General features: G+C 48.0%; 2 protein-coding genes across 2 annotated transcripts; both read left to right on the forward strand.

The window, feature by feature from the left end:
• Positions 1-35,573: 35,573 nt before the first annotated feature.
• Positions 35,574-106,136, forward strand: LOC119432739 (uncharacterized). The gene is given in 24 exon segments (XM_037699896.2): positions 35,574-35,685; positions 40,537-40,599; positions 59,572-59,847; positions 62,802-63,095; positions 66,336-66,581; positions 68,898-69,173; positions 70,020-70,304; positions 72,148-72,345; positions 73,882-74,082; positions 77,582-77,854; positions 79,810-80,076; positions 81,448-81,745; positions 82,038-82,208; positions 83,429-83,646; positions 90,626-90,892; positions 92,233-92,493; positions 93,437-93,609; positions 95,231-95,400; positions 96,387-96,541; positions 97,388-97,466; positions 98,900-98,945; positions 98,947-99,054; positions 99,868-101,593; positions 105,025-106,136. Coding segments are annotated over 24 exon segments (6,552 nt in total). The 3' UTR covers positions 105,414-106,136.
• A 16,412-nt stretch (positions 106,137-122,548) lies between these two features.
• LOC119434113 (uncharacterized) lies at positions 122,549-370,018 on the forward strand. Its single transcript, XM_037701433.2, has 14 exons — positions 122,549-123,453; positions 161,989-162,046; positions 233,280-233,329; positions 315,122-315,202; positions 318,007-318,522; positions 325,536-325,820; positions 327,423-327,704; positions 333,330-333,508; positions 334,319-334,458; positions 347,340-347,485; positions 350,933-351,014; positions 360,059-360,209; positions 361,687-361,933; positions 369,734-370,018. The coding sequence occupies exons 4-14, from the start codon at positions 315,127-315,129 to the stop codon at positions 369,961-369,963; spliced, it is 2,334 nt and encodes a 777-aa protein (XP_037557361.1). The 5' UTR covers positions 122,549-123,453; positions 161,989-162,046; positions 233,280-233,329; positions 315,122-315,126; the 3' UTR covers positions 369,964-370,018.
• The last annotated feature ends 77,880 nt before the right edge of the window (positions 370,019-447,898 follow it).

Here is a 447,898-nt window from a genome sequence, read left to right on the forward strand (position 1 = left end):
CCTCCCGATATTTGTTTTGAAGCATTTTGAATTTTTAACGCCTACAACTACATTTCATCATATAATATTTTCAGCGCATAACTTTATAGGTTATGTCAGGCCTCGTGCATAATCACAGTGGCCATGGGCACATCATTCCAATTTTCTTTCTATTCTGACAATTCATTTGCTCTGAGTTTCTGAGAAGAGGCGACTGTGTTGATGATAAATGAAACTAATAATTATCCTGTAAAGATGAGATGAAAGATTAGTTACAGGAATGTTTTTAGGAGAAGCACCGTTAAGCGTAGGAGCTATGAAGGCGAAGTTTACACCTATCCAACGAGTGCCCATCTTTCCCATGAAACTCCTGTGGTGGATAAAGCACCATGCTGCATGGTGCGATGTGCAGACACCAGCGGCAGGTTTGCCTCTAGTGGTCTTAGCGCGAAACTCTATGAACTGGGGGCAGGGTTGCTTTCCTGGGACAACGTCGGATTTCTCCATGTTTGCTCTTTCGAGTCAATCGGAAAGGATGTGGCCATCGTTGGAGCAAATCAGAGAAAGCGAGATAGTGGAATATGACAACGTGGCGGAACTTCTTGTGGGTCAGCATAGAGTTTCATCCTAAAATTACCAGAGGCAAATCTGGCGCAGCGATCGTTCGACAACCACGGGCATGTATAGGTAGTAGGCGGATTTGTCTAATGTTCGCTCTGATTGGTTCAGATAACTTTCGAGCTTTACTTATAATGTTTCATCTTGCCAAATTTCCAACAATCGTATCTATCTGTAAGTGCATGAAGCCAATAGGTTTCTGCGCGTTTGCATAATCAATGCGAATTGTCGCAACCATGACGCAACATCAGGGATTAGTTTCCAAGTTCGCGAAGTAGTTTGAAGCCTGAAAGAGTAAGCTTACAGGCAAATCTGTGTGCAACCCGTCGTTTACGCGCAACCTGAGCGCCACACTTGAAGCTCCCGTAGGAATTAGCACCAGATTTCGCTCTAGTGGATTTAGTAGGAAACTATTGAAGTTTTTCACACACATCGCCGTTGGACAAAGCGTCGCAAGGTGTCGTTACCAGCTTTGCTACCGCCATCCGCGGCATCGGTTATCCGGTGATCCGCAAACGGACAGGAGTTTGCAGACATCCTAAAGCTCCCCAGTGTGTTGCTCTTGCTCCGTGCTACCAGACACGTTCGCGCTAAATGACCGTGCTGGTGGCGCAATCTTGTGGCGCAGGCGTTAAGCAGGTAGCGCACAGAGCTATCGTTGCAGTGACCGAGCTCTTTCTATTTATATCCACTGATGTAAAGCGTCAGCATTGGCGTAATCGTTTACATGCAGCACTTCTTTTATTTTCCTTCGACGTGAACAGTAACGCATAAAAAACAAATAAGTTTCAGTCGCGTCGTAGTTTGACAAAGCGTCACAAGTTTTCTCCATTCCGTCCACATGTCGAACGCTTCGTCAGCTTCTAATGCTTATCGCGATTGCTCGGCAATCTCCAAGGTACTAAGTGCCTGGAAATTGAGAAGTACCTGTCGGCAGTAGAACTACATGAAGAGAAAAAAAAAAAAGAAAATACGGGACACAGAAAGAAATACTCTTCCTCGACGTGCTTCAGTACTTATACACATATATTTTTAGAGACATTTATTGTGTGACTGCCGCTTCAAATCATACATGACCATTCTGATGTTCCTTAAGAAAAATCTAGTCGTTTCACACACGTCTTTCACAGGACCAAAGTCAAGCTCACTACACGATTACATATGTCGCAAGTACAACAGTGTCTTCATGGAATGACACCGTCGATTTATATTCCAAGGCAGTACATGCCGCACTGTAAATATATCAGGGTGCATTGTAAATGCAGCAATAAACTTTTGTCTTACTTTGCGATCTTACGCTCGGGGGTGCATGTTATGTATACCATGCAACAGGGTGCATGTTATGCACCTTGTTATGTGCACATGTACATCCTTGCAATTTTATAACAATATCACGCGAGCGTTAACCACACGACGTGTCAGTGGTCTTGTAGCGGTGAGGGCACACCTGAAGCGAACAGCCCAGCAGAATACATTCGAGCTAGAATTCGTCTTGCACGGCCGCACGTAAAGTTGCCGATCCAGCAGTCCCTCGCCGTTACAAGGACGCTGACACTCAGTCCGGTCGACACTCGCATGATGTTGTTAAAACAGTGCAAGGGTGTGCACGCTGCAATGCTTTTTGTGTACGTTACGTGGTTTCAGGTTTTACTCACCAAAGCACATTCACCCATTTTCCTCCGCTTCACGCTCGTAGGGTACTATATTTCTTTCTTACTTACTTACAGATAGGTTCAGCTGTTCGCACGCACATGATTCGCGAGTTTGAGAGAAACCTGGATACTTCCGTAGTTTCGATCGGCACGCATCCTGGATTTCAAGTGCTCTCCTGCACTAAGTGTACACGACCAATAAAGTCTTATGCTGTTTTAATGGCTGTACGCTAAATCTGGGCTGATATTCGACTTGGATCTCGTAACGCACTCCCCGTAGTTTTGACCCTGCCTATGCACGCATGTTGCACTGCGGTATGGTGGCAATTACAGCATCAGTAATCTTATAAAGCAAAGCTGTTGACTGGTAAGCACGTATCAAGCAAACCAGGGGCGTAGCCAGGGGGGGGGGGGAGGTTCAAACCCCCCCCCCCCCCCCCCCCCCCCCCCCCCCCACTTACCCAACCTTGGTTTTCGTCGCTTCGCGCTGACATAATTCAGGAAACCGGTGCTACTACCACAATTTCATTCCTGGGCGCTTTCGTTTGGGTTGGTAATTTACAGCGAATCATGTCTGCATGTGGAAAAAACTGTCACGGTGTTTGTCAAGGCTTTGACACTCTGTGAAGATTTGGGCGAGAATGTGGCGGCCGCATTCTGAAGCAACAAATGCGCAACAAATGAAGCAACAAATGCGGCAGCCGCATTTTAGATGATTTTTTCGCCATGGCAAAGCGGAAACGCGGCAGAAAGTCGTTCTGCTTCACTGGAAGCTACACTAGCATGTAAACAACCGGTCGTAAAATTGAACATGGCACCAGAAGTGTAGGCTGTAATGCTGATCGACGCGATCAAGAACCAGCCCTTGCTCTACGACAAAAGTGGCACTAAAACGTACTGTCTGCAATACTCGCGATAGTATTCAACGTCGCGCGACCGGAGGGGCGGCAACGAAGCCTTGGCGTGACCCAACTTCTCGCGCCTTTGCAAAGCCAGGCGAACCCACCACCGCCGTTTCCGAGGTGTCCGCGTCTTCCGTTTATTCATTGACCATTTCTAGAAAACAAGTACGTAGAAGTATTGACCCTTTTCGCGGAGCAGTTTGCTTTAGAGAAACGAGATGGCGCTTACGGCGGCGCGCCATACGTCTCCTCAGCGACCGCGCACGAATACGAAACCACTATCGCTTCTACCTTGCTTCCGTGCGATCAGCTGTCGGAAATGCAGCTGAGTTTTCGCTAACGAACTGTGCTCTAATCATGCTAGATTAACTCATGTGGATTGAAGACGTGTGCTGTAGTTGGCTGCAAAAGTAGTGACTGGCTTGTTAAGGAATTGAATGAATCTGTGTGGCCAAGTTCGCGGACCGCTGCTGCAACTGTCGGAACGTGTTACCAGCACTTCGAGATGTCCGGCTTTCCGCGAGAATACAGAAATATGCTCATCCGCCAGCATTGTATCGCTAACCTTCAAAGAAAGGGCTTCAGCAACCGAACGTCGGCACGAGTGAGTACCATATACCACTCGTTAAACAGTGAAAGAGGGAGTAGCGCCGCTTCCTGTCATAGTAAGCTTCGCGCACGTTATTTATACGCATCTATCCCAAATGGCAGGAAAACTTACACCCACTCTATCGATGACGTATCAAGAATAAGTGAATACGCGCACGCTTGAATATATGCGTCGCGGGATCGAATCCCGGCCACGGCGGCCGCATTTCGATGGGGGAGAAATGCGAAAACACCTGTGTACTTAGATTTACGTGCACGTTAAAGAACCCCAGGTGGTCCAAATTTCCGGAGTCCCCCACTACGGCGTGCCTCATAATCAGATCGTGGTTTTGGCACGTAAAACCCCATAATTTAATTTAATTTTAATGAATATATGCGCACTATATACGCACAATGAATTACGGACTACACCGATGGCCCACAAATGGTCGAAGCTGAATGTTTCGTGACGGTTCACAAGAGTAAGCGAGTTACTAGCGGTAATATATATTTGCTACGAGGGATTACAATGTACAAAACAGCGAAGCTCCAAGCCTTGCGCGCATGTAAGGATGACTCTATCGGCACTGAGCACACCCGCGAGCGATTAGGCAGAAAATAATCAGATAGTGGCTGCACCGAGGAACTTCACTTAGTCAGAAACTGACAAGCCGCTGCTTCAATATATTGCCCAAATAAAGAGCAAAGAGCAAAACACGCTAATCCTGATTCAATTCATGAGCGGAATGTTTGGATAGATTGGAATACATATTTAACCCCGCTTTTAGAACAAGCACCTCATACGTTTCTCGCGCCGTTAGGACAAAGCTTAATGAGCTTCGAAAGTGCTTTTACATGCTCGCTGAAGCTGTGATCAAAGCTTCGTGTTGTTCACCCAGCTACCGTCTACGATATCTCCCAAAACAGAGGCTTTCTAAGCCGCGCCGGCGTCATACACTTCCATTGTAAACAAGGAGGCAACGGAGGAAGTTGAGGCAAGCAATGGACGCGTCACCACGTGATCAAACATGGCAGCGCCCACGGGATCGCCGCGAAAAGGGTCAATAAAAGCCATTTCTTCTTCCACTTCCATGGAAGACAATAGTTAGGCAGATTCTTCGTTGGCGCTCCATAATTCTCCTCGCACGTGTACGGTATGTTGCAGAAGTCGCGGGGTGCTTTTATCGTCGCGACGATAGATTGGGAGCGTAGGTCTCACGTAGGACGCGCAGGCTTTGGCGAGCCCCAACACAAGGGCCAGCCCGGGTTTCAACTGTGGTGTTCCCGTTGCCCCTTTGGTGTCCTGGAGGCGCCGACAATACGAAATGATGAAATGTTATTACAACTTGTAAATAAAAGTTATTAAAGAAATATTATCACGCCTAGGCACCAACCTGTGACTCAGCGCTACCGCGCCCGTGTGCGGAGAATTACGGAACGCCAACGAGGAATTTACCGAAGGTCGCAGATGACACGCGAAGTTGCGTAAAATGATCACTTTTGATGACGGTACGTGGGTCAAAGAATGAACATACCGCTCGAAATAATGCGATAATGAGCGCCACCACGCCGACAAACGTACGCGGACTAAATGGATCTGGACGAAAACGGCAGCGGCGGCCGCGGCGGTAGCAAAACAAATGGGAACAACTTGGACAGGCGCGGAAAAAATTTTCCGGCCGCTTTGGCCTTTCCGGCCGCTTTGGCCTTTCCGGCCGCTTTGGCCTTTCCGGCCGCTTTGGCCTTTCCGCCCGCTTTGGCCTTTCCGCCCGCTTGCCGCTTCCCAAGTGTGAACGTAGGCTTAGTCTGCGCGAGAAACGTCTCTTGTTTGCGATTGCGCCCCTACGGAAGGCTGGTTGTGTTGTTGAATCCCAAACCAGCAATTACGGAAGGCTGGTAGTTGCTGTTTTGTTGTGGAATCCCAAACCAGCAATGTACACACGAAGGGGTTGATGACAGCAGTGAAATTCCACCGACTCGCAATAGAATGCACGAAACAACAGCCGACAAGCATGGATTACTGCTGTGCGCAGTACAGCGTAAGTAAACTCTTGTTGCAGGCGCTGACAGTTCTCGTCGGAGTTCACGCGTCCTGATAAATTGATTATGTGCACTATGCACTGAACAATACCGGAGTTCATTCCTGCATCACTAGTACACCAATCAGTCGAGATTCTGTGAGGTAGAAGGCCGCTTCCTGTTTGCACTGGCGTAAGTGAAGCAGAAATGAGTTGCACGCACTACTTAAAATGCGTACACATGCCATATCTCTGCTGTGCGGTGAAATATTCTACACAATTCTGAATCTGTTGACGTAAAGGCAAATGACGGCTGCACGCTTGCACACAGCGGAAGACACAGCGGCCCAGGCATTTGCCGCAAGAAATGCAACCCTCTCGTATGAGGGAGCAGGGCGACGAAAGCTTCGGAAAAAAAATCCTTACGCGTTCGTGCGCGTATTTAAGTTTTCTAGCGCAAAGACGCAGCGAACAAGCTATTGCCATGGGAGTAGGTATACCCTGGTCACACGTGCATTTTCACGCCTATAGCCGTCCTTGACTTGTGAAACGCACTACGCCCCGACGAGGACGACGCCATCTACGCTTAACTGAAATTAACAATTAATGATGTCTTCTCCGATCGCACGGGTCGTCTCAATGATGCGTTTTCGAAGACTGGTCCATTCAGTGGCGCGATGAGAGACCGTTGCTCCAAACGCCCACTGAACCTGTCGTACTTACTGTATTTAATGAGCTTACTTTTTACTTCATTTCTTCACAAGGACACGCACACGCGAGGGGGGGGGGGGGGGGGGGCGGTCCCATGTCATGAAATACATGTATAGAGTCTGCTTAAATTACCGCTATTTGTTATCGATCACGTGACCAAGAGGAAAGCGGAAGCTTGCCCCCCCCCCCCCCCCCCCCCAGTGGGGCCGGTGAACCCCCCCCCCCCCCCGCAAAAAATTTCTGGCTACGCCCCTGAAGCAAACCAACATCTCCTACATAGCAGAAGGTCTACACACTTTGAGCCAGGACGTCACGGGGAAGGCTTTGAAAGTTTATACATTTTAATGGACGAAGCGAACGATGCTTAGCACGAAGAACATTTCGTCAAACAGTAATTTTCTGACGGACACCCCACCTTCGAACGTTACGTCACGGCTCGGAGAGCGCAGGCTTGTCATATATGTGGTGTTAGTGCAGCGACTGTAAAGAACAGTTTACAGTGGCTGGCCTCAGAGGGATCGGACCTTCCGGTAGCAACATATATTTATGGAAAAAAATATCTGGACCCTTCAGTGGCTCGTCTCCAGCGCAAAGCAAACATAGTGATACACAAGGCGGCAGAAATACGTTGACAGCCCCTTTCTGCCGCCTTCTGTGTTCCGTTTGCCCTACAATGTGTACATGACGCTGTACCAAGTAGCCCGTCAGTCTGTTCATTTGAACTTTAGCGATTCTCTGGTTTTAAAACTCATTTGCAGTGACGGCCCGGCTCTTTGTCCCTCGCCTCTCCACTGCATCCAGCGCCGCTGACTTTGTGCAAATCTATTCCGATTCTGTGCAAACTTTAGCTGTATGAGACAACGACCATTACGATGGCGGCATCGCTACAACGATGACGTCAACACGACGTCGATAACGGCACGATGAGAACGCGACAATAATGTCTATGGCAGCACCACCACCACGAAGGTGCACAGGTGCGGCAGATTGATGCTTCATTGACTGGCATATGTGCAACGAATTCACCTTACAATTACAATTAACTCGATTTTTGTAGGTTTGTTTCCTAGGATCGTAACGACACCAATAATTTGATTGTTTTATTTGCTTCCTTATTTAAATTGTGATTGCAAAAGAATACTGACAAAGTCCCCGACTGATATTTCAGAACCTTAATTATTGCGCTCACTCAATATCCCGGAACAGAGTTCATGAATACAATTTAAGTTAAACGTAGCTGCAAAATGAAGTCTGTCAATTTTGATTTTTTTAAGAATATTCAACAACACGAATAATAAAACATTTTTTAGTACTATTCTTCTCACAAAATTTTTAGCATGTTTTTGCTTAATCTGCAGTGATCTTCAAATTTCAAGACTGGCAAGTCCGGAGTGGCACCAAAGACAACATATAGCTGGGAGGGAGGTTGACAATGACAGTGACTGCGAACGAGTGCCCCATCGCGCCCACGCTATGCTGCGTGCCGCATTTGCGTCCGAAATACATGCACAGACTCCACTAGTGTAAGAGTCCACGGCACACATACTACAAAACCAAGTTGAAGACGCATGAAAGCTCATTGTCTTAGGCAACTTTCGATAGTACTATTTGTTTATAAAAAAAACCGTCACAGTTTCACCCGGAAGGCGAAGCATCAATTGCGATAGAAAATTAGTAGAGTAAGTAAATACGGAGTAAGGATAGTAGTTTTATCAGCTGTATAAACTTGGACATGTAGCAGGACCAGCAACGCGCAGAAGTGTTGTCGACGCCGCCGGCGTTTTGCCCGCGTTCGCACCGAACGCGGGTGACTGTTGCCGGTGCCTCTGGCGTCGGCTCGGAGGTTTTCGACGAGATCAGAACGGGACACTCGTCGAGCAGCGTCCGAAGTCTTTACCACCTTCTCGCCTCGCAACGTTTTTATATAAATAAGCATTTGATGCTGCAGCTAAACGTTGGCTCCCCTCCCTCCCTCCCGTGCCTCCACGGCCTTTCGCGCGACGGAAGTCGCGTTTGCTCTCCGCATCCCGGCTAGGGCGGTTAACAGACATGTCGGATCTCCTTCGCTACGAGCTCCACCGCGGCAGAACTAGCGGGGATCCACCTAGCCGCCGATGTGCTGGCTGAGGACCTTCCTGGGCACCCGGTAGCAGTTCTCTGCAACTCGAAGCCAGCGCTCTAGAGCCTAATAAACCACCGCCGATCAGGGCTTACGGGGCACCTGCTCAGCTCGAAGTTCTCAGCATTGGCTGCCGCGGGGGTCATCATCTCGTTTCACTGGCTGCCTTCCCATGTGGGAATAGCCGGTAATGAAGCAGCGGACACCCTCGACAAACCCGCCCAGCATCCTTAAGTGCCGCTCACACGAGCAGCCGCTTCCTCTGCTTTTTCGAGGTAGCGCTTGAAAAAACTGCTCACAATCGTCCACCCGGCTGCCAGAGTGGCAAACAGCAACAGTACCAGGCCACTTCCAGATTGCGGCCTTACCAGGAGGGAACGCGCAACGTTACTTCGACTGTGCACGGGCTGTGTCTGGACGGTGGCGCGGCTGCACGGCAAGGGACGCTCCACCTCACCGGCCTGCGAACGTTGCGGCGACCCCGAGACTCTCGAGCACCTTCTCTGTGCTTGCCCAGCGCTGGCACAGGACCGCTCAAGGGTCATAACTGCCTACAGGCAACAGGGTCTACCTGCTCAGACAACCAGCGACCTCCTGTTCCCGTCGCCTCCCCACCTCCAAGCTCTCCATAGGCTTTTGGAGTTTGTGGAATTGAACGGGATCACCGCCCGTCGCTAAGCGCTCGCCTCCAGCAGGCCACCGCCTCCATCACCAGCCCCCTCCATGTTCGGAGGAGACGCTTGCTGCTTCTCCTTCTCTTCCCTTCCTTTCAACATCTTTATCTCCTTGTTCCCCTTCCCCTGACGCTGCGCCGTGCTCCCTATTGGGCAGCATAAATAAGCGTCATTTTTCTTCAACAAACTCTACTACTACTCTCCGCCGTGCGTTTGCTCCCAGGAACGCGCGCTTTCACTCGCACATACAGCATACGGCGCGCGGCGGCGATTTCATCGCTGTTGGACTTTACACGGAACCTCACGGCGACGGCGACGCCAACGGCATAAATCCGCTTGGAGTGTCCATATAATTGCTCTCACAATAAAATTGCTGGCTCTCCCGTAATTGAGGGTACATGTATGCATGAAATGGTTACCATATGGCGTGTATCGATTGCTTCTTGTCGGGACGCCGCCTTCAACCGCTTTTCTTCTTCCAACGTTGCAGCACGCTCAGCGTCTGTCGCTACCTTTTCTTCCTGCCGCGTCGAAGCGGTCGGCTGCAAATGTGGGGTCAACTTATGGAACGTTGGCGTTTAAAAGAGTACAGGCAACCTTGTCTCAGCGCCAAAAGATGACAATCAAGTGTATGGTGCCCTGTATCAGCATTTTGAACGTCGCTATTGTAAATGAGAAATAAAATTCAGAGCCCTTCCACGACTGTGAAGATGTAAGCCCACGAAGTTGTGACTATGGTGGGTTTGCTATAGTGAATATTGCTATAGTGAATTTATATATTATCATTATTGACTATATTGAGCGTCTTCGGCATGTTCGTCAAAGAGCAAGGACCCCGGCGTCTTGTTCTCGCCCGACGCGATGGCCAAGTAGTGCGTTTTGCTGCGCCAAGTCCGCCCCATTGTCATAGACTAGCGTATGAGCCACAGTGTTCATAGCCGCGCCACACTGCACGGCAACATCAAGATCAGTTTACAGATTTCCTGTATCTTTTTGGTGCCCTATTACGCATTGATAAACTTCATGCTTCAATCTTTTTGAAGCTTTCTTATTTTGTAGAAATTTTGTAAAAAATTGAGGTATTGAATTAAAATTGTGCTTCCTAGAGTCGCTAGAATACAGTTCTCTCTCTCAAATGCAACAAATTTTATTCAAATCGGTACAGCGGTTGTCTCTCTAATGTATTTATGCGTTTTACATACCCTGTGTCCCACGTAACCTATGCTAAAATTTAAAAATATGCAAGTGCCACGTAGCTGGACGGAACCAAGGAAATATTTGCCGTCGCTAAGTGCAAGTCAGACTATAGTGCGTGCGTGCGCGTGCGCGTGCGCGCGCGTTTGTTTGTGTATTTCGCTTAATTACATAGTTATAATTAAGTCTCTTCCTTTAATAATATAGTCAGACTGAGAGTGTCAATGATCATTGTAGACAATCTTGAAAAATTCCCGATCCAGCTTTCTGTTGCTGAATACGTGCTACGGTAGATTTTTTTACAAACCTGAAAGGAAAGCAATGAAACACGAAACAGCGCTGCGCGACTTGCTCTTTTCGCGGGCACTCGTCGGAGAGGTAGGTTAGCGTTCGCGCATGAGGTGTTATTCCTGTTCCGCATTAGCTAATGTCCCCCTATCAGTAGCAAGAACTGGCACTAAACCGGCGGGAACAAGTTCACGAAGTACAGAGTGAATCGAAGGGACCTTGCGTCTGAACAACTCAAAGCCCCACCAGTTCCACATTGAACGAGATCAATTCTCATGCGGTTAGGTGGCGCCATGTAGTGGTAAGTGTTGACACCAAGACGCGGAGTCACTTCTAAAGCACGCACCCGATGGTGCCACTGGGCCTGTGGGCAAGCTACGAAGGCTATGTGGGTGCCGGCACTGTAAGCAGTGTGATTGTATAAAAAGACATCCCAAATTGCTCGTTCTAACTTCCAATCCTCTTTTTAATTTAACCCCAGGTTTGTAAAGACAATCAGATTTATACTGCCAACACTATAAATAGCGTGATGAGAGCCTGAACACAACGAATTCGCAGTTCGCCGACGCAAATTGTCGCGACCTGTGAGCCCTTTAAACTGGAAAGGAAGGTGGGCAGCGCTGAAAAACCACGGCCACGCCCGTCTTAGCTGTATGGAAGCATATTGTAAAGTTAACCAGATTGCATGAAAACTGTCCAAATGCCTTAAAAATGACTCGCACAAGCCCGGACAGGCGCATGTTGGCTATTGTGAATGATATCGAGCAGCCGCCCCTAGCATGCTCAGTGGTTTACAGGAAATCTTAAGTAAACATGCATGCGGGGACGAAGTGTGTAGATGACTCTGAATACGAATTGATTTGAAGAGCTAATTTAACCCGCGATATAACGCTATATAACCTTAGCTATATAAGGGGCTGCGCTGTTCCCTATTTTTATATATTCTGCCGCAGTTTGCATTTGGCAAAGTCATTATTTCGCATTTTGTAAACGCACTGTATGCTCATTGTATGCTCATTAGTTCCTGCAGCGAACGTAAGTCATGCGAAATGCCTTTCACGCTGCGGTGATCAGAGGGTACGCTGACCTCACGGATGTCAAATATCAGCGTTCCGCTTGGTATAAGTTCGAATGTATGACATCGCTTAACGTAAAAAGTCGTCCGTTAATACAACAGGTAGGAAAAGAACCATGCTGATTTATATTTTAAGAAATGAAAGTAATGTTGATATTATGGGATTTGATTACGCTGTTCGTGACTAGCGAGCAGCCAACGTCTCTATACAAATTACCCGTACCCCCCCCCCCCTCCCCCACCCCTCAGAAAAAAAAAAAAAAGTACTAGGTCCGAATGTATCGACTGGGCTACTCCAGGCCGCCCATTCACAGGTGCTATCCCACTACTGCAGAGCGCGGGAGCTTTTGCCTGCTGCGTTTCCGCCCTGGGCCGGTTCGCTCCTCCTTAGGCGACCTGGCCACCACCGGGTTCCCCTGGGGTCACCATATCGACGCCCAGCTTAGCGCGGACACCCGATCAACATAGGTCAACAAGGAGTAGAACTCCCAGTCTCAACCCGTCCTCTAGCACAAGCCTCCAAGCAGCTGGATTACAAGGGCACGCCACAACCCCCGGCGTTCGAAGGCGTTCTTGTGCGGGGTTTTATACACACCACAGGCTGCTGCCAACGTTTTAATTTTCTCCATGTTGTAATCGCCACAGATGGTCCTCTTAAAACTAAGCATTACGGGTATAAATATCTCATGACTGCGATTTTCACTTAACACGTCGGTGGGCAAAATAAATTCCCGTTGCACATCGAAGTTCGATGTGTAGACGGTAGATGCCGCGGCCACCGGAAGAGTGTCAGCTTTCAATAGTTTCTGTAGATGGCGACACTGTGCTATTTTCACCTCAACTGCGATAGATGGCGGCGCGAACGGAGATGGCGCGACGTTTAAAAAGTTATGGTGCCCCTATTTCACCGCTCAGAAAAGTTACACGTAACACTGTAAGCTGTCAGAGTAGTTCGGAAAATACGAATTCTGCTTCGCTGAAGTTCTTCGTTTCCTCATGTTGTGAATTTCGCCGAACACCTCACGGTCCGCGGAATATCAGCGTATTGATTTCTCAATATTTATTTGCGTGAACTCTGCTTGCACTATTTCCTCAGCCGCGAAATATGTTGGCCATGAAAGTACTGGGTGTCAAAGTTACGCTTATCGAGTTGTATCTTTGGTGAACATTTTTACATGATAGAACTCAACGTCCTGGTTAATGCTACAAATCACGGAGGTTGGGATAGCTTGAGACTGCTGGCTGCGTACTCTGTATATCTCAAAGGATGTGGTTTAACTGTGGCCTCCGAGACCATGTTGGCAGTCGGTGTAATCTTGGAGGCCACGCTTTAACGTTAAGGTTCTTTTTATCGTCAATAGACGCCGCCGCCAGCGTATAAACGCTAGCGACTGCCACAGCCGATGTTCTTTCCGCATTCACAAGGTGGCACCACTACCACTGCAGCTAGGCGCTCGCTATGTCGCCGTGACGGCAGATAACTAGGCAAGCACGGTAGGTGCAACATTCAAAAAGAATTGAACGGCATAGCCTTCTATGGGTTTGTAAGTGCGGTTGTTGCTGCTATATTTTCTCACTTTAGAAAGCTCGCTAACATGGCACTGCCTCTGAAACAAAGAGACGTCGCACGTACAACACTCACAACCGACTTAGCAATTCTAAGAGGATTGCGCGTCAGCGTCTGCGACGAACTAGATAATCTACGTCTGCGCCGTACTAGATAACAGATTATCTAGTCTGGGCCGAACTAGATAACAGATTATCTAGTTCGAACTCGGTAATCTGTTATCTCGAACTATATAATCTGTATCTAGTTCGGCGCAAACGCTGATAATAGATTATCTAGATAACTAGAAATAGATTGTCCAACAGAATACCTAGATTGAGTTAAATCTAGTGAGTTTTGGAAACTATTAAATGCGAAGCATTTCTTGGCGAACATTTACTACTTTGACCGTATCTATCAATCTTGCCGCCTACGACTTTGCGCTCTAATGGTCGTTTCGTTAACTTGGTATGTACCAAAATTGGCATACTATGACAAGAGTATATGACGAACATAAATGATATGTCATGACATGAATGTCATGACATGCGTGTCATGTAGGTCATGACAATGGCCCAGCGAAAAAGATTAACACTCAAAAACCACTGGAATGGGCTCGGACGTGGGCACTAAGTGAAGGGAACACTAAAGGACGATGGTAGAAATCATAGTCATGAGCATGACTCAGCAAAAATGAGAATGACTCAGCGAAAAAATATTAACACTCAAACGCCACTGAAATGGCTTCGGACGTGGGTACTAAGTGAATTATAGACCCATTAGCTTGCTTTCAGTATTGTATAAAATATTCACCAATATAATCTCCAATAGAATAAGGGCAACACTTGACTTCAGCCAACCAAGAGAACAGGCTGGCTTCAGGAAGGGATATTCTACGATGGGTCATATCCATGTCATCAATCAGGTAATGGAGAAATCTGCGGAGTACAATCAACCTCTCTATATGGCTTTCATAGATTATGAAAAGGATACCAAGATACGATATACCTGGTACCTGATACGATATAGATGGGTACCAAGAGAAGGGAAGCGCAGTCAAGGTCAGCAGAAAACCAGATGGGATGATGAAGTTAGGAAATTTGCAGGCGCAAGTTGGAATACGCTAGCGCAAGACAGAGGTAATTGGAGATCGCAGGGAGAGGCCTTCGTCCTGCAGTGGACATAAAATAGAGGCTGATTATGATGATGATGACTAAGTGAAGGAAACACTACAGGATGCTGATAGAAGTCATAGTCATGAGCATGACTCAGCAAAATGACAATGACTCAGCGAAAAAAATATTAACACTGAAAAACCACTAGAATGGGTTCGGACGTGGGCACTAAGTGAAGGGAACACTGCAGGATGCTGGTAGAAGTAATAGTCATGAGCATAACTCGGCAAAAATGACAATGACTCAGCGAAAAAATATGAACACTCAAAAACCGCTGGAATGGGTTCGGACGTGGGTACTAAGTGAAGGAAACACTAAAGGATTTTGGTAGAAGTCATAGTCACGAGTATGACTAAGGCTTTCGCCCTAAGGTCTCTTAGGTGTAGCTAAAGGGACTCCTGAGGACTCATGACATGAATGTCGTGACATGCGTGTCATGTGGGTCATGAAAGAACCGCCTACGTCTAGTTGCTCTCATGGTCGTTTCGTTAACTTGGTAGGCTGCTTCGCATTACATGGTACACTGCTTCGCATTACATCGATTCCCACATGGCGTGGGATCTGCCGGCTTTTTTCTATACGAAACTGATCCAAACCAGCGAAATTACTTCGAAATCCATGAAGTTACACTAACGTGCCGTCGAATGGGCGCAAAAAAAAAAAAAATTAAAGTGGGGAGGAAGCCTTGCGTGGCTTCATTCCCACGTTTTTCTAACCTTTTCTGGCCAAATCAATGCAAAAGAGAGACAGAGAGAGAACGACACTGACTATAAAAAGTTGCGCCAGCTATATTGTTACATTACTTCCAGACAAAAAAAAAAAAAGAAAACGAAAAACGGTGTTATTGTAAAAGTAGGCTTGACAAGCCAGAAAAATACACAAGTGACACAAATAGCGACGCCGCTTTGAAGTTCCCGCCTCAGCTTGCCGTGACGTCATGGATTTGGATGGCGTCTTCTAGAGCCTGGGTTATTATTTTTATCGACTTTATGACTGCGTTGCATCCTAAAGGAGCCAAAGACTGAGCTGAGACAGTCTCGCAAATATTTACCGCTCCATCAACAGCCCATGATACAAGAACATACATTGAAATTTCGCGCCACACTAACGTACCAACGCTGGGCTTTCGGTGCGAAATTCTAAATGTTACGGCCTTCACTTTGCATTCTAGTAATCAACGGCTCAAAAACTAAATTAAACCTCGGGTTTTACGGGCCATAACAGCGAAATGATGATCAGGCACCCTATGGCGAGGGGGGGGGGGGGGGGTCTGCGCAATAATTTTGACCACCTGGGTTTTCTTCATCCTATAACGCCCAAACACGGTACTACGTGAAGCAAAATTCGAACAATTGTGGACATTACTGGCCATAGATAGCCCCTATGTAGGAGAAAAAAGAACTAAAGAATGTATCTTCAGTTCTAACTTACTGTACAAATTAATTTATTGGTATGTGGTTTTTTAAACTATCCACCACTGAAACTTCCCTCCAGAATATAAAGAACGCAACTATAGGCTTTGCATTAAGTTTCCCACATTTCAACAAGCATTTGAAGGCGCCTGACTCAGCGTACCATACATGATACACTGGGCATTACAGGGTTAACGTGCCCACAATGCAACGTGCCCTCAATGTAACATGGCCGTTTTTGCATTCCGCCCCCATCACAATGCGGCCACCACGGCCGGTGTCGAACCCGGGACCTCGAGCTCAGCAGCACAGCGCCATTGCCACTGGGTTACAGCGGCGGGTTAATCAAACTATTACACCAAATGAACCAACAAAGTGCTTTGAAAGACTATTTCATCAGTTTAAACATATTTAGTGTTTCACTTGTGTATACTGTTGTTGAAATTATTACAGGCACTTGGTAGTAGCAGTGAAACCAGTAGAAGTATAGTAGTAGTGGTAGTAGTATTATCAGGAGTAGAAGTAATGGTATAACTCTAATAGAAATTAAAACAAAACAGGAGGTATGTCGTTGAAATCATGACAGGCACTTCATAGTAGCAGTAAAAGCAGTACAAGTATAGTAGTAGTGGTTGTAGTATTAGCACTATTAGAAGTTGATGGTAACTCTAATAGTAATTAAAACAAAACGGGAGGTATTTTTTGCCCCGTTCATGTGACGCTGTTGTTGTTGTTGTTGTTTTTTTTTTGTACGGAATACTTCCAAACTATAGCCCAAACTTCCCTGTGGTATAGTTCTCGTGGTAGTATAGCTGCAATTGTAACAGAGCTACCGCAACCGATAGGGGTGGCTACCACACTGGGTGACATCCTATGAATTTAGTGCAAGCTCCACCGACAAAACCGCTCTGCATCGGGCCTTCTGTGCCTCCGCGCTTCAATAAATAGTTCCCGAGGGACACCGAGGCTGGCAAGAGATCACATCCGCCGCAACGTCAAGGAAATGAACGAGCATTATTAGCTAGCGCGTCTATGCAAATTCTCCTTGAGTTGACTGGAGGGTGGCGTATTTGCCAATTCTTTCGTCGGTTGTCATTAATAATAATAATAATAATAATAATAATAATAATAATAATAATAATAATAATAATAATAATAATAATAATAATAATAATAGTGGTAGTAGTAGTAGTAGTAGTAGTAATAGTAGTAGCAGTAGTAGTAGTAGTACGGTATAAGAAAGAGCTCGCACCTTTTAGGGCGTATACCGTGTCCCCAGACAATCGTCCTCTATCTTGTGTGCCTTTTCATTAACGCTGCGCGCCTAGCACTTCCAGGTCATAAACGGCAAGCGCGTTATCAACGTGGCATAGCATTCTTGACAAGAAAGTAGCGAACGCAGAGTTTACAAAACAATACTCAATCAAGACAGATAACAATTAGTATTCGGAGGCAAGATACGCCCCAAAGTGTGCAAAACACTTTACCTAGTGTAGCTAGTAGTAGTAGTAGTAGTAGTAGTAGTAGTAGTAGTAGTAGTAGTAGTAGTAGTAGTAGTAGTAGTAGTATCTATAGCAGCAGCAGCAGCAGCAGTGTAAGAATCTAGCAAGCTGGAGACGCTTTAGACAAACTTTTGAATATTTTTCTACCAATGGCGTGCGGGCCAACTCTGGGCCGTCCAGCGAGCCGAGGAAGCCACCAAGGGCCAACAACCCTTGGCCGAAGCCTAGGCGGGGTCTAGGCCCACCCCACCAAATCGCAGGGCACTCAATAAAGTTATTTGAATGAATGAATGGCGTGCGGGGGTTTAAGGCCCGACATCGCCATCTCGTGTGCCCGCCTAACGTGCACCTGTTGGAAAGGCAAACGCGCGTCCAGCCGCCGCCGTGCGACCTACATTTCTGGGCGGCTGGACAATGGCCGGCGCACGCCAAAGCCGTCGCCGGGATGCGATGATCCTTTTGATAGCGCCTGCGAACCTGGATAGCTGGCCAAGCTTACATCCTGTCGCCTCTTGGATGGACCACGCAGCGGTTTCGACGGGAGCCAAGCGACGTACGTTGGAATGTGTGTCGGTCGCGCGCGGTTTTCTATGGCCTTTGCCCCGGCGCAAGCCCCATATTCCTCGTGTTTAGTTTTCAATTCAACTCATTTTCCACCGCTCCTTTCTTTCTTTTATTTATTTCATTATTCATACGGATGCTCGAAGGGTGGCGGCCCAGTTTGAAGTCGCATGTTCGTTACGTGAAGGGGGGAAAAAAAGACCAAGAATAACCATAATGGTGCACTTACTGGTTAATATGTGATAGACCGCGCAAGAACTTGAAGGGTGCTTAGTCTTTATGTTTTCCTTGTTGTTTTTATCTGCATTGATTCTTTCGAGATTCATAGTGAGTAGAACGACGCATTTTCGTACGACTGTGACCGGAGGACCGCAACAAAGGTCACGCGACATGCAACGAGTGTATAAATGTATTCCTGAAAGGAACGTTCGGGGCGCCGATTTTAAGGGACGGCATGGTATCAGTTGGATGGGATATTTTTAACTCGCCTTCACTAGAGTTGCTTCTTTAGCGCACATTTCTGTTACAGTGACATTTCGAGGAGGTATTACTGCGCTTTAACATAGCGTAAATGTGATTTTAGCGGGAACGCAGCATGGAAGTGAATGATATAGGCGGTGCTGGTGGCGAGATCTTGTTTACGTATATATAGCCACCGTTGTTGCTTAGTGGCTATGGTGCTGGGCTGCTGAGCACGAGGTCGCGGGATCGAATCCCGGCTACGTCGGCCGGGATTCGATCCCGACTTATTCCTGAGTCCCCCCACTACGGCGTGCCTCATGATCAGATCGTGTATTGGCTCGTAAAGCCCCACAATTAAATTTTTCTTTAATCTTGTTACGCGGTGTTCAACAACGACGTCTATCTTGAGACGCTTACTATATTGAAAGATTCCTCGCGTAAAGCAAAAACAAAGCTAAATATACCTCCGATCCGATCATGCCGTAGCAGGCAGGTTCAGGCGAGGAGGCTTGCGCATTATAATGACAGTCGTCCGCACTTTCATTGATTACATCGTGCGCGCTTCGGTTGAACACAATCCCAAGGCAGCGACAACCGGTCTATTGTTTTCGTGTATGTATCGTGATATTCACACGCCCTAATACGGGTATACCACCCAAAACACTTCACTAAGCAGCATCGGCGGCAAAAAAGTGACGCTGACAAGGAGGAATCGGATGCGGCTAGGAACGCTTGTAGGATACAAACATTCCTAACCACTGGTGGTATAAATGAAGCTCGTCTAATAGCGTGAACGTCTGCCTTGTTCTTGCATCATCTATGCTACTTTGTATTTCATTCAAATGTGCGTTGTTCTTGGCACTGAAGAGGTACAGGTCCATGCTATAAAACAATGCCAGGATCACTACACTAGGATATAGTACGTTATGCGCCATGTTGCAGCGCCTTCGTAAAGCACGAAACGCCCTATCGAAGCTCTGTAATGCTGATTTTGTTACCGAAGCTTCGAGGTGCCTGGATCACTTGAATTGTGTCTTAAGGAACGTTCGTCAGCATTCTCGGTTGTAAGCAACAGCGCACCAGCGGACGGAAGACCGAAATAAGAGACGAACACAAGCGCTGTCTTCCAACTAAGATATTTATCAAGAAGGGCAAAAATATGGATTTTTTTAATGTGCCGAAACCATCGAAGATGATTGTAAATGTAAGCGAACAGCTGAAGGAACGAAGGAAGGAAGGGAGCAGGGGAAGGAGAGAGGGAGGGAGGGAGGGAGGGACGGACGGACGGACGGACGGGTGAGCGAATGAAAGAGCGACAGAAAGAAAGTTTTCCTTGCCGAGTCCGACCAACGACCAACGACCATAGACCGACCATCGACCACTGACCAATCATGAAAACGGCCGATAGAGCCGAAAGTGTATTCTATTTGCTTAATACACTCTCACACGTGATCTCCAATCGAAGTGAGCCCTTGTGTCCGTGTCTTCTACCTGTCCTGCGCCCGCTGGTGCGCCGTTGCGTTCAATGGATTACCAACTATATAGCCCAGTCACAGACCTTGCTTTAGCATCCTCAGACCAATATATCGAGAGATAATACTGCTGGGAGCAATAGAAAGTACCACTACAGCCGGAAAGCTCACTGAGCTACAAACTTACTCAAAAGAAAACGATGACTGACAACGTCATTCATGACGTCATAAAGATGACGCCCTGAATAACACTACACTACAGCGATATTTAACTGCTCTGTAACTATAGAAACTAACAAGAAGATGCAAATGCAGAATACCTCTTCCTAGCATTTTGACCTTCTGTCAATATAATAAGCGGCGTCTTAGAATGTGGAAAAAGTTCCCTCCCTCTTTCTGGTGCTCGATGGAGCGTCCCGATTTTGATATTTAAGCTGGCTCATATTTCTTTCATATCGACATGTATTTCGCCAAGGACGATGCACAGGAGATTTGCATTACCAGTCAAAGCTATCTCCCCCCGGAAGAATACGTAAGTTTCAGAAGTTCATACAACAAATGCTTGAGATTAAGCACATTGAATCGTAAGAACGGCGAGTCGGGCAAGTTGCTTAAAATTCAGGATTAGAGGCAGCTGTAAAATACAAGTTTGTCGTCTCACTTCGGCCTTGTCCTTCGCGCTGCCGCTAATCATGCACACTGAAGCATTTCTCTCAAACTGCACTGAAACGGCACCAGAGACATCGACGACACAACTGTCCTCTCGGGACCTGCAGTCCCCTCTAATCAAACTTTTCAGAAAGCCTTATTACTAATATTATTATTACGGCGTTGCAACTCTGGTCTCGAGCGCGTTATCCTCGCAGTAAGCTTATAGAAACGCGACGATTCTGAAAGACAGCTGCACAGGACTACGGCGCCCCGCAATGTCCACCACCTTCGTGTCTGTACGCGCGCGTGCCTTCGCTTTCTGGATCCCCAACACCTCCCCTCTCTATGTTCTTCTCGCCCATTGTCTGCCCTGTCTTTCTCAGTGGAGGGTAGCAAAGCGACTGAAGGAACACCGAATAAAAAAGGCTGTATTAGTAAATTACCCTTCAGCAATACCGAAAAATTGCCGTTTGCCGTGAGAGGTGGCTCGGTGAAGCCCCAAAAGACGGAAAAACGAAAGTCGCACCGGTGGCGACGCCGCCTCCAAGTTCTCGCACCAACTCATCCTGGCGTCATAAATTTTGACAGCGTCTGCACGAGCCTAACTATTTCTTTTATTTTTTTATCGGTAAATATGGACCACACTGTATATACCGAGGAGTCAAGCACTGAACTTAGCAAACTTCAAAAACACTTTCTGAGTCACAACGCCCCAAATACGAAAAAAAAAAAAGAAAAAGAAAGACTACTACTTTGAAATCCGTGACGTCACACTGGGGTTCTGGGCGAGAAATGTAAAAAAAAAATACATGTATATAACTTTCCCTTCATTTTTTCTGTTAATAACCAACCTAGAAACGCGATATTAACGAACAAGCGTTTGAAAACATTGAGTTTTGAAACAGTACGTTATCAGTGAAAATTGATTTAGCGTTTCTTTTTAGTGCGCCTATAACCTCCCCGTGTTCCCGGTGGCAAAGAGCGGCAGCAAAGTAATGGATTTTCCAGAGGCCCCTCGGGACGCGAGCTTTGAGCTAGTTCTCGCGCTCGAAATCCTTGGAAGCTGTCGGCACCTTGTTGCTGATGAGAAATATGGCCCGTGCCATTCTCTCGTACGCGTTGGCAGCTGTTTGTCAGGCCAAATGCCGATCGGATAGACGTAGATAGCTTTTTTTTTTTTTTTTTCATTGTACCGAAGAAGGGCAAAAGGTCAGAAGCAAATTCCGTCCGAAGAGCGGTCGGGAGAACGCCGGGCGAGTGACTTTAGTATACGGGGTGAATCGAAAACGTGCCTCTCCATGCAAAAGAGTATTCTTTTGTGAAATGCCGCGAAAAAAAGAAAAAAAGAAAAGAAGACAAAAGGAAAGAAGTTGCCGGCGCCGTCAATAAAGCCGTGAAAGAGATGCAGATGGCAGTGATAGAGGGGGAGGGGGAGCCGGGACCCCATAGCCTCGAGAGTCGCAGTAAATATCTCTCTCGTCGCGGACTCTCGCATAAAACGCTTCCGATGGTTGAAGGACTCTCACTGTAGCGTCGACACCCGTTGCATTGCAAATGCGCGCACATGCAAATGAGTTTTGGAGATTGACTCTGGCACCCCCCCCCCCCTCCCCCCTTCTTCCTCGATCCCCCCTTTTCGCTCCCGGTCGGCTTGTGCGGGCCACGGAACGCGTCATTACGCAGCTCGCGCGAAGCCCCCTCCCCCCCCCCCCCCCCCCCTCCCTCCCCTCCGACGTGTCACAATGCAAGCTTGTTCTGTGTGTGTATTTGTGTGCCTAGCCGGAGCTTGGCGTCGCCGGGGTTGGGACTTCCGCCCGGACGATGAAGTTTTTCACGGCGTGAATCGCAATCCCGCTTTCTTTTTTTTTTTCCCCTCTATCTCTCACTCTCACCCCTTTTGCCAGCATCGCACACTGGGCGCGAACAATTAAAAATGCGCGTCCGTTTGACCAATGTGCCAGCTCTAGCCGAAAGTAATTTAAGAATGCCGTATACACTGTATACAGCGTTGAAAGGGCTCGACGAAGTCGTGGATGCACGAGAACTTGTGTCGCTATAGGTCTGTCTTTTTCCTCGCTTCACTTCTACTGAAGAGCGCGTCGACGCGGGCACCGAACTAAGTTAATGGTGTGCGTTCGCACAGACTAGTGTGATTCATCTTTAAATACATAGTAGAATGCCGGCAGCCAAGTAATGCTTGCCGGTGTCTCTCCGGGTGGGATTGGGTAGTCGGCTTTGAGTTAGTACTTCAGCTTGATTGAAAATGCAGAAAGTTTTGGTCATCTGCTTAGCACAGGAAGGATTCGAAAGAGAGAAGAGCTACGCAAAAAAGCGGTAGGTCTTAACCCTTTGGGAAATGCACGGCAGGCCATCTGAAGGTAGCTGAGAAATAGAGAGCTAGATAGATAGAGAAATGAAAGGAAGAATAGAAGTATTGAAGCTTACCAGAACATCAAAGACGGTTTGCTACCCGGCATTACTGTGGGAGAAGATGGGATGGAAACAGAAGAATGTAAGAGATGGACACAAGCCAATACCAAGGGCGTTTGTGCAAGTGTATGGCCTTTAAGAAGTGTGAGGTTAGCTTAAGCAATGTTAGTTGACTGTCGAGTAAATTATTCTTTACGAACACCTGACTGTTTCTTAGGACTTTCTGTACGCTGTTAAGTCTTTGATCAGCAGCTTGTCTACACACACACACACACACACACACACACACACACACACACACACACACACACACACACACACACACACACACACACACACACACACACACACACGTCCCTGCGGCAACGTTATCACCAACGTTATCGCCATTACTCCTTCCTTGCCTGTCTCAACTTTTCCCGGTGCAGCAAGCTGCAGATGATGTCACGGACATGCCTCTGTGACACAGAGGAACATTTCCTTGGTCGTAAGAAACGGCAAGACCTTTTCTTCTTTCCCCCCTAGGGATCCTACAAGCCTTTCAAGTAGGCTCCCTAATCCACCCCATTTCCCCTTTCTGTTGCTCCCTTTCCTTGCCTCCAATGTAAGCGCATGCAAACGAACAACGTTCTGACTGCTCCGTCCTCTTGTATTTTTTTTTTCTTTTTCCTTCATGAACCATAGACCCGTTTATATTTAGCAGTGTAGTTGTTAACCCGCAACCAAGCTTCCAGTAGAGGCGGAAAAAATTAATTCGCGTTTAGTGCAAGGCTGATGTCATGACTGTATACTACTGACGTGTTTGTCCGCAATCGTTCGTGTAATGTAAATGTTCGGGGTATCATATTTTAGTGCCACGTTTACTTTTTTACGGTTTCATCTCGTTGTATCAGTAGAAGATCAAACTCAATTTTTAAATTTTCAACTGGATGAGCGCTGATCTTTGGAGACTTTATTGATAACTGTTGGAACCCCTCGAAGAGTGATTTAACGATTTGAATGTGCCAAGTTAAAAAAAAAACACACACGACGCAAATTTAATCCAGTGGCGTCGGAAGCTCTATGGCAAGTCGTAAGTGTAAATCGGGGAAAGCTACAGAGGAAGTGATACCGCCCAAATAAAAAGAAGGCCTACGGTGGACATTCACTGGCTACCTGCCTTATTCAAGTCTAACGCCTAGGAACAAGTCGTCGCAAACATTCCCGAAATGCCTTCACGTTTTATTTTGCAAATAATATACTGACACCAACAAGCACCCATAAAAAAAAAAAATCAAGCAGTGCGGTTATCCTGTCGTTACGCATCTCCGCTCCCCCCTCCCCCCCCCCCCCCCTCCTCCCATTTGTATTCGCACAATTGACCCAGTCAGCTGGCAAGCTAATCGCGACTTCGAGTCGAACCGGCTGCTTACTGCGGTAGAGCGTCACAGGGAGGCTCTGCGCTTAGCCTAACGCTGACGAGCGGATGAGCAGCGCAAAGCCACCCTTGACATCCAGGACCCATTACCGGTTGACACGCAATGCAAGCCCTAATAAAAGCCCGACCCCACTGCATCATATCGGTAACGCGCTGCTCCTCAAAAGCACGGACACGATGGGCGTTTCGATTTGGATCCGACTACAGGGGATGCCATCTGCTGCGAGGACATAATGCGGACCTCCACCGGACACTGTCAAACAGAAGCAAAAAAAAAAAAAGAAAGGTAGGGGAGGGGAAGAGGAGAGGGGAGAGGGCTTGGGACAAACGCGGTGGAACCATACACACAATGCAGCTTCGTCCGGTCGCCCATCCATTGGGCACCGCATTGGCGTGACGTTGTCGTTTCCGTTACATCGCGTACGCTGACCCGTGCGCTGACGGTGGCGTTGCCGTCGGGCCGACGCTTGAGGAGCTGCGTGCGTACGATCTGGTGGAGTTCGACGTCACGCCGTTTCGTTTAAGCGCGCCATGCTGCCTTTGACGCAGTAATTGGCAACTGCGTTAGTGGAACGCCCCGAGTATTTGGACCACGGCGTCGGTACGCCCGTCGGTACGAGATATGGGCAGAGGAGGAACTGAGGAGCGCCGATGCTGAAGAAGCGAGATTCTCCGGCCTGTGTTGCCGTTGCGCCGTACCAGGAGTAGGAACTGCGACTCGCCTGCTCGGCTGGACCGCTGCGTTCTGCGTGTAGTGCGCCTGCGAACTGTGGTTGTGCGGAAGCTGGATTGCGTCGGGAGCGACATCCATGCGGACACTGTTGCAGAGCTGGATGCGAAGCAAGAAGCGCAAATGAGAGCCTCACGAAGCCGCCGTAAGTGATGTGAATCTCGAAAAGGGGCACGTTGGTGGTGGTGGTCTATACGGAGAAGGAGTTGGGAGGGGGCCGTCGCGTGTTGCGTGCATCGGCTGCTCCGTTGCTGACGAAGCTGCTGCATGTGGGTCGATGGTCTTGTCAGTGCGGTTTCCGCTGTTTCGTCGCACAACGTTGTAACAAATCTTTTTTTTTATTAAGGCTGCAGTCTCCGTAACGTACTTATATAGATAGGCATTTAGTCACGCTTGGTGTCCTTTATCTGACGGATGGCGCGTGGGAACTGCAGGAAGGCATCAACGTGTTTCGTGTACTGGTATCCCCACACAGATGCAGTTCTCGTAACTTGTTGTGCACTATTTTGATAGGACCCACTTGCTTCTTTTGACCCAGGCGATGGAATTAATGGGTTTATTCAATCAATCTGCGAAGTATACTCACAAAACAAGTTTGTCCCGTTTTCTTTTTTTCTTATAAGATAACTGTCGACTCAGAAATCATGGTATCAGGCCTGCAATTCCTTAATCACGCATCATCATCATCATAGTCATCATCACCAGCAGCAGCCTATTTTAAATGTCCACTGCAGGACGAAAACCTCTCCCAGCGATCCCCAACTAACCCTGTCTTGCGCTAGCTGATTACTACTTGCGCCGGCAAATTTCCTAATTTCATCACCCAGACTAACTTTCTGTCGTCCTCTACTGCACTTTCCTTCCCTTCGCACCCATTCGGTAACACTAATGGTCGACCGGTAGCTACCCTACGCATTACTTGGCCTGCCCCGCTCCATTTTTAAATGCGAAGCATTTCTTGGCGAACATTTGCTACTTTGACCGTATCTATCTATCTAGCCGCCTACGACTTTGTGCTCTCATGGTCGTTTCGTTAACTTGGCATACTATGACAAGAGTATATGACGAACATAAATGATATGTCATGTCATGAGTGTCATGACATGCCTGTTATGTAGGTCATGACAATGGCCCAGCGAGAAAGATTCACACTCAAAAACCACTGAAATGGGTTCGGACGTGGGTACTAAGTGAAGGAAACACTACAGGATGCTGGTAGAAGTAATAGTCATGAGCGTGACTCAGCAAAAATGACAATGACTCAGCGAAAAAATATTAATACTCAAAAGCCACTGAAATGGGTTCGGACGTGAGTACTAAGTGAAGGAAACACTAAAGGATGTTGGTAGAAGTCATAGTCACGAGTATGACTAAGGCTTTCGCCCTAAGGTCTCTTAGCTGTAGCTAAAGGGACTCCTGAGGACATCATGACATGAATGTCATGACATGCGTGTCATGTAGGTCATGAAAGAGACGCCTACGTCTAGTTGCTCTCATGGTCGTTTCGTTAATTTGGTAGGCTCCCCGCACACTGCTTCGCATAACATCGATTCCCACATGGCGTGGGATCTGCCGGCTTTTTTAGGGGCGAAGCTCCTTATAGCGGCACCCGTTCCGTCCCCGTCGTAGTAGTAGTGTGTAACCAGTCTGAGAAAAATGAGAAAAAAATTCCGAAGTTGTGTCCGTAGCGCGGAATCGAACCAGGGACCCCTCGCTTCCGAGCGCGCGGCGTTAGCCCACTACGCCACGAAGCAGACATGGACAAACGCACCACGATGGCTATAAATACTTAACATTAACGAAAGGCCGCGTTTCTAGCGCGTTTCTAACGCGTTTGTGCTAGCGCGTTACGGCCCGTGTAAGAAGCTGGTGTAAGACGCTGTGGCCTCTCCACCTTACCTTCAACGCGTTTCGAACGCGCTGCCAAAGCGGTGGCAAGTCAAGTTCAAGTCGAGGAGCGTTTATGAATACGGGGGGTATACTCTCTCAGCAGTCATGTGATGGCGTCGGCAAACGCGGTGCACGTTCCGGCATGAGTAAATGGCTGCGTAAGACGCTGTGGTCGCTCCCCCTTACTAGAGAGTACTGCACGTTTCTAACGCGTTTGTGCTAGCGTCCCCTTAAGCGGGAGATCCGATGATTCCCTCCGGAGCTTCGCCCACTCATCATCATTCACCTCGTGGATCTGCTGTCATTTTTTTCTAATGTTGCGGAAACAAGGAGTTACGCCGATCGTCGAGTATTTGTGGACGAAGATTATTATGAAATAGGAAAAGAACACGACTGAGTTGTTAAGGCATGCATGAAATTTCTAGGAAATTCGTTACGTGTAAGACACCTTTGGTTGGCATGACCAAGATCGGTAACAACATAAGTTCTCTTACGGTCGAGTTCGGGAACGCCGGATCTGCACGACTCTGCTTCGGGGGATAGATGCGACCAGTCGAAGATACCATTTGGCTACAGCTCCGCTGCCAGCCACTTATGACAGCCCCTTATGACAGTGACAACTGATAACGAACTAAGATAGCCAACCGCGTACGTCTGGCACATACGTAACGAGATGTTTTGTGAGCATAAACCTCAGTGGTGCTGACTCCACTGTCACCCGCCAATGTAGCAAATGCGCCTTTTGGGACGTTTGTAATGAAGTAATCAGTAAAACCAAAAAAGTGCCATAACTAAGAAATATTACCCTCTACAAACCAGATCGAGGCCCTTGCGAAGGCGAAGAACGTACTATGAAATGAGAATGCATCTCTGATGAAAAAGGATTCGGCAAGTGCAAAGTCAACATGAACTTCAGATCCCAGTATTCCCCTTTCGTTTTTGCGTCAGAAATGCAATTGTGTACATGCTGATTATTTCATAGCTGATTAAGTCTAAAATGCCATATTGACAAGTGTGCTTGTTTATCATACGCGGTTGACCGCTTTTCACAGGCTAACAAATGTCAAACGTTATCGCTCGGCGCAGGACGCGCCTGCATGTATCGGAAGTTTCTCGAACCTTATCGATGGTTCTATCCGTTGTCTGTTTTCACCGAACCTGGCGTAATATGATAGCATGCACGATGCGAATTTTGTAGTACTTTCCGGAAGACGAGCGGGCACAAGCGATTACGCTGGAACCTTCGACAAGTCACGTATAAAAGCCGACGCGCTTGACCCGCTGATCAGATTTTCGACGATCGCCGACTGTGTTCACCGCTATCGACATGCTTCGAAGGTCACTCGCTTTTAGGGGCGCAAGTTCGCCTCAGTAAAGAGTTAGTTTTGCCATTCACAGTTTTGCTACTGTGTTCTTTACCATCGCTACAACAGGACCATATTTTCGCGCGCTGCTGTCAGAGAGAAACTCTAGATGTTTCCATGCATAGCATTATCGACTCGTCGTTGGCATAATTTGGTGCTGAAAAGTAGAATTTCAAGTTGTCTTGAAAAGAGCTGCCAATAAGAAGCCTACGCGTAACCTAGAGATAGTAATTTGGCGCCATTGTCATCACCGTGACATACGACCCTGCGTAACGCTGTGAGCCTTGGATATATTGAATTTCAACTTCGTCGCGAAGTTTGAATTATTCGAAGATGTCAGCGGAAGAACCGTAGGAGGCCTAGCACTACAGCGGCGATGAATTGACTAGAAAGGCCTAAATATTCTCTACAGGGTATTGCACTGTCAAACTGACATCACACACCTTATAGCCATGCAAAATATCTTGGTCTGGAAACTTACGTGGCACCTTTGTGGTTGCAGAAAGCGGGAGATCTCGTATGAAAGGATGCAGCCATTCGTGAACGCGCCCTGTTCATCGATCTTCGAAAGCGATCTTTCACTCCTGTTCGCTTTTTGTGAAAACTGACGTGACGTGTGTCCCATGTTGCGAACGGTTCGATTACGCGTTGCGTTTTCTCTTCTATACTGACTGCTTCTTGATAGGATTGACATCTCGACAAGCAGAACGAAACTTCCATTTTGTTTGCCCGTAGGAGAAAGCCCTAGCTGGCACCAACCAACACAAGTATAGTTGGGTTCAAAACTAAATTTAAGATGAAGAAACCTGAATGATTTATTTACAGTCAATTAGGTGGGCAAACTATAACGGCTTTAAACAGTCTTTAAAATACATCAGGCACATGCGCGGCAACCTGCTCAAACTCTGTAAGATAAACGTCTATAGACCATTTTACGGAAGCGTTTAGGTGCCGCCATACTGGGTTGATAACGCTTCTGTTTTCTGTCTTTAACAACGAAGTTTACGGTACTACAGTCGATTCGCAAGCATGAAAACAGTTGTATAAACGCGTTCAGCGTTTCATGACCATTTTACGTGACTTAACTTCACGTAAAACAAAGAAATTGTTTGTGTAACAGCCCAAGATGGCGGCGCCCATGAATCGAATATAAAATCGTCTATAGCATAATGAGACAATCTTCGAAAAATACCGAGACATTCAGTTCAGCACATTTGTTTCCTGAAGTCGACATGCAAGATTTCTGTTCTTTTGTGTTACGTACAACTTGACAGCCCCCAAACAAAGGTAATGACACAAAACACCAACAGCGCATGCCTTTTAAGTTAAATCTTCTCAGACTGAAATATTAAAAGTGCGAAACAAAAGTCGGCAGATCTCACGCCCTGTGGGAATCGATGTTATACGAAGCAGTGTGCGGCGAGCCTACCAAGTAAACAAAACGACCATGAGAGCACCAAGACGCAGGCGGCTCTTTCATAACCTACATGACACGCATGCCATGACAATCATGTCATGAGTCCGCAGGACTCCCTTTAGCTACACCTAAGAGACCTTAAGACAAAGCCATACTCATGCTCATGACTATGACTTCGACCATCAACCTTTAGCCGTTTCCTTCACTTAGTACCACATCCAAACCCATTCCAGTGGTTTTTGAGTATTCATGTTTTTTCGCTGAGTCAGTCATTTTGCTGAGTCACGACCATGACTTCTACCATCATCTTTTAGTGTTTCCTTCACTTAGTACCCACGTCAGAACCAATTTCAGTGGATTTTGAATGTTAACATGTTTTCGCTGAGTCATTGTCATTTTTCCTCAGTCATGGTCATGACCATGACTTCTACCATCAATCTTTAGTGTTTCCTTCACTTAGTGCCCACGTCAGAACCCATTTCAGTGGCTTTTGAGTGTTAATCTTTTTCTATGGGTCATTGTCATGACCTACATGACACGCATATCATGACCTGTCACTCTTGTTCGTCATACACTCCTGTCATACTATGCCAATTTTGGTACATACCAAGTGAACGAAACGGCCATGAGAGCACAAAGATGTAGGCGGCTAGATAGATAGATAGATAGATAGATAGATAGATAGATAGATAGATAGATAGATAGATAGATAGATAGATACTGTCAAAGTAGCAAATGTTCGCCAAGAATGCTTCGCATTTAATAACAGAAACCTGCAAATGATGTAATTTCTTGGTGCGGCTGTGCACTACCTCCTGGACCGGCCCACGCGAGAGGCCGCGTTTCTACCAGAAAGCTCGTCTTCGTGCATAGCGTTCGCTGCCAACGTTTCCCGGTAAACGTTATGGTTACATAGGCTGCAGTTGCCGGGAAGCGTGGGATGCAGTCAGGGATTAGTCAAGGAAGCGTGAGAAGCAGTCAAGCAGTCAGGGTTCGCTTTCCACTCTTAAAGGCGAAGCTTAAGCGTCTAGTAATTCTTTCGCATTCACAACTCATAAGAAGTGCCTACCAGGGCTGGGCAAAGATACTTTGCAATTGTATCATGATACGATACAAGATACTCGGGCAACAAGTATTTGAGATACAGATACAAGGTACTACCGCAATTATTGTATCCGATACGATATTTTCAATTTATATCTTAAGATCATTCGATACATTCGAACATTTCTTATTACAGATCTATATAATGTTCACTCAGAATGGATGCTATACAGGAACCTGCGCAGATTGATTCTCGGTCGAGAAAAATATCACCCCAGCCAGCGAAAGCACGAGTATGCTAAGACATGGCACGATTCGATTTTGCATATTGGTTGTTCGTAGATATACTTTCAGAGTGCATCTTCCGCGTATGGCACTGTGGTGGCTGCTACTTCTTTTATCTTTTTCTATATCACGGATTTGTCAAATTAACATAATCGTTCCACTATTCAAAATTAAGCTTTAAGTTCGCTTCGCTATGGTCTTCCAGCACTGACACCTACGGCCTTTATTTATGAAGTGCAACATAGTGGCTTAACAAGCAACGTCGCTGTTTGATCACTCCTGCTTAGAATAACTAACAGCACTACCGCTCTCTATCACAACTAAAAAGAAAAAAGAAACTTCATTTTATTAACACTTCGACTTCCCTCACCTTACTCGATGCACCCGCTCATTCTCTTCCTCCTCCTCCATACAGGATTGGGGGGGGGGGGGGGGGGACAGTGAGCTACGCGTGCATTAACGCTGCGATGAAAATCAGTTGCTGCCCTGACGAAGACAAGCCTCTTTGTCGAAACGTTCGCTACAGCGACATTCCTTTTTGTGCCGCTGTTGATAACTCCAAGCCTCCATCTTCCTGTGAACTTCGGTTTTTATGTACGAAGCTAGTCGTGTGCACCCTGTGGACTCACTTCCTTTTATATCGAATGTTCTTTGCGGCCTAAGCTTTCCAAACAACAGCAAGGGACGCCTTTCACACAACCGTAAGCTCGAAGGGGCACTTCCGCTTGGACCACACCTCTGACTCGCCTCACAACAGGGCCTGCTACAGCGCGGAAACCCTTTAGAGCCGGCGGTTGTGTTGTCGGCCCGCCAGATTTACGAAGAGCCGCGCCTCCTCCCAGGAACCAACACCTAACGAACCCCGTCCCATGCACGAGCGCGCGCGCGTCACGATAGATGAAGACTGGCAGCGCGCGTCATCCCGAAACGTGACCCGATTCACTTTGCGAGGCTTTCGCGGGCCTCTTCCGAGATTGGAGGAGGCGTTTATACTGCGAAGGCCGGTGAATAGACGCACCGCTGCTGCTGTTGCCAGGTCGAAGCCTCCATCACGCTTCTCCGTGGGATCAGCATAAGCCAAAGGTGCTTGCCGGGGCAAGCCTCTGCGCCGCGCCGAAGGGAACGGGCTCTCTGCCAACTGTTACGTACAGCAAGTCGCCGGCCGTGGCCGTTACTTGGGTATAGGGAGGATCGCGTGTTTTGAGAGCAACGTCACTAGCGTTCACTCACTCACTCACTCACTCACTCACTCACTCACTCACTCACTCACTCACTCACTCACTCACTCCAATCAATCAATCAATCAATCAATCTTTATTACAAATGCGACAGTTGTTTAAGTAAGAAAATTTGCGCAGGCGTTGGCGAGCTTACAAACCGCAGGCGGGACTTCGTATATTACAACGGTAAAAATTTATATAGAGAAACAATAATGAAGGATGAAGCCAAGATGCTAGCAGTAACAAAAAGTGCAGAAAAATTTTAATCGCTAGCATCAGAATCATCATGAAAGACAATCAATTAAACTTGACGAAACGCCGAAGCTATATTGAATAAAAACAATTCTAGCTATCGCTCAAGTAAATGAATAGGCATTACTTTTTCCATTACGGTATACATGTGAATGAATTTAATACTTAAGATGTTATGTTGTAATAACGTCAAAACTTTATGGGGTTTTACGTGCCAACACCACGATCTGATTATGAGGCACGCCGTAGTGGGGGACTCTGGAATAATTCGGACCACCGGTGGTTCCTTAACGTGCATCTAAATCTAAGTGCACGGGTGTTTTCTAGGTGTTTTGTAATAACGTCGCATAGTTGTAATATTATCGTTATCTGTTCCACCTGCCGTGGTGACTTAGCTGCCATAGTGTTGTGCTTGCACGAGATCGCCCGATCAAATCGCGGCCGAGGCGGCCGCACTTCCATGAAGACAAAATGAAAAAAAAAAAAAAAAATCTCCGTGTGCCGTCTTTTAGGCGCATGTTAAAGATCCGTAGTCGGTCAAAATTAATCAGTAGCCCCCGCCTACAACGGGCCCCATAATCAAATCGTGGTTTTGGCTCGCAAAACCCCAGAATATTGTTTTTTTTTTTCGTCTGCTCCATAACAGTGCTGGACCATTGCGCTGAAGTGCACCGGGTCAGTGTTATCGAGTGTAACTATGAAACCGTGGCCCACTCTAACGCGCATGGTTACTCTTACGCTCGCTTACGCGATCGCTCCCTTGTCGGTAGGCCCAGGAAAGCGAGTCGCTGTGGGCCGTCCCTTGACGACTGCCTTCCACCATCCGTTAACATCGTGGAACTGTATGCCTCCGGTCACTGTTGCCGCTTCCTATCACTCTGTTATTGCATTTCTCGCATCAAATAGGTGTGGCGTGCTCGAAGCTCACATTCGCAGTGATCCGTGGGCAACTAACCTGAACCACGACTGCGACATTTCAACTTTGCTCGCAGTCAATAAGGTCACATTAAAGGGCGCTCATTTACCCAGTGGCGCAGCCTGGGGGCAGCACACCAGGCACGTGCACCCCCCCCCCCCCTCCTCCCGCGCCAAATTTTCTTTGTTAATTTGCGGCCTTCCCAGCTCCCTGCCCCCTTCCTCCCCCTTAAAATCCCCGGTAAAGTGGGTGCTTCACGTAGAATAGATATACAGGGTGTTTCAGCGAACACTTTCAAAATTTATTTGAGGTTGCCTGTGGCAGATAGCCCAATTTTAGTTAATGAGCTGGTCTACTCGAAGAGGTGAATATTACTTGCACAAAAAATTGAAATGCCCAGTCGACTAATTCACGAAAAATCACTAATTAAGTTTTTAACTAATCACCTGACGGCCCATATTGAAATTTACAAATTGTAGCCGTGGAGTTCGCAAGGCGGATCCACTTGGAAATAATTCTCAGAACGACACCAGTTTCGAGATGTTGATTCCCGAACTTTGCGGAGAAGTGCATTGGCGTCCCAGTTAATTTTGTGCTTCAATGCATAAAGCGACGTTTTGTTAAAAAACTAACTGGAACGCCAATGCATTTCTCCAGAAAGTTCCGGAATTAATATCTGGAAACTGGGGCCATACCGAGAATTCATACCAAGTGGATCCGCCTTGCAAACTCCACGGCTACAATTTGTAAATTGCAATGTGGGCCATCAGGTAATTAGTTAAAAACTTAATTAGTGATTTTTAATTAGTCGATAATGCATTTCAATTGTTTGTGCAAGTACTACCCGCCTCTTCGAGTAGACCAGCTCATTAACTAAAATTGGGCTATCTGCAACACTTTCAAATAAATTTTGAAAGTGTTCGCTGAAACACCCTATATATATATATATATATATATATATATATATATATATATATATATATATAGCTACGCCACTACATGTACCCACTGGATGGTGGTATGCAGTGGTTCCTAATCATACATTTAGCGCAAGGCGACGAATATTGAAGGCCCACATAAACGCGAACACACACGACACTGAGATCAAGAGTTTGCTTCTTTTTGGGAGATTATGTTTGGCCGCGTCGATGGTAAAGGGATGTAATGCGTGGATGTGCAAAGCCACAGTTGCCCTTTATTGAAACGGCAGTTGGATGTAGCGCCCCCGTTCTCTGTGTTCGTGTCTGCGCGTGTCTCCCGTGTTCACCGTTCTGCGCAATAAGCGTGAGCCTCAGTAAGCAGCCGCTGGCCAATAGGAAGGCTCTGCAGTCGTGTTCCACTGCTGGGCACGATGTCCCGGTTTCGACTCCTGGCGGCCGCGGCCGCACTCCGACAGGCGCACAATTCAAAGCGCTCACGTAGCGATGCGCCAGACGGCGAAAATTATTTCGAAGCCCTCCACCACGGCATCTCTTACAGCACCTTTGTTGCTTTGAGACGTCGAACCCCGTCCACCCAACAATCTTTTGCCTTAGACCGGTTTCACAAGGGAAGGCTCAGTCGCGATCAAGCCCGATCGGGATCCAGTTCTTCGATCACGATTGGCTCCATTGCGCAAGCTCACGGAAGGAGAGTCAATGGCTTTCCTATATGTTTCAATCGCCTTCGGATTGGACATGGGTGGGACATGGGTGTACTAGAAAGAGCACATTGCTGTACGCAACTACATCAGCGTAGTTCCGAGCCTTTGAAGCGCAGGGATCTTCCGCTTGCACCCTCTCCTCCTTTTACATTCCTCCGCCCCGCTCCTTCGAGCAGATTGGGCCGGATTATTCAGGCCCGTCTCTCGCGCGCCCCCGACCCCTACCTACACTGGCCCGCAGCCCTGCCCTTGAATAAAGAGAAGCGCGCCCTGGCGCGCTTCAAGAAAGAAGCGGCGTCTTGTCTGCTCTGACGAGACGCTAGACGCGAAAGGCCGCGCGCGCGGACCTTCGCGTTGCCTTTGCCGCATGGATCACTTCCGGCAGCAGCAGCCAAGGGCCAGCGTTGCAAGGGCTGACTCTCGGCTGGCGGTCGCCGCAGCCATAGTCAGCGGGTGGCATGGCCCCGCGGCCGCGCCGAGTGCCTCGAAATAATAAAACTGTATCGGCGCGCTGCAATGCGCCCGGAAGCGAAGGCGCTACTTCCGGTGGGCGCAGCGTTTGCCGCGATCCCCCTCTCCCTCTCTTTTTTTCCGTGCGTGAACGTGACCGCCAGAGCCAGTCAGTCGCAGTTCCGACGCTCGAACTGTAGCCAGCGGACTCCACGTGGAAAGCCTCGAAAACAAAAAGCAAGTAGAAAAGGCTAGGAATTGTTATAGATGTGACAGGCATCGTCCGAAATAAGCAGAGAGAGGGAAAGAAAAAAAGAAAATCGAAAAAGTAAGCACAAAGGCAAAAAAAAAAAAAACAATACACAAAGCAAGGAAGCAGCAGCCGTGAAGGGTACCGTATTTACCGAACCGCGCGAGTTGACAGAAATCGGGCTGAAAGCGCTGATCCGTTGCGGAGTATGCGTTCACCTGTCGCAGGCCACAGAGAGAGGGTCGGGAATGGTGGATGGGGGATATACGTTGGGGTGTACATTCATCGGAAACGCCCGCGGAGCGCTCCGGGTGACACGGTTGTTACGCGCCCTGTTAGCCCATAGGGTCCCGTTATGCGTTGTCGCTTCCTCCTTTCCCAGTTCGACAAGCGCGAGCCAAATGATGGGAGGGCGGCGCATAGCTGGCGAACGAATTCCGGGTGGCGGTGCATTCCGATGACGCCGATCCCGGTACGTTATGCGGCGCGGACATCCCGTGCTATAGCGAAACCGTCTCCATGTCTCGTAATGACCGTGCTCGATTTCGATGGGGGAAAAAAAATAATGAAAATTTCCCGCAGATCCCATCCCACGATGCAATCGACGTTAATGCGATCAGCAATGAAGCAGTGTATAAAAAGACACGTCGTATTGCCAAATTTTTCATTTCTGTGTAGCCGAATTTTTGGCAATTTTTTGTTGTCAACATCTTTATTCTATGTAGCTGAACGCTCCTCGCTCTGTGCGGGCTCTGGTCGCGTTCGGTTCACTTCACTTCTTTCTCCACACTCGGCAACTTTTGATGGCGACCTTTTCACTTCTCATTAGCTGAGCTATTCAATGTTCTGCTGCCAGCTTATTCACTTCTTCCGTCTTGTTTTGCGTATCTGTGCTCGCACCTACCCACTAGCACACATATACCAATTCTGCAGGAGTGGCCAAGAATGTTCACCAACCGTGTGTCACAGGCCAAGTTGCAGATCCCCAATGGCCAAGAGATTTCAATTTGGGCCCACACGCAGTGGAACGTTCCCATTTACATTTGCCCAATGGCCCAAGTTGTGTTTTCGGGCACGTAGCCAGCCGCCCACACGTTGGCGTAAAAGATGTTAGATACGGACGGACGTACCGAAAAGTGCCTGAAGTTCCCGAAGAATGATAATCGAATTAGTAACAATGGGCTTTAAAAACGCTGCTAACTTTAGCCAAGCTCCTAAAAGAAAAAAAGGAATTATTTGGAAAACACAATGCAAGATACAATTACCAGACCTACGCTGTTAAATCGCCAGACATGTGACGACCAGGCACCGGTAGGCCTTACAATCGGATTTTGCACCGTGTTTTTCTCATCATTTCTTATACAGCTTGGCTAACGATAGCTGGGACACAGGGTATATTTAGTATATCAAGCAGTACTTGCTTTGAGCTACAAAAAAGACAAAGCGAAGGTGGAGGCAGAAAGAAAAAGTTCATCATCATCACTGCAGTACGAAAGCCTCTCCGAGCGATCTCCAATTACCCATGTCTTGTGCTAGCCGATTCCGACTTGTGCCTGCAAATTTCCTGATTTCATCATCATCATCATAATGAGATTATATTTATGTCCACTGCAGGACGAAGGCCTCTCCCTGCGATCGCCAATTACCCCTGTCTTGCGCTAGCTGATTCCAACTTGCACATGCAAATTTCCTAACTTCATAACCCCACCTAATTTTCTGCCATCCACGAATGCGCTTCCCTTCATTTGGCACCCATTCTGTAGATCTCATGTTCCATCGGTCATGTACCCTACGCATTACATGGCTTGCCCAGGTCGATTTCTTTCTCTTTTTGGCATCCCTCTTTGCTCTCTGATCCTCGTGGATCACAGCAAACTGTCATTAGGCATTAAATTAGAACGAGCTTTACAAACCTGGCAAGGCATCTCAGTCTGACTACCACCATTTGGAGCCGCAATCCCCTGGAGCCGCGTTCCGTTGAAGTCGTAAATTCTGCCCAACATGCAGATCAGGAGATACGTTAACGAGGCTATATACGCTGCTGCGTCGCGCACTAAATTTATATCTGCACAGGTCTGATTTGGCGGTGTCTCATTTCCGTATAGAGTGCACTGAACCAGAAACAACTGGCCACTTTCTGCTTCCTTGTCAGCGATTTTCCTCAGTAAGAAGAACGTTTCCCGAGGTCAATATACGCAAGCTCAGCTCAGCTTCAGCTTGAATGTCCCTTTCCAGGCTTCCTTGGAGCTTCCACGTTGGGATACAGTCACCGGAATGATTGCAATGTGATGAAATACTACATATATATATATATATATATATATATATATATATATATATATATATATATATATATATATATATATATATATATATATATATATATATATTCTTGACTCCCATCGTATGCCTTTCCCCCAAAAATGTTTCAGTTTCGCCCGAAAGGCAAAGCATCGATTGCTATAGCAAATTAGTAGAGAGCTATACGAAGCAAGGATAGTAGTTTAATTGGCCGTATAAAGTTGTAAACATTCGCTTAATAGCTAAATAGACAAGCATGGTGTCACGCGCGCACAGGTAAACATGAACACATCTCGCTGTGAACATGTCTCGCTGTAAACATGAACACCGCGGAAAGTCGCTGTGAAAACGCCGGAGTCGGAAAGCGCGCCAGCAGCAGCGGGCAAAGTGACCTTCGCGCTCTCTCTCGTCTCGCTTCAACGCGAACTAAATGTCGAAAGCAGAGCGCACACGAAGCTACCGGCACTCGGCGCATGCACTTTGTCCCCATCGCAGATTGCTTTGAAGATGAGGCCCGTGCGTGCGCGCACTTCGCCCGCATCGCAGATCGCTTTCAAGATACGGCGCCAGAGCGGTCACGCTGTGAGCAGCAGCCGACGGAGCAGAACGCAACCCCCCTCCCTCCGTCTTCGTCGCCTAGCCCCCCGTGCCTCGCACGCGCCAAATGACCACCGTGCGCTTCCGCCCTGCCTTCCTCCCTCGCGTGCACTACATTGAGCCGCGATTGCCGGCTCTCCCTCGCACGCTTTCGCTCACGCACACAGCGTACGGTACGGCACGCGGCGACGATATTTATCGCCGTTGGACTTGATACGGAACCTCACGGCGACGGCGACGACATAAATGCGCTTGGAGTATCCATATAATTGCTATCGCAATAAAATTAATTTATAATTATTTCTTGAAGCATTTTTCGATTCACTCTAGTATGATGACCAACGCACTATGAACATAAGTTAGTGTGCGCATAAAAAAAGAAATAAAAATGTCACAGTTTCGCCCTAAGGGCGAAGCAATGAATGCGATAGCAACACAGCAATGTCATACGAAGTAAGGTGAGCGGCTTTGGTAGCAATATGAATGGTAGTAAACATGAGCTGATTAAGTAAGCAGGTGTGCTGCGGCGTAAGTAGACCGACATGAAGAGAGACTCGATGACCACGAGAAGGCGCGTGTGAAAAGGTGGTGTTCATGAGAAGCGCTTCCCGTGGGCAGCGCGTGCGAAGGGACACACCTGTAGCGCTGCACTGCCGATCCGGGCAGCATTGCATGTGTAGCGTGCGTTGGAAAACGCGGCCCGACTATTACTAACTGAATGAACAAGCGTGGTGTGAGCACGCACAAACAAACACGAAGAGATCACACTGAATGACTGCAGACAACGACTGTCAAAACGCTGGCAGCAAGCGCATACGCCGCAGCGGGAGAAGGTACTACGTGCGGTCTATCGCTTCAACGGAAACTGAGCGGCGAATGCACGGCGCATAAAAGTCAGAGCCGTGTGGAGATAAGAGACGGTGCGGGCGAGCGACGAGCGCGGTTGTTGGCAGAGTAGAAGTGCCCCCCCCCCCGCTCCCTCCGGCGCTGGCTTCCCGCTTCCTTGCTTGCGCGTGGGAGATTGAGTGCGTTCGCTCTCCGTGATAGCGTCCCCGCACGCTTCCGCTCGGGCATACGGCGCGCGGCAAAGATTTTATCTATAGAGAACCTCACGGCGACGGCGACGCCGACGGCAGAAGTCCGGTTAAAGTGTCCATATAATTGCTATCGCAATAAAATAATAATGCCGCCCAGCCAGCGTGAAATAACCCGTCTGTCCCCAGTAAGACAGTTTTTATTTTCTAAACTTCTACTCATCTTGTGCAAACCGCCCAATTCTTGGCCGATCCCCCACGGTGGGCACTTGTGCAGAGGAAATGCACTGTGCATGTGCCACTCGCTCTGTGCTTCTCTTGAATGAACCTCTTTCATCCCAACTTGGGTTATTGGGTATGTGCGGCTGTTCAATGAACACCTCGCCAGTCTTGGTCAAGCGAGGGAACGAATCTCGGCGTTCGCATGCACCGGCGCCCCACATCTCGGAGGCTACTTGCGGACTTCTCGGCAGTGCCACTAGGTGGCGCGACATGTCCAGAAAGTGTCCGCTGCAGTACACGACTCATATATAACTCGTTTGGACGGCGGCAATCCGTTGCGTCACTACATTGATTCAATGCTAAACGCAGTACCGGGCACAGTCATCGTGAGATGGGGTCTGCCCAGTGTTTTGCACGATTGTTATGCCGACTTCTCGAAATCGTACCGCCCTCAATCCGTGTTGCGTTTCTTGCAGGTGCTGCAGCCAGGTTATGGATACTGGCCCTTTCAACGGCGCTTCTGGCCTCGCCTGCATGGGGTGAGTGAATGTGTTTCAACACGTGGGCAGAGTTGGCAAAGTCTGCGCCAGACGACGCTTCCGTAGCCGCCTAACAAATTAGTATAGACAGCCCACATGCTATCTAAAACAAAAGTCAACTTTTGTACACGGTATAATGTAATAGATCATTCAGTTTCCGTAACAGTGGAGCCCTGTTACAGAACATCATTCTGGACTGGTTCAAATGCCCAATGTTTAGCGCGAGCTTTACGGCAAAGTTAGTGAGAGGAAAAAAAAGAACTTGGCGGCGCATTGATTACTTAGAGATTATGGCGGCGTTAATGCGATTAGAGATATTTCTTATGATAGGTGTTCAAGTGGTGCTGGTTTTATGTCATATGATTATTATTGTCATGATTATAATGATGGAAGTAAGGAGACAGAGTTATAACATTTACAAGTGCGGAGTGAATATAAGCTTGACAAGGCACGCGAAGTGGCTGCGCTCTTCTCGCGCGCTTCGATGATGATGACGATTTATTGGCATCTCCTTTGAAATCAGGCGGTGACAAATAGTCACGTAGCCTGCTTGAGTTAATCAGGTTAATCGGATGGATCGATAGATGGATGCCATAAACGTCCCCTTTGAAACGGGGTGGTGGGTTGCGCCACCAAGCCTTTCTTATTTTTCCTAACCTACTACCTATACTTCTGAAAAAACACACAAGCACAAAGAATTCCCAGCATCAAACTTTTTAAGCCATTACTGGGAACCGTTGTTGCACGCCACCTTTGCGGTCTCCCTGCTTTTCTCTGAACACACATCGCGATCTATAGTGGCGCCAAGAAACATCAAGAGAACTGGGCGAGTTGGAACATTGTCACGTTGTAATTACGGCGAAGAAGCAAATACTGCCCGAAGTGTGAGATTAGAATCTAATTCTTTATTGGTTAAACTTTCGCCCAAAGGAGAAGCAACACTCAATTCACAACGAAAGCGGCGAGCGCAGTCGTCGGTCTTCAATTCCATCAAATCGCATCTCGCGGGTCGAGTTTCCGTGGTATCTATACACGTCTCGTCGTGCATTCCAGGGTAATCACCCAGCTCGCGTACATTCGAGAATGTATACATGACGAGCATATAGGAGAGAGAGAGAGAGAGAGAGAGAGAGGAAAGGCGGTCAGATGAACCATAAGCAAATCTCCAGTTTGCTACCTTGCATATGCATTGGGGAAAAGGGGATTAGATAGAAAGGAGGATAAAGGAGGAGGAGGAGGGACAACTTTATTAAAACATCAGTCAATGAACGTAAGGTGAGAAACACCTCTCCCCCGTCACCCCTAGCCATCGGCAGGAATACCTTGAGACACAACAGCAGCAAGGGCTTGACCGATGATGTCCTGCTGGACATTGGAATCTGGGCTGCGGAGCAGAGCCTCTCAGGATTCCAAGAGTGCGCGAGCTATCATACTTTAACGGACATGTCCACACCATGTGAACCAGATTTGCTGCCTCATCACAGAATTTGCACTTTGACCTGAATATTCCTGGATGCCACTTGCTGTAGAGTACGGCGTTGGGAAAAAAAAACCCCTCTGTAATATCCTCCAGAGAATCTCCTCTTTCTTACTGAGCGTTCTGTCCGCTGCCGGGTAAATTTGCGCATTTAGTATGTTGTGTACTGTGATTTCCTGGTATGCGCGCATATTCTCTCTTCTGTTTATAGTTTCGGTGACTTGGGAGGTTCTAGGGGGTCGACCGGTAAGTGAGACCTCGGGTCTTAGAGCGAATGAGCCTCCTCGATCCCTCTAATACCCTGGTTGAGCATGTTCCCAAACGAGCAGAACCAGCTGTCTGGGTCCTCCTTCCCTGTTTAAAATAAGGATGGCAGTCTCCGTCACGCTCCCCGATTCGTAATTTCTCACAGCGTTTTTGGAGTCAGCCAAAAAGAGCGGGGGAGGGGGGGGGGGGTTAAAGGTGGCCATCAAGGAGGAGAGCGAAACAAAACCCTCATACGAGTTACGGCGTGTACGTGCAGAGCGCAACACGTGACCCATGAGTCTGGCGAGTGCGACGAAAGTCTGGAGCGCTAAGCGGCGCGCTTCCCGCCCCGATCACGGATGACTAAGCCGGGAAAAGTAGAAGGAAAACCAGTTTTAATTTCGAGAGGGCGTGAGATTAGCGAAAGGAATTCTGCCAGTCGTTCGCAGCCGTCTGCTGGCATCGGCCCCGCCGGGCATTAGAATTAAGGCTCGTGGCCCGCGCGAGCCTTTTCCTGTTCGGGGCTCGGCTTCGCGCGGGTGGTCGGCCCGTCTCTATAAGCGCGCTAATGCGCGAGCGCGTTATACTGATATATGGAAATGGCGGCTCACACGTCGCCGTCAATTTGCATAACTTATCTCCCGTGAAGAATAGCGCAGCGCCCGCCGTACAAGGCCAGCTGCTCGCGCCCGCGGGCCGCGTATTGGTCTAGCACCAGGCTGCAGGGTACACAGGGTTTGTGAGACGCATTCAGGCGAGAACATGCGTATGCGGTTTTGAGTGTGGCCTGCAAAGTTCTAGCCGGGACAGAAGTCGGTTCTTGATTTCTGTTCAGTTGCGAATTGAAACGCTTTTCGAATCATAGCGTTTCGATTCACTAAGTCTACGAGAGAACTTGTATGGAACGCGTTTATTTTAAGTCCGCGGAAGTATAGCCTATACGCGTATAGTCAGACCATTAAGCGGCTGCTGAAGCAAGTATTTAAGCTCATGAAGGTTGGCCTCGAAGTATACCGTGTGCTCCAGCTAACGCTAGCCAAGCTGCTGTAAAAAGAAGAAAAAAGAACCTGCACAAGATATTATTATATTACTACGGTGTTCGGCCTGTTGACTTCTATGCGGCCGTCAGAGGTCTGATGACGGAACACCGTAGGTCTTAAAAATCGTATCTTGCACAGTGTTACCTTAATCTTTTTTCTTTTTTTTTTCTATGAACGGCTTGGCTAACGTTAGCTGGTTGGGACACCCTATAGACAGGCCCCATAACGAATACGCGTATACCTGTGTAGAATCTCTCAGTACAACGTTTAGATTAAAGCACCTGAATTCACTGTGTTCATGGAACTTAGTAATACATGAGCGCTCCTTCAGAGAATACCCGCGCTTGGGGAAGTAATATTTTGGACAGTGGGCGAGGCCGTTGCTCCTTGCGGCTGACACAGTCAGCAGCATTAGACGCGACAGAGTCAGCGCAGATACTCAACGTGCTAAACACACACACACGCACACGCACACACGCACGCACGCACACGCACACACACGCACACACACACGCACGCGCGCGCACCGCGGCCATCTTTTGATCGGAGCTCAAAGCGAAAATGCTCTCGCGTTTGCGCGCACAGTAAAAAAAAAAAAAAAAGAAAAAAAAGAAAGAAAGAAGAAATATAAATGGTCAGAATCCAACCTGAGTCCACTATGCGGCATCCCTCGCTGCTTTTGTGTTTCTAATCACCAATGTGCGCGCACGCAAACCCAGACCTCGGGGGCACACTTATTTACACGGAGTTTATGGCTCACAGAAACCGCTGCATGGATGAAGCACTCTAATCAACGTTTAATGAAAGACTCTGGTTAATAAACGTAAGAGATCATCAACCGAAACGATTGCGGGCCGAGCACGCCAGGTTAACTTAGTTAATTCCGCCTGCGGCGACAGCACCGCCAACCATATTACCTTTTAACCTGCAGCAAAGCAAGTAGCCGAGCCTATACTCTGAAACCAAAAGTTTTCGTTGAACTGGGGAACTTGCCACGAAATTGATAAAACTGAGAGTTGTAGTGTCATCTTTTCGCGCGGCGCGAGAAGCGTCTTTGATATTTTCACGTTTATATATATATATATATATATATATATAGGGTGTTTCAGCGAACACTTTCAAAAAATCCTAAAGGTAGGTTTTTTGAGAAAAATACGAATTATCTTAAGGAGGAAGCTTTCAGGTTCGGCGGACGTCAGAAATTATGACAAACATGCGAATCACATAGGTAATTAACTAAAATTGCCTAACGAACTTTTTAATTAGCGACGTTTGGCGGTTATTGCCAATGGCGAGTTTGTAGCTACGGAGACGACGATGCCGTACAAGTTTTTAAAGCAAAGAAAAAGTCACTCTGTAAAGCCCTACAGCCCGCGAAAATCAAGTATTTTTCCCCCCGTGAAACCGAAACGCGGCGAACATGGTGCGCCGGAAATCTGGTGCAAACGCAACGTCCGCTGATGACGTGTTGCGGGGACAGCGGCGCCCAATTCGAAATGTCTGTGATGATTCCCCAGGCTAGGGAGCCTCAACGCTCAGCTTAGACCACGGCTGGCGTTATCTTTTCTTTCGTTGGTAAGCGCAAGAAAGATTCTAGCCATCGCCCACTACACGGTCACCCGCTTTGGGAGCCCTGGTAGGCGTTGCCGGCAGGTTTGCGATTTCTTTCTTTCTTTTTTTTTTGTCTCGACCACTTCTGACGTCGCTACATGACGAGCTAGATGTGAGGCGTCACCTTCCGTTCATTCACTCGTTGGGTTCATCTGCTGTTTTTTATATATAATCGCTGCGTGTTAGGAAGCGTATGAGGCAAAGGAAAGGTTCGTTTGCGGAGCAAGGAGGATGTTTGCAGCAGTGGCTGCATGCTGTTAGTTCTTGTGGCTTGTAGCGCCAGTTTTACAAACGCGTTGACGTTTCCCTTTAATGTGCGTGTTTTCGGGGTTCGCGTGTGACATAGCGATTGCATTACCACTGGACTACCATTGCATTACCAGTTCGTTTCAGGATCAAGGTTTCAACGCCGCAGCGTTAATATTGTGCAAATGGCCGCGCCAGCGCAACTCCAGTACTCCGTTGCCGAGAAAGTGGACATTGTGCTGGCTTATGTGAGCGCGCAAAAGGACGCGAAGCTGGCATCGATGCTGTATGCTGCCCAACATCCTGGCTGTCGTGTGCCAGCTCGCCCCACATTCGTATCGATATTTAATCGGTTTAGGACCACAGGATCAGTCCATGCACAGAAAAGGAAGCGACCAGCCAGTGCAACCGATGATTTTGACAGCGATGTACTGGCATATGTCGCTGTCAGGCCGGAAGCAAGCGTCAGGGAAATTGCCAGTGCATATGGAGCAAGCCCAGCTTCAGTTTGGAGGTCACTTTCAAGACACAGCTACCACCCATATCATGTGTGTCTTCACCAAGAGCTGAGACCAAGCGACTTTCAAAAACGGCTCGATTTTTGCAACTGGTGCCTTATTCAATGCGACGAAGATCCTGAATTTCTAAACAGAGTGATTTGGACTGACGAGGCCCAATTTTGTAGGGATTCGAATGTCAATTTGCACAACGCACATTATTGGTGCGATCAGAATCACCACTGGCTTCGTGAGCATAAGCACCAGGTAAGGTGGTCAGTGAACGTATGGTGTGGCATTTATAACGGCCGTATTGTTGGTCCTTACTTCATCGACGGAAACCTTACTGGAAAGAAGTACGTAGAGTGCGTATTGAAGGGCGTCGTCTCCGAGTTTGCCTCAGAGTTACCACTGGCTGCGCTGAAAAAAATGTGGTTCCAGCACGACGGAGCCCCACCGCATTTTTCTTCACAGGCTCGTAAATTCATTGACGAGTCCTTTCCGAACCAGTTGATTGGGCGTGGTGGAAGCACACCCTGGCCGCCTAGGTCACCCGATTTGTCACCTTTGGACTTTTTTCTCTGGGGATATGTTAAAAATGAGGTTTTCAAGACGGAACCAGCCAACATCGTGGATATGAAGCAACGTGTGAGAATCTCCCTTGACAACATTTCCAGACAGATGCTTTTATCTACTATGAACTCCATGAAAGAGCGCCTTCATCTGTGCATCGCAATGGACGGAAAACAATTTGAGCACATCATTTAAATATTTTGTGTTGTCCAAAATGATATTACTCTCGCGGAGAGTCCGAATAGGCCTACAACCAAATGAAAGATAGTAATAAACTATGTTTGTCCATTAATGTTTGTTACATTACTCAAAACTGCTAAACATAGTATGAAGTCAAGATTTCCTAATCCTCGGCCAGCACTTACAATTGTGAAGCCCATACCATGTAAAATTAACTCCCGTCACGATATCGGCACCGCTAAAGAAACTCTGCACTGTCACAAAAGCATGGTTTTATTCTTTCAACGAAGCTAGCGTAATGTGTATGGAAATTAAAGGACTGCTTCCGGAGGCAACTGCACTGGCAGAGCGTCAGGGCAGCGCCCAACAGCATCTTAAGATCGACAACTGCGTCGTGGGCGATGGCTAGAATCTTGCTTGCGCCTACCAACGAAAGAAAAGATAACGCCAGCCGTGGTCTAAGCTGAGCGTTGAGGCTCCCTAGCCTGGGGAATCATCACAGACATTTCGAATTGGGCGCCGCAGTCCCCGCAACACGTCATCAGCGGACGTTGCGTTTGCACCAGATTTCCGGCGCACCATGTTCGCCGCGTTTCGGTTTCACGAGGGAAAAAATACTTGATTTTCGCGGGCTGTAGGGCTTTACAGAGTGACTTTTTCTTTGCTTTAAAAACTTGTACGGCATCGTCGTCTCCGTAGCTACAAACTCGCCATTGGCAATAACCGCCAAACGTGGCTAATTAAAAAGTTAGTTAGGCAATTTTAGTTAATTACCTATGTGATTCGCATGTTTGTCATAATTTCTGACGTCCGCCGAACCTGAAAGCTTCCTCCTTAAGATAATTCGTATTTTTCTCAAAAAACCTACCTTTAGGATTTTTTGAAAGTGTTCGCTGAAACACCCTGTATATATATATATATATATATATATATATATATATATATATATATTGTGAGCATTATATTACCCCTTCATCTTCTTCATCTGTATATACTCATCATCATGGCCAGCGTCATTCGCTTCGGCGCGCGGCCTGCATAATAAACCGTCGAGGTTTAACAGCTGTCTCGCAAGTGGTGGAGGTGCGGGGTAAGCGGCGACCGGAACGAAGCTCCAGGGAAACTCGAAGTCGTAGAGGACCAAGGGATCGAGAGCACTCTCCACCACTATATATATATATATATATATATATATATATATATATATATATATATATAGTCCGCGCACGATACTGCCTCGGAAGTTTCGGCGTTGAACTGCTTTCTGGCCTCCAAAGCGACCTTAAGCATTCATTAAGAACAATAAGAACAGAAAGCAAAAATGAAAAAGGAGAATATCTCTCTTTCGCTCACTAACAATGATTTCTGATTCCATTATCACTAGTACAGAGTAGACCAGAAGCGACTAATATTTGAATGCTGTCACGTTGCAGTATACGACGAAGAAACGACCGCGCTTCTTCTGTAAAGAGAGCCGACACCCCTCCCCCCTACGGCCACAGGGACGCTCCCGCTACTCACAACGAGGTTACAAAATTCTTCTACATGTCCAGAAGGGTCTTTGCACCCCCTCACCCCAAATTGAATATGGCGCAAGCTGTTTTTCTTAGACTTTTACAGACCGGCACATATCCGTGTCTGGCCGTTCTGCACGAAGTTTACCCTGACGTGTATCGCCACGAAGCCTACCCGTCCTGCGGGCAGACCTTCACTCTAGCACAAATGCTCTGGGAGAGCGGATCGAGATACCCCAAGTTCAGCAAGGAGGAGTGGGACTAGCCGGATGCGCGACGAGTTCGCGTCCTCGCCGGACCTCCAATAAATGTTATTTCGCTCATTCACTTACGAATCTAATTCTATACTGCGAGACGATTGCACACAAAAAAAAGAACAATGACACTAAGGAAGAACACAAACACCTGTATGCGTGTGAATATGCTTCCTCCCAAAAATGCGACGCGCCTTATTTTACTCGCAAATGCTGTGTAAATATCGGTCTAGCCATGTTGCAGCCGCAAAAAAAAAAAAAAAAAAAAAACAGAGAGAGAGAGAGAGAGAGAGAGAAAAGAGAGAGGGGGGGAGAGCTCTACGACTAATGTATACTTCTATATTCCTTTCGCGGAAAGAATCTCTGATATGGGGCAGTTTCTCGCACATGAAACGTTCAGTTACTTCCGGGTTTCTAAGCACGCACGGCAAGCCCATAGTCAAAAGCTACTTGTCCCTGCAATTAATCTTACTTTCCGGCAATCCCGTAATTAATCTTCACCCATATTTCGCTTCCTCTATATATTCTTTCTTCTAAACCCAACACATTTACTTCCTGTCTTTAACTCGCGCGCACGTATATTACGATGCCCACATCAAATGACGAGACGTTTCGCGACTTCTCATTGAGCTTTGCTTGCGGCGATTCCGTAATTAATCTCGAGTCGATATTGGGTTTGTCTCGTTTCCCTCGACGCTCTCTCTGCACCGTATAGCTTCCTCCTGTGTCTCGTGGCTGCCCCGGGCCGCGCAAGGCGTGTCTTTAATTCATGCGTTGTTACATATTTCGCAATTGAGAGTCGTTTCGTATGCGAGACCCGCGACGCGTACAAGGATTCCCGCGTGCATCGGAAAAGCCACCGCCGACATTTTAGATTACCCGACGGCGACGCGCGCGCCGCCGTTCTTTTTTCTCGCGGGGGCTGAAAAATAATGGGCACAACGAAATGTGCCGCGTCGGCGACTGTACGCGACCTCCTCGTCCGATGCCGTAATTAAATTTAAGGGAAGAGCCGCGGAAATTCCTCGGTGACCCAGTTACGGCGCGCCTGTGGCTCAGGCCACTGTTGCGACAAAAACATAAGTAAATAGAAAACAAATACTGGAAAGGAGGACCCGTCGCATGCCGCTGCCTGCGTTGCTGCGGCGTCGACGTCGAAATGGTGTGGCTCGCGTCGGCAGCGCGTTTATTGCCGTGTTTTCCGAGCTTTAATGCTGTCCTCGAAGTAATCGCTTTTAACAGCGGAGCGGTCGTGAGTCCGTTCGTCGCGAACAAAAAATATGGGCCGATCCTGGCGGTATAGTGCAGAAAAGGTCCAAGCGCAATGACACATACCCGTGTGAACTAGCGAAGCTGAGTCTGGCGAAGTCTAACGCAGCATGCTTGGGACTACTTAAGCTTAGGTAGTCATCGATAGCCAATCAATAGCTAATTGATAATCAATCAATAATAAATAAATTCCGGGAAATGCTGGGGATGACTTGGTAGTGCTTAGCCCAGCCCAAATACGTGGCCAAAACCTTACGATAGCCAATAGATAGCCAATAAATAGCTAATCGATAAACGATAAGTAATCGATAAATTCCGGAAAATGCTGGGGATGACTTGGTAGTGCTTAGCCTAACCCAAATACGTGGCCAATGCCTTACGATAGCCAATCAATGGGTAATCAATAATCGATCAATAATCAATAAATTCCGGCAAATGCTGGGGATGACTCGGTAGTGCTAGGTGCCGATCAGCTCCGCTGTTTCTTTAGCCTTGCGCCTGCAGTGCAAGCTACACTATTTTTTTTTACTTCGTAGACAATACAGAAAATCAGAGTTTGTAAGAGAATTAAAGATAAAAAAAAAATCACAGCATATCCACGGGGTGAATGATGATGAGTGGGCGAAGCTCCGGAGGGAATCATCGGATCTCCCGCTTAAGGGGACGCTAGCACAAACGCGTTAGAAACGTGCAGTACTCTCTAGTAAGGGGGAGCGGCCACAGCGTCTTACGCAGCCATTTACACATGCCGGAACGTGCACCGCGTTTGCCGACCCCCCGTATTCATAAACGCTCCTCGACTTGAACTTGACTTGCCACCGCTTTGGGCAGCGCGTTCGAAACGCGTTGAAGGTAAGGCGGAGAGGCCACAGCGTCTTACACCAGCTTTTTACACGGGCCGTAACGCGCTACACAAACGCGTTAGAAACGCGCTAGAAACGCGGCCTTTCGTTAATGTTGGGTATTTATTGCCATCGTGGTGCGTGTGTCCATGTCCGCTTCGTGGCGTAGTGGGCTAACGCCGCGCGCTCGGAAGCGAGGGGTCCCTGGTTCGATTCCGCGCTACGGACACAACTTCGGAATTTTTTTTTCTCATTTTTCTCAGACTGGTTACACACTACTGGTTACACACTACTACTACGACGACGGGGACGGAACGGGTGCCGCTATAAGGAGCTTCGCCCCTAAAAATTTGGAGGCCGCTTAAGCCTTTAAGAGTGGAACGCGATAGCATTCAAAGATCCCTGGCTGCTTATCAGGCTTCCCGGCAACTGAATTATGTTTTCTCGTATAGTCAAATTACAATCCGACGCTATCACGTCTGTAGGTTGTGGTTAAGTGGTGCTTTACGATTTTTCTGACCGATTTTACTTTGAGAAATTCAATTTTATTGACTAACTCCTTGCGGCACGCCGAAGGCCTGCGCGGGCGGGGTGGTTCGAGATTATTATATCCGCCAACGACGCCGGTGCGCCCGCGCCGACGCCGAATTGTCTGCGACACGGGGCCCTTTTCGTGTTAAAAAATATGGCGGTGTTTCTGCGTGCTTTGCCGCAAGTGTCAGTGGCGGCATCACAGCAATGCCATCGTGGCGTAGCGTTATATACAGGGTGTTTCAGCGAACACTTTCAAAATTTATTTAAGGTTGCCTGTGGCAGATAACCCAAATCTAATTAATGAGCTGGTCTACTCGAAGAGGCGGACATTACTTGCACAAAAATTGAAATGCATAATCGACTAAACAACAAAAATTCACTAATTAAGTTTTTAACTAATTATCTGATGGCCCATATTGCAATTCACAAATTGTAGCCGTGGAGTTCGCAAGGGGGATCCACTTGGAATGAATGCTCAGGATGACACCAGTTTCGAGATATTAATTCCCGAACTTTCCGGAGAAATGCGTTGGCGTTCCAGTTAGTTTCTTAACAAAACGTCGATTTATGCATTGAAGCGCAATATTGCTACACGCGTGTGGTATTTGATTGTTTGACCGAGGCGCGCGGGCGCCATCACTCGAGAAAAGAAGAGGAAGAACGAGCTGGGCTCGCGCTGTGAACCTAACCGGTCAGCGCTGCAACCGCTGTTGTAAATACATCCTGTAAATAGTTGCCCGTCTTACTGACTCGTTCTTCGCGTAACATCGTGGTGGAGGTGGAACGTTCCCCGTCCTCACCACGGAGCTCCGAAGCGGCCGCACCGTCGTCTTCTCAGCCATGGCTTCCGATGGAAACACCCCGTCGCCACCTACACCTGCGGCGCCTACCACAACGTACGTTACGGTTCCTAGTCTCCGTGATCCTGGGACATTCTCCGCCCAAAATGGCGTTGACGTCGACGACTGGCTCAGCATGTATGAGCGTGTTAGCCGCAGCCACCACTGGGACCCTACCATCATGCTTGCCAATGTGATATATTATCTGGACGGAACACCGCTTGTCTGGTTTCGCACCAATGAGGTTGAGATATCCAGCTGGGACACTTTCAAAGACAGGCTTCGCGACCTCTTTGGCAACCCGTCAGGTCGCCAACAGGCTGCGCGAAAGGAGCTTGCTACCCGTGTCCAGTCGTCGACAGAATCGTATGTCGCCTACATACATGAAGTGCTCGCGCTTTGCCGGAAAGCCGACGAGCACATGACCGAGGTTGACAAGGTGGGTCATATCCTAAAAGGCATCGCGGACAACGCCTTCAACTTGCTCGTCTTTAACGACGTCTCTACTGTCGACGCCATCGTCAAAGAATGCCGCCGCTTCGAGGTAGCCAAAAGCCGCCGCGTCGTCCCACAGTTTTCCCGGCTCCCAATCACCCCAACCTCGCCGCTTTTCCTCGCCAAACCGCCGGACGGAAAACTAGACCATGCAGCTCTTGGAGGTAGTGCTGCATCCCGTCCGTCCTGTACAAATCCTCCGCTGACGCTCCTCACGAACGCGAACCTAATTGACGTAGACGTGGATGGTGTTCCATTCAAGGCATTGGTTGATACTGAAGCCCAAGTGTCCATAATGAGCGCTAATCTTTGTCGTCGCCTCAAAAAAGTTCTTACGCCTGCCATCACTCGGGCCATACGCGTCGCCAATGGCGCCACTGTTGCCGTCAGTGGTATGTGCACTGCGCGCGTAGGAATTGCTGGCCGCCACGTTCCAGTCCTGTTCACCGTGCTGACCAGTTGCCCTCACGACCTCATCTTCGGGCTCCACTTTCTGACGACGCATTCTGCCCTCATCGACTGTTCCACCGGTACGCTGTGCCTCGAGCTTCCTCTGTTTCCGACGTTCGCCCCGAACCACCGAACACCCTCTGCACTACAGCGTTTGTTCGGTTACCTCCAAAAGCCCTAACCTTCGTCGAATTGGCGTCAACGGCAACCGTGCCTGATGGCGACTATGTCGTTGCACCTATTCGTGACGTCCTCTTGGCGCGCGACGTCTCTGTGCCACACTCTGTCGTTACCCTTGCCGCTAATCGGATGTGTCTCCCCGCCATCAATTTCGGTTTGACGAAGCAAGTGTTACCTGAAGGCATAGTGGTGGCCACGCTCCGGTCTGTGACAGACGACCACGTCACTGCTTTTGCAGCCGACGCGTCTCCAGATCCTCCTGATTACCCACAGGATGCCTTGCACCTCGACGACCCATTACGTCCCATGGTCGCTCCGGACCTCGGCCCTGACCAAGCAGCCACCCTATATCGCCTTTTGTTGTCCTACCGCGACATATTTGACACTGAAAATCGCCCACTTGGTCAGACGTCCCTTGTTCAGCATCGGATAAACACAGGTGCTGCTGTTCCCATTCACCGCCGACCGTATCGTGTGTCCACAGCAGAGAGGCAAGTTATTCAGCAAGAGGTAAACAAGATGCTCGCCAAAGGCATTGTTGAGCCCTCGTCGAGTCCTTGGGCGTCGCCGGTCGTGCTCGTCAAAAAGAAAGATGGCACGTGGCGTTTATGCGTTGATCACCGCCACCTAAACCGAATCACTAAGAAGGACGTTTACCCTTTACCACGAATTGACGACGCTCTTGATTGTCTTCACGGCGCCAAATACTTTTAGTCCATTGACCTTCGATCTGGTTATTGGCAGATTTCCGTCGATGAGCAAGATCAAGAAAAGACCGCTTTCGTCACTCCAGATGGCCTCTACCAATTTAAGGTTATGCCTTTCGGTTTATGCAATGCCCCCGCCACGTTCGAACGGATGATGGACTCTCTGCTTCAAGGTTTCAAATGGTCAATTTGCCTTTGTTACCTCGACGACGTCCTTGTGTTTTCTCCTACATTTGAGACGCACCTTGAGCGCGTTGCAGCCATCCTTGACGTCTTCCGCAAGGCTGGGCTCCAATTAAACTCATCGAAGTGCCACTTCGGGTGCCGACAGATTACAGTGCTCGGCCATCTCGTCGATGCTTCCGGAGTACAACCCGACCCGGAGAAGGTTCGAGCAGTAACGGCTTTCCCTGTACCTCAGTCTGTCAAAGACGTCTGGAGTTTTGTGGGGCTCTGTTCTTATTTCAGACGGTTCGTGAAAGATTTCGCAGCAATCGCTCAACCACTCACAGAACTTCTGAAGAAAGACGTGCCTTTTACGTGGGGTTCCCCTCAGGCTGCCGCATTTTCACGCCTTATCACGATTCTGACTAATCCACCGATCTTGGCTCACTTTGACCCGTCCGCACCAACAGAGGTCCGAACCGATGCCAGTGGTTATGGGATCGGCGCCGTCTTAGCGCAACGCCAACACGGACACGACCGCGTTATAGCCTACGCTAGCCGACTCCTGACAACAGCAGAGCGCAACTATTCGATTACCGAGCGCGAATGTCTTGCTCTCGTCTGGGCTGTTTCCAAGTTCCGGCCATATTTATATGGCAAGCCCTTCTCAGTAATCACAGACCATCATGCGCTGTGTTGGCTTTCGTCGCTGAAGGATCCTACTGGCCGGCTCGGTCGTTGGGCTCTCCGACTACAAGAATATCCCTACACAGTGACGTACAAGTCGGGATGCCAACACCAGGACGCAGATTGCCTCTCTCGCTACCCAGTCGAAGACCCGCCCTCTACGTCTCAGCCTGACACCGACACCTGCGTTCTCTCTGTTTTTCCTCTGGTCCATGTCGCCGACGAGCAGCGCCGTGACCCGTCCTTGCGTGTCATCATTGACCGCCTGGAATCTCCACTTGCCGGCAGTTCCCTTCGCTTATTCACACTTCAAGATGGCGTACTCTACCGCCACAACGTTCATCCCGACGGCCCAGCATTACTCCTTGTGATCCCTAAACACCTTCGCTCGGCTGTTCTCCACGAACTTCACGACCTCCCCACTGCCGGTCACCTCGGTGTGTCACGTACCTACGACCGGATCCGCCGACGCTTCTTTTGGCCTGGGCTTGCTCGCTCCGTTCGAAGATACGTAGCTGCGTGTGATAAATGCCAGCGACGCAAGACACCATCGACGCTACCTGCTGGGTACCTACAACCACTCGATATTCCCGCGGAGCCATTCTTTCGGGTTGGTTTAGATTTACTTGGTCCCTTTCCTCTTTCTACCTCTGGGAACAGGTGGATCGCTGTGGCCACAGATTACGCCACGCGCTACGCCATCACCCGAGCGCTCCCTACAAGCTGCGCCACCGATGTTGCCGATTTTCTTTTACGCGACGTGATTTTATTACATGGCGCTCCGCGACAACTTCTCACAGACCGTGGCCGGACATTCCTGTCAAAAGTTATTGCGGACATCCTGCAGTCCTGTGCCACGAGGCACAAGCTATCCACGTCATACCATCCGCAAACTAATGGTCTCCGTCGCGTCAGGTCGGCCTGTCAGAAAAACTGCTGTCGCGTTACACAGGCCCCTACCGAGTGCTTCGTGCCGTGACTCCCGTCACATACGAGATCGCCCCTGACGCCCCATCTGCTTCCCAGTTCAGCGATATCGTGCACGTTACACGACTGAAGCAGTATCACCCTCCCAGTGATGACATTTAGTCGCTCCGGGACGTCGCTTCTGCCGCCGGGGGATTATGCTACACGCGTGTGGTATTTGATTGTTTGACCGAGGCGCGCGGGCGCCATCACTCGAGAAAAGAAGAGGAAGAACGAGCTGGGCTCGCGCTGTGAACCTAACCGGTCAGCGCTGCAACCGCTGTTGTAAATACATCCTGTAAATAGTTGCCCGTCTTACTGACTCGTTCTTCGCGTAACAATATTAACTAAATATATATTTATATACGCGACTTCCTCTAGAAGTTTTGGACGTACAAGTAACCCGCTGTGATTGCTTAGTGGCTTTGATGTTGCGCTATTTTGCGTGAGGTCACGGGATCAAAGCTGGGCGTGGCGGCCGCATTTCGATGAAGGTGCGATGAAGGTGAGCATTTAGGTGCACGATAAAGAACCCCAGGTGGTTAAAATTAATCCGCAGTCACCCCATTACGGCGTGCCTCATAATCAGATCGTGGTTTTGGCACGTAAAACCCAATAATATAATCTGGGCGTACACGTAGCCGAGCATGTATCGGCAATTGTTCTTTAGAAGAAGAACGCAACGCCAAGTGCATATATGCACTTTGCGTCAAATTGAGTCTCTTTGAACCTTTCGCGAAAGCCGCAACTGCTTTCTTCTTTTTTTAGTTTTTATAACGAAGACATCACTATGGCCGCCCGGGATGTACTCTAGGCAAGCATTATCTGCTACATGCAGTAATCTAACGCCTGGATCATCTGCGCAGACAGTATTATCGTCCCAGGATAAAAAAAAACTAATTCTGGGGCTTTACGCATTAACACCACGATCTGATTATGAGGCACGCCGTAGTGAGTGATTATGGATTAATTTTGACCTCCTGGGGATCTTTAACGTGTCCCCAATGCAAGTGACAGGGGCGTTTCTGCATTTCGCCCCATCGAAATGCGGCCGCGGCGACCGGGATTCGATCCCGCGACCTCACGCTTAGCAGTGCATCATAGTCGCTAAGCCACCACGGTGGGTAGTGCGCTAGAAGGCGCGACCATCGCCTCAAATTATGGCCTCATCACGCGCTTCACCAGAGTAAGCGAGATTGCCATAGGGGGCTGAAATTTAAGCTTTTCAGAGAAACTTATGTAGGAGCTTTGCGGAGAGTTCAATGACCCGTTCAAAAGCCATTCCTGCCCCTTCAACGCGAGTAGGGTATACCAACTGGTTTGGCACTGAGCCGTGCTCCCTCAAGGGCTGCAGAAGATAGCGCCAACATTTCCCTGAATAGTAAAAACCAGTCAAAAGACGAAGGACAGAGAAGAGACGTGGCACACACAACGACTGGACTAACAACTGGAAAGGGAACATTTCCCTTTCCACACGAACCACTTACTACTACTACCAACAGGCCGTTTTTCCGGTTAAACATCCTAGCTTCCTTTCTCAACGTTTTCACGCTGAAGTTTTCATGGTTCGTTTTTCTCCGGATTATCACTGTTATCAAGTAAGCGTTCGGCACATGAGGCGCCTCATAATTCCGAAATTTCTTGAATGCTGTCGCCAATTCTGCTGCCAAACAGAGCTGTCTAATCAGGTCGTGCGCGCCACGCAGATACTTTTGTGTACAATCTCGAGCGTACGAGAGCATCAGCGAGCAGTGTGCCCGCCCTTGGCCAATCCCCCAATCTCACTGCTTTTTTTTTTTTTCACAATGAAATGTTATATATCTCCCGATTGGCTATGTGTCGCTGTGACAGAGGTACACACGAGCGAACGCACGCACGTTCGCAAACACGCAACACACACACACACACACACACACACACACACACACACACACACACACACACACACACACACACACACACACACACACACACACACACACACACAAGCGATAGTGACATTGTAAGTGAAAGAAGAAGTTGATCTGTTGTCAGTGCCCCTTCGGAAAAGGGCAATTACTAAGAGAATAGGAGGCCTTTTTTTATCTTATCGAAAGACAGAAAAAGACAGAAAAATAGCTGCAGCGCCTGTCACGTGTTGCTATTGTCGGACGCCGGACCTCTTGTCAATTTGTGAGCGAGAGCTCGCCTGGTGGCGTCCGTAATTGAACCTTATTGCCGGCGGCGCAGTCGTTAAGACGCGCCACCAGACCAGCGTAAGAATACCCAATACTCGCGGAACCACGTGACACTTGGACTCGATCGGGTCGATGCGGCGCCTTGGTGTCAAGGAGACTGCCGTCTTCTCTGCACGACACCCAAGCTTTGCCCGGACAACCAAGTTGTGGCTTTGCTGCATTTCGTTCTCGTTTAGCGGGTGTGCATAAGCTCCAGGAGGCCCAGTAGGAATTCGCACCTCCTCGTTGAAGCAGTGCCAGTGCTCTGGAAGCGTCGGGCTGATCTAGCTCACGGACATACCATGTTAGCTCCTAGGTAATGTAGCATTAGATGCTACAAAAAGTCACTGAATGAATGAATGAATGAATGAATGAATGAATGAATGAATGAATGAATGAATGAATGAATGAATGAATGAATGCTCTATTTTGGAAGGACTTGCTAGGTAGTGATCAAATTTATGATAATAAGCCTGAAGGCTATTTAGCTTTTGTTACCAAACAGTTGGTAACCTGTCAATGGAAGGAAGTACATTTAGAAAGGCTCGGTTTTCAACATTTCCCTCAATGTTGCCAAGAACCAAGGTACAGCGAAACACCGCAAGAATTGGAGGACGCTTAAGCTCCGCCTTTAAGAGTCGAACGCGATAGCATTCAAAGATCCCTGGCTTCTTCTCGGGCTTTTTTCTCGTATATTCAAATTCCAAACCGACGCTAGCCTGTAGGCTGTGGTTAAGTCGTACTTAAAAATTTTTTGACGGATTTTACGTTGAGAAATTCATTTTTTGTTCTCGAACACATTTCACCACGCGGAGTGCGTGTGTGGTCGGGGTGGTTTGGGACGATGTGGTTCGGCATGATTATTTACGCCAGACGTGGATGCTTAACGCCGAAGCCGACACCGACACCGACGCCGGATTTTCTGCGACATGGGGTCCTTAACGCTATCGTATTAAAATATAAAAAGCTGGTAAAAGGTATACAGCAATAGCAGGATCAAACAAGGAAGCAAACGATACAAGTGCTACAAGCATAGTTATGCAATGTAAATCAAGCAAATAAATTAAAAACATAAAATTAGAAAAAAAAACAAATTCGACGCAGGACACCGCTAGAGAAGCGAGGCAAAATTTTGAGAGAGGGTGCGAAACGGTCACTTCTTAACCAGTTACAATCCATGGGACTCAGAAAAAAAGACTACATAAAGCTTCAAGAAACAGTGTGCCTGATGAAGCCTACTGCAGGCAACCTATCTACATGCATAATATGTATACCATGTTTCTTATTATGCGGAGCAACCTTATATATATAAAAAAAACGAAAACAAAGAACAAAAAAAAAACTGTCACCTCTAGATTCCTGTGGTTCCTGCAGGTGGCTACGTGGTTAGGCGGACGCTAGCAGCAAGAATAATTTAGATGATAATACATATAGTTAACCAAACTTAGCTAATTAATAACTTTTAATTACTAACTTTAGGGTACGGGTTATTACTGCGATATCGAAACCGACCAATAGTGAAATAATGTCCGCTTAGCAGAAATTCTAAGACTAGCGCCACATTCGAGATGTGCGACTTTAAAAATGTTCTAAGAACTTCTGAGAAATTCACTGGCGTTTCAGTTAACGTTTCCCAAAAAGCGTGCCTCTAACAGTTCGCGATTAGCTAAACTAGAATGCCGAGGCATTCGTCAACGGATTTCTGGGACGGATATATCGAAATTGGTGCTAGCTAGTCCTATAGGGTTTCTGTTAAACTCGGCTTCGATTTCGCAATTACCACGCGCTGAAGTGCTGATTGGCTGGAGTGCCTGTCTCCTTCTGACGCGTACCCCAGCCCAGCCAATCAGAACTTCAGCGGCAGACGAAATGGACATGTCCACTAGGTGGACACTTACAGAATACCCCCTCCCCCCCCCCGAGCTCAGTGTGGCATTCATAAACCTGGAAGCGTTTTTTTTTTTTTTTTTTTTTTAATTTGCAGGCCAGAACTGCTTCGGTGGAATCGAGAGCTTCGAGAAGACCACGGGCCTCGCGTTCTCCGGCTCGGTGAGCGGGCAGACGCTGCTCCAGCAGCCGGACCAGGCGCTCACGCGGGACTGCATCAACCTGTGCAAGCAGCAGGCGCAGTGCCTCTCCTTCTCGCTCAACTACGTCGGCTTCCGCTGCTCCTCCTTCAACCTCAACTCGGCTGGCCGCCGAGATCTGCTCGTGCCTACGCCAAGCACGAACTACTTCGAGAAGATATGCTTCAGAGGAGGTATCTGTCACACCGAGTTTTTTTTCACTCTTGCTTGTCAACTTAAGTCCTATTTCCTCGTGCCTGGTGCGAAATGGATGTCTATTGTTTTTCACGCCAGAGAGGCTGAATTAACTAGTTACGTGACCAACCGACTTGGTGACTTGCTAACCAGAAACTAACTTAATGACTAGCTCGCTAAGTGACTGCACAACCGAAGGACCGACTAACTAACTAACTAACTAACTAACTAACTAACTAACTAACTAACTAACTAACTAACTAACTAAACAACTAACTATATAGAATCGAGAACCTTTACAACGAAATACCCTGTAAAACGAAGGGTTAATTCTGTGCCGGTTCTATCGCGAGATGTTCGATGCGTGACCTTTACGACGAAGTGACCTGTATAATGAATGATTTCGCAGGCCCCGAGTACTTCATTATAATGGCTTTCGACTGCAACTAGCAGCTAGCTACGAGTCAAACTTACTTTCGCGTGGCACCCTGCGTACGACTGTAATTAAACTCACTTCAGGAAAAGAGCTCGTAGCTCGAGTTTGGTCTATAATGTTGGGAAACAACTAAAGACAGCGCGAATGTCGGGAAGCAATGAGAGAGATAGAGATGCCAAGTAAGAGAAAGTCAGTGAGGTTGACCAGTAGTAGTTCCGGCAGGCTACCACGTACAGCATTGGCTACCAACGACCGCAAAGCAGGCACGCGATTCCGCCGTATAACACGCAACGTTACTAAATTTGGTCGCGCCGAGATATTTACGGAGTAGCAGCGAAATTGGCGCTTCTTGTTCTTTAGGCAGAGATTACCGAAAATCAACTACATGTTATATTGTGAAAGCTAAACGTGCACACTAGAAGCTCATATTTTTTTTTTTAGCCTTTCGGGGGTGCTGCGGACCACTGCGTTCCCATTCCTCGCTGAAGGACAGACGCTGCGAGACAGCTTCGCATTTCAGCACGCACACTCTCGTTAGCTGAGTGGAATACCGCACATACAAGATACATCAGAATGCACAGACTAAGCCATTCGCTGCAACGCGGACCGCCGGCCGGACTGCACCGATCCGAAACGTCCTTTCTGTGTCGGTTGTGGTCGGGAGTTGCCTTTACAAAAGCGTATTCAGCACTAATTGGAATGGCTGACAGTCCTGCATGTGATGTCTGCGGCTGCGAGGAGAACATTGACCACCAATTAGTCCACAGTCCTCAATTTGAAATACAAAGACAATCTATGTCCAACGCATTCAGGAAACTAGATGATCGTCCCCACCGATCATCGGCTCAGAAGACAGTGAAGACACTTATGTGCTTTTTGAGAACGTCTTGCTTGTGCGAGCGCGTTGGACTCCTTAGTGCTGTACGTGTTCGTCTCTCTCTCTCTCTCTCTCCCTTCTTTTTATTCACATTCTCGATTCCCCCAGGGTGAGTAGCCAACCAGACTCTTGACTGGTTAACATCCCTGCTTTCTTTTTTATCTCCCTGTCTCAAGGGTGCTGCAACACGAAAGTAAAAACATTTACGTTGAAACAAAAGGCCCTGAAGTTTTAAAGCTAACACATTATTCGCTCTACTTTCTTGTCAACTATTCTGCAAGTTCCGTGCTTCGTGTCAGCAGCAATTTGTTGCTTTCAGCACCCACATAAAGGCGCAGAAAAGATCGCGATACAGCGCTTGAGGGTCATGCATATTCACATTTGTCCTGCCGCTTTTCTCTCAAATGCGGTTCCTTGGTAGGTACGAAAGGAGATTTGTAATACCAAAACAAAGGCCCCTATCATCAATCTCCATTTACCCCTGTCCTGCGTGCTCTAGGCATGCAAATTTCTTAACATAATCACTCTCCCACAGAACGCAAACGGGGCTTGTTGGGGTGACACGACCAGTGTGCGTGTCCGCGGCCGCCCTTGGCATCCATCTTGTTACTACCAGTTAACCGTTGTAAAAATTACATGACGTGCCCTGCTGCGCTTTTCCTTCGCAATCTCAGTTAGGATAGCACCTCAATACGACTTTTTTTATTGCGATCAACACTTGCCTTAAGGCATAATGTATGGTGTGTAATATATGCGTGCTGTAAGACCTGTGTTGTGTGTGAATTAAAGCAGTGCTCTGTGGTATCTGTTGTGTACCCAGCGATCATAGCTGGTCGTGGCACTGTGACGTAGGAAGACTGGAGCGTTCTGCTTGCAAACGGGGACAAGTCCAATGTGGTAGGCATCTGCTTCCGTCACTGGGAGGTGGTCAGTATGGACATGTTGCACCTAGTGGGAAGTGCGGCCAGTTCCAAGCAGATGTAACATCCGGCGTAAGGGCCTAACTCTACCACTTCCGTTCGGGTGTGTTGGCGCTGCATTCTCAGAGTTAAACAGCGCGAACAAACGAAGGCACTATGCATGCATATAGAAAGAACGGCCGCTCTGACCATGACCCGATCGGAAACTTTAGTCGTCAAGACCACCCTTTTATAGTTTCTACTCCCCGACAGAATAGGTAGGTTCTTTTATAGTGGAAAATAACCGTACAATGGTACCCTGCGCAGAAAGGAGAAACGTAATTGCAACACTCCTTCCACCCCCCACCCCCCACCTTTCGAACACGACAGAGTTCCTAATGTCAAGGCAAGGAAGAACAGTCAAATTATGAAAATAGAGAGCGCTGTGGACCCGTTTGTATGTGTCCCTACTGTATGCGTCATTTCGCGCTGTTTAATTTTAGTGATATCAGCTATCCATGACAGCAGTGGACAGTGAACAAAAGCACAGAAAGAGGACGGGACAAACACTGTCTGACAAATTTTCGTTGTTTACTGCGGGCTACTATCACGGATAACTTCCAACCCGCCCGGTTCGTCATCTGTGACTTTAAATTCCCGCTGACGAGTTTGAATTTCCCAGACGGAAGCCTAACGACATTTCCAAACAAAAAGTTCGATCGCCTCGCTTGCTGTGCGCAGTGCAGAAGAGTTCCTTCGACGCGCTCTGCGGCGACCGGCTGTGGGCCTTCGAGCGGGTCAAGGAGGGCCACCTGGAGGGCTTCGTGGACCGCGAGGAGCACAACGTCAAGGACAAGGAGGAGTGCGCCAAGATGTGCCTGCTCGAGGAGGCGTTCCCGTGCCGCTCGGCCGACTACGACGAGGTGGCCAAGACGTGCCGCATGAGCCGCGAGGACCGGCGCTCGCAGCCGCAGGCCTTCCGACAGGTGCCCGGTAGCACCAGGGACTACCTCGAGAACCAGTGCTCCGCCACCGGTACGTGTACGCGTGACTTCACCCTAGAATAATGTTTGTTGCAGCGCGAAAGGACGAAAACTTAGACGAGATACGCAGGACAAGCGGTGACTCTCAACTGAAGCTATCATTGAAAAAAAAAAAAAGATCGTATATAAGCGATTGCAACGCGCATAGAAACAAGGAGGAGTGCGTGGTCAGATACAAAAACTAAGGTTAACAAGGCATAAAAGTTAAAAGAAAGGAAAAATCAAACAAAGAATTGCCAGAAATAAGTACACCACAAAGACAAAAAAAAAAGTTAAGATAACAGATTATATAGGGCGAGTGCACGTGATATCATTTTTTCTTGCGCTAAGTACAGTAGGACGCCACAGGGACGAAGTGGACAATGGATATGAAGCGGACACGAAGTGACTCCCGTGTGTCACTTCGTGTCCGCTTCATATCCAGTGTCCGTTTCGTCCCTGTGGCGTCCTACTGTACTTAGCGCAAGAAAAAATGAATGCACACCAAGTAGCCCAATTCATAGCTCTTCTGCACGTGATATGCGTATTCCTTGTCCGACAACCATTCCTTGGGACCGACTCGCCGAGCTTTCGATCCTATTTCACTAAAACGCTTCGTTGCGACAGGCTTACACTGAAGGTTCTGAACAGCCTCCTTCGGACACGAGCTCGCGTTTTCATCATCATTCCTCGTATGCCTCTTTCTCTGTCGTTCCCCTTCCTTCTGAGCAGAGTAGCAGGCGAGAGGACTTAGTAATGTGCGTTGTTGAGCCAGTCGGGGCATATTTATAGGGTAGAAACGGGAACAACATTTAACGAGGACGAGGGAGAACACACCAGATGCTCCGGTGTCCTGTGTTCCTGTCCTCCCCGTCAAGTGTGCTCGTTTCTGCGCTATAAATAAAACCAGAGGACTATTACATCAGACCGACCTATCTGCGTTTCCTGTAATACGTTGCCTTTTGTCTCATGTTTCAGATTGTCGCTGAATGATCGCAAAGCAACCTAATCACGAGCACGCCTGAGTTCTTGTTAGATTCGTCTAGCTTATAGAATCACATATCTGGCCTGGCAACAATCTCAAAAGTCTAACCGTAATAAGAGATGTTACGGACACAGACCCGATAAGGGTCAACAAGCGCTCCCTTAAGTCGTAGTAGTCATCCGTATGTCTAGCGTCTCTCCAGGTGTGCCGGTGGAAGGCTTGTCGACTTCCTGCATATCTTCTGCGACACACAGGCTCACATCACAATATTGTGGGTTCCGCATGTGAACGTGTCCGTCATGGACTGGAGTGTGGTTTGGCTTATAGGAGTTCCTAATTGCGTACGGAATGCGCGTGCCTTGTGTTGACTGTTCCGAGTAGCGATGTTTGAATGAGTTCCAAAACTTCTGTTTGCATTAAAGCCTTATGGCACCTTGTACTCGACACTAGGGTCGACGAAAAAGGCAGCGGTATGTTTGGAACAGTGCTGCCACCTCCCTGCACGCGGAAAGCGAGCGTCGGCATCGCGAGGTCTCCAACACGACCATAGGAGGCGTCGCTGACTTTGAGCTCAAGGATTTTCACCGGCCATTCATTTGGTTTAGAAACAAAAAACGGGGTAACTGTGCCACACGTACGCACACAAATGAGAACAGTAGACTTTGAATAGGGCCAAGCCTACAGAGGACGGTGTCATATGGGCGTCCGGTTGCTTTCCATCATCCCCTTACCCGCCGTGCTCTTCTTTTCACTTCCGGCTTCCTTTTTGAGGACGGTCGCACAGCGTCAGACCTCTAGTGCCACGGGAGGACAATTCTCGCGGAAGGTTATGCGCGATACGGCGTCACACTGGCGGCCAGATATGGGAAGGCCCGTACCTCTGGCCACGGACGTCGCGCTGTATGTTACAAATGTGTGTGGGAAATGAATGTGCGTTCGTTATGCTTGCCTGGACTGACAGATGTGCAGGCATTCTTTGCCTTACGCCGACTTAGTTCCTGCGCTAGCGATGACGATGTCTGACCTCTCCTCAGGGCCAGCAGTGAGGTCGACTTTGCAGTGCAACAAGGCTGCCTTATCGAGGGACAGCAGTCCTTTCAGTTCCCGTTTCCGGCCAGATGAGAGCGCATAAATCGGAACCAGCAGAGGCAATGACGAACCTTCTTTCGCTCTCCGTTGTTATCTGAAGCCTATAGAGCGTGCGTGTTGCATTGACTTTGGCACACGTGAGATGATGGGGGTAATGTGTGCTTCTCAGCAGAAGGAAACTGCTTTCAGCTGCTTCTCATCGCTGCCGTATCTTCTGTAGCTAAACGAGTCTTGAAATAGGACATACCTAGTGCAAAGCGCGAGAGCCCACCTACTCACAAGCGCACACGCGTACACTGTCGCTGGTGAGCTGCTTCAACTTCCATTGATAGTCACGTGACAACTTGCGCGCGCAAGTGCTTCTATGAACTAGCGAAATGAGTTGTGCCATAATACGCAAGTAGGAGCAAGCTGATGAAAACAAAATCTGCCATTAACACCGCACCGCGGTGCTATATAGAAAAGAGATGGTGACGGGTTCTTGGGCGCTGCGCCCAGTGTACACAGTTGAGGCGCTGCGCTCCGAGCCAACGCACTGTGCTGATTGTTTAAAAGCACATGGATAACGCCTAATAATGATCGCAGCCCGTTTGTGGATGACTTGCAGAACTTCAACAATAGCCGCTCGTCCACAGTAGTGTGTGTGTCAGTGAAGGGGCGGTGGGGCTGTGACTTAACGGTAGTCCTTGGATCGCCGAAGGGCAGGCCGTTCTTCCGAACAGTCAGACTTTCAAACTTCTATCTTGGACGAGCCCTTAATGTCGGCCGAGCGCGGTACACGGATATGTGTCACGGCGGGAGAAGTGTACGCTTCAGAGCTAGCGTAGTCTGTCTGTAAAGCCTTTCTTGGCGACGTCGACGACACCGGCTTCTCTATTAGTGGAAGATATTTTCACGCACCAGCCTGTATGACCGCCTGTGACTGACTCGGCGATGAACGCTTGTGCGTGTAACAGTGCAAAGTGTGAACTTCCCTCTTCCTTCTCCTCTTTCAATAACCTGTCCCCCTTCCCCAGAGCAGGGTAGCCTACCGGGCTCAGCCTGGTTAACCTCTATGCCTTTCCCTTATGACTTGTCTCTCTCCCAGCTTTCGCACTGTGTGTGTGAGAGAGAGAGAAAAGTCGCACTCAAACTGCCCATGTCAATAATGACTTCCTGTGCCGCTTTGCTGGCGCGCAGCTCCGACGTCGTGCCGCTACGAGACCCGGGTCGGCGTGGGCGTGGTGTCCATGGACCTTCTACAGTTCGCCACGGCGGTGGACGACTGCCAGACGCAGTGCGACCGCGAGACCACCTTCAACTGCCGCGCCTACTCGTACATGGAGAACCGGTGCTACCTGAGCGGCGACGACACCATCAGCCTGGGCCCCAGCGGGCTGCCGCCCATGACCAACGCGGCCTACGGAGAAAAGAAGTGCATCACCGGTGCGTTTGCCATGGCGATTCTGCGCAAGTTTGGCGGCACGCTGGCCCATTGCGGTGCCCTTTTTATGCTGAATAAAGCCACGGAGCCGTAGATAATTATATACGACGTGCCGTTGGAATCTAAATGACGTGAAGCTTGTTTGCGTTAGCGGGGTGGCAGCAGCAGCAGAGGACACGAGCGAGGCCTCGTCGCTAAAGATGTTAGCTGTCTGCGTAAGGATACCGAAGGCGATGTACGATGCTTGTCGAAGGAAGAAGGCTGATGAGAGGTGTAGGCACAGAGAAGTAATTAATTTAATTTAATTCTGTGGCTTTACGTACAAAAATCACGATCTGATTATGAGGCACGCCGTAGTGGGGGACTCCGGGTTAATTTTGACCACCTGGGGTTCTTTAACGTGCACCCAATGCACGGTATACGGGCATTTCTGCCTTTCGCCCCCATCGCACAGAGATGTGCGACACATATCTAAACACATTTAGGGCTTCGTACTCCTTGTGTCCCAGTGTCACATTCATTATGGTTGACTGACCAAGAATTGGATACGTATCGCGTTGTACATACCAAGTGCAGAAGTTGTCTGCTAGGGAAGGTACCCTGTCACACGTATCCAGTTACCCAAGAGGTCTATGTATATATATCCACAAATATGTCACGAGCGCAAATGACGACGAACGCCAAATCTCGTGGAACAGGAATTAAAGTTTCGCTTTCGTAGAGTAAAGAAATTTAAAAAAGGGAAGGAAAGGCAAGTAACTAAACTAGGCCCACATACGCTTGGCTACCTTACGCAGGAGAATACGTTGATGGATGAAACTAAAGTAATTAGAGAGGAAACACGGGGGCAGTGTTAATGAATCACGTGGTCTTTCGTCTTCATCTGTAATGGGAAGCACTGTTGAGTTCCATATGAAACCTTTGTGCCGAGCCATGAAAAAGCCTATTATAGCTCTCTCGCTCTCCTGTACTGCGAAACGATATCATGGAATACCACGAGTTTGTTCTGCTCAGTAAACGCAGGCTCAATACGACTGTCTGGTCTCGCCTTGAAAAGATTAGCATTTAGTCGTTTTATGTTTGGCGGAAGTATAGAATTAGATGTTGTCGCTGCAAGAGTTGGCATCTTCCAGTTTTGAATCTTACCCCAGTTGAGTGGAAAGAAAAGCAGCAACCCAAAGTAAGCATAATAATGCATGAATAATTCAGTGACTGTGAGATATAGCGGACGCCTGAAAAGCGTGGAAGCAATATATATAAAAACAAGTGCGAGCTAAGATGGGTCTGGATAAATATGGAGCCGCGCATTTCTCGGCACAAAAAATTTGCTCCAGGAGTAGGCGGAAGCCTTAGGTGCCTATACTGGCGGTGCCCTTGGCAGTGACGTTGGCGAAACTGCGCCGTGACGAAAAATGGCCGACGCCGCAAAAAAAATGCTCGGATTGACATCACATTTGTCAGGGAGGTTCCTGTAAACAAAGTAAATCAGTGGTTTTGAAAATAAAATTTGGTTTGGAACAGTGCCACCAACCCTCTACATGCGGAAAGCGAGCGTCGCCATCACGAAGTCTCCAACATGACCATACGAGCACGCTTACCTGAAGCCACGGCTGTTCCACGGTCCTGGCTTACTATAAAGGTGTGCCTAGTGCGTGCGTGATTGCACACGTCACGTCGCAACCATCTCCCTGACTAAAGGTGTGGCCTAGGGCGTTCACTGACATGCTGCACTATAGGTACTACGCTAAGTGTTCATATGTGCCGTTCAGGAGGTCGCCTTTGTGCCGCACGTGTACTTCCCATTGCGGCTCGTTATGTCTTGCAAGAAGTCTAGCCCCGATTGAATAACTTAATGTATTACCAAATGTGCAGCAGGCTTTCGTCTTCTTGTGTTACAAAAGTGTGCACTTCCGTCCTTTTTATTTCATTAGCGTGCGAATAGACATTCGGCACAGGGCCCAATATCGAATTATGATGAATGTTCTGCGCGTCAACGCAGAAACCAAAGCTCTACTTTCGTAGACTTCCGGGGTCGAATTCGCAAAGCGTTCTGCTCGTAAGCGCTCTTGGTCATTGGCTGGCTGGCTTCGATAATAATATTCTCAGCATCAGGATTGGCTGAAATTCGCTCTTACTAACAATTCTAGCGCAAAACCTTTCTTTTGTGAATAAGCGCCCATAACCTAATAGTTTGAAAACATCTTTCTGCTGAGAACACCACACCGTCGGCCGACGGCAGCGCTCTGTAACGTGCCTACATAAAAGTGCTGAATGTTTTCAAACTGCACTGACATTGGCGCATTATTGTCTCTTCACAGAGCAATGCACGCTGGGCGTGTTTACCTACGAGAAGATGACTGGCTTCGTGATGCGTTCGGCAGCGCGCACCGCCATTCCGCTGTCGAGCCCCGGCGCTCTGGGAAACACCCTCGAGTGCCGACAATTCTGCCAGATGGCTGGCCTCGACTGCCCGGCGTTTAGCGTCAACTACCAGAATATGCGCTGCGACAAGTTGGATCGAAACTCGCAGGGGAGGACGCAGGAGCTGAGTCCCCGGGCTGGAGAGAACTACTTCGAGAAGATATGCCTTAGAGGTTAGTGGCTCGCTGCCCATTGGACGGCATTTTTTCGCCAAAAGTATCGAGACACTGGGTGCGTCACCGGATGTTTCCATGGCACACTGTGTAGGCTCTAGCACTTTTTCTCTACTTTCCTGTCACTTTACCTCCCCCCCCCCCCCCAGATTAGGGTAGCAAACCGGATATTCCCCTCTGGTTCATCTCCCTGCCTTTCCCCTTCTGTCTCTCTCGTCACTGGAGCTATATAGGAAGTGAAGTTAACTTTTCACGCACCTCCGTAGTCGTTTGACGAGCTAGAATGGCGCAGAAAACCCATAAAGCACAAAAAAGGCGACTTTGACAACCTGAAAAGTGGTCCGAGCAGCACTTGGAAGAAAGCCTGTCGTTGACTTGCGCTTAGTGTGATGACGGGCGAACACACACACACACACACACACACACACACACACACACACACACACACACACACACACACACACACACACACACACACACACACACACACACACACACACACACACACACAAACGCGCGCGCGCAAGAAAAAAAAAAGACGAAGAAGAATGTAAAGTCTGCACTGATGAACCCAACAATCCCTTAAACTAAACTGCAGCCGCTCCTACGTTTGGTGCTTACGTTTGGTTCCTACGTTTTCCTACGTTTGGTTCCTACGTTTGGTACTTTGGTCCCACTTGGTTTATTAGTTCACTGTAGTGCAACTGCGTACGAAATTTGTAGCTGAGACCAATTAGTAACTGTGATTACCTTGTTTAGTTCATATTGTTACATACGTTGACTGTTCACACACGTTGACAACGTCTATTTTCACTGTGTATGGCCTGCTTCTCTTGGTGGCGGCAGGCAACTTCGCCACGGCCTGTCAGGGCAAGGCGTGGGCCTTCGAGCGGGTGCTCGGCTTGGAGCTGGTGCCCACGTTGTACGACAAGTCGTTCGCGCACGTCCAGAGCCGACGCGACTGCGAGGAATACTGCCTCAACGAGCAGACGTTCGACTGCCGCTCGGCCGTGTACTTCGACGACACGGCCGAGTGCCGCCTCAGCCGGCACGACAGGAGGACGCAGCCGGACGGTGTGATCAAGAGCTCAAACCCGAGAATCAACTACCTGGAGAACCAGTGCCTGGAAGGTACCTGCCCGTATTGACGTTGTATGTTACCATATGGTTGGAGAGATATGAAGTTGGGGTCATCGAAGCGGTTAGCTTTTGCTATTCACGCCAATCTCACGCTTCTTTTATCAGCCTGCAGGCAAACAAGGCGGTAAGGGAGGGAGGGAGCTAGAGATTAGTTAATGGACACCGGAGAGGTGTTGCTTGGCCGTATGCCTACTTGTTGCGACAGATTATATGGATCATGCATTAAGTTAGGTACAGGGGCGTACACAGAGAACACACGTACACACTGTATGAATTACCTAGACCTCGCGTACTTGCGGTCACGTACTATGCCGATTAAAAAAAAAAATCAGGCTAGAGTGTTTTCGTTGCGCGCGATGCGCTAGCGCTGCTTCTCGAAGGTTCGAGTATGTCACTCCTTGAATGCCCCACATATGCGACGCAAAGCCGGCAATTAGAAGAAGAGCTACGCTCCATTGATCCTCGCCAACCTTTCTCGATCGTAAAATTTCTGGGCCCATGCTTGGTTGGTTGGAAAACTTTATTTCGCAAAATTTCTGGGCCCATGGCCATCGAAAATTGCTCAGCAAAAAGCATTGAACACACTCGAACATTTTTTTTTCGAGGACACAGGCATCCTTAACAATTACTAGATATCGCATTGAATAGCCACAGAGTGTAACTGCAACTTGCTTCTATTATTTGTAATTATTAGCACTTGTATATCAAGTGTTATACTCTTTTGTATTCTGTGTAGTCTCATCTGTTTACATGCTCATCACAGTCTACATCACGGCCGTTTGTGCGTGTTCGTGACTTTGTTTACAAACTCCTTGTGGTATGATTTGCCTTTGTCTTTTACACTCATATGTGTGTGGGTGTATAGGACTGTGTGCTGTGGATTTCTGGCCCTGTGACGTTATTTCTTTTCATTTTCTCACTACATATATTTTTTTATATTGTTACTTCTACTAGGCGAAAAGCAGTAGCCGTCACCATTATAGGGTGACTACATCTTTCTTTTTATTTTCATTTCAAAAAAGAAAAATTAGCGTAGCTTGCACTGGAGCTGCAATGTTGAAGGGACAGCGGAGCTAATGGACACCTAGCTAGTCCTGGCTTTTGGGCTAGGCAAAGCACTACCGAGTCATCCCAAGCATTTTCCGGAATTTATTGATTATTGATCGATTATCGATTAGCTATTGATTGGCTGTCGATAGGCTATCGATGACTGACTAATATTAAGTAGTCCCAATCACGCTTAGCTAGACTTAGCCAGGCTCAGCTTGGCTAGTTCACGGGAGTGTGTGCCATTGCGCTTGGACCCTTTCTGCACTACCGCCAGAATCAGCCCACAATTTCTGTTCGCACGTTACGGACTGGCGCTCGGCTTAAACAGCTCCACTGCTTAAAAAAAAAAATTCGTGCCTACTGATCGCGGTAACTGTGCATTGTGAAGGACCGTATCTGTCGGTGCGCGGTCGATTACGTGCGTAAGCATCGGTAGGAATTTTCCTCCTTTTCATTGCGAGGAGCATGTAAGACCTCTGAAGTAGCAAGCACTTCAAGCCACAGCCAAAGACTGCATTAATTGCGTTACAACAACGTTTGCAAAGTAATTAACGTACTTCACGATTATAACTTTGCTACCCTAGATGAAAGTTTACCCTGTACTTAAAGAAAATGTCATTGGTTTGTATGACTCTTTGGGAGAGGTATCCTTCTTGTTCTTTGCATTTGTCTCTCATTCGTTTATGCTCTAGTAGCTTCTAATGGTCTTTGGCGAAGAAAGCATCGCCATTGCCTTTGTTACGCCGCCCTGCCTGATACCATCCTAACCTCTTGCTCCTTCCAGTGTCACCGACCTGCCCCTATGAGAAGACAGCGGACGCTTACCCAGTGTACACGGACGTGGTACAAATGACAGGCATCATATCCGAGCAGTCGTGCGAGTCGTTTTGCACCACTTACCCAAACTTCAACTGCCGTTCGTTCGCCTATTACCCGAGCAACGGGCAGTGCTTCATAAGCGGCGACGATCGCATAAGCGCAGGTAAGTGCGCATAAAGTACATCACCGCGTATAACTGACAGTTTTAAGTAGCATGGTTTGCAACCCCCTTGCTGCTGGGCTCTGAAACATGTTACTGCCTATACTGCATCTCACAAGTCGTTTACAGCGCTGCCGAAAGTACGAGGCGCACACAGGCAGTATCATTGCGCAGCGGAATGTAGTTCCGGGCGTAACTGCCCGATTAATGGCAGGATTATAGAGTTTCGTTTTGGCTGGGTACTTCATAAGTTACAGCGATACGCTGTAACTATAACGATACGCACCTAACGCTGTACCGTACCGCGATACGCTGTACGATACAGCGTTAGGATCTTTGCGCATGCGCGTCGTATACCTTGAATTCAGCAGCCGCTGAGCAGACGACGCGGCGCGGATGAACAGATCACGAGGGACATTCGGCCTTCCTTTTGGCTAAATAGTCCTGCAGCTTGCACAGTGCTGTAAACGATTTGGGAGATGGAGCATACATAGCCTTCTACAGTGCCCTAATTCGGAGAAAGCTGTGGAGAGGTTTGTACCCGTCGGAGGAACCGTTGAGTAGCGGCAGCACTTGAAATTAATCCAGCCCCGTTTCGCGTAAAACGCCGATGCTTTCTGGCTGAGCCAACGCCACGGTCTTCTTACAGTTGTCATCGTTACCCCTTCGGCCAAGGGGCAAGACGAGGCGGAAAGTGAAAAACACCAGGCACAATCAGCGAAACAATGACGCCAGTACAGCGTCAATATTCCCGGTGACTTTCTCGGCGCGCATCAACTCTTCGCATTGAGCAGATTTTCTCACAGATAAGAGTGAAAGCTGCAATTTAGTGCCAAGTACTGCGTCCTCTGTGCTATTTTGTCCCTGAACTGTGCTTTCTACTTCGGAAACGACACGAAGGTGCCGTTGCGCTATTATCTTCTTCCGAAGTGCGTAATTGTACCGTTCGGTTATTAGAAAAATTTCGCTTAACTGAACCCCCTGTTTATTCATTTTGTGGTTTCATCTTCTGATTTACTTCAGTAAATGTCATTCATCAACATTACACGGGTTACATGGTGAGCTCTAGCCGGCTCAATTCCTCGGCAGCTCCAGTCATTCTGAAAGTCATACACTCACATTTGTCAGTTAATCAACAGTGGGCGAATAAGGGACTCCTCAGCATAAAGCCAACGTTTCGGCAAGGGGACTTGTCTGCGTCATGGCAAACCGGGACTTAGAAAAGTCTCCTTGCCGAAACGTTAGCTTTGTTCAGAGAGCCTAAGATCCCCATGTTGCTCGTCCACTGTTAATCAAGTATGACTTTGAAGATGACTGAAGCTGCCTAGGAATTGAACCACCCTGACGAAGACAAGTCCCCTGCGTACACGGGTTTCGCGCTGAGCCACTTTAGTTTGCATACTCTTGATCAATTCAAGTCTCCATCTCCCTGTGACCACTTCGTCTTGTTGCAAGTATTCGTCAGTAGAAACGCAGCCAGCGCCGTGTTTGATGCGTCGCACTTATGCAGAGCGAGTTCGCTCCCCACTTGCGCCGCAGGTCCGGCTAGCACAAACTCCCGGCCCGGCATTCTGTTCTACGAGCGTTCGTGCAAGGACGGCGCTGGCGTGACCGACAGCGGCTCGGGCACCACGGCGGCCGGAGGCGGCACCTCGTCGACGGGCGGTGGGCCCACTAGTTCGTCGCCCACCTTCCCGACGGCGCAGCCGCCGCACACGCCCACGCTGTTCCCGCCCACAGGTAACGCCGAGAGCGTGCCGCGAACCTCGTTACAGCTCCAAGGGAACCAGTGTAAGCCTTCGTTTCCGAAATTTGCCGCAGCCTGCGAGTGAAGGGGCGGCATGGCTGCGGGTGCTGGACTGCCTGGCCTGGGTACACGGACGGTTGGGTGCTCGGCTCTGCGAGCGGGTGGAACGGTGGTGTCGCGCGGCGTACAGTGGACGTAAGGAGCCAACACCACCTGGATAGCGCAAGGCCTGTTCACTCCGATCCTTGACGTCACGCCACCTGGCCCGAAAAATCGATTGCCAAGCCTGGCGGGACGAAAGCGGTGACGTCGAAATCACCGCTGCTTGCTCGGGAGCATCCCATTAGATTCTGTGGCAGTCGGGCCAGGTAGTATGACGTCATGGATCGGAGTGAACCTGCTATCGTCATAGATCTGCTATCTAGGTGGCGTTGAAGGAACGCGTAGAAAGAGCACTGTGGAAGAAGGGTGGGGGTGGGGTGGGGTGGGGGGGGGTGGTAGGGAGGAGTCATTGACATATGGCCTTGACTCTGAAACACAAATCAAACTTTTTGAAGTGCGAATGCAAGTTCGATGTGCTGAAGTTCTCAGCGTCCTGACAGAGAGAATGGAAGAAGAGGAGAGGTATGGAAGTCAACCAGATGGAAGTCCAGTTTGCTCAGTTTCGTGGGGTAAGATTACAGGCAGAGAAGGTAGACCACGCGGCACACACGCACATGCAGAGCAGGGGGGGGGGGGGGGGGTATTCTGTAAGAGTTCACCTATAGCGGTGCGAAATTTCCATTTCGTTTGCTGCTGAAGTGCTCATCGGCTGCGGCGCGTGGCGTTGCTAATGCGCACCCCTGCCCAGCCAATCAGAACTTCAACAGCAGATGAAATGGACATGTCCACTAGGTGGGCTCTTACACAGTACCTCCCCAGGACTGCGAGGGTCACTATGGCTTGAGCACTTCAAGAACGACAGTAACGTTGGAAATGGTTCTCGCGTGAGCGATGGATGTGAGCCCGGACCACGAATATTCCAAGCTACTTATAAGCACCTCTCCTTCATATACTCGGGTATATGAATGAAGTTTGGTTTGATTTGTTTCCATTTCAATCTTCTCAAATAATTAACGTGAGATTGTTAGCAAAGGAAAGAGGAACACAAACACGAGAACAAAATTCATAAATTCAGGATCGTAGGAAGACCGAAGAGGAAGAGGGAAGCTATTTTTCCCAGTTTCATTTACATTTGTAAGATCGCACAGAATTTGGTACTTTCGCGTAGAATCGTTTATTGAAAATTCGTGGCGATGACAGTGCTCTTTCTCGCGCACCTCTTACGGCTGCGGTGGAATGAATGGAAATGTGCTTGTTATCATGCATCGTGAAAATGTCTCGTGCCTGCTTTGTACGGACCAATATGCCACTGGAAATGGACAATGGGCAAGTTGTGACGATTTATGAACTGCATGATTGGTGCTTTGTGATGTTGTGGGTTGGTGCATCTTGATTCGCATCGTGTAATTCATTACTAGTCCGAAACACTGAATGTTTCGTTGGCATCCTGAGAAAATTGAAACAGAAAACGATAAAACCGAAGCGAATTGAAAGACATTCGGCGAACTACGACAATGACAACTCAGGTGGACACGCAAGGCTGGCATTACTGAATCGGCGTCATGTTTATGGCACTGTTTTTTCCTGAGTGAAGATATTTCGGTATTCGCTCTGGTACAGATGACCATGACAGCTTGTTTAGACTTGAGACGACTAGCTTGGCAAATTATTCTCATTCAGTAATCGTTTAATAGTTTAGGACCGCAAGTGCGTACCTGCGTTGAAATTTAATTACTGTTAAAAAATCTAAATATGGGCAGTTCAGTCTTGATGGTAATATAACTTGCATCGTATGCATTCGTTGAGTATTCGCGGCAAACGGGACCATACTTCCTTCTACGACGATGTGGCTACGCTAAATTAATATGAAATGAAATTGAAGTGTCAGCTTCGACAACGTGCCTAGATTTCTGTTCTGGAGGATCCACGTCATCTTCGTGGCACCTGCCAGCCATTGTTCGTCACTGAGACCCTTCGGAGGCTTTTGATACAATTTTGGCACAGTTAGCGCCTTGAGCTACGGGATGTGCTCGGTCCACAAAAAGCTCTGCGTTTTGCGTGTGGCAAAGGGACTTCCAGGGTTCCTAAGAGTCGCCTGTCTCAATGATTGTTGTACTTAATTTTTAGCGTACTCACGTGTCCACTAAGGCTGTGGTTATCGTGCCTTTACGGAGTCACCACCACGTCATTTCTCGCCGAATTAACTAATTGTGCAAGTTTGGACATTTCTACATGTAAGCGGCGCTTTTTACTGTAAATAATGCAGACGGCTGCGCGGGCATTAATGTTTTTGTTCTATAACTGGGGCAAAGTTTATGAAAGGAAAAAAATATTGTCGTCCAACCGAAAGTATCACGAAGGTACCAGGGAAGCCAATACCAGTTTCGCAGCTACTATGGAGTTGTTGCCGTATTTTTTTTTCGTTTTTTTCCCCCTTTCGTGGAACTTCCTGCGCCTTCCAGATTGCCTCACAACTGGTTTGCTATATTGTGTAAGCATTTAACCTCCCGTTATTGCAATACTGTCATACTGTCAGCCCTGACGAGCGGTTACAGGGGTGCAGAAGAGCAATATTAAAAATCGCGGTAATTTATACAGCGCAAAACAAAAATGGTGTAGAAGTACATTGTATGTAACACTCACGAAACAAATATTACTTCCAGTTGGTGCGGAAAGACTCAGCTTATCGGCAATTTAAATGAATTGTGAATGGAGCATCGAAAGCACAGTAATGTAATGCATTTTAGTTATTATATGAGTATTTTTACAGGCAGAAAAAATCCTCATTATTCGGCTCATATTTCCATAATTTCGAGCTAAGAGCGGCACCTAATGAGAAAAACGAAAACATGTGCACCTGTACAAACGATTCTGTGTTTAAATTGTACGGCCCCGTCAAGTTATCCAGCTTCCTTGAAATATGATGCCCAAGGTACAACGTGTCATAGTATACGCTACAGAAGGGTGCTTTGCTGGGGGAGTTGCTATTCCATTCTTTAGGCTAGGAGCATGACAAAAAAAAAAAAAAAAGAGAGAGATTCGATATGAAGGCAAGGAAGCACTGTGTTCGTCTTCTTTTACTTCGTATCAAGTCTTTTTTCGCCATGCTCATCTCAAGACTTCTATTTGCTACGCTGTGTTGATACTTAACCAAAATTCTGTTTTAAGCACGGAAAACTTCATGCACAGCCTATCGTAGCCTTTCTGACACAATGGAGAGTTTCCAGTTAATTAATTACCGTACTAACTAGGTCACAACTCAAGCACCATTGAATTTTTTCCCCGCAAATGTGCTCTCCGTGGCCAGAAATATAAGTGAAACTGCGTTTGCACTAAACGTACCATATCTCCCTGCTTGTCTAATCTTTTCTTATCTCACTCGCTGCCCAGTCCGGCACTGCAGCGCCGGCGAGAAGCTGACGTTCGCCCGGGTGTCGGGCCACGAGTCGGCCTCCAGGCCGGGCCCCATACTGCTGACGGCCCCGGCGGACGGCATGACCAAGGAATGCATACTGCGGTGCGAGCAGCGAGACGACTGTCGCTCCTTCAGCATCGACTACCGTCGCCACGAGTGCTACATCGCCGGATACTACTCTGGTTCACTGCCGGCTCACCTGAGGCCCAGCCCCGGAAAGACGTACTTCGAAGGAATCTGCGTGCCCGGTAAGAAAAACGCGCCCTAACCAGAAAGACACGCCTGACATCACTTTACCCCCCCCCCTCCCTCTCTCTCCCCAGCTTAGGGTAGCAAACCGGATCTTCCCATCTGGTTAACCTTCCCACGTTTCCCCTTTCTTCTGCCACCCTGCCTCTCTTGATGATGAAACGGGCCGGTTCCAAACAGCGCATGCCACTCGCCTCGTCTATAACCTAAAACGTCTTTATTTAGAACTCAGATATCAACCTCAGGGCCTAAATCCAGGCCAGGACCAGTCAAGGCCAGTACTGGTCCAGGCCAGGAGCAGTGCAGAATTCATAATATAGTAGAGGAGTAGATTTAAATGGCGGCCGTAAACCGACTGCCGGAGGCCGTCCTGGCCAGAAGGTGGTAAGAGTTCTCGAGGAATATGCCCGCTTCGGATGTGTTCGGTGGCACTGCACTTCCAAAGCATATGTGCGGAAACTAATATGATCTCGCTTAATCTGCCAAAAATTTCAAGTATTTAAAACAACCTTCAGATCAGTTATTAACCATCCGAATCCCTGATTAACCTCGTAATGGTATTTTTTTTGGAGAAATGTACTTGTCAATTGGTAGGTTACGTGCCAACGTAATTATGTCACTGCGCCAATAAGACAAAAAACAATCGACACAATCATTTCAGAGATTAAAAGATTTGGGGACCATTGCCTTGGACACTGGCCATATACCTAATATACAGAGAATTCGGCAAATCGCACCGGCGTGGACCGATGGGATTTGCTGAATTGACCATTAGTCTTGCGGTAGCAGGTTGATTACTAGAAGAAAATGCGAAGTACAAAGCGCGTAGCATGACTTTGAAGCTTCAAAGTCATGAAACACACAAAGAGGTTCCATAGTCAAAGACTGTATCGGGACCACCGGTCAAGGTTAGGTGGCGAGAGGAATGACAGCAAAATAACGCAATATCGTGCGATTGACATACAAGTCAAAAAGTAGAACAAATATAAGAGAACAAGCTGAGCGGAAATACACAAAAAATGAGAAATAAACAAGTAAAAGAAACAATAGATTGAAGTATTTTCTCGCAGCTATGCCATTATTGCGCAGTAAATGTCCTCAAACATTGTTAAGTTCAGTTTCTGGCTTCTCTAGAACACAATGCCTTCCATCATTACCGATAAAAGAATTAACTGGTCATTAGCAGACGTCGTGAAAATCCGTTAAGTCACGGCCAGTTGATGCGGAAACTTCGAGGCGGCTTCGCCACCCATCCGTAGCTTATTAGGCATTTCCCACGGCATGAGTGTCTTTTTTTTGTGCATGGTACTTTATAAGGATGATTTACTAATACAGATCAACAAATTTTTCTCCCTGTAGTAATCCTTGTAACCCTGTAACGACCAAGCACAGTCCTTCCAGATGAAGGAAAATTGAGACACCTTTTTCACCTTTATTTCTCAGCATTGGAGAGTACAGTATTACGAAAAAGGAAAAAACGACACAAAGTACATGAGTAAAACGAATTAGTACACTAAATAATTATTTAGCGATTAGTTTTCTAAACTATCTCCAACTGAGACTTCACTCCTGCGAATCAGAAACGCTACCACAGAGTATCATCGAGTGAAGCTCATCGTGCTTAAATCAGGATTTGTAATTATCAAATTCAGCGTAGCACAAGCGGTGCGTTTAGCATTACAAGTTCAATATACACCATCCTATGTGTGACCACTATGTGTGACTGAACGCTTCATATCCTGTGCACCTCGTATAACCATGCACATGCAGTGTTGAGCTGAGCCTGGCTAATCTCCTCGCCTCCCTCTTATCACTTCTCGGTCCCTGTGTCGCAGGCGTGCTTGAATTTGATCAGTAGCTTAATAAGAATCAAGAGTACACGGATACCGAATATGAGCGTGTTGCTCTTAATTAATCGATGGATTTAGGGTACAACAATACGCGGCTTGTGCAGCCTCGGTGGCCTGCCAGCGGCTGTGGACGTTCGAGCGCATGGTGGACCAGGAACTCCGCGGCGTGAGTCCACGCGAGGTGACGCGGTTCATCACGCTGCACGACTGCGAGCGGCGCTGCTTCGAAGAGCGCCGCTTCCCGTGCAAGTCGGCCAGCTACGACGTGAACCTGCAGGAGTGCCGGCTCTATGCCGACGATCGCAACTCGCGCTTCGCCCGGCTCATCTACGGCCGGGGCGTCTACTACCTCGAGAACCAGTGCACCGTCAGTGAGTGCCACTCGCAGTTTGTCGCCTCTCTCTCTCTCTCTCTCTCTCTCTTTCTTTTTTTGCCATCACAGCAGTTCGTAGCTCGTTCCTCCCGGGTTTATCTCGTCACTACGTCTCGGTCAGTCGCCGCTACACCATTTCCACTATGTCCAGTTCAGCCTTGAGGTTTAGCTGCTATAATTATGATGTGAAGACATTAACAAAGTACAAAAGAAAGAGGAAAAAAATAAGAGTGAACAGGAATACAAAACGTTGTTTATCAAACAAGTTACATTGTCTCCTCCGTATTGCTTGTTTAGAATATGTTCCTCCCTTTGCCCGCTCAAACAAGCACAGGGTAGCCAGCCTATTTTCACAATGACCAATTTTCCCGTGTTTGCCTCTCTCTTGACAGTACTCATGAGAAGTCATGGACAACCTGCATAGGTTTCCCTGAATTCCGAACAAGCATGCAGCTTGCATGCAGCCGAAGACGCGTGCTGCCTCTGCCTCATGTGCAGGAATTTTGGACACACACACATACACACACACACACACACACACACACACACACACACACACACACACACACACACACACACCACACACTATATATATATAATATATCACACACACACACACACACACACACACACACACACACACACACACACACACACTATATATATATATATATATATATATATATATATATATATCCATTGAATGCATTTCTCCGCAAAGTTCGGCAATTCACGTCTCAAAACCGTTGTCATCCTGAGAATTCATGCCAAGTGGATCCGCGTTGCGAACTCCACGGCAAGATTTTGTAAATTGCAATATGGGCCATAAGGAAACTAGTGAGAAGCTTAATTAGTAAGTTATTGTTAATTAGTCGATTATGTATTTAAATTTATTGTGCACGTAATGTCCGCCTCTTCGAGTAGACCGGCCACCGGTGTGGTCTGTCTCTGTGACCACGTGACTCCTCTCTGATTGGCGGAATCGCACGTGCCATCGCTTGCACTTCCACCAATGGAAGCATCGCCTAGCGCGTGGTCTGCCACGTGATTTCTTGTGCCATCTCCGGTCACGCAGCCGGATTTTCCGCTTCATGAGCTATATAATGCTTTCGCATTAATAAGATTACCCTTGACCAGAAAAACTTACAGCGTGCCGCGTGTGGACTGAGGGCGAGGTGCATGCTTAGTAGCTGTTTCTTGTAGTAATGAAAGTCATAAAATACACAAGGAGGTCCCATAGTCAAAGACTGCATCGGGACCACCGATATCGGGACTGTATCGGTGGGGCGTGCTAAATCTGAGCAGCTGCGGAGTCCTGCGCTTCAATCCGCGCCTTCTCCTTCATTCACCGGCTTTCTCTCTCGCGCAGACACGAGTCCGTGCCCCTACGCTCCGATCCAGCGGGACGTGTACATGACGCACATCACTCGCGTGGTGCACGGCGTCAGCTCGACCTTCCACTGCGAGATGGAGTGCAACCGCGAGCCGGACTTCAACTGCCGCTCGTACACGTACGTGGAGCACGGGACCCTGGGCCCACCGCAGTGCCTGCTGTCGGCAGACAGCCGCCCCGGAGTGTCGCCCATCGTGCTGGAGTACCGCAGCCGAGCCCTGTACGCCGAGAAGGACTGCCACCTGGACGACGACAGTCGAAACAACGGAGTCGTCGGGGGCACGTCGCACCCCCCGCCGTACCCGCACACACCGCCGGGACCGCCGCACAGGTACTTTCCATAACGTCCGAAAATCTAGAAGCCCCCCCCCCCCCCCCTCTCCCTACCCCCCTGATAGCACGTTATATCAAATGTCACAGGTACGCAGTTTGCTGATTTCATCAGCACTGTATTCAGGGAATTCGCCTTTCTTTCAATGTCAAGGGAAACATAACAGCTCATTGCAACTATTTATGTGACCCTTGTCTACCCACAGGTCGTACCCGCCTCCTCCTCCGCCTCCTCACCAACCGCCACATCCGGGATCTTCGCCGCCCTCGCAGCAGCCTTCGCCGGGCGGTTCCCCACCGACGCCGTACCCACCGAGGCCTCCGACGGACTACAGCCCGTACCCGCCGCCCCGTTTCTGCACCTACGAGCAGTACACGTACGAGAAGACCATCGGCCACGACATGAGGTGCGAGTCCGACGGTCGCGTGGAAGAGGGTACCACGTTGTTGATTCACTGGTTCGTGTGCTGTATTAACGGAAACGAACGAAGGTGTACGTACAGCCCGATGGCATCACAAAGAGGCCAGAGTAGAGGAGTTATCTGAAGTAGAAATAAATACGTTATCGTGCGTAATGGTTACGGCGATGTCGTTTTCCTACCGGTTGTTTGCGAGTTGTAAGCAGGGTCAATGCTTCTAGCTAGCTTCTCCCGATTTGCTTAACCACTTCGTCATTAATCGTTAGCCAGTCTTCCTAGCTAGAAACCAAGTACAACCTTCATTCCTTTATAGCTGACGTAACTACTTAGTCTCTGCGTGCTAAAACATCTCGTTCTTCGCTCTTGAACATTTAATTTAGTGTCCCGTGAGCATGATTATTATTTTACTGTTGACCGTCGCGACTGTTAAACTCCGCGCGGATTTACCTGTATCGTATAACTGCGCCTCGCTGACAGGCAAAGCGTGTGCATTGTGCATAGATTCCTTATTTCCTTTGTTAGGTACGACCATGCGAAGCCAACAGAAAATGAAGCCAGCAAAAGCATGGGACTGAAATTAGGTGTTCTTTCTTAACTAACAAGGAGGGCAGGAGGAATAGACGGAAAGACGGGGAGGTTAGCCAGTTCTCAGACCCGCTGGCTACCCTGTGCTGGGGAAAGGGGGTAAGGGTAAGAAAAGAGATGTTACAAAGAAAATGAAAGAACAGCCAAAAAATAGAGAGAAGGAAAGGAGCATACGACACTGTTTAAAGTCTGTCTCAAAGACCAGTTCTCTGCAAGAAGCGCAACAACGCTTTCAGAGCCTGCTGTGCGGTCTCGGCCAGTGTCCCAGGACCATTTCCTCCGACAAAGGGCGTTTGTAAAGTCTATCTAACACCGTTGAAAGTTCTTTTTTGGGCGCACTGAAGCTGGGGACACTCCCAGAGAAGGGAGGCGACTGTTTCTTCGCAGCTACAGTTATTCCATGTAGGGATGTTGGCCATTCCGATCCGAAATGAGTAAGCATTCGTGAAGGCCACGCCAAGCCAGAAGCGGCACAGAAGCGTCTCCTCAGCTCTAATATCCTGGCGGAAGACGCAGCTGTTAACCGACAATAAAATGTAACAAGCTAGATTTAAAAAGAAATGAACTCGTCTGTTCTCCTTATCCGTCTCGCATTTTTACTTGGTCGTGTCTCACCCGTACAGGTACGCGCCAAGGGAACGCATCCCTACGCGCTCGGCGGTGGGCGTGGTGCGGGACGCGTACACCGAGTGCCAGCGGCTGGGGGACCGGTGCCGCGCCTTCACCATCGAGTACGGCAACTTCCAGTCAGCGTCGTGGCTCTCGACTGCCGCGGAGGACAACCGGCAGCTGCTGGTCGCTAACCCCGTCATGGCCTACTTCGAGAAGGTCTGCCTCCAAGGTGCGTGAAAGCAGAGCTTGTTCTATAAAAGCCACGCTTGGAATCGTTTGTGCGGTACTGCACTGGTGATAAATATTAGTCCGGATAAACGTATATCCACTTGTGTACCGTCAAATAAGGGATCATGTGGGGAGAACTTGTAAGCAAATTGCGCGCTGTTGAGGGCTGATATTACAGCAAATGATTGAAGACCTTAACCGAGAAAGTGTAAGAGTGGGGTTGAAGATATTATGCAGTATACTAAAATAATGTTAAATAGCCTGGCAAGAGAACAAGAATTCAGGCTCGCCAGTCATCCTCTAGAGTCTGTAAAGGAGCACGTTTATCTAGGTCAATTACTCACAGTGGAACCTGATCTTGAGAAAAATTAACAGAAGAATAAAATTGGGTTGTAGTGCATACGGCAGGCATTGCCAAATCCTGACTGGGAGCTTACCATTGTCGTTGAAAAGAAAACTGTAGAATCATTGCATTCTACCGGTGCTAACATATGGGGCAGAAATTTGGAGGTTAACAAAGAAGCTCGAGAACAAGTTAAGGACCGCACAAACAGCAATGGAACGAAAAATGTTAGGCCTAACGTTAAGAGACGGGAAGAGAGCGGTGTGGATCAGAGAACAAACGTGGATAGCCGATATTATAGTTGACATTAAGAGAAAAGAAATGGAGCTGGGCAGGCCATGTAATGCGTAGAATGGATAACCGGTGGATCATTAGAGTTACAGAATGGATACCAAGAGAAGGGAAGCGCAGTCGAGGACGGCAGAAAACTAGGTGGGGTGGTGAAGTTAAGAAATTTTCAGGTGCAAGTTGGAATCAGCTAGCGCACGACAGGGGTAAATGGAGATCACAGGGAGAGGCCTTCGTCCTGCAGTGGACATAAATATAGAGTGATGATGATGATGATGGATGATATACATCTTTGAGATTGCATGTACTACGTGTTAGGATTAGGAGAAAAGCTAAAGCAGGGCAGTCTTGAAAGTTAGCAATTGACTGTATTAGACGGATACGAGTGGAAGGGACACTGCTGTAGTGCCGTTGTAGTGCTTCCATCATTGCCAACTGCGTGTACAGATCCGGTTAAAGTGGGTAGGGAACTACTTTCAAGCTGCGTAGCTGCCAACTGGCTTTAGATACTTATCCGGATATAGCCAATAGAAAAAATACATTTATCACCCTGAGGAACAAATGAACGCAAGGAGAGCTTCACAGGTCACACAAGTAAATTCCGGAAACCGCCTTGATGGTTCGAGGTCTCGCAAAGGGTAACGCAGGTTATCTGCGACCAACACAGGTGAATAGGGGTGGGTTGTTGGCATGGCTGCAGCCACCGTGGAGGTGCGACAGTCCAGACAAGGGGATGGTGACGGCACGATTGTTACGTCGTCGCTATCAGGAAGTGTTAACGGGATGATTCAAACTTCATTTGATGACAAAGTGTGCACACTTCCGTTCTGTGTAACAAAAAAAAAAAAAAAAAGCTTCCTACCTAAAATCTAAACATACGAGTATTAGGTACGTTAACAGGCATCTGTAAAGCACACCAATCTGGTAATGAAATAGTGAGTTAATTTTTAATGTTTAACGGATTATTTGATTCGCTTCATTTTCTTTGATTGAGCCACTGGTAGTGTGGCCGTTCTTGGCCTATCCTCCAGATTTGGCATGACCCAATGGGACAAAAGAGGTATACAGTTTCTAAATGTTGTCTGGAACGCGTCGTACTTTCCCATGCATACAGCCGTCATCAGCATTCTTTCCTCGACAGGCATCATACATCGCCTTCGTTTTTGACGCGATAGTTCAGCGGAAACCTGCTAGGTGAAGAGAAGTAATTAAACGGAAAATGAGACATCCATTTAGCTACGATTGGTTGGATGTCTCATTTGCCATTTAATGTTAAGCCTTCGTCTTTGTGGCACCACTGCGTGTATGTCTCGCACTGTGCATGCACCTGACTTGAAGTTTGCATTTCGGCATAGCTTGTGGGCTAAATTATTAGCTTGACAGTCAGTGATAAATATCGCCGCTCGCCTGACAAGGCGAGCGGCGATATTGTTGTTGGCTCTTTCACTCTCACTTTTTAGGGGAGAGTTTTTCCGCGCGGACGCCATAAACTCCCGGATCCTAGACATAGAGAGCTTCGCTGTAAAACACGATAAGCCGCCGCAACACCTCCTTTGACCCTACGAGCAGCCCTTCCGGGAACGCTAGATAAGCGCATTAGCTTCAATGCTGTTTTCCTGCATCAGGAGAGCCCTGATGAACATCCCCAGTCGGATATGTCGTATACCGCACACGGTATAATTATTGTACGCTTACAAGCGCCAACGGGCTTTCGCTACTATGGCAGCTTTCATTTAAACAGAAGGGAGAGCGACAGTAGAGAGGCTAAACAGACGCATACTTCCGGTTTGCTACCCTGCGCCGGAGGAAGGTCGTTATGACACTTCATCAACTCGACAGGTCTCAGCGATCGTTCACGCACATCTACTCATGCCCGCAACTATATCTCTTTCTCTCGGCCTCCTTTCCGACTCTTCAAACAAAACGCGAAGAACTAGCGTGATTAGGCGCTCAATATCGGCTGTAGCACCTACAGGAAGATACATTAACCGATAGCGCCGCAGACACGCCGACCAAGCCGCTTTGTTGGAGACTCTTATGCTCGAGGGAACGAACGAAAAAAAAAAATGTGAGGAAGCAAGACACTATTAACAAACGACGGCTGAAGCTTTTGCGGCGCGCGCCGCTCGAGCGAGAAGGGGGCCCCGGTGACTGTGTCGCCGAGTGTCCGGCGTCCGTGGCGCACAAAAGCAAGCCGAGCGAGAGCTCTCGAAGAGCAAGCTCGCCGCGACAGCGGATAGCGAGAGTACGGTGTGTTGGGGCGGTAAGTTCATTAACCGCCGCGCGCATAATGACCGCCAGGAGACGGGCGCGCTTGCCCGACGACCGGAGAGCGGAGGCGGCGCGGATGTGTGCAGGAAGCCGAGCTTTGAGCAGTCGAAAAAGAAAGAAAAGAAAGAAAGGAAACGAGAAAGATGGAAGGAGAGAGAGAGAGAGATAGTCAGAAACGTGAAAAACGCTCGAACAAAGAAAACTGAACGCGCTTTTGAAGATTGCTGGCGGGCGGGCGGAATTGCAAACAAGCGAAGTGGATGGAGCAGTCCTGGTGGCGGACGCCGAGTTTTTGGAAACAGGAAGAAGAGAGGGCGGGGGGAGAAGGATTGAAAAATGGCATAGAAGAACAACCCGCCTGACGGCGAGAGGCAGCGGACCAGGCGAATCGCTAGTGCGATATACGGCTGGCGTTGCATGCGCGGATGCTGAAAACGGTCGCGTCCGTTGTAAGAGGTGGTGGTCCGTGTACGCGGTGTAGGAGGGGGTGGTTTCTCTCTTGGAACTCTCGGCTGCGTGCTAGCCGAGTGGCGTTTGCACTTTCCGGTACAATTCGCCGGGGATTCTTTTATATTTTACGGCACATTTGCTGCTTTACGCGCCCAGTTTAGGGAATTAGTGCAGGGGCTCGGACAATAATATATAGATAGATGTAGCGGCTGCTCGACACTGACTGAATTGTCTGAATAGTTCTGTAGGGATTCGATTTTAACCAGAGAGCAAAAAACTCACAAAGGGAACTGCTGGTAAGCTGGTAAGCAATGCTCGTAAGTTGATGAACAAACGTGTGACATGATTGCCGAGACGAAGTGTGTACGCAGCGATGGAAAGACATTATTATAGGAATAAATATATATTGTTCGATTGCGCCTAATGTGTGCACACGGCAGGGTTAATTAATTTTCTCAACTTTCTCGCTAGCGCGTAGAGAACCTATGCCTCGGGTTACTTCACCATGGTGATCGACCTGCCTGATTAACGACAAACCGACAATAGCAAAGCACGAGACTGCCACCTTTTCTTTTTTTTCTTTGTTTTTTTTTTTTTTTTAAGGCGAAAGCCTTATCTGCCTCGTTTTGAGGTGACCTTCATAAAGTGGAGCCACAAATCGAAAAAAAAAAAACCTCAATAAGACCATTTTAAAGTCCAACATTATAAATCAACCGATAGGTAATTACATGAGGAACATAAATAACGGTAAATGATCATGGCAGTCGTCATTAAAATAATTATGATCATTAGCATGACAAAGCCTAAAAATGAGTCGGAAAACCCGAAACGTGGCCAAAAACCGAGAATGATTGGTAGTAATGGGCTATGATGACAATCATTATGATAAAAATATGGGTATACAGAGAGGTGAATTAGGTGAATTTAGAGTGAATTGATGGTCAATTAAAGGCGTTCAGTTGGGTGATAGGAGTCAAACGAAAGGTAATGAAGAGATAGAGTGAGCTAAGATAATAAAGAGTAAATGAGAGTGAATCAAGGTGAATCAAGTGGTGTCAGGGTGAATCAAGAGCGGGGAAAATTGAAAATTTAGAGTAATAGAGAAAACTAAATGTGATGAAGTAAAATCAAAATGATAGAGTGAATGATGGTGAACCAAGCAGCGATAGGGTGAATCAAGAGTGAATCAAGTGTGAATTAAGAGTGAATCAAGGGGTTATAGAGTGGGGGAGTAACTTGCACAATATATATGTGAGATTTGAGGGTCCAAGTGAGAGTGACTCAGCAAAAAAAGTGCTGAGTCAAGGCTCGAGTTTGGTGAATCATATGAAGGGTGACTTGCAAAAAAACATGACTTGCAAAAATGACTAAATTGTGGTTTCACAGTGATGATGACTCATCAAGAAAGTGCGGAATCACGGTCTGAGTTTGGTGAATAAAGGACGACTTGCAAAAATGACTGCATTATATGGGTTCAGAGTGACGATGGCTCAGCAAAAAGTGGTCGTCGTGTCATTGAGTTAGCTGCACTCGGGCTTTCGCGTTCAAGTCGTCTTAGTTGTAGCATGAGGGAACCCTAGTATTTTTCTTCCCTGAAGCAGCCTGGCTTGCAACATCATCATCATCACCATCATAGTCAGCCAATTCGTATGTCCACTGCAGAACGAAGGCCTCTCCCAGCGATCTCCAGTTATTTTGTCTAGCGCTATATGATTCCAATTTTCCCCTGCGATTTTCCTAATTTCGTCACCCCACCTAATTTTCTGCCGTCATCGACGGCACTTCCCTTCCCTTGGCAACCATTCTGTAACTCTAATAGCCCACCGGTTACCTGCCCTACGCATTGCATGGCCGGCCCAGCTCCATATTTATTTCGTAGTGTCAACTATAGAATATCGGCTATAACCGTTTGCTGTGATCCACAGCGCTCTCTTCCTGTCTTTTACCGTTGCGCCTGCCATTTTTCGTTGCATCGCTCTTTGCGCGGTCCTTAAATTGTTCTCGAGCTTTGTTAACGTCCAAGTTTCTGTCCCATATGTTGGCACCGGTAGAATGCAATGATTGTACACTTTGCTTTTCAATGACAGTGGTCCGCTCCCAGTCAGAATTTGGTAATGCCTGCCGTATGCGCTCCAACTCATTTTTATTCTTCTGTAAACTTCGGAGTAAGTGACCTGGGAGTACCCTGGGAGTAACTGACCTCGATAAACGTACTGCTTTACAAACAAACATAAGTGCAGTTTACTTTGTAACATTGGTGGGAAATGGAAATAAACGTGTGCTAGGAGGCTGTTGTTGAATGCTTTATTTTGAAAGGAATTAATAAAGCGGAACACTCTATTGTACGAAATTTTACAGCTGATTCGGCGGCCAAGTCACTGTAATTTACTGACAGAGATATATACCCGTCAAGAGTCTCGGACCGATATGACGTCATGTGCGGAACCCTACAAAACAAATTTTGAACGCGATTCGGCGCATTTGCATTCTACATGGCCCACGATATGTATGGTATATCTGCAACTCTGCATCATGCTTTTAATGCATAGCGAGGGTTTCAACTGTACCAGTAATTTCGAAAGGTTTTGATTATGTATATTTATTTCAATCTGCATTGTTTCCTTTTTTTTTAATCTACGATGTTGGGACAGGTGGATCTTGAGCAACCGAACTTATTTTGTCACTGTTAACCACTGCCTATCCGCCAGGCTTGCGTGCCTGTACTGGCAGGCTTTCTGGACTGGCTGAATTCCACATCGTCAGCAAGCTCCTCTTTGTGATCCTTTTTGTGCACACAAACATAATAATAATGCGATTCTGTAACGATTCCACATATGACGCTGCTGAACCCATCAAAGGTCTGGATACAATTGGAGGCGCAACATTGTACGCCATACAAGCTTAACGGTGCTATGAATGCGCAATAGCGCTATAGGCAAGCTCTAAACGAGCATTTGTTCCCACAATAGTCGGCGCACAAAAAACCGCAACAAAACATGGACACATTGACCATACGAGCGAACATAATTGCCCTTGTCCTGTCAATGTATCCTGAATGTGTCGCGAGCGACTGTTCAGTGATACAGCTCCGAGTGCGTAGACGTCGGGCGGTGTGCATTTGCCGCCGAGGTAGACTGTAGAATGTGAGATAGCAATAATACGGCGACGCAGGCCAAGACGGACAGCAGTTCTTACTGCGTGGCCTCCCCGTGAGTGAGCGTGTGCAGCAATTATTCACGACGAAATCTAGTTCTACACTTCAATAGCAAAAAAGCGTGTGTGCGCGTGCACGTGTGCGTGTTACCATGTCTTATCCACAGTGTATGGCGCTGGGCTGCTGGACTGGAGGTTGGGGTTCGATCACGGCCGCCGCGGCTGCATTTCGATGGCGGCGAAATACTTCGATTTAGGCGCGCGTTAAAAAACCTCAGGTGATCAATAGCAATCCAGAGTTCCCCGCTACGGCGAACCTCACAATAAAATCATGGTTTTTGAACCGTAACCCCAAACAATATTTTTTTTTATTTCCCCCCGTGTGCTTCTCATTTTCTTTGCGCACAGCGTGGCAAAGACCATGACAGCCAACTTCTCCTCTCCCATTCCTCCTCTCTCTCGTGGTACTGTGCAGAACGCACGTGCGGCAAGATGTGGTCCTTCGAGCGAACCGTGGGCCACACGCTGGGCGGCGACGCGGACCGCGAGGTTCCAGGCGTGCTGCGGCGCGCCCAGTGCGAGGACCTCTGTCTGCGCGAGCGGGCGTTCGTGTGCCGCTCGGCCACCTACCAGCAGTCGCGGCTGCTGTGCCGGCTGTACGCCGAGAACAGGCGCACCCGGCCGGCGCTGTTCGTCCGCACGGCCGAGGACGTCGACTACTTGGAGAACCTGTGCGCCCCGGGTACGTATGGGACGGGATTGACCCCGTAACGTAACGCTCCTACTTCGAAACCACAGGGACTTTCGAGGTATACAGTCTAAAGGTCAGTACGTGGCTTGGTGGGTACTCGAACGGAATTTTTCCTCGGTTGGTCAAGTTAATGCGGCTCACTGCACACTTCGTTTTACTATTACTGATCTTCTAAACACATATCAACACCACACCTAACCGTTCCCAATGAGAAAAAATGGGACTAAAAAAAAGAGAGAGAGAAATAAAAGAAAAGACAGGAGGGTTAACCATTACCGCGTACAGTTAGCTACCCTACACGCGGGTAAGGGGAAATGATGAAAAATATGAAGCAGTGAAACTCCACTGCGGCGAACTTTACAGCAGCTAAAGAGAGGATTACCTAAGTGAAACTCCGCTTCTGTGAACACGCACACACACACACACACACACACACACACACACACACACACACACACACACACACACACACACACACACACACACACACACACACACACACACACACACAGAGTTTGCGACAACGAAAAGAAGCATGCATATTAAAGCTGGGGTCATGATGCGATGGTATCGAATTGTCGTTTGGGCTTTAAGCCCTGTTATTTGTGGAAACTTCAAGAATATGCAGTTGATAACAGGGATACGGTGCCTCAGAAAAGCACCTATCTTTGACGAAGATAGGTCCACCTATTGAAACGTAAGGCAGCCTTTCGTCCTCGCCGGACCTCCAATAAAAGTTATTTCATTCACTCAATGAGCCACCTTATCCCTGTTTGCAACTATTTATACTACAGTGTGCTACTCCATCTGTCAGCCCCCTTCTTGATTTTAGATAAGAACAAGAGTGTCCTTAACATCTCAGTACAGGTTTACAATTGTGGACGTGCAATAGAGAGCCGCCGTTTCGTCATGTGGTAGTCTCGGTGCAACGTATCCAGAAAGGCATGTAGCTAATGCGTAAGATCGGTCTATATCGAATAGGCGTCATTTTTTTATTGTTCGTGACAAGGCCAAAGGAACCGGTTTGTGCTATTATCATTTTCCCTGTATTCACCCTGCTCGTGGCACAAGATGAAAGAAATCCCTCGCGGGGAGAGGGGGGGGGGGGGGGGGGGGGGGAGATAGTCTGCGAAAACGACCGTCAAATGTCCGAGAAATCAAAGAAAACGCGCGGCACTTAGGAAACTGCGTGAAATATTTTCCAACGACCTGATTCAACGTCAGTAATCAGCGGCTGGTTAGCTGGACACATTCAGTGCGGCGGCTTAGACTCGCCACAACAAATAACGAGGTCTACGGTGTACTACTTTCTTTTCCGCATCTTCGCGCAGAGCCCTCGACGTGCCAGTACCGCGAGCACGTGGATCGGTTTCTGCCCATCATCGACCGGCTGGGCCACGCGTTCAGCCTGGCCGAGTGTCAGCGCCAGTGTGACCTGGAGCGCCTGTTCAGCTGCCGTGCCGTCAACTTCGAGACGGTGCACCGGGACTGCGCGCTCAGCAGCGAGGACGCCCAGACCACACCCCTGGGTACGGCCGCGCTCGTGCACCGCCGATACTCTGTCTACAGCGAGAAGGGCACGTGTGAACAAGGTTGGTCCAGGACTAATGAATCTATCTATCTATCTATCTATCTATCTATCTATCTATCTATCTATCTATCTATCTATCTATCTATCTATCTATCTATCTATCTATCTATCTATCTATCTATCTATCTATTTGGACAGGCAGGCAGACAAACAGCATGAGGGCGTAACAAAGTCCTCTTGTCTGAGCAGCGTATGAAGCTGGCGTAACCGCTAGTACGACACAAAATCGTCTAGTAAGATTGACCAAAGCATCCTTCTAAAACAGGGCACTGGCTAATATAAAGAAATCGCCGACGATTTCGATACTCCATAATTCGAAATATGAGCGCCGCTCTATACGTGTTTTCATTTCGCGATATATTGGCTGGCGCGGACAATCTGTCTCGTGCGGCACGTTTCAAACGGAGCGAAGTGTGGCGCGACTGCCTCGCTAATCTGGAGATCGCGAGAGGCAGCGCGTGGGTAACGCGTGGGCGCGATTCACAATAGCCACCGCAGACGCAGCGCTTTGTTTCCATATATAGTATCGGCGAACAGACGACGGAGCGCTACTCTGGCGCCATCTCGTAGCCATCGTCGCCGCAGAGCCCATCGTGCGCGGCACTACGCTTCTCTTCTCAGGCTTTCACCATAACCTCCTCCTCCGCTTTCCTCATCGCGTACTCTTCGCTATCGCTGCCTTTCATCCGCCGCTCCGCTCCGCATTCGCTCTTTCCTCCTTCGCTGTGCTCGTTCGCTCGGTTACGAGGGACGCCGACGCTCGCCACAGGAACGGACGCCTAAGAGCTGCGCTCTAAATATCTGTGTAATTTTGGGATAATGCAAACGTTTTGGGATCTGAGTACATGTATTTATTTTGTTAATGCCGATTCCTTGCTTACAAAGAAATTGTAATTATTGGTCTATTCGCTGCGTTGTTAACGGGTACCTTTTTCGCTATGCAGTGAGCGTGCAATGCAACCAGCAGGACATGCTACTGGCGATGAACTTCGACACGCCCTTCCACGGCCGCGTCTACGCAAAGGGCAACCCTTCTCAATGCTTCGTGGTGGGAAACGGGCAAAACACGCTCCAGTTCGCTGTCTCACTCGGCACCCGCTGCGGGACGCTGCAGGAGGTGCGCTTTCCCTCACATTGAGGGCGTCACTTTTCCCTGCCTTGCACTTTACTATGTTGATTTCATGTTGTAAGTCACATCTATTGTCAATGGCACTTTCGACGCACCTCAAGAACTGTCCCTGCGTGCATGCGTAGCTTCATGGAAAGCAGTCTTCAAAGCAGGCTTCGCCGCAATAAGCGTCATTATGGGGAGAAGCAAACTTGACACCACCCCTTCGTTTTTTTATCATTGTCTGTAGGTACATTAGATTCGTCTGCACGTCTTAGCTAATTGAGGAAGCGCAGCAATTCACTCCTAGTGTAACCAGCGCAACATGTCGGACTAAGTACAAATCAATTTACAGGGTGGCTACAAGTAGAGTGGTAGAATTACAACGAAAGCATCGAACATCACTTGAACAAACTTATTTGAACGAGCAATGAAAAAGTATCGATGTTGACCAGAAACTCAGGTGTTTACGTTTCACTTCGATGAACATTCACTCTATAATACGCTTTAAAAGCTGCCGCTTCGTGTGCCCAGGGTTTGCTAAAAATATCGATCGTTGAAGCACACTTCACCACAGCAAGAGAGTTTGTGCGGAGGAGCCTGCTTTACTCAATGCATCTCTTTCACTGACGATAGCGTGGTACGTGATAGCGTGTTTGCTGTAAGTAGAAACATAATCGGCGGATTGAACATCACTAGAAGAAAAACAAGGAATACAACATATTTGCCTCGATAGTAAGTCCATGTATTCACGTTTCCCTTGAACAGTTTTTATCAAGCGAACTGCTTCTTGCGTTCCTTTACACTTATGTGAAGGCTTAATCTTTACTTTCGCGAGACTAAAAGCGTTATTACGGTGGCGGAAAGTGTCGTTATGAACGTCTGCATCAAGCCTATGTATGCTGTTGGTTCGGAAACGTGTTAAACTGACTGCAATATGTGAGCACCGCGCATCTAATGCCTCGCGACATGCCGTTTGTTGCAGGCGACGCATGTTGCATGTTGTTTACCGCTGTGCACAGCGTAGGGTAGGCAGGTAGCAAGCGTCGTAATGCAGTAGTGCTGCAATAAATGTGAGAAAGAGGTAAATAAACGACAACCATGACTTCAAGTTAGAGTAGCTTGTATCATTCAGAACACTGCCGTTGACGGGAAAGGGATATCTTTTCACAAGACCTGAAAATAGCAGGAAGGAATGCCTTGGTGGCAGTTGCGTTCCCAGCAGCTATGGGTAGAAAATGCATGAACAAGTATTCTTCCTAAACCTGTTACGTGGCGTCGTAAATATCGCACGCAAGTCTGGGAATGTCGGGAGAGGCCCTACAAGTGAAAGTTAGTGGGAAATACTTTCAGTTTGGCGCACACACCTGGAGCATCCTCACGCTCGAGTGGTTGCATAAATAATGCAGCGCTAACTATTTTGCATGTCTTCCGGCTGAAACGCGAGCATTTCTCACGATCGAACTCCCGTATGCCACAGTATTATCTTCTTAAACTCCCTGGACACTTCCCGGATTAGGCGTGTGCGTGAGAAAAGTGGTTTACGCATTTCGATCAGAATTTCCAGAAAACGACTGTACAGTGGGCCGCTGAGTCATTCACCTCTATCTCTTGTACTTTTCTCCCGCAGGGAAATGGCCACTATGCCAACGAAGTTGTCGTCCAGCAGCACCCGATCATAATGACAGACACCGACCGCAACATACGCGTGGTGTGCTCTTTCGAAGCTGGTGACAGGACAGTCACGCTTGGTTCCACTTTCGCACGAAACGGCGCTTACAGCGGTGGCCTCGACGTTACGTAAGTTACAGTGCTATGAAACTAAACGAACTAAAAGCGTCGAATTAATGCTGTCAATGTGATCACGAGGTAGTAACCGCAGAAAAACTGTGGCTAGAGGCTGCGTACCTTCTTAAATATGGGAATAATATCACGCGTACACAAATGCATACATAATGCCAGGTCGTAGCATAGTCAGTGGCATGGCATGTGAACAATATTTACTGCAGCGGCGGCGGTCACACGGAAATCCTTCAGCTCAAAGCGAGCAATTTTCTGTCAAACACGCATTGAAATTTGGATCGAGATACCTATCGAGTTTTGGTTCAGTTTAAGCTTTGGTTTAGGTGAACATGTACGCCTTTGTGAACAGACAATTATGTGCCGCTACGGTCACTTCTTTCTCTTTTCAAGATTCGTTTTTTTTCTTCTTTTGTGAACTCAGTCAACCCCTTTTTTCTTTTTTTTTTAAGTTCGAAAGATGTGGTACAGTTATTGAGATGTCTCTCAGTCTAGGAATCAAAGAAGGTGACTTATCTGAACTATGCTTATAGTATGGGCCAGAAGAAGTGGACTGCATTCATAATTTTGCCTCTTATCGTTTTATGACACCTCGTCTTATGAGCATTGCTTTCCTTTGTCTGCTAGGTGTGATCAAGCCAATAATAATTTCAATTGACCGCAACTGCCTCGCGGTGATCTTCAGTATATACGCATTGCGTTGGTTTAAACGCTTGTTCGCAGTTCAGCCCGTAGTCCACGTCCGCGCTTTCGCAGCCCTTACAGTGTTCTACGCTGGTCCGCAGAAAAAGTCGTAACCTCGGTTAGCTCGGTTAACGGAGATGCGAGTGCCCAGCCATTTGACGGAGTCCACAGCGTTCGATGTCCCCGTATTTTTATAGTCAAAGGGGTGACGGCTGCAGCTCGGGCGTCGGTTTTCACACAGCGTTAGGAGAAACGGTCTTCACTTCAGAGCGTGTGACGCCGACCCTGCCACTTTTCCGCAGGACTCGCCACCAGCCCACCATCACGTCCGTCGTGACCAACACCGCCCCGCCGCCGAACGTGGTCATGCGAATCCTGGACCCCAGCGGGCGTGACGCAGGAGTGGTCGGCCTCGGGGACGAGCTCACGCTTAGGATTGAAATCCAAGAACCTGGCAGTAAGACAGCCCTTGGTGAACTTGCGCTGCTTTAACTTGTTTCACTGTTACCGTGTGGTTCCTGAGGTTAAGTTATAGGACGGTGGTATGGTTTCAAGGACGCGCAGCATAACGAGAGCCGACAAATAGATCAATCGCACTTTGAAAGGGTGTACATCATTTTTTTTTGTATTGACCATTATCGTCATAGCTTTATTATGGACACACAGTTTACGGGCGGCCAGCCTGCCAGAGCGCCATAACGTCGTGAATGAGAACGCGTGGCAGCCCCTATAGTTCCAATGGTTCGCTACAACACAGTGACGTGTTGTATGGTTCGCACAACGTGTTCAGGTTAGTTGTAACTCCGTAATATGTCTCTCAGTGAACCTTTGCTGAAGTACCATTACGTAGTGATGGAACCTTTGCTAAAGAGACATTACGTAGTTAATATCGTCTACAAATAAACGCTATGCTACATTAAAGACGAGACTACCCTTGAAAGAAATTTTTATTCCGCGTGTTCGCCAGATTAATTTGCGGCTAAGAAACATAGCCCATAGGTCAACTAAGTTCGAGGTATACTTCTTGTCCATGTGAATATCTATCTATAAAGGTGGTAGATCAGAAATTGATAAATGAAAATATAGTTTGCAACTGATCTAAGTATGATTGAATTGAGTGCTAAATGAAATAACCTCATAAACGAGTGGGTATAAAGTAGTCAATAGAGTAAAATTTAGTCAAGATAGCATTCTCATGAGGGATGAGAGACGAATACAAGACACAAGTTAGGCCTCGTACTAAATGTAATAAAGTAATGAATCAGTACTAATTCATTATTTTCACCTTTGATTCACGTTCCAGGCGCATTTGCCATTTTTGCAAGAAACCTCTACGCCAGGAGCTCCAATGGCGAATCTCTTTTTCTCATCGACAGCCTAGGGTAAGTGCAACCTCAGTTACTGTACTACAACAGGCGAAGGCAATATGAAGATACCTCACCTGTGCAGAATCATGCTTGTCGTTAATTAATAGTGACGCAGTGCAAAGCTCGTGTGTGAACGCGTTGCTCTTCAGGACAGCACGCAAGGCGAAGTCGGTAATCATTAGGGGCGTTTTCCATAGAGTTAGTGAACGTTAGAGCGAGATTTTTCACAGAAACACAGATGAAAGAACGCATGTTAAAGCAGGTTTGGCATGCAGGTTCACAGCAATGTACGGGTGGCAAATGTGCCACCAGTGCATGCTATTCATAACACTTAACTTACGTAAGTATATATTGTCCTAAGATGTTCGCTATGGGATTTTTTTTTCATAGATAAAATGGGAAATACACCGCTTTCAGGTAATTGCAACTTTATTAAGGTGTCAACAAATGTTAATTTTGGTGCCTCTTTGAACGTATTTAAAAAAAAACTGAACAATACTTAACTGATTCTGGCTTGCGCTTTGTATAGTGCCATTTTACTGTTGTCTGCTTGTTATCTGCTTCTATGTGACACCTCCAAGTGCACCTGATATTTTGTGTTTATATTGTTATATTTTCAGTTATGTGTTATATGATATGGGGAGCTGAGGCCTTCGTCATGCATTTCAGCCTTTAGCCCCAGCTTCTTCCTTTGTAAGAAGAAGGAAAAATAAACTTCACTTCACTCTCAGTAATATACAAAAGTAGCCAGATCAGTGAGCACGTAAACACGAATCCTCACAGTGACGCTCGTGTTTTTTGATTCACCAATGTGAAGAACTGGAAATGGGAAGCTCTAGTCCTTACGCGCACAGCTTTTGAGCGCCAAAAGGGTAACAGGAGTACTGCCAGAAGAGCACGGCAATCACCTCTTTTCTCGGGGCCTGGTAACTATCAAAGCGGACTATATGCAGAAAACGCTTGTGTATGCATATATTGAGCAAGTAACACATGCACAATATCACGAAATCTCAAAACCAAAAATGAATGACTGAATCTGCAAAGACGTCCCCGGCGGCGTTCATGAAAACCTGCTTGCACGGGCATGTTACTCTTAACGCTCTTAACTTCCGGCGTCCATGCCTTGCGATCTAATAAACGGGTCTGACATACTTTCGAAGCTTCCATGTCTGCGGTGGTCATATAACTAATTAACACACCTACTGCAAACTCATAGGAGCAAGTTCAGTTTCAAAATTTCCTCTACCACGATTATTTCCTTCTCCTTAGTCTTACGTATTCATCACTCCTCTGCGAACTTGACCACTTGCAAACCATTTGTGGCTGCCAGTTACTGGAACGCATTACATAAATTGTCGGAGACATGACAGGCGTTCTGTCGCGCAAGTCCGTTAAATGAAGTGCCTGCTTCTGGCACTCTCTCACCATCTTCCCGTCGTCATGCGCAGGTGTCCTGTGGATCCGAGCATATTTCCGCCTCTTCGACCAGACTACAGGCAACCAGGGCGCGCTCTTCGCCAATTTCAAGGCGTTTCGATTCCCGTCGTCCGGTCTGGTCAACTTCGAGGTGCAAATAAGGTTCTGCCAAGAGAGGTGTGATCCCGTGAGTGCCAACCTTATTCTGTGCAATCTATTTTTTTAAATACTTTCCATTTCCTTGCGAACTCTTTATACAAAGGCAAAAGTGCGACTTTGGCTTAGGCGCGTGACGTCTCGGGCGACAGCGGCGTGGGAAAGTTGATGAGCAGGCACTTTCGGGCAAACAAAAAGCCGAAGCAACAACTGCGGGTATTTCTCGCTCCACATTTCCTAAGAAATAGGTTGCAGGTTTTGCAACACATGCCCTTGTGTTTATGTGTGGGGGAACTACGTCCAGGTGGAAACAGACAGTGGCATACCATTTCTCTGGTAATAATGCATGACTCTGTAGTTTCTACAAGGCAAGAACATCCGTGTCAAAGGAGCACATTTAATACCTTGAAAGCAACACCCAGATGAGCAATAGCTGTGGACGGCTACGACTCCGAATCATTAGATTGCTTTGGTATTGGTAATTTTACATTTACAGTAAATTTTTTACTGGGTACTTCAATGAATTTCTCGCCATAGATGTTACCTTGTAGGCTCTATTTCGCATTGATATCTTAGTCGGCAGCTACATTATTTCACGTGGACTGAACAAGTTGAAGAATAATAAAAAAAAAAACTCTCCTTACTGCAGAAGTAGATGTGATGTGGGTGACAGTGACGAGAACGGTCGTTTCATCGCGTACTAACCTGGCCTAAATTTGGATCTCTGTGACGGAGATGTCTTAGTGAAACTCTCACAATGGCAATCAAATCCTCCGATGTCCTCGTAGGGACGCAACAATGGATGCTGTCACAACTGATACTGAATTCTCTTATCCCCCTGCAGGTGCGCTGCCAAGGAGGTGGCGAGTCGTTTGGCCGCAGAAGACGCGACGTATCGTTCCCGCCGATTGCGAGGTTCGCGTTCAGGAACAGGACCAGACCAATCTTCCTCGCATCGCACAAACCCACGATCGTCATAAGGCCGTATGCCGTGCGAACCACGACGACGACCACTACAGACGAGCCGCCTACGACTACGACGACTGATGCTCCCGCGACCACGGTTGAACCTGCAACGACCACAATAGATACCACGGAAAAGACGTTGACAGCCGAAAGCGACACCGAAAGCATTACGGAGACCACTGCGAGTCAGGAGCAGACGACAGATGGCGTTCCATCGACACCTGTTCCAGCTGAAAACTTTACAGACGACGTCACGGAAGAGAGCGTGGAACAAACGCCTCATAACTCAACGGTCACTGAAGAAGCTACAGAAGAAACAGTGGCAGCAACCTTAACTGCGTTTCCCGATACAAACGAAACGGCTCGTTTCGATTCAGAAGCAGCAGAAGAAGGCTATGACGATGCAGAGGACAGCGAACCGCATTTGATGTTCCGGAAGCAGGAAATGTACCTGCCCGAAGAAGGCAACGGGAGTATCCCGGAACCACAACAAGCTTCGAAGGACGCCGAAAGGATTGAGCAAGTGTCCTCGGCCGTCGTGTTTCGTAATCCTGATCCCAACCATCCACAACTACAGCATGGTGATCGAGGTCCTTCTCAGCAGGCGACGGCCGTACCTTTCGATCTAACTTCTCAACCATACGGCGGCTACGGATTGGGATACGGCCGCCACTACGGCTCGCCGCCGCCGTACGGCGGTCACGGCCCCTACGGTCATGGCGGCTACTACGACCCCAATGCGCGACATACGTTTACGGACAACCGCCGAGGAACACCGCCACATTCGAGCCAAGCCTTCTCGCACGTCTGGAGAGACACGCCGTACGGCCCACCGCCAGGACCAGTGGCCGTCGAGCCAGCGGCCGAGCAGCATCGTTACGATAATCGTCGATTAGAACACCGTAATCACCACAACTCGGCCGGAAACGAGCGGAAGGAACCTTCAGGAAACCGGGGACTCCATTATTACGAAGCGGCGGGACATCATCGCGAGTTCGACCGAACCGCGGACCGCGTAAACGAGTCGTTAAGGCAAACGAGCCGAGATCAGCCTTCCGGCGGCCACGGGCAAGAGACGGGGCTCGAATCGGACTCCTCTCGGCCCACCGCCGGCTTTCGGGAAAGCGTTAACGGCGGTGGCAGCTCGTTTTCGAGCGAGCCCGAAAGAAGTGACGACTACTACGACAAAGGACGTCGTCCCGCGGACACCGCCCGGCGGGAGGAGCCACAATCGTTGCCTGCGGAAGCGAGAAGCGACACCTTGAATTTCTCCTCCGGAAACGAAACGAAAGCGACGTTAGACCTCGCGGGAGGTGAGGACAACGCGCTATTCCAGCAGCAGCAGCAGCAGCAACAGCAGATGACGACGAATTCCAGCGGCCAGTTCGTGGTGCGAGAGATGGAGGGAGGGTACGCGCCGTCTTCGGCCTTTCGCGAGATTGTCGCCACGACCGAGAAGCCGTACCCGGAGGAAGTTCCGCTCTCGCTCGCCATTATGGTGGGCGAAGACAGCAGTGGAGCGAAGCCCAACAACGGCTGGGCCAGGAACGCCGCCAACTCCGGCGGCGGTGGCGTCTACCAACCCCCACGAAGTCGAAAACGAGGTGAGGAAGTCGTCAGCGGCTGGCTAGCTGGCACTATACGATGCCGGCCGTGCGATGTCATGAGACGGTAATGAAGACGAATTCCGCGCGTGCCGCCTTTCTCTATAGCCTTCTCTCTATACGGTATGTGTGTGTATATATACATATATATACTCACTCTCACGCTAAAAATGTGCAGCGGTGCCGAAGCGGAGTGACGCCGGGATCTCTTTGTAAGCAAAGTAGTTCCTGCAGTTTTTTTTTTCTTTTTTCGAAGCGCTTGACATTCCGCATCCGTCATTTTACTATCACGTGGACATAAATGATAAGCTTCGCGCCTCGGGGTATGATTGGCTCTTTCTCGCTAGTGCTATCATTAAAGCCACGCACCAGTCAAAAAGCTTAATCAGACGCTTTATTTTCACGCGCTCGTCTAATGCTGTGTCGGTGCAGACGTCGTCTGCTTACGTCTGCTGCTCACAACTACTACTACTACGCAGTTGTGAGCAGCAGACGAAAGCAGCCGCGGAGTAATACATTGTGAGAAAACCACTGTGTTCTGATTGGCCGACGTCACCGGGGGCTTTCGGAGCGGTGCGCCGTATTGGCGGGGCTACGCGCAGGAGGCCGCATTCGCGACACAAGACAAGAAATAACGCCAGGCCATAGAAAGTGTCCCCGCGAGTTTGCGACTGTCCTCGCGCGGACAAAGAGCTGCCTCGGAGGTGATTGCGATACTTCTTACTCCGAGCTGCATTACCGGCGTCTTTATTCGCTCTCTTTTGTGTGATGGCGCCGGTAGGGAGCCATCTTTTGTCTGCTCCTGTAGGAGGGAGCGTCGCGAGTAAAACTACATCTTATACACATCGCATCTGTTATATAACCGCAGGGCGCGTGGAAAGCAGTCGCATTTGCCAGCACGAGAACGTCAGGTTGGCGATTCGTACAAATGAGGTGCAGTTTTGGCATAAGCTGTCCTCGTTTCCTAAGAGGAATAGGCTAATTCCAGAGCGTCGGCCAATGTGTCCTTGATGTATACTCGTATCCGCGCTTGCTGATCATCATGAATACCTTCAAACTCTTCCAATTGGCAGTCTTTTTGAGGAATAGGCCGTCATTCGTTTTAATGCATCATAATGATGGTTTCTTCTTACAATAAAAATAAGCGCTTATCATCATTGCAGTATTACTTGCCAATATCGTTAGCACCACGTAAGGCTCATACAAGAGGGTAACACAAACTCAAGTGCAGCCGCAGTGATGCAATATTTCAAAGACGCCTATTGCTCAAATGAAAAAGCAGAACTTTAGCAGTAGGTGCAAGAAATTGCTTACAACACATATGCTAAGGTCACACTTATAAAAAGTTGCAAATAAAAGAAAAATTCGTCACTGGATCAATTTATCAAAAGGTAGCGCAACCCATGACGGCAACGGCTGTGTAACAACAAAATGCTACAGAAATCGTGAGAATTGTCTACTAATGCGTAAGCATTCTTTGGCTCAGCTGCTACTTCACTTTTGCTTACTTACCATTTAGCTAGCTTATGCATGTCTCCCCATCGCTACCAGTCATCTACTATTACACTATAATAACTATTACATGTGTTAACATGACCAATAACCATTTATTTTGGAAATATACGTATCAACTGAGCGAGAACGCCGTCACAACATTTTTTTCGTTTTTTTTTCACGCCAGAGCTTGTTATTTCAATTTCTTATTTTCCTTTTTTGTTACGACCTTGACGCAGCGACGGTGACCTCACCAGTGATTTTTTTTCGAGCGCTACCTATCATTTACTATTGCACTATTATAATGATTACATGTGTTAACTTCTTTGTTTTCCTTTTTTGTTACGACCTAGACGCGGCGACCGCGACGTAACCAGTTTTTTTTTTCTACCACTACCAATCATCTACTATTACACTATTATAACGATTACATGCGCTACTTTTATCAATGCTACCAGTTTCTTTCTTTCTAACGCTACCAATCATCTTTCACTTCCATGGATGTATTGTGGCTCACACAGACATCTGCCTGGCATGCTGCGGTCAATGGTTCGAATCGCGGTCAGAAGTATTCTTATAACGCTACGAATTTCATCTACTATTACCCTAGTATAACAATTCCATGTGTTAACCTCACCAATTATGCATTTTGTTTGCAAATATAAGGCGTCACGGGACGAACAGATTTTGCTCAGGTACTCGCCAAAGAACGCTAGCGCATTAAAATATGTCAAAAAAACTCGACAGAAATTCTACAACTAGGGCCGCTAAATCAGTGTGACATTCCTGGGTATCACGTGGATTCACCTACGACATGGCGTGATTTGATTTATGACATATTCGGTTCATTTATTGTTTTGTGAAGCTCAAATGTGCCTTCCGTTAGCCTAGCAACGTTGATTGGTTGAAGCGTTAGACTGATGACAATAATAATATAATAATGATGACGCTCAATCAATCACTCATTTATCGTGCCCAAGACCAACCATGAAGTCCAAGTGCTGGTGCACGCCAGTACTTATTAATAATAATAATAATAATAATAATAATAATAATAATAATAATAATAATAATAATAATAATAATGAGTTGAGATTTTACTCTCAATGTTCACGGCGTCTTCCGAAGACCTGACACCCTTTCTGTTGTGATTTAAAATAAACCCCCAACCTAATACCCACCGCAATGAATAGAAGCGTGATTGAGCACGCATTCGCAAGATGCATGCAACCTTTCAAATTAAGGAGTTATCTATCGTACTTTAGTATAAACCGTCTCCTATCCGCTGGCACTGCCAGTGAATCATCTGAGCAGCACTAGGGCCCGTATTACCAAAAAAAGAAAACATTTCACGCTAGAATCGTTCATTCAGAGCAAAGGCGATCCAGTTCTGTCGATGGACGTGGTGCCGGCCGACCTACGACAAACAACACTTGCGAATGAAAGCTCTTTAAATTTCGCCGCAGAATCGCTCCAAGCGTGCGAGCCTCCCTCCCCCCTCCCAAATCTTGTTACAATGTACTTATAGAAACTTATGAAGCTCGTCGTAATGCACCGTAACACTGATATGATCAAGAACGCACTCTCATAAACAGGTGAATTAAGCAACCTTCTTAAAGCTACGTGCCGCTTTTTTGCTTGACGACAAATGTCTTTGGCGAGTGTCTTTTGCATAGCGGGTACTAAGTTTCTAGTACTTTTTTTTTTTTTTTTTTTTGTAGGCCGACTCCGAAGATATTGCAGTCTAAAAATGTGGGTCAATTCCAAAGATATGCCAGTCAACAAACCTTCTCACCTCACGTGAGGGGTGACGCGATACAGTGCCGTGCGCAGTGACTACGCGCCCATTTTGACCCCCACCTTTTTCAATCAACCAGTCTTTGATCGACTTCTACTAGAAGTTGAATCGCTTTCCAACTTTTTTTTCCCCCTCACAGAGCCTCCTCTGCCGCCTCCTAGGCCAGTCGAGGAAGAGCCAGCCTGCGACCCCCAGAACACCATCATCATCACCGCGCTGGTCGTGTCAGCCATCCACGTGGGGCTCATGCTGGGGGGCTTCTTCTGCTTCCGCTGGCAGCGGCGCTCCATGAAGCGCAAGCAGCTCATCTCCTCGGTCATGGGCGACTTCCGGTTGCCGTCGGCCGCAGGCGTCACTTCCGCTGCCGCGCTGCCATCGCTTCCGGTTCCCGTGGTGACGACGTCGGCGACGGGTCGCGGCCACTACCACCACGCGTCCCCTTCGCGCGCGCCCGGTGGTCCCATGGTTTACGGCAAGGCGGACACGTCTTTCCGCCAGATGTACAGTGATTTCGAGACGCCGCCGTGAAGCGCACGGACACGTCGTGTCGACTCGGGGTTGTGAATCGTCTTTAGACGCCGCAAAAAAAACACAACAAATGCAGGAACATGGGTGCGTGCACTCTGGTGCAGAGGTGACCTAAAAGAAATCAGTGATTCCAGGTCTCCCGGACCTAAACTGAAATTGCGTTGTATTGGACGGAAGAAACATGAATGAGGCGCGAACGCTGAACGGCAAGGTCCTAGCAGATGCCCAGAAGCGTGAATCACTGGGCCTGTAGATACACCCTGTTGCAAAAAGTGGAAGGCAAAAGAAAAACTCTTCCAAGTTCAACTCATCGACAAAGAGATGATGGTGCGATGAAAGAGATTGAAGGGCAAGCACTACACTATACGACAGTTGTTCACTGGTTCGAAACAATTAGTCCAATGCTTGGGAAGTCCAGCTCACTGATGCAATGTGCATGAGACCGATTACCATGGCTTATAATGAACAATTCCAATGCAGTTCCGTAAGTTCGCTTGTCTAACTGGCCTAATGGGCACATAGTGTGCGGCAAGGCGGACATGTGTTCCGCCAAATGTACAGTGACTTCAAGGCTCCGCCTTGGAGAGCGTAAACATCGCGTCGACTGGGGTTGTGAGTCGTCGTTTGATGACGCAAGCAGAGAACAAAAATCACGAACACGCGCAGTCTGGTGGAGATATTCGAGACTCGTTTGAGACTCCACCACTTCAAACGCATTGGACGGGGGAACCTAACTGAGGACCAACACTGCTGATACGTCTTTGCAGAAGTTTAGAACCGTTAGATGTGTCTTTGCTGAACCGTCAGATACGTCTTTGCAGAAGTTTAGAACCGTTAGATGTGGGTCAGGCGGTATTCTGTGTTGTACACTGATTGGCAAAAAAAAAAAAAAAAGATTGGAAAAGTCAAGTCAGAAAGTGAAGCTGAAAACACATGACTCGTCGACAATGATGCGAGGACACGTTAAAGACTGTGGCAGTGCAAACGCCGGACAACAACTGATCATTTAGTCGAAACAATTTTAATTTAGTGCTTGCGAAGCCCAGCACTTTTGGGCAATGCGACAAGTCGCGATTATCAAGGATAATAATGAACGTGTGCAATTTAATTCCGTCAGTTTTCTTGTCGAACAATATAAAATGTGCACCTTAAGGAGCATGTATGTCGCATAAGCAGGCTTGTGAATATTCCATAGCTGACGCTGTGCTGATACCAGTAAGAACGATAAGGGAGGGAGGAGGAATAGACGGAAAGAGGGGGAGGTTAGCCAGTTCTCAGACAGGCTGGCTACCAACCCAGTGATGGGGAAAGGGAGCAAGGGGAATAAAAGATAATGGAAAATAGATGTAAAAAAAAAAGCCTTTCTGGGCTGAGGGGCTGAGAGAAACAGTAGAAAGATGAAACTGAAGCAAACTTCGGAGTTTTACTTTCCCTAAAGTAAAGTGGTATAAAACTGGATATGTTAGGTCATGAGTGGTTGACCATACTGCAAACTATACAGTCAACAGCGCCAAGAGAGGACGGCGCCGAGGCGAGACTAACTAATACAAACGTATTTCCGTTTTTTACAGCGGCAGTAAAAATTCCAAGGTCTCCATCATTGTTATTTTGCCCCAGTATTGTATCAAAAACGTTCGAGACGCACATTGTTAAACAAAACTGCGCTTAACAAGCACATCCGTAAGCGAACTGAGCTCTAAGCTTTCTACGGTTTTTCCCAGCTTTATTATTATTATTATTTTGGTGACGTATGCATAAATTGCATCATATGCTAGCGCAAAATGCGTTTGACTAATAAGTTATTGTTGGAGCCCATGAGCTGTGTCAGCTATTTCTATCTGCGTAAAATAAGTGGCGTAGAATAATTAAACGGATACATGACGCATAACACTAGGCAGCGGTGCAAAGAATAAAGCACACATTATTCGCCGTTGTAGAAGCAGAAGGGCGTCAGCAGTGAATGTGCGGTTGGCTTCAAAATATGGCGAATAACTGTCAATCAATCAATCAACAATCAATCAATCAATCAATTTTATCTATTCAATTCGCCAATCCCAATATGCTCAACCTCTAAGCTTGTTTTGGGCGTTACAACCGCGGTATCGCTGCTAAAAGCTTTATCTCGAGCCTTCTTTTTTTTTTTGGTATACTACGCAATTGTTGAAAGATAGGCATGCATTGTCTAGCACTGCAGGCTATGGTTTTGCTTCATATGCGAAGTGTCAATTTCCCGTCGTTGTTAACGCAAGCCGTGTGTACATCTTTCGATTACATCTTCAGTAAAAAGAGGGCGTAAACCTTAACTTGCATTTTATTTAGGAATCGGCATAATTAACAAACAACAAAAAAATCTATGAATGGTAAAGATGGAACACCTCGGGGAATTCGACGCAACCGACGCGGGAAACTCGGTGGGATAACATATTAGTTACGTCACTATAACGTGTCCTCCGTTTGTATAGATAGTTACAGTGTTGCTTTTCTTTTTATTGTTGATACCCTCTGTGTGAAAGGAATCGATGTCGTTTCATCTATATAGCACTTGTTCTCCGCGTTTTTCGTTTTTGAATGTAAAGCCCGAAAGATGGCCTCTTTAGTTCAATAAAGACCTACCTAACAAGAAAACATTGCTCGTTTCTTTAAACAGTTACGCGAAAAATTATAATCTGGGACACCAGCCACGGTATCCCAGTGGCTGCGAGCTTGCGCTGGCAAAAAGAGGTCGTGGGTTCGATCGCCACCGCGGCGGCCGTATTTTTGACGGGGGCCGGAATGCAAGAACGCTCGTGTACTTGGAATTAAATCCACGTTCAAGAACCCCAGGTGGCAAGAATTAATACTGAGGAACTGTGAAGGGCGGAAAGGTAGTGAGTGAAATAACTTTATTGAGGTCCAGAGAAGACGCAGGGGACACCCCGCGCCACCCGGCTAGTCCCACGTAGGGACAAAGGCCAGGAACTATGAAAGACGATCACCTGTGTGCGTGTGTGATCACCTAGGCAGCACCGATTGCCTTCCACGGTGCTGATAACTTTTCCTGGTGAGCCCCAGAGTTAGATTTAATAATCAATAGCGCAGAAACGTCGCCCAGCACGTTCCGTAGCTTTTAGTTCTGCTTGGCTTTCTTTTCCTGCCACCGAATTGCATACCGGTTCGCCACAAACGCCTAGAACTCTTGCAGTTCGAACGGCGTCCGGGAGTGACGCTGAATAAACTCATCTCCGCCAGCCCCGCCATTAGTGTCAGATCCGGATCGGCGGTAAGTCAGCGCCCAGGGAAGAGAGAGGACATCACAATGCAAGATCTGGGTCTGACGCGGGCGTCGGCGCAGAAAGCCGAGGCGTGAAGGTGCATCCATGTGAAAGATTGAAAGCTGCGTGGGGCGAATTGAAAGGCAACGGTTTTGGCCCGCTCTATTTTTACACACCGACAGGCGCTTCCTCGAAATCCTTAAAGACACACACTTGAACCGCTAGAATGACGACGAGTCATCTTTACATCTACGAGGTAGACGGTTATCTTCGAAAGAAATTTCAACAAATGTGGCCACTGCAGCCGTTGTTCTGTAAACAAACGCCTAGCCGAAAGCGTTGTGCTAAAGCGAGTGCCACAAGCCTGCCGACACTCTCTTGCTGCCTATGTTTTCTCCTGAAAGCGTTCCTGCATTATCTTAGTACGTGTATGGACACTTCAGAACTCCGTATTGAGCGCAATATTTGCGTCAGTGATGGAAAAGGTCAGCCCGAACCGTATGTGAATATAGACTCGAACATATTGAGCGTGGGCTTTGCGCTGCGATTCGCATCATCATTATTATCATCATCATCATAAAAAAATCCGCCTCGATTACACCCTGTGAAAGTGGATTTACAGCGAAGCTGTGCAAAACCGCCCCTACAGCTACATCTTCTTATTTATAAATACGAAAGAATTATATGGACCGTGAAGCGAAAAATGCGACGTTAAATGTGACGAAATGGTGCCAAAACCCATGTGACCAAGTGGTGACGTCATGTTTCAAATATGACGAAAGGCGATTATGTCATCACCTCAAACGTTGCGTGATGACATCATCACACCAAAGTTCGCGTGATGACATCATCACGTAAAACATTACGTTGCGTGATAACGGCATCGTCACGTCACGATATCGCCTGATGACGTCATGTGATAACGTCATCACCTCAAACGTGTCCTCACGCGGTGACATCTCCAAGTGATGATGTCACCTGATGACGTCATGTGATGCCTCTTGGAGGAGCAGCACGCTGCCACCAGAGGTCACTCTGTGCCTGGGACCATTTTTTTTGTGCTCGTGTGTTGTGTGTGTGTGCGTGCGTGCGTGCGTGCGTGTGCTCTACGGAATGCACATGCTTGGGCATCCTTTCTTGAGCTCGAATGCGAAGAACCATGCACAGACCATTCTCAAATCCGCATGTCTTACGCACCTCCGTCGTCCTTTCTATGTCGCTCGTCATGCCGCGCGCAGTTTGAAATTTGCTCATTACACTAGACGCTTAGCCTCCGTTATCAAACGTTCGCAAAACTTGATCTTACGACCGCAGTAGGCACGCCCAAAACTGGGCGTGCCTGCTGCGGTCGTCTCCCATAAGCAGGCGTTCTTCCCTGAATATCGGAACAACCTCGCGAACTCTTCCCCATAGAGTTTCTCATTATAACACATAGAGGGTAATCTGGCGCCACCAGTCTACGCGAGTTTCTTAAAGGGCGCTGTGCCGCCATGGCAATGACGGGATATGTGCCTGCGAGGCTTGTGTTGGCTGGTGTGGTACGAGGCTTCGTCTAAAACGTGGATATGGCTACACAAATAATGCGTTCTTAAAATAAAATCTACATAAAAGGCGTTCATTCACCCGTATTACATCTCAATAAAGTTTACTCACCTGTAATGCAGGATCAAGCGAGGAAAACCAAGAACAGAGAAGCTGTTCCAAAGTGAGCGAGAACCTTGTCATCTGTCCTCCAACTTTAGCGGCCAACTGATACTTTTTACGTTTCATATAATTGTACATCCAGTCCTCAAAATTAAACAAAACATGTTTTTTGTGTAGTAATAAAGCTAAAACAGCTTTTTATGTAGTGTTCCAGCAGGAAATGAATCATTGCGACAGACGGAACAGGTGCTCGCCAGGCGCGTCTTCAAGGCATCCTGGCTCTCCGAGAACGATGCCAATCCGAAGTCACAATATACCGGGCATTCCCGTGCATACCACAGCGCAGCAGCGCCAGATTTCCCTCTAGGTAAATAGTAAGAAACTCTATGCTCTTCCCCATCGACACTTCCCGAGAGGTCTTCACGTCAAAGCGACTATGGTGGTCTTCGTTCAGAGAGGGCACACGCAGGTCCCTCGCCAGCCACGTCGTTCACGGAGCGTCGGAAGCAACGATGGCAGCAGCACAAGTTTAAAAGCGGTCGACGCTTATAGGCGCGGCCTCGTATAGAAGACGGCGATCACAACGGAGAGTCGACGGCGCAAGGTAGGACTTGCCGGTCCCGCGGTAAATAAAGAGAATGAGAGCAAAAGGAAAAAAAAAAGGAAATTACCTGGGTTTGCGGAAGGAAACTCCTTCGGTGCCTCCCGCCGAGATGCTTCGCCTGCCGGGGCCCATGGATGCCAGAAGACGCTTCCAAACTTCGGTCTCAGCTCATTTTTTTGCCGTTAGTTGCGAGCGTCAACGCACTTTTCTCGCTCTCAACAGTGTAAGCCGCTTGGAGAACTGCGAAAGCAAAGAAAAAGCAGGTGAAATAAGAAAATGTCAAGAGAATTCTGGGCGCAGTTAGCGGGAGGTTACGCGGACGGTGAACCGATTTTTGTTTTATATACGCAGCCGCTTCGCTCGGGACCTCCGACATGTACCCGGCGTTCCGAGAAGCGAGCGTTTGCCTCGCCCTTCCGTTTCTTTTTTTTTTTTTCTTTTTTGGGGAGGGGGGGGGGGGGGCAACTGTCTGTTTATGCATTTCTCCCAGGTGCTATAGCAGTGGCGCTGGCAGAGGAAGGATATGATGCAGCAACATCAAGAAAAAAATAATAAAAAGGGAAGGAAGTGAGGATCCCTGGCTGCCACCAATTTCAATCGCCGAGTGCACCTCGGTTCGCATGTGGCTGGCCTTTTCTTTCCACCTTTCGTAATTTGCATTTTTCGACTTGGCCTTTCCGCGCGCGTGCATACCTGCCCGCCAACGACGACAGGGTCAGATCCGCGAGAAGCCGGTGCGAAGTTCTGTACGGGCTGCAGCTGGCTATATAAACTTTTGTTTTTTGCATCTCCGACAGTTTGTTTATCTCGACCTGCCAGTCAAAAGAAGTCAACGCGATCCAAGCTAGGCTAGGCCAGGCCAGGCCACGGGGCGCTAGGGCATGCTGTTACGCGATCAAGCACCGAATCAACACGTGCAGACGCTCTTAGAAGACGCGCTCGCATAGCCGAGCACAGTGGTGGCCTCGTGTAAGGTCTCCCCCGCTCTCCGCCAGAAAACAAAGTTTACGCTGCAACGTGACGCCGGCGAGCTTCGCGTGGCATGCGAAAAGAGGCACCTTGGCCTTACGCCCTGCGTCTGTCAGTTCTTATACTACATGCTCGCGCAAAACGGAATTTTCCCACTCAGGTACGCTGCCCCGTATAGCTGGAATTTTTTTTTTAATTCCTTACGGTTTGCCCAGTTGGATCGCTTGAAATTTCATTGCTTTTTTCAGGACAAGCGCGCGGATAAGGCACGCGACCTGTTTCGTGAGTCGTCTTTTCTGCACTTATGTGAGGTGACTTACCGTTCCACTGTGTTTTATGTGATCTCTGGTATGAGCTGTCTTTAGCGCATTTATGCCACCCGAGTCCCGACTTCAAGTCTTACTTTTTTCATTCTTGTTACCTTTCTTTTATTCAGCGCCGGCTTATTTTTTTTTCTTTTATGGTATATGTTCGTTCTAAGTGAACCGGAGCAGCCAGCGACGTTCAAACACGTTAACAGTTCCTAAATAGTTTGTAATGAAAGAGAATAAGAGGGCGCGCAAGTGAGGAGATGAGGAAGCCGACACGTGGTGTCTACAACAGCAACAGCCTTCAGTGTTTCCCGAGTCTTCCGTGGCTCACTAAATCCGTGCAGCATTGACCAGGCTGACAGATCCGCGGAAGGGGTCAATGGTGGAGCAAAACGAAAGTGGTTCGAGTTTTGGAGAGTTTGGTGATATTAGTTCCGAGTGACGACCATCCACGCGGATGTACGTATGTGCTTCCATCACCTGATAGGCTGAGGCAAATCAGAGTGCTCCTGTGTATATATTATCGGCCACAAACGGGCAAAGGTGAGGTAGAGCAGCGGGTTTCTGACGGCGCTAGTACTCCACGTTTGTTACCGCCGTCTAAAAAAAAAAAACAATAAGAAAACCTTCCTCAACACAGTGTGATAAACTCCATCACCGAGCGTTTTCGACTCTTGGTTTGAGACTATACAGAAAACTGATTTAAGCTGTGTTAATAAATTACCATTTCACAACAGTAGCAAAACATTCGTGGGGCTGCAACATTCATATGGGGACGGATTACCAGCGAAGCTGTGTAGGCTGCATACATGGGCTGCATACATTATGAAATCATACATTTTTTTATACGGCACCACGCTACGCCGACACAAGCACCGCCGCGGTCACCGCACCTCGCATGCATCTGCCGCAACCACTGCTGCAGCTGCGCCTGCACCTCTGACTCGCGTGACGTAATAAGCACAGAAGCGCAGGCCACGTGCACAGGCGCCGTCGCCACACTCTTTCCTCCTCTACCCTACCCGTCGCTATTCCTGTCCACGCGCCATGTCCTCGATACGGTCGTAAGCTGCCCAGGGTAGCCCCATTGGGAACGTATTCGGGGAATGCATAAGGCCCAAAGTATACACGTACGCGTGCCGGAACGCGAAAGCTCGCGACCACTAGCCTTGCGCTTGCCACGCCTCGCGAGCAATGGCGGTTTAATCCTACTAGACGCGCGCCCACTTGGCTCACATTTTCGCCTTGGTAGCCATCGTTTCGTCTGGTGCCTCGTGCCAAAGTTACCCAAGCCAAGACAATCCATTAGCAACCATCCTGTTGTTGCTATGCGGACGCGTCTTGTTAGGCCTACGGGCGCCGGAATCGCAGAACGATCTCAGAAATTGGACGCGCCATGCACTCATAACTAACGTTTCAGGTGAGTTTAGAGAAAGCGAAAGCTCATTTCAACAGTTACTGGCAATCAACGCGATTGAGAACCTAAAGCCATCAGGAGAATTCCCGCTGAAGCGGGCGCCGTGGGTGCCGCCATGTCGGACAACCCTATTTCTTAGCGTGCGTAAACATTAAATATCTGTGCTCGAGACGCGCTTCGACGCGTACGATGTGTTCTGCACCATCTGCGCATGCGTGAGGCGTGTGGACGCAAGCTTTCGCGCGCCGGCAGGCGTACGTGTAGTTTGGCCTTAAGGGGGCTGCTTAGCTTATCAGCTTAAAGGGGCTTATCAGTAGTAAACAGCTTCGCTGTAAAAAGATAAGCAGGTGCACAACGCTTCCCTACTATACGGTCTCCCGCTGTGTTTCCGAAGATCGTGGTGCGGGACCACGGTGCTTACATGCACAAAATCTACGTGTTTCGATATGTTCTGCGTCACCAGCGGCTTTCTCAAGCGAACGACGTACGAGTGGTCGCTGTACCTGCCGATGTAAACAAATGAGGCGTGTGGACGCAATGCGGGAAGTCGTGCTCCACATCTTTCGCGTTCCCTGAGAGGGCCTAAAATAGCAAGCAGCGGTATATCAGTGGTTAGGGCTACCCTTGGTCTTCATGTCGCAGCGCGTATGTTGCGCATGGGTGCTGGCCTTAGTGGTGGAGGACGGCGATTCGGGGAATTCTTCTGAATCATAACTTAGCAGATCCGAATAGGTGGTGCAGCTTAAAGTCACCCAAAGGTCCCCGAAGGTCCGGCGCGGTCACGAATAGCAGAGCGTCTGCTCTTCGCCGGTTTCGTTTATCAGCTCAGGTTTAGTAAGTAGTAACAGCTTCGCTGTAAAAAGGTAACTTGTAACGCGATAAGATACTTGCTAAGCCCGCAGACACAAAACGAAAGGATGGATGGTGAGGCCACCTTGAAATTTCCGCACCAGCCCGTTGTGACGTCATGAATTCTGACGCCGTCTGATAGGACCTAGTTAATTTTTTATCTGTAAAAATGGGCTACAGTGTATTCTAAGGGAGGGGAAGTTGACATCACTTGGGAAGTTGCAAGAACTTTCACTGAACCACAACGGCCAAAATGCCAAAATAGAAAAAAATAATACTTTGTATCCGTGACTTCACACTTAGGTGCCGGCTCTGAGGTAAACTTTGACCGTCATTTTCTCTTCTAATAATCATCCTATTAAGGCGAAACCAACGAAGGTGTAGTTCTTCAAGAATACTTTATTTAAACTGATTCAGTCTATCTGTTTAGTGTTTCTTTAAGACAAGTTCTTTAAGCTCACCGAGAGGCTTCCCTGCGGCCTGAAGAATACCATCTAACCACCTCGTGCACTGGCGTACCAGTTTTCTCTAACCTTCAACTCTAACCAGAGTTAACTTACGTTCGATTCAAATGGTAAGCATCAAATCACTCATCAAAAGACCTTCAACGTGACACTACTCTTGCGCCTTAGCATCGTCACCTAATAGTAGTTTCCCTAAGTAGACACGGCCGCAATCTCTCTATATTCGAAGCCATTTCGTATAGGTACTCACTCTACACATCTCTGACGGGGGCTTTATACATTGCCGTAAAATTTAATGCAGGACTTGGGATTTCGACGGCAAACGATAAGTCTAACACTTCAGCCCTGTTCCTTTCCGTATCCAGATGCATTCATGGTGCGTATACCTGACGTCCACCAGCCCGCAATGTTTACAAGTTGTTACAACAACAACAACGAAGTTGTTAAGCCTAGTAAGATTGTAATCTGCGATTACAATCTTGCAAAAAACACTTTCCGAACAAGCTGGCCCATTCAAGTACTGCCCGAAGCGAGGCCCGTAGGCGAAGCCAACTTCGCTCGCTGATGCAGCGCTGACCACGGCGCGCAGTTTTAAACGAGACAACGCGCATAGGTTTCTTGTTATGTGGTGCTCCTCGGGGCGTGAAGAAGGCACCGTTATAGAGGAGGTCCGGTTATGCCGAGCCACCGAGAATCTGTTATGAGGTCTGAAGGGCGAAGGAGGAGGCAGAGGAGGTGTCAAAAAAAAAAAAAGAAAACGCTAGCTACGCGGTTCACTACCGAGAACGCGCATTGCTATGCGCGACGGTACTAAGAGCTTCCTGCGGCTGCCCCGGATTTGAGCCGGGAAACTCGCGGAAGCCGCCGCCGCAAACGTGTCTTGGTTAAGAAAGCGCCGTCACCCGCCGACCTCTACGCACACTCGGTCTCAGCAACTCTATGCAGTGCGGTGAATGCTACGGGGGCTGGTGGCGTCAGCCGAGCAGTAACGAGATACGGCTGCGCGTTCTGAGAAATGGGGATCGCCCATTGCGCGCCAGTGATCCTTCCTGTGACGCTTCCATTCAGGACCGTGAGGAATAACCCACCTTCTGGGAGTGCTGGGGTTAATTCAAAGCTGATGGAAGCGTAAACTGGTCAGACGTGCAGATCAGCGAGACACGATTGGAGTATTGATTAAAATAAAATACCGCACGCAAGAGATGGAGACCGGATCGTCGCAGTCTTATTGGTCGCTGTTCAGCGCGTGTGTGTACCAATTCTTCTCTTTCGTCTCTTCGCGCTGTTCCCCTGTCGAGAATGTACCGACTAGCCCAAGCCTCTACGGTGTTGCCCATTGGTAATTTTTACCAGATAAGCCAAAGATAGGCAAAAATGCTAGACTGCATTGTGGTAACACATAACTAGCTGACACACGTTGGGCGATTTCTTATCTCCATTCCAACTCAAACGATCATCATCGATCATCATCGTCACGTCATCATCATTAACGATCATCATTAACGATCATCATCGTCACATCGAGCGGGGGGAGATTACAGGCAGACAATGGAGCAGCCCTTGTACTGGTTCTCTATTCGAGTTGCCTGAAGACAGATTGTACCGCAAGTACACAGCCACAAAAGAAAGACTGAGACACGTCAACAATTCTGGTTTCTTTGGTTTCGGGTTTGCCTTTGGCTTGGTTTCCTTGGTTGGCAGTTTCTGCGGTCTCTGTCTTCGTGTCTTTCCTTGCGGTTGCGCCCTTCCGCTGCGTTATGTCTTTAAACGGGTGCAGACGCGATATTTTCTAACTTCTTTTTCATTTTTTTTTGCTTTAAATGAAGGTTCGGCTCTTCTAAATACCAGAGAAAATACGGTCAAGCCTCACAGCACCCTAAATAATCTAAACTTAATATAATAGCTTTTCTAGAGTTCCGTTGCTCTGAGGCTTGTCTCTATTCTAGGGTTTAGAGGTCTAGAACCTTCTCTTAACGCAAGAAAAAGAAAAAAAATCGCCGGAAATTGTCACTAATTCCCTCATTTAATTGTTTCTTTCTGTACAGGTAGAGAAACAGGAGAAAAGCAATAGGCTTAATATCCTGACAAAGGCCTTTGCTCCAAATACAGTACGGTACGCAGGCAGCATGCTCATTTGAAAAAAAAAAGAAAGAAAAGAAAGAAACAACACACACGAGCAGATTTCAACACAGGAGAAAAAATGTGTAAAAAAGAATAAATATTTTCGGAAATTTGTACACGTTTCGTTTAACATGAAAATGATGAAATGCGCACAATATGGCGACCTCATTTACAGGTACACACGCATTCACATTACGACATTCGTACTGCGAAACCGGTCACGACACACAAGTTATAGTTGCTCATCACACAATAATTGAGCAAAGAACAATAAAATGTTAATAATTCGGTCAGTGCCCCTTCAAGCAAGCACCAACTCGCTCCCAATAGACGCCCTCCTGCACCATTCGGGCAGGCTGACGCAACACGTAGGTTTTGCCGCACTGCACGGCGTTGCTGAGGCGGAGTACAACTGACGACGGCGGCGGAAAGTGGAGAGGGGCGGCTCGGAGCGCTACGGGAACGTGGCGGGGTGGTATCTTAAGTAAGAAATCCTGTACTGCCGCCGCGCTTCGTGCTCAACGGCGTTGTGATTAAGCGTCCTCGTCCGAGACGAGACCCTTCCAGGAAAATAAATGCCACTCGCGGCGTCGTCGTCATTTCCTCGCGGAGATGGTACAGCTTAGGGGCGGTAGCGACCGACGCGGAAGCTGAGGCGGTGCGGAGTTTTGCTACAAGAAGAGCAAAGTCGGGGATCACAAATCCTACGGGAAGAGGCTGCAGAAGCAACGAATAGGTTTGGAGAGGCCGCGTAATAAAAGATTTACTCCAAGAGACGGGGTTTTGGACAACAACGTGTCCTCTGAAGCCGGCGGGATCCAAGGGGTGAGGTTTCTCCAATGTGGATTCTGCACGGGAAGTTGCGTAGTCCGCGCGAGAGAAAATAAAATGAAATCTGCAGAGACGCGGTAAAGTAGCTTACTTCGAAACTGAATTTCGAGGCATTGTGCTATGCGTGGCCAACAATACGAGAGGGATGAAACCGGATTACTAACTTGCAGCGGATAAAGTTCACGGAAATGTCTGTTTCGCAGTCTGCGAGACTTCATTTTAGCCAACAAATCACCCTACAAAACACTTTTTAGGTAACTTTTCTTTAGCTAACCTAAAAAAATGTAACCTTAAGTTGTTGAAGGTGATCCGGCAAGGGGTAAAATAGGTAAAAATTAGGTAAGAACTTCATCTTCTCAAGAACAACTAATCTGATGTGATGCATGTACACCGTCCATCGTCGTCCGCTACAGTATGGTGAATGTTGTGGCGAGTTTAACGTTTGCACAGACACTCTCAGAGTTTGCGAGACGCCAAACCTTGCATAAATAGGTGGCGCCCAAATCCACGCCCCAGTGACGGCTTTCTGCTGCGATTTTTGAAAACTACGAGACTGAGTGACCGTCTATCATCCGGACTGATTGATCATCAGTGATAGAACAGAGATCTGTTGCTACGTCGGCGATATCAACAGCGGACTTTCTATTCTCTTAATCTCTCTCTCCCCTTTTTCCTTCCCCCAGTGTAGGGTAGCCAACCGGGCTCAGTCCTGGTTAATCTCCCTGCCTTTCATTAAATCATTTCCTTTCTCTCTCTATCTGCATCATAGAAACTCATCCCGTAGGCTAGCTCTTTGCTGACTGCACGCGCGGGAAGCAATTGGGGAGCCGGTACCACGTGATAGCCGTCGTGTTTCGGACACCGCCACTTACCAAGCGCGAATGTTGCACGATGGAGCAGTGGTTAGGGGCATGCCACTCCGAAATGCAAAATGTGGCAGGGTCGTGAGCTCGAATCCCGGAGGCCGTTGTTGCAAACATTTGTATCCAAGCTAGACGGGTGATGCGTCATATATACCACGTGCTTTTCCCCTATATCCAGAACACTTTTAGAAAAAGAATAAAGAAAACTGTCATACGTAGTTTCGGCCCTTTTTGGAAACAGTCTACATGGCTTGGCGGACAAAAATAGGAATAAAAATTTCTACGATAACTTCGCTAATTGCATACTTCTTCATTAGCTGCTTAATTGCTTACATTATTGCACACGCTGTTTTAGCGAAATTAAAGCAGAGCAGTGCTGAAGTCACGTCTGCTTGGCAGAAATCTTAAGAATATAGCACCACTTTCGAGATATCCTTTCCCCAAAATGTGCTAAAATACGCATCGGCGTTCCAGTTAAGGTCGTCCCGCAGTGTTAGCGGCACGCTTTTTGACTCTTTCGGGTACAGTCACAGGTATGTTTGCGCCACTGTCCAGGACTGCATGACTGATTCCAAGCGATTGCCCAGGTAAACTTGGTTGTTCTATTTTAATTTTTTTCTTGCATTTCCCTCTAGTTTTTTTCCTCTCTCTCTCACCAGCTCTTTTGAATTTATCCTACGCGATTGATTTTCCTGCAGCTGTAATAGTGAATATATCATTTTAGAAACTTTACAAGCTAAATATAATTTCTATGGTCATTAGCTTTATCCACCCGAGTCTCGGCCAAACCTCAATAGAGGGTTTTTAGCCCGTGAGTTGAAATAAAAACAATCAAATAACCAAGCAAGCCAGCAAACAAAGAAACAAACAAATCCGGTTTGGCGTATTCCAGTCGGTTGGAGTATGCCGGTCTGGACCGATAGATGTCACTAGCCGTCCGGTTGAGCTCTGGGAAGCGAGAATTCGCAGCGCGGAACGATGCAAATCTTCTAGGTCGATATTTGGGGGTATGCTCTCCGTTTGGCGTCTCTGACAAGTAGAAGGCGGCGCGATTTGCGTCGCCGAGTGTCATTACCATAGGCGGAGATATAGCGTCCGATAAGGCCGCGCATTTCTTCGAGCGCACGAGATGCGTACCCGCGCCTGATCGTATACGTCCAATCCATTTCACACTCTCCTAGATCGGCAATCTTGTAAACTCTTGTTTCGCAAGGTCGATTTGGTGAACGCGTTTAATAGCTAAAACGCGCCTCCCGGAGGAGTGTTCTAGACAGGTCCGTCAAGAGTACTTAGAGGTTAAAGCCGCCGAGTTGTGGTTGCAGTGCTCTGAGCATCCTGCTGGCCGAATATCTGGGGTGATGACGTTCATCGTGCAGTATGAGAGAGCAAAGAAATGTAAAATAAATCCGGCTACCTTTAATTTTATCCTAAGCGGGTCGGCAAGGCTTAGTCGAATTATCCGAAAGTCGCATTAACAGGCGGCAAAGTAAAAAAAAATTGTCGTGAAGTACCCTGTCGCCATTGACAGACTATTTTAATACTCTGTCTACTATCTCTGTCTACTACTATATAACCATACAAGTCCTCGTCGGTCAGTGGCCCAACACTGTCATCGGCGCTCACGAAATCGTTGAAGATCACTGCAGGACAGGTTGCTTCCGTCGCCGTCGTCGCCTAAAGAAGCAGCTTTAGTAACCGTTGCGAGCATGCGAGAGCGCCGGTAGCGATGGAACTAACTACAGAACACGGAGGTTTGCAAGAATGGCAAGAAAGAAACTAGAAGGGCGAATCTGTACCCTGCTCTAGCTGGCTACCTAAGCACAAAAGTATACCGGAGTAAAATAATAAAATACCCCCCAAAAAATACCGAAAGAAAGATTTGGAGGACGCTTAATATTCGCCTTTAAGAATGGAACGCGATAGCATTCAAAGATCCCCGACTGCTTCTCACGCTTCCCGGCAACTGCAGTTTATGTAACCGCATTGTTTACTGGGAAACGCTGGTGGCGATCGCTATGCACGAAGGCGAACTTCCTGGTAAAAACGTGGCCTCTTGCGCGGACCGATCGCGGAGGTAGTGCACAGCGGCGCGAAAAAAATTGCATCCTTTTCAGGTTACCGTTATTGTTTCGCACTTTTAATCTATCAGTCTGATAAGATTTAACATAAATTTAACATAACAGGCACGCGCTGTCGGTGTTTTGTTTCACGAAATTTGTTTGTGGGCTGTCACTCTCTAAATTTTGAGGAATAACTCTATATAGGAATGCAAACAAGGTATGAGCAACATTAGTGATAGAATGGTGTGGCAATATAACCCACATATACCGCTTGTCATATAGCAAAGCGTGGCATATACATATACCTAAATATATATGGGAATTTTCGCTCATGGGACGCCAGCGCCCCCGCCGGATTTTCTGCGACACGGGGCCTTAACCGCTATAGCGTTAGAATGTCATACAGTCCCGCGTAATCCCTACTACCCGCCTCTTCTTCGTTGTCTTAAGATGGTCTAATTAACCTCACGGCGTTGCCACAGCGTTTCTCTATACGGCTTTCGCGGTGTTTCTCGCCAGTGTACCAAACACAGCAGCGTACGACCACGAAAAGCAGCAAATGTTTACGCATGTTTTAGATAACTCCTAGAGGAGTTCCTGCGTGAATTTTTTCAACGCGCAATTGAACCTGCTACGAGCACGCATGGATATATTTTCGGTGTTAGGGCAAACTTGATTCCAGAGGAACTTCATTGCCTTTGTATTTAACGTCAATTCCCATTAGGGCCTCAGGAGAAACGGAGAAAAGGAAGCTTTATTGACACCACTGTTCGTAATTCTTAAAAACACTTACAGAATGCTACCTTAATTGGCAACTGAAGAGTATAGAAGGTACCTATTTGTGATTGCTTGCTTCTCAACATCAAAACTGACTCTTTCCTGCTTGCTAATATAGTCGCTGACAACTTAAGAATAACTTACAAGCTCCTCCCACAAAATGCAGTGCACGTGCATTTGAGCTCTGGCAGAGAGCCGAGCCTGCTGGAGTCCGCGCACAGATTTATGATTTTGCTCTGCTAATGCAAATACTGAGCTAATTAGAAAAAATAAAAGTTGTTTCAAGCTGAAATGTTCGCTACGGTTGAGCAGTGATATCAAGACCACCCATTAAACTTGCCCTAGACGTCCAGGTTTCACCCCGAAACCAGTGACACCAAGAGCAACCTGTACGAAAAAAAAAAAAAAAAAAAAAAAAACGTTGCTTTAAACAGGCGAAATCCTTTGACGTCGGGCAAGTAAGCGAACCTAATTTCCTGCCGCATCTATTCACATTCAGTTGGACGTACAGTGAACATATAATCTTGTAATTCTTGGCTTGTCACCGACTATAGTACCTACTACTATTTCAACTGCCATCCCAACTATTACTGCTGGCTGTTATCTTGAACGCATTGTTCTAGGCATGAGGCATTGCAGGAAAGCTGCTTCGCCGCGTATGAAAAGGGCCACTACAGCGCAAATACTGCCAACCGCATCCTGACGAAGCTCGGTTTACCAAAATGTCTCCCTTACATCTCGACACTGCAGGCAAGGCACGCGTGATCCTTCGCACAGACGTCGACATGCGGTCACTCCGATTCACGCGTTCCCTCCTTGGCGGCGAAGGAGCGACTCTCCAATCGCGCACTCGAAGCCTGCACTTTAGCTTCCTCTCTAAATCTCCCGCGACGTGGTGCCGCCTCGCGGCCACCGCGAGAACCAGTCACACCGCGCCGGCGGTGCCAGTGCGAAAGCGGCTCTCCAACGCCGAGGTTCAGGAGCTGCGCGCGTACCGGCGCACGAGGCATCATCCTCCGGAGGAAGTGAAACGGATTTTCTCTTCTTCTTCATTTTCTCTCTCTCTCTCTCTTTCACTGCTTCTCCTCTCCCAACAACGAGAGCACGCGCCGGCGTTCATCCTCCTCGCTAGCGGTGCCAGCCCAGCCGGTTTCACCGAGAGATCCAGCAACCGCCGGCAAAGAAAACAAGAAAAAAAAAAGGCGAGGAAAGAAAAAATACTCCCCGCGAGGGGCCCACTCCAGACTCGCAGGAAACGACGACACCCGCCGAGGAGCGAGCCCTCCACGACGAGACCGGCCGAGAGAGCTGCATCACGCCGGGCGTGGATAGTCGCCGTCGCGCCCCGATATCCCGGCGTGTGTGCGCGCTGCCTACCTACCTACCTACTACGCTCGTGCGGATAACCGGCGTCGCATACTGAACCGAATCAGTCGTCCGTTGTGGTGCCTGTGCTTCCTCCTGACATACATCGCGACCACTTGTGCGCGCGCGTGGCGAGTGTCGAAAACCACCCCGAGACAAGGGCGAGCGGCGGGAGAAGGCCGTTGTTGATTGTCGGGGCTTGCTCGGAGAGAATCGAAGTTGTTTGTTCGTGAAGAAACGGAGTGTGTGTGTTCGGTGTTGTGCTGCGCGGTCCCGGCCTGAAGGGGAGCCTCTCCTGTATCGGATCGGGGTCTCCATCTGCCACCGAGTTGCGCGTGGTAATCGCACGTGTCTTCTTTGCGCCCGCGTTTGGGAAAGCTTCAAGTTCGCTCGCGCGCGTGCGCGCGCTCTCCGGCGTCTCGGCTGTCAAGGACGCTGTGGGGCGCGTTCCGCTCACGGGAAGCGCGGGACACTGCGGTGACGGAAGGATGCTGTCGTCGTGAACAACACGCAGGTGAGTTCCGTGTTGTCGGTGCTACAGTGCAGAGTGTAATGATTGTGGTGTGGTTTGTGATCGAAACTGGGTGTTATCTTGTGTCATCAATTCTATCAGCTGTTCAGGTCTAGCTCGGTTGACTTTAGTTCTTGCTACGCCTTCAGGAACGCGCTTACTAGCGAAATTACACGCTCTGCAACCTCGTTATGTACATGCGCTAAAGACGCCTAATACTACATTGCATGAAATTCTAGTTGACATTAAGAGAAAGTAGTGGAGCTGGGGAGGCCATGTAATGCGTAAGACAGGTCACCGGTGGTCCGTTAGAGTTACAGAATGGGTGCCAAGGAAAGAGAAGCGCAGTCGACGACTGCAGATAGTTAGGTGGGGTGTTTGGAGGTAAAACATGGTATCAGCTAGAGCAAGACATGTAGGGGTAACTGGAGATTGCTGGGAGAGACCCTTCGTCCTGCAGTTGACCTAACAATAGGCTGACGACGATTGTACATCGTACGATATCTACCTGAGGCTAGTGCAATCAGCTGCGTCGATTGTCATTGTGCGCGCGATTTCAAGATGCTTCAATCAGACTTGTTTGTCACATTCACCTTATGGTCACCAATCAGCTGTTCTCTGCTAAGCTATCACGTGCACTTGCTGCAAGGCGTACGACGGCAGATACAATGGCTGAACGCGGTGGCATGCCATGGCGGGAAACTAAACAGCAGAAACAGTTTAGTCTGTACAGTACCCGTTGCGCCGATAGACAGCGAACGTTCAGCCTGAGCCCACGGCCGCAGTGTCTTATCAAAGCAATGGCACGGCCTCCCTGATGTGCGTTGCACAGTGTGCGAATTGTGTCTAGCGCCGCTTAGACTGGAGATCGCAAGGCAACCTAGAAGCACGGCTGCGATAACGCTGGTTACGGGAGCCCTTACCGTAACCACTTGGCTGACAATTGCCGAACACATGAGCCTACTTCAGGCTAAGCTACGATTAAAATTACGAAGGAATGAAGAAAAAACGTTTTCCGAAGGCTTGTCCATTCACAAGGACTTAATGAAGGCATAGTGTCTTGGACCTCTTCTTTGAATTGACATTATGAGTACCGGGTAAAAATAAGTTAATCGCCTGTAATACAGCCTTCTTGCAACTATTGGTATTTGACGCAGTCCGTGATGCCGCAGTGGCAACTGCAATAGACGCCTAGCGCGTGTCATCCGACATCTCTAAGCCACAAGTCTCACAAAAACCTTCTTAATATGTACTAGTTAAGTTCATCGCAACTCCGAAGAAAGCGGACAGTACTAAAAAAGAAAGAAAAGGAAACAGTCTTTAATTACTTGTACGGTAGTCATAGCGACTTTTCCTACTTTACTGGTAAGGTCTAGAGGGCCAGCACGCGCGCGTCATGTAGGCTCCATAGAAAGGTCCAGCAGCTGGCGCCCCCTAGCGCGCAACGGCATAGCCACGCGTGGGAGCCTTATTTTGCGTATCTATATTATAGGAACTAAAGAAAGCCCTTCGTACAAAGTAGGCAATCCACTTCTTGATTACCTTTGTGGTTCCAGCTTAAATACGTTTTGCAAGTACACGTTCTTCAGATACCTCATTACTTGAGTGCTTAGTGTCTCGGTGTGGTGCGTCGTTTGTGTTATGCGGAGATTTTAATGCTCACCATCCGCGATGGTGTAGCCGCCCCCAAGACAATCGTGGCGCAGAAATGAACGAGCTTATTATCAGGAATGATCTGCAATTACTGAATGACGGTTCACCTACATTTATAGGTAGAGGAAAGGAGCATTCCACTATAGACCTTGCGATTTCAACGAGAGATGTGTGCTTAGCCTGGTCATGCGAAGCTGACCCGTGGGGCTCAGATCACCTGCCCATTTGGTTAACACCAACACATACTGCGGGCCGAGAGACTACCGTCTATACAGTGACAAACTGGGATAAGTTCCGTCAGCTTATCTCAGAGGCACCATCTCAAGACAGTCTGTTCAATCGGGTGAGTGAATGTTTACGACAAGCTACAATACAACGACGACGAAGTATCGGCAAACCAAACCCCGATCTTAAGCTTTTGCGGCTCCGCGCATGTCGACGCCGCGCTTATAGGCGGGCACAGCGCTCTAAACGACGCACCGACTGGACTCTGTATAACCGCATTGATGCAGCCATACGGCGGCATACAAAACAGCTTCGTCGCAAGAGCTGGGCCGCCTTATGTAGTTCGCTGCATACTGGAAGTGGTTTTGGAAATGTGTGGCGCATACTAAAGGCTCTCCGCACTCCCGAAATCTGCAAGAACCCTACGGCTGCTTTGTGCATAGCGACTGGCCATTCACCAAAAGTTCTAGCGGAGGCATTTGCAGACCTTTTCGGCTCTCCTATGTCCGGTGACACCACAAATTCCGACCTTTCTTCTTTGACAAGTCAGAGTACCATGACTGCTTTATACGGTCCAGCGTGCCAGATGGACGAGGCAGACTTCACTCTTGAGGAGCTACGACACGCACTTAGCCTCTCCAAACGCCGCACTGCCCCAGGTGAAGACGGTGTGACGTATCAAGCATTACGGAACATTGATAACAGTTTTCATGACCGTATACTGGACGAGTATAATGAGGTATGGAGAACTGGTGTAATCCCTGCTGAGTGGAAATCGTCCGTGATAATACCAATTTTAAAGTCCGGGCGCCCTGCACGACACGTCAAGTCCTACCGGCCGATATCCCTAACATCAAATGTCATCAAGTTAATGGAGCGAATGGTCCTGTTTCGTCTAGAAGACAGGCTAGAGAAGTTAAATTTTTTCCCTGATGTGATGAGTGGTTTTCGTCGCCGCCGTTCAGCTCTGGACAGCATTTCAGACCTTGTCTCAACGCTTGAATGTGCTAAAGGAAAGAAGCACTCCGCCTACATGCTCTTCCTAGACGTAAAGCAAGCTTTCGACTCGGTTCCGCATCAGGCGATTATTTTCGCTCTTGAAACCGCGGGAATTTCGGGTCGTCTGCTTCGCTTTGTGTGCAATTTCTTATCGGAGCGCCGGATGAAAGTGCGTGTTGGAGCAATAACAAGTGAATCCCGCACTGTTAAGTGCGGTGTCCCACAGGGCAGCGTTTTATCGCCGCTTCTGTTTAACACAGTACTCGCCGCGCTTCCAAGTCGCTTGCCTCGAGACAGTGACCTCCCTGTGAGCATAGCTATCTATGCAGATGATATTGCTCTGTGGATAAGCGGCCCTTCGCACCTTGGCCCGCGGCTTCGTGCAAGCTTGCAAAGAGCTCTGAACGCGACTTCGGAGTACTTGGGTGAAGTTGGCCTGCAGATGTCACCTGCAAAGTCGGCTGCAATAGCATACCACCCTAAACAGCGCGCTCGTCGAACAATGAGCCGACTGTACCTTGACGAAACGCCGATAAGCTGGGTGCGACAACACCGTTATTTGGGCTTAATTGTGGATGATCGCATCTCTTGGCGTCCTGCCATTAAATTCGTACGACACAAATCGCAGTCCATCCTTAAGTATGTGGCCGCCTTGACTGCTAGAGGTGCTGGCTGTGACCAAACAACGGCTCTGCAGGTGTACCAATCATCTGTACTCTCAGGCATGATGTATGCGCTTCCATTCCTGAACGTCCCACCTAGTTTGATGGCCCAACTGGAACGTGATCATCGCGTTGCCCTTCGAATAATGCTGGGATTACCTCGTGAGGCGCAATCAGTTCCATTACTCACTGAAGCTCATCATTTACCTCTAAGGCTACAAGCAGACCAGAGAGCTCTATTTCATATAGAGCGTCTGCACCGCGCATCGAATGGTCAAATGCTCCTTGATCGTCTGATTCACCGCCCGTTTTCTCGCATTGGAAAAATGGCAGCATTATTTATGAACATTACTGACATTTCTGAACATGATGCTTCAGTTACGCCTTCGCCGCCGCAAGACATCACCAAACACGTACTGCCCATTTACCTTACAATCCCTGACATACACAAAAAGTCTGATATGCCTGTTTCGGCTATATTCCAATTGGCTCAGTCGCACATGTTCGAGAAATTTCCAGATTACCTTCAAGTATTTACAGATGCATCTGTGCACAGTGACGGTCAAGGCGCCTCTGCAGCTTTTTTCTGCCCTTCAACTGAAGCACGACGTATATTTCATATACCCCATCCAGCCTCGTCAACAACTGCGGAGCTAGCAGCAATTAATGTTGCACTGAAATACGTGCAAGAGGAGTTAACCACACCGCCGAAGATTGTCATATTTACGGACTCCCGCGCTGCGCTTAGCAGATTACAACGCAGTCAGGTTGATTGCCCAATTGTGCGCAGCATTAGAGACTCTGCCAACAAAATTTTATCACGTGGGGTATCTCTCGTTGCTCAATGGATACCTTCGCACGTTGGGATCGCCGGAAATGAAGAGGCTGATCGACTGGCTTCAACTTGCACTCATAACGACTGCGCTTGCCCTGAAATTTTGTGCAAGCTTGATGACGCTCGCCTGCTGATTCGTCGCCACCTACTCAAGCAGCATCCAGACCAGCGCGTCGTAAATGGAACGTTCCCGCCGCGTGTTCGCGGTCGAGGCTTGCCTCGTCGCGCTAGAGCGCAACTACTCAAGCTAAGGGTTGGCTGTGTTAATGTGCACGAACGTTTACACAGACAAGGACGTGTGACTAGTCCATCGTGTACGTCTTGCGGTGGCTGCGAGACACTTCAGCACCTGATATCGGAATGTCCCGCTTTCAGTGCGCAACGCAAATCACTAGTGAGGGACTACCATCTCCTTGGCCTGCGGTGTACGACTCTGGACGAATGTTTATACCCCAGTGGTTGTGCGTCTCGACGTGATCAAGCTCATCGTGCTCTCCTTACTTTTGTAGAAACAACGAACTTAGGGGCACGTTTGTAACCCAGCAACTATTTCTTTTATTTTACATTCTTTAGTAGCTTGACCTACAGGGACGGGCCCTACTGTATGTTTTACTTTATTCGTTGAGATTTGTCATCTCGCTCTTCCTTTCCTCCTTCCTCCCCTCCTTCCTATCTTTCCTTCTGTGTTTCTCTCGTCCTTTCCGAAGAGTAGGCAGGCGTTGTGCCCCTTCTGGTGGCAGTTGCCAGCCTTTGCTTCTCGCTTTCTCTTTCCTGTGTATATGTTTTCAAATCAAATAATAATAATATAATAATTCCAGCTTAAACACTTCATATTGGACGGGAACATATTTTAGTATACTCTAAAGCGAAAAGATACTTTAGCTGTATTAGTAAATTACCATTCTACAATAGCAAAAACACACTTGTATCGTGAGAAGAGGCTTAGTAAGCCGGAAGACGCGCCAAAACAAAAGACTGGTAGCGACGCCGCCTTCAAGTTCCCGCAGCTGCTCATCGTGACGTCATGGATGATGAGGGCGTCTCATCGGGCCGAGGTAACTTGTTTATCGGTACAGATAAAACTATACTGTATTCCAAAGGAGCCAGAGACTTTGAAATTTGTAACGTCACACCGGCGTACCAAGTGGGAATTTCGACGCGAAATTTTAAAAAATGGAACTTTAACGCTAATTTCTCTTGTAGGGACCAATCTTGTGCCTCGAAATTACCGAAAATAGGGTTTCGAAAGAATACTATATCAGTTTAATCAGTTTAAACTAAGTTAGTGTTTCTCTTTATTGTCCATTCAGTACATACGTACACGATTACGTGATTACGATTACGATAAACGTGATTCTGCTGCTAACTGTTGCAAACTATTGCTGGGTACAGAAAAGTCATCTTTGCTTGCATGGTTGCCACTCGTGTTTGAAGTTTGGACTCGAAAGTTTTTGGATACCTCGTATGTAAACATCCCGCTGTTTCGATCTAACATAAAGCTAGAACAAACTGGACGCAACGACGTTTGGAGTCACTGTCAAAGCGAGAACGTCCATGTAGCTCCAGATGCAATGATCGTGCGATCATTGCATCTCACGCAGGCATGAAAACAGCTCGCATGATTTCATGATATCGAGCGTCAATTGGGCGGTAACCTAAACTTTGTCACGAGCAACCGTAGAAATTTACGATCACTGAATGAAGGACTCCGCTTCAACGATAAAGTTGTAGTGCCAAATAGACAACGCCAAATATGGTAAGCGAAGAAAGCCTCTCTTTAACAATCTGCGCTGAAGTGGAAGCCGCGAGGCTTGCTGCGGTTCTTAAGAGAGTACCGACGCATGTTTCCAAACTTGCAGAAAGTGTAAGCTATACCTTTATTGCACGTAATAGCATGACATGTTAAATTAATTAAATTACGGGGTTTTACGCGCCAAAACCACCATCTGATTATGAGGCACGCCCTAGTGTGGGACTCCGGAATAATTTGGACCACGTGGGGTTCTTCAACGTGCACCTAAATCTAAGTGCACGGGTGTCTTCTGCAATTCGCCCCCATCGAAATGCGGCCGCCGTGGCCGCGAGTATGGTATGTTAGCATGTGTGAAGGCTGGGAAACATTCTATATCACCACCATTGCCTTTCTTGCTCGCTATACTTAGCAGACTACGTCATTAAGCCAAACCGGAAGCCGTCTGGGGCGTGTGTTTGTAAACAGCGAAACGTCAGTCTCAATACGTTGCATGGAGAACGCGTCATCGACACTATCGTGACGTCATGACGCAGGGCAAAATTTTGTCACCACGTGTAGCAATAAGCTAGGCCGTATGATGACGTTGCTCATAATAAAAAATATATATATTAAGCAGGATTATACGGCGCGCGTCTGTTCTAGCCGCGCTCGTGTACTATCATTACGAAGTAAAGCAAAAAAATATCTAGGGACTTTATGCCGAAGCACTTCTAAGATACGGAAACCAAAACTTATTCGTAAATGCTAGCATTTTTCGAGCTCTGACGTTTATTAGTACTTTATTTTTCTGGCATTTAGAGGTTTTCGACTTTCATACAACGCCAAAGAAACACAAGTCCAAGATATCACGTCACTACATCTTTAAGACTGTGCATCATGAAGACGCTCTGATGTGGAGCTATACCTGACGTAGGGATACATGCGTTCGTGCGATAACGCTTCACATTGGTTCGAGCCAACTCCAACGTACCCCGGTACTCATAAATGCGTCTTATTTAACTTGAAGCCAATGCATGACTTGCTATACAGACGACGCCTGATGTGAACGCGCCGAAGGAATCGCCACGAGCGCCTCGGGCACGCTCCCGCCAGGCGTCATCTAGATCGGGTCAAGCATGGACATCAAGTCAAGGCGCCATTTCCGAATGCCGGGCCGGATTAGTCTCCAATCTCGCACAACTGCGAAGCTGAGCAAAGTACACACACACACACACACTGCCCACGCGTAACACAACTTTCGTAACGGCGCTAACGTAATGACATTGCAGATCCCCTCTTACGCAAGAGGCAAGTGACAGCACAGCTGCAGCCTATTTCATCAGCGAATCAAATTCTTCGACGCAAATTATCGCGGAAACCGCGAGCGTATCAAAGAAGAGCGCGATCTGCCGAGAGGGAGATCGTGTTTGGCGGGGAGAGAGGGCGGGAGGATTTACCCGGCTTGTCCTTTCGTCCATACGCTAATCCCGAGAAAATTCCGAGGCCCGGCGAATTACGCAAAGCCCGCCCGTGCTTGTGTACGCCGCAGCGCGAGCTTTCGGGGCACTTACGCGACGAGGACGCGGAGAGCTCGACGTGATTCGCTGGCTGTAGTCTCGCGGGATTACGTGGCATGACGTATGCCCAACATTGCCCAACCTTGCCCAACGTATGCTCAACCTTGCGAAATGGCAATCCCTATCCTTTTTTTCGTCAGTGCTGAAGAAATTAGGTGATGGTCAGGGAAGGGAAAGGGCTGGTGGTTAAGTTGGAGTTGAACGTTTACACCAGAGAATGCTTGTCTTTGTCAAGTCCTTCTTTTAAACGTTAAATAAAGACAGAGAGCAAAAGAATAATTGATCTGCGTTTGCAAATTGCCGTTCTAAAAACGAAACAAAAAACAAGAACAAAACGAAAAAATCGAAGACGGGTGACGTCACCGATTGGAAGTTGCCGCGCCAGCTCGCCGTGACGTCATAAATTTTGACAGCTTAATTTTTATCGGTGAAAATGGGCTACTCTGCATTCTAATTAAAAGAGCCAAAGAATGAACCTGGAAAGTTTCGACAACGTTTACCGAACCAGAACGGCCCGAAAGCGTAAAAGTACGTTAAATCCCGTGACGTCAGACAAACGTATACCGGCCCTGAGGTCCAGGCGCGAAATTTGAGAACTGGAACTTTGACCGCCACTTTATATCTTAATTACCAACCTGTTACGGCGAAATCGTCGACATTAGAGGTCTTTAAGAATACTTTATGATTCTAAACTGACTCAGTGTTTCTCTTTATAGTCTCTCTAACTACCCTTGTCCTGCGTGAGCCGAAATAATTTTGTGACAGCAAATTTCCCCACAAATCTCCTGGTAGGTTTCTTGACAAGGGTACTTGTCTTCGACATGTCCTTTGGTCGAAACATAGGCATCCGACCGTGGAAGTAGTATGTCCTTAAATCGCTTAGTTTCTTTCAGTTGACTCCATTTTGAAAGTACCCGTCGTTCTGCCTTTATTTATTATTACAAGAAGTGCCGGCAATGTTGTTTATATAGGATAACTTGGTCCACTAGGATAACTTCATATAGGATCAGTAGCGCTTATCCGAGCGAAAAAAAAATATTTGTTTACTGCGTTATTTTTTGTTCGTTTGTTGCGGCTAATTTGATGCTTATAGGTGGAAGAAGCTAGCAAACGTGCACATTTGGCGTCGTCTTCTTCGGCGATAAACGCTTCCTAGTCTTTGCGCATGCGTCGCACGCACTTTGGCCGTTCTTAGCGGCCACATCGGTGCAAGAAGAAGATTCATGGGCAGAAGTAACCTTGTATTTTTTATTGTTTTTAAGTTATCTTACGACCCGAACAATTTCCTCCACTTAATGTTGTAGGCAGTTACTTTACGACCCGAACAGTTTCCTTATTTATTTATTTATTTATTTATTTATTTATTTATTTATTTATTTATTTATTTATTTATTTATTTATTTATTTATTTATTTATTTATTTATCTATTTATTTATTTGTTTATTTAACATACCCTCAGGGCCAAGGGCATTAGAGAGGGGAGTGGGTTACATGTGAAAGAATATACATATATACATAACAAAGAATGAGCAAGCACATAAAATTCTAATTATACAATGTTAGCTAGGGCGTTCTTGAATAGGTGGTGGTTTCTGATGGAGATTACATCCGAAGGAAGGTGATTCCACTCTTCGGATGTCCGTGGTAAGAATGACTGAAAAAAAGCGTCAGTTCTGCAAAAAGGAATTCGAACTTTTTGTGCGTGATCTAAGCGAGATGAAACATACTGAGGAGGTGATATAAGCTCATGGTGGAGCTGAGGATGATGAAATATGGAGTGAAAAAGGCTCAAGCGAAACAACTTACGACGGGATGCAAGGGTTGATAGGTCAAGACTTAATTTCATGGCAGATATGCTTGCTGTTCTGTTGTAGTTAGAAAGAATGAAACGCGTGGCGTTATTTTGAACCATTTCTAGTGACCGAATTAGGTTTTCATGGCTTGGATCCCAGACGGAGGCAGCATATTCTAGTTTCGGGCGAATGAGCGTTTTGTACATCGTTAATTTTATGGATGAAGATACTTGTGCGAAGTTACGACGGAGGTACCCCAAAATTCGATTAGCATTGCTAATTATATACGAAATGTGGTCTGCTCAAGAAAGGTTTGATGTAATGTGAATGCTAAGGTATTTGTATGAGGACACGGTCTCCAAAGAAGTACTAGCGATGTGGTAAATGGACGAAACAGATGATGTTCGAGATATGCGCATATGCTTGCATTTCCTTATGTTAAGTTCCATCAACCATATGTTGCACCATTTGTTAATAGCATCAAGGTCGGACTGAAGGGCTTTAGTGTCATCAACGCAGGTTATTTCGCGATAGACAACACAATCATCGGCAAAGAGGTTAATGTACGAGGAAACACACGAGGGTAAGTCATTAATGTAAATAAGAAAGAGTAGAGGACCCAATACCGTCCCTTGAGGAACCCCAGATCGAACAGCAGTGTGCTCTGAATTTACGTTGTAGTCATCATGATAACTACAACGTTAAGTGGAGGAAACTGTTCGGGTCGTAAAATAACAGAAAAACAAACGAGGTGCAGCTGCCTCGCATGCCGCTCTTTCTCTCGCTCTCTCTTTCTATGTTCTTTTTCTTCTTTCGAAACAATTAAACCTTAATTCGAGAGCAAGTAACCTAAGCCCGAGCGCCACATTCAGCTTCTTTATTTTCCTCTTCGCTGGCTAAAACTCTCCCACTTTTTTTTTCCTTTAACGACAGTGCCACATTCGTCGTCTCTTCACTTTTCGTCTGCTTGACAGTTTCGTAAAACGTCGTCTGCTTGAACACTTCCTGCACTGTTCTTGATCAGTGAATCTGCCTTTCTTCGACGGTCTTTGCGAATTTCGTTCGCTCCCGTCCAGATCTCGTTTCCTCAGCTTTTATCTGAAGCGTGTGCCTATAGTCCGTTGGTTAATGGTAACAATATCGTCAAACAAAGGAACCTAGCTAACCGATTCATTTTTTCTTTTTCTTTTCTTTTTTCATTGAGACAACGTTCTCATACCCTTAGGGAATATCTTCCGCGAAAGCAATCAAGCTGCAATCAGCAGTTAAAAATGCGGTCGTTTCCGGAAAGCTATTGAGGAAGACGGTGCGAGCCGCTTTCGAGAACGTTTAAGCCTCTTTTTTTTTAGGTTTCTTGCTTTTTGGTTTTTTTTTTTTTGGATATAACACACTGCCAGCATTCGGTATTGCTCCCAGAAGACCCCCGTGAAAGAAACAAGACGACTGCGGAACCGATTTAACTTTCGTAATTAGTCCACGAGCGTAATTTGTTTGAACGTTTTTCACAGTATTCCGTCGGCACGGATTCAAAACGAGTTTGTAGTTCTCTGGGAGGAAAAAAAAAAAATTTAAACTATCTTGCATGTCTTGCTGGCATTTTCCAGCTCTTCAGTTGGATAACACAACGAAATTAAGAAAAGGACGAATTTGATTTCAAAATTCCAGCCTTTATTTTTAATGAGAAGAATCGGATCTCCTTTTAACGGAAGAAAATGAGCATTGTTCTTAGCGCGCCAGCTGCAGCCACAGTTCAATTAAAGGGACCAAAGAAAGAAACGTTATAAATGAACTTAAAGGGACAGATTACCCTATATAGAATGTTTGACTGTGCAATTTGTTTGGCTGAAAACAGTTTATTATTATGACGAAGCTTTCGTCAAGCGATCAATCAAATAAATGCTACCAACTACACGTGCGATGCGTACAAGTGGCTCGTCATATCAAGTTACGTGCAATCTCGCGCAATGTTTACGTTGACGAACCACACATGTCGTAACCTTAATGGCATGCCGTGTTCACGTTTATGCGCCACGTCGTTTCACAAGCTATGCCGACACGCAGTTAATAACGCGAATGCACCTATTTATAGCGACGCGTCGACGCAGTGACGTCACAGTGACGTAAGCAGTGTTCGTCGTTCTTCGAGGGAACATGAGGAGGAGAGGTTTGCGCGGAGAGGAATACGACGCGAAATACAGTGGTTAGGCTGACTACGAGTTATTCGCCTGTTTCATTGCCGCCTCTTTAGGCCAATGAAAACTGGCACATGCGTAGGCGCTGTCGAGCGCACCTTCTGGCGGACGTGATACGCGACGTATCGACGCACGCGCCACATTCAGTTCTAGCTGGCCAACGTTGGTACGAGAGAAGTATGGATGTTACTGCGGCCTAATTGTTAGTACATCGGGCTGTCGTGGTGGCAGACGGAGGCGCGATACCACCATCGGGCTAGTAATTCCTTTTTTGTTGCCAGTTATACGAACGCTCGAGGAGCGTTTTCGCCGTTGGCGTCGCCGTGCTGCCACGGTAACGACACGCATGCGCGTTCCGCGCGTTGAGGGTTAGAATAGAGAGTTTTAGCGTGTCCCGTATTCGGGCAAACGCAAGCGGACTGGGCGTTTTATCGGACAAACGGAGGCGCAAACGTGAACGGCCTGCACGCGGTCAGCTACCTGGTGGCGCAGAGCTCAACCGGACAAAACACAGCTAATATTGCAGTAACCAGGTGTACTTTACTTTGCTGCTGGCGTAAATTTTCGGCAGCAACGACGACTACGCCGCTCCCTCTATGGAGTGTACGGAGGCCCCTCGCGAGTCACGAGAAAGGCTCACTATAATATCTTCGTAATGAGCAGCTTTCTGCCTTTTCTACAATAAAGTGCCTTTTCTGTCTCTCTCACCGTACTTGGGCGTGTGCTGAAGAGTGGGACTGGTTATCCGACGAACCGCGCGCAACGTTGCCAGTTTTGAAGTTACGTGCTAAATTACGAGCCATGGTTCGCGTGTGCCTGCGAGTACGAGTTACGTGTGCATTTTTTTTTTTTTTTTTTGCCAGCGTCGCTATTTTTCTGCGCGCACGAACCGAGCCAGTTCCCACGTTCGACGACCACACTTGCGTCCAGTGAGTACCATCGTTATGAAGCTTCTATATACCAAGCTTCCTTCGGGTGGTCTTTATACGTAGTGCTCTCACGTAAGCTAACGTGTTTCTCGATGTGGTTTAATAACGTCTCCTCAGGAGGAGTGCGTGGAGATCTCGCTTTCCCGACGGCGACCGCGTTGTAAGTGCTGCGAGAAAAATCCCTAAACGAGGTGAAAATAGTGCGCGGTTGCACTGAGTCGTTCTCTCGGGCGCGTTTCGAACGAGCACGGGTGGAACGCAATAGATGGGAGTAACTGTAAGTTAATGTGATAAGTCGGTGATCACGTACCTTGGCAGAAAGAAGAAAACAACAGAGGAGCAAATAAGAACAGCTTGATTACGTACATGAATGAGGCAAACCTGTGAGAACCAGTAGAAGAAGAAGAAGCAACCATGAGAGCAGCACTTTGGCGTAAACTCAGCTGCTCGGTCTATCACCCTACAAGTGACCGCCGGTTACACGCCCTGCCCCTATTGCACGAACTACCCAGCTTCCTCATAATTTGCAATATCGGATACACTCGTTTGGCTGTACAATCCATACGCCCTCTTTTCCCGTCTGATGAGGTTTGGCCAGCGATATTCCTGTTCACAGGTCGTTGCTTGGTGCTTCGCTTTATCTTAATCTTATTTGTTATCCTCTCCAGGTCCTTTTTCCATAGCTTAGTTTCAGGGAACACTTGCAAAAATGTTGCAATGTTGCATGTGGCAGATAGCACAATTCTAGAGCTGGTCTAGTCGAAGAGGCGGACATTCCTTGCAAAAAAAAAAATTGAAATGCATAATTGACTAAATAACAAAAAATCACTAATTGAGTTTTTGGGCTAATTACCTTATGGTCCATATTGCAATTTACAAATTCGAGCCGTGGAGTTCGCAAGGCGGATCTACTTGGAACGAATTCTCAGGATCACACCAGTTTCGAGATATTAATTCCCGAACTTCGGGGAGAAATGCATTGGCATTCCAGTTACTTTCTTAACAAAACGTCGTTTTATGCATTGAAGCACAAAAATAATATGTATTTTGAGAATGACTGCAAGCTGCTTTTCATGTTTACAGATTTTCTTCTTATATAGCGCAAAAAAAACAACAAACACGGACGTGCTTTTCGTGACTTGACGGTTCAGCCATATATGTGGTCCAACTCATTCTTACTTCGAATGTTAGAACGACGTTACGGCCATGCTGTTCGCCCCAACATAGAGATGGCGAGTAACCCTGTATCGAGCGGTGGGTTGGCAAGCCGACGCTTCAGCTTCGATTTTCATGTCATTTCGCAATGTTCGAAACGCGCTTCACCGGTGCTTTTTAGTCGTCTGTGACGATACAACAGGCACTAAGCTTAACGTTAGTTTTATTGAACGCTGAGTAAGCGAAATCCAAAATCCATGCAGTTCCGCAAGCATCTGAGTTCAAAACTGGGGTGACTATTTTACGTAATCGCTTCAGAGTTTAAGATTAAAAAGTATTGAAGGCGATGTGTCCTCACGAGGGGTCTCACGTGTATGCACTGGGTGACTCTGCGAAGACTCCTAAAAGAATGCGTTTTTTTTAATCAGTCATGGCAGGATATAGCACAACTCTAGTCGCTTAGCAGGATAACTCAAAAAGGGTGGGCATTATGTGCGTGAGAGATCGAAATGCGTAATTGACTGATTGTTAAAGTTCACTAATTAATTTTCTAACCAATTACCTTATGGCACAATGTAATTCACAAATTGTAGCCGGTGTGACTGCATGTCATAGCGTCTCGGAAAAAATTCTGCGGATGAAGCCATTCGAGAGATTGCGCAACCAAACTTGCGGTAAAAATGCAATGTCGTTCCACTTAGTTTTAAATGGGAAGCACTTTTAAATGCGAAGCATTTCTTGGCGAACATCTGCCACTTTGAGAGTATGCATGCATGTATGTAGCCGCCTACACCTTGGTGTGTCATGGTCGTTTCGTTAACTTGGTAGGTACCAAAATTGGCGTAATATGACAAGAGTGTATGACGAACATAAATGATAGGTCATGACATGAATGTCACCACATGTCTGTCATGATTTATTTTCAAGTGGATCCGCCCTGCGAACTCTGTGGCTACAATGTGTAAAAAGGCAATATGCGCCGTAAGGTTCTGAGTTAAGAAAAATTAATTAGTGAATTTTAGTAATTAATTAATTGTGCATTTTGATTTCTGGTGCAGAGATTCCTTTTAGTAATCCACCTTCATGAACAGAATCGTCCTATCCGCCACAAGTGATCACTAACAAATTTTGGCAGTTTTCGTACAAATTACCCGGCACATATACGTACTGTAAAACACCTCCACAGCACGTACCAGCCACGTCATTCCCAGGGGACGTTGGCAAGAGAAAGCGTCGCTTAAAAAAAAAAAAAAAAAATCCCCTACCGCACTGACGAAGTTGTCGTTTAAATTTAGTGATGCGCGAAAACTTCACGCATGGCGCGAGCGCTATGGTGAAGAGAGAATGCCGCGCATCGTTCAGTCTAGCGAAGAGACAGAGCTGCTTCCCAAAGGCGGATCTCGCGCTCCGCCGCTCCCATCCGCGCTTCACGGCGAATCGATATCCGAGTGAACCGGCGGCGTCGACGGGTGTTTGTCCTCTTCGTTGCTTCAGGCAGGGTGGTTCACAACGTCGAGCATCCCTCTTTTCCATCTTCTTGTCGGCATCGCTTCATCCTAGCCTTCACTATACGACTGACAAAGCGTAATCGTGTTTAGGCACAGTGCTGATATTCTGTTTAAAGTTAAAAGCTTTTCTCCCCCCCTCTTGCGTTGCAAGTGCGCAGGATGGGAAAGGCAGGCGGATCTGTCTTATTTGATGCGCTAGTACCGTGTTCTGATCCCCCAGTGTTCTTACCCTGCATTTAAATCTGGGGCATGCTTTAACACAGCGTTCGCAGATTGGTTAACTGATTAACGCAGTTTAACGTCCCGAAGGAATAGCCTCGGCATATCCTTCCATAACCGGTGCTAGCGGCGCTGTATAGGGGTGCGGCGGTTTCACATCGACCATCTCGGGCTTTATAGGGCGCGCAGAAATATGATCGGCAAAAAGACAGCGGAATGTATGAGAGAGCAAGCAGATGGAACTAAAATTCTAAAGTGGAGACCTTAGAGCGAGAAACAGCGTTTGGCAGATCATGTAATGCGTATGACAGATAACCAATTCTATGTCAGCGCAACAGATCTTGTTCACCCTGTCGCTCGCTTGCTGCCTGAAACTCACTCACTCACTCTCCGCCATCTTGCTTGCGCTGGGAACTGCCGGTGCTCCAAAGAGCACCAGCAGAAAGAGATGGCACCAAAAAAAAAAAAAAAAAAAAAAGATGAAAGCGAAGTTCAGGAGAAGCGACGAAACCGCGCTTGCGCGCCCGCTTCCAGCGGGCGTTCGAAGGCTGGTGAAGCGGTGGAGGGAAGTAATTTTATTACTGGCATCCCGGGTCACGTCGACGGCGTCTCCCGCGAGCGTCTCTCGCCGCCGCCGCGCCATCTCCACCTACTTCTTCCTTCCTTCGGCCGGGCTTTCTTCTTCGAACCGCAGTGGCGGCCTCCCTCCTCCTCCGAACACTGTCCCTTCCCTCCCCCACCCTCCTCTCTTGGGACGGCAGCAGTTAGGGTCATTAGTTCCACGAGGATGCTTCTCGGGGTGTTCCTTTTGTCTCCGGCACGGCGGCGCCGAGGAGAGATGCTTCTGTTTCTTTCACGGACCCTATAGCAGCTAGCTTAGCCAGCCGGCGAAGACAGGCAGGCAGGCAGGCAGGCGCAGGGCAGTGTTCTTCGGACCCGAGAAGAAGAAGGCGCGGAAGGCGAAAGGGGTGGGCCGAGGGAGAAGGGTGGGCGGGAGTGGTCGCCGAAGCGGCCCAGCGGATGGACTGGCCTTGCTTTCCTCTTGCGTCGACGCGCTCTCGCGTATATGGTCTTCTCCGGGAGGGTTTGGAGCGACGAGGAGGGGAGGGGGGGCATCCCGCGATCCGATGATGAGTCTGTCTCTTCGGTCGGTCTGGTGGGGGGGGGGTGGGTGGGGGCGCGCGTGCTTGCGCCATCGAGTCTTCCGCTCCAAGGGAAGCGCTATCGAGCAGCCTCTGGCCCTTCTTGCAGTAAACGTTCGCATCAAGAAGTGGTGGCGAGGAGGTGAACTGGTCCAGCGCTCTCCGGCGTGGTCTCTAAACGCGAGTGAAGCCGCGCTGTTTTTCTTGCTTGCTCTTGCTTTGTTTTCCTTTGGGCGGTGTTTTCGTCCGATCCGCCGTCGTCGCTTCGGTGTTCCTGCAGTCGTCAGCTTGTTGTCGGAGCAAAGTCGGAGCTTCGCCGATACTTTTTCGTCTCTGCCGTTAGTTATTCTGTTCTTCGCTTTATGGATAAGTGTGCAAACGGCCACTTGTTTTCGGGTTTAGCAGAATTTGTGATATCTACACAGTATAGTTTTCTAGCATCAGGCGCGCCGATGCAGCCATTTTCTGTGATCTCGGGGCCTAGTCAAGTGCTCTGGTCTGCTTTTCTTTTTCTCGTCTATACCCTTGCCAACCTATCAAGAACTTGTCTGTTTAAGTAAAACACCGATTGCATAATTTGTTCAATGACCTCTCCCAACCACGCACGCACCAGGCAATCAGCCAAACTGTGTGACAACAATTGATTTTTTTTTGAACTCATGCCAACCGCAAATATGTAGAATACATTGCAGTCGGCTACGCCAAGTCTCCACTTGAGTCACAACTTTCCATAGATATAAAAATTGACAGCAAAGTTAAGATGAAAATATAAATCAAAGACAGCACACGCATAGACGGCTCGGGCTCTGAAGTCGGCATACAATATTCATGCACTATAGGCCTCTGTACCGAAATCAAGTAGCGGCGGTGACACGTGCCACCAGACGACCCTGATGAGTTTAACAGCGGAGCTGTTTAAGTCGGGCGTAATGTGTCTGCTGAATCCAAAAGTGTGGGCCGATCCTGGCGGTAGTGCAGAAAGGGCCCAAGCGCAATCGCACATAGCCATATTAACTAGCGAAGGTGTTAACAGTGGAGCTGTTTAAGCCGACCGTGAGTCCGTAACGCGCGAACAAAAAAACCTCGCTGAGCGATGACGTCACCTGCGTTGCCTAGAAACAGCTGGCACAGTTGTGCATGGCTTCACAAGACTCCGCGCCGCTTCGCTAGGCCTACGACAAGCTCCGCCCACCTGCCTAGACACTGCGCGCAGCGCATAGCTGAGTTTAATCATGACGTCCCGTGGGGCGGGTGGGACTTGACTGTGGCGTCAGCGGTCGTATAAGCGGCTCGTGTGCAGAGGCAGTTTGCCATACGTAGCGATGGGGAGACCGAGGAAGATCCGCACTCCCGAGGAGGAGGCCGCTTACCGGGAATTAGCAAAATCTTAGCAAAGGCCAGGACTACTTAGATGCCCATGAGCTCCGCTGTCTCTTAAGCATTGCGCGTCTAGTGCAAGCTTCTCCAACATTTACGAAAGCTGATTTAACTAACACGCTGCGACCTGGCTCTTAAAAGCCAGGCGCTGTTTTGTTAATGAGAGAAACGAGTGAAAGCCTCTCTCGGTACTGAGGAATTCAAGAATACACCAAGGGGAATTCACTCTTCATTTAGGTAACCAAGGCAAGGAAGCGTCGCAAGGATTCAAACACGATGGGTGAAGCAGAAGAAGCAAGTTCCAAATAGTAAGTTCGCTTGTTCTCGCCCAGCGGAAGGAGAACCCAAGAAAGGTTACAAGTAACAAGAGCCGCTGAAAACACGAAGAAGGAGGCTTTCTGTGTACTACAGCATCGAAGACCATTAAGACGTGGCAGCACTCGCATTGCCGGGGCTTCCGGCACGACCCCCTAAAGTCGCCATTTCGGGGAGGAAAGGGAAAAATAAGAGGCTTCGCTGAGCACATAACGTTCGAGAAAGACAAACGAACACATAAACGGGCGAAACGTTAAACACTGCCCGCTTTCTGCGAACTGTCTTTTCGTTCCAATTTTTCTTTTCTTTTTTTTTCCCCAGACCCTGACGTCCTGGGCCAGCTCTGCAGCTTAGCGACGTTTCGTCGCGGAGCGCCATTCTTTCTCCCTTCACAGCCGCGCAAGAGATGCTAGGAACAGATGAGAGGGAGGAGGGGGCGGGGCGACTAAGCGAAGTAGGTATAAGCGGGCAGGAGAAAATGGTTCGGCAAGCACACGCTCGGGGCTCCCCCAACTGCCGCTGCTACCTCTGCATCCAACGACTGGTGTATGTCTTTCTTTCATTCGAGCAGCAGCGGCGAGTTTGCGCACTGCCCGGAGGTTTGGAGCAAAAGTCCACGCCGCACTTCGGAGAGAAGGGGGAGATTACTACGTCGTCGACGGCGGACGATGCCCATTTAGCGGGTCAATAGTACGTAGCGCGTAGTCGGGGTACACGCGTTAGGGGGCAAGCAGGCAGGACTCGTATAGGAGGCCCGGGTTTGGGCGAAATGCTGCCCGCCTTGCTCTGCGGTGACGTAATTCGCGGAACCAATGGAATCACAGAGGAGGACGCGACGACTGCTGTCCTGGCCAGAGTGCGCGCGTGTTTTGAAAAGCGCGTGTGCACCCAAAAAAAAAAAAAGAAAGAAAGAAAGAAAAGCATGCATATAGAAATGGAAGACGTCGGTCGGGGCGAGCGCGCGCCGGGGCAGGTCGATAGGCGCGTCGAAGAATTTGGCGGAAGGAAATGCAAAGGATGGCACTCGGCAATGCATGGAGGGAGGAGGTAAACGGAGTAAGAGAGATGGAGAGAGGGGGGGGGGGAGAGTTCGTCCGAATCGCTTAAAGCGCCCAAACGCCGAGGACGGCATCGGCGGGCAGTCGTTCCGTCCGCGCAGCGCGCGGGGGGAATTTGGTCGTCGTCGTCGTCGTTCTGAGGTCTGCCGCCGAGAGTAATTGCGTTGTCCCCCTACGGGACCCCCTTTCCGTCAAACGGCTCTCTCCATCCCCGCACGAAGTTCTCGCGAGCTGATGAGATGGAGACCGCTTGGCGGCGTGCGCGAGGTTTGCTTTCGCAATGTTTTTCCCCGTCCGATCGAAACATTTCCCGCCACACACTGCGAGCAGGTCTGAACGTTTCAATGACTCTGCCAAGACAGCGTGCGACGAGACTACGAATGGGGGCAAAGGGTTGGAGGGGTTGTTGCTTGTTGGTGCGGGGATGGAGAGGCAGTGGTGGTAAAATCCCGAATTAGGGACGGGGGAGGAGGGGGGGTCGCGCTGGACGTCACAACTCCTGTCGCGTCGGTTTCGACCTACAGGAAATAGGTGTCTCTCTCCGCAGAAGCGTGGTGCGCGGCGATGACGCGACCAGCGCGCACAGAAAGCTGTTGCGTCGACATTCCGCGTACACTTGCCGTTACCGCTGGTTAGGCTTCTTTATTGAGGGAATGGTTATTGAATTTCGGCGTAGCTTTATTATTCATAATATCATAGTGCGAACGCGCGCGCGCGCTTTAGAGGTACCAAAATATTTAGTTTAGATAATATATATTACAGTGACATTGTTATCGAAAGTCCAGGAGCCATTTGCGTAGTTATGCGCGTAATTAACAAAGTTGCGGTAATTAGCCTTTTTAACTATTGATCATAGGTGGCTAAAACTAATGAGCAGTATGAAGCCCGTCCTCGACATTATATATAGTATAGCTGAGCAACTAAATTTTCAAAAGCGACGATGACGATACTCGCTAATGCGAAATTTGAGCGCAGCTGTATACGTGTATTCATTTCCTGGCGCGGAGAATCTGTCTCGTGCGGCACGTTGCAAACGAAGCGAAGTGTGGCGCGACTGCCTCGTTGATCTGGAGATCGCGAGAGCCAGTGACGCGTGGGTGCGATTCACAGCAGCCGCCCCCGACAAATCTATCGGACGACGCGCGCTACTCTGGCGCCATCTCGTAGCCATCGTCGCCGCAATACGTTTTTCTTCTCACGCTTTCGCCATACCCTCCTCCGCTTTCCGCCTCGTGGTTCCGCTGCACCCTCCTCTCCGCTTTCCTTCTCGCGTCTTTCATTCCCCCGCTGCGATACGCGTTCATTTATTTCACCTTTCGCAGTGCTCGTTCGCTCGGTTACTCCGCCGACGCTAGTTGCAGGAACGGGCGCGCCAAAGAGTTGCGCTCTAAGAGAACGGCTCAACCAGCCAATCAGCTAATTCTATTTTGCTCAACCAGCCAATCAGCGCGCGCCTGACGGCGATACTGCGGCCGATGCATCGCCGAAAGTGATCGTCCCAGAATACGTCCCCAGAGCCTCTATTCTCAACACGCATGGCGGCTGCACGGCCGCCATTATCCGCCATGTTGACTCTCTCATTGGCTGTCGAGAGGTCACGTGCTTTGACATTTGTGCCGGGAAACGGGAGTTTTGCAAAATGCAATTTTGCGTTTTCATCAGAATGACGAAACGTGACGTGGAGCTGCAAATTTTATCGACTAATACTTTTATTGTGGTCCTTGGCCCCTATATTGCGTGGAAAGTGGACGGTAGCGTGCAGAAACCCGTGCGATGCATCTGCAATTTCGCGAATATGTGGTGGCGTTCCAAGATGGCCGGCATGTCAGCTTGTTTATTGGCTGAAGGAATATCCCGTGAGGAGCATCACAGGAAGGGCCGTTTCGTAAACATCAATTTGACGTTGCGTGACGTTGCACTGGGACGCCATTACAGAGATTTTACGCCATAATTTGTGGTGCGACGAGCCGCGCGAATTATGGTAATGAGCGGCCATGTTTAATGGCTGTCAAGAAGCATGCGTATCACCGCATTTTCCCCGTCGTTTAGGGCCGCGAAAATGTTTAGTTCATAACGCGTGCTCATAGCATTTGCATCCCTCTCGGCAGGTGTTGGCATTTGTGTTCTGAACCATCACTTTTATTAAGAACACGTTTATTTGAAATAATATTGCTTGAAACTAGCAAACGTTCTGTGACTTTTTGCACTTTTCAATACTGCGTTTGTATTGTATAACCAATATTAACGATTTTTCGCCTCATCAGAAGCTGTGACAACGGCGGCTTTTTAATTTATAAAAAGAAATGTACGCAAGGCGGCGCACGCCGTTGAAGTTTCGTCTCACGGTGCGAGTAAGCAGCGAAGTGAAAAAGAGATGGCAGCGCCGGCGCTTGCGTCTCGCAAGCGGATACCTGTGGCGCGCACAACGCTATCGATAATATTCGGCCGCTTCTCAGCCAGACGAGTCGGGCTGAGTCATTCGCGTTTCGCGAGATAGCGATAACACGGCCTAGAGCGCGCGCTCATCATCACTGGTAGGTCGGGTACGTTGTCTCAAGGTATAAAACAAGCGCGTTAGGCGCCAATATACGATTACTCATTCTGTTTCCAGAGGACACGCATCTATAGCTAATGAAGCAGACAACAGCCTGTGCACATGCAGACGACGGAAGCGAGAAACGATTTTGTTGTAATAATCGTACGCTTTGAGCTAGCTTGCTTTATTTTTACTGTGGATGAAAACTGTTTTGCTTTATCAAGAAGGCTAGGTTCAGTGCCTTCATTTCAGTTTCTCAGGCAAAACGTCAAATTTGCGTCGCGTTACGAAAGCAAATCGGGGCCATGAGCGCCATTTTGTAAGCGTCGCGTCTACGTCACGCCTCCAAGAAAATGGAAGTGTCGAGAATAGAGCCTCAGCTCAGCGTTTCCAGCGTGCCAGGCAGCGGCCGGCGAATTGTCGGATACGTTGCGATCAGCTGCGTGCTGCCGGCTAGCCAAGATAGCGCGCGGACGCATGCTCTGGTCTAGCGGCTCTGACGTGAGGATATGGCATGTCCTATTCCGGCGCTGGCCGCGCCAAAGCGCGCCGAACGCAGCCAGGCACGCGCGCCCGCGTTAGCCTGGAATCCGTGCACGTATGGCCGCGCGCGCTGACCGCCGTAAACTTGTCGCGGCGGAGGAGGGATGCACGACGGAATGATGGTAGCAGATTTAGAGCGCCACCGGCATCGGGACATTGCTGTGCCAATGAAAGAAAGAAGACAACGAAGGCATCCGAGCTATGTATGACACGTACGATGACATTTATGACACTGAATTGCATAAAAAGAGAAAATCTATAGAATGCTACAAAGACCCCGTAGAAACACCACAGAATTTCCACAATAACTTTTGTAAAGCGCTATTTTTCCGAGTCGGTAACGCTTTCGGCGAGCCTTCGACTGTGAAATATTTGGCCGCGTGGCTTGCAGAAGAGGTTGTCTAATTAGAATTAGAAAGAGCACTGCAGACGAACTCGGGACGAAGTATACTCGTAATAGATTGAGATTCTATGTAATAAAGGGCGAACGGTTATTCGATGAATAGTGCGACGCAAGGCTTTAGTTTAAGTGAGGATTGTGATGATGAGGATTGCAGGGGCGAGGTGATTCTCAGGTGTAACAATAGAACGGTCACAGCAAACTCTCTTTCGATCTCGGAACGTCTCACGCCCCGAAATGGTACGCATGACACTTACATCCTGTACTAATCAAATTCTGCATAAACCGCGGCACAACGCTGCGACTATATAACGTAATGGACGTACGGACCGAGCAAACCTTGTACCGAGCTGACGCAGCAAATTCGAGTTGAATTTCAGTACCACGCCATCGGATGGAGGTTCCTTGAAGGCAGTACGACACCGCAAGTTCAAATGTTTAATTGTAAATAAATGAAAGATGTAGATAGTTACTTCCTTTTCTCCTACTCTATCCCCTGTCTCTGTCACCTTACCGGCCATCCCATAAACTCCACCGCTACTGCTAACCGCCATCCAGGTGTCAGCAATGAAGGCACTTAGTTACAGAGCGGTCATAAGCCAATTTCCTTTTCTTCATTCTATGCAAGAAGTAAACTACCTAATACTACTACAATGTTTAAGAGTATTAATGCATTACAGAAACATGCTGAGTTTGGGCACACAGGTCATATTTAGAGCTCATTACGGCAGAAGCGCCTTAATCAGAAAGGGAGAACAATATTTCCGATTAAACGCAGGCAATTTCTCTCGTTGTTGCCCTGAAATAATAATAATAATAATAATAATAATAATAATAATAATATAATAATAATAATAATAATAATAATAAACATCTGCAGACATCACTCATTCCTGCGGCTCTGAATTCATTTAGCCAGAAAGTACTCACAGCGAACACTGCCGTCTTCTGAAAAACAAATATATAACTTCACGATACACACGACGTTGCGCTCTTCCGTTACAGTAATTGCTTTCTTCGGCCGCCAAAGTACCTACACGGATGTCATCAATTTCAGAGTCCGTAGCACTCAGAACACCGTGCAAGTTTTCAGAAATAGGGGGACTCAATGTTTCGGGGTGCTATCGGACGGGCGCACAAAAGAACGAAAAAAAAAAAAAAAAAGCGTACAAAAGAGTTTCGGGTTCGGAGTGCGCAAAACGGCTCGGGAACGCTATTTTTCTGTCTCGCTGTTATACGCATTGCCAAGCCAGAAGACAGAGCGGTATATTAGCGTAGTGGTCAATAAAGAAAAAGAAATATTAGCGTAGTGGTTAGGGTGTCTAGCTCCGAACTATACATTGCCGCATGACTACATGTTCGAATCCATGTCACAAGCAGTCTTTTTTTTTATGCTTTGAAGCTTTTAACTGCTGTCACATGCCAGTATAGTAGGGAACATACCTGCGTGGAACAGCCATGACATTGTTTTGGAGACGGAGCAGAAGTCGGGGGGACTCCGACTTCACCATGGGTAAGGACTCTTCCAGTATAGTTCGTTGCGCATATGGCACGGCTGTTACATCCACACGCATAAAACTGTGCGCGCACTAATACTGACCCGTGAATGTCTGACGCAAATGTATGTTAAACGCTAGCGACACGCGAACACCACCGACCGGCAATGCAGGGCCCGCGACGTCCGCCGATAAACTGCCGTCTGGAAGAATTGCCAGACGAGTACCCGGCTGTAGAATCCAGACGACTGTCTTTGGGCCACGTCGTTATAACCTGAACGAAACATGACTAGTCGTTTGAATGTGAGGCACAGGGGCCCGGGTTGACAGCGATAAACGGAGCACTCGATCGCCAGTGACTTGCGTCTTTGCCCGCGTCATCGCTGCGTACGTGCCGGCGAACCCGGATCAGCCAAGCACGCGAAAAAAAAAAAAAAAAAATCACCGTTTCTGTTCAAAATGGACGCAGACTGAAGCCGGTCGTCTGGTACCTTGCAGCGCAGCAATTTCGCGCCCTACTCGTATCATTGTCGTCGGGGCGGAAATTTATCAGCAGACGGGGCGCAGTGTGTCAAAATAAAGGAACTGCGCACGAGTTTGACGAGTATTCTAACCGGTGTTAGACAAAAGAAACCCTGCAGCTGGATTCACACGACGGACCAAATTCCGCGAATGAGTATTACGTGGTAAGTGCCGCCCGATCGGGCCGCAAACAAGGACGAAGCAGATAAGCTGCGGGCAGCCAAATTTGTTGCCGCTCAGCTACGTCATGGTAGTCTGCTGATGTTAGTTCCATATGGAATCTGATATGGAATCCAGCTTCTTCTTCTTTCTGGGGTTTTACGTGCCAAAACCCGTTCTGATTATGAGGCAATGCCGTAGTGGAGGGCTCCGGATTAATTTTGACCACCTGGGGTTCTTTAACGCGCACTAAAACGCAAGCACACGGGCGTTTTTGGATTTAGACTCCATCGAAATGCGGCCGCCGCGGCCCGGATTCGATGCCGCGATCTTGTGCTCAGCAGCGCAACGCCTTAGCTGACTGAGCCATCGCGGCGGGTTGGAATCCAGCTTAAGAAGTGAATTATGTATCTTGCTTCTTTTTTTTTCAGACTTAATTTGAAGCCCCGCTTCAAACTCTGGGCATGTGAGTACCGGGTGCTGATTGGCAAGGGTTGGTAATAAGCCCACTCCCGATAGCTCATGGGGTGACCGTCGCTCCACTATTGAGCGACAAAATGGAATTTCGCTTGTCGTGTCGGCGCCTATCGCCTGATTAAAGCTCTGAAAATTACAAATCCGGGTTACAAGTGAGCAGCTAATCTGGAACTCGTTGGTACATCTAGCTTTACTTTCGGTGCAGGGAAAGTAGCGATTTATAGTTATTTTCGGTATCCGCAGGGGACGCGGCAGTTAGCACAGTCATACGCTTTCTTTCACTCACCATGTCCGGATTCTGAGACATTGGACATACGGAGAACTTCCGAACAGCTATAATAAGTACCGGCCTAGGGTGGTCACATAGTTCGAGGAATGCATCCTAGCCAGGGGCTGACATCAAAGATACACCTGCACTCACCAAGGAGCTTCACATATCAGGCTTCCATAGTGATCCACACTTAGCTCAAAAGCACCGGAAGCTAGGTTGTGTTTGTGTGTTCAGTTTGAAGCCAACGCTCGTCCTCTTCTTTCTTTACCTCGTACCTTCGTTCTTTCGTGCTGTGCAGCCGTACCCTACACATAGTCACTACTCACTCGCCCAAATAGGCCCAGAGCCAACATTGAAATATATTATTACATCTATCTAGCTATAAAACAGCGCCTATAACATGGTAATCCATTAGGTTTCTAAATGTGTGCTCCGTGTTACCAGAGGGTAAAGCTTACCGTACCTGATTTAGGCAGTGCGACAGCTAGGAACAAGTCCAAGGAGGATTAACTGACAGGACATGGCCCGAACAACTAATGCCCTGTCGGTTCCGCCATTCTTTGTCATCGATTCGCACTGCATAAATCAGCGATGAAACCACACAAACTTGTCAACCTATCCGTTCGTCTACCGTATACCGTCAAGCACATCCTCACCCGGTAATACGGCCACGGCTGAAGTTGTCAATTAAGACACCTGAACTTCATACGCCTCTACGATTAATTGCTTTCACCATTTAGGATGCTTCACTGTGAGCAGGCCGACTTGAATTGTGCGGTTTTACGTGCCAAAACCACGATGCGATTATGAGGCAAGCCGTAGTGGGGGATTGCGGATTAATTTTGAGCCCTGCAAGAAGGTCGCAGTAGGTCCTACCTATTGTCACACCATTTGCTACCTTGGTAAAACTACAGTTGGTAAGGATAAAGTTAATAACATTACTGACTAAACAAGGTAGTCATGCACTGATGCTAATGGTTTTCGGCGACCGATTCCAAACGCAGTTAGCCCCACCGGATTCAATGTTTCTGTTCTATAAAACATATGCATATATCGGACCCACTCTGTAATAAGCCACAGCTGCTCCGATATATGCAGCATAGGCAAGAACTTTTGTATAAGGTGGTGATAACCCGTTTAGAATTGGCACCTTAGACTCATTTATTAACAGTGACTACCTTGTTTAGTTAGTAATGTTACTAACTATCGTTACAACTGCAGTTTTACTAAGGTAGCAAATGGTGTGATAATAGGTAGTATTTACTATTACTTTTTTCTTCCTTTTAAAGAGTGTGAGTTTCTTTAACCTGCACCTAAATCTAATTACACGAGAATTTTTGCATTCCGCCGCCATCAATATAAGGCCGGTATCGATATACGCAGTATTACAGCAGATTAATGCCTCTGAGTCCTGATTCGCATTGGCCTACTGTGCAGGGACCAGTCAATAAATTTATATCAAAAGACAGAAAAAAAAGACGTATTTGACTAAATTAAGTAAGTTAGAAAGACGTGCACGAGCCGAGGTCGGTACCGACCCCTAGCCTAACCTCAACGTAAAGGTCCCGATAATCGCGCACATCGACTTCACTGAACTAGACCTCGTCGTAAAGCTCTGATGAATCGAGCGCATCGGCCTGACGGAGCCAGAATGCGTTGTACTATACAGCCAGTGGCCGGCTATGTTAGTCGCTCTCGGTGAAACACGAACCCACTAAATCACTCATACGGCTCTGATACCTCTGGTGCCTCTCGTCGTGAGGCTGTAATAAATCTGTTTCCCAGCGCATGCATCAAACAAAGAGCTCTACCACGCAATCCGTTATAAAGAGATTGCCCTGATTCCTCGCTTTACTTTTTTTTTTCTTCTCCGTGACCCTCGTTATCTCACGCGCCGTGGCGAACGACGACCAAGACTAAAAGGGGTAATGTTAATCACCAGGTTGGAGGCAGGAAAAAAAAAAAAAAAAAGAGGGTGTAAGAGATAAGCGAGAATTAAGCACTGCGCAGCAAACCACAGCACAAACATCAGTCTGCGGTCACTTTTCGCAGATAATGACCGGCGCCGGTCTGCCTGGTATGCCACCGCCGCGCGCGGGCACAGCCTCACGTGCCAAGCAGCAGCAGCGGCAGCAGCAAGCGAATCGCCAAAGCATCAAACAGCATAAGGTACGCGCAGCGACCCACAACACGGGCGGGGTGAAAGGGGGGAGGGGGGTGAACCCGTTAAAGTCCGTAGCGTGCGGTGGACCGCCGGGCCGTTCGTGCGATACGGGCGTAATGTATGGCCCGGCGCTACGGGCGTCAAAAGAGCCGCTCGGGGAGCGTACAGCACAGCACCGCGTATAGTCTATACACGCTGTATAGCTGGCCGGAACGCTAGACGCCCCCCTCCTCAACATTTCTCGCGGGCGACCGACCTGTCGGCGTTTTTACAAGTGTCACGCATGCGAGATGCGTACTGGCGCAGTCTCTGATGCTGCCCGCGGGCGCTGGCACGGCAAAGGAAGTGACCCTGTCCGACCGTGGAGCGGAGCTGCTGCGATTTGCACGTGACGCGATTGATTGAGATGTGACATAGGTACGTTGCCGTAGGTGCCGGAGGCCTTCCTTACTAAAAGGCGGATGTCGCTGTGCCACATATTTTGATTTCTTTCTCGATTTCTTTACTGATTACTGTTGCACTCGCCGGTCTGGGACTGAACGGGGAAGGGCACGCAAGAACGGCTTGCCTAAGTGGGCTGCTTCGTATACGAAACCTGGCGATGAGTGGAATGACTCCGAGGCGCGAATTGTAAACGGCACTCACATAACATACGCAGGCACGAACTCCCAAAGCTATAGAATTAGCGAAGTGGCTAAGTTATAAGCGTAACTATATTTCCGTAAAGCTAATATAAGCCTTCGCAGCGCGGAACGCCACGTGAGACGGAATATCATAGTGAGACGGACGGAATATTAGTGGCGCAAAGGAAGGGAATAAATATAAGGAAATGCACGTGTATATATTATTTTACCTGTTATCAAACATGAGAGAAGGAAAGAAGCTTGCATGGCGGCGTACGCCTCCGCTCCGTTTCAAAAGATATGATACCTTCTTCTTTTCCTTCATCATTATCACCCTTATCATCTCGTAGCTCATAACGTGATCTGCGGCGTACAGTCTACGCGCACCTAAGAACGGCCTTGGATGATGCCAAGCGGCTGCAATAGCAGAAGTCGTGCAACGTTTGCCGCACATGCATCTCGCTTCAAAACAGCCTCGCAAGTTGTCAAAGTTGTGAAGTTCAGTTCTGAAGCACGACATACCACACTCTTACGGCAGCTGAAATCCTAAAAGGTCTGCTTGAAGGCTTTCGATGTGCGCTCGACCCCGTTCCGAAGGGTGATGTGAAAGAGCGCGCACCGCCGCTCCACTGCAGTTCAGCTCCATTTCGTGGCGCGCGGAGTCGGCGCGCACGACGCGTGCTGACGCTGCATAGACGCGCGCATCACGCACACGTGCGCCGGCGGCGGCGGCTTCGATGACGGCGAAGACGGCGCCGGTATAGCTGAGGAGGGGTGGCCAACTTGATGGTGCTGCAAGTTGATCAATTATACGCGTGCGTGCATTACTGGCGCCTTCCCCTCCCTTTGGGTCAATCGCCGCCACACGCCGCAAGTTCGAGCACCCGTACCCCCCCAGTTGGCGAGCCGTTTCCTCTCCGTGATAAAGTGGCATAAATCACGGCTTGAGCAGTGCAGAAAGCAGCAACTGATGGGGTGGGCATGTGGCTCTGTGTGTGTGTGTGTGTGTGTATTTCTGCATGTGCGTACGTGTCCGTCTATTTGTATGTGGGTGTGCGTGTATTTGTGCGTGTGTGTGTGTGTGTGTGTGTGTGTGTGTGTGTGTGTGTGTGTGTGTGTGTGTGTGTGTGTGTGTGTGTGTGTGTGTGTGTGTGTGTGTGTGTGTGTGTGTGTGTGTGTGTGTGTGTGTGTGTGTGTGTGTGTGTGTGTGTGTGTGTGTGTGTGTGTGTGTGTGTGTGTGTGTGTGTGTGTGTGTGTGTGTGTGTGTGCGTGCGTGCGTGCGTGCGTGCGTGCGTGCGTGCGTGCGTGCGTGCGTGCGTGCGTGCGTGCGTGCGTGATCGGGCGTTAAAGGTGTGTCCGAGCGTGACCGTACATTTCTCGAAATTCGTCTCAGGCACGTGGTTTCGGCTAAACGGATGCGACCTTCATTTCCTAAATTAGGACGTGTGACTTAAAGTGGCGTATTGTGAAAGTTGAGCAGCAATACTTTGGTTATTCGGCTGATAACGTTGATGCGATTTGCGATGCACAAGTATATATACTGTCCGCGCGCCCCTTCGAGTAATCCAGCTGACGTGACAGATTAGGTTACGGGGTTTTACGTGCCAAAACCGCCATCTGATTGCACGCCGCGTAGTGGGGGACTCCGGATTAATTTGGGCCACCTGGGGTTCTTTAACGTATGACGTGACAGAATTGCTCTAAACCTACCACAGAAGGTTTCTAAAACAAGTCAGTTTCCACTAAGATCAGTTGATGAATATTGTGCAGTTGTAAGCGCTGCGCTGAAATTAAGGTAGGGCAGGCAACACTAGCGGAATTAGACTATATAAAGACTGTTGACGGTATTGCGATTATATAGCGTTCAAGTAATGTAGCAACGCTACGCGTATTGCTGAAGGCACCTTTATTTGCAATCTGTAGTGGTGATTCTGAAAGTTCCATTGCTTTGGTTGTATGCGACATACATCGTCTCCGGGATCGGCCCACTTTGTCAGGACGCGCACTCGCTCGTCACGATCGCCCATGACCATACGAGGGCGTCACGACGTCTGCATGACGACGGCGCAGTAGCGGCAATGGAGAAGGAATGACGTCGACAGAACGAATACGATGTTCATTCATTCATTCATTCCATTCATTCATTTACTTCGAAACCATATTGGCAACGACTAGGAAAGATGCTCTTACTTTTTGCTGCGTACCCGCTTCTGCGGATGTTAAACAGGACGCGAAGTGGCACGCCATCTAGGCGTATGAGCACTTTGATTCGATCAGCTAGCTTTATAATTTAAAGTTCAAGAATATCTGCGATCAGCCGAGTATTTGATTTCTGATACGCGCAGAGCGACGGACGCCTGGATGTTTGCCCACTTCATCTTATGCTGCGATGGGTGGGGATAAAAGTATAGCAGTGGACAGGAAGCATACGGCCGGCGTTTATACAGAAGCGCATCTGTTTACCTCGTTGTCAACAACCTGTCGTGAAGATAAGTGGGAGCGTTTGTATGCGAACGTTACCTGAAGAATTCTTATTTACTGTTCTGGCCGGTGCAGGTGCAGCTGGTCAGAAATGATGAAATAGCAACCCTTGCGTTAGTACGACGCTATGTGTCTTGCTGCTTGGACGCATGCCAGGAGTCAGGAAATACAGCGCGAAGCGTTTATTTTTTGCACAATTCGTTGAATGCCCAGCGAGCCTGCCATTGGCGGTACTTTGATTATAGAGCAAACTCAAATTACCTAGAGACAAGCGGGTACGGTGTACCTACAGACAAGCGGGGTAACCGTTGTACCTCGTCCAACCACTGTTCATAAGTAAATCCTCGACACAACGAACACGGATATAACGAAGGGAATCCAAATTGTTCTCTCGCCGATCTTTGCGTGTAATGCATTTATTGATGATTTATTGAAGGACATAGCGCTTATTAGGTCATTATTACGCTTATATACGCATATAATTTTATATAAGCATTACGTATATATACGCCTATAACGAATATGTGGAAATAACGAACCTATTTTAGGGTCGGATGAGAGTTCGTTATAACGAGGTTCGACTTCAAGTCGTGCAGATTTTAGAGACGCCAAATTACAGCCGACCTAGGCATCATACCATATGCTGCATACAGCCTCTATCCAGAACGCATACCGGACACATACGTGGGAACGTTCACCTCATACCAAGCGCGTGCCGCATTGAGTGCACAAAGTATTCTTTAGCGCTCTTCCGCTAACGCAGCCCATCAGACTAATGTTTCAAATGCATGTGTGGTAAAGCTCTGCCTGACACGGTATCGTACAGCGGCTGGCATCTAATGACGGGCCGGACGGCAAAATAAACCGTCATGGGAGAAGTGCGGCGCGTCACAGCCGCCCATGCGGTCGTGCAGTGCTACACGAACGCACGCACGGATGCACGCGTGCTTGCGTTGTAGTGCACGCTAAAGAACCCCAGAAACCCAGAATCCGGAGCCCTCCGCTACGGCGTTCCTCATAATCACAACTGGTTTCGGCACGTAAAACGCCAGAAAAAGAAGAAGCACGCACTGAAGTGCGCGCGGACGCACGGAAGCACTCACGCACAGTGGGAACGAAGTTAAACTCGCACTCACGCTGGGCCCAGACCGTGTCCTCGCTTTCGCGTTAAAGCGCTTGGCCAGAACAATCGTTCGCGGGCGTCGCTCGCTTTCGGGTCGACTGCGCGGCGGGCTTTATTTGTTCTGGCGTGCGCTGGGACTGCGGCAGGAGGAGTCTGGCTTCCTTTCCGTGGCTGATGAACTCGGAGCGTGCGCCACGGAAAGTCGTCGTTCCGTATAGAGGAGAGAGAGAGAGAGCGGAGACGGCCTGAAAGGTGCAGTGGTCGTCGTATACTGTACACACAAGGGGACAATGCGTCATTGGAGCGCACCTCGGGAGTCCTTATATGCCTCTGGCGCGCAGCAGCGAGGGACGCGTAATGAATCCCATTGTTGTCACTCTCGGCGTCGGCGTTAACGCATCGTCGGGCAGGTGCCGGCGACGTCGTATATAGTCGTCGTTCGCTGGCGTTGTCGCCGTCGTCGTCTCGGTCCCGCGAGTTCGCTTTCGCTTGCTCGCGTAACCGCATCGGCGAGGAATCGGCGAGGCGGCGTGCTATACCGAAGCTGCCGTCGGAAGTCCCTGCGCAGCGAAAGCGTCGCTGTTATTGGCCGCGTCGCCGAAATGACGTCATGCGTGGCGACGAAGAGTCAATGTCTGTAATTGGAAAAGAAATGCTGTGCGTTAGAAAAGGTGGGGGCGGGCAGGAGGAAGAAGTCTAACTCAACTAGAGGTGTGGTTCTAAGTAATGCGAAGCTCTCTTCGTGTACAGTGTCGAACGTGAAGCTGTGTAGATGAAAATAAAGGCCGTAATTGAATAAATACCGTCCGGACTGCGACGTTTACAGTACTTTTTTTTTGCGTATCACGTCGGCGGTGTACGCCGGGAAAGACAATGGTTGATTTTAGGAAAATTAAGCTCACGGTGTTTACTATTCTGCGCATACCGGGTCGATACACAATACAGTTTAGAGCTCCTTGCCAGACGGTTGCGTTCGGAAATCATGGCGCAGGAATCGAATTCGCGTTGATCGTCACCTTTCCTATAATACGGTCGCTCAAAGCTGCAGCACGTCATGGCCAAATGGTGACTGCTGATTTTGGCAATGATATGCTAGAGCCACATCGTAAGCTAGCTGTGAAACTGGCATGCAGAATGTGAGGATTTTATAGATGAGACGAAACTCTTGGTGTCGTAACTTGAGCGCAGCCGTACCAAGCGGAATAGTTTTATACTCTGCGTATACGCATAACAGATGCCTGTAACTGATCAAGGTATTCCACGAGCTAAGTGATCATATACTTCAAATATACAGCTTTGTCGTCTTTTTTATTTGTCCTTTCGTCAATCCAAGCTCTACAGTGTGTCTATACAGATAGAGCTTAACGAGCCTATTGTCTTTGTTCCAATAATTGCGGTGCCCTGACATCGAAACAGCTTGTTTACAGAAAGTACGTAGGCATTTTTCTACAAACTGTAAGCTGATAAGTGGACGAGTTGTCTGTATTGGCGTCCTGTAGGCCTTACAGCAGAGCGTTTATACACTCTGCATTCAAAGACTGTCTGAACAATCTTTTGTCAGGGATTTAAGTGTGGGAAATCCTGACACGACGTTGCAAGCTTGCAAAGAGAGTCCCAGTATTGAACAGCTCCCATTTCGCAAGAACCATCGTCGTCAATTGCCATATAAGACTACACTATATACCGGGTGTTCAAAATTAAGCTTTACGGAACTTTTAAAAATCGCCTGTGGCAGGTAGCATAATTCTTATCGTTATATATAAGCTGGGTTATTCAAAGAGGCGGACATTAGTAGCACCTACGGGTGGTGTTCGAATCCACGCCCCAGTGGTGGGCATCTCTGGACTAAACATGCGTATCTCGCAGGCTACGCTTCTGCTGGTTGCATGTGGCGGGAGTGATTGCGGGAGCCGGAAACACGCCATAAACGTTGGGTATCGAACACCACCTACGTTTGCCTTTAACGATTAGTTTTCAAAGTCAGAAATGATTAATTTGTGACAAGGTCACAGTTAGTCACAAGGTCACAGTGACAAGGTCACATCAAAGTCACAGTTCAAGAATGATTAATTTTTCAACGTCACAAGGCCGTTAGAAGCCAGAATAGCGAAGTGTAGGCAAATCCACGCACTAACCATTATTCCCCATGCTGGCTGGACTGCCAAACTTGTAGCTTCCGTATACGCTAGCGCCACGTCCAGTAACTCTTGTAGGAAACTCTACACGCTATAACGCGTCGAGGACAAAGGCGGAGTCCCGCACGTACGTATAGTCTCAACAAGTTAACGACGGGCACATAGCTCATACGGCGCCAAGAAAACAATGAACAGCCGCTGCCGGCGGTAGCTCGAGGTCTCTGGGCCAATGGTCACGCACGCCGGTTGTCCCATGCTCTCGCGTCCTCTAATAGAATGAGATAATTGGCGTCCGGGCGCGCCTTCCCTTCCTCGGGAATTTCAATTACTGCCCCGCACAGCCGCCGTCGCCGGTTCGTGGTGGTCGCGTGGTTACGTACTAGCAGCGGAGGCAAGTTCGTAGCATACGCGCTTACGAACGGCCACCACGTTTAAGACGCCGCGGAGCCAGTTGGTCCCCGGGGCCCGGGAGAAAAAAAAAAAAGGAGTCTTCGCTCACTCAAGCGAATCTGGGAAGGATCTCACGACGTTCGTGAGCGCCCTCTGGCGGCGGCGGCGGAAGCAAACGCGTTAATCGCGTGAGTACGGCCAATCATCAGAGTTGCCGCGTGAGGTCGCGCAGCTGGACCGCGAGGGGGCGCTTGATTCCTTTGGCCCGGAGCGCCGGTATGGAAGGGACCTTCCGCCATATAGTGATACCCGGCACGGAACTGTTATGGAGCGTGAGACAGTGTCACTGTATATAGAGAAGGGCGTTCTGGGCCCGGAAGGAAGAGACGAGTTCCATTCTTCAGGCGCCGTTTCCTTTTCGGCCGAGTTTCGAAGGCGTGCTCAGCTGGTTGCAGGGAGCAAGGCCTGTCGTGCGAACCGCTGTGACTGATCGCGAAAATTACTTGATTACAGCGGCTTGGGCCGACGATGGATCGGTTTTCCCAAGGGCAACCTCAAGGGGCTGTGGTTGGCCACGTCATTGCGGGAGCGTGACGTCACGGTTCGCGGTGTGGCGAGGTCGTTAGGCGATGCCGCGCGCCGCGCACATTGCAGGACGTTGCGGTGGTCATGAGCTACAAGAGTCGTCGAGAGTACAACGCGATATTGTGTCGTCCTCCCAGAACGATGACGGATTCTCTTGGCGGGGCCTGTCGCCTTTTTATTTTTAATTCGGTGCTCGACTCTTCTTTTAGTCACAAAGCGTAAACGCGTGAAATTCAGCGGGTAATCAGGTAAGGTATACGTCACCATTACGCCTCGTCAAGGCGGTTTGCCTCTTGAGATAAAATTACGCTGCATCGTGCAAAGTGGATTGACTCATATGAGGGCGCTTTAATGTAGCCGATAGCGCAACGTCTCGATAAAAGATTGGATATAAAGTACGACTCACACCGTCCAATGAAATTCAAGGCTTCCAAACACTCAGCGACCTCAATTTGAGGCCTCTTAAAGATCTGACTGGCGCTGCCCGCATTATGCGTCATGGTTCGTGGTTGTGCGGTAAAATGGTCCGACGGAGGCTCTATTCCATAATCATTATAGTGAAGTTAATAATAATTATAACAGAGTTAAGCTATGTTGATAGACAACACTTGGTAGTAGTAGTAGAAAGCTTTATTATATACAGAAACTGGACGGGCTCCTACCCCTATGCAGTCCACCAGAGGAAAAACTCAGTGTGTCCGGCAGGGTGGTGCCCCTGCTCAAAGGCCCCACTGGCATGGGGCCATCCGCTCAGCTCGTTGGATCAGTCGTAGCTGATCTCCCGGAGTCGGGATAGACAGCAGCGCCTCCCATTAAAAAAAAAAGAAGAAAAAAAATCCTTTTTCTTCGCATTTTCTTTTTGTTCAATAACATCGACACTTCTTTTTTTCTTTCGTTTTTCTTTTTTTTTTCCAAAGAACCCAAACGGAGTATCAAAAGAAAACACTTCAAGTGTAAAGTGTTTTCGCATTTATTTTTAGTAACCCTATTATCGGAAGGCTCTTGTGAAATCGAATAGCACGAGGCCGTTTACTCAACGGCAGGGTAAAAGGGGGGAAAAATAAAACGATGGACATACAGTTGTGACGTAAAAATAGCAACAGTGCTCGCAAAGAAACTGAGTCTGCAATGCCACAATCACATTCATGCCAGACACTTTCTGGCTGTAGGTCTCCTTTGACGGCACCTATAGCCTGATGTGCGGCGTACGGGAATGGGGTTTCCGGCGTCTGACTGATTTTTGAATAGTTCTTGTCCAGACGGCTTCCCGAGGCGCCATAATAAGCTCCCTGCGATGTTACGTGCAGATGCTGTTGAAAAGGTACTGCACTTTTTGTGACGCATTGAGGACATTTTTTTTTGCTATAACGGCGACGTAAAGAAAAGAAGGCACAGAAAGAAAGACTACGAAGTCAAAGCCAAATAAAAGTTCAAGGGTTCCGCAGTATGCTGTGATCTCTCTACCCCTACACGGCAATTCTATTTCGGGGTTGGCTGGTCATCTCGGTCGTTGAAAAACATGGGGTCAGCCAGCTCCGACGTGCCGCATCTGGTCGCGGTGTAAGCTTCAACAAAACTACCTACCTACTTTATAAGATTTTGTTTTCCGCCGGTGTTGGCGTTTTTAGTTTGATTTCCTTTTTTTTTTTACTCTCCTTGCTTTGTTTTCGTGAGGGCTGTTCTTGTTCATCTTCTTTTGTAGCGGCTGTCCCGCTCATCTCATTCGCTGTCCTTTCTCTCCGTCGACGACCCCCCGCTACCGGCACTTCGGTGTCCTGCGAAAATGCATTAGCATTTATACTGGTAGTAGCGAGCGCTCCGACATCTTTACGTATGTTACTTGATCGTGATGGAGCACATGGAAATCGACGGTTCTCAGCTGCCGTCGATGCCATCATGCGACGAAAAAATCATAGAAGAAATAATTTTTTTTTAGGGGCGAAGCACCTTAGGGCCGACCCTTGTCCCTCGTCGTCCGTTGTCCGTCCGTAGCACTGGTTTGCATGAAGACCGCTAGGGGCGCTGCGTTGCACAAGGGCTATATAAGCGCTGTATATACTGTACACATATACAGTATATATATATATATATATATATATATATATATATATATATATATATGTGTGTGTGTGTGTGTGTGTGTGTGTGTGTGTGTGTGTGTGTGTGTGTGTGTGTGTGTGTGTACGCGAAGCTCCGGAAGCCACGCTTCCGGCGTTTTGCCGCCGCTTCCCGCGCTCTCGCCGCCTCTGGGTCCGCTTGCCGGCGTCGCCGTGCTGCTGCACTCATCACAAGGCAGTCTTAATGAAGGGAAAACCAAGTCTGCACCTCAATACCATCTACGACCAATAAAACAATATCGTATATACTGTACACATGTGTTGTCGCTCATTTGCATGTTCGAGTGGGCAATGTACGGGGGATTCATGCACGGTAACCCGAATGATCCCCCGGTGCTTCGCCCACTCATCATCATTCACTTCGTGGATATGCGGTGTTTCTTTTTTTTTGTTTTTTACTGGAAATTTCTTTAAGTGTTGCTTCGGGTCTTTAAAGCCTATGAATGAATGATTGAATGAATTAAGCGATCCATGAAATAATCAATCAATGAATGAATGAATCAATCAATCAGAAAATTACTTTGATAGCCCAGAAAACTTAATTTACTTGAATAAACGAACTCAGTGTTACTCCTTAGAGTATACCTTCAATAGACTGCAGCCACAGAGCTTTTATTTCGATTTCTTCGATTCTGTCTTTTTTTACAAGAAAGGGGACTTCTCAACAACTTCCACGGGAAACCGGGATCAGCTTTGAGGGAATCTTAGGGCAGGTAATGCAGTTTATGTATACGTTGCGATATTTTCTCCCCATCCCCTCATAGACCTTCTTGAGCTCATCCCTTCAAGACGTTTATACCGCTAGTACTAATACTAACTACCTAGCTAATTAACTAACTAGCTAACTACCAAACCGCTATTACTATGTGCGCTGCCTAACATTTATAATGAAGTTGTCGGTAGACACATCATAGAAATGAAATTGCACAGCACTTGCGAGCGTAAATTAAAAAAAAAAAAACTAAGCCTGTCTTATGTGTTAAGTAGGTGACCGGTAAGCGTTCGGCAAGCTCCGGCCACAAATAAATGCTTTTTTTTCGCGTTGAACGTAATCAAATTAATGCGGTTGCGCGTTCCTAAGCAATGCATGTTTTGGTGTCGATAACTCTAACACTTGCTTTTGTTACTCTCTTCTCCTCTTCAGGATACTCAAGGCTTTAGCCTGGACCTCAACTTCTACTACAGTGCCAAGCGTAGATTGGGTAAGTCGTTTCGGCTGAGCCATTCACGAACCGTTTGAACTAAACCTCGAATGTTGCGCCAATAGAAAGGTCCTATACGCATGACGCCTATGCTTCGTAATGCTTCCATACCCTCGGTGCAAGGCGCCCATAGCAGATGACTTTTCCGAGTTCCTGTAACTGCACGTCACTGAGGACTCGGACACAGTATTGTGTAGATGTCTCCTTCGCACATTACTAGGGGGGAATATATAATATTCGCATTCCGTGACTTTGCGTCTAAATCGTCCTTTTAGCTTGAAACCACTTTGTAACATTGCGAATATATATATATATATATATATATATATATATATATATATATATATATATATATAACTTGGATGTGAAAGTTAGTGAGGTGAACCGGAACAACATCGCTACAACCCTACACTGGGGGAGACAAAGAACGTGTGTGTTGGTGTTTTTCTTTTGTTTGTTTTTTCCTCTCCCTCTCTTTCTTCGTGCGTGTGCTTTTCCTATACCGCTTCAACGTCCTCGCTATAGCAATGTCGAAAGGAGTGTTTCTTCACGGACTCTATGGATTCACTGCACCGATGCTTGCTTACGGTGAGCGCGTCTCACGAGGTCACGGCGTATACACTATGAGAAGTACTTGGCTACTGGACGAGGCCGTACACATTGGACGTGCCGTCCATATTTTTCATTTTCTCGGCTCAACCGTGACGGCCTTGAAAAGAGTATGAACCAAAAGTATGAACCAACTAGTCCGCAAGAAGGTAATATTATTGCTTGAAAAGACATACGCACAAAGAAAAAAAAAAGGAAAGGGTGGTTGAAGAAAGTGCCCGGGAAGCCGCGGACGAATTGCCACCTATGAGTGCCTATATCGACGCACGCAAACAGATCGGCGGGGCTAAGGAAAGTCAGTGATGCATGCAGTCGGCCACTCTCTCTCTCTGGAACTACGTGTTCGACTCCGCCGGCTGTACGTCACTCGGTGACTGGCGCAGTGGTCTGTTACCGCGCCGCTTGTTCAGCACAAATACACGTCCGGCCGTAGACCCGCCGAGAAACGACGTTGGCTGTGCAGCGAATTCTGTGCAGTCTTGGCAGGAGCTATATACAGTTGTGTTGCTGGCTTGGCGAATGCGCCAACCCCGGCGTAATACTGGCGAAACGCGCGGCGCCATTTTGGAAGCAGACGACAGAAACGCGCTTCTTTTGCCGCTGCTTTCGCGAAATTACAATGTCGAGCCGTCTGCTATATAGTTTAGATGCGGCACTTCTGCTCGGTGATGCAAGCACCGAGTGTGGTGCAGGTTGTGAAACGGCGAGTATAAGAAACGAAAGTGATAGCAGCCGGTGAAAAGCAACGCGCACACGCGCAGTTATTTCGTCGCTGAACACAACCTGAGGCACACAGGATGAACCAATCGGAGCAAACAAGAAGCCCGTTTTTGTTCGGGATCAGCCTAGCATAGAGGCAGAGGGACGTCGCAGCCGCATTATATTATTCGAATATGTGGCCTGCGTAGCTCTTTCGTTGCTTGAATCTTTCTTTTTCCCGTTCTATACTTCGCAACTGCAGGAATAAAATTGAAAAAGAAAAACACATAAACAAGGTGCTTGCGTTTACCGGATAGATTTGCGTTTTTTTTTCTCCAGCTACTCACCGCTCCCACTTCGCTGCGCAAGCTCGTGCTGTTGTGTCTGCTTCACGGTCCAGTCGGCTTAGCCGGCAGTTCGAAGGGGCCTTGGCATCAGCATCCGTGCAAAAGATCTCACGGCCTGTATTTATTTATTTTTTATCTGCCTCAGCTATAGATGACTCCTTGGGCTGGTTTCCAGCGCTTCAAACGAGAGAATATCTATAGCAGCACATGAACCAGCGAAGAAAATTGCCGCAGAATTCAGGGCGGCTGTGAGTGTCAGACTAACAACGTGAAAGAAGACAGCGATTGGTGAGGCTTTTGTATTGCATGCATTGCGTGTCAGGTTCATCGTACGAGCAACACTCGCGACATGCTATCGGTTTAGAGAAGCCATTTCGTTAATGCTTGCTTGCTTTCAAAACTTTAGCGACAGTATAGCTTACCATTATTCGCGGTACGAAAGAAAGGAAGTCGATCGGATTCAGGTTTCCGTTCGTCTAATGTCGCCCCAGAGCACACCGTGCTGCCGATCGCCGTTGGGTCAAACAATGTCCACTACTTTTGTCGATCACGCAAACGCACAGCTATAAAACGAGCTTTACGTCACCGACGTCTGTGGCACTGTGAATGGCCTGCGCGGTAACGGGAGCGTCGTTGAGGCCGCTTTTTTTTTTTTTTTTTTTTACCCTTTGTTGACTCCGAACGCGCGTTACGCAGCGGCTCTTTCGTCGACTGCTGACTTCGCGGAGCACGCACTCACACAAGCATGCACGCAAGTTGCAACTACGCCGCGAGTTTTATCTCACAACAGAAGATGCGCGCGGTGTTCTGCGAGAAAGCGGCTTAGTGTTACCGACAGTCTGGCAACATACGTGAATCCCGCGTACGCAGCAAGCAATCGCGTCTGCTGTGTCGTCGCACTTCCTTTTTCTTTTCGCCCTTCTTTTCCGAGCGGAAGACGAGTAGCCGCCGCGCAACCTTTTTCCGCCGAACCGCGCTGCCGCTACAGTGTACTACTACCGCTACACCGGCACCGTACTCGCGGGTGTACAGTATCTGCAAGGCACTGTTCGCGAAGAAGGAATCGTACGAGGCGCGCCGTTTGGCTCGGGCATGATAAAGGCGAGGGAATCGCTTCCCCCTTCTTCACCCAACCGTCGCGTCACGCTATGAGAACTCCCGCCAACCGTGACCCCCTGGTCTTCGCACCACCACCACCACGGGCTCAACAGCGTATCTCTCTCTCTCTCCCTGAAATCCTTCCCCTTTATTCACCCCTCTTTCGCCGTCCTGTATCTTTCGGCGTGCGTGACGCCGAATGCCGGTGGGAGCAGAGCAGCCCCCGCAGCGCGAAGCGTGACCGAGGCGCCGAGACTTTCACCGCGCAGTCCAAGTCGGTCTTCCCCCGGGTTCGCCTCTTGATTTTATTGCTTGCCTGAGAAATTCCTGGCCTCGAACGCAGGCCGCCACCTAAATCAACAGAGTTTCCCGCGAGGTTTGCTAGAGTGAACTCTCGCGCTGCGATGTAGGTGGTGTCGAAATCCACGCCACAGCGACGGTTGACGCTGAGTAATCGAAACAGATCTCTAAGGCTATGCTTTGGCTGGCCGCGTGCTCCGGAAGCCATTAGGGAGCCGGAAGCCCGCGGTTTTGGGCATCACTTATGTTCACCCATCTTGGAAATGAAGGGTGGAAGGGGCTTATGCCTAATTTTTTGTGCTTTTGGCTGCAGACGTTCCTGCGGCGTTATTTACTGCGATACATATTTATAAATTTCCGAGAAATCGCGTTTTTTTTTTCTAGACGAATGGAGGCTTACGCCGCAAGCGCGTAGTTATTACGAATTGTTGCACATATTTCATTATAGACGGCATCTCCCTCTGTCTCTCAAGTTGGAAAGTCACAAAGCCGTTTGCAGCCAGAAGGACGAAGTTTAGGCAAGACTAAGTCTGTCCGACGTATGTTTAGCTTCTGGGATTCGCGTACATCCGACGTACCTTTAGACACAGAGATCACCAACAAACACACGTCCTCACTCCGCATTGCGGGCATGCTTAGGGACAAACGCATACAAAACGAGCAAAGAAACTTCCCATCCGTAGTACCTAGGCAAAGTCAGTACATCCAAGGAGCAAATGGCCCACGCTTTCTGTCTCGCACCCACTCGTACTCGCGCCTGCGCACAAACGGCTGGCGATTCCTGAAATGACGACAGCTCGTATAATCCCTATGCTGGCTGAAACCGCCAGTCCCCTGCGGTAATTTATTGCACGAAACTGAAAAAAAAAATTACTAGAGAGAAATGAAGAGGGGGCTTTTGCAATACGAACGCGCGCCCTTCGCAAGCAGGCAGAATCGAGCCGCTCGCGTTGTTGCTTTTGGTCTTCTGTATAGTTTCCGATTCGCCATCCCTGGCGATGGCCATGTCGGTCCTGCCATAGGCTGGAGTTGTCCTTGCTGAGCTTCGCTATGGCGCGTAAGAGTCTCGGTGCTTCCTTGAAATACAAGTGAGCTGCGAGCGACTGCTCTATAATCTTAATTGACATTACTCGCTGTGCAGATTAAGTGTGTTGCGACGTACAATGGGTGAGGATCAGAACTTTATGCGAACTACGCGTGAGCCTGTTCCGACTGTTTTTTTTTTTTTGCCTTTTAGTTTGTTATTGTATCTTGCCTGTTTGTGCGCGTGCTTGAGCCGGTCTATCTTTGCAGTGTAGTGTTTTTCTATGAGAGAAGGAGTAGCGGGCATCACCTATGATGCGAGCCTCTCTTACATGCACATTTAAAAAAGAAAAGAAAGAAAGGACGAAGGACGGGGTAAGCGCGGTGGCTGGAAACCAACGAAAACCGTCGTCCTGCCCCGACCTCGTCTTGATGACGCGCCGGTAGCAGGCACGTATAAAGCACTCTCATGTCGAGTCACGAGTTGGCGCAGAGGGGGGTCGAGGTGTTTGACGCGGGATAATAAAAGAAGAAACGAAACTTGACACACAGCATGCGGAGTGGGGAAATGCATTAGTGGGGCGATGTGCTGGGGAGGCAGAAATGAAAACGAGACAAAAGCTGCGACGCAGCTGCTAGGCTTCCAGGCAATTCTCGGTTGGGTCTAAGCCGCGTGTGATGGGCACAACTTCTCAGGTGGTCGGTCGTGAACCGAAAGATTACGGCGAGCTGTACGAGGTACCGCCGCGGAAGCTGCTTCTCAGCTTCGCGTGACGCAATCGATGTGGTGTCGTTGTACAGAGCACGTATTTTGTGATATTCGTATTGGCTGTAACATTTTACCGTCTGTCTTTTCGAAAGTGTGTGACATAACTGCAGCGAAGAACGCAAAGAAGCGCCGAAGAGCAAAGCTATGTTCGTATAGGCCGGTAGATTTCGCTTTGAAAACACTCTTTATACATTTGTGCGGCTGTGTGAAACTTCTTGTGAGCGGAGAAAATGAAGACGACAGCATCTCCTCCTGGTTTTCTTTCTTTCTTTTTTTTTCTTCTTTGTAGTCTTGCACTGACATCGCGTCCACGATAACGGCACGGTGACGACACGAATATCGTTGTATTTTTCGCTCAATTAAGTCTTTCTTGTGTGCTCGAGAAGCCTGCAACAGATGTCAGGTTGAGTATTTGCTTTTTTATCCACGAATGCGCAACAATCTGTGGCTTTCTTTCAGCACTAAAGAGCTAATAAACGTCAGCCCGACGCTGAAAATATCTGTGACGTCACGGGCAACTAAAGTAGAACATTCAAGACGGCGTGACCAGCTACTGATTGTTCATTCGCCCCTTTATGGCATCTGCTTCTGGTTGTGTCGAGTTATTTGCCGATTACATGCGTCCATGGAAGGAACACATCTTACAAAGTGTGACCTTCTAAAGCATTTGTTCAGCGTTCATCCTCTCTCAGCGTCTGCATTTACTTCGATTTCCGTGAGAAGATTACGCGTGAGAAAAATAAAAAATACCCGCCGGCCATTTACTGCCCGCGCCTACAGAGCTCACAGTTCATACATGCACCCAATTCGCTCTCAGCGTCGCGGAAATTGAAGAGGGCCGGCAGGTATACCGTAGGAGCTGATCTCACTGATAAGTAAACAGACTCTCACTATCGCGGTGCGAACAGCCGCTACGCTCGCTGCAAGCGCACACTGAACGCACGAATCCTCAAGTCACGTCGCGTCCCATTGTTTGGCTCCTCGGCCGTTAGAGAGTGCCACTCTCGATTGCCACTTGCAGGAGACAGCACTTGCAGAAAACGCACGGCATGTTCCAGCGAGTCGCGTCTGTCCCTGTGTAGTATACACACGTTGATTGCACTGCTCTTGAGAGCGCCGGCAGCCGTTATAGAGCCGTAAGCGAAATGAAAGTCAACACCATACACAATGGCCTTCCGTCTTTCCTTCCAGACGGTCATCGCGGCGCACGTCTGTCTTTCTCTCCAAATCCGTGCAGCACTGCTTGAGCTATTCTGCGGTCGACGGAAGCGGTCAGCAGCGGGCTGACGAAAGAAGCGGGCTGACCTTATACGCTGCAGGTCCGTAACATTGAAAAAAGAAGGGGAAACAAAATGCGCGAGATGGAAGTTTTGTTTGTCGCTGCGAATTTCAATGAGTGACGTTGTGCGTCTGTAGCGTCTTCTGCTGTGCTGACGCTACGCGGGGTCTTAAAGGGACACTAAAGAGAAACAGGAAGTTCAGCTGGAACAAAAGAGGGACCTTCAGGAATGCATGCAGCTTTTGTTGGGTACAAAAAAAAAAAAAAAAAAAACGAGTTATTAGCAGAGAAATTCGTAAACGAAGACCAAATATCTCTTTCTCAATTTCTCTCACCCCAGATTTGGCGCTGAAGCAGCGTCGTCACAGATTTCATTGCTCTCAGCGAATCAGAATGCGCCATAATACGTCACCGCTTGCGTAAACGGCCGAGGCGCCGGCTGCATCATGGCTGCATGGATGCATGGCCGCTGCGTTTGCGTTCGCCGCGATGGATACCGTTGCTGCCGCTGAACCTTGCAACGAAGAGCTCACCAGGGAAGCAGGACTGCATTTCAGCGATATTCAGTGAAACGGAGCACGAAATGATCCTCCGTGCTCGAGCGGTAGGTGTTTCCGCGTGCGATGGCGGTGAGGCGCCGGCCGCGCCGGCGGAAAGCAAAGCTTCGTTTTCGTCGACGGAACGCGAGGCGTCTGGTCCGCCAGGCGACGATGTTCCCGACAGAACAAGCGTACAAAGTTGCGCGCGTACTCGGTATGGTTATTTCGTGGCTTTATTTAATGACATTCAGCACTCATCGAGCCGCCAATTCGCTGCTGCAGGGGCACCGGTAGGGGGTTTAATGAAGGCCGCACTGAGGGAACAGCTGCTCGTGAAAGGGCTGGCCTCTGGGGCACGCCAAGATACTTTCCGAGGGCAGGATTATACACATAATCCGAGGGCGAGAAATGCAGAGAGCACAGCATCGGTTTCTCTGGCTCTTTTGCCGTTTTATCATCGGCAGAGCACTGAGCCATTGCGAACGCCGGGGAGCCGGGGCTCACCGCGCGGCACCACATGAACGGACACAATCTAGTCAATACTGCCGCTGCCCCTAAGCAAGCGCCTTGGGCCATTTATACAGCCCTCACACACACAAGGTACTTTCTGGCCGTTTCCCGCGAAGTCAACGTTTTTTCGAGCCACGCAACCAAACACTGTAGAGCGGAACAGGCGCGCGCGATGATGCATGGACCAAAAACGAAACTACGAGACTATCACGATCGTATGCATCACCATGCCATTTTTTTCTTATTTATTTTTGCGCTAAACTTGTACTTCCTCGCTTGAAACGGTTTAAAAAGTTTGCAAATGCTGTTTATGTAGGTTTAAGGTGTATTTCATTTTGCGTTTTATTAACAGCGATAAATCGCTCTCGACCAATCGCGACCGGCCTGCGTTTGTAATCTCCGACGTCTCGAACGTGTAGTGCGGGAAATTTGAAGGGGCGTCAGCACCTATCCTTAAGTTTTTCGCTATTTTCTCGCTTATTAAACATCTGTTCGCCGTAAGAATGGTATGACTGTGATTGTGATAGGACTAATCTGCCATTAAAGCTCAACTTCCGGTTTCTCTTTAGTGTCCCTTTAAGCATATCACCCTTCCGCTGGACGAAGTAATGGCTCTTATTCTCGTCCAACATTTGGATCGAGCAACATTAGTTTAGACACGGTTCGTGTAGCGGGCTCGCGAAACTTGCGACACGAAACGGAAAGTAGCTAGCTGTGACAGACGATAACGGGGCAATATTTCTGCCGCTCTCGTAAAGATATAGATGCAGCCATATTTCTTCGGCATCCTGTCAGACCGGTACCGTAAGTCTCGAATGTAGCACGTACGCCGCCTGCTATAAGACACTGGAAAACAGAAGACGCGTCCCGAAGACACTGTCGGGGCGGAGCCACTTTCAGTGGCTCATCCACTGACAGCCACTTCCCCGGCAGCTGCGATTTCCACAGTACTGTACAGTTTTGAGACAGCGGGAGTTCAGGCGCCACGAAGATGACTCGGGCCGACCTCGCGAAAGCTTTCCACGATCTCGAGGGGTAAGATCATCACCGCCGCGCGCGTTGAGACTCACTGCACCGCGCGGACTCGTTAACTTTTGTGCGACGCCCGTCTCGGCTCTTTCAAACCGTCAAGATACGCTCACGATGATGGAGGACACAAAAGAAAACCGCTACAGTACCTGGCTCCGCCGTTGCAGGGAACGGGTCCGTATATGGGCGAATGTCAAGGTATACCGTTTGCACGGGACAGGAAATGCGGTGTCTGCGTTGTTGTTTGTTTTCTTTTTCTTTATTTCTCTCTCCCTCTCCCTCTTTTCGTAATCTTCGCGGGACGTCTTTTGAACGAGAGGAAAGCGCGCCGTCCAAGCACCGTAATGACGCTTGTATAGCATTCCTCATGAGTTCCCTTTCATGCCATTCTTGGCCGTTCTTTTTTTTTTTTCTTTCTTTTCTCTTGCCGTCTATTGCTTCACCGCGCACATAATCACAAAAGTGCGCGGGGCAGTTTCTAAGAACAGTTATTCGCCTCAGACTTGTCCTATTTCTTTCCATTATTTTTCTTTTACCCTAACCTCCTTTTTATTATTATAATTTTTTTTACACAGAGGAGAAAGTGCAGACATAATTAGGAATGCTTACTGAGAATTCGAATGCGTATAGCTAGAGAAACTTGGCAGCTAGGTCTTTAATTCTTAGACTGTTCTTGAAAACCGCAATATTGTGCTATAGGAGGAGTTATGCAGTGATGTTACCGCGGCTTCCATGACGCTGTGTAGCTAATACGGCGAAATGTTGACTGCTGTCTCGATCCGCTTATCAGCAGTGGCGCCTTGACATTTGTGAACAGGAGAACCAAATAGCGCCAGAGGCTTCACCAGAATCCTCCTCATAGAACTGTTCACAGGCATGTAAATTGACAACAGTCATGCCATTAAGCTAAGCGGATTGAATTAATACTAAACAGCAGGGCCAAATCAGTATAGGGCTGGTGCAGTGGCTTTTTCGAAAGGCTCAATTTTTCAAAAATATATTTGGGCGAAAACGATTGGCTACTAGCGAGAAAGCTGGAAAGTTTCTGCACCTACGAGCTTCGTGCGCAAACAGCAGAACCGGTGCGTCAGCGTTACATCGCTCATTTCAGAGCATTTTCACGGGTTTTAAGTGGTTTTGGCCCAGAAAAAAATGTCCTGAAAATTCAAGGGCTCAGTCCATCATGCCCTTAGCGTGTTTACCGATGCGCAGTTGCACAGTACCAATAGCGCACTGTCAATATTCATAACGGCTCGGGAAGCTCGCGAATGAACAGCAAAAGCGGTGTCGTATGCCGTGTTTCGTTATTGTGCGATCTTTAGCTGCAAGCATAGCGCTGTATCGTTTAGTGAAATACATTTCTGGCTTGGGAAAACTTTCCCTGCGAACGTATATAGGTACAAGGAGAGCAAGCAAAACAGTTCTGTGGACGAGTATTTGAATTATACTTTGCCGACTTTAAGTTGATCATTCCTTTCGATTCAGCCGCACAGCGTCATGCCCTAAATCACCAGTGAGGAAGCAGCGTGCGGATGGCACGTGTAGTTAAGTTTCGGGGCTTCTTTGAAGAGAACTGCACAGTATGGGGCCTGAGCTCCTTCGAGACAGCTCGGCCCGCGCGCCGGGAAAGATTTGTGTTGTTGTTTCCTCTGCAGCTACACGGGCGGACGCGATGTGTAAAGTGTAGTCAGTGGCGCCGGGTTATAGCTATCGTTCTTGATGGATGAGCGCGGCGCGACGCACTTGTGGTTCGCGCTCTTCTGTTGGTGGGCAATTAGGCGCGATCATGAAGCCTGTTATGAAGTTAGGAAATTTGCAGGCGCAAGTTGGAATCAGCTAGCGCAAGACGGGGGTAATTGGAGATCGCAGGGCCTTCGTTCTGCAGTTGGTGTAAAAATAAGCTGATGATGATGATGACGATGGTGATGATGATGAAGCCTATCCGTACGCACGCGCGCACGCACAAGAGCGTTAGAATAGCAAGGGAACCCAACGACGAAAAAGCCACTGAGCTCACAAGCCAGAAAACAATAACCTGGTGGAATCGGTGTAAAATAAAGCAAGGAAGAAAAACAGTGAACAAACAGAGATCAAATTGTGGGGTACCACGTGGCAAAACCAATATTTCGGTATTCCGTGGTGAGGACTCTGGATTAATTTTTTAACACCAGCGTTTCTTTAACGCGCCCCCTAAATCTAAGTGTACCAGCGTTTTTGAATTCCTCCGCCAGCTACAGAAGCGCAACGCCGTAGCCACTATATACCGCAGCGGGTAAGAAGAAAGTTGAGAAAAGGAAAAAAATAAAAGAACTAATATCACTGGGGTCATGGGCTCTGAGTAAGCCACAAGTGCGGCAAACATCGACGCACACGTCTGAATAAGCGTCAAATTAAGTAATAGAAAGACTATATAACATCGTCCAAAATATTTTTTATTCAGTATTTTTTTTTCTCAACATCCTCGCTTATTCAGGAAATTCTACCGCTATATGCATTGCCCGTATTTGGCCATTCTGAGCCGATGATCGCAATGAAGGCACTGTCGTGCTTTCTGAGAACGTCTGGTGTGTACGAGCACCTTTGACTCTGCACGTCTCTATACCTCCCCTCTCTCTCGCTTCTTTCTCTTCCGCTTCTCCCTTCCCCATTGTAGGGTAGCCAACCGTACTCTTGACTGGTTAACATCCCTGCCTTCCTTATATACCCCCCCCCCTCTCTCTCTCTACTGTGGCCGAGCAACCAAGAGTTTTCAAAGATCTGCCGTTGCCTTGGCGGCGTTTGGCGACACGATGTATATTTGCCATAGCGTAGAAGAAGGTGCTCTACATATCCTCCTTACTTAGCCACGTCAATAAGCAAAAAAGAAAAAAAAAATTCAACAGCGACACACACGCGTCGCAGTATACAGTACTGTCCAGTAAAAATGCAATAATGTAAAATAACACTGAAGCAGTTCACGGGTGCTTCCGAAGAAACGGCCGAGATAGACGGCCTCGCGTCGGACGAAACCGCCATCGCCTGTCTCGTCGGTTTCTCTCCCAAACCCACACGGCGCGCTATAGGTGTTGGGCGCGGTGTTCTTGAGAGCAGCTCATCCATTATGCATGCGCAAGCTCGACGCGCTGCCACGTGCTGTGCGAAGCACCGCGGATCCCACTTCGCGGCTCGAGGAACACGGTATGCAGGCGAAAGCTCGCGTTTAAATCGGGATCACACGCGACTACGAATTCACTTTAGAGCTGGTGAAAAAAAAGGAAAAAAAAAAGAGTTGGAATGAGCAAGTACTATATAAGGACGAACTTTCATTGTCGAAGGTCCAGCTGCCCTATAGGCAAACCGTATAGAATGCGCGAGCTCTCTGAAGGAAAGGGAGGGGTTCGACATGTGGACCGGCTTTGGTGACGAATATCTCCTTAGCATGCAAATGCGGTCTTCCCCGTTGCCGCCGGATTACGCGTTGATCGCGTGTCTTAATCCGGGATTGCGCTCGAGTGCGCCTTCTCGACGATATATGCGGCGACCCCCCCCCCCCCCCCTCTCCTCTCCCTCTCTTTAACGTGAACCCTCCTCCTTTCTCTCTCGTTGCGAGGTGGACGTATTTGGAGACGTCCGTGCCGTGGGAAGATGCCGCATTTTCCCGTGTAAGGCTATAGCCTCCGTGGACGGCCCGCAATCCGTCGCTTTGTAAGCGAATAAATTTCACGAAGCCTTACATGACCGCAGAAAGGCAACGCGCTTGGGCGTCGCTCAGCGCGTCGATGCGTACAGATAAGAATGACCCGTGCAGCCTGTCGAGACTTCGGCAAATGCGGAGTGCGTCTCTTGCTCGAGCAAATACGGTACGTCTCCCGTGTTTCGCCGGGTTTACTCGTTGCGTAATCTTCGCTGAGATGGCACTAGCTTGCGGAGCAGGGCATGCGCTTCGCAGATTTGCCGGTGGAGGGAGACAATATTGTTGCCCCCATCAATCCCCCCCACCCCCACCCCAGAAAAAAAACGCGGGTATAAATTTTCGTTTGAATTATTTGTTTTCGCGTGAGATTTCTGAACATGGCGCAGATTTTCTTCGAAATTCCCGCGGGATGGCGGGAGGAAGGTCGGCATCTTATTGTCTCGCTTCTGTGAACTCGAAGCTCTTAAATTTGTGCAATACGAATTAGAACACGATCCCCGAATTCGTAAAGTAAGAACGCAACTGGACGACACGTGTTTGCACCGGAATGGCATTTTGACCGGCAACACGCTCACGTGACGGCGGCTGAATTACAAACGACGGCGCGGCGGCAACAAAAGGCGCGTGACTTGGTGCATCAACCGGCTCGTGGCCATCGCGCTAGAATTCAGTTGTGGCAGGTTTATATTATACACGTAGCCTCAGTGAGTTCTGCGCAAGGGGTACAGTTAACCGAATTCCCCTCCCGGCGGCTCAGAATTGGTCCAGTCACAGGAATGCTTGCTTCGAGTATATATGGATGCATATACGCAAACGTCCTAACGGCGAAAGTCTAAAGCCTTATATAGTGCGGCTCTGCTCAAAGGAGCCACGGACGGCAGACACGTCTATGGATGTCTATGGTGTCGTATTTGGTCGTTTGAACGTGGCGCGCGGGCGCCATCACTTGAGCAAATACAACACGCGTATATATAGCATAATCCCCCACCGGCAGATGTGGCTGATTTTCTCCTACGTGACGCGATATTATTACACGGAGCTCCACGCCAACTTATCAGAGACCGTGGCCGGACGTTCCTATCAAAAGTTATCACAGACATCCTGCAGTTCTGTGCAACGAGGCACAAGCTATCCACGTCATACCAGCCGCAAACAAATGGTCTGAATCGCACTCTTACAGACATGCTCGCGAATTATAAAGTATATGTCTCTTCCGACCACACTGACTGGGACCTCGCTCTACCATTTGTCACGTTTGCTTATAATTCCTCGCGCCACGACACAACCGGTTATTCGCCATTTTTCCTTCTGTTCGGCCGAGAACCAGCACTCGACACAATCCTCCCTGTTCACGCGGCACCGACCAGTGAATATGCACTTGACGCCATCGCCCGCGCTGCCCACGCAAGGGAAATTGCCCGTGACCGCCTTCTGAACTCCCAAGAGAGTCAAGGGCGTTTGTGCGACCGGCGGCACCGAGACGTGCACTTCTCGCCATGGTTCTTTGGTGCTTCTGTGGTCTCCGTCGCGTCAGGTTGGCCTGTCAGAAAAACTGCTGTCTCGCTACACAGGCCCATACCGAGTGCTTCGTGCCGTGACTCCCTTCACCTACGAAATCGCCCCTGACGCCCCATCTACTTCCCAGTCCAGTGTGATATCGTGCACGTTACAATGTAAAGTATTAGGAGCGCGCTTTTGAATGTCTTCATTCCGTTCCGCTGGTTTTGCATGCAATTATGGTGGAGGCAGCGAGTGGCCAAACATGAATTGAGAGTGGGGCTAGACAGGGGAGCGGGAGGAAGCCCACGGTCACGCAAGGCGGGAGGAAATGAAACCTATATAGTTGCATACAGCGTCTGGGAACACGCACGCCGCTCGCACCGAGAGCTAAGCGCTGCAATTCAGCTTAGCGCACGTATTCTCGCTTCCCTGTTTCGCGCCTATTTCGCGGCGCGCGCCCAGCGAAAGCGCGAGCTGTTTAAACGTGCCTGTTTTTTGGTCTTCACGCCCTGCGAAGATGACCGTCTGCGCCTACATTTCTCTTTCTCCTTTTATTGAGTTTTTCTCTCCGTCCATTGTGCGAAGCTGTACGTTCTTGTTTTTGTTTAAATGCCCGTGCAGTGTACGGTGTTAAACACTAAGGCGGGTGTCGTGCAGTTAAGAGCTGGAGGCACGAGGGCTGAAGGAATGGGCGGTTCTAAGCACACCGGGACGCTTCGCCAGATGCGCAATTTCTGGCGATAGCGGGTCCACGTCGCAGCTTTGATATACTTGTCAGCTCGCTAGTTTTGAGGTTCTCATGTAGCGAGCCACGCGTTTTGCAGCGAAAACATTCAAGTGCGGAAAATGACCAGGGCGTTCGCGATGCGTGGAAGCTCGCACACACTGGGCGTTCGTCAAGCCCAAGAACGGGCGGCGACAGCCGGCAGCACGCGTAACGCACGACCCCCGAGATCGCGTCGCGTCGCGCGTTTTAACCTGGGAGCTCTCGGAAATCTTAGCAAATTTTCGCGCGCTCAATAGGTGCTGTCCGAGACATGACGCCCATGATGTGTTACCGACTCGAGCTATCGCTTCCGGCACATGCAGTCAGCGAAAGCATAGCCTACGAGATTAGGTTTTGTCACTGGGAGGGAGCAGTTTCAGGAGCGTGGACTTGGACACCACCTATTATCTCTTGGGAGCAGTGTATGCAGCGTTGAGCAGAGCTTAATAAAACCAGAATGCCTGTTTTCTCGGTTGTTTTACCATCGCGCGCACGCTACACAGTCACTCGACGCCATGCCGACATTGCATTGGGCCTAAGCAGTTATGGGTTATATAGTATAGAGATATACTCCTGCAACATCACGGCTCGTTGTAACATAACGGCTGCTTGCAAAGTCGCGCTTCAAGCCTCAGAAACGAAACTAACGCTTCGGATGAAAGTGACAAAGCGGTGCACACCGGCGTCTGAGTGAAGACCAGTTTCTAGCATTGCTTATGTAAATACTCGTTTGGTTGTATGACTGGTTACTGTAGGTCATGTGAAGGGACACATGAGCCGCGTAGAGCAATCATCATTGACGCGGAGCTGTTAAGTCTGCGCCTTTCTTCTTTTTTTTTTTTTTTTTTTCGTCCTTCCGCTGCCAGATGCCGGAAATTTCCCACTATGTGCGCGGCAGCCGAAAGCTATAGCCGTGGGTTGTTTGGACGCCAGGTATTTGCTAAGGTGTTCGCGTGCAACCCCATCGCCGGCGCCTTGGTTGGTTGCGTCGTTGCGTATACCGCGAAAGGCAGGTCCACTCGCTGACCTGACGTCGGCCCGTCGCGAAGCGTTGTTGCGTACATCTGGCGCTGTGGACCCGGTCCATGATTAGATGGCTTGGAACCATTTTGTAGCTTCCGCTACGCGGCGTGGTTTTAATGAGACAGAATTCGGCCCCTTTCGCTCGGATCTACACTCATTTTTCCCCCTTGCCTCCCCAGGCAGACAGAAAGACAAACGGCGAAGACAATGGCTCTCGCGCTCGGTCTATCGTCTGAAGAAGCAAGAGCCGCGTTCTCTCTGGCTTCAATTGCCGCTTGAAGTCGGAAGAGCGGCTGCTTGGCAAAGTTTGGCTAAAAGACAGACCGGGGGAAAAAAAAAGGGGGGGGGGGGATAAGGGGGAGTGGCAATCAGAGAGAAGGCGGCTGGTCTGTTTTCTTCGCAGATCGGTTTATGATTGTGAGCAAGTTGCGAGCACGCTGCGAGCTTCTTTCTTCTGCGTATAATGCGCCCCTTCAGGCCTGCCTGCCTCGTCGTATAGATGTCTTCGTCGGCGTCGTCATCAACTCGCGGTGGTCTTTGCTGAGACGCTCGCAGCCGTTCGCCGCATCTTTTCCTCTCGCCACCAGCGCCTTTGTGAGGCCCAATTGTATAACGCGCTCCGCGCATGCATCTACTGTTTTGAATGTGCGATTCGAAGCGCGCTGCGCGCGCGCGCCGCTTTTTGTTTTCGTTTCTTTGGTGGCGCCCCGCGCTCCTCTGCCAGTCGTCCTGCCCTTCTGCTTTGACATCATTAGAAAACGCGTGCTCTCCGACTTGCTCCCGCGCCCGACTGCACTGCACCCGGAAAGAAGCCATTAAGGGACGAAATCTTGGAAGTCCGCATTCGAGGCATGCTATGCAACCCCGCCCCCTTCTTGCTGCGTGCGTGTGTTCGTGTGTGCGGGCGTTCCTGTGTGTTTGTGCTTGTGTGTGCGTCGTCCGGCTCGGGGGCATGTGTCTGCGCGTGTCTGTCCATCGCGAGCCCGCAGTGCCGTTCCGGTTCGACTGTCTTAGGGTTGAAGAAAGGAGAGAAGTCGTTTCACGGAGCATGTGCGCGGCCTGCGAGCGAATAATAGAGCGGCGGCGACCAGTGAGTCCGTTGCACGAGAAAACAAAAACATAGGACAACAAAAGACCACGCGCATAGCTCGAGGCCAGAAGGAAGAGGCCGGGCCTCAAACATCGAAGAATGTCGTTTTCGCGCTGCTGCTGCTGCACTCTGGGACTCGCGGAAGTCGCGTCTTGCGCGCGCTCTCCCGTTTTGCTCCGCGAACAGAATCGGCAGCACTCAATCGGCCGCCGTTCGGCTTCCCTTTGTGGAGAGCGGCCGCCGCTGCCGCCGAGGTCAGGACCGTTGAAATGTCAACCGCTCGGCGAGCGTATGCGTGACCGCGCTGCCGAGCGAAGCCGATGAATAGAGACGCGGTTTCGCAGCGTAATGCGTTATCGCTGACCGCTTGCACCGTTATGCGCGGATGTGACCCTGCAGTATAGAAGGCGGTGCACACAGAGACGACGCTAATGCATGGAAGGCGCTTTTCTCCGAGCATTCGCTCGAAGGCTTGTATTCTTTATTTAATGCGAGAGCATTTACTTTTCCCTGTCCCTAACCACTTTGCCGACTCTTGAGTTTCTGGCAAATCATGCGATGCGCCACGTATAAATGGCGCCACAATGCTCTCTACGCAGCTTGGTCTACGCCAGTCTACGCCCGCACATTACGCATGTGGCGGAACTACGTTGTTGTTGTTGTTGTTGTTGTTGCTGCTGCTGTCGTTGTTGTTGCTGTTGTTGTTGCCTCTACACATGGCTCGTACCCATAGGGGGGGATTGGCCAGATTGGGTTGTTTGAAAAGTGCATCTAACAAAATACCAAAGGCGGGTAAAGGCAAGCATTCAACACGAATCAATAGGTAACTAATTGCTAACAGAAATCTTGAGAGGGCCTCTACATAAATTTAGGAAAAAATGAAAATAAAGCGAAGTGTCCCACGGTCGGTACCCTAGCAGTGACGCTTCAATAAACTTTGGTATGGAAGTAACCATTGACCCATGGCTTGTGCCTAATTGGCACACACCAAAGGACAAAATGTTTGGTGTAGGAAGCGCTAAACCCAGCTTACTTGTTGGAAATATGAGGAACATTCTGCGGAGGGAGGGAGCTGCTGTTCCAATTATTATGTTGGCGATTTCAATGATGATAGCGACGATAGCGCCACTGATGATTGCGACGAAGATGCTTCCGATAACGATGACGAGTCTTCCGGCAAGCCTCGTAATCGATAAACGATACTATCGGATTTCATTTGTTCTGGTAAGCCTTTCTTGCGAATATGCGACTATGGTATTATAAACGTCGTCCTGTTCTTATTTATTTATTTTAGGTATATTTATATATAGAGGTCTAAAGAGTTGTTTTGGAATCTGGGCCCTGCGAATCTGTAACCACATGATTAAAATGAAAATAGGTGGCCAAGAAGATGCACGCGCCACCTGTGATGAAGAAGCAGTCATGACTTTGCGGATGCATCATCAACAATAGCGGGCAGTTTAGCTTGTTGCCTGTTGCCCTTGCTTGATTGATATGTCGTGTGGAGATCCCAGCTCTCTCTCTCTCTCTCTCTCTCTCTCTCTCTCTCTCTCTATATATATATATATATATATATATATATATATATATATATATATATACATCATAGCGATACAGCGCAGATTCATGTGCCATTTGCGACAAAGAAGTAGCCAAGCCTTTGTCGCTCTATCATCAACAAGTGCCGCGACATTTGGTTCGCGTTTTTTTTTTCTTCGTTTTTTTTTAACTCATAGGGAGCGGGACATCTATAGCCCTGCACATTCGGACTACCCGGAACGTTGGCTTTCCGAGGCCATCGTGCTTGTGGAAGGCTTAAAAGAGACCAGCGTGATTAAGCACTGCTGGTTAGGCACAGCATTGATTATGTTTATAGAAAGAAACAGACGACGACGGTTGGAGAGAAAGACACCGCGATTGTTGTTTTTCAACCTATATATCATCGTGTTTTCGCTGCCTTGGCGGCAATGCACACACAGACACGCGCATTCTCATTTCCGTAGCGGTCTCCCGTTGTGCGGTATACACTACAGAGAGGCGGATGCATGACTCGATCGTGTATGTCCTAAACCGGCAGTATAACTATAGCGCGACACGGTTCTCAATCGATTTATCAGCTTGAACGATGAGATGCATGCATCGGCGAATGCATGCGTCGACGGCGCTCACAGAAGGGACCTTCGAAGGCCACGACTAGCAGCCATAAATCTTCTTCCCGCGGTCTCTTTCTTTCTTTCATTTTTTAAAGCTAACTGTACAGCCGCAAAGCTCAAGTACTGTTTTCGGGCGTTGGCGACGGCGTGGAGCCCGCATAATTCGTGCATTACTCATCCCTGGTACGTCGGACCGATTCGTTCCGATCATTATCGAAAGCCTCATCTTCTTTTTTTTTTTTTTTTCGGAACGACTGGTATTTGCCTGCCCCGAACGCATACCGGAATGCACTCATTCGCCGCCCTCGTGTCGAGTGGCCTTTCGAGATATGTCTCGGCGCTCGATTGCCGAGAATAGCTTACTACGTACGACGTTTTGACGGTCCCTCTTCTGCGATTACTCATGTGCAAGGCAATGAACTTGCCTCGGCATAATAGCGCGCGTGGCACTAAGCCATAAATTTCGCGGGCGATTTCTTCGTCCACACAAGAGTTACACGAGAGACGGAAGAAACAAATAATGTTATCCGCACACAAACTGTGGTCACCATACCGATGGACGCACAATAAACAACTCCGCAGCGAGTTGTCTTCAACGACGTCACTTCAGTTTGTATTTCCTTATAGCATGGGAGTTTCTGATGATCTTTTTCCCATCTAATTTCTCTCTTTCTCTCTAGATGGTTTTCTCATTTGACTTGAGTATGTGGTCACTGCGCACCGCCCACAAGTGTGTTAAGTTTACCATTTGTTTCATCTCTACATAGCTGCAAGCGGCGCGGAAGAATCACCAAGTAGCCCCATTTCGCGCTTTTCGTTTTGCCTTATTTCATGAACCCTGCTGCATATGCCTGCTTGACAGATTTGTCGACCCAGAATGTTTGCGCACGTGGTGGTATGTGTCTACGTGTATAATAGAAAAAGGGGTGTACTTTCAATCCCGTAATAGTGTGTTGGGATAGGTAGCTGTAATGTACGCAGTCTACCTTCCAATTTACCTATATACAATAGGCGAAAAGCAACCGTTAAAAGTGGACGCACTCTTCCATGAGACAAGATCAACCTATAGAAGCAACCGATTTCGCAGTGTTTAATCCACTTAGAAACCTAGATAAGGCTGAGCGAATACCCCGACGAACTGGTTAGTCATTCATTTGGGCATTACTCGAACTTTGCGATCTTTTTCACTGCAGAAAAGAACAAAATCAATACGCTCATAAGGAAAGCTTTTAAGCAGGCCCTAGGCTTGCCCGACAGCACCAGTACAGAGAGATTAATGCAGCTGGGCATGCAAAACACCTTAGAAGAATTGATCGAAGCTCAGCAGATAGCTCAGCTGGAAAGACTCGCCAGCAGCCGGACTGGCAGAAGTATACTCGACAAATTACGAATAAATTACCATAACCAGCAAGGACCGAAGGTTACGTTGACCAGAGAGATCAGGAGCAGGATTAAAATCCCCAATTTACCCAAAAATATGCACCCGGAATTCAATCAGGGCAGGAGAACGAGCAGAGCTAAAACTCTACTCAAAGTCTATGGCAATGATGAGGAAGGGCTGTTCGTGGACGCCGCGGAATATTCAAATCACCTAGCATTTACAGCAGTAGCAATTAATACAAAGCAAGAAAGCGTACGCACGTGTTCAATCAAAACCACTGTCTCTGAGGTTGCGGAGGAGGTTGCCATCGCTCTGGCTATCGCTTCTCCCAAATATAGATACATTATTAGCGACTCTCAATCGGCTATACGAAATTATGCCAGAGGACGGATATCAGCTGAAGCTGCAAAAATTCTAAACAGTGAAACCAAACTTATCATCTGAGGAATGTTACGACAAGGAAATCATCTGGTTTCCAGCCCATACAGACTGCGAATCCACCGCCAACCCAAACCTTAACGAGTCTACCCATCGTGTTGCGCGAGGACTCACTAACCGCGCCCGACTAGGGGGGGGGGGCTCTGGCCGAGGAGGAGATGGAACGGATGGATAGGGCTAGACTTTTCTCATTCAGTGACATTACCCAATTCTACAGAAAGTCGAGGTGTATATATCCACCTTCTAACCCAAAATTAAACAGGTCTCAGGCGGTTGACTGGAGGCGACTTCAAACCAGAACTTACACGAACCCGGTACATCTTAACCGCATGTTTCCAGATTTATACCTTGAGGCCAAATGTAAGTTATGTAATGATAGAGTAGCCGCCCTAGAACACATACTCTGGGATTGTGAAATAGTTCAGAGGAGAATTGCAGTCCCCCCGGATGAACTAAGGGCGCGGTGGAGAACCGCACTGACTAGCTCTGATCTTCAGGACCAACTTTGGGCCATCCAGCAAGCCCGGGAAGCTACCGAGAGACAGGGTCTCTCTGCTGCCCCCGGCGCGGCCTAGACCCAAGCCATCAATTTGCCGGATATTTATTAAAGTTGACTCACACACACACTTTTCACTTCCCAGGGAGCTAAGTTAAACAGCGTATCATCGTCGCCGCTCATCTAGCAAATTATTAGGCAAGCGAAATCCTGTGTCTTACGGACGACGTTTCTTGAGAACCGTTTATAGCTTTGTTCAACGTGTTCGCAACACTGTACTCCGCAGTTCATTCGGTCGGCTCACATTCTAACTACCGCGGACTGATTAGAGCTAGTTAGGCAACATGTTGCCCGCGAGCACGTCATCGCCGACTCACGTGCGAACGCTCGCCGAGAGGTGTCGATCGAAGGCAAACTTGACCCCGTTGGCGTTCCACCCTGTCACGATCGTTTATACAATGTCAACACACTGCGAGAGCCCGACATCGAGAGCTAAGCTCGGGCAGTACGCAATAGCTCTTCGCTACCCGGCACTCGCGCGATGTTTCGAAGCATCGCGAGAACGTGCGCACACACGCTCGCCTGTGTTACATCCTCTGCAACGCCGTGGGAATTTCGCTCCGCGCGGCGCGGCGTGGCACAGCGCGTGTTCTTAATCAATCACCTGACAGGTGAGGCCCAGGCGCCGGACGCGTTCTTCCCAGCCTCGCGTCTCCTCTGGTTCGAACGGCGTTTGCGAAAAGGCATCAGCCCTCTGGCATCGGCGGCGGCGAGCTGGCGATGATCGATGGCTTGCATTAAACGAGTGAAGCGGCGAGGCGCTCTCTCGAAGACGAGGCGCGTGAACGACCTTTTGGAGGTCGCGCCTTCGTGGCGTTGTTCCTCTCGCGAGCGTTCTTTGGGCTAGCTTGAAAGCAAAAGGGATCGCATTCGGAGACGGCCTCCGAGATCGGGTGGTACGCGCGATCTCGGAGGCAATGATTCAGAAGCCGCCGCCCATCCCGTCGTCACGTGTACCCACGGATGTTGCTCGGCGCGCTGCGATGATCGCTTGAGCGGAGAAGGTTGTGAGGCAGCGAGTTGCCGACGGCGGGCCTGCCGGCGGCTCAGGCTCGATAATGAAAAGCTGGATTTCGTTTGCGAACCATCAAAAGCACTTTATGGTGATACAATATTGCATAAAAGAACTGTGAGATGGCGTTGAAAAAAAAAATCACCGCATATCCACGAAGTGAATGATGATGAGTGGGTGAAGCACGGGGGGATCATTCGGGCAACCGTGAATCCCCCGTATATATATATATATATATATATATATATATATATATATATATATATAGTGTACATGTGTACAGTATATATACAGCGCTTATATAGCACTTGTGCACCGCAGCGCCCCTAGCGGTCTCCATGCAAACCAGAGCTACGGACAAAGGACGACGACGAGGGACAAGGCTCGGCCCTAAGGTGCTTCGCCCCTAAAGAATACAGGATTTAACGTCCAAAAGTAACCGAGGAAGATGTTTAAAGTGCAATCGAAGAACACAATGCTAAAGAACGTTGTTCCCTTCTGAGTCCATCGGAATAGTAACGGCGGCCTTGGGAGGGAATCAAGCCTGCGACCTCGTTGATGAGGAGCAGACCACCATAGCCACTGCTCTACCGCGCCTGGTAAAATTTGTTGAATTTCATGTATTTTTCGGTCCTCGCTATTCCACACACAAAAAAAAATCGTTAAAACAATTACCGATAACCACGCACGAAAAAGATTAGTCCGTGCCGTAGTAAAGGGTGGATGTTCTCCTGTGGGGACGTCTCCGTGCTCGTGAGCACACGTTCCCGTTGGCTTGCCTTTCTGTCTTGTGTTGAGTCCTATCACAGGCGCAGGATGCCTCCGGCGTTGACTTGGGGCACGCTGGCTTCTGAGGCTGCGGTTCTAGGACCGAAAGCAGAATGGTAGTTCCCGCGGGTGGTCCGGTTTTCGGTTCTAAACGGGATCTCGGTTGTGTAGAGCGTATCTCGGTTTAGTCATCCGAGAACGGCGTCTCTTAGTCAGCACCTTTCGGCGAGCGCGGGACACGGTATGCGCTCAGCAGGCAAGCATGTCGGCGCTTCCAAGCGATTTCTCGGGCCTTGATTTCCTCAGCCTAGAACAGTGCACGGGCTCGGGCTTACCCGAAAGCCCGGGCCGGGTAGGGCAGTTTTTTCAAGGGCTCGGGCACGGCATGTGCTTTTTAACCCGGGCTCAATCCGGGCTCGGGTATTTTGACGCGGGTCCAGGCCGGGCTCGGACTTTCTGGTGGTGTGCATGTAACGTGAAGCGAGTTATCCTCGAGCGTCTCGACTCTGAAAAACCTGTTGCCCCGGCGCAGCTGGAAGCTAGCACTGCTACTCCTGTGTACTTCCCTTTTCTTCTTCCGTCGTATATTGCGCTGTTTTAACAGAATGTAAAAGTCCAGAAAGACCAAAGTCGCCTCAAACCAAAGGGTGACATTGTATTCCTCACCTAAATCAATGTAATTAATGCTTTCAGCGCGGTGCGAGCGCGTTCGCGATTTGCTGATTCTTCAAAGGCGAATTGGTAAAACGATGACTGGTGAGATAAGATAATTCGCCACGCGGCTGAAATATGGAACTGCGTCCATCCATGATTGCACGCATGTTCTCAACCGGCCGCCGAGCAGCAGTGCATTACGCGGCACCATGGAGGAACGAGAAGCTTTCTTTCTCCATTTACTCCATCCATGCGCTGAGCTCACGACCGGTCGTGGCTGCGCTTCGGCTAGAGTGTACTATAGAATACGGTTGAGTGGGACGAGCGGCTGGGACGGCGCATGCTTTGCAGTGAGGCGCCCGGCGTGGAAAAATACTGTGGTGGCGCTGCGATAGACGTGCATTGGGCCGTATCAAAGTCGCGCCGTTGGAAACTGCTGGCGATACTGCTCGGCAGGGCCATTCGTACTACTTCGCGCGCTGGTATTTGCGTTCAGACCGCTCAAATGGTGTTCATAGTTGCATATGACATGTATTTATGCCTTAAGAATAAATTCCTTTCATTCTCTTCTTTATTTAATTTTCTAATGACGCTCGGTGATCTTTTTCGGGCTCGGGCCGGGCTCGGGCCTAAGGTAACGGGGTGGCGGGCCGGGCCGGGCGGGTAACGTAGATTATTTCCGGGCCCGGGTCTCGCCATAAAACTTTTGGTCGTGCTCGGGCGGGCAGCCCAATGTAAAAACGGGTCTGCACGGGCTGAAAAAATCGGCCCATGCAGTGCTCTACCTGAGCCTCCTGCTGCATAACATACACAGCATCGTGCAAAGTCGAGGCCATCCTTGATGCTTCCCACAGTGCCCCTTGAAACTCGGGGGCATCTTCGGGCTCTCCAGCAGCGAGAGCCACGTGAGTCGAGAGCAGCCTCTGTCTAACCTTGGTAAACTTGACCTGGAGCATCGGGGCCACGGCCAAAGCATACCTGGCCACGGGTGTTATCCGCGGTTTACATCTGTGAGACGAGAGCAGCCTCTGTCTAACCTTCATTGCAGTAGTGTAACTAGGCACGCAAGCGCTTAGAACGCCGACAAAGAGAGGGTTGTGCGAACGCAGACATGGCCAACGGGGGTCGGCCTTTCAGGCTAAGATCCGATCGTAGCATCTGTTGTTACCCTTGTTCCTGGGACCTCTTTGGTGCCAGGTGTGACAAGAGTAGTTCAAGAGCGCGTTACAAGTCGCGGAACCCACGACTCGGAGTCCACAGGGGTATGTGTCATCGTGCTTGGACCCTTTTCTGCACTATCACCGGGATCGGCCCACATTTTTGCACACGCACACGAAAAATGCACGTAAGCATAGCCATAAACAGCTTCGCTGTAAAAAGCATGAATCTTCTAAATCTCCCCAGGGGATGTTCAATGGCCTAGCGTACTTTTAAGACTGCTGAAACAAGTACGTAAAATCAGTCCCGCGCACAGAGACATCAATACCCACATTCCAATCAGCGATAAAGGCTCGCGCCAATACGTTCGCTATCCGTTTTCGGAAGAAACGTGCCCTAATAAATAAAGACCAACAACAACAGCAAGATCAACAGAGGCCCAAAGTCATCTTCTGAGGAGACTGGCTCGTGGACTGAGCGGGGGTCAAATCGCTCAGCAGATATCGGGAGTATGACAGGCGATGCGGGCGAAAGGATTGGCGCTCGGATCAGTAGACCCACGGTGCGTCCTCTGCAGACGCAGCTCCTGGGATAGTGTTTTGCCAGTGTTTCCACCGGCCTTCCAAGATCGAAAAAAAAAATAATCATAAAACAATCAAAAACACGCAAAAAGAAAGAAAGAAAGCTATACAATAACGAACGCATTGAAAGGTGACATGAATAATGGATGCCGACGTAGAGGTAATCGCTTTCGAGATCGAGCGGCGTCTTCGTCTCTCCAGCGTCTGCCGCCTTGCCAGATAAAGCCGCTCTCCGATGCGTTCTTCCCTGACAGCTTGATGCGTCTCGCTTCCGCCGAAGGCGCGTCGCATCCCCCAAAAAATGGTCTCTGCTGGCCCCCCTCTGTTGGCTTTCGCGCAAGGCTGTCTTGTTCGCGCTCTTTTTTCTCCGTCCCCCTTTTACATTTTCTTTTCTTCTCACACCAGCACGCGCGTCTATAAGTAAAGAAGAAAGAAACCTTGGACGAAGAAGAAGGGCGCCGAGTGACGGGTGGCCGCGTTTGTTGGTGCGTACGTACGCGAATGCGTACGAATGCGCAGCCTCGCGGCTTTATAGAGGAACGACTGCGCCGTTGCGAGCGATGGTTGGAACGCTGGGGACGTTCGGTCACTGCGTATGCGCGCGTTAGCTGGCGGAACACAAACCGATTCGCGAAGTCCTTGTCAAAGGAAGTGCCCGCGAGCGAGACAGCTGATAGGGCAGGGCGCGCTTCGAAAGGCGCAACAAAAATCGAAAGAAAGGAAGAAAGAACGATAGAAACGGAAGTATAGCATGAAGCCGAGAGGGAAGAGCACGCGTTTCGCAAATTCTGTGCTCCAACTGTTATTGCGCTGTGTATGCGGCGGGTTTCTCACAGGGGAGACGTGTCAAAAAATGGGCCTCTCGCGCTTCGTTCTGCTTCTCTTGTCTCTGTTCATCTTCATTTTCTTTATTTCTTTTTATCGAAGGACTCCTATACTGGTGTCAGGAATGTGCGTAAAAAGCTGTCCCAGTGCGACACAAAACCCGTTCTTCGATCTACCGCGCCTTGCGACCAACGTTCCTTTTCTTTCTTTTTTCCCCCCCTTCCGTGCAACGGAAAAGGGTTTGTACTTGTTATTTTCCTCGTCTTCCTCGAGCGAGACATCTAGCTGCCACCCCGGTGACACCGTTCCCAGGGCGACCTCAGGAAGTGGAACCGGAGCGTTCGCCCATACGCGCCTTACAGTGTAGTAAACGCAAGACGACGGCGACGTCGCGACTTCGCTGTGATGTCTTTCTTTCTTTCTTTCTTTCTTACTGTCATTCGTGCGGCGCCCGAGATCCTTTCGCACGTCCAACACCGCCCGACGCGCACGGTGTGAACGGGATATCACCGGAAGCCATTTGGGACCGAACCGAACTGGCGGTCTCTCTCCCTCTCAACGCCAATCGTTACCCGATATCGCCCGCTGCCGTTACGGGAAACGTCGCCGACACGCACGTCGACCGCCGACGGCGCGAGGCCATTTTCGGTGCTCCTCACGGCCGCTATATGTAACGTCGCGCTTCCATAGCACCGCACGTCGACACCTCCCAAATGAAGGCAACCGTTGCACTGAGTCTCTCTCTCTCTCTCCTATTTTTTTTTCTTCTCATTCTTTTTTTCGAGTTTCTAACGTACGGGCGCGGTACCTTCCTTCGTCGTTGTTGTGCATGGTCCCGGTTGTTGTTACTTCAGGCAAAGTGGTTCCGCACGATTTCTCACTGATTCATCTTGTAGTTCGGGATGAATGAGTATAAATCAGTTCTGCGGAAATCGGTAAGGTGTGAAGGAAGTTTAGTGACGAGGGGAAAAAAAATGTCCCTTTCGAGAAACTTCGAGTTGTCCTTGAGCTGTCGATAAAAGGAGGCCCCGCAATGACATTTTGGACCGCTTATGAAGGGCTAGATTCAGGTAGTGTCAGAACTGTGAGTTACAAATTTAACTCTTTATCAGGCGAAGCTTGTGCCCAGCAAAACAAGTAACACTCGAGCACAGCGACAGCGGCGAGCCAAGTCGACGATCGTCGAAATCTAATCTGCGGTTCAAGCGCGTCGGCTTTTATACAGGACTCGTCGAAGATTCCAACGTAATCGCTGGTGCACGCGTGCCTTCCAGAAAGTATTTACACAATTCGTGTCGCGCATACGATCTGATTAAACAAGGTGCGGTGAGAACATACGCAATAGATAGAATCAACGATAACATTCGGGTAAGGTCCAAATAACGCCGCGGCGCGTATTGCGCCGGATGATAACACTAGGTTACCGGGTGAAATGCAGCCGCCCGGAAAAGGATAAGCAAACACACGAGCCAATATAACAGCCACCGGCGCAAATTTGTACTTTCTAAGCCCGTGCGGATGCATCACGAAAATATCGCGAAAATAGTCATTTTTGATACCGAAACAGCAACAATAACAACCCCACCAACAACAAAATTTAGGACTATGCGATTTCTGAACCAAACTATAGGTTACCGCAGAAGCGGGGGCTGCTGAGTGCCATAGAAACAGTGAAAGTGGTCACAAATAGGTTCGTAATAATTATAATGGAACTGCAACGTTTATTATAGCGGATGAATGCCAAGTACGAAAACGGGGAAAGAGTCAAAGAAAGCTAGTCGATCAAAAAGAATCTCGGCAAGGTACAAGGCAGATGTTCTGCATGTCTGTAAAGAAATCGGCATAGCCCAGGAAAACGCGCAAAAAACGCAAACGGTACGTTGACACTACTATCCTTCGCGCCTGCTCGCCGCTTCGAAGACATTGACCTTTCCCAAGTCAGTATTATAAACTCGGCCACGTGTATTAACGATATGCATCTGTACATAATTCGTGACATTGCAGTCTGTTGAAGAAATTATTTATCTGTCCGCACGGCGTGAGACTGCAGCGTTACCGCGCCCGTATGACGTCACGCTGTGCAGCGCTTGCCTGTATTTTAGAGTGACTAGAGGATCATGATAGTACCCGTCACCAGAGCGCGCTGCGGACGTTTCCCACGCCCTTACCTCTGCTTATTGTGGTCTCTGCGGAAGTACTGGCCACTGGTCAAGACGGGCACTGCCCTCTGGAAAGTTCAAAAATCAAGTTAGGCACTGAAAGCAGGGTTCTCACTCATTCAGTGAACCGCTGTGGGAGGGCGGGGGGTGAGAGAAAGAACACGAAAAGTAAAGGAGACAAGGTCGACGACGCTGGTCCTCCTGCTCCCAGGAAGCGTAACAACACGACCGCGAGCGCTCCCGAGGACAACGGTTATTCCTGAAGCATCCGTCGAGCTATTCCATTCCACCCGTTACTCGACTTCCTTCTTTCTTTTGGTTTCGGGAATGATGGTCCCTGCTCATTGCGACCGAAGAGTCAACGCACATAGTCGTCGTCGGCGACGTATATACCTACGTCGTCGGTTCGTCGTTGCGCGCTAACGGTCGTGCCGCTCAATCTTTTGCCCGCTAAGTATGACGGAGGACGGTCCCGGGAGCGTCGTGATGACGTGCGCTCTTTGCGAGACTTGTGTACCAGGCGTGCGGACGCGTCTCGTCGCCTTCCTTGAAACGTTTGTTTCTTTCCTGCTTTTTTTTTTTTTTTCGTAGCCTTTGTCGACTCGCCTGTCGGTCCGACCAGGTCCCCCTTTTCTGTGTGCTCCGGCGTCCCCTGGACGCTCTTTCGCCGCACAAATGAGAGCGAGCGAATAATGCTTTTATTCTCCCTCACTCGTATAGTTGTGTTTTCTTCGGCCGGTCGTTCCGGCGCTGTCGAGAGCAGTCGCCAAGCCTATGCTGCTCTCACTGCTCCCTTTCATTCTTCTTTCTTAGCCGTCTCGCAATATCTCTGTCGCTGTCCAAATGAAAGAGCGGACTGCCTTTCTTTATTCCCGTCTTTCATTAGTACTTGGTGCGTTCTTCATTTCTTCTTTGTTTTCCGCTCCCTCCTCTCTCTCTTCTCTTTCTTTCTTTCTTCCTAGAGCAGTCTTCGAGCGTGACTGCTAATAGCAACGACGCCAATGATGGCCCGCAGGCGCATGCATCTAGGGTTCTCTTCCGACTTGAAGTTTTGGCTTTCTCATCTTCGAAGCCCGCGGACTTCCCGCCTTCGTGTCTGGAGGCTTCACGCAACGATGAGTTTTGCGCATTAGCCCGCGAAACAAATGAAGGCGCTACCTTTTGCCAGAGACCTCGACGTTCAGAGGAGTGCCGAGCGAGCCGCTTCCAGAGGCGAGGGGCTTTCGCAAGGGCGTCGCACAATGGCAGGGTTGAAGAATGTGACCCCACTTCAGGGACGAGAGAGAGAGAGGGGACACAGAAGACAGCAGTGACGGTGCGAGGTATTAGAGCATCGCCTTTACATGGTCTCCAAGTATTGTGGAAGTTCCGTGGCATGTGCTAGTTATCGGCGATGTGAAGATGCAAGTAGTGCCGTGCTAGTTTCTACCGCAAGAAGAGAGCTATCAGTGTTTTGAGCAATCACACGTGGTGTGTGAGCCAGGACCCGTACTCTTTGGTTGGCCACTTTCGAAGGTTCTTTCAATCTTGCTGCACGCGCCTCACAGGAGCGACGAACCGTTCCAACCGCTGCCGTTTCCAATCAGCGTCCGCAGAAATTGACGTCCCGGAAAGTGATGTGTGCTTATAGTGGCTTGCACAAGTGACGTACGAGCTACGCAGCTTATTTGCATTTGATGAACAACATCGACACTGGCGAAGTCAGAAATCTATTGCGGAGTGGGGCATGTGCCCCGTGTCCCCCCACCCTTCTCTCTGGTGACGCCCCAGAACAGCGACAAATTTCGGAACTTTGTATGCATACCGTGTGTTCCAGCTGACGTTAATTGGTCAAGCTGTTATAAAGAGACCCAAAATGATAAGACTTACGGTGTTCGGTCGTCAACACCGTAGGTCTCAAAATCGTGTGTTGCATCGTCTTTTTAATTTTTTTTTATTTCGTTAGACAGTTTCGCTAACGTTACCCGGGTCACCCTATATACAGGGTGTCCCAGTTATCACGCAGCACGATTTTAAAAAAGAGGAATTGCGTTACGCGAAGCAAACCTAGTGCGTATTGTTTCCAGTACAGTGGAGTAGCCTCCAGTAATTTTTTCATTGCTGATATTTAATTAGCTAATTGTAATTAATTATCTAACTTGAGGAGTACTGCCATAATTATCAAAGTGTCAATGAGTAAATTGTAGAGCAACATGAAAAACTCCCGATACAGGAAGGAAAGAGTGGAGAAGGAAAGGCAGGGAGGTTAACCAGTTCAGGACAACCGGTTTGCTACCCTACACATGGGAGCGGGGTGAGGGGGAATGAAAGATGGGGAGGAGAGAGAGAGCACATAACGTACACAGCACACACATCGTCAGTCACAGTCCGTCACTCTTGCGTGGTACGTGACATCACTGTCATAGCCGCTTGTCCAAGCCTGTTTCCTTTAAAAACCTAAGCAGTCCCTTCGTTGCTTTCAGCTGCGATGTCTTCTGTCGACGACACGCGAGAATGGTTTCAATTGACAGTGGTCGATTGTCCAGGTGTGCTAGAACGGACGCCAGGGACTGTCTCGGAACATCATATTCAGGACAGTCGCATAGAATATGTTCTAGCGTCTCCTCGCAAAGACAGGCATTGCAAAAAGGGTTGTCGGCCATTCCAATGAGGAATGAATAAGATTTCGTGAATGCCACCCCTAGCCATAAGCGATAAAGCATAGTGGCCTCTTTTCGGCGGAGTCCAGTTGGCATAAAGAGATGCATCAAAGAGGGCAGGTGGTAGTGACGATTGCTCCGGTTGGTCTGGCTGCTTGGTGTGCACCATAGAGAGAGCGTGATCTCCTGTGCAAGCACTCGAAGTCTGCTGGCTGCGTCGGACCGTGAGAGCGGTATGGCCTCTTCCTGTGTGTCGTCAAGAGCTGCCCGAGCGGCATTATCGGCGTTTTCATTCCCTATGACGCCGCAGTGACTTGGAAGCCACTGAAACGTTACGTGGTGTCCTTTCTCCTGTGATGTATGGAGTAAGTATCTAATATCGAACACGAGCTGTTCGTATGGCCCGCGACGCAGAGCTGATAGCACAGATTGTAGGGCTGCCTTTGAGTCACTGAAGATTGACCATTGTCGAGGTGACTCCCGATTGACGAAACGAAGTGCCGCACGAAGAGCAGCTAGTTCCGCAGATGTCGATGCCGTTGGGTGGTCAGTCCTGAAGCTAATGGTAATAGCTCTTGCTGGGACAACCACAGCACCGGACGAACATTGGAGGTTTGTGGAACCATCAGTATAAATATGTACACTGTCCGCATACCTCTCGTGTAGAAGAAGCAGAGACAGTTGTTTCAGCACAGGTGACGACAGCTCAGATTTTTTCTTGATTCCTGGTACACTGAGATGTACTGTGGGGCTAATAAGACACCAAGGGGGTATCGATGGTTTAGATGCAGCGGTGAAGCCCGAGGGAAGTTTGTCGTTGTACTTGATGATAGTTTTAGAGAACGATGCTTGGCGCCGGTCCGAAGGTAGTGTTGCAAGGTGGTGATAGGCGGCACGTGCAAAATGTCTGATGTGCGTTCTCAGGGCTTCCACCGTAATGTGAGTTTGCATCGGATGGTCCCGAGAAATCGCAATAGTTGCCTCTGTTGACGTGCATCTGGGTAAACCAAGGCAAACTCTGAGTGCTTGAGCTTGTTCTGCCTGCAGAACACGAATATTTGTCTTGCAAGTGTTGTTCAGTACAGGTAGACTATATCTTAAAAACCCGAGAAAGAGAGCTCTGTAGAGTTTCAGCATTGCGTCTACTGACATCCCCCATGTCTTTCCTGTCAAGTATTTAAACAACTGGGAAGTTGCTGTCAGGCGCCGTTTCATGTAGGCCACGTGTGGGCTCCAACAGAGGTCTCGGTCAATGATTACGCCAAGAAACCTGTGGGTTCTGACATAGGAAATGGTCCGCCCACTGATTGAGATGACATAAGGCGTCATTTGTTTGCGAGTAAATGCCACTAGTGCGCATTTTTCTGGTGATATGCTGAGACCTTGTTTACACAAGTAGCTCGCTGTCAAAGTTGCTGCTCTTTGAAGCCGCGCACGTATCTGAGGACGTGTGACTGCCGAAGTCCAGACACAGATGTCGTCTGCGTATATTGAAATCTTGATGGTAGTTGGTAAGTATTCAGCAAGTCCAAGAAGAGCGAGGTTGAATAGCGTCGGGCTGAGAGCACCGCCTTGAGGAACGCCTCTGCTCGTATAGCGTTGCGTAGTCGGGCCATCGTCAGTTAACACAAAGAATGATCTTGCAGATAGGTAACTTGCAATCCACAAGAAGACTCGACCACCTAGGCCAACCGTCGCAAGAGCATCGAGAATGGACTCATGTAATACGTTATCGTATGCGCCTTTCACATCTAAGAATAAAGCTGCAGATAAACGTTTACGGGACCTTTCGTGCTGAACATACGAAACGAGATCAACTACATTGTCGATGGAAGAGCGGTCACGTCGGAAACCAGCCATGGAATTCGGATAAATCTTGTAGTGTTCAAGGTACCATTCTAGGCGGCCAAGGAGCATCCGTTCCATTACCTTGCCTACACAGCTGGCCAGCGCTATTGGGCGGTAAGAGGTGAGCTCGAGTTGGGATTTGCCCTGCTTCAAGAGTGGCACCAGGCGGCTTACTTTCCATTCGTCAGGAACGTTTCCCTCCTGCCATGAGGAGTTGTAAAGGCTCAACAATTCTCTCCGTGCAGATTCTCCAAGATAGCACAAGGCTCGGTATGATATACCATCTGGACCCGGAGATGAAGAGCGCCTGCAGAGAGCTAGTGCCGCCTCGAGCTCCTCCATTGTAAATGGAAGGTCCATGCGGCAATCCCGGGAATGGGGGACGTCACCTCGGGCTGGAGGATCTGGACGAGTCGCTTGGTCGGCGATCATAGCACAAAAGTCCTCTGCGACATCGATGTCTTGCCGCCCTTTGAAGAGCGCGAGCGCCTTGAATGGAAAACGCTGTTCCGGAAGGCAACGCAGACCTTGCACCGTTTTCCAAATGTGAGACAGTGGCTTGCGGGGGTCTAGTGTCTGGCAAAACGTTGCCCAACGTTCCGATGCTAATCTATCCATGCGACGTTGGATCTTCTTTTGCATCCTCCTGGCCGCCCTAAGGTCATGGATTGATTTCGTACGCCGATATCGACGTTCCGCCCGGCGACGAAGTGCTCGTAGTCGCTCTAATTCTATGTCGAAGTCGTTTCGCTTGGAAGAGATCGTCATCATGCGGGTGGCGTTTTGCATCGTACTTTTAATTGTTTGCTCTAACCCGGATGGTAGGCCCTCGCGGCAAGCATCTTCCATATCAGATTTGAAGGTGGCCCATTGAATGGTCCGAATGGTCTTCCGTGGACCAGATCTAGACGACAAGCCTTTGATGTTAAGATAAGTGGGAATGTGATCACTCCCATGCGTCTCAATGTCTGGAAACCACTTCACACATTTGGCGAGAGAGTTGGAGACGAAAGCAAGGTCGAGGCAGCTGCCGTATGTGACGCCTCGAAGAAAGGTGGGGCTACCATCGTTCAGGAGAGTAAGGTCATAGTTGTAGGCGATGCTTGCTAATCTTCGTCCTTTTGCATTGGTTCTTGTACTTCCCCATGCCGGATGGTGTGCATTGAAATCTCCTATGATGACCCATGGGGCAGGACACACACTCAAGATATCTGCTAATCTTTTCGTTTCAAAATTGCTTGAAGGCGATATATACACGCCTATGAGAGTAAACAATAGTTTGTTCTCTTTAACTGTGATGCATATATATTGATTGTCGTCGTGAGGCGGAATTGGTTGCAAAACATAGGTAAGTTCACGACGAACATAAACGATGATTTTGCTGCATGCACCATTTGTTGAAGACCTAATAAATTCGTACCCTGACAGTCTCATTGGTTTCGACAGGTTGGGCTCACAAATGACGATGAGTGGAAACGCATTGGTGTACACAAACTGACGAAAATCTGAAAGGCGTGATTTTAGCCCTCTGGCGTTCCACTGGATGACGGACGCTGCCTTGACTTCTTTTCGGAAGGATGGGGTATGGGTAGCCATCTTTCTAGTTGAGGGATTCAAGCACTGGGCTTAAGGCGTCCAGCACTTTAAGTGCGCTTCGAGCAGATGTTGTCCCCATGACGACTAAAAGTGCTCGGATGGCGTCCATGAGGGAACGCAGAACCGAAATGACTTGACGATCTGTTTTAGGTGCGTCATCCATGACTGGAGAAGGCTCCGGTTGGACGACGACCTTCTGAGGTTCCTTGGCAAGGGAGCGGCTCGGTAGCGTAGGCCATTCCTCTAAAGAAAGAGTCTTATCCGCTTCCTTCGTGGAAGTGGTCCGACATAGAGTACAGCTCGGTGTCTTCGGTGTCGCTGGGGGAGCCAACTCGCTTCCTTGCGGTTGACGGCCGTGATGACTGCTGGCCAGGGGGGCCTCTGGAGTGCTCCGCGTCCATGGCCGCAAGACGGGGAGGCGAGGCACCTCGAAAGGCGAAGATTTCCCCAAAAATTCAGAGAGCACAGAGACAAGTGTTCTATCAAGAAGACACTTCGTCGTCGTTCCCGATACAGCTTTCTGTTGCTCAATACGTGCTACGTAAAAGTGTTTTTCCGAGCGCGAAAGATGCCCGCGAATACACGCGAAGTGCCTCGAGCGACCAGTCGCGCGGCAATTCTGCGTGTATTCGCGGGCTCCTTTCACGCTCGGAAAAACACTATTATGTAGCACGTATTGAGCAACATAAAGCTGTATCGGGAGTTTTTCATGTTGCTCTACAATTTACTCATTGACACTTTGATAATTAGAGCAGTACTCCTCGAGTTAGATAATTAATTACAATTAGATAATTAAATATCAGCAATGAAAACATTACTGGAGGCTACTCCACTGCACTGGAAACAATACACACTAGGTTTGCTTCGCGTAACGCCGTTCCTCTTTTTTTTTTTTCTTTAAATCGTGCTGCGTGATAGCTGCGACACCCTGTGTAATGCGTTTGGAGGCACATTCCTCCCCGGAGTTAACTCGAAAGAACTCTTACTTGTATTTAAAATTAGTTAAAGAAAACTTGTAATTTTTGTTATCTCCCACATGAAATTAAGACTCAAGCATTTGCGTGGCTTGCATCAAGCCCAGAGCTTGTGCTTGACTTGGGTTGCTAGGTGATTTAGGTTGCTCGCGGCTCTCTACCCCCTACAAATAAACACTGTCTCTTAATTAGAGAATAAACGCTTTAAGCATTCTTAGGATTCCTTTTTTCCCTTTTCCTTTGTGCAGGGTAACAAACCACACTCCTTCTAGTTGACCCCCCATGCTCTACCTTGTCTCTTAAAGGAGATCATGACCCTTTACTGTATAGTTGTGCTTACTATACGTGCATTGCCCCTTTATATAGAACAGTTCGATTGCCCTTCCATGTAAGAACGGTTTTTCATATAACGTTGTCTGGTTCAATGCTTCGAATACATTGGGACCCGCGATGTACTCTAATACGCTGAAGTGAAGAGCACCAAGGTTAATTTAATTACTTTTTCTCATTTTCTTGCGCAGAAAGGTAATGCTAATGCTTTTTTTAGCGACCCTTGCTAATCTGCTGCTCAGCGCATGTCGCCCTCCAAGGTTCCTTTGAAAAGAGTTCTGGACACTTCTCAGCCGTGGTTCACGAAGCTCATGGAAGCCCTGCAAAAGGGATCGACGATGCATCGACGAGAAAATGGCTTTGCCGACGACGTTGCTTGCCTCTCTTTTCTTTTCTTCGACGTATCCTCGCTTACGACTTGCCATCACATCCGCTGCGGCCCACGTGACTCGCGGCAGCTACGCGAACCAATCGAAGACGCATTGAGAGAAGACGTGACGCCGTTTACCTGGACGTGCTCTATCTCCGGCGGCCAGTTTTCGACACGAATCGCAACGCAGGCCCACTTTTGGCCGGCTACACGGTCTGACCTTTACAGAGAGCGCCGAGATTTTTGTTTCTACTACGTAGTTCTATTTATGTTTGGAACAGAGCGTGCGCAACCTCGTAGAAAACCAGCCTTTTCTTCTTTCTTTTTATTGTTATAGCTTCTAGCTCCTATATAGGTTCAGACCCTCCGGACTCGTGTGTCTGGGGCTTCATTAAGAATAAGGCCTGATATGGCGCTGAACCCTTCCGTATTAAAGCGGAAAAAGAAAACACACACACACACACACACACACACACACACACACACACACACACACACACACACACACACACACACACACACACACACACACACACACACACACACACACACACACACACACACACACACACACACACACACACACACACACACACACACAGCGCCATCCAAAGTGGTGTTCTTTAAAGAAATACGTTTCGGTTCCAGCAAGGAAGCTTTGTTCTCTAAACAGAAAGCGTAAATAATGCCTCCCAGCGAGAATATATGTATAAGTATGTTCCTGTGAGTGATTTAAATTGTGTAAATAAAACATTTTTTTTTCTGTCAGAAAGGAGACCATTTCCTGCGTAATAGTTTAGGGAAGTTGGCAGGAAAACGAAAAAGACCGATTTTCACCCGGTATTGCACTTCGAAAATAATAACGGAATTTTACATCCTAAAACAAAGCATAAACATTAGGAAGTTTATTCCTCCCCCTCCTTCTAATAAAACAGCCCAAGTATACTAATGAAGGTGGCGGACCTCAGACCAAAATCGTATAATAAGGGATGAACCATTCCTGCCTCCCTGCGTTTCTAGCACCGTTCCAAGTTTCCGTCCGTCCCTCCGTCGGTCCGTCCGTCCGTCCATCCATCCATTTACCCATCCATGCTTTCACGAGGAGTCCGTAAGCTACAACAATGCTGTACAATAGCGGGAGGTTGGCCACCTTGGCTAGAGCAAGTTTGTTGCGCGGGAAAGCCTCGATCGACTGTCAGGAGCCGGTCTATCCGACATGGTAGCGCCGATTGTCATCTTTCTGAACGGCAGGCGCGTACCTTCTACAGGAGTTGTAAACTGACTGGTTGTATATGCTGGATCTTGCATCTTTGCCGTCGGGTACTTAAGAGAATGCTTTGCTCGGGGGCGCCTATCTGAATACACGGGAACGGTAAGAAGAGTCGCTTATCACTGCGCCAAATTTGATGAGGTTTGTTGCACTTAAAAGAAAACATTAGCATCTAGTGACCGTATAGTCGGTGATGTTGCTTTTATTTAGGTCGCAAATTTCTTTGTAAAAATTGATTATTAAATTTTCAAAATTTCATAAAACGAAACTATGAAGTTTACAGCTCTGTTACTCAGCAATCAAAGACGATATGAGAATAATTTGAACTGCACTAAATAATACATCTAAGGTGGACAATATCAATGTATTATGCACCGCTCTGAAGTATGCCACTAATTTATGCGTAGGACTTTTGCAAAAACCCTTGTGACCATTGTACCCAAGTTCACGTAAGCTGTAAATTTATAGATCAAATTTGTCCGCTTCGCATATGACACCACTAAATGTACGAGTTGAATGTCTCAGCTGCGCCGTCTGGCCTTTACCGAATACTCCTACGACGCATCAGATCGGCAAACCTCATTAGGCGCTCCCTCTTTCTTTACCGGATGTAGTCACAGTGTATAATTCGGCCCCACCGACTAGAAATCGAAAGCCGCAACGTCAGCGAGCACGCGCACAGGACGTGGGTGAACGGCCCACACTGAGCTTGCACCGTAGTGGAATAACTTGCGTATATATATATATATATATATATATATATATGCCTCGCGGGTGAACGTGCTAAGTGCTTGCGCATTATGGGGCAGCGCGTACCGTCCGCTTCTCACTTGCGGCTCGTTGTCCCGGAACGCCTAGCCCTCCCTCTGCCGGTGTTATTTTTCTCTTGCCGGGCCATTACCTCTATGGGTGCGGGCGAAAGTGCGTATCGGCAAGGAGCTTGACTCTCGCTGGTATGCAGCAGTACTGCGGGTTGGCTACACTTGTGTTACCACTTTGTTACGACTTGTGTTACCACTTGCGTTACCACTTGTGATACCACTCCAATTGTGTTTCAACAGCAACCACTAATTTGCGGCACTTTTTTTTTTTTGCGAAACCACCGTAAAATTGTAACCATATATCAGATAAGCTGTAAACTAGTATACAGCATTTTCGTTGTCAAAGGACATGAAGTGAAGCACCGACCAGAAAGGTAGCGATTTTAATGACGTTTCGGCTTCCACACGGGGAGCATTGTTCACGATAAAACCAGTGAAGTAAAACGCAGCCTTGTTAAGTACGCTTTAGTAAGTGACGCCAAGCATCCATCATACATCTTCGGATTTCATGTAGCATTTGTCCCCTTTAGATGCTCTGTGAGATGCGCTCTACGGAACTAACATATTTGTTTTTGATGCAGAGTTACGGATTTCCAACTTACAGATTTACGACAAGTATTGTAATAACGCGTGAGCACTAAATCGAAATTCTTCCCTAAACTAGGTATAATTCAGCTTTTTCCCCTCAAATGCAACAAAGTGTATTGAAATTGTTCCAACGGTTGTGTAACGAGAGCTTTTCTGCATTTCGCATGTATTTGGATCGTGAAACTGAAGTCGGCCCTGAGCTAAAGCCTCCTCTTAAACTTTTTTTTTTTTAGACACTTCTCCGGGTTTCTTGTCGCCTTATTATACAAGGTCAGCAAGAACGCTGCTGTACTTGCTCTGTAACTAGTGCGAGTTACTCCGAAAGATCGTGGTAAGGTATTACGTTTTACTGAATGCGTCATGTTTACTGAATGCGTCATGTTTTACTGAATGCGTCATCTATAGATGTTTACCTTTACTGGCTGTATATTGCCTGTGGCGTATGTACGGAGCCTATGGCGTGACTGTAGAACACACGAGTGCAGGCTGTATTATTTAGCGGTAGAAAGAGCTTATGCATGTAATCAGACAGACAGATAAGGTGCTGTACTTACAAGTGAGGTTCACTGAAGCAATACAGCTGTGGGCAGGGACGAAGGCAAAGCGAAAAGAAAATCTAAAGCGCATGCATGTCAACTCAAAATTCGACTTAGCCGCCTAAAATGCTAATAAATAACTACATTAGGTGCGTGTACTCCATCTTGCATAAATTATAGACTCATGAACCCGCGTACATACGTCTTCCATCGATAGGAAGTTAACACAAGACAGAAGTTCAAAGGAAGATGGAGGACTCAAGTGATTAACAGATGCTGAACAGGAAAGGTCATCCCCTGTTCGATCACTGTTAATCGATCCATAGAAAGCTGATGGACATATGACGACTTTACACTTTGAATCGACAGTTCTTTTTTATGCGCTTTTGAGGTTATGAAAAAACAACAATTTCACGGAGGCACAGATATATATATTGTAAGGAAATTTACGTGCGCTTATGATGAATTGAATATGGAATGTGCACTAAACATGAGGAAGTCATGCATTGGCCGACAGTCGCACGTCTCGGTCAACTTGAAAACGTTACGAGAGGAAAAAAAATAGTTGTACGCCCAGATAATTTAAGAAACGTTAGGATAGTTGATAACGCTTTATACGTTTTTTTTGTTTTTTTTTGTTTGTTTTTAAGTTTCCACAGTGTTTAAATTTTGAATTGGCACCAGCAGGTCCCGCTACCAGTTCACGGGATTGACTCTTTTTACAACCGATACTTGGTGTCGATGCAGTTTTCCAGTTTCAAGCTAATTAGCCCCAGTTACGGTCGCGCAACATCATTGGCTAATACGGATTGCGACGGTCGAACACACCGGCGTCACGAAAGCTGTGATCATTGGGAGCCGTAAACAAAGAATTACTCCTTCACGTCCCAAGTTTCCTTCCTGCATTTACGAAACAGTGAATAAATTGTTGCCGCACCTTTCTCTGTCTCGTGTACGCTTACGTGATCGTAGAACGCGATGGAGATGCTTTTGTTCCTTCGTACCCCACGCACGCAATAAACGTAGCAGTGTAACGCAAAAAAAAAAAAAAAATATTCAGCCCACAAGGCTTACAAGCGCACCGTGATTAAGAAACCGGAAGAGCGGCCAACTTTTCATAGCAACAGCTCGGCAGACACGCAACAAAAGGTTGAGCGTGCACGGCTAGCGAAAGTTTATCGCCTAAGGAGCGAAAGCGGAGAGAGTAGCCCGCGAAGAGAGAGAGAGGAAGCGAGGGTCTGAGGAGGTGTGTTAATCAGCTCCACCTTCCTTTCGAGGCAGGCGCCGCTGCGCCGTCACAGTCGAGAGATGCAAACGGGCTCGCTTCCTGTCGCTGATGAGCTAAGATGGCTGCGGGTCACCCACCTCCTGTGTGTGTGTGCGTTGTTGCTGGACACTGCCGCGCACGTAGTACATTCGTCGCGCGCCCGACTCTGAAAGGAAGCCCTGGACAGGTCGCCCCCTTAACTCTCCGCGTTTCTGGTCGCGCGGCCATCTCCCTCCCGTTGGATTCGGTCTGTTGCGCACCGCTTGCAGCAAAAAGGCTTAAGTGTCGGCGCGAAACGGGCACGCGCCAAGCGAAGGTAGTGAAAGCTCATTTCGACTGCTGGTGACCGGCTGTAGACACGCCCCACAGTAGCGAGAAAAAGCCAAGATAGGTTACCCGTGAAGTGAGACTAACGTGCAAATGTGGTTGTCGCAGCACGCATGCCCACGTCAAAAAAATCCGAGGACACTTACGCAGTTCTTATGAGTTGTGGATGCGAAAGCATTAATGTCCAATTGAAAGGCGCTGAGCGGAACCTTCGGGTTTTGCGCGGCGAGTAATGTACCATATAGCGGTACGCGCTGGCCAGAGCCAGCAAGCAGCAGCGGCCTGCGGCGCCAACGCTGCATGCCACCGACGCGGCGATGTCCTCATCTCCTCACGCGCAAACCCTGGCGCGCTATCGACAGCAGGTGTTTCCTTTCGCCCGCTCTGCTCGGTCAAGGAGCGCTCGTGCCGATATCGAGCGTGACGTGGCGTCGCGGCGATGGCCTCTCCCCTCACGCAACACCTGGCGCGCGCTATCCATGAAAGCAGGTGTATACACTTCCGCCCGCTCTGCTCCGTCGAGGCGCAGCTCGTGACGTGGAGTCGCAGCCAGTGGCAATGCGAGTTTCGGTGCCGTTTCGTTGTTAAAGAGGACAGACGCCGGCTCTTTCGCTCGATGGGTCACTTGGCGCTTTCGCATCAATATCTCGAAACGCTGACGCAGAGATGCAGGAATCCTTGGCATTAAGGATGGATCCGTACCAACACGCCCAGGTTTCAGTCTTGATTACGAATCGCAACAACTAACCTAAGTGGGCAACGTATTCGACCAGACTATAGTTGGGATTCCATGCCTTAATAGGAGAAACTACACAACGTGCCCTACTTAAAAAAAAACAACAACAAAAAAGTGTTGTTGCTGTGCATGTGTGTGTGTGCGTGCGTGCGTGCGTGCGTGCGTGCGTGCGCGAATTTAAGAATTCAATGTTTGCGAAAAAGCTGGCGATTGAAAAAAGTCAGGAACTGGTCCAAGGCAACGAGGGTTTCTAAAGTTGGCCCCACGTGACAAGCGAGCTCTCCAATTGAAAATCCAGATTTATTAAAGCATGTGGCGCAGGAAATACAGAAACAGAAAACGCAATGATCGCAACCAAGTCGACAGTTGAACTGTACATAAAAAAAAAAACACATTTTTTGTTCGTTTCTTTTATGCAGACTTGTGCATTAGCTTTCGGTTCCAGCAACGTATGGCAGCGTACTTGAAGTTAGAAGTTGTAGTTTGAAGTTAGAGCCCTCATGTTTGCGTCTTGCCTGATATAAACATTAGCTTATGTTAGTTCAAGCAAACACTTCACTGTGAACTTGCATTTGTGAATGATATAAACACGTAACTCATACTGGTTCGCTTATGTGTATCCGGTCCGTGTTCGTGACTGGTTCGCTTATGTGTATCCGGTCCGTGTTCGTGTTTCAAAGAATTAAAAACAAAAACAAAATTAAAAACTCGAGCTTCTGGATTCACTGCTCCTATACTACAGTGAAATAGTTTTATGCGAAATATCATAATGATTACAAATCCCATTACGCTTGTGTTCTCTGATTACGTCCCGCTCAATGCATCCGACACTCTTGTAATAGGCTAGCCATGCAGACTCGGGTCTATAAAAGCGCCCCGAAGCACTTTTTCTTTCCTTTTCCTGCCCACTCAAACGACGCCCTCTAACGACCCCTGCAGGGAAGCAGCCGAATAAGTGCTCGTAAATGTATTTTTTTTTTTTACGGCGCGTTTTCGTGTACTATAGCTGCCGTATCGCTGCTCGCGAACCCGCGCTATAACCCGCCGAATGAAAGACTCGGGACCTCCATAGGGACAGCTTTATGTATAGATGGCAAAAGCTGAGGTAATGAGCAGAGCTGGATGTGAAATTTTCGGACTCGCGCCTCTTTCGCACGTTTTCATACCTCATGCCTTTCCAAGTCTTGCATATATTTAAGACTTAGTTACGCGCATCGCCCAATTTTTAATGCGAACGCGCAGTGCCGTTGTATGCCTAGTTCTGTTTCCCCTGCGGGATTTTGTCGGCACTTTCGATTAGAACGTTAGGAAACCAGCCAACAGGCTGCAGCTTTGGTTGTGACGACGGAGTCGTGATTTGAAAACCTCACCGCACATTCCTCGACGTGGATTCCAGCGGTAAAGAAGCGAACTGCCGTGCGAAGCCTTTTTTTTTTTTTCGTATACTGGTTCGCCTAACCCGAGCGATTTCGTAACGGCACTTTAAAGGAGTCTACTTGACTCAAACGTGGTAGCGGTCGGGGCGAGTTACATGCGGCGGCCCTCTAACATGACCTAACCTAACCTAACCAAGTTACGGCGATCTTCTTTCGATTACTTAGAGTCAAACTTTAAGGTCTGTGCACCGTTACTTATGAGCCCTTAGTGTATTTAGTAAAGGACAACCATACTAGAAGGAAGCAGAACGCTTAAGGAAGCTTGGGTGCATTGCTAAATTTCCTTTTCGTCCCACACCCTTATCGTCTGGTTCGCGAAATATTTACGCACGCTGAAAGACATGTCATCCTGAGATTTCACTGGAACATGGCTCCTACTTTCCCTGAGTCCGGATCTTGCGGACAGAAAAACGTTTGCTGCCCCTATGACGTAATAATACTTCGAGGGCTTTCATACATAGCATGGCTGTACACCTCGGCTGTCAAAAGTCGCGTAATAGAGGGCACCTACTCATGCTTACTTTTGGCCACCAGTGTTTCATCACAGCGCGCACGCACATTTCAGAACGTCGAGGTTTTCGTAACTTCCGCACTCATACGAATACGACTGACGCGGATTCGAAATAGAACCAGTGGCTTTGTTCGTGGCATTGTAACGCCACATTCTTTGATTCACCGAGGCGTGTCCTTCAGCATATATAACAGAGAAATGACACGAGAGAAAAGACAGGGAGATATACGAGCGTTCGCTTTGCTACCGTTCACAGAGGAAAACCATACGGTGAGATAAATAGGGCAAAAAGCGAGAGCGAGAGTGACCACTGCACCTGCGCAAGGTGTATAAAGGCCGGTATAAATTCCAAAACTGCAGGAGATACGCATATGTGCGACTCTTGTAGAACTACAAGAACTATTGAACACATCTTAAGTCTCTGTACGTGGTACGACGTCGAGCGTGAACCTCTTCGGACAGCAATGAACCGGCTGGATCCACTCCAGACCATTTTCGGAAATGAAGATCCTTGGACCATGGCCGTACGCATCGATGGCACAGAAAGCGACGAAAGCGTTATGACAGTGCCTCAGGTCGACAGATCTTGGCGACCGTTTGTAGACCCGGTGCGTACCTTCTATGTGCGCGCTACTGTACTCTCCCTCTCCCCTCTCTCTTTATCCCTATATACTCTTCCCCTAGTGCAGGGTAGCAAACCGGACGTGCGTCTGGTTAACCTCCCTGTCTTTGCACTCTTCTATTTATCTCTCTATCTCTCTCACAGTTCGCGCTTAAGCTAATCGCTGTTTACGCCAGCGACGAATGCGGCCACAGTCCTTGCGTTTTTACTTCTGGAAATCTTCTAGAGCCCCACTAGTATGATACTTGAAAATTAGGTTATGGGGTTTTACGTGCCAAAACCACGATCTGATTATGAGGCACGCCGTAGTGGGGGACTCCGGAAAATTTGGACCACCTGGGATTCCTTAATGTACACCTAAATCTAAGTATACGGGTGCTTTCGCATTTCGCCCCCATCGAAATGCGGCCACCGTGGCCGGGATTCGATCCCGAGACCTCGTGCTTAGCAGCCCAACACCATAGCCACTAAGCAACCACGGCGGGTCCAGTCTGATACTGTCCGGGGAGATAGGCGCTGGACGCCATGACGAGGACAGTGGCACAACAGGTGTTTCGTAGTCTCCTGGTTAAATACTGGGGTTTAACGTTTCAAACAGTTCCCGGGCTGTAGTGGATACCGTAGTGATGGGCTCTGGATACTGGGTTCTTTAACGCGCATCGGAAACACGGTGCACGAGGGTTTTTGCATACTGGTACCATCGGGATGCGGTGGTACCAGTTAGCGGTGGTATCAATGTCGAACGAGCTGTAGAATCCAACAACCACAGATTGAGAGAGAAGACGAGGTAGGTAGAGAGACAGAGAGATAGATAGAGAGAAGTGATAAGAGAAGGGCAGGGCGGTTGACCAGGCTGAGCCCGGTTGGCTACCCTGCACTGGGAAAGAAGGGGGAAAGGGGACGTAAAGATGAGAAGAAAAGTTCAGTCTCGCATTGATGCATTCGATGTTCCATCCGTACTTCATCCGACCTCCCCAGTTGGACTCCGTTTAACCGTACCTGCCTCGCGGTGATGTGATTGCGCCCGAAGACACCCAGGAATCGGTGTGTGAGTGATTATAAAAATAGAAGGAGAAGAGAAAAGTGCAGCACCGTAACTGCCTCTCGTGAGAGGGCACCTCAACCCAGGAATCGGCTCACGTCGTCTATCTTTGACCAGCGTGAGTCGCGGTATCCGCTAGACTCTGCCTTCGACTGGCTCACCAAGTTGGCGAAGGCCAACCGGTTCTCGGGTTCTCTGAGTTCCCAAGACCCAGTTTATAAAATCGTTCCGAATACGTGAGACTTTCTTCTTTCTTATAGCTCTTTACATTCTGGGCTGCCTCATACTTCTGCTTTCCCCATTTCCCTCTTTCCATCCCCTTCCCGATAGCGTTGAACAGCAGAAAGTATGTTCGTATGAAGTATACCTTTAATCCTTCTCCGTTGTGAATCTCTACCATATTCACCGAGTGTGCGAAATGAGCGCCACCTACTCCTTCGCTTTATGGGTCACAAAGCATCTCGGATCTGAATCGACATTCCCTTCAGGAGTGTTAGCCACTTTGTGCGAGGGGAACAACGTGATACGAATGAGTGACGGCTGCCGCATAAACCAGGCGTTTCGTGGCGTCGCAGACGCGTAGTAGCCAGAAATAGACACACGCCACATGGGCCACTGCCAGACATTCGAGTTCAGGCGGCCGCCGTTCACGCTTCCGGCCGCCTAGAAGCCGCGAGGGAGTACACCTCTTTATCTTGTAAGAACCCTCGGTCGGCGCGGTTATACTCGCGAATGGAAGAAGATTGGGTGTAAGCCACTCACACAGTTTCGCTAGGGCCACCTTCTCGAGTTTTTCGCTACACTGCCTGCTTTTCGGCGAGAGAAGAGGAAGTGCGCGGAACGCATCCGACGAACACGCCGGGGTCTCTGTTATTAACCAGCTCCGTCTACTTCCCGTCCTTCGCTACGGCTCTTCCTCTTTCTTTGCGTTCTCGTCAAACTCTCCCGCCTTCCCGAAGCCTTCCTAAAACTGCTTCGCTCCTTGTGTTTCGTTGTTTTTCTCCGCCCGTTGTACACACTCCTCGGCTGGCTGCGTAGCGTCGGGTTTTCGCTTCGCCGCGGTTTATCGGCGCGGCCGCTTGGGGCCGTAAAGAAGCTTTATGGAGCCCGGCTTGACGGGCCCGTCCGGTTGTGTTTCGCGCCGTGCGGCGGCCTGTGGCTATACACATCCTATAGTGTGAGCCCGGAGCTGCGCGCCCGGTTTTACTGCCTGGTAGTTGGTTGCGGCGGCGTTTCCCCGGAAGGAAGAAGTATGGAATGGCGGGGGCGGGCTGTGCATGCAGTACACCCATGCCACGTCCAAAACCGGGGCCGCGTTTTGTTGCTGTCGTATACAGGAAACAGTGGGCGCTGTACGTATACATGGCTCGCACTATGGATATCGCAGTAATCTTCTTGTAGCGCTTTATCGGTCATTCCTGTGCTTGCATTTCTTTTTTTCTCGATGATAGCGTTTCCGCGTGCTCGAAAGAACGCCGAACACGGACGCTATGGTGTGCATGGGCTGGGCGCTTGTGAAGGCTTATGGCAACGTTCGCAGAAAGACTGCGCCTGCAGATCGCTTTAGCTGTGGGAGCGGCGGGATGCCTCAGAAGATTGTTTCTGGAACAGGATGAGGCGGAGCGCGTCTTCTTCCTACTGCCGTTTCCTGGGCTTGCGAAGCACGTTGGAAGTACGCACATAGTGACGCTTACATGATTTGAAACAACGTACGGTGTGGTGTACTGTTAATGGGAACACCCAACCAGTAATAAAAGCAATACAACTGGAACATCAGCTCACAAACTTAACCTTTATCGGAAAGAAGTGTGTCGTACAATCGATCGGACTCACATGTACAGCTAAAATATGAGACTGTAGGCGTTTATGTGTTATCTTAGCCATGTATGCGTTTTCTTTAGGTGCGCGTTTCCTCTAACAGTGGCTACATCAGGGAAACACTTCACTAGATCGGCCCCCTCAACCACTGCCAGTTTTGCCTCAATGAAACTGTACAAGTGGGGTTCAGCAAATATGGTTGCGAACGGCTGCATCGGATGCTTTTGCAGGCGCCAGACGTATATGTTAGTTGTCAGCTAGATAGCACGCGTTCTCACTTCCACGACAGAAAGAGAGAGAGAGAAAAAAATAAACATAGTGCTGAAACCATCGACGACTTTTGTCAATGTAAGCGAATTGCCGAGCGCTTCTAGACAGCTATTCACTTTATTAAACGAACGATGCGCTTGAAGACGTATATACTCGTGTCAGAGAAGATATTAAAGTAGTGCTTGTTGTTACTTTGCGTAATTCCGTTGATAACAGAGCAGTCAACCAGCACATCTGTAGCGGTGGTATCGAATAGGCTGATATATATATATATATATATATATATATATATATATATATATATGTGTGTGTGTGTGTGTGTGTGTGTGTGTGTGTGTGTGTGTGTGTGTGTGTGTGTGTGTTAAAGAACCCCAGGTGGTGAAAATTAATCCGGAGTCCTTCACTAAGGCGTGCCTCATAATATTGCGCTACGAGAATCGATGAAGGCAGGAGTGATCACAAGGCGAACATCATCGTGAAACGTGTACGTGTAATGCAGGGAATACATGCTCAATATATGATGTTCAAGGCGGCTGTAACCTGCAGAAACCACCAAGCGTTGGTACCGACGCAGGCGCAGCTGGGTATTTGCGGCCGTTCATCGAACAGATGTAGTCCACGCATAAAGCCCATACTATGCGCGCCAAGGGACCGAGATGCTCAGTCTAGCTCGAACGCCGCACGCGCACCCAAGAGGCGAGGATGCTTCGCCACAGGAAAAAGCGTCTATCAAATGGGCTCACGAAACAAAAGAAAAAAAAATACGGGAACGAAGAGGAAAAAGAAAACGACAAGAGAGACAAACGGCTTTAAACGTTGCGTTCAAGTAGGCAAAAGAAGAACGCTCAAGATTCGCGCAAGAAACACACAAGGAAACACTGCGTAAACGTTCTCGCGTGCTTACAAAGTGTTTTCGGTTGCCGGGCCCATCGCACACCCCGCGCTCTATGTGCCCGCGAGTAGCGTACTATATAAGAAGCACGAAAAGCAGACTCCAATGGCGGCGGCTTTCTATAACGTGCCGGCAGCAACCAGCCATTGGCGCGCAAAGTCATTCGAAAGACGAAGACGATAAAGATCGGAAGTTGCTTCCTTATAGCCGAACAAAAGGAGCGATGACGAGTAAGAGCAGAAAGAAGAAGAAAAAGGAAGACTCTTGGTAAACAAGGAGCAAAAGATTGGCGCTGCCGCAAGCGGCGTCGGAGAAGGCTCCAAAGTGTAAACAACGTCTGTGGCAGTGTGTTCACCCGCCTTCGTCTTTCCTTAACATACCTCCTTTTTATTTACGTTTTTGTTTGTTGGTTGGTTTTTTGCTCACGCTTTCTCGAGTCTCCTGCACTTAGCCTTTCTCGCTCCCTTCTCTCTGTTTGCACGATCCCCGAATCTCTAGTTATCGATTCTATCAAACTTATACGCGCCAGTACCCGAAAGTTTCTTCCAAAGTTTCCTTTCAGCGGGGATGTTGGTCTGCCGTGGTGATGTTTTCTCCATATTTGTACGTTTTCTACATTTTTTCCCGCCCCCTATTTAGCTGCTCCGCAGTTTCGTATCTTGTGTCAGCGATGCGACGAGTTTCGTGTGTTAGTAGTATTTCTTCCTGACTCACATCTAGCTCCTTCACCCTTTTCGTTCGTTCCTAAAGAATGTTCTTCGGTTCTTCGTTCCTAAAGAATGTTCTTCGAACTCAAACACTCCCTCGCGGGAGTGTTTGAGTTCTTGTAAAGCTAAGCCCTATAGAATGAGAGGGAGAGAGAGAGCGCGATGTCTGCATCACGTTTAGCGCGCTGCTTATCGAGATTTCTTTTAACACGAAAGTGTTTTATGCCGGGGTCCACCAAGACTTCACTGACGTATTTCCGTCACGGAAATACGTCATAGAACATAATACAAAGAAAGAAACCAGAAGAAAAAGTTCCACAAACATGCAAAATTTGGAAATCGAACCCACGACCTCTGGGTCCGCGACGATAGATCGCCGAGCGTTTAACCCATTGCGCCACAAACGCATTTGCAGAGAGCTACACAGACGCGCCTTATATATCTAACACTCCTCCATGTACCCGCGCTCTTGCTCGGGACGGTGCCGCCGCCTACGAGCAGAAAAGAGAAGTACTGCATTATGACACTAACGCGCACCGACAGTGAACGCTTCGGTGGTCTCAGCACTACGACGCCTCGATGCCAGCATTCGAAGGGACGCTGGCATCAAGAAGCACTACCAACGCCACCTAGGTGGCGTTCACCGTACTCAGCACAGCGGAGCGTGGCCTCCGCAATTAGCTCTGAAAATGTTTCTGAAGTTGATCGCGGAGGCTGCAATTACGACGCGCTGATTTGACTCGGTGACGATTCAGTTACGTGCTTTGTCTTGCGCGTTGTATTAGTGTGTCAGTTACGTGCTTCGTCTTTCGCGTTGTGCTAGCGTGTGCAGCGTAGTGCAGCTTCCATATGCACGACGGTTGCTCATGGTCATCGACGTTGGTAGTCGTGATGGAGGAGACGTGCCACCAGGCGTCAGCGTGGGTGCATCAACGCCTAAGGGCGCTTTAGCCACAAAACACCAATAGACATTATATATCAATGTGCAATAAACATTACACTACTTCTGTGAAGACACGTTTCACTTTCGTGTTCTATACCGATTCCTATATAAGAGGGATCAACCACATTTTTTTTTCTTTTGCCGAGGTGGCGCGTTGGTTTGCTGGGCGGTAACCTAAAGGGTGTAGGAGAGGATGGAGTGAGGTTTTATAATACTCCGCAAGAAAAGCTGTACGAAGTATATGGTCGTTGCAGTTCTCTTAAATTTGTCGTTTTTTGGTACCACATAAAAAAAAATCTCGAAAGAAAGAAAATTATCAGCAGCAGCAGCTGCATACCGTTATGTCCACTGCAGGACGAAGGCCTCTCCCAGCGATGTATGTAGGACTCTTCGGGACTTATCACCAGAAGAATTAGAAAAAAAAACCGGCAGGTATGTACGAGGATCGTCGCAACGCCTACCTCAAAGACAGCCAATCCGTATAAGGGAGTCCTCACAATCTTCGGAAGTCCCAGGGGGTCCTGTTCGCCACTTCATGAAATCTTCCCGACAATTCTCGAACGGTTCACTCTGATCCGATGCAATTCGTTCGCAACGACAACAACAACAACAACAACAACAACAACAACAACAACAACAACAACAACAACAACAACAACAACAACAACAACAACAACGACAACAACGACGACGACGACGACGACGACGACAAGAACCGGCTAGAACGACAACAACAACGATGACGACCATATATTTTGTTAAATTTGGTTGAAACTGATTAGTGAGTGACAGAAAACAGGGGCAACGAGTTCACACTTATGGCCACATGAGGTACCTCTGCTTATCGCTTCCGTCGTAATTACCAGTACAGCTTACGAGATCGCGGGATCGAATCCCGGCCGCGGCGGCCGCATTTCGATGGAGGCGAAATGCAAAAACGCCCGTGTGCTTGCGTTGTAGTGCACGTTAAAGAACCCCAGGTGGTCAAAATTAATCCGGAGCCATCCACTACGGCGTTCCTCATAATCAGAACTGGTTTTGGCACGTAAAACCCCAGAAAGAAGAAGTACAGCTTGTAGTTTCTGATAACGACATACTCACTCGCGACGTTATTGATCCGCTTTTTCTTTTTCTCCCTTTATTCCTTTGGCGTATCTTCAGTCACGCGCCAAGCGAGCGCTGCACCCTAAATATTTAAAATCCAGCCCACATTCCCTGGCTAGTCTGAAATAACCAACCGAAATGTGGTTCACGTGCTTGTTTCACGGTTGTTAGTCATGGTTAAGGCGTAAGCGCTGGAAGCAAGTTGGGATAGCGCGTCTCGGATTAACCTGCATATTTAACGAGCGAAGAATGCTCGACCGGCAGCAATTTTAATTTTTATGAATGCTCTTTGCTCGCAACGTAATTTCTCCATGTGTATCATAGGGCTTTATTCAATAAGAGCGCGCAACGAACCTGCTGTTAGGTTGCAATCCGGCCCTCTCACAGATTTAATTATACTCCGTACAGAGCGAATTTCACTGCGCACGTGCAAGCAGGTAACCCAGTTTGTTATTATTTAATTAGGCCACTCTGTATACTGCGCTGACAACGCGCGCACTATACCATAGCTTAACCTAATGCTAGCAACTGGCCATCATGACTTGGAACATGTGCGTGCGATATGCATCTGCGCTTTTCGCGCTCCCAACAACGACCATAATCTTGCGAAGTAAAACGTGTGGCGATCACAAGTGGGTAGATAAGGCGGGAGGCCTTATAATCCGGACATATCTGTTCGTATATCAAGCACCGCGGTGCTTGAGCCGGATAATAATACAACCCGCTTGTCTCTTGTAGGCATTGGGTCGCCGTCCACTTCTATATCCGAGATGCTTAATTCGTCGTCAGACGTATTTCTTGTGTTAGTCGCTCTTTCCTGTCCTGATCCTTTTTTTTTTTTCCTTCCTTGGTTGCGTCTAAACACTACGGAATAAGATGAACCAACTAGCCCAGCAACAACTCCTGATACGTTGTATTTCTTGTTATAGATACATGCTTTGATGAGATATGAAATGGCCATACCGAAGCGAGGAGAAGTCCCGTCTTCGAAACGGTCGTGACGAAGTGAGAGTACCCTCTCTTATTAGTTCCTTTAATTTATCCGTAATAAAATTTACTTCAGGCAGAACACACATTTGTGTCGTGGCGCTCAACTATCTCTAGATAACCTGAAGATGCTTACGCGGCGCTCAACTTCAGCGTTTGCCTTTGCTTTGTGTGGCTCGGATAACAAATACAAATAAGGTTCGACTTATATATTTTTTCTTCTTTCGTTTGTTTCTACCTAGGCGAATGAATTCAATAACGCGCAGCATTGAAAAAAAGAAAGAGAGAGAGAGAGAACGCCTCGATCATATATGGATTTCGACTTGAAGCTCTTAGTGCAGACAAAGGCGCGGGTACGATATCAGGGTTTTTCTTGTTTTTCCGTTACCTCATACACCGGCGAAAATAGTTTCTTTAACCGGCAAACCAGGTTCTCCGATACTGACTATCAACCATACGAAAAAAATTCCAGTCACGTAATCGAAGCAAACGTAATCCCGCGGGATCGTTGAACGAACAGCCTGCCTGGCCCACCCAGGTTTAACGTCGAGCTGGAGCTCACAAGAACTGAAAAAAGCTGAGAATCATTCAGGCAAAAGCAAGAGGCTCCCTACACTAAAAAAAAAAAATGTGGTTGATCCCTCTTATATAGGAATCGGTATAGAACACGAAAGTGAAACGTGTCTTCACAGAAGTAGTGTAATGTTTATTGCACATTGATATATAATGTCTATTGGTGTTTTGTGGCTAAAGCGCCCTTAGGCGTTGATGCACCCACGCTGACGCCTGGTGGCACGTCTCCTCCATCACGACTACCAACGTCGATGACCATGAGCAACCGTCGTGCATATGGAAGCTGCACTACGCTGCACACGCTAGCACAACGCGAAAGACGAAGCACGTAACTGACACACTAATACAACGCGCAAGACAAAGCACGTAACTGAATCGTCACCGAGTCAAATCAGCGCGTCGTAATTGCAGCCTCCGCGATCAACTTCAGAAACATTTTCAGAGCTAATTGCGGAGGCCACGCTCCGCTGTGCTGAGTACGGTGAACGCCACCTAGGTGGCGTTGGTAGTGCTTCTTGATGCCAGCGTCCCTTCGAATGCTGGCATCGAGGCGTCGTAGTGCTGAGACCACCGAAGCGTTCACTGTCGGTGCGCGTTAGTGTCATAATGCAGTACTTCTCTTTTCTGCTCGTAGGCGGCGGCACCGTCCCGAGCAAGAGCGCGGGTACACGGAGGAGTGTTAGATATATAAGGCGCGTCTGTGTAGCTCTCTGCAAATGCGTTTGTGGCGCAATGGGTTAAACGCTCGGCGATCTATCGTCGCGGACCCAGAGGTCGTGGGTTCGATTTCCAAATTTTGCATGTTTGTGGAACTTTTTCTTCTGGTTTCTTTCTTTGTATTATGTTCTATGACGTATTTCCGTGACGGAAATACGTCAGTGAAGTCTTGGTGGACCCCGGCATAAAACACTTTCGTGTTAAAAAAAAAAAAAAAACGCAATCCGATGGCATTGTTCGACCGGCGGCTTGTTTAGGCACGATCACCTAACCCGAAAGAACGCAGCAACAAGAGATTGGTTAGCGAAAAGCACTAAAAGAAAGGAATACCGAAAGAAACACTCTAGGACGGCAGTGGCGAGACGTTTGCAGAAAGCACACGGACCAAAATGCCGCATGTTTCGGCCTACAGCCAGCGGACCTTTAATGCGTTGAAGGGCCGAAATTTCGCGTGCTGCAGACTGGGCTATGCGATCTGTACATTATTTCAGCTTTCCTGAACTTCAGTAGATCTCTCTGACCGACTGTAGTCTCAGCGTGCAGTTATAGATGGACGCACTCTTAGTGCTCTCTCTCTCTCTCTCCTATATTTTATTTTCTTTCTTCCTTTTGTTCTTTTAATCAGTTACTTGAATAGGGTACCAAACCGGATCTGTGTCTGGTTAACTTCTCTGTCATACCTTCTATTTTGAGTGCATTCATAACAACTACAAGAGGACGAGGTAAAAAGAATACTGTGTTATATTATTATTATTATTTGATTTGTAAACATATACACAGGAAAGAGAAAGCGAGAAGCAAGGCTGGCAACTGCCACCAGAAGGGGCCCAACGCCTGCCTGCTCTTCGGAAAGGACGAGAGAAACATAGAAAGGAAAGATAAGAAGGAGGGGAGGAAGGAGGAAAGGAAGAGCGAGATGACAACATACAGTAGGGCCCGTCCCTGCAGGTCATGCTACTAAATAATGTAAATAAAACAAATAGTTGCTGGGTTACAAACGTGCCCCTAAGTTTGCTGCTTCAAAGTAAGGAGAGCGCGATGAGCTTGATCACGTCGAGACGCACAACCACTGCGGTATAAGCATTCGTCGGTATAAGCATTCGTCTAGCGTCGTACACCGCAGGCCAAGGAGATGATAGTCCCTCACCAGCGATATGCGTTGCGCACTGAAAGCGGGACATTCCAAAATGAGGTGCTGAAGTGTCTCGCAGCCACTGTGTTATAAAGGTAGCATTATATAACGCATCAAGCATACATCGCTAATGGTGTACGCTTATGTATGCTGTGCGCAGGTGTACGATGAATGAATGCGTTATTTCATGCACCATGCTCATCATATGGAGAGGGATATAAACTCATCATATGGAGAAGCACACGAAGGCGTATGGCCAGGCAAACATCGCAAGCCTCCATTAAAGAATGCTTCTCTTTCCCTCTCTACACTAGATGACAGAGCTGTTAAATAAAAGAAGAAAAAAGTTCTGTCTTTCCCTCAGCTTTCTAGATCGGTTCTCACAGCCGAATGAGTCTAAGGTGACTGTCACGAGAAAACGGCTCTCTTTCCTGCGGTCGCCTCCGAGGCACCAGGTCCCAATTAACGCGCCTGCGATTTCTTATCGCGGCACGATCGCACGTCGAGTTCGACTTCCTAGTGGTTCCAGCTCTGCGCGGGCGCAATTCCTACCTAGTAATGTCCCTCCCTACTTCTAAACTAAGCGCGCACTATCTCAGAAGTAACTTTTAATGCGTTAGCATTAAATTGGTCTGATCGAGACCGTCGTAATTTGCCCTTCACTCCTGGAAGAGGCAGGACGTGTGTCGGACTGTGCTCCTGAACAACACTTTGCAATGCGGTGAACACCGTTCATATCATGGAACCGTGGACCTCGATGAGGTGCGACGTATTACTAGCGCATTTCTCTCACCTTTACCGCTAAATTGCCACTGATCGTTTTTTTGTTTATTATACAGCGACAACCACTAACGATATACATTATCCAGCTTTTGTGCCATGCGCATTGCAGCTTACGTCACCACCTTTGGCGTCGTTCTTCCCTCGCGCAACAAAGTTGCCAGGCGAAAAGAAAAAAATGCCCCATCTCCCGCTAAAGGAAACCATGTGTGGATGCGAAGCAGCGGGGAGATGGTTAGCTTGAGCGGGAGATGGTTTCGCGGCAGCGGCCCGAACGCTCATCGCGGCGCTGCACAGGAGAGAGAATGAGGCGCGCGCGCTCCCTCATTTTCATACCGCGGAATTATCTCGGCGCCCCCGGCGGAGTATGCAGCTGTCGCACCACCTGTCGAGCGCGCCGCTCCGGTCCTAGAGGAGAGAAAGGGGGGTAGCGTAGGAGAGGAGAGAGTCGGGGAGGGGACGCGCATGCGCTGTGGGGGTGTGGTACGCGGGCGACGCTCCGTAGAGTATTCCTAGAGGAGAGAAAAGGGGGGAGCGTAGGAAAGGAGAGAGAGGGGTGGAGGACGCGCGTGCGCTGTGGGGGTGTGGGACGCGGGCGCCGCTCCTAACAGGATTCCTAGAAGAGAGAAAGGGGGAGCGTAGGAGCGGAGTGAGAGGGGTAGGGGACGCGCATGCGCTGTGGGGGTGTGGGACGCGGGACAACAGACAGAGCCGCCGGCAAGAAATACTTCGCATTTAAAAAAGGAGGGGATTTCTAGTTCAGCGCACGTCTCCTCGGAGCTGCCACGGCATCGTCAAGATGATCTACACGTCATTGGCACCTTTGTAGATGTCGACGTAGTCTTCGTCGTCGTTATCGTTGGGTAGCACTGCGGCTTTTGGAGGCCGTACAAAGCCTTCAATCGACTGTCCCCGCAAGGATTTGTGTTCATTTGATATTCACTCCCTGCGGACTAGACACACAGGCGGTGCGCGTTGTACACGAGGAAATGCGGTAAAAATCAAAGCGCTTTCGATTACAGGAATACAAAAGAAAGAAAGAAAGAAAGAAAGAAAGAAAGAAAGAAAGAAATGCGTATTCTTACCGTGTATCGTTGAACGAGCGGCTTCCTTGATCGCGGTAGCGTCTCCTAAAGCGAAATGGCGCATCGGGGCGAAGAAAACATAACGGGAAATAAATCAAGCGGAGGTAAACGAACAGAGGCGGTAAGGTGAAAGTGAGAGCTCTGGTTAGGAAACGCGTACATGCACGGGGTAGTATATTGGCGTTGGGCACGCTATTTCGCAGACCCCTATACCGTCTTCCTCCGCCGCCCTGCCTTCGCCCCCCCCCCCCCCAAAAAAAAAAAAAAAAAAAAAGAAGAGAGAGAAAGTGGCGGCTGTCGTTTGGCGCGCGTGGCTCCTCACTTTTTGCGGCTGCTTTACGGCACGAACAAATGACTCCGATGCGCAAAGTCGGCCGCCGCCGCCATAGGAGCCTCCAAGAAAAAAAAAAAAAAAGAAGAAAAGGCAATGCCCCGAGGCAAGAGGTATGTGCGGAATAGGGTAGGTTAGCGCGTTGGTTGGAGGGCGGGGGGGGGGGGGGGGGGGGGGGAGGAGGCGATATATTCTGGCCTTCCCAGAAAGAATTTACCAAGCACGAACGAACGGACGGAAGGTGGTGGGGCAAAATTAATTGCCCGCCAGCACACACGGCCGCAGTCTCGGCGCTTCGCCACCGAGTGGAAAGCTAGGCGGCATACAAAAGGGGGGAAGGGGGGGGGGGGGTGCCCAGGCTATGGAGGCCGGCTCTGCCTAGTCGCTGAAGAAAGGAGGGGAGCGCGCGCCGGAAAGGATGCATGCAGGCCGGACGGCGAGAATCGATGAAAAGCGACGCGGAGGGAGCCGACGGTGTTCAGCGCGCTGCTCGAAAGTTGTGTTTTGTAACTCCGTTAAAAAAAAAAAAAAAATACGCGCGCTGAAACAATTTGCACCTTTGTACGAAAGTATTGAGCCGGCGGTGGCTTTCAGAGCGCTGAACGATGCGAGGCAGCGTTATTCGACCACGATATGTGGTCGCTCGGCACTGCGGCAGCGAAAGGAGCAGCGTACAGGCCTAACGAGGGAACGGCTCCGCTTTACATTAATCAGATTGACCGTATACACACTGGAACACTTTACCCTCATCGAACAATGTTGGCCCCAGATTAGCTCTGTTTCGACTAGAGCACGGCGACGGATACGGCAGGCGTCGATAGACTTGTCTCGGAAATACTTTGTTGCAGACTAGTCGGTTCTTAGTTAAGGAGCGTACATTGCGCAATATACAAGAGCGGAAAGAAAGATATATAGGACAGATCGCAAAGATACGAAACTGCACTCTGTCCTATCTTTCTTAGCACCCGACTTGTATCTTTGCGCAGTACGTTATTGGTTCAGGATTTGTCGCGTTTTGTGTAGCCCAGTAGTGAGTGCGTTGAATAACCAACTGCAAAGAAATATTGTACCCACCGGGGTGGCTCAGTCAGCTAAGGCGTTGCGCTGCTGAGCACGAGGTAGCGGGATCGAATCCCGGCAGCGGCGACCGCATTTTCGATGGAGGCGAAATGCAAAAACGCCCGTGTGCTTGCGTTGTAGTACACGTTAAAGAACCCCAGGAGGTCAAAATTAATCCGGAGCCCTCCACTACGGCGTGCCTCATAATCAGAACTGGTTTTGGCACGCAAAACCCCAGAAAGAAGAAACAAAGAAATATTGTACCGCGTAAAAAAGCCTAGTTTTAGATAGTGTAGGTACATACGACTCCCAACGTTGAGAACCAGCGCGGTTGCTCGGCATCACCTCCGGGATCAGGTGGCGCCCCTGGTTGCCCATGGTGCTCTGGAACATGTCGGAGGCAACGTGTTGGCATGTACGTCATTATCCGCCAACCGCCAGCTGCACACGTCGTCCGCTTAGGTGCCATTCAAAGGCTGCTAATGAGAAAGTTAGATAATTACAAGCCCTGAAGCTTTGCCAAGATTGATTGAATAGTACACAGCACTCATTTATAATCGACTTAGCCAAAGTGAAAATTTGTTACATCGACCTTTGGGCGTTTTGTGGGCATCATCTAGCGATAAGAAATGCAACTCGTCGTTTTCAGTCGCAGAGTTCCGCATAGCACTAGAACGAGCGACAATGACCGACCAACAAAGAGAGAAAGAGAAGTTTCTCAAAGGAAAAAGAAATGTAGTGGTGGCCGTGCACGCGGGGTTACGTATCGAGGGGCGTAACAGACATGGGTACATAGGTGCGGAAGAAGCAACAGTGACCACACCCGCACAAGCACGCGGAGATAAAAGTGTTTCTCAAAGAAAGGAAAAAAAAAAAGGGCAAGGAGATAAATGAATAAAGGAGAACCGTTAGAATGACTCCGTAAAGCCATATGCGCATTTGGTCTTCGAACACCGCCGGTCTCGCCGGGTCATCAGAGGCAGTTCTTTCCTGCCATCGCCGCGCCCCTTTCTCTCGATGCCGTCATCACGACAAGACCGAAATCGTCTTTAAATGGTTCTTCGATATCGCCATCACGCTGCCGGTTTCACGCGTCGAAACGGGAGCATCAAGACGGAGCGAAAGGAAAGCGATGAGAAACGTGCTTCACGACCGAGGTAACGCTCGCCGCTCGTTTTCTTTCACTCTTTCATCTCTTTGTGTATGAGTGTGCGAGTGTGTGTGTGTGTGTGCGTGTGTGTGTGTAAGTTTGGCGTTTTGTCATTTCGGAGGCGATTGGCGGAGCCGGGGAGGCGGAACATTTCTATCCTGCACATGTCGCTCGTGTCGAAGAGATGACTCCGTGGGCGTTGGTTTCCGCTGGGACTTTCGAATCATCCCTCTTTTTTTTTTTTCGTTTGCATTTCGCTTTGGCGCCTTTAGGTCTGTTCCGTTAGCGTGCTGTTCCTTCTCCGTTTTTATGACCATCTATGACCCTTCCCCGTGGGAACGGCATATATGTGCGGTCATGCGGTGTTAGGGTTCTTCCGCCGTATATGCTTTTGAACCGCCTTGAACGGTGGTGGTTCCGGCTCAGGTCTTTTCCCAGGGTGGAAGCGCTTCGATCGAGCTAGGCCTATAGTTGTGCTCCGTGTTACGCCGCGGACCGCAAGCGAGGGAATTGAGGAAAGCGCGGGAGGCTTGCAAATGGCAGTTCAAATGGTAATTTACTTATTTGGTTTGAAAACATATATAAAAAGAAAAAAAAGAAAGAAAAGAAAGCAAGTAGCAGGCTGGCAACTGCCACCGGAAGGGGCACAGCGCCTGGCGGGCACATCGCCTGGCGGCCGTTTCGGAACCATCAGGAAAGAGGGGTCTGAAACGGAGATATATGAAGCATAAGAAGAAGCAAACGAAAGTGGAAACAAAGAAACAGACGACAGATCTCAGACTAAAAAACATTCGACCACTGCCATCATGCTCTCATAATTCGATCAAGTCAGACGGAGCCCTAAGGTCGGCGTTATTTTTTTTTCTTTTTGTTTAGGTTGCAAAGGTCTTACAGATTGGAGATCTGGTCGTGTAGAAATATTTATTTATTTATTTATTTATTTATTTATTTATTTATTTATTTATTTATTTATTTATTTATTTATTTATTTATTTGGTTTAATGTACCAAAGCCACACCTTGACTCAGAACGTCGTAGTAGGTGTCCCGGGATTTATTACGGGCCACATAAAGGGTTATATATATTCAAACCATCGTTGCAGCTTTCCGCTTCCATCATAACGCGGCTGCCAAGGACGGTAGCTGAGCGCGTGATCTAAGAAGCTGGACGCCAACCTAGCCAACGCGAGACACCGCAAGGAACAAATTCGAATCTATAGAACTTTCTTTTTTTTCCCGTTCTCGTTATTGCTGGAGTGGGGAGATATGAGATACAGCTTTGAACGACCGCATTTCGAGGAATGGTCAAGCTGACGAATACCACAACCAAAGCATGGGCGGAAGCCAAGAAGATGATTTCGCCGCGTGTATAATGATGAAGTGTGAGGAATGCATCGCTGAGAACGTAATAAAGATTTAGATTTGGAGACTATAGGAAAAGAGGACAAATGGCACTAGAACTCGATGGAAAACGGACGGCAGGCTAACGAGATCGCCGAGGGAGGAGAATAAATGACTGAACAAAGATAAGGAAAGAAAGAAAAATACTCATCAGGTTATACGACCCACTCTTGAACTTCGAGCACATTTCCCAGAATCAGAGGCGTTGCTGGACCTATGCACACACGTAGAGGCAAAAATACTTCCCATGGCTTTTATCTTTCGGCGTTGCGTTGTACGCTCGTCTTCAACAGTGAGCCTGCGCCCGACTTTCTCACCCCGGAATAAAGTGAAAGATAGCTTCTCACCAATACCAGCAATTCGCTCCGTACTAGTTAACGATTGACTCCTTATTTCTATATATTATATTCTTGTTTGAAATAGCACAAATGCCCCAGTAACCTCTACTGTACACGGGTGTTATCGCCATAGCGGTACCACCACGTTTCCTGGCACGCTCCTCCAACAAGGCAGGTCGGTTCAAAAGTGGCTCTTTCCACGTGAAACGGCGCATGCCAAATGGCACCGTCGCTCGCAAAGCGAAACCTCAGACGGGCTCAGATGCAGTGCAGGTCACGGCAAAAGGTTATCACGGGTCGCCGGCTACGCGGGAGAGCCGATAGAACGAGGCCTGTTGTGCGCTTCCGTGTAGCGCTCCGATCGACCCAGCTTCCGTAGTCTTTTAAAACAAGCGCGCTTTGATGCGCTGCGCGCGGCAAACATTGATTTCGTGCACGAACTCTCCTCAACTAGCTCGACGTAGTGCTGTTTCTGGTTTCCCTACACGCCTTAAGGAAGAAACAGAGAGACGAAATGATCGCAGCGCTGAGGGCTGCAGGGCGCGGCTTGTCTTACAGGTGAAGGAGTGTCGCGTTCCACGGATAATCTTCGATTGGCCACAGTGGCCGCTTCTTCTACACCAGGACGGCTCTTGTCCGTCGCAGTCGAAGCGAGTGGGCGCTCCCCATCGGGTCGTCGGAGACAACGACTGGTCTGTGTCAGCGTCTTTTCGCTATCTGGAGCCGGGAACACGTCGACACGCTTGTCTCTCAGTCAGTGGGTTTAGGTGCTCTAGACCCGTTCCTTTTCCTTCTCTTTAGCTCACTGAGAACTGCCCCGCGCCTTGTCAGCGTGTGTCTTCTTATCTCGACGAGGGCGATACGCTTTATTACGAAGCGCCGTGTCGATGTCGACGTGTACCCTAAAGTATCTTTTTTTTTTTTTTTTGGCCCAGTTCATCATGGTTCACTGAGTGCTCTGAAAATGGGGTATCCGCCGTAAGTCATGCCCTCTGAGTGACCTTCTTTGAATAGCCCGCTTCCTTCATGAGTGCAGTCGCTACCTTGGCGAGGTCGCCTTCCGGTCAGGAGATGTCGCGGACTAGCAGTCGTCCTACGAAACCTCGTTGCTTCGGACGCCTGCTCGTATAGTTGTTCTTCTAGTAGCTTGATAACGGCTGAGCTCTCTGAGGAGACACGTTCCACACGTGTCTTCGTGTTCCGATTACACGGGCCTGTCTAGAGATTCTAGATTGTGCGCCGCGACACTCGGTTTGCTCTGCCGGTCTGCTTGCAGCGATGATGTAGGTTTATAGTGTATATATATATAGCCGTTCAGCAATAGAAGCTATTGGTTGCGTCGCTTACATTGAAACCTGCGGCGCATTCGTGACTTGAATTCGTTACAGCTTAAGGCTCATTCACACTAGACCGACACGACACCGATTGTGGTCTGCCGAGTGTTGGCGACAACAGTTTACAGGACGGAAAACGCTGTGGCCAACGGTTTAAAGGAAGGAAAACGCTGTCGCCAACAGTCGGCAGACCAAAATTGGTGTCGTGTCGGTCTAGTGTGAATGAGCCTTTATCGGCACCTCTGGCGCCTAAGTTGCGAGCGGGCTGTTTTCGCCATAGGGTATCTACTGCAGCACCGCACAGTTTTGACGTATACGTCTCGAATAAAGGTTGACGGGGTAACAACTATGCGTGCAATAATGATAAGTATTTGTGTTGTTGGGTGGTTGATTGGCCTTAAAAAGACGGGTATTCAAGATCTAAGACTCCATTGTTTCTCTGCCATTTTTCTTACCATTTCATACAATCTATATTATTTTATATTTTAGTGTGTTTTTTCCCCCTCTTAAACCTATCACGCGACAAGCTGCCGTGTATGCAAAGAAATCTGCGCACTGTCTACTTGCGCCTTCGTCTTTCTTACTGCCATTCTTGTAGTTATGCACCACTGAAACAAGCAACGTATAGCGGAGACTGATAATTTATAGGCCACAGGCAGTTTTTACCAAAATCTCCATACACAGCGCAGACCCAATAATTGTATGCGCGTACATCTTTACCGTCGTTTACACATAGCGACAATGGTACGGGGAGTAAATGAATAGGTAAGTATGAGCATGGGCTATGAATCCAAAAAGCAGAAGCACGCTTGTCTCCTACGAGGCTCCCCGTGTCTCCTCTACAACTGTTCCTGCGCACGTCTATACGTTTATAGCACGTCTACGCTAGCCTGGAACCCTCCGTCCTCTTGCAGCGTGCCAGGTGTTGGCAACACCAAGCCGTGCGACGACGCGTCATCTCTGTCACAGGATAACGACAATTCCTCTATTGACACAGCGGGACCGTTGCGTCCCTGTCCGGTTCACAAGCACGCGCGGCCTCTGACCGTTCAGCGACACCCGCGAACGAGAGCTCGTTAAATGGCTTTCGCTTCCGATGTTTGCGTGTGTGTACGCCTCACCGCCGCTGCAGCGCTTGGAGTAGACGGGCCATCCATTATACAGCCGGCCTTACGTGTTTTCATAGTCGAAACGTGCGCCTCTCTCTACTCCTCGCCACGGTGAATGCAGTGCAGTGGTTGGAAGGATACAGACCGCGTCAGCCTGCAATGCGTGCCAACATGCGCCGTATATAAAAGTAGATGCGTTCATTTATTGCGACGTGTGGAGACCTCTTGATGGCCAGTAGCAACGCGCTCCATTGTGTGGTTGTATGGCCGGTGGCTATATGCCTAAAGTATGTGGTTATACAGTATATGTACACATTTCTGTCTATAAAAAAATCAAAGACTACCTACTGATACTTCCTGTAGGCTGTCTATTGGTGTTATATAGTCTTTATGAAAGAAACCAACGGTCACCATGTGCCATGATCTCGTAGAATCCGACATGTTTCCCATGTGATCGCGAGGGGTTAGAGAGATCGCGCGAAGCACAATCTCATCACGGGTGTTTAATGGCCATTGCAGTCATGCGACGGATGGCTGTTTATTTGCAGACTGCGGAGGCTCTGCATATAATACAAATATGTATAAGTCCGCACGTTTATACGAGAATCCCTGCAGAACATCTGTAAATACACGGGCCTACATCTTTTCGAGTCCGTGTGATGTCTGATAGCCTACGAGATGTTTGTACTCTGCCCGCAAGTGTGCAGCACTTTCACGCTATTAGTTATACCTCATGGAGCGCTTTCTCTCACTCTCTCTATAGTTCACGGGATATCTCTGGATTCTTTATACTTCGTAAGTGCTTCTATACCTTTGTACGCCGTCTGTTGAGAGACACCGGTGTTGTCAAAAAACTCTGTACACATGTAGCAGACGCCAGGACAGAGCTGTTACTCTTCTTACGTTTTATTAGGCACTACTGAAAACTCGCCAACCGTTCCTTCTCAGGGGCTGCTGACAACGTTCATGTATTCTTTAGACATCATGTAGACGTCTGTATCCAACCGAAAACGTTAATTCTCAGCCGAAGGCACTGCATAACGCGTGAGGTCAAATCGGCGTTTTCGTCATTACTGCTGTTATTTCAAGATAATGATCAAACCGTGCCTTTTGAAAAGGAGCAGTCGTCACGACATTGCGGCAAGAAGAATCTGATTTAATTTCATACCGGAGAATTTAATACGCATGTGTTGACAAGTGTGCGCTTCGAACACCCCGACGGTATGACCGCGGCGTAAAACACACAGCGAAGCCATTACTGAGAAATTGTCGCCTGCGATACGCCGAGCCGTCGAAATTCGACTCGCCCAAAGTTGCAGCGGATTCTTGTTATGTTGTTGTGTCGGTTTTTTCTGGCGCAAAGGCAACTAAGACTACCTTGCGCCAAAGGCAGGATTATTCTCATTCTAGAACACCACTGAACGACGCGACGTTGCTTTCGTGCATGTAACGTTGCACTTTTTACTGCCCCTCCCTGACACGAAGCTCTCTTCAAACTAGGTACAAGCTTTGTTCGAACGGCAACTAAATTGCAAACTCGACAAACAACGCCAGCGCTTTTTTCTTTTTCTCTCTGCGGACTACAAACAGCCTCTCCAAGCCTCATGTGTAAGCGAGTGTTCACAACACTGCACAGTACTTGCGAACTAGTGTATACAGTCGCTGGCGACACCCACCAACTGTTCAAAGAACCGGTCCAACAGTTCGTTACTCCGGCGCCTCCCCCCCTCCCCCGCCCACCTCCTCTCATTTAAAGAAACACGGCCCTTACAGAGAACAGTCAAGCAGCAAAGCGTCTTTGACAGCAGTTTGGAAGTCTGACAGAAGCCGCTCAGAAACAACGACTGCTCTCTTAACCGCAGAGGCTTGCGCTTTTCGCCTTTTTATCCACCCGTTGCGGCTTGCATGCAAAGCACTCTCGCTCCTCTCAGAGAGGAGCGGCGATAATTAGGCAGCTTTTAGAAGGGCGCATTGTCGCCCGGGGGCAACAGGCTTGTAAAAGGGTTTCAACGGTGGTGAACGCGATGACACCGACGCCGTTGCGAAGCTCCTTCATTTCTTTCTTTCTTTCTTTTTCTTTCTTTCTTTCTTTTCTTTTCATTTAGGTTATGACGACACGCTCATGTGCAGTGCAGAAAAAAAAAAAGGAGAAGAAAGGGAGAGAAATCTCTCTCAATTGAAACGCAGATATTTCTTACAGCGTGTGTAGATATTTGCCTATACAAGCTGCAGGAGAGTGGAGAGACGGGCTAGAGTTGTTATAGATCCAGATGCTATTGAAGCGCAGACTGACAGTCACAGCTAACCTAGACGCACCAAGCGTTTACTAAAGCCTGTTTATTCAAACGAGTAATATACATATACATGCGATCTGTGAAGCTGATATAGAGGAGGTGTACGAAAAACTAAAACAAGGGCAAAATAAAACATGACCTGAGTCACGTGCCTCAATCGTGCGATTGCTGAAGACCCCCCCCCCCCCCTTTTTTTTTTAAATTATTAGTAAGAATAACTGCAGCGTGTGCATAAATTGTCAGTCGATATCGTTGTTAAAATGCGAATTTTCTCTTTTTGACGGCACATTATCTATGCCAGGTCTCATTTTATTTTCTCACGCCTCTTTGTTCACCTCCTGTCTGTATGCTTCACCCATACATACAATTAAATATTCCTCGTTTGTATCAAAAGATTTTAGTAAGCGCTTGTTGTGTGTAGGTTTTCTGTGTCTGTTTACGTTTCATTATCATCGTTATCACGCTTCATTATCACTCTGCATGGGGAAGGAGATGAGGAGAGCTGGACACAGTGTTCCATGAAATAGAGAAGGCGAAAAAAAAAAATGCACCAGTAGAAAAAGACCTGAAAAAAAATGTAACTTGGTGTTCACATGCAAAATGGAGTTCGATAAGTTACATTCAGACTGAAGCCAGAAAGAAGAGTGTATAGACAAGCTGAGTGCAGCGCTTCATTCCAGGCTTTCGCGAGGGTCCGTTTACACTGGCGGTTGCGTAAACGATTTCGCATGAGTAGCTTCCGAGCGGAAAGGGCGAAGTAGTGAGATAGATGCTGACTTAAATTAAAGGTTAGCCTGGGTGTGGGCAAGGTAGGGCATTTTTAATGTAGTGCACTTCTACATTGCGTCTAAAATGAGCAAAAGTGTGCAGAAGGAACTGTATAGGCTACACGAACATTACCGAATCTGGTCGTAGATTCAGAAGCAACACTGTATGTTATGTCCATTCGGTCCTTCCTTCTCTACATAAACAAACGAAGCGTTCAATTGTCTTCCTCGGGGCTGCAGGTTCCGAGTTTTCGAGCATAGAAACATGGGTCTAAGTCCTGATGTATCGGCGGTACTTGGCCATCAAAGTTCGAGACGTCGAATTCGAGAAAAGAAAAGCGTCGCGGGCTCGGTGAAGACGAAATGGTGATGAACTTTACGGCCGCGAAAGACGGAATGACATGTGGTGAACTGGTCTACCGTATGGCAGAACGCTGCGCACTTTATAGTTCACCTTGCCGTTGTAGTTTTTTTTTTCTTTTTTTTTTACAGCAGTAGGGATAGAGTTACTGGGCGTTTACACGAAGGAACATTGGGCAGTGTTACTTGGGCAGGACACGCTTTGTGAACAAGCATACACGGTTGGGTGGCTGCAGGTGCTGTGACCACCGTTTGAACAGGTTCGAAAACTTCAACGTGCCAAGAAAGTATCAGCGCAGGAGTACATGCATCACGTTTTTCTTAGTTTTTTTATTGTTTTATTTTGTTTTTAATAAACACCAAGCCGTGTTCAAGAACATTTCAGAGGAGAATGAGGTACATAAAGAGGTCATACACCATACGGCAAATGCTACGAAGTGAATCACTCTCTGACCAATTACGGGCAGTCCAGAAGGCCCGCGATGTGGCTGAAGGGCTTGGCCTGACAGTCCCAACGTGGGAGCGGCCCGCGTCTACCCAGGGTTGACCTTCAGGACTCAATAAAGTTCTCCATACCATATCATTCCATACCATACCATACCATACTATACTGAATTGTACCTTGAGAAGCTGGAAAATTCGCGCGTTTGGTACATTCGGTAACGAGCACACGTCGTAAGCGTACATAGCACAAGCGCCGTAGAAAACAAACGTACCACTAGGAAGAAACTTCCCAAGCATTTTGCGTCATGCATTTTCCCTCGTAAGAACTCACTATTGCAGTATCTCTGTGGAACGGGCCTGCATGCTTATATTTAGTTTCATACTGACGTTACGCCGCCTGGCAACCTGAAGCGAAAAAAAGAAAGAACGCCATGTATGATAGACGGCGATGAAAGGATGTTTTCGATGCTGCACTGTCATCCAACGATCCATGTAAGAATATCCATTAGCTTAAGTGTTTACTTGTTGTGCGAAAGAAGCTAAGTGCACAGGCACAGACTCTCACATATAGGCATTCGTGTTTTGTGTAGATTTTAATTAAGTCTGCAATATTATTTAGCTGCAGGTTGAATGACTAACCCCCGTATTCATAAATGCGCCTGAACTTGAAGCTCATGCTTGACTTGGTGAGAAAACCGCCTGGCGCGAACGCGCTGAAGCAAACGCCACGAGCCTCTTGGGCACGTTCACGCCAGTCGTCATCTAGATCAAGTCAAGCATGGACTTCAAGTTAAGGCGCATTTCTGAATACGGGGCTAAAGTTCTGTCCGTCCGTAGTAGTTGCGGTGCCTGCGAGTCTGTACGAGTGAGCCATCTGCCACTGACAACGCTTTCGTGAATTTGTGCGTTCTCTTAGAGGGTACAGATCCGGTCGATTTGCCAGTGCAATCTCCCCTGCGTCACTTAATCTCGCGAAGTCTGATTTGCTATTTCTTATCGGCGTGACTTTTGCACATAAGCGTTCAGATTACGCGTCCACCGCTGCCAGTCTGAACAGCACGGATATACGAGAAGCTCATAATGCGGGGGCCTTCTACAGTTGGCTCCCTCTGAGAACCTGGTCTCAGAAAACAATAACCTTTAGAGCGCGCTACGTTTTCTGCGTGGAACCTGTCTCGGCTTTCAAGGGGCAACTGTTACGCTGGTTATTTCTCATGCAGACGCCGCAACCTCGTCTGCATACGGCCTGGTAAGTCCCTTGCAGTCGACATTAGTCTCGCAGCAGGGACTCCGCCATATGCTTCGAGGTATTTTGCTAATATTATTTAGGCGAAGTCGGCAACAGGAATTCAGTGCTGCGCCCTGCACTCGTCGATGCATAAGGACAACGACCAGCAGTAATATGTTTATTTGAAGTGCCTGTTTCAGTCCACACGGGCACGCCTACGTCGCATGCACTGCACGTCCTGGGCCCAACGTCCGCGCATTACACAGCGAAAAACCATTATGTCCGCGTTGCTTTTGAATCTCGAACTCGTCGCTGGAGCTATTTATACGCAGCTTCCGTATGTGAAAGCCGGTGCGTCGCCTGTAATGGAGAAAAAGAGAGAGAGAGGGACCGATTTCGCTGAAGGTGACCTGTGGCACCCTCTGTCCACTCGATCACTCCGCTAAGGAGTAACAGCGTGACTTGCCCGGTTCTCCGCCTTGTGGCTTCGATGGGGTGAACGCACCTTCAGTGGTCAATCGCTCAAACCTCGCTCGAAGGTTCCATGTGCTTACTGTACAGCCGTCTTCGGCCGGATGCAGCGTCTCTCAACGCAGTGATGGAAGCTGAGCTGTGAAGTTCAATTAGGCCTCGAACCAACGGAGTATTGGGATCGATTTCATCGCTCATAAGCCGCAGTTATTGTTTATTCATTCATGTATAGGGCGAATTGCATAATCACGCGCATGCGCGCTCACAGTTGAAATCGAATGACCGAAGCTTTATAGTTAATAGAAATAGAGATTCAGCCGTCTGGTTTCTTTTGGGAAGGGTTTAACAGCGCCCCTGAATGGGATGAAGCGAGCTTTAGGGGCGCTTTCCGCTGGGCAATTATTCTACCACTAAAAAGAGCTGCAGTGATGCTCTTACAAGAGCTCTGCGGTGTGCACCCGACACAGGTGCAAGATCACCTCGGGGCACTTTCCTAACTGTTCGGGGTTGCACCCTTGAGTTATTCTCTTTCGCATTATTTTCTTCTCCTGGAAATCGCCACAAGTGGCACAACTCCATCGCTTTGACAGTACTTTCGAAGCTCTACACACGTATACAGCTTCGAAAGTGCACGCTGAAGTCTCGCGTCCATTCGCCGCGCCTGTAGCCACGCCTGTCGCAGTTTTCTTGCACGTAGTCGGCCATTTACCGATGATTAGAGAGCTTTAGCATAACGCAATTTCGCGCTGACGCTGCACCGTTCGTGTTACGGTGAACGTAAATATACGGCGGCCGCCAGTGAACCTTGGGCTCCTCGGGTAAGCTGCGATGCTGTGTAGAGAGCGCCACTGGGCAATTACGACATGCTAAAGCTCCCTATTACCATGAAAATGCCGTGGAAGTATATCACGCAGGAGCGTTTTCCCCGACGACGAAGAGGGCGCGTGCTGAACATAACTGATGTTTCGCCTAAATGCCTGCATCTCGTGCTCTTAGGCCACGCGCGCTAAAGGAAGCACGCGCCGTGTAATCTCAAAGGTGATTGGCTCCTTGCCTTAAAAAAAAAGAAAAAAAGAGGGGGAGTGGGAACGGCCCATACGCTCACGTCTCTTTGTCAAGTTCAAATTACAGATTCGCTCTCCCGCTTGATACGGGCTATATCTTTACAGGAAAATTACAGGACTGATACTTCTCGGGCAGCAGCAGCAGCAGCATCAGCGTTTCGTTCTCCCGAGAACACCCTGTATATGTACAAAACCTTCTCTTTATGACGCCGTCAGGAGGTTATTACGTCGCGATATGAAAGGCGGCGGCGAGTCTGCGATGCGCGCGCCTCCGTCGTATACACTAGCTATACTTTGCATTTTTTTGTATACTTCTAACCATGCTTGCTTCTTATCTCTTTCTTTCTCTGTTTTTTCTTTTCTTTTCATTCCTTTTTTGCTCCTGACTCCGTTATAAAACCGGTTGTTGCTGGGAGTTCAAAGCGGCTGTATACTAAAGCCGCTAATAGAAACGATCGTGCGTGCGAGCTTGCGCGCGCACGTCAGAGCGTGCCATTCCCACGTATATAAGAAAGCATTAACGCTTGGAAATTAAAAGGTTTATACATGGCCTCGCGTGGCGCTCTCTTCGCGGATGATTGACCGCTTTGCAAAGGAAGGCCCTCCGCAAACCTGCAGGCCTGCGGTGTTTAAGCGAGAAGAAAATGTTGTTCTTGCCTCTGATATTTTTTTTCTTTATTGAATTTTGTTTTCGCTCTTGCCTTCTAACGAGGGTTGTATTTACTGCACGCTCTGTTAGTTGAGTTCCGGTTATATACTGCTATTATACTGCTATATATGCGTAGTTTTCCCGTAATCACAGACCGTGTTGGTGCCGGGCCTGACTGCACGGTCGTATGACCATGGAACTATCTTTAATAAGAGCGCGTTTGCAACTTCCTCACTGCGCCTAATTAGCGCTCATACGCGTCCGGTTACCCAGTCAGGCAACAGGAAAAAATAAATAAATATGTCTATTCTAGACATATATGTTCTAGAAATATGTCTTCGTTTATGTACTGCGCGATTTTCGCGCGAATGGATTTTTCCCCCACAGTCATGGATGGTCGATTCAGGAATTCACGTCAAAAGCCGGAGTTGGGATGCAGACTTTGTGGTTCAGTGGTTTATCACTCTGTAATAAGACGGCATAACTTAAAGATCTTACGTCGGAAGCACGAGTCGAGGCAGGCTATTTGTGTAATATGACTACGAACGCTGGGTCACAGAACGCTGGGCTGTGGTCACAGCTACTTGGTGTGTTTCTATCGCTCTGGTTGCTTATCTAGCTCATCTTGGTAATGATGGTTTTACGCCGGCAGTTATTGGTGGTTATTTCGGAAGGCGCCGTGTCAGTCCATGCATAACCTGATATAAACTTAAGATATCGAAGCAAGGAAGGCAAGTCACTAACTGCAAGTAGCCGTTCTCCCCTGCCGCTATTCGACCGGAAAAACCCATTTTTGGTGGCACCTAAAAGTGTTCTGGTGCGCGAGCGACATTAAGGGATTTGAGGAGTAATTGTTAGACGAAAAAAAAAAAAAGAAAACATATAGTTGTGGTGATGTATAGTTCAACTTGTCATAGTTTTGTCATTTGTGTCGCAAAGCTTAGAAAGAGCAACTGAACAGCGCGTCGCCGAACGTAGAAGGGTCTGGTACAGAGAGCTGTCCTTTTCTTTCGTTCTCGTGTCCTTTGTTGCACTGTTAAATCTGCTCGTTACCGAGATTACGGCATGCTTATCCTGAACACGCCGTTCGCTTCTCTTTCAAATAGTGCTAGAAATTCCTGGTTGGGGTGCCTTGAATGGATGCTACTAGCTTAATGCGTCTTCCTTCAAGATCGTTTGAGGTTTGCGCATTACAACAAATCTTTCTGAATGTTAAGCCTGTAGAAATGTGTCCCCATTATTCGGGTTAAGTCTCACCGTGGCAGTACAATTCCGCCCGACTGAGAGCATGCTGTATAACGAAGTTTGCGATTACAGTAATGTTGCTTATTTTTGTTCGATCTTTGCTTATTCTTGTTCTGTGTGTTTATTTCAGGTGCTGCCGACATCTCGGCCGCCAAAGTCTATCGACATACACAACTTCAGGTGAGTAGAGAACCTGTCGCATTTGTTGTTATGTGTGGATTTATTCTTAGAACCAACTGCGCTTTAGACGCGACGTGGCCGGTTTCTTTATTTTTCGACGACAGGCTTGTTTGCGCTGTTCAGAGCCTCTTCGCCTTCTAGGAGGAAGCTTTTCATCCACCCCTGCGTTCTGTTAACTCAATAGGTCGACGGAAGCTGGATAGTTGGCTCTCCGTTTCTGATACTACACACTTGAGCTGTGGTATAAAAGTTGGATAAACAGGAGTAAAGTGCTTCAGACAGGTTGGTCGACGTTTCAATAGATGGACCGATATTTCTCAAAGACGGCCTCAACATCATTCGATTATTAGATTTAACGGGTTAGTAGAGTGAAGTCACGTCGTGTCAGGTAATACTTGAGCTAAGTATTTCACAGACACAATGAACACACCAACGCGTGTCTGCGTTGGAGTTGCGCTTCCGCTATCTGCAAAGTATTTACTCTGATATGAAGTTAACAATAGCCACTGTTGCTTTTCAAAACAACAGGGCCTCTTCCATTTGTCTTCGCGGACTGCCCAGGAATGGTCGAGACGTTGCTTTCAGCAAACGTGAGTGTTGCCGTACGCAGCTACACGGGCAGACCTGGACCGTACGGGACGACAAACCTGAGTGGCCTAGTGCAAGAATCTGACGAGGATTCGTATATTCATCGACAACCAACAACCTAGACTTCGCTTAGCGGTAGCCCCAGCGTTTACGGGCGGCTCTACGAATACATTCAGCGTCCATTTTTCCCCCGTAAGGAGCTATAAACAATTTAAGACAACTGCTCAACCTGCGCAGGTGCGGGCTCTAACATAGCCGGGACCCCTGTCTGTTGTCACATGGGTTGTAATATCCGTTTCCTAGTAAAAATAAGTTGATGACTAGCCTTCTTTCTGTCCTGTTGCTTTCGATCCTTGTGCGGTGGAAATGTTTTGTGGAAATTTTAGAAAGGCTGTGGCCAGCCTTGGTGCTTTCATATCCATCTTGGACGAAGCCCCTATCATAAAGGACGCTAAAAAGTGATTCAAAGAGAAAGTGTGCGCTACCCGCATTAAAGATACACTAAAGTCATAGTAATTTTTTCTTGTATCATGTGCATTTTTCATATCGATATAGTTACTTACTCCGGCCACACTCGCGAAGCGACTGAGACCCTGAATGCCAACATAGTGTTCGAACTAGTCCGTATTCAAAATCACTAAGGGTGTGTATAGCGTGAGTGCCTTTCTTAAAAACGCATTGCGAAGAGCGTTCTACAAAAACCACATCATGGCGCGCCCATAAGAATCAATGTAACAAAACTAAAAATAAATAAATAAATAAATAAATAAATAAATAAATAAATAAATAAATAAATAAATAAATAAATAAATAAATAAATAAATAAATAAATAAATAAATGTCGCCTTTTGCAGCATGCGACCAGCTTGTTGTTTCAGACATGGAGGAGGAAAACAAAACATTTTGAAATAATTATTATAATTGTATCATGCAGCGTTTTTTTTTAACTTGATCGTTTTTTTTTTATTGAGCAGCTTAGCTAACGTTAGCAGGGACGCACGATATAACAAGCTAAACCTAACCGAGCACTGATGCGAGTGTAACAAATGCCATATGACCATTGAGGAACAGCCAACCCAACGAAAGATCTTAATTGCCAAAAAAAGAAAAGAAAGAAAACGAAAATGTTGCACCCGATTGACAGCGTCGACATGCTTATTCCCAGGGAATCCACTGCGTGCTGCAGTTCTATACACATTCTTGTGACAGTTTTCTGCCCCGCACATAATTCCGTACAGCACAGATGTAGTCGGTTCTTGAGATGTCTCGAAAAATACCGAGAGAACACGCGTGTTCGCGTTTGTGTGTGCTTGTGTGTATGAATATCAGAACGACTGAAAACTGAGCGAGCTGGTAGGGATTCATGTTACCAAAATAAAGGCGTGAAAACACCGGCACCAGAAGCTGCTGTGTTGTCCTCTTCGTTCCCTTCTCGCGTCTTTGTTTCCGCGCCTGCCGTTTAGCATACCTGCCAGTGGTCCCAAAATTTTCGTAAAGTTTACGAGTTTAGGCTCGTTCTACGATTTTACGAATGTTGCGTCAGTACTGAGAAAAATTAATTTTGTTCGCCAAAAAGGTTCCGCGTCGTCGGTCCCTAACATTCAATTGGACGTTTTCTAGCAGTGAAAAGATGCAAGAGGGGTACTTGAATCGATGAAGCTCATATACGCAAGTTCCCGAATCAGGCAATATCCGCAACAGCAAATTCGCTTAACAAGTTACTGCGATATTAAAATGTCGCAATTTCGCCTGAAACGCGAAGCATTGATTGCGATAGCAAATTAGTAGATAGCCTTACGAAGTAAGGAAAGTAAGGATAGTAGTTTTATCGGCCGTATACTGAATAAATTAACAAGCATGCTGTGACGCGCGCGCAGGAAGAAAATGAAAACATCTCACTCAATGACCGCGGAAACTCGCTGTCAAAACGCTGGAGTGAGGAAGCGTGGCGGCAGCAGCGAGCGAATTGACCTTCGTGCTGCCTCTTGCTTAAACGCGAAGTAAGCGGCGAAAAACGCAGCGCGCACGAAGCTATCGGCACTCGGCAAACTATGTCCGCATCGCAGATCGCTGTCAAGATAAGGCCCACGCGGCCGCGCCATACGTAGCAGCCGCCGGAGTAAAAGCCCCCCCTTCCCCCCTTCCTTTCCCCCCGGTACCTTGCGCGCGGCGAAAGACGGCGCGCTTCCTGCCCGCTTTCCTCCCTTGCGCGCGCGAGACAGCCGCCATCGTTGGCTCACCCTCGCACGCTTTCACTGGCACATACAGCATACAGCGCGTGGCGACGATGTTATCGCCCTTGGATTTTATACGGAACATCACGGCGACGGCAGAAATGTGCCTGGAGTGTCCATATAATTGCTATCGCAATAATATTTAAAACAATGTGCTTGTCAATGTGAATCTTGAAACAAGGACAGTGTGAAACCAGGTAAGCAAAAGACTTGTTGCCCCCCCCCCCCCCCCCGCGCATTTCTCTCCTTCCGCGGTGTCGTGTCCGCAGGATGTTATGCTGTTTAATGTTCATAGGTTGGCAGGTATGCTTTTACTAACATGAATTTTGTGTATATGTGTGCGCTCTTTCGCCTTGTGTATCTGTGCGTGCGTGCGTGCGTGCGTATTTTTCGGTGGTGGAGTGGATGGGCGGGTGCGTCCATACGCGTGCAACACTTTTGCAGCCGGATCTCGGCTTGCATTCGTGCTGGCGATTGCTCCGCCCATCCTCGCGTGCCTACGGACGACTACAAACAGAGACGCAACGACGTCGAAGGCACGCAGCGTTTACCTTGCGTAAACATGCGCGTAACTTCACTGCAGCAGTGGTCCCCGAGAAAGTGGTCGCCTCGCGGCTGGGCCATTAGTTCGAAGCGCGGAATTTGGGTGCAGTGAAAGTGAAAGGCGTGCGTGCCTTTCTTTCTTTTTGTTCACTCAATTCCTGTTGTTTTTTTTTACCGGCGTCGCCGCCGCCTGTCCCGAAGTGGCCCAGCGAGGTTCTCGATCAAGCCAGTGCGTTGCCCCTGGTCCAGACTCGTTTGCTCGTTTGCTAGGAGATTATTTACAGCTGTGGTGCTGGCGCAGCCTAGACGTTCACGTTCGGACGCAACTTCTGGCCTTGCGTCTCACCTGGCGTGATACGAAAGTCGAAAGCAACTGCGTCGCGTGGTCAAATGTTATTGAACGCCTGGCATTCCTGGGGTCAGTCTGGACTTCTTTGTCATCCTTTGGCAATGTCAGCCCTAGAGGAAGCTTAGTGAGAGAGAGAGAGAGAGAAGAGAGGAAAGGCAGGGAAGTTAACCAGACGCACGTCCGGTTTGCTATACATAGCACTGGGGGAAGGGGGTATATGGACGAAGAGAGAGAGGGGGGAGAGAGATGCACAGTTTCGCGCACATTTGAAGGCGTGCACCCAGTCTAAAAAACGGTCGCCAAGACCTGCTGACTTCAGGTACTGCAATAACGCCTTCGCGGCTTTATGTGCCATGAAGCTAAAACCACAAATAATCAAGCGTGGTGAGATTTATTCGAGAGAGCACTCCTCTTGTGGGAAGTGGTGAGGGTAATCTAGCATGCCTTTGGTAATCTATAGCATGTCTCGAAGATATATTCCAGAGTTCAAAGGCTCTATCCGTATAGCTTATACAGTCCTCCTTTGCATAAGAATGTACCTCAAAGAAACTCGGGTAAAACTTGCATCGACACAACGAAGGTTCAATTAAAGGATTTCCTAATCGATTTCGTACTCTCGAAATTACCTGTGACCGCGACAGACATGCGATATACTACAACGTAAGCACAGCGTGATGTACTTATCCTTTCTGCTACATCAAGCTGTTTTAAGATTCCGTGTGCGTCAGAAATAAACTGCACATAAGCCGCATACACAACAGTCATGACAATAAGTGAGAAGGACGCCGAAATCTGCAAGGATGAGAGGAAGTAAGCTGATGCAAGATAGTGGTAATCGGTGACCTTTCGGATAGGCGTTCGGCTTTTCAGAACACAATATAGACATATGATGCAACATAAAAGGTATGTTAAAGGTGCTAAAGGCACACTCAAGGCGATTATTTCTTCAACATTTACACTTGAGTTTTCTTGCTTCAATACGTTTGGAATAGCTACGAAGGAGCTTTACTGTACCTGCGACTTTTTAAATGATTACTGGCAGATATTTTGGAAGTCATAAAAGCTCCACCACACGTTTTCCTTCATTCATATACCCTAAAGGCCCGTTCCGGCATTAAAACGTAAAACGATCATAGTTACCAATACATGAACGTTGGTAGTCAACACATATTAATTTGATAATAAAATTGGTCTCGAAACGCGAGACGTCATCAACATTATTGTGACGTCGTGACTCGGAACAAAATTCCCACACATCGTGCAACAATAAAGTTAGCTATGGCGTAGTTGCTGATAGTAAATAAATAAATAAATAAACACGAATGATCCGCTCATTTCGTCTAACTGCGACGGAGTGAGCCACTGCATAGTGACGTCGTGACGCGGCCACTTTTGCTGTAACTCTCAAAACTGATTCCTAGAAGGACGTGTTATAAGTATAAGTTATTTTGGGCGCGCTAGCACTTGCCACTATATTTTGATGTGGGTTAGAGGGCTCGAACCTTTGTTTGACGAAAACAAGACATGCAAGTCGGAAATATCGTGTCGGTACACTCTTAACGCTTTATTTACTCCTTTACATCATCGGTGCACAGTTAACGCTTCTATTTACTCCCTTTACCTCATCGGTGCACAGTTAACGCTTTTATTTACTCCCTTTACCTCATCCGCACACTTTTAACGCTTCTATTTACTCCCTTTACCTCATCTGCAGCATGTTTACCAGCTATTAGCGGAATTCGAAAACTTCTATCGCGCTAGCAAGTATACAAGCGCTACAGATCATTACAATTGTGCGCGTGACCTGTCGACGCGCGAACGCGAGCGATCAATACGCGGCGCGGCGCATGCGAATTCATCTTCTTCGCAGTGGCGAGTTTTGCTCGAATCGATTTAAGCTTCGCCAGAGCACCGAGTCTGCTACGGTCATTAGTGCCGAACGATCGCCGCACGCAGTGCGCTCCTGCTCATTTTGTTTCGTCGAATACACCGTCGTCCCGGCGTAGCTCTGTTCATATATACACGCTGTGTAGATTAATACGCCGAATGGATTGAGCGACTGCGAACAAGCGAAACAGCAATAGAGATTACTTCGCATAAATGAGCAGTGGTTGTCGCCGAAGCCCACTCTGCACAGTGCAGCGAATGTGAATGCGTTTTTTTTTTTATCGATTGCAATTAAGCGCCTAAGGTTTGCTGTATGGCTAAGGCGTTCTGGTGCAGAGCGGGAGGTCGTGAGTACGATTACCTGCCGCTGGGTCCATTTTCCGATGGGTGGGTAATGCAGACACGCTGGTTTGCTTACATTTAGGCGCGGAGTGGGGGGGATAAGGATGGGAACGTGACTGGTTGGCTGGGAGGTTGCTTGGAATCGTGGGAATTCGGTTAATGTCCTCACTCAGGGAAGATCACGCGTTCTACACAACTTGAGCTGCCGTATGGGCTACAATCGGAAAGTTGCCTCCCGCGTAGTTTTCTTCTCTCCTGAAACAGGACGAGTAATGGCATGAAAAGAAAAAAGAAAAAGAAACCACGTTGATACATGCTCGTATGTGACTCTGATGAGCCTTTCTGCTTTCTTTCTTGTTTTTTTTTTTCTAGTCGCTCTGTAGCCTCCCATTCCTACTTTGTTTCATTTGGTCCTTAAAAACCGGTACTCACTGCGCATAATTTCTTTCGCTCGGAAGTTGAATAGCGACTGGGCGCTTCATGTTTCCCTTCGATTTATTAAAACACGGTTGTGCAAGAGAGGGAAGAGCAAAGGAAAAAAAAAAGGACAAAGAAAGGATAGAGAAAACGCAGAAGGATGTCAAGATCGTTGCAAATATAGTAGCACGAATACGGGGGAACTGTCGCAAGCGGAACGAATTAAAGCCAGGGCTGGCCCGGACCATATATACTTATGCAGGAGGACAAAACAAGAAAACGACTCAAAAGTCAGAAAAGAGACTGCGCATACAAAACAAAGCGAGCGCACCCGACGGGCAAAGCTGTGGACTCTGCCGGACCGTGTCGCGAGGCGGAATTTCAAGCGACGGCCATTAATCGGGCTAATGCGAATAAACGACTGCGCGAGACGTGGTCGCTTAGCCGCGCATCGTGTGATCAATAACACGGTGGGGAGAACGAGAGAACGAGAGAGAGAGATACGAGCTGAATCCGACGGCGCGTTTCGGGCCGAGCTATGTCGACGCAGGAAAGAAATCGCGCGAGGTAGGCACATACATCCGAAAACGAGCCGATATATACACACCCAGCCTCACTCCAAGCGCGCAGCATTTGAGAAGCTATGCTCCATTTCAAGCGCAGCAAAGAACGCTACGAAGGCCAGAGAAACATTTAACATTGCTCGCTTTTGTGGGGAAAAAAATTGGAGGTACAATTTCTCAACTGTGCATGGGGATAGCTGGCTCTGATGCAGTTATACTTTCCCATATGTGTGCAGTTAGTAAGCAACAACCACGACCATGACAATTGCTACAACACCACCACCACCACCACCACCACCACCACCACCACCACCACCACCACCACCACCAACAACAACAACAACAACAACAACAACAACAACAACAACAACAACAACGATAAATGTCACTGACCCTGATCAGGTAAAGTCAGTCAACTGAAGAGCAAATGCTTCTCGCGCAGAAATTGTCTACGTACGACGTCGACCTTGCTCACAAATGTACTTACGAGAATACAATCAATTTTAAATTGTAAATTCACACTGGGTTTGTTTTAAATTGATGATATCGCCGTTGAATCCCTGCCGATGGGAAACTGGCAGATGGTCTGATTACAGCGAATCAGTTCATCTTAATGAATGAATGAATGAATGAATGAATGAATGAATGAATGAATGAATGAATGAATGAATGAATGAATGAATGAATGAATTCTGGAGGTTTTACGTGCCAAAAGCACGATCTGATTATGAGGCACGCCGTAGAGGGGGACTCAGGATTAATTTTGACCGCCTGGGATTCTTTAACGTGCACCTAAATCTAAATACACGAGCTGTCTGGCTAGTCGGCATGGTAGTAATTGCTTGAAAGTACCAACGTCGGCGAAACTTCATTTCTACGCGTAAATTTGAACTGAAATTTTGTTGTACTTGAGCCATACTTATCATCATGTGGTAGAATACCGGAAACTCACGCTTATATTTCGGTCTAGTCGGCTTTATCTCTATATGTTACCGCGCTTCAATAAAACGGTTGAAATAAAAACTTGAAATTTGGCGAGTCTGCATTGTATACACTGTACTCTTATTGCGATAGCCAGAGAGCATCCGCTTGGAACGTTCACCCTGATAGAAGCTTATCTCATTATGTCAGCGTCAATTTCTTGATAAGCTGTTACGCCTGTACGGCCCTCGCGAATTACGGGGGCGGTGAGATGCATGCATCGCAGAAAAACGGGCGCGTGCGCCGCGTACACTAAGTAGTGTCTATCAGAACGCGACTTCATTGCTTCTGGAAAGCCCTGCAGCTTGCACGTCACCGCACGGTTTTGATGACGCAGCATCTCCTGCGGGATCAATACGAAAAAAGAAAAAAAAAAAGGGGGGGGGGAGGGAGACGAGAACCTAGAATGAGGAAGAATGGCCGGGTATATACACGACGATGAAGCGGTTTTGGCGCGTCGTGCTGCCGAATGAAATTACTGCGGCCGGACGGAACGCGGCGGCCTCGGGAGTCGTATGTGTATAAAACGTCGCTGCGAGGAAATTGTGAGTGACGTTAAACGACCCCCCCCCCCCTCCCCTTGCCCTTTCCGACCGTGCTGCTGGACTTCACCGGAAGCCGCCCCCCAACCGAGTGCGGTCTTCCCTAACAAGAAAAAATGGCTTCCGTAAAAACATCTAAACGCCTGCTATCGGGGCTATTCGCGGACGGCGTACAGGCGGTTCCGCCGGCCGTTAGAGCTAATGCAGAGCGCAATTGAGGCCTAACGAGGACCGACGTCGGTATACATGGCCAGAACCCCTGCCGTGACAGGCGCTGTGTAGCGCAGAGCCTGGGTGTGGGCAGAGATAAAGAGCAGAGATGGAATCTGATCCCCGCGCACCGCTCTCTTCACTGGCATGGCCGCACAGCGCATGCGCGGGGGGACTATGCGGCGGTTGCTGCAGTGCTTACGGGAAGTGGCGCCGAGGTAGTGTCGGTGCCGTAGGGTTCCAGTCAGCAGTGATTCCCAACAGTCAACGGTGGCCTAACAAGGGTATGTCTCTGCAGCCCACGTTTCAACAAGCGGACTTCGCCATAAGCGAGATCGCACCAGCACATCAGTGCGACGCGATGGCGAAGACAAGTACCCTTGGCGAAACGTTGGTTGCCAAGACATTCCCTTGTTAAACTGATGATGATCACTTCAAGCATGCGTTTTTCGTTTGAATTCACGCCTTGTTTGCGTGTCTACGGTCAAGGTGTATTCGTCAAGAAAGGGCTGCGCCTGTTGTATCCCCAAGTGTTGCTTTGAGATGTTAAACACTATGAATGAATGAATGGTACAGTAGAATGCAGTGGTTTGAAGTAGGGTGCAGTGGAATGCAAAAAAATGAAGAGAAAGTGGTAAGACAGTGAAGCACTGTTATGGGACCTCGTGGTATAATGACTTTTAAAACATCATTGTATTTACAGAACAGCTGCTGAACAGAGCGGTTGGGTACATAATTACAAGTAAATTCAGGAATTAAATTTAGAATTGAAAAAGGGTCAGGAACAATAAAATGTATAAAAGGACCAGAATGAATTTGTTTAAAGAAATTGCGTGCCGGGGCGTCGCATTGTGACATACACGGAGGAAACCAATGACACGAGTTTGGCAATGGTAATGTTGGCTGGAAAGCTTGTCAGCGGACCATTATGGTGGCGACATGGAAAATGACGGCCCAGGAGCACGTCATCGTGACACTGGAGGCGATTTTGCCGCAGAATATTCAAGTTTAACCGAGGTGCGCGGAGGATAGATCACTTACATTAGGCCGGACAGCGATTTTGCTGGTGTCGTTCACGTCATCGCCATGTCGGTCAACCACGCTCAATCATTTGAATACAAGTGTCCGTATCTGTAAGTGTCCGAGTATGGTTCGCATCGTATACTCAGTCCCGAACACCACAGCATGCGTCGCAATTTTCGTTTTAGTGCAAGATCGTTCCTGACATTCAACACACGACGTAAACGCTCTCGTGTAGAGACCGGCTATCGCTACTCAGAGTAGCGTGCATCTTGAATCTCTACTTTCCTGTCACTTTACCTCCCCCTCCCCTGTCTCCCCAGCGTAGGGTAGCAAACCGGATCTCCCCATCTGGTTACCCTCCCTGCCTTTCCCCTTTCTTCTCTCTCTCTCTCTCTCTCTTGAACCGGCTTTTTAAACACATATTAGGCTCTTGTGAAACATGTGACGCAATTATTCACCGCCTTGACAAAACCCTACATTGGTTCAGTTGCGAAAATAAATACGTAGCGCAAGCGGAATCCATTTTATCAGCAAGAAGCACTTACTTCCTCATTACCCTGCAGCTGCGGATACGCGAAGGCGAGCTTTCTTTGTATTTTTCTTTTCCCCGCACGGCCGGCGCCGCCGCTGCAGCGGATGCGCGGGGACCAGAGCCACCTGGTGGCAATGCAAGGATCCCGGCGGTGGTGACGCGCGCCTTTTCCGCTGTGATTAGTTGGCCTATTCAGTGACAAGAACATAGCTCCATGCACGGACACGAAAACCCGGCGACGTTCGCAAAGAGCAGCTTGGCTTTTAAAAGGGGTGCATGCCTCGAAAATTTCCCGAGCGAGAGGACCTATATAGCAGAGCGAACATAAGCTAGTTCGATGCGATAACGACCTATTATGTATTTTTATGCAAACGCCGAGATCAAAGCGTTTTTATATTGCCGTTTACCTACACAAACATAGGCACGAGTTTCCCGCGTCGTCTCGCGATATACAACGACACACACTCAACGGCGCCTATTTCAGATCGTGCCGCAGGAAATCGAATTCTCGGCCTTTCCTGTTCCCATTTACCGTTTTTATTCTCATTCTGTTCGTTCGAGTGCCGACCGCGCCCTCTATACAATGCACGGACGCGAAGGCTGCGTCAATAAACGCGTCCCGATAAACATTTGCCTTTGGAGCACCAAACGTCGTTCCGGAATTGAGTCGGGAAATGTCGAGTGCAAACATCAACAACTATTTTTTTTTCGGTACGCGACGTGTTCGCCTGCATGATGCGTAAAGCTTCGAAAATGTTTCGATCTTTCCCTACTAACTCGCTTGCCTACACATCCTGTCGCTGTGTTTTTATTTCCGATGTTTTCGTTTTCGATGACGATTGGGAAACTGAATGCATCGGAAAAGCTTACCTCCGGGGGTGTAAACAGTTTCCTAAGGCATTTTGTAAAGGCTTATGTTTTGAAAAGCTACTTTGGCTTATTTTGCACCTCGGCTATCGTGCAAGCAAGTGTTCGCAGATATGCACAACGTTTTTGGTACTTGATATAAAATCCAAAAGGGATGTCCTTCGCCATACTTGTTTGACCCATTCATTCCACTCTATATTTGTATATAATTCTTTGCTCTATTTAGTCGTTCTCTCAGGCTAAAGAGACTAAGGTAGCTGAGCGCAAGAAAGTATACATATAACATGCACGCTTTACACGTTTTATGTCGTAGGGCAAGCTTTAGAACTGTAGAAAAATTTATTTAAAAAATAATAAAAAAATAAAAAAGTGATCATAATCAAACCAGACGCCCCCAACACGTCGTTACCCAAAGCACGAATGTTATTTGAGACATTAAGCCTTGTATTTAAATGCTTTGGTCTCAACAGTCCGTTTCTTTCTATATTTGCATTCAAAGCCGTATAGTTTATACCACTGAGCAACTGTTCATAGTACCTTACGCAGCTGAGCACCAGAAGTACATGCTGATGTACCAAAGCGTGGTCAGCTTAGGCGCAATACAATTCTATGCAGTAAGCTTTAGAAAGATCAAATAGCATTTAAAGGAACATGAGCTTCATTAAAAAATGTCGCAGTTTCGCCCGAAAGGTGAAGCATAAATTGCGATAGCAAATTAGTAGAGAGCTATACGTAGTAGGGATAGTAGCTTTATCGGCAGCATAAACTTGGACACATTCGCTTACTAACGGAATTAACAAGTGTGGTGTCAGCGCGCACAATCACACATGAATAGATCACACTTGATGACCGCAGACAACCACTGTCAAAACGCTGGCGTGAGCAAGCGCGGTGGCCGCAGCGAGCGAAGGTTCGTGCGGTCTATCGCTTCAACGGAAACTGAGCGGCGAAAGCACAGCGCATACAAAGGTCAGAGCCCTGTGGACATCGCTTTCAAGATACGGTGCGCGCGACAGCCCGCACCTGCGCAAATGTACGCAGTTGTCAGAGTAGAAGCCGCCCCGCCTCTCTCCCGCGCTGCCTTCCCGCTTTCCTCCTTTCGCGTGGGAGATTGAGTCGCCAGTTCCCCTTGCGCCCGGTTGCAAGATACGCATTTGGCGACGCAGCACAGCGTCGCCCCCCCTCCCTCCCGTAACCCCACGACCTTTCGCGCGACGGAAGAAGTCGCGTTTGCTCTCCGCCGTGTGTTCGCTCTCCGTGAAAGCGCGCGTCCCCGCGCTTTCATTCGCACATATGGCGCGTGGCGACGATTTTATCGCCCTTGGACTTTATACGGAACCTCACGGCGCCGGCGAAGCCAAAAATTCGATTGAAGTGTCCATATAATTGCTATCGCAATAAGAACAAGCATAGAGGGCTGCGCAACAAGTTTTCCTTAGCGTCCTAAAACGCGTAATTAATTTTGAGAGACGCCTTTATGCGAGAGAACATGCCGTTCAAAAGCTGGCGCTTGAATTAAATCCTTTCGTCGCCCCAGAAAGAGGAGCCAAACGTGTTTGGTTCAGTCAATTTAACAAAAGATTTTTTGAAGTCGGGGTAGCTAGACAAGGTACAAAGCTGGGGCTAGCCATGATTGACCTGAAAAGCCTGAGACGCAGGATAAAAAATGCCTGCTTCGACGCAAAGCCTTGTAAGTCCTCGCTTAGAAAGAAACCACACATATGTGCTCGGCTCAGGCGGAAGCAGCCATTACTAAGCTTAGAGGCTGCACAATCATCAAGAAACCTGTTATGACGTTAACACATTCACTTGACAGTTACGCAGTGATATCTATAAGCGAGAACTTAGGTGAAATCATCAGTTTGCCTTTTCTCAATGTAGCTAGCGCCAAAAATTAAGAGGAGGCCGGCGTAGTTGGGGTAGAGGGCTGTGTTTGCGTACATGGCATGTTTAAAAAAAAAAGAAATCACTCATGAAATGCATGCAAGAACTGAAACTACCTAAAGTAGATGGGAGGGAACCTCGGCAAGTCGTTATAACGCTCAGCCTGTCCTAGTGGTGGCTGCAGAGTAATATTTAAAGGAAATACCCTGGTGTGCTTAAGGGTCACTTTGTGTTCGTGCTACTTTCCTTATTTTCCTTTTCCACACACAATATATATACATATATATCCGTCTGGCGTAGCATTTTATGAATTTGCGATTGCCGCGGCTCCATAGAGGCCTACCGACCAATTTTTCTTCACGTACTATTCATAATAAGAAAGAAACACCGAATATTTCGTGCAAAGAAGGGCTGTACGCCATTTCTTACAAATGGTGCCAGTTTAAGTTGCGTTGGCAAGACTGTCGGCGTGGTCAGTCTCTCTTTTTTTTTTTTTTTTGTACCTGGCATACTTCCCATTCTCTATACTTGTGCGCCAATGCTGCAGAGGAAATCGACGATCTGTTTGCATCTTTTTCGACGGCGATAGAACAGAACTAAGCTACCTCAAGCGCGGTTGAACAAAAGAAGTGTGTGACCGCAACTTTGCAGACCGTGTCGTACCTGGAAGAGAGTATGTGCGTTGCGGTGGGCGGCTGCTTTGTCCCTACAAGAAGGTAGCCATGCTAAAACGCCGTTTATCCTTAAAGCCTTGGTTTGATTTTTATTTCACGCGGATCCGTCGTGAATAGGCCTGTCAGTGTTTCAATTGTTTCCGGTTGTCTTTATGTATTTTTCTATATACGAAATATGAGTATATATGCTGTCTGTAGTAGTTAGCGGTTAGACGAGATCCTTCTTCGTTGTTTCCAGGGCAATCCCTGACTAATCCTTCCTGCTATAGGCACGTGCCATTAAAAAAAAAATAAGTTTTGAAAAACAATAAAAAGCAGAAAGCAAACGGGACGGTAGGTAGGCCTTTTTAGGACCGGCTATCCCAAGACTCCAAATGCACTACTCAGAAATAATAAAGAAAGGGAAGAGAAAACAAAAGAGAAATATCCAGAAGCACTACGAATACTTGTATCAGACAACTACTACTACTACTATTACTACTACTACTACTACTACTACTACTACTACTACTACTACTACTATACGACGACGTCAAGAACAGCAACGACGCGAATACTTCTATGTGACAACAACAACAATAAAGGCATATTGCCTCAAGGATTGCGAGCAGAACGCCCTTGAAATAGAATGTACGCATAATCTAAGAGTATGAAGGCACGCATATAATCAGATTGTGGCGCGCGCGGACACGCTTTGTTCTATAACACATAGACTGACACATTTCTCGTGCATATGCATGGTTGTTGAACAGTAGTATCTGCACGAAACCTTTTCGTGTGTAAAATTGACTGCTCAATCCTTCTGTAAAGAGAAAGAAAGAAAGAAAGAAAGAAAGAAAGAAAGAAAGAAAGAAAGAAAGAAAGAAAGAAAGAAAGAAAGAAAGAAAGAAAGAAAGAAAGAAAGAAAGAAATGTTGCGTTCAAAAGACGTTGGACGCAGAACAAAACTGTGGGGGAGAAAAAAGAGATAGTCGCTGACTTTGGCGCTGCAGAGAAATACTTTAACGGGGACGAACTGAGCCGCGCGTAAACTATTCGAGCCAACGTGACACAACCGATACCACGCAGAAACGCAACCTTGTGCGGTAACTCATTACAATGCCCGACCCATTCGCGATGGGGTTGCACGGCGGTAAGCACGTCGCCTCCCCTTTATAATGCAAAAGAAGCACCTGTTCACTCACTCCTTTCTACAAAAAGAAAAGAAAAAAAAAAAAACAAGACGAAAGAACAAGAGAATGAAAGCTAGCTAGTCTAAGCTGCATGCAGAAGACGTTCGGAAGACCGTCTAGTGCTTCGCTCTACTTCTCACCGGCGCTCTTTACTTCTTATAGCCGTCTTAGCGCACAAGGCGAGGAGCGGCAACTCACTTTACGTCCCCGCTTGACAACAATAGCAGAAAACTGAAACTCAAAGAGTAAAAGAGCATTGAACAGCAACAAAACGAGATACAAACGAAAACAATGAAAAGAAAACGTTAGCGGCTCTAACCGTAGGACCGAAAGGATTGCGTACTCAAAGGAGCCGCGCAGCGCGGCCGAGGGAAACCCGCATGCCGAGCTGGCGGCAACAATGAAATCCTCTTCGCCCTTAGAAACAGCGCAGCCACCGGAGAAGGAAGAGGCGGCGGCGCTTCATAAAACCGGAGCTCGTCTTCCCCGCCCGCCACGGGGACGGATGAGAGAACTGGGAGGGTCGTCGTGCATCCGCTACCTCACGGGCACGTGGTGTCGGCACTGCCGTGGCGACGGCGGCTGCCTTTCAGCTCTACTGCCGTAGAAACGCGCAAACAAGCAGCACGCTATATAGTAATAAGTTTTCCTTACGGCAGCGTATACGCAGTGTGGGTATGCTTGGCGGTGTAATAAGTGTCAACTGGCAGGTCCACTTCTCATCCCTATGCCATCAACGTCAATGTTCCTCTTTTCTTTGCCTCCTAGCCCCAGCACACAGTAAATCGATGGAAGAATGTGCCTCAAGCCGGCCTCTATACATTTCCTGTCATTAAGCATTTCTTTCCTATCATTCCTCACGATGGTTAATGCAGGGTCCGTGCTTGCGTAATGTGCACGTACACTTGCATAGTTTCGTTATCATCCTCATCATGATCATTCTCTTTTAATTTCATGTCCACTGCCCGTGTATGCGAAGTCTGTCTTGCGCGTGGATGCTTGCCCGTGTTGATATGGCCAGGCTTAGGATGTTGGCGTAGGTTTGTGACAATCGTAATCGACGTCCGGTGTAATGTCCGGTGCTTGCATACACTGCCTATGACGCTAGCTAGAAACGACGTTTGCCAGAGTTTGTCGTTAGTCGTAGGACGCCTGTGTAGGCTCATCATCATGACCATCTTCTTCGTCGTTATGCGTCTACTTCAAGTATATAGCGTGAAAGAAGCCCGCGAATACACGCAAAGTGCCTCGAGGCCAGTCGCGCCGCAATTTTGCGTGTATTTGCGGGCTTCTTTCACGCTCAGAAGAAAACTTTTATGTAGCACGTATTGAGCACCAGAAAGCTGTATCGGGAGTTTTTCATGTTAGTCTACAATTTTCTCATTGTCATTTTCATCTAATTATAACATTTCAGAAGTTGATTAATACGACTAATTATGTAATTAGGCGGAATTAAAAAAATCTATCTCCAAACGACGGCAAACAACATTACCTTGGTTCTACATGTCCAGCTGCGTAGCATTTGCATATTTTTAAATCTTGGTGCAGGATAGTCGGGACACCTTGTATATACATATGTAGGTTGCAGGACAAACGACTCTCCGAGCGATCGCTAATTACGTCTGTCTTGCGTCAGTCTTAGAATTTGAAGACTACAGTGCACAAGCGGTTGAGGATGAATAAAAAATGTAACTGACAAACGCGCTCGATCACTTCCAGTTATGTTCTGATGAAATCAGTGGTGAATAATATAAAAAAGCAAAAGTCACAGGAGTGGTAGAGAGAGAGAGAGAGAGATTTAATTAGTGCTGGAGATGATATACTAGCGATGTTCCTGGTATGCTACTCTAGATGATTAGAATGAAGGACGAGATCAAAATACAAAAAAAAAAGACGAACCCTGATTGATAACACAGAGTACATCTTTTTTATACCTGTGCCCGCAGTCGCTGGGTAAGATAGCTCCTTGTACGATAGCGCAATACATGTTTTCTCACACATAGGGCTTCTTCCCGCGCCATCTGAGCTGTCTCACTCATGAGACGCGCATAAGATCACCGCCATGCATGCCAGTGAAGACAGTGTCTTCAAGCTGAGGCGTGCAGTCACGGAAGTGATAACTGAGATTGATGGTCGTCCATGCGTGTCTCCGTTCGAGCCACACACCAATGCGCCACGAGAAAAGAACGCGCTTGGGCGCTGATGTCTTCAAGCCGTGGATGAAACCAACAGCCTAATTCTTGATTGAGCATTGACTGCGCCATGCAATGAAACGTTCAAGAACGCCGACATGGAAGGGAACGCACCCGACCGATATTCAAGAAACGATTGCTGCAATAGTGCGAGTTAAAACCTCAGATAGAGGCGTACGTTCAATTAAGAAAGTGACACCGGGTATATTTTCAGTATACGGCAACAACAAACAATATGAAGTTGTGGGGTTTAACGTCCAGGAACTGCACCCCGTGCTCGCGCGACCTCGTGCTCTGCAGCGAAATGTCATTGCCAATAAGGCACCACGACGGGTAAAACGATATATACCGGTGTGTAAAGCAATCGGCTGTGAGGCGGTAAGCGTGAATAGGATTGCAATTTGGGCAAGATGGTAACGATCCATCTTCAGTAGCACCACTTAAGACAAGGACAAACAAAACAACGCAGGACAGCAGATGTCCTGTGTAATTATTCTTGTGTATTAGGTATAGTAAGGTGGGAAAGGTGGCGGTAAGGTGTTCTGTGCACTAGGTAGTAAGCGTTACTAGGACTGCAAATTGGGCAAGGGGAAGCAAAACAACACAGGACATGCGCTGACCATAATTATTAGGTCCTCCGTATTAGGTGGTAAGGTGGCGGTAAGGTGTTCTGTGTACTAGGTGGTAAGCGTTACTAGGATTGCAAATCGGGCAAGTTGGTAACGATCCATCTTCAACAGAACCACTTAAGAGTAGGACAAGCAAAATAACGAAGGACAGTGCTTGTCCCGCGTTCTTTTTGCTTGCCCTTGTCTTGAGCGGTGCTGCTAAAGATGGGTAAGCATTACACTTGGTGGTAAGTAGTAGCACCGCAATTTATAGGCGCACATCGCAAACACCATGTCGCATTGGCGCACACAGTCGGATACGCTTAAAAGCCAAGGGCAATGCACACCGTGTGTGCGGTCTACGTTTGGGTGAACGCGGTAACACGACCGGGAAAGAAGAGAAGCGACCGGAGATCTGGGATGCGGCAATAGTATAAGAATAACCGTTGGTGACAGCGGGCGCTTGGTCTGCTAGATGTTTTTGTGTTTCCAGTGCAAGCGAAGACGCTGAGCGCGGGCAATGCGTATTGTGAACGCTGCACTCGTCTGATCCTTCTTCTTCTTCTTCTTTTTTTTTTTTTTTGCACCGAGGAATACGGGGCTTTGTTGCTCCCAGCTCTTCGTATTACCTCGCCTCCCATGCCACAGCCACTCTTCCTTTGTTGCGACGCGTGTCTCAGCTGGCTTGCGCTCCTACTTAGTAACTGCTCTTGTTTACGGAGTGTGGAGATAGACCGAAAAGCATCGATGCCGGCGCAGACGGGGCTCGGTGTCTTCAGCACACGCGGTGCTGACGTGGGCACGCTGTATCCAGTGTTGTTGTTGTTCGCTGTATTTTCTTTCTCGGTGCGTGGTGGCTGTGTTTGCTATAGTTCCCGTCTTTATTTCTGCGCAACTATATGTCCGAAGGAAAAAGAAAAGGCAAAACGATGTCAAGGAAACGAGCCATCGGAGTTCGTATAAGCGAGCCACTTATGGGGACGGTACTTGCGATTGTGCACTTGGACTGATAATCACGTTACGTTTGTGTCCCGTGCCAAGCGTAAGAGCAAAAAGCGATTGGCAGGGAGGCGTTTTTTCAAGTTTGTTTCGGGGGCTGGGGGGAAACAGTGCTTTCATGATCATCCAGTGACCTGGAGTCATTTTGCCGCTTTCGCAAAGGCGTCTCCCATTCTTAAAAGTTGCGTACGAAAGTCTTTGTGTGTTCTGAAAATATGATGGTGGTCTAAATGGCGCACAACTGTCAAAATTGGTGGTGGGGAAGTTAAGTAGAAGGGAAAAAAAATAAGACAGGAGAGAAAGAGCGACAAATTCCCAACTAATAATTTTCCGAGTTGGCATGCATATATATAAAGTGTCCGGATGGCAAAATGTTTTGCAACACAACACACTATCGATCGCACAGCCAAATCTAGGAACTGGTACTCGCTCCTTCGATTACTGCGCCACAAAGCTTGATAACCCGAAATTCTCGCTCAGTATTTATTCACCATACCTTTAAATTTCACGAACCGATTTACAGAATGCACTTGCAAATGCAATTTTGCATGCATAAACCTCCACGAAATTGTTTCTTACTGCAGCACAGTTGGTCCAGAAACTTTAGACGCTAAATGTATCTCTGACAGACGTGCCAGGAAAAACGCCGGTATATAGTGGTTAGTGAGAAAACAGCTTTTGTTGTGTATTCTGGGTCGGTCAGTAAAGCATACAGCTGGTGTCACTTAAGAGTTTCGCTTACTAAACGAATCACACCGAAGATGGATCATGCGAGTTTCGCAGCAAATTATGCAGATGAGATGGTGATTTAGGGCTTCGTTTTGTAATTGCGCACGCGTTACTGCTTCTGTACCTATCCCCCATGGGTACCAGAATGATGGATTGTTCGCTGGTTAGATATCTTGTTGCCGCTTCACTATTCGTCTAAAAGCGTAAAAGCCCAAGAAAGAGACGAAGAAAGACAGAAAGAAATTGATCGTAAAAGCGCATCAGAGCACGAATCTTCTTTTTGAGCTCGGTTGGATGTGCTGGAACGGAAGAGGTAACGGTTGAACACAGTTTCATTACTCCGCCTATAGCTAAAACCGGTGACGTGGAAGCATCGCGGTTTAAGGAGGGGCAAGGGCAAAGAGGGTCAGTGTGGGGTTGCATATGCGAACCGAAAGCCAATGAAACATAGACTTCCGCACGCTCAAAGAAACAAAGAAATGCTGTCCACAATTCAACGGGTGAAGTTCTCGTAAGACTCCGAGGATTACAACCCTCGGCTTTAGGTCGCTGTGCAGTATTGCACCGAGGCAAGCGCTCAGCTTACACGCGTTGCCGGCCATCAGGAAATCCGGGAGGGGGCGTTAAGGTCAAGATGCGTGGAGCTGCGTGCTCGGTGTACGAGATCGCGAGGCGGCGCTGCATTCGCTCACGCTGCGCGCGGCTGGCCACACACGCGCACTGAGCTTGGTTTTGATGGACAAGCGTGGGCACGCCTTTTCAAGCGCACGAACTCCACCACCCGCGTCTTAACGCGTTGCCGCCGCGCTGCGCTGGTATAGAAGGCGTTCAGCCGCGGATGTTGTGGGCTTGGCCCTCGGCCACGCAGAATGCATGTCGAATGAGGCGGAACACGTCTGTAAAAAGCAATACGGCACATGTGGACATGTGTTGTACCGAGAATTGGTCGCGTATATATCAGCGGGATTATGTTCATCATCTACTAAAACATTTACTCTGAGCAGATATACTTAAGATTGCTCCTTCCCGGGCTATAGTAGGGTCGTATCGTAGTGAAATGATTAATGAGCGGGAGACTAAGATCGAGGTAGAAACAAGTAAAGAGGATAAACGCTCTCCTTTCTACATTTGTCGTACTCATTGTTGTTTCTGCTTCGGCCATCGGCTTTATGTCGCCCTCAATAATCATTTCACAGTGATCTGAACACATGCGTTTGGATTGCATACCCCGGTTTTTATACTGCTTTTGTTTGTTGAATTTCGAGCTTTCTTTACACCGAACAAGCGTGACCAAAAGAAAACTTGAACGCCGGCACCTGACTGACTTCTGATGTCTTTCCCATCAGCATGATTAGCAGCAGCAGCACAATCCGAACAATCTATAAAGTCCTTCTTTTTCTTCATACGGTTGTTTTCATATTGTGGTATACAAAACGCTTTCTTTTGGAGCCCGCAGGGAAATTTTCGCACTGGTGAACAATATATTCGAAATCTGAAACGTTCGAAGTGACAAACTAGATGGCATGTCTCGCACGCAACAAAATGCCTGCTCAAGTACTGAACCTTTTTACGCTACTTTCCAGCGCTCTTTCTTCAAGGCAATCTTGAAGGAATTTAGAGAACAAGGGAGTAATATTTCGCGTAGAGGAGCTGACAAGGTCACGTAATGGTTAAAGCGGGACATCCGCAGGCCGGTTGGAGTAACAGAAGAGCTGCCAAGGAGAGGCAAACGCAGTCGATGCCGTCACATATACTGCTGCAACAATCTACACACACATACACACGAATGTCCCCACCACCCCACCCCTCCACACACACATACTCACAGAAAGAGATAGAGAGAGAGAACAATAATTGCTCAAGGTTCTCGGTGTTTGCCTGCTGGTGTAGTGCGTTTATGTCAAGAGTCTTTCGTACGTGCCTTACCAGAAGACGCAACCGTCTTCGTCGTAAGCTGCTTTCAGGGGGAGCGATTAGCTACACGAGTGGCGTCGCATTGGAATACGGGAAACATACCCTTGTAGTGTATGCTGGACACAGCTGATGTTGTGTTGGGATTGCACTAAGCGCAACAGCCGCGGATCGTGATCAGCGAGAACTGCACTGGCGAACATACTATAGTTCACCGTCGCCGCAATACGGCGCCCTTGTCCCTTGTGTATATAGTATTCCGCTCGCCGCTGCTCTACAAGCGCCATATGGTACGCAGAACGGTCCCATCACGTCTATCCTCTAACCAAGAAGCTTGCGTACGTGAATTCGCTCCGTCGAGGCGCGTAGGTTTATTGGAACAAAGCCACTGCGTTCGCACAATGGGCGCCCCTGTAGTGTACACGCGGTTTGCTCGCTCTGCGGTGGTCCACCACGTCACGGTCTTGTCTCGATCGCAAGCGATAAGCCTCTGGCTGCCGAGGACGGAGGCTTGCTTATGCTATATGCGTCTCTGAATGGAGGAGCTTCGCAATGCGTGGACGACCGCACTACGGCTGGGCGGTCCAGCGTTTCTCGCGCGCAATAGACGAGGATCCGATAAAGGGAGAGATAGGATTTTTTTTTTTTTCACGCGCGTGAGTTATGGCCGGGTGCTTTAAATGGAGAGGCTGTGTTGCGAGAACAAGCCGGATTTCGCGCAACCCTGCACTTCTTCTTTAACAGCGTGGGCGTAAACGCGGTGAAGTGTTTTTTTTTTTTTTTTTTTTTTCCTGCTGTACCATACCTTCCAGTTTCAGGCAGCTACCGCGTTGCATAGGAGCGACACCGAACGTTATCCCACTCGTAAAGCAATATTCCCACTGCGCTGGAACTTAGCTTTATTGGATGCGCAGCGAAAGAGCCGCGGGAACCAGCATGATGCTGGCATCGAAAGCGGCTTCTCAAGAATGTGCAGATATACTCGCATCTATGACAGAGAACATGAGACTCCTAGAGCACGCAGTTCGCCCAAAGTGCGAACCAGTAGAAACGATAGCTAGGTTATTAGGGTGCTTTTGAATTGGGGGAGCCAAAGATAGGGCAAGCTAACAGTTCAGTTATGCAAGGCTATTCACATTCGGAGGGCTTATTCAAAATGTTTCTTCCATGCGTAACAGCATATTAGCCCTCGTGCACACAAATGTACCAAAAAGGTGTTTCCTTTCCCTGTTAGGTTTACGTTGGCAAGTTTCCCATACGGGAAGCCTTCTTCGCGTAACTGTACAGTAAGAACGGAGCGAGGGTCCTCTATTTTGGCAGCCTTGATGCCGTGAGTTAGGGTATATGAGGGTCTACTGGCCAGTTGCCTTCGTCTAAGCTCACGTACTAAGTGACGTCTGCGGTTAAAAAGGATGTTCCACATCCGTTGCCATGACCGTGAGGCGCGCTGGTTAACATTCCCAGGGCTAATTTTGTACACGTGGGCAAATACCCAAGAAATTGGACAGGAGGGTGACCGCCACGGTACGCATCGCACGTGCAATGTGCAAGATGTGGGTTCGGATCCCAGGTATACGACAGGCTGTCTTTTTCTGCAGTTTCATTTCAATTTTCCTTCCCATTTCTTCACTCCAATTGAGCGCAACAATTATTCTCCCCTACACTTTCTCTGGCTTCATTCTCCGTTTTCTTCATATGATCGTAACATATACAGTAAGGAATGTTTACGACGGGGTCATGTTTTTATTTGAAACATTTTTCTTCGAACACCGCCTTCCTGTGATGTTCCGTAAATAATACTTCAGGCAGGCAGGCCGTAAAAATTGAGGCCATACCGTCGAGTAGTAGTTCAAACCTTGTGCGCTCATTTTTGTAGGACACGTGATTCTCTGACATATTTTTTCCATGCGACACGTATCCAAGCCTATACAAATAGAAACAGCGCTTTGTCGACTTTTTCCGACTGTGGCCTGAAATGACGCAAGAACGCGTTAAATGAGGTGAAAAATACGTTTTATCGAGATGTGGCAGGGCTAACCCATGCTGAACCTTCTTGAAAGAGACATTGCGAGGCCAGTAGCGCGCTCTGCTGTTTTATTTTGAGCTCCGCGCATTGGAAGTGCCTGTTGCAAAACGGTACCGTGTTCACGAGCGAGAGCCTCAACCCACAGGCGTCTTCGCGTTTCAAGTTCTATAGGCACGATTCGGCACAAGTTCGAGGATATATCCGAACGATCGCACGGGGATTTCGAGCTCTCGCTCCTTGATATATCACGCTATCCGCGCTTCTGGTACATTTCTGAAAAGAATAGGGATGGAGCTCTCTTGAGAAGTGGCTTTTGTTTCAGCAGTGATGCCGACACAACCTTTTTTTTTTTTTTTTTCAGTGCTTGCTTAATTTCACTTCGTTTTTCAGGCACAAGCGATAATTCTACGCCTGCTTCGGTGGGTGGGGACGAACTGTTCAGATTTCCTCTCACTTGGCTTTGTGGAGTGCAAGTGCACGTTTCCATTAGTTAACGCGTATAGAACCTTATTATATGAAACATCATATATTGTTATATATTATATTTAATATTATATCTTATATGAAAGCGTTGACCGTTCCAATGTCCTTGACCCTTGGCTACACCTCTTTCCTCCATATTTCGCAGCAAACTGTGCGTGCGTGTGCGTGTGTGTTGTATTACACTTTTTTTTTGTGATCGACTGGTGTGCGCTTCATTCCTTCTCAGTACGATAAACAAGAAACACGGGCATCAATGCCAGCTTACTGGGTGAGGAGTGTGTCATGTCGTTCGTTTGGGCAATTTGATTGATCCAGTCAAAGACGACGACATCACCATGCGCAATGTGTTATCGCAGTCTTTAAGTTGCACTGAAGCCAGCGTGCCGTACAACTCACACCAACTCGGCCAATAAACATGTACAGGCCGTTTCATACTGCCCATCTTCAGCCACAAAGGGTCGACGTGACCCAAGAGGGTGGAAATTCGGCTCTCATCTGGTCCTAGCAGTGCCCATTCGGCCATTCTCAAACGAACCTCGTGGACATAGCCCACGGCTCTCAGACGGTCACTCTATCATTTGCCTTATTGATGTATCCTTATCTTCATCCGTAACCGGCCAGATATCGTTGTAAGCTTACACGGCGGTGTCAACGCCCGGAACCTCGTATCGCAGTTGCAGCGAAACGCGCGCCGCAACAGCAAATGCTGCTTGCCATCTTTATGAATGGCACGTGCTCCAGAGGCTATCTCGTAAGGCCAAACCGGCAGGTGGGATCCTGTGCTGGGTAATCGCGGAGCCTTTTGTCTTTTCTGCCTCGTGTGAGATACGTGACCCGACTCCCCGAAGTAGCCGGGCTGGGGTGCGGGGAGAGGGTTGGGGGGGGGGGGGGGGGTGCACACTCCCGATTCCTGAAATCGAGCCCATGTTCCGCGGTGGTGCAACCTGTGAGGAGAAAGTCGATCTGATCGGAAACCTTATCTTCCCAGGGTGCCGCCGAAGAGAGCAAGCAAAGTAAGATAAATGTGGTCGACACCGGCGGCGCACCCGAATCGGTATTCACTGCCGGGGCGTGCTTATCCCAGCGAATCGGTTAATCTGAAAGCTAGGAACCCCTTCCTCGTGGAGGTAAAGATCAGTCCCCTCTTGGTGTGCTCCGAACTTCGGGGCCTGAGCCGTCCTCTTCTCCAGAGGTCAACGCAGCTTCTTGGGATTTTATTTTCTGGTTTTTATTTTTTCGTCACCATTGCGTGCCGGACCTCGCGTAAGCAAGCAAGCAAGCAAGCAAGCAAGAAATAAATAACAAAGGGGAAGGAAAGGTAGACAATCCGCATTATACACGTTATTCAGTCAAAACACCGCCGTATTGGTGTTGTTTCACATCTTTTTACGTGTTCAGCAGGTGCAGACATGCCACGGAAATTAAAGAATTAAATCGCCAAAGGATTGCTATTGGTGCCGCTTACATATGTTACTACTAATGTCGAACTTTTTTGTATACCGCCTCCCGAAGAAAGCGTGCAAATCTTAAGGTGCTTGCCCGTCAGAAGTCAACGACGAATGCCCTGCGCCTTCAGTTGGTAGTCAGTTGGTAGTAGTAGTGGTAGTAGCAGTTGGTAGTAGACAAATTCAGTTGGTAGTCAGCGCTCGTGTATGTCCTTCTCTTGCTATTCCTTCGCCATTCTTTACCCTTCCTTCCGCACTTCAGTGCCACGCGCTGCGAAAATTACATCACGAACCACAAGCGGCCGAAATTTATCCGGAGCCCCCTTCACTATGACGTTTCTCACAACCCGCGCGTGCTACCTTGTGCCACCTACTACCGCGTGTGCAACCATATAACTTGACCACTGCTCAAGGCCATCGGACGGAGACCCGTTTTCGTCGCCAAGATTCAGGCTCCGCGGGGACCCGCAGAAGCCTGCCGTAGTTCGTGCCGGAAAGATGAGAGCCTCTGGTCAGGGCCCACGGTGAAAGCGAGCCGGGGGTATCATCGAGCGACCCCCTCGTGGCGCTGACCGGCAGTGAACGTGTGTGTGCGCGCGTGCGTGGGTCGAGCGCGCCTAATCCCTCCCCGAGCTTTTGACAAGCCGGGTGACACTCGAGCGTGTCGTTCCTCCTCGTCACCCCCCGGCGAGCGCGTGTGGGTCGGGGCTATTACAGCGGCGTCGCGTACACCCGGCGGTTGTGATAGCCCCCCACGCCCCGGCGATGGTGGTAATCCCCGCGCGTCATAACATTAATCTCGACCCGGGGCAATGGTGCGGTTGTATTAGAGCACGGCAGGCGGCTCCTCTAAGCCTTTCCCCCCTGTTTATAGTCTTTCATCTGTCTTCCTCTCAGGCTTATTTCGTTTCCGCCTTCCTTCAGTCCATCCTCTATCTCTCGTGTTTATGTTTTATGACCATTCATCTATCTCCCTTTGTTGTGCCTTCTTATATATATATATATATATATATATATATATATATATATATATATATATATATATATCCTTCAGGTTCTTGCCCACGTAGCAACACCGAATCATCCTACGATTTAATTTATGACAGTGCCTTCGCAGTTTTAGTTGTCCCGACTAGGGTGGTCTGTAAAATTGGGAATTAGCCTGACCATCGCCGATATTGCACCATCTCTTCATTAAGTTCGTGCTAACCTAACCTTACCTCACAGTAGTGATCGCGTGGAAATTTCTTTATAGCGGGCGTTTTAATGGGACATGCACTTATCATGCCAAATAATAGTAAACGATGCGTATTTATTTGCAGCAAGAAACACAACCTGTAGTATGATTCGAGGAAGCTATGCGTCGAGTTGAAAGGAGGACTGAATAATGCAAAAGATGAAATGCAATGAAAATGCGTGCTCAAAATTCAAGACTCTCGCTTCGTGTCACATTGAAGAAATTAGTGAGATAAATAAATTTAATGATCCGGTTGTATCATTCATGATTAGCAAGACAATGTCTGACAACACAAGCTTTAAACCAAACGACACTGTAGGTGATCTTGCACTTCGTGCCGTAAACCGAACATTTCGACTGCCAGAATATTTCAGGCCGCCGTTCTCACTTGCAAACGAAACATCCGAAAGCTGCTACTGCAACTTTTCAGTCGCCAATAGTGTGCTTGAATTCCTGTTCAATGCACGTTATTTTCATCGGCCCGACTGACGTCAACAGAGCCACAATTAGGCTTTCGCGGATAGACAGTCTACTCGGTGAGGTCTAGACAGTAGTCTACTGGCATCTTCTCGCTCCTTTTCTCTGCGCATAGTTCAGAAGTACCAAAAAGATCAGTTTTACAGTTATCAAAAACTTGATAAGAGAGAAAAGGAGCAAAAGCGAGAGCACCTTTGCGTTCCCGCACTTCCTCCTTGTGACGTCACTGATATGAATGGAGTTTTTTTTTAAATAATGAATTGTTTGTCAATTAACAAGAATTACACTATTTATTAGTGTAACCGCTAGTTTCGAGAGCTTCTTATTTTATTGCGCAACGACCCAAATGCTCGAAAATACTTAGAAATCAGTGAGGTCACATTTAAAAACCAGCTCCGCGGTTTGTGCGCGAAATTCTGGATCGAAAAGTTTGCCCTGTTCGTTCGACAATAGCGTCTACCAACAAACGGTAACAAAGTCATGAAAGGATACTTTACTTGCCCGGACTTCTCTACTGCTGCGTTTTAGTATCCCTTGAGTACGCTGCTAGCTCTGGCATCCAGCAAGATTGTTTTCTTGTCTTTTTTTCGGAAATTATCACAGCTTTAACGGCGCAGCCAAAATGGAGCCAACAAAAGCTTCTACAAGACCTGCCTTATGTACAATGAGTTCCGGTGTTAAATGGAACACCAACATTGGGCGGCTGTAACATTTCTGTCTGTCTAAATGCAAGTACCTGCAGAAGATACGGCAAAGTACACAGGCTCGCAAAAAAAAAGAAAAGAAAAAAGAAAACAGCCGGGCGTTTGCACGCTTGCCAAGGGGGAACAATTAGCACGTGCTCCACAGTAACGCGTTCTCTTCCACAGTGGACAGCACTTGTACATGGACGGAAGGGTGTTACGAGAGAAAAAGACAGCAAGAAGATGGAGGGGGCGACGGGGCAACCGCTTCGTGCGGGGTGGAGTCAATTTGGACGCATCGAACGCCGGCGACCCCAAGCGTCAATAGCGAGCGGGGACCTCCGGGACAGGCCGGGGTCCGCGCGGGCGCATGCCTTTCGCACGACCGCTCCGGGGCGAAGGATGCGGCCCACGTGGCCTCATCGCGCGACGACCAGCGGCGGTGGGTCTCGATAATTGCGGCTTTTGCTCTGGGCTTCTCCCCCCCCCCCCCCCTCACTCTCCCTCTGGCGCGCACGCTTCTGTACAATCCCGCAGGCTTGTACGCCTCGCCGGCCGCGCATTCCTCCAGGTTCCGTTCGCCTACTCGTAGAAAGAGAGAGAGAAAGAAAGAGATATGATTGAAGAAAAAAAAGTGAGAAGAGAGGAGGAAGACAGGTATGAACGCGGAGATCGGAGCGTGGCCCGCGCAGGAAGGCCGCTCCATGGAGATAATTAAAACGCGCGCAGTCCATAGTGGAGAGCGATCCGCAGAAGCACGAGGGAAACGGTCGGAGAGGAAAGCGGAGAAAATCTGTTCACGAAGCCGAGCTGTGAGAAGCGCTATAGGTTAGAAACCCGCGCTGCCCCGAAAAAAAAAAAAAAAAAGCCTGAAAGGGGCGGTTGATTTCGCGAGCCAATCCGGTGTAATGAAGGCCGTTAATACACCGCACGGTAGGAGAAATGAAGAACGAAAGCGGAAGGCGGTGGCTCGGCTCTGAGCCGACGAAGCTGTACAGGCGAGGTCAGTCGCTGCTTTCCTTCCTCTATGAGTGCGCGTACGTACCGCGTCAGGTCCTCCCTGGTCATCCGCCATTACGGGCCGGTCAGAGGCACGGACCAAGTCATGGTCTGCTGCGCGGCTGCTTCGCTTATAACGGCACTGTGCGCGTGGTTCTATTTATCTCTTTCCCTTTCTCTCTCCCCGTCTAGTTCCGTGCTCCTCTTATTTTTTTATCTAAAAGTGGGCGGTGCTATTGAACCTGGAGACCGCTGCAGCTAATTGGGGCCGAATCCGCACAATGTTGCTCTCACACGATGGGATTAATGTATAGCTAGGGTTGCGCCAAGAAAACACTTTGCAGATTACGAGAGGAAGCTAAAAACGTGACCCCAGTTAGCACTGCACTGCCTTCCATTGCTGACTTACTTTGTGTATCGTAATTTTTTTTTATGTGCATGCTACCTTAGACGATACCGAACCATACGTGTTTTTCTTCGCCTGAAGGGCGTAGTTCTCTCCTGTTTAAGCGAAGCTTTATAGGCTCGCTTGTGTCGGGGTCGGTGTATACGCATACGCGGTACCATCATCAGTATTGGCTCGAGCGCGTCGGTGTCTTCTTCCACAGCTGGCTCCTTTGCCGCTCATCATTCCAGCGTAGAATTTCACTTCTCCTCTGTCGTCGTTATAGGGAAGCCGCGTTTACGGAGGTATGAGCCAATGCTTATAGGGGTATGAGCCATTCATTGTCTTACGTGACGACCAGATTTAAGAACGTGTAGCATTGTGCGCAAAAAAAAAAAAACATGGACAAAAGAAGGAACACGGTTTACACACACGAAGCGCAAGCTATCAACACTTCATTGCGAGAAGAACATGACCACATTTACACCTTGCCACAGGCAGTAAGTACTGCGCATGACACCAAGGCCGGAACCACACCGACAAAAAATGTCAACAAGCGCGTGTCGTGCCATTCAAGTACGCTATTTCCTTAGCTGATAAGGTGGTAGAGGCCATGCTAATACACTTTTCGTTTAAAGTTGTGATGCAGGTCAGATTTAATTTTGAAGCAATTTAATTTCGAAGAATCGCAAGCGGCACTGGCGGGCGAATGCTGCTAACCACGCCGCCGAGCTAACTCGAGACATCGAACGCAAGCCGCAACAGCGACGCGCAGAGAATCGTACAACGCAACGGAAGGAAAAGTTGCACGAAAGGGACGGAAAAGTAGAAGGAAAGGGAAGGAAAAGTAGTAGGAAAGGGAAGGAAAAGTAGTAGGTCAGATACACACACGACAAGCTTCGCTTACCCCTATTTTCTCTACAGGGGAAGGGCTGGTGATTTTGTTTTCTTTTCTTTCTTTCGTTCTTTCTTTCTTTCTATCTTTTTTTTTTTAATAGTTTTTGCGACACACGGGACTGAATACGCGGCTTTAGAGATGCCGCAACGGGGCTGGCGTTTATGTACGCACTTCCGACTCTCCATCATAATCACTCATCACTTGTTTTCTTTCACGTCGCCCCTTCCGGAGAGCAGAGTAGGAGGCCAGCGTAAGCTAGGTCAGGCCGACGTCTCCGCGCTTAAGCGCAGCTTTATTTTCTCTAACTAGCTTTTCTCTCTCACTCTAGACCGTGGAACTTATCTCACACTCATCAACGCAACGGACTCGCACGCCCTTTTCCAAGAAGTCCCGTTGACCTTAGTCTTCAACACGTACAGCTCTCTATATATGGTCTTGAGAATAAGCGCAAACATAGCGATTTTCTCAAAAACATAAAAGCCACAGCGGGAGTGAAAAGATGTGTTGCAGGGCTCCGGTGTAATGAAGGCCGTTAATACATCACACAGTAAGATAAAGAAAGAACGAAAGCTGAATGCCCTTGCTGCACGACTGAAACCCCGAAGTTGACAAGAGCGAGCAAGACGATTTTCAAGGTCTGGCGAAATACGACAGTCCCTCAAGCGCACCGATAGAGGGAGGCACGATAGGTCTTGTCAGGAGTATACTGTCGGTGTGAAACTTGTTACAAAAGGCAGTACGTGATTTCGTGTTGTAGACGCTTTCTTTCGAACACTAGTCTGCCTACATATTGTAGGCAACTAGCCTGATAAGTAATCTAGCTTTATAGCAAGCTAAGTAATTGAGCCATTATAGCCAACCTGCAGCGAATTCATCCACTCATGTAACAGGCACCTTTCACACATGCTGGGTTGTCATAATAGTTCCCGGTTTTCAGTCACTGAGGCCGAATACTATAACCACGGTGGCTAAGGGCCTGCCTAATTGTCAAGCCGCGCGAACTCTGTGATTCGGCGCATTTTGCAACAGGCAGTTCATTATACCGCGTATTATCCTCTGTCGATTTTTTACTTTACATATGTACGTAAAGTGTAAGGACGGCTACAAACAGACGGCGGGCCAATGGTTTGCACCTCGGCTTCACTTTCTGCCGAATGCGATCTGTGAACTTTCCATAAAGTACCTATCTTGAAACCCTAGCTATACACGTGGAAGAGTGTCAAAGTTAAATGTATTAATTTAAGTGCATTACAGCATGTACCTAAAAGACGACCTTTTGGTGAGACAACGATTAGCCAGCGCCCCGGGACATTCATGTAAGCCAGCCCTGCGCAAAGAAATGTTCGCGGACAGAGAGCAAGGGAAGCTGCAGGGAATTCGCGCAAGGACAGTTCTGCCTTAAAAGAAAAATAAGGCAAAATTGGTTGATAGCCAGACAAAGCTGCTCGACATACAAAGTTGCCTGAAACCTATCCACAGTGTATGTAAGACTGGACTGCCCACATTCGTTTTTTATATAGGTTGGCTACGAAAATCGCCGCGTGTAAGTTTTCCGGTGCTGCACTGTTCTAATGAATTAATATGCGGTGCTTTGCCGTCCCTCTCACTTGACTACCGGCGTCTAAGCGTTCATTCGTGCGTCTTACACCTCCCTCCCTCTCTCTCTCGCTCTCTCTCTCAATCCTGTGCCGTTGCGCGTCGTCCACCCCTGCCGCGGGGTTTCACTCTGCGCTTTCTTTGCGAGGACGGCTCAAAAACGGAAGCCGTTTTCTCGCGTACTTTATAAGCCCGGTGAAGCAACGTGCCTCGGCCACGCTTGACGAACTGGGCTGCTCCTGTTGGCGAGCCGTGTTCGCCCTGCTGCGTGCAAGAACAGCAAAAATGAAGGGAAGAACCTCGAAGCTCGCCGTTGCATTGCGCAAGGTAACGCACGGGTGACCCGCCTCGCGCACTGCCCCCGCTGTGTGACGTACAGAACAATCGTTCTCCGCCGCCGTGTGGCGCTGCTTAACTGCATTACCCGGAACATTGTGCGGACACGGTGTTCTGGATCTCGACGGTAGTGCACTTTTTATGCGTTCCGCACGGTGGCCATGCAGGGAGCGACAGTCGAGCCTTTTTTGTTACTGAACTGTTCTTCTAAAAGGGTACGTGCTACTGCGTTGTCTATACGAACCAAATTTGCACATCTTGCCGTTTGCGACTGGGCTGTTAACTCTGCGGACACGGTTCCGGAGGTTACCTAGGAAACAACATTCAAACTCCTGCATTGAACTTTGTGCTCGTAAATATTCGCTTTTGTATATGCTACGGAGCAGTGCACGGCTTTGCATATACAGTCTACATACATGGCTATACATACCACGTACATACACCCTAAAAACCTAGCCTAACCTAACCAAACTGAAACTAACCTGAAAAAACACCTATGTATACGTCATCGTTCTGACTAGGTTTCGAACTGATCGGACAAGGCTCCGGAAGTTACCTAGGAAGTGAGAGTCAAGATTATGTAGCAAACTCTTTGTTACATAATCTATTTAATGAGCCATTTTAATTAGGAGTGCGTGCAATTTAATAATTTTGAGTGGCTTTTGAGATGCAGTGCACAACACCGGCTTGTGTCCGTGTAGAGCTCGCAAACCGCAGGTTTTCGCTTCGGGCTGTCCATGTAACAGCATAACACAGAGTAATACTTTGAACAATTCGGTTACAGCGGTCGTTTCTTCAAACGTATTTCGGCTGTCGGCGTTTTCTTCCGTACGCCGTGGTAAATAACTGTTATCGTCGATATCTTGTCATAACAACGATAAAATAAATATGAAATATTCAAGATTACAATGAACAAACGTGGATTCAGGGTATTCCTATATACCTACTGAGGTCGTCATCTTTACCAAGCAATCTAACTTCGTTTCGCGTGGCATTTAGGGATTACCTCGAATGACTCTTTCCAAGTATTTATATTTCTCTGCTGGTTTCTTCATTGTTCTAGATTTCGGGTAACAGGGATCTCACGCGTCTTTCTCCCGACACAGCTGAATTTAAGGTAACCACGATATGTCGGTTATACCGCCGGGAAAAGGCAATCACGTTGCTTCTGTAAGTACACACGGGAACGTGAGCTTCAGACCAAGGGCCATGGAGACAAGCGAGGCGATCGATTAGCGGAAAGATCTCTCTGGCCCTTGCCTGATCAGCTCCCATTATATGAACCAGCCCGAAATGAGCGCCCACCCCCTGTAGTATCGCTAATCATTAGGCTTAACGCAAGCCTTGCTGTCCTGGCTGCATCCAACGCTCACACTGCTACGCGATCTAGCGCAGCTAATTACGCGGCAGTTCCAGCAGGCCAGCATGTTTCCTGATGGATTGGCTAATTGTTACCGCGACCTTGGCGCATCGGAAAGCTTGGTGCTGTAAAATGAGATTGACCCACTAGTCTATACTGCGCCTAGTCTCGTTGTGCATTAAGCTCCGACTCTGCGGCCGTGTCTGTGGTACGAAACCAATTACAGCCAAACTATCCTGGCCTACAGCTTGGTTATAGGTATACGTTACTCGAAAAGTTTAGAGTCGGCTTGATTCGGTGAGCTCGTGGAACAAATAAATGTGAGGAGAGCAAACGGGTGGAAGGAAAATTTGCTTGCTCCTCGCCTTACATTTTTTTTTTTTTTGCAAGTGACGCAACCGTTACACTTTCGTAAGTGATATCGTAATCACCGAATTCGTAGAAGAGTCACTACTAAACAGCACCCTTTTGCATCGCTTACTGCAAGTCTATGCTGTGAAGTTGAGGCTGGCTCGTTCCATCTGAAAACCATCTCGGGGTAACTCGACTCTTCCGATTTCACTATAGGCACTGTGACAGCGCTATAGCATTTGTCTGAAGGAGATGGTGCGAACGCATTTTTGATGGCTATGGTACACCAGGTCCCTGTTAACTCACCGAACGGGTCTTTCAGGAGCACAGATCTCTCTGTGCATCAATGCGAAAAAAAGCAAAACCAGATCGGGATAATAAAAATAAACCAGAAAATTCGTATAGCGCTAACGTGTGCCATGGTGGCGTTTCCCGGAGGGCCCTGGTGACTTTATAAAGCAAACATCCCCTTTGAGCGCAACTCGATCCCATATGAAATTGGTGCACCTTCATCTACATTATACCTTCGATCACCACTAAGATAAGACGCGAACATAAGGTGTCTTGTTTATGACGTGTCGTGCTTATGACGGTGCCTGATGCGTCTATAACGGCGTCTAATGTTTATAACGACGCTCTAAATTTTTCCCACGTGATCAAGTCATCGCCAGCGCTCAGTAATGCGTGAGGCAGCTTCCCATTTCTTTATAGTCGTGACGGCGGGATACCGTGTTCAAATTGATCGTTCCGTTTTGAACTAGCAAATGTTCTCGCGATAAAAAAGTGGGGAGGGCGGGGGGTGTTAATGGCGGGCTGAGGCATGGCCGGCAAGATATGCAGTTAAGATAACCCGACAGCCACCCAAGATACCTATCCGCAAAACGCGAGAGAGAATTCAAGCGCAAGGCGTTCCTGTCCGGGGCGAGGTCTGGCGCGTGGCCCAGCACGTGCCCCGCGAGGTCATGGCGGAAGGCCACGATAGGCCGTTCACACCCGCGATGGCGGGCCCCGCCCAATTCGGTCGCGACGGCCCGGAGACGCGGCGTGGCGCGCCAAGTCTCCGGCCCCTTTCCCGCGAGTTTACTAACGTTACATGTAAATCAATCGTGCCACTGTGGGACGTTACATTCTATTGTTACGCCAACGAGCCTGGTGAAGTGTAGCACCCGCTCGGTTTGCGGAGCCACGAAGAAGCATTGGCGTCCTCGTATAAATGCGTGCAGCATACTTATGGACCTATACGTAGATGAAAGTGATTGGGCTAGCGATCTGGCACGGTATACGCTGTCGTGCCTGTGGGATCATTACGAGGAACCGTGCGTTTCGTGCTGCGTGATACTAATAAAGCTCACTGCAGGGCGACGACCTCTCCCGGAGATCTCCAATTATCAGCGTTGCGTCAGCAGACTTAATGCCTGCAAGTTTCGTAATCTCATCACGCCACCTAATCTTCTGCCAGCCTCGACTGTATACGTCCGTGGCGTGATATTAATACCGTTGCTTCATTAGTACTTAGATTACGCGACCCAGGCCTACGGGGCTTCAAAAATGGCAGTGTCGGCCGTGCCAAGGAGCTCGAGCGCCCGGCATGAGAACAGAGTGCTTCGTTATCGAAATACTTTGGTGAGACTTAGCATTTCGCCGCGGTTCGCTGGCTATGACATTCTGTTACTAATTTCGAGGTTGCCGGTTGCATTGCTGTTCGCGGTGGTCGTATATTAAGATGCGGGCGAAGAGAAATAACTCTACACTACGTACGGCTGTATCTTATATCCCAAGTGTTGCCTAAAACCTCACGTGAAGCTTCACCTATCAATCATGAACCAGAGCGGCGAGATCGGATTTCTCGGCACAGAGAAATGATTCAGAACCCATGGACCACTTACGAGAAAGCGACACGGTTGTGTATATATACGTCAGCGATCAAGATATTCGCCTGGTACGATTTCTGGCATGATAGTGAGACTCCTACGTAGAAAACATTTCTAACACATTTTTTCGTGTTACCGAAGTTCTGCTGTGCGTGCTCATGAACAGCGTCGAATGTATTAAAGGCATCAAGGGTATTATACTTCTCCTCGGGCTCACCCAGACACCGCTCGAGGAAGAAAACGTTGCTGACCTCTCGTACGGCGGCCGAAAGCAATCTAGCCTGCCTAATAGGACTCGGCGTGCAGCAAATAAACGTTGAACTTGGGAGCATACGTCGACATATCCTCGGTTGCGACACCAGCGTGTATACGGAGTGTCATAGGTGTACGGAACGCGGCGCTCGCCGCACGCGTTTCCTCTTATATAGCCTACTGCGTGCTGCACCCAATTCCCCACACAGTCCGAGCACCTCTCGATCGAGAAGCCAGCGACGTGCTTCCCAATCTTCCCGTGTTACGCCCATTAAATCGGCGCATTCATCTTTCGTAACCGAGGCGACCGACAACCCTCTCCTTTCCCCCCATCTCTCTGCGTACTGTGCGCGCGCCGATATAGAGCCAGAGCTGTAGGGAGAAGAAGGTATATCGCATTTTCTGCGCCGCAGTGCTACTGGTACCTCTCTCATTTATCGCCCCGCGCGAGCGCGTGCAGTAAGATGCTCGCCAGATAAGGAGCGGGCGGCGTTGAACTGATTGCCGCCGATTGGCCCTCCGCACGCCGCCAATCGTTTCGCCGGACGGAAGAATCTCTCTGTCGGCTTCTTCGCGGCCGGCATGCTTCTCTATGCGTTGCTAAGGCGCTCGCGTCGCACGGCGCCTATAGTTGTATATAGGGTTACGCAAGGGGCCACGGCCGGCCGTTTCTCAGGTGTTATAATCACCGGTTTCGGAGTGGCCAAATTGAGCCGGTCTCCCCTCCCTTGCGTTGACGGAATGTGGACGACGACGACGAAGATCAAGTGGAGGTGCAGATTTGTATGCGGTGTTCAGTGTCATTGCTCCCGCAACCGTCTATATAATTGCGGGATTGATTGCTGTCGCCTGCGATTGGAGTAGATCGAGAGGCAAGAGGCTGGATGTAGTAAATTCACGTGCATCGTGAGTAACTGTTAGCGCTTAGCAGGTGACACTAGCCGCTTCCTGCAGCACTCAGCCGGGGATGGCAGTGAGCAGATTTATATGTCTACGCGCATGCACAAGCACACACGCGCATGCGCTCACATCCGTACACACATGCACGGACACACAACACGCACGCACGCATACTCACTCACTCCACACGCCAGCACGGCGGCCCATTGGCTAGGAGGTTGTGTTTCAAAAGACAAGATCGCGAGTCAGATTTCTGGCGGCCGCATTCCAACACAATTACGCTTGTTTATCGGGTGCACGATAACGAACCCGAGTTTGTCAACATTATTCCGTAGCCATCGAGTAACACGCATCTCGTAGTTATTGGCTTGCTTTGGGAAGTTAAAAACTAATCGATGCATTATTACACGCGCACACGCATTCCGTCGTCATCTTTGTGTGTGCTAAAAGGTTGCGGAACATATAGCGAGTCATTTCTGTTACGGAAGATATCTTTCGTATTAGTCTTAAAGAGAAAGGCATACACTTGCGTTGGCGAATTGCACAGGCAGTGGGGACGAAAGAGACAGAGACGTTTAATCGCTGATACCACTCAGCTGTCGCCAGCTTGCCTCTTAGTTGGTAACTGAAACGTCACAAACGTCCTGCCTATACTTCATTCTGTACCTCCACTTCTTTTGTTCCGGTTAGCCTCACTGCCTTTCCTCTCTTTCGTCTCGCTCTCTCTCTCTCTCTCCACTTGTTTCAGACGTGCGATGCCTCAGAAGTACTCAGAAGCTGCCGGCAACGCCGTTACGCAGCAGTCCAAAAATAAACATTATGCGCGGCTCTGCTATCGCAAACACCAGAGACCAGCGGAGCTGGGGAAAGCCTAGTAAGTAGTGGCAAACCACACACTCAGCCTAACTTTTGCTGGCCCAGCTCAGGATTTCTTCGCCATGTTCTGCGCAGTATCTATCGCGATGAATTCAACCGGCACTGGTTGCGTTCGGCGCCAACGCGGGGAAACGCGGTCGGCGTCGGCAGCAGCTCTACGCGCCCCACTACCACCTGCCTCACTCCTCCTCTCCACCTCACATCCGCTATGCTGCGTGATGCTATTTTTATACTCTGCTTTCACTCTCTCTCAGCTCTCTTTCCCCCAGCTCGGCGAAGCTGCGGCCGACGGAATGATCATTACAGCGAGGTTAACAGCTCCGCTGTAAAATACCTGCTCTCATCGAAAAGGAAGAGGAAAAAAATCTGGCAAGTTTTCACTCGTTCGTGCAAAGCTTAGGCGCAACGAAGCTTATGGCGGCTACTGCTAGGTATTAACTTGGTTGCTGCTAAGTCTTAACTTGGTTTGACTTAACTACACATGTAGAAAGGCATTCTCGAGCGATCATTTTCGGAAGTACCTTCCCTTTCGCGACATTTCGCGTGACTAGCGCTGGACGCGTCGGCGCCTACGAGCGACAGCGCTCCTGGCATGCCACAAACGCAGGCAGGCTAACCAAGGTTGGCACAGTGCCAAGAACGCTGCTGCTTGCCGATGCCGAACGCGTTGGAGGCTAGCCGCTCGATCTCAATAGGCCAGATTCGCTGTGTCTTGAGCTTTGCGCGGCCTATAGTGCAAGCTTTCGGCTTTTTTTAGGGGCGAAGCTCCTTAGGGTGTGGGTTTGTCCCTCCTCTGTAGTAGTAGTAGTATGTAGTCGTCGTAGTAGGTAGCCACGTCTACTTTTATGAAAAAAAAATTCCGAAAGTTGTGTCCGTAGCGCGGAATCAAACCAGGGACCCCTCGCTTCCGAACGCGCGGCGCTAACCACTACGCCACGAAGCGCACATGGACACACGCACCGCGATGACAATAAATACCCAACATTAACGAAAGACATGCGCGTTTCTAACGCGTCTGTACTAGCGCGTTACGGCCCGTGTAAGAAGCTGGTGTAAGACGCTGTGGCCTCTCCGCCTTACCCCCGTATTCATAAACGCTCCTCGACTTGACTTGCCACCGCCTTGGGCAGCGCGTTCGAAACGCGTTGAACGCGGTGGCAAGTCAAGTTCAAGTCGAGGAGCGTTTATGAATACGGGGGTTATACTTTCTCAGCAGTCATGTGATGGCGTCGGCAAACGCGGTGGACGTTCCGGCATGTGTAAACGGCTGCGTAAGACGCTGTGGCCTCTCCCCCTTACTAGAGAGTACTGCACGTTTCTAACGCGTTTGTGCTAGCGTCCCCTTAAGCGGGAGATGGTGCAATTATAATGAAGGGCGCTGTTATAAAATAGGAATGACGTCACATATGGCGCGCGTCATTGGTGGAAGTCAATCGTTCGATTTAGTGCGGCGAGACTGGGCGAATTACACGGAAGATTCACGGTTTGCCGATGATTCCCTCCGGAGCTTCGCCCACTCATCATCATTCACCCCGTGGATATGTGGTGTTTTTTTATCTCCTGGCTCAGCGCGCCGCGCAGAGAAGTTAGGCGGGGGTCGGGAAGGCAGGGAGCTGGCGAGGAGGAGACCGCGTGCGCATAGTCTGTCTGTCTGTCTCCTCCTCCTCCGAGTTGCCATGGCTACGGTGCGGCAGCTTCTTGGCACGCACCACAAATTACGGCTGGCTTAAACAGCTTCGCTGTTAAAACTGTGCGGCTATGTTGTACAACAGTGGCTCACTTCTCATTAGGCTATTGTCTTTACCGTTACGGCTGGCTTAAACAGCTTCGCTGTTAAACTGTGCGGCTATGTTGTAAACAGTGGCTCACTTCATTAGGCTATTGTCTTTACCGCTCTTTTTTTTTTTTCTTTTCGGCAATCAAAGGTATTGCCGCCGGAGTTCGTAGCACCACAAAGATTCGAGAACCGGCCGAGTGGTGGCGTCACTGTAGTCCGCACGCCCCCGGTATATATATAGCGTCAGAATCTCCACAGCTCGCGCGTGGCGTGCCCCCGGAAAGGCGCGCCTCAGCGGAGACGGGATTTGTGGGAAAGTTCAATTTGGACGCAGACTAGAGCTCAATTCTTTGTTCTACAAAGAGGCAAAAAAAAAAATTGAGTATACGGATCGGATTAGAGGATTTATATATACTACAGGCTTCTTAAATTTAAGGATTGGGAAAAGTAGCAAGTTTTCCGCGAGTTTGGAAAGAAAAAAATACAGGCCTTATAGGGTGGTTTAAGGAACGCACAAAGAAGTAAGATGAAAGCGGGTTATGGTATTTGGGAAGGTCTGCGCCGGCATCGGTTCCGAATTCGGACGTCATCGTCAAAAAAAAAAAAAAGAAAGAACTGGAAAACAATGCTGCCTCGCCGCCCCGCCTCCACACGCAGGAAAGGGCGATCAAATATCGCTGACGAGGATAAAAATGGACTCCCAGTTGGACGTGACCATGTAGTATATACTTTCCGAGAGAAGAAAAAAAAAGTGGCAAAGGTATTACACGTCTCTTCGGGCTCACCCAGTTTCGAAGCAACGCATTACGGATAGCGTGCGGGGGAATACAGGGGAGACCCGGCCGGGAAGAGTGGGTTTCTTTTGTGTGCGTGTTGATTTACTTGAAACTTTTGAGACGTACACGCGATACTGCGTGCTGTCGGCTAAAGGCAAAAGAATGCCCGACAAAAGAAGAGTGCAATGTTTGTTTTTGTTTTGCATCTTTTCTTTTTTTGACTGCTCTTTTATGTTCGGTGCCGGTAAACACCGTGTTTACGACCGAAAAAGAATGCCCGGGGCCTTTTCAAGCAGCGCCGAAAGCGAAAGCCTTTCGGTTTTTTTCTTTTGTATCCTTCTTTCTTTCCTCGGGGCTCACAGCAGCTTGAAGAAAACATTTCAGCTTTCGAAATAAAGTAGGTATGCACTCGGAAATCGACATCGACGAGAGCGTTTTCGGCACCCTGCACTCTTTGCTCTGATCCCACTTTTTTGTTCTTTTTTTTTTGCGTTACCTAACTTTTCGTTCCGTTGCTAGGCATCCCACTACACTCACTTTTTTGTTGCTGTTGTTGTTCTCTTGTGCGCATAAGTCGTTCCATTCCCCTCGTATCCCGTTCAACACCATCACATCTTTATAGTTTACTTTCCCTTTCTTTCCCCCAAATTCCTTTCTCTTCAGCATATTCCCGATTCAAACGCTGGTTTTCTCTTGACTCCGCATTTGGCATGCAATGTTTTCCACTTTTTCTTTTTTTTTTTCTCGTCGAGAAGCTGGCTGAGTAAGATAAGTATTGACGGAACGCGCTTTCCGACGACATTTGAGAGGCTTTCTATGCATAAATGGAAAGCAGATGGCGTGATGTGTCACGCGTGTTTTCGCTCAAAGTATATGTGGCCACAACACCGCGGCAGTAGAAATCGTAAGGCTAAACTTATTTATTGCTTATTCTTTCGCGACACCTGAAGTGGTATATGCAAAGCCGTCGAAATGGCTACACTGAAGCCATGCGCGAGAGATGGAGACTTCGCTTGCGGGTCTTTCACATTCACGCCCAGCTGCTCTGCGTGAAACATGGGATTGCGTTCGTCCTCTCAATAAATAAATAAATAAATAAAATAAAAAATAAAAAGCCAGTTTCACGCTTGTGAAATCTGATGAAACAGCGGAGCTCTGCAAACGTGGGTGTATAGCGGGTGACATGACGCTCGCCTTCAGGCTGTGAGCACCCGGGTTCAAATCCCACCTCTCTCTCTTTATATCTCTCTCCTTCTTTTTCTCTCTCTGTCTCTCTCTCTCGCTCTCATTTTCTCTTGCTCTGGCCCATCTAAGTTGTGTTACGTCGGTACAACGCAATTATATGGTTCCCATAAATGCATGTTCTGCAAGCGTAAAAAAGAAGAAAAAAGTGAGTGTTAGCTTAGTGGTTACAACGATCGCCTTCGGACCGTGGGTTCGAATCCCGCCTCGCCAAGGAAGTTTATTTTATTTATTTAATTATTTATTATTTGACTCGCTCTCTGTCTGTCTCTCTTTTATCTCTCTCTGCATCTCCTCTCCTCATTTCACCCTCTCTCCACTTCGCTCTAAACTGCGAACACGATCGATCCGTAGGGATCAACCTCGACCTTAAACAGCGCCACTGTTGAAAATCAAATTAATTTAATGATCGGGTTTTGCGGGCCGAAACCACGATCTCGTGATGAGGCACGCCCTATAGTGGGGGGACTCCGGAATAACTTCGACCACCCGGGGCTTTTTTAACGTGCACCCGATGCACGCTACACGGGCGTTTAAACCTGGGTGTAAATGCAATTGTAAATTTTAAGGGTGTAAATTATTTTACAATGTATAGCGGACCACCGAGCGAGATGCAGCGAGTGCCAAAACGTCACGACGCTCGGCTCCCACGTGACCAGTTTCTGAATCATGACGTCATGACGCACACAACTCCCGGGAAACGAGTTCGACGGAAACTGGCGCCGAGTTCACACAAAGCTTTTCGTCCCTAAGCGCTGTTAACGATTGGTCGGGCGCCTTACCTAATGATATATGACCAACATCAAGATTGGCTAGCGTTCGCTCTTACGAACAGTTCTAGCGTAAGAAGATATATATATATATATATATATATATATATATATATATATATATATATATATATATATATATATTTGTGTGTGTGAACGCGAACCTTTCTTTTTGTAGAAAAACTATTTTTGTAGCTTAGTAAAGGTAATCTTAGGCTCACCAGTATCTTTTATAGGGTTTACAGCTTGACAGAGAACCTTCATTGAAAGAAAAAAAAAAATGCGGAACAAATTGTAATCTCAGTACTCCTTCAAGTTGTTGCAGAGTGTTGCAAGAGGCCGTTGTAATTCATGCAGCGTAATTAAAATCGCACGCTGATGGTGACGACTACCGTAATCTGATTTAGACTGAAAGGAACGCTCGGCGTTCTCATTCGCTGCAATGCGTTATGCTTCGGCGCCACTCTCCGAAGAAGCGATAAATATCCGAGTTCGCGAAGCTGTGTTTACGCTCTCGAGACGCTTCCAGCCTGTTTATGTCCTCTTTCTCTTGTGTCCCGTTGTTGTTGAGGCGCTCGACAGAGAAGGGTCACTTTCGGAGGAGGAGGGTCGAAGGGGACACTGGATGACTAAGTGCGTTCCGTCGTCGCTGCAGAAACGGTCGCGCTCGGACACGCTCGAACGAAAACACCGTAGAGGCGTCGTCGGCCAACTGTTGTCGTCACTTCGGAACATATCGGATTGCGGCAAAGACGCGGCGGCCCCTTTGTTTACGAGAAAACAAAACAAAGAGGGGGGAGGGGGTGAGCGAGAGAAGGTGCGAAGTCGCCTTTTTGGGAAAGGGCAGGCAGAAAGAATGGCGAGGAGGGCGAGGAAGCGTAATTGGGCCCGCTGAGGGAACGCAAGACAAACGACGGCGGCGGTCTCGAAACAGTATACGGAGCTCCGCCCAGTCGGCGCCAATCAGGGCCCGGCTGCTGTTGGCAACGCTGCCGAAACATTTGTCTCAGTCCCCGCGGGATCGCACGTGATCTCGATAAATGAGTGCAGCGCTACAGAAATGCCGACGGCGAGACCCCCTTAAACGGGGTCTGAGACGGTAACCGCACGGCGCGTATTTGCCGCGTATTTTCGCCGTCGCGCCGCGCCCGTGTGACGTTTCCGCAAAAAAATATCGGCGTTATCGTGGCGCGCGGATTGTACGCGGCCAAGATAATTGAGTGCAGCGCTATGGAAATACCGGGGCGAGTAAAAGTGGATGAGCCGGTAACCACACGGCGCGTATTTCAGCCGCGTTATCGGCTTCGCCGCGCCTGTATCACGTTTGCGAGCAATAGCGGTGTTATCGTGGCCCCTCCCAGATGCATGCCACGTGTTCTCCTGTACATTTCAAAGGAACACTAAAGCGGACACAAAATCAGCTTATACGGGTACTCTCGAAAAACCTGTATTTTCATTTATTTGGAAATTAATTCACCTAAAATGTTAATGGAGAAAATCAAGGCCCAATTTCCCCCTGTAGAGTTTTGTGCTGCCACCCCAGCGTAGGTACGTCAGTGTGACGTGCTTTCGAAGTGCTTTTTCGGTTAAGTGGATGTTCCGCCACGGCCGCGAGAGGCGCTGGCTAACACTCCGAAGGCTTTATCGAGTACACGTAGGCTAATACTCCAGAAAGGGAACGGGAGGATGGCCCCAGGGAAGCTTAATCGTAAAGCGAGCATAACAGGTACCACCAAAGTTGTAATAAATAAGTAAACTCAAAAGGGGATTTAACTGACGGGAAGCAGCAGGCGAAAAACCAGCACAGCATGAACAGAACACCAGTCTCGGCGCCAACAGCTCGTGATCTACGCTCGCGCCCCATGTACGTCGACGACAGTGCTGCTTGCTTTTGTCTATTCTTCATTACAAAACTAAATAAATAAGAAAATAAAAGAATAAATAACCGCCCGCGCAATGTAAACGATGTGAATTCGGCTCACACCTGCGGCAAATTGTGTTCTAGTCCACTAAACACACACACACACACACACACACACACACACACACACACACACACACACAACACACACACACACACACACACACACAACACACACACACACACACACACACACATATATATATATATATATATATATATATATATATAGGAGTAACTGGATTTTTCAATGGGCCAAGCGTATTTAGAAAAATGAGACGCACAACTTCGCGGTTATCTTAGGTTTATTTACCCAACAGTTTCGGACGGTGGACCGACCTTTTTCATCTCTTGAAAAAGGTCGGGGATGAAAAAGGTCGCTCCACCGACCGAGACTGTTGGGTAAATAAACCTAAGATAACCGCGAAGTTGTGCTGCTCATTTTTCGATATATATATATATATATATACAGGGTGTCTCAGCGAACACTTTAAAAATTTCTTTAAGGTTGCCTGTGGCAGATAGCCGAATTTTAGTTAATGAGCTGGTCTACTCGAAGCGCCGGACATTACATACCCCGGATGACACCGCTTTCGAGATATTAATTCCCGAACTTTGCGAAGAAATGCATTGGCGTTCCAGTTAGTTTCTTAAAAGAACGTCGATTTATGCATTGATGCACAAAATTAACTGGAACGCCAATGCATTTCACTGCAAAGTTCGGGAATTAATATCCCGAAACGGGTGTCATCCGAGAATTCGTTTCAAGTGGATCCGTCTTGCGAACTCCACGGCTACAATTTGTAGATTACAATATGTGCTATCAGGTAATTAGTTAAAAATAATTATTGAATTTTTAATAATTAGTCGATTATGCATGTCAATTTTTTGCGCAAGTAATGTCCGCCGCTTCCAGTAGACCGGCTCATTAACTAGAATTGGGCTATCTGCCACAGGTAAACTTTAAGAATTGTTGAAAGTGTTCGCTGAAACACCCTGTATATATATATATATATATATATATATATATATATACCCGAAGAAGCGATTCTGGATCCGGGTAAATATCCACAGTGAAGCAGACGCGCGTACGAAGCCTTATATATATATATATATATATATATATATATATAGTGGCTTATTTATGGTCGAGCAGATCGACGAAAATCGTGTGACCGCATTACTAAGGCACTGGTACTTGAACATTGAACCATCGAATCCTGGTGTTTGTTTGTGTGTGCGTGCGTGTGTGCGTCCGTGTTTATGCGAAACATTACTTAGCTTAATCCAGGCGCTTGCGGTAGGCTACATGGGTTACTGCCTCTTCAATAAAGATGAATTCCAGTGTTCGATGGTAGGATCGAACTATATACCTGATATAGCTGATAACGGTTGCATGACACTTTCGGAACTTGCGTAAGCATTTTTTTTTTTTTACAGATCACGTATTTCCTCCGCATACATTTAACTTATTACGCACATTTGCGGCAGTGCGCCCCCCCCCCCCCCCCCCCTTCCATTTTCGTTAAATTTGATCGCGCTGAAATTTGCAGTTCTGCCAGGCCACGCTCTAAATTCTACGCGGCTTGTAACGCACGGTCATTATGCTCGATCCGGAGTAAAATGCCGCAAGTAACCCACACTCTTTCAGATTTGCCTGCGTATTACGCACAAGGCGCCCTTTATTTTCGCCAAATATAAGTAAAGTGCCTTGTTTAGTTCACCGAGGTTCACTACGAACCTCGTATATAACGCATCAATGGAAGATAAGAACGAGAGTCCAGTAGCTATTTGCGACAGTTCTAATTAAGCCAGGAATGTGAAAGTTTCGCCACACATTGCACTTCCAATGTCCCCCCACGCACCTATTTTGCTTTGTAACTTTGTAGGCGTTCCATATAACGCATCTAAACGAGCCAAGAAGGAGGGTTTCGCAATTTTAATTTAACCCTTAATTAATGCCCGCACTTCAAATTTGGCTGGATTTCACCCATAACAGTTTCAACATTTTCTAAACATATAAACTTCGTGAGTGTGTAGTTCTTCAGAAGACCGTGAAAACAGGCATATAACGTTCCTGAGCGCTTCAAGTCGCACGGCTCAGCTTCGTTGTAAAAAAAGCCGGAAGATCCGAGGCCCTGTGTGAATCGATGCTATGCGAAGCAGTGTGCGAGCCTATCAAATTAGCGAAACGACCATGAGAGCACCAAGACGTAGGTGGCTCTTTCATGACCTACATGAAACGCATGTCATGACATTCTTGTCATGAGTCCTCAGGAGCCCATGTAGCTACACCTAAGCGATGTTAAGGCGAAAGCCTTAGTCATGCTCTTGACTATGACTATGACTTCGACCTTAGCCTTTTCCTTCACTTAGTACCACATCAGAACCCATTCCATTGGTTTTGAGTGTTAATCTTTTTTCGCTGAGTCATTCTCATTTTTGCGGAGTAATGGTCATGACTATGACTTCTACCACAATCCTTTAGTGTTTCCTTCACTTAGTGCCCACGTCCGAACCTATTTCAGTGGTTTTTGAGTGTTAATTTTTCGCTGGGTCATTGTCATTTTTGCTCAGTCATGGTGATGACTATGACTTCTAGCATAATTCTTTAGTGTTTCCTTCACTTAGTACCCACGTCACAACCCATTTCAGTGGCTTTTGAGCTTTAATCTTTTTTCACTGAGTCATTGGCATTTGTGCTGAGTCATTCTCATGACTATGACTTCTACCAGCATCCTTTAGTGTTTCCTTCACTTAGTACCCACGTCCGAACCGATTTAAGTGGTTTTTGAGTGTTAATCTTTCTCGCTGGGTCATTGTCATGACCTACATGACACGCAGTCATGATAGGTCATGACTTATAAGTCATGACCTATCACTTATGTTCGTCATACACTCCTGTCAAACTATGCCAATTTTGGTACCTACCAAGTTAACGAAACGACCATGAGAGTACCACGACGTAGGCGGCTGTTTCATGACCTACGTGACACGGATGTCCTGACATATCGTTTATGTTCGTCATATGCTCTTGTTATAGTATGCCAATTTTGGTACATACCAAGTTAACGAAATGACCATGAGGGCACAAAGACGTAGGCGGCTAGATAGATACTGTCAAAGTAGCAAATGTTCGCCAAGAAATGCTTCGCATTTAAAAGTAAGTATCGATACTATCGCCTATCGACGACGTCGTCGTCTCGCTGCTGTCTTCAAATGCACACAATGGCTCGCCTTACACAAACCACGTTGGTCCATCTGATAAATTATTTCCAGAACCACAAATGATGCTGGACAGCCAGCTCGCTGCAAAATGCTTCGCATAATTTTGTTCTTATTTACAGCCGCTGCAGCGGAACATCGCAAAACTCGCGAAGTGAGAGTATATATTGTACATGTATTAAGAATATACGTATATTAAGAATGTAAGTGAGAACGAGTCCCGTCGATGATTGCTGACAGAGCCAGCGGTAACTACGCACGAGATCCAATAGTTATCGTAAACTACCACAGCATAATCTCTGGGGTTCTTCGCACTTTTGCTGAAAATATTACTTCGATATTTATTAGAACTCAAAAATTAACGCGCTTAAGAGTTATTATATTGCTCGATGTACGAGCCCTTTAACCAAGCCGCCTTAAAAAAAAACAAATGAGTGATGATCTAGCGGTAAACTAGAGAAAAATGCGGCAGCAATACGTCGCACCTCTCTGAGAGGTCCCGGATCCATAATTTGAAACCGCGTTTACCATACTGCGAAGCGTTGTTCTGGAGCTCGCTCGACACATGTCCTGCCTCTCTGAGAAGCGAAGGAAAATTTACGGTGGTTCGGAGCAGACCATCAGCTGCACCATATGTCTATAGGATGGCGCAGCGAAAATAAGTAGGACGGGAAAGCTCCCAGGGGCGTGAGGTCGAGGCGATTGGAAATGTCATTTGACGGCGGTGTGCCATTCCGCAGACCACAAAACGAACTCACTCGAATTAAAGGTGACGATGAGAAACCGTAAAGGTCCGCTAGAGGGAAGACGAGTGCGGTAGTTGGCTACAAAAATCACAGCATATCCACGGGGTGAATGATGATGAGTGGGCGAAGCTCCGGAGGGAATCATCGGATCTCCCGCTTAAGGGGACGCTAGCACAAACGCGTTAGAAACGTGCAGTACTCTCTAGTAAGGGGGAGCGGCCACAGCGTCTTACGCAGCCATTTACACATGCCGGAACGTGCACCGCGTTTGCCGACGCCATCACATGACTGCTGAGAGAGTATACCCCCCGTATTCATAAACGCTCCTCGACTTGAACTTGACTTGCCACCGCCTTGGGCAGCGCGTTCGAAACGCGTTGAAGGTAAGGCGGAGAGGCCACAGCGTCTTACACCAGCTTCTTACACGGGCCGTAACGCGCTAGCACAAACGCGTTAGAAACGCGCTAGAAACGCGGCCTTTCGTTAATGTTGGGTATTTATTGCCATCGTGGTGCGTGTGTCTATGTGCGCTTCGTGGCGTAGTCACTCTGCGTTCGGCTTTCGAGGAGGACGGACGTGTGATGGCTCGCTCCGTGCGAGGTTCTTCGGCGGCCGCTGCTGGCCGTGGTGACAGGTTTTCTTCTGCACCCCCGGATTACAGGATTTTGCTCCCGACATTGCCTTCGGGAGAGAGCATGCAGCAGTGTGTGTTTTTGCACGGTGACCTGGCAAAAAGACCATATCGCCTGGAAGATTTTCGAGAGCCACTTGAAGAAGCGGGCATCATCAAGAACATCACCGGTAATGAGCCTTCCAGATGAACCACATCTGGCTGGTCAAGCTGCGCAGCAAGGCTGACAAGGATGCTCTGGTGAAAACGGGTGGACTTCAGGTCAAAGGCGGCTTCTGCGCTGTCATTGACCCCATCCAGCAAGATGTCACCGTGAAAGTCCACTGGGTCGACTTTGCTGTCCAAAACGAGAGCTTTCGGCAAGTGTTGAGCAACTTTGGTGACGTCCTTGAGGTTTCTAACGACAACTGGTCTGTCGCTGGCTTTGAACATGCGACGTCCACGACGAGGGTGGTGCGAAGGAAGGTGTTGTGCTTGACGACCTGCCGCATCTTTTCAAGTTTGGAAGTGGCACCCTCCTTCTTGTGGCCCCGGGTCGGTCACCGCTATGTTTGAGATGCCGCAGGCAAGGACACATACGACGGGACTGTCAGACGCCACGCTGTGGAGTGTGTCGGGTGTTTGGACATGAAAGTCAAGATTGTGCAAGAAGTTACGCTAGAGTAACTAAAACGGTTATCCCAACAGACGACGTACAAGAGAACATAATGGACGCGGAGGAGGCTGAAAAGTCTGCCCCCAACAGCAACATCAAGGAACACGTAGGCGCCGTTCAGGAGACAGACGCCAAGAAAGTTGGAGGGACAATCTCTGACAGCCAGGACTTGACGAAGGCAACTGAAGAGCGTGCGGAATCAGTCTGCACGCAGGAGGCACCGCTCTTAAGTCAAGCAAGTGAAGAGGAAGACATGAGCGATTGTACCGAGACCACTACCGAAGAAGAGAAAGCAGACGCTACGGGGGTGACCGCGGCGCGCGGGAAGCGTCTCAGAACGGGCGTTCCGAAGTTGACGGAGGACAGCAGCGAACGCAAGGTTAAACGCCTGGAGCGTCAGTGGCAACGCGTTGCTGGCGCCAAGGGTAAAAAATATGTCCCCGAAGTCCGGTCGGCGTCAGCGTCGCCGGTGCGGGGTCAGAGACGCGACAAGTAACACCCCGGTATTCCCACTGCAGGGTAGAGCCACGGTAAGCGTTGTACTGTTGGTTCGCGCTTACAATCAGTATGATTAGTATACCTGCACCATTACGCGTCGGTACGCTCACTGTACGGGGTCTGGGGTCTAGTCGCAACCAATATCAGGTCAAACGCATGATGCAAGAAAGAGACCTAGACCTGCTTGCGGTCCAGGAGACTAAGGTTAGCAGAGAGGAGGCGACCGACAGATTGGTAGCACAATTTTCTTTACGGTACAATGTATGCGTGGGCCATGCGGTGGGAACATCAGCTGGATGTATCTTGTTTGTTAAACATTCTATTGGCATTGTTGTGGAAACGGTTACAAGCTGCTTGCAAGGACGTTTTGTTTTGTGTGACCTTACTTACGGGGAGGTAAAATTTTGATTTATTTCTGTCTACACACCTACAAAGCCGCATGAAACTATTGAACATGTTTTTATTGACTGTAATAATGCTATATTCTTTTGGGATATATTACAGAGAACTTTAAAGATAGACCTACCCCTCAATCCACATGGCATTCGTTTTCTACCTCCTGAACGCGATTTTGAACAGATGGCCGTTATCTTCTTACTCGGGCTGCACGCAGTCTGGCGTTCTCTGTTGGCATATAGACACTGTGATTTTAAAAGCCGAACTGTGCATGATTATTTTGTTGAAATGGTTGTGAAAGTACGTGATGTGTACAAAACGACTGACTGTCATGAATATGTGATATCAATGTTGGATGCTTTAGCACATATAAAACGAGTGTGATGTGACAAACTCCTGTTCAGGCTTGTAGCCAAGCTGGAAATAAAGGAAAAAAAAAAAGGAAGCTTCGTGGCGTAGTGGGCTAACGCCGCGCGCTCGGGAGCGAGGGGTCCCTGGTTCTTGTCCGCGCTACGGACACAACTTGGGAATTTTTTTTCTCATTTTTCTCACACTGGTTACACACTACTACTACGACGACGGGGACGGAACGGGTGCCGCTATCTGCTAAGTACAGTGCGTGTTGCCGGCGCCTATATACACCACCTTCGTCTTCGTTACATCGCTGCGTCGGCATGATTCAATGACAACAAAGTCGTGACCTTCGCGGTGCATAAACATACACATTGCATGTGGTTACGTGTTGCCCAGAATGACAAAAAAAGTTGCATACTAATCGTATTTAGCTTCTTTGAGCGCTTCACGAAGATTTCGCCTGAAATAGATTCGAACATGTGCTTTAGATATGCTCCTACATATATTTTGTTATCTGTGTTTGAGGAGATGCTGGTGCTGGTAGACAGCACCAGCGCGCGCACACATGCACAAAACAAGCAGACCGCACCCACCCAACCACCCACTTGCCCACACACACACAAACACAGTTCGCAAAATACTAATGTTCTTGTGGAAGTACAGATGACGTCCAACGCTCCTGGCTTATTGCAAACACAACTCTTACTTCCCGGCCTCTCTCTTTCTGCAGTGTGGTTTTGAGAACGGAGCGTGTAATCAACGCTTAAGCTGTCACCGAGTGTGTAATTATTCTCAGTACAAAATAATGCGTGGGATGCAAGTCTCGGTGTTTGCAGCGCTGCACGGAGTGGGCGAAGACAAGCGTTCACTGGGCTCTTCGGCGCGCTTCGACCCTGGGCGCAAGCCGGGAGGTGAAAAGAAGCGTCCATGTTTCCACTCGGCCGAGCTGTTTTCTTCATTTCGTTAACGCCGCGACCGTCCCTCCATCTTCCTATATATTCCTCGACGTGTCTTTCTTGCCTACAGCCGGTCGCTCGCTGAGGGTTCGTTATCCTTTGGCAGCCGAGTGCTCTTTCTTCGGCTTAGGCGGCAAGAGGCGCCGCTGAACTCGACAGAAAACAAAGCTTTCTTCCTTCCTTTCTTTCCCAGTCGCATCGGGTGTCCCTTCCTTCACATTAATCTCGAGCGTTTTCTCTTGTTTTCAGCTCGCGCCCGTATTCCTTTGCTCCTTTTTTTTTGTATTTCTCTATTTCTTTTCCCAGTTCTCTAAATTAAGCCCGTCGACAGTTTGCCTTTGTTTGCCCCCCCGTCGTCCTCCGCACTCTCCTAATTGCTTCCGGTATAGAAGAAAACGGAGCAACAGATATGGCGTTGCGTCTAAAACAGCCCGTTCAAGATATTCCTTTTTTTCCCTTCTTTTTTCTTTTTTATTCGAACGGCTTCCGCCGACGCATAGGCGCTCACGAATTAATTACGTTTGTGGAAGGCTTGAAGCGCTGAGTACGCATCTTCTGCTTTTGTCGTGGTCGAATCGTGAGAACCTGCTAAAGGCGTTCGGAGAAAAGCGAGCACTTGTTAGAAGCTGTATATAAGGGCCTTTTCGAAACGGGAACCTCGTTTGGACTTGTTGAGGAGTATATCGTCCTGATATACCCTTTGTGCAGCATATTGCTTATCGTTATTAATACTTTTCAAGTTTAGCGCGGAAGCGATTGTATCGCATATTCTTTCCGTGCATGAAGCAAGGTGCATTCGGGACGACATGACATCACATTAGACGCCGACAGCCCGGGCCCCTAAAGTGCTTCGCACTTAAAAGTAGCGACAGACGCTGAGCGCACTGCACTGTTCGAAAAGGAAAAGCGGTTGAAGGCGGCGGCACCACAGGCTACAAAACACGCCATATGGTAGTCATTTCATGATTACATCTACTCTCGATTGTGGGAGAGCCAGAATTTTAAGTGCGAATAACGTTAGGGGCCCGGGTTGTCGGCGTCTAATGTGATGTCATGTCGGCGTGGTCACGCACAAAAACGAGGTCTGCCGAAAACTCGCGCTCGTTCACTTCGTATATACCAAAATTGGCATGGAAGGATACGAATGCATGACTAACATGATTGACAGGTCATGACATCAGTAACATCACATGTTCGTCAGTTACGTCACGATTAGTGATAATAAAATCACGTGTGGCGCATACCCGCATTGGATATGCGGGTATGAGCCAGGGATATGCGGGAATGTGCAGAAACTCGTGAAAATAGCTTCCGAAACGCCATTCTGGTACCATCGCCGCGCAAGAGAGGGCGCCACCACCCCACAAGCGCTCAATTCCTCCTCACTTGTGCAAGAATAGCACAGGAATAACATAAGGGAAACACCAGCGCATCGCTGCTTCGCACTTCCCCAGGTTCCACGTCAGTGGAGCTGCATTAGCGCTGGATTTAAACTACACAAGCGCAGGAATTGAGCAGGATTACAGCTACATTAAGCGCAGGATTTGAGCAGGGTAGAACTACACAAGCGCAGCATTTTCTTTCTTCTTTTTTTTTTTTAAAGGCGTAAGCAACTCCAAAGAATACCACGCATGCTATGACGATTTCTCCTCCTTCGTAAGGCGTCCCTGCTGTTGTAGTGCTTTCTTTCTCGCATAATTGTCCCTCCGACGCGCTCGCCTTCGTTGCAACACGTCCTCTTCAGAAGCTTCTCTCGGTTGTTGCAGCCGCAATTATCTCGCTGCTAGCGTTTTCAGCGCCTCCCTTGCCCGCGCAAGCTGTAGCCTGCGTTGTAACTGGGCTTCCGTGAGGGCTGCGTTTCTTCCCCAGATGTCGAATACGCCGGTCGCTTGTCGAGCAAATTCTAATAGTTTGGGCTTTGGTTAAGAATGACATCGCCTTTAAAATGCTGGTCTACTTAGGTGCACGTTAATTGGTTTGGTTTGGTGCCTATCTGCATGACACAACCCACTACGGGGATCGGCCATGAATCGGGTGGCAGTAGGTATAGAACAGGGAAGAATACTTAAATAAAGTTTTCTCATTTAAGAATGAGATACTGAATGAATACTAATGGTTAATATCAATTTTCATGCTATATTATTTTAAAATTTAAAGATAGAATTTTTGTTTTCTTGTTGAGCCAAACAAAGCAATAAAATTAACATGGCAGTCTCCTTGTTTCCCTGACAAAATCAAATATGGCGTCACATACTTTTCTACTGCAATGTCCTAGTGCCGACGCCCGCAGAGACGTTAAACCACCAGATGGTGAAAATTAATACGGTGCCCCTGACTTCTTCGTGCCTCATAATCACAGTGTGTGTGTGTGTGTGTGTGTGTGTGTGTGTGCGTGTGTGTGTGCGTGTGTGTGTGTGCGTGTGTGTGTGTGTGTGTGTGTGTGTGTGTGTGTGTGTGTGTGTGTGTGTGTGTGTGTGTGTGTGTGTGTGTGTGTGTGTGTGTGTGTGTGTGTGTGTGTGTGTGTGTGTGTGTGTGTGTGTGTGTGTTTTCTCATTAAACCAAAGAATGTTTATGTCATTTTATACGGAAGTCAAAATTGTGGATAACTGTTGACTACTCGTTCGTGTTCCATGTTGAACCGCAGTGCAGCCGATGTGTTTTGTGATGCCTGTGAAGCGAAAGTGCCCCGCACACGCACCTTACATACAGTGTGCCTCTTCCATATAGTGCTTTGAACTCTTACTATACAATTTCAATAGTCTGTATGGTAATATTTTTTAAAAGAATGTTGTCAAGAAAGTGTCACTAAAACAAGAAAAAGAACGGTAGTGACGTTTCCGATGACCCCACGCAGGAACGCTCGACAAGAATTGAATCGTATTGCGCTACGTTAACGTAATATCAACATAAAAATGTATCGTGTTTGTTTTCAAGAAGAAATCCGCAGGTAACGAAGTCGGAGAGGCCGACTTCGGGAAGCCATTCGTTATAACTTGGCCTTCCGCAGATTCTCATAATGTACTTTTTTTTTTTTCACTCGAAATATGTCCGTCGAAGCGATGATTTACGACCGTAAAAAGACGCACGGGGTTCAGCTGCGAGTATCTCGAAAGAGAATATAAAACGTAGGTTCAGGTCTAGGGTACAACGGCGGTACATACACTGGACGTTATCGGAAGGAAAAGGTACAACAGGAGTGAACGAAGAGTAAGAAAAAAATGAAAAAAAAAATGAAAAAAGAAAGCAGAACTGGGAAGCGTCGATAATGCAAGGGGTACGCAGAAGTAGAAGGTTGCGCGGATGACAGGGGCGGGCGGCGATTTATGACATCCTTTCGCTGGCGCCGTTGCGCCAACGATGTTCGCGGTAAAGGCGCCGAGAAAGTGACGTGACGTATCGTCCTATACGCACCGGGCGTTCGACACAGAGCGCCGCCCAGCGGGCAACGCCGGCTACACGTCGCACTCCGGTGTTCTTGCCCGCGTTTGGCGGGAAAGAAAGGATGGCATCGGAAGAGAGGGTGGCGTCTGAAAAATGAGCGACGTTGCAGGGGTGCGAGCTCCGCATACTATATTTTGTTCGTTCGTGCGTATGTGCAGTGTGTGTGTGTGTGTGCGTTTGAGTGAGTGAGTGAAAGAGAGAGGGAGAGAGCGAGTATGAGTAGGTAGTGAGCGAGTGAGAGAGTGTGTAAGTTGCGCCGCACTTACACAATGCGGCGTAGCCGACTTTTACCCGAAACAAGGCACGCGAGCTGCAGTAGGATGAGTTGGCTAAGGGAAATATCTCACGGACTCGAACTAGAACATCACCCGATTGACAGACGCAGCAGAAGAGATGCAGGAACCTACAGGCTAGAATCATAACCATTACGGGTTGGGTTGCCCCTTATATGACGAGCATAGATTGAAGTGTAGCCCTTAAAGGCGGGAACTAGCTGCTTTGGTACACTGTAAAAAAAAGTAACAGCTTTTGTTTTACGTCACAAGCAGTGACTGGTGCCACTGCTCAGTGGCAGCATCTCCTTTTATACTAACGTAAATGGAAAAAGAATATAGATTGACTGACAGACTGCAGGTCAATTGGAAGCTCGAAGAGCTGAGAGAAGTGGAGGGACGTTATCTTTCCAACCCCGATATCTCCCGGCCCAGTGCAGGGTATCAAACCGGAAATTCGCCTCTGGTTCACCTCCCTGCCTTTCCTCTCTCGCTCTCTCTAAGCAGAATTCATCTGTATGGTGGGCTATACTCTACACGTAAAACATGTACAGTCGAAGCAGACGAAATTCTTCTGGTGGGGTTGTCCGTTGCCGAATTCTCCGGCGCCGGCTTTTCGAACCGTTAATGAGGCGACGCGCAGTCTTGTACTAACGCTGGAACACGAGGAAGTCGAGTCCCTTGGGGAGGACAAGTGTTCACATCCAAACGGGTACAGTAAACAGAAGCTGTTCCCTGCTGTGCTTGCTTTAGCAACATCTCAAACACCCCTTGACCTGCCAGGAATTTAGCACGTGTAGTATATTGTAGGACGAGCCTCTGTGTACCTCAGAAGCAACAGGTCTGTCGGAAGCTCTTTGTACGCATATTTCGCAATGTTCGCCTGCGCGGTGTCCGGACGCAGCGCTCAACCTACTGTACTCGGAATCATGACGAAAAAGAAATAACCCAAAATGAGAAGTACACGACACGTCGACGGCTTGCGGTATTCCATGGGCAAGGGCGTAACCCTCCCCCCGGGCAGATATGTCGTATAAGCGCTTGCGTGCCGCCTTCGGCAAGCACGACCGCGAGGACCGAAAGCGTGCCGAAACTGGTTTCCCCGCGTCCCGAGGTCGCGTGTGTGCGCGCGCGCTCGCGATCTTTGCCTGCGTGGCCTAGACCTTCAAAAGTCGGCTCGCCCACGACGCTGTGTTCTGCGCATGCGTTGCCTCCGTTAAATAGGTGCAGTGCTGAAGAACCAAGAGCTCGCGTTGATGCAGTCGGAAGAGCGCATATATATATATATATGCCGCGCAGTATGTTCAATACAGCCACACATCAGTCACGGTCGATCAACCGATCGCATAGCACAGAAACTACAAACATTACCATTCGTAAAATACACGTCAATCGTGATTTTTACGTAGATGACATCAATCACGATCAATCACTTGATCAAATAGGAAGCAAACTATGCAAACATTAGCATCCGTCAAAATACCGCGGTAGCAACTTTGAAATGGGGTGTGAGGTAGGGGGAGGGGCATCGCGCGTATATTTTTGTTATTCTAGGCACTATATTTTTATGATTGCCCTGAGTACATAGTATTCGTGCGATATATACGTAAGTTATTAACGTCGATTTGCGGTTAGACCCAACACACAAAGAAGCAACAACAAACTTGGAACAGCACAAACAGACTGTGTTTGTAAGATGTTTTCACGCTGCTTTTTGGATCACTAACCTTTCTTCACGGATGCTGTTGGTGATTTCACCCACTTCGGGAACTTGTCTGAATAAACTTGCACCAAGCAGGTACTCCTTTGGTCTGATTGCACAATAAATATGCTTTTAAGATAGTATTATGGTCAGAGACCGTTAAGCAAAACTTTTTCGGGAAGAAAAATTATTTTTGGTAAGTTTTGACGAAGCATTGGCGAAATCATAGAATGAGCCCAGACATCTCGAAATCTTTACGTAAAATTCGGGGAGATTCGGCAGGTTTGCAAGGCAGTAATACTTGCGCCAAACGTTTTATCTTTTCTCACTCGAACGACGTAGTGCGCGACAGTGTAGCGTCGCATGCGCAAAGCTGTATAATCGGGAGTAAACGTGCTTTCGGCTCAAACACTTCGTGCAACCAGACCCTCAAATTTTCATGATGAGCCACGGTCTTTGATTAAAAAAAAAAAGAAAGCTGTGCAGGAACCATCGACGACTATTCTTAATGTAAGCGAATAGCCAGAACAAACGAACGAATGAGCGATTTCAAGGAGCCGGCGAGAGAGAGAGAGAGAGAGCGAACCAACGTTTTCTTTGCCGAGTCCGACTAACGACCATTCACCGACCAATCTCGAAAACGGCCGAAAAAAGCCAAAGAAAGCTGTTCGTATTAAAAAAAAAAAAGATAGAAATCCCTCGATGCAGATTTCTCTCTAGCGATTGTCCTACGAAACTGTGTGGACTGGACAACAGTGCACGCATTTAAGCAGACACAGTTCGCAGTCACCCTGCCCCGAGCGTAACCTCTTCCTGCGGTCACGCATCTGCCGCGGGCGACGCCCCTCTGCGCGTGGCTCGTCCTTCAGTGTCTGGTTACTCGCGAAGCTGCTCTTTTCTTTGCTCATCATCGTCCTCGCGCTTAGCCTCAGGCACGTATGTACACGTTCCGTGGTCACCCCGCCGCCGACTCGCGGCTCTTGCGCGCGTCGCGAGCTTTTCGCTTATGCGGCGCCGCCTGATTTGATCGGGTGACCCCGGAGCGATCGGCGCTTGATTGCATAAAGAGGCGCCCACCGACGACTTCCTGACTCGATTTCCCGCAGAGAGTCTGTCGGTCGCGTCGAACAGGTTGGAACGGCCGTTTCGCGCGGAGCGGACAGCTCGGTCACGCCGCCAGTTCGTGCGGCTATAGTTCCTCTTCTTGCTTTTCTCTGACCCTCCTATAAAACGGGGCATCGAAGACCCCCCGCATTCCGATAAAGGACAATGCAGATGGATTAAAAGGTAAACGTAATAAAGATAGACATGGCGTAAATAGACTGGAAAATAAGACGCAACGTTTCTTTTTCTTTACCGTAGAAGCGTTTTATGGCTATGCACTGTAGCGCAAATAAAAATAAATAAAAATGTGGCGCTGGTGGAGAAGCTACGGAGGCGTCCCCTGGTGTTTAGGATTCAGCGGACGACGCTGTGACGAAGCGGGACACGTGCGTGTACAGCCGCCGACAGTCGCCGAACAATCAATAAACATCTATAAAAGGTGAAGTACTGGTTCAGTTGGTACCTGATCAACTAAGACAAAACCCAGCGAAAGAAACGCACACGGAAGAAGCAAGGTGTTCGCTGGACAAATGGTGGGAGAATGCGAGAGCACTGATTCGCATTCGTCCCCCCTGCGTACTCCTTATTTTTCACGTACGTCTTGCTTTCGCTGGTAAATGGCGTCTTGATCGAAGCATTCCCTACAGGCCTCACTTCAGCGAAGTTGCACACAATCGAAGGCTCTGGATGGGAGACGCCATTAGGCTGGAACCCCTCACCCTCCTTTAGGACACGCCAAGCAGAAATCTGCAGCACCACCCGTAGACGAAACGAGAACGGCGGCTTATAAGGCGCGTTTGTGGTAAGTACGACGAAGGCCGTATATACGCGTGACCGGGCTCCCGCTAAGCGTTACCGCGCTTGCAGTACGTTCGTCCGACGGCACACGCCGTTTCCTCGTTAAGCTTCAATTCGAGCGCAGCGATGAAAATTACTTCGCTGGTCTAAAAAAAAGAAAAAAAAAAGTCAGAACTCCGGACGTGCTTCCATCCTTCAATTTGCCGGGGCCATACACTTCCCGGGTAGCGCAGTCTAGGCGAAAAAGAAAGTCGCTTTTCGCGGCGCGAATGAGGCGGGACTTCGAGAAAGGAACTGGCAAAGCAACCATTTTTCTTCTGTTTTCCCAGATTATACATACACACGCGCGCGCGTGAGAAAAAAAAATGAAACAGGAAAAGAAAAGACTATATAAGAAAAAAGAGGCGCTTGCGGCGGCGCGAAAGCGTCAATTTTGAGCCTCCGCGTCCGCGGACCCCGTCGAAAGTGGTGGCTGATTTTGTGCGCGTGCGCTCTTGCTCGCTTGCTTGCCTGCGCGCGGCGAGTGAACTGCGATGACCAGTGAGCACGCCAAACACTCATCCTGATCAGGAAAGAGGTGTGCTGCTCCGGGAGTGGTTCCGCCTATACCAAAGGGTACGGGGGGGGGGGGGGGGGGGGGGTGAACGCGGCGTATTCAGTTGCCTTTACATGTAACGCCTCGCCGTTTTCTCTTCCCTGTTCTCTACGTTAGTTCATCTTATTTCTGGTTCTCTTTTTCTGGTCGTGCCGCTCCCTCGATGACCATTTCGCAGTACTTTTCTACCCGCGTGCGCGTCTGACGAGCAGAAGAAAAACGGGCGCCCACCGCGTAGCTTGTAATCGCGTCCCAGGGCGGGCGGGCGGGCGGCTGGGCGGGCACCATCGAACTGTCCTCGCAGGCTTGTTCCGAGTGGTTTTTACTGCCGCGGAGTTCGGGAAAAAAGGCGAAATGACAACAAAATGAACCCGTCCGCCACAATCGGGTGGCCACTTATCGACAGGTCAGACCAAAGTCCTAGCTAAAAGAAATAATAATAATAAAAAAAAGAACGACACGAAAATAAACATACGAGAGAAGTGGAAATGCGGGCACAAATGGCACAGAGCTGGTGCGAGTCCATTTGCGCGAATGGCTTTTCCAGGGGCTGGAACAAGCCATTGGTTTTTCAACCCGCCTTGCATCCCCCGTACCTATAGGAGAGGGGGCCGTTCGATTCGTATCTCGAACCGTGAGTCTTGGAGGATGTGTGTTCTTTAGCGGCTTGAGATCGTTTCTTTCTTTGATGCTGGCACATTTTCGCGTTGGGAAGGTTCTTCTAGCTGGGAACGGTCTCGCTACTCTTGTTCGCCTTTTGATGCGATAAGTCTTCTCTGCCTTGTATCGGCGTCTCTATACAAGCGAGTGATGGAAAGACTCTTTGATCTTTATTCCCGCTTGCGCCCCCGTTCATCAGGTGTGCATCAGGGGGCGGGCTGCAAATGTCCCTCGAGAAACGGAGAAACAGCTTTCGTCTTCTCTCTCTCTCTCTCTTTTCAAACCGTTTTTCAACGTAATGTTATGAAAAACTGGAAGTTGTCTTGAGTTGCCACGGTGTGAACAATAAGCCGGAGGAAATTTTATCAATAGGTATCTCTTCGACGCTGCTAACTGGCACGTGACATGGGCCGAACCGACCGGAACTTGTATTCAGGAGAACATTTCTACGCTGGTGTACTGTTCGTCAGAGGATGCATGCTTACAATAGTGAAGTCGGTCATATTATTAACCAGCCAATCGCGAACGGTGCGCACGAAGGAAAATGTTTGCATGTTCCTTTCGCACACAGCTTTCCTGCTATCCTATGACGACGGGCCCTTGGCTTTCTCTCTGACATCCGTTGTGGGAACATACTTGGGATTGAGTTCACAGATAACGGCTGTCCATTGTCGATAGCCGTCAGCAAAGCAGGTTAGACAGAAAACTGTGCATATAGGAACGATGTATACATTTGCCGCGGACGCCTGTGACGCGAGGATTCTATTGCCTATGCTTGAACGCCCTGAGAGGAATACCGTCTACCATAAAGCAAGAAGTGTTATTTTTCTTTGCAAATTTGACTACCAATACATAGGGGTCGGTATAGTTTTCTGAGATCACAGGCAACGCCGCTTCCTCCTCGTCGATGAAATCGTCTACGGACTTTACACAAGTCTAGCACGGCGCGGCGCTGGAACAATGGAATGAGGCTTAATGGTCAAGGCTTCTGATTTCTGCCAGTGTACATGATGTATTCATATTCAAGGATATAGCGTTCGGCGCGGGCGAAACAGCGCGATGACAGACAAACGCAAAACAGCGCTTCGTTGTTGCCTTTGTTCATCGTGTTGTTTCGTCCAGTCTCAACGCTATCCTTGATGAAGACTTCATCTACTCTGGCAGAAATGAGAAGTCCTAAACAGAACGCCTGCTTCCATTCTTGTTTTATTTCGGCGCATAGAAACAAGGACTTGGACGCGTTCTTGCAGAAATAACGTAGGGGTGTCAACAAAGGCGGAAATCACCTTCTGGCGTCCGCGCGCTCACCGCGTTGTTTTAGGAGTTAGACTCGCCACTTTCGCCGCTCAGCCACAGCCTCCCAGCGGAAGAGAGTGGCTTCTTGGCAAGCAAACACCAAGGCATCGCTGAAAGCTAATCCGAAGGGCAAAGCAAACAGATTCGAGTGCTGGCTAGCTGTATAGCTAGGCTGGCTTTTTTTTTTTTTTTTCGTCGTGTAGGAAGGGCGGGGGAAGAAACCTGCTCCAAGGGATTAGGACGCACGGCGGCTCCGACAGGTCCGACCTGTGTCCAGGGATTAAGGAAGGATTAGGTGTCGGTGGCATCGGGGCCCATAGAAGCCGGATCGCCGAACTAGACTCCCCCTCGTGGTTCGATACCCGCATGCCGTAGTGATTATAGCAGCGGCGCCCATGTCCCTTTCGCAAACAGCGTTCCTTATCCTGTAGCGACGGATCGTTGGCTTTCTCTCTGACATCCGTTGCGGTAACTCTCGATCCTGACCGCCTTTCCCAGACAAAACGTGCGAGCGTTGTATACATTGTGCAACGACAGAATCTATGCTAACTATACAAGAGATGTGACGAGCACACGCTTTCTGGCCATAATTGTAGTCAGCACGTCGTGACGGGTTTTCTACGGAGTGGTTCGACTGAATTGAATTCAATTTAATCTTTATTTCCGCAAACAATGGAGGAAAGCCCGAAAAAAGTGCACGGGACAGAGATTCCGGTTTCCTTTTTAAACTTCCGATTATGGATAACATAAACACGTTATTACTGTTGTTAATAATACTATTACTGGCTGCGCAGAAGCTTATGAACTTCATAAATAAAGAGAATTAAAGGCCAGCTAGAGATGTACTTAATCCCACACTTCTGTAAGTGGGCTGCGCTGCAACGCTCTGCGCACACGCGAAGCGGTCGTCCCCACAGCGCAATCGCGTTAATAATTGAAAGTGAACACGGATGTCGTATCTGGCTTTCACAATCCACTTCCTGATCTCGACAGCTTCAGTACTGAACATTCGGTGTCTGCCTGGGCGAGTGTTCATGAGCGGTAGGAGGTTCAGGGAATAAACCGTAAAAAGAAAGCACAAACCAGGGGTGGGCACAAAACAGATTTTGCAGGCTTACTAAACGACCAGAAACGCTGCAACAGGCTTTCCGAACGCAGTGGATCGCTCGAAGTCATGGAAATATTCATGTAGACACGCATGATTCCCAAGGGAGTGTTGCAAGGATCGCAGCGCCAGATTTGCCTCTAGCGCTATTAGCGCGAAGCTCCGTATTACTAAGACAGTGCGCAAAAAAAAAAAAAAAAGTTGCATCTACGGTGATAGTGCAGCGGGCAGTCACCTATTGTCGCCTCTTACAACCGAGCGATTTAACCGACCAAGGCTACTAGGTGACGAACAAACAATGCACTCTGCTAAGTCGCGGCATAATCATTAGCGAGCTTAGTGGCGGAGATGTGTAGCGGGGAAGCATAAGCGGCTTTTCCCCGAGAGTTCCTGTATTTTATCACTATTTTTTTTTTCTTTCGTTGCACGGCTGGCTCGTTACGAAGTTCATTAGCCTCCTCATAGTATATGGCCTGTACGTTTTTGTCGTACCGATGCGAGGAGCTTCCAGTTGCAGGACGGCATCGAAATCAAAACGAACACACACACACACACACATGCCCAGCAAACGGCGGTATAGGCGAGAAACACGAAATCGTCCTCATGATGGAACAATGAGCAAAATATATATAACACGGTACATGAAAAAAGAAGAAAATAATGCCAGGGTAATGGGGGAGGGCGAAGGTTGGGATTTGTGTCCGGATTTTCGCAGAAACACGTTCCGCTTGCCTCGTAGGCGGTCTTCCTTTGTTTTCTTTTCGTTATCTAGCGTAGCGCTGTTTTGTTTTTGTTTTCTTTTTTGTTTTTTTTCATCTCGCCTTCTTCCTTTCTCCCCGCTGTTGTCTCTTCGCCTGGGCGGGAAGTTGGGCTGCTAGCGATTTGTCAGTGTTATCTGAGCGCGTTCAGGATTACGGAGCACGCCCCGCGCGCTCCCCCACCTCTCTAACCTCGTGCTGGCTGATCGCAGACTCCTCGTCGCTGCTGCTGCTGTTGTTGGATTCCCCGGCGTGGCGGCAACGCGAAGAGGAACGAACGAAACCGAGGCTGCGAGCATTGAGCGTGCAGAAGAAACGCAGAAATCACGAATCTGGGAGAGAGAGAGAGAGAGAGAGAGAGAGAGAGCTGATATTCGAGCTCATTCGTCAGGATATAGGCCTGCAAGAACTCCACTCGTGGGCATCCCGGGAAAGAAAGAACGTACCAAAAAAAAAAAAAGAGAGAGAGAAGAGGCTACGGGTAGTCAACCGAGCTTTGTTTTGTGCACTCTTCTTCTATTTTCGGAGAGCTCAGCGGGGTAGCTATATGAGCATTCCGGCTGGGTAAGTCAGGGAATGCAGCCCTCGTGGCTCAGTGATTTGGACCCCGCACAGCGTACACTGCAGCAGCAGGAGTCAAGGGCTTGCTTACAGCGAAGATCTTGTCAATGATACGGGAAGATTGAGGTGGAAACTGTTCTCTGCTTATTAAATAAAGAAACGAACATGCGAAAATGAAACATGGACCACAACACGCGTGTTCAATAGTTGCGCAAAAACGTATATTTACAAATATTTACAAAATAGGCGAGCAGCACAGGCGTAGCAGCAACCAGCCAAGATGGCGAGGAGCAACCTCTACCTCCTCTTCTTCGGTGCCGGTCTTCTTCTTCTGTCTCGCGTCAATATTATATATCATATGGTTACGGCGTTCTGCTGCTGTAGGAGCGAGGTCCTGGGTTTGGTGCCTATATTTTTTTTTTCTTAAAACGTATATCGAATCCTACATAAATAATATCCCTAAGTATACGGAAAAAAAGGTATGGGGGTACGAACATATTGGTTTTGGAAATACGGCTCTGATTTTTCCGTATGGTTCACAAAAAGATACCATTGGCGTAGGATGACCATGTCTAAATAGTATTCGCAGTAATTTTTTGGCGGTATCAAGTTCGCGACTGTGTCGATCCTTTCACGTTCACTAGTGCATTTCTTTCGAGGCAATACCAGCATATAACGCGTCAGAGCAAACAAGTTTGCCCAAATATTTATTTTACTTGCTCGAAGTCGACTCCTTCTTGAAGCTGTTGTCTATGAGATCTTCAGCACTTTCTTTCGCACTTTATTTCCTAAAGGCTTGGGAAGAAAGGTCATATAACTCGACACGGCATCCCGACATGGCTTTTATTTGCCGCATTATGCTTGAATGAAACGGCTTGGGCACCGACAGCGCAAGTAACACAGCATAGTGTATTTGCCCTTATGTACTAACAAGCAAAATGCGCTTCTATATCTCATATATAAAGTACATATTGGAATCTGTTCGTTCAAAATGTATGTATACCGTTTCTTGTGCATTAATATCTTGTGCTTATTTGAATATGGCTTTTCGTATGCAATGCACATGTGTGACGCGCGTTTATATTACCTGCGCGCTGTAGCACCTTGTATGATGCATGATTTTTTCTGCATTTTTTCTCAGTATATATATATATATATATATATATATATATATATATGCATTTTCTGCATTTTTTCTCAGTATATATATATATTGCTTCGCTGAGTGATGTGTCAGGTTGAGGAAGGGGTTCCGACAGCTTGTCAGATACTTGTTTGCCTTTATGTCGATAGCCCTGAAAACTATGTATTCGTTGTCAAAATGAACGTGTACTTTGTATACTTGCATTATGACTGCGGGCACGCGTACGACTAGCTGACGCTGTAAGAGAGACGGATAAGAGGGATAGTTGGTTGGCATTTATCACGCGTGCTTTTTAAGCGAAAAAAAGAAGAAGTCTGAGACCGCGGTGGAAAGCAGAGGACAAGCGCTTTAGGAGAGAGAGAGATAGCTTTTCGAGAAACGACGTTCAACTATAACGACGAGTCAGTCTCGCGGATTCCCGTATAATACGAGGCACCGCCTGAGCTAAGAGGACGCGGCTCGATACTCCGCAGCCTTGTGATCGATGGCGTAATTGGGTTTGACCCGAGCCCCCGCTATCGCGAACGAACGCCGTCCTACAGCAGCGCTAAAGAACAGCAAAAAAGGAAGAAAAGTGGTAGCGCATGCTCGTTACAGCTGCGCGATGGGCTTATTTGTGTTGTGTTGCGCGTGCACTGCTTGATCAGTGGTTCGTGGAGAGAGAGAGAGGAGGGAGAGGTGTAGCTGAGGGGGGCAAGAGATACGTGCAGTCACCCGTGCGTCGTGGAAGGAAGGGGGCAAATTAGCTTTGACTTTATTGGGAATGACGACGCTGTTCATTCGCGAGCCGAGAAAAAAAAAAGAGAGGCAACACGGAGGAAGATTGAGGATGAAGCTTTATGACTGCTCCGCCTCGCAAGTTTGTTGCCTCGGCGTTCATCGACAAACTTTCGTCGATGACAAGCTGGCGCGAGTAAAAGGGTAAAAGAACGTCCTTATATAGCCTTTCTTTCGGAGGGGACGCGTTCTCGTCAGAAGTAGTCGCGAATGGCACGAGAACCGCGAACGGTCGGCACAGACGATGAGCTCACAAAAAGAAAACTTGACATTCACCAAGAAATAACGTGCAAAGAAAACCGGCGCAGATTGCACGGATGGAAAGCTTCGTTGTCGTGCGTGGTGTGGAAGCACTGCGGAACATGCATGTTAATTCGTTTTAGTTCCTGAATTTTTCTTCTTTTATATTAAAGATAGACGGCAGTGCGTGTGCTAACGAGCTGCTGTAAAGATGTTATGTGCTTTGAGCACCTCATGTCATCCCTTAACATTACAAGAATTCTTTCTTTTTTTTTTTTTATGGATGCGGCTGTCACACATGAACAAGCTGCAGAAGTTTCGAAGTGCGCTGCAGTCAATCTAAACAAGAATCGGCAGCGTATGTTGCACTTCTGTAACACGTGAAGGCAGAAGCCTGCTGGTAATGCACGCTTGGTAATGCATTAAGTTGTACGATCTGAAGGTTCAGACTTCGTGCAAGAAATAACGAGCCGCGGTGTGAAGTACGTGAGTGGCGCTGTAGGTCGGCCTCCTCAACGACACATGCGAGCACCTAATGCACTATCTAAGTGTTATTTTGTTCTTTCTTTCTTTCGTTCTTTACTTATTTTGTTTCTTCATTCATATATATATATATATATATATATATATATATATATATATATATATATATATATATATATATGTTGCATCACGGGACTACTCGCCGCTTTTTTCGGGCATGAGCCATTGCAACGAGCCACTTAAGGCTTTCGCCTTAAAACTAACTAATAGGTTGATCAAATAATCAATGAACCTGGTCACAGGTATTCCCACTTCTCTTCCATCACACCCTCGTCGGTGTCTTCGCAGCTATCGCTTTAACTTGACGGATGTGGCGTTGTGCTGCTGAGCGTGAAGCCTCGGGTTCGAATCCCTGCCGTGGCAACCCTATTTCCGTAGGGGTGAAACGCGAAAAACGCTCTCGTACCGAGCTTTGGGTGCTTTTGAAAGGACACCAGCTGATTAACATCGCTTTGAAACGTTCAGCTCAAGGAATCAATGGGATCGATTGGCTCTGTTTTGATCGATTGATTGCAGAATTTGTTTATTTATTTATTTTCCAACATTGTTTCGGACGCATCTTGGTCATGGATGACACGGCTAAAGACAGATAAAAATCTGTCCGACAGTGGCCCCTGCAAACCACAGACTATACTTAAGTTCATACGGAACGTACACGACACTACGTTACATATGCGACATTGCACCTTTGAATGCTATCGCGTTCCACTTTTTGTCATTGTAAATATTGTACAAAACTATGTGTTATCACTGGTACAGTATGACACTATAATGCCTACTTTGAGCAGCCACAGTTACCTTTCATTTAGTGAGGCAGGTCAGGAGAAAAGATTTCATTGCACTTTTAAAACTGACAATTTATCTACGTTGTTTCACAATTGCAACGTGAATCAATCAATCAATCAATCAATCAATCAATCAATGTTTCCGTTGTTCCGTCGTTCTCCTTCCTTCGCTATACCTGCCGAATTCGTTGTCTTCCGGTTCACCCACTGGTCGTAAGCCTGCGCGCACCCTTCGGTGCTGAGCACGAAGGAGACGTGCTTTCAATTTGCGCTGACCGTCGGTCGTCTAAGGTGTCCCGTCCGATGCACGAGCGATCGTTGCGGCCAGACTGGTCCCACGGCAACGCCTTCCGACCCCCTACGGGTGAAGTGCATGGGAGCGCGCTCGCGAAGCCTTGCCTGCGTGCCGTCGCTTAATAATCGTGCTCTTCGAATGGGCCGATCATCAGCGAGCTCATCACCGAACCGGCGGCCACATCCGCGCATAGATGATACAGTCAGATAGCAAAAGGCGGCGAAGTGGGGTTTGGGGGGCGGGGGGAGGGGGCTGCGCTGTAATGCACGTCGTCGCCGTCACGCTCACTACATAAGCTGTGTTCGGAAGTACCGCGATTTCTCGCCGTATAGTACGCGCTCGGTGCACACACAATGTCGTGCGGATGAATTTTTTTATTGATTTATTTGACTTCATTGATTGATTTTACTTGATGACACTGGAAATGGATGTCACTGGACGCCAGCTTTCCACAACAAACAGGAATGACACACGAGGGACTAGCTCACGTAGTTTGCAGCCGCCATCATTGGGAGAAACGTTGCTCTTTTGTAGAGCCGATGAGTAGGGAGAGTTCAGGTATGTGGAGCAAGTCGGCTACTCAAGCCAAACTATATATGAGAGCACAAGGGAAGTTGGTCCTTATCCGAATCGTCCGAAATAGTGATTTCTACAAGATTATAATATGTAAGGGAACAACTCGTCTTCTCAGCAAGTTAACTTGAAAGGACAAACTATCCTTTCAAGGAAAGTGTGTCCTTGACAGTTTCAAGGACAACCCTCTGTCTGGGAGCGTAACTGTGGTGGTCAGTTGACATGTTGCATGTGCAACGATGTGAACGAACGGCGGGGAATGGCGGCACATACAATCAGAACTATTAACCGGAAAACACGGTACACTGGCGCGCTACTCGCCAGGTACGGGTGTAGTTCGCGTTACGAGCGGACGAAGATCGCGCTTCCGTTGCGCAGACATCGTCTCCCGGTCTCTCGTGCCAGCAAACCGTGAGCCGTGCACGCGTTGGTCCGGTATGGATCGCACGTTCCGGGGCTGGAGGGTCACGACGTTGTGACGAGTTGTTCGGGTCTTCCGAACAGGCAGGACGTGGGCAGGATGTTGATCGAACTAGAACTGCTGCATCTGCGTAACGCGTGCACACTTGGTCAAGCGGCTGGAATCGCGAAAATTATTGCGGAAGTATATACGGTACGCCTAAGTGGGCAGACTCCGCCGGCAAATTAGTCGAGTGCTTTTATATGTTGTGCGTTAAGAATGTTCGGGCTGATTGCACGCCTTGCGCGCTACTACGAGCGAATGGCGATTCAGCAGGCGAGAGCAACTACAGCCACGTGTACATTTGGAGAATAACGGCGCGTTTTTGCCCACGTGCCCGGGTACGTCCTGGCGCGAGGACGTGGGATCGGGTCTTCTCTTATATTGCGCAGGCTTAAATTGTGGGGTTTAACGTCCGGGAACCCAAATCGACTCTCCGGCTATTAGAGACGCTAACGGTTAAGCTGAGGATGAGAAGGTGGCCGGGTGACCTCGACTCGATGACCACGTCGACTTCACGATGGCGACGGCGGCTGTTCTTCCCGTTACGCCGTAAAAGACGAACGGGTGGACAGGTGATGCTGGTGTGTGTGTGTGTGTGTGTGTGTGTTCGCGAGCGCCTGCGTGCGTGCGTGCAAACGCTAACTGTGCTGACGTTGATAACTTATTTTCCGGCATCGCTCCTACCCGTCAACGCGTAACGGAGGCCACCGTACAAGCGGCGTCGTCGAAATCTCCTTCGCCGTCGCATTAAAAAAAAAAGAAAAAAAAAACTTAAATGGTATACCCCGTTAAGACTGAAACAGTCATCTTTCTAGCACGCGTCTTCGTCTTCTCCCGAACTTGCTGCATTATTCATTTCCCTCCGCTGAACGCCTCACGGCCATATACGAACGGCACGAGGCGAAAAAGGGACCAGTCCTGAGCGCGGAATAAAGCCATTCTGGCCTGTTGCTTCTTTTATCTTCGCTCAATCTAGATCTCCGCAGCAGGGCAACATTTCGAGGCGGCGCTGCTTATCAAGAAGCACGCTTGACCGAAGCAAAAAAAGATCGACAGACAGAAACGGAAGGCAACCAGCGCAAAACCGAGACCGCACGATGCCTGCGCTCTTAGCGTGTATATATACGAGAATAGAAAGACGCCAGAACGAGGCATCTGGCCGCATATCAAGTCTCGCGCGCCGCATATCTCCGGAGCCCGCGCGCGCGAGCGCCATCCATCTAACTCGTTCACCCTTGCGAGACGACAGCGCTTTTCCCTTCACTTCCTGGTCCGGCTGCGTTTGCGTCCGCGCTGACCGAGCTTTGCGAGCACGGAGAGCGGAACACTCATTTTGGGAGGAGCACGCCGGGGTGTTCCTCGTCACCACCGCACGTACGCAGTAGCCCGCTCCGCTTGTTGCGTACACTGGAACTGCCTTTGCTAAATCAGTGTCGGAAAACTGGGTGAATGACGATTCTCCGGAACTGTCTTAGGAGCGATCCAATGTATACACCGCTTGTTCAAAAAAAAAAAAAATAAAAAATAAAGATGTTGCAGGCTTTTTCTTAGGAGGAAAAACATTTTAATTGCACTTCGAAGTGCTTGTATGTGAGGCTTGCGTATATGAATCTTCTTTTGAAGCGCGACAGCAGAGGATAAAAAATGACGAGCCCTTTACTCGCAACTGTTCCGAGCGAAACGCTTACGCTGCTATTATTTATACATGTTCTACTCTCTAGTCTCCTTTGTCGCGTTAAAAAAAAAAAAAGAAAAACGTCAACGTGAACATCGACCAACTGTACCGCGCCATTTTGTTGTAGCACGTACAAAAATTTGTCTCATATCCTTTGATCTACGAAAAACTGAAACGGGCGTGAAATGCGAAAGACTGCCTTCACAGGAGCATGCTTTCTCGCTCTAGATCCTCTCACTTGGAAGAAGGCGGTTTGTCTTGCACCCTAAGAAAGCCTGTGGACGAATTCGTATCGCAGATGTGATGACTGCAATCTGTGCACTTCAAAGAACGCAGCAGCGGGAGTGCCTTCTAGTGTTAGGCAAGCCTGGCTGGCAACTTCGGGCGCAGAAGTTGTTGCCTGTGAGAGATGGTGAAACGCGGGCATGTTATTTCGTTAAACGGCAACGTATGACGTCAGAATCCCGCTTCCTCTCGATTGATCTTCTGTTATGATTTCGGAGCTCTGAGCCGTAGTCTATGTGAGCGAGTTGCGACAACCGGCTGGAGGAGGTTAACAGCGTGCATTCGAGATTAAAAAGTTTCGGCAACAAGGTTGTTCAATTGAAGCCCAAGGATCATATTCACATGTTCGGCAACATCGAGCCACTTTGAGACTACTTTTGGGGTCCTGTTAGCCATGAAAAAATGTATAGTCTAGTGTTCGACCATGTTTCTGGCTGATTTTTGAAGCCAGTATTGGGTATTGCAGTTACGTCACAAGAATTACGGTTATTACTGGAATGCGCAGCATAAAAATTGTGTGGTTTTATGTCCCGAAACTGGACAGTGAGTCATGAGGGACGCCGGATCACATTAAAAAATTTGTGTTTCTTTGACGAGCACCTAAATCAAAGTACACGAGCATTTTTTAATATCGACCCCCCCCCCCCCCCTTTTTTTTTTTGTTCCTACTTGAATTCGCTCAACGATCACGTTTGGCACGATTAGAGCATCGTGCATTCAGCTGGGCGTTAGATGTAATATCCAGTGATATATTCGTTTCCAGTGATTTGGAAAGGTAATACGAAAGTCAACACACGAACATGCCTCAAATATTTGCATTCAGCAAGGCGTATTGTATGATTTTGTGGAGAGCAGTTATTCGCAGTTTCGCGGCTGCTTTCATTTCGGATTGCGTTGGTTGTCTAGTTTGCTGGCTAATTTGTGAATTCACAGTTTCTTTTTCTGAGTATGGAATCTGCAAACGAAAAGCTATGGTCGCAAAGTAAGTTAACATTATAATTAGCTATTGTGCAGTCCATTTTGAAATTGCATAACTGTATAGTTTCGGCAAATTTATATCAAACATGCACAGCTGACTACAATGGCTCTCCACGTATCAGCCACGGACTTTGCTACGCGTTTCGAGATAAAACACCTTGTAGCGCAATGTAGTGCCTGGTTGTCATTTTCCAGCAGCACCCCTTTCTTCTCAAATACAAGTTTGCCGTCTGCGCTTGAATGGCTGCGAATGAACGCTTACCACGCCGTCATTCGAAGGCCGTTGAGTCCCGTACTAACGAGAATACATCGGACTGCCAAATACACCACGGCGTAGCTTTTACCGCTCTCAGCTTCTGCGGCGCTGCACGTATTTACTGGAGCGTAGCGCGGGAATCCGCCGACTCGCTGCGCTGACGGTCGCAGCGATGCGCGCGACGCCTAGCGCCGCGGTGATGAATGACGTCACGTATGGTGGGCGGAGGTGGCCCCTGACGGCCGAGCAGGAAACCGCTGGTCGCGCGCTCCCTGCTTTCTCCAACGGACAGCGGGCTTTTGAAGATGAGAATCTTCTAGCTCCTCGGGGTGAAATTGTCGCTATATATTTAAGGCTCGCGTGTCCGCGCGTTGCGAGTGAATAATGACGTAACGCGTGAATGTGATTTCTTAGTGCGTTTCTTCTCGTGATGCATAAAGGACATCGTGCCTGGTATCGCCCTACACGCAGTGAATCAAATAGTCAAGAGAGACGAATAATTTTACGCTAATCCTGCGAGAACCGCCATCACCTCCCTCCATGACCGTTTCTTTCAAATACCAACGCGGCTATAGAAAGAGAAATATAGCATAAACATACAATAACAATACAATTAGACAATTAGACAACCAAAGCAACAGGAAAGTAGCCATGTAAGTAGCCAAACAGTGAATAGTCGGTCCCCAGAAAAGCTCACAATACGCGATGCTGAATACGAATATTTGAGGCATGTTCGTGTGATGGCTTTTATTAGCTTATTATTATTTTATCATTCTGAATTTACAAAAAAAAGTTACGTAGCTTCCACTGAAGGCGCAATGCTAAAGAGACAGCTGAGCTGATGGGCACCTAGCTATAGTCTTGGCTTTTTGGCTACGGTAAGCATTACCAAATCATCCCCAGCATTTTCCGGAATTTATTGATAATTTATCGATTATCCATTAGCTATTGATTGGCTGTCGATGACTTACTAAGCTTAAGTAGTCCCAACCATGCCATGCCTAGCTAGACTTAGCCAGGCTCAGCTTCGCTAGTTCACAGGGGTATGTGCCATTGCGCTTGGACCCTTTCTGCACTACCGCCAGGATCGGCCCACATTTTCTGTCTACGACAGACGGATTACGCTCGGCATAAACAGCTCCGCTGTTAAAATACAGGAAGAAATCGCTGTTTGCAAGCTAACAGAATGGTAGTTTTGTGCTGGATATGGAGTAAAATGCCTTGTTGTGTTTACACGTTCACCTGCACATGTAACGGTGACTCGACTCAGGCTTCAAAACGCACCCTTGGAACTAAGCCAACCTTAGATTGTTGTAATGATTTTACTTATTTTCGTTGGGACCGCCTGCCTTGACTACTGTCATCTGTGATGGAAGGGATAGGAGAAATGGGAGCAAGGTGAAGGAAGTCAACCTACCGTACAAAGTCGCAAGGGGGAGACAAGCCAACTCAGAAACCAGCCTAAAAGCGATTGCACTTCCCACTGCAATTTGAAATGGCGCGAAACGGGGGTTATGATCGGTTCTTCGTACCTAACCAATTTGCGTTTCGTTTATTTGTTTATTTATTTTCGATGGTGCGTTTAGAACGTCAGACGGCACCATGTTGTAGCGGAATAGATCCCTCTCTACACTGCGCCGGATAATCACGGCGTTCTAGTTTTTGATTAACCACAGGACAGTTGTAATTTAGTTGAGACCGCATGACGAACGCTTACTCCCATTACGATTCCTCGTAATGGGAGTAAGCGGCCATCCCCCGGATATGCCATCCCCCGTTGGCCATCCCCCGGATGGCCAACGGTGCCAGCATATTGAGAAGTGGCGCACAGCAGGAGCAGCAACATTGTTTCCACGCTCGGCGGCGCCACGGTCGTGATAACTTCATCTGGACGTCGCCAGGTGTTCGCGCACGTCACGGCTTGCAGCTTTCTGCGCCCCCTGTCGTTCGTGCCAAAGTCAGCCCCCCCCCCCCCCCCCCCCTCCCTTCGAAGCCACCCGTCCGCTTCGCACGAGGCTTATCTGGGCAACAGGCGCAAAATCGCCCGGCCTTTCCCGCCAAACGTGCTACGGTCACGAAAGGAGGCTTATCTAATTAGGACCTCGCGAGCCCGCTATGGTGTCTTCATTGTCTTTCGCGCGAGATCTGAAGCGTCTCGGTAAATACTGTGCACTGTAACGAAAGTCACGGGGGCTGCTGGGGCAGTTTGCGACGGTGCAAATGAGGGCACTACCTATAGCAACTGCATGGCGTTTAACTCCGGTCATGCTTCAAGCCGCCCGTTAGATGTCCGCGAGGCAGTGCGATGTCTCGAAACTCTCTCTCGTCTCGTGTAGGCTGCCGGCAACTGAAGATGTCCCCTTGGATGTAAGCTGCGCAGACGGGCTCATTACACCTTTGGGACTCGTTTATACCAGCTTGAAGCGGCGTGCTAGCACGCTGCTGGTAACAGGCATGAACTTTGCATGCCACGGAAGCGTAAGCTAGTTGTTTATTTATGGGGACCTTCGCGGTATGAATGCAGGGTGCTGACGAAAAATACGCGAAAGGAAAGAAAAGAAACGAAAGACGCAAGACCGGTGTCTGTGTGCATAGCCGCATGACGTTGTACATATATGGCCCTGCTTTCGAACAGGTGTCGGATCGTGTTTTTAATTACGCCCGGCTTGCTGCCATCATACCATACAGTGCCTGTCGTTTTAACTATATTACACATTGAACAGTGAATACTTTCTATTTGTAACACGAGTCAGTGGCCTTAGAAAATGACACACACATACGCACGCACGCACGCACGCACGCACGCACGCACGCACGCACGCACGCACGCACGCACGCACGCATGCATGTGAACATCAGTGGCGTAAGGAGCTCTTGCTAAGGGTTTTCCGACCCGTACACCGCTAGCCGTAAGAACTGGGCAAGATGGTTTATATCGCAGGTAATAATAATTAAAATAAAAAGGAGAAGAAGAACCAGCGTGGACAGAGGAAGACGCAAGAATTTGCTGTCACTTTTTTTCTTTGTTCTTTTATCATTGTCAAGCGCGATGTATACCAACTCACCCAGTTCTGACTTCCGGCGTCCTCTGTTGTTCGCGATGTTTTTTTTTTTTTTTCGCCATGTACATACGACGTGAACACCTGCTTCGCTGTCCGATTGACGCGTGCTGTAACATCCTTCACAGCACTGAACCGTTCTATCGCGGCAATGCGCGGAGCCTTCTCTCTAGCTGCTCTCTTCTTCGCCAGCTTTCTCGTTTTGTCATCTCTCCGCCTGGCGTGCGCGCGGAGCTTATCGCCTGGCGCCATTGTTTCTCGCTTTCTAATCGATCCCAGCCAAGGGCGAAGGTGACGTTGAAGCAGCACGAAGAGCCAAGGTATACGGCGGAGTGTGAGAACTGCGGGAGGAGTAAGAACAGGAAAGGATGAGGCTATATCGCGCCGTGCGGGCCCCGGTGGGCGTGGCGATGTAAAAGAGGCGCCGACGTTCAGGCACTAATTATGCGCCAAGAAACGAAAGATAAGAAAGGGAGGGTACGAAGGAAGAAAAAAAATGAGACATCGTGTCCGCCCTTGCGCGTCGGGCCCCATACTGTCCTGTAATTTGCGTCTAGTGCGCGCGCGATGGAGATGCCCTGATCTTCGCACTTAACAGACTGCATTGTGCTGTACTGCTTTGTGCGGTATTGCGTGCTTTTTGTTTTAATCTCTTGTTAATTGTTTGACAAAAAAATGAAAGAAAAAAACGAAAGGTTCATCGCCTTGTTTCAGGCGCACCGTCTTTTTCTCGGCGATTCTTTCTAGGTATATCGCATAGTGTGTTTTTATTTTCATTCTTGTTTTTTATTTAGAAGTTCGTCGGGAGTGCGCTTGAATGCGCTACTTATGCTCGAAATGACGCGCTCGCACCGTTCAGGAAGTTTCGTGCCATACTTAAACGCTCACAGGGCTAATCATACTTAATGACCAAAAAAGGTCGCGTCGAAATTTGAGCGGGAAGGGGGGGGGGGGGGGGTTGCATAAAAAATATATATATAGGAAGTCCGCCCGAAATCGTGGTGGAGGAAATGGCGCAATATTTGACGCTTGCTGTTAGTTTTTCTCCTATTGGACTCTTTTCTCGCTCATTGCGCACTTAACTGACAGAGTGTGCTGCCTGGAGCTACGCCCTTTCGTAGAGGAATTCAGCAAAGAATCCCTTCACCTGTGTGTACTCGTAAAGATTGCTTCTCTGCACGAAGAGCCTTATTGCGGAAAAGCAAAACCCATGGTTTACTCACGCCCCTGAGTTTTTGCGCACCTCTCTCTCTCTCTCTCTCTCTCTCTCTCTCTCTCTATATATATATATATATATATATATATATATATATATATATACTTCTGTCTTTCTCGCTCAAGTTGTTTTCTTCGACTTATTACATGGCTACTATTGAGCGCATTTTCAAGTGGCGCGCATTTCGAAACTCCGGGTGTTTCCCTGGGTGTTTCGTGGTTTGTCATGTAATTCCTATGCAAATATCTCGGGCCCCCTGTATATTTCCTGTTCTGCGCGTTGCCCGTCCGAGCGATCGGTTTTCAGATCCACGGCTCAGCGCCTTTCTCTTCAGGATGCGGAGCTCTTGAAGCACACAAAGACAACTCTTGTTGTCGCTCTTCGAAGATGTACTTACACGAGACAGGCAACTATAGAAATTTTGTATCGAACCTTACTGCGAAGTTCGTCGAATTGCGCAGGCGAACCTACGGTGTTTGATGAGGAGTGATCACGGCTTTATTGGGTGCTAGGGAGGTTAGTCTGGAGTCTGGACCATTGACTCGACGCGCTACACTTGGCAGAAAGCGGTCGAAAGTTGACTTGCGCGCACTACATCAGAATATGCTCGTGAGAGGCGAATGCGTACGCACATGCTCGAAGTTAATTTCCAAGGTCTGATTGAGTCACATGGTTGCTAAGAACAAGAATACGACTGATAAGGTGGTTAAGCAGAAATGAGTCTATTTTGCTGCATTTGCAAGGGGGAATAGAAAAAAAATAGTGGTTAAAGAGAGACATATCAGAACACCAGAAGTTCCTTGGTTGCACGCAATGCACATATACAGAGCGCGGGCTAAGCGTGTCTCGCTGCTCGACGCACGAATGACGGCGCGATTGAAGTTCGACGCTCGAGTAATCCCATCCGACAGCCGCAATAGGTGTTCCATACCTGCCACGTATATAGAGGGCTGCGTTTCGTAAAGCCGTTCCGAACGCCCCGAGAAGGTCGTTCATACCGGTGCTCCAGGAGAAGATCGAGCCCGACGTCAAAAGAGAAGGCTATCACAAACCTCAAGTAAAAACGCTCAGAAGTAAGCAGCTAAGTACTACGCGAGAGTAAGGTGTGGTTCGCGTGTACGGATCAAACTAGTTTTGTCTCTGCCGTCGGGGTGTGGGCCTCTTTCGAGGGGCAAGCCGCACCCTCCCGGGTGCAACGAACGGGCGAGTCAGCGGTTCCTCTCTGTCTGCCGTCGCAAACAAGAGATCGTCCACCGCACCGGTACGATATCACTCTATACACATATATGTGTATGTTTGTGCTTCTTCTGCGCGTGTGCGCGGACGTTTCGGTGCGTGTGTGCGTGTGTGTGCGTCTATCGTGCCTGTGAATTTCAGCGCGTGTGCAAGGTGTACGCCTGTCTTTACCTGTCAGTACGTGTGTGCGCTTATGCCTTCGTTCTTTTGGCTCGTGCGTGTTTGTGCGCGATTGTATGTTTATATGCTCCCGTACCTCTCTGAGAATGTGCGCGTGTGTGCATCGTATGGGTCTGTCTTTACCCGTCAGTGTGTATAATGTGTCGCCGATTGCGTCTGTGCCTGCGTTTTTTGGTGTGTGCGCGTCCGTCGTGTACGTGCGTCGTCGCGCGTGTGCGACAGGAGTGGCTGGTGAAGTCTAGGAAGTGTCTCCGTGTCGTGTTGTCTTCTGCCGATGCGGGTCGACGACTGGGAACGCAAACAGGGGCGCGACGGGGCCCGGTAGATTACCCCTGCGCTGACTCGGCGTATGTGTGTTCTGGCGCAAACAAATTCCTTTCCGCGATTTCGCTTCGGTAGTCTTTCTTGTTTCTCTTCTTCTCTCCAATTTGGTACAATGTACACTGTTCGCGAGGCAGGAGATTACGGTTCCTATCTGGCGCTTGCGTGCTTGGATCCCGTCATACTTTCGTTGACGGAACGCCCACGCGCAGGTATTGCGTTAGCGGAGGTATACACCTTTTTGTCCGCTGAGAAGGATGGCTTTGGCATTGTTATTTTGCTGGGTCGTTCCGAGTTGACAGGGAAGTGCGTGCGGGGACCTGTCTGGGATGTTTATCCGGGAACCGCGACCCTATTTGCGCAAACAAGGTCGCCAGTGCCACGCGCAACCCTGGTCCGCTTTCGCAACAGTGCAGCTTTCGTGCCGGTCTTCCTTTGCGTGCTCCGGCTCAGCAACTCGTCGGAGATTGGTTCGCGAGCAAGTATTTCCCTCGAGCACGCGTTGCTGCTAGTGCGTGGGTGAGAACTCCGTGTTTGTAGTGCGTTCTGTCCTGAAACTTTTGCTCCTTTGCATATTGTAGTACAGAATGTCGGAATGAAAGCCGCTTGGGCTGTAGCGGGTGGTTGGCGGAAAAGTGGTTGTTCTCTGCTCGGCAACAGATAAATATCCGCACCCGCACAGCAGTAACAGATTCATTCTCGTTCGGCTTGTGCCGCATTTTGCACGCCTGCATCCCCCCCCCCCCCCCTTGCCGTGTACCGTGAATTCCTGCCAATTTGCTCATCTTTCCTTCGTTCTAAGTAGCAAATTCTGCACCAGTTGTAGTAGTTCGGCTCACCTTCACCAGACGGCGCAATTACGCTCCGCTGTTCCGTACTGTTCAGGCAGTGTGCTGAAATTACGCGCTTGAGCGGAAACAACGACACCACCTTTGCCAGCTGAGGCAAAGATGGAGATACGAAGAAATAAGGAGGAGGAGCGGAGGAGTACCACGGTGCTCGGCAGTGAAATGCTTTTCTCAAGAAACAACTGGACGAATAGCTATACAGAACATCTCGCGAAAGAATGTACTGGCGAACACTCTAAGCCTCGTGCCCTACATGCTGTTCTCCACGCGTTGCTAGCACCGGGGGTTAGCCCGCTGCCTCTGGCTGTTAGACAATCGAATGACCGGAGCTGGGTGATTTCGACTATATATATATATATATATATATATATATATATATATATATATATATATATATATATATATATGTATATATATCGCCCATTCCTACTGTGACACTTTCTAGTAGATGAAGGAGAGCGGTAGCAACATGATTTGGGTGTTGCCACATTCGTCGGCGATATCGTGGAGGCTGAGGCCGGCTTTCGCGAGAGCGCTACATTTGAACTGTGTTGTCGCCCTTTCTCTCTCTTGCATTAATCAAACATCTAATGTATTTATTTATTTATTTATTTATTTATTTATTTATTTATTTATTTATTTATTTATTTATTTATTTATTTATTTATTTATTTATTTATTTATTTATAGGAAGCTTTAGACACAAAATCTCCTTCCATTGGTTGCCTGATCTAACTGGTTGTCGCGAACAAAACGTACGAGCAGACAATGTACAACGACACCGGAATGGCACGCGATAGTAGGAGAAATGACGACGGACACAGTTTTCACCTGATGCGCTCTCCGACCCTAAAACTGAGGGTCCGTGATTGAATCACTCCTCTGTTGCACATAGCGGTGAACGTGGAAAGGGAAACCCGCCTTATAGTTCAGTTTCCCGTGTTGGTGGGTTCAAACCGCCGTGATAGAATACATACAGTACGTGACAGTACATCCACTATCCGCTTCAAGAATGCGACAACACTTAGTGTCACCACTTAGTCACCACACTAAGTGACCACGTTTTCACAGAAGCCTAGCTCCCCGCAGCTCGCACGTCGTGAAAATTGGAATCCTTCAACAAAGTCACGAGTACGCGGAGGACGCCGGTAGAACGCGGCTTGAATCCTGGCGCCTCGTCAAAACACACAGCTCTGCAACTCGGCATAGGAGTACACGGTTTTTCCTCTCGGAACGCCGCGAAACCTACATAACACCAAGCAAGACCTAGTCCCAGTTGGAGGGGAAAGGTTTTACAGCGGGTGACGAAGTTCCGTGCAGCAGTGGTATAACGTGAGCTGTGCGCAAGTGCGAGTTCACTGTCGGTGCAAACAACCACGCAGTGTAAAACGTTCACGCTGTTCATAAAATGTTAATCAAGAAAATGCAGATGTAGCTTTTTTGAGTTCAGTAGCGCTTTTTTAACGCGTTTTCAATTTGGCAACGTTGACGTTTACTTGAATGGAACGCTTGTGACAGGGATGAATTCGTATTTTCTTTTTTTTTTCCTTCACTGTGTTTTAAGACGGACGGTAATTCAGCCACCGCTATGAGATACCTTTCTTCCGTAAGCTCGAAAATATTATGAAACACTGCGCAAGTGGGCTGTGAGTTGCAATTTAAATTGACTGCATACGAAAATTCGCGAGCATGATCAGGAGTAATCGGCTTGCGCTACCAAGTACAAGTCAATTTTCAACATCTGGAGCACCACTGCGTCCACGCACATTTACACTCTCCATTATTGTGGCCGGAATTGCAGAAAACATTTCGCGCATCACGGCAACCACTCTGTGGAGATTGCGCGCCGCAAAACAATAGGTTTCCAGGAATAAACCAGGTACAATAGTGCAAGGTCGATAGCGGGGCAATTTCGTCGTTCCAAGAGCTCCGACTTCGTACTGGAATGAAACCGCTGCGTTGGTTTCGCTGCCTTGCATGCAACTGCGCTGAGATGACGCGGTGGCTTTCCTGTACGTCCCCGCGTTGTCGCGGGGAAGCAATTGTTCCTAGTTGCGAACGCTTCGCGTGCGCATTCGTGCTTTCGTGTAAGTCACTTGGGAGCTGAATTGCGGAACAGGCAGTCGCTTTGACGACAAAACACTTGTGTGCATTTTATATATATATATATTTCGAACAAGTGCAGTAAGGTCGACTGCAGTCTGCCTCAAACAATTATTTCGGGTTCATGTTTGTTTACACAAACTGAACTTTGACTTCAGCGTTTGCTTCTGATTTATTTTATACACTTTGCGTGTTTATTACTGGGTCATGACGTATTCTGTTGCCTCTGACTGGCTTAATTCCTACTTGAGGCACACGCCATCTGGGTACAGAGGTGCCTACCATAGGGTGCAGAGCTGCTCACTACTACTACTACTACTACTACTACTACTACTACTACTACTACTACTACACAAAAACAATAACACACGCACTATATATCGCTCTATCTCTACGGGCTCCTCTGTTTGCTATCTCAGTGCTCTGGTTAGGGCATACACATGGAATTGGCATGATTTAATTATTTCAGGAAGGATTTGTGATTGACATCCATTGCAGAAAAGTTGAGTTGTGAAATCTTTCTCCCCTGTAGGCCATGCAATGTAATAGTAACTCCGTAATCCCTTCTTTACAATGAATAATGAAAGAACACAAAGAAGCCTAAGGGTGACAAATAAGAAGCTTGATGGCGAGTGCCTCGGGCGTAAAAAAACTATTGGCACTCTATCCTGTACTTTACAGACTGTACACGTGTACTGTCTCTGTAAGATACACGCTGAACTTGGATTCCAAGTTTTATTTGATGAATCCAGATACACATTGCGGATTTCCGCGTGGAAAAAAAAATTGTCTACTGAGCATCGGATGAATTTTGTCTTAAACAGTGCCTACGATTTCTTCATTGGTTTATTCATATCTACCAGTTCTTGTGCTCAGAAAAATGCGTATATGAAACGACATTTGAGTGGTCTGGAGTTTCAGTAATAACAATGCCATTGACTTTATTTATTCACCCAATCCGATGGTGATGCCGCATAAGTTTATCGAGTGTGGTGCGGCAATTCGTTAGTGATAAATTCGCTTAGGGCAACAGCGAGGACGTTTTATCAACAATGAATGTATGCTGAAACGCGTGCACTTTGCAGCATGACTGCAAGGACATCGGTTATGAAACACTGAGCCTGATGCATCGTCTTCTATTCTCATTTTTCCCAGGAACGATGACGAGGTTAGAGATGCCCAAATTACCTTTCCTGCTGTTCCTGCAGTTCGTTGTCTTGACAACAGAGACCACAGGTGAGTGAGCAGTGCACTTCGCTAGCCGCGTTTACGACGTCGCGACGCGAGCGGGTTGAGTTAGCTGTAGCGTCGAATCAACAAAACAACAAAAAAAAAAAGTTGCCGTTTACCGCTTCCAACAGTCGAACGAATTCCATGACTCGATCGCATTGAATTAGACCTTGAGGAGCAGGTCGAGTGAGTCGACCCCACTTTTCGGAGGCGCATCGACTCAAATCGCATGGCGCCACGATGCGATAGCGTTTTCATAGAACCGTCAGCCCGCTTTCCGCCCGACGCAGCAGCTCGACGCCGATCTGACCCACTTATACAAACACAGCTGTTGAGACAAATTTGTGTCGACAGACTGGAAACTCACCTATGGAACACACACAGCCGGGTCATCACGTTTCCGTTGTTCACGATTCGTGCTCGAGGCTTGTTTCGCAAACCGTACAGCTTTCTTTTATTCCTGCACGAACAGCAGCGGCCGTACGTTACACGTCTAGTTAGTTCCCTTGTGCGTTTTCCGTCCCTTCACTGTAGGTTGAGTGATGACGTACGCATGAAATGAAGATGAACGCACAGTTCCGTTTGTTTAATACGTGCTGACGTTGCGTAATACGAAGCGTGGCACGGAGTAATCTCGCGGTGATTCAGCTGAGCGTAGAACTCCGCGCTGTTCCCACGGGCAGGTTAAGCAATTAAGAGAGCTGTGCCTTGTATTGTTTCTTCATTTTTTTTTCTTTTTAGGTTTGTTTCGTCGAAAAGACAAATTGCGTCGGGTGGCGGAAAATTCTTCCACTTGAATCATGAATCGTCGATTTCGTTGCTCCTTTCATTTTATTTGTTTATTTTTAGTGACATTAAGAAAGTTATCGGCAGATTGATAATCGAAAAGTTTGTTAAGCGTTTGCAATGTACTGGGTGCTGCATATTTCGCTGCGCTGTGCTTCCTTGAATTTTGCAACAAGATCGCATTTTTGGAGTCTACGACGTCGTTTAGTATAGCACTTGCCCAAGTTAATTGCCTGGTTTTTAAGAAAAACGTGCAAATCTGCCTTCACTTATAGGGAAGCAAGCAGCTGCCTAGACGTCGCAAACATAAAATTCTGTCGCCGCCTGCCGGCAGCTGCAGAAAGCAGCCGGGCAGGGAGGTTTGCCGCGCGTTCGAGGAGCTGGCAAAATTTAAACAAGAACAGTGAAGCGGTGAGCTCAGAACCTCTTTTCGAACATGCGCAGCGATATATGCAGCCCCTGTATGTGTGTGTGCGCGCGCGCGTGCGTGCGTGTGCGTGTGGACGATAACGCACTTAGTTCAATCGGTCGGCAGGAGTGAGCGTTGCCACACTACATCTACTGTAAGTACCTCAACAGTGTTCTTGTTTTGAGGGACACTTAAGTGAAAAGTAATACGATCTGAGTTCGTGAATTGCCCTTCTAGCATAACAAATGTGCCTCTTTTTACCACGAGAGGAGGCTGGGTAATCCAGAAAATACACAAAGACGAAAACTGGGTGGCGACGTCGCCTTGAAGTTTCCGCACCAACTCGCCGTGACGTCATGGCTTTTGACGACGTCTGGTTGAACCGAGTTCTTCTTATTATTATATTTTCATCTGTGGAGATGGACACTACATTGCATTCTAAAGGGTCCGAAAGCTGAACTTAGCAGGTTTCGAACATACTTTACTGAGTCACGACGGTAGAGTCATTCAAAATAATTTTGAAATCCGTGACGTCACGCTAACTAATAAGCGCTGGGGTTCCGGCGCGGCATTCAAGACATAGAACCTTGATCTTTGTTTTCTCTTGTAACATAATGAACCTGCTACAGTGAAATCCAGAAAAATAGAGACGTGAAAGAACATTACATAATTATAAAAATACTAAGCGTTTCCCTTTTAGGTTTCGTAAACCCCAAACGAAGGATCGTGCCGTTCACCGCTTTGTCCTTATTGGCAGCCAAGGCCCACTCTTCCTTCAAGGCCAATGACGCAGGCCATGATACATAAAACATTTTACGATGGCAAGTACTAGCTGAGAACAAGAAAAACGGTAGAGCACAAGACACACGTTGGACAAGAATACGTTACGTTGACGACTGCTAGACGAATAATAGTACTACTGGTAATGTATACTATAGTACTATCACCAGTACTACCATCACGACTACCAGTACTATAGGCGAATAAGCGCAGCTTAGGGAAGTAGTTTCGCAGCAGTAAGGGGCCTCTCGGGATGCCAGTACACAAAAAGGAAGCATTTGACAACGCAGAAAAATAGGTTTACGAAGGCCGTCCGTCGTAATTGTGACAACCTTTCCAGCGTCAGTCCAGAAAGAGGGGTGCCCCTCGTTCAGAAGACGCAAGAATTGTGCCGCACTACATAAGACATCGTTACAACCACGCGGCTGCTAGATGCCACCCACGTCTTGACACTTTTAAATAGAGTGGTGTTGGCGGACATCGACTCTTTCGAGATTCTTGGCAGCTTTTTTGAAGCAACTCTGACCGCCTGCAATGTACCGGTACGCGTACACAAACGCCCAATAGGGTGGACGGGAGGACGGCGCCGCGGTAGCTTAATCGATAAAGCACGACACGCGTAATGGGGAGGACGTGGGTTCGGCTCCCACACTCGGCAAGGTGCCGTCTCACCCACTTTCATTTCCCTTTCTTTTGCTATTTCTACATTTCGGTTAAAAATAACAGTTAATTTCCCCCTGCGCTTTTTCCAGGTTATATTGCATGTTTGCTTCTACGGCTGCAACTGTAAACGCCAGTGTCATTAAGCAGTAACACGCGACATCACTTGCCGCAGGTCAAGGCGTGCCATTCACCACCACAGCCACACCTACCAGTACCCTCGCAACAGCTGCCACCAGCACAGACGTGCCGACGACGGCGAGAACAACACTGGCGTCGCAGGCGACAGTCACGCCGACGTCGCCGGCGACGACCACGACGTACCAGTCGTCTTCCTCCTTCGCTCCCGAGTTCACGACGATGGCGGAAGCTTCGGCGAGAGCGATCGCTTCTTCGGCGTCGGCGGTGCCCTGGTGCCTCCGGGAGCACGTGTCGTACGAGCGCCTCTCGGGCTACAGGGTGGCCGACTTGCTGGCTGGACAGCGGGCGCTGCCTGAACCTACGCAGCCGGCGCCCCCTTCGACGGCCGAGGAGTGCTACCTGCGCTGTCTGGACGACGACCGCTGCCGCGGATACAGCGTCAACCACGTGCGGCAGGTGTGCGCGCTCACGTGGTTCGACGTGGCCAACAAGTCCGACTACCTGCTGGCCGACCCGAACTGGAGCTTCCACCGCAAGATCTGCCTGCCTGGTGAGTACGGGCGATTGTTGCGGACTTCGGGAAATCGTTGCGTTCTGTCCTCGATTGTGTCTTCCTTCCTTGTTTGAGAGTAAGACTCAGGAAGGAGAAGTATCTACGCAATTTTAGAAACGGACGCTTCGGCTTTCAGTTTGTCCTGACCAGTGCAGAAGCGCGGTGGTTGATTGATTGCTCGCTTGATCACTGATTTGTTCATTGATTCATGGAGGAAATCGTCGTTCGTCTTTGGCAAAAAGTCAAAATTCTGGGGCCAGATTCCTAAAGCTTTTCTTTCGTAAGTGTTATTTGCCATTAGCCGGCCGCCTTAGGATAATATGTCTTGCATCCGGATTGGCTGAAATTCTTTCTTACGAACAATTATAGCGTAAGAAGTTTTTGTGAATTCGGGCCCTGATTCGTTATTCGCCTCGCGAATTGCACTGCCAACGGCATTGACAGAGAGACAAAACTGTGTGCGCCTGGCTTAACGCAAATGACTGCATACTGGCGTACGTGCGACAAACATTTGCGGCGTTCTTCGCCACAAGGCGCCCACAATTCGTCTGGGTAACGTGGCGTTGCAGTTCCCATTGTTCTTATCGATGCAACTGCGAATGTAAATTGTAGTGTTCTGCGATACGTATGCCGTGCGCCGTTGTTCTATTGCGTGCGCAGATGCGCAGCTGTTGTTCTAGTGTGTCCGCAGATGCGCAGATAGTTGAATTGTGTAAGTTGGCTTTCCTGCAGTGCGTTTTCGGCTCTCACGGACGAATCAGTGAGACGTAGAAAGCTTCGCTTTGATAAAAACAGATTGAAATAGTCTTACGTTATACCGGCCCGGGAAAGGTACCGGATAAGCCATTATAAAAGGGAGCAGCACCTGATGGTCGCTGAAAGCCGTCAGTCGTCCGCGCTCTCCCGCCTAAGTCTTGATGATACAATGTCGCGTATAATTCTACGGAAGAGCCACCTTGCGGGGGCGAGCGAGCACAATTCGAATCGAAATCGCACCCCTGCATACTCGAAAAATGCCAAAGCTATACGACACTACACGTGACACTGACTCTATAGTCGCAGATGTCAAGTCCAGCTTTTTCCTCTTCCTGTATATATATATATATATATATATATATATATATATATATATATGCGTCAGACGTCGCTTGTCAGCGTGAATTTCGTCAAATCACGGGTTTCGAAGTTCAAGGGCCCGCAAACCCGGCGTGAAAAATCGACGCAAAATAAAGGAGGAAAAAAAAAGAAAAAGAGAGAGAGGTGGAAAAGAAAGAGAGAACAAGCCCATGCCGGCGTTCAACGACTCGCGAGGACGGACGCTCTGCGCTTCGACTTAGCGCGTTAAAATTTGTTTCTCAAACAGAGCGAAGGCGGGACGAGAACCGAGCCCGGTAAGAAGAGACGAAGCGAATCGCCGCAGCTAATAGCCGGCTTGGCGCCCGCCGAGCGAAAGGAACTCATTAGCACATTGCAAGACGTGTTTCGACTCGGGCGTGAAGCCATCTTTTGCTTCTTCCTTTTCGACTTTCTTTTTTTTTTTAAGAGCAAATAACGAACTAGTTGGCCCGGGGGCGAGCAAACATTTGATGTAATTAGAGGTGCCCTCTCCCATAACCTTCCCTCCTCTCCCGGCATGTGTCTTGACGACGTCGAAGCACGCCTCTTGTGTGGTCCGCTCCGTCTCGCCTTGGCAACTACGGCGGAGCAAAAAAATGAAGGATACGCTCGGAAGGAATAGCCGCGAGCTAACAAAGAAGCAAATAGTAATATTAATTTACGAGAAAGCTATGGTACGATGGCGAGTTCGTTTAGATTTACGCTTTCGCGCTTCGAGCTCCATCTCGCGGGCTTCTTTCTTAAGTCTCGCACGCACCCGTGAGCTGATGCGATGCTTCGCTCTCACGCACGCGTAAAATTTCGAGGATGTACGAGGCGCGAGGTAGCCCCGCGAACTGTCGCTAATGGACATTCCCTCCATTTTTCTTTACTTTTTTTTATTTTTCCTTTGAGGATTTTAAAGTGTTGGGGCAGCTGTTGGGTGCAATTCACTTCTCGCACCGAAGCTACTGGGCAGTGAATACAAGAGCTGCTTCTCTTTTCAGTGCGTTAGCGTGAGAAGTGTCGAACTGGTTTTAAAAAAAAATGCATGGGTGTGAAGTGAGGGAAGCCGGTCATGTGGTACATTTACCGGGTGTTTCGGCGAACCCTTTCACAATACTTTAAAGGTTGCCTTTGGCAGATAGCACAATTCTAGTTCATGGGCTGGTCTACTTGCAGAAGCGGACATTACTTAAAAAATGGAAAGGCATAATCGACTAATTAACTAAAATTCACTAATTAAGTTTCTAACTAATTACCTTATGGCCCATATTGCAATTTACAAATTCTAGCAGCGGAGTTCGCAAGGCGGATCCACTTGGAACGAATTGTCGGGATGACACCAGTTTCGAGATATTAATTACTAAACTTTGCGGAGAAATGCATTGGCGTTCCAGTTATTTTTGCGCTTCAATGTATAAAACGACGTTTTGTTGAGAAAGTAACTGGAACACCCATGCATTTCTCCGCAAAGTTCGGTAATTAATATCTCGAAGCTGGTGTCATCCCGATAATTCGTTCCAAGCGGATCCGCCTTGCAAACTCCGCGGCTAGAATTTGTGAATTGCAATATGGGGCCATAAGGTAATTAGTTTAAAACTTAATTACTGAATGTTTGTTAATTAGTCGATTATGCATTTCAATTTTCTTGCGCAAGTAAAACACCTTGCATATATTTATACATCGTGCCACTGACGGTACTCTTCAGTCTTCTCCGATTCTCCGTCAGTTGGACCTCGCTTCCCGAAAAGGATTGACGTGCGTCGAGTGATCGAGCGAACGGGTTGTGGCGAGCTGATGAAATCAAAGGCATCAGCATAAGGGCTGAAATGCAATCAATTCCGAAACTATGGTCCTGCGCTTTGTTCCGTTTCCAGCATTTGTAACAGTGGCTTAATTCAGACTCCGAAGTGTACGCTCGAGAATCACTCCATGCTTATGGAAAGGAAACCGCGGCTACAGCGCGATCGCACACTGCTCCTCTGTGTAATCACGCGTAACATGCGTTCTGACCAGTTCGCGTTTCAGTTTATTCTGATGGTGTACAGTACGTCCCGCAGACGTTCTATATAGACTCCCTCCCTCCTCTCCTTACACACACGCGCGCACACACATCCCTTCATAATACACGGGGTGATCATTTTTAAGATTTACAGAATATATATATATATATATATATATATATATATATATATATATATATATATATATATATATATATCGCCTGTTGCAGATAACACGATTCTAATTCTCGAGCGCGATTATTCAGAGAGGTGGACATTACTTGCTCGAGAAATCGAAACACACATTAAACTAATCAACTCTAATTAATTTATTAATTACCTTACGGCACATATTGCAATTTACGAATTGTGGCTGGTGAAATTGCAAGGCGTATCTTTCACTCTCCCATCCCCCTCCCCACTAGTAGGGCATTAAACTGGACAAAGTCTACTTAACCTCCCCCTGCCGTCCTTCCTTCTCTGTCTCTCTTTGTTGTTTGATAACTTACCGTAATATCGTTTTATAGTGCGTCCCTTTTAACTTTATTATGTTGGTTTACATGTGATACATTTTCATGTTACTTGTGCGAATAAGAGCTGCCGGCATCACGTGCTGGTGCCAACATCTCCCTATTTATTCATGCCAAAAAAAAAAAAAAAAGAAACCTTCAAGCTCACGATGATGGTGATGAGAGGTAGATGGATATAGGGTGGGCTCACTTGACGCACCGACACACTTTTTCTTTTGACCATTGCGTCGTGTCCATGTTCCGAGTCAGGTGCTCAAGTTCTCGTCCATCGCTTGCATCTGTCGCAACTGCCTACCATTCCTTCTCGCAGCATCCCAGTTCTACGCCGGCATTGCTCAATTTGTGCGGCTCTATTTCCTCACGTTCGTGTTCTGATAGTTCCGAAACGGTCATTTTTTTCGGCGTTTTGCCGCCAGATGTTACTTTATTCCTCTTTGATGCCTTTTTTTCTCCCCCTTGCCACTTCTGCTGCCCCGCTTGAGACTCCGGTATCATCTTGCCACGTGTCGCAACTGTGACAGCTCCGAACGCGCGTTAAGGTAACGGCTTCGATAAAGAAGAGGTAGTGAGACATCTTGGTGTCTTGTTTGTTCGGCTTACTTATGTTTCGTATTGCGTCGAGTACCTTGCGTGACACGCGTGCGGACAGACGTCTTTTGTTGCTTCGTCACTCCGTCGTTGTGTGCTCGTATTGTTTCGGATTCTTGATTTACTTTTCCGTGGTCCCAGCTGCAACTTCGGAGCGCACGTGAGGCCAGCGTTTCCTTTCTGTGGCATCTGTCGAAGCCGTGCCCGAGGAAGTTGCGGAAGAGATGAAGTGTCGCAAGTGTTTCTGAACGGGGCAACTATGGTGTTTGTCGTTGCTCAGAAAGTTGCAGGCAACCTGCTCATGGCGAAATGAAAGTGTCGAATAACCCTTCCTCCCCTCCCCCCACCCCCTTCCCTTGTCACCCCCATGGCAAAAAGAGAAAAAAAAAAGTATGAATATCGTCGCAACTAGCAATCTCGTTCAAGGACTTTGTCGTGAATGCCTCTGAATGCAACACACAGCATAACACATTCGTACGAAGCAGCAGCTTTTATGGTGAAAGTCAGCTGTATCGAAGGTCTCCCCAACTTCCAATTAATAACAAAAAACTTTATAGTATATTCACAAATGCTCCAACCTATGATTGATACCGACTTGTCGCTATTTATTATTACTATTATTATTATTATTATTATTATTATTATTATTATTATTATTATTATAACAAGTCCTCATGGACTTAGACAGGCCCGTTTCTTTGTATCGCTATTAGATGTGTATCAATAAATTATTATTATTATTATTATTATTATTATTATTATTATTATTATTATTATTATTATCCATTTTCTTTTAATATGCCAAAAAGTTCTATTTTGTCGCTCGTTTTATTTACATTCTCTTAAAATTGTCCTCGACGTTGCTGTAGTTGTGGGCCAGTATTCAGATCCTGGGGATCTTCCTGGGCGTGTTAAACATTAATTGATTAATTATTATTATACTTTTTCTTTTTTGATATCGGTAATTGGTTTATAAGGTGTGTTAAACTGTGTGCATTGTGTCTAAATTAGGAATTTTTTTGTCGTTAACGTTGCTCTAGTTATCTTTCTAGCAGTCGTTTGTAGTGGTGTATCAAAGGTACCAGTACAAGGACTCTCGAAGTTGTTCCTGGGCGCTCTAATAAACAATAATGATCGTGTGTTTAACTGAGTGATTATTCTTTTAACTAATTCGAAAACAGTAATGAACACGCTGACATTGTTTCCCGAAAATAACGCCACACCTACCTGCTTTCAAAGACGTTACAATGACGCTCGCACCTTCATCGGGCTAGTGTTCTTTCCGCGAATTCCAAAACTAGCCGCAAAAAAAAAAACATTAATCAACCGTATCCTTATGTCTATGATATTGGAACGACCACTTAATAGTCTTTTATCGTGACAGTGCCGTTCACCGTTACCGCGTCCCGCCGAATGCGCATGTGCACTTTGGGGGAGGAACCAGTAACAGCAGAACAGGTAAGGCTATGCTAAAGCACTCTATTGTTCAGGCGGTGCTTCGACGAGAAAACGCCGACCACACATGAGAGAAACAACTTTTAAAACTTAAACACCACATGCGAAAAACTGCGTCTGCATGTACGTGAAAATAATCGCCATCTCCATCATCTTCTCATGGTTGCAATGGTAAAAAACTGCATTTCATGGCTTAAACGCCGAGATGAAGATGGAACTATGTGTAGCACATTGCCATGTTGCTGCCGCGTCTGGTATCGACACGCAATCTCAGTGATTTCTAAACACACCTCAAGGCTGCTTTCGGCGGTCTGGGACGACACGGAGGTCTAGATCAACTGAGTGTCAAATTCCTCGAAAGCGGATGACAAGAATATGAGTAAACCACTTATTTATACATGTACCGTACTTCATATCCAGAATGAATATTTTGCGCTACCAATTCCGAGTGAATTTCGAAAAAATGTCACAGTTTCGCCCTAAGGGCGAAGCAATGAATGCGATAGCAACACAGCAATGTCATACGAAGTAAGGTGAGCGGCTTTGGTAGCAATATGAATTGTGGTAAACATGAACTGATTAAGTAAGCAGGTGTGCTGCGGCGTAAGTAGACCGACATGAAGAGAGACTCGATGACCACGAGAAGGCGCGTGTGAAACGGTGGTGTTGATGAGAAGCGCTTCCCGTGGGCAGCGCGTGCGAAGGGACACACCTGTAGCGCTGCACTGTCGACCCGGGCAGCATTGCATGTGTAGCGTGCGTTGGAAAATGTGGCCCGACTATTACTAACTGAATGAACAAGCGTGGTGTGAGCGCGCACAAACATGAATAGATCACACTGAATGACTGCAGACAACGACTGTCAAAACGCTGGCAGCAAGCGCATACGCCGCAGCGGGCGAAGGTACGTGCGGTCTGTCGCTTCAACGGAAACTGCGCGGCGAATGCACAGCCCATAGAAAGGTCAGAGCCGTGTGGAGATGAGAGACGGTGCGGGCGAGCGACGAGCGCGGTTGTTGGCAGAGTAGAAGTGCGCCCCCCCCCCCCTCCCCCCCGCTCCCTCCGACGCTGGCTTCCCGCTTCCTTGCTTGGGCGTGGGAGATTGAGTGCGTTCGCTCTCCGTGATAGCGGGCGTCCCCGCACGCTTCCGCTCGGGCATACGGCGCGCGGCGAAGATTTTATCTATACGGAACCTCACGGCGACGGCAGAAATCCGGTTGAAGTGTCCATATAATTGCTATCGCAATAAAACGTTGAAGGCAATGTGCAGTATATGTACAAGGGTTCTTAGCAGGATAGCAGAGTTTCTGATTCACCTTTATAATGTCCTTCGCAGAGCGGCCCTGCTTGAGGCACTGGTCCTTCGAGCGCGTACCGCAGTTCCACCTGGTCGGCTTTGAGGACAAGGTGGTGTCCGAGGTGTCCGACCAGGACGGCTGCCTGCAGCTGTGTGCCTCGGAGACGGGCTTCGTGTGCCGTTCGACCCGGTACGAGCCCGCGAGACAGCGCTGCGTGCTCAGCAGGCACGACCGCCGCACGGCGGCAGAGTCCTTCCGCAGGACGGTGCCGGACGACGGCAGCGTGGCGGACGTGCTCTACAGCGAGAACCAGTGCGTCTCCGGTGAGTCTTGACGCTATTGACACTTTCATTTCATATTTATTTTGTCTTAAAGGAATCATCGGTGGAAATGGTAGGCATTGCGGTATTTAAAGCCAGTGTATTATTACGTCTGAAACACCATGCACATATATGTTTTCGTCCGCGAAAATGATTCATCACCGCAACGTTTATGATGTTGCGGACTTTTATAAAGTTTGCCCTCACAATATACGCCAAAGCTGCCTTGGAACAATGAGTGCGGTTCGAAGACTGCGATTAACTTTTTGTTGCAGCAAGCTTGCTAAAAAAATGTAGCAGTCTTGAGGCATATACCTCTATACACCGCGCAATTTCCACCTATCTCCCTGTAATCTGTTCTGTTCTTCTGTAATCGTGTACGCCTTTCTGTGGCACTTAAGCAAAAACTTTAGGGCCGGAGCTTCTGCGCATGTATTACTGCGCCAAGAAGTCCGGACTAATCCGGCAGCCATGTCTGGACATTTCGGTTTCTCGGAGCAGATGTGAGTCAGTCTAGCTTCCGCTTGCGAAGGTTTCGGATTTGCCGAAACGTGGAGGGGCAATATGAAAAAATTAATTTCATATTTAGCATTGGGTGGTGTATTACGCCACTTCCGAAAATATACCAGCATCGATGCAAGATACGCTTGGTAACTGCAATAGCAGCTCTCTGTTTGTCTGGTTGAGCTCTTTGCCACCAGGTGGCGTCACCACTCGGGCCACTACTTAAAAATTTCACCTTTTTACTTTTCACTGTCGACGGTTTAACAATAAATCATCCTTTAGTCTGCCTCGCATTATCGTGTCGAGGGCACTCGAGAAGGAAGTGTCGTGGACCTTCGTCAGCGTTGCCACAATGACACTGTGGACCAGCAACGCATTGACCAGTGCCTCATAATCAGATGGTGGTTTTGGCACATAAAACACCATAATTTAACTTTAATTTAATTTAGTGACGCATTGAATAGCACGAAAGCCTGATGCTCTAATCATTAGGCAGGAGGGTGAGGCTCTAGCGCGTGCCTAAAGGACAACTTCAGCGAAATACGAGCCGCGTAAGAAGCCTATATTCAGATAGCGTAGATACAGAACCTCCGTGCTAAATCTTAAGTATGCAAATCGAGTGGATGCAAAGCGAAATGTCTGCTAAAGTAGGCATTTTTATTACCAAAAAAAAAAAAGGAAGCCGCTGCCCGCGGAAGTGACGCACGACTCAGATCGCGCGACCCCTCGGCATGGTCTTCGAGATTAACCACCGCCTCCGGCTGCACGCGGCGCATTAAGAAACCTCGCAGGACACGTGCTGGCAAATACGTCATAGCCGCTAAACACCAGTTGCACTCGTCGTCTGCTTAGGCGCTAATTAAGGGCTGCTAATAAGAAGAATTTGACGATTACCAGCCGCGCAGCTTTGCGATGATTGGTTCAGTAGTGTGTACTACTCATTTCTTACCAATTTGTTATTGTTTTCCACCATCGCTGCATGGGTACTATTTTTTATTTATATGCTAGAACGATTGACGCGTTCGGACGATGTGTTAACCTGTAGCAGTTCTTTAACTAGAATCATTCCTCGTATTTTTTTTTTTTTTTTGGTCTTCGCAGAACCGCCACGGTGTAACTTCCGGCCTCTGCGCGGTCGCTCCCTGAGTCGGGGTCACGTGTTCGTCGACGAAGAGGCCACGTCGCACTCCCTGTGCCAGGAGGCGTGCGTCAACCACACGGATTTCGTGTGCCGGAGCTTCGTGTACGACCAGTCGCGCCGCCTCTGCCTGCTGAGCCCCGACGACAGCTACAGCAGCGCCGCCACCGGACCCCACCCCGAGGAGAGGGCGGCGTCCGAAGAGGACACAACGCTGCTCTTCGAGAAAGGATCGTGCATCGACGGTACGTCGATGCCGCGTTCGGCGATGCCGTCGATTGTGTTGGTGGCAAATAAGCTCTGCGGAATTCCGCAAGGTGTAGGAAGATTCGTGAAAGGAAAAGTTTACATCGACCCGTATATGTAACACGAAGCCACAAAGGAAAGCCACACGGGTTTCTCAGGAACGAAGCTTCGTAGTTCGTCCTGGTCTCGGACTACGACGAATTTTCTTCCACTACGATGCTTTGTTTAGCTTCGTTTCTGAGAAATCCGTGTGGGCTTCCTTTGCAGCTTCGTGTTACATACGGGTCGATGTAAATTTGTCCTTTCCTTGCGTTGATATTAGGGATTCAAGAAAGGATGTAAGAAAGGGACTTACAGAAATGCCACCCGACCATGAAGTCGAAACGTTTGATTAGTTGCCTGTTAAAAGTCTAGGGCTTCGGCGGCGCCGATAAAACATCGCCAATTTTTACAGCTAGTCTAACACACTCTGAGCAGTAGATCTAGATGGATCCAGCAGATGAACACAAGTCGAAACATCCGAGAATATCCGCGTTTACATGAATGCGACAGAAGCGTATAGTATCAACTTTAAAGCGTATCGCGTCTCATGTAAACGAGGTATTTCGCTAGGAAGGCGTATCGTATCAATTGCGCCAAACAAGGGTAGTTTGCAATGGACAATGCGCACTTCAGCCGCGTCTGTAAACGGAAGCGTATCGTATGAGGAATTATCGGTACGCATTCGCTGTGGGATGGCAACCGGACAACCAACCGGCGGCCGCCGCTTCCGCAATATAGCGAACTATAGCCGCACTGCGGGACATGAAACTAAAAAAAAAAAATCGAAGGACACTCTGTGTGTTCGGCGAAAGCCTGTGCCCATTCGACTGACTACCGCCGCATGCGAATTCGCCCATTCTTCTTCTGGCGTTTGGTATCGGGGGAATCCACATTCTTGGGGCGCTTTGCGAACCGCTTGCCGTGGAATCATCACCGGGCCGCTTGGGAGCCATCCGACTAACTCGACTGCTGCAACGAAACGTCTGACGAAGGAGCGTTGCCGCGCGTGTCGCTGTGCCAACACGTGATTACTGAGAGAGTGTAAGGGGGAGAGGCCACAGCTGTGGCGGCGCAACTGTTGCTATGCGCCGCTGTGCCATCACGTGATTGCTGAGAGAGTGTGAGGGGGAGAGGCCACAGCTGGCACCGTTCCAGGGCACGGATGGACGGACGGTCGGACGCCGCGAGTATTAGCCATTAAAGGCTTTCGCCTTAAAAATGGCACCTGACGGAGCAGGCCAACTTTAAACGTTGGAGCTGGCTACAGGCGATTTCTGTTCACTCGTGACTACATTACACGCGCTGAAAATGTATTCTTTAATAAATGAGAATAACATTGGCGGGTTATTTGAATTGCGGCGTTAACGTAACTGGGTCCACATTGAGGATATATATATATATATATATATATATATATATATATATATATATATATATAAGCCGAGACGGCGGCGCTCGTCTACTACGGGACTTGGAAACAGTTGCGGACACGCTGTGAAAATTGAATATCCTGATACAATACCGTACGTTCTGCCAAATAAATGTGTGAATTTGTCCACGCGGAAAAGCTCACAAAATATAGCCCACACCCTGCAGGTGCTTTCGGTGCATTCCACAACGCGACAGTAAAAGCAGGCTTATTGGAAGCAAAGTGCGAGAGCTGACTTTCAGATATCACAATAAGTGGCGGTAGCTTGTAAACGGTGGCGTATGGGCATATGCGACACGGTAAATTGATACGATACGCTTCTACCGTATCGATGTAAACGCGGCTATTGTCTCAATACGTCTCAGTATAGCGACGTCCAGCCTCCTGTATTAATAGTCATAGCGCCGTTTTATGTAGTCTTTCCTTCCATCCAGTTGTTGCATGCTTTTTTGAATATGAACCAATGGGAACTCGCACAATTTGCATGACTTAATTCTGCTCTGCAACTGCGTTGTTGCGCAAGCTCCTGCTTTGTCGCACCGCCGCCGGCAGTTCTCGCGCGCTCAGCTAGGTGGCGCGTCGACTTGGCACGCTCTAGGCACGCACCCCGTCCGGACGACCGACGACTTCGGCAAACAAGAACAGACCGATTACGCAATGGTGTTGGGTAGGCGCGGCGGAGGGAGGCGGAAAGAGCAAGAGGTGAAGGAGGGGGGGGTTGCAAACGCTAGTTTATTCCTCCCGTTCTCGTCGTCCCGCCGCGCGCGACTAGTTACTCGAGGCTCGTGCCGTTTCAAGGCCGCCGAGGGCGAACCAGTCGGCCGCGCCTTCCCTCACCACCACCACAACCCGCTGCCCGTTCTTTGAACGCGACGGGGTTGGATGGACGCTTCGGAGGAGCAGCCGGCTAGGCGCGCCGTCCGGGTCTTCGTACTTTGCACTTTCGCTTTCCATCACCGCATCGGGCGCCCTGCCCAGTCTTATGGCGCCTCTGCCTCTTCTCTTTCTTAGGCGTCGCGTTGTGTTTGCATAGTGGTCGCTGCTGGCGGGGAGGGGCCCACCGTCTATGCTCCCCGCTTCTTCTTCTTCAAGGCGCCGGATCCAGTCTGCGCCCGGTTGGTTGGCGCTTTCCCTCTCAAGGCAAATGATACGTCCATATGAACCCTTCGGCGGTCTGCGGAACGCGAGGAGTAGGTCCGGCTCCATTTCGTGTACACGTGCTGGCGTGCACAGACAAAAGGCAAAACGCCAAGGAATAGTTAGCCCGGGGGCTCAGTCCTAATGCTTTTAATCTCTGGGAGTTGCGTTCAGCGCCACGGGAGCTGTGACGGTGCTGAGCTGTTTCGACGGTGCGGGAAATAAAATATTTGAACGCCTCGCCAGCTATAGGCGCTGAAGGTTTGTGTCATCGTTGATCGAACGACATGCCTGCCGCCTTGTGCTGCAATTGTTACGTGTCGAACATTCCTGTATACTATCCTAAGAAAGCTCAGGGAATGGGCAATGGGCAGACGCGAAGAAACGTACAGAAATATCGCAGCAGTTCGTTTATGTCGTGCCAGCGTACTCTCCTGAAACAGTCTGGTGGCGGACGATACCAATCTCGTTTCTAGTCCTTATTTGATCCTTATCATCAATGAATGAATGAATGAATGAATGAATGAATGAATGAATGAATGAATGAATGAATGAATGAATCATGTTTTCATTCGTAATTTAGTAAGAGCCGCGGAACCTTCTATTTCTATTGTTTCGTGTGTTTGAGGAAAAGACCAGTTTGCCATCTAATATCCCGCTGTGTTTTCCATTCCCCCTTTCTCTCGGCTGGACTCTCCACCGTATTTCTCCACCCTCCAAGTTTCATTCTCATATGTATAGATTAATAATACCAGTTGAGTGCACTGGCTTGCCACTTTCGTCTAGGAACGTATTGAATAATGAAGCGTATCTTGAGATTTCTTAAGTATATCGGTACATCGAAACCCGCCCCTGGTGACATCTGTCATAGCAAAGCGCGTGGCCTCCAGGCTTCGAGTGTACTGAACAGAGCCGTTAGCGAGACGTTGACCGTAGCGATTCACGCTTGCACGGGTAGGAGGCGGAGTGAATCCGGGAACGCGATTAGGAGAGAGCCCTGTCTAATGGAGTTCCGTTCTTGCCGCTAGACCACGGCCGCTCGCCGTTTGGCGAGAACGTTGACACCGATTCCGTGCCTCGCTTCGCTGGGACGAACGTTATCTCCTCGCCACGGTTCGCTGCTACTGTGGCAGCGAAATGTATCACTCGAGCACAATGGCTAAAGGGTGCATAAAGTGCAAGGACACTGAGTGCATGCTGCATTGAGTGCCTTATGCTTCGGCGCGTCGAAGCGCAGGCCGTACGGACGCTCAATAGTGTAGAGTGGCTCGCGCGCTTTTCGCGTTACGCCTGGTTCCCATAGGAGCAATGTTGCACTGCGTTTTTTTTTTTTTTTTGAAGGACCTGCGATATCCGAACTTGGGAACATCGCGTTTGCAGTATATACGAATTTCGCATTTGCGAGCGCCTAGTGGAAGACTATTTTTATTGGTGTTTCGTTCAGTTCGCTTCATGGAAAACTAAGTAAACCAATTCAGAAACTGTTCTTGTGAAACATTCTGTGTTTCAACTTATTAGATTAGAAAAGTCGCAGTTTCTCCCGAAAGGCGAAGAATCAATTGCGATAGCAAATTAGTAGACACTTAGTAAGGATAGTAGTTTTATCGGCTGCATAAACTTGGACACATTCGCGTACTAACTGAATTAATAAGCATGGTGTCAGCGAGCACAAGCACACATGAATAGATCACGCTCGATGACCGCAGACAACCACTGTCAAAACGCTGGCGTGAGCAAGCGCGGCGGCAGCAGCGAGCGAAGGTTCGTGCGGTCTATCGCTTGAACGGAAACTGAGCGGCGAAAGCACAGCGCATATATACAAAGGTAGGAGCCGTGTTGCATATCGCTTCTAAGCTGCTGTGCGCGCGACCGCCCGCCGCCGCGCAAACTACAAGTACACAGTTGCTCGCAGAGCAGGAGCCGCACCTCCTCCCTCCGGCGCTGCCTTCCCGCTTTCCTCCTTTCGCGTGCGAGATTGAGTCGCCAGTTCCCCTTGCGCCGTTGGTGCCGCAGCCCAACGTCGCCCCCCTCTCCCTTCCATTACCCCACGGCCTTTCGCGCGACGGACGTGTTTGCTCTCCGCCGTGCGTTCGTTTACCGTGAAAGTGCGCGTCCCTCGCTAGCTGTATGTGCCTCCCTCGCACATACATCATACAGCGCGCGGCGACGATTTTATCGCCCTTGGACTTTATACTGAACTTCACGGTGACGGCGACGCCGATGGCAGAAATCCGTTTGGAGTGTCCATATAATTGCTATCGCAATAAATAGAGAGAGAAAAGCAAGGATGGCCAGCGTGACAGGCCTGACAATCCACATTGCCGTTGTTTTTCTGTCCATGCCGTACAACTGTGGTGTGGACGGGAAACCAATGAGAACGTGGACAACGTGGATAGCTTGTTTCATATGCTTCGCAGGGAAGTTCTGCACACCAAGCATAAACAAAAACCACACGCACGAAGGGATCTATAGAGACTGTCTGCCGCACCTGAGACGCCGGTGCATCTCGGGTAAAACTGCAAAATACGCGCTGACACTTTTATAACACTGCAAAATACATTACCCGCGTGTAGGTTCTAACAGGCAAGCAGAGTGTATAGTCGGCAACAGAAGAGATCGGACACGCTATTTGCGAAAAAAAAAAAAAGACACGAAGCAATTCTCGCGAAGCGTGGACACACAGCTTAGACCTGTAGTAGTTTTTTGCGACCTGCACAGTAATCCATTTAATTAGAATCGTCATATGCCTCAACATAACAGAAGTTCACAGTTGGCGTGAAACCCGTGTCCCGGAAAGTCTTGGGGACGACTGCACTTGGGCATGTCATTAAATGTAGAAAAACACAATGCAAAGTCTTGATGACGAAGGAAGTGAAGGGAAGCACTACAAATAGAGGAGAAAGAAAAGAAGAAAAGCCTAAGCTCTCACCAGTGCCTTCGATTTGCCATCGCGTAAAATGGCCGTAAGACCGCTCTGTAACCGGATCATTCTGTTCTCGCTCTTTCACGCTCGCAGTGGAGATGCGGTGCGAGGCTACCGCCATGACGGCCATCATCCAGGTGACGTCATCGTTCCGCGGTCGCGTCTACGCCGTGGGCCACCCGCACCAGTGTTTCTCTTCTTCCGTCACCGACACGGGTCACGTGGCGCTCACGGTTCCCTTGCACGGACGGCAGTGCGGCACCAAGAACCTGGTACGCACGTAGGCTACAGTATCCTGGGACGCCATCTTTATTTTGTCTTCGTGCACGCTATGGGAGACGCGGACGACGTTACCATTTTCTGTATTGCTGTACCGCGATGGCTGTGCGCTATAGTTTATAAATGCATGTGTGTCGGTACTCGGTAGAGTGCGTGGTGCCACGTGTCCTCCGCCTTCTGTCTGTGTATGTTCCGGCGTGTCAAGCACTATACGCGGACTTCAGTTACTCTGGTGTCTAACGCCGCTTTGCATTTTCCGAACCTGTGGCGTTGCTTTTTACGTTTTTTCTTATTGCTATTACTATTTCTTGAAAAGGAGTAGCCGTCACCACTAAATCTATTTATTTTATCTTCATTTCAGTTAAAGAAAACATTTAAGCACTAAGCCAAATTAGTTTGATAAAATGTTATCTTAACTGCGTGTCCTTATTACCTTTTCGCAAGAAATCTCGCCGTCATTTACTAGTCTGAACCATGTCCGCATTATTCGATGGATGGATGATGCGACATTCCAACAAAACATAGTTAACAACTGCTGAAAACAATTTCCATAATATATGCGCTATTACACGCCCACAGCTGGGATCAAGCGTTAATTGACCATATACTTTACGAAAGTCCGTAACTTTGCCCAGCAAGTTGGAAGACTCTCTTGTTAGTTTAAAACTTCAGAATTAGATCGTGGCTTCCGTGATCGTGCATTCCTCCTTATCTCTGAAGCCATGCTTGTGCGCCCTTTGCATGATTTGACCGCAGCATTTCTCCCTACGTGTTCTCTCATATCCGCCTGTCGTGGTTCCCAGGGCAACGGGACCTTCCTGAACAGCATCGTCGTGCAGCATCATCCATACGTGCTGCAGAGCTCGGACAGGCGGATTGACATCTCCTGCGACTACGAGGAAGTGGAGCGCAAGCTGCGAGGAGGCAAGCAGGTCCTCGAAGGGTCAGTGTCGCATTTCTTTCGATCCTTACAACGCAGGAGATATATTAACCAAAGTACGATAAGTGAACAGGCGGAGAATTCCGACTCGGCGCTCAAGCTTCCGCATCCAAACTTGTCTTCGTCGAAGGGCCATCGTAAACACAAATTTACTCTCAAACAAGCTGTCGTGAGAGAGAGGCAGAGAGAGATAGAGAGAGAGACGTCTTGAGAGCGTGATGTATATTCCATGTTAAGTTGAGCTGTATTGGCAAATTACCCATTACCCTTCTACAATGCCCCCCCCCCCTCTCCCCTTTCCAGAAAAAGAAAACGATACACTTTGAATTCAGTGACGACACACAGTGACGTGCTGGCTCAAGAGCTTCAACGGGGGGGGGGAATCTCTATTCTAGAAAAGGGAATCTCTATTCTCTTTTCTAGTAATAAACCGCTGACCGCAAAATTCATGAAAGCAGAATTTTGAAGGACTACTTTACCAGTCTGAACTGATTCGGTGTTTCTTTTTAGCGTCTCCTTAAAGAACCCCACATGGTCAAGATCAATTCGCATCCTCGAATTCCGGCTTTGTATGTGGTCGTAGCTCTGTGCTCCAATGAGACATTAAACTCCCCTAGTTATTGTAGTGTGCAAACAGTACACGTGCACAATTTTCTGTTGCGTATACACTGTACATTAACAAACAAGCTACATTCTTGCGAATGCGTTAGCGCATGTAACATTCCTCTCTTGCTCACCTGTATATACTTCTCGCATTTAATATTTTGTTGTTTGATGAAAAGTTGAAAATTATTATCACAACATAAGGATACGTAAAGCTCCTTGCATAGAAGTGCTACAGGAGGTGGTCCCAAAGTAAATCTGTCAAGGGGGACATCATATCGGTGTGGCATTAGTTTATAAAAGGTCAGGTGATTTTAAAAGCAGTAGGCGTACCAGTTATTAAAAAGGCATAATGGAAACAAAGAATATAAACAAAAATAGTACCATGAGCATAGGTTCAAACATTTCCAACCAGAAAAATAGAATACAAATAAATAACGGAATGAAAAATGAAAAGGAAAAGGCAGCAGAATGTTCTTGAGTTTGCGAGGAAGCGGCATTAGAAATACGGATCAGTAAATTGATGCACGTGAAAATTTGAGCGGCAGTCACAAAGACGATGTTTTCGCCTCTGTTAGTATTAGCTGCCTAGTATAATTAAGGTTACGGCTTGTAATGCCATTCGAGAAATTAAATGTGCCGTTGTACCCCGAAAATTTGTCTACAACCACGACAGAAAGGCCGTCGGATAAATCGTGAGTCTATAAAACGTTCGGCTTACACAGTCTTCGTGCATGGTCACCATATAACAATAAAGAAGATGACGCATTTATCCCGTGGGCAGTTAACTCTCGTTTGCTCGGGCTCTGATGGCGATCTGTCTCATGTTTTATGCAAACACAATCTGATGTTGAAACTGTGGATGGAAGACGTGTGGCCTGAAGCGAGCGGGCGCGAAAATGCAACGCCTGACCGGATGAAACTTAGATGAAACACATGCAAGCTGTGAGGCGCTATGAATGATTAAAGTGATCAGAAACAGATCAAACCGCCTAAGATGGAAGGAAGAAAAAAAAAACGACAGAAAAAAAGTAAAAATAAAATGAAAGGAGTTCGACAAAGACTAACGCCTAAACGCGAGCTGGAAGGAAAAATAAAATTGCGAGCGGAGCCTCATTGGCAGGCTTCACGTTATAATGCCCGCGGTGGTTAAGATGGTATCGACCTGTTATTCGAGAGGGCTTTCATTACTATAGTCGTTATCTGTCGCCATCCGTCGGCGCAGAAATATCGCTTCCTTGTCGATAAAGCAATAATAGATAGATCACTCGGATGATCCCGCTTTCCAATTCCCCCTTGCGTTACTGCTGAATACATAGAGCCTTGGATTACAGTCATAGTTTAGCATCGAGGGTGGGCAGAACGGCTCCGCGATATTTAATGCTTTTGACTCTACCAATTTATTTTATCGTATCTGCCGTCAAAAGGGCGAGTGTGAGGTGTATAATTCGCAGCTTTTTTTTTTTTTCTCACCATCCTCAGTTTGTATGTACAAACTGAAATAAACTGACGTGACTTTCGTTGGGGCAGAAGGAGTGGGGAAAGGTGCAGAGTGGCTTTGCGCGCGTGTACGTGTCACGTGTCACCAAATGTCCTGACCCGAAGTCTTGTGCGCCGCTGTACACCAAGTGATTTCTTGATGTTCCGCCAAGGCCCAGCTAAAAGCAGAGATCAACGGACCTCCGGTCACCGACATAACGATATCTTCAGCTGGTGCTGCAAGGGTCGAGACAAATTTCTGCTTGATTCGGCGAGGCGACGAATAATTAATGAATTAATTGACGAAGCTTAACGTCACAAAAGTCCACAAAGGTGTGGAAGGTATATACGCTGTACTGATGGCCGTCCGCCATAGGCCGAAGGGGCTATTCACGTGCATCAAAATCCTACTGGTTAATAGCTTTCGCATTCTGTGAGCGTCGCAAACGTTGTAATGAAGCTGCCGGAGTCGTAATGGAAGCCAGGGATGACCTCGTGAACAGCAGTAAGAAGCCATATCCGTTCAGCAGATGCGGCGGATAACGGTGAAGTTCCAGTGACAGAAGAGCAAAAAGAGGATGCAGTGTCTGGGTGGACCACTACTCAGACACTGCACACAAGTCATTTGATTGGCGAACCGAGCAGTTGGTGCTAGTTAGATGCGAGCGAACTCACGCGCGTCAACTGAGAGGTCGGACAATGCGTTGTGTGCTGGAATTTATATACGCAAGCCAAGCTGCCGGTCCACGTCATTGTTCATCGCGCTGTCTGCTCTTTTGTTTTTTCAACTAACGCAACAGTAAAAAGAAAAAAATAGAGAAGTTTAGTCACTATGCAATGGTGAAACAGCGCATTACGACGCTGACAGCTACTTATTTTTTAACGTGGAAGCTATGAAAGAAATTCCCGTACAATCCACCTCACTATGAATTTCGACGATAATGCGATTAGCATTCAAGCAGTGTAGCGACATACCGAACAGCCACCGCCACGATCGCCACCACCGCGTGATTGGTCGCGCGGCATGGTTTTCGTATTTCGCGGGCTATATATATATATATATATATATATATATATATATATATATATATAGCAAGCATTTAGCAACAGAAAGCTGGACCGGGAATTTTTCAGGGGTGTCTACAATTTTCTAATTGAGGGCCTATTGCTTTGAATTTAATATATGAGAAGCTGATTAATTAACAACACCTAATTACGTACTTAGGCGAAATGCAAAAAAAAAAGAGAGAGAAAAATGTGTCACTTCCTCCAAGCGACGACAAACAATTGAAGTTTTCTTTTCTTTCTTTCTTTTTTTTTCCTGCGTTGAAAAGCGACACACAGCCATTGACCCAAGTTTCGCAAGCTCTCTGAAATGGGACAGGAGCGTTACGAAATTTAGTCGCAGATGGCCCGGGGCTAATCCGAATTTGTTAGCCTTCCACCTGTATAAAGGCCTCGTCGCAACGCGCAAGTTCGTATGAATGCGCCGCATCTCGGCGCGCCATTTCAGAGATGGCAACGGCATTGCGTCACAGTTGGGGCTGTTACGGAAAGCTGCTGCGGGAGTTAATCGTTTCTCCTCGCAACTTTCTTCCGAGTTCGTAGTGCGGCAATACTCGACCAATGGGTGCTTAGGCTGATCGAATGCGCACCAATATTGCGCTGACATTCTGGAAACAGCGGCCTGTGCTAAAACACCAGCGGATTCCTCGCAAATTTCACAATCATCTGTGAAATAAATTACGCTGATTTCAGGAAGCCGTACAGGGGAAGCCAGAGCACTGCTAATGAGCTCGAACTAAGCTTCGTGGTGCTTCGCGCACGGTGTGGAAATACTAAGTCGGTGCCGGAAATGATGCTAATTAATTACGCCAACAACGGGTTGCACTTCAGCCACAATTCTGAGAGTTAACGATGATCATAGTAATACAATCACCGAGATTACACCGAACCGCAGCGGCAAGAATTTTGACAGCGGATAATTACGTCTGAGTGCAACAGTACAGCCAGCCTCTAGAATTTGTGCAAAGATTACGTTCACCGAGTCCGATTGGTCACGCGGCACTCGGTTCATGAAAAGAAAACTGACAAGCGAATTAAAAATGGGTTGAAGCGTATGCGGCGGGCATTACCAAGTCACGTCCGGCCGCTCACTGCTATCCTTGGAAATTAAAGTGTACAATGAGTGCATTCTATCGGTGCTAACATATGAGGCAGAAACTTGGAGGTTAACAAGAAAGCTTGAGAAGAAGATTAGGACCGCGCAACAAGCGATGGAACGAAATAATGATAGGCGTGACGTTAAGATACAGGATGAGGGTTGACGTGTATTAGAGATCGAACAGGGGTAGCCAGTATTCTAAGTGAGATAGTGATAAAAACAAAATGGAGCTTGGCAGGCCATGTAATGCGTAGGGCGGCTAACCGGTGGTGTATTAGAGTTACAGAATGGGTGTCAAGATAAGCGCTGCGCAGTCGGGGACGGTAGAGAACTCAAGTCGATGTGATGAAATTAGGAAATCTGCAGGCATGTAGTGCTGTCACGTAGCGCAAGACAGGGGTAATCGGAGGTCGCTGGGAGAGGCCTTCGTTTTGCAGTAGACATAAAATAGGAGGGTTATGATGACGATGACGACGACGACGACGATGATGATACGACAGGTGAACTACAGCGCAGGAGACAAGCTATGAACACAGAAATAGGTTTTGGTGCAGTTTATCAAAACATTACACATCGTAACGAGCTCGTGCAGGGTGCAGAAATAACGTACGTCGATATTAGGTTAAATTACTCTACTCTAGCGATGTATTCATGAAGTAACGCATTCACGGCAGATCGAGATGTTACGAAATCAGGGAGCATTTTTTTTTAAACATCCCGCGTCGGGCTCAGCTAGGAAAGTTCAATCGAAGTAGGTGCTCTTTGCAGATTTTCTAAGGCCGCCCCCCCCCCCCCCCCCCCCCCCCCCCTCGCATATATAGCACTTCCTATAAGAGTGAACGTGAAATGCGCAGAACGCAGAGTATTTCAGCTCCGGGTTGAAAGATGGCTCCGGCATTGCGTCAGAATTACAGCGATTTCAGGAAACTCGGCCCCGGCAGGGTCATCTAGCGCCGACCAATCAGCTTTCATTATACGCGTTCCACAGGCGTATATATATATTAGAGGTGCGTGAACACCAGTCTCGGATTTCGAAACAGGCCGTCCTGTTAATGACCTCGACTGCCGCACGATACAGCGGGCGAAGGCGAAGCAGCTTGTGCAAATTGTCTCCTCAATGGTAAGTAAAATACCATAGTAACGAAAAAGTTTAATAAGCCACTATATATATATATATATATATATATATATATATATATATATATATATATATATATATATAGAAGCTCGCTGAATAAGGCTGAATGTTAGAAATGCATACACAGAAGCAGCCGGTCCGAGCCTTCGCGCAAAATAAATACACACATTAATTTTCACTAGAGAGCGCTGCGGGGAGGCCCCGGGCGGATGTCGAATCTCCTAATAAATTATGCGTTCACTGTCGAGAGCGCTGTAAGAATTTTTTTTTTTTTTTGCTCAACTTCGCTTCGATGCGGCGATTTCATTTGCTCAGTGAAGCAGCCGGATTGCCTTTGCAGATTTCTTTTGATGAAGGACTTTAGCATGCAGACGACACTGCACTAAGCTTCGTGCTCTTGGACGCGCGCAGCTTAATGACGTGTAGTGAGCTATAGTCCTGTGCGCAGTTTAACATTACGCAAAAGCTCCGGTGCGTTATTTTAAAAGAACACTATAAAGTGCAGTTGCTGGAACGCGGCTTTGAATTTTCCTTCGCCTCGACGCCTAATGACTAGCTATGCTAGGGGCTCGCCTTACAATGTTCGTAAGTGGGCAAAAAACATGGTTTAATGAATATTCAATTCTGTGAAAACTCTGATAACTGAGTGTGCCCCTTTTGATTAACGCTCCGTGATTTTATAATTTCACTTAACGGAAAAGAAATTGCGAAATATTCCGGTAGAGGCAGTGGCGCATGTGCGCGCTTGGTCATCTTCGCTTTAATGACACTTTAATTTCATTAGAAGCTTTAATTAGAAGCCAGCGTTTCGATACAGCACGTTACAGCACGATACAGCACGATATACGCGAACCAGCTGTCTTGTGAATATTCGACATTACTGTGACCACACGCATACCAAAGTCGTATCAATCGCAAGCGTCGTAAATATAACTGCATTGTTTGGTCATTACGCCTGCTGACATATTCCATTACCGCGGTTATGTTACGAAAACATCGCGAATGCAATGATTCAGTGGCTGTCAAGTTTATCCCCCAGTCTTCATTTATGGAGGCATACTGACATAACTAAGAAAAATAAATAAATGCAGTCACCGCATACACTCCTTTGGTAGCGATCTCTGATGGTCATTTAGCTAACCGTCCTATAGGTCGATTAGTTCGATTACTTCTAAGCGAACTGGTTAAGCTATTTCTACTGGAGAAAGCAAACACCAAAACGTAAAATATTTCTGTAACGTGCGGCGAAGAATTAACAAATGCGAAATATCTTTCTTCCCAAAACACGGTGAATCCCACCAGGTTTAAACGCACGCACGCGCGCGCGAACACACATACACACTCACAAGGGTTATATACAACAACAACAACAACAACAACAACAACAACAACAACAACAACAACAACAACAACAACAACAACAACAACAACAACAACAACAACAACAACAACAACTACGCGTGGTGCCAAAAATTTATCACGATGTCGTAACGGCTGCCATCGTCATATATAGAAAAACGTTTTTCGCGATTATCTGTTCAAGACTGTCTGCACCGTTCTTTTACATATATTCACAACTCTAGCTACAGCGCAGCATCGACAAGCCGTTTGAGTGCCAATGAAACCCCCTCAGAGCCTTAGAAGCCCAAAGACACGGACACAGTGAATCACAAGGACTGCGTGTGCGACGAAACGAGGCTGCGAAAATTTAACCAAATATGCGGGAAGCAAGCTCGTCCTATAACGCCCGCCCTGGCCGATCCCGAAAGAGAGCCGAATTCTCTTATCTCGCTGGCAGACGAATACGACCGAGGATCCATTCCAATAAGCCCGCTTACGAACGCTCGCTTGCTTCCGTTATATAGCTTCGTTGCCTTAGTTGCAGCCTTGTCGATCGCGTCTTTCGTGCGCGCGAAGCGACGGTCGTTATAAGTAATAAAATGTCGGGACAGTTCCTCTTATTTCCGGCCCCACACCTTCCTTTAATCCTCTTCATCTTCCCTTCTTTCTTCTCCCGCCGGCTTTTTATCTAAGAGATCTCGCCGAAGCCTCGCAAGTGTAATCGAGCGTCGCCAGTCCTGGGTGCCTCCCGCATATCGCATATCCATTGATACGTTCCTCTCTGTATCCACTTTATCCGTATTTTTCGCTATTCGCCTGCGATTCGTTTTCCTCTAGGCTGAACTCACACTGAGGCGGATATGCAAAAAGACGCGCACGTCTCCTTTTCGGTTACGTTGTTTCTTTTTGGTTTCTTTTCTGTTTGTTTCGGTTATCTCGCAGCGTCTAGATGATCTGCATTTTTTCTCCCCCGTCTCGTGCCGTCGTAACAAGCTCCGCGCGCGCGCTTCCAATCTGGGCCGGCATTCCTGCGTAGTTGGAACAGCCGAGCGAGCGGAATGGAGCAAGAAGTAAGGCGACGGAACCAGCTGGAGGCACATTTGTCATCGCGGAGACTGTTGAATAAGAAATTGGAACGAGATGGCACGAGCGGCTTCCTTTGTGATTATGCGCGATACAGTATGCGACGTGCATGCAAAGGAACATTTGGAATGTGGCACTCAACGCGGACCTTTATTTGCACCGGCTCGAGAACATTCATATTTAGTGTACCTGAACAGCAAGAAAATGACGTCACTGTCCGATTCTGTTAATGAGCGTCGTTTCGAGCACAATTATTATGCCAGAAAAGCTGTACCCACCAGCCTGTCATTAAGTACGGCTAATAACAGCTAATAACGTTTTATTGTTGTTTTCTGTATGGCAGTTTAATAGCCTCGTTTCGCAGCTCTCTCGTTCGCTCGAGACATGAAATTAAGAACATTAGAGACATACTTTTTTTTCTACAGTGCGATTGTATACAATATAAATGTTTCTGTCGTGTGAGGGGCGATAAATTCCTTTAGCAGGCAGACAACCTACGTAAGATTTTGAACGAAGACATCGTCGACCGAAATCGGCAGAAACCGCGAGAAATAAACGGGAGGAGCGTAACGCCCGTCTAACCAAGTATGTAACTCCACAAGGCGGCGCTGTGATCAATGTGACACGTACTTCGTTTACCTCTCGGGGTAACCTGCACCTTACCTGCACTACACGTCGAGTGTTAGAAGTGGACGCCGTTGGATTGGCCATTTTCTGTCGCGCGTTCTCACTTTATTTGATCATCAGGTTCCTTACCTTAACTATACTATTAACTTAAGTTACCTGAAGTTCTGCTGACTGTTCCGTTTCGCTTGTCGTTTTATGCACCTGGCTGCTTGGACCGACGTCGCGAGAACGCAGATGTCTTCCGGCAATTACGCTGCGAGGAAATCGGCGGGAAAGCTAATGTGTGCCGACGGTGTCCGGCGTAGACTCGAACGTTCGTGCAAGAGCACATACTTCGGATGTACTCATTGCGTAGGCGGCAAGGAAACAAATTTACACACCCCCTCTCCCCCACCCCCATCAAAAAGAAGATAAGGAAACAATATCGAAGTGTGGGAAACTTGACAGTAACGTACGCTGCCACAAAACACAAGCCGAAGGAAAAGGAACGTATAAGGTAGTGAAGCTGAAAGGGGGACCTGGGGAAGGGGACACATCAGGCGGACTTTAGAATAATCTGCAGCCGGCGAGCTAATTACCATACTGAAGAGCCCTTGAGTGCGACAGAGATTATAATAGAAAGCCGGGGGCGGCGAAGCAAGCAGCGGCGACTAATGAGATACGTTAAGGTTTTTCTTTCGCGGGCGCCCTAAGTGGCATTAGCAGGAACCGGCGGAGGGAGGCCAAGCGGGAGGACGTATAAGACTCCCTTTCAGAGTCATGAGCGGCAGCAGTGGCGGAGGAGGGGCGCGTTCGGGCCCCGTCATCCCCATTCAGGTGCACGTTCGGCGTGCACCTAATAACCGGGAAAGAAAAGGAAACGACCCCCCCGCTGCGGTGCTGAGAAGAAAAGATCCGCGTCGCTGGTGCGTGCGCGGGGACGGCTTGACGTTGCACGTGTCAGCCGCGTCTTGTCTCCGAGATGCGCGCCTGGCTACAAAGGAACTAGCGGGCTTTGATCATTGATTGGAGCGTGAAGGTGTCGGCGCGTGAAAACGTTGACATGCTCCCAGGACTGTTTCGAAGACGGAAGCACTTCTGCCGTATCGCGGGAGAATTTCCGTCATACCAGTGTAACTCATTAACGAGGCGTACATCCCAAGTTTTTTTGTCGCGCTACAGATAAATTTTTTTCAATTCGGACGCGCGTCAGTGGCACGTGATATCGCGTATTGACGACGACTACGAATTGTGCGATTTAGAGCTTCCGAGACCTCCAGCGCGAACTCCACTTCCGCCGAACATGTCTGAAATTATGCGCGACACTTGCTGCTTCACATGCGAACGCGCTATACGCCTGGTACGCGCGTGTTGAGTTTGTCGCATTAAGGACCTGAATAGTGTAAAGTGCAAACTAGAAATTGAGGCTTCGGATGAGAAAACGTGCACGCTACACATGTCTAATGAATAGAGGGACCAGGAAAAACAAGTTTGTTTTTTTTTTTAATCGATGACAGCTTTAAGAAGGCCTGGGCTTCGCTTTCGATCGCCGGAGGCCGTTAAAAAAACGAAGGAATGAGACCGACTAGGTGACGACGTCATTACCGCACGCTGACAGAGATCGACGGACATACTCTAATCACGGGAACGCATCCTAATTAGACTGACCATCGGCCACCGCTGGTTTGCAAACTTAATTTGCGCCATTCGGCACAAAAGGTTTCAAAGGAGCAGTGATTTTCGCCGGTTTGAAGCGATGTCTAGCGCGTGCAGTTGCATTCGTCGAACAGCGTTTTTTCAGTCTACAAGCAAATGAGTTGCGGAATGAGAGGTTTACGTTGTTGCTTAGTCATGACCTGCGTGCGTACTCTGTTGCGCGCGTAGAAGTAAACTATACGTACGTAATAGTCAGTTGCGCCGCGTACGTTTCACAGAAACCCGTGTTTACGCGAGCAGCTGACGGCGCACGCTTGCGGGAGGAGTCAAGCCCAGACCCTGCGTTCACCTCGTTGAATCGAAACGTTGGACCACCGCAGGGTAGGAAGGCAGCGACACTTTCGCCTAAAACCATCGAGAGTTGAAAAAAAAAGAAGAAAGAAATAAGATAGAACGAAAAAGTACATAAATGCGGGAACAACAGAGAATGGGACCGGATGATGGACGTGGCTAATGACAGTGTTGGCCCCGGATCCAAGCCGTCGCCCGTTCCCGGGCGGGTCTACCGTATATAAATATACTATGCGCTCGCTTTCGCGCTTCGCCCAGGTCTGCCCTCCCACTGCCGCATCGCTTGGGACCGGCGGGAGCGCGCTAGAAGCGATTATTACAGCGGCGGCAACGTTCCCTGCCTACCACGAAGAGGAGGAAAGCGAGAAGAAAAAAAAAAAAAAAGAAGGAAAGGAGGCGAGGGCAGCAAGAAGCTACGGGCATGCCGGATGCCGCCGGCAGCGGCGGCTGCCTCTCTGTACGGCGGCAAAGGCAACGCTGCAGGCAACGCTCATATAGCCTGCGGGCCTGCCTGGCTCGCTGCGGGTCCCGCTTTCGCCACGTTGGGCGCCCATACGTCGTCCCTGATGCACTTTGTGCCATTCAGTTTTGTTTCGTTCCTTTAGCGCGATGCAGTGGCTGAGCCGTCAGAGAGGAGGCGGCAGAGCCCGCTTAGAGCCCGCATGTGTGTCGCGCCGCCTGGTGGCAGATTGTATATGCGACGGTGTTTTTGTTGTTGTTTTTTGTCGTTTTTTGCGCTTTCGGTATTGCCTTCGTTTTGGCTTCGTATCGGCGCTGTTCCCCCGCGAGTCTTATTATTGCGGTCCTCCTGTGAGACGAGCCTATTTGTTGCGTAGGAAGGCTCGTTCGGCCGTGTCTGAGTGAGGGGGCTTGACGCCGAAAAAGAGGAGGGGGGGGGAGGGGGTAGAGGGAGGCATCGGTATAGGGCCATGCGGGCACCTGCTATTCGGTGCAAGCGGGCGTCAGCTGTCGCATAAGGCCTTCATGTTGTCGGCCAGCGGAGCTAACACGACAAAACTTTATTGGCCGCTGCGGCGTTTCATGAGTGGAAGGCGGAAGCAATGTATAGTACGCTGCGCGTGACGCCGGTGGCCGGTCAAAGCCGCAATCCCGCGTTCCGCGGAAATCAGCGTGGAATCTCGTCGCTCGAAATGGCGCCTTCGCCGCCGCATTGCGCGAGAGGTGCGAAGGGTGTCATACGATGCCGGGTCTGCATAAATTTACGGCTGCATCACTCTGTCGTGCGGTTCGCTTGATATTCCGTCGCGTTTTCGCCGAGTGTTTTATGCTTCGCATTCCCTTGATACTGTGGCACAAATTCACAGACACTCCGAAAGTTCATGCAAGATAGCAATATTGCTTCATTTAAACTCAATTTGCTTAAGGGACAAGGCACACCCCCGTCGTATCTCTCTTCCTCTTATTTTTTTTTATTTTTTTGTAAATCTAGAGGCGTGCTTAGGCGCAAAATATGAAAAGCGCGAAATAAGCGAATTATCTCCCCAGCTAGGAATTATACTTGAGTTTGCTGCTTAGTGGCTGGCAAATCTGTGCAGCTATTTCCGCATTTCGTAAAGCGCCGCACAATCTCGTTTAGCCAGCTAAAACATTGCCTCCGAAATTTCCGGCCCAACTTTTTTCCCACCGAATATCTCGGGAGGCTCACGCTTGCTTCAGTGCTATTCGCGCCTCTGTGGCACAGCGGTACTACGCGTGAGACGGCGGAACAGTATCGCTCAAGCTGCTGCTGGCCGTCGCCACCACCTCTTTAGCGATGACGTTGAGAAACTAAGGCACTGAGAATAAGCTAAGGCATGATATACAGGGGGGGGGGGGGGGGGGAGGCAAATGAACAGGAGGGGTTATTGAGTTTCTATCATGCGCAGTTTGCTCATTATTTGCATGCGAGATCAGCAGTAAAACGAGTTTCAGGTGGACATTTCACTGCCGCGACTCAAGAAGCCCCGTGCTGTGTAGGAATGCAAGAACTTCACGAACTGTTCTACGACTGGACCTAGAGTCTGGCCAAAGTCCTATAGTAGCTCGTCTTCGGGAAGCCGTCGACTGTCGATTTACGAAGCACCGAGAATGAGCCAGCTTCTGCCGCTCTCCCCGCTTCTCTTTGTCCCGCTGGAGAGAGCTGGCTAGAGGAGCCAATCTCGGATCACCCTCTCTGCGATTTTATAAATAAATTGCACTCTCACCCTCTCTTTCTTCGCACATCTGGCAGAATTTTTGCCAATAACTTTCGCATCACTGTCGCCTCTATACGGGCACACTGGAGACGACGAAGAACGAATATACAAGTTTACTCCCACCTAGTTTACTCCCACCTATATGTGGTGTTGTTTGGTTTCGCTGGTAGTGCGTGTATTTTTTTTTTTTTTTTTGCAAGCGAGTACCTCGACGTTTGGTGCGTTCCTCACGACAACGCCGTCTCTTCTTTCGTTTCTTGTCGTGCAGGGATCTGCAAAGCCTGACGCAAGTCATCACGGGACTGGCTCCCACGCCTCCAGTTCGACTGAGAGTCGTGAACGCTTCCGGAGACGAGGTCGCCGGCGTCGATCTCGGCGATCCGCTCTACCTGAAGGTCGACATGGAGGACGAATGTGAGTAAATTTGCGCACGCTCAGCGTTTCGCAAAACACTGTAGAATGGTCGATATGTTGTGTTAACAGCCGGTCTGAACAATGTCTGAACGAACGCACGCACGCACGGACGAATACTTAGAGCAAGTGATGCGGCAAGGTATTCAACGTCCGCTTCATTTTCGTCGGCAGCATAACATCTGCCTTCCTTGTCAGTGTTTATATCGCTCACTGTTCCTCTATCCCACTGGCAGGGGAGAATAAGCGGGAAGCGATCGAGGGAACGGGCTGGCTGCTGATTTTTCCAAGAAGTATAGGGGTGACAAGTTCTCGCGCTGACGAAGTCCCATTGTGAATTTTTGAGAATAACCATGTAAGAACAAATTTTGTTTTTAATCTGAAGAAACATTTGCCTTGTAGGTGATAAGGTAGCAGACGAGCATTCTACACTGCGACCCAGTTGAATTTCGCCTCGATGTCGGTGAGGGAAACCTGAGGGTGTTGTGGATGTCGCGAAGTCACATTACAGTAGGCAAGGCTTTGACGCTGATTGCAAGGGGTTGACTGTTTATTAACATGGAATTGGAAAGCGATAGAAGGAAAATATTTACACGGACACCAAAATACTACGAGTCAAGAGTTACAATGATTTTACAATTTAGGCTTCTTAGCCGAATCTACCCCGAATCTCCTTCCAACGGCCCTGCACGAACCTAAAGACATTCTCAACAGCACGCTCGCCCCATCGTTCATCCAATCACACTGCGGTGGGCGCAGTGCGCACACAACGGGGCTCCAGGGTGACACTATTCCGGAGTTCTACTATGTCAAGGCCGTTGCCACAAATCTTTTGCATTGCAATGCGTCTCTTGTCTCACAACCTCGCAAGATACAGTCCCCCCGAAGAAAAACACTTTCACGCACGCTGGGGCATCTGGTCCGTTCGGGGAATGTCTCGGCGTGGACGCGGTCCAGAAACGAGGGGTTGACTTCAAAGCCACGGCACTGCTTCCGGGCACCGAACGCCGGAAGCCTCGACTCACAGTCAAACCACGCGCTCTCTGTAAACCGCGGCTCCCCCACCACCCCCGACGGCTATAACTCTCCGCTGCCGTCTTGGTGTCGAACCGCGCGTCTCTTTTGACCATCCCGCATGTAGCCGCCCGCACAAACAACGCTGAACTCCACTGCCCCTATCAGAATGCAGCCGCTGCAACTGGCAGTCAAACCCACGACATCGTGCTGAGCAACATAACGATTCAGCCGTTAATCCACCGCACAGCTGCTATTAAAAAAAAAAAAATCTAGGGTTTTACGTGCCAAGGGTACGCCAAGGGTACGTGTCAAGGGTACGTGCAAAGGAAACGCAATTGCTTAAAGGCGCAAGTTTATACTGCCAAGGTGCGATCGATTCTTTGGTTGCGTTATATTTCATCGCTTCAAATAAAGATGAGCACTCGACACTTACTGAACTTGAGTGCTCGCCGAATTGCTTCAAGAATACGACAAAAAGCGACGTTGTCTCTAGGGCGGCGAGAAGGCGGAAAGTAAAACAGATAAGCAGAAATCAAACGCGTCAGTCCTGTGAATCCTGGCCGGAATAAGTTTAGGCAGTGTTTGAACAACGGCAGAAGCAAGCTGGAGAAATGCGAGCGTGGAGCACTTTGCGCAATATATTTGTTTACGTTTTTTTTTTAAACCACGGAAACGGAAGCAAACAGAAGAAAGCATGGAGTAAATCTTGCCGCTGCCTTGGTGCTGGATATCCTCACCCGCGGTGCGAAATCAAATTCCGCCTGGCCAACCCGCGTGGAAAACCGCGATATGCAAACCATTTGCGCGCGCTGGGCAGTCGAGGCAAGAAGCATGAATTCCTTGCGCAAGCGTCGGTCTCACGCACGCTGCCGGAAGCGAAGAAAGAAAGAAAGAAAGAAAGAAAGAAAGAAAAAAAAGAAAGAAAGAAAGAAAGACCTGGAGCGCCGTGTTGGCGCAGATGGCGCGTCGGTTCGTCCCTGGAGGACCACAGTTCGTTGGTCCGTTATGAATCTATGCGAGGCAAATCCCCAAACGCAGCGCGCTTTTTTTCGTTGCTTCTTTTTAGCGGGCGATACTTACACTTTGTCACATACTTTTCGCGGTCTGTCGAGTTTAGAAATACTAAACTGCCGCTTAGTTGAGTGCAGCGCGTAATTTGCCGTAACAAGTGCCGAGCTTTTGCGAATGAAAGCTTATCTGCACAACTTGGCCATTTATATTCTTCGGTCTCGACGTCCGTCGAGACATTCCTGAACCCACACGGCACCAGGCTACGCGATTGCCTGATCCTACTAATTGATTTATAACGAGATTGATTGATTGGATTTAGTGTCTTAATTTAACAGAAAGCGAGTTCTTTGACGCGCGGTTAAAGCATGCCACATGAGCGTTCTATAGCATTCCGCCTTCAATGGAATGCGGTCGTCGCGGTCCGGAATCTCAATTAATACTCATTAAATTTAGGATGATTATGCTGTCCTTCTACCGATCGAGCTATCTCTGCGCTCGGAATAAGTTTAGAATTTTTATGCGAATGAGAATAAAACGTGGTACGTTTCTCGCACATGCTGACTCACATTTCGATAAGTGGCCCCGTTGCAATAACAGCGCAACCATACGATGTCGTAAGTGGCACAAAAGCGTCACTGGTTTTATTTTGAGCCATCTGCGGCGACTGTAAATATAGTTTCGAGGCCATCCATGCCTTTCTTGACGCTGTAAGATATTACGGTTTGGACAGTGGGCATTTTTTTTTTTACCGTTACGTGCTTCCCCTCTTCCCTTCGCCCTCATGGTCATCCATGTTGTTCCACTTTCCGCCTTCCCATTTCTGCAAAGTAGCTGCATGACTAGAAGAATGAACCTCAGGTCGAGCCATTTCGTAAACCTTACGGAAAATTCGGCAGATATGGCGCGTATGATATAAGTCAAACAGATTAAAAAAATAGAGAGAAACAGAAAAGAAAACTCTCTCAGACGAACAGCGTTGTACACGCATATTGCCTAACGGCATTCACACATAACAAGCATAACACAATACAAATTGAAAAAGAAGAGCATACGAACAAAACACCTTTTCATCTTTATGATGATCGTATAGTGTACACCCACCTATTTACACCGCCCTCAAGAAATGTTTTCAAGCCTAATGGAGCGCATTTTTGCATGGCGCTTCTATAAACAAGAAATGTATCCGACCTAATGTCATTATTGACTGTATTATGCCTACATATTACTAAACGTTTATTTTTAATCTCTCTGTGTACTATACTGTGCGTAGACCGTCTCCCTCCCTCTTTCTCTCAGTAAAAAAAAAAAAAATACTTCCTATATGCTCTCGTGGCAACGTGCGACGCTGTTATATCACCGAGAGACGCCAAAGCTTGTATCCCCAACCACGTCCTCACCGTTTCTTTTTATTCCTTATTCCAGCCGTGTTTGGGATCTTCGGGAGCTCTCTCACAGCGCGCAGCGGGGAAGGGTCGGAAACCATACTGCTCCTGGACGACAAAGGGTAAGGCCGTTTCTTTTATTGATAGACGCGTGCAGTCATATGTGATGCATGCACTTCAGCACAAAGGATTCCAAGTCCCCGTTATTTCACATTTGACGTTATTTGTGTCGGTCCGGCACCACGCAGAACCACAGGCGAATGGCTGAAATTGTCTTCGTGCAAAACCAGCCTAGAGACCAGAATCGGACCAGAATCAAAAAAGATTAGAATCCGAAGATTAGACGAGAAGATCAGAATCGTGTATTACTGCGACCGTAGTTTAAATCCCAAAACTGTATTCGCGGTGTCTTTCCTTTCTGTTACGGCACCGTCAGGTCACGTCCTTGTTCTTAACTTCACTTTCGCTATATATAGAGAGCAAAGACGTTTGAGCAGGGCCCATCGACGTTGACTATTCAAGTAGTATTGGAATAGCCGAAGCGCGGCATGAATGAGGCGTGCCGGGCTCCTATCACGCGCCTCTTTATCGACACGCTGCGCCTTCTGCCGGTGGCGTCGTGAAGTCCGCGCATACGTACCACATATACAGTGAGCCAAAAGAGCGATGAATTGGGCTTGTTGGTCGCTGTTCGTAGTTTCCATTTGCGCTGTGCGCTTAATAGAGATATTTAGAATGGGGGACCCAAGAAAATTGTGGGCCGCAAGTGCGCATGCGCAGAACCCAAGCCCGTCTTAGGGTTCTTGCGTTCGCGTTGACCCAAGACCCAAAAAATCGATAACTAGCGTGGTCGGCTTTGGGTCGCCCTCGTGGGCGACGACAAATCGCGAGATAGCCAACAAATCCGTGCGAGACGCAGTCATCCAAAGCGTTACATCGCAGGCGGTAAGCATGACTGCTATTTTCTTCTTCTTTTTTTTTTTACTTTTAAGCACCTTTTTATTTTACCCCACTGCGGCGTCCCGAGCGTTCGACCCAACGCTATCTGCGTTTGACTCAGTTCTCACACTCTGCTGCTCCTTTCAATCCGAGAGCAGCCTACCCAACACTGCTTGGGGCCCCAGAGTCTTGGGTCCCTATTTCTAAACCTCTCTAATGACGAGGACGGGAACAAAGACGACGACAATGGATGGTGCGCAAACTCATAACTGGTTTTATTCGTATCTTGTGACGTGTCATATAAAAGTTAAGAATCAAATAGGCGGAGGGCATGGGAAATGGTCGAAAGAAGAAGGGAAAAAAAAGCAAAGGAAACAGCCAAGAAATGCAAGATAAACCACAGCCGCCGATGCCTGCCTGAGCCAGTAATACATAATATAGATTAGTGTGGACCATCCTGTAGCAATGTAACAAGGATATCAGGGAGATCAAAGCTTTGAAGCAATTTCGTTATCACGCCCTCGTTACAGCCCACGAAAGCGGAAATCGCATTCCTACAGCACGATCTACACTAATGTGTGTTATGTACAACTGGCTCGCAAAGACATCGGCGGTTGTGTTTAATCTTGCATTTCTTGGGTATTTCCTTAGGTTTTTTTTCCTCGTTCTTTCGGCCCTTTCCCATTCCCTCCGAATATTTGATTCTTAACCTTTATATGACACGTCACAAGATACGAATAAAACCAGTTATGAGTTTGCGCACCATTCGTTGTCGTCGTCTCTGTCAATGCCAAGAGTGATGTTCGCTATAAAACAATACTTTGCCCACGACCACTTGCGATAGAACTTCTGTTCCTGCGACAATGATCAATCTCGAGCCGGACACTCTCACCATCGTGCTATCTCGCTGCTTTAGAGCATGGCAATTTATACCGGACCTTTCTTGCACCACGCAGACTCTCAAAGGGGTGGCGTGAGCGCGTGCAATTAGGAGGTCATAACCAGCAATACCGTAGAGGACAGAAACGATGTAGTGCGCATCGCATTAACAAGCCGGATAATATTATCCGTGCGTACGAGCATGATTTTACGATCACGCGCATTCAAATAGCTAGTCAAAGGTCGCAAAAAATCACAATTTGGAGCAACCAACAACAACAACAACAACAACAACAACAACAACAACAACAACAAAAGTTACGCAGAATAAGCCGGTTGGGCCAATTAACCTAAAGACGGCTCAGCGCAACGCACGCCTGCATAGTGGCGCAGCAGAACGCTCAGGGCCGTTAATTTCTGCTAGCTAATTCGAGAAACGGGACGTTACAGAAAGAGCGGTAGAGGGAAGCACAAGGGAACAAGCACTACAACGGTAGCATGCAAAGCATACCAGTGCGTGGCTCGTGGCAACAACGCAAAGAGCGAGGTAGGCGAGTTCGCGCGCGAACGCAAAGGGGCGCGGCTCACTACGTTGCTTGTCGCTGCGTGAGCATCATTGGCTCGGTTCTGCCTCGCAGCGGAACATGCTTGCTCTTTGCTTTCAATTCTACGCATACACGCGGTGTAGTCTACATAGCAGAACACTGCTGACTTAATTGGTAGGCAAAATTGTACACGTATTCATTGTTTCTCCTCCACTGTTCTGTTCTCCCTCGTTGTCCTGCTGCGTTTCTTTCTTTTAAAGCGAATAGCTTTATTTAGCTCTTTCGGACGTTTTCGCGGTTGGTCGTTGGTCGGATTCAGCAAAGAAAACGCTCGTTCGCTATCTTGCTCATTATTTCGTTCTCTGTCTTTCTCTCTCTTTCGTTCGTTCACTCGTGAGTTCTTTTGGGTTCTTCGCTTGCATTGACAATAATCGTCGATGATTTTCCTGAACAATGTTTCTTTCTTTCTTTGATTGCGCATGCCATCGCGACCAATAGCGTAGGGGCCACAGTAGCAGCCAAAATTTAGGTATTCTAGCAGTAACGGTTGAACATGACGGCTAGGAAAACTGCAAATCAATGGGTACTATGTTTTTTTTTGTGCATTAATACTGAACGTAGCTCGTAATAATATGTACGCGCGTTAGCTAATCCTTGCCCTCGGTGAGGAATGCGCGCGCTTAATTATTTCTCGCACCGGTTGTAAGATACGGATCATCGCAGCGCCTGGTTGTGTCACGGCTTCACGCTCTCAGGAGCTAAAAGGACACTAGAAATAAAAGTATGTTGAGCACATGTTTGGTGCTACACTATGCCAAAGAAAGCACTTCTCACCGTAAGAGGAGGTGTGGTAAGAGAAAAACGAGGCAATAATGACAGACGTAGGGTGACGTGACCTTGAAATTCCCCCACCAGTTCGCCGTGCCACTAAATGATTTTGACGACGTCTGCTCTTTTTTTTTCTCTTTTTTCTTTCTTTTTATCGTTGTTAGGTATTATTAAGTACATTACAAAAAGAGAGATATCGAGATAGCAAGGAGAGGAAAGGCAGAAAGATCAACCAGACGAACGTCCGGTTTGCTACCTTAAACTGGGTGTAAAGGAAAGGACAACGAAAAAAACAACAACCTGTACTCGAGATTTGTACCAAAAAACGAACTTTGGCCGTGTTTTCTTATGTTAATCAACATGTCACCGTGCAAACTGCCGAAAAGAGAGCTTTGAAAGCATACTTATTAGTCTAAATTGATTTAGTGTGGTTTTTAGCGTCCCTTTATTAGTTGTGATGCTCCAGTGTGCTTCTTTAGCGTCCCTTTATTAGTTGTGATGCTCCAGTGTGCTTCTTTAGCGTCCCTTTATTAGTTGTGATGCTCCTCTGACGCGTGACCATCCACATACTTTCCAAATTGCGCGACAGAATTGCAATTCTCACAAAGCTTCTCTTATCCAGTGAAAAGCGTAAATTATACTGAAAGAGCGTATGGAGGGCTTACGCTGCAAGCCTACTTCACATCGCGACGTCATGCCACTGTCGATGCACGCTTTGCGGGGCCGGAGGGCTTCAAAGCAAAATACCGAACACCGGCGTTAGCTCTTCTTAATAACGGCAGGCTTGCGTCGGACACGAAACGCGCCCGAGAACCGCTCGCGTAAAAAGGACCTAATAGCGGATCTCGGAACACGCAGGCCGCCTGCCACGCTATAGGACCGCCGAAAGCAGCAACCAACCAACACGCCAGTGACGACGACGATGCTCCAGGGAAGAGGGAAAGAAGGGAAAAAAAAAAGGAAAGAAACGATCCGGTGCACTATCACGCTGGCGACCCCTGGTGGTGAGAAAAGAGGAGACGTAAAAGAAACACTCCCAAAACGACAAGAACGGAGAACGTTACAATCGGCGCACGGGGCTGCCTTGGCTGCGTGCCCCGTCTTGGCGTGCGCGATGCCTGCGGGAATGCTCGGAATTCGGGGCAGGGCTGAACATCGCATCCCTTTGCGCCGTGCCATGTCGTCTCTTCCTCTCTCTCGTCGCTGGTCGACGCGTGGAGTTCGAGCGGATCTCTCTTTGCTCTCCCAGTCGTGTACCCGGGAGCGACGCGAGAGCCGCCGCGCGCGTTCGTAGAGTACTCTCTTCGGCGAAGGGAGCCTTATGGGGCAAGAAAAGGAGAGGGGGGAGTTGCTACCCTGTCAGGGCCGGCGTGCAGCGCACCGCCGGAGGCCACGCTGCCTTTCCGCCCGCCGTTTCGAAGCGCCTAGACAGCCTCGTATATTATATCTCACGCCGTGCCCCCGCCGGTATTAATAACGCGCTCGTCGTGTACGTCGCTGTCACGTGATGACGTTGCGCTTGTCAGGGATCCGTCAAGAGGGAGTTGAACCTCTTCCCCCTCGTGTTCTAGCTCCGGGCGCATGCAAAACGTGCCCCACTTCGCTCCGTTCGCGGCACGTAGTGCCTGGCGGTCGCAATGTTTGTTTTGCCCCGATTCCCGTCTCGTGTTTCTTCCGCTCGGCGCGTCGGCGATGACGTGCGCGAAAGGTGAGGGCTGGGCCACGCGTCGTCGAAGGCGATCTTGTGCGGAATGCTTCTTTGTATTTCTATGTACGAGTTCTGGCCTTGCCTGTAGCACTCAACACCCCCCCCCCCCCCTCCCCCATCTGGGATGACGGGCCATCATCGTCCCGTAGAAGACGTAGCTCAAAGTCTCGTGCGCACCAACGTGCGCTTGGTAAAGGAAGGTGCGTTTTTTGTATCCGGTACAACAGTGCTGAGCGCAAGCAGCAAGCGGCTGCCGCGCTCTCGGTGTCTCAATGTTGTGCCTTGATGCCCATCCAAGGGAGTAAGTGAGGTAGCACAAAACGGAAAGATAACGTTATTTACTTTCGTAGGTTACTCCTTCGCCAAATCATTTGCAATTCCTCACCAGAGAAGCGTTGGTTATTAGCGGTTGTGCTCGTGTCGTTAGGCGGCCTTGTCCTCGCATGTGTGAATGAAGGTAAACGTGGCGACGCTATGTAAGCACTTATTTAGCGTTCGTGTGTAAACAAAAAAATTATGGGGTTTTACGTGCCAAAACCACGATTATGAGGCACGCCGTAGTGGGGGACTCCGGAAATTTGGACCACCTGGGGTTCTTTAACGTGCACCTAAATCTAAGTACACGGGTGTTTTCGCATTTCGCCCCATCGAAATGCGGCCGCCGTGGACGGGATTCGATCCCGCGACCTCGTGCTCAGCAGCCCAACACCATAGCCACTGAGCAACCACGGCTGTTCGTGTGTAAACAAGCACTGCAAAAGCTTATATTGTGCCTTCGTATATCGGGCTAGCAAAAGAGCAAGCAAGCTTCTCTACTTGAGAAGGCAAGCTCACTTCGGCGAATTATTCATGCCGTCGTTCACACTCGGCGTAACCACAAAATAATCCTCGCTTCGGCGAAAGGCCGGATCATGAGAATGAACATTGCTCCTTGTTTGCTCGCAGCTCGCAACTTGCAGACACGATAGGCTGCGCCAATCATAATGTTAGTGCCAATAGTAAGGATAGGTTAGCAATAAAGAAAGCCAGATGCTTAGACATTTGACCTTCTTAAGTCATTCGCTGCACGGATCAGTATGACCACGATGAGAACGGTGTGACTGATATCAAACACAATGGGAAGCTGTCTGAGAGTAAAACCCGAGAATGACTTCTTCGCTGAAAGCTACGCTACGAACAGCCACGCTTCACTTCACCTCGACTTAGACCTATTTTTCAATTATATAAGCCTGATGTAATTGGCCCGGGTTCTTGAAATTTCGCAAACTATTCTCTTCGTTTTTACTCTTTTTAGACAAACTTTAGAAACTTATCTCACGTCATTTATCCTGCGCGTTCATAACTGCCGCCCTCTTTGTTGCAGAGAATACAGTAACGATTGATCGCAAAATACAATCAACTCGCGTTATTGAGAACTTGGTTAATACAACTTCCCGCCTAAGTCGAACAAAACGGAAACGCCCGCCACAAAAACATACATTGCTACCGAAGGAAAGCTCGTTTAGTTCGAACTCGAAAGTATGCCGCTGCGGTTAAATCGGCCCCCACCGGTGGCCCCTCATACGCGCACCGGTTACTAAAAGCTTGAAAGAATGAAAAAAAAAAAAGTTGCGGCATTTAAGTTTAATTTTACGTTTTAAAGACCGACGTTCCTTTCACCCGTAAGGCCATTTTTTTCTCGCGCTTTTTTGTTTCGTGTTGTGTCACGCTGAAGCAGCTTTTAAACATGTCGGCTCTTTTTTTGCCTCATGTTGGTTGAGTCGCGCTTCAAGTGCAAGAAACGAAATTACATTACAGACTGCTTCAAGCAATAAAAAATTTGAATAGACTATCTCTTGCTGCCTTTGTTAATTCGGCCTTTCGGATAATTCGACCGAATCTTGCGTTCCCACAAGGGTCGAATTACCGGAGTCGACTGTATTGGAAAGGCAAAGAAAGCTATCAGTTCTCTTCCGAAGGGCGAAAACTCCCGAAGTGCCAAAAGGAAACGAATTCGAACAGAATTGTTACCTTGTCCCCGGTCTTGCTCTCGTTTGCGCATGCGCACCGCTGGTCCAGGGGCTGTGTGACATCACCTCTTCAGCGTCAAAAAATTCTCGTTTGTTTGCACCTGTCGTCACTGAGTTTTTAGGCTTCCGAGAAACAGGCGACGCGGTTCGAGGGCGTCGGCTGCAGCAGCAGCTTTCGTGACCGGGCGTGCCTCCACAAGTCAGTGTCAAGGTCACTCTCGCTACACAAGCACCAGCAAGGATCACAGGGGTGCGAGACTGTCACGCTGCTATCACGTGGACGTCGATGCCAAGTCGTTTTTTTTTTCCCTCCATAATCTCAGAATGCTGCGGGCAGTGAAATTTACTTGCATGTACCGACGTGTTTGTAGCACGCGCTTTGCAGATGCAGACGGCGTTCCGTGCGATGCGATGTAGGCCGTATGGGATATCCGGCTTTTCAGCGGAAAATATTTTCCTAAGTTTAGTTCACTTCAACGACAACAAAGTCGGGGACTCGATAACTCTACGCAATAATGTTGACGCCCCAGTCGCCGCGCCGTACGCATCGTAAGCTGCAGCTGTGACGTTAAATATTTTACGCCGTTAACGACCGTCGTGCGCAAAGGAGCTTGGATTGTTTACGCACCGAACAAGTTCACGCTACGAGTTTTCTTTCATATCTGGCGCGTGCCTTGGGTTGCGCAGGTGTAGCAGCAACGAGCGCTGCACCGAACAAGTGTCGCGAGGCCACGCCTTGCATGTATACCCGCCGTGTCGAGAGACACTCGCGCGAATTTTGCGCCCATAGAAATTGGCGAGCCTCTTGGGGCTGCATTGGGACGCTGCTGCATTGCGCGCGGGCGCGCACTACAGCGCAGAGTGAAGTGCGAGCATGCTCCGCTCTTTGTTCATTCAAAAGTCCGCACTCGAATCGCGGGACTCCTGTACGGCGACACCGCGCAGCGAAGAGGGCCTCTTTTGTCTTCGACTTCCATACGTTCTTGCGCTGGTGGTGACGTTGACAGTCATTGTGCGGCACCGTGGCACGCGATAGACCGAAAATGCGAACGAGGCCGCGCGCTGTTGCTCGCCACTCCTCCCCACTTGGGCGCTGTCGACGGGAAACAAGGTTGCCATCCTCTGTGCCTTGCGCGCTCGAAATCTGGTGGTTGTTAGGAAGTGTCCTCCGGCTGGTGAGGACGCGTACCTGTGAAGAGTTGTTGCTGTAGTTTGTTTGCGGTGTGCCCGACGCGAACTTAGCCCTAATAAGTGTTGCTGCGGTGCCAGCTTGGCTGCTGTTCGGCAGACCTATACTGCGCGGAGTGTAGTGGATGCCATCCCGGACCTTCGCGAATTTGTCGCTGCTGGTCTCTCTTGTTCTGAGCAAAGGCTGTGGTGCTTCTCTTCATTGGTTGGTTTGACTGATAGGTGCGAAGAGTATCATTCGATCATGCACTATCGGCAGCTATGCTGTTGACATTTGGTGACGCTGCTCTTCTCCGAGGACAAGGCAAGAGAGCTTCTTTCTCGCGTTTGCCCGACTCAAGAACTCCTCAGGGAGAGATCAACAGACATTTTGCTGAGGAATCTTGCTTATAAATGAGCCTTTGCCTATAGGTACTACTATAGAGGACGACGCGCTTTGATTTTGTTTAACGGCCGCTCAAACTTTTGTCCAAACGGGATCATAGCGGCCGATACAAAGTCTAAGGACGAAGGGTCAGTTTTTTGTTGTCAGTGGTTGGGCCGTGTCAGTGGGGTTTGCCTCTTAGACCTTTTTTTCTCGCGTTAACCGGCCAGGGTCGGCCAAACGCGAGGAAGTATAGGTCTCGTGGACAAGGCTTGACGACGAGATTGACCACCGTATTCTAGAACGTTCCTTCTTTCAAGAAAGTGGATGGCAGTGCCCCGCCTCGACATAAATGATCACTACGCTTTACTGATATTCTACGCCAATTCTTGAGAAGCGTAGTGCCTTTTTTACTCGAGCGGCGGTGCGGTGACAAACTCAGTGGAGTGGGGGAAGAGCTCTGTGTCGAAGATCGTCTGATAATACTGGCGTGAGTGTGCTGTGCAGGCGAACGTATCCAATGCGCCCATGCGTAGTTTGCGCGCGCGCATTATTTATCTTTCTCCTTTCAAAGCCTGTCTCTACGTCTTTGATGCACGCTGGATGCTAAGTATGGTGCTTCTCTATTGCGCTTGTCTGTAGTGTGGTGTCTTCAATTCAACGGTGACGCATTTCCTTTTTTTCTTTCTTTCTTTTTCACCTGCAGCTGCCCCGTAGAGCCTGCCGTATTCCAAGGCTTCGAGCGAGCTCCGGGCTCCAAGTCACTCATGGCCCCGTTCCAAGCGTTCCGCTTTGCCTCAGACAGTACCGTCAAGTTCCAGATGACCGTGTCCTTCTGCCTGGACGTCTGCCCACCGGTGCGTACTGATTTTGCTTATCTGCAAAGAACACTCATTCGTCTGCTTCTGAGCTTCTTTTTTTCTCTCTCGTTTTGTTCGGCCGATCAATTGATTGGTCAGTAAATCAACACCTCAGCCATTCATTCGTTTATTCATTCACCCAGTCAGACAGTTAGTACTTATTCGCCTTAAGGCGCGTATTCCCAGCATAAGCAAAATGGCGTGTCAACCAAAGTCGACGAGAAAGAAGACAAGGTCAATGTATATGCTGTATGTATTGATATCTACTAAAATTGGGGCATTAAATATGATGGAATGTTGCATAATTGCATTATATTTTTCCATCACTTGCATTATTTTCTTCGTTGTATTGTTAGGCGTTACATTTTATTCCCGACCCTCTACGTCTTTTATTCATGCCAAACTTTATCATTCGCTCTTCAAATTTTTTTTTTCGCGCGTCTACTATGTCGTTGTATTCATTCGCGTCGACATTAGTTGACAAGCTTTTTTTTTTTTCCATGAACCCATGTGGGCTGATTCCGGAATGAGTGTAGTCTATGGTGCAGTGTGGTTAATTTTCGACTATATTGGCGCTAATTACGCTCGTACCGTTAACTTTTTCTACTTTGCAACTGCACTTTGATCTCGTTGAGAGATACTCAACTTCGTTGAGGTCGACATGTATTTTGATAATTCTCCGACTCTCTATACGACGCTCTGGAGGCTCGAAAGACCAGATTATATATAATAAGAGGCCAGATAGATACCCACATCCAACGTACGCCAAGCCCATGTGAACCTGCCAAAAACCTTGCCTTCAAATCACGAATCAACGAAACCAACAACAACTGCACCGATGCTCTGGAAATGTGCGCTTTGCACGTTCCTGATATATATCACCCTCACAATGCCTAGGCTATGTTTGATTTATGACACGTTTTTGAAGCGAAAGCATCAAATCGCCCATTGAGCGAAAAAGCCGGCGGCGTCTGTAGCAGCGGAACGGCACCTAAATTCCCATTGGCTGCGGCGCCACGTCACGAGCACGCTTGGTCACGAGCATGCCTCGACGGAGCAGAGCAGGCGAATGGGAATACCTGCTGCCGCTATAGCGCGCCAGGTGTTGCGTAAAGGGAGAGGGCATCGCCGCGACGCCACGTCACCCTACTCTCGCATTACTCGCAGCGCAAAACCCGAAGGACCGTTCAGCGCCGTTCAATGGGACATTAATGCTTTCGCATTCACAACTCATGCTTAGATGTCCTCGACTTCTTTTCTGGCTTTTCTGCCAACGGTTTTTTTTTTTGCTCTTTAATTTCTTAGCTGATTCATTTTTACGTTCAGAATAATCGGTCATTCGGCAGCCATTTAGGCGCCCTTCCAAGGATCTCGCCATTTAAAAAACGACGACGACAAAAAACAGCAGGGCGTTTCATATGTTTATTCGTGACGTGATTTTGTTATTCTCTCTCTCCCTCGTCAACCTTTACAGCCCAAATGTCCAGGCGGCGGCGGCACGGAGGACCAGCAGCAGATGCAGCACCAGCAGCACCTGTCCACCGAAAGCCGCGCTGGCCGCAGACGGCGCTCGGCCAGCGCAGACACGCACGCGCTAGACCTCCAGACGGGTGACGTGGTCACTGACGTCACCATGGAGACTGCGCTGTTCGTCGTCCACAACCTGACGCCGTCGCCGCAGGCCTCCTCCGACACCGAGCATGCTGGGAGAGACGCCAGAGGTGAGCCTTCCGTCGAGAGTCGGCGAAGGTCTTCACCGCGCCACGAGCCTTTTTAGAAGGATGCAGCCGCAATCGCGGCGCCCCAAGCAGGCGGCGCTGGTCACGTGACTAAAGGGCTAACTGTCACCACCGTGCGGTAGCAGACAGGCTCTTTCGTTTCTGTTGAATAAATATCGATGCCACAAGACAATGGTCTTACTTAATTCATTGGCACCGCTGATGTCGGTGCGTATATTCCTTACAAGTTTAGATTCGGATTTATAGACCCTACATGGTTTCTACAGACTAGTTTGCCTTTTCTTCTCACTCTAATTTTGCCGGTATATAACATGCGATCTAATGGACAACCATTAAGTATAAGACCCCTAGTTAAACTACAAATACTTTGTGGAACATTACCCGACCTTTGAAACTACCTGGAGAGACTACAGCGGTTTCACTTGGGAATTTCTACACGTGTTGTTACGAATGTGAAGGCTACATTTTTGTAAAAAATGCAGCATACATTTTGCCCTCGTGATAGCTGTCTTAAGTAGACTAAATGTATACGCAACAATGGCTTCGAAAAAAAAAAAAGAGTGAAAGCTTGCACAAGCCTAGAATCGCCTTTAGTGTCGGTATATACTATAATCAAATCACTACGCCTGTTCATGATCGCCAAACCGTTTTATGTGCTGAAATGCTGCCGCAACAAAGATTGCAAGTGCTTTAAATTCCGTTCAAGCCATTTCGAAAGGTTGCTCATGTATTCTACTTGCTACGTGAACTGGTTCAAGGCAGGAGAAGGCGCTGTTTCCTTTCTTGCTGATTTAATGCTTGAAAATTTTTTTTCTTTGTGCGAAGGGTAGACGTTTCTTCGGATACTCTACGTATGGCGTAGGCTCCTTATATTTAGTAGTGACGTGTTACTACCTGAGAGCGAACAGTGAACAGAAAGTCACAAGAAAAATGAAACCTGATATGAAATATATACTAACACCGCTTAACTTCGAACCTAATACCTGCGGAGGTGACGAGCGTCGCGGAACGACAATGTTTGAACGGCTCCAAAGATACACTGAAGTAAAAAAAAAAGGCATTATGTTGAAATATTTCGCCAGGATTTTCAGCGTATACGTAGAATCTTCTCTTGAAAATGTTTGTAAGTGAATATTAACCGCAATATCGTTGTCTAAGTTATCGAAAAGCACTGTTCGCACTGTGAAACCAGCGTTCTCGCTGGGATTTATTTTCTTAGTGCGCGCAATAAGTATATAATTCTTTTTACGTGTGCAGAAGACACATGTCACTACCGTAATATCCCGAGACAAACGTTTACAAAGCAGACTGGTTTCTGGTTATTCCCGGCGATTATTTTGCGTTCGATTTGCATACTTTTTCTTCATTTACGAAGTGATACCGGTTGTGTACCGAAACATACGGTACGAGGAGGGCAGGGGTCGCTGGGCTTGGTTCAGCAATTACTTAAGGTGATGCTACTGTACTTCTTAGCTTGGTCGGATACTTAAGATTGACCAGCGAGCGGCGATTGAGACATAGTATAAAGTGAATAAAGAACTGTCAATTTAAAGATATACAGTAAATACAGAAAAGTGTTTTATCATCACAACAACAGGAGAAGGTCTCAAGAATAATCAATATAAAAAAATTGGAGGATGCTTAAGCTTCGCCTTTAAGTGTGGAACGCGATAGCATTCAAAGATCCCTGGCTGCTTATCAGGCTTTTTTCTCGTATATTCAAATTACAGTACGACGTTATCACGTCTGTAGGTTGTGGTTAAGTCGCACTTTACGATTTTTCTGACAGATTTTATTTGAGGAATTCAATTTTTGTTCACTAACGCCTTGCGCCGAGCCGAGGGCCTGCCCGGTCGGGTGGGTTTGAGATGATGCGGTTCGGCAAGATTAGTTCCACTAACGACGCCGGCGCTTACGCCGACGCCGGATTTTCTGCAACACTGGGCCCTTAACGCTATCGCGTTAATAATATTGAAAAATATTCATATTAATTCATGACAAATCTTCCCCACGCGGTGCAGTATGCTCTTCATTGCAGCCGTTGAAACGCGTAAGAGGCACATATGTCAGCAGACTATGAACACAGTTATTTGCTTTTTCATCGCCGCAAGCATGAAAGGCAGGTCACTGTGCGCTGTAGCTTTGTACTGTTTGCATAGCGGATTAGCGTAAGCACATCATCGCGTAAGTACGTGAACATAAACAGAAAACAGAACAACTACGTTTTTACCGCGCTACACTTGAGCAGTACAGGGAAAACAGTTCTCTGTTGAGTACTGTGTGTCTTTCCGGTTAGTGTAGTATAAATAATGATGACCTGCGCAAATTTATTCGCTTATAATCGTCGCTAATTAGCAGTTTGTTGCGAGCTAATCCGCAATTTTCGTCTTTTTGTTCCCGGTCATCAAAGCGAACCCGCCAGCCGTCGCCCCGTGCTCACGAGACTAGCGAGAGATCCGGGATTACATATGGAAGTTTCTCAACTTATTAGTTTCATACGAACGACGCTTTACTAAGCCTTTGGGCACTCGCGGCGAAGAGACGTAATGTACAAAAACAGAAAACACGTGGTGACAACGCACGGATGGGATTAGTACTTACGGAGCATGCAAAGTAAGTACGCGCTAATTAACTTCCATGTGGCGATATCACCAGTTGTAACAAACGTCGGAGGCTAACGGTGGACGTGACGAACTTCAATGGTGCCTCTATTGTCCAACTCTATGAGAATTAATGAGTGTTGACACAAACAACAAGCTTTATGACGTTGGGAACGCAAACACCGAAGACAAGCGCTCGGAAACCGCTGCTCTACAAGGCAGATTAAGCAGCCAGGTAGTTTATTCAGTCTAAACACTTCGAAATACGTTGCCTCCGTTATGTAGCGAATAATAGCACCATGTCTATTCTAACTAATTCGAACGTGGAGGCTGCATTCTGTCATAATTTGTCTGCCAGATAGACTTTAACCTCCACGACCATAAAACATAACACCAAGAAAGCAAGAAAGAACAGGTAACTTGGTCCAGTACTGTCGATATCCATGCACACTTGTGCTGTAAAGGCCAGCTGCCAGGCGGCTTCACAAAGTACATGGCGGACATCAGTGCTCTAAAAGGTTTTCGCTGCTTAACTCTTTCAAGAAGGTCATCAAGAAAACTTAAATTTGTGTATCCATAACCTCGAGTGTGTTTGCCCTATCAAACAACAACAAGAGGAGATTTATGACCGAGTAAGTGACGGTAAGGTTTATTCAACTGTCGAATGAGCGCATTCCCTTCGCTTAATTTATTACTTTTGTTTTTCCTACAAAACTTGGAAATCGACGAGGCAGATGATGCGCGCATTCCCCTCAATCTCCACATGAGGCAGTAGCGTCGGAGCTGAAGTTTTCCAGTGATATCATAGAAAAACAGAGCATCACAAAAGAACAAACACGACACATGGTTTCTAAACGAGCTTACTTTTTGCAATATAATGAATCCACATGACGATGGTATACGAGACAAACTGTCATCCACCATCCACAGAGCTACTAAGCTAACCACTAACTCCGCAGTTGAAATGAAATATTGCCGTATTAGATTGGGCATACTAAAAGAAAAGCAAGAAAGCAGAACAACACACAGTAGAGCGCGGTAGAGCCCCGAAGACCTTTGGTCCTGGGCTCGATCCGCAGACCATGGTACGAATTTTTCTGCAGCTGTAAAGCTTTTTATTTAAATTTGTTTTTCTGAAAATCCGCGACTGGTTCCCGTTGCATCCGGGTACTGCCGATTTTAATGTCATTTTCCCCGATGATGACGGTTTATTGGCATCCCCTGCGAAACGAGGCGGTGACAAATAGTCACCTAGCCGGCTTTTCGTGAATTTGCCTCCACCTAGCGGATATCCGCAGGACTAGTTCGCCACATGGCAATGACGTAACGACCTTTCCTGGTGGTCCGTGACAGAGGCGACATCGCTTGGATTTGCCACTCTAGACGTGTCCCTATCGTGCAAGGACACGGGGTGTCGCTTCTCACAAATCGGACATGAATTTAACATGCGCTTGTACACCAGCTTGCCGGCGTTATCGGCGTTAAACATCTGCAGGGCATTCTATGCGGGCCGCGTCGCGGTGGTCTCATAATTCGTCACGCGTACACAAGTTACACGTTCGGTTTGTCTCGAACGGGTGGAACATAAATTACCTCCAACGGGCGTCTCACTTTTTTGTTCTTCTATTTTTTTTTCCGGTACAGGATAGTTGTCCCCATCAACATTCGCACTCCGCACACACGTGTCTGTGTGGTCATTAATTCGCGCTTGCTAGCGTTATCACTGCCCCATTTCACTGCACTCTCGAAATAAGAGCGTACGCAAGAGTTGTTTGACGATGTGTAACATTTATTTATTTATTTATTTATTTATTTATTTATTTATTTATTTATTTATTTATTTATTTATTTATTTATTTATTTATTTATTTATTTTTCATAACCGTAGTTCTTAGCGACCCGCAGTAAAAAAAAAAAGAAAGATGAGTACTATGTAGAACAATTCAAGCACAGGAACAAATTGATATCACAATCACAACATCGGACACGCGATGGTTGTTCCACTACCAAGTCTACGGATTGTCCCGAGATGGCCCGTGAACGTTTAGCATTGCACATTTCGTCAACTTGACGGCATTCTGCAAGCAACACTTTAGTAATTACACAGACTGCTCTAGCTGAGCATAAATGGAACTCTAAATTATGGGTAATCTGTAAGATTAAATTTGGAGGTTATGAAGACTCTAATTTAATGGCCGGTTGGAGCGTTATCAAAAGTTCGCCTGAGGAAACAAATAGATAAGGATGGTCGACTAGTCAACTCTTCGAATGGAATATGAGTGTTCAGAGAACTTTGGCTTCCAATATCAAATCCAATACGTAACATTTCCTTTATACGGATAAAGAAATCAAGAACAGGCCGCTTCGGCGCGCACATAGTTAAGTGCACTAAATATTTCGCCTAAATTGATGTAAGAAATCTGCAGGCAGCCCAGAGGTGAAAATCTTTCATCAGGTACCTGGCTGCAAGATTACAAGAAAATATATTTAAAAAAAGTTATGCAAATCCAAAGCGTATGCCGGAATCTATGTGAAGAGAAGCTTTTGTGAACGGTTAATTAAATGCTTGCTCTACAACGAACGGCGATGGATACAGCCATGTCTACTTTCGTCCTATGCAGCGTGTATATGCAGCGTGTATATGCAGTGTGTAATCTCACGTGATGTATATGTTTGCCGCCATAAAGAACGCAACGTTAGTCACACGCAATTTGAATGTTTATGCACTATAGTGGTCATAAACTACGCCGAAATATATACACCAAGTCAGCCGACTGCTCAGTGTCAGACGTCTACGCAGTGATGTTACGAGGACTGAGGAAACGTATGATGCTTGCCGAGCACGACTCGTGTCTATAGATACATATTAGTGTTTCGTACTTCTGATGTCACAGTGCCACAAACTCACTCTGGAGGATTTGCCAATAGTCGCGCTTCGCTTTAAAAGCTGTTCGATTGGAATTCGAGCTTTCGAATATCGCCGCACTCTTAAATGAAATGTGAAAAGAAAAACCACTGAAGAGAAAGATAGCCTTAGACGGTTAGTTACAAGACGAAACGCGCGAGAGAGAAACTGGCAAAGCAGCGCCGAGCTAGGAAACGAATGGGTAAGAGCGAGTCTCACTCTGTCACGGGAAGGGTCATGCATTATTCAGTTCAACCAGCGCAGTGCGCTATACAGCTTCGACCGGGAACCACCAAGACGCGCGCTCTCCTGCCCCTCCTCACCCTCTCCACCTTCGTCCGTTCTCGACGCACAAAAGCACAAACAAACGCCTACATATGGTACAGGCGGGCCGCGCGAACGGTCGTCTCATTTATATCGGTTTCGCCCGTCGAGGGACAAAAATAAAAATAAAAAGAGAGAGAACGAAAGAGAGAAAGTGCGCTGGCCGAAGCAAGAAAATCAGGCGAGAAAGGCGAGCCCGAAGATTTAGATGCAATGCGGGCAGAGCAAGCATGGCGCTCCGCGTAACCAAAGCGGACTCTGCCATCCATCTGCAGCGCCAGCAACAGCAGCAGTCTTCCAGTCCCGCGGCGTTCAGGCTTCGGACGAGGGAAACAAACAAACAAACAAACAAACAAGGCGGACATTATATGAAACCAAAACAAAGTAGAAGAAGATGGACTTAAGTTTAGTAGATGTATTCTCGTTCCACCACTAAGATGTTCTACAGTTCTCATCGCAGCCTCTTTACGTAATTTTTTTTGTCAGTATTTCTTTTCCTGCAATATCTTCAGTATATAGGTGCATTTCAAACGCAATTTATGCGATTTACTAGCGATGGTGGCAGTGACTGACAGCACGTATAACGCGACGTTGAGAAATGTGCGCCGAAAAGAACATCACACAAGAAAATTTTGTAAGTTTACTCCCTTTTAAGAGTAAACGCCCTGCACTCTAAAAACAGCTGCACCCTTTGGGGTGCATTTTTGCCACACAACAATAATCGTCATCTGTCTTGCTTGCGTTTCCTATCTTGAAAACTCTGCACTTGCTACTTTCCTGTCGATAACGCTGTGTCACGCTGATAACGCTCTTGTCGTTCGTGACCGAGAAGTGCCGGGCTCACAGCGTTAAAGAAAGGAAAGCCACGCAAGTCAGATGACGATTATTGTTCTGTGGCAAAAATAAGCCCCAAAGGGTGCAACTGTTTTTAGAGTGTGTGTGAAGTCAGTGACTCCTTTGCTTCACCACTGCTGAGGCGTAGCCGCATGTCTTCTGTGAGAGGCAACGGACCGGCGCTAATGGTGCAACAGCTGCAATGCACTGTCGCAGTTCACACTGATGGCGGAGTATAGAAAGTGTATCGTTTACAAAAGTTCAAAAGCAGGATATAAAGAACGTCTGAGAATTCTTGCTCACGTTAAAATAGACCGATCTGAACTTTATTGTAGCGTAAAAGGGCGTATAACGATACGAAGGAAAATGTAACTATATGAAAAGTGAGCTGTCCACTTTGAATAAACCGAGTTGTGTTGTGGTGTTGTTTCCTGTCTTGTCCTTCCTTCATATAACGCTTCGCGTCTTTTAACGAGCGAGTAAGCGTGAACAAACTAGCCCAGAAACAAGTATAAATACAGTCGAACCCCGATATAAAAAACACGGATATAATGAGGTACCGCACGTAACGAAATAAATGTAAAATGCCCGCGTTTCTTTCGCCGCTTTCAGCATGTATGCTTACAACGAATATCGGATCTAACGAACGCGATTTCATGCCAGTTGCGACTTCGTTATAACGAAGAACAAATGACACAAAGCTCTGCGACCATCGTCGCCATAAAGTGTTCTGAAATTGATTTGGCCGATATCAACGTGTATGCTTTAACGGATATCCGATATTACGAAGGTGATTTCGCGTAAGTTGTGACTACGTCATAACGAGCGACGGCCGACTTCAAACCCTGGAGAGGAGACGACTGGACTGAGCCAAAGTGCTCTTAAAATTTGGAGACTTAGCCTCGTTTTGATTGGGCGAAGAAATGCGTGCGAAGCAAGGACGGAGCAAAATAATTTGAAAGTAACCATGCTGGCTGGTTGAACATAGCCGTATTAGATGCAGGAAGTCTCCGTGTTGAAAGTCATCATGTGCCATATAAGTTCCGCAGTATCAACCATTGTTTACTATTCTTTTATCGTACTAAGTGTCCCTATTTTTTCTTCTTTTTCTTTCTGCAGGAGTCTCACAGAACAGGATGCCCCGCGACGCCGTGTGCCTGACGCGACCCGTCGTGTACACGTTGGCGAGCCTGATCGGCGTCGTGCAAGCGCTCATCCTCGGCTCCTGCTGCATGCTGCTGTTCGTCAACCGGAAGTGGCGACTTACGCGGAAGCGCCTGGCCGCCATGCACGCGTCCAGCAGCCGGGCTTCCGTCTCCAGCAAGTCGGAACTCTTCCTGAGGACGTAGTAACGCCGGCTCGTCACCACATTTCATCCGGTCCCCCGTCCCTACCCCCCCTCCTACGGGCTTTTTTTGCGACCACTGTCAAAAAAAAAAAAAAAAAAAAAAAAAAAAACGTGTACGATCGCCCACAGGGGAGGAGGGGAAATCCTGCCATTTCGGGGAAGGGGGAGCAAAAGGACGCAGCCGGCCTTTGTGTTAGCTGTACGTGTTCGCGTGTGTCCTAGGAAGCAGACGGTGGCGCCACCTTTCGGCAGTTGAAAGAAGCTCGACCGAGCGGGCATATGTCGCTCAAAAGAGCGCTAGTTCCATTTTGGCCCGTTTCGGCACATCCACGAAGCGTTCTATGCCGAAAACGAGGCGCAATTTTCTCATGAACGTTTTCGTTATGGCCGAACTCCTCGCGGGCGCACGCACGCGAAACGCGACGGTGGCCCCTATTTCAGGCGAGAAGCGCAACGAGAGCCAGATTTCATGCACAAAACCGCGCTAAATCTGACGGCCCGTTCTGGTACACACACGAAGTGTTCGATAATGTCGAGAACAGGATGAAGTTGATTGTTGGCCTTTTTTTTTTTTTTTTTTTTTTTTTTTGCAATGGAACAACGTTTTGCCGATACGTTTTCTGCACAGGCGTTGGCCCCGGAATCTCGACTGTGGTGCCACCGCTCGGTGATAGGGTGAAGCTCGGCCACCGGCAAATGCCCCATGCAAAACTGCATGAACCCTATTGGTCCTCTTCGGTACGACCTCACGTTGCGCTTCGATGCCGAGAAGCTGGCCGACTTTTGCAGTGACTTTTTTTTTTTTTGTGAGGCCACGGCCTTTCTACATATGTGTTGTCTTCACGAACATGCATCCTACGGCCCTTGCGCCAGTGGCAGCACTTCGAGTGCGATTAGCTTCCAGAAATCGCAAGGTGGTGTCACCAATTCGTAATTCTGTTCATTTTGTGGCGTGTTCGCCTAAATAGGATATTGCCACTACTTCCGTCATCTCGCGCCAAAAGAACGTTTAGGGAGATGCAAAATGTAAGCTGAAAGCGCGTAGATCATGCCAGATGAAGCTGAGTTACTCTGTGAGATTGTTCTTTCGGAAGCTTTAATAAACGTCCATCGTAGTGGCAAATACTCGTCTCTTCAGGCATTATGTAGGCAGCTAGCTTAGGAGGATCGCGTATCCATTTTCTTGGTCATATTATTAATCAGTAATAATCGCTTCATAGTGTTAAGGATTGCTATTTCAACGTCGGAATAACGGGCTTGTACCTCTTAATCTGCCAGATGATCGTCACGAAAAGTTCGTTTTGTTCATGAGCGACGCGGCTTGTTTATCTCGGCTAGCAGATATTTCCTTTCGCAAGGTTATAAATAACCTATCCTAGCAGGCACTCCCATTGAAGCACTTACACATTTTCTGGTAGAAATTTGACCACGAAGATAACCTCTAACCCGAAGAGCCATATGCGTCGTGGCGTGTTTCTGAATGTCTTATTTCTGACCGTCGCTTAGGTGTCGGGGCGAGAGCACGGCAGTATACAAACCAGTCCGCATATATACAGTACTCACGTCAGAAGCAACACACAAGTGTGCAACCGGCTGAAACAGGCTCACGCAGGCAGTGTAGTTTCTCGGCCGTCCAGTAAGTGAGTGCGCATAAGCCTGCGAGATCGAAAAGGGTTTACAAAAGTAATTATCTCAGTGATTCCACCAAAGGCTCGTAGCCGATACGCAATCGCTTATATCGTGGGCACAGTCCAACGTATGCTCAGCGATTCCCTACTCTTTCCATGCGCCGTAACGTCAACTCTGAGACAGCCTCTATATGTGCGTGTCGCGTGACGTGACGTCATCTACGTATGCCATTGGACCGACAGCCTATAGACGATTTTATATTCGATTCATGGGCGCCGCCATCTTGGGCTGTTACACAAACAATTTCTTAGTTTTATGAGAAGTTAAGTCACGTAAGATGGTCATGAAACGCTGATCGCATTTATACTACTGTTTTCATGTTTGTGAATCGACTGTGGTACCGTAAACTTGGTTGTTAAAGGCAGAAAACAGATGCGTTATCAGCCCAATATGGCGGCACCCAAACGGTTTCGTAAAGTAGTCTATATAGCTTCGTGGCAGCATGCTCGGGGCGATGTGCTTTCTTTCCTTCTCTCTTTCTTTTCCTTTCTTTTTTTTTTTGCGTTTTCAAAAGCATCACAACTCACACTTTTCGCATGCGCTCCTATAATACCGCACGTTTTCTCTTAACATTCATGTAGAAACCATGCAAAACTTTGTTCTTATAAATTCGTTAAAATTTCAGGAAGAATGACACAAAGTTCTACTGTATTATGCGGCCGTGCATCGCAAGGTATTAATAAAGATACTTGAAATGCCAGCTTTACTCGTCCGAGATGACGTCGCGTCTCGTAATATGCAGAGGCCTGGTAGCTGTGTAGCTTGTATTGGCCGTGTCAGAACCGGATCATTGGTATGTTATGCTGAAATCTTGCAATATCAACGAATTTCGCTTTCAGTTTCTCACTAAAGGTAAGAATAAATATGCTCGCGAAAGCGAGGGGAACCAATTTTAGTCGAGGCGCGTATTTCCCCTGCATTTAAAATTGCTCCCTAGAAAACACATCTGGTTTGAAGCTAGCGGGAAATTCCGTGAAACCATTAGAGTAATGATCTCTGTGGTTCAAGCGCGGATATGGTTTGCGTGCCGCTGTTTTTCCCAATACGCGAAGCCAATTTCGCCAATGGACGTTTACAGCGCGTGCCACCGTTAGTGATGTCCTCGGGGCTTTCACTTTGTACAGACACGGACGGGATAACACAGATAGTATTTGCTCTCAGCAGTCTTTAAGCGTAACGTCTACGGGCCGCGTTTTAATCAACGCTTAATACGGTGATGTGTGGTGTCTGTTTCTGCCTGCCCTGCTTGCTTGTGAGTGAGAATGCGAGTGTGTGTATTTTGCAGCCGCAAACCTGATAGGCTGGCGGTTTCGTTTCCCGCACAGCGCGCACTCGTATCCTTAGTTGGCCTACATTCCTGTCTGGAACACCATTAGTCTGAAAGGCTGGGGCCTATTTGCTTTTTTTATTTATTCTGCCATCAGAAAACTAGGAAAGCCAAATGGCAACGTAACCAGTGTTTGCGCAAGGCGTTGTGTACTGAATGTAACTTTGTTAAGGGTTCCATATGTAAAGACCCCTTCCAGCTGATTCGCCAGCTCGTTCGCACTCAAAATTCGCACTGGGGTAGTAAAGTCCGAGCCTCCTTATAACGAACTCTCATCGGCAGGAAAATACGTTTGTCATATCCGGTGTTCATTATAAGCAGACATTCGCCACGCGCTGATATCGGCTAGAAACATTCTTAGCTTTACTTCCCAATGTCCAATATTTCGTTATAACCGTGTTCGTCAAATGGAGCTTCGACTGTACTTCGTGGTGACTTCACATCATCTTAGAACGCACCATTAGCGTCTTTCGTCCACAATAAATGAGAACTACACTTCGTCTGCGAGGATTCCGGATAATGAAATTTTGTCCGTCAGAACTTGGAACGTTGGCGCCCCCGGTTCCAAGCCTAACGAGAAGCACCGAAAACTACTGGTAAAGCAAAGTGGTAGCGTGGCGCTAGCGTTCCTTCCGCGAAGAAAACATGCGGGGTGGGGGGATTTCAGCGCAAAATCATAGCGCTAATAATAAATGCGCCGCAAAATGCTACCTCAGTGTGAAATATCAACGGAAACGAATCGGCAGTTCAGCTGGAAGGGCCATTTATACCTGTGTACATTATGAACGCCAGATTCAGAAGTTCGTGATATGTTCTCGAGGCAACGAACAGGCGCTGGCTCGGCTTTCTAAAATAAAACATCATTGTGAAGTGGAACATTCCTCTGCGTGACGCGAGGCCGTACTAAGTTCGTTGCGTAAACATTCCAGATGATGCCGTGGGCTCGTTTAATGCATCGCCCGCATGAGTATTGTATACAGTGAGTATTGTTTGAACAAAGAAATTGTGTTCTTGGACTTTCGCCTGGAATTACAAGAAATGATAAATTTCTAGCATTCGGCCCGTAACGAAGCACTCTAGATGTAATCTCATTGTGTCAAATGTTTTCTGCATTCTCATATGAAGACACGCATATTTTATGGCATCAATATCTACTCCGTAGAAATTGCAGATGAACCTGTTGATAATATGACATTATTGCATGGCCTAATGAAACACTTTAGTAAGGATGCTTGGTATTTGTAGAACGGAAGCACAAGAGAGCGGAAGTTTGCATTTTCAGAAAAAAAAAAAACACGTGGAATCACACATTACATTGATTTTGACGTGAACGCATTATTATTGCCATAGCTTTGTACGACTGTATTCTGTGTGTTTCATTTCATGTGTTTGAACAGTATTTAGTGTGTTTCTTTTGGTGCTATTGTGTAAGTGTAAGCCGACAAGCGCTTTTTGTTGTCAAGCAGCAAAGCATTCGTACTATGTTGGCCAATAGTTGGTGGATAGCTATCACGGTGTCGATCATTTTGACGTTTTTGTTCTTCATTCTACTTGCCTTTAGTGCCACACAACTTGACGCTTTCATTTCCCCTCGTTGGCTGTATATAATCGCTGCGGAGTAATAACATTTAGCAAACTTGCGTTAATATAGCGTGATTCTGGCATGAACACTTCGCAGCTGAAACGCGACCGGGAAGTCCATCATCAGGTTCTGTTCTTCCCTTTTTCGAAAGCTTTCCTAAGTTAACTTTATCAAGGATGCGTGATAACCTTAGTAAAGGGTGGTGAGGTGTCTGACATTGGCAAAGCAAATAGAAACCAAATACAAAAAAGAAACAAAAGGCGGGCCTTCGTCAATTGCCGCCTGAATTTCATTTGACTTACTTTCTCCAACAACACAACCTTAACATTATTCTGCCACTGCTAGTAGTTTGTGTTAATGTTAATCAAGTGTGGCACACAAGACCACACACAGAAAGCACCAAATGAAACATTGGAGTATTTCCGAGCATCGAGTTACAGCGTTACACGACCGCAGCATACGAACAAGTCTAGGACTTTGCGAACATGCGGTATAGTGTGCGCAAAGCCGCTATTCTTTGAGTACTAATTCAAAAGCGTTGATCATAAAACAGAGTAATTGCGTGCGATAAATGGAACATTCCGCAAGAAATTGCGCACAGTTCACCCACAGCTAGGAAAGCTTGTACTTTTCTCTTCTTCAACCACAATTATTCTGATTGCTGGCGCCTTCGTGTTTATTTGTGTCTCTTAGTGGGTGATTCGTACCATTGCATGCAACAACTGAGAAATACTCGCTGGATCTCCTGCGTTTGTTATACAAGGACTAGTGTTATATTCTGGATGAAACCGGGCGGCAGGTTTTATTTCTGGGTTAGAACTGTAGCCGAAACGCGTCGGGGACTGACTCGTCTAACTGTAGTAGTTATCTCTCCTCCAGTGGTGGACTTCTTCCCGCTGGAAAATAGTTCCTAAGCTAGGACTCTGTAGATGTCTGAGGGTGCAGCTAAAAAGCGCCGAACACACAACTTGAACAAAGGCTCACAGCGGGGTAGAGCGGTTTCCTTCAAGCGTTCGTCGGGTTCGAGCCGAACGCGGGAAAGCGTCTACCTGGCCTTTCTCCATCTCGAGGAGGCCGCGTTTATTTTGGAGTGAAAGATTTCAGAGTGCGTGCGTGTGTTTCCGTCTTACCATAGAGTGAAGGGCTCTTATCTGTGTCACCATGTTTGCCGTTTCTTCATCTTTAACTGGACGAGCGTGAAAAAGAAGCAAACGGGAGAGGGGACCGTAATGGCAAGTTCGAAAGAGCTTTAGTTCACGTGCAAACGACAACGTAACATTCACAGATTAACAACAACCACCGACACTGCTGTATGATTAATTCTATGGACTGCTTTGGAAGCTTAGCGCAGAGCCAGCCGATCAGAGATCGAGCGAGGAAACCTGGTAAAACGTCACACAGTTTCGCGTAACACGCCAGAACAGACAAAGCGGGCGCACTTGTGTCATGCTTAGCCAGTTTAAAAGAACCAACTGGCTTTGTGTCGTCATCGCAGGATTATATGACGTAAGCTCTAGCTGAGCGAACGGAGCGCGACGTTTGGTCAGACAAGAGTATGTCGTGTGAATTAAACCCGCTAACTGCTAACCTTGTGAATTATAAGCGATAGGGAAAAGAGAGCAGAAGAACTATCTGTATCGCGTAATCATGTCGGTACCGAACGTTATCTATACGTAGTGCGAGAATACATGGTGGCAAGGGAGAATGAGTGCGGAGTTTTCTTCCATGCGGTCTTCGTGCCAAACAAGCTTCTCAGTTTCTGCCTCGCCGACGGCGAAGCGGCTTTCAACCGGCAGGCCTCCTCCGGTGTGCGCATCACAGTTTTTTTCCCGTTATGCTGTCCTTATCACGTGGTTCGGGGATTGTTTTCATCGCTGCGTAGCGCAGACTGTAACATTTGTCACATGGTCTACTCGAGATTCTCCATTGCCTTCCTACAACACCAAGATGGTGGTATTGCGCAGGCGTCGTTGTATTTCATGCGTCATGCTTTCTGGTGCGCGCGGACACAGCACTGGTTTGACAAACCACCGGAGCCATCATCCCCACTGGGTTGCGGCGCGGATTTCTTTAACCGGTGTTGCGTCCGTGTTAGGTGCGGTTTCTTTACTGGTGCTCGCTTCGGTTGCTCCCTTCTTTCCAGACTTTTTTTTTTTTTTTGGAAGAAGGTTCACTGACCTCCTCAGACGGTACGCGCACAGCGTAATGCAGTCTCTGCTTTGTACAGAGCACTAAGAAAGAAAGAAAGAAAAAAAAAGGGGGGAAATAAGCGCGTCCGTTGTCTTAGATGAGACGCGTGTAGTGGAATGGATGCTCCTCGCAGATTGAGTTATGGAAGCTGTCTTCCGTGACTTTTTTAAAAAATAATTTCTTTGAACTGGCTGTCCACGTTGTTGGAAGTTCATTGCGTTTCGAAGCAAGATACCAATCACTGCTTCCGGAGTGAGTGTAATTAAAATGCTTGTATTTAAGGGTTGCTTGCTTCTAACCCGAGTAGGGACTCGACGTTCACAGATCCTTAGAAGTGTTCTGCGTGCGTGTGGGTCTCGAGAGAGTGGGAGAGTTACCATTACATCGTGCCACTTTCCACTGCAACTTAAACTGGCTCTATAGCCTTGTTCTGATGCCTGAACTGTCAGCATGGCCAAGTATTGCTGTGGAAGAAAAAAAAAATCTCTTTTTCTCTTCATTCCCAAGTAAGGATTTGCGGTTTTCGAGAACTGCTCTCGAACGCAAATTACTGCAACAGGCAGCTAGCTATTGACATTAATATTTGTTTTCTACCTTCTTTTGTTTAAGTTTGCGTGTGTATTTTGTCTTTGTCCTTTATGACGTTGCATTTTTTTTTTTTTTTGTCGTAGTGTTGCGTAGAACTGTTCGGTATGTGCCCGTTCCCATGGGCAAGCTTTTCCTCTGAGCACGACTATAAAGAGGACAGCAACATTTTTTCCAATGATTTCATACTCAACTCTCGCTGTTAAGAGAACGAGGGGATTCGTGTGCCCTGTGTGTTATCGCGGAAGCCATATTTTTTTGCGCTTCTGGTGCCGCTGGTGTGTTTTATTTCTATTATTTTTTAAAGTTGTTCTTTGCGTGCTCTTTTGTAAGCGAAAAAAAAAGAGTGCAATAAAACGACCCATACCGTCTTTGAATACTTGTCTTTCTTTTCACGGATACCGCATGGAAACTTGTGATGATGATAGTAGGCAATGATCGAGACAAGCATTCGCCGGAAAAGATAAAGCTGGCAAGACCTGGTGCCTCTCGGCAAAATTAAGATACGACATCGTCGTGAATGTTGTGATGTGGGATGGTATTTATGGTGGGGCGCTGGCGTTCCAGTAGGAATAAAACCAACAGCGGTTGCTAAAACAAAGAGGCCTGTGATGCCAGAAAACTGATTAACGTCTGGGGTTTGAAGAGAGAGAGAAAGCAAGAAGAAGAAAGACAGGTAAGTTAGCCAGCCAGACAAGCGTCCGGTTTGCTACCCTACACAAGGAGTAAGGGAAATGGATAATAGAAAAAGTGAGAAAGTGAACACTTCGTGCACGAGGGAGGATGTACAGGAGGACTATAAACGCTGCACTTAATGAACTGCGCTAGTCCACGAATGGCTTTTCGCGCCAGCGACGGATGTGGGAGAAGCTTTCGTCCTACAATGCATATAAGGATGAGGATGTGTGATCAGAATGAAATCAAATCAATATTGAAATAAATTCTGGAATTTAGCTTGGCCAAGCAACGATCCGGCCGTAGTGGGCGGTGGTCAGAAACATCGCAGTGGGTAGCTCCGGATTAATTTCGACCACCTGGGGTTCAACGACCGGGCCGTAGTGGGCGGCTGCTTGGGCAGTGGGTAGAGACGCCGCAGTGGGTAGCTCCGGATTGATTCCGACCACCTGGGGTTCTTTAACTTGCACATTAGTCATAATACGCAAGCGCCCTTACATTCCGCCCCCACCCGAATGAGATCGATGGGGCCGGCATACGATACCCGCGACCTCGAGCTCAGCAGCCTGAACGCCATAGCCAGTGAGCCACCACGGCAAATCGGAAGTCAAAGAAAGCGTGGTATATTGGCTTTATGCAGTTCTGACAAACAAAACAGTTAGCGTAGCTTGCACTGGAGGCGCAATGCTGAAGAGACAACGGAGCTGATGGGCACCTAGCTACAGTCCTGGCTTTTGGGCTAGGCTAAGCACTACCAAGTCATCCCCAGAATTTCCCAGAATTTATTTATTATTGATCCATTATCGATTAGCCATTGATTGGCTATCGCAAGGTATTGGCCACGTATTTGGGCTATGCTAAGCACTACCAAGTCATCCCCAGCATTTCCCGGAATTTATTGATTATTGATCGATTAGCTATTTATTGGCTATCGATTGGCTAACGATGACTGAGTAAGCTTAAGTAGTCCCAGCCATGCTGAGCTAGACTTGGCCAGGCTCAGCTTCGCTAGTTCACAGGGGTATGTGCCATTGTGCTTGGACCCTTTCTGCGCTGCCGTCAGGATCGGACCACATTTTTGGATTCAGCAGACACATTACGCCCGAGCTTAAACAGCTTAGCTGTTAAAACACCTCGTCATCCCCGATTATTTACCCCTCAAATGATTCTTCCACCCGTAAGAGTAGTTCCGTAGCGCTAGGGCGTAGATTTGCAGCACGCAGCGAACGGTTATGGTGACCACGTCACACCGTCGCATGCAGATAGATCTACCGCACCTTTTGTGCGATTGTGCCGCACTGCGCTCGTCAAGGTGCCACTGCCTGTCAAAAGTGGGGCTTAAATAAAGCGGCCCAAAAGTGGCGCTTAGCGAAAGCCGCCCACCTGACTACCATATTTGGATATATGGACCGCACCACAGATCTTTGTTGGACTTACAGCAAAAAAAAACACAACAAATTATTCAAATTATGCATCCAAACATAGGAAACTAAGAATGCCGAACAAACAAACAAACAGACAGACAGACTGACCAGACAGACAGACGAACACACAAATGAACATCAAACGAGATATATCAGCTTGACGCACCAGACGTGTCTCTCATCTTTGAACACATGAAGAGAGCGTTCCAGTATAGTCGACTGCGAGATAAGGCCGCATTTTTACTTCGCGTACTGCGGTGACGAATACGCACGACGACAGGAAGTTTTCTAAGGTCACACACGCACATTCGCTGCCACAGTGCGCACAAAAGGGTCTACATACCCGTCTACCGGACTCCGCTTCTACATACGCAGCAGCAATTGGCCGACAGCTCATTAGCGCACGCAGCCCAAAGCCACTTTCATCGAAGCGTTCTCCTTCGAACAATCGGATCCGGCTGTGCTTCCCCGTGATATAAAGGACGACGCTGCAGTGTCCGCTGTGAAAGCACGGGCGTCCGTATACAAATGCCTTGCCTGACTGTTTTAGAGAAAGCTGCAGCCTTAGAAGGACGTCGTGCCCTGTGCCCGCATATAGGCTGGATGTCCACAGCGTTCACGACTAATCCGCCGGGGTCTATACGGCTGGTCCAGCGCCCATTAGCCGCCGGACCCTCGCTAATTGGGAAGTTTGGCCCGTGGACAAAGCTGGCTACCCTTTTGCTACGCGGACGCTGGTTCCGCTAATGACGAAGTTGCGCGTGCTGCTGTTACGAGGAGTTAATTGGCGGGACGCGAGACGGGGTTGTCAGCCGACCCGCTGTCTAGATGCATGGACAGTAGTTTGAAAGGCGAAAACAAGGGGATTTCAGCGGCTGCGCCCAGGACGCTGCCTTCTGTACTTCGCTAGCACCCATTTCAAGCCACTTTTTTTGTTTTTTTTTTGTTTTGTTTTTTACAGCGGAGCTGTTAAAGTCGAGCTGGTCCATGCGCAGCATGTTCGCAGCATAGCGAAAAAACAAAAACAAAACAAACACAAAAAAAAAACAACTTCCTTGGCGAGGCGGGATTCAAACCCGGGTACCCACGGTCTGAAGGCGAGCGTCACATCCACTACGCGATACACCCACGCTTGCAAGGCTCCGCTGTTTCATCAGATTTCACAAGCGTGGAACTGGCTTACATATTATTATATTTTTTGGTCATGATCCAAAGGCAGACGTTGCAGCACGAATGCTGCGCCGGCTTCCTCTTGTCAATGAAGGGTTGGTTTTACAGATATGCGCCTTCTAAATTCTTACACATAGCCATAATACTCTTGTACATGTAACAGATACCATTAACATACTGTACATATAAACAGAAACACATGACATATTGTACATGCCCACCAACAGCTATTGGTTGATTTCGCGATCGCGAGAACATTCTCAGTAACACTGCTATTCCTAATTTTAAGTTAAATAAATGAGAAATAGGTATATCTGCGATCTAAAAAAAAAGACAGAAAAGATTTGGCAGAACACATCTAACGATGCCTGTAGATGGTATAATGCGATTAGCATTCAAGCAATGTAGTGAAAGACTATTGCTGAAGATAAGTTTAGTATTTAGAATCCGTACTCGTCATTATGAGACTTCCGTTGCTTCGGCTATATGCGACATACATACACTGTTTCCGGTATCGGCCCACTTTTCCACCACACTCGCTTGCCCAGGTCGCGAACGAGCTCGACACATGACGAACACATTGCTGGCGGCGACAGCAGTGACGACGGCAGGATCACGAAGAAGGAATCACTTCCGATGGAATGACGAAGGTGGTGTGATGACTACGGCATGAGGAGGACAATGGGAAGACGAGCAGCGTCACGAAGACTGTATGACGACAACCGAGGGCCCAAGCGTGAACGACCACCATGGAACGACCAAGATGGCATGACAGACGACGGTTTGAAAAAGACTGTCGGGCGAGCACGCAGTGATGATGGCAAGACAGTGATGGCAAGACAGTGTGGTATGAGTACAATGAAATGAAGAGGAGTTTACGACGACGACGACGATTGCGGGACGACGCCTGCACGAAGAGAATCGATTGAAGTTGTAGTGACGACGATGAAACGATCCCGGCGGCTTCGCGACGACGGTACGTGTGAGAACGAATTGCATATCGCAATTTCACGAATTGTAGAGGGTGAGCTTGCAAATCGTAACCGCTATAAATCAATTTCCAGGAGGACACCAGTTTCGAGAATAATTTCTCAATGTGTGGGACGATATACGTGGGCGTTCCAGTTACTTTCGCGCTTCAATGCGTAAAAGAGCGTTTTGTTAAAGAAAGCAGGTGGTACAACATTTCATTTTTAAAGCGAGTTTGAGGCGCATGTATCTCCAAACTAGTGTCATTCTGGAGATTCATTCCAAGTGGATACGCCTTGCAAACTCACCGGCTACAATTTGCAAATGGCAATATGTGCTGTAAAGTAAATAATGAAGTTAATTAGTAATTTTTTGTTAATTAGTTTAATATGTGTTTCGATTTCTCGTCCAAGTAACGTCCGTCTCTCTGAACTGTCCAGCTAAAGGACTAGAATTATGTTATCTGCAAAAGTCAATTCCTAAAGATTCTGTAAAAGTTTAAAATAATCACCACGTATAACGCTATATCGCACAACACAGCAGTCGTTCAGGGTTGAAGAGGCAGCATCTGCCTCAAGAAGCACGTCGACTACTTGATTCACTGAAACGACGTGGTTGTCAAGCTCTCCGCCACCGGGGTTCAGTTCCAACTGGCTAACCAAAGCTGCATAAAAAGCGCGTCAAGTTAATGCAACGGCGGCAAATCGAGCATTTGGCGGTTATCGCCTACGCGATTTTACGTAAGCGGATTCGGTGGATTCGTATAGACCGAGCAAGTAGCACGGGATTGCGTCAGCGTCTCATCGAGCAAGGCGGAGTCGTGTTACGAGACCACCCTCCAGATATACGCAGTACTTCGCTTACGCAACGGCGCTGCGCCGACGGGGGATTTCTGCGCGCAAATCCAATTTCATGCGCATTTGAAACGTTTTGCGCCGTTTTTCAAACTGAAGGCTCAGTGTGAAGTTTACCAAGTCACTCCCCATAGGAGCGGCGAGATCTTTCAGTGCGTTAAACAAAAGAAGTCAATAGATCTGCTCCGCATGGCTCTGTTACCTGTTCGTGAAATGCGAAGCATTCAACTGTCCTGGTGGAGGCCACTTCGCAATAGCGCAACGCGCATCTGCTTTAGACGCTCGCGAAAAGTGCACGTGTAAAGGGATCGACTTCTGAGAAGAGAATATCTCCCAACAGCAAGGAGACAGGGACGTACAAATGACGCATAACAACGGCAAAAGAGAGCGCTAGCGTGGGTAGTGAGAAAATCAGCGACAAGAAAAAAGGGAAGAAAAAAGAAAAAAAAGAAGAAAGAAAAGAAAGCTCCTTTGCCCCTTCAGAAATACCAGCTAAGTGGCAGCCAAATGTATTTGCGGATGAGGAAGAAAACTGAGCCCGTGCTGACTTGCTTAACAGGCGTTGTCGCACAAATTTCGTTTGTTGCACTCGTTCAAACACTTTGATTATTCTGAGAAGCGCCAAGGAATTGCAGCAGTAAGACAGGCTTCTTTCTTTGGCGCGTGTATATTAAGTTGCTTGATGTCATACGAAGTTACCGAGATTGCAAAATGGGCTCTTAGAGTACCCAAAATTGTTAGCATTGACAAAGCTGTGCGAATGACAAATTATCAGCATGTCTAAGCGAACAGGTACTATGGGATGAAAAAAAAATCTATATATGCGAAATGTACATATATGTATTGTTCAAACAAAGGAGAATGTGCCAGAGGCTTCCGTGGTTCATACAAGAGCTTCATTAGAGATTGAACACTGATGGCTGGCAAGGTAGATTGCCGCTGAGCTATTATTAAAGAATGAAGCGCAGAATAGACGCAACACCACAGCAGGAAGCGTCAACGAAAGTGCCACTTGTGAAGCACGTGGTCTAGCTATTGAAAGGACCCGCGACGCAACCGCTAGCGCGCATGCGCGGATGTCGAAAACGCAAATGCACAATGCATTGAATTAAACTTGATGTCCTCTATCAGGAATGCAAGGTGGGTAGATGCGACGCAGGTACAGTGGCTACAATTCTAGCCACTGTAACGCGGGTACAGAGGATTGCGGATCTCAAGAAAAACAGGATAAATTTACCTACAACAAAGAGAGAAAGAAATTAAGGAGAGGAAAGGCAGGGAGGCCAAGCAGACGAGCATACGGTTTGCTACCTTACACTGAGGCTAAAGGGAAAGGGGGGAACATACAAAAACACCGCATATCCACGGGGTGAATGATGATGAGTGGACGAAGCTCCGGAGGGAATCATCGGTAAACCGTGAATCTTCCGTGTAATTCGCCCAGTCTCGCCGCACTAAATAGAACGATTGACTTCCACCAATGACACGCGCCATATGTGACGTCATTCCTATTTTATAATAGCGCCCTTCATTATAATTGCACCATCTGCCGCTTAAGGCGACGCTAGCACAAACGCGTTAAAAACGTGCAGTACTCTCTAGTAAGGGGGAGAGGCCACAGCGTCTTACGCAGCCGTTTACACATGCCGGAACGTGCACCGCGTTTGCCGACGCCATCACATGACTGCTGAGAGAGTATAACCCCCGTATTCATAAACGCTCCTCGACTTGAACTTGACTTGCCACCGCCTTCAACGCATTTCGAACGCGCTGCCCAAGGCGGTGGCAAGTCAAGTTCAAGTCGAGGAGCGTTTATGAATACGGGGGTAAGGCGGAGAGGCCACAGCGTCTTACACCAGCTTCATACACGGGCCGTAACGCGCTAGCACAAACGCGTTAGAAACGCGCAGTCTTTCGTTAATGTTGGGTATTTATTGTCATCGTGGTGCGTGTGTCCATGTGCGCTTCGTGGCGTAGTGGTTAGCGCCGCGCGTTCGGAAGCGAGGGGCCCCTGGTTCGATTCCGCGCTACGGACACAACTTTCGGAATTTTTTATTGCGATAGCAATTATATGGACACTCAAAAGCAGATTTCTGCCGTCGGCGTCGCCGTCGCCGTCGCCGTGAGGTTCCGTATGACGTCATTTGGAGATGAAATCGTCGCCGCGCGCCGAACGCTGTATGTGCGAGTGAAAGGGCGCGAGGGGCGCGTCTTTCACGGGGAGTGAACGCACGGCGGAGAACAAACGCGCGTTCTGCGCCGTGCTCGCTTAAGGGCTGCAGAAGTAGGCGTCTCTTTTCTCCTTTACAATCACCATATATGTAGAGCAAACGCGCCTTCTTCGGACGCGCGAGAGGCCGTGGGGGAGGGGGAGGGAAGGGAGGCGACGTTTAGCTGCGGCACCAAGTGCCTATTTATATCAGAGGCTCCAGCAACAGTCACCAACGCCGCACGCATTTTTAGCTAACGCGGGCAAAACGCCGATGGCGTCGACAACAGTTCTGCGTGTTGTTGCTACCAAAGCCGCTCACCTTACTTCGTATGACATTGCTGTGTTGCTATCGCATTCATTGCTTCGCCCTTAGGGCGAAACTGTGACATTTTTTTTTCATAAAAGTAGACGTGGCTACCTACTACTACTACATACTACAGAGGAGGGACAGACCCACACCCTAAGGAGCTTCGCCCCTTAAAAAAAAATAATCAGTTTACGCAAGGACTTCAGATATCATTTTCTCCCTCCGTTCGCTTTTGATGTATGCATAGTGGTACTAGACCTTTAACTAAAGAAGCCCGTAAGTGCGATTATAAAAAACTCACAGCATATCCACGGGGTGAATGATGATGAGTGGGCGAAGCTCCGGAGGGAATCATCGGATCTCCCGCTTAAGGGGACGCTAGCACAAACGCGTTAGAAACGTGCAGTACTCTCTAGTAAGGGGGAGCGGCCACAGCGTCTTACGCAGCCATTTACACATGCCGGAACGTGCACCGCGTTTGCCGACGCCATCACATGACTGCTGAGAGAGTATAATCGCCCGTATTCATAAACGCTCCTCGACTTGAACTTGACTTGCCACCGCCTTGGGCAGCGCGTTCGAAACGCGTTGAAGGTAAGGCGGAGAGGCCACAGCGTCTTACACCAGCTTCTTACACGGGCCGTAACGAGCTAGCACAAACGCGCTAGAAACGCGCTAGAAACGCGGCCTTTCGTTAATGTTGGGTATTTATTGCCATCGTGGTGCGTCTGTCTATGTGCGCTTCGTGGCGTAGTGGTTAGCGCCGCGCGTTCGGAAGCGAGGGGTCCCTGGTTCGATTCCGCGCTACGGACACAACTTTCGGAATTTTTTTTTCATAAAACGCCGGAAGCGTTCTCCGGAAGCCGGAAGCTGGCTTCCGGAAGCGGAACCGGAAGCGGAAGTCGGCTTCCGGTTATACTATACGTATACATATATATGTATATATGGGTATACATACATATACGGACACACAACGCCATCTATTGAGCAATTCATAAAACTAGACGTGGCTACCTACTACGACGGGGACGAACGGGTGCCGCTATAAGGAGCTTCGCCCCTAAAACCGAGAAGGATGCCGTTATGCGATTACCGTGATGCAGGCTATGAGGAATAGCGCTTCATCCAAAGTCGCTCAGTGGAATGGTAAGGAAAGTTGATTTCTCAACGCATGTCAAAAGTGGTAAGTGCGAGAAAAAAAAAAAGTGTCGCAGTTTCACCCGATAGGCGAAACATCAATTGCGATAGCAAATTAGTAGATAGCTATACGGAGTAAGGATAGTAGTTTTATCAGCTGCATAAACTTGGAGATGCAGCAGCGCCAGCAACGCGCAGAACTGTTGTCGCTGTCGTCGGCGTTTTGCCTGCGTTCGTACCGAACGCGCGCGGCGTTGGTGACTGTTGCCGGTGCCTCTGGGGGCGGCTCGGAGGTTTTCGGCGAGAGCAGAACGGGACACTCGTCGAGCTGCGTCGGAAATCTTACCCACCTTCTCGCCTCGCAACGTGTTTATATAAATACGCATATGGTGCCACAGCTAAACGTCGCCTCCCCTCCCTCCCTCCCTTCCCCCCACGGCCTTTCGCGCGACAGAAAAAGTCGCGTTTGCTCTCTCTCTATGGTGATTGTAAAGGAGGAAAGAGACGCCTTGTTCTGCAGCCCTTGTTACTTTCTTCTTCAATAAAATCACTACCACAGCCCTTCAGGGAGCATGGCGCGCGCGTTTGCTCTCCGACGTGCGTTCGATCCCCGTGAAAGCGCGCGTCCCTGGCGCCCTTTCAGTCGCACATACAGCGTCCGGAGCGCGGCGACGATTCCATCGCCGTTGACTTCATACGGAACCTCACGGCGACGGCAGAAATCCGCTTTAGAGTGTCCATATAATTGCTATCGCAATAAAAGACCACTCAGGAACTGCGCGAAGATCACCTGTTAGCCACAGTGCAATTAATAAGTGCAACGCGTGCTATGTTTTACATCATGCTTAATGCGTCTGCACGCGCTTGGCGGTTTGAAGGGTACTCTGTGGTATGTTTTAAATCTGCGCTGCGGATCACTTGAGTTGCATAAATCGCCGCGTTGGCTTAGGGACTATGGTGTTGTGCTGCTGAGCAGGAGATTGCAGGTTACATCCCGGCCGCGGCGGTTGTATTTCGATGTGGGCGCAATGCGAAACATGCTCGTGTACTGAGATTTAGGCGCCCGTTAAAGGACCCGAGTAGGTCAAAATTAATGAAGAGTTGATTAATCCTAATAATCGTGCCGTTGTTCTCGCACGTAAAACTCCAGGATTATCATTCTTATTTTTTGTTGCACCGTGTACTCTCCCCGCCAGTACGAAAGGTATCAGCGAATATATGTATGTTCAGAACCAGTAAGTTTCCTTGGGTGGGCTTGCAATCAGGAAACGCTCCCTGAGCGGGTCTTCAACAGGAGAAACAACGTAACAAACAGGAGTGAGTAAGGTTCTGAATTGCACATTTGCGAGAATCACTGAACGCAGATGAAGTGTTCCCTTTCATATTGTTCTTGGAACTTGCAGCAGTACTGCATGGTAGTCCTTTCCGAGCAACGAGGGCTTTCTTTACTTTTCTCAGGGACACCGGCGTCAACCAGCCACTTAAAGGGACGCTAAAAGAAAATATTCAGTCGAGATAGATTGACAGATTATTCGTCTAGAAGCCTATTATCGTTTTCAAATAGATATAATTAAATATCGATAATAAGAAAGCCTAATTATCTGACCTTTGTTATAAATTAACAATATAGATATCTTAACAAGAAGTGCTATTATGCGGTTATTTATGATGGCCTGCTGACATTTAAGGCGTCTACGGGAACAAAGACGTTTTCTTTATCACAGTACAAAAAGCTCGCCCGCAAGAAACGGCCACCTTAGAAAGCCGGAGCAAAGGCGGAACCACCAGCCCATTGAATGTACTTTCGTTCCAAGCCGTTAAACAGTTAGAACGAGCCGTCGTTCCAGTTTTCCACGTCATAATTTTCGCCGTGGAATATGCACTGCGTCTTTCTTTTTCTCTTCTTCGCTTGAATACCTCGACGACGATCCCCAAACCTACCTCCCGCCTATTTCTTGTACATGTTTCCACCACAATTGCGCGCTTTTCGTAGGCTTGTAAAACATACAAGTCATTGAAATTCTCAAAAACGTTGAACAAATGGCGGATGTAATTACGGCTAACACAAAGAGAGAGAGAGAGAGTGAAAGAGAGCGAGACAAAAATGGTTGAAAACAAAGAATAGAAGGCTCTCCGGTAGCAGCCATCATTTGCTGACACCATAATTTGTTCTTTTATCTCTCGGCTACAAGAACCAGTTCGATAAATCGCGGTTCTCCCGCTTGTCTGCCGAGACAGCTTTACTGCCAACGCTACGCCGTTCTCATTCCGATTTCGGAAAGTGGGATCGGGCGATCGACAATTATTCATGCCTCGTTTATCGCCACCCTTATTCAGCGGTAAAGAGCGAGAGACGACGCGTCATCATTCCGCGATTTTCGGAACGCCTGAATATCGGCATCGGCTCGAAGCCTTCGCGCACACGCAATTTCATGAAATGTGTTTTTTTTTCCAACACACCTAAATCTTGAAACAAACTACCCTGCGCTGACAGGTTTGGCGAGCGCAACGTAACGAACGGGGACGACAGAGAGGAAACTAGACCACCGCTGACTAAAGATTGATATTTATTGAATGGATGTAGGAGCTAAATAAGCGATGCGGTATAACACGAAAACTAGAGAACAAATAAAATGCCCGGACACTAACCCCCCCGAAAGAATATTGTTGTGCGATGCTTACGCACAGGAGAGAAAGTTAAGTATATTCCATTTATTCGAATTAAGCGATTCATGGCATGCTCACGGAGGGGGGCTCTCTCTCTCTCCCTCTCTTTTGATCGAGCCGCATCTAGGATGACAGCCGCGTTTGTGTCAGTTTTTCTTTGCTGATATACCTAATAAGGAGCAAAGCAATTAACCTATAATCTAGGCCCCTCGCGGGAAGAACCACTGGAGCTGTCTTTTAATACATGTAGCTTTTTTAAATTTATTAAACGTATTTCACTCTCTCTCTTTGCTGATGACATCATAGTGCTAAAAAAGGGCGTGTAATCACTGCTACGACGATGCGCCGCCAAGTGGCCAGTTACAGAACATGCGTTCATCGTTCGCATGCCGCCTTGTTGTTTATTAACTGCGACAATATGGAAAGTTTAGCTAGTGAAGAACCCGCCGCCTTGCTCTATAATTAACAAATAGGCCAGTTCGAACTTTGTAAAAGGCCCTCCTCTGTGTAGTTTCGAGAAAGCGCGGGCTCCGACCTTTTGCTATACTGAGGGGCGCGTTGTCTAATTGCAGATCAAAGACAAGCTAACGGCTATACACAATTGTGTGGCACTCCATTATAGTTCATATATATTTCTTGTACGTATGATTACTGACATTAACGATGGCGATTTTTAAGCGGGGTTATAAAAGTTATGATGCAACTGCTGACCGTTAACTTTTCCAGCGCTGTACAGCGTGGCGTATACGTTCGTCTATCTCGTCTATCTCGTATGGAGCTTATGGGCCTATAGTCAAGCTGTCGACTCAGCGTTTGGCCAACTTTCTAATTTCGGCATATTCTCAGGAAACTATACGAATTGATAAGAAACCAAGTGTTTTTGCCGGGGTCCACCGACTTCACTGCGTATATTCTCAGAAATACGTCATAAACTATACGAATTGAAATCGAACCCACGACCTCTCGGTCCGCGAGATAAACGCATGCATTTGCTACACACGCGATGTACCCGCGCTCTTGCTCGGGGCGGTGCCGCCGCCTACGAGCAGAAAAGAGAAGTACTGCATTATGACACTAACGCGCACCGAAGTGAACGCTTCGGTGGTCTCAGCACTACGACGCCTCGGCATTCGAAGGGACGCTGGCATCAAGAAGCACTACCAAGCCACCTAGGTGGCGTTCACTTTTCAGGAAGTTAGCGTGGCCTCCGTCAATTAGCGCGGAGGCTGCAATTACGACGCGCTCAGACGCGCTTATTTGACTCGGTGACGATTCAGTTACGTGCTTTGTCTTGCGCGTTGTATTAGTGTGTCAGTTACGTGCTTCGTCTTTCGCGTTGTGCTAGCGTGTGCACGTAGTGCAGCTTCCAAACAGGAAGTTAGTCAGCGCATTTCAGAAACACGAACGAAAACGAAAACATGAACACCAGGCACACAGGAAGGACGCCTGCTTTCCGTAGTTTTGTTTTCCAGGCTTTTTGTTTTCTTCGCTGAATTCTAGCATTTACTCAGCAATAAACCCTCCAGCTGTCCACACTTTTATATCTTGCAGAAATACTGAGGAACGAGTGCATCAAGAGCTTACAGAAAGTCGCGAATATTGGGCCACGGGCAACTAACTGGTTTAACGGCAACAAGAGCAACACAGCACACTTCCTTGCTCAGATAACGAAAAGTGAACACTGATATATAGTAACGGTTGTCACTGATCGTCCATGCCTCGCTTTGCTCCATAGCTTCCCAGCAGGAAGTCACGACAGCGTACTCACGTGCGGCCTATACCGGGGCTGCGTTTTACCCGCGCTGGCCGTGATCGGAGCAAGGCCTCAACTGCCCTTGTTTCCCATCGGCCGTTCGAATGGCTTCGCTCAGCTCTTCTCAGTCTTCCGCTCGCCCCTGACATTGAACGCGCCCCTGACACAACGACGTCGGAGGCCCACCGCATCCGTATTCCTCGCGCAGCGCCACCGGACCAAGGCGTCGCAATGAATAAAACAAAGAACGTGTGTACTAATCGGAGGGCAGGGTCTAGGGATCTCACCGCGTCTGGGTCAAAACGGACGTCGCTGACCTTGAGCGAAGCTGCCGCCTTAAGGTCGTCGTGTGCACGATCGCGACGGCGACGGCGGTTGTTCGACTGACACTCTGAACTCGACTCCGTGACGCACGGCGGTCAGGCCCTTGTCTGCGGCCGAACGGCAGTGCGCGGTTCCCCGTCGGCTGTCAGCCAGACCCTTGTAACGTAACGAGGCCAGCAAAGCGTTCAGCAGAACGATTCACGTTTTTGCTCGCTCGATGAGTCGGATCGACGTGAGTAAGAGGAAGTGTAGCTTGTCGTCGTGCTTTTGCTGCACGGCATTCGTTTCCTCTTCCGATTTGTGGCGGCCGCGCGTTCTTAGTTTTGTTTGGTCACGATTCGGCGAGGCGGTTTACGAAGGAGTGCATTCCAATGCCTGCTTTAGACGCCAGCGTAATGTACGCGTCCGTCTGCCCTGCGTGACGTCGGTTTTCATATCGGAACGACCGGCGACCTTAAGGTGCTGCTCTTCGAGTTCGGGACAACGGACTTCAAGCCGACAAACGGTCGTAGTTTTGTTGGCTAAATTGTAGTGCCTTTCCTATAGGTGGCATCAGGGAAAACAAACGTTGTCAACACCTTCGGATGTTGCCACAGGGATGAAGCTGACCCAACTTTCTAATTCAGGGTGAATTAAAAAAAAAAAAAGAAGACTGCATGACATCTTGGGCCTCGTGAACGAGTATAACAACCGTGATTCGCCAGACAGAGATAGGTTTAACTGTAAAGGAAAGACAAGGAGCTTAACAAGAGGATACCTCTGGTTTGCTATCCCTTATTGCGGAAGGCGATAGGGGTTTTAAACATGACAGAGAAGGAAAAAAGATGGACAATGGAACCATATCTCTGTGGGCACTGTCATACAGTGCATACAAGTTCTCATCAGGTGGTAACAGCTTTCTTCTTGTTTATTAACTATGAAAGAATGGTAATCCTCCTCCACTGGTATTAACATATATTAATCTTCCATCAAAAAAGTCGTAGGAATTTTTACGGATGCAACTCAGTTTTCCAAGAATTGCACTTGCTATAGAAGGTATATCGTTTAACATGCAGCACAGCATCGGTGCTCACAAGTGGAATAATACATCATACGAGCATTCTGAACGTACGAGCGCGTGAACAGCATAATTATTTAGACTAGGGTTTTCACGAGTGGGCTATACTCTGGCTTCACGAAACCGCACCGAAGGTGAGCAGCTTTATAGGTTCCTGCCATAGCGCTCGATCACTCTCAATTTAATACGCGGCCAGATGTCCTCGGAATTATTGCCCTCTCCGAGGTCACAGTCACGAGATACACAGCTCCAGCCAGCTTCCGCAAGTCGCCGCATAGTCACTCCATGTCACGCAAGTCGTGTCTGGCAGGATGGCAAGGTGAACCCTTGTTCAGTCGATCTCCCTGTGCTCGATACAGGTTGCGTCTTCTTTTCCTTTGCTTCGAGCTCTTGGACCAACATGGCAGGCAACACGGAATGCCGTGCGACCGCGCTGAGCAGTTGTGAACGGTGCACGTCGTCAGTTTCCTGCGCATCATGCCGGATGTATGTACAGCGGGTCGCCGACAGCACGATCGGGATTGATTGGAGGTCGGGTGTGCTTCAATAAGGCAATCGTCCATGTACCAGAAGCGTTTAGTTTCTTGGGCCGTCATGGGCGTAATTATGGCGGGTCACTGACAGCACGATCGGTGTTCGAGGGCTGACATGTTGGTATAAGGTAATCGTCCATGTACAAGAAGCGTCTTCAAGCTCTCTCGCAATTCGTTATGGCCCGGGATACAAAAAAACAAAAAACAAAAAATAAAAACAAAGCCAGCAAAGCGTGATGTGAATTTTATGTGTTGCACAGTCTATAAGGCGCATGCCGACAGCAAATGGGAAAGAAAGGAATCAAAGGTGATCGTTTGGTTCATGAAATATAACGTAAATATAGGATTATTAGGATGAATAGCAAATGAGGGCCGTACCATAGATGTCATTGTTGTGCGCCTTGTGGGGAGCAAGAACTGGTCAAGCTTCCTTTCGTTTTTTTCCCCAACTTCTTACTTCGCGGTTGTGGGTTTCATTTCCGCAATAATGAAAGAAATAAAGAAAGTTCCGCTGTTATTGTGGTCATTGCTGAACACGGTAACGTGAAATGTTCTAATCGAAAAAAAAAACCCAGAAATACTTAAGGAGTGAAAGTGGAACACTTTCCGAGGTATTCTCAAGCGTTCTAATCAGCTTCGAAAAGTGTTTGCCCGACCTTGCGTGAATAAGTTTATCAATAAAGGAAAGTGGCTGCCTTTCTGTCACGACGTCTTCATGCAATAAGTGAAGCAATCTATGAGCTGACAGCTATAGGGAAACATTGGCCCCACTGAAACCACATTATCACGAAGTGCTTGTTCGCGAAAAAAAAAAAAAAACGCATTGGAGACTGCTGGAAGTTCTTTAGAACTGAAAATAATTACATCCTTCATCAATTATGAGTGGTGCAACTATTTCATTGATGTTTTGAGTGATGTAAATTTGATAGTTGGCCTATCTTCACAACTGTGGAAGTCGCTAGAAAGCAGAAAGGCTCCATACCTACAGGGTGTTTCAGTTGACTTGGGCCAAACTTTAAAAATATGCAAATGCTTCGTAGCACCGACAGAACAAAGGTAATGTAGTTTGCCGTCGCTTGGAGATACTCAAATATTTTTTGCATTCCGCCTAATTCGATAATTAGTCGTCATTAATTAATAAACTTCTCAATTATTATAATTATATGAAAAGTGCCAATGAGAAAGTTGCAGAGCAACATCAAAAACTACCGATACAGCTTTCTGTTGTTCAATACATACTACATAAAAGTGTTTTTCCGACTGTGAAAGATGACCGCGAATACACGCAAAGTGCCTCGAGCGGCCAGTCGCGCGGCAATTTTGCATGTATTGGCGAGCTTCTTTCACGCTCTGAAAAACACATTTATGTATAGTATGTATTGAGCAACAGAAAGCAGTATCGGGAGTTTTTCATGTTGCTCAACAATCTTCTCATTGATACTTTTAATCTAATTATAATAATTGAGGAAGTTCGTTAATTATTGAGACTAATTATCTAATTAGGCGGAATGCAAAAAAAATATTCTGAATATCTGCAAGCGACGGCAAACTATACTTACCTTGGCTCTGTCGAGCTACGAAGCATTTGCATATTTTTAAGGTTTGGCCCAAATTAAGTGAAACACCCTGTATATGTTGTCATTAACTGTCACAATCCTTCGGTATCAGAAGCCCAACATTACCGCTTCGCTCGTGATTTGGTGGTAACCGTAAAACCTACGGCCAGTGACATCGTTATAACGGAGTATTGAGAGAATATAAGTTCAAAGTTTTATCAGACGATCCAGCGTGAAGCTTTGCAGTGCACCGAGTTGAAGGACTACTCTACGGCAGTACAATGGCGTTTCCTTCGCTTGAACCATGATCGTATTATACACACTGCAGTTATGATACCGCATGTGTCGCAATGCTGCAGTTCGTTAGCCTCAACGAACAACTCAGAATTATTTCCACCACAAGATTTCTGGCAAGCGAATCGAGACACTGTCGGCAAACCGTCCACAGAATTTCGCAATTTTAATTCGCGCTGCGCAACCACCTGCTCTGTCCAGAAATTTGGCCACCCCCTCCTCCGCTGCGTTCATCACTGCTGCACAGTACTGCACAATCTGTAAGCATACAGGTTCGGAAGCTTTAAATCGTTTATATGGTTTTAAAAACAATCTGAGCGAAACATTAGAGTATCGCTGAGGGCCACGACCTTATCTCGCCTGGATGGCGAAATGAGGCATTGTTGTGCGGCAGCCGCTTCTATTATAGACGTGTTGAAATTCGAGAACAAAGTGAGCGTTTCGCAATCTATCGGTACAATCGGATGAACAATCGCTGTCTCAGCGATAGTTCATTCTCATTATTATTATTTTTTTCTTTTTGACTCCGAAAGGACTTGTTTGTTCAGAGACGAAAGGTTTCAGCTTTCGTACCACGCGCAGAAAATTAGCAAGACACAGCTCTCTTTAAGTGATTTTCAATCCTCTAAGCTGTTGTCATGGTATTTCTATGCGACAAAAAATGATAAGAAAAGAAGAACAAGGGTGAATAACTATATGAAACTGCAGAACATATTTTGCGCCATAGAATACACCGTAATACCATATCCACTAGTGCATTTCTGAAAGGGTCTTTTCGGTTTTTGTTATGTTCGCAAGCGATAAGAATATATATATATATATATATATATATATATATATATATATATATTTTTTCAAGGAGGCCGGCTGCGCGTCTATTTCTGGGCACGATTCATTACAGCGTTTTATTTCATTTTGGAACTTTCCAGTCTTCCATAGAAGAACACTTATGCCGCAAGATAATGTTTTGTATATGTCTACGAAAACATTTCTATTTAAGTTTTCTTTTTCTTTTTTCCGAGTCTCCGCACTGAGAAGATCTATAGGCGAGGCTACGGTGTTTGTCCGTTTTAGTTAAGTTGAATTTCTTGACATGGCTCCACGAGATTTCATGACATGCTCCACCAAATCCCGGTATGCTATGGAACTGCAGCGATTATTGAGCTCGAGAAACACTTGAACGTACGAGGAACCATGCACGATAAAACAAACTCGTTTAGAACGGTGTTTGTTTTTATGGTAAGCGCTTCTGACAATCGATCCTATAAAAGTATTCATATACAAAGCCTTGATCTTGAGTTAAGCTTGTGTGTTATATGTTTATGGTTGTAATGTTTGTTTTCCGTTAGGGTATTGTCAAAAGTTCATACTTTTAACATACGTTTACTAGATTTATACAAATCAGGGTTTGCCTGTAAAGCAAAGAAGAGAGAAACGTTCACGAATATTCAATCTAATTGTCTGAGAAATTTGTTTGCGTATATTTTGTAAATATTCGTGCACTCTCTGGCACAGGATCATTTTTTCTTCTATATTTTCCCCTTTCATTCAAAGACTAATGTTTCACAGATGACACATAAGAAGTTGCGGTAGCCCTCGAAGTATACCATTTCGAAAGACCGCTTATCTTTCCAGGTGCACTCTGTGTTCACCCCTTTCTCTTTTCCCCCTTTCCCTTACCCCCAGTTAAAGGTAGCAAACCGGACGCATGTCTGGTTCAAGTCTCTGCATTTCTTCTTATTGCTTTCTCTCTATTCAATATTGCCGTATTATAGCCCATACAATATTTTGACGGGAAATCATCTTCACAGCGAAATTCTATACAAAACTTCTTTCCTGCTTTGAAAGCGCCTAAAATTTTGAGAGGCATTGTTTTATGTTAGCCGTGACAACAATACGTCAACGCGACGGGAGACGAGCACAAAGTTATCCTGGAACCCATTGAACAAATTTTATCAAAGAGAGAGCGAGAGAGAGTTAAAAAAAAGGCGAAAGGCCCTTGGTTAACCTGATCGGAAGATCCGGTTTGCTACCCTACGCTGGGGAGAGAGGGGAGGGGGAGGTAAAGTGACAGGAAATGAAAGTAGAGATAGAGAAAGCAAGGGAGCACAGACACACAATCACAGTCGGTCACTGTCACCGCATACAGTCACCGCGCAGCACAGCAGCACTTGCAGCACTACTAACACCTGTTCAGGCTACGGCCGCTTGTCCAAAATCCTACAACGAGCGATGCCTTTATAATATGGATGCAACGTTTTGCTGCTTCAGAATTTGTAACGGGATTATACAAAGGGCGATGTAGCAAAATCCGGCAAAATGGGATATGTATTTTCAAACGCGGAGGAGAACCAACCACGCTTTCAGCTAACGGGCTCTAAGCGGACGTGGTTGCGCAAGCTGCCCGTTCTATTTGTTGCACCCACGATTTTGAAATATGGAGTGTTTATCAGTGCAGCGTTCTCTCCCGTGGTGTGTCACGAAGCTCATTGCTGGGGATTCAGAAATCCTATTTGCACTGTGGCTCTGATTTCACGCAACGTTGCTAAGCTGCGCCCCCTGGAACTTGAAAACCCTTTCATAGCCTAGTTCCGAGAAACGCCTTGCTGTGTGCACGTGTATTGCGAGGTTCGTTCGCTGTAAGTGTAGCTGTATGAATCTCGGGAATGTTTAAGCGACTTATAGACTGAGAAATGCCAGTCGATACACGCGCAAGCGCCAAGGAACAACATAAATAGGATGGCTGGCTGGCAAAAAATATCATATTTGCGTAACGAGTATGGGAGCACGTCTTCGTTAGCACTGCCAACATCAATTTCGTTTTGACTGTGATATAGCGCACGTGCATGGTATGTTCGATTCTGCATGAGCGTGATATGCATGCGTATAAACATGCGCATCCGCCTCAACAAAAACATTTGCTGTTAGCGCTGATATGCGTTCACTTTCTTGTTCCCATACGTCACTGCGCTTAAACATTCCTAAGTACATGTCTTAACAACAAGGTGCAACCTTAACGCTCGTGATTCTGTAGATTAAATTGCCCCTGTTGTCCCTTTTGTATGTTAATCGTACACCTTACGCCGAATGCAGAGTACACACACTAGTGTTAATAACTAACGTGTTAAGCTGACCGCCAAAAACATGTGAACTATAGCAGGCGTATGTTGTATGATTGAGGCAATCGTTAAAACTTCTTCTCAGTCGTTGTGGCCAGATACTAGCCTCGTGACGCGATTCAGATAACCATGCTTTCAGAGGAACGATATAGGAGGCTGATTATGTCAAAAAGAGGAAAGTGCAACGTAAATGTACACATATGCACCCGGGTGATCTTTAATGTATAGGTTCTACCTGTTTGTCAAGGCGGACGACATTCACGATTTTTCGGCGAACGTTCCATTCGATCGGCAAACAACAACCGCTTCCTAAGTGGCTTCTATCGAGAAGGGGGCAACAAGGAGCCGTAGAGCGGGCACCTAAGTCCCACGCAATCGTGTATGTATACAGCGGCGCGATGAAAAGCTAGCGGGCCATGTATACATCCGGATAAGCGATACGCCAGTGACTCCCCATTTAGCCCGCACCGTTTATTTTCCCAACACCGAGCCGCTAGCTGCAACGAAAGAAAAACAAAATAAATCACACACGCTTGCCAAGGCAGTGCGCGGAGCCACCAGGGACAACGCCGGGCGTAACACGATAGACGTGCTCGGTACAGCGTACCGCGCGCGCCTGCCCGCCCACGGGAGTCCTGGATCGAACGGCGGGCAGGCGCGCGGCGTTACTTCTTTCGTGCATTGCCCATAAAGCTCGCATCAAATATGTAGTAGCCGGTAATAGCCCGCCTCCCTCCCATCGACTTCCGTAACTGGCCTCCGCACTTTAGCGCGAACCGGTAGTGTTCCGCGAGGGCCGATGATAGGCCTCGTATATAGCGGCGAGAAGTTATATACCGTTCTCCCTTGTAGCCCGCTTTTGGAGACACGGGGATTCGCTGCGGCAGTATACATACTACAGCGACGCTTCTATGTAGTACGTTGACGCAGCGTCGGTGGCGCGGTGAAATATGCGCGCTTCCAGCGCAGTTGCTTTCCGTGTCCTCGACAAAGCGTCAGGGCGAAGCCTAACTTGCGTATATCGTCCTGCTGCGCCAGTGGAGAGCGCTAAGCGTTAGCTTTCTTTAGATATAGGCGATAGTCGCTTCCTTGTCTTTTCCAGTGCTGCCTACCAGTTGTGAGCACTTTCGGGCTACGATAGATACCACGCATATTAATTGACAACAGTTCTCGGTTATGCTGAAAAACGACGGACGTAATAGTTGGCCGGGAGGTGTAAAATCAAAACTTTTATAATTAATGCCTCCGAAGCTGCACACGTTCCCTCCCGACTCTTACTTCCAGGGGAGGTGAACGAGAAGAAAGGGAACCGAGGGGCCCGATTTTTATTAATCATATCATGAAAATCCAACAAACAGTGACACCAAGGACAACATAGGGGGAATTGCTTGTACTTACTAACTGAATTAAAGAAATGATAAATAATAAAAATGAAAATGGATGAAAAAACAAGTGGCCGCAGGTGGGAAACGAATCGACGTATTCGCATTACGCGTGCGAGGCTCTTCTTTCACCATTGAGCTACCGCGACGCCGTTTTCCCATCCAGTTCCTGGGGTATTTATGTGTTACAACTAGAATTAACCCTGGGAGGTCAATCACTTCAACACCAACAGTAGATGAAACAAGCTATAACTCAGGGTTAAAAACAAACAAACAAAAACGAAAAAAAAGGAAATAAAAGATAGTACACGTTCAAAATGTCCTTACGTGACTCACCAGGTTGCCTAGAATTAAGGTAAACCTGAAGGGAAAAAAAAACGGGATCAGAGATTTTACGCAAGAAAAAAGACCCAGTGTTCTGTCTTCTTTAATGCTGCCTGTGGTCGAAGTTTGTTTCGTTTTGGCTGAAGTACGTGCCAACTAGGCTCACAAAAAGTACTACTGTCGACTACTAGAATGTTTGCCAGCACAGCTTCCTACCGTGGTAGTGGACGGAGAGTACATACTCCGGTCACGAAACGCTCTCAGCTATGCAGCTCCAGGCGTACGACATACATAAACGCACGTGAGAGTGTGGTCATGTTGTAATTTCACGTAGTTGACCCCACATTATTAGCTGCTGCTACCGCGAGCGACCCTCCACCCCCCCCCCCCCCTTTTTTTTTTCACCCCTAAGCATGGGTTGAAAAATTACTATCTTACATTTTTTTCTTGAACGATAAAATAAAAGCCGAATGCGAAGACAAGAGGCTTACGGGAAAGGCTTTGTTTGACAGCATACTGGTGCAACTACCCTTTTGGTTCTTTATCGCTTGACATCCACCCTCTGGTTCCCTCAAGTATAGGGTAGAGAACCTGATTGCATGTCCGGTAAACTTCGCTGGATCACTTCTTTCGCATTGGTAGTCGAGCTAGATCGGAATTGGCGGCAACGACAGGGAAGATGGAGCTGCGCACACTGCTCACCAACAAGATCACTGTGCATCTATACCACTGTGCATCTATAGCGCGGTCCCTTTACTCACTCACTCATTCCCTTGAACATTGGAAATCGCCGGATTTTCCCAGCTCCCCATTGTACTTACTGGACCCTGACTTATGACACTGCGTGCCACCCGGACTCTCCGCTATCCTGAGACAAATTTGGTGTGCCGCCTGAGGTTTGGCATCGCAGACACAACAGCTTCTTCCTCATCGGGATGGCCAACTGCGGAGGATGGCCAACTGCGGATGGCCAACTGTGGAGAATGCACCTTTGGAACGCAAGTGGACTATACGCGGAAAGGTGAATTCATCAGCGGGTGTGCGCACACAGGTCTGCTTCTTGCTTCATATCTCTCCTTCCCCCTTGCCCACGTATAGGGTAGCCAACCGGGCGCGACAATTGTTAACCTCCCTACGTTTCCTTCTCTCTTTCTGTCTCTTTCCTTGACTGCAAATTTGCAATCATGGAAGAAAAAAAAGTGAGTTGTGAATGCGAAAGCATTAATGTCCAATTCAATGCCGCTAAGCTGTCCTTCAAGCTATGAACTTCCTCGCAGGAATGTGTCATCTTTTCGGCCAAGGCAGAAAAGTTGACTGCCTTAGGATTACTGCCTTATGAGCTGCTTGTGTGACACGCGGGGTAACATTAAAAAATACTGCCTTCTCGCGCCGTTTTCCCAGACATGGAGACAAGCTTCGCAATGTCTCTCAGCTCTGCACATAAAATTTTGTTACGGTAATTATTATGCACATAAGTCGAGACAACCTGAAGCATTAGCCATATGGACATTGGCATTGCCATATATGTCTGTCTAGGCGTAGCGGTTATTACAAGCACTCAAATATATAAAAAAACTTTAGCGTGGCTTGCACTGGAGGTGCAATGCTAAAGAGACAGCGGAGCCGGTGGGCACCTAGCTAGTCCTGGCTTTTAGGCTAGTCTAAGCACTACCAAGTAATCCCCAGCATTTTCAGGAATTTATTGATTATTGATAGATTACTGATAGCTATTGATTAGCTATCAATTGGCTATCGCAAGCTATTGGCCACGTATTTGGGCTAGGCTAAGCACTACCAAGTCATCTCCAGCATTTCCCAGGAATTATTGACTATTTGTTGGTTATCGATTAGCTATTGATTGGTTATCAATTAGCTATCGCAAGGTATTGCCCATGTATTGGGGCTAGGCTATGCACTACCAATTCATCCCCAGCATTTTCGGAATTTATTGATTATTGATCGATTATCAATTAGCTATTGATTGGCTGTCGATGACTAACTAAGCTTAAGTAGTTCCAACCATGCTTTGCTAGAGTTAGCTAGGCTCAGCTTCGCTATTTCACAGTGGTATGATCCATTGCGCATGGACCCTTCCTGCACTACCGCCAGGATCGGCCCACATTTTTTGCGACGCATCACGGACCTACGGCCGGCTTAAACAGCTCCGCTGTTAAATCATCAGCGAGTTCCTATACCGCTCTCAAGAACGGATGCTGCGCAGCAACTTCAATAACTTGCTCGCCACATCACACTTCTACGGTGGAATTCACCGGGTTTCAGCAACTCTCGCTTGCACTGTTTCGACCCTAACTTGCGACTTCGCCTGCCACCTGGACTCTCCCGTCGCGAAACAACTTTACTGGTCGCGTGTGGTTGAGCGTCACATTTACAAATTCCGATTCATTCCTAATAGGAATGGCTAACAGTGCGGCGTGCAATTTGTGCCGGTGCGTTGAGACTCTATAGAGCACCTTCTGTGTCATTATCCATCCTTTGACACTCAACGACGTACTCTACGAGCTCAACTCAGCCTATTAGATAACAGAGTGCTCGCAGAGGAATAGATCCTGGGACCATGGCCTATGCATTCTTGCATGCGAAAGGCCACAAAAGCCCTTCTGCACTTCTTGAAGGCGACTGGACTGTATGAGCGCTTGTGACAGTGGCCCTTCCTCTGCGACTGACTCTGTGAATGACTGACTGTTTATTATTTTCCTTCTCGCTCCTCCTTATCTATTCTTCCCCTTTCCCTCTACCCAAGTATAGGGTAGCCAACCGGGCACGTCCTTGGTTAACATCCCTACCTTACCCTTCTCGTTTCTCTCTCTCTCAAATGCGGATCCTGGTTGCTTTTTATTTTATGCTTCCTGAGCATTTCATTAGAGGATGCGTTTCTCTTACAATTCATGTAACTAATTCTACAACAGACCAATTTCTCCTCGCCCACGATATCCGGGTTTCTTTCCACAGGTTTTGTGAGCCCAAGTACAACGATTAAAGAACAATGTGAAAAAAGCGACAAAGAATTCCAGAAGAAGAGAAAAAGCCCCCTCAGTAGCGGAGTTAAACATTGGAAACAACAACAACGACAACAACAAACGTAAGAATGCCCTGCACTCAGTGCAGAAAAACGAAGGTGTTGGGGCCGGTATCTCGCAGAGGCATCCGTGAGCGTGGGACCCAGCTGCCTTCTTTGGCGAGCCTTGATTTATGGTCGCTACACAATTACTCCAATTGCGATCGGGTCGCTGCTGGCGTAATAGCAGAGGCTTGTAACTGCTGCTGCTTACGGCGCGTGGAGCCGTACCGTCCTCTATTCAAGCAGCCGCCTTAGAGCCGCGCCTGCCGGAAGCGAGAAACCTGCCTCTGACAGCATTCCTTCTTGCCTTTTTTTTTCCTGCCTAATTTTTTTATTTGATTCTATGATGTTTACTTGATGCTCAATTCAGGTCACAGTTGCTTCTAATTTGCTCTCTCGCTCCGCAACGCTTACGTCAGCGATTTCGGCCGCATTTGCGGGAGCATTTTGTTGCGGGATAGTTCGTTCGTACTGAACAATTTTTGCAATGCACTGCACAAAATGACACGAGAGGAGTAGAAAGACACAAGGACAGGGCGCAGGACTGCCGCGCTCGGCCCTATGTGTCTTTATTCTCTTCTTGTTGGAATTTCTACGGCGGGTCGTTATTCGCAGCTATCGATGCACTAAGCTATTAAAGGCACAAAATAAATTGAAATTATTTCCGAAGAGTTTGCAGGAAAGGCTGCAAACGAAGCAAGGATGGCTGATTGGGCTACTTGTTGATCTATTATCGCGAATGTACAGCGTCAAGGTAAAAAAAACTGACGTATATAAGTAAGACAAGGACAAGCGCTGACTACCAATTGAGGTTTGATTTTCAATCTGTCGAAATTATACGAGAGTGAAAGAGCTATCTGATAAAAAAAGAAAAAAAAAGAAAAAAAAAAGCAAGTCGATGTGGTGCCATTGTTCAAGACATTGCTGAAGACTGAGGGGAATTATTGTCAGGAAACCATAGATTCAAAATGCTAAGGCTCCTTTGCTACTGCGGAGTGAGTCTGGCTATGCATTAACTATAGTTAGTTTTGTTGGGCTTCAGGCCAGGCCCTTGAATTCCTAGACATTCTAGAAATTTCACAATTGTATACAAACAGTGAAGTGTTCAGAGATGTGTTTACCAAAGAAATGAAGAAAGAAAGAAAGAAAGAAAGAAAGAAAGAAAGAAAGAAAGAAAGAAAGAAGCCTTCCTATCTGTCTCCATATAGTTCTTTTATTCCCTCATCCCCTTTTCCCTGTGCAGGGTAGCTAACCGCACTTCAAACTTGTTGACCTCCCTGCCTTTCCTTGCTTTTCGCGCTCCTTCCACACACAAAAAGAAAAAAAAAATATAGAAAAGAAGGAAAGACTCCGAAACCATTTCTTTTCTCAGAGGATAACCATTAGGAGCTACACGCCAAGGTAGTAAAACAAACAATAATGCTAAACAAGGTAGAAGAAACTAAAACAGCGTAGAATAAAAACAAAAATCACCGCCCCTTCCACTCCGTGAAGATGTTCGAAAAGCGAAGCTGTGATAGTTACAATGAATGTTACGGCTGTTACATGTGCATGTGTTGCACGTGATCTAATTGCGTAAGCATAGGTAAGCGCAGATCTATAAATAAAGAATTTATATTGAAATGTTGGGGAGGCGAGAAGAGGGCAGCGATTACCCACGCTACTCGACGAGTGTTCTCTGGTCGAAACCTGCCGAGCCGCCGCCAGAGGCATCGGGTGCAGTTATGGACACCGCGCACGTCAGGCGCGAACGCGGGAAACCCGGACGGCGTCGGCAGCAGCTCTGCGCGTTATCCGAAAGAGCACGCCGCACAGAAACACCTTCTCTAATTGTCTCTCCTCCTCGCGCTCAACGCGGCCTCTCATTGGTCGCCTCCTCCCCAGCGGGGCTCTCCTCCTCTGCTGGTCACGTGACCTGCCCTCCCCCGGCGTGGCACTCATCCTGTCCTGGTCACGTGACCTACGTTACTCCGGACAGACGGCGGAGGCTCGACTAAGAACAGCCCCGCTGTTAAAAATTTACTCATTTCACGTTTGAGTGATCAACCATCGTGGTACACCGACTGTCGCTGGAACCAATGTTTTGGACAAGCGGACTTCATTTACTGCAAAAGGATGGATAGTTGGGCGAGTTCGTACGGCAACACATCCTTGTTTTAAGCACGAAAGAACACGGACGGTGCACATCGTTTACTTCGTGCATTCAGTTGAAATTCGATTATGAATATCTCGAAATAGGTGCGATATTCCAGATTCAAAGAAAATGGTGGTACATCAAAATGCGACTGTCTCTAAGTTTGCTGTATAAACAACGGCAAGGTTCGAATAAAAATGTGATGGTGTAATTGGTTATTTTAACTATTAAAGAATGAGAAGTATATATGATCGAGTGGTTTTCATTTATTTAGTGACCACAGGGACCATGGCCTTATGGTCGCTACGGTACACCGCCATAGGGTGTACGGCAATGGTTGGCACGTTCTTCATAAACACGTCACCAACGCCGCGGGCGTTCGATGCGAACGCGGGCAAAACACCGCCGCCGTCGACAACAGTTCTGCGCGCTGTTTGTGTGACCGCACACAACCGCTGTCAAAACGCTGGCGTGAGCAAGCGCGCAAGCAGCAGTGGGCGAAGGTTCATGCGGTCTATCGCTTTAACGGAAATTGAGCGGCGAAAGCACCGCGCATGCAAAGGTAGGAGCCGTGTTGCAGATCACTTTCAAGACACGGTGCACGCGACCGCGCATCGCCGCGCAGAGCACAAGTACTCAGTTTATTGCTCGCAGAGCAAAAGCCGCACTCCCTCCCTCCCGCGCTGCCTTCCCGTTTTCCTCCTTTCGCGTGGGTGATTGAGTCGCCAGTTCCTCTTGCGCCCGGTCGCAAGATACGCATTTGGTGCCGTAGCTAAACGCCGCCTCCCCTCCCTCCCTCCATTCCGTCCCCCCCCCCCCCCCCCGGCGTTTCGAGTGACGGAACAAGTGGCGTTTGCTCTCCGCCGTGCGTTCGCTCCCCGTGAAAGCGCGCGTCCCTCGCGCGCACAGCATACGGCTAATGAGTTTTTTTTTTCTACACGACCATCGACCGTCGAAGACTAGGCGACCATCGAAGACTGAGGCCTTAACAGCTTTGCTGTAAAAAGTTATTTGCGAATTTATTCTTGTTCATTAGTCTTCTGAAACTCGAGGGATTGTCGGCAATGCAAGTCCCCTTCGCCTCGGCACTCCTATGCAAAAACGTCACGTTTGTTATAGCCTTATCATGTGCCTGCGTGCGTGCGTGAGAAAGAGAAATGAGAAATTTTAAAGAAAGTGAGATGGAAAAACAAACAGACAAATGGTACTCGCGTGGGCTGGAATACAGACGGGAGACGAAGAGAGAACGAACGTTCGCAAACGTTCGTGCAAAAGGACAGCGACTCTCTTCTGTTTGCAGTGGTACATTACTAATGCTGCGTGTACATTGTACAACCCGCTTCTGCATACTCTTCAGCGGCCTGTGCGAACGCCTATTGCACTTCTTCTTATTCTTTTCTCTCCTCTATCTCTTCCACCCGTTATTCTAAGCCAACATTTCTGCCCCTACGCAGAGTGGCAAACCGAGAATTCCCGTTTATATAGCATACCTGTATCCGCTCTGTTTCGGTTATCCATCTGAATAACGTGGCTATTTCGTGCCACATGTCCGTGTTTCCACGCCTCCCTTTCCGTACCATGAATCTCCAACAACTTGCCCAACTTTCAGTTATAATTCTAAACATCTGTCACTGCGCTCCCTTTTTTAGTTCCACTGGTGGAGAACTTTCATTGATTCCAAACTTGTGCTGCGTTTGGGTTGCCTTTCTGCTTCGACTGGGGTTCGTGTTTGCACGCCCCCCCCCCCCCCTCCCTCTTCCCTCTTCCGAACCATGAACTTCCCGTCTTTCCTGTCTTTGTCTGTCCAACCACATGCTCTGTTTATTTTCTATTTTTCTCGGTGAGTAGCACGCACAGTGGGCAAACAGTAGATCTGGTTAACCATCTGCGCATTCTATTTCCTCTTGTCTTCGAGAGCCCGAAGCCCCATACGCTCATCGGTTATGCAAAACGCAAGAAAAGGCATTTCATACATCTATACGTCTGGGCCCACTGAAGCTCAACGCACGCGCGCGGTTCCTTTTGTTCTCCCAATGTTCGCTTCTCCTGTATGCAAATATCATGAGTTATGCGCGCAGTCTGCAGAGCGTTTCCAGCGCTCGGAGCGAGGGCCGAGAAAAGTTCAGCTGCTCAATTATTCAAGCAGCGCCGCGAGCGGGTTCCAACTCTTCAGCAAACGAACTCGTCATTCCCGAAGCTGTCGCACCACCACCTCGTTGCGGGGCTCAGTTCTCGCGCGGGCATGCGAAGACTGTCAGTTCTCTCTTTTCACTTGCTCCCACCAGGTTTGAGCGATTGCCGGATGTATGTGGTTAGGTAGATAGCACACATGCTAGGCGGAACTGGGGCCCGTATTCACACACAAAAAAACATCTTATGCTAGAATTTTTCGTAAGAGAAAATTTCAGCCAACGTCAGTGTTGGACATCTATCGTTAGCGATAGATGTCCAACACTGACGTCGCTGACTATGGACCCTTGTCTGTATATTATATATTGTGTAAATAACTGTGTGAATGAATAATAAACTGAACTGAAAAAACTGAAACTGAAGGAGGTCAGCCAATGGCAAGCAGCACTTACGATCGAAGAGCTTTGTGAATTCGGCCCTTGGTTCTTTGCTTACTGATCGTATTCTTAGAGTACTATAGGGACACTTGTGCAAATTTGCAGAAACTCAACCGGACAGTTCTTGCACGAATAAAGGATCACACGCAGCAAGTATGAAGGTACCGAAACATAGGACACGTTAATTTGGCGCTAAAGCTGTCTACGAATCCGGACCGGGCGTCATACAACTTTATTTGGACAACATGGCGTGAAGAAAAATTTGCTGGCGTCTTGTAACAATAACGTTATCTATGATGGTGTTCAAGAGTGCCGCGTGTGTTTATTCTGGCTGCGTCAGCGCAGGCCAACCGTAATCATCTGGAACAGAGCCGGCCACTGCATCGTCACGACACGACTCATTGACCTCCTGTGTCAATGAGTCCCTATTCTGCTACTCGTTGCTTGGTCCGACGTAGCAGCATAGCCGAGCGAGTGCCGAAGCGACACGATGCTCTACACCCACGTGACAAACTTCTGTGCCATGACATCATGCGACGTACACATACTTGCAAACGGAACCCCAAAACATGTTCAATGAAAAACCATTAAAAAGCTATAAGAGTGAGAAATGTCGTGTCAGTTGTCCGTTATTAGCAAATTATACTCCTTTACTATCATCATGCTCTTTAACGTAGTCTTTAATAATAGTCCTTAACGCTCAAATAAAAGCCGAGCCGAGGCGGCTCACACGCGTACGGGTCCATTTCCATGTATAATCTGATGGGCCTCTGCTTGGGCCATGATGTTCAGATATCTCAAAGGGCGGTAAGCGCGGAAACTAAGTTAATCAACCTAAAACAAATTATTATTTCTTTGGAAATGACAGAGCAATAAACGAATATTTCTGCAGCGATACTTTTCGACGGCGGGCTCACTTCCGTGGTCGTTCTGATGTCCGCCGGTGTGCGTCGCTAGAGTCCCGAATGTATTGCGGTAATTTTTTAAAGCATCAAGATGCAGTGCCTCGAGAGTGTTAGAACTTGGGGCCTTCGCATCGTTAATCGAATCACCCACCTCTCAACCACCCCGCCGATGCTGTAGCAGGGAATACAGTGCCTGGTCTCTGGACAGCTTGCTAAAATGACTCGCTTATGCCATGCTCTGCAGCCGATCTAAAGCGATTAGCCTAGATTAGCCTAGGCGCAATGCTAAAGAGACAGCGGAGCTGATGGGCACCTAGCTAGTCCTGGCTTTTGGGCTTGGCTAAGCACTACCAAGTCATCCCCAACATTTCCCGGAATTTATTAATTATTGATCGATTATCGTTTAGCAATGGATTGGCTATTGATTGGCTATCGCAAGGTAGTGGCCACGTATTTGGGCTAGGCTATGCACTACCAAGTCATCCCTAGCATTTTCCGGAATTTATTGATCATTGATTGATTGTAGATTAGCTATTGATTGGCTATGAATTGCCTATCGATGACTGACTAACCTTAAGTAGTTCCAACCATGCTTAGCTAGACTTAGCCAGGCTCAGCTTCGCTAGTTCACAATGGTATGTGCCATTGCGCTTGGACCCTCTCTGTCGCCAGGATCGGCCCACATTTTTGGATTCAGCAGAGGCATTACGCCCGGCTTAAACAGCCCCGCTGTTAAAAGAAGCGACTAGGTCATACAATATAAATGAAACTAGTCTTGTCCATCAAACATATGTGTGGATTGTTTCAAGTTATACTCAGAAATAAATTATCAGGGATGTCATAGAGTAAAAAAAATAAAATTAAATTATGGGGTTTTACGCGCCAAAACCACGATCTGATTATGAGGCACGCCGTAGAGGGGGACTCCGGAAATTTGAACCATTTCTTTAACCTGAACCTAAATCTAAGTACACGGGTGTTTTCGCATTTCGCCGCCATCGAAATGCGGCCGCCGTGGCCGGGATTCGATTCCGCCACCTCGTGCTCAGCAGCCCAACACCATAGCCGCTGAGCAACTACGGCGGGTTGTCATAGAGCAAGTTTTGTTGAAAGGTGAAATGAAAATGTTAAAATTAGAACAATAATAACAGTAAGAATCAATAAGCATCAATTGAAAAGTAGTGATAGGTAGGATAAGAAAAAGCAGGAAGAATAAGTCGCCACTATCCGCGTCTCTATACGCTTCTCCAGCAGGGAGCGCCACCTTCGAAATCCTGGACGACTCGCACTACAGGCATTACTGGCCGAACTTTTTTTAATGCGATAGCGTTTAGGGCCCCGTGTCGCAGAAAATCCGGCGTCGTCAACCGGCGTGTGATCGCGGGTGGTGGAGAAAATCAGCCAACCACATCGACCGCGCAGGCCCTCCACGTGGTGCAAGGTTTTGGATGAACAAAAATGGAGAATGCTCGCTTGCGTCTCCGTGCTGCAACCGATGTCGCACCAAACAGTGCACGACTCAATGCGCTCAATTGTCTCAATACGGCGCAAGCTATTACTTCACTGTTTCGGATTACGAGCTAAACATTAACGTCTTCTTATTAATTTTTTTATTTTTTCGGGAGCCCGAACACTTACCGCTGGCTAACTATCTATCGGCTAGGTTTTTCATTTTTTTTTCTAGCCCAATGGTTAACCTCCACTGAAAGCAAAACAGAGAGAGAGCCGTCGTTGCCAATTTATCCTCATTAGGGAAACCCCTCCAAAGGCATTTCGCTCAAACGTTAACTTACTTTTCTTTTATTAGGTGCTGTTTTCTTTTGCATCGCTACCTCTCTGTACGGTGCTTTTTGTATCGCAGAGGTAACGAGGATCCGTCGAGCGAGTTTTCATTTCGATCAATCTCAGAATGAATCGGCAGACATTTGTACTTTTTTTCTTATTTTTTTCTCTCGTTTTCGAAAATGCGTTGAAACTGCCTCATGCGTCCACTAATGAGGCCACGCATGTTCCTTGAAAAAAGCTCAGTAAACATAAAAGAAGAATAAAAAAAATGTCGCAGTTTCACCCGACAGGCGAAGCATCAATTGCGATAGCAAATTAGTAGAGAGGTATACGGAGTAAGGATAGTAGAATTATCAGCTGTATAAACTTGGACATGTAACAGCACCAGCAACGCGCAGGACTGTTGTCGACGCCGTCGGCAGTTTGCCCGCGTTCGCACCGAACGCGCGCGGCGTTGGTGACTGCTGCCGGTGCCTCTGGCGGCGGCTCGGAGGTTTTAGACGAGATCAGAACGGGACACTCGTGAAGCAGCGCCGGAAGTCTTTACCACCGCCTCGCCTCGCAACGTTCTTATATAAATACGCATTTGGTGCCGTAGCTAAACGTCGCCTCCCCTTCCTCCCTCCCTCCCGTCCCCCCACGGCCTTTCGCGCGACGGAAAGAGTCGCGTTTGCTCTCCGCCATGCGTTCGCTCCCCGTGAAAGCGCGCGTCCCTCGCGCGCTTTCATTCGCACATACAGCATACAGCGCGCGGCGACGATTTCACGTCGTTTGACTTCATATGGAACCTTACGACGACGGCGACGCCGACGGCAGAAATCCTCTTGGAGTGTCCATATAATTGCTATCGCAATAAAAGAAACAAGGGAAAAAAGAAAGCAACAAGGAAACATTGAAGCAGGCGGAGGAGTGCTTCTATAGATACAGGCGGATCTAGCCTTGCAAATGCTGCCGAAAACATGTAAGTCGAAGAACACTAGGAGAGTCGCTGACACCAGCGCAGTCGCGTATTTTTGTAGCCGTGTGTTAAGCCTTTCTTAAGAGCTTTTGTACAAGGCGTCACGACGTTGTGGAGTGCCACTACTTTGCAGAAAGGAGCCAACTAGCTCGGAAATTTTCCGTGTTATGCGCGTGGTGCCGGATGGCGTAAAAAGCAAGACTTTTCATTTCGAAAGAGATTCCGCTAAGCCACAATATTTACCACGTGATTAACACGGGCGCTGACACGCAAACGCTGTCGCGTCAAGCAATGAGGTGAGTGACACACTCCATAATGAATCAATTAACGACTGACGCCCTTGTGCAAGCCGCTAACGCAAAAGAAGCGCCGAAAGATTGCGCGGACACCCTAAACAGAAAAATTGAACAGCTTCTTGAATTGAAATTGAAACAATTTCAACACCATGCTCTTAGAACAGAATTTGTTGAAACTTTCAACTACCATCAACTTGGTCGATAAGTTGTCCTTCCTAGGGGTTCTTTGTGCTGTTAACCGGCTGCAAGAGGAGCCTAATGTGCGCGCTGATCGCACATCAAAGGCTGCCATACTTTGAGCTACTGCACGTACTAGGGCTGCGGACAATCGGCTGTCTGTGCGTCATACGCGACCAAGGTGCTTTTAACCTGCCTGTAACCCAATGGTCTCAACGAGATACTTTAATTATCTTGTACATAGCGATATTCCGTGTTTCGCGTTTGTTATGTGTTTTCATTTCATTCCTCGTTTTTCTTATCTGGGGTAGCATGCTATAGACGATGCTATAGCATGCCAGGCCAACCTCTCCAGGATTCATTAAGATCTGTATCTCTCTTCCTGGCACGCAAGGTCGGTCCGGGGACCGATTGCGTGTTACTCACGTCGTGTTCTCATGTCGCTGACAAGAATCCCGACGAAAAGGCTCTTCGCCAGCGAGAGCGAAACGAGGCAACGCCATCCTCCCGGGCTCGCCGATATAGGATTCGGCCACCGACAAATCTTTACACGGGCTGCCCGACAAAGCTATCTGCACGGACAACTCGAGAACTAATCAAATCGGAAGGCTCACATTAGCGTGGACAGGGCCACATGATAAGGAATAGGCCGCGACAAAGCGAGAATAAGAAAAAAAAAGAGTATTACCACATTCGATCAGAAGAAGCATGCAGCAAACATCCCTCACTCTCCGGTCTTTCTCCTTGGTGCTTGCGGCTGAACGTCTGCTTCGAAAAGCAGCACCCGCTGGGCGAGAAACCACAAAAAAAAAAAGAAAAAAAAAAGAAAAAAACGCGTTTACGCTTCGATGCCAGAAAACAGAACAGTCGAATGGAGTGAGAAAGCGACGTTTGTGTAGCAGTAACGAGGAAAAGGCGACAAAAGGGGGACCCGAGAATATACGTAGCTTCTCTATACATGGCAATCTCGCCAGAACCGTTCAGCGTTGCGCAAGCTACACTGCGTCTTCCTGCAAACCGAGGAAACCGCGGTTCTGTATAGGGTGCGACTGTTCGCTCGTCTGAGGCATCTGCGTGATCGGCCTGCGGTCATTAGCCAACCAATCTGAATTACCGTAAGTAGGATGCCGCGGGGTGGCTTTCACGTCACCAAGTTCGATTTCACGGGAACGGTAAGATAGAAGCTATAGCACTAATTATAAAACGGGCATCAGCCACGGCTTTAACAGTGCTGCACGCTTTTTTTGCGACGGAAAGCACAAATTTCTTGTCCGACATGGGCGCCTTACAGGGTGTCGAGCGTGTCCGAGCCGAGGTTGCCCGGGAAAAAAAGAAGAGGCTCGGTGTCTGCTTGTTCTTTCGCGCCTGAATGGTTGTCAAGAGCAGGCGACGGGACTCGACGCCACCGGAAGGAGGACAGGAGAGGGGGGGGGGGGGGAGGCGAGGGATCGATACGCAGCCTTATTAATCATCTCGGTGGGACACAGCTGGAAGCACGTGGGAGGAGTTACGGGCTTATTTAGGGAAGCTTCAGAACCCAAGGCCTAGTTGTAGGGAGTATCGAGCACCGGGAGAAAGGAGGTCATCCTGCCCTTGACAGGGGACGCGTGGACGCAGGTTACACACAATGCAATGTGCAAATAGTTGAAAAACGGTGCGCAAACACAAAGAAACGCATACGTCCCGGTAGACAGGCTTGCGCTACAGGCACTGCCTACAGAACTGCAGTACCTCAAGTCGACAGGTCTTGGCGACCGTGAGTAGACTCGGCGTGAACCTTCAAATGTGCGCGAAGCTGTGCTCTCTATATCCGCTCTCTCTCGTTTCATCCCTATAACCCTTTCCTCCAATGCAGGGTTGAAAAGCAGGCGTGCGTCTGGTTAACCTCCCTGCCTTTCCTCTCTTCTATTTCTCTCTCTCTTTCCCCTACAGAACAGTGAGGGAATCTTAGCTTTAAAGCCTCCCTGTCCTTCAAGCAAGCTCCCCTGCATACGCGTATATGTGCTGTTCGTTGAAAATTATGAGCCTTAACTGCCCGACACTGCACAGCTGGTCACCAGAGACGCCGTAGTGGTATGCTCAGGAAACGTTTTGATAACGGGAAGTTCTGTAAGGTACACACAAATGTAAGAACCCGAACATTTTTCTGTACTTATTTTAAAGGAGTGCGGATGCCAGGTTGAGGAAACGAGCCTGCGACCTCTAATTCGTCAGCAGCAGAACGCCATAGCTTCTGAACCACGGCCATATTTAGCAGTCAAAGGCACCGTTCTTTCATAGCCCATTGTTCTTTGCATTAGTTCATTTAACTCTCGCTAGAAACAGTTAATTCTTGCAGGCAAGGTTCCCCAACCGCTCCTGCCGTTACTATTCGCGCAGGGAAGGCGCCTCCCACTTTCCCCAGGTACTCAATCCGCTGCTGAGACACGAAAGCTCCGGAAGAAAACCCAAACGTAAGCTTTCTTTACAGCAAATTTCACGTCTGTAAATCTCTGTCCCATCACTGAACACCTCTTACGTGACAAGATGCCTGTTCGCTATAAGTCGTGACGTCAAGTCGACATGTCAACAGACCATACATTTTGGAGGGGGATGCAGGCGATGCCTAAGCCAAGCAATTATCATTGTGTTCCAGATATCGATTTCAACACATGTCTGCCTTCGTGCACGACGTCACTGGTCAAAGCGTGCAGATTTCCTGTTATCTATACCACGTGCTATCTCTTTCTAACGATCCGCCACACCCCGAGAGACGAGCAAACTAGTATGCACGAACCCAATTTTGGCTGTCGCTGTTCACTGTGATATATGTTCGAGGCCTTGTAAATTTGCATAAACTTCCTACTAATATTGAATCATATCAAACATCCAATAAAACATTATCTTTAAAAAAATTCGGCCTCCATCGCTCATTCATCTTTTGTCCTCAGCCGCAAAGCTCGTTAGACAGGGGTACAAAGTTTAGTAAAAAAAATTATCTAGTCGTCTTGCGTCAAATAGAAGTTTATTATTATCACGAGCTGACATTATTTACGGAATAAACACCTTATCACTTACAGCAATCTACAGATAGCAGTAACAATATTTTTGTGATAAATTCATGCATACGACAGCACAGCAAAAGTTCCCACCACCGGCATGACAAAATCAAGAGGGCTACGGATACAACTCTAATCGCCAATAGCTATGACTAACCAAGGGCTTCTCCAATGTGATGCGTTAGCAAGGTTTTTTTTTTTGGAAATAAGACTAATTAGGTTTGCTCATCTCTACTCGAACAAAGGGGCAATCAGAGGTTCCCTGCAGAGCGCCGATATAAAAGAAAGATAGCCGCTATTCACTGATCGCAAATGAGGTTGTGTCTACGACTCACTCTCCTTGCAACTTCCCAACTGCGTTAACTAGTTCCTAATGTACCCGCTTCGTGCGCAGCATCGCGCGCAAAGCAGAGCCAAAAACAATAGCAAACGTAAAAAGAGGTAGAAACAGTTGCGAGAACGTTGTGCCGCAGGCAAGAACTCCCTTCGAGCATGGCAAAAAGAAAGCTGCAGAATCACTGCCCGGTCTGTTTACCTTGCCGGGACGGCTTTTAAAAAACAATGAGGGCTTCATTCTCGATCCCGTTCTGTTTGTTCAGCGAGATGAGTATAGCTGATGCAGTCTTTCTTGCTAAAAAAAAAAAAGGAAATCCCTGCCACGCGAGTGCTTGTTGTCACCGAGGAAACGAGAAAGACAAGACAAAGAGAAATCAACAGGAAAGAAAAGTGCTGAGCGTACGAATCTACGCGAGCCCGTTATTTCAATGCACCGTTCCACCTCCCCTGCGTCAGTAATGAGTCCCATTGTTCAGCACTCTTTTTCATCATTGTCAACGTGTCGACAGTGTATTTTGAATACGATAGGGTGTCTCGAAACCCCGCCTCTCTTTCCACGAAGCAGGGCGCGGAGAACCATTGGTGAACCAATATGGCGACGGCGTATCAAGCAAAGTTGCAGGCGAGCACGCACGCGTTCGCCGCGGACCTTTTTAGGCTTTAGCGGGTTTACTCATTCAAGAAGTTGAATCACTGAGCTTACCCATCCCCTCTCTACCTCTACGACATGACCGGCTTCCCACACTTAAGGCGCATACACGTTTGAATGCTAACGCATTCAAAAGGGAACATCTAAAAGCCCCTTAAAGTGACAATAAAGGCAAATACTAAGTCGACGTGGACTGTTTAAATACCATTCCAGAAACCTCGCAGCGCTTGTTTCATGCAAAGAAAAGACATAGTTTACGAGAAAATTACATCTGACGGGTCCAAATACTTTATGGCAATTCAAGTCTCCCGCCACGTCAAACGGGGACTGGTGTCGTTGCGTACGCCATCACTACATATTCTAGTTCACTATACCATCACCGCGCTTTGCTGCCGTCGGTGAGTAAAACGGCGCCCGACAGACGGCGGTACTATGCGCCGCTGCATTACCGTTGTAGCTGCTTTTTGTCAAGTGGCGTGGACCGTTCGGGCATCTCGCGACATCACATGTAAGTGGAATTCTCTGCTACTTGCAGTTTGTGCGAGTTTCGCGAGCCAGTTAAACCAGCGCAGCACTACGCGGTAACGGAACTACTGAAAGGCGAAAGCGGGGGCGGCGCAGAGTCGAGCGAAAACGAAACCTTTCGACCGCCCGCGTGGTTGTCAACGTTGTAATGTCATTTCAATGAATTCTTTTTTTTTAATGAAATACAACTGGACAAGTAGCATTTGTTTCGTCTTATAATGTTTTTATTACGAGTGGGTGAGTACTAGTGACAGAATTTAAATGAGGAGTGCCTTCGTCATCGGGCATGTACTTTAATGTCTCGGGGGAGTCTCCAATCGTGCCCTGCATTTACATCAATTTCTCGATTACTAAGGCTCTGTTCGCGATGATATTGACGCCCTAGAGACACTCGAGCACTAATCCATCACTTTAGCTTGACTTTGTATTGGCCTTTAGTGTCCCTTTAATTTCAATTGTGTGATTGCGTCTACTCAGAAAAGGTATGGCCCACTGAATATTGCTGTTGGCAACAAAATGACTTTATTTATTTTTTTTAAGTGCGAAAGTCACAGTTCGGCTATGAGGCAGGGTAGTTGGGGTGTCTCCGGATAGAATTCTACAACTTTGGGCTTTTGAATGTGCGTCGAAATCTCAATATGCGAGCGTCTGTCGTTCCGCATTCAGACCCCATAAACACGCTGCCTCCGGGAATCGAACCGGCGACCTTGCTCTCTAGAGTTACTGTATAGGCTGCAGATACAGTAACTCTACTGATCTCGACAGGAGATCGTCATCATTACTGAGTGACCGACGCGCTTACAGCTGGAGTTACAGGATAACACCGGTTGCTGGAAGATGCAAGCAATCTCACTACAAAGAAGAAGAAAAAAAGAAGAAGAAAGAAAGAAACACGTGCGTGAAAAGAGGCACAAGGGGTGACTATAGTGACCCCCTTCACGGATCAATGACATGCCATCGCGTGTGTGGAAATCGTACGACGCAGTGTACAAACTTGCGATACTTGGGATGGCTAGGCCTGAGCAGTAATGCGTTGAGCTGTTATGCGCGCTATGTGTAGAAAACAGATTGGTAGAACCGCATCTATCGATTACTTTCATCATAATGCGACAACATTTCAATGAAAACTTTGAATTATCTCCACTATAATCATCAATATGGCCATCATGGGCATCATTTGTGAGGGTCATCAGGCGATCTCGTTTCTTCCACACACACAATGTGTACACATTGAGACTAGAGTTACTATATATGGCTCCCGCAGGGAGCCATATACAGTACCTTTACATGAGACAGCAGTGCAGCGCCATCTCTGAGGCCATATATGGCTAAGCAATGAAATCATGTCACAAAAAATGAAAACAAATTGTCGCCGCATGCAATCACAGTTCGTCTATTGCACTTTCGCATGTTCTTTAGACCGCGCGGTTTACGTGCCACATCGAAGACACGAATTAGTTGCTTCGTCTACTCAATCTGGCCTAACAGGACAGCGCTGACTTTACACCGCGGTCTCTTGTTTTCGTACTTGGAATGGACGATAGCAATCAAGTTTATGGTGGCGCTTCCTGCTTTTATTCATTCATTTCGCACGAACGTTCCTTCGCTTTCCTTCCTTCGTGGCGCGCCGTTTGCGGATCGCGTGATTGACGACTATCAGTTCGGGCGAACGCCTGACTCCGAGCAGGAGCAATATACACCACGCAGCCCCAAGAGAAACGAAATGTTCGCACATGTACGCACGGATACTTAGCGTAGAATACGCCGAACACGGCACGCCGGTTCGGGCTAGAGGTCTTTGGGCCAGTGGTCACGCAAGTTGCCAGTTCATCTCTTGTCTAGCAGAAAGAAATTCGCAGATAGCGCGGGCGCACTCTCCTCGTTCGAGCCGCTGGCTTAATTTGAGTGCGCTGCGTGACACGGCACGGATACCTGAGCGCGCGTACAACCGCTTCAGCGGGCTATACGAAACGACCTCAGAATGGATCCATTACGGAAGGGAAGGTTCCTGGGGCCTTACAGGCAACAAGGGATTCCCAGGGCGCTGCAGTCCCACGAAGACCATCTGCGTTCGGTGCAGAAAGGGGAGAACGTGTTAATCGCGTGAGTGCGACCAATCAAGGGAGCCCCAGAAACGCGGCTCAGACTCCGCGATGAGGAAAGGAACCTTCGCGCAAGAGCGAAAGATTACGAAATCGAGTGACACGCGAAGCCGTGCCACCAGGACAACCAACTGTTTGGTCAGGTGTGCTCGAATGCCGCTCCCCAACCCCCGTTTGCATTTTTCTGCGTGCGTGTGTTTTGTACTTTGACGCACGTAAGACTAACCGGACGTTGCTACCGTGTTTACTCGAATATAAGCTTAATCTTTGTTATGAAACGTCGGAGTCCTGACTATAGGCACGGGGCCAAGACCTCTGGATTTGGTTACAGGAGTCCCACAGGAAGACGCAGATTGAGGATTTCTGGAGTCAGTTCCAACCATTTCATCATCGTGAGCTCAATTTCCGCGCGCGGCAGTGCGACGACCTCTACCAATGATCTCCAATTACGGCCACCTCACTTCAGTTCCCTCCATCCTACGCCTGCGAATATGCTTATTTCATCAAACCAACTAGCTCACTGCCATCGTTGACTCCGTTTCCCTTCCATTGAGGCAAATTATGTAACTCTAAAGTGGACCAGCGGTTGTTTGCCCTAGCGATTCCCCGGCCTGCCCAGTTCCACATCTTCCACATTTTCCTCGCAGAAATATCGGCTACACCGGTTGCTCACTAATACCCACCGCTGTCTTCCTGTCTCTTAAAGGGGCACTGAACCAACCCTTGCGGGCTTGGTGAAAAAACACAGTCCGCGGATAGCATACCCTGCTGTGAACATCCCATCCAAATTCTGCAGTCGTGCGCGATGCGTGGAGGTCAGAAGCGGAGCGCGAAGTCACCTTTTACTCAAACTCCTTGTTTTCGAACGAGGCCTTCTCCTCAATTGTTTCGAAGCTGACGGCACCTTGCATCTGTGGTCGTATGCAAGATTCCCATAGGCGGCTGCTATTGGCCGATAGCTGACATCAGTCAAGGGTGTTTGTATGAGTGTTCTTCCTAGTGTTACTGTGTATATTTATCGGCGCAGTTTATTAACAGCGAAGCTGTTCTAGCTAACCGCAAGAATTGAGTGCCGCCTGCTGCCGCAAAACCTCGCCGAGCTATGACGTGACTGCGTTGCCTAGCAACCGCCTCGCGGAGCGGCGTGTGCCTCGCCTCCTCTCCGTGCCGTGCACATGTTGCCTTGACATGGGACGTTAAGGAGAGGGAAGGAGTGCATGCGCGCGGCGCGCGCCATGCTCGAGAGAAGGAAAGAGAAAATGACAGCGAGATAGAGAGAGAAAGGAATTGTAGCAGCACCAACGAGGCAACGCGCAGAGCTGCTGCTGACGCCGCCCGCGTTTCCCCGTTTCCCGCGTTCGCGCTGGGAAAACGCGGGCGGCGTCGGCAGCAACTCGGAGACACTGCGCGCAACCTGTTTCCGCCGCCGCGCCGAGATATGCGCATGCGCCGTGATAACGATTGGATCTGCGCAGTCGCTGACCTTGAGGCAACAACTATGTAAGCGTGTGCGCGGCGGCGCTCGATCAGTAGAAGCCATATGGGACGCCCAAATATAGTTCGTACTCCCGAAGAAGAGCCGGCGCTTCGCGATAAATTCCGGAAAATGCTGGGGATGACTTTGAAGTGCTTAGCCTAGCCCAAAAGTCAGGACTAGCTAGGTGCCCATCAGCTCCGCTGCCTCTTCAGCATTGCGCCTCCAGTGCAAGCTACGCTATTTTTTTAAGCAGGCTGAAGTAAGCGAAAATCTGTGTTTCGAATTTCCATAAGAATTACGTAGTTCCTGAAGAATCCGAATATCATCTGCTCACGCTCGACCGCGCCCGGCCGCGTAGGATTTAAACTTTCGCCACCCACCTTGTCGGTGCCGTAGCCGTTGGGCAATTACGATTAATTTTGATCAGGCAAGTAGCCTTGGACCACGCGAAACCTAAGGTCAGACGTACTATCGACCAAAAAAGTTTACGGACCAAGGGATCTGACAAAAAGCTGAATATCTCCGCAGCCTCAAAACGCAGCCTGGTAACTTCATATATCAAACGTAGAGGTGTAGCTGCCTCTGCTGGGCAGCGTAGATACCGCGCTGCCGCCGCGGGGCTCCGAAACGGGCACGGTCGCTGAGGACAACCGCGCGCTCGGAGTGGTCTTTGTGTGTCACGTGGCTGCAGGGGCGTGGCGAGCCGGCCCGAGCGTCAACATCCTACTGGAACAGGTCGTCTGTTTCCCGAGTTGCGCACTTTCGAGATGGTTACGTTAGGAATCCATTCAACACGAGTCCGATGTACGGCATCAATTGCTTACCCTATGTGCGCGCTCCCGACGTACTCGTATGAGCGAGACGACGCTTCGTTCGGCCCTCGAAAACAGTGTGATTACCATAGAGGCAAGTGCGAAACTAAATGTACTACTTGCCACTCGGTGTGAGAAAACACAGGCGCACGTAACTATTTAGTACACTGTACCACAGGAAAAGGATGAGACACCGTGAACTCAACCGCAAGTTGAGGGATAGCTTCTGAATTTGGCGCGTCGTATCCGCCAATATTGTAGGTAGTGGAGTCTACGTGAACATACAAAAGCAAATTTGAACTGCGCGCCACGGTGACGCTCAGTAAGCGGAGCGTCGTGGGCACGCCCCGCTCCGTCGTAGCCTTCACGGTGTAAGGCATTGAAGAAAGAGCGGGAGCACTGCGAAGGTGTTTAAATGCGATCTTCGTTTGCCAATCACCCCGCCTCCATTGAACGCATTGAAATACGTTTTGCTGCAGGGTATTTCGGTACATAGTCTATTTTAGCTTCAAATGAATTTCAGGACCCTTTAAAGTGCCAAGGAACGCTGTCCACGCTTCCCTTGTCGTGGATCATATCGACTACGCCATTGCACAGAAGAAAGGCAATATACAGCCGGCCGTCCTTCCGAGAGATTGGATTTACTCTGACTTCCTTTCTTCGTTCGCCCATGACATGGTATTTCCTCTTCGGAAACATTAGGCCTATCAAATTTCGTTTCGGCGCTCGTTGTGCGGTCCATGCATTTATTGCCACTTTTAACACGACGCCCGAAGGCCCGGTGCAAAGACCGCATGCCAAATGGCTGACAGAGCAATACGAGGAGGAAAATCCCACTGGTGGCACCAACTGTATGTGGCTAAGAGCGCCAATAATCTGTATAGAAGTGTCAGATGCGGATGTAGTGCCAAATTGAATTAACCTATACGAAAGTGAGGACCTCGCGCGAGCCGGCAAAAGAAAATGACTATACAAGTGAACGGAGCGATGTCGATGCAAACGATGACGGAGACTCAGCACCTGAGACGGCAATGAGGTTCTGAAGGTTGACGCGGTCAGTGAAAGGTGTTCTGATTATTTGAGTAGGGGGAAAAATAGATTATTCTACGTACCCCAAAATTTGTCCCAGTCTGTTTACAGCGACAGAATCGTTTTGCTTATTTAGTTTTCGGTTGTTATTTCTGAGACTGGCTCATATTGATGGCCGCCTTAAACTCGCGTATATTCAGTATGCTCGGAAGGCGCCATCTTCTCGTGATAGCTTTACGTTAAAGTCGTCATGCGGGACATTACACTTGCGATGCAGACGAAAAGCCAATTAGACACGTGCAGTTCTTCATCACTTCACTCGTAGCGTTCAGACACTTCCCGCTGACAGCATGTGCATTCAGACACTGTTGTCCGCAGACGACAACCCTTTACAATCCTTTGCGTGACTGACTGCAACATTGCTCGACGAGAGAGGAGTAACTTCAGGAAGAATTGGCATGGCGACGAAGAGAGCCTTGCCCACACGCAGTGGCTTTGCAGTGCGGCCCGTCGCTGCGTTGCTGGGGAGTTCCCACCTGGTAACACGACCTCACGACCTGTAATTTACTACTTAAAGGCACTGCGCCTACGGTGGCGTGCTCGAAAACGGATGTGTTCCGCCAGGCGTCAACTCCAAACCTACAGCTGTGACGCCAATAGCATTGTCCCTTCATTCTTCTTGAGGTGGCGTCGGGAGATTCCGTGCGTGGGCAAAGTGATTAGCAGTATGCATAGCCACACGCAACTTGATAGTATTGCGTTGTTAAATCGCAATCTTCCCGGCGTTCTCCACCTCACCTCTGCCATTTTCTTTTTCTCTCCTGAATATATATATATATATATATATATATATATATATATATATATATATATGAACAGTCACCTGTGCTTGTTTTTACGCTACTTTTCAACAGGTTGCATTGGCGGAACCAGTGGACGCTTCGTGACTATTTACAACGCTATCGAACCTTGTACAATGCCGTGGAACTGTGTATCACGCTATGCAAGTACATACATTCACTGACACGGACAGAACGACACGCAATAATACAATTCACAACGCAAAATTCGGGCGTCCTACAATAGAGGGCTGGATACGGGCAGATAGCCAACGCCCCCTGAATAGAACGACGCGAACGCGCCACTTGCAGCTGTAGCTGTCAAGGGCACCGCCTAAATTTGTATGGGCTAAATCCCGGAGTTAGTTAAATTAGTGTTACACACCAACTCGTATCTCGATCCCTTCCCACGGACGTCACAAACAGGCTCCGAGCAGAAAAAAAATTAAAGGAAACAAAGGAAAGCACACACACACACACACACACACACACACACACACACACACACACACACACACACACACACACACACACACACACACACACACACACACACACACACACACACACACACACACACACACACACACACACACACACACACACACACACAGTAATAAGGTCGTTACGGAGACACTGTTCCTGAAGGGCGACTGAGAAATTGTGGGAAACCCATATTACAAAAAATAAAAAATGAAGCCGGAAAATGGGGTTGGCACCTTAGATTTATTGTGTCAATAGTTTAGGCACCTGGATATGACGATGAAATTGCCGGCGTCCGCAGTTTCAAAAGAATGCACTTGCGCACGAAAACTGACGCCCGTATAGAAGTAAAAGCTCACGATGCCTCCGCGGGAAAAAAAAAAGAAAAAGTACTCACGTCTCCAGGTCAGGTTAGACCAAGACCTCTCAGCGATCTTTTTTCTTTTCTTTTTTTATCTGTTTGTATTAAGGTGACGGTACGTGCTTTCGAGAAACATAGAGGGTTTCTTGTACAAAGAAATCGGAAAATAACTATTGTTTCGACACAAAAAAAAAATGTTTCAAATTCGACGAAAGCAGTTGTAATCCTAAGTAATACACACGCAGACACACGCAGACACACGCTCGCAAGCGCGCAACACAAGGGAAATCAAAGGACAAAAGTCCAGTGCGCAGCTTGCGGTACGCTGCTGCAGCTCGCCCGTCGGTTGCGCAGAAATTCCATTTCAGGGTTGGCTGGCCATCCCGGTCATTCGAAACGTGTCGTCCACGTCTGTCCTCGGCGACGACGTTGCCTCCTCGACAAAGCATCCCGCCTCCTCCATCCTCCGTCTCGACTTTTTCTTTCCAACTCCAAAAGCACGCGCTGCCGATCATTTGATTTATTTTTCATTTGCGTCTGTCCGCGACTTCACCTAGCTTCATACGCTGCCGTTGTTTCCTGCTATATCTTAATTTTTCTTTTTATTATTAGTATTATCCGCGGATTTCATCGCCCCAAAGGTTTCTCCCGCATTCGCTGTCTTGAAACCGAGTCGTCGAGCTGACCGAAAATGAAATCAGAGCCGTATACTTGACTCATGTCGCGGCCTCTGGAGTTGACAGCGGGGGAGCGCGGCTCTGCCCTTCGAAGCTCTGTAAGTGTTTGCGTGTTCTTGTTTACCGGAATAATTTTTGGCCCCCTGGGCACGAAAGAACGTCGCAAAGACCGACTTCACCACGAGGTAGACGGAGGAGAAGCCTGGCCAGCTCATTCGATGACGCGGCATAAAATCATAAAAATAAGTTGGATCCCTAACTCGACAGAAGAGACGTTCAAGCTGCACGTATTATAAAAAAAAAAATCACACAAATACACACACATACGCAAAAAAAAAAAAAAATCGAGGACGCTTAAGCTTCGCCTTTAAGAGTAGAATGCGATAGCGTTATCAGGCCCCGTTCGTATCGCATTTTTCTTTGAGTAGGCTTCACTGCTACACTGATCGTGAGAAAGATAGCTTACAAAGACCAAGCTTACACCGATCCCCTTAATGTCGGCTTTACTTTTAAACAGAAATGCATTGCTGGGAAGACGTCTTTTCAGGGGTAATATAAGTCGTCTTATATTAAAATATGAAGGCCCTAGGGCCTTTTTTTATTATTTTATTAACTGTTTGCCATTGCACCGACGCGCGCGTGTGTCCAAAACGCATTAGGCAGGCAAAATCCCAGTTTGACCTGCCGAGGATGCGAGCGCCATCTGGATAAGATTTTCGCAAGTAGCCTACCCGAAGGTCACTTGAAGGTCGCCGACAACGGGAGCTAAAAGCATTTCATGCTTAAAAGATGAAAGAAAGAACAATTGTGCCAATAGCCCGCTTGACAACTGTCAATAGAAGTTAATTTTCGCCTTCAAAATGCGGTTAACTGCATTTGACACAGTTCCAAGGCATAGCCCCGATGGGACATTTCAGGGCCTCCCGCGTATAACTTGAATGCGAAACTAGAAGCTGCCGGTCGCTTCTGATTATCGGTCGCGGTTCGCTATTCGGAATTCGACTCGCAGGGCACTTGCTCGCGCTTCGCAAAGGGCGCTGCTCGGGAGGCGGCAAAAGCTGTGTGCAGTCGCAGCGGTTTGCCGCGCACTCAATTGCCTCGCGGCCACTCATGCTCGTCGTCCCGTAATCATAGGGTGCTGCACAATAGTGTTCCTGGCTTCTTCCGGCCAAATGTAAAGGTCGGCCGAGGACGCAGAGATGCGGCGCAATGCAGCACGTTCCCTTGGACCTCTGCAACCGATGCGTACATATTTTAACCCGCATACCTGCCAACCCGTGAACTTCGAAGACGTTAAAAATTCCGTCATGGCCGCATACGAGGGAGGGACGGTTGTAGGAAGCACTTCTTGCTTGACCAGAGCGCACATAGCTTGTGGGATGTATATGCACTACTTCTGAGTGTAGTGGCGGTCACACTGAATGTTCTCGGCCAAACATCGAAGATGTATCCCTTTCTACGCCGTCATAAAGTGGTGGCGTCCGCAGGGCCACGAATAATTGTTCTAGAAAGGTGAGATGAGCTTCTGATCGAATCATGCACCGATAACTTCTGTAGAATTGGTTACGATCATTCGGAATTTCACAGGATTGATCATCACTGGGTTATATTATGTCCGAGAAATAATATCTAGGATATTACAATATCTTATAAAATTGTGTTGTAGTAGGTTGTCATTCTAGCCTTCAAAACTCGTATATATATATATATATATATATATATATATAATATATATATATATATATATATATATATATATAAATGGCGGTCATCCAGAAAATCAAGCCCATTAGGTTACACAAAATTAAAAACACGATATTTATTTGAAAAAGATAATTTCCGTTACATACATTTTTTTCTCTTTTGAGGGTCAGCTGGCTTCCAACAACTGTGCTCATAACGCTGTGAGTGGAGTTTGTAAGAAGTCGAACTCGTGCAGTTGGTGCAATGGTCTTAATGAACTGCGTGATTGAAAATCTCGCCGACTGTGAGGTAAAAAGTGTTTCACCTCAAATGGCGAAACCGGCAGGAAATTTACCGGCAACTGAAAGCAGTGTATGGTGATGATGTAATGAACGAAAGAAATGAGAAAAAATGGCGCGAAATGTTCAAAAATGGACGAACAAATATGCACGACGAAACTCGACCTGGCTTAATGAACTGGCGGCAGGAGAGTATAGCATGGGAATTCAGAAGCTCGTGACCAGATACGACAAATGTTTAAATGTAGGAGGTGATTGTGTAGAGAAGTGAAGGAAGCTTCATACATGGAACAGAATTGTTTTTTTCCAATAAATGTTGTGTTGTTCATGCTCTACAACTAAACGGCCTTTCTTTGCGGATGACCCTTGTATATATTGTGAGACAAGGTTTAGGCACTCTGACTCTCTTTTATGCTCTCGAACGAGAGCCCCACCACCAGGCCCCAAAACGGTGATAATGAGAATATGAAGCGTATGAATAATGCTCACACTATATATATATATATATATATATATATATATATATATATACAGGGTGTTTCAGCGAACACTTTCAAAATTTATTTAAGGTTGCCTGTCACAGATAGCCCAATTCTAGTTAATGAGCTGGTCTACTCGAAGCGGCGGACATTACTTGCGCAAAAAATTGAAATACATTATCGACTAATTAATAAAAAATCCCTAATTAAGTTTTTAACTAATTACCTGATGACCCATATTGTAATCTACAAGTTGTAGCCGTGGAGTTCGCAAGGCGGATCCACTTGGAACGAATTCCCGGGATGACACCGCTTTCGAGATACTAATTCTTGAACTTTGCGAAGAAATGCATTGGCGTTCCAGTTAGTTTCTTAACAAAACGCTCCTTTATTCATTGAAGCACAAAATTAACTGGAACGCCAATGCATTTCTCCGCAAAGTTCGGGAATTAATATCCCGAAACTGGTGTCATCCTGAGATCTCGTTCCAAGTGGATCCGTCTTGCGAACTACACGGCTACAATTTGTAGATTACAATATGGGCCATCAGGTAATTAGTTAAAAACTTAATTAGTGAATTGTTATTAATTAGTCGATAATGTATTTCAATTTTTTGCGCAAGTAATGTCCGCCGCTTCGAGTAGACCGGCTCATTAACTATAATTGGGCTATCTGCCACAGGTAAACATTAAGAATTTTTGAAAGTGTTCGCTGAAACACCCTGTATATGACTCCTAGTACAACGAGAAGGTGAGTTCTGGGGTCCTGCCTTGACAACGTCTCTACAGTGTACTATGAACAATAGTGATTTGGTTGGATTGGTTATAACCGGGTTTTGTTATAGCTAATACGCTGTCCGGTGAACGAAATCGCTACCAGAATGAGACTCCTTGTAGAAGCTGCTTGATCGCAGCGGCTTTTCTATACTGAATCGGAAAGAACGTGATCGATGGTGTAGATGAGACGACGAGGGCGGAGGACTTTCGGGCTTTAGCTCGCGTGCGCAGGTCGTATCCCCGGTTTTGGAAGGATCTTCCGCTGGTTGCACATAATCCTAGAGGGATTAGGTGGGTATTTCCTTAACGCCCCGAGAAGCATGGCATACCATCGATTCCCAACCGATTAGTCAAATGAGACGCTAGCCTTCTGCACCATCAGTACGAATTACACAAACATTGCGTGAAAAAGGGATTTGAACGATAAAAAGAGAGGAAGTTACAACTACCACTGTTGCTCACTGAAGGCATAATAGAAAATGCCTTTCCTGTTCTAGAAAGCCTTCCGGACTCGTGGGATGCGGCCTTTACTAATGGCTTCGTCCGTGAAATCCATTTGCTGCAACGGTCGTCGCTGTTCTAGTCGGTAACGGAAGCCGTCATTTATTTGTAGATTGGATGGGGAAAAAAAAAATTTCACATCGCTAGTCGGGGTCGATGCTTCCGGCGCCAGTAGGTTTGCCGCCTTTCATGCTTTAGACTAAATTTGTTGACGGTGAGATTTGTCACTATGAAGCAGACTAATGATGTCAACCATGTTTTGTGCGATGCCCCTCTTTAAAGGTAACGCTGTATTGTCTGCGTTTCCGAAGTCATGTTACTGCTTGCCTTTTCCGGCTATAAACAACCTACATAAAGTTCGATACTGGATTAGATGCGTCAGGCGCCTCAAAGGTACAACCAACGCAAACTCAACTCACAGCAGCAAACTAGAGCTAACAGTATTAATATTAGTGGATGAAAGGGTGTTCCGCGTATCACAGAAACAGCAGCACTCTGAGAGGTGCCCTAAGTGTGGACTCGGGATTAAATTTGCCAGCGGCACATCGGTGCGCACTGGCAACCATAGCATGCGGGGAGTTTTTGCATACTGCCCCGTTCGCAATACGGCCACTGCCCTACCAACTCATAAACGCACGGAACAAAGTTTAGACTGGAACAAATGTTGGTACAGCCATGCTACCAAACACCTCCCGGGCCAGTACTCAAGTTCACGCCCTCTTTTCCAGCAGCAGAAAATCACAGGCGATAACGCCTGGCCCCCCGTATTGATGGCTCCCACTATATAATAGCCTAACCCGGACGCAGTATGCAGCGCAAACTACAACAGTTTCACGTACACTACAATGCTCGATGAAAACAAGAATAATGAAAGAATCATAACGCCCGAAATTCCCGCGTAAAGATGATTTTTCTGTCGTTACATTTACGCCACCAGATGAAAGCACACGCAGTCTGCAATAGAGTCGGTTGAACGAACCATCGTAGATGTCACAACAATCACTGCTACTTACAGATACGAAGTCGTTACCCGTGCAAGGTAGTATGCATACAGTATGGTAAATCTCCTCAATAAAACGGACCGTAGTGGCAACATGGCGGCGGCAATGCTCGCGTGCTACAATCGCACCGCGAACTAGAACTTCCCGTAGTCACATCCTGCGCATGCGTGTGGCGTCTCCGTACATTCCAATTCGTTCCGGCCAGCCGTGGGAGTCTAGCCGGCCGTTCTTAATCAATCTCCCGGCCGCGAACACGGAGAAGACGTCCTGTAGACGCGAAAGTGCCTCGATGTTGGGCCCCGGAAGCTTCGGAGTAGGGAGCATTTTTTTCGGAGGCGTTCGTCGTGCCAGCCGTGATCGATGGACACGCTTCCCAACGAGCGCCGTGAGAAGGCGTCATGGACCCTCTTGCTTCACGCCTCCGATTTATACGTCGTCTTCTGCGTATACGCAGATGGTGGCGCCCCCCTTAAAAGCGGAAGCGACCACGAGGCGCAAGTTTGGTCACATGCTTCCATTTAAACGGGGTCGGTCCATCTTTGCTCACCAAAGGGAGAGCGGGAAAGTTTTCAATTGGCTCTCGTGGGGGTTACAGGCATAGGTATAGCGGTACAAGGTAGATGGAGAAGTTTAGAGGACGAGAAAGAAAGACTAAGAAGATGCATACAAAAAATGACAGAATGCAAAGCATGTATAGCGTACCTGACAAAATCCAGCAGGTTAGGCGACTACACCCGGATATATCTAACCCACATCTAACGAATTATTGTGAACAAGAAGACGGCAGTAAAATCCCCTTAAAAATTTGTGCATAGAATTTTTATTTTATATATCGAAACCCCAATATATCGAACTTCTTTGTGATCGCCTTCAGATTCGATATATCCGGGTTCAACCGTATTTGCCACCGCACCGTTTCAAACAGGATGCCAATTAATCATCATCATTATCATACCAACATTTTATTTTATTGCGGAAATTTCCCTTCTCTGTTTACTTTGTTTCTCTATCAGCTTTATTTACCTGCTCCGCGTTCTCCAAAGTGTCCTTATACATTGCACATTGTTCAAATTTTTTAATAACCTTGGAAATCATTACTGCCGAAGACTAATATATAACGAACCTGGATAACGCCAAATATTTACTATATCGTTCGCGTGAAAATTACTGACCGATATTGCCTAATATAACGGGCTCATTAAGAACTGGGCAGTGCATATATTGAACTCTGGGAGCCCGCTGCCAGAGCCATAACGCCGCTCTCACGCCGGGAACGCAAGCGTTCAGGAGAGCTGTCTTTCTGCTGTATTCTTTCAAAACTTTGAATTTTTACATATATGCACCAGCGCATTCAAAGCTACAACGTGCACTGCCGCTTGCAACTGAGCTCAGGAAACACGCTACGCAGGGACTCGAACATTCGCATGGTGGCGTTCTCGATCGATTCACGTCAGCTGTGGCTTGCACTTCATTGCTGCATACTTCAGAATCAAAGATTTGATGAAGATAAAAGGCTCAGAGATACAGTGTCGACAACAGCGGTGATGCTCACAAAATGTACATGCCGCGACGTGCATATCTGAAGCGACGGAATTGCGGGAAAAACTAAAGTTCAACAAACAATAAAGATACACACTAAATCAGGTTAGACGGACAAAATAGTATTTCACAACTCTATTATAGTGAATTTCACGGCAAAAGGTTCATTACTACAAGATACAATAAACACCAAACTTCCATTTCTTTTCAAAGCATTTCTGTTTGTTATATACAGTGGCCCACGTGATCTCCTCGAAACTTGCGAAGTTGAGCCTTATACTCCTTTAGAATGCATAGTTGTACATTTTCACCGATAAAATATTAACTTGCTGGAGGATGAGTGTGGGTTTAGGCTGAAGCCTCTACCCCGTCATCTATTTGACGGGTGCAAATAAAGTCACTTCTCTCTCTCTCTCTCTCTCTTGGCCCGAGCAGACGCCATCAGAATCAGTGCCATCACGGTAAGCTCGTGCGAACACTTCAAGGCGGCATCTCGAACTGTCTTTCGTTTTTGCGTATTTTCTCTAACCAAGCCTCTCTTCTCAAGGTAAGATTGGCTTCTATAGTATGGCATCAAAGTAATTTACTAGTACGGCAAAAAAATACATTTTTCTATTTAGTGTCATTTTCAAGCGTTCGGACCCCGACGGCACGTGACCACGGTGACATCAGTTCCACGTCCGCAGCCAGTGGTGGGCAAAGTTTTGTTCTCCCGAGCCACGTGGCTAGGGTAAACTGAGACGATGGACTGAGGGCGACGAACAACGAGGGCAGCGTAACTCAAAGGACATATGAACTCCTTAAAGGCAGTTTCGAGCTTTTTAACTGCTGTCGCAGCTAGAAAGAAAAGAGAGCAAGCTGTCATTCTGACGACTCGTCTCTTTCGACGTGCCCCTCGGAAATGGAAGAAACCACTACATGGAGATTATATGGAGTCACTGCCAGCGTCGCGGCTTCCAGCGGAACTCGTAAAACAGCTTAGCGTTAGGCATCAATACTGGCTCGGGGAAAAAAAAACAAAAAAAACTGGTACCTGTAGTTGCGAACTGCACGGCGACCACAAAGCAAGCAAGCGCACGGTCCAGCCAGTTATAGTTGGCCGCGCTGTGCGCCCCTTTGTTTCGATGCTCGCACCCAGGAAGAGACGCGCATCGGGAGGTGACATGAATAATGGATTCCCGTGAAAAGGTAATCTCTATCTTGGCAGTTCGACTGGCGCCTCCGAGCGTCGCCCCCACACGAGACAAATCTTGTGCGCTGACCGAACCACTCCCTGGACAGTTTCATGCATCCACAATCGTAAAAGTTGCGAAGGGCTTCTCTGTGAGTTGTGCGTGCATTTTAGTTCTTTATTTCTTCGGTGCTGTTCGGATTTAGTTCTCTTATTTTTCTCCTACAAACTCATGCGAAAGGAGACAAAACGTCAGCAGATATCAGCGATAACCCCAGCTCCGAACTCACTGATTGCAAAAGGCAGCCAGGCTGCCAGAGCGGGAAGTGCCAACTTCTTAACTCTTTTCTTCCCACACACACGCACACCATCGACTTTGTCTAATAATGTATTGCGCGTTGTGATGCAGGCAATAAAGTCAAACCCTCTTACGACGAAGCGGTTCGTGCGCTACAGTTAGTTCGATGTATCGAGTAATTAAATATATTCAAACCCGGGCATAAGAAATTTTAAGAACATTTATGATTAGTTATTCATACATGATAGAAAAAAACCACGCGTAGCAGTTCGTAAACACCCCATGGTGACTTGGTTATCGCAGCAGCACGTGTTAGTAACTCTCAAACACGGAATGATCCTTAACTATCTATCGGGTTACGCGGCGCATCGCGCCCTACCTGGTTACGCTGTAAAACGTGATCGGGAGGCATACGCGTTGCCAAAATCAACCACCACGAAACGAACGAAGGACAATAGACTCAGAAAACACGGGTGCTGACTATCATCATCATCGTAATCATCATCAGCCTTTTTTTTTATGTCCACTGCAGGACCAAGTCCACTCCCATCGACCTCCAATATACCCCTGTCTTGCACTAACTGATTCCAACTTGCGCCTGCAAATTCATTTAATTTCATCACCCCACCTAGTTTTCTGCCGTCGACTGCGCTTCTCTTACCGGGGCACCCATTCTGTAACTCTAATGGTCCACCGGTTACCTGCGCTACGCATTACATGGCCTGCCCAGCTCCATTTTCCTCTCGTAATGTGAACTATAGTATTGGCTAACCCCGTTTGCTCTCTAAAATGCGAAAACGCCCGTGTAGCTTGCGTTATAGTGCACGTTAAACAACCCCAGGTGGTCAAAATTTATCCGGAGTCCTCCACTACGGCGTGCCTCATAATCAGAACTGGTTTCGGCACGTAAAACCCCAGAAAGAAGAAGAAGCTCTCTGATCCTGATCTCTGATCCACACCGCTCTCTTCCTGTCTCTTAACGTTACGCCTAACATATTTAGTTCTATCGCTTTATGCGCGGTCCTTAACTTGTTCTCTAGCTTCCTTGTTAACCTCAAATTTCTGCCCAATATTTTAGCACCGGTAGAATGCAATGATTGTACACTTCTCTTATCAACGACAACAGTAAGCTGTAAGCTTAACGGGCACTGAACTTTAACAGGTCATTATTTTGCAATGCCTGCCGTATGCGCTCTTGCCCATTTTATTCTTCTGTAAATTTTCTTATGATCAGGGTCCCCTGAGAGCAACTGACCTAGATAAACGTACTCTTGCACAAATTATAGAGGCTGACTGCCGATCCTACTGCGCTGACTATGCAATCTAAATTACGTACTACACTGACGAGGTACACAAACGCAAGGTATAGAAGGGGCATCAGCGAATCGTGCTACTCATCAATTGGACTACTCTGTTATGCAAAGGCGATAGACGTTTGGCTGTTTTTAGCTGGGCAACACGTGCATGTGTATATAGTAGATCTCGTCAGTCTACTAACACACCTAGTTGTGAGTAAGCGACCGTGTTCTCTGAGTCTGTTGTCCTTCGTTCGTTTCGCGCTGTTTGATTTCAACAATGATAACCTACCAACTCGCCCAACTTGACGTTTGATCAAGAATACGCGAAATAATAATAAGAAGAAAGCAGCTGTGCGTGGTGTTATGGCGCAGCTTCTAGGCCCTGGGAGTTCGATATATGCACTGTCGAGTTTTGATTCTGATTAATTTATTTTGCATTATTATCGCTAAGCAAATTTTGCGTGTTCGATATAAAGCGTATTTCGCTGTAACCGATTTCTTTGTAATCCGGTTGGAATGTACATGTAGAGAACGCCACCAACTCTCAAAATATGAGTCGCACACAAAGCCCCTGCGCGACAACGCAATGGTCAAAGCATACAGCTTGCGGCAGTGGTGGATGATGGCGTAATGGAAAACCAGGGACGAATGGCCTCAGAGAACCGAGTTTCGAGATTTTCCCTGTTATCGCGGTAAAATAACTATTGAGAAGCGAGCTGAGGGCGGCCAGTTTTGTGACTAAGAAAATGCGGAGCTCCCGATGTGGTTAGAAATCTAAGCAAAACCGAAGTTTACAGCAACATCAGCGGTCGTTGTGATTAAACTAACGTCTTTTTGGCTCACCGAAGAATTAATGCTCTCGTGCGATTACGCTGTGCGCGTTCTGCAAAACTGTTGGCCGTCCCATCGAAGTTCTGGTAATGTTTTCTGAAACCGATGCACCCACTGGAAGACTTGCATTTCGATCTCGACAGTTATTATTATTATTATTTTTTTAGCTGAGCCGGAGTGGTGCTATACACGAGGTCGCCGGTTCGAATATAACCACCGCTTCCGCATTCCCATTTCGGCGGAACGCCCATTTACGCTGGTTTGCTGAGCGCTCAAGAATCCCAGGTGGCTGGAATTCGTCCGCACGTCTTCTGCGCGGCGTCCCGCAGGGCACAGCAAACATAGCTCTGAAAGGTTAAAACGAGAAAATAAAATGCCGTTACCTACAACGCATAACACACGGTGTTATTTTCGCGCGCACCGACCCTTCCGATTCTGTTTTTGGTGTTTCTTTCTGCGAACCACCGCGCGTTCTCATCGACCTTTTCCTAACGAAGCCGGTATGCGCCAGACGGGACCTGCGGTGGTAGCTCGTGCGTACACGAGCTTCGTTTTACGACGGGCTTTATTGGCCTCGCAACGCCGTTCCCGCCGTGTAATAACCTGCAAAAATGAGAGACTCTGCCCGGAATGTGTCTGGTTCCACCTCTATTAGAGCGAGCTGGAACTACGCGGTAAAGGCACGCAGCCTTCGGATTGTACGCTCGGAAAGAAGCCTGCGTTTTTTCGCACTCGTGCGAGACCTTCTACACTGTGCGTGTCTACGTAAGAGTGTATTTTTTGGGTGTGTTTGCGTGCGTTGTTCAACAACAACAACAACAACAACAACAACAACAACAACAACAACAACAACAACAACAACAACAACAACAACAACAACAACAACAACAACAACAACAACAACAACAACAACAACAACAACAATTCCTTGCCTGCTAGGTGTCAAGTAAATATCTGTCTTTTTGCGGATGATTGCATCTTGTATCGTGAAATTAATTCTAATGATGACCATGAAATTCTAAATAATGCTCTAGAGTCGGTCTTCATTTGGTGTCAGGAGTGGCAGATGACACTAAATGTACAGAAATCGGTAACATTAACAATAACTAGAAAGAAACAAATATCGCACTTCACCTACACCATTAATAACACGCCTCTGACTAGGGTTTTAGAGCATAAGTACTTGGGTTTAACGTTATCCCATGATCTTCGATGGAATACGCATGTTGAAAACATTACATCGACTGCACTAAAGCGACTCTTCTTCCTGAGAAGACGACTTCGCCTGGCACCACCTGCCACAAAGCTGTTAGGCTTATCGCATGATTGTTCAACCAATCCTTGAGTACGCTAACGTTGTTTGGTTTCCTTTCACTAACGAACTTATTGACAGACTAGAGGGGGTGCAGAGAAAGGCCTTAAGGTTTATCTTTAATAAATACAAGCTAAATGATTCACCAACTAGCTTACTAAAGCAATCTGGTATGCTAACCTTACAAAATCGAGCAAAACTAGCCCGACTGAAGTTCTTGTATCAATTAATTCATGGCGAAATAAACATTGACCCATCTAAAGTTATCTCTTTCTCCCGTACAAGACCTACACGTCATAAACATCCTCATACCCTTATTGAACGCAGGTACAACTCAAACTGTTTTAAATACTCTTGTTTTAATCGTGCAATCAGAGAGTGGAACCAACTGGACCCTTCAGTCACGAGCACTCAGACTTTGGGAAATTTTCTAGCATTGGTCGAGGAAATAATACGTGCATAGCTGTTCATCACTAATCTTACACCTCATTATGTACATTTTTGAACTGTATTACGTTCTATGTATTCTGATTTCGCACTTGCGTCACAATTGTGCTCCCTTTCTTTTTGCTGACTTAGCTTTGTTTTACTTACTTTTACTGTGTTCCAAGTACTTTCGTCCGTTATATTGTTATAGTTGACTTGATGAATAATTATTGTAACACTGTATTGCGTTGTGTTTTACATACCTTTCTTATGTATCTTTTACACCGTACTCATGTATGTGCCCTCCCTGCTATGATCTCGTGTGAGATCAGCAGTATTGTTAAATAAAATAAAATAAACAACAACAACAACAACAACAACCGCAAAGCTGAACGCTCCTATTTTCCTCTTTCGAAGTGATCCAGTTCATGTATCAATGGGATGACTTCATTTTCCTTATTCCTTTACATGATAGCCCTTCTAGGTATACGCAAGCCCACTTGCTTGAATGTGGCAAAAAAAAAAAAAAACTGTCAGCCTTTCCACTGGGGTGGAGATGGAAGAGCAGCGAAGCTGTACTATATGGTGGGAATTATGTATTTCCAATTATGACTATTAAGATGTGATGGTGTAATTGGTTATTTGAACTATTAAAGAATGAGAAATATATATGATCCGGTGGTTTTCATTTATTTGGTGACCACAGGGACCATGCCTTATGGTCGCTACGGTACACCGCCATAGGGGGTACGGCAAAGGTTGCCACGTTTTTCATAAACAGCACCGCCACCTAAAGCCTAGAAAAACCAAGCTAATAGAAAGGCCAAGTTAAAGCTAAAAGAGAACCAAGTTAAAGCTAATGAAAAGCCAAGTTAAAGCTCGGGAACGGCCACCAGCTTCGCTGTTTGCTGAGGCTTCGCACCACTAGTGTGAAGCTGCCATCATTTTTTTTATCGTAATTTCATTCAAAGTCCCCGTCATCGACTTTCGCGTCGAGTTTATCAGTTTCAGCCAATGCTGCTTGGAATGACGAGTTGATTTTTGCTTCCAATCTGCAAGTAAAATTGGGAACTTGAGAGAGAGAAGAGAAAGTAAAGGAAAGGAAAGCAACATAAAGGCAGGCAGGTTAACCAGGTTGCACACGAAAAACAGCTGAAGTCTGCCCAGACAACCAACGGGGTTACCTCAAACCTATTTGTTTCACCCCAAACTTGCCCATAGAGCTCATATACAGCTGATTAGACTCGTGCAGTTGATTTCACAGTGTGCATAACTGTCAACCTGTGAACTTTAATATTCGTAAAAAATCGCGCAGGACACAACATCGAGTGGAGCGGGGTGTACGAGAGGCAAGCAGAACTACCATGGACTGCACTTCTTTTTTTTTTTCCTTTTCTTCTTTTTGCACGCGGCCTCCCCATTACGCCGACAGAAGAGAAGTGAAATTCAATATGGAGAACGCCAACTTGTCTTTCTGGTTCATTTATATACCGCCACCACGGGCGAGCGGGAGGAAAGGAAACTAGATACGCAAGTACTTGGAACGCCAACAAAGAGAGGGCAGTGCGAACGTAGACATGGCCGACGTGGGCCACACAGCGGCAAATCTTTGAGAAACATTTATTATTTACCTGGAAGTCTACTGGTATTGAAAACGGTGCCTATTGATAGCTAATCTACTCAACATGCATATCCGAGGGACGCCGACGAGTCAGCTGTGGAAGAAAATGACGACGAACGCTCGAGCAGTGGGACGAGCGCGTTCCCACGAAACCTGAGGTTTTGCTTACACACACACACACACACACACACACACACACACACACACACACACACACACACACACACACACACACACACACACACACACACACACACACACACACACACACACACACACACACACACACACACACACACACAAATCCATAGAACTCTAGCCATAAACAGCTTCGCTGTAAAAAATTGAAATCAATTATGAACGATAGGTCCTCGTGGTCCTCTCTTATTAGCACTCCTTGGCAAGCTTTACCTCCGTTAGAACAGATTTTCCGTGCAGCGCCTTGCGCATGGAGTGTTTTGATGCAAACTGTGTGCTCCAGAGTGGGAAGTCAACACGGTCAACACAACTTGAACCAAGCCCCCTTGAATTGTGGGTGCGAGAGAAACATCGCTTTGAGCGGAAATGAAACCCGCACGAAAAAGCGAGTTGCACTACAGATAGAAAAAAAAAAATCAACCAGATCTTCGTGAAAGTACAAATCAAACTTGAAGAAGAAACATGTCTGGGCACAGTGGCGGTTTTGGAAACTTTGGTTCCCCCCCCCCCCCCCTCCTTGTACATCGGCACGCTGACGCTGAGGCCATCAAAAATGGCTCTGCTCTTCGTTCCGAGCTTCGTGCGTGCAGGCGACAAACAAAGTCCTGCACTGAAAAAAGAAAGGAAAGAAAGATGCGACGCGAAGCTTCGCGAAGGGACAAACACATAAAGGAGTCTCTTTTGTGGAACTCTTAATCAACAAGAAACGGGAAAAGAAGGAGATTGAAAGGGGAAGCACATGCGAACACACCCGCAGGGCTCCCAAGAAATTGTGGAAAGCAAACACGTTACTGTCATTGGGCTTCCTGTCGCATCCTGGCATCTCCATCCTCTGGCAAAGTCTTCCCGTCTTATAAGGCTTCCCCCCTCTCCCCCCCCCCTTTCCCCTGCTTCCAATCTCTATTTGCTGTCTTCAAAAATCTCTGGTCATCCCTTCTGTCAAACGCCCGCGCAAACACTTTTAAAAGTCACCACATAGAATGCTTCTTCGTCGCTGTCTTTCTTCTGTTCTGACCGGCGTTTCTTCTGGGTCTTACACCCGCGGGGCTCTGACGCCCTCTTTACCGAGAAACTCGGCTTATTGTGTGTTTCTTTATACCTGCAAGTGCCACGTTAAGGATTTCTATTTGCCCCGTCTTCTTCTCGATGTGCTCGCTGGAGAACCGCTAGTGGTTGCGTTTTCTAGCCTTTTACTTCCAATTCTGTATTTCGCAACTTTAGCTTCGATAACTTGTGAGGCTGCTGCTTACAACTTGTCGCGACTCCTGCGATCTTTCCGTGTTTCCCCGTGGTTCACCTATTGAGGAGAGGCCACAGGCATGCCATAATTCGCTCTTAAGCCATGCCGTCGCTTTTTTTCCGGCCCTCGGGTGAAATTTGCACTCCGATACCAACAAACGAATGGCGCATTATGGTCCTGGCATACGCCATTTGTATATGTGAGCAAAAAAAGCGCTTGCTGTCGCCAAGACGAGAAGTTATTCTCTCCGCTGCTTCATGCGTTTCCCAAAAGTCACCACGAGAGAGAGAGAGAGAGAGAGAGAGAGTGTGTGTGTGTGTGTGTGTGTGTGTGTGTGTGTGTGTGTGTGTGTGTGTGTGTGTGTGTGTGTGTGTGTGTGTGTGTGTGTGTGTGTGTGTGTGTGTGTGTGTGCGCGCGTGTAACCGCGCGCGGTAGGGGGAGGGGTGAGAAACAGTAATAAATTTTTTATTTTGAAAAAGAAAAGAAAAAAAAAGAATCAGCTGACTTCAGCGATTCCTCCGTATCTGAACTCATTTGCGTCCACAGCAGCAGGCTTTTGCATCAGACGCGGTTTTCTTCTCAAGAACATATCGTCTTTACTCGCTGCTTCGCAAAGTTACTGATTGCGTGCATTATGCTGTTATCAGTTATCGCTTGCACACGTGTCGTGTGCGTCTTCTGCGGACGTTATTGTTAACCAGTAGCGCGTTTAACCTCAACGTCTACAACCAACTAGCCCCACCGTAGCCCTTCACTACAACACCGTCGGCTGTGGGCCCAGAAACACATGCACGGATGTCACCGCTCAATATGCAAATTGTGCATGACACACTCAACCTCGAACAAACCGCTAGCTCCAAATCTGCGCGACAACGCAGTGGTTAGCGTGCCCGGCTCCCGACTATATCCACATTCGCACAGGCAATTTGTAGTTGGCGCGCAGTTACATGTTCAGTCGAATCAAACAGCAAGTCACGAAAAGTAAGAACACGAGAAGGTAGAATATAAACTATGTACCCGCAAACACGCTGTTCCGCAAGCCAATATGCGAGTTTAGCTTGCCACGCGGCTTTTACTTACGCGATTGGCATGTCTACATCGTAGTCTACTATATGTCACCAATGAAAAATACTTTCCACACAAAACGGACACGATCGCCCCCATGTTTTAGGCGCCACGCACGGTAAGACTTCCCATGTAATTCGACTGGCAGCCTATTAGCATTCGCAAGGACCGTCCTGATGTACGCACTGAAATGTGCACCAAGAGAGAGAGAGAGAGAGATAGAAGAGAGGAAAGGTGGGGTTAACCAGACGTACGTCCGGTTTGCTACCCTGCACTGTGGGAAGGAAGTATAGGGATGAAAAGAGAGAGATAGGAGATAGAGAGAGCACAGTTTCGTGCACATTTGAAAATTTGCACCGAGTTTACACACGGTCGCCAAGACCTGTTGACTTAAGGTACTGAAACAACGCTTTTGTGGCTTTATGTCCCATCGACGCGTACGGCCATGATCCAAGGATCTTCATTTCCGAAGATGGCCTAGAATCCAGCCGGTTCAATGCTGTCCGGAGAGCTTCAAGCTCGAGGTGGTACTGGGGACAGAGACACATGACGTGTTCAATTGTTTCTCTGGTTCCACAAGAGTCGCACGTGGTCGTATCCACCATTTCAATGTGGAACGAATAGGCCTTTGTAAATGCCACCCTGAGCCAGAAGCGACACAATACTGGCGCCTCAGAGTGGGAAACTTTTGATGGCACTCGTAGCTTCAAGAATGGGTCATGTCTGCGAAGATGACACGTCGGGAGGTTGGGAGAAGACCGATACCTGTGTGTCATAGCTCCAGCCACGATATGCAGCTTTCTGGCAGCGTCGGTCCTGGTTAAGGAGATTGGAACTGGTCAAGCTTCCAGATGGGCAGACCGGGCGGCTTCGTCGGCGCGGTCATTACCGGCAATGCTGGTATGTCCAGGTAGCCACCGAAATATAATGTCATACCCTTTAGCGAGAGCTTGATGGTGGTCTTCTCTTATCACATATTGCCAGCTACGCATGAGTCCTGTGATAAAGGGCAAAATGCAGACTCTGAAGTGCTGCCTTCGAATCGCAAAACATGAACCATTTCTGATGTGTCTCTTAAAGGAAGTATTTTACAGCAGCACGCAGGGCAGCATGCAAGCTCTGCCGCCGTTGCTGTTGTGACGTGTGGCAGTTTGAATTTGATTGTGGTTTTCGTAGCCGCAATGGCAACGGCATCTGAAGAGCTGGGAGATGAGACCGAACCGTCGGTTTACATGTGTATTCGGTCCCCGTAGGTCTCATTCATTAATAGCAGCGTCATCTGTTTCAGAGCTATTTAGGGGTGATTTATTTCAGAGCTATTTTTGGGAAAAGTGATGATGGGGGACGCAGGAAAGATGACGGATCATACGCCCTGAAACAATCCACTGCAACGTATTTGGATCGGATGATCTTTGGCGAGGACGATTGTTGCAGCTGTTGACGCGCAGCGAGGAAGCGCAAGGTTTCACTGAATCAACCAAGAAATCTGCATTGATTGCATTCATACGTAAACCTATGACGCCATACCCAGTCTCCATTAATGGAAAGACCCATCTCCATTAATGGACACACTATCGCTTATGGAAAGACACATCAATTTTTGGGTGTAATAATCGACCGAAATCTTTCCTGGAGCCCTCATTGCACGCACATCAAGAAAAAACTGTCGTTGATTGCCCAGGTACTAAGATTCATGTGATGGAAAACTGTACGCTCCATACTTCAGTTGTACAGAGCTCTAGTTCTAGGATATCTACGCTACAGCCTTCCAGTGTTGTCCAATACATACAAGTCAAATGTTCGCTCATTGGAGAGCTTACAGGGCCAAGCATTGCGCTCGTGTTTAAAATGTGACCAAAGGCCGTCACACCTTGAGCTACGGCACATACAGTATACTTGGCCCATGGAGTGGCCTGTGCGTCGTGCGCAAACAAAGTAAAATTTCAATCTTCCTGCGAGACAGTGGTCTCCATGATATGCTTAACTAGTGCGCATTGTGGAGTCTCCTGTGCATTTCAAGTGTCTGTGACGTGCACTGTGCATATCATTCTATTTCCCATCATTCCCATCTGGAGTAGTATGATATAGTCGTGCCGCTAAGCCCACCTCCGCAGGATTCATTACAGAGCTCGTTTTTCTCTTTCGTTTTCTCTAAAAGAATAATACCGACAAATTCTGAACTTTTACGAGCGGGCTATCTAATTATGAGGCACGCCGTAGTGTGGAGGACTCCGGATTAATTTGGACCACCTAGGGTTCTTTACCGCGCACCTAAATCGAAATACACGAACGTATTTTTCATTTAACCCTCATCAAAATGCGGCCGCCGCGGCCAGAATCAAACCGGCATCCCAGAGCCGAGTATAGTGCAACGCTATAGTCTCAAAGCTTCCACGGTGGGTCTCTCCCTTCGTCCATGAGAAATCCAAATAGAACAAGCTTCAGAAAGAATGGCGGACCAGCCGACACTTCCGTCGAACCATCACCCGACCGGCCGTCCCGAAGGTTCGGCGCAATCGAAGACGGCGCGCAGTGAAGCACTCTCCGTGGTCGCCACAGGGCTCCGAAATCATCTTCAAATGATTCTTCGATGCCTTTCGATTCCTTTTGCCGCCTCTGGACCACGAAGAGGGGCTCGGAAAGCTGAACTTCAAAAGAAAACAAGAGAAAAGAAAGCAGCCGAAGAGATGAAAGCAAGGGCCACCGATGACCCGAACATTTGGACAAGACGTTCTCTCTCGGCGTGGTTGCGGTAATGCCTGCCGAACATTTTCTTTTTCACCCCCTCCCACCTTGCCACTGCCCTAACGGTCGTATCGAGAGATGACTCTTGTGCACTTGAGCTCTGTTCCGCCTCTGACTCCAGTTTTACTCTTCTTTTCCTTGCGGTTTTTTCTTTTACTCCTCTACATTCGGTGCTCTCTCTCCAGCCACCTTATGGTCAATGTGGCGTGGGAACACCGTATATATGCGGTCATAAACCGTGTCCAGTCTTGGCTGCTCACTTTTGAATGGTGTGAACGAGACATTCAACAGTGCGTTGGGACCATTTCTGGACCATCTAAAAACGCGGAAATAAAAAAATAAAAAATCGAGCTCGGTGGCGGTTGCATTGAGTACGGGTTATCGCACGTGAATGGCTGCATTGCATATTGTTTTTTTTTTTCTTTTTTTTTGCGCAGACAGGAAATGGTCGCGGAAGACATCGCTTTTTCCATTTCTCTATTTACTTATGTGTTCGAAGTCGCACACACCTCAAAAAGATTCACTTTCAAGGGCAGGTGACTGTGAGGGGGTTTCGTGGTCTGCTCTCTTTGGTTTCCGATATGCTGCCGAAGTAAACGTTTCAAGAGACCTAAAAGAAATCTTTAGGCTTGCTTCGCCACCAATTATGATGAGTCAAGTTGTAAACAGACTACTGAGATTATTATTATCATGCGCGCGAAGCGCAAATTGTTATTTCGTCAAGCGCCAGCAGGGGCTCTCGAGAACAGTCCACATGAACTTGTGAAGACGATATACTTGACACTTCAACCATGTTTTATTTACTTAATATTTAGAGCAACGACCACCGCCATTCGCGGCCACTGCGGCTGATGTACAACAACCGCTAAGCCGTAAGCGGTATGCGGGACGTAGTTATACAGGAGACGGCCGAGAGCATCCATGGGAAATGGCGTAGCCGGCTGTGTTAGCTGCCTTTTTCGTAGCACTAGCAAGTAATTCGCTAAGCAAGGCGACTCCACGAAGAAAGGAATCGCGTCTCAGCTGTGCGGAAAGTGCTGATACTGCCAAAAAGCTTGTTTCAGAGCCTCGCGAGTTCTAGTGCACTAGACAAGAAAATGTATCACCACTTTACCAAATTTTCTAAACGTGATAAACAGCAGTAAGAAGGTACATCTCCATCCGTTGCGTTAATAAACAGTTACAATGGAAGCCAGTGGCGTATGAAGATGGATGCGCTGCCCGTTGACCGAGCGATGCCTGAGCTTGCCGTGGCAGCGTGTCCCCAGAGAGCCGGCCCACATTCCACTGTCGGCATCGCGAATCTGCCAGGGAGGGCGCCGAGGGAATCGTGTCTTTGTTTACCTGAGCTCGGGATATGCGTAACATAAGAACAGCCTGGAACCCTTTGTTGGGTTATATTATATTTGCAAGAGTAGACATATTTCTGTGCACGTGGAAGGGGCTGAACATTAGTCAAATTCGTGACAGTGTGGGCTAACCATGCTCTCAGATAGGGGTAATTAATTTTTTTTCTCACACGTTTCCGGGCGTACTTACATATGCAATCCGGCAATGATCACTACAAAACGGCGATTGTGTTTTCATAATTTATTTCTCTTCATAGCGTTCAGTCCCTCTTTCTGGCAGTTATTTACCGTTCACAGCTAGCGTGGTGGCCCAGCTCTTACTGTTTCTGCTGCTGATCACGAGGTCGCGGGTGCGATTACCAACAGCAGCGGCCGCATTCCAGTAAGGTAGGAATACGAAAACGTTCCAAAACCGTGCTTCGGGTGCATGTTAAAGAACCCTACATTTAGGTGGTAAGCAAAATTCTGGAGCCTCCGGTACGGCGCGTCTTATATTGCTTTTCTGAAGTTCACATCCCGCCGTAATCGGAATACTGACGCCAAAGTTGGGTTCAAACCGCCGCCGTCCATCAAAGGCGCCCCCTGATTAAGTTTGTTACAATAACCCTGTTAACCACGTTAAGGAAATTTCGAACTTGTTCGCCTTTATTGCTAGCCATGGAGAGTGCAACTGTAATAAAACGATAATGAAATGTTATCTGTGTTGTAACCTAATTAGTACAGTAATTAATTAATCAGTAATTGATTCGCTGAAAGCTATCGCCAGGAAGTAAGGAAGGAAAGAGTGGAGAAGGAAAGGCAGGGAGGTTAACCGGTTCAGCACAGCCGGTTTGCTGCCCTACACATGGGAGTGGGATGAGGGGGAATGAAAGATGGGGAGGAGAGAGAGAGAGAGAGAGAGAGCACAGCACAGCACACTCATCGCCAGCGTATCAAAAACGCTACTATGGGCTGTGCAACATTCCAGAGCCTAAATAAGAATCTTTAACTAACAAGGCAGAGTATCACATATGATTAGTTGAGACATTACAGGGTGAAGCTTTCGACAAGTGCTTGGAATGCTTGCGTTTCCAACTTTCCGTTTCCAAATGTCGCTGCCTTGCAGGCTGCGCCATCCCTCGGCGGGCTGCAAAAAACAGGTTATCAACGCCGTGGCCTCAGTGATTCCCATCGCGGTCGCACACAGCGCGATGTCGGAGGACCCTATAACCACGAGAGAGGCACTGAATCGAGAGCGCCATTTAAGGCCCCCTTCGCCTTACTAGCGAATACTCGCGCTGATTTTCAGCAATACATGGAATTCCGACCTATCTTTGAAGCTATTTGTACAGTACCGAAAGTTTATCGACGAAAGTTTATACCCATTTGGCGCGCAGCTCTTTCGTTGCAGCCAAAATGTAGCGAAAGCTTGCGCTACATTTTTTAAGAACTTTCTTCTAACTTTTCCAGAATTGTCGCTCTCAACAACGAATATTTCTTGGTGATAAAAAGCCACTAATACATATTTAACAAGAGCCACCGGATCTTACTTCAAGCTAACACAGGGAAGCGAAGCCGACTTGAAGCTCAATTATAGGGGGGCAGGGGTGTTGCTACGGGTTAAGCGGTGGCGGCAGCGGCAGCAGCGGCAGCAGCAGCAGCATGCTGCAGTTGATGATGATAATGATAATGATGACGGGTTGGGACGCACGTTTCGCGAAGCAACCAGATAACATTTTACTGCAGCAGTGCGGCATGTGCAATCCGGGAAACAAATTGATACGTCGATTTGGAAGTTAGATTGTTGCGATATTCTGGTGTACGTGGAGTTTGTTGGGATGATGCTGATAAACAAAGCCTCAAACAGACCAGGATTGCAGTCGTCCAACTTTTCACGAAAGCTCCATTGCAGTAGCTAAAGTCGACAGGTCTAAGTGACAGTCTACATACTCGGTGCGTATCTTCAAATGTGCGCGAAACTGTGCTTTCTCTCTCTCTCTTCATCCTTGTATGCCCTTTCCGGCAGTGCATGGTAGCAAACCGGACGTGCGCCTGGTTAACCTCCTTGCTTTTCCTCTCTGCTGTTTCTCGGTCTCTCTCTTGGCGAAGTCACTAATATGTCTTTACGTTGTTACGTTGTTTATAAGCCTGAAACCCGCAAACTCTATAGTGATCATTGTATTTTTAGCTATCATCGTCGATTTGAAGTCTAAAGGCCTCTATTAACAATGAATCGATATCCGCATATATTAGACAGGCTTTAGTATAGCGTAAAGCAGTTAGCGTTAGCGTTGCGTGCACCACACTACGGCATGCGCTGTACGTAAACGGTGCTGGAGCTCTTACGTACGTACGCTATTTTCGGGATTTAGCGGTGAACGCTAACGCACGCAAGGGGAGCCTTACGTACGGCAACATGGCGGCGCCAGTCGAAGTGAAAGCTGCCCGCTTCGGATCTATCGAGTCATCGGACTGCACTGTTCGGCTCATTCGTTCCCCACTAATGCTCGTGTTTGCTTTAGATTTGTTTAATGATGCTTCGACAGCGGCGTACAGGTGATAAATGGGCGTTGTTTTCGATATACGTTCTCGATTAGCGGCGCAGTAGGCTTAACGAGAGGGTTTGCTCATGTTTGCTGTATCCGCCTCGAGATTGTGCCCAAGTGTATTTCGCTCATTCGCTCGGTGTAAAGCCGCTATGTCGAGCAGGCCGCTTCTTGAGGACACGTACAACCTGCGTGGTCGTTATCATTCCCGAAGCATGAGGGCGTCTATGTCATCCCAACTAAAAAAGGACAGGTAATATGGGTCCCACAAAACGCTCGATCGCGGCATGCAAAGAATAATCGGTGTGTTTCGCGACTCTGACAAAACAACACTGAAACCAAACACCTACATGCGTAAATAACGCAGCGACTGTGGCTTTGGATAATCTTGACTTAGGGACACACTTGCGGATTCGGCATTGAATCAGCTCGACATTTCGTGTGGATTTGGCTTTCCAGTATTTTGTGTTTTTACATCTAGATGGCGCCGTATGTGTTCGCGTTAGCATTTCTTTCTTTTTTTTTTTTTGGGGGGGGGGGGGGGGGGGGGGGGGTATTCTGTAAGAGGCAACCTAGTGGACTGTCGACTTCATCTGTCGCCATTGGCTGCCTCTTCACGAGCGCGAAGGTGCCAGCCAGTCTCTTCGCGCGGCGTGAAGCGGCAGCCAATGGCGACAGCCGAAGTGGACAGTCCACTAGGTGGACTCTTACAGAATATACCCCTTGCTCCGTGCCGATATTCTAAAGCACTACCTTGTGCCGCGCTGTGCAGCCTTTCTTTGCGTTGGCGTTGCGTCGCGCGCTAACGCTAACGCAAGCGTTTTACGCTATACTAAAACTCACTATTGTTTCGCCTCGATGATTTCCTCCGAAATACGCTATTGTACAATATAGTTTAAAGAGTAAGTCATGCGTGCTTATTTGAACAACCTTCTAAAAAGAACGGGTGGCCTTTCTCGACTTTAAACGCGGGCTTCCATACCTATATTTGAAACTATCGTGGCAGTAGGTAAAAAGTCAGAATGGAGAAATTCCGAAATGTGTGGGACTACAGGACCATATCTAAAATCGCAAAACTCTATCGGGCTAAAGAAAATGAGGTATTTCGCTTCAATTCTTATTCACAGTGGGGTACTGTAGAGGAAGAACTGCCGATGATCTTCAATGTACAGTGCAATGCGAAAAGCAGCCATTTCGCATTTCCTTTTACTTATTCGTAACTCAAACAGGGCAGAAGAAAGACACAAATACGGGCGTCAAAGCAGACGTAGTCCAAAAACTACTCGAACAAACACATAAAGAAAGAAAGAAAGAAGAAAGAAAGAAAGAAAGAAAGAAAGAAAGAAAGAAAGAAAGAAAGAAAGAAAAACGCACCCGAAATGCCGTCTTCTCGCTCGAATCGCACTTGAACAGCGTGATATCAATTCTCTGTCGTCCTGCATCTATAAGCTTTGTCTCCTTTGGTTCTGTCTTCGTTATTCACCTGCCTTTTTTTTTTTTCCCTGATCCGAGCAGAGTGTGTCCTCGATGCCTGCTTGTTCCTCTTCTTCGCCCGCTTGCAAGGCACGTGCATGCACTCGAATATCGGGCGAAGAAATGCGCAGTGAACATACACATCAACTCATACGTTTTCGTTTCGTCGTCCTCTTCCTGAGCCGGGCACGGCCAAAGCGCGAAAAAATTTCTTTCTTCGTTTACTCAGGAGAAAAGCAGCTTGCCGAGAGCCGGCGTCGCTTTCTGCTTTGTCGAGGCACAGACAACAGGTGCCTTGGAAAGAATATGGCGTCACCAAAAAAAAAAAAAAAAAAAAAAAGCTACATCGATGTCATACTTATCTGGCGTTACGGTTTTGAAGCGATGGGGCCGCCCCTATTCAGAAGATTGCGTGGAGCGTGAGAATGGTGTATGCAGAACACAGGAAGGCAGGCGCAGAGTGTTCGGTTAACGTTTGCAGGCGGGAACGCAGATCTCGTTCCCAGAATATGTACGTGAAACCTTAGCTGGATATTGACGACAATGGTTATATTAACCGGCTAGACAGAAAAGAAGGTCAAGAATATTGTGCGGTCAAAGGGGATAGTGGTTTACAGGTGCTGACAAAGACTGGACGTGATAAGAGAAAAATGCGGAATGATGTGCAAGACCGGCGACACGCTACGACCATTCAGCATCGCTCGATGACAGTGGCTAGACGAATGCCTCGTTTCAATTTCAAATTAT

The sequence above is a fragment of the Dermacentor silvarum genome, chromosome 11, assembly GCF_013339745.2.
Source record: "Dermacentor silvarum isolate Dsil-2018 chromosome 11, BIME_Dsil_1.4, whole genome shotgun sequence".
In the NCBI taxonomy this organism is placed as follows: domain Eukaryota; kingdom Metazoa; phylum Arthropoda; class Arachnida; order Ixodida; family Ixodidae; genus Dermacentor; species Dermacentor silvarum.

What these genes read in the sequence shown, in the direction of transcription:
- LOC119434113 (XM_037701433.2), top strand. Translation starts at nt 315,127, where the DNA reads ATGACGAGGTTAGAGATGCCCAAATTACCTTTCCTGCTGTTCCTGCAG. An exon ending in GAAAGGATCGTGCATCGACG is followed by an intron (nt 327,705 to 333,329) that starts GTACGTCGATGC and finishes TCACGCTCGCAG; the next exon opens with TGGAGATGCGGTGCGAGGCT. An exon ending in GGCAAGCAGGTCCTCGAAGG is followed by an intron (nt 334,459 to 347,339) that starts GTCAGTGTCGCA and finishes CTTGTCGTGCAG; the next exon opens with GGATCTGCAAAGCCTGACGC.